Raw genomic sequence first — 460,115 nt, forward strand, 5'->3', positions numbered from 1 at the left:
AGGTAAGTAATTTTCTTTTTCTTCAAACATAGGATAGTACCAGGCTCTTATAGATCCATATACCTTATTACACTTAATTTTCGCGACGTCAAAATTTCGCGATTTTGAGATGGCCATATATCGCGACACTATTTTCGCTATTTCGTAAAAACCAGGTCACTTTATTTTGCGAGTTTTGGACAATAAAATCAAACAAACCAAGTGGAATTAAAATGTGTTTTAATTATTAAAATGTGTTTTAATTATTAAAACTAACAAAAACATGAGTTGGCTAAATTTGGTTCCACAAAAATCTACAAATACAGTTCAGAATTGTTCAACTCAACCCCTTACGGTACTATATGTACATTAGAGGACTTAATAGACAAGGTATTTTCATAAAGTATATCAAACGGGTAATATTTCACCAAAAGGCTTTTTGTGTACTCACTTAAAATTCGCGCATCCAAATTTTCGCGACACTTTTTTTTCGGGTCACTTTATTTTAAATTTAAATTTAAGTGACGCGAAAATTAAGTGTTATAAGGTACTGTCTGACGAAATCTTTATACTATAGATTATTCGTAGTTGTATTTTATTTCTTATTTATTTTATTTCGTAGTTTTTTTATTTCTTTTCCCATTCTCTCTTAGGTTCTTTTTATATAATGCTAGTAACGAAGACTAATCTTTTGATGCGATACATCAGCCTTTGAAACTATTTTTTTCTAAGGATAGAACCCTATTTGCGGGATTTTTTTTTGTACCTCGGACTCTATTTGTTGGGCGGAATTCGTAATGAGATCCTAGCCATTGTCATTAATACAGCTAATATGTTACCTGATCACTAGTTCGCTAATTAAGTATCATTAACATCTAATTAACTCTCATTAACAACCACTCATCAGATCATGCTATTAGATTCTAAAATTAAATTAGAAACGTTTTTAACTTTTTTGTAGAAACTTGGTTTGAATAGAGGAGAGTTTAGCTGAATAGTTCAGATAGTTGAGACATTTTCGGGGGCTGAGATCCAGAAGGCTGGATACTTCGTTTATGTTTTCCGAAAAAGAGACGCAGGAGTTGAGTTTCCCCAGGAGCTTACTTACTTGGCACAAATACAAAGGCCCTTTTGCCACGTGTAGTTATGCCAAGTTCACACGTAGACTTTTCCCCATACAGCTCGATACACACCGTCCCATAACGACAATTCATTCACGAAACATTGGAGTGGAAACGGCACAGATGGCAAATCACACCAACCCCAAAGGGACGCTGAAATGTCTACACGAATTTGAAATTAAAACCGAGTTTGGCTTGTCCAATTTAAGGGTTGACCGCGATGGACTCATTTGGACCAATGCATCCAGCCAAGGTACATTGCTTCAACGTCATGGCTGTATCACGGAGTGCAGCCGGTTGGTCAAGGCTTTGCGAGCGACCAGAAGTATCAGGGAATCTACCCAATGAGCACGCATCAAGGTCTAGCAAGTGACAAGAGGTTTAGTCATATAAACAACACGCTTCCTAACGTTATGCAGATGTGCAACGATTACTTGCTCAGTAACCAGTACATTGGTGAACAGAATGGGACCAACTTCCCCACAACTACTGTCAAGAGGAACTCCATTGAACGACATGACGGAAAAACATGACTTGACGTTTGCAATAAGCTCGTTTCACATCAAATAAGGACCATAGTAAAGCTGGCAGGCAACTCAGTGAAAATTCCAAATTACTTAGTGAGTAATATCAAACAAAATATCAAATGCGGCTTTTTTTAAATTGATGCGACTTTTTGTAAAGTATCATTGAAATTTGAGGTTTTTGCCCTGAGCCCATACATAGCGCAAGGATGATCAAGAAAAAAAATTGTCTTAAAAAGCAGCAAAAATCAGGGTATGTGCATTTCGGCCACTCATTTTTTTGTGTTTTGAAAAGGTAAAATCAGTCTGGAATGCAAGGAACTGCATCTCTTTCTCCATCTCTTCGAAGTGTGCATGTTCAGGGTTATTCCGTCATGTCCCATTGAACTGTATCGCGAAAACTCGAACAACGAACACGAGTCTCTCGATATTCCATACAGTGCAGTCAGAAACGGTTTGTTGGTAGTTGGGACAAGTCGTCAATTGGGAACGCCGACTTCAGTTATAGCATGGAGTGAAGATTTCCGTAACGCCTTTGCGAGTCGACAGCCGACTTTTATGAGCAGCGCCTATAACAAGGTCTTACCAGCTCAAGTTGTCCCTTCTTGCAGTGAGACGCTAGAAAGACGAATAAACGACGATGCTCCGGTAGAGACGGTTACTCGCCCAGCCAGCGGAGTTACAAATGAAACAAGTTTTTTTACCATTTCCCTGGAAGAACCAGCTTTTCAAGCCACTGCAGAACAATGTCAAATGTCCAATGTGAACATGTTTGTCATGATGCCAGATCTGACAACCAAGGTATAAATAAAGAGACGCAAGTATCGCGCACGAATGATTCGCTCTCCGCTACGGACGAGCCGTACGGAAATGGCTGCGCCGGAGTTAGGCCAGAATAGTGCTCGTCCGAGATTGAAAGTGATATGCTGTCAACCCAGGCAATCCGCAAGGATTTCTTGAATGGCCATGCACGTACAGATGACAAGATGTCTGCAAGTGATAGCCTGGAGCGTTCATCTGGGCATTTACCGAACCTTGCCTGCCAGTCTGGTGTTAATCCTGACGGTCCCGCCGACTCCAGTCCTCAAGGGAGCATCCAAGATAAAGAATCGCATTCAGGATCGAGTGAAGATGGCTCCCTGTACACCTCCAATCGCCCCAACGTACAAGATTACTTCCGTATTTCACCTACCTCCGCATTTTGTCGCCTTACAACAGGAATAAAGGTGCCGAAGCAGTTCAGCACGTCTATGGCACAGGAACCGCGGTATGCCCTAAACGCTCACAAACCAATGATGGCTTTCTCTATGAGCATCGGTCAAATGTAAAAGACCTTCTGGGATACGGGGCCTCAGGGTCTAACTACACGTCACGTACAAAAGGCTCCAATCCCGAGTGTTACTTGAAGAGCGTTCCATTGTCCTTGCAGCCGTACGAAATGACTAGTACGCCAAGTAAGCGTTTGCACTTGTCCGAGGATAAACTTAACCAGGCTGGTCACCCAGTGCCTTCAATGGTCACCACAGCGTCTTCAATGGTCACCACAGCGCTCTCAATAAGTGTAACGACAATGAAGTCTTGTCCCTAAATAGGATCACTCAAAGTACTTCCGAGGGTGACAGGAGTGGTCATTCAGGGCAAACCAGCAGTCGATCTGTGCCCGAGGAGTGCGATAAAGGAGAGAGGGGAAACACCCAGCCCAAGCCTGTGTGGTGTTCCGTGTGCCGTAAAAAGCTCAGACGCAAGCAATATCTCAAGGTGAGTGTGGTCTCTATCAGTAAATGTTTAGTTGTTCTGAGTCCTTTTCAAAATATTTCCATAATGTTTACTTTTCTAATGTTTACTTACAGGCTCACCTGAGGATACATACAAAAGAGATGCCATACCGCTGCCGCTTCTGCTCAAAAGCGTTCAACCAAGTTGGCAACTGTCGCGTCCACGAGCGAAGACACCGATAGTCCACATCAGCTATATTTAGTTGAGAGGGGTAAAGCTACGCAAGCACGAGCCGGCACGAGCTGAATTGGGTTGAGATTTAACGGGGGAGAGGGGGAGGGGGTAGCGCTGGTAGACAAGGGGCTATTGCTAGACGACGTGGGCTCTACCGAGGGTCGAATTAAATCATAATTCTGCTAATTGACAGAAGCTATGGAGGCTGAGTATCGAACACATTTGTATAGTTTGGAAAAGCTTTATAGAACTGCTAAAAACAAATAATACGAAACGACAAACCACATCGCGCTAGTTGAGACGAACTACATCGCGCTATTGAGACGAACTACATCGCGCTAGTTGAGACGAACAACATCGAGCTAGGTGGGACGAGCTAAATCACCCTAGGTAGGACGAGCTAAATAACGCTAGGTGAGACGAACTACATTAAGCTAGGTGAGACGAACTACATCACGCTAGCTGAGACAAACTACATCACGCTAGGTTAGACGAACTACATCAAGCTAGGTGAACAAACTACATCGAGCTAGGTGGGATGAACTACATAAACTAGGTGAGAGAGCTACATCGCGCTAGGTGAGACGAGCTACATCACGCTAAGTGAGACGTGCTACATCAAGCTAAGTGAGAAGAACTATATTACGCAAGGTGAGACTTCCTATATTGCGCTGTATCGCGCTCGATGGGACGCTCTGTATCGCGCTCGATGGGACGCTCTGTATCGCGCTCGATGGGACGAACAGCATCCCGCTCGATGGGACGGACTGTATCGCGCTCGATGGGACGAACTGTATCGCGCTTGGTGGGACGAACTGTATCCCGCTCGATGGGACGAACTGTATCGCGCTCGAAGGGACGAACTGTATCGTTTCTGTGGGTGAACGAAACAGACCCTTTCAATCAGTTCTGTTCATTCTGACGTTAATGCTAGCGGGTAAGGCTTTGACTACATTCATCTAACATTCGTCAATCTTTATCGCCAATTAGGAACGCTGTTTGTATGTATTCGCAAAACTAGACAAAACGACCCCCGTAATTTAGGAAAATCTGTGACGCAAGTGGTAATATCACTGCAGATAATTTACTTTCATCCTTTCACTATATAGTCCGTCCATCCGTCAATACCGTATGTCTCTGTGTCCCCGTGACCATGGGCCATGAGCCACTGGTCTCCCTGTGTTAGGCATGAGTGTCTTAAAATCACTCATAAGGCTGTAATAAGCCCAACATCTTACATGCCGTTGGTTAACATCTACATATATCTCTTATATCTGTTATGTCATTATACTATAAATTCACTCACATACTATCACGAATCTCGCAATTTGATTGACTTCCGTACTCACTATCTATTGAGCCATAGGTAGTGAGTAGCAGAAAAGCGGCGACAAAAGCGGTTATTTATTACTGAGAATGATTAAAATCGTCATTTATTTGAAGGTGGTATGTGAGTGGATTTATACTAAAACAAAACTGCTCGTTCTCGTTTTCTATGAGTCAAATAGTCAACTCGGCGCTACGTGCTTAGACACATTTAGCATCGCGTTTTCAGAATTAACCGCAAACGGCAAACCGCGGTTAGCCGTTACCGGTTTGCGGTTTAACGTACTGGCGGAAACGTTGTTTAGCACACTTGGCGGGAAATGTGGCGTTTGGCGGGAAAAAGTACAAAACATGTGCTCCACTTCAACCGAGCTAAAAGTATTAGTATATTTCAAAAGTCGAATGATTAAGAACACTAATTCATGGTCTCAAACGTGAGCTCATAGAAAATTTAAGGGGGAAACTGCTGAAGTAAATCACTTACCGCTAGACGGTGCTCCTGAGGTCAAAACGCGAACCGCAGACTGCAAACTTGACCGCAAGGCCTGGAAGTCAGAGGTTTGACGTTTGCCGTGTCTCTGTGCACGTGGTCAGATGGCGTTGTCTGGTACGTATGCTAATGATTTCCCAACAAAAAAGCTCTGCATGTGTCTTCAACAGCGCATATCTTCGCTAAACGTTTTATGTTTTGAGCGCCTGGATCATGTCGGGAGAAGAGTTTAGAAATATACTTCATGTAGTGTTATCTTAGGCATTAGATCGTCTAAAATTGTTTATGACATCCACAGGTTATGACATCCACGAAGTACTAGGCTTTTGGAATGATTATGTCGAATGACAGAATTAGAAACCCGGGATTCCGCAAAGATTTGAAAATAGGTGTAAACAAAAGATCAGTGAACTAAATCTGAGTGTGGACGATAGATGCAGAAACTGTGGAATCTCTTTTATTAGAAATGTAAATTGTAAATATAGATACATTATCAATTATCGCAAATATTTTTCCAGATCATAACAATTCGGACCAAGAGAGCATATTTTGGGTTTGGCTCAGTGACAAAGGGGGAATGGGTAATTTTTTTGTTACATATGGCTTTCTGGCAGCCCAAAGGGGGGAGGGGTTAAACCCAGTAAACCCTTCCCCTATATCCGCTACTGTGTCTAAAAAACTCTGGATGTCCAGAATGGCTGGGATGCACTTAGCGCAAAAAAGTAATCGGTAACCCATAGTAGCTACCGATAACATCTGCCATCTGGTCCATCATCTCCGCAAATCTTGGTGTAAATCCACAGTACTTTACCAAGACTTGGAATCCATCTTTTTCCCGACGGCCCAGTCTTGTAAGCTCGTCACACTAAAATCTAAAAGATATCTTGATTTTCTCTCGATTATCTTAAGCGTGTATTGCCTTTCTCTTTCCCTCTTTCTCTCTTTCTTATATCTGCCTATCAACGCCACATAGGAGTTTTCGAAATGGCACCATGGACAACTGCGTTTCTAGTCAGACGGAGAGATAAAAGTCGAAAGGAGCTACCTTCGTCCTGGACACCGTGCGATCTGTCGTGCTGTTGTTTTATACGATTATTACACCAGGAAAACTGGTGTAAATAACCAAATAACTTCTGCCACATATACCCGATTGTCTGTGTGCAATTCCAGTTCTTTTTCCGCACATACTTAAGCAAGGCACTTCAAACATTCATATCTTCCGGAGTATACATATCACAGGTCAATGAATCGTCCCTTCTAACTCCTCTCCCTGGAATACGGTCTCTTCGCTGATCCCATTCGCGTTTGAGTGCAGTCTCGAAGTCCCGTACATTTCGGATGCGATTCGCTCTCGGTTTCTGTCTTTCGAGAACAGATTTCCTTCCGATCTTAAGTCGAAGTCCCTCAAAGAAGCAAATGTAGTCGGAGCTTCGAAACACGTAGAGGAAAAAGGTGAACACAATAGCAGAACCTGTAATTGGCCATAGAGTGAAGACGGCCATTTTCAACTCCTCCACCTTCATTAGATATACCAGGACTGTTAATGTAAAGGTGACCATAAAAAAGATTATACTCAACGCCACACAAGAGCCTACTTTATCGGCCTCGGACGCCATCGTGGTTCTCAGAGTGCTATCTGAACTCTGCATGTTGTCTTTAAGTGTAAAGCTATCGATTGTCAACAATTGTCCAGTTGTCTGATTACTTCTCTGCTGCGTTAAACTCGCGGGAGTTTTTATAGATGCAAAATAGCAGCCGTATCTGTTTGCCCGGAACAAGAACTTCGATAAATCATAGACTGTCGATTTCTAGAGCGCGGACCTGGGTCTGTCTACTAGAACTTTCCTTACAAAAAAATTTATGTTCTGCCTTTGGCATGAATTAATCGACCTAAGTATCTTTTGTCCCTAGGCACAATTAGCCTTCGTGTTGGGAAGTCTGAGCGCGCAAATAGAGACAACAGATGTACGGTGCGATTCCCATGGTAATACCGCACAAATCCGTAAAAAAACCTCCCCAAAGACTCGCACAGTCGTTTCGCCCATCATACATCAACGAACAGATTCGATATAATTCCTTCATTATTTGGGTTGCCTGTGGTGCAAGTGCCGTCAGAGGCTCCATAGTCTCACTTGTTCACTTGCGATTTTTAACTAAATAACCGCTTTTTGTGATAAACGTTTTTCACAGGAACCCCACAGAATCTAAAGTGTTTGCCGAGTATTAAGCAAATGCTATTTCTCGGCCGTGCTTGCAATGTGTATTTTGTGATATGTCCAAAATGTTAGCCATTTCGTTATATTTGGTAGGCTTAAGAACACACAAGCCGACAGGTCTTCAATAATCTTTAATTTCAATAATTGCAGTGTAGTACTGTACACATTAATATAATTGCGGTGACGGTTGAAGTGCTGCCCAGTAGCTTGTTTTACGCGTTCCTGAAAGCGGCTAGTGATGTAGGGAGAGAAGAAGATTTTGACTCAGGACGCCTTAAAATTTCATAAAGCCCACCTCCAGTAATATATTTTGTGCCCCCCCCTTAAAAAGAACATGATTCCTCTCTCAATTGGCCTATTTTTTTCCAGACCCCCACCCGCCCCCCTCAGGAGCCCCTCCTCCCTAATGCCTCCCCTTTCCCTCCCCTACCTCATCCGGGTGGTGAAGCAGATATATGGGTGATGGTTTTCTGGAATAATAATTCTGACACACACACACACAAAAAAAAAGCCAAAATGAGTTAGAAGAATTCAGAACCCGCACACTTACGATTTACTTATTTGCCCCGATCCCCTTTCCTACCACCACCTCTTCCAGCACCGCTTGTACATTTACTGCCGGCTGCCCGCGTCACACCGGCTCTGCAGTGGTAAAATCACAAAATCGTCATGTTTTGCACAGATTATTTGTTCGAATTAAAAATAAAAATATCGCGGGCAAGTCTGATCTTGCCACTGAAACCCCAGAGAGGTCTTAGCAATCCTATTCTCCCGCGAAAATGCTCATGTGATACATCACATGACAAACTAGCCAATGACGACATCGAAATTTGAGCTTCGCGGGCTTGTATTGTACAAAAATTTGGCGCGAGTTGTCAGTTCGAATCTCTTGTCGTCCATCGAAGGTGAGTCGATTGCTTCTCCTACCATCCGATTCATTCTGAGGCCATCCTATTCTTTTAGGGGTAGTTCATGGTTAGGAAACCGACTATTAGCACTAAGGAGAAACTGCTTTGAAATATTCTGTTTTCTCTTCGCCGTTTAATGCTTGATTCTCGAATCAATCCTTGATGTTTTGATTAAGAATTCAAAGTCGATCTGCTCGGAATTTGTCGCTAAACCTTAGCTCAGATCGCGTTATTTCAAATAGCATTTATCTCAGCAAAAATCCTAAATCACTATACTGATGTTTAGTGACTAGTTTACCGAAAACTAAAATCGATTTTGTCGTTTTCTTCGTACATTCTTGTACACAACAATCGTCGATTGACCTTAGTCGATTTACTCAAATCATTAATTAGATTCTGTCGTCGCTGACTCATGAGTTTTTCGGAATACAGCATAGGATAAGTGATGAATGTGTTATCCTTGTGTTTCCCATGTTCATTTTATATTAGTGCTTTTATTTTTATGAATTTTAGATATTTTTCCATGTGTAACCTCATAAATTTATTAGCGCGGGAAAGTTGGAGGTTTCCCGCCATTTTGGTACAATGATATCATCACTCGCTTCAATTTGATCCCTTGTTCCTCGTTTCTATACATCATATTTAGAAACAAACATATTCGACACAATACATTAGTACTCGAATTGTTTCAAATTTGTATTTGTAATTATCGGCAAAGTTCGATTTAGGTTTACGAATAATCAATCGTTCGAAGAGAGAAATAGATGCTATATGGTCCCATAAGCTTATTATAAACAGATTGATCTCGATTGTTAGCCCTTTAGGCTTAGATATCAATGATTTAAATATTCTTAATGTAGTTTTATTTTGATTTTTGGGTAGTTGCTTAGATTTTATGATCTCGACAGTAACTAGAAAGTCTAGAAATTTTGCCTGCTGACCTAAGAACCTTCTAATTCCTATTTCAGCCGTCTGTGATTGAATCTCTGCCTAGAAATCACCATGTTTGAAGCAAGACTTGTTCAAGGCAACCTCTTAAAGAAAGTCATTGAAGCCATCAAAGATGTTGTGGAAACCGCTAACTGGGACTGCTCGGCCGCGGGAATCAGTCTTCAGGCCATGGACTCAAGTCACGTGTGTTTAGTGTCTGTGCAACTGAACGCAGACGGCTTTGATCCTTACAGGTGTGACCGTACCCTTTCCATTGGCATGAAAACGTCTCTACTGTCAAAAATTATCAAATGTGCAGGAAATGAGGATAGAATCACAATCCATGCTGAAGACACTGGTGATACCGTAACGTTTTCATTCGAAAGCCCAAGTAAGTATCGGGCCAAATGTTTCACAAGTCACAACTGTTTCATCATTATCTCTTAGTGTCTGCTGCACCTTTGAAAGCCTTGTTATCTTGCTATACATAGCTACATACGAGAAACCCTCTGACTTCCCTTCAAATCTGACTTCCCTTCAAGTAAAAATTTTGTAGGGTTGAAATTAGGAAATAAGTTACTTTGAAAAAGATTTGCACTCGTTAGAATTTGTATGTAAGCTGCTTTTGCTCCAATGATTCTGTACGCTTGAGGCTTTCTGTTTCAGCTCAATTCAGCTGTGGTCTTCCAGATTTAGGTTGATCTAAAAAAAGATGTGATGCTCTTTTATAGATGAGGAAAAAACATCTGAATACAAGATGAAACTTATGGATATCGACAGTGAACACCTTGGAATTCCAGTAAGTAAAACCCCTTAGTTACAGAAAATAAAAAAAGATGATAGGAGAAACTGATGGTTATTATGGTGTCCTTTTTCAATGTGATAATAATGCATTACCTTATCCCTTTTCAGGATCAAACCTACGATGCAGTAATTAAGATGCCATCCGCAGAGTTCCAGAGAATTTGTCGGGACTTATCACAGATGGGAGACTCAGTCCAAATCGCATGTACAAAGGATGGAATTGACTTTACCGTCAGTGGTGAATCGGGGAGTGGCAAAGTCCATCTCAAGCAAAATGCCAGTGTTGACAAAGAGAGTGAGGAAGTGAGTACTCTCATGCCTACTTGCATTGACCCCTTCCATGTACCTCGGGCTTTTGGGCAAGCCAGTTCAAGCCAGTTCCAAATGCCACTGTGCCAACCAGATACAAGCACTAAGGAGGCATAAATTCATTGCGAGCCTTGGTTTGAGACAAGTTCAATGTGCATACATGCCAGCGAGAATTCTCAGTGCATAGGGTAAAACAATGCCAAATGTTGTGATTCCATCAATTTATCTCAAAGCAAGGCTTGCACTGAATTTATGCATCCTCATTCCAGGAGGCATAGCGGAATTTCAAACTCAACTAACTGCCTGTAAAGAAGGTGTATGAATGTAGGTGTGTGAGAATCCCAAATATCTTCAAAAGTTATGAAGCCCAAACTTTTAAAAAGTTCAGGGGTTAGTAGGACCTGATATATCTGTTTTTAGAACAATGCTATTTCTAAACAACTCAACAAAACTGCCTGTAAAGAAAGGTGTATGAATGCAGGTGTGTGAGAATTCCAAATATCTTCAAGAGTTATGAAGCTCTTTTTAAGAAGTTCAGGTTGTGGTAGAACCTGGTATAGCTATTTAGATACTTGTCATTTATAAAGGGTTTTTTTTTTTTGTAGATTTCAATAGAGCTGAATGAGGCAGTGAACCTAACCTTTGCTCTTCGATACATGAACTTCTTTTCCAAGGTAAAGTTATAGCCCTATTACTATTAATTATTGTTGATTTGACTTTGTTTGGCTCCAGAATTGAGGTGGCCTTTGTTGTCAACACTTACTCATTCTATTCTGTTCCAGGCTACACCATTATCCAGTAGTGTGACCTTGTCGTTAAAGAAAGATATCCCACTTGTCGTGGAATATACATTTGCAGACCTTGGTCATGTCAAGTGAGTGCATTTATTTGATTATTGTGCAACAGTCATCCCCAACAGAACACACGGGGTATTCATGCTTTAATAATGTTCGTTGAGGTAACTAAGGGTTTTTAAGACATGGCAGTTATAAAGACCTAAAGTCTTATGCTGTGTTTCCACTTGAGCATGAACCTATGTTAAGTTTTTGGTTAACTGAACCCCAGTTAGGAGAAATGCGTTCACACTTGAAAAACCTAACCTTGGTTGATCATTCAGACGGAACAGTGGTGGTTATCAATTTGAATTCCGAGGTCAAACTGCTGCTGTGATTATTATGATTTTTTGGCCTTTGTTATGTTGTGGCTTCTGTTTACAAGATTAACTAAAATTAAAGATGATCCTTTAGGGACCATGTTGCCTGATGTTTTCTCTTATGTTTGTCATTTTCGTTGAATTGTTTGCGCTAGTATGTTAGGGGTTCGCGGTCCCTTGACTTGAAAACTAGTTTGTTGGGAAGAATTGTGTAAAATGTCCAGCAAAATGCGCGGATCTCAAAAACATGTGGTTATCTCATGACTATTGAGTAAACACTATTTGAGAAATGGCTGACATCGGAAAGCAATAGCTGACAAGAACTGTCAGCAGATTTGCCTGTTACCTAATGCTCAACCATTCCTCTTGGAATGGTTCAGCTCAACCAAACCTCAGGCATATGAGTGGCTATTTGGAGAAAGTTCACACACACTTTAAATCCAACCTAGGTTGGGTAGTTACTCAACCTAGGTTGGATGCTCAAGTGTAAAAATGGCATTAGTTTTGACATTAGTGTCTGCTTTGATTAATGCCCTTCTGGAAGTCTTAAATGATATAGTGACACATTTTCCATTTTTAATAAAAAATTTTACTCCTATTTTAGGTATTACCTGGCCCCCAAGATTGATGATGAAGAAATGGATAATGAAGCATAACTAATTGCAAAGTGTAAACAGACTGCAGGAATGGTTCAACAAACTTTATTCCATTACCTCAGCCATCTCAAAATATTTAGGTTACATGTTCATAAATATACATGCAATGTTGCTCCAGCTCTAGCTATTCCCTTTTTGTGTTCCCAGTCATACCTGAGGTTTTGGAAGATAACTCTTAAACTATTCCATTAAGTCACCCAGCCTGACCCTAATACAATACCTACACCAATAATATGAACATGGACTGGAATGATTCCTGGTACTATTCTAGGTTTCCACAGTGTAGTGTTATTTCATTACAGGAAGTGTTTTCTTGTGCCAATTAAAACGCATTAAAATCCTTAGAACAAGACAAGACTTCTTGGTGATTTATCATTTTCTCATTAAATATTTTTATGTACAGTTTGAAAGCATCTATTAATAAAACTTAATAAGAATCTTGAGTTAGTCGTCAATTGATAGAGTAAATCACCATTTCTCCCATTTTGAATATGACAGTTTAAGCTCTGAATAATCAAATTAGAATAAAAAAAAAGATACCGAGGTTGTGATTAAAATTTTTAACAACTCCCCAATATTTAATTTCATAACTTTGTCGTTCTGCCCGATGTACATGATAAACCCTATAGATTACAACAATCCCCTTGCACTAAGAGCCTCCTGTAGTCTCTTGAATATCACAAGCTGCTGTGATGGCTTTAGTGTCAACACTTGCTGAAGAAGCTTGTGAGGCTGGGGTGCTCTGCAAAGATGAAAAAAATAAGATTAGTGTTGGAGTTTCAATTTAAAGGAAATTTACTTTTAGGGACAAATATTTTAGAGGGATCCAGCAATGCAAAATCTAGTTGATAAGGTAGCTGCCTGTGTTATGGTTTGGCTCAGGAAGATGGGCAGAAACTGGTTTATGGACAGTGCAACAAGTGCAAATAACTTGCATCAGAATTCTTTAAAAAAGGCTCTGTAATTGTTTTTATTCTCTGTGGAAGCTTTTCGTGAATATATTAACCTCCCTGATATAGTATCTAATTGTCTATCTGTTGAGAAGCTATTGGGTTGTGAGGTAAGTCCTTAAGCAGGATTCGACTAGCTCCCTTTATAGTATCTCACCTTATGAATGTAAAGTGGTAGACATGTACAAATGTGGCCATGAGGAATTGGCAGTCAAACCTATCCAAGATGCCGCCATGTCCGGGGATGGTGTCACTGAAGTCCTACGACCAAATACAAGATTGAGATGTGTAACATAGTGGCAAGTATTCATGTTATGTGGCTTTGTATGAATGCATGCTGTATGTGGGGAGGGAGGGTGTTGGGGAGGCTTTAGCCAAACTTTTCCATACATTACTTTTAATTTGAGATAAATTTTCATTTCTAAGGTGCCTCTACCAAAATACAATGCATGTACAAATGCAATGCTCTAGATAAATACTGATTTGAGTTTTCAAATAGACCAATGTGTATCTTTGTAGAGAAAAGACCTTTTGGTTACAGCAGCTGCAATTTGCTTAATAGCACAAGAATGGCCATCTAAAAAAGGAAGGGGGAGGGGTACAAGTCCCATTGATTTGCCAGTAGGTCTGTAAACTAATCTTTCTTTGATACCTTTCCTGATTTTAAATGGAAATAATGTATTAAAAACGAAACTAAGCCTGCCAACACCATTTGAGGTTACCTTAGGTTAGCAGGCATGGTACAGAATCAAACCCCAAATAGCCTACCTTAACTTTAAAGGCTCTTTTGAATCCACTGGCGAAGAAGCCTCCAAAAGGTGCAATGATCGAGCTGAATAGGGCTAGGATCAGAGAGTGCAAATGCATTGGGTACATCCACACAACTTCCTGACGGATGCCAATCTATAACAAACAAGAAATAGTGGATTATATTCCGAGGAAAAAGTACATAAAAAATATAATCATATAAAAGAATATATTTGATATAAAATTGCCAAATGCTGAAATTTCTAAATCTCTGAAAACAATGAAATAGTCTATGATTGATGCAAAATCTCTCACATAGTCTCTTTTTAATGTTATGTTCCTAGGAGCTTGTTCATATTTTTTTTCTTTTTTTTCTTTTTGGTGGGGGTGGGGGGGGGGGGTAGCGGGTTGGGTATCACTAACACCTCACTGATGTTAGGGAAAACAAAGAAGAACAAAGTGTTTGTTACTCACAAGGCTTATCAAGAACCTCAGAGGGCCAGGCAGGGAGTATGGAGTAAGAACAAAAATTGGACTTGGCTGACATGACATCTTGAACATGAATGAAGAGGTCTCATCGTACTGAAAGGAAAAAATGGTTTTAGCATTCAGGGTCTTCATAGATAGTCCACTATAGCCCCTTGAGATCTTATAATCTTGAAAATTTAGAAATAAATTTTTCTTTCTTTCAATCTCATGTAACATTTCTATCCAGAATCCTGCCTGTGTAATTCTGCAATTTCCATATATACACAATCCCAAAAATGCTGAAACACACATTTTGTTCAAACCTATTTTAGAGTCTCTAATCAGGCATGAAGCAAGGTATGGGGACAAACCCCACCTTGGTAACCAAGCCTCCTCAAAAAGAAACACACAACGACAACAAAAACATCATAGGAAAGTAACTGTATTTGACAGAAATACAGGTAAGCAGGTATAATTAAATTACGTACCTCCACTGGGCAGACAAAAAACTCATACCGGATCATGAAATAACAGGCCTGAAAAAATATTTTAATAGTTAAAAAATACCTAGAGAGATCGTTAACCTACAGTGCAAACCTGTAAAGATGAGTTAGCTGAAGAGTTTCTTAATTCAATTTTTATAGCACAGAGGTCAACAATTGGAAACTACAGTATTACTGCTAGCGGGGGTTTCATTTATTTAAAAAATGAAAGAATACTTACAATCCAGCCATAAATAATAGTGGCAAATCCACCTCCAATGAAACCTTCCCATGTCTTCTTTGGGGATATCTTTAAAAAAATTAATATACAATGCATTGTGCTCGAACTTACATACATAAGTTTTAGCTGTAAACATTCCACGACTCAAAGAGTATACAGTAACAACCTACCTTAATCAGAGGAGTTCGTCCAAAAAAGAACCCAAAAATATAGGCCCAGATGTCATTACAGATAACCATGGTAACCGGTAAGAAAAACCTGGGGAATAATAAAACATTTCATCAGTTTGATTCAAAATTAACAATGTTTCAGGAGGCAACTTTATTTTATCATATCATTTTTTCATATATTTAAACAGACCTTTGTTTATTCTATAGGAAGTAAAGTGTGAGTTTAGAGTCAAGTGTTATAACAAATAAGGCATTTGAATGTCTTACCATATAAGGCCTTCAAACAGAGTCTGCATGATCAAGTGTGACTGAGTGACTACTATAAGAAGGGTGACATGAGTCCAGCCAAACTAATAAAAGAGCATGTGATTAGTATTTAAGACAATGTTCACGTTAAAATAAGCCCTTCAGTCTAGAAGCTTCCATCTAATTACTCACCAATGAAAACTGAACTTTGTAGAAGTCCTTTTTCAAGCTCAGAACAAACAGAATTATACCTGAAGCAATGAAATTTTAAAATAAAATAAGTAACACACAAACACCTCAGATACAGTAGAAGGTAAAAAAATATGAATTAAAAAAACATGAAGCATGTACTGTAATAACAACAAACCTATAGTATACAGCATAAATGATATCAGCCTGTGGTAGGGGAAGTACGCCTTGACAACTTCCTACAAAGAAAGAGCACTGTGTTACTTTGAGAAAAAACGATATACACTGTCCAGGGTTTTCAGCAAAGCAACTTAGCCTCATGGTGCCACAATGCTTTCGTGCCTGAGAAGCAACAAGAAGATGGTGTAAGCCTTTTAAAATGGTACAGTAAAGTGCCAGCAAATGGTACAGTAAAGTGCCAGCAAATGGTACAGTAAAGTGCCAGCAAAGTGCCATATCATCAGGGCTTATGGAATTACGCACTTGTGCGAAAGCGCGTAATTTGGCTTTTTCCGAGTAATCCGCGTAATCCAAAAATTTCCGCATAACCCCGCATAATTTGGCTAAATTTTGAAAGACAAAACATTTAATTGCACAGCTGATGTGTTCTTTTAGGGTTCTTACCTCTATTTCTCGTAAAAAAGAGAGATATTCTTCGTAAGAGTGCGATGTTTCGAACTGAATTGCGAAAACAAATAAAATGACTAGGCGTTCTTTGCTAAACCGCGAAGGCCTAGGACTAATTGCTCGGAGTGAGCGTAGCGTACGAAAAGCAACTCTAATTAAGCAGAGGGGGAGTTTATTTCGAGTTTTTTTTTTTGCATCAGGGACTGATTTTGGGGGTTTGTCGGACGTCATATTTCCGGTGATGACTCATTTCCGGCAATTGTTTTTTGCACAGCGGTAATTAGTATTGCACATGCGTGAAATGTATATATTGGGGACGGATTTTGGGGTTTGATGGAATGTTGTTGTTGGAATGCAGCTAAGCACCTTTGGAATGCGGGACATTTCCGGTTATGACTCATTTCTATCTATTACGAACAATTTTCGAGTGATAAAACACCCTGGAAATCTGGAGGGTTCCCGTTCTCTCCTTCGATAGAAGTAGACTCAGATGACTTGAAGGCCTCAAATTCTGGCTTTTCACTTGAAACTTCCAGTTGTGTCGAATTGTTAATTACAATGTTATTGTATCTTGTATTATACTCAAATCTGTTCATTTTTATTGGGCTTTTGTTCGTGGCAGCATCCCTTAATGCTTTTCCCTTTGAAGGGGAAAAACATATTGCCTTTACTGTTCCCATTAATCTGTGAAACACTAACTTATAGTTGGTTTGTGCTAACTCTACAGAGCAAGAAAAAAAAAGCAAACAAGAGATCATTCGGAATATTATTTTGTGTCAACACCTACTGTACCACTAACTATTTCACAGATTGATGGGAACACCTCTATTATATCTCCAAATTTAGCTCCGAGCATTCACTATCAACAGATACTCCTAGTAATAAAATACCTTTTTTAATTGGCTGGTAGCTAGGACCCAATGAAAACTTGCCTAACATAGTTTCACGCAAAAAAATAAAACCTTTTCAAGTTATTTTGTGCTTTCATTCAGTACAAAATGTAGTTTTGACGTAACAGTTGATATTCCGCGTAATTTAGCGCGTAATGATTGATTTTCCGCATAATTTAGCAAAGAATCCCACAAAGAATGCTTGGTGTCTCACCCAACCCATATAGATCAGACCTCTTTTTGCTTTTCATTATAATAAAAATCATAATTAATTTGAGAGCAGAACAAACTTTCACCTTAACATGCCTTTTGCTTGCTTTGCAATTAAAAAAAAAGGATACTTATGCTTGCTTTGTGTTTGCTGAAAAAAATACTTCGCTTGTATAGAAAACACAGATGGTAACTTTAAGTCTAGTATAAACTATGATTGTTTCAGATTTTTTTATAGAGGGAGCCTTGATTGTAATGCAGTTATCAAAAGCAGTTATGGATACTCACATCAGACTCATTGTGTACTCCTTTTCCACGGATGAAGTCAGTGATGCTCTCCCCATAAAAAAAGTAGTTGGATCCAAGAAGGAAATACCTGTAGAAAATAAAATAAACATCAGTGTCACAGTCCTGAATTATGGAATAAGTCCATTCCTTTTTTCAGGAAGTGCATGGTTTGCAATCTGCCATAAGATGTCCCATGGAAACAAATATACTCACCAGCTAAGTGATCTAAACCAGGGTAAATTGTGCTTCTGATACTTTTTGTGGCCAATGGATATGATTTCATGGAAACATTTTATCTGAAGACATTGAATCTGAAAGAATGAAAAATACTTATAAAAACTGATGTCAATAATAGATTTAACTAAGATGATGAAGATTGAAAGATCAGATTCTAACCCAGGTTCTCTCTCGGACTTGAGAAGGAAACCCTGAAGGTGAACCTATTGCCATTGAGCTATTGCACCGCTCTTAAGATGGTTCTTACATTGGGGACTATGTAATTGGATATCTATTTTAAATGGCAGTCCTATCTTGAACACCTAGCTAACTAATTTGTAATAGGGCATTAAGGAACTACTATTGAAAGCAAATACAATCACTAGTGTCTGTACTTATACACTTTACCCAAGGACAAACATAGTAACACCTTCTAAATTTATGTATTAACTGCAATGCGGCACAGAGCACCTTGTAAAGTACGCGCAAATCCTCAGTGCAGCTTCTCTGTTTTCTCAGAGGCATACAGCACTCCCCTAAACTATGGGTTGATTTAATTAATTACCTTACAACAGGGGAGCAGGTTGGGTAATATAATTCACCATATATGCCTGGTGAATTGAGTTCTAACAGGGGCTCATAAGTAGGGGCAATCAACTTCCCTTTGTTCTGGTACTATATAGGTGTCACAGTGTTTCCTAGGATCAGGCTATTTTTAGACGCGCGGATGAGCCAATCAGATTCAACCTTTGTGTTGACGTTTTGGCTGAGCTCAACTGCACACACAGTCTCTATGTTCTCTCTTCGGTACTTTGACTTTTTGTTGCTCTCTTTTTTAATATGAATCCAACCCTACCTATGACTTTGAATTTATGATCGATAAAAATATATTCTTCCTAACTGCAATTTGCGCATGCAGCCTCACGTCACTCGCACACGGGACCAACATCAACGTAGCTGAATGGCCCGTTCGTGCGCGCGCGTCTAAAAATAGCCTGATCCTAGGAAACGCTGTGACATTTATATAATACAGATGATTGCTCCTACTTATGAGCCCCTGGTTCTAATCAGTCTATGGCTACAATTCTGAATAAGGTTGTTTCTTTTTCTGCAGTCACTCACCAGAATGATCAAGCCAAGAGGTCCTGTGTACATAATGAGACCAAACCCACTGAGCATGACAGCGGAAAATGCCCCTCTGATCCACCAGTTTCTCCATTTGGGCTGAAGATTACCCAACACTCCTGGCAATTCTTGCTCCTTCGCTGGAGCCATAGTGGCTTCCTGCTTCTCTTTATCTTCCTGCGAAGCATAAGGAGAACTTAAAATAATTTCATTATTAATTCTAAAATTTTTTTATATTTTAAAAGACATCATAATGTCATTACTTCCAAATTTTAAGTACCAAAATGTCTTTAACCGTAATATTTTGACAGTCTTTTTAAACAATTTGCTGACTTTCATCAACAAAATGTAGTGTGTATGCAAAAAGCTCTAATAATCCTAATCAAGATTTTACTAGCAAGCTTACATGTTCATTTGACTAACTGTTGGTTCACGTTCATTTTCAAAAAAGCATACCCAACTACATATAGCCTTAGACGAAAACAAAATACCTACTGATGTAATAGGGCTAGTTTCCATTCGCTCTTGTTCCTGAAACAAACAATACTTGAGCGAAACAAAATTTGTAGAACTAAATATCATAACATATTTTAGGAGAAATTATTTTCGAATGCTGGTTTTCTAGAAAAACAAAACAAAACGTCTTCTCGATTACAACTTCTTTTACTGAACAATATTCCCCGATCATCACAATTCTGAAAGTTTATCATTTTCATAAAAACTAAGGAAGGATAAGGATTGGGATTTCTTCGTCATCAAGAGGTTCAAATTTACGCATTAATAAAAACATGTCAAAGGGAGCGAAATCTGCATTTTGTGGCGAACCGAAAGATTCATCAGATTCGATTGAAAACATCGAGACCCAATCGTCAAGTTAGACTAGTGTTATCACAACAGCAAATGGCTAGCGCACTTAAAAACCAGCAAACATCACACTTACAATATATAAAACAAGGAAGAATATTCAAGGGCATAAAAAGATGGTTAATTCGCAACGGCTTTAGGTGTTTCCCTAATTTACATACAACTGACAACAGCGACACTCGACCGAGCATGAAATAGCGTCCAAAGATCACAGTCCTCAGGGACAAAACAAGACGGTCAAATACAACAAATAAACTCGCACATGGAATCTAAAAACACAGTGTTGTATTTTCGTGGTAGGATTCTGATGGTGACTTTAATTTATTGTGGATGTAAGAATGCCTACTTTGTTTTCCGCTGGGGAGGTCTCGGTCGTTGGTAATCCGTCCTTTGCGCGCCGTCTTGCTCCGTTTGTATTCACCTCCATAACTCGCTGTGATCCTTTTTAAAATTTAGTTTGGATGTAACAAGAGCCAGGGTCTACTGCTATACTTGCATGTTAATAATCTCTTGCCCTCTACGCCACCATCTACCCGCACTTTACACCGCACTGACTTTTCGGTCGCTTTTGGTTCCAAGATGGCGGAAATGGTGAGCGTGCAAGGGCTGATGGGAGCTGAGTCAGCCAGACCCAGCCAGGTGTCTTGTCGCCTTGAGTGACCTTGCTACTAGCGATAACAGATGCCGAACCTAAGATAAGAGCATTGGTGGTGTTGATAAAGGGTTTCATGATTTGTGGGCCGCGCAGATGAGAGGATGAGGGCTTATAGCCCCCCTCCCCCACATAAATGCTTTTAATAACCCCCCCCCCCCCCCACCACCCCACACCTTCCCGTGTTACATTTTCACCCATATGTTCCCTCGACCAAAATATACTTTACACAGAAACACACACTGTAGTAGGACAGAATCAGCACTTACCGTTCACCACATGCATGTCATAACGACAGCAGGGTGTGCAGTTCGGGAAGCCTGTGGTGCTAATGATGACCGCTGACCTCCAGGGCAACGTGCTTTTGCCAAAATGGCGCTCGTTCCTCGTGTTGGAATTGTGCTATTTTTCATCCTGTTTTTGCAAGACATATGGGCAGAACGAATGCACAACACACTCAACATGCCACAGTTATTATTACCATATGCAGCAATAGGCTCAGATCCCGTGAATTTTACGCTGAAAGCCGATGACGGCTGTTACTCTTGGTAAGTAAAAGAAGTTCTTCTTCCCGCCATAAAATGAAATGGTTTCATGCCTAACGAATGGCTTGTTTATTTTGACAGGTCTTCTAACAGACCCGATGTAGTGACAGTTGAACCACTTTATCTGGATTTTGATGACGAGAATGGTGAGAATAGCTAAGTAATTATGTGACAACAAATTTTATACCATGCATTTATTTTCTCTGCTGTCAATTGTCAGTTTCAGGTAAAATTTGGTTGGTTGAACCTTATAGACTTTTTCATCAAAATTTAACTGATTTCTGAAACTTTTAATGGCAAGCTGACATAATTGATTAGTGTTTACCTCAGAATATATACAAAGTAACATGGCCCAATTTAAGTTTCCTCAAGTCATCCTGTGTTTTCACCTGAAATAAAATCCTTGCAGTTTTTTTTCATATGAAGAATGAAAAGAAAAACAGAACGGAGAGTACCGCTTTATCAACTTGCACGCTTTCAGTTTGATGTGCATGTTTAGTGGTGAAAAATATTAATACACTCTTCAGCCTGATGTGATTTTGAGATGTATGTATGGTATCCATGTAATGTATTGGTATCCAGAGGTAAAACTGTTGACTTTATTTTTTTATGTTACTCTTGCAGCCAAGCCATATGGGAAGCAGTGCTCAAGGTCGGCCATTGTGACAGTACAGAGGAGACAATCAGAAAAACAAATGGCAGAAGTCATTGCTGAGGAAGAAGGTATCTACAAGCTCTGTATTGTTTTCTCTAGTCACCCCCGTGAAGCTAAAGAATAGCAGTTAGGCTGATTGCTCTTGTTGGAGGAGTTCTAGCTGCTCTAGCTCTCATGAACACTTGTTTCCGGCAGGACCTCGCTTTTTTATGGTCGCATCATGGTCCCTCAAACAAGATACCACTATAACTATACAGGGGTACTGGAGTTATGCACTGATGCGAGCCGCATAATTTAACCTTTTGAGACAACCCTGCATAATTTTAAAATCCTGCATAATTTGGAGAAACATAGAAAAATATATAACTTAAGTATAATGTTTTCATTTCCTAGGAATTTCGTACCTTATTTCAGTGGCAAAAAAAATCCCCCAATAACCTCAGAAGATCCTAGTAGAACAAAAGTTTTCACTTCATGGTTTGAAAACAACTAGTTGTTCCACTCATTTAGCCGTTTGGGGTTTGCTGACTAGTAATAACAACTAGGTGTTCCATGCTTTTGGCCATTCCTGGCTTGCTGTTTATAGTAATTATATAACAAGCTATATTATAGGTAACAGAAAACCAATCAATTTTTAGCATAAAAATGAAATATGTTTAAAAAAAAAGTCGAATTTCTTATTGTGACGTATATAAAGAGTGAGCTTTAATCTTTTAGGGACTTTTTCCAAGGTTTAAATTTTCCCTTTCCTCCTACTGTAGAAATTGTTTTTGAAAGCATTGCACAATCCACATAATTCCCAATGTCTAGCACATAATTTGCAAAAAGAAAATCCTGAAAATCCCCGCATCATACTAGTAGCCCTGACTATAGTCTCTTCACACAATCACCAAGCCACTGGAACTTACCACCATCACAATTTAAAAACAAAAGGGGGGGGGGGTAACTGATTTCCTTTTGTATATTCAACCAAAACTTGATGATGTAAACCTTTGTTTTGTACAGCAAAGAAATGCAAATATTCAACTCTGCATAGAAATTTTTAGAGTGACTTGAATGAACTTGTTTTCTTTGTCTTAGTGACTGGTCTGTTACTTGAGTGTGATGTATTTGTGGCCAAAATAGAGAGAATTGACATCACTTCCACAAGTCGTGAGCTGTTCCTTGGGGAGGCCCCCACTGTTCTGGAGGTACAGGCTTTTGACGCTGAAGGTAATGTCACTATTTTGTAATTTTGAGATTAGATTGCTGAATTCTTACAAATTCCCTTTCACATTTGTTTAAATATTTTGAGTTTTATTCCCATAGATAACATGTTTTCTACTCTTGGGGCTTTGGCCTTCACTTGGGATCTGATTACTGTGGATGGCCCGAGTTCTGTTAGTGCTAACTCTATTATCAGGTAAAGGGTAAACTAACAGTTGAAGGCACACCCCCACCCATCCCACACATCCCCCCCCCCCATCCCACACACCCCCCGCCCAAAACTAAAAAGTTAGCTAGATTTGTGGCTTTTACCTTTAACATTAAGATCTGTGGATTTATAGCCTTGCAAATAGTTGGACAAAAGAACAAAAGTAAATTTGGTTGCTTCTGAATGTCTCGGTGAGCACATGAAGAACCCCATGATGCATTGTTCAACTCCAGTGTTCAAAATATGTTTTTTTTTAATCTGCTAGATTTTGCCGGCTTTGTGGATTTTGGTGGGGAAAAAAAGCCTGCATACTAAAAATATGAGAAGAGGGTACAGAAAAAATAAGCCAGCAAAGACCAGAAAACAGCCAGCTATCGCCGGTAGCTGTTTGTTTTGGACTCTGAACCCCATTTTAAACGTTCAATGAAACATTTTTTTGCAGAATTATGTCATTTGAAGATTCAACATATGAGACAACACCTGAGATATATGGTCTAGAAGCCAGGGTAATACAATAAAAATGCTGTATCTAATTGTCTTGAATAGCCTGAAAGTATAAGCTAATGTTCTTTGCTTTTTTGGCCAAATAACTAGAGCTTGCGCGGGAGTGAGGTTATTATTGAACCCATAAACACTGGCACTGCCAAGGTCAGGGCTAAATTGAGAGAAAGCATTTTTGAGGTAAGTTGGCCCTTAGCCAGTCTGGAAGGCTTAATAATCTCAATGCTGTATAAATGAATCTACCATAAATCTCTATTAAACCCCCTAAGGCCTTCCTCTTACGGCTGAAAGGTTCGTTGGAACTGCCAGCTATTTTCCACAGAGCACCGGCTACTTTTTAAAAAAAGTTGATTTATGTTTAATTTGAATTAATAAAATAAAATAACTTCCACCCCTCACTTATCAATCCCCACTGCCTACTCTGAAACTTGGTGAAACTTCTGTACCAGCCCCCTCTTTCTTTGAAGAGACCCCTCCCCCACCCTCAGAACCATTAGAAATCTGATGTAACACTTTCCCAAGAGGAAATTTGATTTTTCTATGTTGCTAATGTAAAAAAGACTCCAAATATCATTGGTGTACAAGCGTAATATAAACTGTTTACATCTGAGACTTTGGAATATGCCAAAATACTGTGACCAAAAAAAAAAACAGGAAAATAGATTTCGAAGTTTGCCTCGTCTCTATTAAGCCCCCTCATGTTTTTTTTTATAGTTTTTACAGGTTTAATCTATACAAATGTGTATTATTACTTTTATTTGTTGTGATCTAGGATGTGAAGCCATCAACAGTGAAGCTGGTCGTATTAGACAAAGTTCTTCTGAGACCCGCCTATGACATGTATATTATGATAAACACATGTGTCAAGTACACTGTTGTCAGGCTGCGTCAGGGACAAGCGACAGGTGAGTTTGTCATATGGGTGGGAGAAGAGAGATGAGTAAAGTTTTTATCCTCAGCAGGCAATGATCCCTGTGTGTACTTTCCGCAAAAGTAGGCTGGGGTGCTCGTCCTATCTTTTAGGGTATGAAATGAAGACCAACTGCTATCCCTTAGGGGGGTGTTGAAGGATTTTTCTGATTCTGCTATTTCTTAAACACGCACGCGCACTATAAAAGGGGGCTCCCTAGCAAAGCTCAGAAAAGTCTGTCAATCAAATCAGTTGAGTCGAGACTTCAAAGCTCCCGAGAAACCAGAAAATGAGTCGAGCTACAGTGCAAGTAAGTAAAAATTTGGTCCTTTTGTTATCAGAAACGTGTTTAAATGCAACGGTATCTGTAGCATAAAAAGTACAATGTTTTACAGCAGAAAATACATATCTCAATCGTAAGTAGAAAGAATTTTCCCCCTTTTACGCGAGTGCTAAAGTTTCCCCGTTCGGACTTAGGCATGTTTGTGGCTTTCTCTTATCAATAAATCCTCAAAATTGTCGAAAAAAGAGAAACCAGTAGTTCCTTCTCTCTTTTTTATTTCAATCTCTTACGGGCTTTAGATAACCAACCTTGTGAATGTAAACAAACGAGCGCACAACTTCATTTGTGTTGCTCGTATTTCGCTTCTCGTCCAAGGAGGAGCTTTTTTTGCTTTTTGGCACGAAAGTTGTACATTTGTCAAAGACTTATCCGCTTATGAAGTGCTTTACTCAATCTTTACCCAAGCTGGATTGATTTTCTCGTATGGTATTCATAATAACCATTCCGCTTCTCAGTGAAAAAAATGGCATTCAAGTTTTGTTACGTGATGCATAAAATTTTCTAAAAATAGAATAAGCCAATGCCTGTAAAAACATTGATTGATGCACTTAGATGATGTGTTGTAAATAAAGCGAATATAATAATTGCTTTTCTTCCTTTTTTGTCACTTTACCATTGACCTATTTACATTTCAATCACAGACCTATCCAATTGCACAAAGTTTGGAGCCCAAGTTCCAATTCTGCATCTCCTCAAACCACTTCTATTACTACTAGCTCTCCACTACCATTACAAATGTTAACATAAAATGTTAACAAAATGTTTATTGTAAATACCTAGACCAGGCATGATCAAGTGTGCTTTACATGCACAGACTGATCTATGCAGTTTACAATATTATGAATGTGAGTATGTAAGCACTGTACCTGAAGATTTCCCCTAAATATACAATGTAATTCAGTGTAAATAGAAGCATGAAAACACGAAAACTACTTGTTTTTTGAGTTGATAAGGCAGCATGCCTATAGTCATCCTCACATTGTGTCATATATAAACCAACACTGATGACAGTGCATTACAAGACAATTGGTATTGTAGTGGAGGCAGTCTCAAATTCTCAAGGGGGAAATAAAATGTGAAGTGGAGGCTACTCCAGATTATGAGAGCAATGGGGATGTAATGTTGTATTTTCAAGGATGCATCAAATCATCTTCACTTTATTATCTGCATTTTCCTAATATTAGATGGAACTGCCAGTTCCAAGCAGGAGAATTAGGGGGTATGGGGCTTTGTTCCCTTTTCTCAAAATATAGGAATTAGAAAACCCTTGTATAGTTTGTTTATTGTTTCGTCTTTTGTAAATGTTTTCACAATGATGGAAAAATAAACTGCATAGTTAGTAAAATTTAGGTTGCCTTTGTTATTGAATATTTACACAACATAGTAAGAAATGGTAAGATGTGTCATAAACTACAGAAATAACACATCACTTTAGTATATTAAACATTATACATAAACCGAGATGTATTGTAATGCATTATGATGAAAAGTATTTTGTAAAGATAAAGATAGAGGGGTTTTTAAACTCCAGTGCAACAAAATGTAATTGTTAATGTGTAATAGTCAAGCAAGAACAAAAGAGAACAAAGACATTACAGTGTATTAGTACTAAATAAACTAAATAGTATTTCACTGGTTTTTGAAAACCACTCTACACATTTTAGGAACCTAGGCATATGTAGAGGGGCTATTATTTGATAGTAGTTCCTAACCTGGCTTGCTGTCTATTTCAGATTTAGATTTCAGGAGCACATAGCCATGAATTGTCAACGGGGTGTGCCCTGACATAGATATCATGCAAAAAGCAGAAAATTTATATGTCTAATAATAAAGATGGTACACACACCCTGCTATAAAGTCTTGTTTATGCAAAGCTACTGTATAAAACATAACAAGTCAACAAATGTAGTATTGCTTATCAGCTGAATGCCCCACCTTAAATCCTACACAGGACATAGAACACTAAAAAATTGTTTGGGTGAGGTGTGGGCGATGATTCAGAGTGGGGCATTTTAATTTGAAGCTGTATAGTGGTTTTCAAAATCCGTGCAACAAAATGTAATTATTAAAGTGTAATAGTCAAGCCAGAACAAAATAGAGCAAAGACATTTCAGTTTATTTGTACTAAATAGTATTTCACAGGTTTTTGAAAACCACACCATCAATTTTTATTCAAGCTGTCTTTCTCCCCTTTGATAACGCTACAAGCCGCCATGTTAGATACTGATTAGTATGCAAAAAAGGGGGCAGAGTGACCCCTTTTATAGCGCGCGTTCGTGTTTAAGGTTAAAAATGACTTTGACCACACCCAATTTGCTATTTCTTAGGGGTAAGAATTTATATTGACCACACCCAGTGTTAGAATTGGGGTTAGGATTGATTTAGCTGACGATCACCCCTGTCTGTTTTTTTTATCAGAGTCCCCTCCAATGACCCCATAACTGATAATTTGTTTGTCTTAACTGCTATAGCTTAGGGTCTAAAATCAAATCTCCCACCTTTGACTGAACTAAAAGTGTGATTTGATCTATGCAGATTTTACAAGAAACTATTTTTATGATTATTTTTATGATGTCTATTTTTAATTGATGTCTTTTTATGTTGCTTTCCAGTACTGCAAATGCCATCACCTCAATTCCAGTTTAAACTGATGGACAATGAAGCTGGATACCTCGATGTTCAGAAGTCGAGTGTTACTGGCATCAAAGAGGGAGTGACCAAGATAGTGCTTGTGGACAAAAGTATCCTTTTACAAAAAAAAAACACTACCTTTAATCATGCTTTGATCTCGGTGTGCTTTAATAGTTTGATGTTTGTGCTTACCCCTGGCTGGGGGAAGAGAAGTGGGATTCACTTAAAACAGGGATAATCATCTGTAAAATCTTCACCCCTAAGTTGTAGCATTAAAACAAATGCAGTTTCCCTGCCTTTGAGTGCCTCTTTTTTATGACTTTCAAGAGTGTCTTCAAGTCCAGTTGATTTGGGAAAGAGTCATTGCCTAGCCACTTGTAGTTTTATACCCTTATAGGATGATTACCCCTGTCTACCCGGGACCTCAGTTACGCAGGGACTGTTGGGTAAGCTAGCATTTAGTAAAGACACCCCTTAACTACCTTTTAAAAAAGGACTCTGATGTTTTTACCATTTCTTATTGTTGCTTGAGCTTAAGGGAGTCAACATAAATTACAAGCCATGGTAATGATGACAAATTATTTCTGCTGTCACTTGTACACCTGCTTGTATTGCCCTTTACTGCACGTTAAGATATGGTACACGTTGAAGCAAGCCACCAGCCCACGGCGACACTCCATGTAGTCGGGCCTGCCTATCTTGGTGAGGGGATCCCCAGTCCTGTATGATCTAAAGCCCTGTGCAAAGAAATGCCGGTGTTGAAGCAGGCACTATTTGTACAAAATGTTGGGAGGTGCTGCTTAGTAGTTTGCAAGACATTTACTTTGTCTTGTGGTCAATCTAGTGGGACTTTGCCAGCAGTGTTGGCTGATTTTGATGCTGTTATCATAGAGCTTTAGCCAACATCTCTCTAGGGAGTCACTTGACAACAGACATTTTCTATTCAAAGGAAAAATTCTATTAGCCTTTTTGGATTGAAGTACATTGTCACCAGTTCACTTCGGGTCGATTATGTAACACTCTTAGATGATTTTTAACAAAAAACGACTAAAAAAATTCAAAATTGCAAAAGCAGTGTGTCTATTGGAAGTTTCTTTGAGGATGTGATTGATAATTTAGAGTAAAATGCCTGTTAAATAGCACATATTCTAATTGATTCTTTTGTTGGTTGAGGTTTTCATCGGCCCTCTGGAAGTACTGTAAACTGGTGACTGCCACTTTAACCTACTCTATCTACTCTTTGTCTATTGTTTGACACAGACTGATATACAGTACCGCTCACGAACATAGGGACACTGTTCGCGAAACTTTCGCGAACAACGTTCGCGAAATTCGCGAACATATAGACTGTTCGCGAACACGCTGTTCGCGAACAGATGCAAAATAAACGGTTTGACGGACGGTAACGTGTGATCCAGGGCAAAATAACAGCTGGAACAGCGAGAAGCCATTTATTTGACAAAGACTTGTATTAGACAAAATATAAGTTTGGGGAATGAATGCCGATCGCTTGATATTCCTTGAAGATTTTCGAATGTGTGTTAACTGCTAGCGAATACTTTTAAACAGCGGGAAGCCATTTATTTGACAAAGCAAAGACTTGTACTAAACACGGGAGAATTAGTTTGAGGAGGGAATGCCGATCGCTTGATATTCTTCGAAGATTGTCGAATGTGTTTTAACTGCTAGCGAATACTTAGAAAAGCGGGAAGCCATTTATTTGACAAAGCAAAGACTTGTACTAAACACGGGAGAATTAGTTTGAGGAGGGAATGCCGATCGCTTGATTTTCTCCGAAGATTTTCGAAATGTGTCAGAAAACTGCTAGCGTAGGCTTAATAACAGCGGGAAGCCATTATTTGACAAAGACATGTAATAAACACAGGATAATAAGTTTGAGGAAGGAACGCCGATCGATCGCTTGATATTATTCGAAGATTTTCGAAATGTGTGAAAACTGCTAGCGAAGACTTAATAACAGCGGGAAGCCATTTATTTGACAAAGACATGTAATAAACACATGAGAATTAGTTTGAGGAGGGAATGCCGATCCCTTGATATTCTTCGAAGATTGTCGAATGTGTGTTAACTGCTAGCGAATACTTTGAAAAGCGGGAAGCCATTTATTTGACAAAGCAAAGACTTGTACTAAACACGGGAGAATAAGTTTGAGGAGGGAATGCCGATCGCTTGATTTTCTTCGAAGATTTTCGAAATGTGTGAAAACTGCTAGTGTAGACTTAATAACAGCGGGAAGCCATTATTTGACAAAGACATGCAATAAACACAGGATAATTAGTTTGAGGAAGGAACGCCGATCGATCGCTTGATATTATTCGAAGATTTTCGAAATGTGTGAAAACTGCTAGCGAAGACTTAATAACAGCGGGAAGCCATTTATTTGACAAAGACATGTAATAAACACATGAGAATTAGTTTGAGAAAGGAATGCCGATCGCTTGATATTCTTCGAAGATTTTCGAATGTGTGAAAACTGCTAGCGAAGACTTTTGAACAGCGGGAAGCCATTATTTGACAAAGCAAAGACTTGTACTAAACACGGGAGAATTAGTTTGAGGAGGAAATGTCGATCGCTTGATATTATTCGAAGATTTTCGATTGTGTGAAAACTGCTAGCCAATCCTTTTGAACACTGGGAAGCCATTTATTTGACAAAAACTTGTATTAGACACGGGAGAATTAGTTTGAGGAAGGAATGCCGATCGCTTGATATTCTTCGAAGATTTTCGAATGTGTGAAAACTGTGAGTAGTAGTCGTTTGTGTTCGAATACATGAGTCAGCGACATTTTTTTTTTTTTTTTTTTTTTCATTCATTTTTTTTTTTATTTTGCACTATTTTGAATAAGATAAAGAATATTTGGATACAGGTAGAAAAAAGGGGAAGTTAACTATTTACGGTACTTAAGAAGAAAAAAAAATTTAAGGTGCGCAGTGACCATAGAAGCATAAGCTTTCGAGATGGTCACTGCCACAGTCAGATTTCGAGGGTCTTACAGGATATTATTATAATATTATTATAATATTATTATTATTATTATTTTTTTTTTTTTTTTTTTTTTACAATATATAATATATACATAAACAAAATATAATATTTTAGAGTGAGGAAAAGTAAATCTGGCCAGGGTGGATCAATATTAATTCTGATTATTTAATAAATGCAATTTCAGTTGTTCTATGAAGGAATTGTAAGGTAAGGACTTAATGCAATTTGGTATTTTTTCCCAAAATCTAGAAGACATGGCTGTAAATTTAGTTAATCCATAATTGGTTTTGGAAGCTGGCCTAAAGAGATTGCCTTTGGAAGCATATCTGGTATTATGTGAGTGAACTTGAGTGGCAGGCAGGATTAGATTACATAATGGCTTAGGCATAATGGCTTAGGCATAGGCGACAACATGCTCTACTATAAATGTTTTCTTTTCGGGTTTTGTAGAATATCAAGCGATCGGCATTCCCACCTCAAACTTATTCTCCCGTGTTTAGTACAAGTCTTTGCTTTGTCAAATAAATGGATTCCCGCGGTTCAAAATTCTTCGCTAGCAGTTTTCGCACATTCGAAAATCATCAAAGAATATCAAGCGATCGGCATTACTTCCCCAAACAAATTCTCCCGTGTCTAATACAAGTCTTTGTTAAAGAGATGGCTTTCCGATGTTCAAAATTCTTCGCTAGCAGTTTTCACACATCCGAAAATCTTCGAAGGATATCAAGCGATCGGCATTCCTTCTCCCGTGTTTATTACAAGTATTTGTCAAATAGAAATTCCAAATTCTTCGCTAGCAGTTTTCACACATTCGAAAATCTTCGAAGGATATCAAGCGATCGGCATTCCTTCTCCCGTGTTTATTACAAGTATTTGTCAAATAGAAATTCCAAATTCTTCGCTAGCAGTTTTCACACATTCAAAAATCTTCGAAGGATATCAAGCGATCGGCATTCCTTCTCCCGTGTTTAGTACAAGTCTTTGCTTTGTCAAATAAATGGATTCCCGCGGTTCAAAATTCTTTGCTAGCAGTTTTCGCACATTCGAAAATCATCGAAGAATATCAAGCGATCGGCATTACTTCCCCAAACAAATTCTCCCGTGTCTAATACAAGTTTTTGTCAAATAAATGGCTTCTCAGTGTTCAAAAGGATTGGCTAGCAGTTTTCACACAATCGAAAATCTTCGAATAATATCAAGCGATCGGCATTCCCTCCTCAAACTAAAGAGATGGCTTTCCGATGTTCAAAATTCTTCGCTAGCACTTTTCACACATTCGAAAATCTTCGAAGGATATCAAGCGATCGGCATTCCTTCTCCCGTGTTTATTACGAGTATTTGTCAAATAGAATTTCAAAATTCTTCGCTAGCAGTTTTCACACATTCGAAAATCTTCGAAGGATATCAAGCGATCGGCATTCATTCTCCCGTGTTTATTACAAGTATATGTCAAATAGAATTTCAAAATTCTTCGCTAGCAGTTTTCACACATTCGAAAATCATCGAAGAATATCAAGCGATCGGCATTCCTTCCCCAAATTAATTATCCCGTGTGTAATACAAGTATTTGTTAAATAAATGGCTTCCCGCTGTTCAAAAGTATTCGCTAGCAGTTGTCACATTTGACAATCTTCGAAGCATATCAAGCGATCGACATTCCTTCCCTCTTCGAGGCAAGCTTTTAAGAATAAACTAACTAACTTTTTTGCCTGTGTCTGCCCTCGTAAATCCACGATCGAATCCTTCGCATGCTTTGGCTTTCATCCGCCATCTTTATCGTCTTTATTTCTTAAACTTGAAAGTGTCTTGTCTTGATCGTCTACAAATAATTGAACTGAAGGGATATCAGACTATAACTGAATTTGTTGTTTCTGATTTTAACGATAACCATAGCTCTCAGCTGACTTTTACACGAACAATTTATTTGAATCGCTTGCAGAACTCCTGTATGTATTTTAAGTGAGTATCAGTACTGTAAGTCTTCGGTTACGAGGAACGAGTTCTCGTTTGTCAAACGGTTTGTCCCGGTCTGTTCGCGAACACTGTGTTCGCGAACACCAGCTGTTCGCGAACATTGTTCGCAAATTTCGCGAACGGTGTTCGCGAATTTCGCGAACAATTTCGCAAACATATGTCCACATGTTCGAGAGCGGTACTGTAGGGTAATAGGGTACTGCTAAAATTTTACTTTATTTATGTGACCTAACATGGCAGGATTTAAAAGATCTAAAATAAGAAAATAAGCAAGTTTCCATTGTTTTCTACTAATTTTTCATGACTGTTCTGACAACTATTTTTATTTTATGTGTTTCAGGGTTTAGTATAGTTTCTGATAGCAACTGGGTCCTTGAAGTGGGAAAAACTTATGCTGTTTCTATTCAGCTTTATACAAAAGACAACCACAAGATTTTTATGGCTGAGGTATGCTAAGTTCTATGCTAACATAGAACATTTGTAAATCACAAAAAAATATGCTGGACTCCTCTTAAACTGTTTTTGTCTTTAAGTATGCAGTTCTGACTTGCATGACAAATAAGCTATTCATTTTAAATACATTTAATATCAATTTAATGAAACTTGCTTTGTAATACTCCATATTTTGTTTGATATCTTATTAAACCTTTTTTTATTTATTTAAGAATATTGAAATCAAAGCTACATTCAGTTCCAACTTTGATGTTCTCTGGTCCTCAACAAATGGCAGCTATCATATAATCAAAGCAAAGTCCAGTGGAAGTACTGTTATCGACGCGGCCTACACTAGCATTAAGATCGGTGGTGGCTGCAGTATGCCGGTAAGAATCTATTAATAGCCTAGTTTATTTCCATTTGCAGAACATATTCTCTGTTCCATCAATATTTATCTTGAGATATCATGAGAATCAAATTACAGCAATTGTAATAAATAATCCTCTTTAACACATGGACCCCTCAATCGGTCTGTACCGGCTTCGAGAAAAAGATCTATTTTTTTTTTTAGATTTAATGATTGACTGCCTGAGTAATTGCCTTTCTGGCTGACCAACTAACTGAATGAATGGCTGCCTGAATGATCTTTGTTTTAGTGATTGTTTGATTTATTGCCTGTTTGATTAATTGCCTGTTGTTTATTTGCCGGTTAATTGATTGCTTGTTTGATTAATTACCTGTTTAATTGTCCAATAAATGAATGCCTGTTTGATTAATTGCCTGTTGTTTAATTGTCCATTAATTGATTGCCTGTTTGATTAATTGCCTGTTGTTTAATTGTCCATTAATTGATTGCCTGTTTGATTAATTGCCTGTTGTTAATTGCCCATTAATTGATTTCATGTTTGATTAATTGCATGTTGTTTAATTGCTCATTAATTAATTTGCCGTTTGATTAATTGCCTGTTGTTGAATTGCCCATTAATTGATTGCCTGCTTGATTGATTGCCTCTTTGATTAATTGCCTGTTGTTTAATTGCCTGTTGATTAATTGCCTGTTGTTTAATTGCCCATTAATTGATTGCATGTTTGATTAATTGCCTGTTGTTGAATTGCCCATTAATTGATTGCCTGCTTGATTAATTGCCTGTTGTTGAATTGCCCATTAATTGATTGCCTGTTGTTGAATTGCCCATTAATTGATTGCCTGCTTGATTAATTGCCTGTTGTTTAATTGCCTGTTGTTTAATTGCCTGTTGTTGAATTGCCTGCTTGATTGATTGCCTGCTTGATTAATTGCCTGTTGTTTATTTGCTGGTTAATTGATTGCTTGTTTGATTAATTACCTGTTTAATTGTCCAATAAATGAATGCCTGTTTGATTAATTGTCTGTTGTTTAATTGTCCATTAATTGATTGCCTGTTGTTTAATTGCCTGTTGTTTAATTGCCTGTTGTTGAATTGCCCATTAATTGATTGCCTGCTTGATCAATTGCCTGTTGTTTAATTGCCTGTTTATTGATAACCTTTTTGTTTTACTCCCTGATTTCAGAGTCAAGTGGCTGATGAGGTTGTCCAGTTCAAGGTGCCCATCTCAGGTCAACAAGTCGTAGAGATATTTGACCCTGTGGTTGTCATCCCTGAAGAGTTAGTCTTCCCCTGGCATCCCCAGATGGAGCAACGAGTACTGGCTGTCCACCAGTACCACTACCAACTAAAGGTAACACCAGGGTATTGCCAAGGGCGTGGTCCTAGGGTGCACATAGAGACTCCACCAGTACCCACCTTCCTTCAAACACACTTGCTCACTCACTTACGCCACAACCTTGTATACAAAATCTTTGGTAATACCTCCCAATTTCAAAGTTGCTTCAATATTTTTTCAGTTGATTCCATGGTGTACTGCAGATCAGATTTGATCTTGTTTTACAGGCCGCGGGAGGCAGTGGATCCTATATATGGACCTCCTCCAATGCATCTATAGCTTCTGTTAACACCAAGGGGATTATTATGACCACAACCAGCATAGGCCACACCCAGGTCAAGGCATCAGACACGAAGAACATGGACCACTTTGGAACTATGGAGGTCAGTCTGCATTGCGGAGCAGGATGCCATGTTTAACCCATTTATGTTGGTATTTCAAGTTGTACTTGCGTGAATTACTATGTTCAGTGTAAGCTCTTGTTTGCAACCACCAAAAGAGAAATGTGGTCATGAGCTTGTCGCTCACAAGCGTCGTCCTCCAAAGAGCTTTTACTTTAATGTAGTTCATACTAGCAGCAGAGTAAGATATCATTGTTAATTTGGATGTTGTTATGAACTGTGCTTTAGGTCTATGTCCTTCCTCCAAGTAAGATGAACTTCATCCCATCAGCGGTGGAAGCAGAAGTTGGTAGCAGACTGTCTTTGCCGTTAGTTGTGGCAGCCCTTGCAAAAAGAGGTAGGAGGTCAAAAAGAAAAATCTAATTGAGTTTAATACTTTTTTCAGCTTGTCTAGACACATCTTTATGCCATAAATGCACAAATGTTTTGTATTTTGTCATATTATTTATTGCAGAATTTTCATCTTTTGTTTCAGACTCCCAAGACTTTCATACATTTTCTGACTGTAAGGCATTGCCCTTGACCTTCAGCCTGTCTGATTCGTCTATATTCCAAGTTATTGAAGATGAAGGTAGGACTAGCAGATTTTGCTTTTCCAGAATCTGTTTCCATTTGTCACCCCCCTCCTTCAATTCCCACCCTTAAATCTGTGCAAACATAACCAATTGATTATGACACCACTTAAGTGGGAATATGACCATTTAGAAGGTGTTTCGAAATATATAATGTTTTATATTTTGTTTCAGCTGATTATGAGGTCGCCCCTGGCAGCTGCATGTCTGTTCGTCTCCTGGCGCTAAGAGTTGGTTTTACAACGCTTACTGTTACATACCAGTACAAGAGTATTGTGCTAAAGGCATCCATCACCATAGGCTCCTACAATCCTCTCAAGGTGGGCTCCACTAGTAGTATACAGGGTTTTTTTTCAATGCCATTTATCAGTGAATATTCGGGGGGGGGGGGGGGGCTTAGCTCTCCTACAGAATTTTCTAGGATTTTGTTACTCAACATTCCTTCATTTTGATGCCTCACTACTTGTATGCTCACTCTACCAAAATACTCTGCGTGATCAGTGTTTATGCATTATGAGTGTCATGCTTTTGTGCCGTAGCTGCCATGTCAAAGTTAGCCAATGGCAAGAATCACAATTTTTATTAAGGCTAAGTTCAAACGTTATATTATCCATGAGCCTTATCCAAAGCAAATGCATGCAAATGAAGATGAAACAATCAACTTGGTTCGTTTGAATGCCTAAGATAAACTAGGTGGTTTCTGACATGTTTTGATGTACACTGTCTTGCTAATTGGCTAGTGAAATTCATGCCAATCTGAGCATTTCAAGCATCCTTATTTGCTTAATTCCTAAAATTGTCATGTGGCCACAGTTTACTTGTTTTACGTAACTTTTTTGTGATGATTTAAGGCATTGGACCCTAGTGATGTTGCTGTGGTGACAGTAGGAGCTGTCAAGAACATCATGTTGAGTGGCGGCCCATTGCCCTGGATTCTTGACACGTCTGGATATTATGAGAAAGGTAAAGGGGATTCTTTACCAGCTAGCATATCTCACAGCAAGCGATATTTTGATGGAATGCTAAGACATTTTCTATTCCCAAGCCGTCGCATGCTTAGAATTTTTTATCTGGTTCTGCAGGCATACATGTTTCGCAAAAAGGTCTAAAATCTGGCAAAATTTCAAAAGAAAACCCTTACTTGTAGGATTTTGTTCACTGAGGAAGGGAACTCTTACCCGTGTGCTTAGCTATGCACTTGCAAGGCAGGCGCATACCCAGGAATGGCTCAGGGTGGGGGTGGGGGGGGGGGGGTGCGTAGTCATAGGTATCATATGGAAAATGCATACTGATTTGAAGATTATTTAATAAGAAAATACCCACTTTTTGGCTGCCAAGGGGGGGACACACTATTATCTGCCAGCTTCCAGCTTAACGAAGGTGTGGCTGATAAGGCTCTTAAATGTCTTTGTTTTTCAGTGAGAGCAGAAAACCCAGATATTGTAGAAATTGGTGATGGCCACACAAGAGACTACTTTGGTAAGGCACCACACTCTGGCACTACACTTGTTAATGACTCTTTTCAGTTGAAACTGATATTAACTATGTCTGTTCTTTTTCTCTGTACTATAGTCGAAACCTCTGGGTCGTACCATTTCTTCACTGTCCTTTGCCAAGAGCTGGGAGAGCAGGTTATGTATTGTATTCTGTGACAGAGGAACAAAATAGCATGAAATTTTCCAATTCTTAATATATAAGCTCAAGATTCCACATACAAGAAGTTCCTCTGACCAAAAGCTTACTTTTAAAGAAATTTAGAAGATATGAAATTTAGATATTAGTGAGCAAAGTTGGCTTAATTTCTGATCAGAGCCAGACTTCTCCCTACAAACAAGGAGAATTCATACTTTGAACATTTGAAAATTGCACTTCAAGCCTCATATCTAGAAGATAAATCCATTAGAAAAAAAAACACTTTTTATGTGTTGGTTTACATAACATAAGGAACCTCTATGCAAAAATTCGAACTTACCGAAGTTAACCAGACCTTATTTTGGGAAAACTTGCCATTTTTTTGCCCTGTCATTGTATTCTGTATTGTTAAGTCCACTTGCATTTTTTTTATTCTTTTATCCTCATTATCTATTGTTAATCACTATAATTTTATTGTTGTTATTTTCTGTTTTGCGTTGTTCAGGTGTTGACTGTTGAGGTCGGTAATAAACCAACGGCCAAGAATCTTTATCCTGCTACGGCTCAAGTAAATATTAGGTATGATTGCTCGGTATCAAAGTTGAGTAAATGTCCATACTTAAGTTGTGCCAAATTCCTTGGACTCTACCTTATAGTATATTCACTCTTTCTCCTGAAATGCAAGAGGTGGAGCCTAATGTGCACAAGTTGTGATTAGTGTTATCTGATTGGCCAAGTCCACATAATGTTTTTATTCTGAAATATGCCATAATAAATTGATATGAGGTGAAATAAGTCATTGTTTATACTGTATTGATTGAATAGAGATGTCTCTACCCCAGGTATGCCTGTGCACTGCCATCGTCACTGACAATTATCCCAGATATCAGGCTCCCTGTGGTAGACGGCAGACAGCTCACTCCAGAGAACTGTGTCAGCTCCAATAAAGAGGTGTGCTTATTTAAACGTGGTGCACACAATTTGTTTATATAATTTAACCAATATTTTCAGCGCTGCTACGTTCTTAGTTTTAGCAAAATTGTTGTTCTTTTGAACCTAAAATCCCATACAAAACAGATTGTAACTGTAAAGTAAATTGGTTAAATTTAATAAATAAACTGTAAACAGCTGAGTGCACACCAACACTGAAGACCTTTGTATATTTAGAGACAGGACATTGGCTCAGAGCTGAGGCCATGTGTGTCATTACGTTAAAGACACGCTGACTTACAGGTTCTTGGGTCATCGTAATAAAAAAGGGGCTTTATGTGTATCAAATAAATAAGAAAATAAGCATAAATAAAAACTAACATTCACACAGTCCTCAGATACCAGAATTCAGCCATTTAGGTTACCCATGAACCACTTGGTCCAGGTTACGACACAAAGATTCTCGAGTGCAACTTGACCCTTATGGCTTATTTTTTCCCCAGATCCATGTGAAGAATGACCAAGATCTTAGACTGTTGCTGAATGTCCGAGATGCCAAGGGGCGGTTGTTTGATAACATCACCTCCCTGTTTGTGACATGGTCCAGTAGTAATAGCAAGCTTGCGGCATTCACTGGTCCTGCTAGATCAGTACAGGTCATGTTTATTCGAGAGAAAGACACGGAGGACGTGAGGCGATCTGTTTGTAAGTAACCCCTGCAGTAAAAGATACACTCAAAGAAGACCGATATGCTCTTACCCAATACTCAATACCAAGTCACACAAAGCATCCATTTCCATCTGCGAATTCAAACAAGTAACTAAGATATTTTTGATAACATATTGTCAACAGATTGTCTGACTTGATTCATGGATTGTTATTACCTGCTTACATGCCCTTTTATTTTACATTACTTGCTTACTAAAGTTTGTTTTTACGTGTTTTTTGATTTGCATCAGATTTTATACCTTTTCAGTAAGATGCAATGTGCTTGGTTAGAACAGTTGTATACACTAAATTTTTCCAAGATCATTTTGAATCAGGTAGAAAAGGGAAAAAAGAAACATAAACAAAGAGTTATATTGATTGCAAATAGTTAAATGTTCCTGGTATACCTTATTATATACTACTTAACCAAGCATAAGGTTGGTACTAAGAAATCCCAGCCTGTGGGCTTGCTGCCTAGTTTTGTCCAAATAGACCAAGGGCTGAGATTTCTGAGTACAGACTGAACAAGAAAGGTTAATAAGTTATTTATATTTTATTTATAATGGCTTTGTTCAAACTATGTGATCAGGAAACATTTTGCTGCTGAAGCGAAAGAAGTAACCCTTTCTGGACTTACAAGCCATGATTGCTCACCTCCAAAGCCGGAAATAATGAGATGATTTGTAAAATGACCATCAAAAACTTGCTTTTTACGCCAGATTTTACTGACATTAAGACATAATTTTTATTAAATTGCCTTTATGAAAAATCGTCTTCAAACTCCATGTTTTGATGATTTCCTGCCATTGTAACGTGCACGAAAATGTTAAGTTTACTTAAATTTCAAGGACGCAAATAATCTTTTTATACAATGGAAAAAAGCAAATTTTTGTTGTTGTTTTTCTCGAGTGAGTCTTCGGGCCGGAACTTTATTTGTAACCTGGACCACTCAATAGCCAATCAGCATGCCCCATTTCACTGAAAGTAGATGCTCCAATATAATAAAGAAAATTAAGTACTATTTAAATAATGTTGGTAATTTGAAGAGGCAGAAAATAATCCAGAGTTTGCTTGATTCTACCCAGCATACCAAACAATCCACCTAAGCGACAAGATAGGGGCTGTCACCATTAAGGCTTCTGTTGATGGCTATGACTGTGACATTCTCCGCAAGTGTCATACTCAAGTAGAGGTAGGCCCCCTTCTATAAGCAGACTTTGAACCTGTTTTTGTGAGTGTATTTTGAGCACACACAAATTGTCTGAAATTAGGACAAAAAATTGTCTTGGTATGAAGCAACAATGTGTGTTAATAAATGCCTGATATAATAGCCTGGTTTTTAAAATATTTTTCAATAACTTGACTGTTATTTTTGTAACCCAAGTTATTGTTGTCGTTTTTATTTTTGTTATTGGTCAACCTAAAAATATTTGAAGCTAACAATTGAACTTTGAGCTTTTTGTATACTACACTCAACAATGTACTAGAACAAACATAGTACTTCAACCTTTTCGTTCAAGGCAGGCCTGTAGATGTGTCCAGTAATCGTAGATTATCTCTGAATCTCAGTCTCCAGATAAAATTATCCTTTCTGGTCGCCTGAAGCTGCTTCTGGTTCCTGAAAGGACGATCGACCCCCCGTCTGCATCTATTCTCAACCATCCAGACAACAAGGTAAAACAGCACATAATGTACTCACACTACAATATGAGTATAAAAAAGCTCTATTACTAGTCCTAGCCATCAACTCTGGACCACCCAGACTACAAGGTAAAAAAATATGAGTATAAAAAAAACTCCATTAGTCCTAGCCATCTATCCTCAAGCATATGGACTTTATTTACTAGACTTAAATATTTTTTGCCATCATTTTACATTGGTAGCATACATGCATGATTTTCTTTATGATTCATCAAGGCATACTTGCATAATGACAAGAAGTGTTTGCTGATAAAAAACAAAGAAATACTAAGAAAATTGTTGTTGTGAGTGAGAATTGAACCCACGCCTCCTTTTTTTATTGCCTTGTTAATGGCTACATAAAGTGTTTGCTGATAATAAACAAATAGAAATAATATGAGAATTGTTAGTGAGAGTGAAAATTGAACCCACGCCTCCTCCAATTTTAATTTCCTTACTTGTTAACGGCTACACTACAACAAACATCCCATTCATCAATGTGTCCATGTTTAATCCAGGTGTTGTTGCGAATCAATGGTGGATCAGGCCACTTCTCCATCAAAGGCAGCGAGAGCTCAGTTGCAAGGTTAACCTACAGTGGCAATAGAGAGATCTTGGCAAGTACAAGCATATTTTTTTTCTATAATAACAGGAAAATTCCCCAAATAAATTTAAGATGGAGAAGTCCTCTTAGTACTAAGTGATCAACAACAAATAAAATATAGATTTCAAATTTGTTTGATGGACCTTGTAAAATTTTAAAAAAATTATCAAAAAAATCCAAGAAAACTTCGGAAGTGAGTGGGTGGGTCAAGGTGAAACTCGAAAAATGAAAATTGGAAATCTAAAAATAATTACTGGTCCACATTTTCTCATCACGCTGTCAATAATTGCAGCGCCATCTGTCGAGTTGCTATGAAATTTGCTAGTAACACTAAGAACGACAACATATCCCTTATGTAATGGTCATCGCCATCATATCAATCAATAGCTGTTTGTAATTCTAAATGGTTTAAAAGAGCCTGGGGCCAGAAACTTGAGGCTGTAAGTCGATCTACAATGTATGTGTTTTTGCATTTTAGGTTAGCCCACTAAATGAGGGTTTGCTGACAACCATGGTCTATGATCTCTGCCTGGATTCTCCCCACCCTGCCTCTGTCAGCATTCAAGTGTCTGATATTTACAAAGTTGAAGTCAAAGTGGTGAATAAGGTAAGGAGAATTTACCTTTCGAGTGGCACACCGTAATGGCTGCAATTGATGTTCCCCTAATAATGAGTCCTTCATATGGAAATATCACTTATGCGAGTTCTACCTTGTATATTTGAGAGTAAAATGGTGGCCTGTATTTTAGACTCAAAACACTAAAAGGAAATGTTCTACAAGATGTTCCATACTTTGTTGACATATTGAATGTCAGGTTGCCTTGACTCAGACCAAGTACAATGTTATACAGTGTTTTCCATCCTTTGTTGGCATGTTTGTCAGATCGAGCTTGGGTCCACTGCGCCACTCAAGATCCAACTGCTGGATATGTTTGATGTGCCATTACTGCTAGGTAGCTTTGGCTTTATACAGCTAACCCCACAAGTCAATCCTAACATCTTAAACCTGAGGTAACTATTGCAAGGTTTTATAGGAAAAGTGTTCTTCCTATGTTTTACTTTAAATTTGTCAGAGTCATGTTTGCTATAGTAATTTAGCATCACTTCATCTAAGTTACATGGCATTTGTTGAAAAAAGTTGAACAAAAAGAAAGAAACTAAAACTCCCAAATTCTGCTTATTTTTGTGTCAAAGATAACTGTTTTCTGTACACTTCTATTGCCTTCTATTATGCATGCATCCTTATTATAGGATTGCTCTTAACTGATAGCTATTTGCTATGCTACTTTGGACTGCCCTGTTAAAATTGTTAATAAATGAATATATAAAAATTACATGCTCTATCCCCACCAGGCAGGACAACAGTCAGAATGATGATAGTCCTAATAAGGAGGTGTCCTATTTCATCATGCATGGTATTGTCCTCGGCACCGCAAGCCTTACATTCACTGCCACATCCATCACTGGTCGCACGGCAACCAGCGAGGCCAAGGATGTACAGGTGTTTCCGCCACTTCGTCTGGACCCCAGGGTTGTCACCCTTTTGCCTGGTGCGACTTTTCAGGTACCACACATTTCAAGAAGCTAAATAATGTAAAAGCTCTATTGAGCTTAAATTAAGCCCCCCCCCCCCCCCCTCTCCAATAAGTTTTGAAATAAGCCCCCTATCCTTTAAGCCCTCTCTAAATTAAGCCACCTAACCCTCACCCTCCAATACTCTGCTAATACCTGCCTAAAGCTAAAATTTTTAAATAAGCCCCATCTCCCCCCTCTCCTGAGAAGCATAACAAAGGAAAATATATAAGCCCCCAGAGGCTTATTAGAGCTTACAGTATATGGTAACTCAACATAAATGCATAATAACAACAACCTAGGAATAATGAGTTGAACTCACAGTCATTACAGTTTACTGAAGTCTTCGAAATCCTAGTGTTGATAGTATCACCAGTGCTTTCTGTGTGTTTTAAGGGCAGTTCTCTGTGTACAGGTCCGTGCTACAGGAGGGCCGACGCCACAGTCTACCACGTCATTCAATATCGGCAACCAGACTGTGGCCACAGTTAGTAGTGTTGGGCTCGTTAAGGCAGAGAACCTGGGGGTTACCAACTTGACGGGGATGGTGCTGGCTTCTGACGCAGAACAAGGACACACTATCACTTACTCCAAGGTATACTGTTGCTGCTTAAACCTGTATTTAGAGAGAGTTCATTAGAACTTTGAACCGCCCACAATATAAACATGTACCAAGGTAATTTCCATGATTTTACATAGTTTAAGGATATAGCCTTGAAAACATTTTGAAATTAGATTAATACTCACATTTCATGAAATTTAAGGAATGCCCATAGAGAACTGACATTAGTCTTTTCTGAACAATTAAAAATCATTACAATTTTAATTTATATTTCAATGGAAACATTACACATGATTACTGATATGTTTTACTGTTTATGAATACCCAAGCAAACTTTCCTGTTACAGATGTTCATTGGGATGTGCAGGAAATCTTTTTTTTAATTTTATCTTTTAGGATGTTGTGATGGTACATGTTGTTCAGCTTGGTGGAGTTCGCATCTCGTCAGCAACAACTAATCTTGTTACAGGTACACAGGTAAGCCTGTGTTCGGCATTTTGTCTTTTAAATCAATAACATCCAAGGTACTGTATTGCATGGCTGCCATAGCAGTGCAGTAAATAGGGTGAGTGGGGTGAATCAGTGGCTGGACAAAAATTAATAACCTAATTTAAGAACCTACTTTGTGAGAATTGTCAGAAAGTACTGTACCCCCAAAATATAAAAACCTTGGCAGACTTGAATAAATCTAGGTTTTAACAGGTAGTTTTTTTTAATTGTAGTAGTCTGAAAAAGACCCTTGAAGCTGTAAAACCAAAATTGTCTTTGGGATCAGTACTGCATAATATTTGTCCACATACCTTTCTGTTCATAAGTTTTTACTGTACAATTTTGTTCTTACTATTCTCATTTCCATGCAACAGGTCAGCCTTTTTGCCACAGGCTGGATGGATGAGTCCCCCTTTGCATTTGCAAATGCTGTTCCTGGACTTGTATTTAACTGGAAATCAAACAATCCAGATGTCTGTCATCTCAAGTCTACATATCACCTGGTGAGTGGTCTCTGCCACAACTCTTCTGCAAGTTAAAACATTTTAGAGTAATGCCTTGCAAGCAATGTTTCATTCATGCAAACTGAAACCCTACTCTCTACTACAATATCAACTGTATAAAATGGGCATACACCCAAATCCACAGTCATGCATTAAAAAAATCAATAGCCATAAGGGGATTACCACTCCGAGAATGAAAGCGCCCCATTAAAGCAGCATTGTCACCAGAATCCGAGATATTTAACAGGCCATCCACTCTAAATTATCAATCACATCCTCAAAGAAACTTCCAATAGACACACTGCTTTCAATATTTTAAAATATTTTTCACATTTTTCGTTTAAAATCATCGGATATTTGTACGTAATCGACCGGAAGTAAACTGGTGACAATGCGGCTTTCAGTGGGTCCTAAACAACTAATTAGATTTTTAGAAACCCCAATAGATATAGTATGGAATATTTGTTGTTCCTCCATTTTCTGATTAACTCTTTTTTAACTCTTTTATTGACCCTTTAGAGTGGCATATCCATTGAGAATGAGCGGGATTTCCATGTCGAGTTGCACTGCACCAACCCTGGGCAGACCACCGTGCACCTTAGACTTGAGGTCAAAGACCCCTTGGCTGGACAAGTGAAGACTACTGCTGTATTGAACGATGATGTCACCTTCCAGGTATGTGTCCTGACTGGTTATGTAGCCTGGTCAAGTATGGTGTCTTTTAATATGTTGTTGATCACCCTAATTAAAAGTAGTAGCCTAATAATCTAATTTTCTAGACTGGAAATTTATCCAAATTAAATGTTTCATTTTTTTTAAATGTCCCTTGGAAACCTCTCTGTGATATAATTGGTACCCCTCATTGTTGGAAATGATTCAACACAAGGTTTAAATGGTATGGCTGCACCTCTTTAAAAGCAGAGTAGTTTAATAGCCTTTTCAAGTGTAAGGAGTTTGCAGGAGCAACAGTTGATGCTCAAGATGTCAGCAAAACTGCTTTGATTGCTCAGTAAAACAATCATTTCAACCTAGTGTTGATTTTTTCCCCTGACCCCACCACGCCTATGTAAACCACCAAGTTATGTAGTTCTCTAGTCCTACAATCACAATCACTTGTTGGGTGTAAAGATAAATAATCCTTTCTTGACTGCAGGTGTTTCAGCGGCTTGAGCTGGTATTCCCAGCCAATGGTTACTTGCTCCTGCCACACAATGTGAACACATGGATTAAAACAGTCAGGTAATCCTAACCATCCTTTTCCATTCATATACTTCAAAGTGTCAACTTTGATGCTAAGTGACAAAATGTCAAATTTTGAATGGAAGAAGGTATATTCTTCTTGTGCTGTCTTCCATTGCACACGGTGTACATGCAAAAATAAAATAAAAGTAATTCATAAACTTGAAAAATTGCTAAAATTAGCAGATGTGCGATGTGAAATTAAATGATGAGTCAACTTGATAAGACACCTCAGTCAATGCAATTAATGACTCTCTCTATCAAGCCAGATATCATTGATAAAAGACAATATAAAGAGTCAACTAAATCTATAAACATCCCTAAAGTTCTAAAAGGTTCTATGGATCTCACATCCTTATGCTACCATTCTTCAGAGATGGGTCAGCGCGCATCACCTATGAGCTCATCACAGGCTGTCCCCAGAGGCTCCATCTAGCTGCTGCCCCCTCCATCCTAGCTCTGGATAAAAGTGGTCGCATCTCGACCAGTACTGTGTCTGGTACAGCGGTAGTACTTGTCACAGTGCATGAGGAGTTTGGCATCAATCAGACTGCTGTGGTGCATGTCGAGGTATACCTGTACATGAAAACAATTCCTTATTCTTGGACTTGGAATTTATGGAAGTTGTCACAGTTTCAGAATGATGGGCAATTGAAAAGATTCCAAATTTGATTTTAATATGATCATTAACATCAGCAGCAGGAACTTCACTTCATGATTATCATCAACATCATTATTGTCATAATCCTTGTCTTAATCATCACCAGATTATCCCATTCACTCACACCACTGACATGACAATTACTGCTATTGTCACAATTGCAGATTGTTGCCGTTTCATTTTTTTTCTAAACTCAGCTGTATGGGCTTTTTAGACAATGTTTTTCCTTTGAACATTTTCTTGGGATATTGTGATTGCTTCAACAGACATCAAACTATTGAACCCTTATTACATGAGTTTCCATTAGTTTCAAAAGAAAAAAACATCCCAGCATTAAGAGTCATGTTTACTTTTGATGATGCTGTAAATTTATCCTCAGGTTAAAGCAGTCTCATCCCTGTCCATTACTAGCCAATCAGCTGTGCGTGCAACATCTGAAAAGCTCCACTCGTTCCCACTTGGAATGAATGCGCTATTTGTTGTTGTGCTGCACGATAACATCGGGCGGAAGTTCCATTCCACAGGGATCCCACTCAAGCATCGCCTCAACAGGTAAATTAAGGGCCTAAAATTTCTCTGCGAAAGACTTATACAAAGGGGAATGTAATCCTGACGCATGCTCCTTTTTTCAGGTTCGATGCTGTACACATTTTGCCAGGTCCTGAAAATGGGACATTTTATGCTCGAGCAATGAACACCGGAGAAGCAATATTCACTGTATGTTCAAATAACTGGGTAACAGCACAATGAGTGGGGCTTAAAAATATCTTCTGGGCTTTTATTATTAATGGTTTCAAGAGATTTATACCATGGACTCACATAATCCTGGAATTTTTTTATACAAGTGGAGCAATTTCCAGTGGGCATGCTTGGATAGCAAGCAGTCTTTACAGGCACTATCAACTATTTTTTCTGTGCTTAAGAAGTAGTTAACTACAGAAGGCAGGATCAAAAAGAAAGATGGTTCACTGTGTTACGTTATGCTCTGTGTAGGTTTGGGATTCTAGCTCACCAAGTGTCACTGATTACATTCGCATCCGTGTGGATCATGGCCTGACTCCAATCACGGCAACTCTGCTGCTTGGTATGGCACAACAGTTCCAAGCCACAGTCTGGGCAGAAGGTACATGCAATAGCAATACTTAAGTGAGATGACAAATCTTTGAGAATTATGTTGCATTCACACTTGGTGACTATTTCACAGTCTGGGCAGAAAGTACATGCACATAAGTGAGAAAACAAATCTTTGACAATAATGCTGCATTCACACTTGGTGACTTAATTTCACAGTCTGGGCAGAAAGTACATGCACATAAGTGAGTTGACAAATCTTTGACAATAATGCTGCATTCACACTTGGTGCTGGGGCACAGTGGCCAAAGAAGAGTGCAAGTTTTTTTACACATTGGCTTGAAAATACAAAATTTTGATCATGAAACTCATTCATCCAGGGTATTTCTTCCATGCATAGAAATTTCTATTCGGGTATGAATCTCCCAATCAGGGATGCCATCTCACATGTAGCAAAGTACTGTATTTTATTACAAAATAAGCCAATGATTTTCTTGTCTCATCAGGCCAAGTTGGAAAGTGGTCCTCATCTCAACCTGACATTGTCACCATCGACGCCAAGTCGGGTGTGGCATTAGCCCTGTCTTCAGGCTCCACCACCCTACTCTACCGCATCCCGAATGTCTTCTCAGCACAGACTGAGGTCAAAGTAGACAGCATCTCACACATCCGAGTCAACTATGATAACAAAAAGATTTTGACAAATGTGCCGCAGAAGGGTGACCAGGGGTACATCATACCCGTCTTGCTAGGAAACCATCATCATTTATCTGACAGAGCAGCACACAAGGGGCTACCAGAAGGGGTAGTCCTATACGAAAGCCTAGGACCACTTGTTCAACGCTCCATGACTTGCAGCCTCCGCTTCAGTCACGACCAGGGGTCTGTCGGCGCCAGTGAGCTATTTGACGCGAAACCTGCCCTCTATAATGGATCTCCTGTGTGTTACATCGTCCCACGTCATGTTACTGCCTCTGTAGCAGCCGCTGCCTCTCTCTTGGACTCCCAGCTAAGCCTTGTTGTGAAGATCTGTGATAAGGCTCATGATAGTGTGGTCTCATCGGATGCTGTGACGCTGCCTTTTGTGCCCGCATTCAGGCTGAGCACCCTTTCATTGGTACTTGGTGGGGAGGGTAATGTGAAGAAGACAGTCACAGTGCATGGAGTGAGAGCTCAGCTGAATGCTTTATTGGTGAGGCTTTTTTTACACTTACCAACTTGTATTCATGTCGATTGACAAGTAAAACATACTAATCCCATTTAAACAATTATGATCCTTTAGCAAAGGGTTGCTCTAATAATATATGTACAATTAATATTAGAAAAACTATTTACAAATGTGGCTTAAGAAAGTTATTAAAAAAAACGGTGCAAAATATTTAAAAGTAGGTCTGGGGAGAAACAATCAAAATAGTCCAGCTACAGCGAGAGCGAAATCTTCCGGCACCTCAGGTTACCTAAATGGAAACCTTGACCCTAATAATAATAATAATAATAATAATAATAATAATAATAATAATAATAATAATAATAATAATAATAATAATAATAATAATAATAATAATAATAATAATAATAATAATAATAATAATAATAATAATAATAATAATAATAATAATAATAATAATAATAATAATAATAATAATAATAATAATAATAATAATAATAATAATAATTAAATGGTGGGCATGACGCTGGATGGAGTCACACATAGTTGTAGTGAGAAATGTTGTATGAAATTAGCTAAACAGTTATTTTCCTTGTTCTTTTCTATCCCACAGTTTGATGTGCATGTAAAAGGAATCCTCAAAATAACCCGTATCCCGTCAGACGACGAGCAGCAGGCAGTGTACTCCATCAGCTTGGATGGCTTACAGGACATGTTTGCAGATGTGCCAGTTGACTTTACCAGCACGCTCACAGGACAAAAAGCCACAGTGCTCATATCCTACAAGAGATCCTCTGCCATGCCTGTACCCATGATCACATGCCCAAACCCAGCCGATCCACGTTGTCCAGACACAGACAAGTTTGTCGGGTGGAAACGACTCTTCTTTGCGCTACTTGGAGAGACAAGCGCCTGGTTTATTGGTCTATCTGTCATTATTGGCCTAATAATCCTGCTATTCATACTCTGCTTTGGAGATCGCTCAAGGCGCCAACCGCCTCCTGCACCCTATGGGTCGCCATACATTCCCAGCCCGTACCCAGGTAGCCCTTATGATACTACATATGGGGCGTCGTATGGAGGAGGTACCCCATACGGCACAGGCAGCCCTGCAGTGGATGGGTCAGGTAACCCACGCAGACATATGATGAAGACTGAGGTGCGGCATAGAGTAACCAAGACAGCGTCCGAATCTGATGATATCCGTGGGTCTCCAGGGTCAACTTCTCTTGGAGACTTCTCACCTGGCTATAATAGAGGATTATACAGTGTTACACAATAACATGGCGCCTATAAATGGTTCTGCAGTAATACCATTATGAACCCTGCTGTCTACAATACAAGAGATAATTCTGAAAATAAATCCTCACAAAGAATTCCTCAAGAATCTGATATGGTATTTATATTCAGAAAGAAAAACATTCTGATGCAAGATATAGAATTTTCATATATTGCTGCTATACTAATAATTTTCCATAATAAGCACCCACAAAACATTGTAACATGCAAGTGTACATACTTTCTCTGGTTAACACATAGATAGCAACATAAGTGATAAACATAGAAAATGGGGACCTCTCTCTCCCTACAAAAATAAGTAAATATATGTTGCTGGTTAACAAGAAGAACAGCCATTTTCAACTGTACCGTTCACAGTGCGAAGTAAATCCCAGTATAATGTAAGTGTGTGGAATCTCGACTCTTGCAAACTATTAGATAGGTTAGAACTTGTTTTATTATACACAGATACTGGTAGATGTGACTCATGGAAAGTGTAGAGTCATAGAGTTTGTATGAGTAAAACAAATATTTCACCAGATTGATGACACACTCACTTTTGCTCATAAAAACTCTCTTGGTTACCCACACTGGTAAACATTTTGTTTACTAAACTCTGTGTAACACTAAGAATCTTTCCCTGTGTTTGCTAAGATTTCCATCTAGTTTGAGTGATATTTTATCATGTAAATGGTAATTATGTAAAGGGTATTGGTTAAATTATTTTCATGCTGTAAAATAGTCATTTATAGAATAATGTCTATCAAGCCTAGTGTATGCATAATAAACTACCTCAAACAATAAAATGGCTACTTCAGAATAAATGTCTTTATTAAAAATACTTTGCCATAAAACTCTGTTTACTTCTTAAACATAAAATTCTATATAGTGGTTTTCAAAATCCCGTGAAACAAATTGCAATTGTTAAAGTGTAATAGTCAAGCCAGAACAAAGACATTTACAGTGTATTAGTACTAAGTAAACTGAATAGTATTTCACAGGTTTTTGAAAACCACTCTATCAGGTCTAAAGTCTCATTTAGCTACAAATATAATAGTATTTCAAAACAAAATAAAACTGGTGCTGAAAGGAAAGCCCTATGATAACAGTGCAAACAGGAATTTGCTACATTGATGGGTCCTGCATTGTTGGGCTTCTTCAATGTTGTGTGTTATTGCTTAGTTGTGTATACATTAACAATGCTAGCAATGTGCATGTTACGGCGACTAAGCGAAGCGTTCTCATCGTATGTGGGGAAGCCACACCTGTCAACCCCCGAAAATCTCAAGGCTTGAGAATTTTTGGGGGGAGGGGTGGGGGTATATTCATTTTTGGGGGGAGGGGTGGGTTTAACCTTGCAGGCGTTTGCCGTATAGAAAGCTCTCACAAACAAATCCAGTTATAGATCTCACGAGGGTGTTAGATAAATTGCGCTAGGCAAGGGAATTATTGTTCAAATATTTCAATAGAAAATAGGCAAAATGACGATTTTCTATAGAATAATTCTTCGGAAGCGATAAAAAATGGCTAAAAAAAAGGGAGATTTGGTGCTCAACGCAGGAGAAGGGGTTCAAAATCTTGAGGCTCCCACCTAATGCGGGAGAGTTGACGAGTAAGTACGCAGCTGGTTTGTCTCCTATTATCTATGTTCTACAAAGGAGTTTTTTTGTCTCTATTCTTCTCGTTCTTTATGTTGAGGTGCGGATATTGTTCATTTGCCCAATCAAATTGCAGCTTGTAAGAGCTGTGTACTGACCCGAGTTGACAGGGATGGGAAGCCTGGAGCCTCTGGTACACAGGGTATTTGCTTTCAGACTTTGACATGAATTTCATAGGCAACATGACTACAGCCAACCTCGTCATGCTCTATGTCCTCAACACTGACAAACAGGGGTCCCTCTCCCCCAGCTGTGATGTGCATTGAGGTGCTGCTCTCGCCCTGACCATCTGAGGACACCTCACCATCGCTAGCAGAAGCAAACAGGTTACTGTCTTCATCTGAAGTGGAACTACTGTCATCTTGGCAAACTCCAGTGACATGGATACTTCCAGTGTCCTGTATATATGGAGTATTTGAGGAAGTTGTTTGTTTAGCAGTTGGAATGCTTGCACCTTGATCACTATTGGGAACACTTTCTTGAGGTTTACCTACACTGTTTTCTACCCTCCCATCTATGGAATCTAGAAGTGGCAAATCCTGGTCTTGGCCAGATTGTGATAAAGCCTCATTTACTGGAGGTTGGTAATTATATGCTGAATCACAGGGTAGTGATTCATTGTGCACTGTGATTGCATTCCTAATGGGAGACCCAGTGTAAAGATACATGTAAGCATTAGCGACAACCTCAGCTGCCTCCTTAGCTTCTTTCAAACCCTCATGCTGCAAAGGATCAGGAAGAAGTGATGGGTCCTGGATATTAAATGGTGTCTCAGGACAAGATATAAGCTCTTGTTCTGATGCCAGAGTAAAGTCATCAATGTCCAGACTGCCTTGCTGGACTGGTTGAGTTGGCTCCCAAGATGATGGCACATGCACTAGAGGCAAGCTGTAATCTTCATCAGGTCTTGACTGTTCAGTACTGGCCAGCCCGGGTTCTCCACCAGAATACATGTAAAGATATGCCTGGGCAATCTTGTCAGCTGTGTGACAAGGATCAAACTCATGATCATCAGTGCTCAAAAGCTCCTCCATTCCACTCTCTTCTCCCTGTGCTATGCTACTTTTACCTTCTTCCTCTTGAGCAGGGGAAAGGGCAAGGTTAGGGGTATCAGGTAATTGTGGCTCCAAATGCTCAAGTCCGGCAAAGTGCTCATTGCACTGAATCACAAACTCCAAGTTGTGCTTCCCTTGATGTTCGCGATAATTCCCATTCACTGCACCTCTGCTGGCATCTCTCATACACCCTCCAAAGTACTCTGACCTTTCAAAGTTTTGGATTATCTGAGATGGAAGCATGATATCCTCATACTCCGAGCTGGCCCACCCAGTGTCGTCAAAGGTTCCCACATGAGTGGGGATCTGTGTGGAGTGGTAACGGAACTGTTTGTGATGGACATGTCGGTCATAGAAGCTACACTTCTCCAGATGTGCTGTCATGGTAGGAGTGTTTGAGTGAACCCACGATTTAATAGGAGTAAACGATGTCGAAAAGAACCATTTCTGAAAAAAGTCACTAGATTAGCATTATTGTGGTATTTGTAATATCTTAGTCAAAAGAACAAAAGAGTATAATAAACTGACAAGGTATTTTTTGGATTCAGTGAGGGATATTGTTTATTCTAATTTTGAAAGTCCTGCGTTGGGATGTTTCAAAAGGACCTGATTAATAATCATAATCAGGTCCAGTTGAATTTCCTGTTTAACCTGTTGAATTCCCTGTTCAACCTGTTGAATTCCCTGTTTAACCTGTTGAATTCCCTGTTTAACCTATTGAATTCCCTCTTCAACCTGTAACCAGGTTATCGCCCCAGTATCTTGCATTAAACAGGACTGGAAAGAGTTTTTAAGAGTTTCTAAGAAAGTCCAAATAAAGCCAGTTACTGTATAAACAAGGCTAAAAGCTATTTCATTCTAAAAAGAATATCAGTATTTTTTAATTGCTTTTATCATTATCTTATTGAATATTTGTTAAGTCATACCCTTTGCCTGACTTGCCAGGACCACTCCCCATTGTCATGGATCCTCTTCTCCCACTCAAACATTACTATCCCCTTCTTCTCCAGGATGCTTCGGCAAACCTCTCGCAGGAGTTTGCATGTGCGAGACAAGTTCCACAAACCGAAGCCATCAAGCATCCCTGCTATGGTCTGAAGAATCTCAACAGGAAGCAGGCAAAGCAAGTTGTTGTTGCCTGTGCTTGGGATGTTATGGGGACATTGTTGGTCCTTCATGCATGTCCTTATTCCAAAGTTACCAAGGTCTTGATTAAAAACAACTCCACCACACTGTGTGTTTGGGTGGAGTCTGTACCGCACAAACGTGCAGCCATATTGAGCAAGAGGGCATCTTTCTTCAAGCCATCCATTTAACCCACCGTGTATGTCACTATGAACTGCCTTGAAATGTTCCCCATACTCGTCACGGCGGAACACCTGATTACAAGGGATGGAGTACAGTGGGGTTTGCTTTTGAAATTTAGGTAAAGTCTCTAACATAACATTGAGACCCAGGGGCTCTGCCAAATGTATTGGTACAAACTTAGGGGGAGGGGGGAGGGATGTAGTTTCGTATTCCGCTGATTTGATGTTGTCATCAAAACAATGTGTTCTATTATCAGACGAACTAGAGTTCAAATCAGATCTCTTATCGATCACAGAGTTGTGAGGAATATTAACTGATGCGTGCGAAGAGTCGATGGGAGCATTAGATCCATTGTATGGTTTTGTTTCGGTATCAGCAAGAGGTAGCGCTGCTCCAGCTTGTTCTTTGTCTTCACTTGACAACACACACTGATTGAGCCTTCGGGAAATTTCGCTTTCGGCAAGATCCACGATATTATGTTCACACGAGGCCGAAACTAATTCAATTTCGTTTATTGAATTTGATTCGTTTCTAGACTCTTGGCTTCGGCTTATATTATTTGTTTCGCCGCTATTTTCAGAGTTTTTTAGACTCAATTTCTTTTCTAATTCTAGCAATGCCGGTGCCATTTCAGTCCCGCTTTCCACGTGCCTTGGCGGCTTTTCAATTCCGTTATCTTGTGCTGTTGTAGAAACCTTCTTGTTACGGACACGTAATACATCTACCTTTGCTTTCCCCTTTCGGCACTTTTTCTTAAATACGTCGTTAAGGATTCTTTGGTCCCGCAGCGCCAGCTCTACGTCCAGTTGCCCCTTTACAAGCACAGGATTCGGTTGAAAGAAAGGAACCCAGCTAAGCCTGGATTTGGAATACACGGGATAACGATTCCACTCCATCGTACAGAATATCGCGCTAGCTGGACAAATAGACAGATGGCTCTTGATACTCTCCCTTGGTAGAACGGCAGGGCAACCGTAAAAGGAGTTCGTACACGGAGTTTTCGCCTTCAAGCATACGAGTTTGTGTTCGCTCAGTTTACACTCGTGCATTCGCAAGCAGCAACCTGAATCACAGGCAATGACTTTGCATTTTTCATTGCTTGTGCAATAAAGCTTGAAGCAGTTTTGACAATGTTCGTGGTTCTTTTCATAAGTCTGGTCCATTTTAAGAGCAATCGCAAGAGAAACCCTTTCAATGACGCGAGTTCTTTGTCACTGTTCGTCTGATCACCTTTCCCCTGATTTATTTACTCGATGAGTGAAACCGCAGACCCCATGTCAACACAATACCTTACTCGCGTGACGGACGTCTGTCTCTCACAGGGCGAAATCACTAACTACTTCCTCCATGGTTTCACTATTATTCACGAGCTTATCAAAGACTCAGTCAAATATGAATCAAGTCCGTGTAATCTCTTACCACAAAGACATTCTATAGGTCCAATTAAGATCTTAGTCACCGTCATGTGACTTTGCATAAAAGAAAGTATGATAGCATTTTGGTGTCAGTTATTTTTATCCTAACGCCTGCATGGTATGTGTTATGCTTCGTTAACTTCATTAAGCAAAGGGAGAGAGGAAACTCAGAGTGGGGTCATCAAAGTGTACATTGAAATAATTTGTGCAATCATAGAGTGTCTTTCCGTAGCTTTCAAATTTCTTTCTTCTGTTTAAAAAAAAAATCCCACCCGGGTCCTTCCGTATTCGTGCCCTGACTTACCTGATGGACAGTTAGCCCCCCTTAAAAAAATTGATTGACTGAAAAACTAAGTCTGTATTCAGGCTACTGAAAAACCTGCCCTAAGAAATATTGGCTTTCCCATGGTGCAAAGCGCGTATTTACGTGACGTCATCTGTCATGGCGGAAAGGAGGGATAAAAAATATTTGACCAAATGAACGTTTAGTTATGCGATCGCACTGGTTTTTATCCTCCCTTACGCGTTGAAAACCCCAAGTATTCAATTTCAAGAGCACTACAAATCTCCAAGATGACTCTTATGGTGTTTTTCGGTTGTACTTTTATCGCGTTCGGGCCTGCTTTGGCCATGTTTTCTCTTACCATCGCCGGCGATGCTCAGCAAGTTATCGTATTAATAGCAAGGTAAGAAAACAGTCGACAGGTCCCGGCTTCTACCGGTCATTGATTATTTGTACCTCCCTGGGTGTTCAATATTCAATCCACCGAGAACTTCCTCGTATGTTTAATATTTTCTGCTCTCACACAATGATTCTAAGATGCCATTTACATCATGTTTTTGAACACCATTGATTTTCCGCTTGCGTTATTACAGTGCTTTCTTCTGGCTCCTTTCTCTCCTGATATCGTCTATATGGTGGATGGTTGTGTCTCCTTTAAAAGATGAGTTGGCTTTTGGAATGACGTTCTCGGTTTTGTTTCAAGAACTCTTCAGATTCGCTTATTTCAAGATTATAAGGTTTGTATCCCTAGAATGTTGACATCACAGGTTTAAAGCTGACATGCTCAAGTGCAGTAAGTGAATTGCTCTTTCCCTTCTGTTTACCCATCAACATTTACGACACAAGCCTCACATGGGTGGCACTATGACATGAATTGTTCTTCTGTCCTACAATAACACCCTCTGCTAACTCATCAGGGCATTTGTTCCACATGTGTCATTATATGGAAAATGATTTGTAGTTTGACAAACAAAAAGATGTCACTGGACCCCTGAGAGAAAAATTAGGTTTCCATTTATAAGGTTAATAACTCAACAAGCCAGAAGAAAAATTAGGTTTCCATTTATAAGGTGAATAACTCAACAAGCCTGAAGTATAATCTTACCACCTTATGCTCTTTATTTTTTATATTAGGAAAGCAGATGAAGGATTACTGTCTATGATCAACAACCAGTCTCCACTGAGGAAGCATAGGATTGCTTATGGTATGTCCAGCATTGAGAAGAATTTTATAAGCCTATGGTGGATTTAGGGAAGACTAACAGTGGTAGGAATTACTGAGCTCCCTAGAGAAAGCCATCTAATACCACTACACAAGCTATTTTATTGAAAGTTTAAGTGTATTTGAGTAAACAGACAATTTTCCAATATTACCCGCACATCCAAAATGCAGCAGAATGTTATTTAAAATGGTGTACAAAGTGCAGTTTACAGACAAAGCTGTAGAAAATGCTGCCAGTGCTTCTTTCATGGAGTTTTGGAGTCAAATTCTTTTTTTTTCTGCATTTTGGATCAGCTGTGGCCCGCCAGTCTGTGGCATTTTGGATGCGCACATATGACAATGTAAAAATGTTCCATTCATTGATAAAGGAACAATTGAGAGTCCCTATTATAGATTGTATTGGTTCACTGAGCTGTCACATGTTTGTTCTTTCCCCAGTTGCTGGTCTTGGCTATGGTCTAATGAGTGGTCTCTTTGCTATGGTCAATGTACTTGCTGATATATCTGGTCCAGGGTCAATTGGTCTGCACGGGAATGCTCAGAATTTCCTTATAGTCTCAGGTATAAGCCTTCCCACCAATACACACACTCAACACACTATTATTTAAAAATATTGTAACTTTCCTTGTTGTTGCAACTTGTTGTTGCATACTGCAGATAATTTAAAGTAATTTATGTGCTCTTTTGAGTTCTGTTGGGCTTTATTCCTGGGGAGTTTTTACACTTGTTACCAAAAAAAAAATTAATTGTGAATCTATGGGGTTCATTTGCTGGTAGTTTAATGTAATTTGATGGGCTTCATACTGCGCTGTACACTTTTCTACAATGTGTGAGTTTTATATAGGTTTGCCTGTGATTAAGCAAAAAAAATAGTGTATGTCATTGAAAAATTCCCTATTTCTTTCCTGTTCCAGCATTCCTTACATCCTGTTTCGTACTACTGAACACTTTTTGGGGTGTCATCTGGTTTGATGGCTGGGAGAACAAGAAATGGCTTAATGTGTTTGTTGTAGTTGCCAGTCATCTTTTTGTCTCATTAATGGTAAGTCTTAGAGGCTTCATACGTCATTAATTTTCTGTGGTCCCTGGTTTGGTCAATAATCCACATAGTCAGATACTATCAAAGATTCAAAGAATTTGACCCATTTTTAGTGTCGCCCATAGAAGATGCAAAAAGCTGCACAACTAATGACTTAGCTCTTTTAGTCTTTGTTATGTGCCATTTGGAGTATGTATATCAGGCATGCGAATGCTGGGCGTTAATTCTTTCCAGAGCATGTATTGCCTGATGGCTAACCCCCAGAGATGTCTCTCTGGCACAGCCCAAATTTCACAGCCTAGTGACAGAGTTTTTAGATCCTCTGCGACTGTGAGGGTACTGAGCCATTATGTTATATATCACTACGCCTTTAGAATTAACCAACAAGATCGAGACTATAGCTGAGATCACTACCGTAGGTCCCAGTTGTGAACTTATGTGGCCGTATTTGTGACCATGACCACCTTGACGGTTTTGGAGAGAGCCAATACTATTGTACTATGTGCAAGAATATGCAAAACATCCAAGGTTTCGCTTCAATGAAGGGCTGGTGCACAAAACATCAGCGAAGCTACCCTACCACAGAGGCCTAAAACATACCATTTCAACCAATGTTTAACTTGTTTTTGTGGCTATAACAGAACTATTGAAAGTTGACAGCTTCGCTTATAAACAACAATCCACCATCTCAAATGCTATATTTGAGTCACTCTCTTAAAGGGGAAATTCATCCTTCCTCTTTGTGGTGTATGCTTACAAAGCTACATGTAATATCCCCTATTTTGTATCTTTGTAACCAATGTCTATTTGTTTTGACTAGACCCTTCTGAATCAAGACAGCCAGTATATAGCAACTCTATTATCTGCCTACTTTACACTGGTTGTCATGGCGGTGTTAGCATTCAAGGTGGCGGGTGGAAGCATGTTTAATGTGTACAGGGTGACGACAGGGCGTCCCCAGGGTGACTACTGACCAGCATTCAGATGAGCTGCCCTAGACAAGCCATTGTACACTTTTGGAACAAGTTAAACAAATACTGTTTTTGACTAGACTGATCAAGGCAGGAGATCTTCCAAGCTGCAATTTGCTTTAGGACACAGTTTAACAGAAACTGTTTTGAGTACACCAAATAAGGCAAAAGCTGTATTGTTACATGTTAAAACCATGTTAAGGAAGAGGTGTTTAGGAGGAGGGCAAGCAGGCAAGTCATGTAGGATTCTTTTCGTTATGATTTACATTGTACAATATTCAGACCTTTGATGCACTGTAAAACCTCCATATAACGGACACTTTCCCGATTTCTTAAAGTAGGCACCTCACTATATATACAGGCACATACCTTGGGGGAGGGGGGGTGTGCGCACCTACCCACCCCTCCTCAGCCAATCCTGGGAACACGCCTGATATATAAGACATTTTTTTTGCCTTTAGTTCCCACTATATGAGGGGTCTGCTGTATTTATAGTGTCCACTATATGAAGGGTATGCTGTATTTATAGTGTCTACTATATGAAGGGTATGCTGTATGCTTTTTCATAGAATTAATAAAAGGACGGTTGATTTTTTCTCAAGATTAGAAAAATTGTAAAAAAAAGTTGTTGTGCCAATTTTTTGTTTCGTTGTGGCAGGGAAGAAAATTTGAGTAAATAGAAAACACTGGTATTCTAGTGCTAGGGTTCAAACGTGTTTCTTCTACAGCCCTCGAAGAGTGTGTTGTCTAAAACCTATTCTTACCGGACCCATTAGTGTGAATAAGTTAAACTTCTGATTAGCTCATTGCTCATTCGCGTCTCCTCTCGTAGTTGGGCGCTCTTGTTTTCCTCCCATGTGGTCGTTGCTTGCTCTTGGGACCTTTGGCCACTTCCTCACCTCCCCCCCCCCCCCCCCCCCCCAACCACCACCCCTAGCTTAGTCTTTTCTGCTATAGCTGGGCTCGCCGTAATTTTATTACAAATAACAAATAAAAAAATATGCTACAAACAAAGTATATCATGTATTTTCCGATGTATAAAAGGCTTTGACACTCCAAACACGTTGCGCATTGCACGTTATATAGGTTTGTCCTGTAAGAAGAACCTTTCGCCGAAGAATGAGATGCGAGGACAAAACGCGGTGCAGAGTCCAGTTGATACAGGGCCCTGGTAGAGAGAAAAAGACATTTTCAATGTGTTGCAATTGGTAAATATTGGTAAATAAACCTCGCAGCCTGGATATCGGCGGATGATGCTCAAGGATGAGAAATGATACGAAAATTAAACAGTTGCCGAGAAGACAGTGTCCTAGTGAGCCAAGGAAGGGGTTTATTTATTTCATATCCCAGTGACTTCAATTCAAGAAAACATTTTTTTCTAGTATAAAAAAGGCCGTTATCGCTCGATGTTGTCCTGTGAAAATGTGCGCGTGACCATAACTGTGATGTAGTTTAGGCAGGTCAACCCAAGCCATAGCAACCCACAGACATTTGGCAAATATACCATTTTCGGGTTGCCCTAATTGATGATGGATACAACATCGTGTTGCCCTAATTGATGATGGATACAACATCGTGTTAAGGAATATACCAGTATGCAGCTTTAAGGGCTCTGCTCTTACTATATTCGAGTTACTAACTTCAAATCGAGAATACTCTGCTATATTATTATAAGAATTCGGAGCTGGACCAATGTACGACTATCAATTTTAATCCACGACAAAGAATGATAGGCGCTCCCCCTTTACCCCTTGCCGTCTTGAATCATCCTTACCTCTTCGTCAAGAAGAAAAGTTGTCTTTCCTTGAGGGGTTGACCTGGACTGCCTGGAAGAATCCCGTATATACGGGGACACGCTCCTTGACCGACCATCCCCGGGATCTCGACACAACATGTTCTCACGAATACTCCAGGAATCAATATCGGGGTCAAACGTATCCGAATCAGTCCCAGGACTCGAGAGGTCCTCCGTGGATGTGCCAATAGTACGCGAACTAAGTCCTACTTCCGGTCCGTGATCACGTGAGTAGCTATCACGTGTTTCGGGCCTGTGATCACGTGACGCGAGCTGGCTACAGCCGTCTGCCACGCGTCGTGTTTTCATGAGAGCCAACTCTCGCTCACAGCTCTCTACCACTGTTCTCCTGGCCTCGTACTCAATCCGCCGTTGAACTGTTAGTTGAGTTTTAAGATTCTGGACTTGTTTTTCAAGCCTGGAGGTCTGTGTGTCTAGCGCATGGGTGATCTCTGTTTCTATGAGCTCTGTTTGGTACTGCTGAATGGTGGTAGTCGTTGTACTGACGCTCCCTAATCGCTTTTGGAGATGCTTTGGTGACGCTCCGCTCGGCTCTCTTCGCTGCAAGACTGTTATAAAAATACAAGTTCATTTTACATTGTCCGTGAATTACCCATGAGTTGGCCTGGCTACCCTCAGTAGAGTACTAGATTGTTTAGCCGTATAAATAACACAGTCGCGTACCCAGGATTGGCTGATGGGGGAGGGATGGAGTGCAGTCAGAGGTATCATAGGGGAAAAGTATTTGAAGATTCCTTAAAAAATAACCAACTTTCTAGGGATTCGCGCGCAAACTGCGCACCCCCTGTGTACTCGCCTGTAACATAATGTTTTATGTTTCGGATTGAAGCTATGACTGAAACATAAAAATTAACCGAAATGTTAACAACGTTTATCAACATATCCTTTATCAAAATTAATTGCGATGCAGAAAAGAAAAGGCTAAACAACATTTACCCTTACCCGTAAATGTATCTATTATGATGCCTACTGCAGAATGTTTACAAAATCAACATGTGAAATAGCGCGATTCCACCGAGGTCTCGCCAGAGGGGCGATGCATGTGCAAGGGGTTAACGAGGGTTAATGGAATATGTTTTACCTGCAATTTCCGACGCGAGATGAGAAGGCATCTCGACCTCCTTAGCAATTATCTTCTTTAGTTGCTGGATTTCTTCCAGATACTTTCTGATCAGCGAGTCTTTTGGATCCTCGTTTATCCGCGGACGATTCTTAATGTTTTTAGCTCGTTTAGCGTACCGCAATGTACTCAAAGTCTCTTCGTAATTATTCGAGCCTGGGCTAATACACGCCACCATAAGTGTCTTAGAATTTCCGCCTAGGGAGTCTTGCAAAAGTCTGGTAAGTTTAGAGTCCCTGTATGGGATGTGTTTGGATTTGCCATCCACAAGGGCAGATATGACATTCCCAAGTGCCGACAATGACAGGTTGATTTTGGTCGCCTCTCGAAAGCGCTCCCCGGTAGCTCCAGACTTACTCTGTCGTTCGCTACCAGCTAAGTCCACCAAGTTGAGTTTCCCGTTCCTCACGCATTCGCCCTCCCCTCCCTTGTTCACGTTTACTTGTAAGTCAATGATAAAGATAGAGTGTGACCGCGAGGAGTCTGTATTCATGCACGTGGAGCCTACCGAGCGATTTGCGCTACCGATCTCGAGAATCTCCGCTATGTCCTCATAGCAATCCACCGTAATGCTGGATAGCCCTTTCACGTACATACCCTTGTCAGGGTGCTCCTTGATTTCCAAATTACTCCTCGTGTTTTTCACCAGCAAGTCCCTGATCTCTTCGTTATAAATCTCGAGGTAGGAAACGTGGAGCAGGTACTCGCGGTTCCTGCGCCGGCCCTTACCCTGCATGCTGTTCAGAATGTGTCGACAGCACCTCGGGGTGATACCCACCTGGCTCTCGGGCTGGGCACTGCCTTGCATGGTGAACGTTTTACCACAGGACGTCTGGCCATACGCGAACACCGTGCCGTTATACCCCTCGAGAACTCCATCTACTATAGGATGCACTATCTCCGAGTATAACTTCTCCGTGTTGCACTGAGAGCCGTACACCCCATCAAATGTGAAAACTTTGCGCATCTTGGCAGGATCCCCGGGTTTCCGCAGCGAACATTGCCGCAGTGAGGAATCGATGCTAACGATTATTTCGGTTTTCATTTTGATCTCGTTATAGTCCAGCGGCCTGCAGCGAGCTATTACGCGCACGCATTCGTCTGACATCCCTGCGCCAGACGACTCACTCGTCGCCATGACGACGCAGTGCTAGTGTGAATCACGTGGTCACGAGGACCTATTTCTGTTGAAAAAATTGGGAAAATTGTACCTTTTCTGTAACAAAAGTGGACCAGGAAATTGCTTATTAACCTACCCACGTCCTTAATTCTACCCTTGGGTGCCAAAAATTGTGATGGGGGCCTATGTAAACAAGATAGGTGGAGGGTCCCCAAATGGTCCCCCCGAAATTTCGATGTGCTCGTTTTGCTTGCGCAAAATTTTTCGCCGTGCTTGCATGCTCGCGCAATTTTTATCCGCCTAAAAACTCTCGGTCTCGCATAAAAAACGGGGTGCTCGCAAGCTCGCAAGTGCTCGCCAAACACCATTCGGGGGCCTTAGTTGGAGTGGTAAAAACAGGACGTTTGAAGGGCAAGGCATGTTTTTTTTTTCGGTCCCTTAATCTTATTTGTGAAATATTTGTATATCAAAATATACACCTATTTCAAAATACAGAAATATGTTGTCAGTGCAAAGGGCGAATGTCAATTGTCGAATGGCAGTTCTAAGATCGAAATATACCACGAAACACGCCAAATTTCTACTGAATGCAGGATCATGTGGATATTTTCTGGGATTATATTACTTTTCATCGTTATTCTTAGAAATAATTATACCCATAAGCAGTGACTGGTCTTATAACTGCTATTTGCCAATTGCTATTCGCCATTTGAACTGACAACTACCTTTGTCCTCCATAGTGGAGCGATGAAGAGTGCACTGACAACGTTTATTGATATAGGTGTATACCTTTGCCCTCCACAGTGGAGCGATGAAGAGTGCACTGACAACGTTTATTGAAATAGGTGTATACCTTTGCCCTCCATAGTGGAGCGATGAAGAGTTGACTGACAACGTTTATTGAAATAGGTGTATACCTTTGCCCTCCATAGTGGAGCGATGAAGAGTGGACTGACAACGTTTATTGAAATAGTTGTATACCTTTGCCGTCCATAGTGGAGCGATGAAGAGTTGACTGACAACGTTTATTGAAATAGGTGTATACCTTTGCCCTCGATAGTGGAGCGATGAAGAGTGCACTGACAACGTTTATTGAAATAGGTGTATACCTTTGCCCTCCATAGTGGAGCGATGAAGAGTTGACTGACAACGTTTATTGAAATAGGTGTATACCTTTGCCCTCCATAGTGGAGCGATGAAGAGTGGACTGACAACGTTTATTGAAATAGTTGTATACCTTTGCCGTCCATAGTGGAGCGATGAAGAGTTGACTGACAACGTTTATTGAAATAGGTGTATACCTTTGCCCTCCATAGTGGAGCGATGAAGAGTTGACTGATAACGTTTATTGAAATAGGTGTATACCTTTGCCCTCCATAGTGGAGCGATGAAGAGTGGACTGACAACGTTTATTGAAATAGGTGTATACCTTTGCCCTCCATAGTGGAGCGATGAAGAGTTGACTGACAACGTTTATTGAAATAGGTGTATACCTTTGCCCTCCATAGTGGAGCGATGAAAAGTGCACTGACAATCTCTTTGAACACATAAACGCGTCATTGTAGTGAATGATAACAAGAAAGCGTGCTGGTAGCCATGGCCGAGAGTACAGCGGGCACTTGCGCCAACTCCCCAATATTTTCAACAATTATAAGGGAATGACCACTAGAAGCAAGGCTTTGTCCCCAGTTTTTTTTTCGTATGCCTGTATTGTGCCCCTCCCATATTTTGAGAGTTCTGTCCATTCGAATAATTTAGTTTTAACTATGCATGTGAACAGTTTAAAATCCAAATCAATATAGTTCGATTTTGCGTTATAAACGATAAATTGTTTGATTTTCATCTCGACAGTCCCTACCACCACCCCCCCCCCCCCCCCCCAAGAGATAAACGCTGCTCCATTAATAAGGGTCAAACCTTTTTCAGGTCTTTGGTGTTTAAGCAGGTTACTCACACATTATATAATTAGTACATTATGGCCTGATAATACCTTGTGCTACTATGTAATAGAGAGTAATAAATTTAAATTACCGCTTGATCTTTCGATCACGTCAAATTTCAAAACAAAGAAAACACTTTAGTATGTCGCCGCCTATCGCACACCTTTCTCGCCAATTTTTGATAAGAATTACTGGACGCTGTGATGGAATACACAAGACTCGCACATAGATGCTAAATATTTTCTAAGTAATATGCAACGGCACCTTTGTCGTATCCACCGATATTTGATCTGAGGCGATGAATAATCTATTGAAACCATAAGCTCTTCTTGTGGCGACAACCAATCCATTGTCATTTCTTTTCCACAGACTATCATTCCTTTAGAATTGACATCCCCTTAATTCGCAATTCTTTCGTGATTTGAGGGAACTGTCATAGTATTTGATGTAATCTTATCACAGGAGGGGATGAGCCATTGATTTCTCTGTGTTTGGCTTAGTTTAGCACCTGTTCAGTGTCAAATAACTGCGACACTCACAGCACGACAAGAGTTTTGTGACCAGGAGAGGCCCCTTCATGTGTGCAAACCCAGTATTACCTGCTGGCCACATTGATAAGCAGCTCCATTACACAACAACACACGCCTCTTTTCCAGCGGCTAACTATCTGCCGTCTATTTAACTCCTATAAGGTCTTCAGAGTCAGTTTTTAAGTTATGAGTAGAAGATGTGCAATATCTTTATAAGAAGAAATCTTGGTTGACTACGATCAAGTGATGAAAGAGGGCCGCCTTGTTGTTAGCTGAGGTGTGAGGACATGAAGTAATATAGAAAACATGAGAATCCGATGATAAGTTTAGAGCTTTTTATAAAACTATTCATTGATGTAATGCCTCGGCGGTTTATGCCTATAAGTTTGTGGCAACGACCAACGGGTCCCATTTCCTTATCAATTCCGGATCATTTTAGAAATATAATATATATTTTTTTTCTTAGATATCTACTTATTTTTAAACAAATGCGTCCCGGTTATTACCAATATATCCCATAAAACACCAAATATTCGACCGTCTCTGGATTCCGCTGACAAAAAATGCTATGTGATCAAAGTATTAAAAGCGAATAGATCTCTTGATTCCATGGCGACAGGTGACAAAAACACTACAATCGCCAGGTACCAGTATAATAACTACTACAATCTTCAAACAAATAAATTTTAAGATAAATATAATAATAAAAATAAGTTTTAGTTGTCCAGCTTTTATCCCGAGTGTACAAAAAGCATCAGGAAATGACTTTTTCTATATGATGTTTCTGATCTATGATAACTAATGAATAGCGATTCCCACAAGGAATTGTTTACGGGTCATCGTTTTCCTGCTGCTTACAAAAATCTCCTTTGGGACTTTTCCGTTTGCAAAATAAACAAGCTCATCACAATGAATTCCTTTTTTAGATAAAGTTATGGTTGTACTTCTTTACAGTGCAAGTATGTGTAATGTATGACTTTTTATCCCATGGGTCTTCTTTTTAATCCCATATGCTTTGTGCAATTTCTCTACGGCCGTTACTAGGAAATGTTTTTGTAGAGATGATATGGATAGGTTTTGGTTTCTTAATCGCATCAAAATGAAAGAAAGATATGGATAGGTTTTGGTTTCTTAATCGCATCAAAATGAAAGAAAACAAAAGAGCATTATATTCAGAATTATATTTTTTTCGTGTGATTTTTAAATTTTGCTCACTTATGAGGCAGTTTTGCTTTGCACAATATGTTGTAAATTAAAGTTCAAAGCGTCGCTTTAAAAAACTTCTCTCATTTGTCTATGTTACAAGAGATTTCTGCAATGGTAATAGTAAAAGATGGTAAGTTAGGAAATAATAGTGATCTTACCCATAACTGCTGCTTTCAAAAAACTTTGCAAGAAATTGTTCTTCAGGATTTACAACTCCTGTCTGCCAATAAAATTTATCAACTGTAGCTCTGCATTGGATTGCAATGCCTTTTATTTGTTCGCATTACAATGAAGGCAAATAAAACGTAATCCCGCAGGATGTAAACAAATGTCAAATTAAATCATACCACCCAAAGCGCTTGATTACGAGAGTTGTTTTTCTTAACTCGATGCCGACTGTGCATTGTGTCAAAACTGCATCCTTTCAAAATGACTTCAAGTCACGCATTCAGAAAAGGCAGGAAAATTCTCGAATCAAAACCTATATTGCTGCTATGGAATATCTTATTATAGCTGTGTCTTTTAATAACTGCTTCTGTGATCAAACGTTTGCTTCCAATAACGCCTAACCAATGTAAGTCGTCGGACAGTGTCATCAAGGTAGAGATTAGAAATGCTCTTAATGAAATGCTCTTTTTATCAAATTACTTACCTATATAAAACGATTTCCTCAAGATTTCCTAGTAAATCCTTCGATTCTAGATGTTTGGTGTGTGGTTAAGCGCGCACCGGGTTTGTTTTCCATTGATAAACTCATTAAAGGATGATGAACGGAGCCAAACGTTGACGACGAATGCGTGCATGTGCATCGACTCCCTCTACACTTCGCTAGCAGCTCCTCCGCGTGAAACATAACCATTTTTGATGAGATGATTAGAACATGTAGTGAAGTGCAATGGGAATTCTATTGACTTTCACGACTTATAGATCAGACTTTGCTTTGAAACAGTAAAAGGAAACACCTTGTTAAGTTAGTTGGTGTCAGGAGTGGGATGTTTCTAAAGGATCCAAAACAAAACTGTTTGCCTTCTAATGTACATTTATGTGCGAATGATGAACTTTACATAAAGCGTTTGGATGCCGTAGCTGTGAAAAAATCTGAATCATCGACATTTATTTTTAACAACAAAAATTGAAAATCTTGATAGGTATTTCAAAGCTTCAGGACAGACCACAGGTGGACTTGTATGGCGCTTAGTCAAGCTTGTAAGGCGCTTGATCAAGCATTTGGACACGCAGGGATAATCGATAACGTAATGAGTTTTACGGATGAGGGACTCAGGCCAACATTCCTCCAGCATAACGTAGTTTTCGTGTGGATTTGACATTTGAAGATCGCTTTGACATTGATTCTCTATACTCTATTTTACCATGGAGTTTTATCTTCCTTCACGATCTTACAAACCTCGCTCGAGACAAACTTTTTTCAGTTTTTTTCTTATGCGTTTGTCGGTGTAACTGAAATTTTGTCTATGGTATAGTTTTATCGAATAGTAGCACTTGAAGCGCCATTCGCAACAGTTTACTCCGGCCGGGCCGACGGAGACATCAACTGAAAGGCGAAAGAATATATTGGAATATGTACTATCTTATAGGCCATCCGCTCTAAAATATCAGTTACATGCCGAAAAGGCTTTCAAGAGACACACTCCTTTTTATAATTTTGAGATATTTTTCGCGTTTTCCGTTAAAAATATTCGGAATTGTTACGTTGTCGACCGGGATTAAACTGGGGATATTGCCGCTTAATTACGAAGACGCCCTTCCAGTCTTCGTAAAGTCTTAGTAAACGCCCGCACTCGAACGGGAACGAAATCGACTTGAAGAGGAAAATTACACACAAGATCAGCAGTATTTCAAACTTCGCACATTTCAAAATACCCCCTCCTTTCTGTGGTAAATAAAAATACAAGCGCACATGAAAACCAGCTACAGTCAATCGGGAAATGCACGATTTCACCGCGAGGCTAGAACCAAGGCAATAGTCGGCGACACAAAATCAAGGTTTTTCTTTTTTCCGTCCTTTCTAGAATTTACGCAGTTTTTAACGGTCGCGCATTTATTTTTGTTTTATTTTTCTAAGTTGTGAGTAAGACTATTAGGGTTGGGTGAGGGGTGACTGGGGTGTGGAGCATGCAAAACTATAAATAAAAAACATTCCTTTTTAGGGAAAAGGTAAAAAAATGGTATGGTATATTTTGTTCTCCGGAACTCTTATATGAAAAGCTTCCGTAGGCTAGCGTGTATAAAACAAATGCACATCTCAATTATCGGCTGTCTTAGATTTACATATCTATATATTTATAGATATGTAAATCCCTTACTTTTCAGGGGGCCTTTGGCCAAAATTTATCTAATACTGTGAAACCCGAAATGCCTTCTAGGGAGGGGCGTGGACCTCCCAGGTAAGCAAAAGCCCACAAAACGATAATGAAAAAAATTCCAAGAGGACACTGCTAATCATTATTACTAGTAAACCAAATCTCGGGGCGAGTTGTCGTTTTCGCTTTACGCCCCGTAATTTCATTTCATAGTATAGTTATTGTTATACTAGTAAACCAAATGTCGGGGCGAGTTGTCAGATTGCTTTCTCGCCCCGAAAGTTTGTTTACTAGTATGTTTTTATCTATAAAATTTTAAAATTCTATAAAATTTCAAAATAATACCACTAAACTTTCTCGCCCCCAATTTCATTTACTAGTACTAGTAAGTTAATTTGCTAAGTTAGCTAATATATGAATTCCCCTGCGATGTACTGTTCTATTCGACTGACTACAATACTAACGCTTCTTCTTTTATACTCGTTTGTTTACTAAATATAGCTAGTTACCTAAAGCTATTTTTGGAATACTATTTCACTTACGAACTTTCCCGAATTTATGTGATTTTATCGCTCACGCGAGCAAGATCCAGTAACCACTAAATGGCTTTAAATTTGTATTTGTTACACTACATTCTAGAACCCCCTAGAAATAGTATCTGTATCAAATAAACAATATCGCGTGACTTCGAACTTTCACGAACTATCTACAAAAATACATCTTATTTACAAAGACTTCTTTAGATCTTACTTTTTACAATACTAGAGCTTACTAAAATTTTATATTTGCAATTGCACTTATAAATCCTAGGTACTTTTATAACGTTTACTCAAAGTTCTTCATAACAAACCATGAATGAGCGTTGAGCCTTGATGAGTGCACTCCTACTTTCGCAACAATCACCTTGAGTAATTCTGATCACTGATTGGTCGATCTCGAAACACATGCGACCGCCCGCTCGAAGCGAGTCTTTTCTCAAATATTTAGAATGGCGGCTGGTCGAGCCTTTCTCATCTCCCTTCTAAAACGTTCCGAAACCTCCCTAACAACACGGGTATGTGAATACCGAACTGCCATATGGATAATACGGATCTAGTTTATGATGTGGTATTTTTTTGTCGTTCCATTTAGGGAGCTTTTATTGGAACTCGGGCTGTCTCAACCTCCCCGGTTGATCCACAACGAACAGCCGCCGAGGTAAACTACATCCCGTGTTATTACTCGATGTTCATCAATAAAAAGTGCCTTTATAATTTGATTTGTTTTTGTTTTTATGTTCTAGCATTTGGTAGATCCTGAGCAACAGGTAAGCTTATTATCTTGGCTTTATTAGTAATATTTCGCAAGAGCCTCTCTGTGTTTGTAGTGAATAGGTGTGTACGTCCAAAGTTGCATATTTTGACACGTCCACAAGTCTTACATTTTTTTCAGCTTTTACCCATTCTCTTGCCTAACAAGGATTCCTAACAGAAGTTTTAAGCTTTGAGCTTCCTATTCCATTGCACTGTTTTGTGTTTTTTTTTCCAATTGTACAGTATCGATCTAACTGAATATTTAACACTCAACGAGCGACTAGTTAAATATTACCTCCATTAGTCATTAAACGTAAACCAGCATGTTTGTGTTTGTTTATAAAGGAGTAGTTTCATTAGAGTTTAAATCGTATCTCGATCTAGCAAACTTATTGCCTTATTATTACTATCTTAATTCCATTATCTCCTTGCATTTATTAGATAAAAACATTTTCCCTCAATTTGTTTGTAATGCTCCTGCCTCGGAAAACAATAGAGATGACTGCCTGTTACGCTGTCACATATAAATGTAAACAAATCGATCTAGGTTTTTTTCAATTTGTAGTATTGTACTGGTGATTTTTGTTACTTCGTGATACTAAGATAATGGAACCAAACATATTCTTCAGTTTTTATATAACCATCAAAATATTTTTTTACTCCCACTTTTATTATATAGGGTTAACCATGCATAGAAGAAGAACCTAGTCTTTCCCACCCACTCTTATTATATAGGGTTAACCATGTATAGAAGAAGAACCTATTCTTTCCCACAAGGCTGATTAGGTTCTCATAAAAAGAGTGCTTAAAATGCCTTAGGGAGGGTTCATTAATGACTGGGAGGACTAGCAAATATGTAGGGGGGTATGTTTTTTGGGTGCCGATTTAGGGGGTCACATTTTTTTGGGCTGTCAATTAAATGGGGGGTCACATTTTTTGGGGCACCGAATTCAAGTCTGGTTATAATACAGAGCAAGAGAGTTATTGTTCAAATGTAACTTGATTGTAAGTTCACAATGTTTCTTACAATTATATATCTATTTGTTTATATAAATAAATTTTGAAAAACCCTCTCGTGGTTGACAGACAAAGCTGCCCGTACAATCAGTTTAACAATGACACAAATACTTTAAAATGTTGTGAAACCTAGACTCAATGTCTTTGTTAACATTATCGATGATGTAGTCACTTTCTAGCGACATTGGTATTTGCTGTTTATCTCTGTGCCACTCTTAAATGAGCAAAAGTGAAAATTCGTACTTAAATTAAATAGGACAAAATTGCCATGCTAGCTGATCTATATTTTAATAAAGGTTATATTCAGTTACACTCTGTGGTTTTAAAGACATATAATTATCTAATATAAAAAAGTGGAGTTTGTAGTTGTAGGGGGGGTTGCAAATTTTTGGGCCATCGTTTAGGGGGGTCATGATTTTGGGGCCTGGATTAGAGGAGGGGGGGCAAAATTTTTGAGCCCAGGGTTTTGCAAAAATATGCCCCCCCCACTTATTAATGACCGCTCCCTTAACTCAGCCTTTATCTATCCATAACCATGATTTAATTCTCCACACACACACTGTTTAGAATTGCCTTTTTTAACATACTACTAAAATTTAATATGGTGTAGATGCTTTTTCATCAACACTTTTTGAAAATCAGAACTAATGATGATAACTGTTTTCTTACTTGGCTGCAAATTCCTTGTTTATTCACACGCTGGTTTATTTGTTTTTGTCTTTTTGTGGCACAAAGCCTGGTCCTGCTTTCTTTAAACAGTTGTTGCTTCTTATTAGTTCTCTCTTCAATAAGTTTAAATCTTGTTTTTTTATACATTGCCTTTACAGTATGTGCCTCTTGTTTATTTATATTTTTACCTAAACACATAAATACAGTAGTAAATATAGTCTTATATAAAATTTCAGGAGTTATATCCTCTCCTGTTCTGTCGTCATTGACCTTTTTATTGATTATGCTTATAATATTTCCAAATGCCTGGTAGTCTCATATTAGTATTTTAATGCTTATATTAAGCAATGTATTTTGCCCCGAAGTCACTTTTGTTAGTTGTTTATATTTTGTAACCCCTTAAAGTGGCATTATCTGTGAGAGTGTGATTGTTACATTTTTTCAGCCTTAGTATGTTTCTTAGCAATAGAAAATTCTAAATTCATGATATAATTGATCTTTTAGGATCCTAGCACTTTGACTGTTCATATTTCTTATTAAATTTCTCTCTGTAATATTCCAGCTCAAAATTAAGAGAGAATTTGTTTGAAGCATTGTATCATTTTGGGAAGTCATGATTTATTGCATCTAAATCATCTAAATTTATCTTTCTCATTTGCGAATCATTTACTTATTCTGACTCTAAGCTAACTTATGCTGTAAGATGAATTCAAATCTAATTTTTTCCCAGGTTAAAGATCAGCAGAGGCGCAATGAAGAGGCAGGGAATTACACAGAGTTAGTGCGAGACTTCTTGGATCCCAAGGATTTTTATAATGCTATGCGTCAGCACAATATGGACTTTTTCTGTGGTGTTCCCGACTCCTTGTTAAAAGACTTCTGTGCATACGTGGCGACAGTTACACCCAAATCGCACCATGTTATCACTGCGAATGAAGGGCAGGCCATAGCCCTTGCATCCGGGTATCATATGGCCACAGGAAAGTCTGCCGTTGTCTACTTACAGGTAAACAAGTAAATTTGAAAGAGATAAAAGACAGTGTACCATTATCTGGTCCAGGCATCAGTTCATTAGTCGTAATCGCCAGGTTTCAGGGACAACCATGTATTAATTGTATTTATGAAAGAACACTCTAAAATCTTGTGCTCTGATTTGTCAAGGGTCCATGTGTTATTAGAAGACACACGCACGCTTGGTGTCAGCATGCGCACACACTCCTCAAAACTAAATTGTAATCTAAGAAAACATTTTTATTGTTGTATAAAACAAATATATCTTATTTTTCTGTGATGATTTATTAGATGCACAGAATACGTCAGTGTGCCATGACGCTCCGTGACATCATCTGTACATCTATTCGAGGACAGATGCATGCAAAAAAGATATCAATTTGTTAAGTGTATCAGTGTACAGTAATTTCAATGAGTTTTGAAATAGCATTTAAAATTGCCTCACAAAAGAATAACTAATGATATTAGTGTAGAGAATAATCCATTGCTTTATGCCTAGTCAGGCACATTTCTTAGGTATCTTATTATAATGGTTTCATAAACAGAACTCTGGTATTGGCAATATTGTCAATCCTCTGATGTCGCTGGCAGTGAATGGTGTTTACAGCATCCCAATGTTATTGCTGGTGGGCTGGAGAGGAGAACCTGGTAAACGTGACGAGCCCCAGCACGTAGTTCAAGGCCAAGCCACTCCAGGAATACTGGGTAAGGTCATTTGACTTTATCTATATTCAAGCTCCCCCTAGTAAAACAAAAAGTATTTATGATGCTAGACTTAATTGTTGCTTCATACAGAAAGCAAGATAATTGAGATGTGAAAGTATTTTCCCCTGTAACCCCCAGTGATAGGTGAAGTAGGTACAATACTAGGCTAAAGTGTTGTTTCTTACAGAAAAACAGTCACAAAAGCGTAGATAGACTTTTTCCCACACCTTCCCTGTGTTCATTGTTGGGTCTGTGGGATAATATGTTAAGTTTTGTCAAAGTCAATTATATAATCAACATTCTTGTGTAGGAGGGGGGTCCCTGGTATTAGAAATCATGTCGAAGTGTATGATAACATATAAAACACTGTTTTATTCAACTGGATTTTTAACCTCTCCCAGCATCTTGTGGAATTCCTTTCCAAGTCCTTCCTGACTACCAAGAGGGTGCAGAACAGGCCCTGTACACCGCCCGCAAACACATGGAGACAACCAAGAGCCCCTACTGCCTACTGGCCCGCCGTCAGAACTTCCTTCCCTTCAAGCTCAATGATGGACCAGATAAGTAAGAGCCAAGCATTTATTTTGCCCTGCACACATTAGATGTCTTTGGAAATGAACCTGCAAATGTCTGAGTGTAGTGTGTTGGGCTTAAATGTGAGAAAACAAAACAAATAATTTTCCATTTAGCTAAATTTTCCACAATGGTACCAACTTGCTTTCCTCTTTGCTCAGGTACCCCTTGAATAGAGAAGGCGTGTTGAAGGTGTTGGTGGACAATTTGCATGATCGCGATGTGGTGGTTGGCACCACTGGTATGCTGTCCCGAGAGCTGTTTGAGTACCGGGTGGAGAAGAAACAAGGCCATGAGAAGGACTTCCTGACCGTCGGCTCCATGGGCCATGCGTCGGCCATTGCTCTTGGCATTGCAAAGTTCAGACCAAAGAGACAGGTAACTGTCGAATGCTGTAATTGATCTATCACTTCTTAAGTGAACATTAACCGAAAAGGTTGTGTGGTGGCTGTAAATATAAAGGTTTCCATAATTTCATCTCTGTTTCCTTCCCTACAAAGTTTCCAGTATTTTATATCTCTTTGCTTCCCTACAAAAACTCTGAGGATCATTTTCACTTGCAAAGGAATTGAACAAGGGGGGAAAAGTAGAGACAGGGCTTTTGAATATTAGTTTGAAGAAGAAAAAAAATGTAGGGTATAAGAACGTTGTGTTTATTTCCTTTACTGACGTTTTTTTAATCTTGTGTAATCCAAACAAAGTCACTAGTGAAGGAGGTTTTTGTTGGCTTTTGTTTTCCATGAATTACCTGTGTATTTTTTGTTTTGTTTTGAGGATTGGCCCACCTATTTTCAGATATTTGGCTTGAAAAAAATCCAAGGGAATCCCCCAAAGAACAATTGATCCGACCCCCACTTTCTTGGAAACCCTTGCTTCGGCCCCCATTCTTGGAAACCCTGTATCGGCCGCTGAATGCTACCTGTTTATTGAGGCCTAACCCTGCATTATCTTTGTATTAGGTGTTCTGTCTGGATGGTGATGGTGCAGTGCTGATGCACATGGGTGCTCTGTCCACAGTTGGAAGCGAAGGAAGTGCCAACCTCAAACACATCATTATCAACAATGGCTGTCATGACTCTGTAGGGGGTCAGCCCACAGACGCTGCCAATGAAAACTTCAGTTTCACTGCTATTGCAAGTGCATGTGGCTATAAAACGGTAATATGTCACTGACAACACAATCTCAGTTTATTGTTTTACACCCCAAGGTGTTGCCCTGCTAGCAGAGCTTCTTCCTATTTGTTTCTATCAGTTCACTTATATGTGTCTGTAACGCTAAAGAACTAAGAACGTGAGTTGATTTTGTAACTTTTGTTAGAGTAGGTGTTATTGAGAGGGTGCTGTATTGTAGGTGCATATTATGTAACTTTGATTTTAGTAAATTTATTGAAGGGAGGTGTTTATTCTCTTAGTTTTGTAAGTGTAGGTGCCGTTGGAGCAGGTGCCGTTAGAGAAGGTGCTGCATTATGATTCTGTAGGCTTTGTTGGAGTAGGTGCTGGATTGATTAGGTGTTGAATTTTGTGAAATCCCATTTTTCCTTACGGCAGGACTGGTGCAATGCATTGTATTGTTTTCCCGATCCTTCAGCTTTTATACTGTGTTAAATTTCTTCCGAGGCATGTACTGGTTGTGCATACATTAGACCTTCCTGTTTAGAAATAAATTTAGTAAATGTCAATAAGCTTATGTAATTACTTTTGTACTAAACTATTCCTATTCTAGGTGATGGAAGCCAGCGAGCCAGCGGACATTGCCGCCAAGGTGAAAACCATGCGCGAGATGGAAGGACCTGTACTGCTGGAGATTAAATGCAATAAGGGCGGTAGAAAAAACCTTGGACGACCCACAAGGACGCCTAAACAGAACAAGAAAGACTTCATGCATTTCCTGGCAATCGACCACTAAAGCTGTGTCTTTCTACACTATACCAATTGTATCAATACAAATAATCAGATTTTTAGGCGGTGACATTCTTTTAATATATTGGAAGTCTAGAGAACTGAGACGCTGGGCATCACCCACATTCAGGAGTGGATGATACCCAGAGTTATAGAATAGTAAGCAAGAATGAAAAGCACCATCTCGACCCAGTAAAACCCTGTCCCATGGAGATAATGGAGATGGGTATGGCAGTTTTGTATTTGATAGGTATGTGGTACTACTGCTACATAGATTATGGTGATGATAATGATGATGATGATGGTGATGAAAGTAAGGAGGTTGATGGTAATGTTTGTATTGGCGGTGATGATGACGGCGGCGACGGCGATGATTAAGATGGTTATATGATAGTAGTAGTGTTGTTATTTGCGATGATGATAGTCGTAATAGTGATGGTAATGTTGGTATTTGTGATGATGATGATGATGGTGATGATGATTGCTTAGTTTGGGTATACCTTGATAACAGAAGGTACAGGGTAGTCTTTAAAACTAGTTTCATCATTTTAGTGGCTAGCGGGAAAGGGCGTGGCTAGCGAGGGGAGTAGGGCTGGTTTGTCCCAGCTCGGGTGGACGAGTGCACATAATGCCTCGGGGTATTCTTTGTGTAATTATTTGTGATCTCATAGGACATTTCATTCAATGTATTCAGAAATAAAAAAAAGAAAAGAAACCTGTTGTCGTTGTATTTCTACATTTCATTATTAATTCCTCTCGCGCTGATTTCATGACTAGGTACTAATGACTATTGATAATTCCTTTTTGTAACATTTACAGTTCGAGCGTGACTTTTTGTACAAGACCTAAATATACATAATTATGACAACACACAGTTCTTCTCTTCTTGTTTCGCGTTTTGTGGTCTGAGTAGCTCCGAGACGAATAACGAACACTGGATGATTCCTCGCAGTAGCCTTTCTTGTTGTCTTAACATCTCTATAAAAAAGATTTTTAAAAGAGCTAAGAAGCTTTCGGGACTCACGAATATAAAGTTCTCTATGTTCATATCCCATCAAACATCGTACTGAACTTGGGGCTCAGGGAACCAGCTCTTCACCGTTACTGAAGAGCCAAGTCTATTATTTGTAAACAATCCAGTAAAACCGGTTTTCTTTCCCTGTAATGGAGTCCAGGCTTCACGCGATTCTCTTTCCCCATCCTTGTTTACTGTCAGAGGCTCCGTTGAGTTTCTCCGGTACATACGCATGGCGTTGATCTTGGGCGACAGGTTGTTTTGAGCATTCTGCCAGATTTTGAAACTATCAGTCAAGTCTGTCTCGGTGGAGGAGTTGTCGTGGAAGGTATCTTCCCCATTATGACCTGTACGCTCGCTGCTGAGGTGGGCAAGGTTTATCACTTTTGGGCGCCATTTATTCCTCAAGTACCAAATCAGTGCGGAGGCCAGAGCAATGCACACGATGAGGGTTACAGTAAATGACACGCCTATTGCTATGGCGACTTGCCTGCTTGTGTCTGCTGAGCCTACGAGTAACAGATATGGTGATGAGTAATTTAGGCTTGTTGTGCGCAGACTCGCGCGGATCGTTGAGCTAGTGAACAATCAAATCTCTTCTGAAAAATCGGGTCTAGTGAGCCTTCGATTAATCTATGGATCACTCATAAATCCCCCACACCCACACCCTATTCCGAGACACGATTGATACGATGTACTCTTACCTGCTCCGGTGGGTACCCAAGCTGTAGTACCTGTCCCATTCCCCGCGGCACGCCCTGTAGAGGTACCCGTCGGCGACAACGTTGTACCCAGCGTACTCAAGACGATGCTACCATTTCTAGCTTTCCCTAAGCCTGCCAAGTCACTAACTCCATTCTTTGCGAAAACCGTGATCTTCACATCTCCTATATCCCCACTAGCCCCTAGGGTAGCGATCAGGTGAGTGTTCAAGAGACCCTGATTGGACGGCCATAGTATGACGTCTGTACAAGTCTCTGTGCACGCACCGGCCAGACATTTGTGGCAGCTGATATCGTACGTGACGTCACTGCGACTTCCGGTGTCTATTGGTTGTAGCCATGTCACCATGATAACGCCCGTTGCTATGGTAGTGTAGGAAAGATTTCTTGGCTCTGATGGCGGTCCTGAAAGCAAAAGGATTTCTACATTGTTGGCTATGCTATGTATGCTTAACTGTCACAATCGGAGCTTTTACCATAACATGGACCAAGTGGCGAGTCGACCGATGCTCGGTAGAACCCAGCATCACAGATGCAGACATCACGGAGCACACTGGAGTGGGTATGACCAGGGCACGTTATACATCCACTATTGCCAACTATGTTTTTGAATTCTCCGTTTTGGCAAGCTGCAAAATGATTATCATTATCACTACCAGCGCCTTTTCATAGATCCATAGAAAATCATAATAATCTTTATTATTAATTACCTTTATTATTACCTTTAAAGATAATTATTACCTTTATTATCTTTATTATTAATTACTTTATTTTATATTTTGTATAGCCCATAAGGGACTTTTCAAATATCAGGGGATTCTAGCTCAATAGCTGAAGACTGCGGTTATGGTCAATCCTCGCATCTCGATGCCATGACTCTTGTATCGCAATTCACCCCTAAATCCTAATATTCAGTTTTTTCTCAGATCTTTGGACTATTTTTAACTCTAAAACGATCCATTATAAATGGCGAACAGAGGTTGGGGGGAGCACGTAATCTGTGCACCCTCCCCACCCCCCTGATTACGCGCCTGGCTTACCCCCCCTGTATACGCGCCTGGCTTACCTTTGCACTTGTCCCCAAGTAGCCCAAACCCCGCCTTACACATGCACGTGCTATCACTCTCCAGGACCTGCCAATCACCACTCGCAGAACAATTCGCCACCAGTGTCCTGTTGTACGGGTACTGTACTGCCATGGTGGAACAGTTCCCTTCTACTTGCGTTACACCGTCCCGCAAAGCCAACGAGACAGTCCTTGGATACGTCACGCCATTAATGACACTATTAGGGCAGTAGTTATATGTCACGCTGATACCGCTGACTGCTACACAGGCTCCGACATCTTTCAAGGCGAGGTAGAAGCCTTTTCGTTGTGTTATCATGGTAACATTGATGACGTTGCTGACGGGAGTGACCAATGATGTCCACACGGATGAGGCCAAGACTTTCTGCACGAATCTGAAGTCATCCCTGATGACGCTTTCATTCATGCTCTCATATTGGTCATCAGTCTCCAAGGTGAATAAGTTGAAATATTGCACACAGTACGCGTAACCACCTGGGCACTGTCGGGCGGTGAATACGAACTTGATAGTCACCTCTATGGCGTCTTGTGATTGGATGAACTCGGAGACTTGCCAGCTGTTGGTGCTGTTGGTCTGTGTGAAGGCCAGGTCGCACACTGAGTAACTTCCACTGCTAACGTCACGCTTCCACTGTGATGGAACACAACATAAGAACAGCGGCAAATTCGTCCCCAAGTTTTTCTAGGTAATTTTTAATATGGCGTCTCTTCGTCAACTAGACGTCAAATTGAAAACCACCCATACCCAGAATACTCTGGGGACGAGTTTAAACCAGAAAGGCTTATCCACTATCTTCATAACAATTTTCAGTACCCCCTCAAACGTTCGCGAACGTCAGCCCAGCGAAATACAGAGAAAACAGGCCTCTGCTAGCAGAGAATCGCCTGAGAGATTGATATCGAAATAATTCGGGCACAGTTATGAAAGAAACCAAAAAGTTCTCTTGTCAGATAACACCAAAAAGAAATACATGTGCATTGGGATTTCATCAGCTTTTGCTATTTGATGTTCGAATTTGAAAATTTCGAAATTACAGTAATACCCTGGGTTCCAGAGGTGGAATATCCGCTTTTCCCAGCATGCTAGGGGACGGAGGTTCAAATGGGCTGGCGGCGTCAGCCTCTGGTGTAATGCGGTCGTCTTTTGAGTCAGATCTTGACCCTAGCACTCTGATTGGCTACCAAATTAACAAATCGTTTGTTTGGGCATTTTTCTCACATGATACAGAAACCTGTTTCTTCAGTTAGGGGAAATGTGAGAGACTCGGTCTTGTTTTGAGTTCACGGCAACAATCCAAATATATTTCTACTACAGATCGCTATTGTTTTGGCAGAAACACTTCGAAGCAAGCTCGAAAAATCTCGGTTCGCTTGAAAAAATCTCGGAGCCTCTGGTCTCAAGGGTATTACAGTAACTGCATAATAAACAAAAACACTTGTTTTAATAATTTAAAACTCTAGTAAAATATTGTTACATGCTTTAACAGGACGGCAAATAAGATTAAAATAGAGTATATAAAAAAACTTTAGAAATGAAAGATAAATCTTTCTTTCAAGAAGTGATATAGGTCAAGAAAAAGTCCGTTTTTATTAACCAGCTTATGTGTGAATTATTAGTTTTCGGTTCCGATAGCCGGGATGTGCGCCATTCGGCTTGTAAACATTGCTTAGTGTTGTTTGCACGGGCGACTTCTAATTTCCAACAAAGATTGCGAAAAGTAGGTAAAGGTAGTGTACAAGTTGAAAATTGACTAGTAGAGGTGAATATGAAATTGATAAATCAAGGATCTAAACCATTCTAGAGTGGTAAAATGTTGACTTCGAATGGTTACTAGTAAAAACCATGCGGCGCGTTTTGTCATAACCAAATTAAAAAAAACTGTCGTCATACCAAAGTTTTGCAAGGGTAGAAAGATAAAAGTCAAATCATGCTTCTAAAAAGAAGCCAAAAAGAAGACCTCAAGGCTACAATTGCATCCAAAATTAACTGAGACCACAAAACCAATGTTTAGCGAAAAAGGAGCTTGAACTGTTTGCTCAAACCCAAAACGTCGTGTAAGTTAAAGAAAGCTTGTTTACACAAGCTCAGCTTTTATAATCAAATTAACTTATCTATCCGACATGGATAATTCAAAATCACAAAAGCCGAGGTTAAGGTTCGGATAGATGAATAATAATAATAATAATAATAATAATAATAATAATAATAATAATAATAATAATAATAATAATAATAATAATAATAATAATAATAATAATAATAATAATATCATAATTTTAGGGACGCTACTCCCGAGGCAGTTGTTTAATGCACTTTCTTCTTGGTTCTTTTTGCGTGTTTTCTTATAAATCGCTATTCCTTAGTTACCAAATGGTTTTCTACTCCAGTCAGTTTTTAACCCCTGTATTATGTTTTCTGGTCAACTGCATTAAAAGTCTATAACTAATTATTACCCGCTAGAGTAAGTAACTGAGGGAAAACACGCACCCCGATTCCATCGCCCAAAGTAAACGCATTCGACCAACTCCACGCAATATCCGAGTTGTCCCGGTGTAGTAGAACTCCTACGAAAAATACAATAAGAACAAAATACAGAACCAAGTAAAACAGTTCTTCCAATATACCTTGTGAGGCGCTTGTCTCTCTAAGACACAAAAAGTACAGCTGGATGACACAGATGATCAACATTGCATGGTTTCCGTATTTCACAGCACGCTATCTTGGCTAATACGAGTTTCCATCGACACTTTCTGGACACACCCGGAACTTTCACAGTGTTAATCGTTTCTCTGCAATGTAACAACCCTTCTCTCAATCAAAAGATTGTTATTTCGTACCTAAAGATCGTTTCGCCAGTTGCCTAAGCGTTTTTGTTCAAGTGCTGTTAATTTTTTGATTGACGTAGTTGTTGTTATTGCACGTCACATGCACACAATAGACTTCCATTAAAGTGATAAATGGCTGAGCACCCTTTAATGATCACAATCAATACTTTACATTCTTAAATTGCGGACGACTGAAAAAAAAAATAAAATAGCAAAAAATGTGGTATTTACAACAGGATTATCAAACTTCTCTTTTATTTGATCTCCCATCTTTTTGTTTTTACTCTAGTTTTCCTTGCGCCTCGTTCCCACGCGGCTCCTTAGATCCCGGGGAAGTATATTAGACTGTTATAGAGTTAAACTCAAAGATCCTCCCACCTACGCAACCGTCTTCAGTTTCGCCCCCCGTGTGCCCTCGAATGAGTAAGTACGCGGCTGCTTTGTCTCCTATTATCTTTGCTCTACAAAGGAGTCCTTTCGTCTCTATTCTTCTCGTTCTTTGTGTCGAGGTGCGGATATTGTTCATTTGGCCAATCAAACTGCAGCTTGTAAGGGCTGCGTACTGACCCCCTCGAATGGCCGATGTGTCATTTAAATAATGTGTACGATAATAGAGTGGTTTTCAAAATCCCGTGCAACAAAATGAATTGTTAACGTGTAATAGTCAAGCCAGAACAAAATAGAACAAAGACATTACAATGTATTAGTACTAAAATATATTTAAAAAGACACTACACAAGACTGTCAATGATCGCATAAAAAAAGACACAACACACACTCAAGACACCCCTTCAAATACCCATCTATGTTTTCTTATGTACCTGTTTGATAGATTTATTTCGGAGGCTAGCTTTCCATCCGCAAACCCTTGAGAGCAATCACAATGAAACAAGTCCCCGAGCGTGGGATATAGCATTTACACCACGCTCGATTCCACGACATCTGACAATTGTAAAATAAGTTTATTTTATTTTTCGCCGCATTGTTTTATGTACACAAGTTTTTTTCACACAAAAAATGTCGTTACATGAAATGTGCGCTTCGTTAAAAAAAAAAAAGACCCGTTAGAATGAGTGAAAAATAAGCTTATGGAAAGGCAGCTGGCTGAATTTTTAAAGCAGGGACGAACTTAGGATTTACTAAAGGGAGAAGGGGATGTAGGCTCTATTCCCAGCCGTCAAGAAACGAACTGGAAATCTAGCCTAAAGGGGATGAGACCTCAGAATTTTTCAATAAGGTAACACCACTCTTAATGGAGGGTTAGGTGCACTGCCACTGTACCCACCCCTAGCCACTGGTCACCTTGGTAGAATCGAAGTTTGCTTAGGAGAGAAACCAGCCATAACAGTAATAACAGTATCTCGGGGATCACTAGTTATTGAATTTTCCCACTGACTAGGCATGAGATCACATCCAAACTTGCATTGTTTCATCCTTTTAACTAGTTTGATTGAAGTAGTTATTCCTAATCTTAGCTTGCAGGTATTTTTGCTCCTTTCTCTCACGGCTTCTGGTTGGGTTTAGAAAGATGCTCTGGATGTAGTCACTGTTCATCTTTGTGGTTTCGTGTGTTTCAATCGTTCAACCTCCTCTTCTAGTTGCAGGCATGCACGCTCTATTTCATAGTTCTTCGTCACAAGCCCAACCCAGCTGCAGAGAGAGTGATCAAATGAGTTACAAAAAGGAGCAGGTAATAGGATTCTTAGTGATCTTAACAAGTTTTTGATTACTTGCTATAAACACCCACCTTTGCTCAAGTTGCTTAAGCTGTACTCCTGCCTGACTCTTAAAACAAGAAACAAATGTTTAAAAAACGTGATAATAAAAAGATCTCTAAGGCACCCGCCCTCCCTCCTATTTATTTAAATGCAGGGAGATGCACTTATTAACTTAGGTTAGGTAGATCCGGTTATTACCTTCATGAGATGATTGTTAACATGCTTTTGGACATGAATTATGCCAGGAGAAAGAATCATCAAAGCAAAACAGTTATACCAAAAACTGGTAGCTCACATTAAAATCAAAATATGACTTCATTTGAGGGCCCTTCCAAACAAAATTATATCCCAATGATGATATATTAAGCATGCTCATTAGTCGAAATTGATCTGTCAATATTGGGATATTGCCCATGCAAGACTTAAGACCAATATGATTCCCTTGACTTAAAACCACTGACAAATATCTGCTGGTATGCATTTGAATAATCAAAACTACCAGTATGGTACCTGTTCTGACTTTCTTTTCCAGTTAATTTCCTGGACTTGTTTGCGTATGTTCATCAGGAGCTTCTGTTGCTGTTCTAGCATACGCGTCAGAAGGTCGTTATGCGTTCTCCACCCACTGGGCCCATATTTAGATAATATTTCCAGGTTGATTATTCTAGAACAGAAGAAAGAAATAATCACTGAATATACATATTACGGTGAACCAGGAAACTGTGGAGAAAACAGGAATAAAGGGCAACATTAAATATGATATATGGATGGCATCCACAAATTTACCCACTATAATTATAACAAAACAAGTACTACAGTATAGCATGATTTTGGCACTCTCTAATCACCATTATTAAGATCGAGATTCTAGTCACCTTTCTGCTTGATGTTCTAGTTGAGCCATGGAGTTATCCACAGCCTCTGTCCATGCTGTTATGTCATGTTTCTGAGATGAGGCAGGCTGTGGCAGTTCATATCTAGTAACATCAAGTATACACGTGTCAAGGCTGTGGAAGCTCATAGTCATATCTTATTAGAAAAAAAAAAACAGAAAACAAGTGTCAAGAAACAAAAGTAAATCTATCAGAAGAAGTGTTAAACACCAAAATAAAGTTATTGTGATACAAGACAATTGAATCCTAGATCCTACCTTTTCATACTAAGTAGATCCATTGGTTGTTTTCGACTGATCCTGTCAAATTCATTTTTCAGAACTGGAGTCTAGAAATAGAATAATAACGTTATACACAAATCTAACATATCTATGGTTCACATTCAATAGTAAGCACAATACAAAAATAATACAAAAAAATAACTTATAACTTACCACAAATACATCATAGTTTGGTGTTGGTAGGAAATCCAAGTAGTTCTTTGTTGGTCGATAACGTCTCGTCTCTTCTTCCACTAGCTGATTTACCTACAAAATGATTGCGCCAAAATTTACAGTACAGCTTAATGTGAACTACTTGAGAATTTAGACAGAGCATTAAAATAGATAAATAAGCGAAATCTATCATATCAAGACCATTGACTTACTGGCAACCAAAAATGTAGACTATCTACAACAGTAACAATGTATTTTCATAAGAGTGAAATATAAGTATCTAGACCTATATCTATAGAAACAAAAAGCCCAAACTGTCGTGATCTATTACCAGAACAATGAATACAATACACCAAAAACTGGAATTCGACTCTGCCAAATTTGCGTCTTTAATAAGACTTCCTCAGGGAGAAGAAGTCTTTTTAAAGACGAAAATTTGGCAGGGTTGAATGGTGTTTTGTATACCTATATCTAGATATCAAATGTCATCTATCGCATAGCTTCGTGAATGACGAGTATTTCTCACCATTTCCCGTACTCCTGGTTCTTCATAACCTTGATCATAGTAAGGCAAAGCGTCTGGGGCGACCTCATGGAACGACGCCATCTTGGATTTAGACTATTTTACCCATGATGCTGGTGGGGTGAAAAAAGACCACAGGGCACCCATAGATGGCCAGTCTAGGATATACGAGTATGACAACGAGTACGGAGACGGTAGAAAGCAATGAAATTAATTTGAAAATTAAAAGGCCGCACGTGTAAAAAGGGGCGAATGTGTTGTCCGAGCAGCGGCTCATAAGTAGGTGCAATCATCTTCCCCACATTCTGGTACTATATAGGTGTCACGGCGTTTCCGAGGATCAGGCCATTTTTAGACGCGCGTGCACGAACGGGCCAATCAGTTACGTTTACGTTGGTCGTGCGCGAGATTGTCGTGAGGCTGATCCGAGCTACTTCCCCGTGGCGGGCGACAGTCCCCGATGAGCTTGCCGTAACCAGGTAACGTAGTCGGGCACACAGAAACGAGCTGAAAATCGAGGCTTCTTTTAGTTGCAGAATGCTAGAATTTCGGAGCAAATTCAGAATACAGAGTTTAAAATGGGACTACACTTAACCGCCATTTCTACAGGGGCGTAGCGAGGGGGGTGGCTTGGCCCCCCCCCTTTTAGAAGCCAAAAATACAGTAAATGCATGAGATATTATCTAAAATACAGAAGAAAATGCATTGAAAGTCCCTTTTAGGCCCCCTCCTGTTAAAAATCCTGGCTACGCCGCTGTTCTAAAATAGCGTCTATAAAAATTACCCAGAAGACCCTGGGAAGAGGGGTTGTGTCAACTCTAGCCAACTTCAGGTAAAACAAGAAACTCTTTTCTATCCGACTCGATTTATTGTTGTTTTTTTTGTTACCTTCTTTTCAGTTTTGAATTCCAATGTACCCACTGGACATAGGCACGAAGGACTCATAAATAGTGCGAGCCTCGGTTTCAGGCGAACTGTTCGTTAATGCGCCCTTGTGGCCAGAGCGCATAACAGAATTCGAAACTGGACTAAGTTCCTGGGGCAAAACAAAACAGCTTTTTTCTCTATATATGTAAAGGTTCGATTTGTCTTTTTTTTTTTTTTGAACATGGGTCAGTCTCTCGTGGTCTTTTGGGAAACTCAAATCATTGACTGTTTCCTTAATAAACTTAGTTACGTTACTATATTAGCCTTGTGTGTTTTTAAGGGGAATTGTGGTGCAGAAAGGGGTTTAGTCACTCTAGAGATATCGGGGATAGGGGTTGGGCATTCAAAAACATAAAAGGATTCCAGAATTGTCCCATTGCGTCCCGTGTGGGTGCAGTTCCAGACTTTTGTCAAACAAATGCATTATGTATTTTTTATTAAAAACGTGGAAAATGCCATATATCAATAAAACCACACTATGAATATATTCATTACAAATTGTGTGGCGTAAAATAATATTAAAAATTGTAGTCGGTTGCTAAAAACGATATTATAACTCAAGAATTTTACTTTATACAACTCATTGCTAAACCAAGAATGGCAAAGGAAAGGAGCTATAAAATTATAGGGGTCACACAACAAATAAACTTGGCAGGACCTCTTACGAAACACCGCTACTTAAATCGGTGAAATGTATCGAGTAACAATAAAAACAACGAGAACAAACAAAAACCACCCCATTAACATAAGCTCGGTTCACACTTGCGGGCAAAGTTGCAACGTTACCTTGTAAAATCCAAACGAAAACGAAATTACTTTGTTGGTATCCAAGACATGAAAAACGGCACCAAAGCAACTAAAATTCATGATAACAGTACTGTAACTGCATTACTGTTGAATTCATTTTACTGATAAGTTACAGAAATTAATTTAGGCAAGTGAGTGTTGTCTATTATGTAGAGGAGTGCATGGAACAAAATTTCACATAAAAAAATATATTTTTCACCATTATATGACTAATAAATAACTTTCTCAAATGAACTTTAAAATGAAATGGAGGCATTTTTGCCAATGAAATTGTGTATTGAATTCAGAGTAAATCTTGCTGATTTCAAATTCTGATGTTGCTATAAGCAATACTTGTTCATATAAACGATCAAGTACACTAAAATGGGCATGACGAAATGGTCAAATCAAACGCTTGTCAACACACTAATATTAATTTACACATCTCACTCTTAAATGAAAGTTGCCAAACGTTCTGACAACAAGTTTTTTCAAGTTACTTGACAAGTTGGAAAATCCTGCTTCAAATAGAGCTTTGCTCTTACAGGGAAACGAAAAAAAAAACATATAAGTACATAATGAACTGCATTTTGTCTTCAACTACATAAATATAACAATATCTGACAAGCAATGATGTTCAAGGTCACGTGTTACGCTAGGTACCAAAAATTACGTCACGTAACCATCCGGGGGATTCTTTTGCATCTATACGCGTACAAGCTCAATTCTTTCCTTGACTGGGCACACGAAGCATGACGTCATGCACGGCATGATTGCGGGCTCATACGTATTCCCTGTAAAAACGAAGTATTTATTGGATCAGACGACAAATGTCGCGAAAAATCATGACACATTATGCATGTTTAATTTAGGTGAAAAAAAAAAAAAAAAACGGACTGGGTTTTCAGTGACGTCACATAACTAAACACGGGGAACCGAAAGCACAGGATACCCGAAAAGGGCTGGGGAAGCAGAATAGGAAGGTTGAGCAAGGAAGTGTGGATAGTTTTATGTTTTATGAAAAATAGAGCATAATCACGAACGGGGAAAAAAGTTCAACCATGTTATTTAAAGCAGGAGACCAACAATAACAACCAGGTATTGCGGCCTCCTTTAATTGACACCTTAACTTAGTCACACTTTGTGGAGAAAATTGTGTTCACTTTAATTAATGAAATGTATTTAAAATATATACATCTGATGGGAAAGACTCGAGAAAACAGGGAACAAAATCTCTATTCCGTAGGTCGGGCCTGCGCACGCTCTGAGCTTTGTGTCTTTGGGAGAGACGCCAAGAATCTTTCCCATGAGATACAGCAGTTAGAGTTGACGGGTTAGTTTGTGGTTTGGGCTAGCCTAGCTAACTATTTTGCTGCGTAAAGCTGAAACACGGGATTGGCTTGTGGCGCCAAAGGCCGTATACTCAGGCTAGTTTGCAGCGTAAAGCTGTCCACACGGGGTTAGTTTGCGGCTTAAGGACGTCCACACGGTGTTAGTTTGCGGCGTAAGGCCGTCCACACGGTGTTAGTTTGCGGCGTAAGGCCGTTCACACGAGGTTAGTTTGCAGCTTAAGGCCGTTCACACGGCGTTAGTTTGCGGCGTAAGGCCGTCCACACGGGGTTATTTTGCGGCGTTAGGCCGTCCACACCGTGTTAGTTTGTCGCGTAAGGCCGTTCACACGGTTTTAGTTTGCGGCGTAAGGCCGTCCACACGGTGTTAGTTTGCGGTGTTAAGGCCGTTCACACGGGGTTAGTTTGCGGCATAAGGCCGTCCACACGGTGTTAGTTTCCACACACCAAATACCTGGTGGTAGCTGCATTCAACTGTGTGTCCTGCTTCAGCTAAAAGAAAGGTAATTCCGCACGGAGTAAGCGAATGTCTGGACCAGAACACCTCGCGAACAACCTCATTGACAAATTATCGATGCCAATATCAAAAGTGCATTCAGAAATACATTTTCCGAGTGTAAACAATTGTAAATAAGGTGCAGACGTAAACACCACGAACGTGCGAACATCGAACGGTGCAGGAAAAACGTTCAGTGCGCAGGTATTTGTCAATTAGGATAAATGAAAACCTTTGAAACAACCTATCAATGAGCGTGCGAATAAACGAACTTGATTGCTATAACATAATGATACAGAATATCCGTACTCTAGTATACCAATGAAGTATCTTTTGAATCTCTTGAGTACGCAATCACTAAGCGAAAGAAGATAAAATTTAGGGATTGTGGCCGCCGGGTAGGGGTTAACCGTATAACAGATGAACCACTACAAAGTCCTAACTCAGGGATTATACTTCAGTTAGTTAATTAAATAGGTCCAGTAGCCGTGCAAGGTGTTGTTTGGTGTTATGAGTGAGGAGAACGCGAACGGACACAAAGTGCGACACTTTAAGGTGAGTTTTATTTCAAACACATAAAAATGTATTATACAAATCTTATTTACAATGGCCCACCAATCAGAGCATTTCTCCTATAAAAGAAAATGCTAGAGAAATGACATCACTGAATGATGAACTATTGATTGTTATGCATGCATTCTTAACAAACGCACTTCCGATCTTTTAAAAAAGTATAAATTATTTCACCTTTTAATATATGTATAAAGCAATCATGTCAAGATATTTATTTATCATGTGGATTTATTTCTAACTTTACTTTTTAGAGATTTTTTTATGGCTATTCAAGTGACTGCCAACATTTTCCCAAGCTTTGCACTTTCGTTCGGTACTGGAATCGCTTGTGGTCAGTTCTCGCGCATGCGCTTTGCGGCCTAGGCGCGTCTTCGCTAAATAATGATAAAACAGACATGCGTTAAGTAGAAAAGCGAGGCATTATATTTTAAAGCGTTTTCTTCAGATTAATTTATCATCTTCCATTAGTAGATCCGTTCATTTGTGCATGGATCTGCTTTAAAGAACACAAAATAATGTCATTTAAAAAAACATAAGCGATAAAATCATCAAGACAATTCTTAGTTTCGTTCATTACAATTGTCAAGGCTGTTTATCGTATGCAATACTTTAAATCATAACACCCTAAGGTTTAAGATTATTAAAAAAATACTTCAAGTTATAGTATGTTAGTGTCAACAATTTACAATTTATTGCAATTAAAATCCCCGCATCTACGGGTAGTTATCATCATAAAGAGCAGAACTGGTTTAAAGGAGGATTTGGTAAGAATGTGAATTGAAGGACCGAGTGGTGCAGACAGATAAGAATACAAGTGCATCAAGACGTCACACAATACGAAAACAAGTGACGTAACATAAATTCATCGAACATTGGTTCGATGCGATTGCGCATCAGCAAAAAGAACTTGTGTTCTGAGCATGCCCGAAAACGTCGAAACAAAATAGGACAAAATAGTTCTCTATATATAATGAGTATGCAGTACACCAAAAACTGGTTTTCGACTCTGCCAAATTTTCGTCTTTAATAAGACTTCTTTAGGGCTTTTTCTGCCCGATTATCAGTTTTTGGTGGATTGTATTCATTCTTCTGGTTCACGAACACAACAATTTGGGCTTTTTGTATTTATTCGTAATGAGTATGCAGAGAGCAGTTTCAGATTGCCGTAGTCGAAAAGCTGTATTCACATGCGCAAATGTGCAATAAGCAAAAGATAAATCTGTAAACAATCGTTACCAGTGTGTGCCGACGTTAGTGAACATGTCTTTTGGAGTTCAGTATTACGCGCATGCTCAGAACAAGACTACCTTGCTAGCAAGTTTTTATTTTAGTGAACCAGTTAAACTATGACGTCATACTCCTTCAAACCGGAAATTACGCAATATTCCCCGACAATGATACTTACGATGACTCCAGCATTAATGATTCCTTGAGGTACAGTCTAGTTGCTTTCCTCTTGTCGATGTTCGGTCCCGAAGCAATCCCATCTTTCAGTTCGCTTCGGCTCTTACTGCGGCCAAGTCGAAATCTCGAAACTTTGCGCTCGGGCTTATTTCGATCGTCAGTCGGATCCGAGCTCAATCGTTCGGCTCGATGAGCGTTTTCCGATCTTTCACGAGTCAGATCACGTCCTATGCTAAGTAAATCTGATAATGACATGCTCTTTTTTCGCGACCTATCGAGCGAGCCGCTCGGTGGTGAGAGTCTCCTACTCGAGTCAGGGGATTCTCTTCTCGGTGACGGGAAATCGCTACTCGTCGGTGTCTCCGGAGAAGACAAATCGAGCGATGAGTAGTGTTGCCGATCGGCTTTCACTGGAAGCCGAGATACCTCCGAATGGCTTCGTCGAGGTGTCCGTTGTTGGAGCGACTCCCGAGGACTTTCTCTCGGAGAGTACTCGGCATCAGGTGACGAGGTTCGTGAGTCTTCGGTCACACGATGAGACTCAAAGCGTTCGAAGTCCGACTTTGAGCGCATCAAAGTGTCAGGCCGCGGCTTGCGTGAAATGACTGGCGATGAGCGCCTGGGCAGTGTAGTGCGCTTGCGCGGAGCCTCGGCGCTATTCGATCCACTGTTGATAGCCGACTGAAGCTTTTGCTGAGCGATCAAAGGCGATTTGATCTGCGGCGCTTGTTTAGTCGTGGTGGTTGGGGGAGCGTGCTTTAAAGAATATTCTAGAGACTCGGAGAGCGATTGCAAAGCCCGTAATCCCGGGCTGCCAGTAACGCGCGCAGTGCTCCTCCGTGGAAACGTTGCCGACTTAGACTCGTCTACTCCGACTTCATCTTCGCCTTCTACACGAAAACGCTTTTCGGGGGCCGAGACTGACCGTCCGACCGGCCTAGATGGCGACCCGAGCGAGCTGTCTGCTTCCGAGCTATTATCGATTGATGAGTTAGGGTAGCCTCTCATTGGATCCGAATATTCTCTCCGAGGAGAGTCCGACTCACTATACAAGTTGTTGTCACAGTCTTTTGCCTCAGCCGAGGCCTTAACGGATGGACACGAGCCGCTCTCGGAACCCGAAGCCAGCCCCTCGGTTGAATAAGCCGACGAACTTGTCAAAGAAGTTGACGGCGCGAGAGGCAATCCTTCCGTATAAAATGCCTCAGATGAAGTCCGTCGTTTTGGAGGACTTCGCGGTTCCGAACAAGATCGGGATAAAGCCGCCGCTGGATCAACCTTCGGGCGTTCCTTTGGCGGGTCGGACGACGATCGTGCAACTTTCGGAGCAGAATCGGCCCGTAATCGTCCAACGTCCGGATTCACAGGAGGAATTTTTCGAATCTCATCCGTGCCCGTATCGACTACAATCTCCGGGCCTAGTCCGTGTAAATCAGTCAATGACGAAACTCGTTTAGAGAGCTTGTTATTGATCCTTTCTCCGAAAGACATTTTCCTCGTTGGTGGTTGGTTCGCGCCGTCATTCCGGTCGTCTCGATCGAGCACAACTTTACTGTTTGAACTCAGAGAGGTTTCGGAGCGATACCGCGGTATAGGGGGAGGCTGAAAGCTCTCGTTTAGCCCCATCTCGTCATCCGAGTCCATCGACTCCATGGAGATGATGGAGTGCGAAGATCCTCGGCGCTGTTCCCGGATGTAGTTCCCAGGCGCCACAAGTTTGGACGGGCTGAGAAGCTCACTCGAGTCGCTCTCAAGGCGCGAGCCCATTGTAGCCGTGCCCTGGCCTAGCTTAGCGACCAACAGGAGTTTCTGCAAATTAAAACACACGCTCGCTTAGACGAGGCAATTCCTGCAACTTGCAACGCAAGTGAAACACCCCCTTCAACTTGCAATGGATTTTTTGTTGCGATGTGAGTTGCAAAATAAAAGGAGAATTGAAACAGCTTTGACACAACTTTTCGACCTTCCGCAACTTGCGAGAAAAATTGCTATGTATCATGTTTCTGCAACCTGCAATTTCTCCCATGTCATGGTTGCATTGTTACAGGATAAATGGACTCGTGTAACATGCACTTTGGTAGCATGTGGCTATGAGTGTTATCAGGAGTGGTATGTGGTTCTGAGTGGTATGTGAAGGAAGTCCGTGAAGGATTATGGTGACGCGACGAGGTAACACCAAAACAATTTGAGTGCGCATGCCCTTTTATATTAGGATTAAGCGATAGAAATCTATTACGACAAAATGGTCTACCTGTGCCTTCCTTATGGCGTCCATCCATTGAGTCTGGTCAGCGTTCGATCCCTGTAGCGCGAACGCGTGTACGACTGTGTTGTACTCGTTTACATACACGAGGAGAAACGTCCCTGCGAATAAGACACAAAATATATTACAGATCAAAAGAAGTGTGCAGTAAAATCTTTCAACGTCTCACTTTAATTCACTGGTTAATAAAAAGAATTCATTAGGCAATAGACCAATAATGCTAACTACAGTAAACATCCGCATATAACCTAGAATTTTCAAGATTAGGATGAATAGTTTTTTTTTATAAATCAGGTTATAAATCAGGCTGTTTAGGTTCTTAATTGGTGCTTTTTTTTTCACATACACCGAACAATAACAGTTACTAGTCAGAACGCTTGCTGGCTTTAACATTACCAATCAATTCTGAACACAACATATAAGCCTATGTTGTATTTGACTACTTTGCCATGCACCAGATATTTATAAAAAATATTTTTTTCTTTCTTGTTATCAACCGTTAATCAGAAATTCAAATAAGAACCAATTCTTCCACACCAGACTGATTAGGTTCGTTTAAAGCGGGTATATACTGACTGCCCAGAAAATGACTTCATATACCTGGGTCCTTTGAGGCGTGTACGTACAGCTTGTCTACCATCATGGGCTGTAAAAATGAACGACATGGTTATGTGGGTGCTGTGGGGCGTGATGACTGCTGTTTTGCGAACGAAAACTTAGCCCTGTCACATAGGTGCACATACGTACCGGTTTGATGACACGGTATTTGTCCGCCTTCTTGGGCTTCGTGATAAGCAGAAGGTCCGTGAACAGAAACACGTGAACATCCATCTGAAAATCAACAATTTTTTTAAGGTATATCAATTCCGACCGTCCGTTAAGATTCTAGAAAAGGCTTCGTTGAGGAGCCATCTGCCAGATTTTTTATTCAATAACTATGATTTCATTCGCGAGAGCTTCCACTTCTTGCATTACCTTGCCCTGTTTCTCGACAAGTCGAAGAGGTCCTTCATGAATAACACATCGCGGAATGTCCATGCCAGGAATGTGCTTCATCAGATCCAACGAGTTGTAGTTCACCAAGATCTACCGGGATTTTAAAAAAAGGAAACGCGCGTGAGGTCACGCAAAAAAAAGTCGATAGTCACGCAATATACCTACAAGTCTCATGTATTTAGCTAACTCAGTACTTTCTATAAGTCACTACTCTGGCTATAATTCAAACAAGCTAGACATAGTAAATTGTACCTTTTCCATCTCTTCGTTGACTGCTTCGATGACCGTGTAGTTGTCTTGGATGCGATTGGCTACCGAGCGGAGTTTGTTTCGCTCGCACATTTCGCGCATAGCTCCATCCACTTTGCTTAGCAACGACTCCACCGTTAAAATCTGCACAGAGCAGGCAATGATGTTAACTAAATAAGTAAGACTGTGTCAAGCCATCAGGTAATTTCCCATACCATTTTCCAAATCCCCTCTTTCATCTCTTCGTCTTGTGTTTTCTTGTGAATGGCTTTGAGCAGAAGTGGGTACTTGGTTAGTCTTTGCATCGGTTTCACCAAATAGTCTGTGAGCTTGAGTCGGTTCGTGCAAAGCCGATGTTCTTCGCACCACTTAAAGGCAAGAAAAAGCAACAACATACAATTATGAATATGAAATATAAAGTTATTGTCACTGGAAAACGAGACACGTGTAATGGAGAATGTGGTATAAGTAAACTAAGAAAAGAAAAAAAAGAAGCTAAGTAATCTTACTTGATCAACTCGAACAAAATTGAAAATCTAGAACTATACTTACAGTTATGTATGTTCGAAAGTCTTCATTTTCAATGATTTTCTCTTTGAAGTACTTGAGACATCTACTTTCTTCCATACAGTAGGTTATGTACGGCTCGAATCTTTTATCGAACTGCAAAAAAAGACAACGCATGCTCGATAGAATGTTCCGCCCACGCGCTGATCACGTGCTCGTGACAGCGTTCTCACATCGGTTATACATATCTGATAGAGATTTGCACCATCTTCTATTGCAAAGCAAATAAGCGGGAGCTAAATGGTTTGTGAGAAATTCTAACACACACATTCATTCTATGAAATAACAGACTGGCGATGGGTCTGCAATTGAGTCATAACAGAGAGGAAGCCATTAACCAACAAATGCAACTCGGGAAATGTGGCGGACATGAAAAAGGTAAACTCGAGTAGACATGCACAGGTTATTTCTTGTCATAATAAATCATTTCTTACCATTGGAAAGGCCTCATTCATATCCATAGGATTAAGAGGTTTACCAGTTTTCCTTGACTGAAAAAAAATCGGATACAATGAATTAGCACAAAGTTAAAAAAAAAAAACAAGTAAGTATAAGTTAAAACAAAATGTTGTTTCTTGGAGCGATGTAGAGTTGGCAAAAAGGCCTTACCTTTTCAGCCACCTCACAGAGGCAGTCCACCCAAAATGAGTAGTTTAATTCATAAATATCTTCGATGTTGCTAAATAACTTTTCTATTTCAACCTACAGAGTAATGCAACACTGTGGTTAGACTCAAGTAAAATCCTTGATTTAAGTTATAAAATGTACTCACATCAAGTAGAAATCCCTCGCTTTGCACATTTCGTAGGCATAGTATAAATAACTGCAGGAGAAAAACAGTTTAATAGTAAACATAATATATATGCCAATAAGAGAATCTCTATCTCGCTGATTGTGATACTTAATATATAACATAATATATAAGTACTTAAAAGTACTTATCATTAATTTTTCCATTGAAGAAAGTGTTAAGTAATTGACAAATACACACCTTTTTCACAATGCTGAGTTTGTGTATATAAGTGACCTCAGTAAACAACAATTCCCAGATGGCTTCTTGTTGGTCCTTTTGTTTTTTGGTCATAGTCTAAAAAACAAAACAAAAAACAGAAAAATATGCTAAATGTGCACACAATGTGCTGGAGTCGTGGTAGTCATTTTGCTTGCTGTTGGTGGTAGTTATGCGAAGACATCATAATTCCTGCTTCTTTTCATGTCATTGTTGCAGACGGTACATTGTATTTCATAGTTCCTGCAGTTCCTACAAATTTTTAAGACCTAGAATTTCAGAATCTAGTACCAGCGTGCCCTGGAAAAAGTATAACGCTTTATAAGTAACAACCCAAAAATAGTGATCAAAGGATAATCTTTGCTGGAAATTCTAAACGTCCATCTAGAATTTCTTTTTAAGACCATTATCAAAATTTTGCAAAACAATTAATAAAACTTTTAAAGACTTTATAAGGACCAGCAAGAACTATGTGCTTGTGTTTGTTGAATGTTAAAGTTATTGGTGTTGTTTTTGTTATTTGTGGTGATGTTGTTTTTTGTAGTTGTTGCCAGTAACTGGTGGTAATAAGGGGAAGGGAAATACCACACCTCCATAATTTCTGGATCAACAACAGCAGTCCATGACTCCTCCTGTAAAATTAACAGGGAACTTAGAAAAGTTATCATAACTGGAAATGTTTTTTCTAGGATATTGCCTTACACTCAGTTATTTTCTAGTTTAAGACTTATGCCAAATAATAACAAATAAGGCATTTGCCAGCTGAGGCATCATTTCAATCATGACCGGTCAACTTACCAGGGTGATGGCGCCTTCATCAGTCTCATCCTTGATGTTAGGATCTCTATTTTGCATTCCATAAACGGTATACACATCTAATAAATCTTTAAGTGTGTTGCCTCGCATTGGCATATCCCCCATTACACCCTGAAATTATCATAGATAAACAAATGGTAAACTTAGTTGGGCATATATGGATTACAGAGACAGAGGTCTCCCTTACACAAGATTTTAAATCCATTTATGCAAATCTATAGCAACAATGACTACCACCACAACATTCATGGGTTTACTTATAATATGGGCAACTTGGGCGACTTTTTATGGTTATAAGGTCTTTTTGCATACCTTTGGTTGTTTGGGCTGGTTGAAGAGTCCAGTTAGTTTACCGGTTGACTTTGGTCTGTGAAGTGTACCCATACTTCCACTGTATGACCCACTAGTTGTCATTGGGCTTGGCGTCGTCTGGTCTGTGGCACTGGGATCATCTCCAAGAAATGACTTGATGTTTTTCTTACCTCTTTGACTCTACACAAGAAACAATTATATATGTTAAAAACAATAGACGCAAAAATATTCTCAATAACTTTAGGGAGAAGCTTGGTTCCACATTAGATTACTGAACATAGTAACAAAAAAATATCTTTCTATACTCAACATATCTCCAACAAACTTACAATTTTGAGTTGTTCCCTGGCCGCTCTTTCCCTCTCCTCCTGTTCAAGCTTTTTGATATTGTTCCTAGCCTTAGTACTAAAGGATCCAGAGCGGATGAATGATGCACTTTTAGGGCGTTGGTAGTCTTCAGAAGGTGATGAATCCTCAAACTGAGCAACCATGTCTATTACCCTTTGATCAACATTGACTGTGTCGTTAGCTGGGGAATGCAAATGAGAAACATAGGGTTAATAGTGACAATGACAACACTTTCTAGAAAAGCAATAAAGATCATATAACTGAGGATCTACAAGATTTGGAGGAAGTGCTTATTATTCCTTGTACATTGTTGAGAATTGTAGTGCAGTATATCCAAATAATCAAATAATCACCTTTGACATGTAAAACGTTTCCTCCCAGGGGAAAGGTATCAAATGCCAGAGGAAGAGGTGTGTTGGAGGCATCCAGGAAAACTGAGTGAGTGCTGAAGCTGATACCACGTCCAACAAAAAATGGCTCCAAAGAATCCCTAGAGAAATAGGAAAATGTAAGTTTTACAGACATAAACAACAAATTCAATTATTTTTTTCATTTCGTGCAGTAGGTAGTATGACAAAAATATATTTTGTAAACCAAGCAAATGAATTGTTTCTTGAAGTTTCTTTATAACATATGAGGATGAACACATACTTGAGAGTCTTTCCTTTCAATGCAGGGACAACCTCTACTTCAAAGTCATTTTCGCCATCCCCAAAGCCAAAAAACTTTAGTGAGAAGAATTCTCTTCCTGGGTCCTGTTGAGGAAAGTATGTGGTTATTTGGGTTCTTTTGTTTTCTTTCCCAGCATGCATGCATGTTTCTGTAGACTAAAATGTGACTTGGAATGGATTAGTTTCCAGTTAATGGGCGGACTATTGTGCACTTGAGTGCGAATGAGAAGTTGTCTTGCTGTCTTGTAAATGTTTGCAGCTCATTTCTTATTTTAGAATCATGCTTGAAGCTAAACAATTGGCTAACAGAATACAGCAAGAATCATGTTGAGCATTATCAATGACCTATTCAACTAACATTTTACTCCAAAATCAGTCAAAATAGCACCCATATCATTTGCAGCTAGACAGTGTACATAACCATACATGTACTCACGTCAGTGTTGTGTCTTCTTGGCTTTCTTTTTGTGCCAGCACTGAGCTTAAACATTCGTTTCCCTGAGGAGTATCCTCTGGTTTTCTTTTCGCTACAAAATCATACATTCCACAGTAGAGTTAAAACAAAGATGCTGCATAAATATTATTAACATAACAAAATGGTCTGTAGAGAATTCTAGACTGATCTCAACATTAACCCACACAGTATCCTATAGCAAATACTGCTTATTTTAGAAGTAATAACATAAATAACTAATTAAATGCCATAGCTATGCTATCCTTCAGTGCGTAAACACTTCAAATCTTGCTCGAAGGTTTGAAAAACATGTTTTATCAGGCTGTGCAAACGCTGAAGTACTATGGCCTTTGGTAAGACATGTGTGACCTCAATTTCCATACAAATGTCCAAATTCTGAATAGGCTTACAAATTGTCTAGATATCAAGGTCGCTCTTATTAGGGCAAGTTCGTGTAGTAATGCAAACAACATGCATTAAAACAGTACTGCAGCTTAGTAGCTTTGACTTCAGGGGACAAACTAGTCCCTTTACAAGTTATTGTAGCCTTGGGGGAGTGCATTCGTTATGCTTCAGGGTTATCATATATTTTTCTTACACTTTAAGGCTTTCAGTGCTTTCGGTGTCAACATCTTCTTCAGCACCAGAGTCAGAGCCATTTGATCGACTTGAGGGAGTTCGGCTTAGACTGTTAACCAGCTCTGAAATACCAGATAAAAATACACAATCAATAAGGTATGCTTTTTTTTTGGGGGGAGGGGTCACCCTGAGCCATGCACCTCTTCAGGGGTGGGGATGTGGTAGTATCCCCTGCAACATCCCCTAGCTACATACCTTCAATAGTTGGTTACCTGGAATGTCAAATCTGGCATGGATTGACTTGGCGCCTAAATGCTGAACCTCATCACATTTCAAGCAGAGATGAAGGGGGGAGCCATTGTTGTTTTCTTGGCATACTTCATGATGGCAGATCTGAATTTTTTTATAGAAATAAGTTATTGGATTAAATCAATCTCGCAGCTGGCAAAAAACCCTAATATCTCAACTTACCCTATTTAGTATAGGTGGAAGCAGATAAATTTAGGATTTTCCTTTATTAATATTGAATGTTATTTCAAAAACTACTAAGTAGAGTGAAAGAGTAATAGATCTACTCATATGATATATTGCAATGCAAAAAAAAAAACAATTCTTAAAATTCTATATAAGTTTCTGTTTTGAAAATGTTTTGAAGCTATAGTACTGATTGATGGCTTATAGCAAATATATTCTACCATCCATCTCTCATGCCAGATTTTTTATAGCTTTATCAAGAGCATTATCCATTATACAAGCAGCTTAGTAATCAATGCAAATTTGTATGAGTGCACTAAGTTGTAACAGATAGATAACAAGCTAGCATGCACATTGACTTGAATTTCCTTGACACTGAATTGTTTAAACAAATCAGAGAGCACAGATACATGTCTAAAGTTTGTAGATTATTGAATTAAATCTACATATGTACACACCATAGAGAATAAGATTCTAGAGCCATGTTTGTATTGGCAATCACTTCAAACAAAGCCAACAAAATTATTTCTATGTTAAAGCAACAATCCAATGAAAACACTGTCCAGGGGATTTAAAAAATAATTGTAAATGTTTAAAGAAATTTTGCGAAATTGTAAGACTTTTTGTAGAGAAATGCAAGTAGAATTATATATGCAAAATAGCAACTTTACCTCATCGATATTCCAATTAAATTCTTCATAAATGATATCTTCTATAGAAGTTATTGGTGGAATCTTTCCTTTTTTCCACATCTAAGTGTCTTAATTAAGAATAAATGCACTTCCTTACGAACAAACATCAGAGGCTGGCATAGCCCAAGTGACTAATACTAAACAGTGACTTGCAAAAACTGATATCTCCCTAAAGATTCTCTGTTATCGAATATTCAGTGACAGTTCCTTAACTGCCCATCTGACCCAAACACTTATGATTCCAGATAGGGTCATTAAGGGCAAGACTATACACACGTAGAAGGAAGTGAAGAGTATGTTGGTTTTAAATTCCATGATAAAGCTGACTCTAAATAATCAAGGATATAATTCCACCAATTCACCTCAAAGCTACCATATTGAAATACAGTAAACTCTCAGTTAAAAAAAGCAACATATTGATCAACAAATTGATTTCAAAGCACTTATAGACTTAGACATATTTTTAGAAAACATGACTACACCTTAAAGCAGCAAATTTCAATTACTCTCATCAAAAACAAGGCCAGTATCCAGGGAGAGATAAAATTAAAAACTTTGCAGTAACAAGTCTTTCATCACGGGACAGGAAATAGAGGTCTGCAATGGGATATCCATCACTAAAAGTCAAGTTCAAAAAAATACAGACAATATACAAAATGCGATTTATCATAAGGGCAGTATCTGCCAAAAATATGCCAAGTGGAGGAGGGATGACTGGTTATGTTTTAATGTTTTTATTGCAACAACAACTTATATATATATTTTTCTTTAAATAATGTATAATGCTAAAGGCCTTTTTATGATTAACATGTGTAATAAAACACTAAAGTATGTCTAAAGTATGTACATTTAACCTCAATATAGCAATCTCCTATAATGCAGACACCTTTTTATATCACCTATTTTAAGGTTGCATACAAGAATCAATGTATCATGTGGCTGAATCTTGGTTTCTGACAGCCATTGAAACGTTAAGAGGTACATAAATGAGAATGTTGAAGCTTTCTAAACCTGTGTTTGACTTTATTCAAGCTTATTTTATTATTTATTTGATACCCATGAAGCACTGCGGGTTACGACACATAGATTCTCTGAGTGCAACCTTACTTGAAATAGGCGTATGTAACAGAAACTTTCCAAATAAAACCTCCATCAATTCAGTACCCCCGTAAATCAAAAACAATTTTATTTTAAAGGGTTTTATTAGTGGAGAGTATATGGTACAGTACATAATTTAGGAGAGATAGTAAGGCTGTTACAAGATTTCTTCAGGGGTGTGGAGGGGGAGAGGGCTTCCCTGTGCTGGTTGTAAACATTTAAAAAAAAACTGTACCCTCTGAAGAAGGTCAGGAAGAAATTAAATTACCACAATTAAAGCCTCTCCACTGATCATTTTAATATCAAGGTCAAAATTAATAAGAGAAATAGCATTTCCACAATCTACAAGTTGAGTTTAGGCTCAACATACAACTCACAATGCGAGTGAAAGATAATCTACAAATTTTTTAATAACTTATTCAATGCCAAATAGGGTACACATTAGCACTATACAAATATCTGGTTCCTATAGAGATTGGACAACGAGATTTCTAAAATATCATCCTAATCCTCAATAGAATTTTAAGTATCCTAACAATCTAACACTAAAATAACATGTCTTCGGGTATTTTAGTAATTATAGTTTAAACATTGTACAAAAATTCAAAAACGGTGTGTAGAATGTAACAATATCAAATGATCAGGATAGGGGAATCCTAAATATATCAGCCTTATTTCCGCTTGGTACTGTAATTTAAATTTGAGGTATTGAATAATAGGGATACAACCCTTCTGTCATCATTGGTTTAAAGGTGATAGGATTACAAGAAAATTATCCCTTACCTTGACAGCTAAACTTCTCTTTATTTGCACACTGGACGAGCACAGTTTTCCTTGGCATAATCTACCACCTTCTTCTGTAGAAAAAAAAGGTATTCACGAGTATTAGAGATTCATAAAGTAGTTGAAAAGCCGAGGTTATATTACATCTACTGCAGAAGACAAAATCAAACAAGCCAAAATTCCAAACTATAATAGCAAGAAGGTGCAAATAAATAATATTGAAGTTTAATTTGGATAATAATGCTGAATAAAATTAATAATAATTCTGTCATTCGTTGCAAGGGAAACGTAAAACTAGGAGAGCCGCCGGTTGTTTGATAAAGGCAAAGAAACTGTTGGACACTTGTAGATAAACAGTTTAATGGCAACCACTTTCAAGCGTCCTGACGACAGTACAATTAACAAATCTATCTGCCATGGCGTAGCAAGTCTTCGATTTCCATGTAACATAATTTAATACGCTTCTTTCACCACTCGAAGTAGTGAAAACTCCTTTTAAACGATGCCTAACGCGTAGTTTACGTGATCGTGGTATTTGCCTAAACTCTTCGCCGAACGATCGAGCACAATGGTGTTGTCTAGTAGGGAGAAAGACGGGGGAAACTAGACGTATAGTTGTCGCGAGAAGTTAGAAAGACCAAGACATCATAGATAATGTGATCGGTTGTAAGAAGGTTTTTGTGGTGGAGTTTGTACAGAAATTGTTAATAGACCTCGATGAAGTTTACTATATTGTGTAAAAGGCCTTAGATAAACAAATTGAACTCGAAGTTGAAAAGATAAGTTTGAACAAACCTCGTTCGTCTTGATCAAAATCTTCCCGACCTGAAACGATAAGGAAAGGCGACTAAGGATTCAATTGTTTTATTAGTTGGTAACTACTGGGAAGATGAACGACGCGTCTTCGTCTTACAGGTCAAAACACCACAATACTCTGGAATGGTATGGAATTGCAAAGGATCGACAAAAAAGACGGCGAATACGAAATAATAAAGAAGTGAATGGCATGAGATGATGCTAAGCTGCGGTTCGAATTTGGTTGAACTTCAAGAGTTGTCTGATAAATGAGAGAATTGAATGATAATTCGGTGAGGGACTTATCGACCAAAAAACCATGGTGGCGATTAGAAAATGATCTAGCACGACACCAAACTCACCGTATTCCGGCATCGTTTACTGTCAAAGCCCTTCAGGCGAGCATAAATAGCGTCTCATCCCGAACGAGATAACAATAAAACAAGCAGTCGATACGAGATTCTCTACGCATAGGTCTTCAGTTTGACAACACTCAGAACCAATTGCGGGCGAAGTGTTGCTTAGATCATCATCTATGCTTTCAAGACCATAGTCTGGGCGGGCTTAACCCCTACATAAGCTCTGCCTTGACCAAACGGCGCTCTTAACTGATAGCTACTCTCCGTGTCTCTTGCGTTTCCTCTAGATCTTACACAAGCCGAAGGCAGAGTTTCGAGCTGAAGTATTTTGAAGAGAACAACGCTTCGAACGGTGAGCGAAACCGGGTACGTGACGTCACGCGCAAAGTGCAACAATCAGGGTTGCACAGCTAGGCCAATCAGAAAACAGGAAACTCACAAGAACCATGAAACAGCAGTGCTTTTCGCGGGGAACGAATGTGCAAATATTCTATATGCACTACTTCGAAACTACCCAAGACAATAAAAATCTGCATTAAAGCACTGTTTTAAAACAATGAATATTATCACAGCCAATTGAATACAAAACGATGCTTTTGCTTGTACAAATAACAAATCTCGTGCACAGTAATCCTATTTTGGAATTTGGTCTCACAAGTGCGATTTACTGTTTATTGTGTAAAGAAAAAATATCCGCGTCCGTCCGCGGTACAATGTTTACAGAACTTTATCAACAAATTACCGAAGTCAGGCGGTTGGATCGAACGCCACCTCATACTTAAGTATTCGCATTACAAAACAAAGCATAGCGTATTAGGAAGTTTTCAAACTTTGCAAAGGTCCGCGTAGGAATTTTGATTCTTGGTTGATTTGTCTGTGATGGGCTGCAGTGGGCTGTCATTACCGCTTCTCTGATGAGTGGTTGTCAAAGTGATTTGGTCTATTGATTTTATTAAGCCCACGCAAACTCACCAAAGAAAACCACAAAAGGCTAAACAGACATATTTACTACCCAAAGCTGCCAAGCGAGATTCACAAAACTATTTCTTAGATAGTTTGGAAGCAATTTAGTGCGAAAAACATTGATCGTAGTTAATGAATCGAAGTTTATCAATCGTATATGATTGTCACACAACACCTTCACATGTCACGCTGCTCTTCTCTTGCAAATATCGCGCGTGAAATAAGTGTGAATTCGCGTGTATATTATTCTCAGCTAAAGCGTTGTTTGTTTTAACTAAGGTGAAAGGGGCGATCTGGGTCTTTCCGTCAGTAAAGGACGCTAAGATGGACACTGCTACCTGAAACGAGTTATTGTTTTGTTACGTAATAACATTGACTTTTTTCCAGTAAATGGCGACTGGATTCTATAGAGGCGGTAGAGAGGCAGTGGATTCTACATGCATCGTATAATAAAATTTTAATAACTTCTAAAAATTATCATAGTTATTTTAAAGTTAGATAATATTTAAAGTTTGGTGAGAATACTAAGAAGAAAATTAATGTTTATCTAGCCTACGTGTAGCCGCTGACTCGTAGCTCGAGAGGATATTTCGCGAGTCAGCGGCTACACGTAGGCTAATGTTTATCTAGAATATTTTTGTCATAGCTGGTAACTACATTATGCGGTTTTTGCCGCTTAAACGCGCTTGCTGACATTGTAACAAGTTTATGACGCTATTGTTGTGGCCTATGAGTGCTTGATTGGTTAATAAAAAAAAACAAGAAAATCACGCTGATAATTCCGACATTCCCTCTCTTCCTCGCAACTACTCCCCTCCCTTCCCATCGTCCCGGTTGTGGTTAATAGTATAAGCATTGTATCTACCACAGTCCACAGATAACAAGAACCAGGGTTAACTTTGAAGGAAAACCTAAAAAAGCACGCAATCTTGTTACACTTCCTTATGAGCTTTTCTAGGAAATCTAACCCGCGCCATTTGGTCACCATTACAGTATACCAGATTCGCTTTCGACCTTCTTTTTTTTTGCTGTTATTTAATAAAATGCGTATATGTACCAGAAATAAGGGGAAAAAAGTAGAGTAAGTAAACCAAAAATTATATCGAATTTCAGTATTTTGTCTATAATGATCTTGTCGTACTGTGATTTTGCAGCGTTCGTGATGTTTCTTTTTGTGTGTACGTGATGTGTCGAGTATAACCCCCCACAAACAAATGGTATATCGATTTTCCATTTCATTCATAACTTCACTTGTAGTTTTTCTTCCGTAGGAAAGCAGTATTTTGATACTAGGTCATACGCCACGCGCGTTAGTCTTATCCGTCCGTTACTCTAAGACTTCCTGTGGCCTGTAAAGGTAACAGATTATCTCGGCATGCTGGAAAATACAAGAAATGACATCTGCATTCAAAATAGGCTCTGCTTCCGTCAAAACAAAATTCCTTGCTCATGCAATGTTATCGCTTCTTTACGACTCAAGCCGAAACATCCATGACACGCGTGTATGGAAATACCGCGGATTAACGCGCACCTTTCTAAGTCCGTGCGCGCACCGTCGCACTTCGTATACAAACCACAAAACCTCCGCGGTGATCATCATCATTATAACCAGAGGATGGTATTCTTGACAAGAATGTTGCGTTAACCAAGTTTGTTTAAAACCAGGAAATTATAATATGATCTCCAAGGGGTCGAAAAAGGTGCTCATTATTAGTATCACAACAGGCGCTTACACATGGGGGTGCGCACCCCCTTGGCGAAAAATGGGTCATTTCTTATTTAGGAATCTTCAAATACTATGCTTTCTCCATATGCTACCTATGACTGCGCACCCCCCCTAAGCCAATCCTGGGTACGCGCCCGCACTAGGATGGCTACGGTTATCAAAATGGGCACAACAAGTTTATTGCCGGTGCATTATTGGCGCTATTTGAACATCAATTTTCAGAGGTGTTGCGAAGAAATTTACTAACATTTCCTTTGTCTAGAAGTCAGTCAATCGGTTTTGTGCCAGCTCATGTTGGTAAGACTTCGCGCTTCGTTAATTAGTTGGGCTTTACCGCAGCCGCAATGCTAAGTTCAGACGACAAATCTAACAACAACTAGATTCAACATTTCGTTAGCTTTACTAATTTTACCAGTGCGCGTGCATTTAATTTTGGGGTTGTCATACTCTACACAGCACACTAGGTATACAGAGGGGGCAGTTGGCGCCATATGGTGCCATAAGCTTTGTATCCTGGACGTTTTAGGTCGAGGTGCTGTTAGTGCAAATTTAAAGGATTTTTTATATTGCTGATGTGATAGGCTCCTGATTTTAGCTGGTTTTAGTTTTTAGCGCATTCTCTTGAGCGACCTCTATACTCATACCAATACACTCTTTTCGTTTTATAAGAACCTTTTTATAAGAACCTCTAGACTGAGATTTCACCACATTCTAAGAAAATGCCAAGGAGCATGTCGAGGCTCAGATAGCAGCAAAATATTTATATATTTGTAAGTGTGATGCGTTCTTAAAAGAATCAAATTTTGTTCATAGTAGCAACCTTAGTATTATTGCTAAAGATAACTTGTGTTATTCTCTTCCACACTTTACTGAATATAATTTTTTTTATACGCAATGAAATTTAAGAACATTCCAGCCTTTTAAGGCTGAAATTTAAAAAATTTTCAAAAATAAGCCAGACCCAGTTTCAACTGAAATTAAGATGTTCTTATAAAAAGAGGGTGTAGTCGTAATGAATGGTGTCAAACATGATATATGACGACCCCCTTTTATATAACTCTGAGCGGCTGTTAGAAATGTTCCTAGACTTAATCTCTATAATAGGGTATTTTATCGACCATTATCGTCTGGCTCTAACCAAAACGAAACTAAAAAGAAACTAATGAACTCATAGAATAAAGAATTCCACTTTCCGTGCGCTAAAAGGTGCGTTCATGAGCCGAACTGGCAAGTTTCCAAACCCTAGTATCATTTTTTAGCCCTTTCACGCAGATGGAGCTAATTTGAAAAGTTTGAGGTCGCGGTTCTGAGAGGCTATAATAATTATAGCCTCTCATAAGAAAGGAAATAGATAGATGAATAAATGATTGGAATTATCAATTGTCAAATTGATGTTTGGTAAATACGGTTAATTGAGATAGCTTAAGCAGTTTTTAATGTATGAGTTAATGTTGATATAAAAATAACGAAAATGATGTGTCTAATGCATTTTCGCTTGAGTTAATCCATGACAGCTTACATAAATACAAGAAAATATGTAAAATATCGTGAAACTTGCATTTCTATGACACCGAGTTAAAGTATCAAAAAATCAACCGACTAATCAAAAGTCAAATAAAGTTTTGCGGCCAATTACTATATGTAGATTAGTTCATATTCGAGTTGAATCATAAACACACATCCCCCTTGACCTAAAATATTTTCCCACGAAGTTGAATCCTCCACTTTATAAACCAAGCAATGACCATCCCTTCGCATCTAAACAAAATCTGTAGCCAGTATTTTAAATATGATATTTTTAACAGTTTTGCCTACTATAATGATAAATTCCCAGCCATGCTCTTGCTGAGTAGAGTTGCAGTCTTTTCAGAAGAACATGTTATTCTAAGTGTGTAGCACATACCTGAGTGAAATAATTTCTTTTTTATCCCCATTTGTCTGTGCCTCATTAGTGAATTCATCCATACGTGGCTGTATCGGCCTATTTATGTGCTGCAAGGCTGATTATTTGAGATAAAAGTGTGGAAATAGTTGTATTATTCGCATGGCGTCACGGGTCCTCCCTTACATGCTAAATGCACTGCTCTTTTCCGCTCTACTGTTTTCGATTCCGCTCCGCTTGCCTTTAGGGTCATTAAGATATATAGGCTTCTCGCGGTTTCCTTATCACAACCAAAACAAAAAAATAACTCCGTCCACAAATTATTTCGCTTTTTCTTACAATTACAGTGTTATCTGGATGAGGAATGTCCTTAGGGTGTAGCAAGATGGAGTCTTGTATTTTTCCGGTTGGTATAATTATATCTAAAGGACTGCTTGATGTTATTCAAAATGAAAATAAAAACAACGAACGTTCGGTATGAGGGCGAATGCTTTCACAAACTAGCACATTTTGCACTGTATTTTTGAAAAAATATATAAAATACAAATGACTAATATTATTACTATCATTTTATACTTTTCAATTAACTAGCACAATAACAAATTCATTTTTTTATCTTTCTGGCATTGTTTAGCTATTTCTAACTTTTTTTTATCTATATTTTATAGGTTTTTTTTCATATAGTTTGTTTCATATCATGCATTTTTCCTTGACTTTCTCCGCTTCATATTTCCCGCGCAAATCGTGCGTTACAAACCCTGGCACGCGCGCGCTGTTGTGCACGTGACCTGCAGGCGGCGGGACCGATGTGTCCTCGAGGCTTCCTACGCCCTTCTCTACTACTACTCTCGTATTCTGTACTGCTACAAGTACAGCGGGCATCCAATAGGAGGATATTACCACAAGTGAAGTACCTCTAGAAAAGACAATCCACATTGCGAATAAAAGAAACTTAAGGCAAGGACAAGAAAGAAGGAATGAGACAGCCGCAAGAATCAATATATACAACAGAAAGAGTAAGGTCATCTACCAGACTAGGCTGATTTCTTTCTTTTTCCTCGATTTTCTTTATTAATTTAACCGTAACTGTTTGCGTGTTCTTGTTTTCGATAATTTTACTCTAAGAGATTTTGGCTTGCTTCTTTGTTGTTTTTTTTGGAGGGGGATAGGATAGGGTGAGGGAGCTTTTTCTTATCATCCCGTCAGATATCAAATGTTTGGTCCCTTATTAAAACTGCGTGTTGTTCCCATTTATCTTAATAGCTATGTGAAACGTGTGAAACGATATCTTCAAATATCGTTCTTGGTCACAATAATGTAACGCTCTACTGGTTTTTAACATGGATTGCGCCTCAGAGCGACCACTACAGAGGTATGCCACAAGTTATGCTTAGACATCTAGGAAAATGGTAGAAAATGACGTCACTAGCGATGCTAATAAGTACAGTAACCTCAATATACCGATATGGGAAGGGACTGAAAAAATAATTGTTTTGTCGAAATATCGCTTTGTAGAAACCCTCCATTGACGCCGAAAAAATCTTTAAATAGAGAAAGTAAAATTCAAATTCGTCACCAATAAATGTTCAGTATTATAGTAATTTTGCCGGGTCCTGACATGTGGAAATATCGTTATGTCGGATTCCACTGTAAGAACTGTAGTATACTATGACGTCACTCATACGAGAAAAATCAACAAAAAAAATAAAAAAAACAAGTAGTCAAATGGTACACGGTGACGTCAATAGAACTAAAAATACTCTACAACAACTAACCACAAACAGGATTAAATCATAGTTCGACTATAGTTATATTTCATCCAGTAGAATAATCTTTAAAGAACTAATTATTAAATGAGAAATTAGAACTAAATGAGTTAATTGTGATGCTCTGGCCAATTGAAAATGATAGTTTATGCAAAGGCATATCCCTATTTATACTAACATGTAAGAAATTGGGACAGTTGCGTTGAGTTTGTGGTTGATATAGTACTTTAGAACCCTCGACCCCAACCGAGCGAGATCCACGATGCAATATCCAAAATAACCTACTATTGCTTAAAGTTGATCGCAAAATATGAGAATATATGCGGACAGTATTGAAGAAATCGGAATTCCTACCTGATAAGCTAGAATCGTCTCCATCCTCCACAAAATCCACGATAATTTGAATTTCTTCCTTCACGGCGTCCCTTAATCCTCCTGTTACCATGATGTAGTTAACATTAGCGGCCTAGAATCGCCGCAAAATCAACACAGGAAAAAAACTCCTATCAAAAACTAATCAGTTTGTACTTTCAAATTGATGCTTTGCCCCGATACGCCCGTGCCTTCAAGAGGTTTACTCGCCCAAGACAGGACGTTTGTCTTGTAACCATATACCGAGACGTTCAGCCGGAAGTACGTGCCCGACAAATTTCCCCCTGTCCCGTGGGAGAAGGGGGTGTGCTGTTTTGTTTGCCTTTTCCGCTGGACTAGGAGAGGGCTGTGGTTTCACGGGAAATTCCGGGCTGAGCCCTAATAAGATAATCGTACTTGCTGGTAGATTGCTGGTATATCGTATTTCGAGTTGTGTTTATTCCTTGAGTTACGCTTCTTTGATCGAGTTATTGATCTATGTTACTATAATATAATAATAATAATAATAACTTTATTTACAGAGGGTGGCACTTAATAGTGTAATACACTAGTAAACTTGTGGCCCTCAAAACTCATACATACATACAAATAATACAATATAAAATATATATATATATATATATATATATATATATATATATATATATATAAAATCTCTATTTACAATACAAATTATAAAAATACTATTCCCACCCAGACCAAAAGGAGAAAAAAAAAAAGATTAAATAAATAAAATAAAATATGAGTTAATTCGAAATATTAAAATCGGAATGCTTACAAGACTGCCTTGAGATACAGTGATAGTACCCGATCGTGTTTACAACACAGTGGCCTTGAAATTCATAAAATTCCATAATGGCATTAGTTTCTGGGATGATGAGGTAGACCAAGAGGAAAAAAATAGTCTCAATTTTTTAAGACCAGTCCTGAAAAAATATAACATGGGCCACGTTATGCAAGCTACCGAATGACAAATCGTTCCCCGGAACTTGTGCGGTTAACTAAGAATTGGTATCGTAAGCATTTGGTTTCGGACTACAAATTAATTTAATTCTGTTCATCACTACCCACCCATTATTTAGCCTCAATTTGCGTGGGCTAAACGGACATGTGAGTGGCTTTCGGAGATGGGGTCGTGTGGTTTTCGGGTCAAGTGTTCCCGCTGGTTGGTCTGTTCTGATTGGGTCACGCATGTAAGTAGTCACGCAGGGCCCTGGGGCGGGAAAGGGATGATTCGTGTGTCATGTTTTTGTCAATCCACAATAGGTCTCGGTGGGGGGAGGGGGACGTTTCCAGGCGTGATAAGTCATTAACAATAAATTGCTCATATCCGCTCCATTTAGAAAAAGTACTTTCTGAAATTGGTATATTTACTTTTCTAATTTGGGGATAAACATCAAAATATTGCAATCTCTATTTTCGACTAATTTTCTGGCCACCCTTAGATTAAAGCCACGCCTTGTTTGTAGTGTGTACATTGCCTACCACGTCTTTTTCATGGTGAAGTGACAAACAAACAAACAAACAATTAAATAAATATATTTTTCTCGCGCAGTGCACACAATAATCCTATTGCCAGGCCCGGCGTAAATGGACCGACCCTTAACTGTTATACCTATCCCCTCGTGCCTGGCGGCACCCATCCTCGTTCCCAGGGTCTTCCCCTCATTTACCCCTTTGGGCCCCCTTGCCCCTGGGGGTAGGGGAGGTTGGTACCCTGGGAACGAGTATAGGTGGCACATAGGACCTCTCAAAATCCCTAAAATGTCCGCGGAACCGATATCGAACCGCAATATCCGGAAGACAAGCTACTTGCTGCCTGCATGCGCACAAAGTAGGCCCTAGGTAGGCCCTACAGACAACACAACTCTTAGGTATAACATTCATTACGAAAAAACATACGACAATAAGGAGGGGAAGTATTAGTAGGGAGGTAACAACCAAGTTCCTAGCCCTGTCTTATACGGTTACGCCCACCTCGCTATGACGTTGCGAGAAAATTATGGCGTTCTATTCGGGAGCCTTGAGTATCTTGGGAGTCTCTATCTAAGATTGCATTAAGTAGGAAGGGCATCCTTCATGCTCGATATGCGATATATATGTTTTTTTGGCTGCGCCAATCTCGGCAGTGCTGCCCGCAACTGGGTCTCTTAGCAGTATTTTCAGGTAGCTTTTGTGTTTCGGTCACTTGGACATTGCTAATCGTCAGCTAAAGATTGTAAAATTGCCTTATCAGGTGAATATAACAAAACGATACACTTTGCCACCGCACACGGAGAGTGAAATTAACTTTGAATATTTAGTTTGCAGTGCGAAAACAAGATAACAGAGCGTTTTGATAAAAACGCATGAAAATGCAAAATCGCTGGTGGTTTCTCATACTACAGAATCTTAGAAGAAGTGAATGAACTCTAGACTCAGGAAAGTAGAAAATGCCATTTTTATCTTTGTTTCCGAGTCTCGGTTTCTAACGTTCAGAGACGCCTGCGGAGGAGGCTATTCAAGAGGATACTTAGAGGTATGGTAAAAGCGTAACCATAGAAACGTCTTTTCACCATGTCTAATTGGCGGTAATCCCTTAGAGTAAAATTTGAACAATCAATCAATCAGATACGTCTTTTAATGAAACACAATGATCAAGAGTAATAAGCGGGATAAAACGAAATAACAACCAAGGATTCTGGGAGAAGACTCGAGCCACTTCTACTTTCCCCCTACTTATTGCAATTATGCTACTTTTGATTCACAATTACAAACGAACGTGAAGGTCTTTATGCCATTACTCTAGATTTAAATAACGGGTTTATTGAAGGAAGACAACAAAAGAGCTTATAATAAAACAGTTTTGTATCCTGAATAATAATTCACCGGATACTAAGATAAACACTGCGTATATTGTTTTTTCACGTTGTTCAAAGCTACACTGAAACGAAATGTGTAAAGGATTTAAGATTATTTTCTTTCCGCGGTTCTCACGCACACTTTACCTTTCCTCACTTACCACAACATGCGATGACATAGACATCAATGATGCACATCGAAATGGAACCAGCCACAACTCACGAATTTCACCCGATTCGTGGACTAATTAACGGTGATCATTGGCTCGTTTGGCGGCCATGTCTTCGCGAGAGAGAATCTCATTACAAACCGGCCTTGGCCTAACCCTAGTGCAGCTGCCAGCTCAAGATTCACACGTTGTTACATCAGCTGTTTGTCGGTGTACTTTACAGACTTACTCAGTTGAGAGACGGGCGATCCTCGTAAAACGCTTTCAGCGAGGTGTTTACCACGTGACACAAGATAACAAAAAGGTGAACAATACGAAAATCCAGGGGGGATGGGTAGGGCTGGTTTGGTACTTCCCATTTAATAGTGCGTAGATTTCGCACCTTTAAAGCGAGTAAAGCGATTTTGATATATTTGATATGATATCGATTGGATGATGAGTCGGATGAGGGGAAGACGACTAAGATATTATTTGTGTTTCTTTCGACGTTTGGCTTTTGTGTTTGGTACTGATGGTCAAGCCACCGTGCGAACCTGCCTGATACGTAGTCTCCCTCGCAATTTTCAAGCCTCCGTGCGAACCTGCCTGATACGTAGTCTCCCTCGCAATTTTCAAGCCTCCGTGCGGACCTGCCTGATACGTAGTCTCCCTTGCAATTTTCAAGCCTCCGTGCGAACCTGCCTGATACGTAGTCTCCCTCGCAATTTTCAAGCCTCCGTGCGAACCTGCCTGATACGTAGTCTCCCTCGCAATTTTCAAGCCTCCGTGCGAACCTGCCTGATACGTAGTCTCCCTCGCAATTTTCCAGCCTCCGTGCGAACCTTCCTGATACGTAGTCTCCCTCGCAATTTTCAAGCCTCCGTGCGAACCTGCCTGATACGTAGTCTCCCTCGCAATTTTCCAGCCTCCGTGCGAACCTGCCTGATACGTAGTCTCCCTCGCAATTTTCCAGCCTCCGTGCGAACCTGCCTGATAAGTAGTCCCCCTCACAATTTGAACTCGTTAAGGTGGTGTTACACGGGATTACATGCAACCAAAACTTTTCGCGATACAGTGTATCGTACCCACTCTGACATTTTGCCAAACATGTGTTACACGGAATAACTTTCCAGATATTCGTCATTCTGTCATATTTTTTTAGGTTATAGTCTAGTATTTAATGTTTCTATCTTGGAAAACGGAAGTTCTTAAGTTTTGTTTAACTTTTAAGGATAATGGAGATTTTGCTTACAATTGATAGTTTCCTTAGTCTAGACTTTATCACGCCCGTGGACCCTCCGCTTCGATGACCTTTGGGTGCGTCTAAATCTTGTTTCTTATACGTGGCAGAATCGTGGTTTCTGCTTTTCGTTTCGGATATTGTGCATGCGCAGTTAAGTGTTAAAAGGTGCTTAACCTTTAATGTTATCCTAGAGTTACCTTGACTTTATTTATTATTTTGCTAATACGCAGGGACGAGAGATCAACTCTGTGATTTCCCACGCCCTCACGCTACTGGCTGATTGGTTCGTTTTGCCGAATGTAATTCTCCCCGTTCCCTTTTGAATTGTTTTACATTTATTTCATTTCATGTGGGACTATCACATAGATTGCTGTCTGGTCCTAGAGTACAAATATAGCGAGCCTAGTTCTCTATTTTATATTATCGTGTGTGCCGCTGATGCTATCTGCAAATCATAAAAGCTTGAAAACACCAGCCCCGCCTTCGTCTTAAAGATCCCGGCTAGTCGGTTTCAAAAACACACAACATGTTGCCGAGTGAAATGATGCGCGGAAAGTTCTGTTGCGCGATATGTTACACGTTCAAAAACGTTCTTATCGCGAAAAGGTTTTGTTACATGTTATCTCGTGTAACTCCACCTTTACGCTAGGTGGAGCTTTAAGTGTCGCTCGTTTTCTTTGCTCCATATATAGAGCGACATGGAGCAAATATCTCTCCATATAGAGAGATATGGAGCAAAGGAAACGAGCGAAATAGAAAGCTCTGCGCAGGAGGGTAGTCCGTGACGAATTCAAAACGGCTGCGAGGGAGATATTGTGCTAAGGCTTTTGTTCTCCTATGTAACTGTGTTGTCAATCAAGACGCAGATCTCCCCAACGCGTAAACGCGTAAATTGCTGTGATCAGGCGGGCGATCAAACCAAAATATATTTGCTATATTCGGGTATGTGACTGATTACTGGGACTTAAATATGTGGCAGGTTATCAGCGTTCAAATGACACTAAGGAAGATGTTATTTCGGTTGGGTTTTATTTAAATAACATTCAAGGCCTGAAGGCAAAGTTAAGAATTTAGATTTTGTGTACATTGTTTTCCTGTCCACATCTATGTTTGAATATAAAAAGCGATCACGTGGTTTGTGAATTAAGCCTGGTAAGTAAGTACTGCAGTGAACTCATTAGACTATTATTGTAACGATGAGTATGTGTTCATCGTAGACACTAAACAGAGGTTGCGGAAGAGAGAGATATATTTGAACTTCAACGTGGGAAAAAATAGCCATAAAATCAATCAATCTGAGATATCTTGGCTAGAATTCAATGTATGTCTGGGGTTTTTGATCGGATGAGATAGATGATCGTACGGCTCTGGTTTGATAAATTCCGCAGTGGAGATAAAATAGATAGATGCAATTTTTTTCTCACACACGACCGCTAGTGTTCGTCGCAGTTGAAAATAAACTTCCGATAAATAGTGGTAATGGGCTGAAGATTAGCATGCTAATGGCTGCGCGCACAAGAAAAGGTCCACACCAACACATACCTGGGTCACTGCACCATATACTGGATACAAACGCTGCGGTCAAGGAAACAGGATCCACGGATAACCATAAATACAGGAAAACCTTAGTCGCAGAAAGTTATAACACTAAATCAGAGATTTATTAGGCGTTTTAGTCTCGGCTGTTTTGAAACATAACCAATGCACTGTTGGGAGATTTTCTGTTAGCGAATCGATTTATTTCTACAACTTGCTAAAAGGGCTCTAAGGGCAAATGCCACACCCTATTTATTTTATGAAGACTCCCAAAACCCTCCACCCATCCCCTCCCCCCCTCCCCCCACCCCCTATACAAACATTTTCCCAGGGGACAGGAATACACATAGACATACACAGATATCATCACAAACATCACTCAAACAAACAGAAAAATATCCAAAGCACATACAAAACTGGCGCACACCATCAACAGATGCGCACATTCAACAAGCTACACATACACATAAAAACCTTTAAACACTTCGCACACGCTTCACATAGTATACACAACCTCAAGCGCAAGAACATAAAATACATGCACATACAACAAATGCATTTCAACACAGTACACATATACTCAAGCAACCACCGTACCATTACAAATACATGCGCACATTTTAAACAGACACAGACACGCCACACACAACACGCGGACGCCACATACAACACACCACACGCCACATTTAACACGCGGACGCCACACACAACACGCAACACCCCACACACAACACGCGGACACCACATGAACCACGCAACACGCCACACACAACAGGCGGACGCCACATACAACACGCAACACACAACACGCGGACGCCACATACAACACACAACACGCATTCCATATACACTCAACTGCACACATGCGCACACTACGCAACACACAACAGGTCACACACAACTAACACGCGGAACCCAAATACAACACGCAACACGCCGCATATAACATGCGGACGCCACATACAACACGCCACACACAACACGCGGACGCCACATACAACACGCGGAACCCACATACAACACACAATACGCCACATACAACACGCGGACCCCACATACAACACACCACATACAATACGCTACATACACCACGCAAACAAAGCTTCCAATGATAAAATGTGGGTGGGTAGCACTCTCAGCTTCCGTTACTTTCCCCCCAACGTACGGCCCACCTCTTCATCGGTCCATTAAGTGCAACACGTTAAGGCGAGGCGCTTATTCGGGGAAGGAGCTTATAAAGATATATGGCCCTTCATTTTTTTGCGCGTGCGTCCTAATGAGAACTTATCCCAAAATCTACCAAGCCACCTCGAAAAACATAAACAAATAAAGCAGAAGAGATGTCTGCGAAGACAGAACAGCTGACAGTACTGAGTTAAATTTGCGTATCCATTAGAATCGGAATATCCCTTGCTAAAAAGTGAGTCATTAAATGCCCATTTCAACAATGCCCCCAGGGCCAAAAAGGCTTGAGAGCTTTTACATGTAATCACGATCTACGACAGAAACAACTCATATAACAAGAAAATAAAAGAAAACAATGGCTTAATAGGCTTATGTCCATTCTAATAAATTCCCAATTGATTCATAGACAGCGTTCAAGAAACTCGACAGAATCATTTTTTTTTTAATATAGGTTGGTTATGTTCCGTTTGAAATGGGAGAAAAACAAGTGGAAACGCACCTGTCAAATGCGACCTTAAAAGCGATGGAGCTCACCTTCGTTCTGTTGGCCTTCCATCACAGGAATTGTCCTTGCATACACTTCTCTTGCAACCCCAAGTGAGAACGCTAAGATAAACTCCATTTCACGCGAGAGATGCCTGCTTTTTCCTTGATGCAAACCATGTAAATCTCCTATTGAAAAATCTCCTGAATCGATGTAGAGAATGCTGTCATCAACAGTGACAGCGCAAATGAGTAATCAGTGCTGTATCTCGCGTTCCCCCATCGCGAACTGTCTACAATACCTTTACGCCAGCATTCCTTGGAGGAAAGAAGGGGTTTTTAAATCGAATCACCTTATCTGCCGGGGGCCTGCTAGTTGCGGAACTACGCCATGAAAAACAATAGTCCTATTGAACAATGCTTAATTAAGTTTGAACGTTGAAGTCGTTCTAGTTGTCTTGTGCACTGGGGGATTTGTAATGTTGTATTTAAGTAACCACTTTTACAGTAACAAACTAAAGTGTCAATGCTAACTGGGGATTTATGCCAATAAAATCACATTTCGTTTTGCATTTGCCTTGTGATTGCAATTTATATTGTTTGTCTAAAAATGACAATGTTTTTTTTAATATATTAGTTTTACCACATCATGTACTGAAAAAATATTTCCCGGCATTTTGGGGAAAGCTTTGAATGAACCGAGGTAACACATAAGATTGTAAGTATTTCGGTCAAATTAAAAGACCAATGTTTATATATAAGTTTATTTTTGAACGTATCACGTCATAATATAGATCTATGCGTGTTGGTATATTTCAACTACACTTACTTATAGTGCTTGTTTTATTCATGAGATTATCTCGAGAAAGATTGACCATTTCCCTCGCAAATAAATACATAATATAGAAATGAAACAAGATAATTATAAAAAAAACACCATTTTAATTTTTTCGTTTCCAGGTTCCTATCTGCGCGCGGTCTAAATAGACACTGGGCTGCTGAGCAAACAAGGCTCGGTCGCTCAGTCAATGTTTAGATCTCCAGTCAAAACTTCACGAGTTTTTCCTGTGAGCTCTGAAAATAACAATTCCTTTAAAATGGCAACCCCTTGACAAAAACAATAGCAAGGATGTAGACAGCCAAGCAGTTACTTCTCTGCCGGGAGCTTGGGATGATAGTCGGGCATTTTTAGCCATGGGAAATCAACTCACTGGAATCGCTCCCTCACAGATTCTGAGTGTAGACCACTATTTTAGCGACCTCCCCGATTATGAGTTCGACCGAAGGTAAAGCAGTTATTTATCATCAATAGATTTAGACTCTTAAGAAATGTGAGCATTTCCCAGTGTTTCGATCTATGAGTTTTTACTTTGACATGTTGTTACATATTTATCATCTCGATTGTGGCGACTTTTCGCGTTAGTGATAAGCTCCCAAGTACGGAAATGAACATGTGTTTTTTATAATTTGGTTGATGGCTTGCATTTAACAATTACCTTCCCGAATATACGAAAAGTCTCCATTTCAAGGCAAACATAGTAAAATAAGTGCTACAGTTTGACGTAATTTAGCCTTGGTATTGCCGTATGTAGTAGTTGATGTTATCCTTTTATAATTTAGCTTTGTTTCTACCTTGGCTGTCATATTATCAATTGATCTCTTTCTTATTCAATATCACATTATGTTAATTTTTAAGATCTATATCTTTTCACGCAATCCCTCTTTTTATTTTCCTTCTCAATGCTTTTAGTTTCAATATTTGAAAGATAAAAGTATTCTTTATAGAAATAAAAATTAATCCTATTTTTTCATTTAAAACATAACTCAGTACTCTTCTTAATCCTTATAAATTCCTGTTTTTTCACCATTTGAATTGTTTTTATCCCTTTCACCTTATGCATAATATAAAAAAGTACATTATGAATTGGCATCGCACACTGCACAACAAAAATATAAGTTAAAATCACTTGGATTGACGGTTATTGATTTTTTATCTGATATTTTTTTTGTGGCATAGATAAAATGCATTTTATTTTTAACTTTCTATTTTATTGTTTCAAGTCTTTTTCTGAATTGTTCACATTAGGTGTCTATATTTGCTCATTTTAATCCATATCTTTTGGTGATGAATAGTGATGAATAGTCAATGATCTACCATAAACTTCTCGGCTATTGTATTTAAGGGGAAAAAGATTTAGAGATTCATTATCTTCTCTACTTGGTATTTTTTAGCTTGGGAAGCACAAGATTTTTCAAAGTAGCAAGGGCAAGACACAAGTAAGTACACATAGGGACCAGTAATTGCATTTTTTCATCTGTTTATTTTGGATCTGTAAATATTTGCTATCTCTCTCAAATTGTTATGTTAATGCCTTCCTTTGTTTAGCTCTTAATACAGGGCATATATTATATTGAGGGAAGGGCTCAATTTAGATAAAAATAGTTGCACAATAATCATAATAATAATAATAATAAGTTTAATTCAACCTTTCGCAGTATAGACTGGATTACAGGTGAGTCAGAGATACAAGTAAGTACTACAATAAAGTACAATTAATCAAATGTAATCAGCATATTTAACAGTAAAGAACTTGTTGAAACGACTCGTATAAGTAGGCCTCTGATACGATGTAGAATTAGACCTGAGGTTATACCCTGAATCATGTGTAATGTGACGCCCTTTAATGATAGAAAAAAGAGGATTCTCTGGTTTGACTCTGGAAACGAACCGCTGGCATGCAATATTTTTCTTCGCTCGTGCAACGTTGAAGGTTTGCAAGCGTGAGTGAACCCTCATAACTACGACCTGGGCAAGCGATCTTGAGCGCGCGCCTCTGAACATTCTCTAGGGCATCAGACAGATAATTTGGAAGGTTCGCGAAGCCTGTAGACGCATATTCAATGACCAATCTGATAAGTGACCGGTAGACTGTTATCAGCTCTATGGCATTTAGGCCGCATTTCTTAAGTACTCTTAGAGCATAAAGCCTTTTGTTAGCCTTCTTAATTATGAAGTTGCAGAACGCCAAGCAGCTTGAACGACTGCACCCGATCGATGGTATTACCGCTTACGGCCATGGGCTGCCAACTGCAACTAAGCTAACAGACATTTCTTTGCACTTTGATGGATTAAGGCGCATGTTATTCTTTAGGGCATATGCTTGAATGTCGTTAACAATGTGTCCTAGGAGGGATGGTGAGTTTCTAGGTACCACCTCAAGAACAGTCAAATCGTCCATGAACTTAGCCCGCGGGGGCTACGTCCTGACCAAGTCATTGATCATTACACAGAAGAGAATGGGACCAAGCCTGGTACCCTGGGGGATTCCCCCGTTAAGTAGTTGCAAGGAAGATGTTTTACCATCAAGGCAAACAGACTGCGAACGCCCTTGTAGTAAGGCTGCAACCCAGCGCAAAAGTGCCGTTTTAACATAAAGTGATTTTAACTTATCTAGTAAGATGTGATGGTCAATTAAAGCGAATGCTTTTCTGAAATCCGTGAAAAAGAGTCTAACCGAGCAATTGCCAAGATCAAGGGCCTCAAGCATAAGGTGTAGAATAAAGACAATAGCCTGTTCCGTAGATTTAGATGCAACTGCAAACTGCTTACTATCTATTTTATCTAAGACAACGGGGAGCATTCTCGAAAGTGTTAGTCCTTCCATGATCTTGGCGACTTGTGACGTTAGGGAGATAGGTCTCACATCGTTTTCCACGGTCTTGGCAGGCTTGGACTTAGGGAGAGGACGTGTGATAGCAAACTTTAGAAGAGATGGGAAGAAGCCATCAGTTAGCGAGCTGTTGTAAAGGTCACATATGACCGGAGCAAGTTTGAAGGCGAAGGTCTTCAGGATGGTATTAGGAGTTCCATCGGGACCGGGTGCTTTTTTTATCTTGGTGGCAGATAGGGCTCGCTCAACCTCCGGGATGGTGGCGACTTGTGACGTTAGGGAGATAGGTCTTACATCGTTTTCCACGGACTTGGCAGGCTTGGACTTAGGGAGAGGACGTGTGATAGCAAACTTTAGAAGAGATGGGAAGAAGCCATCAGTTAGCGAGCTGTTGTAAAGGTCACATATGACCGGAGCAAGTTTGAAGGCGAAGGTCTTCAGGATGGTATTAGGAATTCCATCGGGACCGGGTGCTTTTTTTATCTTGGTGGCAGATAGGGCTCGCTCAACCTCCGGGATGGTGGCAAGTAACCTAGCAGGGACTTCATCAACTTGAAAGGATGCCACATCGCGAGTAGTTAGAGGGGGGAGGTCATAGGTCAGCCCGACAAAGAAGGAATTCATCCTGCTACACAGAGACTCGAGAGGGTTGGAATCACTTGTAACAAGGAGCTGATCGTACCACTTTCCGTTACGACAGGAGCCACCAGATAAAGCTTTAACCTCCTTCCACCAACGACTGATGTTAGACTCTTTGAGGGCCTCGACCTTTCTCTCATAGAAGGTGCGCTTACAAGATTTAATTAGCCGCTGAACTTTTTTACGCCACAAGTGGAAGGCTGGTGAGCCCTTGCCACCCCTGGAGAAGGCTCGTTGCCTTTTAGAAATAGCGTGTTTAATCCGATGTGTAATCCAGGGTTTATCCGAGGGAGATGCGTGGATAGTATTGATAGGAAAGTACTTATTGAATGCTTCCGTCAGAGTACTGTGAAAGAGCTCAAATTTCTCCTTACACTAGGTCATGAGGAATAATTCATCCCACGAGTGAGCAGTTAGCCATCTCCCAAACTCCGTTATTCTGCTATCACGCTTATCGCGGCGCCCGATGGTTTTCTTGGGTGGCTTTCTGCGAGGTCCTTGTCGTATTAATATACAATAGTGGTCACTGTTCCCCAATTTCGGGAGTTGGACAGGCTTATCAGGCAGTTTGGGTTGGTTAGTTAGGCGCCAGTCCAATATACCAGTGTCTCTAGTCAGTACATCAACAATTTGACTCAGACCGCAAGAGCGCTTAAACACGGACGGCAAGATCTTGGTGAAGGTGGGGTTAAAATCACCCACGACCCACACCAGGCAGTCAGGATGTTTAGACATATAAGGGTCTACTTCACTTTGTATGTGCTCGTAAAGCTTGGTGTTATTATCAGTGGATGCTCGAGGAGGATGGTAGATGACTCCAAGCAAGATGCTTAAGACTGATCTAGAGAGGCGCACAGGTCTTAACTGCAACCAAAGGAACTCTGAAACACAATCAACAAGCTCCGGGGCGTTCACTTCTTTACATGGGGTCTCACTGTTCACGTATACAGCAACTCCACCCCCTGAACTGTACACGCGATCTTTGCGGAATATCGTAAAGTTGTTGAGCTGAGGGTCCAGAACATCAGGAGTAAGCCAGGACTCGGTTATACAAGCGATATCCACACAGTTGTGAGCGATAAAGCCGTCAAGTTAGTCGATTTTGGGTGAAATAGATGGAGCTTTGCATACAAGCAGCATAGGGATAGCAATTCCCTTTCCCGTGTAAGCGGCATTCAAGGTTGGACCTCTATCAGGAGCAGCAATAGGAGAGGGGACACTCAATACAGTTTCCTCTGTCAGGGGCCCTGTGGCCACAGGGGTACCAGAACCAATATGGCGGCGGCAGCGACTGGCTCGTTTTGATCGAAAACCTTTCCTGATACCCAGATCGTGAAGGGTCTCCCATAAATCCTCAGGAACACGCACCTTTGGTTGTGTTTTGCCGATTGACTTGAGAACGGCACTGCTGTATGTCACTCTGGACGAGGTAGCATCGTTTCGAGTTTCAAGATGGCGACCGGACATACATGAAAGGTCAACAAGCAGAGGCCAACGGCCACAGGTCAGCCATAAGTTGGCTAGATGGACTATAAGGTATACCATTAGGCCCAACGGCCTCTTATGTAGTGATGGAGTCAACATAAGGATCGCTTCAATAGAGAACAACACGAAACACAAACGAATTTTACGGAGGCAATTTAACCGAGGCAGCCAATATGGCGCTGCTGACTGTCATCATGGCTACACACTAATACGTATAGTTTTTCCTAGTCTAGGGACAATTTTTCAATTATATTTAATTGCACAGATCTATAAGGAACCAGCCATTAGTGGGTGAAAGACCCACTAAAACGTAATTGAGCTAGCCAAATATCTAGGGGAAAAAATACCAAATAAATTGGCCACAAAAGTATTAGGGGAAATTGATTACCTCCCCTAAGAACTCGATAGCAAAATTCCCCCAATCATTTGTGCAGGCAAGCCTATAGAACAAAATATACCAGTTATCCATGGCCTAAAGACAACGTAACCTTCCAGAAAAAAAAAATTATCTCTCCATCAGATATCAAATAAACAATCTCTAAAGTAAAGTTTTGATCACTTTCCTTAATTTTTAACATTACACACAATATTTGTGATACTGTAGCAGTAACTAAGCTCATGCTTAGCAAACAATTTTGTTAACTGTTCAATTTGTTTGTACAATATTGTGTCTGTTTCAGGGAAGGTCTGTGTGTGGTTAAAGTGTTTGCCATCCAAGACCCCTCACTGCCCTTGAAGACATATCAAGATGAGTTGACAAATATCAAAGTGCGGCTTGGCAATGCAGCTAATGTGCTGCCTTTTCAGAAGTCCATCCTCACTGACAAGGCTAGCCTACTGATCAGACAGTACATCAAGGATAACCTGTATGACAGAATCAGGTAAATATAACATGGGGAGTTGTGTAGGTGATACACAAGCTTGGTGAGAAAGCTATCTTCAACTGTAAGTCCCAGGGTTATAACCTAGAGGGGCACCCTGGGTGAATGTGCCCCTGTACTTGCTGCAGTGGGTTGTTTCTCATTAAAAGATTGTCAAAGACTATCCTTTTTCCATATGATACTGTACTTTATGATGTGATTATGATAGGTTATGCAATAAGGAAATCTGTCCAAATGACAGGAAACTGATGTTTATTTTAAAGTTTTTGTTTGATGCTTGGATTTTGTTCCCCAGCACAAGGCCATTTCTAAATCTTGTAGAGAAAAAGTGGATAGCATTCCAGCTGTTGTCTGCTCTGGAACAATGCCACTCTGCCATGGTAAGGATAAGTATGCCTTACAAAGGAGGCAAACAAGGGTGAATCCATTGCTTTACAAAGGAATTCTAAAGATATTTGTGCATCAAGAATCTGTAAAAAGTTTAAAATGTGTATTATTATCATTGTCCATGTCTCCTACAAACTGTTAGATTAGTATACAATGTCTGACTCTTTCTACAATTCTCAGGTCTGCCATGGAGACATTAAAACTGAAAACATCATGATCACAGCCTGGAACTGGGCGTTACTCTCTGATATAGCTAGTTTTAAGCCAGCCTATCTCCCCGAGGATAACCCAGCAGACTTCAACTTCTACTTCGATACCTCTAGACGGCGCACCTGTTATGTGGCACCAGAACGCTTCCTGGATGCTCGACAAGCTGAATCCCTGGCGACAAGTGGAGTGCCGTTTAGTATGGGGGAGGTCCAGGGTGGCCCTAGTCTGCCTGATATGGATCTCGTGCAGCATCGTAAAGGTGACCTTGCCCCTTCCATGGATGTGTTCTCTGTTGGGTGAGTGTCACATAAATATATAATATGTTGGGTGAGTGTCACATAAGATTTAAGTATATAATATGTTGGGTGAGTGTCACATAAGATATAATTATATAATATGTTGGGTGAGTGTCACATAAGATATAATTATATAATATGTTGGGTGAGTGTCACATAAGATATAATTATATAATATGCTGGGTGAGTGTCACATAAGATTTAAGTATATAATATGTTGGGTGAGTGTCACATAAGATATAATTATATAATATGTTGGGTGAGTGTCACATAAGATATAATTATATAATATGTTGGGTGAGTGTCACATAAGATATAATTATATAATATGCTGGGTGAGTGTCACATAAGATTTAAGTATATAATATGTTGGGTGAGTGTCACATAAGATATAATTATATAATATGTTGGGTGAGTGTCACAAGATATAATTATATGATATGTTGGATGAGTGTCACATAAGATATAATTATACAGGGCTTCTGGAATTACGCGGAAAAAAACTCAAAATTACGCGGGATTCTTTGCTAAATTATGCGCTAAATTACGCAGAAAATAAATCATTACGTGCTAAATTATGCGGGATTTTGCAATACGTTTCCTTAAAAACCAAAATTTTGCAGGATTCTTTACTGAATTACGCACTAAATTACACGGAATATCAACTGTTACGCCCAAACTACATTTTGTACCGAAGGAAAGCACGAAATAACTTGAAAAGGTTAATTTTTTGCGCGAAAATATGTTAGGCATGTTTTCATTGGCTTCTAGCCACCAGCCAATTAAAAACGGTATTTTATTTTTAAGTCCTAGGCCTTCGCGGTTTAGCAAAGAAAGCCAAATTACGCGCTTCCTCACAAGCACGTAATTCCAGAAGCCCTGATTATATAATAACAGCAAGATATTTTTTTCTAGTTAAATTCTAAAGATCTTTCAATTGACATAACTGTATTATTGAAGTGTTACCCTGTTTGCCTTGTCCAGTGGAACCACAGGTAACCCAACCCTCACTTCAAAGTTCAATTCTGTGTACTTTATTAATGGAAATTTCATAATCATAAGTTGGAATAAAATATGGATTACTGCAAATTATACAATATGTTCATCCACTAAACATTCCAGCATGCAACCATATCATCACTAATTTGCTTTGCATTTTCTGCTCTCCTTTTCTGCACCTTTCCTGGACGAATTATTCCACATTGTAATAAGATTGTAATATTTTTTTTCCAAGGTGTGTGATCGCAGAGTTATTCACAGATGGCAATAAGCTTTTTGATCTCTCTGAGCTGCTTGCATACAAGAAGGATGACTATTACCCTACTGCTGGGCTTTCCAAGATTGAGGACAACAGAATAAGGGTATGTGGATAATATTTTCTGCTCCACCAAGATGAGCACTATGTATCCTTTGAGTAGTTTATACATTTGTTTTGCTAATATCCAAGAAACCCCAAGCCTTTTTTAAATATCTAGCTCACTGTACCCTTGCTTTCTCAGGAAATGGTTGAACACATGATTTTGAAGGATCCTCAGCAAAGACTCACAGCAGTAGAATACATGAGAGTTTATAAAGGTACAGAACTAAGAGTAATACCATGGTAATTCCTAAAGCATACAGTAACAGTAATATTTTCTAAAGTGATATAGATAATTTCTTATCAGTTCATGTATTTCCATGTGTCTAATGCTTCTTTGTTTGACCAGGTCAAGTTTTCCCGGAGCAGTTTTATGACTTCTTGAAGGGCTACATGACAAGATTTGCCATCCTCCCTGTCCTGACCTCAGATGAAAAGATAAGCAGGTAGACATGTTTCCTGATTCAAGAGAAAGCTTGACATTGACTCCACCCTTTTGCATATTTTTTTGTACATGACATCTTCTGTGTATCTTTTAGAGGACAGACGCGCAAAAAATGAAATTTATTTGTTGCATATAACAATGAACATGTTTTCTTACGTTACTATCTAGTTTTGGGGAGTGCGCGCATACTGACGCCAAGCGTACATGTGCCTCTAATAATACGTGGACCCTTGACTAATCAGAACGCGTGTTTTATGAGTGTCGTTGTATAAGAGTAGTAACACAGTGGTTTTGACATTCTTTGCAGGATAAAGCGGGACATTAATCAGATTCTACAAGAACTGCTCCCACCCGGTGACCCAGGAGACTTGAAGCCTGGACAAGACAGAGATGGTATGTCCTTCTTTAGTTGCTATATGAGTGTTGTATTATGGGGAAGATTTTCTGTGCTCAATTTCCTTTAAAAAGAAAAAAAAATGACCAATTTACATGCTTGTAGAAGTTATCTGTATCTCTTAACATTTGCTTGCTTATTTACATTTTTTCTTCTACCTCTTTTGTGTTGCTTACTAGAAGGTTTCTAACCGAGAGGGAGCTCGTGCGCCGGAAAATACCAACCTGAGCTTTAGCGTATCAACCTCGCAATGGCATTTTTATATGGCATTTTTGGTCGTGAAAATTTATCGTAGGGCAATGCAAAATTCGGTAAAATGTATTGAGACATACGGGAATGCACGACGACCAATAAGCCAATCACAATGCGCGTACAGTCCTTGTCCTATGATAAATACAGATAACACCCATCCTTCCGTGTTTTTGCTCAAAAATTTGTTTTCACTTCTGACAGGCTGCCTAGTCATAGTAGTCTCCCTCCTGACGTCGTGCATTCGCACGTGCAAGTACTGCGTATCAAAGTTGACAGCCCTGGAACTTATGCTGACGATAGCGCGCCACGTGAGCGATGACGTCATCTTGGAGCGCTTGCTACCGTACATGCTGTTCTTAGTGAATGATCCGCTGCCCCAGGTGCGGGCTCAGGGCCTCAAGACTTTGACTCAGTGTCTACACCTCGTCAGGAATATTCCTCGTAGCGATGCGAACATCTTTCCTGAGTACATCCTGCCAAGGTTGGTACAACTGCTTGTAGGGCATTGGTATGAGCAATGGGCAAGGCGAGTTTCCCAATCTTGAATTTTTCTTTTTCAAACTCGATGATCCAAATCGGCTAGTAAACAGAAACACTTGAAATTGACTTGATATTTTAAGATGTGTATCCATTCACTCCCCATTACTAAGTACCACAAAGCCAGCCTAAATTGGTACCAAGTAATACTTGAAAAGCGGTGAATCACTAACACAAATCACTCTCAAACTGAAGCAGAGTCTTTGCCTTCTGTCATCATCCTCTTGGATCAGTTTCTTTTTTCTCAACCACAAAAAGGCTGCTTCTCCGAGCATGTTTCTCGTATTTTGAGCTGACTTCGTAGCGTTCTCTTGCTAGTTTATCATGGCTGACTCCTTAGCGTTCTCTTGCTAGTTTATCGTGGCTGACTCCGTAGCGTTTCTCTTGCTAGTTTATCATGGCTGACATCGTAACGTTCTCTTGCTAGTTTATCATGACTGACTCCGTAGCGTTCTCTTGCTAGTTTATCATGGCTGACTTCGTAGCGTTCTCTTGCTAGTTTATCGTGGCTGACTCAAGATGCCGAGGTCATTGTGCGCATAGCGTACGCAGAGAGCATAGCATCACTAGCAGAGACCGCGCTCAAGTTCCTTGAGATGGCTCAGCTAGACTACGCAAACGCCTCCATGGAGACCCAAGTTGACGATGCACCCATACAATACCAGGTAAGAGATGGTTTGTGATGACCTTAAACCATGTGCTGATTCTGCTTGCGTTCATGTGAACGCTTAAAACCACGAGCTCGTTCTTATGTGCGTACCCAGGACCTTTCCAGAAGCTCACCTCTTATTATTTAATTCCTCCCTTAGGGAAGCTACGACACGGAGTTGCAGGCGTTACATGAGCTCATCCAGCGAAAGGTCGTGACTTTACTGAGTGACCCTGAGAATATCGTTAAACAGACTCTTCTAGAGAATGGCATAACTCGACTGTGCGTGTTCTTCGGTCGTCAGAAAGCCAATGATGTACTCTTGTCTCACATGATTACATTCCTGAATGACAAGCGTGATTGGCAGCTCAGGGGGGCGTTTTTTGATAGCATAGTGGGCGTGGCCGCGTACGTGGGCTGGCAGAGTCTCGCGATGCTAAGACCGCTACTTGAACAGGTACGATGGGTACGGTTGATGGGCACCGCATGTAACAAGTTTACTCCTCTCCCATTTCCCAATAGATGGGTTACATGGCCCAAATCAGACCCCCCCCCCCAGACATACAAACCGGCTGGAAAATTTTTATGACTTTTGATATGACTTTTAAAATTTTTCGTGATTACTGAAGTGTTAGATGGCTCGAGACCGAGCATTTGTAGCCGCAACACAATCGAACTGGGTCCCTTTTGAATATTACCGCCGAATAAAACAAGATCATTCCTGTTTATTACGAAAGAATTATAGCTGCTACACAATCGAACTGGGTCCCTCTTGAATATTACCGCCGAATAAAACAAGATCATTCCTGTTTATTACGAAAGAATTATAGCTGCTACACAATCGAACTGGGTCCCTCTTGAATATTACCGCCGAATAAAACAAGATCATTCCTGTTTATTACGAAGGATTTATAGCCGCTACACAATCGAACTGGGTCCCTTTTGAATATTACCGCCGAATAAAACAAGATCATTCCTGTTTATTACGAAGGATTTATAGCCGCTACACAATCGAACTGGGTCCCTCTTGAATATTACCGCCGAATAAAACAAGATCATTCCTGTTTATTTCGAAGGATTTGTAGCCGCTACACAATCGAACTGGGTCCCTCTTGAATATTACCGCCAAATAAAACAAGATCATTCCTGTTTATTACGAAGGATTTATAGCCGCTACACAATCGAACTGGGCCCCTCTTGAATATTACCGCCGAATAAAACAAGATCATTCCTGTTTATTACGAAGGATTTGTAGCCGCTACACAATCGAACTGGGTCCCTTTTGAATATTACCGCCAAATAAAACAAGATCATTCCTGTTTATTACGAAAGGATTTGTAGCCGCTACACAAACGAACTGGGTCCCTCTTGAATATTACCGCCGAATAAAACAAGATCATTCCTGTTTATAACGAAGGATTTGTAGCCGCTACACAAACGAACTGGGTCCCTCTTGAATATTACCGCCAAATAAAACAAGATCATTCCTGTTTATTTCGAAGGATTTGTAGCCGCTACACAATCGAACTGGGTCCCTTTTGAATATTACCGCCAAATAAAAAAAGATCATTCCTGTTTATTACAAAGGATTTGTAGCCGCTACACAAACGAACTGGGTCCCTCTTGAATATTACCGCCAAATAAAACAAAATCATTCCTGTTTATTACGAAGGGATTGTAGCCGCTACACAATCGAACTGGGTCCCTTTTGAATATTACCGCCAAATAAAACAAGATCATTCCTGTTTATTACGAAGGATTTGTAGCCGCTACACAATCGAACTGGGTCCCTTTTGAATATTACCGCCAAATAAAACAAGATCATTCCTGTTTATTTTGAAGGGATTGTAGCCGCTACACAATCGAACTGGGTCCCTTTTGAATATTACCGCCGAATAAAACAAGATCATTCCTGTTTATTACGAAGGATTTGTAGCCGCTACACAATCGAACTGGGTCCCTCTTGAATATTACCGCCGAATAAAACAAGATCATTCCTGTTTATTACGAAGGATTTGTAGCCGCTACACAAACGAACTGGGTCCCTCTTGAATATTACCGCCGAATAAAACAAGATCATTCCTGTTTATTACGAAGGATTTGTAGCCGCTACACAATCGAACTGGGTCCCTTTTGAATATTACCGCCAAATAAAACAAGATCATTCCTGTTTATTACGAAGGGATTGAGTGACACGGAGGAGTTCGTAGTGTGCAAAGCCCTGAACGCGCTGACGTGTCTGGCTGAACTTGGCCTTCTGCAGAAACCCACGCTGCACGAACTTGTCTCTGAAATCGTCCCCTTCTTCTGCCATCCGGTAAGACCACGGTCATACGCATGCTCTGATTACCTTAAGACCACGATCATACGACTCGTTTCTTATTACCTCAGGACCACGATCATACGACTCGTCTCTTTTTTTTTTTTTTTTTTTTTTTTTTTTGGGGGGGGGGGGGGTATTGGTTCCCTGGAGTTAAGCTGTGCTGATAAATTAAAATGAGAGGGAAAGCAACCAAAGCAAACGTGTATAAGAGAGCACATCACAAAGTGATACTACAAAGGGGATTCTAGCATTGTTCTGTTCCTCCTCGTTGTCTCCTTGTCTATTCTAATCTAGGGAACTTGGCCCACAGGGCTCTGTTCCTCCTCATAGTGCTAGTTCTAATCTCGTGAATTTGTCTCGTAGAATATGTGGATTCGTTATGGCGCAGTGGGATTCGTCGCAGCAGTTGCGCGCACCCTCAATATTGCGGACGTTCACTGCAACCTTCTGCCTCTTCTCCAGCCATTCCTGAAGCAGCCCATCATACAAGTCGACCAGGAGGTGCGCAAAACACTAGAGCGGTCTTTTTGCTAAAGTTTCTAGTGCGCAAGACGGTCTCTTGTGTTAGCTATCGTGGTATTTTATCAAGTTATTCTAGTGAGTGCATAACACTGTCTCTTGTGTAATTTTTCGCGGTCTTTATTTCAGGTTATTCTTGTGAGTGTGTTGAAGGAGGCGATAAACAGATCAGTGTACGATTACATCGTCAAGTCAACACACATCGCCGCTCTCTTTGACAGGTACGCATCTGGTTCGAAACCAGGTCAGGTTGTTTTAAGGTGTATAAACCTGGCTCTCTGCCTGGGCCTGTGGATCTTCTTCGACAAGGGCGTTAAGTATTAGGTCTCTTATTTCAATATGACCTGTACTGCGAGACTTAAAACAACCACTGAAGTTGATGGTTCGTGGTACCATCTTCAGTGACGTGCTTACATACTCACTCGCCCTCATGGTGCCAAAGAGAAAGAAAAGCTCTGCTAGCAGTGTAACTTTGCAAACAGTTCCATGCGTGACAGAGGTAAGAACGACTGTGCTGTGGTCGACTGTTAGGAGTGCAAGACCTCTATGCAGCGCGTTCATTGTGTTGTGCATCGCTTGACCCCCATGCCCTTGCAGCCTCCAGGACCGCCAGCTGATGCGTAACGTGTGCCGGCCAGGCGAGAGGCCAAGCTACCCTGAGATCGAGGAGCCTTTAGTGCCAGTCTTCAAGAAACTGCACTCACAGGGAATCACCGAGGACGATGAGGACAAACTGCTCTTTCTTAGGGACATCATGATCAAATTACACCGCTCTAAGGCTAGCAGGTACGGGTAATATTCAATCAGGTTTTATTCAAGTCCGTAGATATTGCATCTTCATTTATCCTGCCAATTTCTCTAGGTCAGTTTTAAGCAGATGCTATCTTTGAAGCTATATTTGATCGGTGTTATTTTCGAGGAAATTAAGTTTAATTTCGTTGTAATCTTGAATGCTTCTCATGAGAAACCCGTCTCCACTCTTGTATCGGAGTCCGCCAAAAGTTAATATTTATCGTGAATTATTTTTTTCAACAGTGTGATGGACCAGCCTGGAAAACATGAAGATGTTCTACGTGGCGAGATCGACCTCAAACTGTGCGGAAAATCCGTGCGCAGGCGACATGCAGACCTAGTCAAGCAAGTCCCTGACAACGGGGGGACAATGGGGAAGAAGGGAGGAAGCAAGAACAGAAAAGCGCCTGTTGAGCAGGTCACGGTGAGCTGAACTAGATAGCGGGTTACAGTACCTTGATGTGGAGGGGAGGACAGGGTAAATGTATATAATATTCGTGGAAGAGCCTACCTACCTGGTGCAAATATGCAAAATTTACTAACTGTTAAAATATATATTTAGTGCCCGATCGCTATAAAGATCCCCAAGTATAAAACTTATAACGTTACAATATTACGTTTCCAAGAGTATGGGTGATTCTTGCTTTGTTTTATTGACAAAGTTCACTAATTGAGACTTTTGAGATTTCGAAATAGCACCCTCCCTTCTCTCTCCCCCTTCATGTCTGACAAATTGATACGCCTATGTGGGCTTACTAAAGATTCCATGATACCCTAACAAGGCACGCCCCTACCTGAACTGTCGCACCAAACTTGAGACATCTCCTGACTCTAGCGTTATCCTGAATCATCTGTGCCCTTGACATTCTATAACCAAGCGCTGCCCTAAATCCCCTAGCTTGCCCCTAGTCTTAATGGCTGACAACCATGAATCGTCTCTCAACAGAACCCTGAGTGGCATCAGATGTTTGGCGTCGTGGATACTGTTACAGCAGTAACGACAGCGGACAGGCGAGGGTCGCAGCCTGACCTCGCATCGCGGCCAAAATCACCGCTCACTAAGACCTACTCTGTACCAGCGGCCGTACAGGTAAACCTGCATATCCCGGACACGTCAGAAATAGCTCGCCTAACAGCCTTGATATAAAACCTTAATAAACCGGACATCAGCAATTGTTTGCCTCACGGGACGTGATGTAAAAACTCAATAGCCCTTCTCCTTGGTTGTACAGGTATAACATAGAACCCGCATAACCCGTTTACATAAATTATTGTTCTGTATCCATGGGCGAACGTGTATTTCATGGACAGTTTTGAATCTTTAACGCTATTCTTTTTGAAGACTTTGATTGGTAAAGGCATTGCAGTGAGATGGTATGGATGGTATGGAAGCCATCAATGTGTAGATCAATGAAAATATTTCAAGGCTTTTGACTGACAAAATCCTAATTGTATTTTTTCGCTTGGAATTTATGAGGGCGGTCTATGGAATTACTTCAAATCACTTCAAATTACTTTAATTTAGACCTTATGGTGACGAACTGCATGAAGCAGTCCGTATCTTTGTACTGATTTTATACAGTCGCTCCGTAACTTGTGAGGTGCGCTATATTAAAACAGCATTTTACATTTTTAAAATCTACGCAGATTGTAAGAGGTCTTTACGAGTTTTTACGAAAAAAGTGTTCAATAGTTTCGCACCTAACTTAGTAACTAATCACGTGTCCACCTTATACGTAGGAAACTCCTGACGTCACAACACGACCGCGCAGCCCCTCAGGCCCAGTCTCTCCGACGCGCAATGAGTCGAGTTCGTCGCTAGGTAAACAGGACCAGCCTCAGAATGGCACGCAGGCGAGGTTTGCGGGATGTAAGATCGAGCTGAGGAAGCTGGTTCACCACAAGCGGGATGAGTTTGCTGCTGGTAAAAGTCGCCATATCTGATGAATTATTCGGTTCCTTTAATGTGTAATCGTTTCTTGAAGCAGGACTTGAGGTAGCTATTTTGTACTCCTCAGATATGAAAGAGAAGTCATTAATCGGGAGTGTGCTGTCGGAAGGACGAAAGCAGACGCTGCAAAGGTATGTTTCATTCGCAAACCCCTCTAATCCTTTCTGATCAGGATATTCTTAGTTGAATATGATAACCCGTTGTGTTCAACAGAGTTCCCTATCTTTGTAAACTTATGATGTAAATACTTACGCACTGTGCAATTTAAGGTCTCGGTAAAGGTAAACGACGTGTCCGCGAAAAAAAAATATTGTCGCGCCGCAATTTTCACTACATGTACAAACTATATATCAAATAAAAGATAAAAGATTGAATTATCTCCTGCAAGTTTTATTTTTTGCGATAACTAAGTTTTGGGGCCTCAAACTCAAAAGTACGGAGATTACTCTAGAGCGTAATGTACCTTCGCGTTATTGCGCATGCACTTGCACGTAATTGCATCTCAATGACAGATAGATGATCTACCAAAATGTGTGAGGACTTTTTGTTATTTGACAATGTCAACAAAATATCACGAATTAAAGCTGGAACACTCATTTCTGGCGAAATTTGGATAGAAAAAGTGCTATAAAAGCGCTCTTCGGTCGAAAATCGAAAATTCCTCACACACTTTATGACATGGCATAAATATCTATCAGATCCCGAAAATTTGAAGGCGATGTCGCGAGGTTACGCCCGACAAGCTCGAGTTTTCGCCCCGAAATAATACGCTAGAAAAGTCAAAGATTTGGCGTGAATTCACGGTCAACAGGTCACGGGAAACAGCAAAGGCCCATTTTTAGCCGTCTTAGAATGCGATTTCTTGATTTTTTTTTTTTCAAAAATAAAGTTTAAGAACTATTGATACAGATTTTGTGGAGTCAAATTTACCTTTACCAAGAAATTAATTTATGGCGGTTTCAATGAGATGTTGGTGATAAGTACCAATTTTGTAAATAAGTATTTTTAGGGGTTCCCTATTACCTGGGGAAGGGGGGGGGGGGGTAGTAGGAATGTGGTAGGAGGAATGTTTGTGCATTTTAACTCCCATACATTCCTTCTGCAGGTGGGGGAAAAAGGCAGGGGGGACTTGGCCCACCCCTGTTTTGTGGCATCCGAAGGAACTATCGCTAATAAGTACACATTATGACATACATTTTAGGTGGTCACCGAAGGGGCTTTTGGTGGCACATCTACACGAGCATAAAGCTGCTATCAACAGGTATGGTTGAGGTTGTGTCATACTTTGGATGTCTCAACAGAAGAAAGTTATGGTTTTTACAACCTTTTGCGACTTACAGACTTCAAGTTAGCCAGGACCTCATGTATTTTGCCACCGCCTCGGATGACGGAACCGTGAAATTATGGGATCTCCAGAAGCTTGACGGGAAGAGCCTGATCAACAAGTCGAGACAGACTTACAGTAGACAAGGTAGGAGGGGAATCAAGTCAAGACAGACGTACAGTAGACAAGGTAGGAGGGGAGACAAGTGGAGACAGACGTACAGCAGACAAGGTAGGAGGGGAGACAAGTGGAGACAGACGTACAGCAGACAAGGTAGGAGGGGGAACAAGTGGAGACAGACGTACAGCAGACAAGGTAGGAGGGGAGACAAGTGGAGACAGACGTACAGCAGACAAGGTAGGAGGGGATACAAGTGGAGACAGACGTACAGTAGACAAGGTAGGAGGGGGAACAAGTCGAGACAGACGTACAGCAGACAAGGTAGGAGGGGAGACAAGTGGAGACAGACGTACAGCAGACAAGGTAAGAGGGGATACAAGTGGAGACAGACGTACAGCAGACAAGGTAAGAGGGGAACAAGTGGAGACAGACGTACAGCAGACAAGGTAGGAGGGGAGACAAGTGGAGACAGACGTACAGCAGACAAGGTAGGAGGGGAGACAAGTGGAGACAGACGTACAGCAGACAAGGTAGAAGGGGATACAAGTGGAGACAGACGTACAGCAGACAAGGTAGGAGGGGATACAAGTGGAGACAGACGTACAGCAGACAAGGTAAGAGGGGAGACAAGTGGAGACAGACGTACAGCAGACAAGGTAGGAGGGGATACAAGTGGAGACAGACGTACAGCAGACAAGGTAGAAGGGGGGGACAAGTCGAGACAGACGTACAGCAGACAAGGTAGGAGGGGATACAAGTGGAGACAGACGTACAGCAGACAAGGTAGGAGGGGGAACAAGTGGAGACAGACGTACAGCAGACAAGGTAGAAGGGGATACAAGTGGAGACAGACGTACAGCAGACAAGGTAGGAGGGGAACAAGTGGAGACAGACGTACAGCAGACAAGGTAGGAGGGGGAACAAGTCGAGACAGACGTACAGCAGACAAGGTAGGAGGGGAGACAAGTGGAGACGGACGTACAGCAGACAAGGTAAGAGGGGATACAAGTGGAGACAGACGTACAGCAGACAAGGTAAGAGGGGAACAAGTGGAGACAGACGTACAGCAGACAAGGTAGGAGGGGAGACAAGTGGAGACAGACGTACAGCAGACAAGGTAGGAGGGGGAACAAGTCGAGACAGACTTACAGTAGACAAGGTAGGAGGGGGAACAAGTCGAGACAGACGTACAGCAGACAAGGTAGAAGGGGAGACAAGTGGAGACAGACGTACAGCAGACAAGGTAGGAGGGGGAACAAGTCGAGACAGACGTACAGCAGACAAGGTAGGAGGGGATACAAGTGGAGACAGACGTACAGCAGACAAGGTAAGAGGGGAGACAAGTGGAGACAGACGTACAGCAGACAAGGTAGGAGGGGAGACAAGTGGAGACAGACGTACAGCAGACAAGGTAGGAGGGGATACATGTGGAGACAGACGTACAGCAGACAAGGTAGGAGGGGAACAAGTGGAGACAGACGTACAGCAGACAAGGTAGGAGGGGAACAAGTGGAGACAGACGTACAGCAGACAAGGTAGGAGGGGAGACAAGTGGAGACAGACGTACAGCAGACAAGGTAGGAGGGGGGAACAAGTCGAGACAGACGTACAGCAGACAAGGTAAGAGGGGATACAAGTGGAGACAGACGTACAGTAGACAAGGTAGGAGGGGGAACAAGTCGAGACAGACGTACAGCAGACAAGGTAGGAGGGGGAACAAGTCGAGACAGACGTACAGCAGACAAGGTAGGAGGGGAGACAAGTGGAGACAGACGTACAGCAGACAAGGTAGGAGGGGATACAAGTCGAGACAGACGTTCAGCAGACAAGGTAGGAGGGGAGACAAGTGGAGACAGACGTACAGTAGACAAGGTAGGAGGGGGAACAAGTCGAGACAGACGTACAGCAGACAAGGTAGGAGGGGAACAAGTGGAGACAGACGTACAGCAGACAAGGTAGGAGGGGATACAAGTGGAGACAGACGTACAGCAGACAAGGTAGAAGGGGATACAAGTGGAGACAGACGTACAGTAGACAAGGTAGGAGGGGGAACAAGTCGAGACAGACGTACAGCAGACAAGGTAGGAGGGGATACAAGTCGAGACAGACGTTCAGCAGACAAGGTAGGAGGGGAGACAAGTGGAGACAGACGTACAGCAGATAAGGTAGGAGGGGAGACAAGTGGAGACAGACGTACAGCAGACAAGGTAGGAGGGGAGACAAGTCGAAACAGACGTACAGCAGACAAGGTAGGAGATGAGACAAATAAAAATACAACTTATAGAAAAGCATATTAAACACCTTAAATAATTCATAGGGATGTAAGATGTAAGCGCTTGTTTTTTTGCATATTTATGTATCATCTAGAAGAAGTTAAATCATTCACAGGGTGTAAGATGAAGGCGCTTGTCTTCTGCCAGAGCTCTAGTTCAATCGCCTGCGCTTCCGATGAAGGTCTCCTCAATATATTCAGGTAATTTTATATCTATCAATTACGAAAATTTGGACACAGAACAAAAGCGACTAGAAGTCCTTGTTTTGATTTCTAGGATCGAGCAGAGCTCACAGCTACCTCCCACTCGACTACAAGTCTATCAAAAGAAAATAAACCGCTCAGAGGAGGGTCACGTGGTCGACATGGCGCATTTCGACACTGGTTCCCAATCCGTTCTCACCTACGCCACGTCTCACGGCTTGATATGCGGATGGGACTTGAGATCCGGAGCAATGGCTTGGAAACTAGCGAATAACCCGGCTCACGGTAATTTCTATTAAGTATTTAAAAGCTCTTTGATGATCCTGTGTTACACTGGCTTCTGCATATTTGACCGTGTGTCTTATTGCGGCAGGACTCATTACATCGTTTGTGGTAGACCCATGCCACTGCTGGCTCGCGGTCGGCACTAGCACAGGGAACCTGGTCTGCTGGGACCTGCGCTTCCAGCTGCCTATTACCAGTCTTTCCCATCCCAGAGGTACGCCAGTTTGTATATTTTGCCATGGGTTTGATGACTAGAAGGCTACAGTGACCCATTTAACCATATAGCTTGTCCCCATAAATACATTATTCACCTTATTTGGGATGATGAATTACATGGCCCAGACACCACGTGGTCGAGTGGAGGAAGCTTAATGCTACTGCCATACAACTCACAACAAACCATGGAATTTTGCTTAGGGTCATTTTTTTTCTTAGAGGGAAGGGGGGGGAGGGGGCGAATCTATTGTCCTTTACTGTACTTATAGTTAATATATTAATGTATGACCAGAGTAATGGACCTTTTCTTACCTTACCAAACCTTCTGAGCGTGGTGGCTGCATAACATCCCATCTCATTACCAGGTGCCCGAATCCGCCGCCTGGCAACCCATCCGACCGAGCAGTCCTGGGTTGTGTCCGCTGTGGAGGGAAACAATGAAGTGAGCATCTGGGACTTAGAGACTGGGGCGAGACGACAAACGCTGTGGGCCAGCAATACACCACCGCTGTCCCAAACAAAGGTAACCACAGGAACCCCGTCTCCTCAGGAAAGTCTTGATGTGAGTCCTTTCCACATACGTATCCAAGGATGCTTCCATACCGGCCCAATACAGATTTTATGAAAAGAAAAGAAGACTCCCTTCTTTATGTTTTCAAAAAAGCCATCACGATTGATTGATCAAGTATTTTAGATGCTTTATTCAGTAGATGAAAATGAATGCATCAGGTTTGTTATATTTTTCGAGGGTGTAGAATGAGATGTTTTCACAACCTATCCCTCCCTCCAGGTGTCGCCGCATGCTGTCCACGCACTGTATTCTAGTCCCGGGGACGCCACGCCCTTCATCCTCACCGCCGGGTCTGATCGACGCATCAGGATGTGGGATCTCTCGTACCCAGAGCACTCCCAGATGGTGGCGGGCGCGGCCACGGACAACCTAAACAGCGTAGTGCTGCAGTACAAGTAAGACATGTTTTGGTTGTATGTTGGTTTGTATGTTTTAACTCTACCGAACCCCTTTTGAGGTCAGTGAGTCCTGCCCGGAGTTATTTTAAATACAGACGTTTATAGGGGTTTTCCTGCGACTTGGAAAATAAAACACAGTAACCTAACATGATGGAAACTTGTCTTGTTCTCCAAGCTTGGTGAAAATCTTGTGAGAATGAAGCATAGAAATAGATAACTACGAGTTTGGTTGTTGAATGGAAATGGCACGAATCCAGCTTAAAATACGAAAAATTGGAAATGATAAGATAAAGCGGTGCTCTCTACGGTAGGTACTAAGTGTTTATGTGTTTTCAAAGCTATTTTTGTCAACATGCAGTGATTTAAGTGCGGGGAAAATCAGAAGAGAAAGCCGAATTCGCTGTTTACGACCGACTTCTAACTACAAGTTTTATCGGCAAACGTCAAGATTTACAGTAAATATACAAACGACAGTCTCATTCTTATATGAAATTGAAGTAACCTAGGTATAATATCAAACACAAGTTTAATGGTAGGACTTACACTGCTCTTGTAAGTGGTTTGTTTGCTTTTTGTTTTTCGTTTCTTCGTAGTAAATTTGTTTTTCAATTGAGTCCCAACTCTACACTAAAAGCGGCCAAGCAAAGAAAACAGGGCTAGCACTTTCTACGCTAACCGGAAAATGCTTATTTGCTTGTCCAGATTCGCAGAAAAATATCTCAAACCAACCTTTTCGCCGTCGATTGCCGATTTTTTGTGGGACATTTGTGGGACAACATGGCTGTTAGTGCACCATCTCTTTCCTGATTGGCTATTCGTGCGCGCGTGATTCACATGTCGGATCTATGAATACAAGTTTGGATTGTAAAAGTTTGGGTTGTTTGCTATAACACAAGTATCAAACTCCTTTTTGCATCCTAAGGGCTTTAGTTAGATAGGGGTATAGCTTGCTTAGCTCGGTACAATTCGAGTTGGAATTCTCCCCCTCCCATCTAGCTCCGGCATGTGCTTATGTCAAGATCTTGCTAGTGCACACAAAACAGAAAAGTTTTTTTAGTGACAGCGATATTGTTCTTCCGGGCTTCTATTTTCTCTCAGAAGTTTCTGTATCCTTGAGCATGTTAGTTTGTTTCCGATCAAATACACAATCAAATAAGGCAGTCCTGCCTAAACGATAAGATAAAATAACGAATGTCTGAATGACTGACTTCCTTTTCCAGGTCAAGACTGATAGACGGGACGGAAGTTTTCCAGGAGGTCTACTGCAAGCCTCGACAGAGCGTGTTACATGAGGATATGCCACGAAGGGGCCCAGCACAGCCCCCTGTGGGACACCACGAATGTATCAATGACATTGCCTTCTCAAAGTCGCCCCAGAATTTTATATTAACTGCAGCTAGGGACGGGGTGGTCAAGATATGGAAGTGATGTTGGCTGCAGCTAGGGACGTGTTGGTCAAGATATGGAGGTGATACAGAGTGCAGCTAAGGAAATGTTGGTCAAGATATGGAGGTGATACTGACTGGAGGTGACTGACTGCAGCTAGGGACGGGGCAGTCAAGATATGGGAGTGAGAACGCTGTAAAGTGTTAAAATAGTAAATAGCATTTCAATAGAAAGAAAGACCGAACTAACAAATTACATACTTTGATATTTCTCCGCTTTCCCACCCTGATCAATATCGAACTGGAACTCACAAATAACACCAGCAAATAGTCTAGTTCTTGTTGCCTGCGCGACAAAATGCAGCAATGTTAGCCGATGCTGCTATCAGATAAAAATCTAGATTTCATTTTTTTTATGTTATATGAAAGGTGCTGTGATTTGTTCGAACAGTCGTTTCAGGAATATAGGACATTGTGACTTCCTTCTTGGGCGGTACTTTAAGAATAATTTATATTTCATTCGAGTTTATTTTTATATTATATTGATCACCCAATTATGCAAGCGCTTTATTTTCATTAAATCGAATGAGTTTGTCACAAGGAGTTAGAATTAGGAAGAAATGTGCTGTATAGTATACGACTATTCAATAAGTTGATAAGCAGAATAAAAGTAAAATGATTTAAAGCATGACTGGTTTTTTTGGTGATTGCATTTCCCATGTCAGTCATGTCTCATGTGCCACTCGTGCCAAAAGACGCGGTTCATGCACACAATATATTGACAGGGAGACAAATTTTGTGAGGCATTCTGAAGCAGATTGAATATCTTCTATGCTCTTTGCGAATATATTCTATCCTGTGGCTGTCTTATTTGGTTTAGAGAAGAATAAGTAGAAAACGCTACGTCATTTTTGCATTACGTTACAATTGGATTGAGGATTAATCCATCACAAGCCAAGTGAGCGGAAAGGCGTGCTGACAAACATTTCAACTAAAACAACGAGTTGCACAACAAACCACAACACCGAATGGACATAAAACAACGCCTTTTTCCAACATGTTGTGAAAGTATGCAATACTTTTGTACTTTTATTTTTGTCACAAAGTGACGGGTCCTTTCTTAGTATCATGCAAACAAAGTTTGATCCTTTGCTTAATGCGAAAAGACGTCTAAGCACTTAAAGTGCTTATCGTAAACTTCGCTATTATTGACCATTAATTATTGACATATGTTGTTAAAACTATTTAGGGCTTCTTGAAAGTGATTCAGAAGTGTAAACGACAACCGCATTCCAATAGGATATGCAGGTGCATGCTCTTTACACACCGCCAGAGAAGCCCACTTTCGAGGTTCCGAAAGTTAGTTACAATATATCGACTAAACGACAGCTAGCAGGCATTACTGATAAAACTAAAACGACAAGCCACCGTAGGATAACCTTTTCTAGAAACATGACTTTTTGCGTCAAGGTCACTCAGATCTGCTTGTCCCTACTTATTCAAAAATTGATTCATAGGCAATTAATTTGATAAATTAAGAAATCTAAGTGATTGACTTTGGACAAGGGAAGATAAGCTATAGGACAGTTAAACGGTATATGGTGAGGTATAGAAAGGTTTGGAAATGTAACGTAAAGCAGGGTTGATTGCCTTAACATTGGCAAGGTAGAGAGAAGGCGCCGGACGTTTGGCCGTCGCGAAAAACAGAAACAGTTGTTCATCGAACATAAGTGGATAGGGGGAGGTGAAGCAAAGCCAAGGGTGTGGCACAAAAAGGGTCTTAGCAGGGTTAGCTATGTTGAGACGAATCAAAGAGGCAAACACATTGGCGTGGTTCAGGTAGACAGTGAAAAAGCAGTTTCGCAGACCCCCGGAGTGGCCCTAGAATACAAGTTGAGGTACACCACAGGTAATTTTTCTCTGAATGTTGACAATTAACAAGGTCTTTCGGTTTCCTTAACGAATATTTAAACCTTAGTGTGCTGGTGAAAAATGTAGGGTAAAGAGGACGAGGTCTCTTGCGAGTAAAGCGATTTTTCTTTTCGCGTGGAATCACTGGGTTTGATTTATAATCGGAATGCAAAAATGTGCCCGTTGTTTTAAAAGTCAAGACGCCATTAAACCTGAGGTCCGATATCTGATATAACTACGTCATTTTTGCTCACGAGTGCAATATAAAGCGTTAATATAGTGGCAAACAACGCAGAGAATAAGGATACTTCAACAGAGGAAAAAGCTCAGCTATAAGTTTGCTACTTTTGCAAGTCAGACCAAGCTAAGGTCATATCTTAATCACTAGAAAGAGTTCATATCTTAATTACTAGAAAGAGTTCAAAAAGAGGACAAAGTAAAAAGGAGAAACAAGCAAGAAGGGAAAAGTGTGGCGCTATGCAGTCTTTGTTAGTCCTCATCATGCTATGTCTGTTGGGATGTTGCGGTGCAATACGCATCGAGGGTAAGCGAGAGTTTATTTGAGGATTTGATTCAGACTTTTAACAAGTAAAGTCTGCAATGTGGTAAGCTACAACAAAAAGTTCTAATCTAGAAAGGGCATCAGCTATATTGCAATTATCCTGACACACGCAATAATCATGAGACGCGGATTTTCCTGTTTGATCTCAGGGATGTAACAACTTGCAGGATATGTGATACCAAAAAATACGTGAAAGCTGAACATTCGGACAATACCACAGAACACTTGTGGTACAGTTACGCAGTTACTGGGCCTTAGCTACACTTATTTTTTTAAATAAAAATTATCGATGTGGATAATCTTTGCAACAACTTTTCATGTAGATTCTTAGGGTCATAATGTAGTATCGAGTCAAAAGCGTTCCTTGTCTCGGTACCTTAGAAGTGACATTTTGGTGCAAGTTTTCCGCTTTTTGTTCATATAAAGACAATTTTTGCAAGCGATTGTTTTCAATAAAAATACTAATATTAATAATGATCATTGACAATACTTAACAAAGAAATTGGCTAGGATGTTTGAACAGCTGTCTTAGTAAAATGAACATGGAACAAAAAATATTCTATTATCTTGCACTACAACAAACAGTTCGGATAACATTTTTGGGATTCTTTAGAAACAAATAACCCTCAAAGTATAACAAAGAGAAAGTGACAAATATGATAACTGATTTTCAGTCTATTTTATTCCCTGGTATCAGCCTTACAGAAAACAATACAACCGGAAGTACATCCTTATCCTATATAGACGCTGCCCTGAAATCCGCAATTCCTTTTTTGGTGATCCAATATGATTCTACCGTAGGTTCTCGCAACGCCGAAAAGCGCGACGAACGCTCGGCCTGGAAGCCTGGGCACGACAAGCCTTTGGCATCCAGGGATATACAATATTCCGATATAACCACCCTCTCTTAAAACTATTACTGTTATTATTATTATTATTGTTCAAGCCTTCTAAGCACTTGAAGGGCCCACAATTGAAAAATGGTTGATTGATTGTTTTAAGTGATGATCTGTGAGTCAGAGGGAAAAATAACAACAACAGAAAAACCAGAAGGCGTTTTTATGGATTTAGATTTGTGACAAAATTAATTAAAGAACTTTTGAAATTCAAACAACAAATACAATATTCAAACAAGGTTTATGTCGTATTATGATATTTGATATATAAAATAAATTTCGAATTGAATTATTTCCGAATTTTGGACATTAAAAAAAAACAAGTATTCGGTTCCCGCAAAGTTGTTACACCCCTTGTTAAAACCGGAATTTGTCATAACGCAGTTGGAAGAGCACTTTGCTCAATTCTTATTGGCGAAAAATTTATTTTAATGCACAGTTGTAAAATGCGAACCTAGTGGAAACAGGAAAGCCAGGTCGTCGAGGTCACGCGGGAGGCCGGCAAAGGAGCTCGTTCAAGAGCTTCGTTACTCTGACCTTGACGCCCTGGGTGCCAGAGCATGCATCAAAGCACGTTTTTTGTCATCGAAACGTCGAATAGTAAGGCGTTCCTTTTTAAAGCCGAGAAGGACTGGGGTCAGCTGGATATTTGAATTTACACGCATGGAAAGTGATTAAAAACGTCTTCTCAGTTTGACAATATTTCCAAGATCAGTTGTTTATATAAACATATATTTTTCTTACTTTCTTTTTTCTCAAGAATAAGATATCCATCCAAGAATACAAAAGTATTCATTTGTACACATATTTTGTTTCAGTTTTCACCTTCAACCCATCCATCAATATTATTTCTCTTTTAATTATTTTCATAATCCTTGTATTTAGAAAAAGCGGTGAATTCTTCTTTTTTTCAGGAGCAGCGTGTAATTGCAGTTGTGACCCCAAAGATGGGCCAATCCCTCCAGCATTGGAACTAGGTGCGTCTTAGGGCAGAATCATCCATTTCAATACTTGTTAATGATTTCCATACTCCACGAGACCCACAGGCTTGTCTGAGCTCTGTTTGGGTACCAAGAGAATACAACAACGATTGGCGAAAAGGCTGCACTGACAAATATATCTAAAAAGTATATGGGATAAGGGTGGCCGTAAGAAAGTCTTTTTTCCGGGAAAAAACTACCTTTATCTATATAATCTATCATTATCAGACATGACGGAAAAACCTGGAAAATTCGCAATTTGAGATAGAGAAAGAAGACACAATTTCTTACAATGGCCATCGGTTCCTTGTATTACGGACTGATTTTTGAAACACAAATAACGTGAGGCCGAAATATACATACCCAGATTTTGGCTTTTTAAGATATTTTTTCCTTGATCATCCTTGCGCTATGTATGAGCTCAGGAACGAAAAGTTCAAACTTCAATGACTTTTTACAAAAAGTCGCATCAATTTAAAAAAAAAGTCGCATTTGATATTTTGTTTGCTACTTATGTGAAATGAGCTTATTTGAAGCGTTAAGTCATGTTTTTCCGTCATGTCTCATTATCATGTTATTTGGTGATTAACAATCGTTGATAATACGGAGTATTTTTATGGGTTTTTCATTTATTTTGAGAGAGAAAACCGAAAGTAATAGTTGCGTTAATGTTATACCGCAGGACCTGCTTTAACAGCATAAGGAGAGCAAACCAGTGTAGATTCACTTTGTGAAAAGTTCAATGTGGTATTGGTTTATAGAATAATCGATGATAAGTACCTTTCTATCCTGTCGTAGATCCCTGCACTCTGAGTTGCCAAACGTTAGCTCCTGGAGGAAAATGCACAACGAAGCCAAGTTTTACAGTCGTCAACGGGGCCTGCGTTTCAGGTAAAGAAGCAGTTTTCTTAAACTGCAGTTTCCACTTGAATGTGTTAGACAGACAAATTCAACTGCCCTTTTAGAAACAAGAGGACTATAGAAAAACTCCTATGAACATCTCGTTTTTATATTTGTTCTTGTTATTATATAATAGGAGAAGCAAGTTATGGTTTCCTATTTTGTTGCAGTTCCTTTTTGTTCTCAACATTGCCAGACGTTAGAGCCTGGTGGCTCTTGTTCCGTGGAAGCGGGTTACGTCATTGACAACAACGGCATGTGTTACGACGGTAGGTATTATTGTAATGTTGTACAGCACGGATTTATGTAGATAAAAGCCCAGATAAGGTATTAACCATCATTTTCATGTTGTACAGCAAGAATTTGTGCAGATAAATGTCCAGATAAGTGTATTAACCATCATTGTCATGTTGTACAGCAAGGATTTGTGCAGATAAATGTCCAGATAAGTGTATTAACCACCATTGTCATGTTGTACAGCAAGGATTTGTGTAGATATGTTTTGTAACCACCATTGTCATCTTGTACAGTAAAGTTTTGTGAAGATATGTTTTTTTTCACCGCCATTGTCTTGTTGGACAGTAAGGTTTTGTGTAGATATGCTTTTTAACCACCATTGTCATCTTGTACAGTTAAGTTTTGTGAAAATATGTTTTTTCACCGCCATTGTCTTGTTGAACAGTAAGGTTTTGCGTGGACAAATGTCACGACTTCGCCGACCCCAAGGACTGCTCCAAGTACTATCACTGTGATGGGTACGATGACGGTCGCCTGAGGAGTTGTCCAACCGGTCAGCTCTGGAATCACGTGAACAAGAAATGCGACAGGGCGGATCTTGTTATATGCGACCGCGATGCTACTCCTGGTACGTTTATGCTGTAAGGTTTATCCTGTCAACTTTATGCTCACAACGTTTACCTGTTATATCTAACAGGTAATAGAGTATATAAGCCATGTCTGTGCATTGTTGTATATTATTTTATCTTTTTTTTCAATCTACAGCCCCGACAACAAAATCTACAACAGCCTCGACAACAAAAAATTCAATAGCCCCGACAACAAAAGCTTCAACAGCCTCAACTTCCACATCAACACCGACCACCACTCCTACCACGCGTCCTCCATGCAACTTGCACTGCCAGTCGCTCAACCCAGACGGGACATGCACGGTGGCGCCTGGATATCACGTAGTGTCCGGCATGTGCCAAGATTGTAAGTGTCCGGCTATCTGTAAATTATCCAGTGTTCTGCAGGCGTGCTAATGAATACATTGTATTGTTTCAGACACCTTTTGCAGGGGCAAGCCAAGCGGATACTATGCCGACCCAAAAGACTGCGCACAATTTTACTTCTGCGACGGATCAGCAGAGAGTCTATTGTCAAGATGTCCTAGAGGTTTGCTGTGGAGTGAGGTCAAGAAAACCTGTGACTATCCACACCTGGTTGACTGCAGCCGGCCGACAACCCCGCCAGGTAGGAAAAGAAATCCATGCTTGAGGTGAACTATACAATGTGGTAAGAGGAGCGTTTTCAGGTAGAAGATACTTTTGGCGTCAAGATATATATGTATATAACGAGTACATTTCTTCGTATTTTCATAAAAACAAAAAATGCTACTCTTGTTATACTATTTTGTCATGTTATTTTGTCGTTTATAGTAACAACAAAATCTACAACAGCCTCGACAACAAAATCTACATCAGCCTCGACAAAAAAATCTACAACAGCCTCAACTACCACATCTACACCAACCACCACTCCTACCACGCGTCCTCCATGCAACCTGCACTGCCAGTCGCTCAACCCAGACGGGACATGCACGGTGGCGCCTGGTTATCACGTAGTGTCCGGCATGTGCCAAGATTGTAAGTGTCCGGCGGTCTGTAAATTATCTAGTGTTTTGCAGGCGTGCTAATGAATACATTGTATTGTTTCAGACACCTTTTGCAGGGGCAAGCCAAGCGGATACTATGCCGACCCAAAAGACTGCGCACAATTTTATTTTTGCTACGGATCAGCAGAGAGTCTATTGTCAAGATGTCCTAGAGGTTTGCTGTGGAGTGACGTGAAGAAAACCTGCGACTATCCACACCTGGTTGACTGCAGCCGGCCGACAACCCCGCCAGGTAGGAAAAGAAATCCATGCTTAGAGATCTAGCAAAATATGCCGAGAAAGGTCTCCCAGATAGAAGATGCTTTGGGCGTCAAGATCATAACGAGTACATTTCTTCGTATTCTCCTAAAATATATTTATGCTTCTCTTGTAATACTATTTCGTCATGTTATTTTCACGTTTATAGTAATAACGAAATCTACAACAGCCTCGACAACAAAATCTACAACAGCCTCGACAACAAAATCTACAACAGCCTCGACAACAAAATCTACAACAGCCTCGATAACAAAAGGTACAACTGCCTCAACTTCCACATCAACACCGACCACCACTCCTATCACGCGTCCTCCATGCAACTTGCACTGCCAGACGCTCAACCCAGACGGGACATGCACGGTGGCGCCTGGTTATCACGTAGTGTCCGGCATGTGCCAAGATTGTAAGTGTCCGGCTATCGGTAAATTATCCAGTGCTTTGCAGGCGTGCTAATGATTACATTGTATTGTTTCAGACACCTTTTGCAGGGGCAAGCCAAGCGGATACTATGCCGACCCAAAAGACTGCGCACAATTTTACTTCTGCGACGGATCAGCAGAGAGTCTATTGTCAAGATGTCCTAGAGGTTTGCTGTGGAGTGTGGTCAAGAAAACCTGTGACTATCCACACCTGGTTGACTGCAGCCGGCCGACAACCCCGCCAGGTAGGAAAAGAAATCCATGCTTGAGGTGAACTATACAATGTGGTAAGAGGAGCGTTTTCAGGTAGAAGATACTTTTGGCGTCAAGATATATATGTATATAACGAGTACATTTCTTCGTATTTTCATAAAAACAAAAAATGCTACTCTTGTTATACTATTTTGTCATGTTATTTTGTCGTTTATAGTAACAACAAAATCTACAACAGCCTCGACAACAAAATCTACATCAGCCTCGACAACAAAATCTACAACAGCCTCAACTACCACATCTACACCGACCACCACTCCTACCACGCGTCCTCCATGCAACCTGCACTGCCAGTCGCTCAACCCAGACGGGACATGCACGGTGGCGCCTGGTTATCACGTAGTGTCCGGCATGTGCCAAGATTGTAAGTGTCCGGCGGTCTGTAAATTATCTAGTGTTTTGCAGGCGTGCTAATGAATACATTGTATTGTTTCAGACACCTTTTGCAGGGGCAAGCCAAGCGGATACTATGCCGACCCAAAAGACTGCGCACAATTTTATTTTTGCTACGGATCAGCAGAGAGTCTATTGTCAAGATGTCCTAGAGGTTTGCTGTGGAGTGACGTGAAGAAAACCTGCGACTATCCACACCTGGTTGACTGCAGCCGGCCGACAACCCCGCCAGGTAGGAAAAGAAATCCATGCTTAGAGATCTAGCAAAATATGCCGAGAAAGGTCTCCCAGATAGAAGATGCTTTGGGCGTCAAGATCATAACGAGTACATTTCTTTGTATTCTCCTAAAATATATTTATGCTTCTCTTGTAATACTATTTCGTCATGTTATTTTCACGTTTATAGTAATAACGAAATCTACAACAGCCTCGACAACAAAATCTACAACAGCCTCAACTATCACATCAACACCGACCACCACTCCTACGACGCGTCCTCCATGCAACCTGCACTGCCAGAAGCTCAACCCAGACGGGACATGCACGGTGGCGCCTGGTTATCACGTAGTGTCCGGCATGTGCCAAGATTGTAAGTGTCCGGCTATCGGTAAATTAACCAGTGTTTTGAAGGTGTGCTAATGAATACATTGTATTGTTTCAGACACCTTTTGCAGGGGCAAGCCAAGGGGATACTATGCCGACCCAAAAGACTGCGCACAATTTTATTTTTGCTACGGATCAGCAGAGAGTCTATTGTCAAGATGTCCTAGAGGTTTGCTGTGGAGTGTGGTCAAGAAAACCTGTGACTATCCACACCTGGTTGACTGCAGCCGGCCGACAACCCCGCCAGGTAGGAAAAGAAATTCCTGCTTGAAATTAAGTAGAGTAATGTGCTATGAAAAACGTCTCCCGGGTAGAAAGGCGCGAAGATATACATAGCGAGAACATTTCTTCGTATTTTGGTCTTCAAAACCACATAAATGATTCCTATATTCATTATATGGAACTCTTGTAATACTAGCTTGTCATGTTAATTTGTTATTTATAGCACAAACAACAAAACCTACAACACCTCAAACCACAAACTAGCACACAATCACTTCGTATTTAGGGCTTCCAAACAACATAAATGAATCCTAAAAAGGATTTATGCGACTCTTGTAATACTATTTTGTCATGTTATTTTTTTTGTTTATAGTGACAACAACAAAATCTACAACATCCTCGACAACAAAAGGTACAACAGCCTCAACTACCACATCTACACCAACCACCACTCCTACCACGCGTCCTCCATGCAACCTGCACTGCCAGACGCTTAACCCAGACGGGACATGCACGGTGGCGCCTGGTTATCACGTAATGTCCGGCATGTGCCAAGATTGTAAGTGTCCGGCGGTCTGTAAATTATCTAGTGTTTTGCAGGCGTGCTAATGAATACATTGTATTGTTTCAGACACCTTTTGCAGGGGCAAGCCAAGCGGATACTATGCCGACCCAAAAGACTGCGCACAATTTTATTTTTGCGACGGATCAGCAGAGAGTCTATTGTCAAGATGTCCTAGAGGTTTGCTCTGGAGTGAGGTCAAGAAAACCTGCGACTATCCACACCTGGTTGACTGCAGCCGGCCGACAACCGCGCCAGGTATAACAGTACAACTGGTATTTTTTTCAAGATGTGTTTCCTTCGTTCTCTGTAAACAGCCATGAGCCTTTTCCACAGCGCACGGGCCCGTACCCAGGATTTTTCTTGGGGGATTGCGAAATCCGAAAAAGTGGACCTAATTTTTCTGGGGGAGGGAGGTTGGAGGAAGTTTCCTGATAAAAATCTGACCACCCCCGAAAGAACAAAAAGGATTTTTTTATGCCTTTGCAGTATCTCCACGGACATTTATTGTCAGATTTGGCTACAAATAAAGTCTGACTTATGTATTGATGACATACCAGAGCGATCAAGCTTATGCTTTATAGTTTTGTCTACAAATAACACGTCTATTGAGAACCGAAAGTGGACTTTCAGCCTTTGTGGGGGGGGGGGGGGGGGGTGCATACCAATAAAGGTTAAGCGAAGCGTAGGAACGACTTTATGTGGCGAGGCTGAGTGACGAGTTATGTCACTCGTTACTCAAGTGTAACCCATAGCCAATCAGTTCTTTTGATGTTACAACTGCCAATCAAAACGTAGTACAGGCTAGCTTATGACAGCATGCATTTTGTCACGACAAGGTTGATCGACCCAATTTTTGCAAAAGCGAATCATCAAATTATTATTTGGGAAAATGCATCAAACAAGGATATAAAAAGGAATTACATCCAGGTGATACAGGGTTGCTAAAATGATTAAGCCAGGAAAGCGGTCGCTAAATTCTGCGATTCTGAACTGAGGCAAAAGAGACTGACACTGACATAAAAGATCTTGGTTTCATGCGGGGATTTGTATTTAGGTTTCATTTGGTGTTCTTTTACTATTGTAAAGCTGAATTGCAATCATGAGCTCATGTTTTCTGTCTTGTCTAGCTTTGTATGATGGCAAATAAAACATGAAACTGTAATTTTTAGCTGTTGATTTGAATTGGTGGTTGCCATTACTGATAAAATTGATTCAAATTATGGTATCCCCGACTTGGCGAGCGCCTTGCCTTTTGCTTACTTTCTACCACTTATTATAGTCATCCTTCTCAACAGTTCCAACAACAGTTTTGACCACCGCACCAACGACTATGATCCCTACTACAAGTCCGGCATGCAATCTCCACTGCCAGACCCTGCAGCCCGACGGAACATGCATACTGGCACCTAATTTTGATATCGTGGGTGGCGTCTGTGTTGACAGTAAGTGTCCTAGATCCTAAGAGTAGCCTTGGTAGCTGGGGGCTATGTCAGGATTCGGAACAGTTTTGTTCTTTCGGAGACAGTCGTATTGTTTTGCCGACTAGTTGTCTGGCGACGCGAGCACTGAGTCTAGAGTTCAGGAGTGCGATGGTAGTTAGGCGAAGAATAGCGTTTTTTCTTTTCATCATACCATTAAACCTCTCATCGGGAATTTGTTTCCTTGCCCCAGCCCCATACGGCCACAAATCGAACTTTCCCTCGGGCAAAAGCCCCACAAAACAAGCGGTACACACGCTACCGCCTTTAGATACTTAGGTTAGATAGGTCCATTTAAACATTTGCTTTCTAAAAACTGTTTGCTCTAAGCATTAGTGACTAGACAAAAAATCATCCTTGAAAATGGAAGTTACCTATGTATATTCTTATGTGTGATAAAAAGTTCAGAACATTCTCGATTTTTTTATTTCTAGGGACATTTTGCAGAGACAAGTCTGTTGGCTACTATCCTGACCCAGGGGACTGTTCAAGCAACTACATATGCTACCCTCCGCATGAAACCCTCCATGCAACATGCCCCGCTGGACTGCTTTGGAACCACATCACCAAGACCTGTGACTGGCCCAGCAATGTGGACTGCGACCGCCTCTCTTCAAGTGAGATTGTTTGTCCTTTTCTTTTACCAGTTGTAAGCATGGTGCACACTGGCAACATAACGACATGGGCGCGCACTTTTTTACATCAATATTAGACATTGACATAACGACATATGAGAAAAAAACATGTCGTTATTTCGATATGTAGTTATGTCGCCAATGTGCACAACTTTTAACCCGAAGTTGATCACGTTCCCGTATTCACTGGTTCCCATTCTAAACCAACCTCTGTCTTCTTGATGTTATAGTGGTATGCCTTTTTTTTGTTTATAGCACCATCAACACCGACCACAGCACCTTATTCAGGGTGTGAGCTGCACTGCCAAACGCTGAACCCAGACGGATCATGTACAGTTGTCCAAAACTTTGCGGTCGTTAACGCTATGTGTGTCGACAGTAAGTAATGCTTACTGTCACTAACACTTACTAACACTAACACTTAGAAAAATGCAACGAGGAGTTGTAAGTGGCTGTTAGCGCTTGGTTATAGAGGTTGTATGATTATAAATTTCAATAGCGCTAAAGGATAGAATCAGACGTTTCGAGGCTCCTGTCTCTTCACCAGTGTCTAGTGGTCACTCCAGCGATGCCAGAACCATACATTAATGACATGCAATGGATAATCGTACAATTTGTACGTGTTTTTTGCATTTGTAAATGTCTTTAGATCCATATCTTCATTCGGCTGTAGAACTGCCATTTGCCAATCGTCATTTGCATTGACGTTTCATTAAATAGGCGTATATCCTAGAGCAATGGCAAGCAAAGGCCAACATACCAGGATCAACCTTTTGTTCCCAACTTTGCACTTTAAATTTAAACTACAAATTTAATAGTTAAGACCGAAACCTTCGAAACGACCCAAATATCACTTATTTTGATCGAGATATTGAATATGTTTATTTTTAATTAGCCACGTTCTGCAAGGATAAACCTAATGGCTACTACGCCGACCCAAGGGACTGCTCCAGGTTCTACCAGTGCGATGCTTTTCACAGGGCGTTCCTTCATAGGTGTTCTCCTGGGCTTAAATGGAGCATCACGAAAACCACATGTGACTGGCCACGAAATGTAGACTGCGACCGTAAAACACCAACGCCTCCTTCCCCAACACCACCTACCACCACACCAAAACCAGCATGCGACCTGCACTGTCAGACGCTGAACCCAGATGGCTCATGCACGGTGGCTCCCGGATACGAAGTCGTCAACGGCATGTGTGTTGACAGTGAGTACAAATTTCGAATAGAAATAAATATTTGTGTGGTGACTAGACTCTAGAATATCGTTTCTTCAATTAGCCACTTTCTGCAAGGACAAACCCAATGGTCACTACGCCGACCCAAGGGACTGCTCCAAGTTCTACCAGTGCGATGCTTTCCACAGGGCGTTCCTTCATAGGTGTCCTGCTGGGCTTAAATGGAGCGTCAAGAAAACAGCCTGTGACTGGCCACGATACGTAGACTGCGACCGTACAACATCAACGCCTCCGACCCCAACAACACATACACCAACAATAAAACCTGCATGCGATCTGCACTGCCAGACACTGAATCTGGACGGGACATGTACAGTCATGCCTAATTACCAGGTCGTCAACGGCATGTGTGTCGACAGTGAGTACAAATTTCGAATAGAAATAAATATTTGTGTTGAATTTAGACTCTAAGATATCGTTTCTTCAATTAGCGACGTTCTGCAAGGACAAACCCAATGGTCACTACGCCGACCCAATGGACTGCTCCAGGTTCTACCAGTGCGATGCTTTCCACAGGGCGTTCCTTCATAGGTGTCCTGCTGGGCTTAAATGGAGCGTCAAGAAAACTACATGTGACTGGCCACGATACGTAGACTGCGACCGAACCCCTACTACCTCAGGTGGGTTTCCTCCAACGAGGGTAAAAAGATATATTACCCGGTCCTGGGAAGCTGTCGATTTACCCCATTTAGAGCGTTGATTTAATTGGCGTACATATCGTTGAATGCATTTGCGTACCAAAATAACCCCTGAAATCTGCCGGTGTTCGGTGATATGTTGTAACCAAGCTGCTTTTGTTTCACCCAAAGGAACACCAACTAAACCTATTCCGCTATGCGATTTGAGCTGCCTGACGTTATATCCCGATGGGACGTACACCATAGCACCAAACTACAAAATCGTGGACGGCACGTGCGTTAAAAGTAAGTATTTCCAATTGTTGGGACAAGAGATCCTCGTGCAAAATCCTCGTGCCAATATGGTTACGTGGACAGATGACTTACCCTAAAAGCGATCCTTTTACTAACAAATCAGATAATTCCATTTAGAGGATGAATTTACATTAAAAGAAGTGACCATTTTTGTAACTTTCTAAATTTCCAGGGATTTCAATTGTTCTAGAACTGACTTTTTTGCTATCAGTTATAGCTTGATAACAGGGGCGTAGCCAGGGGGTGGCCCCGGTCCCCCTTCTGGCAGCCAAAATACAGTAAATGTATGAGACATAAAATACAGGAGAAAATGCCTTGAAAGGGCCTTATGGGCCCCCTCCTGTTAAAAAACCTGGCTACGCCGCTGGATAAGAAAACACATCTTCGAGGCATGCACTAGCTAGCGATGATGCTGACTTTCTTTTTGACTTTTAGTTTCACCCACTTCAATAACCCCTACAACGAAGCCAAGCTCGTTTTGCAAGCTGCACTGTCAAACGTTACGACCAGACGGGACATGTACAGTCATTTCGAATTACCAGGTCGTCAACGGCATGTGTGTCGACAGTAAGTACTGCAAGCTGTTTATCCAGACTGTTTTCACAACAGTTATGGAAAAGAAATCTGCAATGAATGTCATCAGATTTTTTGCTGCTGTTTTTTGGGAAAATTCTCACTTTCCTACGCTCATAGGCGCCTTTCGCTTGAACACTAGTGTTCGTCGAGGAAATGCCACTGATTAAATCGGAAATAGATAACTCTACTGAAGTTCCTTTACTGAAATCTGCGAGGTGAAAATCTGAAAGGTGTAGGGTCAGTGTTGCTTGTAATGCTTTGTTGTCACCATTTTGTTCGTACGACGCACATGCATCTTGACTTTTCCTAACTTTCGCGGATTGATTACAATTTCTTAAACTTCGACCCCGTGTTACGCGCGTGACTTTCTAGCGCCGAAAAGTTGAATTGGCTATACCTTTTTTTATTCTCATTTAGCCACGTTCTGCAAGGGTAAACCCAATGGCCACTACGCCGACCCAAGGGACTGCTCCAGGTTCTACCAGTGTGATGCCTTCCACAAAACATTCCTTCATAGGTGTCCTGCTGGGCTTAAATGGAGCGTCAAGAAGACAGCCTGTGACTGGCCACGATACGTAGACTGCGACCGTACAACATCAACGCCTCCGACCCCAACAACGAAACCTGAATGCGACCTGCACTGTCAGACGCTAAGCCCAGATGGCTCATGCACGGTGGCGCCTGGCTACGCAGTGGTCAACGGCATGTGTGTTGATAGTAAGTACCGCTTTCTAGGCACTGAAAGCCGTTGTTGATAAATTTGAAACTCTCTTTGCTGGAACATGTTTGTTGTCATGTTTTTCGTACGACGCACAAACATCTTGACTTGTCCGAAATTTCGCGGGTTGTTTAAGAAATGTTGAACTTTGATCCCGTGTTACGCACTTGACTTTCCAGCGCCGTAAGGTTGAGAAGGCTATATCATTTTTCTTCTCATTTAGCTTACTTCTGCAAAGAAAAACCCAATGGCCACTACGCCGACCCAAGGGACTGCACCAGGTTCTACCAGTGCGATGCTTTCCACAGGGCGTTCCTTCATAGGTGTCCTGCTGGGCTTAAATGGAGCGTCAAGAAAACAGCCTGTGACTGGCCACGATACGTAGACTGCGACCGTACAACATCAACGCCTCCGACCCCAACACCACTTACCCCAACAACAAAACCTGCATGCGACCTGCACTGTCAGACGCTGAACCCAGATGGCTCATGCACGGTGGCGCCAGGCTATGAAGTCGTCAACGGCATGTGTGTTGACAGTAAGTACCGCTTTCTGGACACTGAAGGCCGTTGTTAATCGGAACACTCTTTGTTGAGACGCCTTATTCCTACCTTGGTCGCACGACTATACCCATTTTCAGTGTCAAGAAAGTGTAATAACACCTACGATCACCGTATGAAGAGCTCTTTTAATCAAAATTGATATCAATACAATCGGAATTTTTGAAGAGCGCAGTTAAAATATTTTCATTTGCATATAGCCACCTTTTGCAAGGACAGGCCTCACGGGCACTACGCCGACCCAAGGGACTGCTCCAGGTTCTACCAGTGTGATGCTTCCCACAAAACATTCCTTCATAGGTGTCCTGATGGGCTAAAATGGAGCGTCAAGAAAACCGCTTGTGACCTGCCACTTTACGTAGACTGCGATCGTACAATACCAAGTAAGTTACCATCTTCATCCAAGGAAATGTATTATGGTTCTTTTTCCTAATCTAATCCGGAAATATGTCCTTTATCTTGATCTACTTGTTTTGTCACATCTATAGCAGTAGCGACAGGTTTGCCTTCGCCTTCGCCATCACCACCTACCCCCACACCAAAACCTGCATGCGACCTGCACTGCCAGACGCTGAACCTTGACGGGACTTGCACGGTGGCATCAGGGTACAAAGTCGTCAATGAAATGTGTGTTGATAGTAAGTACCGCATTGAAAGTCACAAGAGCACGAAAGGAATCAGAGGCGGACCAAGGGTACTTCCGCGCTCAATAGAACAACCTTTTTAAAGCAAAACGGTGCTTGTTTTTAAAGGGGAGAAAAATAGGGGAAAGTCTTTGTTATATATATAGAAATCGTGGGTCTGCCACTGGGAGGAAGGCAAGGAAGACAGAGGAGAGGGCGGGAGGACAGCTGGTATTTAAACACGTCTGTTTCGTTCTTTTAAAGCCTCCTTCTGTAAGGATAAGACAAGCGACTATTACCATGACCCGCGAAACTGCTCCCGCTTGTACCAGTGTGACATATTCCATAGAGCATTTCTGAAGAGCTGCCCACACGGGCTGAAATGGAACATTGAGAAGAACGCTTGCGACCACCCGGTGAACGTCAACTGCAACAGGGAGGAATATGATGGTAATTATGTAAAAATGATTGAATCATCGTTATCATCATAGCCATCCTTATTAATCCATTCGCATCACCATTATTTTAATAATCATCACTATACACAACCCCTTACAGCGCCTTTGACCAGAAAGTAGCAGGAAAAAAGCGCACGGCAGGAAGAGCTGAGAACGAGTTACAAAACTCTCTCTCTATTCTGTTTAGCATTGTCCCCCCTCCTTAGCAAGGCAATCTGCTCACCACAGCAAACCCGCTAAGCTCTTTTGATTTATCCTGGTTTTTTTAACGTTTAGTGGCGCCTGCGGAGGGGGATAACGTCTCACATGAAATTTTACAAAAGCAAAGTGACTGTTTCTTGTGACAGGGAGGACGAATGTTTAAAAAATGTTTCTTTAATAAGAAATAATTTTTGTCAGCACTATTTAGCCTTCATCGTCCTACTTAAAATGACGACTGTAATCCAAGCTAACAAGGCAAAATGTTTCTTGTATAAATAGTCAGGACCCAACTTAAAATGACGTTGTATACCATGCTAACAAAGCAAACTGTTTCTTGTATAGGGAGAACCCTACTTAAAATAACTATTGTATTCCATGCTAATCAAGCAAACCGCTTCTTGTATAGGGAGGAACTTCTGCATTGGCGAGGAGGACGGCCTGTACAAGCACCCAGACAAATGCCAGCACTACATCCACTGTACAGGCGGCGTGACGGATGTGCGCACGTGTCCTAGTGGCCTCAAGTATAACGAGAGAACATGCGCATGCGACTGGCCCGAGAACGTCGTCTGTCGAGTCACATCTCTCTTTACCTGCAGGGAAACAAGGTGAGTGCAAGAGAGCATAAGATAAGAGAGGGACTCTTTGGTATTAATAGATCCGACATGTCAATCACGCGCGCACGAATAGCCAATCAGGAAAGAGATGATGCAATGACAGCCACGTGGTCCCACAAAAAGTCGGCAATCGACGCCAAAAAAGATTGGTTTGAGATATTTTTTTGCGATTTTGGACAAGCAAATAAGCATTTTTCGGTCAGCGTAGAAAGCGCAAGTCCTGTTTTCTTTGACCGGCCACATTTAGTGTCGAGTTGGGACTCAAATTGCTCAATTCTTCTACGAAGAAAATAATAAATTAAAAGCAAACAAACCACATGCAAGAACAGTGTAAGTCCTACCATTGAACTTGTGTTTGATATTATCCTAGGATACTTCAATTTCATATAAGAATGAGACTGTTGTTTGTATTTTTGCTATACTTAAATCTTGACGTTTGCCGATAAAACTTGTAGTTAAAAGTCAGGCGTAAACAGCGAATTCGGCATTCTTTTCTACTTTTCCCCCCACTTAAAACACTGCAAAATGAAAAAAAAAAATGCTTAGAAAGCACATAGACACATAGTACCTACCGAAAAGAGCACCGCTTTATCTTATCATTTCCAAACTTTCGTATTTCGAGCTGGATTCGTGCCGTTTCCATTCAACAACCAAACTTGTAACTATCTATTTCTATGCTTTTCTACAAGATTTTCACCAAGCTTGGACAGCAAATCAAGTTTCCATCATGTTAGGTGACCGTGTTTTATTTCCCAAGTCGCAGGAAAACCCCTACAAACGTCTATATTTTAGATAAACCCGAGCAGGATTCACAAACCTCATCCGAAATGTTGTACAATTTGTGGGACTTTTGTGGGACATTTGGGTTGCACTTCGCTGGCTTCTATTTGCTGCTTTCTGATTGGATATTGGTGCGCGCGTCGGATCTATGAATTACCCGCGCGCCATGTCGATTCCGAATCTGGCTATTTTTATTAACCACCTACCCACCACTGCGCGTAAGGATTTGCTCCTTTTATATTGTGCCACCCTTCCGCGAGTCGCGAGTTGTTGTTTCACCAACTCGATAGATATTTTAACCGAAATCATGTAAACTATGGCGAGTCTAAGTCTAACTTGAGTCAGATTTTCGATGGTATTAGCGCAAATGGTGTTTCCTCTTCGGTTTCAAGTCTGTTTAAACAGCGGCAAACAACAAGATGCAAATGACAAAGTGTGGGGGTAAGGCGAGTAAAAACATTCTTAAAAACATGCTAATCACCAAAAATCTTACTTTTGCAGATGTGTTGTTTGAGGCTTCTCACCCGATGAACAGACGATAATCAATTGAAAACACGGTCAATTAAAGCTTGAAGTTCAGAAGATCCTAGATCATTACCATCAATTTCTTTCCATCCCTAACATATCATATTGCTACTGCTTCAGACTGCCTGTAAACAAGAAACAATTAGGTTTCCTTGGTTCTCAACGCCTTTTTGACGGGGGACAGCCGCAACATATATCTCTTTAAATATACAATATTAATAATAATAATAATAATAATAATAATAATAATAATAATGATAATGATGATGATGATGATGATGATGATGATAATGATAACAAAAAACACCACGACTTTGTTTTATCACGAAATTTTGTCAAGGCCGTATTTTTTTTATATTTTGTTCCGCCCTCGCCATTATCCGACAATTTCATTTCCTTACGGGTTTTTTCATAGTCATATAGCTTCCTTATTCAAAGAAGCTCAATTATCACCATCTTCAAACTCTGGGCTAATTTAAGACTTTAAAAAAGCCAAAAACTGCAAATTTGAGTCGAAAAGTATAATTTACGTTCTTTATTACTTGCAATTAAAGGTATATCAAATGCGGGGTATATGTTATCATTTAAGCGGTGTTTAATTTCTTTAGTGGGATGTTTATAGCTTATTCAGACTACACATAAATTTAGTGAAAATTTATAACTTGAATAAAAATAAGGAGCCACTCTTAAATAAGCGATATTTTTTAAGGGATATTTTTTGCAGCGAAATTTAAAAAAAAAACGAGCGATGATATTGTACTAGTGCGCAAGTTGGTGCTTTTTCTATATAGAAATTCAAATTCAAATAAATTTGGAGTGGCCCTAAATTCTGTAGTCTAGCTACAAGGGGATGGAAGTAGAAATCAGGACTGTAAGATATTTGTAAGATATCATTAAGTGAAATGAGTTGAATCATAATAATATTGCTAATCACATACACAAGGCTTCAAGGAGATATAATTTTTGATATCTGAAATCATATTTATTTTCCTTTCCTTTTATTAATGTAGTCTTTGTCACTTCTCTGTCACCGCCTATCATTCAGCTCTCGTGTAAACAACATCAAGATTTATTGAAATACCCATTAAGCCTTTTCCCGAATAAAAAAAACGACAATCAATATCGATGATCGAGGTGGATTAGCCTGGATGTTGCTTCTTACTGAAGGCTCAAACAGACCATTTTCAAATGCAATATATATTTTTTACAAATATTCGCTGAAATACTTACAATATATATTTTTTACATGTATTCGCTGAAATACTTCCAATAATTTTGATCTTATTCGATAGCAGGTGTACAATCAAATGGGACAAAACACTTCAACAAGTGACAAATAAAACAAAATTAAGTCAAATTATCAAAACGGAAATGAAAAAGCATTAAGAACGAACCTCTCGTAAACACCAGCTCATTTGGCAAAGGACACAAGCTAGGCCTGTCAGACCTCTGTCAGCCTACGGCCAACTTCAATTTGCTGGAGATTTCCACTGGCACAGATTGTTACGTAAATCTCTTGTTACCACTCAATCTAGCGCCTCAGACTCGAAATTTGTTTGAGCGTTTAGAAAACTAGAAGTAATCATCAAGTTTTGACTGCTAAAGGTACATGACAAGAACTTTTGTCAACTGGCTGCTGCAGTAATTGGAACTAGCAAAACGTCTATGTGCTCGCTTGATGATAGGTTGCCGTAAGTAGCTGGAACGCAGCAAGATGTCCCCTAACGCTACGAACAGCTCTAGACTCCAGACTGATTACGGGCCCAACTGGCTCACCAATTTGAAGATTGCGTTGTTGTTTTTAGTGCTAACACTTGGTATATTGTGGAACACTATAATTGTATTCCTTATATATCGCAGCAAATTCCGCAAAGCTATACACTACCTGATCGCCAACATGGCGATTGCCGACGCTCTGGTCTTGGTATTCGGAGGAATACCCGCCACGAGGAACCTCTTCCTTGGAGGTATGAACTGGTTTAGTGGCTTCGGTACGTTGGGGAAGATCACATGCAAGTTGGTTCACTTCATGGAGTTCGCTTCTCGACTAGTGTCCTTGTTCACGCTGCTGATAATAAGCATTGAGAGGTTCCGGTCAGTTAGGAACACCATGCATCAGCCTAACACAAAGCGAGGAAGACGAATCGCCATAGCGTTTACCTGGCTTCTTGCCCTTGCCATTTGTGCTTATTTACTGGATATTTATACCGTATTTGAATTCGGGGGCACGGGGTACTGCTTCCCGAAGCTCTTGACTATCGCGTCCTGGAGGGCTTTCCTAGGATTCTATATGATATTTTCATCTGTTGTAGTGATAGTCTCGGTAGTGCTAGTTGTTCTGAGCGTCCTAACAATAAAAACCCTTCAAAGCTCACAACTGATCCAAAGCTTACCCGAGCGGCAGAGATGGAAACGCAAGAAGAACATCAGGAATGCGGTCAGAATGGTAGTATTCTCACTTGTACTGTTTGTGATTCTCTGTGTGCCTTACCATACATTCCTGATCGTCCTATGCTTACAGCTAGCATCTAAGGGAGTAAACTTGGAAGCTCTTTTTTGGCTGCAGTACTGCCTTCTCTGGAACTCAGCTTTGAGCCCCTGTGTGTACGTCATATTCCTAGCAGACTTCAAGCAGGCGTTTATGACATTCATCGCCTGTAGATCTCTCACTCGGCAATCACTACAAGAAACGATGCAGGACGAAACAGATACCATGGTACACCCAAAGACACATGGGCATGCCGGGACGTCAAAGGTTTAATCAAGACCAGAAGATAGGGTACAGAATAAAACTGGATAGACCGAGAACACGAAGGCCCAATCGATTCCAGAAGATAAGGCACGGGGAAACAAAACTGCTTTACACTATAACATAGAAACACGAAGGCCCAATCGATTCTAGAAGATAAGGCATGGAAGATAAAGGATTTACACTATAACATAGAGACAATGTACTTTAGAGAGAAACAGAGACTTAGTCAAAGTAGTGACACAGAAAGGTTGAAATGGTTTTCCGGAATTTCAACATTAACTACATTTATAACAGAACACTTTCAAATGTGTAAAAATGAGTATTATTTCAAGAAATGCAAATATAAAGATTTTTCTTGTTAACGTTAATCGTGCACAAAATAACATGAGCAAAAAGATGGCAAACAGCAGTTTCCAATAAATATTAAGCATGGCGTGTCATTTAATTGTCACTCTGTAATCCGACTTTTTCACGGTAAATAAGCAAATTAAATGACATTTCAATGGCTTGATACTATGCGAATAGACATGGTGAAAGTCGTATCTCAAGTTTGCTACCTGCTTCCCTCTTTTTTAGTAGATTCTCCGAAACAAAATTATCAGCAAAAGAAAAGAAACAATTTTTGCCATTGTTTGGAGGTAGTAGTTTTAAATTTAGCGAGACGGCTTTTAAACTGCAGTAATTTGAATTTTTAGAGACAGATTTTAATCTGTAGTGATTAAATTGAATGTTTAGATAGTTAATGTACACACAGATGTCAATTAAATGAAATCTTTCTACGATAACAACAAAGGAATGAAAAGTGAGATAAATACACGACAGCTACATACTGAAAATACATTGCGCGTATTTCTGGAATTTGATTAGTGTTCCATGTATTTCGGAGTCCACCCGATCAGTTAGTTGTTTAATCCATTTCCTACACGAAACCTGTGATCTGAGCCTCAACGACGGCTGCCAATCTAAATTGATTATACATGGTAAATTGAGGTTAACCTGATTAAAAGGAGTTTATGAATTTACACCTTTGGGTAAATTCAGATAACAAGAAACAAAGGTACCTTAAACTTGTCTTGATAAACTTGAAGGGATGGCTGTTCCATAAGCTACTTAAATCAACATTCATTCATTCATTGCGGGCGAAATTGTAGGCAAAATCATCTGGCATAATTGACAGGAAAATGTATGCGACTAATTCGAATTAAACCTGCATAAACTATACATGGAGAACTTTCCTTTGCAGTTATTCAGACGTCTGTCATGCAATGCACTTGAGCGCAGTAAAACCCGTTGCGCGACGTCAGAACATAGAAGTCAGAATGTAAGAAGACTGTACAGCTGACCTTCACACCAAGAGAGCATAAGATAAGAGAGGGACACTTTGGTATTACCCGCGCGTCGAGTCCGAATCCGGCTATTTTTAGTAACCACCACCCCACCACTGTGCGTGAGGATTTTTACTCACCCTACCCCCGCGCTTTGGCATTTACATCTTGTTGTTTGCCGCTATTTTGTGACATGAAACCGAAAAAAACACCCTATTTGCGCAAATACCATCGAAAATGTCATTCTAGCATCAAGGATACGGGCAGTTGCAGTTTATTAGGAGATGTAGAACTTCGAGGATTGCAAGATTTCCAAAACGAGACTTCATTTAAAATCAAGAGCGGAAACCTCGTGCTTCAATCACCGTTTTTGCTCTAACTTGCTGCTTCTCCGTGGTTTCTCAACATTCATTACCTTCCTAATGGTCAAAAGAAATCTGTAAGTTAGACATTAGATATAATATTGATTTTTGTGAATATTTCGGTGAATTGAGAAGGAGTCTAAGAAAAATACATTTCATAAAACTATCCTTGTAGTGAGGGAATGCATTTTTGTGATGATCAAAGCTAGCAAGCTGAAGTATCTGAGCTTTTGTAAAAGTGAGAAAATAAAGAGGGAGATATTACTGTACTTCTTTGATGCTGTTATTTTTATGTTATATTATTATGTTGTTATTATACAAGCTGGAGTACTGGAGTCGGGATTTGAGTCAAATGCAGTATCACAGCCATTTTATTGCTCGTCGGTTTTTTCTTTCTCACTTGACTTCGCCGTTCAGACAAACAAAACAGTCAAACTTTCAGGGATTTAGCTTTCTGTGAGTATATCTGCCAATCCTGGTAACTTAAGTTAGACTTGTTTTCTTTTCCGAGTTATTTTACATGATCTCTTTTCATTCCTTTCGAGTTGACAAAACAACAACACGCAACCCGCGGGGGAGAAGGACAAAATAAAAGGAGCAAATCCTCACGCGCAGTGGTGGGGTGGTGGTTACTAAAAATAGCCGGATTCGGACTCGACATGGCGCGCGGGTAATACCAAAGTGTCCCTCCTTATCTTATGCTCTCTTGTTCACACTTAATACAAAATACTTATCAGAATTATGCGCATAGTGCGACATTGGTTACAATACCGCGTTGTAATAAAGATCATCGATGAATGAAATTGATGAATGTCATCCCTGACAGCTTCCATGATGATAGCCTAATACTAAAGATCATCGATCAATTACAGCCCTCCTTCGTTGGTGATAATGTAGTATTGATGATCATTGATGAATAACAGCTCTGGCACCTTCCTTGATTATAGCAGCAAGTGTGATAAGTAGTACTGAAAATCATTGATGAATAACAGCTCTGGCACCTTTCTTTATGATTGCAGCAAGTGTGATAATGTAGTATTGATGATCATTGATGAATAACAGCTCTGGGACCTTCCTTGATAATAGCAGCAAGTGTGATAAGTAGTACTGAAAATCATTGATGAATGGCAGCCCTGACAGCTTCCATGGTAATAGCCTAGTTCTGAAGATCATCGTTGAATAGCAGCCTTTGCCCCTTCCTTAATGATAGCAGCAAGGGTGTCCCTACTAGAGTCAAAGATCCGCCCGCTCTCCATCTCCATCAGGTTGGACATGAGATCCCCGCCTTGTAGCTGCAGCAAGAAATCGCAATAGTCATATTTTAAGCTTGAAGTGAGTTATTTATGTCCCGTTATCTTACTTACGTCATATCAAGAAAACTTGATCACATGCGATACAGCATAAGCGGACAATTTTGCGAGACAGTAATTTCAGTGCAGTGACATTCTCGTGTCTTGTCGCGGGGGGTTTTATTTTCGACAGACAGACTCACCGGAACTGCTTTAGACTGAGAATGTTGTGCTAGTTCTTCATCTTTTAGGATGCCCTCTTTTCTTGCTTTGTCCTGGATGAAGTTGATCTCTCCAAATATCTGTCCAGATAAAAAGAAAAAAGCTAGACTATGATGAGCGGAGATCTATGAACAAGTAGACATCTCCTACCTCGATGATTTCATCTTTTATCTTGACATACTGTGCAAGGTTGCTTTCCAGTGCGTAGAGTATGGTAAAATAACTTTCCAGTTTATCGACGGGAAGTTCGCTAAAGTCCTGTGTAATTGGAAAATGACACTGGAATCCCGAGTGCTATGTGGATGAACACTTGAAGCCCGAGTGCTATGTGGATGAACACTTGAAGCCCGAGTGCTATGTGAATGAACACTTGAAGCCCGAGTGCTATGTGGATGAACACTTGAAGCCCGAGTGCTATGTGGATGAACACTTGAAGCCCGAGTGCTATGTGAATGAACACTTGAAGCCCGAGTGCTATGTGGATGAACACTTGTAAAATGACGAGAAGTACGACAAGCTTCCAGATGTTATTCGTATAGTATTCTTAAGATCTCACTGAAACCCGAGTGCTACGAGGATGAATAATTTTGCAATGGTGCACAATAAGCGTCAAAGGTTCAAAATGTCAAAAGGTTATTCGTATAGTATTCGTAAGATGTCACTGGCGACCCGAGTGATATGAGGATGAACACTTGTGGAAAGGCAAGAAGTGCGACAATCTTCCACGTTATTGGTAAAGTTTAGTCAGACCATGCCAGAATTTATTCTATCTTCACTGTAAGAATTATTGTCTTACCGGTATCTGGAAGGGCATCTGCTTGTTAAACGAGCTGACCGGGATATCAGTGCAACTGGTAGTGTTCACAAGATCATCTGCACATTGAACGAGAAGTGACATGATATTACATACATTGAAAAAGTTATCATCTATAATGAGTTCTTCTAGTAATTCTAAAATTCCTTTTGGTCACAATTTCAAAGAAGGCATTCATCTTCAAGAGACCCGACTTACTTTCAGATTCCAGTTTACTTTTCAAATCATCGACTTCGCGCTCCTTGCCTTCTGTTTTAACGTCTTCCATCGCAAATTCCTAGAATAACCAATGAGACCATTTCACGTAACCAGGAGGGGCATTAAATCTAGACCAGCTTGTGTAAACATGCTTACATGTTTGCAATATCACAAACACTAATGACATCATGAGTAACACTGACCACCTTTGCCCGAAGGCCCTAAGGCCAATGTATTGAAACCAAATAAGAGAGAACCCGGCTTCGTGAAAAAACTTGGTTGACTATTTTTCTTTCTTTTCTCTTGACCTCCTCTATACATACACTCAAATTCTCTAGATGCCTGAGGATGAAGCCTGGCCACTGAAATACGCATTCCGTCTGAACCTCCGTGTCAAGGAATGCCTATAGGCTTTGGAAGTAACAGGATTCTTGTGTCGGTCCATATAAAACTTACAAGATTTGTTACGACAACTGCGACCACCAGATTGGCAAACACGAAAGCACCGATGGCGATAAACACGAGTAAGTAAAACCCGCCTCCGACATAGTACGTCTCTCCCTTACTCTGTCAAAAGAAAATAGTTTGTATCACATGAGAAAGTATGCCTCATGTATTGATAAAATGGCGTTTTTCCTTTACACATAAAAAACAATGCTCATTACATGACTTTTTCTCTTAATGGACAAAGATATTTGAATTCGTAGAATGTATGTCAGCCCTAGTTTTACTATGAAAGCACATAAAACACTGCCTTCTTTAAGAGGACGCTTAGAATAAATCAATACGACCAGCTCCTTCTAGGGACTGTTATCGCTACTAAAACTACGTAGCCAAGTAGAGGGCTCAGGCTCCAATAAGAGTTGAAATTAAAGCCGCATTGTCACCAGTTTACTTCCGGATGCCCGACGGAAACCTCAACCGTTAAAAGACAAATAAATCTATAAGAATCCGAGATATTTAACAGTCCATCCGCTCTAAATTATCAATCACATCCTCAAAGAAACTTCCAATAGACACACTACTTTCAATATTTTGAAAGTTTTTTCGCGTTGTCCCTTAAAAATCATCGGATATTGTTACGTAATCGACCGGAAGTAAACTAGTGACAATGCGGCTTTAAGGTGGCGAATGAACTATTGGCAAATGATGTCAATCCATGCGCGGGTCCTTACACACTAGTCCTTGTTAACAATCAACTAATCACGCCTGCGTATTATATTGCTATTAGGTAACACCAATACCAAACTTAAATCAAGATATAATCTTCTTATAATCAGCACCGTAGCGCCTAAAGGGGCCTGGAGAGGCCCGTGTCCCCCAGTTCTAACAACGTACAAAGAGTAAAAAAAAAAAAAAAAAAAAAAACATCCCAGAACCAGAACCAGAACCAAGCTTTCAAGGGTAAACGTTGTGACATGTGGGACTGTCAGTTATCGTCGTCTCTTTTCAACGTATAGCCCCTCCCCCCCCTCGCCATCAGAGTCTATGAAGGGGGAGGCGCTTTTTCCAGCAATTACGGTACCTTATTCCACCAATTACCTCAACATACTATCGTGAATTTACATATAAATAGATAAAAACGTTAAGAAACACACATGAAAACATCTAAGAAATATTTGAACAATGCGATGCCTACAACGAAACATAACACAATGTGTTGTTTAAGATCTGCGCATTTCAACTTTTTTTCAGTTGTAATACGTTCTACTTACGCGGAATTCGCTGAATATTTCCATCCAGCCATCTTGGGTAAGGCAGACGAATAATGAGAACATAGCTAAAGCACTGTCAAGGCCTCTACACCACAAGGGTAAACGCTTTTAATGTAACAACAGGGGTGCAATGATTAGGGTGTGAGAATATCTATTGAAGCGGCTTGATAGGCCACGCGTTAAATTATTAGGGTACTAGTTAAACTGTTAGCCTACGCTTGTCAGACTAGAAAGCACCAGTGGAGATGTTACATCGCACGAACGATGATTAAAATGGGATTATATGCTAAGTATGTCAGTATCGATATTTACAACTGCGTTGGAATATTAGGGGTAAGGCTGTTTATGATAAAAGGATACCAGTGGATAGGTTGCCAAAATACTTTGGCACAACATCTCGGAAGAGTGTGATCCCGATAACGGAAAACACGAGCATGATAATGACCAGAAGAAGGACAATGTTCGCCATGTCTGATGCAATCGCTCATATCAGTATTTTATAGATTTCAACAATTCCTGATATGTATTTCAAAAACCCGTTGTCAGCGCAAACACCAAATGCCCAACGTATAAATCGCCAATTTGGAAGGTCTTGAAACTACCATTTGCCATTATCCGTTTGCACTGACGGTGTATAAACAATGTATTACCTGGAATTGACTGCAAGATAGTTCGTACCACGATCTGTAGACCAGGGAGGGAGCTTATGCTACAAGAAAAAATACCAAACAACTAAGGGATAACTCATATTAACTCTATCTTTCCTCTTAGTTTGCGCATCCAGCCACGCCAAACAAATTCGCGAACAAAACAAAAACACCTATTCACCATTCTGCACAATGTTTGTTCTGGCTTGTTCTGGCTATCTGTACCTCCTAAGACTCCTGAAGGCTCGTAGTACTCTTAGTATCCTCAACACCCCCCTGCTGCCTGAATCCGTGCTTAGTACTGCAATGACATGTTGTAACATCAATAGCAGCTACTGGAAGAAGCTGAAGTGGAGTGTGCATCCGATGTATTCTCAAGAGTGCATATCGTATTGTCATGAATAGAGTTCATTGTGAATCTTCCTTTCTTGAGAATGCAAGTCCCTTAAAAACCTGATTAATTCAAATTGGGGTTAGCTCTTTGCTTATTTAAACTATGATAACACATCAGTTATAGCTAATCATCAAGTACATGAGGTACACAAGAGGGTAAAATTGAAGTTTAAAATGCGTATTTCCATATTTGAGTATATAAGCACACAACAAAGACACAAACCTAAACCAGTGGTGACAATTAACTTACATGGCCCTAGCAGCAATGCGACCACAATGAAGAAGTCCAGAACATTCCAGCCCATCTTCCAGAACATGAAAAAGCCGTGGTACCATTTCACAAAAATCTCGCAAACAAAGATGGTCATGATACATTGGTCCAGAACTGCAAACAGGTGGCTGTACTGGCGTTCCTGGTCAAGAAATGTTCTTAGCTCAGGTGAAGTTCCTTTCTTGTTAAAAATGATTCCTGCTTTTAAAAAATGTTTCATAACATGGACAACCTAAGCTCAGGCAAATACTATTCCCAGACATGTGCATAGTTCCACAACTAAGGCCCCTGTAAGTGTGTACACATATTAGACGGAAAATAGGCACATCCTTTTGGTTGAACATGCGTTTACATGATAAGCAAATCTTGCGTGTTGTAATATCGGTAGATTTTCTATGCAAAGCAACGTGTATTAGATCAAACATGTTAGTCTCTTGTCTCACCAGATCTTGGTCAGTCTCCACTACTATGAGCAAGCTGTTGAAGAGGATAACAGCAAGGATGCTTGTGCGGAAAACCTTATTGGATAGGAACTGCCCTACAAGCTCATTGGAAGCATACTCCTCAATAGCTTCATCATCCATGTCCACTATATCCCACATGCTCTCCTCATCCTTCTCATTCAGCAATAACAGGTCCTCTTCCTGAAAGCATAAACAATAAATTCAAAACATGATTACAATAATAAAACAATAATATCACTTAAACACATATATAACAAGCATTGACACTGGGCCACCATGACGCTGGGCCACCATGACACTGGACCACCATGACACTGGGCCATCATGACACTGGGCCATCATGACACTGGGCCATCATGACACTGGACCATCATGACACTGGGCCATCATGACACTTGGCCATCATAACACTGGGTCATCATGACACTGGGCCATCATGACACCCTACCATCATGACACTGGACCATCATGACACTGGGCCATCATGACACTGGGCCATCATGACACCCTACCATCATGACACCCTACCATCATGACACCGGGCCATCATGACACTGGGCCATCATGACACCCTACCATCATGACACTGGGCCATCATGATACTGGGCCATCATGACACTGGGCCATCATGACACTGGGCCATCATGACACTGGGTCATCATGACACTGGGCCATCATGACACTGGGTCATCATGACACTGGGCCATCATAACACTGGGCCATCATGACACCCTACCATCATGACACTGGGCCATCATGACACTGGTCCATCATGACACTGGGCAATCATGACACTGGGCCATCATGACACTGGGTCATCATGACATTGGGTCATCATGACACTGGGCCATCATGACACTGGGCCATCATGACACTGGGCCATCATGACACTGGGCCATCATGACACTGGGCCATCATGACACTGGGCCATCATGACACTGGGCCATCATGACACTGGGCCATCATGACACTGGGCCATCATGACACTGGGCCATCATGACACTGGGCCATCATGACACCCTACCATCATGACACTGGGCCATCATGACACTGGGACATCATAACACTGGGCCATCATAACACTGGGCCATCATAACACTGGGCCATCATGACACTGGGCCATCATGACACTGGGCCATCATGGCACTGGGTCATCATGACACTGGGCCATCATGACACTGGGTCATCATGACACTTGGCCATCATAACACTGGGCCATCATGACACTGGGCCATCATGACATTGGGCCATCATGACACTGGGTCATCATGACACTTGGCCATCATGACACTTGGCCATCATGACACTGGGTCATCATGACATTGGGTCATCATGACACTGGGCCATCATGACACTGGGTCATCATGACACTGGGTCATCATGACACTGGGTCATCATGACACTGGGTCATCATGACACTGGGTCATCATGACACTGGGTCATCATGACACTGGGCCATCCTGACACTGGGTCATCATGACATTGGGTCATCATGACATTGGGCCATCATGACATTGGGCCATCATGGCACTGGGTCATCATGACACTGGGCCATCATGACACTGGGTCATCATGACACTTGGCCATCATGACACTGGGCCATCATGACATTGGGTCATCATGACATTGGGCCATCATGACATTGGGCTATCATGACATTGGGCCATCATCATACTGGGCCATCATCATACTGGGCCATCATCATACTGGGCCATCATCATACTGGGCCATCATGATGCTAGGCCAACAATGCAGTAAGTCCAATTGACCTGGTTCTGTTTAGCATGGAATGCTGCAGTGAATTCCTTGTTTGCTTCCTCATCTTCTGCATCTGCAAGCTGCCCCCCAAGCATATTGGATACTTTTAGTCTCAAACGAACTTTATCCACAGTCTAGAACAAAGAAACCAAAAAGGAGTCTAGGTTAAAAAAGGACATAGGTTCCAGGGCTTATCAGCATATAAAAATAAGACATAAAAATATAAAACAAGTTAATTCAAAAATACAAAAAGGCATGTGTAAGAAAAAAAGGCAATAGTCAATTTCAGCACTCACACTTTTGAGTGATTTAGCCATCCCAGTCTCCTGTGCAGGCTTCTTTTTATCATCTTGTTTAACTCCCTCTGCTGTTGCCTCCTGCTTTTTGGGGGCTATTCTGTTTACAGCCACCACCCGGTTTAAACCCTAACACACAGCAGATGACACAGAATTTGTTCACAATAAAACAAGTCCTGCAAATGCTCGTTTGGAAACCTAGCTTTGAACAAGTGCCATGTTTCGATTAAGCGTCCACCAACCTCAAAAGTACAAGAATGACCAAATTCTGTTCTTAAACCACAACAAGTTATTCGTTCTTATAATCAACAAGGTGTACTGGACTATTTGTTTGAGATTTAGCTTGAATTAAATGGTTGTAATAAAGAAAAGGTTGTTATATATATAGGGCTAAAGTCTTCTAGAATCACCCTGCATTGAATTAGTGACTACCTTTAAAAACCAAAAAAAAAAAAACATCTACTGTACTGTAATAAAGTATTTCTTATTATGAACACTAAAAATAACAGATATATTAAAGAGTATTTATTAAATACCTTGAGGTATTTTAAACAGCCCAAAGAGTGGGGGAGGGGGGGGCTAAAAAAATTGGCCATCTAGGAGGGGGCTCTTTTTTATGAGTTCTAAGAATGTAGTACATACATGCTTATGTAAACATAAGTTATATGTTTTCAGGTAACTGACAATCAGCTATCATTTCATCACGCTATTTCTGACAATTCCTCACAATAGGAGACTTGCGCTAAGATATCACGTGACTGTTTGGGTGGCAAACTAGTGCAAGCTCAGGCTTTTAGCAGCAAAATAACAGTGACAGAAAGCAACTTTTATAGCTCTTATGAAAAAAAGCCAAAATGTCTTTTTTTCAGAAAGGGTTTAGTTTCATTTTAAAATTTTATTTTTTCGTCGTTCTCTGGTGTGACTGGCACAGTCTTTTCTGATTTTTTTGTTTGATTATTTTGTTTTATATTTGACACACAGAAAGGTCACGTGATCTTTCTCGCAAGTCATCTATTCCTTAGTAATACACAATAAATTAGAGTCGAAATATCCGTTTTTTTAGTTAAACCATGAAGCAGAAAAAATCTAAAACAAAAATATAATAGTTTATTGGTAACTTATAGTTAACTCAAACTTATCTTGATAAAAAAAAGGTTAATTGAGATTTTCGTATTTTCCGTTTCCTTGTAGCCCAGACTCTTTTCCATGTACTTATGTATATCAAGTAAAATGATAAAAAACTTCCCTTTAGTACAATAGGTGAGACCAAAAAGGAATAGAGAAAGTTACATTGTTCTTTGATCTTTACATATTTTTTTAACTATCACACTAACCGTTTTAAACTTGTAAGACATCTCGGTAGCTTTTTAAATATCAATAGACCTATAAACACGATAACAACATGAACATCTAAGTTAAACATAAGTAACTTAGATAATAGAAAAGCCATGAAAACATTGTGTCGGTAAGCGACGAACGATTTGTTAAGTAAAATGAACATGCATGCAAAAAGGCGACAACTGTTATAGTTTCAAGAGAAAATTGAATTCCTTACCTGCCCTTGTCTCTTAGAACTAAAACATTAATTGAATTAGTAAGGTTAGCGGTATTTTCCTGGGTTTGTTTCCGTTAGCAGGAAATCCTGTTTGCAGAAGCCGAGAAGGGAAAGCAAAATGTAAAAAGTGAAATTCAAAATGGCGCCAAAATACCATGGACCAATCAAAAACGCCATCCTCCTCTCGTTACCAGTCCTTCGCAAACATAATTTGGAAAGGGAAATTTAGTGCAGGCTGAATCAACGTAACTGGTAAGTGCGCTAGAGAATTTCTCAAAAGTCCATTGTTCGGCTTTTTTTAATCGGCTTTTGCTTTATAACTCTCCGCACGCCCGATTTTGCTTGTATTCCTCACTGAGGAAAATGCCCATTAGATCGCGCGCTATTCAGGGGTCAGGGGCGAGTCCCAAAAGGGAGCATATCAAGAAAATTTAGCCAAAAATTGTCGTTGTTCCCAGACACGGTTACTTCCATATAAGGAAACTAATATATTCCTTATTTGGAAAACCTGCATGATTCTTGTCATTTTTAGGGCTGCCGTACCGCAGGTGCTTCGCAAACTTTGTGAATTGTATTCAGAAGAGAAAAGCAGTGACTGTGACCATCTTTAGTCAATGGAGAAAGCTTCTGAAAAGAAACTAAAGTTCCTCGGTACCAGACAACGGTTTCTTCATATGGAGGCCCCCCCCTCCATATGAGGGGGGGGGGGGGGGCGGCCCCTTGAGCTAGACTTGCCCAAGCCGTCCCACCGGCTTGGGCAAGTCTAGCTAAAAGTAAAAGGAATCAATCCCGGAGTTAATCCTGCAAAGGAGAAAAGGGTCATAAGATTTTTGTAAGGTGACCTAGCATGTGTGGGTGCAGGGCGCGTGTCAAATCTAAGACATTCTCATATGATATTTACACGACTCAAATTGACGCCTTACAGAGAGTGACACGGCACAGCTTTTATTTTGGTTTTTTATGTTTTATTGCTTTATTTCTAAAATGTTCTCAAGTCTATGAAGCTAACCTTCAACATCCACAACCGTTGCAGATAAATTTTCCAGTCCTTTTCTGGCCATCCTCAATCGATAGCTCTCTCCGCCTCTCTTCATTTTGTTTCCCCTTGGCTCTGTCATTTACCAAAACAGAGCGCGATCAAAGAATGAGTTGTTCGCGCGGCTGCAACCTCGCGTAGTCTTTTGCACAAGCAACGCTTTTCGACCAGTGTCCATCAAGCAACCAGTTCGCTCCACCCTTACATACCACCCCATGGGAAAATTGGAAGGAGTATGGTGTTTTCCCATTTCACACAGGTGCGTTTGAAACCTTTTCCGGGTGTTTTTGATTCATGACAAATTTTGCTGGGTGAACTGTCTCCTGAGAGGTCGTTGACAATCTGTGCTCACTCTCTTCCTGCCTACATATTTGCCGTCCTATATTGAACCATTTTGAATAATTAGCTGTCTGGATGCTGCTAGGTTTGTGTTGTGTTCACGTCTTTGACCCATGCTAGCACACTCCTATAGCCACGTACACTAGTCTTAGGAGATGAGCACATCGATGAGCGAGCATTCCCTCCTTCTTCACTTAAACTTGTTTCAGAACTACACTCCGATTGACTATTACCCTCATCCGGTAAATTTTCCCCGTTGAGACTTTTTAACTTGATATTTCTTTTATACTCTTTTTCTGTTTTCATAGAGTCATCGTTGCATGAAAGATTTGGGTCCGTCGCTGGCAAAGAAGCTCTTCCTTGTCTTGCTAATAAAGCATGGCTCGTATTTGCCTCTGTCTCCGTGAAGAATCCAAGTGTTTCCGGGCAGCTGTATTTTCGAAGGCGAATGTGATTATCTCGCCTTATTACTGGGTGGTAGCGATATTTATCAAAAGGAAGTATTTTGGGCAGTTTAAAGGGTGACATAGGCTTTTCGCATTCCTTGTTTGCCTTACTGTGGCATTCAAGCTCCGGCAACAACAGCAAAGTTTTTTTCTCTTTCGGTAAACTTCTGGTTATTGATGTATGAATGTATTTCTTGTTGGTCTCTTCTGCCAAATCGTTCTTATATGTAGACCCTTCGCTTTCAAAACATTGACTTTCCTTTCTTACCCCTAGGTACCCTCCAATCGAAGGAAAAGAGTACATTGACGATTTCGACAAATTTTCTGGTAAACTCTTACATCGTCTAGTAGCTCGATTTTTAATCCCTTCAAAGCTCAATGCCTTTAGCCTTCTGTCATGTCTATCTCTTATGCCAACAAGTCTATCTTCTTCAACTGTGCCATTTTCTCTTTCTTGTGCCTCGCCAGCTTCATACCAAGCTTGTTTTTGATCCAGTTTCTGAATGTCCATTGACAATGGCTCCCCCTAATTAGGCTAAACGATTTCTCGCCTTAAAGGTGTGAAGTAGTTATTAAGGGTGCATAAACCAATTGTTTGACAACACAGCCTCCATTAGTTAGCTGTTTACAGAGTCAGGGGTCTTGATGCATTAAATACCGCGTGATGAGACTTTAGAAAACTGCATAAAACTCCCAAGCTAAAGATACTTCTGTCGCAGTCTTGTCTCATACTATGCGTTTGATTGATGCAGGATTGATTGTCATAGAGGCGCTCCACCAATACTGTAGCGATCCACTTCGCTGCATTGACCCCACTCTAAGTAAAATAATTGCGGTGTTATGGTCGATTAGTGGTACTGAAAAGAGGCTTTGTGAGATATAAAAAAAGCAGACATACTTTATATTTTCATGAAAATAATTTAATATAGAGTTTCATAAATCTTAATGCTTTATAATCAGCGTAATCTACTCTATAGATTTTTACTAAATTCTAAAAAAATAATTTATTTCTATGAACATAGATACTAAAGATAATATTAAAAACATACTAAAGTCAATATTATTAGTTAAAAACTAATCAATGCTGTAGGGCCTACAAAATAGGTGTCTTTGAAGATGATTTAATTTGATAAGGTAGTCAGTGTTCCTAACTGTAGAGCGGAAGTGAGTTCCAGAGTTTAGCTGCGTAATGTGCAAACGATCTATACACTAAGTTACTGTTCTTGATTCAAGAGCGTCCAGGAGGTTTTTGCTAGAGGATGGAGCGAGATGTGTTAAGAGTTCAGTGATATTAAATTGAGGAGCCTGATTGTGGAGAGCTTTATATGTGATTAATAAACAGGTAACCAGTTTAGTTCCTCGAGGATAAAGTAGGCAATCCATTACCCCGAAGGCAATAACTGGGTCATATTGAATAAATCGTATCGATCTCACATTGTAAAAAGAAAAATAAGCCTACAGCTCGCGTCGTTGCCCTCGATAAACCCACATTGGACTAAGTCACTAAGTTAGCTGTAAAAAGAAAAATAAGCCTACAGCTCGCGTCGTTGCCCTCGATAAACCCACATTGGACTAAGTCACTAAGTTAGCTTGACGGTGTTTAATTAAGAACGAGACGTCATTTTTAGAAGCATTATTTATCCCTTAGGGGGGGGGGGGGGGGGGGGGGCTGGGAGAGGCGCATAAAAAGTGGGTGCGCGTGGGACGGCACTCTCAAAACTTTAAAAGGTTTACCCTAACAGTAAATACACAGAATTTGGTTAATTTTGGTGTTTATTTTTTCTGCTGGCGCCATGCAGTGTGCCCTACATCCCCACTGACCCCCTGATGGCTGACTGACTGGCTTCCTATATCCTGGTCCCTCGCGCGGAGGGGACAGAAGCGGTTTCTTTACACAACTTAGGACGGCATAAAAATACATCATGGCTGCTGCAACGCGTGCGTTGGCGAGTACATACGCTGGAGATCAGCGAACCGTGTCTCTCCGCATAAGGAGAAGTTCATAAGCTTTTGTTTAAGATATACAGTAGGCCTTGTAGTCTTCCACGAAGCCGCTATGGTTTGTCGTGCTCTGAGATGTAATGCGTGACACACGCGTGACGCGTTATTGCGCACGACACTTCCCTTACGTGATGTCACAACATACTATAAATACAGAGGGCAGCTCACGACGTTGCGTGACATGTGCTACGAGGTCAGTGCCCGAGTGTGGTCACGCTAAGCTTACGTGACATACCTGTCACGCAGCATGAGGGTCATACAATCAAGGCGGAGTTCCACTTTGCGCAGACGTCACGCAAAGTCAGAAAATGCCGAAAAGTGAGTGTGAGACAGGATTCACCATAACAGACGCGCGGAAGACCGCCAAGTCCCAGGATTAAAATTCAGTATTCGTAATTGAGTTATATTTTTCATGGTGGAGGTGCACTGAGGTAAGAAACATGACCTCTCTTCCCCTCCCTCAACACTGCCGGCTACTCATCTCCCTCCACTCGGGCTCCTCCTTCCTCCTCCTCCTCGTAACCTAGCAACGGAAATAACAGACAGCTGTCAATCAAGGGATCAACCAAAGGTCGACCAAAGTAGACATCTTTACAGGTGCAAATATACTGTAATGCAGAGAGAGGGGGGGAGAGGCAGGATCTGGGGAGGCCCAGTGCTGAAACTACAGTAAAGGTACCAGAATTAATGGAGGCTCGACCACCCAAAGCTTTTCTTTGTTGTCAGTGGAGCACACACTAAACAGAGGGTACTAGTGGACTCTGATATGCAAGCTCAAAATTGCACTCTTTAGCGAGCAGATCGGGAAAGGGTCGATGATATGATGATATGCACAAGGATATGCAAAGGTCTTGAAAACGAAGCTATTGCCTACCTTCACCACCACCATCCATTTTATCAATGAAATCACCTGTGAGAACAAAACGTAAACTTGAAAAATCAAACTAGAAATCACAAAGTGAATTATGTCTCCGGCTATGTGATAGATGTGCTCTTTTCTTAGATGTTATTGGTTTTGGTGGACATGAAGTGTAGGAAGGATGGTGTCTTGTCGTTTTTTTACCGATGACGTCTCGTATCTGCGCCAATCCCTTGTGACAGTGTTTGATGCGAGGTAGTGATTGTGTGACATGTTTGCGTGATGTAAATGCATGGTTCGTTCTTACCGATAACGTCTCGTATCTGCGCCCACCCTCTCTTTGGGACAGTGATTGACGTGCGGTAGTTTGCAGTCACCTGCAAAAAAAGAAAGGTTGAGATAAGTTACTGGTATCTCGGCATCTGACCGGGTGTGATAGCATTGAAGTGAATCTGGGATTTCCCGAATTTAAGGCCAATGGCGATCTTGACATCTGGAAACAGGGTAATTGCAGGAATTCTGTGAAAGGTAAAACCAATTTATTTTGTCAATTTTATTATTATTATTATTATTGTTATTATTATTATTATTATTATTATTATTATTATTATTATTATTATTATTATTATTATTATTATTATTATTATTATTATTATTATTATTATTATTATCATTATTTTTATTATTATTGTTATTATTTTTGTCTTAAAATGTTGTATAAGCAAGAACTGGTAATTGTAAAAAGTTATATAACATTGTATCAGTCAAAATGTTGTCCCACCTCGGAGATCCTGAGGAAGACGCCTCGGGCGTTGCTGCCCACGTCAAAGTAAAACCTCTTCTGCTCCACCCGCAGCTCTCGTGATGCTGGAAGCTCAAGTGCGTCTTCTGGTAAGCACAAAAGAACATACGTTGCCTAAAATGGGAACTATTTTTTTCTCTTTTTTCTTAGTCACCCTTTACTAGCGTACTAACAGCACTTACTTATTTCATCCCCGGCCAACCCTTACCAACCGTAACGTGTGTCTGTTTTTTCTTCTCTTTTTCTTAGTCTCCCCTTACTAGCGTACTAACGGCACTTGATTATTTCATCCCCTTCGTGTTTCCTTGCACAAAACGTGATAGAATAGATAGAGAACCGGTTCGGTTTTATTTCCCTTACACTATACGTGAGAGAACAAAAAAACACAATCTCTTTTGGTCCGGTTACATTTCCCTTACACTATACTGACTGACTAAAGTACTAAGGACAGATAGAGAACTGCAGAGAAGAGATACCCGTGCCGTACTTACTGACTAACGTACTAAGGACAGATAGAGAACTACAGAGAAGAGATACCCGTGCCGTACTAACTGACTAACGTACTCGGGCTATAGAGAAGTACAGAGAAGAGATACCCGTGTCGTACTAACAGACTAACGTACTAAGGACAGATAGAGAACTACAGAGAAGAGATACTATACATCTAACTATACATTAGTCATTTGAAACAACATAATCAAAGGTGGACATTTGAACAGTACCCTCATCCGATGAGCACTCCTCCAGGACCTCAGACAAATTATTCCTGATGTCTACAATCCCCTGCGCCGGGATGGCTATTTCCTTACGCATTGGACCACGCCTGTCACCTCGATCACCGCGAGGGTACCCAATCAGTGGCGTCTGGCTCACCTGCAAACACACAAAAGGGAAAATGGAATGCAAGGGTTATCAGATCTTATGAAATGAAACAGATAACACAATATTTGATTATTATCGAGCAATTTCTCTAAGCAGACAACTTTAGTTATGAACACCTAGCACAGCATTTGGACATTACTGTAAGCAGGCATTTCCAATTGTGGGCAGCTTTTTCCATTGATTCTGATGAACAATTACAGCTGCCTAGACAGCTGCTTATATCATCAAACCATGAAGTATCTGTATCCATTAGTTGGCCATGGAACTCATTCAATAAATAACAGAAATAACATTTTAAATTGATCAGCATTTCTAAGAAGAAAGTTCAAGTGAACATGTTCAATATAGCTAAGATTAAAGAAAAACAATATATGTCATAACATGGATTCTATGCTATGTGTGTGGCTCAGCCTAAAATCATTAACCAAACAAATTTGAGTACACACCTTTAAAAACCTTCCTCTACTGTTCTCCTTCAAGTCTAGGTAGTACTTTTTGTTCTCACCATCAATCCTTTCACTGAAGCAAAACAGAGCATAAAGTCCTATTGACACTGACAAAAAAGCAGAGACAGAGAAGGACACAAAGGGAAAAGATGGTTGCAAAGTTCTAGGAAATGTAAGCAGAAAAGGAAGAAACAGAATGGTTCCTTTTTCCTCCTTTCTGTTTGAATCTCCTTCATTCTGATTGACACATACACTTAAGTTTTAATGTCTCTACTTCTTTCAACATCTCTGTTTCCTTCGCTAGTGAAAAGCCAGAAGAGACATGACTAAAAAATTTCTTTTTCAGAGATTCTGATAAAAGAAGGATCTTTTAATTGTGATTTGGGGAGTTTTGGGAATAGTCAGGGTATCTCCAGAGGTATTGCAATCACCCCAAATAGTCTAATAAGCACATCTTTTTTTAAAGTCCATCTTAACTTAAATGTATAAGATACAGCACACCAGTTGTTGATATCAATAACCTGGTCAGAATCAAGGATTTGACAAGAAACTAATTGAATCAAGCAGAAACAGATCAGAGTATTCAGAGCGATCTACTATTACCTTTTCAGCCTGCCATCCTCTGTGACTTGTTCCTCTGTTTTTACAGGGTCTGCAACATAGTGAAAAATATTCAATTATGCTAATTATGAGTCTCAGAACTCTGGGTGAAATAATGCATTGGCTTTGGATGGTAAAAATTATATTAATATAGAGTGGAACAAAGTACACGGGAGTCACTATGTGGGATGCTATTACCTTGTTGAGCTAGAAACTCTGCAAACGTGGTAAGTTTATCCCGGAACTCTCTGCTGACAGCCAGTGACAAGATGACTTTTCTCTTGGTGCTTTTGTTTGTTGAAACCTGTAAGGACAATGCTTACACATAAAATAAAACATGACAGTCTTTTTACATTTTACTCATTTTACAATGAGTTTGACTTTTGTCTGCTATTGCAAGTACTCCATAGTACTCAAGCAAATGACAGCTGTTTAACCTGCTAATATATCTGTGTGTAATAAGCAGAGTCAAAGGGACATATGTATATTTTATGGTGGTAGAGGTTTTTTTTGTGAAACAAGATTTGGCCATTTTTCAGTCGAGAAACATGAAAGAGTTCACTTCAACGTCCATGAAACATATGATTTAACTCTCCCCATGATCCATGATTCAGTTTCAAGTCTCCATGAGTCGAGATTTAGCTCAAGTTTTTGAGTGCATTGGATGGAGAATCATGTGACCTTTCCAAAATATATAGATATGTGTTGTCGTATGTGATAAATAAAAGTACATGGGAGGGATTTTGGACGTGGTACTACAGGTTTGGCAAGTTTTGGATGCAATATTATTGTATTTGCAAGTTTTGGACGCGATATTGTGGTAATCGAAAACATGAAATGTGAAAAGGCCGTTTTCTGGTCCCTGAAAAGTGAAAAAGCCATTTTTCAGGTCGTGAAATTTGATCCATACCCCCTTTACCACCCTGTGTGTATATTACATAATCATGGTAATTATGGAATAGCATTTGAAAAAAATAGCCCTAGTTTCCAAGGAGTAAAGAAACGCTTAACAATATAGACCATATCATACACCTAGAAATAATGTATTTCTCAAAGTCAGAATAAGGCATAATAAAAATCAAAAACAATGCTTTTTTTGCTATAAAATCATCAAACATTTCTAAGTCCTGTATCAAATAGGAAATACATTATTCAAAGCTTTTTTGATAACACTGGGTCTAAACTTAAGTGAAAAACACAACTGGTGTGTCTACTGGGCACAAGGGGCGGTGACAACCTGCAAGGGGCAGGAACCAGCACAGAGTCTCTTGTCATTGGTTGGCCAAGAGAACTATTAACTGGGACTAGAGAAAACTTCTTTTGTTATAAGAGACACACGAGACACCTGCAGTACCAGACATGGTATTTCTAGACAATATTTTATTTGCATTGTTTGCCCAGAGGATAGAGGATGAATATAGCTTTTTGGGGACGCAGTTCCCCATTTTTGGCTTCTGCTTTTCATGTAGCAAGGCACAGGTTTGTCTTTCAGTGTTTGTCCTTGTTGAAAATGACAAAAAGGAAGGTAACAAATTCTGATGGTTGCCCTTTACAGGATAGGTAGATATTAACCTTCATGGCACTGGCTTGCCCCAACAGAAGAGGTGTAACTGTGCCCCCCCCCCCCCCCCCCAGTTTTCTCTGTATTGTGCCCCCATGCATATAGGATATTTGCTCTCTCTTAAAGTGTGTCCCTAAATACACTTGTGTTTGAAGCAGAAGGGAAAAGTACCCTTATTAAAGAAGATTAAAATACACACATAGCAAAACATGGATATACACAAGCAATTGATACAGACATCATTTTATAAACAGGAAGGAAAATGTCCATATGGCAAAAGTAAAAGTGATTTTCTTCAAGTTACCATTGCCTGCAACCGTCTGTAACAATTTCACCTTTCTGCATTTCTAATGGAATTATTGATGTCTGGTATGCAAATTGCCCTGTTTTTAGCATGCAGTTTTCTATTAATCGTTCCTTAAAATAATACAAATTTGGGTACATTAGCTTAAGTGAAGTGTCGCAACTTTGGAAAGCTGCTAATTAAATTCGCACTTTATCATCTGACAGTGTAAAAAGAAAATGTTATGATGTTCATGTAGACTATGAAGTTCTCCAGTGTCAGTATTATGTTTGTAATGTATTGTGATGAAATCTTTGCAAACTCATTTGCCTCGTTACGTTGCAAGTTCAAGGTTGTCCCCGCTAGACGTTTGTATTTTGTTACAAGCAATCACCTAAAAAACAACCCGTAAACCACTTGAAAAATCTTATTCGATACACCATAATACCCTAGCGATAACGTATCAAGCCACAAACTACATAGAGAAATAGCAAAAGCCAAAACCACTTTCTGAAATCAAGCAATTCAACGATGAAAAAAAATGCCTGGGAGCTGGGGTAGCTGACTTCTATTATGACGTAAAAAAAACTGACACTTGAAGAAAAATAAATCGAGATGATAAATTTTAGGTGTACGAGAGCAGAATTGTTTTTTAACTATACCATATAAAACATAAATAGGATAGAATACAGCGGTAGCCAAGGGCAAGATATAATAGCCGGCTATTCAATGGTTAAAAAAATATCTGGTACATAGCTGGTTTCAAATTCGAATACTAGTGTCTAGTGACAAAACTATATACGTGGTCTTTCCCTGATAAACAATGATCTGAGTAAAAAATTACCCTGAATAATTTATAAAATTCTGATTTTATCTTGTACGGGAACACGGGATTTTTCTTGAGTTGAGGAATAAAAATGGGCATAGAGAACGACATTTTGGTGTTCGTGGCCGGAGCCAAACTGACTGAATTTTAACCGGAATTTTGGAATATTTTTTTCCTGTGCGCTGCTGGATGTCAAAAGATTGATTCAACTTCGAAACCGAGGAAATTTTTTCATTGCCGTCGATTGCCGAGGAAAATGCAAATCATGGCGATTATAGCTGATAGTTTACTAGAGTTCCGCTAAGGATATGAAATACGCCATTTAAAATAACGCATTTGAATTTTAAAATCCTTGCTTAGAGATCGTGCTGACAACTCATAATATTTGGCCCCAGAAAATTCTTATAGCTCTCAGAGAAATTCGATTACATGGCCAAAAACTCAGAAATGCAACTCAAACCAGAATATAAACAAGGGATATTTGGTGGTTAAGGCCCCAAAGTATACCGAGACAGCTGTTATTTAAAATTTCAGCCTCGAAGTGCAATGTTTTTCATACGAAGGAGGCTGCATTCGCCATTATGAGACGTACAGAGCCTCGAAGCCGGTAAAATTTTGTACAAACCTCGCTAATTTTAATGTACTTCCCACGTCGATTCCGCTTCAAATCGATATAAAATCGCTTGGATTGGATTTGCAGGCTCTTGCTACATAGCTCTTCATCACCTACAAGAGAAATCAGCTACATGAACTAAAATTTTCTACAAAAATACAGTGATAACCCATCAAACTCATTAACACCGGACACGGGCAGAAAAACTTAAAACCTGCATCTTTCCTTGATTTTTTCACGGCGAAAAACGCATCGAATGCAGCCGAAATTTCGACAGTTAATTCTCGAAATATTCTACAATTTATTTAAAAATACCTTCTTGGTTGCCTCGTCCTTCCTCGGTATATTCCCCTCCAGTTGCTCCATCGCCACTAGCAGCCATTTCTCTCCTCCCTCTTCACAATCCACCAGCCATGATAACTGCGCACGCACCCTCCCCCCTTTATAATTCTTTGCGCCATACCATAATATAACACCTTATATGGTTCGTGTGATAGCGACAGATGTCACACAACTCGGTAACGCAAGTAAATGAGCGCAAAACATTGTAACAGCAAACTAAAAGACCCACGAAAAAGACGTTTTTTTTTTTGGTTCAATAGTATTCGCGTATATAGGTGATACACAGTCAAAACTAAAGTCACAGGGAAAGCAAAAAAACTATTTCATGCGCCTAAACAGCTGTTTGGTTTTGTACTTCGGCCACAAACACCGCCAAAAAATAACTCGTTAGCATTCAAGCAAATAGCGCATTATTTGAGGGCTTGGCCCTTTTTCTGGAAAGGCAGTGGTTTTACCAGAAAAAAATCATCAACTCAGATATAAGTATTTGATTAATAAATATTTATTTTAACATATTTATCAAAAACTAAGAGTACAATGAGCAAGTGCCCAAAAATAATTTCAGTTGAGAATTGTTTTTAAAACTCAACCTCTCCGACCAAGCTCGAATAATACTAACGAAATCTGACTGGGAGGAAATAAAATATCTGTTTTGAAGAAATAGTTTTTTAGATGATGCATAGATAGATGTGAATCGTTGAATCGTAGCTAGTAAAGTAAGGGAATTATCTCAGACATAATAAAAAACTTCAGCAATGTACAATTTCTGCCTACTCAGGCACGTTGCCAGGATTTTGTTGAGGAATGGGGGGGGGGGGGGAGGGGGCGTGGGGCGATGTGTAACTATGTGTTTTCAAAAAGTGCCCAAAAATAAACGCCAGAAATGAATGCGAATAGTAAGCCAAGGGAAAGAAAGCGGCCTGGCGACGAGCTCCATAGAGGACACGCGCGTCTAATTGGTTCATCCGCTAACGACACGCAAACACGATTTCTTCCCGAATACCAGGATCTTCAAATGAAATAAAAATCGGGTGAAAAGCACGAGTGTCACTGAATAAACATGGACGTAACTCAACCTCCCAGCTTAGTCCATAAAAAGTCACTTGGAAAAGTGGAATTAAAAATAGTAAAAGCTACTAAATCAATGTCTCCGTTTACGCCGCTATAATACATTTAGTCCTGGAAGTAAAACCAGTAGTCTCGAAGGAATCGGTGAATGTGCGTAGGAAACACCACATTTTGCGCCTTCTGGTCGGCAATTGCTGCCCACGCCTCCCACTCGAATAAAGGGTCCGAAACTACAATAACGTTGTTCTCGTGTCGCTTTCACCAGGAACACCTGCTATAATCTGATAATGTATGTTTGTGATTCTGTTTCCGCTCTCTTCACATGATCGGGAAATCGCCTCGTCAGTCGCTGTCGCTATCCTCCGCAGTGTTCTCCACAAAGAGAGCAGCGGAAGAACATATCCCCACACTCTCGAGGGTGGCGTCCTGACAGCTCTCTAGCGAGTATACTTTACGCGGAAAGTGCGAAGCTAGGCGGAACTCAGTCGGGGCATCTTCGTCACAAAAAACGAAGTCATACAGCGTCTATAATAAGACAAGACATGTTTTTAAAATATAGCACGCAAGCAAAAACAGTGGAAAAAAGTCAGGTAGTAGAGTGGGGATGGGGACAGGGTGTTGCTATTGACATAGGGGTAAGGACTATAAGGATTATAGCCTCAGGGAGCCTTATTTACAGCGCACTAGCCCCCTTCCTCGACAGACAGCGAAACTTGGTGCTTTTACGCTGTCCAGTACCCTGGGTACTAGAGGCTCAAGCTTCACTCCGACAACACGAGCCGCGAAGCGGCGACAACGAGTAGGGCGCATAGTACACGAACGAAGCTCGAGACTCTGGTACCCAGGGTAGCTGTCCAGCAATTTTGGTGGAAAAAAAAAACTGACACGAATGAGATGTTTAGGTGGTGCAGAGGTTTCAGCTCGCTCCTACCTGAAGTTTGTGTGTCTTGAGAAAGTATCTTTGCAATTGTTTGCCACTTGCAAGTTTGATACGCACACACAAAGCCTCCGGGTTACTTGCATCTGGTTCATCCGGTAACTGGTCTTGCTTCTCAACCCTCAAGCGTGCTATAGACTGGTAGGAAATTCTCAAGGATTAGATTTTTCTACCCGTAGGTGGCCGTTTACAGTCAAAGCTGTTACGGCCGCAATGATTGGGATCGAAAGACCGACCAAACCAGGGAGTTTCTCCTACAATTTTCTGACCAAACCAAACAAAGAAATTGCAGTGTACCACTGTACAACCGTGTCGCGCCAAAAATCATTTGACTAGACCAGGCAGTTAAGAGGTTTCTTTTAGGCCTTTTTAATTAAATACTGTAACTCGAGCTTTTCTAAATGCTTGTTGTGATGCTCCGGTGTCAAAAACAGTTTCTTTAAAGGCCTTCTTAATTAATCATCTTAGATTGTTTTCGATGTCCTAGTTTTAGAAACAGGTTATTTGTGGATTTTTTAAATGCCTTATATATAAATATTAAATACCTTAAATCACCTTTTAAGGTGATTTAAGGAAACTCCCTGGTTTGGTCGGTCTTTCGATCCCAATCACTGCGGCCGTAACAGCTTTGACTGTAAGGTAATAATTAAAATTATTACCTTAATAATAAACAGATTATTTGTGGCCATCTTAATTACCTCGAGCTTTTCCAGGATAGCTTGTTTTTTGCGCCGCTCTGCCTCCTCTTCTTTTTGCTTCTTTTCTTGCTCTTCGCGTCTTCGTCTTTCCTGGAAAAGAGTGGTAAAGAATATTCAATAGGAGTAACTCATAGCTGTTATCACTTTCCATATTTACTGAGGGTTCAAGAAAGTGTTAAGAATGATATCCAGTTCCATCTAATTGTGGGCCATTAAAAATATTAGGCTTTAATTTACAAAAAAACGTTGCAGTGAGTGACAATTAAAAACGTTTACATCCATAGTTCCCTAGAATGGGAACAGTTTTCTCCAGTGATTTTTTTCCAGTGACATCCTTAGGTATAGATGTCTGTAAATAATAAAAGGTTATATTGACCTTTTCCTGGTCAGCCTGCAATGACCTGCGATAGTCTTCATCTTGCTCATCTCGAAGCGTCTGGGCCAGACTTCTCTCTTGTCTATGTAAACAAAAGGTAAAGTAAACAAAAGGAAAGTTTAAGTAAAAAAAGGAAAGTTTATGTAAACAAAAGTAAAGGTAAAGTACACAAAGGTGAGGTAAAGTAAACAAAGGTGAGGTAAAGTAAACAAAAGGTACCAGTGTGGTAAAGGTAAGGATATAGTAGCACCATGACAAATATCCCCACCTTTCTGATACAGATTAATGCAATGTGACTATTGGGACCAGACTGCTAAAAACCTAGATTTGAATTTCCACATGTAATGCTTCTGTACCGGTCAACTCTTGCAGCCACTAGAGCAGGCTCGTTGTCTTCTATAAATCTTGCCAGAAGTGCTACATACTGATCCACAGTCATCAGGCCTATAAACACATTTGTGATTAGCTACTCCTGTTAGACCTTTACTAGTAGAAAGGTTTCTTTTTTTGTTGTGAGAAAGAAAAATTATTGTGAAGTTGAGGTTATTGTTTGATCCGTTATGTACCCAGTTTATACTGAAGATGAAAAATGCTAATAGGAGGATTCACAGCCCATGAGTTCAAAGGAGCTTCTGTGGCTATTACTGCAGTTAAAGTCATAAACCCAACTGTACCTTCCATTCTTCCCACAACCATCATTCTGTTATCTCTCCTGCATATTAGTGCTAAGAATGGATATGTGGATTCCCTCAATGCATTAGATACTGCGAAGAGAAAAGCACAGAAATCAGGAACAGTAAATACAAGTGTGTATCGAATATTTATCAGAGTATGGAGATTTAAACTGCACTGACCTCTGCTCCCCTCAGGAGATTTTATACTAGCTGTCCAGAATAACATGTTCCCATTGACATATTCTTGAAATCCTGGGTTAGTCATTGTTGATCTAACAAAGGTAAAGTTATGTATAGTGTTACTACCACAGAATACTGTAAAAAACTTTGGCACTTTTATCCATAAAAGGGCTTGTAGCTTTAAACAACTTGTAGGTGCTACCGTAAGAGCTTTTTTTTAAAATTAGGAACTTTTATGCTTCCAGGTCTTTTTTCTTTGCCGCAAACACATTTCCTTGGTGGCAACCGTTGGGGGATCTGAAACAACTGCTGTGCTGGGTCTTCAAGATAGAATAAAACACTAACAAAATGCAATAAGCTTGTTTGTTATAAATAATTTGCAAGTTCTGTTTACCTGCAAAACTCAGGAGTGTCTTGGTGGTCATCAGAATGCAAATAAACTAGAACAAAACGCAGCTCCTGTTTTGCGTCATTCAGTACCTTGGTGGAACACACGCAAAGTAAACACCATCAGCACATGAATACAGTAGTAGAGACCAGGGTGTAAATCTTACTTTGACAAGGGTAAATCTACTTCTCTCTGCCACCAAATAAATTATTCCTTGTGGAATAACACACATAATTTTATACTTTTTTCAAGAATACAGTATTTTATAATATTTGTGTTTATAATGTTAAAAAGTTTACCACTGCCTGATATAAAACATGAAATTGTACTGAAAATGTTGACAATGTACAGTACTTTTAGGACATCATCGATACACAACAAGTCCAACTTTTGTTATGAAAGCTTGAAGGGGCGTCAAATATAAATTTCAACAAGAAGAAAAAAGGGTTTGTCTAGGTAGCCCCTAAATACGGTATTCCTAAATTGACCTTATACTCTGTGGCATGTCTTCAAGAAAGACATGATGTACCCACCTGACTATAGCTACCTTGGTAGAAAGTTGGATGTACAGTACCATACTTTGCTTCAAACTCTTCTTTAAATCGCAGTACATCTTCTAATGGTGTTGTTTTTGCTACATGTACATAAAGTATATGTACATAAGGAAGCAGTTAGAATCAACATCAAAGAGCACTTCTTTTACATCATCAGTACAACCATACACACTTACGCATACACACAAAGACTAACTGTCCATACTTACGTTGGAAAAGTGTGGGCCAGATGAGACCAACTGTGGACAACAAAGGGTTGTTTTAATAGACATGACGGAAAAACCTGGAAAATTTGCAATTCAAGATAGAGAAAGAAGACACAATTTCTTACAATGGCCATCGGTTCCTTGTATTCCGGACTGATTTTTGAAACACAAATAATGTGAGGCAGAAATGCACATACCCAGATTTTTGCTTTTTAAGATATTTTTTCCTTGATCATCCTTGCGCTATGTATGAGCTCAGGGGCGAAAAGCTCAAATTTCAATGACACTTTACAAAAAGTCGCAACAATTAAAAAAAGTCGCATTTGATATTTTTTTTGCTATTACTCACTAAGTACTTAGAGAAATTTTCCGCCTTATTAGGTGTGAAATGAGCTTATTTGAAGCGTTAAGTCATGTTTTTCCGTCATGTCATTTTAAGGATACTGTAGACCCAAGCGGTAATTACCCCGATCGTCCCGGGGAAATCGCTCGCACTCGCGTCGGATTAAAGCAAATGCCAACAAACTATATATCAATTTAAAGCTTAATTATTGTACTTTCCTCCTAAAATAATCATTTTTTATACACGCTTAGTTTTGATTGTTTTTGCCTGGTCCGAAGTGCGAAATCGACCACTTTTAAACATGCGAATTATTTATACACACCAAAAGCACGTAACCTCCAGGGATCTGCTTTATATCTTTTGTCATGTACTGAACTGACAAACCGTGTCTACATTTGACGTCACACAGCCTCGTTGATTAATAATCAAGGGTCAAATTTAGGCATGGAATAATTTGGCTTCTTTGGCTACAACGCGCTAATTGATTCCGTAGCAAAAAAAAAGCTATTGCTTATCCGCGGCACAGTGTGACAGAACAATATCTATACTAGACGCTTGCCAAGTTGCGCAGGAATCGGGGGTTAGAAGTGTACCTTTAATTCACATATTTAGAGTAAGATGGGGTGAAATTTGATTGAGAGATATCGGGGATTGAAGTAGTGTAAACATTAGAGGCAGCGTGACAGTAATGACAGACGAAGAGCAAATAGAGCCGCGTATGGCAACCAATCACATTGCATGCTTTACACGCAGTGGGAAAACTCTTAGGCGCTCAAATGTCATAGCGTTAGTTGTGCAAGTGAAGGAAGATGCCTAGACCGAAGCGAGCTTGCACGGAAGAAAATAAGAGCGCGAAAAACTTGAAAAGACCATGAATGGAGACAGCTCTATGTTTTGGGCTTTCTTCCTCGCTTAGCCTTCTTCGAAGGAAGCCAAAGATCCTTACTTAATCTTGGCGTAGTTTACAACTATGCAAAATTTATAGTAAATTTATAAAGTTGATATAAATACGGATAAATTTAGGATAAAACGTCGATAATGATACTGACGCCCTTGTATGCTAATTAGAGAGAAAAGTCGTAAAACTAAGTTCCCCAGATGTTGATGGCGGGACTTTGAGCTAAGTAAACAGGATTATTGGATTATTGACGCCTTCAAGAATAACGCTACACTCGTTTGAATTCGGTTTTTCTTGAATATCTGGCGGAGTATTTAAGATTTTGGTGGTATTTTTGCTAACATCTAGAGTGTGCCTATTGTCATCGAATGGCATAATAAAAAAAATTCACCCGAAATGAAGCCATTTGGGTCTACGGTATCATTAATACAGTATTTCCAACTGCAGTCTTTTTATTGCATACATACTGTATGACTATCACATATGGTGCACATCAACTTATGTTGTTGGGCATTATCATGTTTCTTAGTTATGTTCTTAGGTGCATACAATACGTGATCATGGGGACATAATAGAATTGAGTGTATGCACTGCAAAAAGATAAGTACTGAAGAGAAGCCACCATTTCATACAATGACCATCAGTTCCTTGCAATTCAGCCTTAAAAACTAAATACCAAAAGGCTAAATGCCTGTAATTTGTGGATACTACTGTAATAACACTAAAGCTAAACTTATTATTGTAACAGTTGAGATAATACAGATTCTTTTCTGGTGTGACATTACGCAGCTATGACATCATCAAAATCAAGGTTTTCATAAATGATGATATGTCTAAATTTATTCCACTTCACAAAAGTTTGGTTGATTTTTAGCATTTTAAACTTTCCCTAGCAACAGGTTTCAGAGATCCCAACAGCCTTGATTCAAGTAAGTCAGAAGTGTCACTTACCTACAAATCTAAAAATATCAGAAAATATGCTTGTGGTGAAGGTTACAGGCAACAGAAACAGACCACAAATCCATTGAAATATTCCCTGCAAAGGATACAAGGAATTTAAATTTAAGTAATGATTCACATAAGAAGGGAAGCAAATACAATACAGGACTGTGGTAACAAACCAATTCTCACATAGATTTGAATTATATTTGATTTACTTATAGCATTTGTGAAATGCTTACATTCAAACGTGGTGTTAAAATAAAGCTCTGTAAAGGCAAATTTCTTTTAAACCTCTTTTGCACCAAAACATCTCAACAAATATTTTTCAGCCAATAGAGGTGAGTGAGAATAAAAACATTCTTAATCACAAAAATGAAAGCATTCCTCAAATACATTTTACTTTTAATTTACTTGAAATTCAATCTTCAAATCAAGTGATCATATCTTCCCTGATTTTCTATAGAATTTCAAGCCGTTAACCAATAGAAAACCAAGATTAAAAAATAGAAATTCTGCACATTACATCCAATGCCAAATAGTGCTTTTCTTCCCTTCTTACATGAATCTACTATTTATGCTTGCCAGGATGAAAGAGGACAAAATATTTCCTTGTAATACACAGTCTTAAAATAACAAACTTGTTTTGGTCAGAGAAGTTAAGAAAAACATTATTATTGTATTGCCATTGTAATGCTCAGTTTCAGCTATATTGCTTTAGTTTGCAGCAACATAGATAGCAGTTACCATGATATTGATTGGGGGGGAGGGTACTTGGTACAGAGAAAATTTTTGGGGGAAGGGGTGGAGGGACATATCATTCTCTGTTCACTAAAATATGGGTTTATCATATCGCTTTGTTTTGTCAGCCAGCAAATTTCATTTTTGGCCTGTGTACTATTGAGACTATTCTGCCATTGATGAGCATGCTCTGTACACCATATTGGTTAACTCAACTATTTGGGATGATTTTCCTAAATGTGACAGCATCTTTGTCATTATCATTCACTTCAAACACACTCACAGTATTTTCTTGATGTGCAACAACAGCTTGTTCATGATTGTTAGCTACCAAAGATGGCAAGTCTTCTTCATCTGTGGGTCTTAGATTCTCAGTCTTTCTTTCCGACTCAGATGAGCTAGAGTTCTGTCGATATATAGGTAAGCCTCCCTCTGCTTCATTGAATGTGTCTTGGACAGCAGTCTGAAATGAAAAGAATAATTAAACGATTTTGAAAGATGCACATATATAGAGAAATAATGATTAAATATCAGACACCCCCCGTATATAACTAATCCTTTACCAGAAGCTTGTCTTTAGCTGTTATAAAATTATGTTTTCCTAAAGTTTGGTATTATTTATACCACAACTTACCCTCCCTCTATTAGAGCATTTTAATCTACAGTATACATACAGTAACTGCCGTAGAAAGCCATTGCTTAATGATAGAAGAAGAAGAGCTCTAGTCTAGCTCTTTCCTTTTCATAAAATACACCCCCCAAAAAGGCTAGACCATCACGAACAGCATCAATAAGTCAACACAAAACACAAAGAAAAGAAGCCAAATTTCCAGTGATGCGGTTTTGTTTCTGTGTATCGAGCCATCGTAAACATAATTAATGAATCATCTAGACTTATCTACCTTCCTTTTATATTGCCGCCGTGGTACTCACTACTCAGTGACCGGTTTATGTATTTTTTTTTCACCTCGATATTCCATTCGTGTCTCTCAAGTACAGCTCGACATTTTTCCACGTCATCAATACCGGTTATATCCTACAAGAGAGATCGTGAATCCTTGTAAAATATATAAATATGGTTGCAGCTAATTCAATTAAGACGGTATTGAGATAAATGTATACCTGAAATTGAACCAAAACCTCCATTTGGTGGTCTCCTACTTCCTCTTCCACGGCCGCCATCTTGAAAATACCCGATACGCTTTACGGGTCTGGCGAAATGGAAGACCCAGCGTTCTTTGCGGTCTATGTCTGGTTATCCAAAACGACAACACTAACAATTTTTAGTTGACAACTGTATTTGTTGGTATGTACACTAGCAATTTTTTATGTGTGACAATTTTAAATTGCCGTGGAAAAGAAAACCTGCTAGCTTTTGAGCAACTAATACTAGCAAATAAAAATTGTCAACATTTAGTGTAGATGGGGCTTTAGCCTGTGTAGCAAGCCCGAAGGTTGGGAAAGAAGTAGGGAAAGAAGAGACGGAGACTTGGGGCGCGCACATTTGCTCCATCCTTCTCTCCACCAGGCGCAAGGGGTTTATCCCTCACTTTCTCTCAGCCCTTTGCCCTTGCTGACAGATTTACACATTGAACGCATCGCAAGCGCAAAGAAAATTATCCGACTGATTCTCCCGCGTGCAGCCACAGTAAAAAACAAATTTGGAAAATTGCAGTTTAGTGCAGGGGCACGCGTAGTAGTTGTATCGTGCATAGTATACTGTATTTATGCTGCGCTGCCTCTCAGCCAATCTTTGCTTCGCGACTCAGAGCTTTTACGCTGATTGGTAATTTTTAATTTGATTGAAAAGTCCGACAAGCAGGCATGGCAATTATCAAAAGGACCTTTCTTTTATTCGCCATTGAATAAACAGCCGCGGTGCAAGCCATCTTCATTATCGTCAGCAAATAAAGATGCAGCAAGGAAATTTTAATGAAAATTAGATGCAGCACAGGAACAGTGCCATTCGCTGTGTAAATATATTGGCTTTTTTCTGAAGTGGATATGTGAAATTGATTAAAGAAATTATGGCAGCATCAGAGTTGTGCGTTGGCAAGCTTCCTTATGATATGTCAATCTATGACCGAAGTCTTTTTCTGATACTTACAGTTTGCCATGTTGTATCGGCCCCAATCGCTACACTACTAAATGGTTTGGTTCTTTACGCAATATTCAAGACGGAGTCACTTCGCACCAAACCATCCATGCTGCTTCTAGCCAACATCTCTTTGACGGATTTTATTATGGGCTTTATTGTACAACCTATATACATTGTTTTTTTGCTATCAGTTATTCTGCAGAGATATGACTTGTTCTGTATGCCGTGGATGGTGGCCAAATCCTTGACCTACACTCTCTCGGGGATATCCGGTGTAACAGTTGCAACCATAAGCCTGGATCGTTGTCTAGCCATCAAGATGAAAAACTCGTACAAAACCTTTGTCACCTTAAAAAGAGTTTCATCCGCAATAATAGCGTATTGGGTAACATTTTTGGTCCTTGGCGTTGGCCTTTCTTTTACAAGTTACAGCACAATTTTCGGGTTTATCGGTGTTACTGCTGTATTATTATTTGTCTTTGGGCTAGTGATGTACATCATTGTACAACATTCATTGTGGAAGCTTTCTCGACCGCGAGTAAACCCTTATGAGAATAGCACTAAAATCTCTCGAGAATGCCCACATTTCAACACAATGGCATACAAAAAGTCGTACCAAAATATTGTTGTAATTTGTGTAGTTTTATTTCTCATGTATACGCCCTTCGTTTGTTTTAGCGCCTATCAGATGGTGGTTGTCAAACCATTGCTGTATGGAAAAGCCATGAAGGGGCTGTATCTTTGCGAGTTTGTTATGATGGCTCTCTCTGCAATTAATCCCATTGTGTATTTTTGGCGAATTCAGGAAATAAGAAGCAGAGTTAGATCTATTTGTATTTGTTGTAGTCTTGGTGAGTAGTTCGCATTATCTTCATTATCAAAAAGGAAGTCGAATGATGTATTTTTTCATCTTTTATCTTAAAGACGAAAAGTGGTATCATTTAAGATATGTGCGATGATTAACTTTCAAATTAGGACATTTTCTGATTAACATTAATTGCGACGGAGTGCGGATAAAAAAGGTAGCCGTCATCTGCCGTTGAGATGTTTATGTCAATAACATTTTCATTTGAAAGAGTTGTAAAATGGAACTGTGTACACAGGCTAAATGTCTTGAATGTTATTTATGTTACTGAGTGTTATGTTACTTGAATGTTACTGAGTGAGCTATCAACCAAAAGAGCACAGGCCAACAGCGGTCGTGTTTGATGTGAAGATGTATGGACCAAATTAACAAATGAACGAGCTGAAGGCTCGTTTGCACCATGACTAAGACACAAGCGCAACCAACTTCATTCGATTTCCGAAATAATAAGAATAAAAATGAATGACGCATGAGATAAAGCGTGAACTTATTTCATTCCAAGTAAACTACGACATCTTCCATCCTCCAGCAATAAAAAAGTTATCTTTCGCGCCTTCCTCAAAACTCTTTTACGATCATTGATCATGGTCTACCTGTGGGCTGTTACCTAGTACCACGCGGTATGAGTTAGGAATGCCTGACGAATTCGGGATTTTACCTTCCGTGAATGATATCTGGTCGCCGTGGTGGTCGTGGCTCTTATTACAAGAACTTATGTGGCAGAAAACGGTACGTACTAAATTTCCTAACGTCGCATGCCGTGGTTGGCCAGTTAGTGTATATATTTTAAATCTATTTCATTGATCCACAGATTGGTTTGATTATGAGAAATTCATATATAATGTCTTACTCTGAATTGCCATGACTTCCTTGTTCCATAATGTTTGAAGATTCGTTTAGGGATCTTGTAAAGTTAAAATAATAATAATAATAATAACAATAACAATAACAATAACAATAACAATAACAATAACAATAGCAATAGCAATAGCAATAGCAATAGCAATAGCAATAGCAATAGCAATAGCAATAGCAATAGCAATAGCAATAGCAATAGCAATAGCAATAGCAATAGCAATAGCAATAGCAATAGCAATAGCAATAGCAATAGCAATAGCAATAGCAATAGCAATAGCAATAGCAATAGCAATAGCAATAGCAATAGCAATAGCAATAGCAATAGCAATAGCAATAGCAATAGCAATAGCAATAGCAATAGCAATAGCAATAGCAATAGCAATAGCAATAGCAATAGCAATAGCAATAGCAATAGCAATAGCAATAGCAATAGCAATATCAATAGTAATAGTAAAACTGGATAGAGGTGACCCTCCATCCTAATGTTTTTTGGAATGTACCATCGATATATAGACACATTCGACACCACACAATTTAATATTTACATGTTTTGTTATATAAAAGTATTAGTTTACGATTGAGGGTGGCCAGGAAATATTACCAAAAAATACATAGATAATCATTTTGTTTCGATTATCCATATTTTTTTAGTTGGCCTCCCCCCTTTTCTCTCTGATTTTGGGAATTTTTATAAATGGTACCTTGTGATAACATGGGAGGTACACAGTCTTAGTCCTTCAATAACAAATTACCCCATTTTTAGTTAGTAATTCCAAATGCAATAATCCCTTTTTACAGAGGTAGAGGTGATTACCATGGAAACCATGGAGGAAGCAGTTACCATAACAACCAGCCTCAACCAGCAATTTACAGAGGTGTTAGAGATGTGCAGGTATTTTAGTAAACACATGTCTTTGTTTCCATTAATTAAAGGTTTTTATATATATATCTCTGAATATGCACCATAAACAGTCTCTTTCAGAAACATTGTCACGCCTTGAGGGTGCTAATTACAAAGCCTACCATGGTATTCTAGGTAAGTTTAGTTAGTTCATTTAAGTAACAAGCTGTTAACGATTTGCATTTGCTCCTGAACACTTATTGAATCATGTCTTGTTATAATCCAACATAATAATCATTCAAATCATTTTATTGTTGTTGTTATTGATTATTCTATTAATTTTACTTTTTTTGATTCTGATAGGGTGTTGGCAGTTTAGTGGGTACAGATTTTATGTGGACAAAATTCAAAGTGACCCATTTGCCCCTCCAAGCCTTTGTAGAGTACAGATGGACCAGTCAGTAGCCAACTATCCAGAATTTGCAATAAGGTACTTGTCTTTTAGAGGAATGTCTAAAGTATAAGCAGAGCTACATGTGGTCCAGCGTATTAGCATGTCAGCATATGGGACATCTTACCCCTGTTGAAACAGGTTCTATTCTCGGTAGACACATGGATAGCATCCTTATGTTTTTCGGCACTGAATTTGACTTGTTGAATGTATGTGGGATTACTAGAAGGTTGTGTTTTTAATACATACATAATAGGATTTAAACGTGAAGCGCTTAGATAATGGTTTATACAGTATAAGCACTATATAGATGCTACATAAGCAGTTATTTGTCTTCAATTTCATAATATACTTCAAAGTAACTAGACTAATAAATCACAGGTAATTACAAAAAAATACACATTTCTGAAATTGAATTTGGTTGTATTATATTCAACATGTTTTTTTTTATATGTATATTTATTTATTTTATGTAATTTTTTTCCAGCTCAAAGACCCAATGCACTGCTACCGCTGATTACCTGACCAGATGGTTTTCTAGCCTGGTGCACTCTGGTGGCCACGACAAGAATTTTGGAGGAGGTGGTTGGCATGGCAAAAAAGGAGGAGACATTAGGATTGATATGTAGGTTATATTACCTTATTACCCGCCACACCTCGATCCTATATATTGTTTTTAAGGATAATCGTAAAAATATTTTCCTGGCAATTCAAGCCAAGGTGATTGCAATTTGGGAGTATTCTTTGCTGAAACATGGTTTGAATCAATAATTACAGTATAAATTCATTTGGACCTTCCACCACACCTACCCCTCCAACCCCCTACAGGCTTGCATTATCAAGTCAGACCAGCATTCCCACTTTCAGTACACATAGATGTTTAAAGCCTGTTTCTGGAATATATGCCTTCTAGAGGGGTGTGTCTTTGGAATGCAGCCCTGTAATGTCTCTTTTATTTTGTGTTTTCACAGACCCTCACAACATGTTTTGGAAAGAACATCGTGCCTGGTTACCAAAGAGCAAATTGAGGTTAGATAAGTTTCAAGGTCTCCTTTAGCCTGCAAAGCAAATTCTTCTGTGGATTTCAGCCAAAAGTTTTACTGGGCAAAGTGTATTCTTTGTGTGATGAAAAATTGGGCAAGCACAGACAAATGAGGGTGGGGGGAAAAGAGGAACTTTCTCTTTTCTTTTCACCCTCCCCCCCCCCCCCCCCTCCCTTCACAATTTTTTAGTGCTCTCACAAAGTTTTGCGCATTGCAACTCCATGTACTGGATACTTTTCTCCCCAAATTGTCATTTTTGGCTACTTCTCTCTAGAAACTTGTCATTTGGGCTATTCTTCAGGTCCGTTTTACTGTATCTCTTCCTGCACATGGCCGTACTATTGAGGGCAATGCCTGCCGAAGAATTCTCACAGAGAATCTTCCTGGCATCATTGAAAAGGTGTGTATCTTTTGGGTCAACTTAGGCAAAAGGCACTTTGCATTTTATGATAGTCATGTAATAAAAGTGGTTTTGTAATGGTCAAGCAAGATTTAGAATGATTTATGTGTGGATTTTCTTATGTGCGCCATAGAACCATAAAAAAACATGTACTGTGTAAAATGTGTGTGGCGTCTTAGTAAAACTAGCTCTCCACCAAGAGACATCATGGTCTCTTGCTCTCCATTCATGTTTACGCCACTTGGACCTGGCCAAACGATTGCAGTCTCGGTCCATTATATATCAAAGTGACAATCCTTCAGGCCTGCTTGCTATAAGATAGCATTTCACATTGATTCCAGGCTCTCCCGTTTCAAAGTCAAGACAAAGCCAGTCTACAGCGTCACGTGGAGTTAGTTGAAGACCAGACCTATCTGCGGGCACAGTTGTCCGCGTTAAATCTTGTTGCATTCGTGCGTGATGGGGCGGTACTTCCGCGCATGAGTGGTGCAGATGATCGACCGATGTCCGCTGATCAGGCTGTCTTATTCCAGTCTCCCTTATCCATGAGGGTGGATTTCAAGCTGCCACACTCAGGAAGGTGATGTGTGATCTGTGAATGCGGGATAATATATGAAGAATTACATGTATATGGAGGATAGTTCGAGAGTCATCGTGATTGCAAGTGACATGTGGTGCGTTCACAGTTACCTCCGGTGCATTTAGCTATGTTTCAAACAATTGCATCATGGATCGATTTTAAATCATCCACCTTTTAACTCCTTTGGACTGAAATCTTAGGAAAAAAAAAACAGTTTAGAAATATGGAAGCTAAATGCACAAATTTAACTCTCCTTTTTTTATATGTTGGTACTCTGTTTTTTTTTTTTTTCTTTAAATGGTGCCTTCAAGAAACCCTACATTTCCAACCTCCATTTCCCGGTTAGAATACTTTTTCTCGTCTGTTGCAATGTCGAACGTTCTAAAACTAAAATGCATCAATGTGTAGGATATCCGGTATGGGGATCCCCAAGGGTGTCAGCCTGATTGTCGGCGGCGGGTTTCACGGCAAGTCCACGCTTCTGAATGCCATAGAGATGGGAGTGTATGACCATGTACCGGGCGATGGAAGGGAGTTTGTGGTCACAGACTCCAAGGCGCTTAAAATACGAGCCGAGGATGGTGAGTACGTCAAGTCAACACTGATTAATGCCATAGAGGTGGGAGTGTGTGGCCATGTACCGGGTGACGGAATGAAGTGAAGGCTGGTCGCTGACTCCAAGGCGTTTGAGATACGCCCTGCTAGCAGAGCTTTCTTCCTGTTTGTTTCTATCAGCCCACTTAACTATGTCGCATCTCTGTTCTTTCGCGTTCTTGTTCGTTGCAAACAAAAAATATTTTGAAAGAACAGATACGCGACACAGATAAGTAAACTGACAGAAACAAAGAGAGAAAGCTAGGATGGTGTGTAACTCATCGGTCCCGCCAGCTGATGATACACATTCAAGCTTTATAAAAAAGACAGGACGAACAGACTGATAAGCTGCCAACAACCTTTAATGGGCGGACAACAGTTAAGTTTGCTGAATCTCAGCCTTGTTCCTAAGGGTTTTGTTTCCTCCAAGTTTTTTTCCCATTATATAAGTCCATAACTGTGTTCTGTGGTCATATATGAACCGCATCGCGGTAACCTTGTGCCTCCCTGCTTTCGAATCGACAACGTTATTTTTGCGTCTTGGAAATCTGTAGCCGCAATGAGCATAATAAAATTCCCAAATTGAAGTTTTATTGACTAACATAGGTTCTTGTTAAAGGTCGAAGTATTGAGAAAGTCGACATACGGCCCTTCATCAACAACTTACCATTCGGCCGTGACACAAGTGTATTCAGCACGCAAGATGCTAGCGGTAGCACGTCACAGGCCGGGAATATCATCGAGGGACTGGAAGCGGGTGCCACGTGCCTACTTATTGATGAGGTGAGGGTCACGTGACTCTTACGTAAAGGACCTGAAATATTTCGATAGACTGGTAGCGAGATATACCAAGTCACTATTTATTTATGAGATAAGGGGGTCATGTGACTTGTTCATCGCAGGCAAGGAATAACTATAATCCATTGATAGCTTAAGGGACTGGGTGCCATTTGGTGTCTGGGTATCCGCTTATTGGTCCAAATAGGGAGTCGCTGGGCAACAAGAGATCAGCAGCATATCGAATATAACTTTTAATGGCTAGCAATAGTCGCGTAGAACTTCCATTATTGTTTCTTCGATTGTTTCAGGACACGAGTGCGACGAATTTTATGATACGAGATTCCCGGATGCAAGAGCTAGTGGCAGCGGACAAGGAGCCAATCACACCCTTCATTGCCAAGGCAACGCACAAATAATTACCTGCCTGTCAATCACAGAGAGTATAGCAACACAGTCATAGCTACATCATTGAAATCACGCTATTATTTTTATAGCAACGCATATAACCACGTTCCCTCACAATCCTGATTATTAGAACAACGCATTTACTTTCCCGACCTTCCAATTTTTTTATCGCATTTAGGTGCGAAGCTTATATGACGATTTCGGGGTCTCCACCATTCTTGTTATGGGCGGATCTGGAGACTACTTTCAGGTGTGTAAGCGTCACTGCGATAGTTATTATTTCGTTAGTTGTGTCGTAACATTCAATGATTATCCTATCGTGGTGGCTTGTGTTATCCTGTTATCCTTATTTTGTCAAAGGAATGCGATTGGACCTGAATTTGTTATTATATTGTCAGGGTCTCAAATACACAGAAAAACATCCTCGCCGTGTATCGTATTGCGTTTCTTTTCCCATTAAACCGCAGCCTTGTCATCTGTAAAACCTATTTTAGATTTGTCCTACTCGTGTTTTATTTATTTATTTATTTATTTATTTATTTATTTAAGGTTGCTGGTCACGTCATAATGATGGACTGCTATCAGGCGCATGACGTCACACAGAAAGCAAAGGTTTAACAATTCACGAGATAATTCTTTTCTAAAATTTACCACCTGACTAAGTTGATACTACCGACTATCGTGGTCTCGCTTACATTGGAAAAACGATCTCAAGAAAATTGTGCAATTCTTTTAGTCTATCGCAGCAGAGACTATCAAGACCAACCCTCAGACTTTCCTCCCTTTCAACATGACGAAGGCGAGAATTCCTCTACCGCAAAGCCTGGATGCGTCGAGTGGCGACCGAGAGAAGGTAAAGTATGACCTATTTTCAAGTTTGTATGTGGAATATTAAGCTTCTGCTGTAAGACATTGAGTAACCGTTCAGCGACTGGTCGATAGCCAGAAGGGTGTTATCTAGAGGTGAATATCTAAATGGAAAATGTCGAATGGCAAGCACCACTAGATAGAACAGACAAGCATTTTTATTTTATTCGATGTATTTCGCCTGCAGGTTCGAGTTCGTGGAAAAACGCAGTTTGGATTCCAGGTTGAGTTTGGAAACGAAGAGATAGACTTGTCCGGATGCGAGCAAGTAGTGGAAAAAAGCCAGACACAGTGAGTCAGTTTGACATTTAAGTTTGCATCATATTTCTGTGATTAATCTATTATCGTCGGTGAAGATGCTGTATCACAAATTCTTTAATCCATCTATTTGTTTTATTGGCACTAATTCATCACAATAAATAACAGAAGCCTGGTACACAATATTGCCATATTAGTTTTACTTGAACGGTGGCAACGCAGACACGACGGCAGAAAAAATTAAACATTTTAAAACGGGCACGTGTGAATTGGTTCTGACTGATACATTTCAGCCGTTTATAAGGCTGGTTTCCATATTATCGCGATTGATCTTTTTGGAAGTATGCAGCGCTTAGCGTGAAAGCACTTTTTATCCTATTTCCCTAGCCGTTTGTTCTCCTTGTTAGAACTCCCTGAAAAAGTCACCCAAAATGTGAAATTACTCTAATATAACGACAGAAGTATGTTGTTCCAACCTACTGTTTCCTTTGATTCGTTAACACTGTGTTTGTGTCATCAGTGCTATCGGTGACTCAATCCTTCATGCACGCAACAATTTTATGGATGGTGGCAGCACAATGGCGTCTGTGTTACAAAGGTACACCTCCATCACCCTACCCCTTTCCCTCACCCTACATCACTACCCTACCCTACCCCCACCCTTAAGGTCAAGGCACCAGACACAATGACTTCTGTTACAAAGTATGCTGTCATCAACTTTTTACCAACCTATAATATTACCTTTGTTCAACCCTTTTGTTATCACCTTCACACTTCACACCCAACCCTATATCATTATCCAAGCCTCCACTTCATCACCCTTCCACTTCATTAACAACTAATTCCCACTCAAAATACAAGTAGTTAATGGATGGTGGCTACAAAATATTGTCTTCCTATCTACCTCCTCATAACATCTTTCAAATTGATGGCACTCACCCTCACTGATGCATCTATAACACTTGCTATCCTACCAAAAAGAAGAGCCTACACCTCTAGTTAAGGGTATACCCCCTACAAATATGACATACAGATTCACAATGTCAAATCCTCAATTGTTCTTTAGAATGGAAGCCGATTTCAACGAAAAGGGATTAGACGTACTGTGCCCACATATTCCACTGGGTAACTACTCCCGCCCCAGGCCCCTAGAGATTGCTGCAGCCATCAACAGATACAGGTCCCTAAGGATCAAGTGATCAAGAAGTGTATCAATAGATACAGGTCCCTGAAGATCACAATGGACTTCTTGATCATCACGAGGGACTTCTACAATACAGCACCTCGGATTACTCAACATGTTACACCCTAAAGAAATGGTTCATATGTACATATAAAAAGATAGCAAACACTTATTTATTCAGACAAATAAATTTTATTGTCCATAGTTCTGCAGCCATTGTTATTGATGTTATAAAAAGAGCATTTTGTACAACAAACTAGTTGAGAAGGGGGGGGGGGGGGGGGGAGAAATGAACCAACTGCAAAATATATTTAGATTAAAATGTTACAGAGTGCATGGAGGCAATAATGATTACCTGGTCTCACAAACGTTTGTCCGGTTGTGAGTCCTTATCTAAGATTTAAAATTCCTATAGAGTGCCTTCTGGTTGACTGTCTTGTGTGTGGACAGCACTTGGTTGGCTGCCCGGTGTGTGGACTGTGCTTGGTTGGTTGTCTGGTGTGTGGACTGTGCTTGGTTGGTTGTCTGGTGTGTGGACAGTGCTTGATTGGTTGTCTTGTGTGTGGACAGTGCTTAGTTGTTTGTCTGGTGTGTGGACTGTGCTTGGATGGTTGTCTGGTGTGTGGACAGTGTTTAGATGGTTGTCTGGTGCGTGGACATTGCTTGGTTGGTTGTCTGGTGTGTGGACAGTGCTTGATTGGTTGTCTTGTGTGTGGACAGTGCTTAGTTGTTTGTCTGGTGTGTGGACTGTGCTTGGATGGTTGTCTGGTGTGTGGACAGTGTTTAGATGGTTGTCTGGTGTGTGGACATTGCTTGGTTGGTTGTCTGGTGTGTGGACTGTGCTTGGTTGGTTGTCTGGTGTGTGGACAGTGTTTAGATGGTTGTCTGGTGTGTGGACATTGCTTGGATGGTTGTCTGGTGTGTGGACAGTGTTTAGATGGTTGCCTGGTGTGTGGACTGTGCTTGGTTGGGTGTGTGGACAGTGTTTTTGTGTGGTTGTCTGGTGTGTGGACAGTGTTTTTGTGTGGTTGTCTGGTGTGTGGACATTGCTTGGATGGTTGCCTGGTGTGTGGAATGTGCTTGGTTGGTTGTCTGGTGTGTGGACAGTGTTTTTGTGTGGTTGTCTGGTGTGTGGACAGTGCTTGGTCAGCTATCTGGTATGTGCACAGTATTTGACTTATTGTCTGATGTGTGGAAAGTGCTTGGTTGGTTGTCTCCTGTTATTGAAACCAGCATTACAGTTACATTATCAGAGCTCCCATTCCTTACAGCATCACTAGCGATTCTGTCACATGCAAGCTGGAATCGTGCTTCCACTGGGTCCAGTCCAGGTTCCTCATTTGTCACTAAAAAGGCAAACACAGCAAACACAGAGATCAATAGCATATATCTGTTTCATTCAGCCTAAATGTATGAGTATGTTATTTAAATCTGTCAGTTGTTTACCCCGTCTGGACTCACAGGAAATGGTTCTTCTAAATTCCCATAAATACAGGCTGTTTCAGTGTAAATGGATTACTTATTTGCCCTGCAAGGGAGCTTTCTTGCCTTGACCAGCATGATTACGAATTATGCCAGTGCTCATGTCACTTATGAACATTTTAAGCCACAGACTTGTATTAGTAAACAAACACTTGGCTGTTTATTACCTGGGTACCAGAGGCAACGATTTGACCCACTGCTTTACATATCCCTACTATACCTTGCTTAGTGCTTGATTCTTGTTTTGTAGCCAATGAGTCATCCTACATTCATCAATAATTAATGGTCATTATTATAGTGTTTGTTGAATATAAATTCAATTCAAAGGCTTTTATTTTTCACATGAGTTACTTTAATGTATGTAAACATCCAATATGATAGTATTTTACTTGCCCCCTAGTTAAAGTTGTTGTAATAATAATAATAATAATAATAATAATAATAATAATAATAATAATAATAATAATAATAATAATAAAAACAACAACAATTTTTAGTAGCATTTAAAAACTCAATGCTCTTACAATACAATGTAAAAGGTCAAAACTAAAAAAAGGGAATTCCTCATGAAAATGTATGACAGATGTATGTGTATCTTACATCTAAAATTTTGCTGATGTACTTGACAGCTTCATCAACAGAGAATCCTTTCCAAAGTCCATCACAGGCTAGTAATAGAAACCTGTAGATTCAGGAACATTTAATCAAAATTATAAACGAAACCACATTATAAAGGGAACCCATCCTTGATGTCTCTAGCGTATTTGTCAATCTTAGCGAATTGCAGTCACAAGTCTGTTAATTTACAATGGCATTTATTGCTGACTGATCAAAATTTTTCATAATGATTAAATCCATTATTCGAGCCCTGTAGATTCCCATGCCTGGCACTCACCGGTCACTGTCAGTTAGAGTACACCTCATAATATCAGGAGTGGAGATAACACCACAGCGCTTGAATCTGCCATCACCGATAGATCGAGATACCTCAAGCACCCCTAAGACACGCCCATCTCTGTAATGGCATTTAGAAATATAAGGGAAAATTGCTTATTGCAATAAATGATCATGAAAATAATAGAAAAAAAAATGTTGCTTACTTGACATATCCACCAGCTTTTTGGATCCTCATTCTTTCATCATACTGTAAAATATAAAAATTAAAAGAAAAGGCTGTCAATACACATTAGCTGTTTCTTGAGTGTCTTTTAAAATAATACTCATCTGAAAAAGGGGGAAAATACTGTAAGGGTGCCTCCACCCCCCCGCCTATGGACCCGCAAGGCTTTGTGCACAGTACAATACTCCTGTTATCTTATTGAAACATGATAAAACTTTACCCCTGTTGGTGAATGGTCCTTAGAAAGCCGTACTACTGATATTTTGCCAGCGCTGTCACATCTGCAGACGAGTGCCTACATATAACAAGTGCCATAAGTCTACTCCACTTTATTCAGAGGGCCTAAGAATGCATAAAAAAGGCCTACTATGGTCCACTAATAAGGACAACCTTACAAAAGGGGAAAATGTTCAAAAGAGTTAAAACTAAAAAAAATTGAAAAGCCTGTTTTTGTGTATTTTTTTAACAAATTGCTAAATTGCTGGCTTGCAACCTGACAGTATGAGGTTACCTCCAGGTAATCAGGTAATTAAAAGTGCAAAAAAGCAATATAAACTTCCTTGCCCTTGTGCTTCCCTATGTTTAGTATTGTTAGCTCATACCAAAGGGTCCTTACCTTACTGTCACCTAGATTAGCAACATACAAAGTGTTATTGATGACCAGTACAGAGACTGCAGTAGAGCCATCTTTCCAAACAGGAGTGCTATACAACATAGAAATACACAGTTGATAAAAATACTGACACTCTGTGTTTATAGACAACTGTATATAAGTGATAGTACCAGCCTGAAGTACATGCAGGCTTGTTGCAAAGCCTGTTGACGACAACCTTTTGTCAATCGACTGTATACTGTATGTATTTTGATTCACTGTACAGCTGGCCTATTGTTAGTTTTATTTTTTAATTAGCCCATGTTCTCTGTCTGGAGAAACAACTTCTTGTCAAAAGCATTTTCTTTCTACTCACCCCTTTGAGGCCTCATGTAAGAACTGTTCATCTGTTAGGGTATAAGCATCAACAAGACACTTCTTGATTTCTTTGTCCTTGCCAGTTATACTGCCTGAATGAAATGGAGAATGTGAGTCATTAGTGAAATCCAATTATCAGCAAGTTATACTTGTAAGAATCTATATCAGTACCACAGTTTGTAGCTAGATTTATTAAATGTAATCATGCACAGTGTGCATATTTACCAAGATCGTTAACCTTTTGGCATTCTGCTCTTGATGTTTTCATGCAGGTGTTCAGCAGCAAACAAAGAAGCCCTTGGACCAGCATGACCATCAAACACAGCATAATAAGCCATCCTCTGACTGCAATAGCAAACAAATCGTCTCTTAATAGATAGATATCGGTAGCCATCAAACACAGCATAATAAGCCATCCTCTGTCTGCAATAGCAAGAAAATGGTCTCAATAATAGATAGATATTGGTAACCTGAGTATCAGGCCATCCTATGTTTCTATCACGTCGGCGAGAAACAAGACAAGGGCCTGATACAAGTACTGTTCAAATCGCATGTTCTCATGCCGGATTCCGGCATGACTGCTGATTGGTAAAAAAAAACAAAGGGTACTCAAATTGGAGGCGCTGATTGGATCAGCTATATATAGTACCTTAACCGGTCGACTGCTGTACAGGCCCCGAAACGATCCCAGGACCCGAAATGATCCCGTGACCCGAAACGATACCGAGGAGTCCCCGAAATCAACTCCACGGAATTGCGGTAATGGACAAAGGGAAAGCAGAAGAAAGCACTTCCAATTCTTAAAGCATAATTAAGGGTTGACAGCAAATCTATTTCTAACTTAAATTCCAATACAATACTTCTATTTATTACATTGCCCCGGCGGTAAACCCATAAACAGAGTCCAAAACAAATACACAACTTTTAATCGCTACTGAAAGGAGTACAACATAAACATAGCACAGCCAAAGCACAGCCTTGCTCAGAACAACCAAACTTTTGACCTTCGAAACATTTGCAATTCCAACACATGACTCTGACACTATAAATCTCGTTTCCGGTAAACATCACCCCTAAAAATCTATATTCATTTGACAACCAAACGTGTTTTTTACCACGAAATCCATGTTCACACGAGCGAATATTTACCGACAGCCGGTTTGGCCGAGAAGATGGAATGACAAAAGCACACTGAGTAATGCACTCGAACAACCCTTTTACTACCGTTGCAAAATATTAAGAGATGTGGCTTTTGTTGAAAGCAATATGTGAGTTTTAAATTTCCTTATGTAGTAGTGCGTACACCACTGCATGATTTCTCTCTATCTCTCTTTATGATAGGTCTTTCATTCACCGAGCACAAACGAACATTTTCCTACGGGAATGCAGAGGCATGTCTAATCTTTGGAGACATTTGTTTATGGCTTGTTATGTATGAATTATTTTTTTCACGCCTGGTTCTTCAAATTACAATCACTGGAATTTTTATTTGACCCCAACTGCTGACTCAACAAAGCTGTCGAAAGCTGTATTTCCCGCGCAGTCGCATAGTTAATTCAAATTTCTGGATAGTGACAAAAATGACGCTCAAATGTTTCATATGTTTTTAAAACTGAAAGCCAATCCTTCCACATTCCTTTTGTTTGTCCATTACCGCAATTCCTTGGGGTTCATTTCGGGGACTCTTGGGGATCGTTTCGGGTCCCGGGATCAGTTGGGGTACTTTTGGGGATCATTTCGGGTCCTGGGATATTTCGGGTCCTGGGATCATTTCGGGTCCTGTACACTGCTCATTCTCAGAGTAATGGCGGACTCCAAGAGTGCTTTTGACCTTGCGTTAGCAGAATCAGAGAAATCGTTTTCTATAACATTTAAAAAAAATTATTTTCCTTTCTTCATTTTCTTCGGAAAAATTCCGCCTGATACTCAGGTTAGATCAAATGTTTTGCCCAGGCCGGTCATTGCGTGTGTTTATTTCTCATTGGTTTTGTTTTTTTTAAGCAAACATCTACTAGTTATATCAAAGGCGCTGGATATCATAGAAGCTGCTTGATCCTATAGACATCATTAGTAGTTTCTATCAAATTTTTAGACAGACCAGGCGCTGAATATTCAAGAAATTTGTCTGTGAGAGCACGAAGAATGATTGGGATTGTTTGCAGAACTTCCCGCGAGTTGTTGATTGAGTGAGCTTATCAAATAATGGCATTTGTGTTCAAGCAGCGGTTTGTCTATTTAGACGAAAAAGCCTGTAGTAAATTGGTGATGTGAATATTCTGTAGTAATTTAGTGATGTGTTGATCTGCAGTCATATAAATAAATCGTAAATCTCCTGAGCTGTGAACTATCTTTGCGTTTCAAATCATTTAGCATAAAGTTACCCTCACCGGGGTTCGTCGTTACTAAAATTATTACCCTTGCATAAAACCAATATTTAGGTTTTTTTCTACATAAATGCTGTTTATAACTTGATTTGGGCATTTGATTTTACCACCACGCGAGTCATTGGAAAATTGAAAACTGACGTATTTTAACAGTGGCCTGAAAAAGGGTGGCAGGCGTCGCGTCTAGTATTTGTGTCAGGCGTACTTTTATTTTTCCTCTCCGACTTTTGAAAAATAAAATCGCCTGATACTCAGGCTAAGATATTGGTAGCCATTGAACGCAGCATAATAAGACATCCTCTGACTGCTAAAAGGAACATCCATCAGACTATCCATCAGACTCAGCTTAAATTTTGACTTGCACGATTAAAGAGCTTGTGACTTACACATCATCCCCCCGCCCGGGTTCAGGGTAGTACTCATCCCTAATAACGTGAGCATCCTGCATTTCCTCACGCTCTCCTTTTCTTTCAGCAAAAAATCCCTTCAATTTATAGAGTTTTACACCTGAAATATATAAGTGGAAATTACACTTTTAATGTAAAATATAAAAATACACGTCAATTGAATAAGAATTATAAGAGCAAGGGACTGGATATGCTTAGACTCGTGTAATTGAGTTAAAATGTGTAACCGATGTGCCAACTGATGAGCCAACTGATGAGCCAACTGATCTCAAAACTATTTGGAAAGCACACAATAATACGAAATGCTTGTATTATTATTATATCATTATATCTTTTATGACATTATATTTATTATATTTTTCATGGCACTAATGGCTTTTGCCACTTGCACCACTGATCAATGTAAACGGTAAACATTATCATAATAATATGCATATTAATCCTTTGGTTATGATTGGCTATACTCAGGGCCAGTGAGGGTTATTTTTGTGATCCGTGAATGGCCTTTTTTGTTCATTGGGAATCGTGCAAAGGAGAAATTGAAAACCATGATCCCTAATTGCTACCTTCCCTGTGATTCGTGAATGGCGATATTTGATCAGGGTGAATTGTGATCTATGCTCTTTAAAAATCGTGAATCATGATTTCCGAGTAAAGAATGACCCTTGTCGTCAGTTTATCGTGAAACATGATTTCCGATTTTTGAAACTCGTGAAACGTGCCGGAACCCCCTTACCGCCCCTGTATACTAGTGTGCATATGAATGGTTCCAAGGACTCACTAATATGGGTTTTCATATGTGAGTCCCATTTGGGAGTTCTTCAGTACAAACCTGTAGCAAGTTTTTTGACATTATCTTTGCTTATCTCCTCAGCTTTCCTCTTCTCCCCCCTGGATTCACTACTCTCCAGGGGAGGGAGGTCTCCAAACAGATCAATACACTTGTCACTACCATTCAGGTTTGATGGCTCTCCCCGGGTCGAGGTTTCAGACACTGTAGATTAAATAAAAAAAACACTGGTAATGATAAAGGGAAAATAAATGAGGCGAGGCAGGGGAAGTAGTGTTGCGTGGTTAAATGCTGTAACCCATTGCATACCTGCCAACTCTCCTGGTTGAGACTTCCGGCTTTTTATCAAATCTCCCGGTCCTCCCGGTTTTACCTTAAATCTCCAGCTTTATGACAAAATTTTAATCGTTGAGAAATTGGCTCATACTTTGGAGTCGTTAGATAGTTTAGGGGTTGGCAGGTATGCAGTGCCAAGTTTTTAACCATTATTATTACATCCCCAGTATTTCCTATAACTTACTTTTATTTTAATCACAAAAGTGTTGGACACAGACAACTGCCTAAAATCCAGAACTAGCTTTATTTGGGCCACCCGTATTCCGTGGTGTTTGCCCCATAAAATTTCCATAAACTTCTATCACTTATACCAGTACACATACCTGGGGGAGGAAGGTCGCCAAATAGATCCATGAATAGGAAGAAAGGATAGAAAATAAAGTTGGGGCTATTTACACAACGAAATCGAACCTCATTCAAATATGGCGGATGGCGGCACGGTTAAAAAGACTGGGCTTACCACAGGCATACCGCTTTCTCTCTCTCTCTCTCTCTCCTCTCTCTCTCTCTCTCTCTCTCTCTCTCTCTCTCTCTCTCTCGCTCTCTCTCTCTCTCTTTCTCTCTCTCTCTCTCTCTCTCTCTCTCTCTCTCTCTCTCTCTCTCTCCTCTCTCTCTCTCTCTCTCTCTCTCTCCTCTCTCTCTCTCTCTCTCTCTCTCTCTCTCTCTCTCTCTCTCTCTCTCCTCTCTCTCTTTCTCTCGCTGTCTCTCGCAGCGGCACTAAAAGAGGAAGCACACGGCAAAGAAATCCAGGAAACTCGATGAGCATGTTATGTATTGCCATGCCCCAATCTTCAAGAGATCCTTCATCCCTCCAACCCCGCTTCCTTCCACCCCTCCCCTCCCATTTAAAGGGGGATTTAAAGGGGTGAATTTGGGAGGAGCCGACCATGTGCGGTAACAGGGGCTCATATGAGCCCCTGGCGGTAACCAATATTTTCGTAAAGCATACCATTTTAGATGTCCATAAGGAGGAATGAAAAACAGAAAGAAAAAATAGAAAGAAAGGAAAAAAACTTAGCGAAAAAAAATCTAATTTCGGACATTTTCAGCATGACTGACGTTACAGACTGTCGGTGTATTTTCAGCATGATGCGTGCGTCACAGCACAAGGGCTAATACCAAAGGAGCAGACTCGTACCCAGTCGTTATTTGCTGTTGCGCGGACATCCACAGGAATTCTGAAGAGAAGACTAGACACAGGTGACAGTCGTACTGAGCAGGATAACAACATCACTATAGCAACACACGAACTCCCAAGAAACGCAAGCGTGAAAAAGACCCCCGATATGAGGATAGGGCTAGGAACCTGGTAGTTGTCTCCTTATAGACCTTTGCATTGTACGGACGCTGGATCCTCGAGCAAGACTTATGTATTTTGACTTTTTTAACTTTGTTGATCCAGTAGCGGATCTAGGGGGAGAGTTTAGGGGGTTTAAACACCCCCCCCCCCCCCTTGGGCTTCCAGAAAGCCATATGTAACAAAAATAAATTACCCCCTTCCCACCTTTGTCACTGGGCCAAACCCCCCTTTGCGAAAGGCTAGATCCGTCCCTGTGATCCCCAAGCTACACAGAGTATCTATACTCGAGTGAATTTTATTAGTATCATTTTTTGATGCGAAGAGAGAGGGGTTCTTCCAAAAAACAACTGTGTGATGTAAAAGAATAACGTTTTGTTTTTAATAGTGTTTTTTTATCCGTGTACAGAAGCTTTAAAAAAAAAACATAACGCTTCCCAGACGAAAACCAATAAGTTTTACTCATTGCTGATCACATCCTTGTCATGAGACGTCACTTTTTGAATGACTATCAGGAGGTATTCGTTGTCGGGAGCAACCATGAACTCCATCTTGTTAGTGCGCACGCGTATAAATCGCAGCTCGTTTTGAGGATCCATATCCCGCACTGCACTATGGGCAAAGTAAGCCAGCGGTGCAAACTCAGAGGCGTACAGTTGAGTGGTAGGGATGTCCATGGAGGATTTGATTGGTTCTCCTTGGTTGTTGATTACAAGCCAGCCCATGACTCCCGGATGAAGCGAGATTCGTTGAAGCGTGTTTTCAACTTCGGATGTAGTCATGATTCCAAACTGCAAACTAAAATACATTAAAAAAATGATAAAAAATGGTCTGTGTATTTTCTCCTTACAGGCGAAACTTGCAACATCGGGGCCGACCAACCAAAAGAAAAAAAGGCCGGAAATTTGAGCAAATTTGCCGGTTCCTAATTCCAGTCCATCTACTTACGGAGGGAGGGGGATATGCTTAACGACACCCGTAGTGCCATTGATATAATTCAAGTTTTTCTCCCCTTTTGCAACTCTAAAGCGCGATAATCAACCTTGCACTAAGAATTAGCGCCCTGCAGCCAAAACTATTTTCCTTGCTTTCATTTGTGAGGGATAAATTGTGATAAGAGAGAGTTTCTATTTTCTTTTGGTTCTGTTAATGATAAGTTGTGACAAGAGAGAATATTTTTGAAACATTGCTACATAATCCTTAAATTGGAATAAATATATCGTTAGAATATCGCCACATCGGTGCTGCTTCTTTTTCTTTATAAAGAAATTTATATTTTCTTGTTTATAAGTATCGTTGTTGCTATGTAATTATAAAAACGTTTTTAAAAGGAAATGATGGGAATTCAGGTATATCGACTGACTGTGTTTTTATTAAACAAAAATAATCGGGCTTACAGTTAGACTGGCGAATGCATGATTTTCTTACCTTTTGTCCGGTTGTTTTATCTGGCAAAGGGAAGAGATTAAATGAACTTCAGAGAGGGCCTCAAAATCGCTCTCTCAAATTTAATGATATTCCAGAAATACTTGTTCTAGTTATTTAAAAATTTAGTAGATCACGCGATGAATAATGGCTCGTTAACACGCGCGGTATGAGAAGACAGCCGCGGCTTACAATAGCCATAGAATTCAAACACAGAAAAGAAAACTCAACATAGGGCAGGTGGGTTAAAAGCTGGTGTACCGCTTTTCATCATACGAGATGAGAAGTGTAACCTCAATGTCAATCATGGGGTGCTTTAACCAGACAGGATAGGTATATAATAGATACAGTATAAGCAAAGAGAAAATTAAAATGAGACATTATTTATTCAACATTATAGGTGTTTGTTTACGTTACGTAGAGATAAATACGGACTAAAGAACTAGACTGAATAAGTGAGATAATAAACGCATATACTTTTTGAATATTTAAAACTGTCAAATAGGGTTGCACCGGGCAAATGTGTTTTAATAATATGAAAAAACAGTTTTAGATTGGGCTGTCTTGATCGTGCAGTTGTATGCAATGTGCATTTGTTTTGATATACCCCTCCCCCTGAACCTGGTTACATACCTGTGGGTTTAAAAAGACAATATGAAAACAACAGCATTTACGAGGAAAGGAGCAGATTGATGATGATATCATAAAGTGGATTAGCGACCCCCCTGAACCCAGACAAAAAATGTGTTCCTTAAAATTGACATCTCTAAATAATCGTAGAAGTTTCTTTGATTGACACATCAAAGATAGCAGAATAGGCCAATGCTAAGGTTATTAGACTGTAGCAATGTGCTCTGACAAAGCACAAAATCACACCCCATAAAACTGAGACATAGATTTTCCACCTTAAGAATACTGGACTCTAGAATTCTATAAAAAATGTCAATCTCTCAATGAACATGCAACACATTGTTTTATACAATGTATTACCAAACCGTGTTTCCTACTGTTATTCAGGTTTTCAGAAAAGTCTTCATTCTATACAGTGGGTAAAATGTTAAAGCTGAATTTGTTGATGACTGTTGAGAGTTCAAATCCATTCCTCATATGGGAGTAGTTGGTAGTTAATCATTCCAACATGACCAATAAATTCCCTTGCTGTGTGCAGTAAGGAAAATAAAAAAAAAAAAGCCGTCACTTGGTTTAGACAGTTGATAGGCTACACACTTTTCCTAAGCAAGACAAAAATTTTGGATTCGCTGAGGTACCCAGGTCAAAGTTTTAATCTTTAAAAAACCCTACTTTAAAAAAATCCATCTTTAAAAAATCCTATTAAAACAAATCTAACAAGTCAGACATTTGACAAACCTGGGTACCATAGCCTCCAGCTTTGTTTATTTTTTTGTTTGATGACTTGCTTTTTGTGGGCAGACTATTGAATAAACAAGAGAAGATTGATGCTATGGTAAACAGGGTAACATTTGCTAGTTTATCTGACAGCGTTTGAGGTTGCATCAGAATCACTGGGTATCCAAGCACACAGTCAGTGGGTAAAATAAAATGTGATTAATATTTGGATTTACACTTTGCAACAATAGTACAAGAAATAAGCACAATAATTAACAAATAACTTACACTATGGCTACAAAAAAAACTAAATTTAGATTGGATATCTTATAAAAAGTTTGGGACCTATGTACTATTATTGGAACAGTCTTGACAGTTGTTTGGTCACAAAGATATATCCAAGTGATAATTTCCTGGTTGTATCTTGCATCTTGAAGACATATGTCATGAAAAGTTCCTCTATAAACAACTTTCTTTTATAAATTCCTTGAGATAAGACATCCATTCCTCATGGTACATATATCACAGGGTAAAGATATACACGACTCACAAAACATGGGTAAAATGAAGCCCTGGAGCAGCAAATATAACGTAGAATTAGGTACACAAAACAACAAAAAATGTTGTAGAAATTCGCGCCCCTCTTTCGAAAATAATATCTGTTTACGAGAGAGTTTAGATAGCCAAGCCAAACACACTGACAATACAGTACATGGTCTTGTTCTCCCATCTCACGGTACAGCTTCCGTCGGTCGTGTTATCCCAGTAGCACGAGCTCGAAGTATGTAGACCTGCTCCGTTTTTCTGCATGATAACGCAAGTAACGATGTACTTGAACGGTTTTCCCAGCTTGGTCAGTTGGTTTAGACATTGCTCGACGACATTTGAGGTCCATTGGTTGACTTTGTTGTGTTGATACGCATTTCCACCGATAGCGCCTTCGATTCCTTCCTTAATTATGTTGCTAACTTCATCGACGACAAACGAGGTTTCTTCAGCAGATTGGTACTCATCCATTTTGAGTGTTTATGCAACGGTTTACAAAGAATATCGTAGAGTCTGTTTGTGGCTCAAAATGGTTGCTCGCCTTCAAAGTTGTCCTCACCGACTACGTAGCAACCACCTCGGTTCAGGCCCCCGTCGGAAAAAAAACGTTGCCCGAAATCAACTTCGGACACCCTTCGACACGGTTTCCCTAAAGCTAATAAATAGTCGAAGAGCGTTTTGGCAAATCGAACAGTACTCGTCAAGACAACAATAGCTGTGTTTCTTGTTTCGGGTTTCGTGTCTGCTTGTTTGCAGGTCGTGCAAGGTCGCTGTAAATTTTTCGTCTGAGCTAAAAAAATCAATAGCAATGTCTGGTACTGATGATCAATCGTGCAATTTTTTTAAAGGTATGTTTACGAACGGAAATGTTTACGTGATGCTACGATTTTCTTGATCTAATCCACGTGTACTATGTAGTGACATCAAGCAGCAGTCTTCTTCTTTCTTCTTATTATTACTCCTAAGTAGCTTTCGCTAATACTAGGAGGCATTAAGCAAGCACTGTCACTGGGGGTGGTCACTGCCAGAGGGTTTATTGCGTCCCCAGTGGTTCTTTTACGTCCCTTCGGTTCAGGTTTAGTGTAGTACAGCTTGAAGAGACGGGACCTCCGGTTTAGTGTCCTTATCCGAGAAGACTGGAAACACGGGAGAATAACTTCAACTCACTTGTGACAAATTCGATTCAAGGCAGAAACCCGGAAAAAATCCCCAGTTTGAGCCAGGATTCGAACCTGGGCCACAGCGGTGAGAGGCCAACGCGCTAACACACTAGGCCACCCGTGCTTCCCGTATTAAACAAAAGCAGTATAGGAGCTGCATGAGCCAGTTCATATGGGCATGATCACAATATGCCATTTTTACATACATGGCACCTGGCCATGGGTGGAAACTTGTGTGAGAGGGGGGGGGGGGGGGGGAGCTGTGGACATTTTTTTTACTTATCTTTTATGAAAATTATAATAAACTTATCTGGCATATTCAGCAGGTAATGTTGGAAATGCTCAAAATCAACATGAGCACGGTCACTCACATGATCACAGTCACGAACATGGCCACACCCATGAAGTCATGACAAGTCCCGGGCTCTGGACAAGCAGAGATAAACCCATTCATAGAGCTGATTTTGCTGAGGTATGTTTGCAATGATCGACACCTGCCAGTCAGGTGTCTGTTAAACAAGCTTCAAAATTTTACCATGCTCTCAAAATTATTTTAAAATCCCATGTGTTCTTCAGACCCTTTCCCATTGCTCTGACAAAATATTATGTTGCTATAAGATAAATTTATTAAATTATGTCTCTTTTCAGAGTGGTAAAGGATGTTTTCGTGAAACAAGATTTGGCCATTTTCCATCCTACGAGAAACATGAAATCGTCCATTTCGACCTCCGTGAAACGTGATTTAATGATTTAAAAGGCCATTTTTTGGTCTGTGAAACGTGAAAAGCCATTTCGCCCAGTTCGTGAATCTCGGTTGGCAACAAGGCCTCTATAGATAACTGGATAAGTTTAGGGATGGTTGGCATTTCTGGCTGTTTGTCCAGTATACAATAAGGATGGTAGATACTAAGAAATTAGCCATATTTTGGTTGCTTTGTTTCAGCGTGCATTTACAGTTGGCATAGGAGGGCCTGTAGGCTCTGGAAAAACAGCCTTGGTGCTTGCACTTTGCAAATATCTACGAGACAGCTGTAATATTTGTGTGGTCACTAATGATATTTTTACAAAGTAAGTCAGCTCCCATACTCACATCCCCTTGGGTAATGAGAGCAAAAAGAAAGAAACAAAAGACATGTAGTGGGGTAGATGGTTGGTTCTCAGAAAACCAAAGGAAAAACAGTTTATTGTAACTGTTTTAACCAGTTTTTGCCACCAATGTACATGTACACAGGCCCGTAGCCAGGATTTTGAGAGGGGGGGTTCATTTACCCATTAAGAGGACAATTTTCTCTTATAGCTCGTCCTAGCTCGCAGTGTTACTCAATTTTCCTTCATCAGAGGGGACCTTCCAGTCCAGTGGGGTGGTTCTTCTGAACTCCCCTGGCTGCGGGCCTGTACAGTATATCAATGATAGTGTTATTTTTAATTTCTAATCAAATTCATACCGAATTCCTAAGTTGAAATTTGAAAATAAGATTGATTTGAATGTGTCCTGTAGATGAGTTCTCTTTTCTATTTAAATTCTTATACTTATATTTTATTTATTCTTCCTGCTGTTAGAGAAGACTGGGAGTTTCTCGTTAAAAATAAAGCTCTTGATGAGGAGAGAATGAGAGCGGTGGAGACTGGAGGCTGTCCGCATGCTGCTATAAGAGAGGTAGAATATATCAAGAAACCCTGATAATGTGCTCTGGGGAATTATTTTGATTGGAATTGACTTGTGGAAAGTTATTAACAATCATATGTCCAGTGAGAATAGGGCTTGACTAAGATGTTTTTGTTACAGTGGTGGGTGGTTCCACTTGAGTAATAGTCTGTCCTCTCCCCCCCCCCCCCCCCCCTTGGTATACCCCTAGTGTGGACCACCCTCCCCTCCCTTGTGGTATGCCCTGACATGGATGAGCTGTCTTGGATGAGCTCAGAGAATTCTCACATCTTTGCTTATTGTTGGGTTTCTAGCTTTTTGCCTCTATCACTCTTGACATGTGAGCTGAAGTGCCTAAGTAGCACCTAAACTATTTGGATGTAAAACCTAATAACAAAAATAAGCCTCTTGCACTTTTACATTTTCAAAAATAAGACCCCCCCCTAGCAATTTTTAACTTGGTTAATGGCTTATTGTTAATTTCTATTTTTTAGGATTTCTCTCTAAATATGGAAGAGGTGAAGCAATTGACAAAACAGTTCCACCCTGAATTTGTTATCATAGAGTCAGGAGGTGATAATCTAGCTGCTAACTACAGCCGTGAGCTTGCTGACTACATAATATATGTCATAGATGTTGCAGGTATATCTACTAAAGTGCCCTTTGTGTAGTTACTGCATAGCTTTGTTAGAAGCAGAGTTTTTTTTCAAAAGCATGCAAGTTTATAGGCATAGATGGCAATTCTCCCTCATTAGCCAGGTGTCTAGGATTTGAGCATTTTCACCTGCAGAAAAGCCATTGTCTCCAATTTTTTTTAGCAAGAATTCAATTTTTTTTTTAAAAATGATCACCCATTTTCCATGTTGATACCACTTTGTATGTAAAAAATAAGAAAAGAAATTCATCAAAGATCTTTTTAGGGGTTGGAGGTTGGTAGGTTATTTCCGCCAAGAGTCTTATTTTCTTTATTAATATGGTAGTCTTTAAGAGTGTTTGGTGCTGTGGCATACCCCTTGCCCCTCCCCTTTAGTGAAACCTCTAGTTTCAGACCTGATTGCTCTTTTTAAAGTACCCAATAATAGATCTCACTTATTGATCAAGTGTGCTGGCCAAACTTATGGAGCCTCCAAATTTCTACATTGTTTAATGACCCATAAGCAAAGCTTGCATTGTAGCGCAGTAGCTGTATGATAAATCTCATTATGGCGTCGCATGTTAACAAAGTGTGAGCTCTCTTTCACAGGGGGTGACAAAGTGCCCCGTAAAGGAGGGCCAGGTATAACACAGAGCGATCTACTAGTAATTAATAAAACAGACTTGGCGGATGCTGTTGGAGCGGATCTTAAGGTGAAGTACAACACTCATCAGGGACTCATATTGTAGGCTGATTATGGGTGTATTAAGTAAGAAGATGTGGGGGGTCTTTAAAAGAGGGGAGCATAGAAATTCACAAGTTTGCAAAGACCCCATTCCACCCTCTCTTTGAATAATGTGTTTGATGACACAGAGAGCACCCTGTGATCCCATACAACTCACAAATCGTTTTGATTTTACCCTGCAGCCAATCAAAAACAAAACAAAAAACAGTGCCTTTTTCATAAGAACATTCAGCCTGAGATTTCGTCAGATTCTAAGAACATTATAAGAACATGCCGAGGCTTAGATAGCAGCAAAAAATATATATTTTTTATTTGTGAGTTCTATTTTAAATGTTTCATTGGTACCCTTGAAATTCAAGAACGTCCGTAAGAACATTCTCTACCAAAAAATGCTCCAAAAATAAGAACGGCCCAGCCTTAACTGTGTAACCAGACGAATTATATAAAAAGAGTAAAGATCAACTTGGTATAAAACTTATTTATGTTTTCTTGTTTTGTAAGGTTATGGAAAGGGAATCTGCCATAATGCGACAGGGGGGTCCTACCATCTTTTCACAAGCAAAACACATGAAGGGAGTCCCAGAGATAGCAGAGCTAGTCTTGCGCGCCCAGAAGGCAGCAGTTCAGTGAGTAACTAGCAAAACTAGGATGCATAAAACTCTAAGGACAGATTGTAACGTGAAAAGAAAGTGATTTACCAGGGAGTGATGGAATTTGATTGAAAGTTAATGCATGCGAAACGAAAAATAAAATTCTATTTTTTATGACAACTTCAATGTTGGTAACTTGGGGATGTTTTTAGTAAACTTGGGGTGCTTATTTGTGAGACGTCGGCCCGAGTTTTTCTCTTACTTCGCTAAAACAAGTGCGTGACGCGGAGCGAATGGCTACAGTAGGGATTTACGAAGGCAGAGAGGCGAAAACGTCAGATTAATCAGCGCTGTATGTATTGGCAGAGACGCTGTGAGATCCATTCATATAACGGTGAATTCATTCCCGGAGCAAGAGGCCCAACAACAAAACAAAAACGATTTGGCGCGCACTAGTCACATGACCTAGAGGGGAGAGTTGCTATGTCACCTGGAAAAGTTGCCAAGTCTCATTTTATATCCTGAAGCCCGCATCATGGGTCAAATAGTCCCAAGGCGAAAATCAATTGGCTTTTTGCCTTATGCTCGCGTTTATTGTGTTGACGGTGATGGTGGAAGAGCAAGTTATTCCCACATCGTTAGCACTCGCCCGTTAGAAATCATATACTGCCAATGACGTATTCCTCGTTGGCTTCAGCCATCCCTAAATGGCGCGATATGAGATCCGACAAAAACACCCTGTTTAGTATAAATGATCCCATAAGACTTTATTCAGTAATGGCTAAATCAATCCCTTGACCCTTTGAACGAGTAAAAAAAGAACATTACGCAAACACAAGAACGCAAACTTTGTTCATCTTTACACAACAAAGGAGTTGTCAGAGCTCTAGCCATTAGGAGCACGGTGTGTTTGGAATTTCTCTGTCACGTTCATTGTTGCAAGTATTGCATTTCTAATGAGTATTTCAAGTCAAGCGGAGTAGAGCACGAGAGATATTTATAAACTTCACTGTGGAATGTAACTTTGCGTGCTTCAGTGGGCTGGTGCTTGTCTCTCTTCATTGACAAACCGACTTAGGGCTGCCGGCACACTCGTCTCTCGAAGCCCGAACCTGAACTGCAAAATGAACCTTTCGATTTTTCTCATCTTGAGCTTACTAGCGATTAATGCGCTAGCTGTGTATGGAGCCAGGAAGCAATCTAAAAGACATCGTTTCCCGAGTAAGTAGACCTGGTACTTGTGTTCGCAGATTATGCATTGAAATTATCTGTTTGTTTGTCAGTTTAGTAATGTTTTCATAAGTCATAGTCCGGGTTGTTGCAGTATAACTGCATGATTGCAAGCGTTTATTTTGAAACTTTCCTGCTGTTCTATCATCTGTTTCGTGAACCTACCATAGCTGTACCAACACAGGGATGTATTCTTAAAAACTCAAGACTATAATTTGAAAAAAGATTTCAATTGAAAGAGACCTCCCATGGCCTATGATAATCTGATTTGTATCTTTTTCTCTCTAGCTATCGTTTTAATGTATAACTTGTACAAACTCCGACGGCATTCCCTGACCTAATTCTATTTGCATCTCGGAGAGTTCACGCTCGTTCAACCCCGAGGGCAAGAACTGAATGGCTTTCATCGAGGGCTTGAGTCGCGCGAAATGATTAGGAGAAAAGTCCATTGCAGAGTGCCAGTTCGACAGTTGTCGATTGCTTTCTTTTTTCTTTTTTAATAACTCAAGTTCAACGTATACCACAAACCATTATATAAGGGCGTGGGAGAACTTTCTTATCGCAAATGTTATCTTTTGTGCTGACATGCAAACTAAAGTTTTTTAAGAGTATAAGGACCGCTGACAAGTAAATAATCGACAAATAGACCAAATAGCGCCAGTCTGCATAATAGACAGATTCTCGCGTGACAGTCAAGTTGAAATAGCATCAAAATAGCACTCACAGCTTGTAGTTTATTGACCAATAATATTAAATATCCATAGGACGTGGAGTTGGCTCTTGGCTGAGTGGCGTCGTATTTCGTAATTGTCGGGAAATTGCATTTTCTGCGTTTTGCTCGTGCATGGACATACCTCTCGCTCTTATAACACAATCACGGATGTGGTCGGTTATGAGGGATGTAGATCAGACAGTTAGGCGGGCTATAACAAGGTTGAGCAGTCATGGAAAATAGGGGTCATAAGAAAGCTTATTATGAGCATCGCCTGAATGACTAAACAGTATATGCGACCGTACAAGGTCGCTACTGTTGTTACTGCGGGATATCATGCTAACATATTTGCCCAAACATGTCCGAAATGCTCCAAGGAAAACACAGTGTCGCTATTGTCCAACTCGATGAGTTTTTGACAGATTTCTGACCAAATAAGATAAGCTATTGATCTTAATGGCTTTTCATATAATGGCTTCCCAAAAGTTTGACTGCGTTTCATATAATAAAGATTATTCATAAAGATTATGATAACACTTTGTAAGATAAAAAAGGCGTGTATGCCTGTCTCTTTTCCGAGCCTTTTCGAGACAAAAGACTTTCAGGCAGTTTATGTTGTCTTGTCCGACGTAGAAACGGCACAAACGCATGCTCGGCACTACCCTCTCATCTGCTTTTGTGATTATACCGACGAAAATCAACCCGACACGATAGAAATCTCCCCCTGCGAACCATGGCATGGTGGCCTGTCTGATCAACTCGCCTGTTTTCTCACATCAATAGAAAAGGGTTATACCTCGTCTTACAATGCCAAGCCGGTAGCCGGTAGTGCTATCACATTACAGTGAATAAAATGTTTCAAGAAGTTGCTTTGCTTTTTCTAATTTCCAGAATTCGGACGACTTGCACAGACAGGTTAAGGCATTTATTTATTTCTAAACTTTGTTGTTTCCTGAGTTTGCTCGCTGTTCGCGGAAACACGCAGATCCTGCTGATTCAAACACTCAAAAACACATCGGGGGTGTGTTCTTTTTGACCAATGACAATATTGATTCCAAACCTCTTTTAGCTGTCAACACTCTCTCTTCCACTTGAATAACGATGGATAACTAACCCCATTGTATCCCCTTTAGCGATATCTGCTTCTTCCCCTAATCTAACAGTTCCTGTTTGGGGATAATGGTTTTGGGGTTTGTGGCTTGCAGGACCTAAGGCATGGATGGTATACTCCGCTGACCCTGTTCAATCCGGTAAGCTTCGCGGGTGTCCCGCGGGTCCCGTACGGGACGTGCCTGTCCGAAGCCTTAAGCTTCTCTGCGCAGACACGTTAAGCTTTTTTATTCCGGAAGGATTAAATGTGTCTTACGTGTGTAAGGTTTAGTGTGTTATGGATTATGCATTGCATAATGCATAAGCGATTCTTCAATGATGTCGTCACTTCTTTTTAAAGTAACTAATTTGCGTGATGCAAGCGAGCGAACGTGGCTGCTTTGCGTGATGCAAGTAGGAGGACGTGACTGATTTGCGTAATGCAAGCGAGTGAACGTGGCTGATTTGCGTGATGCAAGTGGGTGAACGTGACTGATTTGCGTGATGCAAGCGAGTGAACGTGACTGATTTGCCTGATGCAAGCGAGTTAACGTTGCTGTTCTGCGTGATGCAAGTAATATAACGTGACTGATTTGAGTGATGCAAGTGAGAGGACGTGACGTAAGTGAGAGGACGTGATTGTTCGCGTGATGCAAGAGAGATAACGTGACTAATTGCGTGATGCAAGTAAAATAACGTGACTGATTTGCGTGATGCAAGTAAAATAACGTGACTGATTTGCGTGATGCAAGTAAAATAACGTGACTGATTTGCGTAAGGCAGGCGAGAGGACGTGATTGTTCGCGTGGCAAGTGAGAAAACGTGATGCGTGATGCAAGTAAAATAACGTGATTGTTTCCGTGATGTAGGTGAGATAACGTGACCGATTTGCGTGATGCAAGTGAGAGGACGTGATTTTTTTCGTGGTGATTTTCTTGATGCTAGTGAGTAACGTGATTGTTTGCAAATGAGATTTGGTGACATGAGTGAACGTGACTGATTTGCCTGATGAAAGTGAGTTAACGTGGCTTTTTTGCGTGATGCAAGTGAGATAAACGTGACTGATTTGCGTGATGGATGCAAGTGAGACGACATGACTGATTCGCGTAAAGCAAGTGAGAGGACGTGATTGTTTGCGTGATGTAGGTGAAATAACATGACTGATTTGCGTGATGCAAGTAAAATAACGTTGTTTCCGTGTTGCAAGTGAGATAACGTGGTTGTTTGCGTGATGAAAGTGAGTAACGTGATTGCGTGATGCAAGTGAGTAACGTGATTGTTTGCAAGTGAGATAACGTGACTTACTTGCGTAATGCAAACGAGTTGCCTGATTTGCGTGATCCAAGCGAGTGAACGTGAATGTTTGCGTGATGCAAGCGGGTGAACGTGAATGTTTGCGTGACAGATGTTTTTTCTCTCAGATGAAGCGAATGACTGCTTCGATGTGCGCCCGCAGTGCCACCGGTGGGCTAGCCACGATCAGTACTGTGTATATGCGAGTTATTTTATGAAGCGAAACTGTAGAAAAACCTGTAAATATTGCGGTAAGTATAATGGTTTGAGACCTTGTAATGCATTCAACTTATTTATTTGGCGGAACCCTTCTTACTTGGGCCGTTCGTGAAAGTTGTAGCTACCATATAGTGAATGTTGTAGCTTCTCGCGTATGATACCCTTTATTCTTTCTGTAGTTTTAGTTCGAACGGTACCATCATATGAAATGTTTTTTGTTTTTTTGCCATGAGATTTTGATGATCAGGTTTTATATCAACAGATGCCTCTATTGGGTCCTTCGAGGAGGGGAGAGGTACGTAGTTATTAGGGAGCTTAAGCAAACACGTTTCTGGACGACATACGGCAACCGAAAGTAGATAATCTTTTGGTTTAACGCTATCGCAAAGCTAGAAGGTTTCATATTTTAGACTGCGTGGTAGAATTTAAACGTCTTCTTTCATTGGAATTGAGCAAAAACATTTAAAAAGACGGAAAACGTTAAACTTCCGGTTGCCGTCTGTCGTTCAGAAACATGTTTGCGAACGTGAGTTAGTACGATACATTCGTGGACGGCGATACTAACACTGTAATGATTTACCTTGCTTGTTTCAGTTCAACCCGCTCCGGCTAAGGGTATGTTTAACGCTTTATTAACGCGACATGATCCATAACACTGCATTTATTAATATATCGCCATCGTAACTATACGCCACGATACTCGTAACACTGCATATAGCTACAGTGCTACAACGCTCATTACTATAACTGCCTATACCTATAGCGCCACAACACGTATGATTTTAACACTGCACAATGGCGCTATAGCGCCACAAGCGTATGACCGTAACACTGCATATAGTTATAGCGCCACAACACGTATGATTTTAACACTGCACAATGGCGCTATAGCGCCACAAGCGTATGACCGTAACAATGCATATAGCTATAGCGCCACAAGCGTATGACCGTAACAATGCATATAGCTATAGCGCCACAAGCGTATGACCGTAACACTGCATATAGTTATAGCGCCACAAGCGTATGACCGTAACAATGCATATAGCTATAGCGCCACAAGCGTATGACCGTAACACTGCATATAGCTATAGCGCCTCAAGCGTATGACTGTAATACTGCATATAGTTATAGCGCCACAACGCGCACGATCGTAACTCCATATATCTACAGCGCCCATTATTATAATACTGAAAATAGCCATAGAGCCACAAGCGTATGACCGTAACAATTCATATAGCTATAGCGCCACAAGCGTATGACTGTAACAATGCATATAGTTATAGCGCCACAAGCGTATGACCGTAACAATGCATATAGCTATAGCGCCACAAGCGTATGACCGTAACACTGCATATAGCTATAGCGCCACAAGCGTATGACCGTAACAATGCATATAGTTATAGCGCCACAAGCGTATGACCGTAACACTGCATATAGCTATAGCGCCACAAGCGTATGACCGTAACAATTCATATAGCTATAGCGCCACAAGCGTATGACTGTAACACTGCATATAGCTATAGCGCCACAAGCGTATGACTGTAACAATGCATATAGTTATAGCGCCACAAGCGTATGACTGTAACAATGCATATAGCTATAGCGCCACAAGCGTATGACCGTAACAATTCATATAGTTATAGCGCCACAAGCTTATGACCGTAACAATGCATATAGTTATAGCGCCACAAGCGTATGACCGTAACAATGCATATAGCTATAGCGCCACAAGCGTATGACCGTAACAATGCATATAGTTATAGCGCCACAAGCGTATGACCGTAACACTGCATATAGCTATAGCGCCACAAGCGAATGACCGTAACAATGCATATAGCTATAGCGCCACAAGCGTATGACCGTAACAATGCATATAGTTATAGCGCCACAACGCGCACGATCGTAACACTGCATATATCTACAGCGCCCATTATTATAATACTGAAAATAGCTACATCGCCACAGTGCGCATTATTACAACACTGAATATAGCTATAGAGCCACAAAGCTCATGACCGTAACACTTTGTATAGTTATTTATAGAAACGCATACGAGAATAACGCTGCATTTCAATTAAAACACGACTTTACTCTATCAAAGTTCCTCCCTACTGGCTTGTAAATTGGAAACCAAGGATAAACCCTTGTAGAACACCATTTTGCAATATTCTAAACAAGGTCTAACATTACTGTGCTGCATGCCCTTCTGATGTATTTACTTATCTATGACTAGATTTCTTACCTATCTATGACTAGATTTCTTACCTATCTATGACTAGATTTCTTACCTATCTAGGACTAGATTTCTTACCTATCTAGGACTAGTAAAATGTTGTGTTCCTCCGTAGAAGGCTGCGAAGACGCTCTTGAGGACTGCCCCAAATATATGAAGTCACAGGAACAGTGTAACTTGTTTAGTGGCATGGCAAGAAAGTACTGTGCACGGACATGTGGATTTTGTAAGTCTTCTACCATTACACGAATCTTCTGTCGGCTTCAACTCACGAGGCTGTTAAGTATACGATGGCGATGTTCTTACGGCCAACTGCTATTTGTTAGATCTACTACTGAGCACTTGGACTAGCTTTTTGCCAACACGGCTAATAAGTGTTTGAATTATCTGGTATAGTTAACAGTGTCTGAGCTCCGGTTCTTATTCATGTTCCTTGACAGTATAACAACGTGTGATCGTTTCTAGGTTGTTCAGATCGTATTCCCGATTGTAGCATTTTTATCCGGAACCCGTCTCAATGCAAAGGACTGAACGGCTTTTTCAGGAATTACTGCCCCAAGACGTGCAAGATGTGCGGTAAGGTGTGGCACGTGGGGGTAGGGTGTTAGGATTAGGAGGGGTTTAGAGGATAATTGTTATGAGGGGGGGAGAGAGGGTGGCGAGGGGGTAGATATTAGGCTACCTCAGAACTTGGATTCTAGAAGAATTCTCATAACGTTGGAAAGATCGTTAAGAGCATTAGCACTAAAGAGATTTTTTTTATACCTTTAATTTGTTGTTATTTGTATGATTAAATATTACAATATTATGCATGCACATTTTTTCACACACGATTTAATACAATTTAAACGGTTTCATACCTCAATTCAAACCTTTTTTCTTATCTCTGTTTTGAGTCGTATGTTTCCTGAAATCTTTTTAGGTTCTATTCTCCCCATCAAGCTGCCTGGTTGCGCTGATGAGCTAGATGACTGTTCCGTGTTCGCTAAGAATGACCAGTGCGGCGTCCATAAGCTGTTTTGCTCTAAGTACTGCGCTCAGAGTTGCGGCTTCTGCAATAATGGTGGTAAGCTTTGGTGTTCTAGGAATGTGTGCTATTCCCGGAACGTGTGGTATTCTAGTAATGTGTGGTATTCTAGGAATGCATAGTATAATCACCAGTAGAGATAGCAACAAAGTCGGCCTAAATTTCAAGAAGTCTGGTATGACCGTCATTTTTGTCCATCATGTTCGCGTCAAGCTACTTATTTATCTTCTGGTAGAGTAACTTATTTTATATGTTCCCAGCTACAAAGGGACCCAAGACTGACGCTCATTCCGTAAAGCCCAACACTGCCGCACCAGTAGGGCAAGACACGGCGCCACCACCAGTACCTACTACGCTAACACCGGCACACCCAGACACGACACAGACTCCCGCCCCTACCACTGGTATCCCCGAAAAGGAAGTGATGAAAGAGGTCTCTACTGGTTTTCTATCCAAGTCCAAACCACTAGTACCACCAACAGAGATCAGTGGACCAGGACCTAAAGAGACGCTACCCCCTACACCAGCTACCCTACCCCCCACCACTGTCCCCCCTGCACCAGCACCCGTCCCAGACAAGGGCTTCGTCGATGGCGGGCTGAGAAAAGGATGTAAGTTCGGCAGCTAGCGTGACATTAGAACGCTTTGTCACGCAACTGACTTTGTCCTGTTGTTGCCATTGTGACGGTTTTTCAGCGTGTATCGACCTGCTGGCAGAATGTAAGGACTATGTCTTAGAGAACCCCGACTACTGCAAGTACCACGTGCGATTCATGAAGAAACACTGCAACAAGTCATGCGGCTTTTGTGGTAAGAAATCACGTGACATGTGACACGTTCTATACACGTGGCACTCGTACGATCACGTGATACGACCATGTGACTCGATCTACACACGACCTAACTCTTTTACTTTAATTAAAAAATAACTATAAAAATGCTTAAGTTCTTTCATTAGGTAACAGCTGTTCTTGTATCTTGCCTAAGATTTGACGTTTCAATAAGCTTGTGCACAGACCCTCTAGGTCGAGAAAAGCAGAAATTTGAAGGTCTCGAAAGGTCTTTGCACAGTCTTCTATTTGTTATGAACGTTTTCGGCCCAGAGGATTGCATATCGTTTTGGAGATGTTCTTTGTTTCGGGGAATACCTTATGTATTCTTCATTCACTATTTTAAAATAACGATATGTACTCTTTAAAAACTAGTAATACTGACAACGCGCATGGCTTTAGTAACCGATACTAACAAAACCTTCTGTGCTGTCGTGTGATTGCTATAGATCTAATTACCGAGGAGCCCCCCACACAGTATGAAGAAGGTAACGTTGGACTTGATTCACTTAGAACTGACACTCTTAAGGCGACTCGACCCAGTATTTTCATAGCGGTACCACTCTTTTAAAATCCCTCATGCCGAGACTCGTCAAACAAATGGCTCTTTACGATTTTTCCTAAAATACCCATGCGGTTAGGCAAGCATGTGATGTCTACATTCCTGGTATTTTTTTTCTTAGGGGTCGACATGGCTTAGTAACACGACCTAAACTAAAAACAGGGATGCCCCCTAATCACGCGACAATAAGTCAGATTCCAGAAATTGCCATTTTTTATCAAATTTCAATCTTTATGTTACTTGGTACATTGGGATACAATTCGACGTGCATCGGTAAGAGCGATTTTAAAATGAGTGGTACCTCTATGAAAATACTGGGTCGGGTCGCCTTAATATCCGAAGGGTTCTCGCAGATGACAAAGTAAATCTACTTCAAAATAATAGAATACAAGCACATCTAATGCATGCGCACAATTCAAGAAAGTAGCTTAATTAACAGAATTAATCGTAACAGTACAGCAACTACTATTCAACTTGCTTTAAATGTTTTCGTTTTGCTTGTTTGTAAAAGTAAAAGAAAGTGTCCAGCAGTCAGATATGGTCCTTATCTATTGCTCGTTAATTCGGTCAGTCCTTGAGTACGCTGCTCCTGTCTGGGCCTCCCTTCCTGAGTACCTTGCAGAGCTTATCGAAACAGTACAACGAAAAGCTATTCGAATAATCTACCCTTGCCTTAGCTATGAATCAGGGCTCAAAGTAGCAAAAATGGACTCACTTACAGTCCGCAGAGCAGAACTGTGCCGTCGATTCATGGCCAAAGCAAGATGCACTGAGCCTATAAAATATATAATACAATCTGGGACTGAGGTCGCCCATGGTTATTCGCTAAGGGGGGGTTGCAGCCGTTTGGATAAATCAGTTGGTGTAACTGAAAGGTATAATAACTTTATCACAATTCGTTTCCAGTAGTTATGCCAGTATTTATTTATACATTGTTAAGTGTAGTGTGCATCGGCCGACATACTGTAATTTAGCTTATGCTACAAAAGTATGAATAAACGATTATTATTATTATTATTATTACCTGGGAAACAAGCGTTTCTGAAGAGTTTCGTCGAAAATTTGAAGAAGCTCATTCCTTACTCTGCTTGTTCCAATATCCTGCGAGCTCTTGCCAATAATTTCCAACTAATAAACCAGCTTCCTGTCTTGTGGCACATTCAAACTCGCGGAATTACATTTGTCACTTTTTTATTGGTCAGCGGCTTGCGGAGAGGAGGCGTGATTAAACACCATTTTGGTGCTAGCCAATAAAAACGCTTGAAGGATTTTGAATGACTGAAGAAAGATGGCGATTTAGCTGTTGGAACTCGACGGCGAAAGCTCAGCGCAGAATATTGAAAACCGCAGCGTAATTTCCCATGAAGCCCTTCGTTTTTCATGAAGCCCCTCGAAAGGCTCGTTACGCAGGCTACTAAAAGGCTCGTTTAATGGCGGTATGGGTTCGTCTCTTCCTCAGGCAACAAGCCTCTGCCGAAGTGCGTGGACAAGAGGAAGAAAAAGTGTCTGATGTACTCGCACTTCGTCGGCTACTGCCAGTCCAACAAGAAGTTCATGATGAGGAATTGCCCAGCGTCTTGTGGGTTCTGTGGTGAGCTCAAAAACATTTTCAGTAAAGGGGTTTTTCCCCCCTGGGGGCATGCGATCCCAACCCCGGTGTCTCTAATTGGTGCTCAGAAAATCTCCAAGTTTCTGATAGGGGAAAACGATAATACGGCATCTCTTTCTTTGGTTTACAGCAATTCTAGTCTGCTTCTACTGTGTAGCCAGAAAGTCGATGTAGCAAAATACCCCCCCCCCCCTCCCTTGCCACTAACAAACACCCAAACCCAATTGATTTTAGAACAAACTCCCTCTAATCTTTTGCGGAGGCAATTTCCCTCGTGTGCTCCGTGAAGGGAACCTGAAAAGCCCAACGCTGATTGTGTCTTTCAGGATCTCCGCCAATTTTGAGTCCGAAAAACATGGCGTCAAGAATGGCAAATAAGGTGCGTACACCCTTGGGTATACTGTGGGTGTCATGCCACAGGTTACCCATTGCTGCATTGGGCACCTGCGAAAATACGCGCCAGCTGTATGTGCAACACCTGTTGGTCCACCTGTGGTGAAAGAAAACATGGTGTACACGTCAAGGAGATGTCTTATGTGCTAGGACTATGAACCGTTTGAAATCATAACCTTTTTTTATAACCATTTTTTTTCCAATTGCATGTTATTCGAAAAAAAAAGATCGCCATATACGAAGTTTTAACTAAGTTAGCTTGGCTGAACACGCGGAACGGAGATGCATTTGTTCTGATACGCTTTGACGGCTGTAGTATCAATCATATAACTTTGACACGGACGGTCTCAGTTGGTGTATCTTTCGGGTAAAGCTGAAGAAATAAGTGATGTCAATCCACATAGCAATCCAGACTATTTAAGGCGTCGGTCACTTCTTGGACCTTTCATTACGTCTTGTCGGCGCTTTTAGGGAAAGTGAACGATGACTCGGCTTCTTTGGTTTCTCGGCGTTATCTTTTTGGCAATGAACTCAGGGATATCCCAGTTCCAATGCCCCAAGGTACAAGCACGACAAGGTTTTAGAATTCGATACACCAAATTTTCTTTCTGTTACTGTTATAGAAGTAGAAACATGGTAATGGGAAATAGAAAAATGGCAATCGGAAATAGAAAGGTGGCAATGGGAAATAGAAAAATGGCAATGGGAAAAAAAATGGCAATGGGAAATAGGAAAATGGTAATGGGAAATAGAAAAATGGCAATTGGAAATAGAAAGGTGGCAATGGGAAATAGAAAAATGGCAATGGGGAATAGAAAAATGGCAATGGGAAATAGAAAAATGGCAATGGGAAGTTCCTTTTCTCTTTTTGCAGAAATATGAGTTTGACATCAAGACCGAGTGGGACGGCAAAGCCATCTCCCATCAACCAATCAAAATCAAGCTGAGTGCTGCTGACAGCGCCAATGTGAGGCTAGAGGTCAGCGGTCCGTATTTTGGGGACCCGGCGCCGCCTTGTAAACCTGGGCCCTGCTGGCAGCTTTGGGATTACGAAGGTGAGCCCAACTGATGCGTGGAGACTGGTGATAGGTTCCGCGGCTGTCCCGGATAGTAAATATCGCCGCTTAACAGACCCCGTTCATTGGTTCCAATGTGGTCTTACTAAATATTAGGGTAGGGGGAACCGAGTAGGTGTCCATAAATACCTTCTTAAAAGTCCGCCTTTAAGGGGGGACGGTCCTTCTGAGCCCCCCTTGATCCGCGGCTGTTCCGTATAAAAAATATCGCGACCCCGTTAATTCGTTACCATTTTGTTTAGTCGCTGAGGTTTTCTTCCTTGGAGAGAAGGAAAAATACTTTGAACTGGAAGTAGCACCGTAAGTAGTTCATCGTTTTTCATTGTGTTTCTAATTGTTTCTTTCTGCTTTACAATAAACATTGAACTTGTTATGGTTTTGAAATTGTTATTTTAGGGGTGGGCAACACTTGCTTCTTTTATTAAACGGCGTCAGAAAACCCTTCAAGGTAAGGCGTGTTTGATTCATCGGATTTCAACTAAACAGATTTGGCCTCCAATTACAATGCGAGAGATGACGAAGAAAAGCATGCAAACGACGATGACAGAAACAGGCGCGCATCTCGAGACCTTTTTACGCCTGTTTACGTGGACAGGCCAAAATGTTAGTTGGTACGTTAAGTACGAGCTACATGTCTTCATTCTGTTATTTGAGGCGACAGTGTTTAGCGTGTTCAGTCAGGATTTTTTTCCTTAAACCGCTACACCACGATGATAGAGTTTCTTCCAATCTTTCTGTTTCTTTTCACAGACTTAACTTTCACTCCTCCACACCACGATGATAGAGTTTTCCCCAATCTTTCTGTTTCTTTTCCCAGACTAAACTTCCATTCCGCTACACCACGATGATAGTTCCCCGAATATTTCTGCTTCTCTTCACAGACTAAACTTCCAGTCCGCTACACCACGATGATAGAGTTTTCCCCAATCTTTCTGTTTCTTTTCACAGACTTAACTTTCACTCCTCCACACCACGATGATAGAGTTTTCCCCAATCTTTCTGTTTCTTTTCACAGACTAAACTTCCATTCCGCTACACCACGATGATAGTTCCCCGAATATTTCTGCTTCTCTTCACAGACTAAACTTCCAGTCCGCTACACCACGATGATAGAGTTTTCCCCAATCTTTCTGTTTCTTTTCACAGACTTAACTTTCACTCCTCCACACCACGATGATAGAGTTTTCCCCAATATTTCTGTTTCTTTTCACAGACTAAACTTCCAGTCCGCTACACCACGATGATAGTTCCCCCAATATTTCTACTTCTTTTCACAGACTAAACTTCCAGTCCGCTACACCACGATGATAGAGTTTTCCCCAATCTTTCTGTTTCTTTTCACAGACTAAACTTCCATTCCGGTACACCACGATGATAGTTCCCCCAATATTTCTGCTTCTTTTCACAGACTAAACTTCCAGTCCGCTACACCACGATGATAGAGTTTTCCCAAATCTTTCTGTTTCTTTTCACAGACTAAACTTCCATTCCGCCACACCACGATGATAGTTTCCCCCAATATTTCTGCTTCTTTTCACAGACTAAACTTCCACTCCGCTACACCACGATGATAGAGTTTTCCCCACATCTCTCTGCTTTTTATCACAGACTAAACTTCCACCCCCCTACACCACGATAATAGTTTCCTCCAATATTTCTGCTTCTTTTCACAGACTAAACTTCCACTCCGCTACACCGCCACGATTGACCAATCAGCGAAGACCTGGGCTGGCAATGCTACCATTCCCCTGGAGTACTTTCCCCCAGGGGTTCGCAAGATCAACGCGTATGCCATTCATGGCACCGGCGCTCAGCGCACCTACCAGTCACTGTACCCAGCGGACAAAAGTCTGTCCGGACCAGACTTGTAAGTAGCAGTTTGTCCGATATTCAACCGACACTTTTTTTTACCGAGTACAATTTTCTTGTAGTTGCAATGAGTAAATTGATGAATGCGTTCAATCGGGCTTTTTAACATGCTATGATCTGTTCAACATGCGACTTAGATTTCTACATTAACGGAAAGATGTTCGCTGACATTTTTAGGTCAGTATTTCACTTAAATCCCTCCAGGCCTGTTTTTTATGGCGGTGAACTGACTTTTTTTTATCTTGAAGAACATAAGCTAAGGATTTGTGATATAACGCAGCCCGTTAGGCCTCTGCCCTTTGTATCTGAATTTGTATTTTATTTATATATTATTGTTTGTCACCAAAAGAAAACAGGTGATCTAAACAATGACAATATACTGATGTGTCGCTGCTATTCTTTTCTTCTTTCAGTCACGCGCTTCAGTTTTTCAAAGATTTTGACTTCAAATCCATGTTTACTTCCGGTTGGAATCAAGGTCCTCCCTCTGCCTACTGGGTCTAGTCACGTGGTCGTCATGGTATAGTCACGTGACTACGCTGCGCTAAGTGGTCACGTGACAGTCCCGTGACTACGCTGTGCTTAGTGGGCACGTGACGAATGCCACAATTCCGACGTTTCTAGAAATGTAGTGGTTAAATCAAGTAATGAGAGCTAAAACTATATATAGTATATATTTGCTTTTGCAAGGACTTTATTAAACGCTTTTGGTGCAAATATGTAAAATGTATAAGGGGAAATATTTATCTAATACCAGTATTCTGGAGGATATTGTGAAATGCAAGTAATTTACTTGTATTTCGCTTGACTATTGCACTTTTGAATACATATTATTATCAAAATAAAATATCAAAAAAACTATTGGATAATTATGTGAACGCACCCATGAATAACATTCCATCAATGATAAACGCATCATACGAGTCTAGAGTAGTGATATATAGTGATTGAAAATTATACACCAATTTCAAATAACACTCGGAAATAACACTCGGAATCCATGTGTTGTAACCCATAATTGGTAGCGTATAAATGGCTGAATTCAGTACTCAGAAAGCCATGTGAAACGTTTTAGAGGTATATTAAAAAAAGCTAGTTTTCCAATCATGGGTTGGTCTTTCGCTCATTTATTTGATAGCCGCGCGCTAAATACAAAATGCAAAGTTTGAGCAGATAGCAAGTAGTACATCTTGCTTTGGAAAGTTATGCTTCGAGGTTGACATGGCTTATGGTGCATTCTTTCTATTAAATAAAATGAGACCTAATCTGGCCAGCTGTCAGCCACTTTGTTGCCATAACACTTCCCAGCCTACCGGTCTCTACGTTGTCATAAGTCATGTTATAAGTGGTTCATGATTGTGTTTCATCATGTACCTGTCAAGAAAAGTTTTCATGACGCTTTATATAGCTGTCAATCGGGCTATAATGCCGTGTATAGATCTCGGTCACTAATGTCATTCTTAATATAGCTGTCAATCACTGTACTGACATGCTTCAGTAGCTGTCAATCACTGTACTGACATGCTTCAGTAGCTGTCAATCACTGTATTGTCATGTTTCATATAGCTGTAAATTAACGTATTGTCATACTGCTATAGCTATTATTCATCTACTTTTGGATAAAGTTGATATAGCTGTCGATAACTAAACTGTGATGACGCCCCATATGACCCTTTTTCAGTCTGTCAATCATTGCTTGTCAATCAAGCAGTTCCATGATTCCCTTATTGATCACTAGTTGGCCCTTACTGATGGTGTTGGGGAAGCTGAGCTTGTCTGGTGCAATGCTGTTCACACCTGTGTAGTCAGATTTTGGTGACAAATGGTGATCTATTTGTTCATAACTTCTTGTGAGTTATGGTGCTATCGAGAATTATATGTAAGCCAGGTTTTCCACCAGTAAATTCTCTTCAGTAACAAGTTTGATCTTTTATTTTTACAATTTTTATTCACTTTGGTACATTAATATTATTATTCATAAATTCTTGTGCAAATAAAACCAGAGGGTTTCTCTCGAACTCAACAGGCAACAAGTTCTGCGAGGAGCAAATACTTGTTGCAATAGGCCATTCCAGCTATAAGCATGCGCGCGCACTCACCATGGAAACCTACCTGGTGCAAGCTTAAAAATGCGCGCGCTGCATTCTGGTAGTTGAGGTAGGTTTCTATGGTAATGCGCGTGCAAACTTATACCTGGAATGGCCTATTGTTGCAATAAAATATAGTGCGACGCGCGCTACCATCGCCACCTTGGGTAGTTTCTTAAGAAAACCTTGTAATGGTGGCCAGGGTAGCACGTATCTCTACTATTATTTTAGCGTCAACTTATAATATATTCATGTTGAACCAATTCATCTCACTAAAGTTTTCGTATTCAATTATGTCTTACATTGGAGACTGTCTCCTTACCTTATCTCTGCTGTGACCAAAAAAGTGATCTGTATTCTGGCAATAAGTGTGCTTATGTGTCTTAACAGACCCTTAGGTATCTAAGCACACTTCAGTTATTATCCCTTTGGTGACCTAGAATAGTATGACCACAAAAGTTCTAATGTATTCGTAGAGTAACCACAACATTTAAAACTAATGGTATATGTAGGGTGACTATAGGTTGTCCCATGCCATCTGTAGGGTGACAACAGGGTGTCCTATGATAGCTGTAGAGTGGCCACGTGTCCCATGGTATCTTGTTAGGTGAACACACGGTGTCTTATGGTACATCTAGGGTGACAACAGGGTGTTCTATGATAGCTGTAGGGTGACCACTGGGTGTTCTATAATATCTGTAGGGTGGCAACAAAGTGTCCCATGGTATCTTGTTAGGTGATCACATGGTTTCGTTCATCTAGGGTGACAACAGGGTGTCCTATGACAGCTGTAGGGTGGCCAAGTGTCCCATGGTATCTTGTTAGGTGAACACATGGTGTCGTATATCTAGGGTGACAACAGGGTGTCCTATGATATCTGTAGGGTGGCCAAGTGTCCCATGGTATCTTGTTAGGTGAACACATGGTGTCGTATATCTAGGGTGACAACAGGGTGTCCTATGATATCTGTAGGGTGACCACGTGTCCCATGGTATCTTGTTAGGTGAACACATGGTGTCTAATGGTACATCTAGGGTGACAACAGGGTGTCATAAGATATCTGTAGGGTGGCCACGTGTCCCATGGTATCTTGTTAGGTGAACACATGGTGTCTAATGGTACATCTAGGGTGACAACAGGGTGTCCTATGATAGCTGTAGGGTGAGCCGGGTGCTCTCTCAGTTATCTGTAGTATAACAACTGGGTGTTTCATTAGATCTATAGGGTGATTTTCAAGTAGGGTCAATCTTAATAAGAAGCGCCGCCAGCAGCACCGTGCCCTTCTCCTTGATATACCACTCCAGATCTGGAGTGTCGAGGTTGTGATCTGACACTGCTTCATTGCTGCTGAGATCACAGCACGACGACTGGCCAGTGCAGTAGGACCCAGGCTTCACTCGGACAAGGAAAGCAACTTGTGCGTTACAGAGTGTGCCAGTAGGGCCATCTCGAAACCTAACAAAAGATAAGGCAGGTATTATTAGCAAGACAAGGAGTAATGCAATAGCTACACCACCTGTTGTTGGTGGAGCTAAGAGTTAGATTGGGCTTTGCCTTTAGCCGGCTAACTTGTGCGAATGGGAGAGGGGTATAAGTGGTTGGTCATGTTTGGGGCTACTTGCTACTCACGAGTCGTGTATTTTATTGGTTGTTTAAAGCGGCATTGTCCCAAGTTTACTTTCGGGCGATTACGTAACAATCTCCGATGATATTAAACGGAGAACGCGAAAAATATATCAAAATTGTTAAAGCAGTGTGTCTATTGGAAGTTTCTTTGAAAGTAATGAATAATTTAGAGCGGATGGCCTTATAGATTATAGCGGTTTCTGATAAATTCTTTTGTCTCTTAACGGTTGAGGTTTTTGTCGGCTCTCGGGGAGTAGTGACTATGCCGCTTTAAGGGTTCATGCGTAAGCGTGCTATGCGTGTTACCTTGTTAAGTTCTGGGTGGAACTACATATAGCACACTTGACAGAAGGCGAAATCATCAGCTGAGGAGTCTCGTTCTCCTTATTAAAATTTTTTTTGCTGCTTTGACGACGTCTTCTCGAATCTTCAAAATGGATTAAAAGACATGTTTAGGAAAAGAAATGGATCAATAACCTTTCTATGTATCAGGTTTAGCAAATTTCATCAGGGGCGGATCTAGGACTGGGCCGAGCGGGCCCCGCCCCCCTATTTTCAGACATTTGGTTAAAAAATAACAAAAAATAATCAATGGAAGAACATTGAATAGGGCCCCTTTTCTTGAAACCCTTGCTTGCCCCCCCTTCCTTTTTGGAGATCCTGCATTTGCCCCTGTTCATCTCCATATCAACTCCTCCCTGTGTACTCACCCGGTATAAGTAGATCCCCTGTGTCGAGTATGCGGCGAATGCTGCCGGTCTGTGTCCCGTAGAATGCCACATGCCATTTTTCCAGTACTTGCAAGGACTGCACTCTTGGAGGAAGTCTAAATGACAAGAATATGCCAGGAAAGAAATTTAACTGTGTCACTAAAGAAGATTTCGATCAAGCAACGGGGGAATGGAAAATTCAGAATGGTGGTGGTGGTGGTGGTGGTGGGGGTGGGGGGGGGGATTTGGTAGGGGTTTTTTCAGTGCTCATTACACAGGGCAGAAACCCAGCCTATTCGTTGCCAAGCAAATCAGGACTTAATTAGTAGAATAAGTCTACTGTACAAAGACTGTACCAGTCTGGGATTGACGCCCTTGTGCTTACCCTAACGCAAACTGGCACCATCCGAGAGGCAGCGCATAGCGTCTTTGGGGATCGCCGCTGACCTCGTATTCTTTCTCACTGCGGGAGACGCGGCACGTTTGACAGTAGCATATGTTTGCTTTTGACTCGTGGTTGAAGTAACCATCTGGAAGACACAGCAGCCCCAAAAGGTTGGATCATAATAGGACGCTAAAAGTCTTGTGTTTGGTCATTTCTAATTGTTGAAGGTGGGAAGCGGTCATTTGAAGGAATGCGCTTATTCAATATTTTAAGCCTTATAGAAAAAAAAGATGCGGTTGGAGGGGCGCTTGAAAGGAACACTTATACGGTACGTTCAAGTTGATACGCAGAAGCCAGATGGCTAGATTGTAAGAATGAGGGTGTACAGAAGTGCTTCCGTGTTAACACCAATTCTTATCGCACTCACCTGGTATAGCGAGACTTTGTCGGAATCGATCGCACATTTGCCTGTATTCGCAAGTGCTCTTGGACCGCTCCTCTGCTGACACAACACCACGTCCGATTATTAGAAGTTATACTATATGCTAACTTATCCTACTCCATTAAATAAAGTCTCCTTACATTCGATAAAACGGCTTGAAAATGTTGTACCATGTAACCTGTGAGCTATTACTCCGAAACGCGAAACATAAGGAAACACCAAAGCCCTTTCTCGGCTTTTGCCGCAAAGTTGCTTACGGACGTAATACCATATTGTCTTCCAGTTTACAAGCCTACAAATTTTGTAAAATGCATCATCATCAGCACCATCATCACCAATCGTTTAGGATATTATCACCATTGTCATCACCAATCATCAATGACATCATATTCTTCAACAATCATCAATGTCATCATCAACCATCATCATCTTTATCATCGATCATCAATGTTATTATCATCGTCATCACCAATCATCAATGACACCATCGTCATCGTCAACATCAATATTGTACGACGCCAATTACATCGCCATTTTACATCGCTTAATACAGTCACACAAAGCATCAATTTCCATCGGCAAATTCAAGCGAGTAACTGAGTACTTTTAATCGGATATTGTTACTCAAGTGTCGGACCTCAATGGCAGATGGTAATTCGGAATTTTGTTCTTGAAACACATGGTTATACTTTCAAATGTTAACAATGACAAAGGAGTGGCTTAGCGGCATTCTTTAATAGTCCGACCAGGAGTCTCCATAGAGGCGCTCACCTGTTCCCCTGGCAAGTTTCTCCTCACTAGCGACCTCACCCCCGCGCTGCCCCTGCTCAACTGTCGTTACTATGGAAACCTCTTGACAGCTTCCGTACAAGTCGACCACCATGTGAGGCTTGGCCGGCAGGTCCTCAGCGACCACGCCTTGGTCCTCGCCGTTGACAAAAACATGAAGCCTGGCACTAGTGTCGATCATCAGGCCCACGGTATCACCAACACGAAGATCATCAAGCCCTCGACCCAGGCCTTCGAAGACCTGAAAGACACAGGGAGAATAAAATCTAAATGTTCTGATACATAGATTCTTCTTCCAGTTGGTTCTGTCATATCTTTGTGTCGTCTAAGTTTTTAAGATGTGTTTTAATGCAATAATATGCTTATATAACAACGTGTTGCTATTGTAATAATCAGTGGGTTCTGTGATACCTTGTTGCCATTAATATAGACCGCTTTGTTGACGACAATCCATGGACAGATCTTCATGGAGTTGGCGGTGGAGGGCAGATTCAGGCACTCGGGATCGTGGTCTGTGAGACCAACCATCAGAGACCCAGACCAGTGGCTCTCTAGCTTAGTCACACGGATCTGAAAGAGTTCGGATTCATCATCATCACCGTCATCGTCGTCGTCGTCGTCATCAACAACATTGCCATCCTTCACCATCGCCATTCTTCAACACCCCGTCAACATTACCATCCATCACCAATACCTTAACAAGCCAATATCACCCCATAATAACCATCACCATCGCCATCCAACTTCATTATCATTACCATTAAAATCACCATCCATCACCATCGCCATAGAACGCCATCAAATCGCCATCCATCACCATACACATTCATTACCATCACAATAGGCGACTTGCACTTAAAACTCACCTGGTTTTTGGGATGGCAAACTCGCGCACGCTCAGGCGCTTGCGAATCAGCCAGAAAGTTTCTTTGTCAGAAATTGCTGATTTTCATTGAAAGATTTTGGATTCGCACTCTGGCGTGACGGCCGCAGCCATTTCTGGGATTTTGCCGTGAATTTCCCATACAAAAATTCAAGTGATTTTTAGTTCAAGTCGCCTATTACAATCCATGTCAATCACCTTCGCCTTCACCACCATTACATGGCTATCCATTACCATTACCATCCATCTCCACCAACACCATTAGCGGCGCAATAATTATTACCACCACCATCAACATTATCGCCATCATCATCATCATCATCATCATCATCATCATCAACAACAACATTGCCAGGGCCATCATAGATCAATCATCCACGCCCATCACATACTTGAAAGAGCGCGTTGTGGAGTAAAGGTACATCGCTGAGCACAACGCCATAGTTATAGCTTGCCACCCGACGAGCAGACACGCGCCTGTTATCAAGACGTACATGCTGTCCACAGTGACGACTGAATAAGAACCTAACAAAGGAAGCAAGCAATTTAATATATGTGGACATCTAGACTGAATAAGAACCTGACAAAGGAAGCAAGCAATTAAATCGATACGGACATCTAGACTGAATAAGAACCTGACAATAGAAGCAAGCAATTAAATCGATGTCGACATCTAGACTGAATAAGAACCTGACAAAGGAATCAAGCAATAAATCGGTGTGGACATCTAGACTGAATAAGGACCTGACAAAGGTAAGAAGGAATTAAATCGGTGTGGAGAGCTAGACTGATTAAGATCCTGACAAAGGAAGGAAGGAATTATATTGGTGTAGAGATTTAGACTGAGTAAGAACCTGACAAAGGAAGCAAGGAATTAAATCGGCGTGGAGTTCTAGACTGAATAAAGAATCAAATCACGTTCAAGTTGACCACCATATAGTCCCAGCTCGAAGAGTTCAAAGGGTTAAGGAAGCTTGCACATTGTACCATCTTTAGACAATTGCTTACACGAACTCACTCTCGTTATTGTAAACTGCATGTTGCAGTCTGTTCTATATAGGTAGAGTCAGTCGCTTAGAAGAGCCTACCTCGTCTTTGGCGTCGTCTCCGCCTCGTCCGAGTCTTTCTCTGCCTGCAGCTACAAATGACGTCATTCCAGAGGTTAAGTTGCTTAGCAATAAGGGTTGTCAACTAAGGAGTGTACAATTTACCTGTTGGCCCTTCTGCTGCTGCTCGCCCTCGCTGTTGCTTCTTGGTGTAGCGGTGACTCGTGTATCTAGTAGTATGAGAGTTGTTACAGAGGAGAAGAGTATAAGAGACATTACTCGGTAAGATGACCGGTGCATGTAATACAAGATCAATAGAGTATGAGAGTTGTTTTTAATTGAAATTGTTTTTTAATTTAATACAAGATCAAAAGAGTATGAGAGTTGTTACAGAGGAGAAGAGAATGAGGGATGTTACATGGTAAGGTGGCCTGTGTATTTAATACAAGATCAAGAGAGTATGAGATTTGTTACAGAGGAGAAGAGTATAAGGGACGTTACTTGGTAAGGCGACCGGTGCATCTAATACAAGAGCAAACGAGTGGTCATCAGCGACACTTTTGCAAAGGGAAGCAAAAAATTCAAGACCGTACTAACCCAAGAACGTGCTAACCCAAGCGGTGCAAACAATAAAATTCCAGTGTTATCATCACCATCACCATCATTAAAATATCCCATCTATGCTCTACTTTATTCCAGAGATCATCGTTAGCAACTCGAGTACTTTGCCTACCTGAATCCCTGACGACAGAAACCTGTTCCACCTTCCCATAAAGGTCGACTACTGCAAACACCATCTGTTTTCAAAAGATCGGGTTACTTTTGGCTACCAAGTACAAACACAGTCCATACACATTACGCAAAAGGTTTGAGTAACAGTTCAACGCATGGGTTTAGATTATCTTGGTTGTTTTTAAAGATTGACTATAATAGTAAGGATAGGATAGACATCCAAAATACGAGTGATGCTCTCTTTCTCGGGATGTCAGGAATAATCAGCCAAATGCATGATAAAGACAAATTGGTTGCTGTAACACACACTGGTTATAACTGACCCTCGGGACGTCTACAGCAGCAACGCCCTGATCCTCGCCATTGTAATAGATGTGTAGGGTGCCATCTGACCTCCTTTGAACACCAATAGAAGCACCCACCTAGCACATTAATTATGAAGGTAAACCAGATGTTATGTTGTTGTTGTTGTTGCTCCTGCTTAGCTGGTTGAAGTTACTATTATTTCTGCTGTTGTAGACTGATCCTGTTGTTTGTTGTTGTTGCTGCTACCTATAATAGCTGGTTGATGGTACTGTTATTTCTACTATTGTAGACTGATGTTGTCATAATTAGCTGTTGTTGTTGTTGTTGTTGCCAATACTGCAATTATCGTTGATTTGTTATTTTACAAATTGTTGTTGCTGCAACGGGTGTTGTTTATTTAGCTGGCGTGTCATGCGAAGTGGTAAAAGTTATTAGAAGCAGTATTTTGTCAAATGGGGAGGATAATATGCTAAAGCAAGTTGAACCCCCCTCCCCTTCCTACAAGACACTGAAACTGACTTGCCCAACAGATATTTCAATGCAAAAATGTTATTTGAATATTGTGATAAACTGCATCTGTATTCTTAATTTGTTTAATCTAAGTAGCTGACTATTCACCTGAAATAACAACAGCTTCATTCTATAAATAATAATAAAATGACATTGCTAATAGAATTATGTTTTTTCAAAATAGTCAGTGTATAATATAAATAAATCGTCAAAAAAAATAAATTGTGATCCATATCTGGTATGTGGTGTGGCAGGCCCATACCCAGGATTTTTCTTGGGGGGTGCGAAATCCGAAAAAGTGGACCTAATTTTTTGGGGGGAGGTTGAGGGGGGAAGGGGGGAGGGGGGGAGGGAGTGAGCTTTTTGATAAAAATCTGAACAAAAAGGGATTTTTTTATGCCATTGCAGTATCTCCACGGGAGGTTTATTGTCAAATTTGGCTACAAAGTCTGACTTATGGATTCATGACATACCACAGTGATCTAGCTTATACTATATAGTTTTGTCTACCAATAGCACGCCTACTGTGAATAGAAAGTGGACTTTTGGCCTTTGTGTGTGGGGGGGTGCACCCCCCTGGGAACGCCCCTGTGTGGCAACAACTAGATGTTTGTTGCTTTCACCTGTGTGCGATCCAGACTCCATCCGTAGTTTTCCTTCAGAGTGACACCATCCTTGAGAATGCGTGACTCGACCATGATCCATGTTCCGTCACGTAACTCACTGGCAGTGGCGGGTACGTTAAACATGGGCAACAAGCAAGACGTGACACCTATCCCAAGAGACCCGGACCACTGACTACTAAGCCGGTCTACTTTAATCTGGAAATGATCAAGACCAAAGATAAATATGCAACTTAATCTAGTTTAGCGTAAAGCAAACATTATTTCGGGCGGTATAAAAAAATGTATAGAATAAACTAATTTTTCCTGCTGTGAGATGTAGTTCACAAAAAACAAAGAACTCTCAGACCAACAGAAACAGGCACTGAAATTTCATCTATTCGTTTATTCAGGGCTTCTGGAATTACGCGAAAAAAACTAAAAATTACGCGGGATTCTTTGCTAAATTACGTGGAAAATCAATAATTACGCGCTGAATTACGCGGGATTTTGCAATACATTTTTCTTTAAAAATCAAAATTTTGTGGGATTCTTTACTGAATTACGCGCTAAATTACACGGAATATCAACTGTTACGCCCAAACTCGGCGTAATAGCACGAAATAACTTGAAAAGGTTAATTTTTTTGCGCGAAGATATCTTAGACAAGTTTTCATTGGCTCCTAGCCACCAGCCAATTAAAAAAGGTATTTTATTATTAGTCCTAGGCCTTCGCGGTTTAGCAAAGAGCGCGTAGTCATTTTATTTGTTTTCGAAATTCAGTTAGAAACATCGCTCTCTTACGAAGAATATATCTCTTTTTTACGAGAAATAGAGGTAAGAACCCTAAAAGAACACATCAGCTGTGCACTTAAATGTTTTGTCTTTCAAAATTTAGCCAAATTACGCGGGATTACGCGGAAATTTGTGGATTACGCGGATTACGCGGAGAAAGCCAAATTACGCGCTTCCGCACAAGCGCGTAATTCCAGAAGCCCTGTTTATTGATTAAGTAGAGCACTTGAATTAAAGCGCAAAACATGCAGGATAAGCCTACCTCAAAGATCTCGTCATCGTGGAGGGGCTTAGCGCTAAACAACAAGGCATTGCTGAAGTCGCGACATCGAGTAGCTGTCCAGCGGCTATTCTCAAGAGAGACGTTCTTGCCGCAGCAAGGATGGAAGCCATGTGGGACACCACCTATAGGACGAATTACACAACATAGGGAATACATCATGTGACACGTACTGACTTCAGCCAATAGATAATAAATATTCACGTGATAGACAGGAAATGAAAGCCACATGGAACAGCATTCAGGGAAAACATCATGGACACCTCAGTTTATTGACCTCGAGCTCTTAATTTTTCTCTCAAAACGGCCATTTTAAGTGATAATGATGATTTTTGGATTATGAACAGCAGCCTCGGAATTACATACCTGGGATGACGTCGGGTGTGTCCGTTCTGACAGGGGGTACTGTAGGGGGGACAGAAAGTGCTCGGGATTCCTCTTGGGAGGGGTGGGAGGAGGGAAGCTTTTGCTGCTCCACATAGTCTTCGTCGTACACAGACACTTGTACACACTGACCGTACAGGTCAATAATAGCATACACACCTGATACAAGGCAGCAATCAGGGAGTTAGCAATAAATAGGCCATTCCAGCTATAAGTTTGTGCGCATTACCATAGAAACCTACCTCAACTACCAGAATGCAGCGGGCGCTTTTTAAGCTTAGATCAAACAAATCGCGCGCTGCATGCCGGTAGTTGAGGTAGGTTTCCATGGCGAGTGCGCGCGCATGCTTATAACTGGAATGGTCTATTACACATGCCAGTCTTCACATACAAGTCTAGTAAACAAAAACACACTGTAATATAAAAGCATAAACTACTATGACAACACAAGCTGAACATCGCAAACACATCTAGTGCAGGTAAGTGATCAAGGGGTGAGACCTAGGGCCCATACCAGCGCTACGTGCAAAAGAGCTAAATGGCATAGAAACTTTAGGATTAAATCTCTTTGGCAGACGTCATTGGCCTACACTTCCTGATGCACAAGCTAAGTCATGAATATATCCACCTTCTTCTAATTCTGAAAAACCTATGTGCACTTAGAATTGATAATCAAGAAGCCATGCTTTTTGAGCAATGGCTTTGAGGCCAAAAACCACACAACCACTCACTTTGCAGTGAGTTTGTTTTCTTCATTATTCTCACGCTATTTATGAAGGCCAGGATGAAAATTTCAAATTTCAATTAAACATATGAAAAATGAAAAATATCGCATTTGATATTCTGATTGCCATTTCTTCCTAAGAACTTAAAGGAAGATGTCATCCTTATTTGATGTGAAATGAGCTTAGTGGAAATATTCTTTGTGGTGTCTTGAAAAGAAGGAACCAAAACGATTTACATGACTTTAGGTTTCGGTCACGTGATACCTGCTGGCACAGAGGAGGCCGCTGACCCGCAGTCCTCGCCGTTGACAAAGTAGTGCAGGGATCCGTCAGCTTTACGCATGATTCCCAGGCGGAAGTTCTCCTTGAGCTTGTCCAGGTCGCAGCCATAACCATTCAAAATAGTGGCGCCATCCTGGAGCACTGATGAACCAGAAAGCATCCAGGTATCATGGTCCAGATCCGTGATGGTGTTGGGAAAGCTGAGCTTGTCTGGTGCAATGCTGGTCACACCTGTGTAGTCAGATTTTGGTGACAAATGATGATCTATTTGTTGTGAGTTATGCTCCCGAGAATAATATGTAAGCCAGGTTCTCCACCAGTTACTATATATATAAACTTCCTACCCCCCCTCCCGACCATCCTTCAACCTGATTCTCCATCAGTTGCTATCAATAACCTCACCCCTTCTACAATCTATCGACCTGGTTCTCCACCAGTTGCCATCCAAAGCCTTACCTGCTTCCAGCGAGCCTGACCATCTATCAACCTGCTTCTCAATAATGATCTCAAACATCTCGTCATCACGAAGTGGCCGCTGGCTCATCACAATAGCATTGTTGAACTCCACTAGGGGATTAACTCTGATGGCGTTGCGGTGGTCATGACTGATGACTACTTGGTCGCCATGGAAACTACTGAAGGTGAACCAGTTGTCGTTAGGTACAGCGGCAGTACTTGCGGGAGCATGGGGAAGAGGTGTTTCGCTTCTTGTTGATGTGCCAGTGCCTTGAATGACAGAATTTATTATTCATTTCCTTTGAAATACCAATAGCAACATAAGGCTTGATCAATATCAGAACATTATTTCATTAAAAAAAGATGTATGACAGAATTTGAGAACCTAGACTAACTAAAGAAAGAGCAATTCCAAGATGAAAATTTGTTACTTTTTCTGATGTCGCCCACGTTTTTTTTTTGCCCCACCTACCCACCACCCCTATAACTTTAGGTGTACCTTCACCCTCAACACTATTACTACAACACTATAACCAGTACTTCTCCATAAATGTAAGCTCCTGTACTCTCATCAAGTATCGAACAGTATCATAACAAGCAAAACAAAGCACAGGATTTCTCTCTTACTCGTAACCGCAGGTTCCCCTTCTGGTATGTCCTCTCTGGGTCGTCCGTTGGTGATGGTAGCTTGTGCTGATCTACCATAGAGATCCACCATACCATAGACTGGGGTAACCACTGGAATATCTTGTGCTGCAAGTCCCATGTCTTCACCATTAATGAAGAAGTTCAGCGAGCCGTCCTCTTTGTAAACCAACCCAACTCTATCACCAGCCTGTGATTACAAGTACCTTCAAAGTAAGCTAGAACTATCTGGGCACACACAAAGGGTTATCATCAGCCTGCTCTCTAAGTGATATTCAATGATATGCAATTTGCAGAATGCCAGATGCCATCTTGTTTTGTTTGGTAGTGCAATAGAGATATAAATCAACACAATGTTAAACGTTAGCCCTTTGTCGAAGCTTGCTGACAGCTCCGATGAAGGGCTAATGCTCGCAACATCAGCGCAACTACTCTGTTTCACAGAGGCGCTCAACATACCTTTTCAACCTTGTGTTGATCTATACCTTGTCTACACCACGCCTAGTAGACCATCTAGTTTTTCTACAGCTTGTCTGTAGTCTTTCTAGTTATATCATTGGTTGTGCAAAAGCGTGAGAGGAGAAGATGGGGAGCCCCCTTACATTACCTCATTCCCCTTTCTCACAATTTCTTGTGCAGATAAAATGTCTCTATATTATTTGTCAAAGTCACTGTGTTACAATAAATGGTCAAACAACACTATAATAACAAAACTACAGTACAGGGACTACCTAACACAAGGAAATTGGAAGGAATGAATCACTTTACAGATGACAAACATGGTCTCAGAACACCTGGATACCCCTTGAGTATGCCCCTGCAGTAAGCCCAGCAAAGTTATCACTGACTAATGCACCTTAAGATCATCAAGATTTCTTCCATAGGTCTCTATAGTGGTCACACCATTCTTCATCATCCCGCCACCTGACATGACCCATGCACCTGTCATCAAGTTTGTGATGGTTGCTGGAAGTTCTAGTGTCGCTGGGTTATGGGTAGTTAGGCCAATTTCTAGTGACCCTGCCCATTTGTCCAGTTGGCGGTCGACATAAACCTCAAATAGTTCCCCGTGCTTAATGGGTCGGTTTGTCAGCACAACTGCATTGTTGAACTCTTCAAGGGCCCTGAAATGGCAGAATAAACCATTGAAGTGCCAGAGACGGATGGACATCAGAAATATATATTACAACCACTCAACTTCATGGTTTACCAATATCTACTTGTTTTCTTATACACTATTTAGCTATGGTGCTTCACAAAGCTCTGTGAGAGGCTCTGGCAATATAGATTACCTTGGTCGAAAGGCAGTATAATTTCCATTCATTAGGCGGACAGACTTTCCACATCGGGAACTGAAAAGCAGTGGAGCATCATCGGGAGAGTCATCTGAATCAAGATCAAGATAACCAACCCTCAACATAATGAATGCGATTTTGCAAAACAAGGCTTGATGAGCTTGTTGTAAGTATCACAAATACAACATGACAAAAATATGAAACTGCAACATTTACAATAGAAAGGCTGTTGTTATGATGATTCTATAATCATGTTGTCAATGGTGGTAGTTCTGGTAATGGTGTTGGTGGTGATGATGGCGATAGTAGTGATTTTAGTGGTAGTCATGATAATAATGATGCTGATGATTGTGGTGATGATAGTGGTTGTGATGATGATGATTGTCATAGCAATCTAGTACTAAAGTTTGATTGATGCAAACATGTGGCTGCTATGGTTATTAATCCACAATAAATACCTTCAGTGTCACAAGTTGCGCCAACAAGCGCAGTGGCCTGTTCTTCCTCATTCTCCAATTCATTAGAAGTGTCAGCACTGACTACAGATACCCTGACAGCCGCGCCGTACAGATCCACCACCCCAAACACCCCAGGCGGGATATCATCGGCAGCCACGCCCATGCAGACACCATTTAAGTAAAAACTAACAGTTCCATCAGCTGTCTTCAAAATTCCTACTTTGTCACCAGCCTACAATAAAATATGTGAGTCAGCCTGATACAGTATATTACACAGAAGGTATCATACAAGCTTACTGAAAGCAGTCTGGGAACATATCAATGAAGTTTTCAAAAAGCAGTTTGGGAACATATCAACTAGTTTTCAAAGAGCAGTTTGGTAACATATCAACTAGTTTTCAAAAAGCAGGCTGACAGAGCCTTTAGGGTACCCCTCAAGCAATCATTCATAGAGACAGCATCTGCCATTAACCATTAACCTCTATGAAATAAATCAGACAGGTGACAAAGGCAAATCTTGGAATTTAAAGATAACAATCTCTAATTCTTTTTAAACAGTTGTCTAGCAGCACCTGCTCTAATATAGAAAAAAGCTCATGCTTTCCATGTGAGGCTGGTATCATAAGTTATTCAATTCTTAGATAACCTCAAGCCGGGTTTCTGGAAATTCTAGTCTGGAGAGGCCTTACTGTAGGTTATCCTTAGATTTTGTAAAGGGGGAGGAGCATATGTCTACCGCTAAATTTGAGTGCCATAGGAGGATACTGCCTGACCCTCCTTATGCTTCACAATCAACTCTGTGACTAACAGGTTTTCAAGTAACTGTTATCAAAGGTGGTATGGGTTTAGGGAATTTTATGCACTACATACCTTTATTGACTCTAGACTTAATTCACTATAATCACTTCTGACTTCTTGTCCATTAATGATAATTGACGTGCCACTCCACATCCATGCCCCTGACGTCATACTGGTCATGGTCGGTGGTAGCACAATTTGTAAAGGATTATGGGAGGTGATTCCAACTTCGAGAGACCCAGCCCACATGTCAGTCAACTTTTCTACAACAACCTGAAACATAGCATGGAATTTTAAGAAACTGTTTCTTTGTTGGTTAAGGTGCAGATTTTCAAAATCCTTAGAATATACAGTATGTGGCTTTGTACACCTTGGCTCACGGTAATGGACTTGTGAGGTAATCTCACTAAAAGTCTAAACTAAAACTGAACTAAGGACAACAGAACTTCAAAAAGTGGGTATCTACACTGTATTTTATTCATTTTCAATATTTTCATGGTCCCCTAGAGCTTACTGTTGAGTTTATTTACCCAGTCATTTGACTATTTGCTGAGAAGTTTTTAATTTTGAAACAAGTACTTGAATCAACTCACCTATCTCTCGTCTCATTTTGGTTCAACAAATAAGCTAAAATTCTAACCACTGTTTTTTAGCCAAGCAACCAAGAGATTACAAAAGTTTTGTTTCAATTGACAACATGGATAAATATTGTACCTCTTGATTCACATGTAAATGCTGAGTCTCAAGATTATGGAGCTTTGCTTTGAAAAGTCGTTAAATTGTTTCAAGAATGGAAATTTCACTGCAGATAATGTTTTAAATAAGTAGCTCAATAGTCAGCTACAGGGGGACCTGGCTCAGCTGTAATAATAACAATAATAAGTGTCCATATTGATTTTGCATCTTCTTACTTCAAATAATTCATTATCTCTTAAGGGCTGATTTGTCAACACAACAGAGTTCTTGAATTCCTCTTCAGGAAACTGTCTCTCTGCTGTTCTGTTACGATTCCCCAGTTGAACAAGTGATCCACAGTGAGGGTGGAACACAACAGATGCTGTTGATTGCACCGGGCTTGGTACCATGCCTGTCAGGTTTAAGCATACAGAAAGATAAATTAAGGTGAACAAGGCTTCAAAATGTCCAAATGTTTATCTACTTTATAATCAATAAAAATCAGTTGAAATAATTCAGGGCCGTAGTAGGTGGTGGGGCACAGGGGGAATATGCCCCCCAAATATTTTCAAAAATTATAAAGAAATGGCTAGTGGCGGAGTGTTTGTGACCCTCCCCCCAAAATATATTACATGGCCTGCTAAGGCTCTGTAATATAAAACCTTAAAGCGATCCTCAAGAAGTATAACCAATAAATGGTAGCCAGTGAATGATGGCAGCTGGCGAATTTGAACTTAAGAGAAATTAGTAATAAAATAATAATAAAGAAATAAAAGTTTGTAATGTTCAGTGTAATACAAATAATCATGTGGAATGTAATATAAAATATATATGTGGAATATAAACATGCAGACAAATGATAGAAATGCAAATATTGCAGTACATAAGATCTATAAGATACATAAAATCTTATTCTTTGTTTACACTTCAGCATCAACCTATGTTCAGTTTGTGGTTAACTGAACCCCAGTTAGGAGAAATGCATTTACACTTGAAAACTTAACCTGGTTAGATCATTAGGCTGGAACAGTCCCGGGTCGAATTGCTGCTGCGATTATTGTGATTTTTCTGGCCGATCTTGTTATTCTGTGGTGGCTTCTTCTTACAAGATTCACTATAATTCAAGATGATCTTTTAGGGACCACCTTGCCTGATGTTTTCTCTTATGTTTGTTGTTTTTGTTGAGTTGTTTGTGCTATTACATTAGGGATTCACAGTCCCTTGACTTGAAAACTAGTTTGTTGTAAAGTATTGTGTAAAATGTCCAGCAAAATGTGCAAATCCCGAAAACATGTGGTAATCTCATGACTATCGAGTAAACACTATTTGAGAAATGACTGACATCGGAAAGCGATAGCTGACAAGAACTGCCTCCTGGAATGGTTGAGTTCAACCAAACCTAGGTTGCGGATCTTTTTGTAATTGCCGGCACATAAGTGGCTATTTGGAGCGTGTTTACACACACTTCAAATCTAACCTAGGTTGGGTAGTTACTCAACCTAGGTTTTCCCTGCTAGCAGAGGCCTCTTTTCTCTGTATTTCGCTGGGCTGGAGTTCGCGAGGAAAAGATACCTCTGCCATGGGTCGCAAATTCGTTTGATCAAACCGCCGTCCACGATCGTGGACGAGATCCAGAGCGCATGCTCCGTTTATTAATTACTGGCCACTATTTGAGCCCACAATGACTAGCGCATGCATGAAACGTATATCCGCTGCGGGATAATAAGCCCGCATTCGAAACGGCGTCCTCCGTAGAAATATCACGTGCGACGAATTATAAAAGAAGCCATTCAATGCCTTATCTTCATTCAGAATTTTCTCTCTTTTGACTAACGAGTCAATCTTCCGTTTACAGGTTTTGCATTCTTCTGGGAATATCTGATCTAAGTTTACCAAAAAGTTTTGTAACATTTTCTTCGAATCCAACTGTGCGATATTTACATTGAAGAAACTCGCCTGCCCAGATGTCTTGAAATTAATCCCACAAACAAGACAAAACTCGTCTTTGCTGCATTTGTTGTTCAATCTTTTTATTGACGTTTTAGGTGATTGAAATTGAACAGTTGTTTTCTTTTTTCGAAGAGGAGAACTAACCGGAGTTTGATTCATGATTTTCGACTAAACCCATGCAAAGCATATTAGCATATTGACAGCTTTCGCGCAATGGTACGGGTTTTGGCACGTCGGTCGCTTATTAACGCTCACGCATGCGCAACAGAAACAGTTTCGACCCATGGCAGAGGTATCTTTTCCTCGCGAACTCCAGCCCAGCGAAATACGGAGAAAAGAGGCCTCTGCTAGCAGGGAACTTAGGTTGGACGCTCAAGTGTAAACACAGCATTAAAAAGGTTGTACACCAAAAGACATTTCCAATGTAACCCATTATATTTCCACTTTTCCTGTCTGTGTATTACAGAATATTACAATGGAATGTTTACAAAGCACAGTGAGTTCAAATATGCAGCAATCTTGTCACATGAAGCGAAAATATAAATCATAAGGCAACTTTTACAAGATCGGCTGTATTATTATCATACAGTACAGCAGCACTTCATGCATACTGCATACTATTTGTACAATGCATAAATATAACAAAAAATGTATAATAATACATATAATAATATCCTATAATAGAAATAATTCATCCCCATAGCTTGATCAAATTTAAGTCAATGTATGACCTTGGCTTAATTGGGATTGAAATAATTTCACTATATTCATAGGAAAATAATTAAACACAAGGTTGAATGTAAGGTCTCTCTAAAAACACACATCACTGGAACTATTCAAGTGAATGGTACCTAAAATTTGACGTTTTTCATATCATAATTCCAATCCTCCACTAGAAAAAAATTAGTAAGGGTTATACTTAAGTAAGTAAGTAAGTAATAACATAAATCCCACACCGGGTACACGACAAAGTAAATATTTATACGAACTCACCTTCCCTTGGCTTGAAATGAGAATACACAGAAACCTCTACGCATTTTCCATACAGATCGACAACACCATAAAGATTTCCTGGTATTTCGCTGGCTGCCACCCCCAAGTCTTTACCATTCACATAGAAATGTAAGCAACCATCCCCAGTCCTAAGAACCCCAACTCTGTCACCTTCAGTCAGCTCATCCAAGTCTGTACCATAGCTATCTAAGATTGCAGTACCATTTTTTACTACAGACATCCCCGACATAATCCAGTAGCCATTTTTTAGGCCTGTTGCAGAGGATGGAATTTCTATCATGCTTGGGTTAGCGGTAGTGACACCGATAGCCATAGATCCAGACCAGTTGGTGATTTTTCGATCTATTCGTACTTCTAAGAGCTCTGAGGGACCGAGCATATGTTTAGTGAATACTAGTCCGTTGTTAAATTCTGCGCTTGGGTTCCGTCGTCGGGCGGTTCGGTTTCCATTGCTCAAAAAAATCAAACTCCCATGACGCTCGTGAAATTCGCACGAAGCCGCCATGTTTTTTTCTTCTTCAATGTCAACCGCTGACCAACAATTTTGAAGTGAGCCCATTTGGTGCTGGTGGCAGCGTAGAGTGGCGTAGCAAGCAAGTTATGTATGTTTTTACTCGTTTCTCTCTGTATCAATTGTTTTGTAAGGCAATGCATATGCATTTAGAAACGTGGGGAAAAACTGCATCTAGGGGAGTCACTTTAGTAGGTGCTTTGCATGCGTAGCGACGCTAAAAGGTAGATGAAGGGCTTCGAGGTAGAGAGAAAGAATCGGAGAGCAGTCGGGCGAGACTGAGGAAAGGCTGACTACCGCGCCGTTTTTCTTCTTTCTCTGAGAGAACGAAAAATGCTGGTGGGCTGAGAGACTGTCAACGCTTTTGCGCAAATTTGCTTTTTTTTTTTTTTTTTTTTTTTTACGATGGCAAGCGTTAGGTCATGCAGGGGCATTCACCCCCAGTCCTACGATCCCCAACTCCATCCCCTCAGTCACAGAAGTTTGTTTCATAGCTATCTAAGATTGCACTACCCTTATTGACAACCGACATTGACGACACAGCGAGCGTGTGGACACTTCCAAAGTCTAGCGGACCATGGAGGGAGGGGCTATACAAGTTTTATCATATAAAGTCAGAGGACGCCAACAACTCGTTCTTCGGGCACTGATTTATTGCAAGTCACATACCACAAGCAGCTCCCTTCAAACATTCCATACTAATATACGTCTTTTGAAAATGTTTTTTCATTTAAGTGGTATAGCTTTACATTTACAAGATGGTATTATTATCTATACATAATATCTAGCGCCACCCTTGACCTTCCTTGTAATTTGTGTAGAAAGTGTGGACACAGTGTTCGCAGTTGTACGACTGTGAGAATTGTGTCCTTCTAGTACTTAGTATTTTGACATATGGCTATACACTATTAAAGTTAGTTTTTGAAGGTTGAGTATGGCTTCTATATCTAAAGGGATTGTTTTTAAGGAGACGTAACATAGTCGCCTGTATTTTGCTTTGATTTATCAGCATTTGCCTTTTCCCTTTGCACATTGCATTTCGAGCTTTCTTGTTTGTTTTACGGCAACTATTGACATTTTGTTCAGCGTGACTAAAGGGTTGTTTCTTACTTTACCGCGGAAACTAGGGGTGAAGGGGGTTTGTGGTTATGGTTTATAATAATGCTACATTCATTATTCCAGTGAGCTCAAATCGATAACTTTACACAATATGTACAGTTCTCTATCAGCAAGTTTATAACAAGACCCCTTCACAGCTTTCGTGCCCCTGTCACGCTGGTCTCTAGCTCCCTCCGTGAGAGAGCTTGAGATTTTCGTGACAGTGCAAACAGCAGCACAGGAGCCTAGTTTATTTCTAGGATTAGATTCACATCTCAAGTGAATCTATTCCGTCGCAACTTTCATACACCAGTCCCATACAAATTCTTTCTTTTAGGTCTATGGGTTGCATGTAAAACATAACTCTAAAATTCCTCTGGGAATTATTAAAAAGAAATTTCTAATCTCGGTTGAGTCATTCATAATAATTATTCTAACCACGTCCATGATCATAACTCTGCTAGCATGAAGGTGGCCTCTTCATCTTCGGCGCATCACACCGCCTGGGCCTGGGACTACAGCCTTTTAGGTAGACACTAGCTTTGCATAGCTTTGCTAGGCCTCGCACCTTAGGCGCGTCCTTCTGCACATATAAAGTGCAGCTGGCTTGTTGTGGACCAGTAGGCGAATCAGCAGCTGGCGCGATCACCATAGCAGCGTTTTCACTCATTCAAATATTCGAGGGCACTTTCACATCACATCCACGAAGTATTCACACGGATTCGTCATAGCCATACGGAAGCTGTTTCGACTGCTGGCGATGCTGTCTGGGACTTGGTCCAGTGGTCTTGGTCGGATAGGTTGCGCAGACACCTCACTGCGCACACTTTGATTGCCAGCATCCTTGCCCCTGCTGCTACCACTGCGTTCACTGCTGCTGCCACCACTACTCTTGTGATCATCCCCAGCGCCCCTGTCCCGCTCGCTGCCCTTCCTCGAGCTACCGCTAGCGCTCTGTGGGCTTTGGCTCCCACTGTGTTGGCTTGTGCCGCTGTAGAAGGACTGTGCGTAGCCGGGCGTCTTGGCATCAGAGGGTGCCATGGAGGGAGGGTAGGAAGGCATCTGGTGGTAGCCGTACGCCGGTGGCCCCCCCGTCATCCACGGGATTGCTTGCTGCTGCGGGGGGAGGGGACCAAGGGTGTCCTGGTCCCCCTCGTTCTCGTTTAAAGACAAAGCTGCAAGATCTAGAGAGACAGACACAGTCAGAAGGGTTAACTTTACCTGGCATTCGTGGAAAATCTATCTGATGTGATGAAATGCGATAAAAAAAGGAATACGGTATGTAGGTTCATGTCGGGTTTTTAAGTCATTCAAGAAAACAAGCACTTACTTCCACATAAATCACCGAACACATAGTAGCACTGCTCAGAGAATGTGATTTTATTGACGGTATGACGAATGTATCCAGCCTGGAAATAAAAAAGAGCAAATAAATAACATAAAAGAATATGCTCGTAGAGAAAAGTTATTGAAAAAACCTAAATATCTTCTATAGAAACTCAAACCCTTGCAATATTTTATCCAAGGCAACATAAGAGCATTGCATCTTTCGTCAATAAAAAAACTCACCTTTAGCAAATTACAGGCGTATTTTCTAGCCTCTCTTCTGTCCATAAACCCCTCGACATGAGTGTATAACCAGTCGACTACATCAGAGCCTGTCCAATACAAATGAAATTGAAGCGAACTATTAACGCAAGTATCGGGATACAACATTGATGTGCTTAAAGCCAAATAACGGTGAAGTGATAAAGTATTTCAGAAATGCTAAGAAAACAGTTCGATGAGCCCAGCGAAATACAGAGAAAAGAGGCCAAAGCTAGCAGGGAAAGAAAACAGACAAATTGGTTTAAAATCGTTTCTCTGTACAGTGGTCCTGAAGACGACTGGGATATGACTGATGATTGCATCATCTCACATCACTATTGCACTTTGCTATTCTAAAGGGGCAGTGTCATGGTACTGCGCATGTCTGGAGTCAGTGTTTATTGTAGGCTTTTAATTCTCTACAAACAGTTGAACTTTAAGCTGTCAATGCCTTGTTAAAATATTATGCAATATTTTATCGAAAACTATGTTTATTGACATTTTGTGGTCATTTCCTTTGAATTTAAGTCTCCCACATGTACTAAAGGCTCATAAGTCAATATAACAATTTGACTGAAATTCCTTGTGTCCGGGCCGAAGAGCTATTGCAAAGCTCTTACCAATAAAAGCATTAGGGATTGTGATCTTCAGCCACATCCTGTCTCGGATGTCTAGCCCGGAGTCTGGCGCCGCCATGGCTTTGACGACTGTCGACATGTCAGTGTTGATGGTGAGCGCTTCTCCCTCTGGAATCTCAGTGTACCCTGCTGACAAGATACACAGAGTTACAGTAATCTCCAACAAGTACACACATATACTATGCCACAACTGATATCATGATAGACATGAGTAGAGGTTGTAAGGACGACTTACAGTAATCCAAAGAGTAAACAAAAATACTATCCCTAAACTAATAACTTGATGAAAGAAATGATAGAGTATATAACAAGGAGTTACAGTATCCTATGTAATCTTACTTGACCACAATTTATTGCTGATTTTGTTCTAAATGCTACTATAAGGGGGGGCTTGCATTTACGGCTACATACACAGGACTTAATGTTGAAGAATTATGCTGACTGTAAGTCTGTATTCAGACAGAGGGGATGGAGGCTCTCTAGTATAATATAGCTGATCTGATAACAAGTCTCTGCCAAATGATGCATTTTACAATAAAATCAAAAGACGGCAGAGACTCACTGTCTGACTCCGGGAGGGAGCTTGTCATTGAGCTACTTGTTGATGTCATGGTACTGAGTGACTGGCTGTTTCCTGGTTTGGCCGGTGGCACAAATTGACCTTGCTGAGCTGCAAATTCTGTAAAATACAACAGCAATTATCAACAGTGGAATTCAATATTGGATAAGGGAAAGGGATACATTTGAATTGCAAGGAGAACATGTTTTGGTGAGAGAATTTCTAAGCCTAACCAAAAAAACTGAACTGCAGCGAGGATTGTTCTTTTGGCAAGCTGAATAAGGCAAGGGGGAAAATAGAGTACTTCACTTACGATTCATGGCAGTTGTGTGTTGAACCCATGCTGACGTATCTATTGGCCGAACAGGGTCACCTAAAATGCAAAAAAAATTAATTAACTAGGACAAGGAAACTTATATCACACCTGAACATATTGAGAAGTTACAACAGAAGACAGAAAACAGACAGACACTGTAAGTTAGACAAAAGGACATACAGGCACTTACTGTAAGTAACAGTAGGACATACATACAGACACTTAAAGTTAGACAGTAGGACAGACAAGCACTTACTGTGTGGGAGTGTGAAGTATCCTTTGGGAGTTGGGTCCCAGCATTTAGCAACTGTTAATGTGATCGGCCTAAGCAAAATAAGGAGGAGTTACTCTCACTGTCTAACAACAAACAGCTTGTATGCAAGTTTCTTAGGCAATTTCCCATACATGAAGTCAATCAGGCATGAGCTTACCCTGGTTTGTGAACCATTTCCCTTAGAACTCTGACAGCGTCATCATTGCTCATATTTTCAAAATTGACATCATTGACCTACAGATACCAAATCACATTTTAGTCAAAAAAGCTGACAAACAAACTTATCAGAGACAAACTTTGCCAATGTTGTAACTGTACCTGTAATAGCATATCTCCTGGTTCTACTCTCCCATCCAAATCCACAGCACCACTGCAATGACCATTCAAATGTCAATAAAGCGCAATTGAACCACAGTAGAAGCATAAGAAATATTGCCCAGTTGACCATGAATGCTATTGGACCCAACTTTGAAGTGTCATTAGAAGGAAAAGCTCTTACCCTTTCATGACTGAACCGACATATATACCACCATCTCCCTTCTTGTTGCTCTGACCCACGATGCTGATTCCAAGAAAATTTACTTTATCTGCAAAGATTAGGGGAGAAAATCTCACAATCATGTATTACCCTTGGTGCATGCAGAATTCCAGAGCCTACATAACTTGAAATGAATTGTATTGTATTAACAACCATATATCCCTTATTACTTACCCATATTTAGAGTTATTGTGATGATATTTAGAGACATTGTTGATTCTGTAATTGTACTAAATGAAGAGCACTGTAACATACACAAAAAGAGAATTACATAGAGCCACAGATCCAACATGCATGAACAGAATATAAAACAGAATTTTGCATTGATTGATACACTTTATGTCTTTTGTTTAATACTTGTTTTTAATGCATTATTCATGTTTCTAACTACTGGATTGACGTACAAGTGGCAATTAAACATTTTGATTTTTTCATATCATGCGCTCTTAATTGCCTGGACAAGGGTGCTAATGTTATATAAAATAGGAGTTAACTATTACCATAAGTGGTAATACTTACCCTTTGGACACGAGGCATTCTTGGTCGTCGCCTTCTTCTTCTGTGACGGCCACTAAGTAAATGTGATCCTTCTGTTGTACTCGAAAACCTAGAAACACTGTAAAAAAAACCTTATTGAATAAGGTCTCCCTCAACAAAGTTTCACATCAAATATCATCATTATTATAATCAAGAGAAGCTCGGCAGTATTTCAGATATCAGACTTGAATCGTTTTAGCTGTCCATTCATGCAGAGTTTTTGGATAAGATGTTTAAAGCAGTAAATTCTTTAAGGTGTCATGAAGGTGAGGATAAAATCAAATCAAGCATACAGGCAATGCAATAAATATTATAATTTTTATAAGTATATAAAAAAAAGTATGCTCAAATGGTAAAATACCTGCTTTGGTCATCTGAAGAGTCCATGTAACTTGTTGTCTCGATGTCACTACTCATTGTCGAGGTTGTGTCAAACCTTTCTCCCTGTCTGACTCCAGAACGGTGGCTTCTATGACCAACTGTAGATGAAGAGATAGAGAGATCAGCTATTACGAACAAGCAACTTTTGATTTTCTATCATAGGCTAAAACACGGATAAGTCAGACGACAATCAAAGGCAAGCATCAGGGATGCATCTGTAGTGCTTCTTTACATAACAGCTATATTTTGATCCATGGAAATAGTTTTTTTAAAGTTACACACCAAAATAGTCTGTAGATTTTTCTACACAAATGATATCTTTAAATATTATGTTATTATTGTATGTTCATACCTTCACTTCCTCTGCTACTATGTCTTTCTTTCCTCCGAGAGGATCCACCACGGCGAGAACTGATTGTCGAGTCAACTTCTGAGTCAAAATCCCCGGCAGTGGAGTGTCCACCATGACTGAAAATCAAGAAAGATGTGACAAACGTGACCAAAAATATCAATTTGCAAAGTATTGCCATTTTTTTAATTGAAACACTTTGGAAGGGAGATAATTGTTTGAAAAGCACGATAATTTACAGTATCATAGCTTGAAAATAGTGTGTAAATCATCTCATTTAGGCTCTACACACAGACAACAAAAAACTATTCAATTTTCTAAATAATAATTAGAAATCATGATGTCAAAAGTAATAGAAATGTTTCAATATTATGAGAAATTGAGTTGTCATTAACAATACATTGGGCTTTTGATATCATAATATTGTAAACTCTTCTGCGCATAATAAAAACTGGGAGCACTATATTAAAAGAACAAAGCAGGACAGCTGTCAAAAGTAACAAATAACAAGAAATAACACCTAGTCTCTTAATACAAACAGACTCTTGCTTTGATTAAAACAGCAAGAAAAGATTCTACAAAAATCTAGGAATAAAAAAGTTATTTATATTTTAAAACTAAAAACCTGCCAAACCGAGTGGAATTCTCAAACTGAAAAACATAAGTGTACCACATCTAATCCTCCAATTCCTCTTCATATTTACACTTAACAACAATATTAAAAGAAATGGTGATTAAAATAAAAAGGTCTTACCAGTGTACTGACTAGCACAACACCTGTACATAATGACTGACAGACTGACAGGGAGATCCGCCTGTCAAACCACTAACGTGCTGTCAAAAATATAGTTGATAACAATGGCTGACTTCCTGAAATACCCTTGTGCTAATGTTACTTAAGTGGTCCTTGAGTTCTTTACATGGCTTCTTATTCAAGATGACTTGGTTTATCCAACTAATGAAAGACTCTTGACGTCTAGATATCCTTACTATGTATGGTATAGCAAGTATGAGAACCCATACGTGATTCTTTTTGGTTCTTTTTGGTATCAAGCATTTTTTAAATAATTCTCTTTTACATATTTGACTACAATAAATTCAAGAATCAAAAGAATCAAAGAATGTCGCTTGCACTGGTAAAAGGAAAATAAATCAACAAGGTTGAAGTGCAAGTCTTAAGCCTCTATGAAAACAGAGTAGTTTTCATTGATATTCCATGCATTAATCCTTCGTCAGAGTATAAAAAAAAGCTCATTTTTTTGTGATAACTCCTTTTTGAGGTTTTATGAATAACTACTTACTGAAAGGATGGTGGACGAGAGTCTCCTATGCCTCCTGTCCTCTGCACTGGAACATGTAAGTCTGATGGACTAGCGGATATGATTGATTGCTGGTCTGAAGCCAAATCGCCACCACCCGAGACACTACTAGTGTCTGATGTCACGAGCTACAAAAACAATCATTGTTATTACAAATCAAATATGATACTACCAAAGTTATGCTGCCATGAAGACCATCTAGTTAAAGCCAGAGGAATCAGAAATAGTGTATTGAGGCGTAGTGTGTGTCAATTGTTACAACCACCTCTCCTCTCCCGCTAAAATAAAATCAGTAGATTTCAAGAGTGGGAGCCAGTGTGTGGGCATTGGGCATATTGAAACAGTATTTTTTCTCACGAATAAAGTAAGGCCCTTAGGCAGTTAACAATAAAACCCATACTGACAGATAATTTTACAAATCACAGGAAAATAACTCTTTCAGCATGACAGATACTCTGTTCTACCAATTAGGGATATCAGCCTAATGATCTAGAAAAGTTTCAGACAGTTTTAACCCTAGGAAATACAGCTGAACCCAAGTAATAGGGTCCTACTGTATTTGATAAAATTAAGAAGTTTTTACTATAACCAGAAGGTTTTAGCTCTTGAGTTGTTTTCAGCTAGAAGATTTTGATATCACTCTATAATTATCAGACAATCTAAAAGTTTAATTTATATTGTTCTTGGAGAAAGGGTAGTGGAATTCTAGTGTGTCATTAGACCATCTGAGTAATGTTTAGAGGATTTAAATTCATCTTTACTGAAAGGACGGTTTGGATATTAAAACCTCTTGCCACTTCCTTCTAGCCTCTTTAGAAGCATTAGAAGAATTAACTTTAATTATTTTTTAACAAAATAAAACAGATGTAAGATGTATCTACATGCAAAACAGTTATGGTCAAGACAGACAAATATTCTAGAGCCGTGAGAGTTATCTGGCATTTCATATTATCTTGGGCTGACAAAGGGAAGGAAAGCCATCAAACTAAAGGCCAATCTATAAGGTAATTTGACAGTTCACATCAATAGGATAATCCATGTCATATTCAAACAAAAACACTAAAACTGCCACATATTCTGGTAATGAATATCAGTCTAGTTACTAATTCCAGGTGTATTCTAGTATCCCTTGGGAAAACTAATACATTGATATTCAAATTGAGTTTATTGAGAACAACTAATTGGAGGAAAGAGCTATTGTGTTCAAAACAGAAGAGAATGCTTTTTTTTCTAATGACCATGCATGCCTGTACAGCTGAGGGCCAGATAACTGAATTGAATATTAATCGCTAACTGCCAGGAAGGAAACCAAAAAATGCTGCAAATACTAAAATTAAAACAATTATCATAAATTAGCTTTTGTAAAATCGTCTTCTTACAAAGAACGAGAGATGCTTTAACGGGATGTTAAAAATTGTGCACAAACTTATTTATCAGAAAATGGATTTACAAATTTGTGCGAACTCAGACAACAACAAAGTCTCATATCAGCTACCGACGACATATCTCTCGATCGCCAGAAAATAAACATTTAATCCGTTCGACTGTCGAAAATCAGACAAAGGGATTTGTATGTGGAATGCACCTAGATGCAAACACTTGAGTTCTCGCATGCACGGCTGATAAGATTTCAAACCAAAGTCCTGTAAAGAACACCTGCATAATTTCTTCGATGGCGTTCCCTCAGCTGGTAAATAAATCCTAGATGATCCAAGCTTCCCCGAGAAACCAAAACATTCACATAGTATTAGCTTCCATCACCCTGCAGGAAAGCGCTAAGCCTCGTGTAAAGGCAAATTATAAACCCATGTAGAAATTCTGAAAGGTTTATTATCAAGCTTTTAGAGGGTCGACATCCAGTGTACAGAAACGATTAGATCATCGATCCAAGCAATACAGGACGGCCGTCTATATGGGCAAAGTCCATAAACAACTCTAGAAGTTGACCAAACCGTGTACAATCATGGGCAAACAACGGTATTTTATGTTTATTTTTCGATATTGATGTTTTGGTCTAGAATAGAGTTGAATAATGGTGCGGCAGTGAATAGAGACCATAGGGAGCTTAAACACCAGCTTGCTAGATATACGTTTGAAACTTCTTGATCCCATAATAAGGACGGCTAGAATTCAATCAGTTTGCAGTAGTACAGGATTTGGGTGAATTAAATAGGATTTTTTTGGCGCGATTATGCCACACATCGGAGGACAAAGTGATTGAGTTTAGTATTATTATTGTAGCCCGCCGAGCCAGTCAGTTTCTCTTAGTTGAAGCTGGCCCCAGGGAAATCATTCACTACAAACCATGAACACAGCAGATCAGAGAACTGAAGCTAATCTACTTACCCAAGCAACGACTCGGCCATTAAAACAGGGCAAATGTGTTTCATCGTCGCTTATCTCTTCTTTGACAACACTGCAAAGAACGGCGAATTTAGCAAGAAGGATATCTCTTACAGTTTCATGATAACACCGCTATGTCAGTGTTTTGCCATAGCACAAGAGAGCAAAGATCTCACTCTATGCCTACCAGCCTAGCAAAATTAGACAAATTGATAAAACAAGCAAGCTCCTATTAATACACAGAGCACAAAGAAAGCGTCATAATCGCTAGTATAAGACCAACTCCGTGAAGCCAAGAGACCAAGCCATGACATTCGGTCACTTCGATCACTGATTCCAGGACTAAAACAACCACCAAATCTCTGATAGAACATTCAGTGGTACATTCACTATAATACTGAGGTTTGGGAAGGCAAAATTGGTCTTATACACTCTCGAATTGCCCTTCCAACGAGCGATCAACGTAAACATTCCATAGAAAGTTTACGGTTCTCGAAGCATTCGCTTACCCGAAATCGTCGTCCATACTCTTGAAGAAGAACTTGTAATTTGGTCGATTGAGTACATTTTTGAAATCCCCAAGCGTAACAATATCTGGAGTTTTTCCTAGTTTAACTAAATATGGTGTATCTTCGTCGTCAATGTGATATATAACCTTCGTTTCGTCCATCTCCGACCAAAATTCTACCACACCAACATCTGAACCTAAGACTAGAGCACTTTCAAGATATGAGCGTCAATCAATACCTGATCACGTGTCAGGGATCAACCAATCAGCGCACTGCATTATGCCATTGGCGAAACAAAACTACTTTATAAGATGAGTCTCGCGTTTCGTTCAAACTAACCCCAGTTTATCGGTGACCCTCGCTATATTATTCGAAACCGAATCAACTAGTTTCTTTAAATTTAGAGGGTTTTTACATTCTAAACGGTCAATAGTAGTTCCAGCCAATATAGAAGCTCTAAAAACGCCGAAATGATTATGAGGTAAAGTCAGGATAGTCAAAGGCGAGCTTCCGGTCTTGTCATAACTGACCTCAAATATTCATATTATGGACTGTCCATTTACGAGAACACTCACGCATAGCTGCTATGTTTATCTTCCAAGGTTTCGCCTGAATTTCCAGGTTTTGTTCTCATTATACACACGGAATGCACAAAAGTTAGCAAAATAACACGAGATTATTGTACACCTAGAAAACTTGCTGGTAAAATATATGACATTCAAAATCAGTACACAAGCATCCATTTATACTCGATTATTTTTGTTTATAGAAAATAATTTTTTTTCTCGGCCTATAGAAAGAAAAGAGCGTTGTCATAGTAACAATACGCATTTCCGGAAATACGCCCCGTAAAAGAAACACAATAAGCTAATCGCTTGCGCAGCGGTGTTATGCCACAGAACAACAGACAGGAAATGACGACAAATCACGATAAAATAACACCATTGTGCCCGAGGAGGGTATATGTTGCATTTGGCGAGTAATTACAAAAAGGAGATTCGATTCAGAGCCCAAAGCGATAATAGATAACATTCAATTTTGTCAATAAATCAAACCCTCGATCAAGGAAGTTCTTGATGGCTTGTGGGTTGCCTGTGGCAATCCATGGCGCCCTGAGATGGCGCAGGGAGTACAAAAATGGTCTGAAGAATAAAAAACCCAAGGGAGATGCGACCAACACAGTATTCTAATTGGATACCGTTTCTCAGTTTTATCGTCAAAGGGTGTTTTGAAAAAAATAATAAAAGGGAAGGGGGGCGCTAATTCTAGAGCGGGCGCTCACTTGATGGGGATGCTAATGTGAATATTTGTGGTAGAACCACGCATCCTTACCAGTGCTCAGCAGTGAGAAGATAAGGCAAGCTTAGATTATGAGGGGTCCTACCTATGGAATGCGAAAGGCGTGGAAAACAATTCACGGAACACCACGCACTCCTATTGGTTGTGCGCACCATTTAGCATTCAGCCACCGCGCGTGGCACGACGTCTCGCACACGAGATCGAGAACTAACCATCTTTGGTCGCGACATGTTCGCACACGAGATCGAGAACTGACCATCTTTGGTCGCGACATATTCGCACGAGATCGAGAACTGACCATCTTTGGTCGCAAAATGTTTGCACACGAGACCGAGAACTGACCATCTTTGGTCGCAACATGTTCGCACACGAGACCGAGAACTGACCATCTTTGGTCGCGACATATTCGCACGAGATCGAGAACTGACCATCTTTGGTCGCAACATATTCGCACGAGATCGAGAACTGACCATCTTTGGTCGCAAAATGTTCGCACACGAGATCGAGAACTGACCATCTTTGGTTGCGACATGTTCGGACACGAGATCGATAACTGACCCATCTTTGGTCGCGACATGTTCGCACACGAGATAGAGAACTGACCATCTTTGGTCGCGACATGTTCGCACACGAGATCGAGAACTGACCCATCTTTGGTCGCGACATGTTCGCACGAGATCGGGAACTGACCATCTTTGGTCGCGACATGTTCGCACGAGATCGGGAACTGACCATCTTTGGTCGCGACATGTTCGCACACGAGATAGAGAACTGACCATCTTTGGTCGCGACATGTTCGCACACGAGATCGAGAACTGACCATCTTTGGTCGCGACATGTTCGCACGAGACCGAGAACTGACCATCTTTGGTCGCGACATGTTCGCACGAGATCGAGAACTGACCCATCTTTGGTCGCGACATGTTCGCACGAGATCGATCGGAACTGACCATCTTTGGTCGCAATATGTTCGCACTAGATCGAGAACTGACCATCTTTGGTCGCAACATGTTCGCACACGAGATAGAGAACTGACCATCTTTGGTCGCGACATGTTCGCACGAGATGGAGAACTGACCATCTTTGGTCGCAACATGTTCGCACACGAGATAGAGAACTGACCAACTTTGGTCGCGACATGTTCGCACACGAGATCGAGAACTGACCATCTTTGGTCGCGACATATTCGCACGAGATCGAGAACTGACCATCTTTGGTCGCGACATATTCGCACGAGATCGAGAACTGACCATCTTTGGTCGCGACATGTTCGCACGAGATCGAGAACTGACCATCTTTGGTCGCGACATGTTCGCACGAGATCGGGAACTGACCATCTTTGGTCGCGACATATTCGCACGAGCTCGAGAACTGACCATTTCTGGCAAGTCCATATGACCCAAAATTCAGCTTTTGGATGAATGGAAAAAGGCCGCGTAAAATTGCATCGTTTTGTTTCCGAAGACATATTTTAAGATTGTAAGCAAGCTTGGATGACGGGTCCGCCATCAAACTTCCTGGCACTCCTGCCATCGAGCTCCAAACACATGTGCAATAATAAAAGTCTAGATGGACTGAGCAAATCCGTAAAACGGCAACCAATGTGTCGCGGCTCTCCAGAGACAAAATCACATGCGTAGCAAGCCGAAAGGGTTGCCGGGAAAGAAGAGAGAAGACTTGGCGCGCGCGCTGGGGAGAGAGGGGGATTAGGTAGAGCTTGCGCTCCCTTTCCCTATCCATTCGCTTCATCCCTCTATCCGTCATTTTCCAAACCAAGCCCTTTGCGCTTGCTACGCAGACTAGAGACACAGTGCAGTTTAGTGGTCGCTCTACGCAAACGTGACGCACTCTGGAGAGTACAAATAAGACAGTGCTGCATCATGAGGCTTGGAAAAAGAGCTGACAAAGGAGAAGCCTGGGAACGTGGCTAATATTTTTCTACTGTAGGCTGCTGTAGCAATATCGGTGCTATTTTTGCGAGCTGAAGCTACAAAGTTATTTTGTTCAAAGATTGGTAAAGCTACACAATTTCTCTCAATTTAATTCCCTGGACCGCATCTTTCTATTGTCTCTTTAATTGACCTTTTCTCATACAATAAATGCAATCAGACATTTTCCTACTGACTCATTATAGGGGTCTTTGATAGAGAATGCGTGATATTACACTCATTTTCAGTCACACGTACACCTTGTGTTTTTCGTTTCCGGGTCGCGAAGGGTTTTTGGTGATGGAAGCCGTTTCGCAGTAAGATGCGCACATAAGATCATGTTTAAGTGATAAGCACTAAATCAATAACAGCGCAACGTAAAAAAACACCATTCGAACTATTAAATTCCTTGCTTTGTATTCAGCGGTGTTTTCTGGTGACATTTGCTAAGAAGGGGCACTTATGCTGTGACAGATGCAGAATTGGAAAAATACAAAGTCATGATTTATGTCCTTCAAAAAAAACACAGTCGAGACTCGTGTACGAAAGGCAGAGGGTGCACGTGTAACGGAAAACGAGTATAAAGGGTGGAGTTTTAACTGAAACACTATAGTACTTATTAGGTGGAAGCTAGATGCCCTGATAAAATTATTGAGTAGCGATTTAGGGGCGTGGAAACCCCCCTGTGCATTTTAACGCCCCACGGCCCCCCAAGTTGCGGGTTGCTGGACACCTACAATGGATGACGTTGCGCCAAATGTGGGTGAAAACAAAACAGTTTTTACGAACAAAATCTCGTGACATATTTTTCATATTCAGAAATGCTTATAACCTCATATTAGCCATGATTTTACTCTTTAAGAATCGTTTTTAATAAGTTATGTATTTATTTACTCACTTAATCCTCAACTCATTCACTCGCTCATTTTTTCTCTTTGTTATTTGTTGCGCTGTCTTGCGTCTTTATCTAAGCGAATGATAGCGTTATACGTTAGTGCTTGTATTTATAAGTTACATACTAGCCTAAATATTGTATTCACCAATACCTTTACTTACAAGTATGACTAATAAAAACGCCTATTGTAAAGTATGTAGTCTGTTTACATAAACAGGTCAAAATGTTTAGAGTTTTAGCACGTTTGTGCGGGCTTCATTCCTTATTCTGTAGCGCGGCCATACTCTTCGCTCGCTCTTTATTTCTGCTAAAACGCCAGGAAACGCTTGCTACGCAGGCTATTCATTCTGTTATTTGAGGCGACATTGTTCAGCGCTTTTACTTCGTAAATAGTTCCGCGCCTGTGAATTTTAGCATTTTAATACTGAAAAGAGTCACAGGGAGTCTTGGCTCATTATTCGGGTATTTGTTAAGTCCGTGCTTCTTAATAAGATGAGATATGAAATAAATATTTTGCCCGAGAAGAACAGTTTCATGAATGGACTAGACATTCTTCTTCAGCCTAATTTTTTTCGGAAAAAAATATTTCGAAAAATTTTAGCCTCTCTGTGATGCATTATTTTATTTTTCTCAAGTTGAATCAATGATAGTGATATCTTAACTCAAGAATGTTCTAGAAAAATTTCAATAACGAATCCACGTTTTGGATGGACAAGAACAGAACGAAAAATGCCAAAAACGCAACAGAAGAAAACAAAACGTTGGTTAAAAAGCAAAATTAATGTAGTAATTTAGGCCACAAGACGGAATGACTCTCACACTTGGCAGAACAGCTTTTTCTCTCTTCAATTCGACAATTGAATCTGATTTTGCACCAAAGGACAAAATCACCTATGAACGAACAATGGATGAACTTGCTTACACATCTTGTAGAAGAAAATGAAGCTTAAATGATAATGCATTGGGTTGTGTCTTATACTAATTGTTTTTCTTTTAACAAAAATATATGTCCATTTTGTCCATTTACATCATGCGTTACTCAACACTTTAGCTAGTATTCCTAGGAATAACACGGAATTATTCATTTGAATGAGGTTATATAGCTTGGAAAAGGTGACTGAGTTTTGCCAAATTACACAATGGGCAAAAACAATATTGGGCCCAAATCAATGATGAAAAGGATTATCTTGATAAAGAAAATAACTCATATATGAACAGATAAGACGGTATTTATTTTTTACATCAATGTGGATTTGATCTTTATCAGTCCCGTTTCTCCCTCTCAGTTTAATCTTGTTGTGTAGACCTACCTGTAACTGTGATGTTTATTTATGCTAATATGAATGTGCGCGCGTTCCATTTATTAACATACGTCCGTTGACCCGTGTTATAAGAGCCGTCTCTGAATTGCTCAGCCGCGGAAGCTGAAGGTACCTTATGTATCACTGTGACACCTCAATGAGCCATGTATCTGCCCTTCTTGGCACTCTTTTTCTGTTTTTCGATCGCTTCTGTTAAAGCCCAAGGCAAAAGAATACTTAAAATAGGTAAGACATGTGTATTTTTGTTTTTGTTCGAAAATTCTTCTAGCCTAAATTCACTTACACAGTTGCTTCCTTATAAGAGAATTTGTATGTTCACTCTTTTATTGGATTTGTAGGTGGCATTTTCGAGAAAGAAAATGACATTGATGTCAGGGTCTTCCGCTTCGCCGTGGACTGGGTGAACGCTAATAATATAACTAAAGATGTTGTATTTGAGCCCGTTGTGTCTTACGCTAGTCAATATAGCTCGTACAAAAACATCGAAAGTGGTGAGTGAAATCTCGATCCACCAGTGAGGGTAACGGAAGTTGTAAGCTGACGATATGTCTGTTTGAATTAGATGTTGGGGCTCAAACACTAGATTGACCGACTGCTAGGATAGGGATTACAGCAAGTAACAGTCTGGCGTCTATGACCTTAATTTGTATTATACCAAGAAACTAGGGCAGTTACACATTTATAAAAGCTCACGGTAACTTGCGACTTTTAAAGTTAAAAAGTAAATTAAGGCCATTTTTTATGAGGCAGGTTTATTTTCATTTTATATTTTATTTTTCGAATCGTCAAAATGGAGTCAGAATACTAAACATAGTTTTAGTGTCTATTCTAAAACGATACTCGAAAAACACAAATAGAAATGGATACATAGATATGTTTTTCTCATGTAAAAGTTATGTCAAAATGAATTATGGATATATAAGTGTTTCTCGCGCATCACGAGGAATACTTCGATTACAAGTTGGCATTATTGTATCAGTTATGCGATTTGAATCTGTTTCTGGTGAGTGCGATGGTTAAAAATGGAAAACCTGTAATTTCATGCCATTAAAGCATTGTTTTGATACAATCACAATTCTTCTATTTCCCAAATCCTTCAGGGAATTTACTAAAACAATACCGCTAAGTCATGACGCAATAAACATTAGCTCGAGTAAAGGACTGACAATAACGTTTTGACTTCATGTTTATGTCAAAATAACCGAAAGTTGCGTTAATGAGAGTTTGATTCCTTGCTCGGGGTGCGCGCCGCTTTCGTCACACAACCAAGTGCCGAATGCGGGGAGAATCAGACCCTTCAATCAAATCACAAATCTATTCTTCTTATCTGAAGCAAATAAATGCTGTTCGTTAACCTGAGCAAACTGGTGCTCACTCTAAGTGGATTGGAACCGTTTTTTTTTTCTTTGGCGGAATTTTTAAAATGCACGAAATCAACAGAATAGTCTATAATTGGGGATTATCTAGGTTAGAATTGTCTCGTCGTGAAAACCCTCGCCACGAAAGACTCGTGGGTTGCATGTTGATGTCTTAATGGTTTTGTTCATGCTTTTTTCGTAATCCTATTTTGTTGGATAGATGCCACCTTCCCCACAAAATAATCTATAGGAAAAGCATATGCCACAAGCTCTTAGCATTTACCGACAGCCTGTCCTAGCATAATGCAAATGTTCGAATTTTATCATAAAATGATCGATATCTTGTGATTACCAAGGACATTTTGGTGTTTTGAAAATCTTGTTATCAGTAACCCTATGCTTCTAGGTTGTTTTTATCATTAAAGCAAGTCAGAGCCGACTTGGTCGCGTGTAATGAGCTTGACAACGGTGATAGTGCCTGGTAAAAAATCAAAACTGATTATAGTTTAGAGAAGAAATATACATTTTTTTAAAATTCTTAAAGGAGACCACAATTAGTCATTAGCAACCAGAGTTTATTCGTTAAAAAAATACCAGGATAAAAGACATAATGTCCTATAACATTAACATAAAGACAAGGGCATACAATGAGCTCCCCCTTCCCTAAAAACGTTAAAATGGAATATTTGGCGAAAATATCCATTTTAAAATTTCTGGGGGGAAATAATCTGTTCCTTTTCCCAGGAGGGACCATTCCTTTTTTCTCAGCCAGCAGTGGTTAGGCATTTTAGCACATGAATAATTGCCCGTATCACCGATCGGGACGATTTTTTTCCGAAGTACCCGCTCCAGCGCCCTTCCCAGCACAACTAGTTCGACTCCACAAGTTTGCCAGCGGAACCATCTTCCCAGACCGCAAAAAAAAAAAAAAAAAAAAAAAAAAAAAAAAAAAAAAAAACGGGCAGCAGAACAGATATTTTGCGGAACAGATCCGTTTTGTGCCCTTGACAAAGAAGACGTTGCGGTCTGCATGCTTTTATACAAGAGGTGGTTTTGGGTTGCATCTTTTTAAAAATGCTTCTTTCCTTTTTAGTACTAGGTGAGCGTCAATTTCAAACCAGCCTTACTACAATAAAATATTATACCCATGAAAGGGAAAAACTATACCAAAACTATCCTTGATCCTTCCGTAGTTGTTTCTATTTAAATTTAAATATTCTTCCAGATCCAATTCGGTATTTATCTATCTATGTCCAATTGTTTTCACAATTATTCTTATCAAAAATGCTCCTCGCTATCGCTAGCAATTAGTATGGTACTAATCTAGTTATCCTCTATCGCTTAGAGTGTGGGCAGAAACCCATTTTGCAGTGAACGATTAATGACACAAACTGGCGAATAGGTGTTTTAATCGAGGAGAACTCTCTGGATAGAAAGAGAGACATGGCTTTAATTAGAATTTTTAAAACAGCAGTAGCCACTGGTCGATTTTTATTTCAATTACCTGCTCTCCTCTTCTTACGATGAAAAAAGTAATTAATCACGATTGGGGGATTTTACAAATAGAGACGCAAGGACCCTGAAACATGACGTGACCTTTAGAGTAATTTATATAAATAAGAAAGCTTGCTGTCAGAACACCAGTCCAGCTGTGATAGGAAAACCCTAGTAGAAAAATAAATCTTTTTTGTCATTAATCTCCGGTCAACATCATCCTTGTTTTGATAATAATCGTGGACTATTTTTTTTGGTATTTTGAAGCCTTAATGTTATTTTTCGCTAAAGCAAAAATAAGATAATTGTTTTCTATTTGTTATCTCCTCTATTCTCTTCTTTTCTACGGCTTCCTTATAGACGGACGTTGAATATTTGGGGTGGGGTGTGAAATGTCTGAAATCGGTCAATTTGGCAAATGTGCTAGTTTCGCTAATACTTCACTGTTCCTATTTTAACAGCAGAGTGCTATACCCCATTCACACATTCTATCATTACAGCTAGCAAGCAGATTGCTATACCCCATTCACACATTGTTCTATCATAGCAGCTAGCACACAGAGTGCTATACCCCATTCACACATTGTTCTATCATTGCAGCTAGCAAGCAGAGTGCTATACCCCATTCACACCGTGTTCTATCATTGCAGCTAGCAAGCAGAGTGCTATACCCCATTCACACCGTGTTCTATCATTGCAGCTAGAAGCAGAGTGCTATACCCCATTCACACATTGTTCTATTATTGCAGCTAGCAAGCAGAGTGCTGTACCCCATTCACACATTGTTCTATTATTGCAGCTAGCAAGCAGAGTGCTATATCACACCCACACATGGTTTTATCATTGCAGCTAGCAAGCAGATTGCTATACCCTATTCACACATTGTTCTATTATTGCAGCTAGCAAGCAGAGTGCTATATCACATCCACACATGGTTTTATCATTGCAGCTAGCAAGCAGAGTGCTATATCACATCCACACATGGTTTTATCATTGCAGCTAGCGAGCAGAGTGCTATACCCCATTCACACCGTGTTCTATCATTGCAGCTAGCAAGCAGAGTGCTATACCCCATTCACACCGTGTTCTATCATTACAGCTAGCAAGAAGAGTGCTATACCCCATTCACACATTGTTCTATCATTGCAGCTAGCAAGCAGAGTGCTATACCCCATTCACACATTGTTCTATTATTGCAGCAAGCACACAGAGTGCTATACCCCATTCACACATTGTTCTATTATTGCAGCTAGCACACAGAGTGCTATACCCCATTCACACATTGTTCTATCATTGCAGCTAGCAAGCAGAGTGCTATACCTCATTCACACCGTGTTCTATCGTTGCAGCAAGCACACAGAGTGCTATACCCCATTCACACATTGTACTATTATTACAGCTAGCAAGAAGAGTGCTATATCACATCCACACATGGTTTTATCATTGCAGCTAGCAAGCAGAGTGCTATACCCCATTCACACCGTGTTTTATCGTTGCAGCAAGCAAGCTGAGTGCTATACCCCATTCACACATTGTTTTATCATTGCAGCAAGCAAGCAGAGTGCTATACCCCATTCACACATTGTTCTATCATTGCAGCAAGCAAGCTGAGTGCAATACTCCATTCACACCGTGTTCTATCATTACAGCTAGCAAGAAAAGTGCTATACCCCATTCACACCGTGTTCTATCATTGCAGCTAGCAAGCAGAGTGCTATACCCCATTCACACCGTGTTCTATCGTTGCAGCTAGCAAGCAGAGTGCTATACCCCATTCACACCGTGTTCTATCGTTGCAGCAAGCAAGCTGAGTGCTATACCCCATTCACACATTGTTCTATTATTGCAGCAAGCACACAGAGTGCTATACCCCATTCACACATTGTTCTATTATTGCAGCTAGCACACAGAGTGCTATACCCCATTCACACATTGTTCTATTATTGCAGCTAGCAAGCAGAGTGCTATACCTCATTCACACCGTGTTCTATCGTTGCAGCAAGCACACAGAGTGCTATACCCCATTCACACATTGTACTATTATTACAGCTAGCAAGAAGAGTGCTATATCACATCCACACATGGTTTTATCATTGCAGCTAGCAAGCAGAGTGCTATACCCCATTCACACCGTGTTTTATCGTTGCAGCAAGCAAGCTGAGTGCTATACCCCATTCACACATTGTTTTATCATTGCAGCAAGCAAGCAGAGTGCTATACCCCATTCACACATTGTTCTATCATTGCAGCAAGCAAGCTGAGTGCAATACTCCATTCACACCGTGTTCTATCATTACAGCTAGCAAGAAAAGTGCTACACCCCATTCACACCGTGTTCTATCATTGCAGCTAGCAAGCAGAGTGCTATACCCCATTCACACCGTGTTCTATCGTTGCAGCTAGCAAGCAGAGTGCTATACCCCATTCACACCGTGTTCTATCGTTGCAGCAAGCAAGCTGAGTGCAATACCCTATTCACACAGTGTTTTATTATTGCAGCAAGCAAGCTGATATCGCAGGGCATCTTGGCCACCGTGGGGCCTATGACCTCGCCTGATGTTAAAGTCACTCTCGGTCTGTTTAAACGCTTCAAGATTCCTCTCTTAGCTCCTAGCGCAACGGATACTGCCTTCATCTACGACAACTACCGTTACAAATTCCTACTACGGATGCTCACACATAACGCCGCGCAGGACATTGCGCTTGTAGACCTGATCAACCAGTTCAAGTGGGAGAGAATGGGAATATTGACGTCACGCACTGATTACGGTAAGGAATGGGAATACTGACGTCACGCACTGATTACGGTAAGGAATGGGATTACTGACGTCACGCACTGATTACGGTAAGGAATGGGAATACTGACGTCACGCCCTGATTACGGTAAGGAATGGGAATACTGACGTCACGCACTGATTACGGTAAGGAATGGGAATATTGACGTCTCGCACTGATTACGGTAAGGAATGGGGATATTGACGTCACGCACTGATTACGGTAAGGAATGGGAATACTAACGTCACGCACTGATTACGGTAAGGAATGGGAATACTGACGTCACGCACTGACGTCTCGCACTGATTACGGTAAGGAATGGGAATATTGACGTCACGCACTGATTACGGTAAGGAATGGGAATACTGACGTCTCGCACTGTTCGTTGGAGCCCTACCCGACGCTTTTAAAAAACAACAACAACAAACAAACAAGGAAATTGCTTATATACAAACTATGCATTGTGAAATAAAGTGTTTATTATTTGAATAGCCAAAATTAACATTTTATATCACAGAAATCGAGTAGGAATGTGCTCAATTCAGTCTGTAATTTTAGACTGGCCAACTCATGGGTGTGTGTTAATGTGTCAGCACTGTCACTCGAGATCGTACCACAGATCAGCGCCCCTATAGGGTTAACTATTGCCCTGTCTCTAATAGTCGTGCGCGTCTTTTCGTGTTTCTAGGCATGAATGGGTTAACGGACTTCAAGGAGTACGGCGTAGGTCAGTTCAAATGGGTTATACTCGCTACCGAGCACTTCGCGGTGCCCACGGACTACACCAAAATCAACGCCACCAAGCAGCTTTTGCGTCTACGTGAGAAGGGAACCAGAGTCGTGATCTTAAATTGCATGTCAAAGTACGTCGAGTACATCATGAAACAAGCAGAAAGACTTGACATGCTCAATGAGTGGGTCTGGATACTTACCGACGGAGCAATTGCCAAGGTAACTTTTTCCTTGAATGAGAGGTGTTTTTGTGAAAGCCAGGTGAGGGGAAAGGGAGGGCTGATAAAACTAGAGTAGAGGATAAATAGGAAAGGAGAGGAATAGAATAGAAGAGGTGAAGAGAAAGGAGAGAAGAGACCAGAGGAGGAGAGATTATGAAGACAGAGGAGAGTGGAGAAAAGGCTGGAGTTAATAGAGAAGATTGGAGGAGAAACGAGGGAAAGAAAACAGCGAAACGAATAGGAGAGGAGACGAGACGAGAGCGAAAAGGGGAAGGGGATTGAGGAAAGGATAAAAAGACAGAAGAAAATCAAATTTGGTGTAGTATAGGATAGTATAGGGAGGCAGAAAAGAGAGGGAGAACGATAATCTTAACTATGGTTATATGAAAACTTTACAAGCTTTACATGATAGCTTATGCACTTTCATTTACCAACCCAGGAAGGAAGCACGAAATACAAAGAGGGTCTTATAGGGGTTCGATACCCACAGACTGGCAAGGGGCGACTCTCTGGACCTGTGAATAAGGCATGGAGTGCAAGGAAGGAAAAGACTAAAATTGAGGTAATGTGCATCAAACAACAACAAACATATTTGTTCAAACCTATATCTTAATATGTCTTATATATGGTTTCCTAAAGTAAGAGCACATCTAGGATTTCTCTAAGGAGGAAGCACCATCCCCAAAAGGGGGGAGGGAGGGGGCAATATACAAAACATAATAGTAAGAGATATATTGAGGATTTTAGCTCCCGAACTAGTTGTAAATTCATGTCCAAGAACACCAACTTAGTGTTAGTGTTAGTAGCATTACTAACACTAACCCTAATTCTAACCCTAACCCTATCTATGTGTACTTCGTTTTACACGTTAATTTACAACCCCCTAACTATTCCCTTAAATTTTAGCTCGAAGGGAGGTGGCACAAGTCCCTCTTTTTTCGAAATGACTTTTTCCCTCTTACAATTCCTTTTTATATTTTTCCGAACGCTGATTGGTCGTTGTATGCGTGTTCCCTGAATAAAATGTTGTTTTTTCTTTGTTTTCAGGGACGAACTGGGCGCATTTTCGATGCAGTGCTAACTATAGCGTATGGTGTAAATCTCCTACGTGATAATGTCACCATCACGGACCCACCCAAAGGAGACAGCTTCTGTTCATCCAGCAACTTAACCGCTCAGCCTTGGTCCCTTGGTGAACAGTTTTACAATTATCTAAAAGAGGTTAGTAACTTCTTGTGCAATCAAATCCTCACTCAATCCAAAATTTCTAGAAATACATTCCTTCTTTCAGTCCTTCTTTTAAGAAAAAAAAATCCCCCTTACTTCTTTTTTACTGCTTACCAAAACGTTCTGCCGTGGTTAAGAGTTGATTAGATATATACACCTATTTCAAATAAAGTTGCACTCAAAAAACCCATGTGTCGTTACCCGCGGTGGTTCATGGGTAGCGTATAAACGGCCGAATCTGAAAGCTATATGTTCATAAGAATGTAAACAAGAATTCTACAGTTTTTGAAACCTGCATTTGTATCTTATTTACGCTTATTTGCTTATTTACTTGATACCCATGAAGCACTGCGGGTTACGATACATACATTTTCCGAGTGCTGAAATAGGTGTTTATGTTATATTCTTGACGGATGAAACACAATTCTCGATATCGCTTGTTGATGGGGGTAAACTGCATTGTTACAGGTCAAGGGAGATGGTTTTATGCACCAGATCGCCTATTCACCCATGGGACAACCACGTGCGCGTTCATTTGACATCGTTAACTACCAGACGGAAGATGGATGGGTCAAGGTTTGTACCATATTTTGGTTGACCCCAAAATTGTTTTGTTGCTGTTATTGTTTCTTTTGTTGTCTCCTCAAGATAAAAGTAGGATTTTTTTCCTTGCAGGTACGGTAACGAATTCTGCTTTCTGATGGGTTCTAAGAGCGTACGCGCGCGGGGGCCGCATTTGCCTATCTCTACGTTAACCAATTACGCGCGCTTGGCGCTTGTCAAACAAAAAGTCAGAAGTTTTGAGATTTGGCCTAGTGCCTAGTTAATTATTTTACTCTTGTATATGGATTTACATCTATGCCATGAACAGTTTGTGATGGGATGCCACGCCCAAGTCTCGGTACTTACAGTATTACAGGCATGTTTCATTAAGCAAACGATTTTTCATATGGCGAGGTTGGAAAACATTTTAACGGAGCTTTGTCACCGGGGATCTGTTTATTAACAATAGTTTATGACACATAACGAGTTTCGCCTTAATCCCTATCTAGGTTGGTTACTCCATTGGATTGAGGGTGAAACTGGAGAAGAAAAGACCAGTGATATGGCTCAACGGTGGGATTGAAGTACCCAAACTCGCCAGCCTTGCGCTCAAATACAAGAAGCTCAAAGTGCTAATATTCGAGGTTAGTTACGTAAGCGCTCTATTAGGCACCAGAGGAGGGGGGAGTTTATTTATTTTCTTGCCTCGAAAAGGGTGGATAAGGGGTGAGAGGGTGCTTATAACAAAATTCCCTTTTTCCATTTTTGACACTGATTTGACATTGATTTTTGCACTTACAAAAGTCTCAGATACTGTATTTAGCGCTTGTATCTACATTTAACATTTAGTGCCCTTTTTCATTCAAACCAGGGGGTGGATGTATTGGAGAGAGTGGCTAGAGATGGGAGCTCACAAGAGATGGGTTCTTAATAGGAATGTGGGCTTAATAGAAATGGGGGCTTTTTTTTTAGAAATGGGACTTAATAGAGATGGAGGCTTAATAGAAATGGGGCTTAATAGAGATGGGGCTTAATAGAGATGGAGGCTTAATAGAAATGGGGGCTTGATAGAGATAAGGGCTTAATAGAAATGGGGGTTAAACAGAGATGGAAACTGAATCATTCACCAAACACTGATAGAAATGGGGCTTAATAGAGATGGGGCTTAATAGAGATGGAGGCTTAATAGAGATGGTGATTTAATAGAAATGGGGGCATAATAGAAATGGAGGCTTGATAGAGATAAGGGCTTAATAGAAATGGGGGCTTAACAGAGATGGAAGCTTAATAGAGATGGGGGCTTAATAGAAAAGGGGGCTTAATAAGGATTGGGGCTTAATAGATATGGGGCTTAATAGAAATGGGGGCTTAATAGAAATGTGACTTAATAGAGATGGGGGCATAATAGAGATGGGACTTAATAGAGATGGGGGCTTACTAGAGATGAGTGCTTAATGGGGGCTTAATAGAGATGAGGGCTTAATAGAAAAAATTAAGACCATCTTCAAATTAATTTATTTCAAGAGAGTTGTTTTTGTTTATCAGAGTCGTCCGTTTGTAATGGCAAAGACAGGAAACATCTCTACATCGGATAACAAGGTCCTGTATGAAGGGTTTTGCATCGATTTGCTGGAGGAATTGAAAAAAAAGCTGAGTTTTGATTACGAGCTCAAATTGATGAAGTCATTCGGCGAAAAGCAACCTGACGGCTCTTGGGACGGTATCCTTGGCGACCTGACTAGAGGCGTGAGTAGCTATGGTCATAAACATACTGGTGGGCACCTTGATAAAAACAATTATGAACAAAATGTCCAAGTAGCAGAGCCGTATGGCAGGCCACGTAAGAGGCATAAGGGGGCATAATACAGAAGCATTGAGAAAATATTGGGGGGGGGGCACAGCCACGCCCCTACTGGTTATTTCCTTATATTTAAAAAAAAATTAGGCCCTGAGAAGTCGGAATCCAAAGCAAGGAAACTGAATCATTCACCAAACACTGATAATCGACCCAAACGACAGTGCTTGAGGGAATCTTATTTAGATATAAGATTTGATCGCGGGGCGGGTTTGTTAGGGTCGCGTAGATTTTGGTGATCTTCACAAAATAGAACAATGTATAAAACTTGATTTGTACAGTTTTAGGAGGAATAAACCAATAAGAATGCGAGATACAACCTCACAAGCCAATAAGCGTGGCGGATTTTCCGTCAAGCAAAATATAGACAGTTATCAAAATAATATTGTAGACTAACTAAACGCGTCATATTTAGTAAACACTTTTAATTTCTTGAAGATAATAACAATAGGGAGATTCAACGGGTGATCATATCTTATTGTCAAATTTTCATTTGATACCTTGACTTAATGTGTGTGTGTGTGTGTGGGGGGGGGGGGGGGGGGGGAATTACGCTTCTGCTTGTAGATGATTATCTGATGACCTATTCACTTTTCTTTTTTTCTTCGACAGAAAGCAGACCTTGCAGTGTCCACGTTTACGATCAGCCCCGAGCGCGAGAAAGCGGTGGATTTTACTCAGCCCTACTTCAGCCTCGGCTACAAGATCGTGATGAAGAAGGCGATCAAGGAGAAGAAATCCAATCTGTGGGGCTTCCTGGATCCCTTTGAACTGACGCTCTGGGCCGCTATCGTAGTGTCATCGGTCGTTATAGGGACGGTAAGACCTCCTGTCTGACCTTTTATGAAACCTATACAACGAACAGTCATTTGAGGGACACCCTCTCTATAACGGACACCCTCCATTAACGGAAACCATCCCTGTAACGGACACCCTCCCTATTACGGACACCCTCCCTGTAACGGACACCCTCCCTATAACGGACACCCTCCCTGTAACGGACACCCTCCCAGGAATAACGACACCCTCCCAGGAACGGACACCCTCCTTCCTTTAGTAGACGCATTCACTACTATGAACATAAATATAACGGTCACCCTAAATATTATGAGCACTACCTTTCCTATAACGGACAGCCATTTAAGGAGCATCACAGGCCCGTTTAAGAAATTCTTCAGCCGGCGCGTTTTTCAGCAATCGGATAACAATACAACTAAACTACAAATATTAAGTTTGTTAACCCATGGCCCTCTTGTTCTAAGGTGGTGTGGATCTACGATCGCTTGAGTCCCTATGGCTACTATGGTCGCGCTGTGCAGTCTAAAGTTCCCACGGAGGAAGAGTATAACACAAGGAACACGCTGTGCTTTTTTAACTCCTTCTGGTCAGCTACCGCCTCCTATCTCGAGCAGGGTCCGGACGGTACTCACCCCATCTCGCATTCCGGGAGAGCTACGATACTCGCATGGTAAGACTGTCCCGTCATCACCGTTGGAATCACAATCACTAATTCACTAATCACCAGGCCCGGACCCAGGAAGTTTTTTAGGGGGGGGACGAAAAAGTGGACCTAATTTTGCCGGGGGGGGGGGGAGTAAAAATCTATCCACCCCCGAAAAACCAAAATGGGATTTTTTTTATGCCTTTGCAGTATCTCCACGGGACGTTTTTATTGTTAGATTTGGCTACATACCAGACTGATCTAGCTTATGATTTATAGTTTTGTATACAAATAGCATGTCTATTGAGAACCGAAAGTGGACTTTCGGCCGTTGTGGGTACGGGCCTAAATCACCACCAGCAACGATCAGGAAACTCTCATAAGCATCATCAATAATCAGCACCACCACCACCAACCACCATCATAGTCATCACCACATCACTATCATCATAATTCATAGTCATCACCACATCACCATCATCATAATTCATAGTCATCACCACATCACCATCATAGTCATCACCACCACCATCATAGTCATCATAGTCACCACCACCATCATTGTCATCATCACTATCACCATAGTCATTACCAACATCATCATAGTCATCACCACCATCATAGTCATCACAACATCATCGTCATAGTCATCACCACCATCATTATAGTCATCATAGTCATCACCACCATCATCATTGTCATCATCACTATCACCATAGTCATCACCAACATCATCATAGTCATCACCAACATCATCATCATCACCACATCATCGTCATAGTCATCACCACCATCATCACCAACATCATCATCATCGTCGTTATCATCATCATTATAGTCATCACCACCATCACCATAGTCATTACCTTAAGCATCACTATCTTTATACCAAAACCACCCACTATCATAATCAAAACCACCATCATATCACCACCAACATCATCAAAGTCATCACCACCATCACCATAGTCATCACCATTAGCATCACTATCTTTATACCAAAACCACCCACTATCATAATCAAAACCACCATCATATCACCACCAACATCATCATAGTCATCACCATCAGCATCACTTTCATTATACTAAAACCACCCACTATCATAATCAAAACCACCATCATATCGCCACCAACATCACCATAGTCACCATCATCAGCATCACTTTCTTTATACCAAAACCACCAACTATCATAATCAAAACCACCATCATATCACCACCAACATCACCATAGTCATCATCAGCATCACTTCCTTTATACCAAAACCACCCACTATCATAATCAAAACCACCATCATATCACCACCATCGAAGGGAGGGAGCATCAAAACCCCCACCAGCATCTTTATCGTCATTATCATTGAACTGCGATTGTTAACACTATCATCATCTTCATCGTTAATATCATCACCGCCTTCATTTAGATCTCTTTATCATTCTTATTATCAATGTTATCATCATTTCACCGTTGATATTACTATGACAACTATTAACAGCAGCAGCAGTAGCAGCATCAAAGTCATAACAGCCATGGTGTTTGCCATCGCTTATGGTGATTGTAATAACAGCGAAGATGAAGATCATGAGAAGTGTCATGATGATGAGGTAGAAATAAGGCAGAGTGAGATGACATGCATTTTCCTGTTATATGTTTCAGGTGGTTTGCAATATCTATATTTGGAGCCACCTACACTGCCAACCTAGCGGCCTTTTTAACTGTTAACAAATACGAACATCCAATCAAAAGCATTGAAGATCTCGCTGATCAACAAGGCATAGCGTATGGCACTGCCCCAGGCCAGCTGGCGGAGATGTTGAAGACGGCTTCTTTACCCGTCTACGAGAAGCTCTGGAGATATATCGAGACACACGGGACCTTAGAAGACAACGCTACTTACGCCATCGACAAAGTTCGCTCTAGAGATGACTATGCATTCATCTGGGATTCAGCGGTGTTGGACTACGAGGTTCAAAGCGAGCCGTGTAACACGCTCACTATAGTAGGACGGTAAGTGCGGATGGCGCCTCTGGCTCAAGCGAGCCATGTAAAACGCTCAATTTTAGTAGATGTAACACGCTCAATTTTAGTAGGACGTTAAGTGCGGATGGCGCCTCTGGCTAAAAGCGAGCTATAACACGTAAACTATAGTAAGACGGTTAGTGTGGATGGCGCTTTTGGTCCAAAGCGGGGCCATGTAAAGCGCTCACACGCGCTCACTATGATAGGACGGTAAATGCGGATGGCGCTCACTATGGTAGGACGGTAAGTGCGGATGGCGCTCACTAAGGTAGGATGGTAACAGTGGATGGCGCATACTATGTTAGGACGGTAAGAGTGAATGGCGCTCACTATGATAAGACGGTAAGTGGATGGAACCTTTGGCACTAACGGTAAGAGTGATTGCATGGGTTTTAAAGTGTATGAAGTTGATTTATCTCACCAGTGAAATATACTAAACTCTCTGCTGTACCCAAATCCCGATTTGTCACCAACTCAATCCCTATTTGTATCCTTACCCAGGCCGTTCGGCAGTATAAATTATGGTTTTGCGTTGCCGCTCAAATCTCCATACACGCAGAACTTCAGCGTGGCCATGCTCGAGCTACAGCAAGATGGCTTTCTTGAGCGCATGACAGAGAAGTGGTTCCGCTCTCGCAGTAAGTGCGGCGCGGAGACTGAGGCTGCGGACGCCAAGGCAACCGAGGGAGGGGAGCAGCTAGGGTTCAAGGACATGGCGGGCGTGTTCATCACACTACTGGGAGGATTCATCTGCGGAGTGGGGCTACTGATTGTCGAGTGGATCTTTGCGTCTTATAAGGACACTCTCTCTAAGGACAGGAGGGTATGTAGGAGAAGGTCTAGCACCAAACACAATAGTTGATTTATTTGTTCCTACTCCGTTTGTTAATACCCACAGCACCGCGAATCAACCCTCATCATCATTATCATCACAATCATCTCAATAAAAAACCTTTACCATAACCATCATCGTCATGATCACGATCACCATCATCATAACCATCACCAGCATCGCCATGATCACGATCACCATCACCATCATCATCACCTTCACCATCATCACCATCGCCATCATCATCATCACCATCACCACCACCATCACCATCATCTTCACCATCACCATCACCATCACCACCACCATCACAGCCATCACCATCACCATCATCATCACCATCATCATCACCATCACCACCACCACCACCATCACCATCATCTTCACCATCATCATCACCATCATCATCACCATCATCATCATCATCATCATCATCATCATCACCATCACCATCATCATCACCATCATCATCACAATCAATAGCATCGTCACCATCACCACCATCATATTCATCATCATTATCACCATCATCGTCACCATTATCATCATCACCGTCAGCTGCCGATGTTACCTGCACACACTTTACGTCGATGTCTTTTGCGCGCACCTGTTGGTCGAGTCTGAATAATATTTCTCCCTTTCTCCCTGTACAGGCACCAACAGGTTTCTTCACTGCCTTGTGGTTACGTCTTCAGAGAATGTGGTGGGGCATACTAAGCTTGTGCAGTTCCAGCGAGCTGGGACGCGAGGAAGAGCCTAAGCCGAAACTACGGGCGCTGGTTGAGGAAATACCTCTAAGTCATAGAGACCGAAAGAGCTTGCTCGACAAGAGGTGGTCACAAATACGCGAATAAAAAGCTGGCTATATAAAAAGCTAAATAAAAATTAGCTGTATATATATATCAAGGGAACCAAACAACGGATATGAAGAGCCCACTTAATTGACTTTTCGTGACGATGCGAGAAGAAAGAAGCGGGACATGTGAATCGGGCGTGAGCTTTGCTTTTCAGGTCAGGGAAAGGTTGCGGTAGTGGCTAGTACAAGAGCCTACCCTCCCCCCTCCCCTTGTACAAAAAATTATAAACTCTAACCAGACGGACGTGAGCTAGGAATTGCCGTATGCTATTTTTATTACTTACCAGTGCCCCCCTTTCCCGTCAACATCTTATTCTGTCCCTCATAGAAAAGCCCGTCTTTGTTGATGATAATCTATATTAGATTCTCAAAATGGATATAAATAGGCCAAAACTATAATAAACTACGATTACGGGTCACGAGTAACTGATGGTGCGTCATAGAAGCAACACCTCTGCGACGTATAAGCAACACCTCTGCGACGTACAAGCAATACCTCTGCGACGTACAAGCAACACCTCTGCGATGTACAAGCAACACCTCTAAGCGTACAAGCAATACCTCTGCGACATACAAGCAACACCTCTGCGACATACAAGCAACACCTCTGCGACGTACAAGCAATACCTCTGCGACGTACAAGCAACACCTCTGCGACATACAAGCAACACCTCTGCGACGTACAAGCAACACCTCTGCGACATACAAGAAACACCTCTGCGACATACAAGGAATAGCTCTGCGACATACAAGAAACAGCTTTGCGACATACAAGAAACAGCTTTGCGACATACAAGAAACAGCTTTGCGACATACAAGAAACAGCTTTGCGACATACAAGAAACAACTCTGCGACATACAAGAAACACCTCTGTGACATACAAGAAACAGCTCTGCGACATACAAGTAACAGCTCTGCGACATACAAGAAACAGCTCTGCGACATACAAGAAACAGCTCTGCGACATACAAGAAACAGCTCTGCGACATACAAGAAACAGCTCTGCGACATACAAGAAACAGCTCTGCGACATACAAGAAACAGCTCTGCGACATACAAGAAACAGCTCTGCGACATACAAGAAACAGCTCTGCGACATACAAGAAACAGCTCTGCGACATACAAGAAACAGCTCTGCGACATACAAGAAACAGCTCTGCGACATACAAGAAACACCTCTGCGACATACAAGAAACACCTTTGCGACATACAAGTTATAGCTTTGCAACATACAAGAAACAGCTCTGCGACATACAAGAAACAGCTCTGCGACATACAAGAAACAGCTCTGCGACATACAAGAAACACCTCTGCGACATACAAGAAACACCTCTGCGACATACAAGTTATAGCTTTGCAACATACAAGAAACAGCTCTGCGACATACAAGTAACAGCTTTGCAACATACAAGAAACATTAAAAGAAACAGCTTTGATGAGCGAAGTGCAATATGGAAATGCATTTTGTGTTTTGAACGTTAAAAAAATGAAAACCAAGAAGTACAAAGTAAAGAAGGAACCAACCAACAAGTACAAATATAACATACCTTTGGATAAAGTAAACATTTAAGTTTGAGCAGTTTATTGTATTGCACACAATTAGTGTGAGCTGGTAAGATAGTTATGGATATTGCTATTTTATTTTTGTAATATAGATTCTTTTTGTCGGCTCTTTTTTCTCTGTTGCAAATTTTATAATTTACGATTTTCAAACCACAACGGTTTAAAACTATGGAAAGGGGTTGAAGCTTTGCTATGTTTTTAAGCGAATTTCTATGTAAAGAATAGCCTGCGTGGCAAGCGCTTCTGTGGAGTTTCAACGGAAATAAAGAACAAAATCCCCTTCTTTTTTTGGCGCTCGCCCCATTTTTCGCGAAACGCTTGCTACGCAGGCTATTCTTTACATAGAAATTCGCAGAAAGTATTTTATTTGCAGATAAAAACACAGTGTATATTAGGCAACAAGATCTTAGTTAAGGCTTTTAGAGTTATTTTAAAACTCTGATAATTTTATTAAAAAGATATATTATACATAACGAGATATAACCTTAATGCCTTACGGTTGAAGGCACGGACGAAAAGGATCTTTCGAAAAATCCGCCAGTATTCTTTTATCACTATGATTTATCAACTACAATTTTGTTGAAGTTTTTAAAAGTGTAGCTAGTAGATGCGTTGATTTTCGCAATAAATAAAGTACTATAATATGTCTGAGTGAAAGGGTTAGTCAAAGCAGGGGTGTACCCAGGGAACGTTCTGGGACCGCAGAACTTGTTGTTCTTAAGCTTACCCAGGAACAAAAATAGGGGTAGGCGCAAAATCTCAAGATTTAAAAAAAGGCCAATCACGCCGCCATTCTATGTCCTCGCTCAATCGGGAGTCGCGCAAAGCATCCATTTCCATTGGCTAATTCAAGCGAGTAACCTGATATTTTCAAGTATCGTCAATAACGTATCAGACTTCATTCGTAGATTGCTATTTTGAAAACCGCTTTATTTTCAATGAAAAAAAAAGGAGTGGGTGATACTCTTTAATAACCGTTAATCTTTATTTTCCTATAATTCTATATAAAAGGCCACTGGGGTACACATTCGTTCTACCCTCCCCCCTCCGAGGGGGTAAGCTTTGACTCTGAAATCAAAAATCGTTCACGTGTCGTATTATTTTTGGTAACTAAGGGAGTCATGACAATGGTTCTATTATTCGGTTTTATGACGGTTGCTAAGGTAAATGCTCACTCAGGCATTTTTAACTGCGTAGACGAGAATGCATTTTCGCCAGAAGGAGACGAGGACCTAGTAAAATGGATTGGCAATCTTTGCAAGCATCGATCAAGCATGAAATCCCAAGTGGTACTTTCTCCATCATTTCTCTTGTTTCCATTTCGCTTGGCTACTCATGACCAGACTCCTTCGTCTCCGTTTATTGACCGTGTTGAACAAGAACAGAAACGCCTTGTAAAATCACAGCCGAGGCCGACTACGCCAGTGGTGGTTCCCAGAGCTTTATCATTTTCGTTCGAGAAAGTTAAAAACCAAGGCAAGAAGAAAAGAAAGTCCGCACTGCTATCCCAGCAGAAACTCCCCACCATTCCGGAGGATGAGTTGCTCGAGGTGGGACGGAGCGAGACGTTCAAGGGGAAATCACAGACAGCAGCGCCTCGTAGGTGCATGATTCCCGCTTAGGAGAAACGACCCTTTAGAGGCGTCAAGCAGCGTGTCGTCCACAAGGCAGAGCCAGAAAATGTGTCTCAAGACCGAGAGAAAAGTCAACAGATGAGTCTGGCGCAAACTCCGTGACCAAAAGAAAACGAAATCCCATGTTTCTCTCGATGGTTGGGTGAGCATGAGATGAGATTTTCTTTTACAGCGAGGGAGTGTGTTCCGGTACAGTAATCTAAGACGAAGCTTTTAAGCGCCTTCCCCTCGCTGACAACCACTTAGACCTGGCGTAACCTTACGGAAAAGGGATATGCAGGGGAATGTTGGTGTTTGTAAAGTAGTGCATTCAGTCAAGATTGTATTATACTATCCCCGTTTATTGCACGTTTATTTCGTAATTGTCAATTATAATCAAATGCTAAGTGACACTAACCGACTGCTTCAAAGACTTGAAATGGTGATATTTTGTAGTTGCTACAACTTGACATTGACTTGACTTTGACTACAAGTTACAGCATCCTTTTTGGAAAGTTCTTCTTCATAAAACATAAAATTATATCTGGAACGTGTACGACAAACTGAAAAGACACATCAACTTTTCTACCTCACAGTTGACACAAACATCCATACCTCAGCTCTCCTCCTTTCCTCATCATGGTAACAGTCGCTCATGATTTGCAAGTGCTAGAAAGGAGAACGCTACCAGACGGCGCACTTTGCGGTCGGGTTCATCGGTGATCCTACTGTGCAGTCGAAAGCTTTAGCAAACGCAGCGGAGTTTCGCAAAGTGCCATTCACACTGTACAGAAAAAACGGGCAGCAAATTAAGTGGCTATTTACGTCTGTGTGCAACTATAAAATGCAACAATGCTTCGTTCTCAAACATGTGTGTTTTAGTTTCTTTTCGACACTAAAGTTTTTTCAATACAAAACAATATCACATAATTTTGAACCAGAGGAAACTCACCGCCATGGTGTTGGGCTGTAGTTAGCAAAACCAGCTTTTGCCTCCTCTTCCGTAATGATAGCGCACCAACTCTACGACAACACGAGGGTAATGTTATCAACACAAGCTCACGTGATGTGACGGTGGTGGTATGGGTCAGTTCCGTATTTGGACTACACTCTTTTTTTATAAGAACGTCTAATTTACAGTTGAGGCGGGGACGTTCTTATTTTTGGGAAATTCTAAAGCTATATATGTTATTAACGATGTTCTTAAATTTTAGTTTGTATAAGAATATAATACCCAATGAATTATGAGGAAGAGAATAAACACTTATGATTAATAGTAATAATAAGGTTGTTACTATGAGCACAATTTGATTCTGCATTTTATAACGCATCAGGACTAAAAAAGAAAAAAATCTGCTTTCTGAGCCGCGCCATGTTCTTACTTAGCATGTTTTTTTAAAAACATTAAAAGTTTTAAAAATTTTGTGGAATCTCGGGCTGGAAGTACTTATAAAATAGGTCCTTGTATAAAAAAAAGAGTGTAACGAAACAGGCTTGCGAACATCTTCTTGAGCATTCAACACATTTTTAGTTGAGCAAGGTCAGGTAAAGTGTTAAACGTTTTCCCAATCAGCGATTCAAATATATTGACAAATCCTTTATTAGAGACTTCCTGGACAAGGCCAAAAAAGTCTTGATCAGTAAGCCGTGAAAAATTCCTTCCCTATTATCAAATAATATTTACCTGAGCGAAGCTTAGAAAGAAAATTTGATCACTTGAGAAGCTTGTCCCGGGAAGACGCGGCTCGAACCCGTACTCCTTCTTCCATGCATTATATGCCTAGAAAAAAGGGAAGTGGAACAAAATGGTCACATGTGGGACACAACCATTCCGCGTATTGTTTTAAATGTTTTCTTTCCCAAACAAGTGACCACCAAAATGAAAAAAAAAATTACATCGTCCCCAGAGTCTTCAGGTAATTTTAAAAGACGCCATATTGAAAATTACCCAGAAACCCTGGAGACGAGGTTGAATGAGAAGCTGATGTTCTTAGGTTTAAAGCTAATGCCTTTCTTAACAGGTCGGTTTTTATGACGTTACGAGACTTCCGTGTAAGGTTCCCTACCTCGTGTGCTTGCATCATTCCTGAGTTATCAGCGATGTTTTCCGACAGACTGTCTGATCCTTTTACCTGACATATACAACGTAAATAAGTAGTTATACGAGTTGTATATTGACCTACCTGATCATCGCGTCTAACCTGCTCTCCATAGTAAGAATATGAGTTGTACTGATTCACGAGGCATTGGGCCTTTTCTGTGAACTTCGAAAGCGTGTCAGCGGTCCACCAAGAGGCGCGGTTACCATGCTGGTCAAAGTCTTTCCCTGTGTAAAGCAATAAAAATACTTGGAAAACAGACATATAGGTGTATGGACTTAAACGTCACGCATTCCATACCTGCATTGTCAAAGCCATGGAGTAACTCATGCCCGACTGTGCTACCGATAGCCCCATAGTTCACGGCCCTGGAGTCAAAGATAGGCAGTGAGAAGATGACCGATAACCCGGTGTAGTTACCCTTACCCGGTGTAGTTATTACCCTTACCCGGTGTAGTTACCATTACCCGGTGTAGTTACCCTTACCCGGTGTAATTACCCTTACCCTGTGTAGTTATTACTCTTACCCTGTGTAAATACCCTTACCCGGTGTAGTTACCCTTAACCGGTGTAGTTACCCTTACCCGGTGTAATTACACTTACCCGGTGTAGTTACCCTTACCCGGTGTAGTTATAACCCTTATACAGTGTAGTTACCCTTACCCGGTGTAGCTACCCTTACCCGGTGTAGTTACCCTTACCCGGTGTAATTACCCTTACCCGGTGTAGTTACCCTTACCCGGTGTAGCTACCCTTACCCGGTGTAGTTACCCTTACCCGGTGTAATTACCCTTACCCGGTGTAGTTACCCTTACCCGGTGTAGCTACCCTTACCCGGTGTAGTTACCCTTACCCGGTGTAGTTACCCTTACCCGGTGTAGTTACCCTTACCCGGTGTAGTTACCCTTACCCGGTGTAATTACCCTTACCCGGTGTAGTTACCCTTACCCGGTGTAGCTAACCTTACCCGGTGTAGTTATTACCCTTACCCGGTGTAGTTACCCTTACCCGGTGCAGTTACCCTTACCCGGTGTAGTTACCCTTACCCGGTGTAGTTACCCTTACCCGGTGTAGTTACCCTTACCCGGTGTAATTACCCTTACCCGGTGTAGTTACCCTTACCCGGTGTAGTTTTCTTTACCCAGTGTAGTTACCCTCACCCGGTGTAGTTACCCTCACCCAATTACCCTTACCCGGTGTAGTTACCGTCGTAGAACGGTGGCTGAAGCTGAGCAGCTGGGAAAACTAAATACAAAGTGAAAAAAGGTCCAGTGAGAGAGCCCTCTATGGTAGTACAACATCCAGTGAGAGAGCCCTCTATTTTGGTACAACATCCAGTGAGAGAGCCTTCTATTGTGGTATAACATCCAGTGAGAGCCCTCTATTGTGGTACAGCGTTTACTTCGAAGAAAACGCCGAAGTACCATTTGTATACGAGAACAACGCACCTACTCTGGTGAAGCTGTCTTCGTAATAAGCGTTGACTTTGACGGGCGTCATAGCTAACCTGGAAAATGTGAGAAAAATAGGCTCCTTGGAAAGAAAAACACGTCATTTTTATACACAAAAGTGATACCAAGATACGGCAAAATCCAGGCGGTGGGGTCCAGAAATGATTTCACTGACCACGGATCAGTTAAGGTAAAATCTGCATACTTAGCTCTGGCAACAGGTCACTAGATCCATTTAGAAACTTGTTTTTTTTTCCAAATAATTACATAGAATTAACCTTCTTTTTAACTATATCAAGGAGTCAAACTCATTTTGTTAAATGAGCAGACTGGGGTCCGGAGCCCCCCTCTAGACATATGTCTGTACCCTCTGGACATATGCCTGTACCCTCTGGACATATGTCTGTACCCTCTGGACATATGCCTGAACCCTCTGGACATACGCCTGTACCCTCTGGACATATGCCTGAACCCTCTGGACATATGCCTGTACCCTCTGGACATATGCCTGTACCCTCTGGACATACGCCTGAACCCTCTGGAAGGAGTGATGCCCCTATATGTAGAAAGGTCTTGCTGAGGAAGACGAGGTGACGTTGTCGGATACTTACTGGTCACGGTCTTTGACTTTCCCTACTCTTGCCAGATTCTTCTTATTGAAGGACTTTTGCAGCGAAACCGAGCTGTCAAAGTACTTGCTCACATCCACAGTAACCTAGTAATACAGTTATGGTAACCTTAAGGTTTACATGATGGGGTCAGTATGTTTCCCTTGGGCTGTAATTCGTGTTTTGTTGTCTATTTTAGTACTTGTAGCAAGCAATACGTAGGTTCTTGTTCATGTAACGTTTCACCTTCTACAGTTTGCCCTGAAGAAATCTTTATAAAGAGGAGAATTTGGCAGAGTAGTCGTCAGAATTGACTATGACAAAGCCAAAATGTTGTTGGTGTGGGGATGGTAGGCTTATATTAATGTCTACAATAAAATATTAAATGTGATGATGATGGTGGTGATGGTTTAACATCTGAGGCGGGCAAATACTCACATCACTAAACTTGTTATCTAATTCGGTATCATCTTTGAGGTACGGTGGGTATCCAATGCTTGCAGTTGTTACCTTTGCCTTTAAAACATGATTTAAGCTTAAAATCGATACTAAAAAATAGTTGGTTCATTATGAGGAAGAGGGAGAAAAGAAGAAAGTGGTTATGATGATGTGGAAATCAAGAAAAAGACGTTGATGATTATGATGATTGAAATAGAAAAAATGTTGATAATGATTATATAAAAATAGGAAAATGTTGATAATGATTATGATAAAATAGTAAATGTTAATGATGATTGAAAGAGAGAAGTGTTGATCATGTTAATATTGGTTAGAACAAAAAGGATGAGTAAGAAAGACTTTAATAGCAACATGCACCTTTTGGGCGGCAGCTGATTTAGTATCGTCGTCCATCCAAGTGTTAGACTGCAACTTATCCAAAAAAACTGTCTTGATGCGCTCAGCCATATTCTCGATCTAAAGACGAGGTGGAAAAAGTTTAAAACTATGTGCTTCTTGATTATGATATGGGAAATGCCGTCTGATGAACAGGTAAATCCGTCTTTCGTCGCACTTTATTAACATTTGTTGGGAGATGCTCGCAATCATAAATGAGAACGAGAGCGGGAAGCATTCTCAATCTATATACGTCTCTGTATTCTCACGTCTACGGCTATATGGCTTGTAAGGCACACTTGATCGGTCAAACACCTTAAATCACCTTAAATCTAAAAAAACATTACCCATTTCTTATCGGCCTCCGAGAACTTCTTATCGATAAAAATCCTTGAGAGAGGCATGCCGAACGCATTAATATCCATGGCTCTGTTGTAGCAAAAGTCGCTCCTCCTGAGTGCGGAGTACTCCGAACCCTTGCCAAGCGCTGTCATGAGCGCGTTGTAAGCCGCGATGTTGCTTCTACCGAAGTCCACGGAAAACAAGTCGAGAATCTGCCATACCAGGAAATTAGCCAACGTTCTAGAAAACCAAATTTGTAGATGGTTCCCTTGTCAGGGGATGAAACCAGACATTTTCGACAACAATGTATATTTTTTTAGCACGTTTTATAACAGTCAAGCCACCCCCTGCTAGTCAATGAAGTCTACCATTTTTAAAATGATAATAAAATAACACCTCGCGCTGTTTGTTAGAAAAGACTTCTTCGCGCGGATAGGTAAGTGAGTACAAAGGCACGCATTAAGCCTAGTCCCAGGTGTTCTCACCGGGTTTCCGGTCAGAAAATAATCGTGAGGCAGCGTAAAGCCTAAGACGGGCACAACTCTTATCAACCACAGTTAACCCAATAAAGAAAGAGGGATGAGAACGCCTGAAACTGAACAGACACACGCTAGTGGAATGTTGATCGAATGATAAAACATAAGTCATCACCTGTCAAGTTTTTGTCATTTCTATTAAGACCCTCTCTAGATAAATACACGGGTGAGTTTCATTGCTTGATTATGCATCAAATGCTTCAATGATTACTAAAATAAACGATATGCTCCATGCATTTCTAACTGAAAAACATTAACAAACACCCCTCCCACTTCCAGCCCATCCATGCGAAATATGGCCAAGAATCACATAGTGGTCAACCTATCAGACTTACCTTTTGGGCGTGGACTGTATAAGTGACATCAGGCTTTTGAGGAAAGGCATTCCATGTACTACTACTGTAGTGGAATCACCCACGACGTAACCAACATCTGAGAATACTCCTCGCAAAAGGTTGGACCAGTTGACCTGCGTGGAAGCAGTCGCATTAGCAAGGGAAGTCACATCACCCTGGATTGCGTGACATGACGTAAGATCAGACAACCAATCACCCACCTGCTCGGTCCCCACGCGCGTGACAAATTCGTTTAAGGTGATTCGATCATAAAGTGGCGCATAGCCAGACGAGTCCATGATCTAAAAAAAGAAAACAGTTACCAGAACACGTCAAGACTTGACACGAGTTACCACGACACGTCACGACATGACACGAGTTATCACGACACGACTCGAGTTACCACGTCACGACATTGTCATTGTCATACACGAGTTACTACGACACGTCACAACATGACGCACAACATGAGTTACCAGGACACGTCACGACATGACACGACCCCAGTTACCACGTCCTCACTGGAGGCTGCAAACCAGACAGGAAGCATCGGGGTAAAAACAAACTTCATCAGACAACTGGCCCTTTACAAGAAAGTATACTTTTTTTGGGGGGGGGGGGGGGGTAGGATGATTTCAAATAATATTTGATAGACATAATGGAATTGGATAGGACCGCTTGCTTACATTAGCGATTTGTTGTTCGAAGGCGATGATTTCATCGATATCCGCGGCAGACACGCTACTGTTGACAGCACTCAGAATCGCTGTTATGTAGGTGCGGTATGCGTTCCTCACCTGGAATGCAAATTACAATATGGATTAATAATGATGATGAGGATGACGACGAGGACGATGATGATGATTATGATGTTGACTAAGATAAAGGCATCAACAATGACAATGATGGCTATAATGATGATTATGATGATGATGCTGAGGATTATGAAGATGATGAATTGTGGTGATCAAAATGATGTTGATGAGTAATGTGATGAAAGTGATATTATGGCAGGCATAAGAGTGGTAAGGGTTACGACCGTAATGGCTACTAATGTAAGCAAATTGGGTAACAGATTTTAAGAAGATAGTTTAGGTCTTACTGTTGGATCTGCGGCTTTGAGGTCTGCTCGACTCAGTCGAAAACTTGGTTCTGAAATCTAGAAAATTGAGAAAACGGATTTCATCTTAGCATCCATTTACTTTATCTAACGGAGACCATTCCCTGTCCTCAGCAAAAAACAGCCAAGGTCATTGTTGTTGGTCAAAAGGAGACGCTACATAAATTCTTTATACACCTATATAGTCGTCTTCTTTGAACCTTGCACCACATAAGTGACTTACAGCTATACAAAATATTTAAAACCAACTGATTATGATGTTTTTCAATCGCTAGAAATTATGACAATATTTCAATATCTTTACGTTCAGGCGCGAAAACAGGGGGGGAGGCGCACAGCTTGCATCCCCCCTGGCCACCAACAATTAGCCAATTTTGTCAAACACTTTTTCAGTGTGATACCTGTGACTGGGCATCCCCTCTCAGCCAATCTTGGGTACGTGCCTAAAAGAAAGACAAGTAAGAAGGAGGAGAGCTGACCGTACCGTGATAGTATATGTACTTGTGTTGCGCTGGTCCAGTTCCACGCCAAACTTGAAAAGGCCAGAGATACCCAGCTCTTTTATCAGCTTGGTCAGCGTTATCGTCAAGTTCCAGCCAGACGGCGTCCAGGTGGAAGACAAAGCTGCGCACGACCCGTAATCTGAGATAAGTTTCTGCGCGAAAGCACTACTCTCGGTTAGATTGGTGTTGAGGCAAGCATCGTAAAACTTCAATCCCTTTGTCACAGCAGATATCTAGATATTTTCGAACAAAACCACAGTACCTTTAGATTTTTATTTACAAAAAATAGTTATAGTGACGAATTTGATGTCGATGACGTGGAGTGTGGTCAGACGTGATGATATAAGTGAAAATAATGATGACGGTGACAATGGTGATGATGATGATGACGTAATGGTGATGATGATGACGTAATGATGATGCTGATGATGACAATGGTGACAGGCGCGGATCCAGGATAAATTCTGACCTGTTAACGGGAAAAAAGGGCTGAACACTGTCGCCTCAATAACCAAAATGAAGACATTCACCTCATACTTAACCGTACTAAATAGAAACATTTTGACGTGTTAACGGGAAAAAAGGGCTGAACACTGTCGCCTCAATAACCAGAATGAAGACATTCACCTCAAACTTAACGTACTAAATGGAAACATTTTGACCTGTTCACGTAAACAGCCGTAAAAAGGTCTCGATCAGCGCCTGGGTGATGTTCATGACGTAATGGTGGCGACTATGTAATAAATGTTTCATGCGAACCTTTGAGTAGCGGGCTCGCGTCTCGAGGTTCACGATATTCTCTTTCATGAACGCGTCGATTTCCGCCTTCAACTTAGAGCTGACGTCCCATGATTTCTGCCCGCTAGGGATAGGGTTTCTTTTCATCCACCCACCACAGGCATACAGGTAAAAATCATCACAAGGCTTGATAGTCCTGTCGATCGAGTTGAGCAGCTCTTGGGAAATAAGATTTGACCATGTGAGACACGAATTTTCATCATCATCATCATCGTCGTCGACGTCGTCGTCGTCATCATCATCATCACAATCATTATCGTCTCGGTCAAGATTATTAGTAAAATTAACATAATTAATTGTGATATCAATTACGATGAACAACGATCATTCTCTTTGCTTTTCTGACATACACCTATTTCAAACAAGGCTGAACTCCGAGAATCCATGTAGCGTTACCTGCAGTGCCCGCTTGGGTAAGCAAGCAGGATGAGTAAATAAGAATAACTAATAACAATATCTTTAGGTTTGGGAAGTGATAGCATTCTTGTTTATGTCTCTGTTAACATTCACATGGTTTTCAAAGACCAGGGATTCAGTCATTTATACTTTACCATAAAAATGTTTCTAATTCATCATACAATAAAAATAATGCTCCCATCATCACGAAACAATATCCTTATCAGAATAATTAATATCAAGAAATATCGAAACCCCTGCAAAGAATTCTCATCACCGCCACAAACTTTACTACAGCCGAATCAGTAATGATTTTAACACCTTTGGTCATCACTGGGTAATTCAATAACAGCAATGATAGAAAGCCACTTGTGTGAAGAAAACCAATTTACTACTTTGAATCACGCGAAAGTGGGATTCGCAGCGGTCGAGTTCTTATTTGGGATTATTTTGACTTGCAAATCGCAGTTCCAAAACAAGCGTCTATCCAAGGCTATGAAATATTTACCACAACTTGACGTGTCTGGTCAAATTGTAGGGCATCTATGAAATGTATAAAAAAGTACAAGTAGTGCACTCCACATTTTCTCTAAAAGTTTAAAGAAATCAAAAGAAACTACTTTGCGATTGTTGTCCTTTAGATAAAATTCAAATTTATTGCAGGAGAAATAAAGATAGCAGAAAAATTAGGGGCAATGTAGGGTGTTGGTTGATTTTTTTTAGTGAAAAATCAATTCCTCACACTTTAGAATTACCTGAAGCTGCGGTGATACAACCCTGACTTGTGCACACCTCGATAGGAGCAGTCGTGGTCTTCGCTTTCTCTGATACTTCCACAGCAAACAAGACTACAAATACTATAGCAAATACCGAAAGCACTGTGGTCACGAATATGAGTGTTTTCTCCAACCGCGATAAAGCCATGACGGCAGATTTCTGACTATAGGAGGATAGGAGGAGGATACTTAGAAACCAGAAGAGAAAGATGGCGAGCTCAAATATTCTCTCTCTGGCTGAGTTAAAAGCGAAGAGTGTCCATAACAGTGCGATAGATGTGGTTAAATATTCATAACGTCCAACTGTGCAAGAATGAAATCTGCATTCAATTCAATGTTGCTCTAAAATAGGCTTGAAAGAAAAAAATAAATTGTATAAACATTTTATAACCCCCGAACACTAATCCTTCTTTAAACAAGTTAAAAACCGGGTTGCCTCATAAAGTCGCCTCGTAAAGTTTTCTTTTTCTTATCAAAAATGGCGTGAAAAAATGTGTTGAGAAAATTTGAATGTTCATCAAATGTTGACCAAGAACCGGGTGAAACACTTTACCTACATTTCCTGCCATCCCCATTTTCGTTCTCATTTAAAAGTCAAAGAATAGCTAAAATCACCTATTTAAATTAAACCTAAAATGACTTTTAAACAAAGGGAAAGATAAAAGAGTTTTAAAAAGAGTATTAAAAAGTCGTAGAAGCTGTTTCATTTGTTTAACGTTATGTATAAAACGTCAGTATGTGTCAGAACCGGATGTTTTGTTTTTCATTCCATTCCTTTACATTGCATTATTTTTTAGGAATGTAAACATTAGAACAAAATGGCACATTTTAAAATACGTTTAAGGTCATATTTTCATTTTGAAAAGACTTCAGGGCAGTAACTTCCCTCTCTTTTCTCACCTGTCGATCGGCAAAAATTAATTTACTTTCATCTGAGCAGTTGTGATTCGATTCTATTCGATCCCAGAAATAAATATAAAACAAATAGATAGCACACCAAGATGTTAGCATTCAAATCAAAATATATTATATTCTTGATTATTTTTACAAGCTGGTGATTTGGGCAATTAATTTACAATTCTGCAGTTCGGCCATACATATAATTTGATCCTTGGTCTTTCTCACTAAGTGGGACGCGTTCACATCTTTTAAAAACATTATACACCTATTTCAATTAAGGTTACACCCGCGAATCAATGTATCGTAACCCGCAGTGGTTCATGGGTAACATATAAATGGCTGAATCCTGGTCTCTGAATGCCGTATGAACGTTTCTAGGTACATAAACAAGAATGCTAAAGCTCTCCAAACCTGTGTTTGACTTTATTTATACACTTGTTTTATTATTTATTTGATACCCATGAAGCACTGCGGGTTACGACACAAAGATTCTCCGAGTGCAACCGTTATTTGAAATGGGTGTATGACATCGACCCTTTCGACCCTGGGCTAAAAGTTACGATCGCATGTTATGGCTGAGAAAGGATAAGTTTACTGATTATCACTTGGTTCAATTGCGGAACACGTGGTTCTAATCTATGATCACGTGATTTTTCGATTCTCATGTTTTAATTGATGATCACGTGGTTCAATTGCGGATTTTCTTTCCTCGATCACCATGTGTACGTGTATCCATTGATTATTATGTGGTATATTCAAATGTTTCACTTCACTTCGAATGAAGGCTATCCCTTTAAACCCCACAATGTCTTTGCGTCAGTAAAAATGAATTTATAGTGGACATGACTTTAAAAGTACGATTTCAGTTCACAGTAATTTATATATTTTCTAATCAAGTCTGTCATTCAGACACCCGTCCACAAAAAAATTCATACAGAACTCAGATTTAAAAAAATCTTTTTGACAGATCTTAGTCTACTTTATCATTTTGGCATCATCCAGAATCAGCAATCGTATATAAAAATATTCTCTAAGAACACTCACAGTACAAACATTGGTATCAAAATGTATGACATTGGGACGCCCAGCTAAACTAACAAGTTACTTTATAAAAGCTGAATATGCTGTACATTTATGGCCGGATATGACGTCATAACCTATAGGATGCCTTTGACTGACTTGTTCGATTTCGCGGCAGCCTTCATTGTCATGGTGGCGCTAATCAGATGTTTGGAGGCGGCTAGCAGGCGATACCGCTGGAGGAGATTGCGGGCTCGTATGTGTTCGTTGCGAATGTTCTCGGTGTGATTGGCGGGAAACCATCCCTGAACGCCGTCACACAATCTCTCGCCATGGTACCAGCCTGGGGGAGGCAAGCAAATGCATCAGGAGCCATTGCACAGGGACCCATCCCCTTGAGCGCGAGTAACTTGAGCGCCGCGGAAACAAGGCATATCAATCAATGGCAGTCTGGGGCGAGCGCGCGGGAAACCTGTGATGTTCTAAAAACGCAAGGGCCTGGGCGTATTTCAAAATGGTGCCCTGCAAAATCGTATTTAACACCAATTCCTGCAAGTTTACGTGGAAATCTTCGACATACACAGCGACAAAAAAAGCGAAACAATGATTAAAGCGGACTAAGGAATTGACCGAGCGAGTGAGCATGAAAAACGACAGTTTTCAAAACAAGATTAATTGATATGGCGGTTCCCCATCTCTTCCCCCTAACTTCTAACACACGGAAAATTTCAGGAGGTTTCAGGCAGGTCTTAGCTTTCCCATTGATCCATTTTTTTCTTTTCGTAAAGATAACTTTTCCCAAATTAGATACGACCAGCGGTATGTTGACCGCGCAAACCACCAAGCAAATCACATGACATTCGTACGTCACTTACCATCCGGGAGCTTTCTAAGTACGTTGATGACGTCACCCTCGTGCAAGGCCAGTTCGTCGGGCTGCTGTGGTGTGTAGTTGTGAATGGCCTGCACTTGTGGGCAATCTGTAGAAAACCAAGCAGAGATAAACACTATGTATATACGGGGTATTGGGATAAAGAAGGCCAATCTGCGCCATTTTATACTTCCGCTCAATGTGGAGTCACTCAAAGAATCAATTTCCATCGGCTAATTCATGTAACTGAGAAACTTCCAATAAAATATCATTGATAAAGTATCAGTTTTCAATCGTGGATTGTAATTTAACTTGCAAATAAACCGTTGTATTCTCAGTTATAAACAATAACAAAGACGAGGGTGACCGACATTCTTTAAACAGCTGAGGTTGGTGTGCTTTCGGTAAACGTACACGAGCCTCGCGCATGCGTCGCGTGATTGAACCGCCGTATTTACCCCATGCTCCATAGACTCTCTCTCCCTCGTGTTCGGCTTTGGGTGGACTAAACGCGTCGAGCCATCGAGTTTTATCCGTCCTGTCACAGATGAAATTTGACAACATTAGTTAAACAGCAGTTGTACAGTGATTAGAATAATAAGGGGGGGGGATCTAGAAACTTGGTCAGAGATTAAGAACGCTATTTCTACTAGATTTCTGAATCGACCAGGGTTTCTAATGCTTAGTGATTGCATCGATCCATAACGTGAGTCATTAGTCTCACCATACTCTAGGCCAAAACTCTGACAAATTTATGGCAGTGTTCCCTTCCTTTGTATTACCTCGTTCTCTATTACGCTTTAGTGGCCTCAATTGTTTTAGACATTGCTTGAGACTATAGGACGACCCTCTAGCTCTCTGACCGAATGACCGACTGGCTGAATAACTGAATCAATGATCAATACTGACTGACTGATATTGGGTGACCGAACATCCGACAGACTGACTGAATGACCGACTGGCTGACTGAGTGACTGACTGACGGACTGTCTAACCGACTGGCTGAATGAACGTCTGTCTAACCGACTGGCTGAATGAAAGTCTGTCTAACTGACTGGCTGAATGAACGTCTGTCTAAACAATGAACGTCTGTCTAACCGACTGGCTGAATAATAGTTTGTCTAACCGACTGACAGAATGACCGACTGTCTAACCGACTGACAAACGATTAGACGGTTGATTAAATAACCGAAAAAACTGATCTTGATGCACTTACTCGCTTTCTGCACATATGAGGAAGTCCTTGGTTTTTCCGTTAGAGTTCTCCAGGAGAATGAGTGAAAGCAGGTATTTCATCTGGATGGACGGCTCGTTAGCTACTTCCACCTTGGTCATATTTCGGTTTGCGTAGTCAAGAACGCGATATTTGATATCACTAGAGAAACATTAAATGTATTATAGTCCAAGAACTCCAAGAACCCCATACTTAATATCACTAAACAAACGGAGAAATCCATTGTTCGGAGTTCAAAGAACAATAACTTTTATCCCTAAGCCTAACCTTTTCTTTTTGCACATAAGTAGCAAATCGTTAAACAGGAACATGTAGACTGGCTTCGTCTTGATTTTCTTCCTCAAAGGGCTCTTAAACTCCTCGGTAACAAGTAGGACTTCACCTCGACGCAGTAGCCAGCGATTGGATGACACGAGTGCCACGGGCTGTAACAAAATGATGTTGTCATCATCATTGTAACCATCATCATCATAATTATCATCATCTTAACCTTCACTATCATCATCACCACCATCATCACCATCACCATCACCATCGCCATCGTCGTCGTCGTCGTCGTCATCATCATCATAACCATCATCATCATCTTTATCATTACCATAATCATCATCACTATCATCATCACCACCATCATCAACCTTACCATAATCATCATCATCATCAGCAGCAGCGGCAGCATCACTATCATCGTAATCATTACCACAGCAACCACTGTTACTATAGTCTTCCTCGCAGCCGTTCTGGACTCGCCACGCTAGTCGATGCTCCCTACCCTGACAAGTCAAGAACGGCTGCCAGGGAGACTATTATCAGACTAAATCTAATCTTTGTAACATAAATAAAATAGTAATAATTCAAACAGCTACCATCCTAAACATTACAAAGAAAGCCAGGTTTAACAAATAAACATGGGGAACACATGATAATTTGATACCTTGACGGCGAATTCTATCAAGGGTTGAAGCGCAATCAGTTCTTCCATTCTCTCCATCTTGCGAGCACCCTCGTTGCAATCGTGTACCACCTTAAATGAGGATCACAAAGGCGTTGTCAAACAAAAATATTACAATACTGGATTCATTTTCTATTTGGAGGTAACTAATTGACAGCTATCGAGTTGATGTCTATTCTGAGAAGGGCTATAACAATAGTTACCTTTTTGATAGCTTTCAAATTGATGTCTGTTCTGAGAAGGGCTATAACAATAGTAGATGATACCTTATTGATAGATTTCAACGCTTTGTCCGTTCTGACGAATTCGTCACTTCCTTCCTCACAGCGGTGGCATATTGCCTACAAAGGAGAAGATGTATAAGCAACAACCTAAAACGATACATACTAGTGTGATCCTGCCGATTGTGGTGTATTCCGTACTGTTGATAGGATATTACAGTTGCATGTGTTGAGGTGTTTGAGAATGTGCTAGGATGTCTGGTTTGATGTGTTTTGCTTTGTCAGTGTGTACTAGTTTATGTTGCAAGCAGTTGATAATGTACGCTATAAGTGTTGAAGGCTGCTGTAAGGTGATGTTGGGTGCTACCTTAATGTGTTGGTTTATCAGTAAGGTGTGCGCTAGGAGAGTTGCACAGTGCTGTAAGGTTGGTGCTTGTTCGGTATACTCACATCGACAAGTAGTGGTAACCGGGTGATTCTCTGCATAGGAAGCACCAGGAATGATTGAAAAGATAAGCACTGTGCAGTGGAACACTGTTCGAGCCGTCTGACGGCCTCAACAAAGCGTGGGTTTTTCCTGAAAACGCGACAATATCTTACTTCAACAACAACAACAAAGTACCCTCGGCGTGAAGGATTTAATGTCCTACCCTAGTTCTTTTAATATTCTGTCTTGGTAGACCTGATGAGAGCAGTACTTGATGTAGATGTCAAAATACTGCGTAGCCTGAAAAAGGAACACATATTCAATTATCGAGATTATAATTATAACCATCATCGTGATCATCGTCAACCTCGGTTACATCACCATCGTCAGCAGCTACAATTCCATCATCATCGGCTGCAATTCCATCATCATCGGCTGCAATTCCATCATCATCGGCTACAATTCCATCATCATCGGCTGCAATTACATCATCATCGGCTGCAATTCCACCATCATCAGCTACATCACCATCATCATCGGCTGCAATTCCACCATCATCAGCTACTTCACCATCATGATCGACTGCAATTCAACCATCATCAGCTACATCACCATCATCATCGGCTGCATTTCCACCATCATCAGCTACATCACCATCATCATCGGCTGCAATTCCACCATCATCAGCTACATCACCATCATCATCGGCTGCAATTCCACCATCATCAGCTACATCACCATCATCATCGGCTGCAATTCCACCATCATCAGCTACATCACCATCATGATCGGCTGCAATTCCACCATCATCAGCTACATCACCACCATGATCGACTGCAATTCCACCATCATCAGCTACATCACCATCATCATCGGCTGCAATTCCACCATCATCAGCTACATCACCATCATCATCGGCTGCAATACCACCATCATCAGCTACATCACCATCATCATCGGCTGCAATTCCACCATCATCAGCTACATCACCACCATGATCGACTGCAATTCAACCATCATCAGCTACATCACCATCATCATCAGCTGCAATTCCATCATCATCGGCTGCATTTCCATCATCATCAACATTCCTATCACCATTACCGACACTATTATCACCACAAAAATCAACCATCAAATTCGCCATTGTCAGTGCCACCACTAAATGGGGCTAGCTAGGACTTCTTTGTCAGTTGAATACGAAATCCCTTTTATTTGTTAAAATCCAGCAAGACCAGCCCAAAAGCTACTTGGAAGTTCACATATAGACTTACATGTTCCTCAATGATGTCACTAATTGTTGATATGACGTATGACTTTCTTTGACGCTGGCGTAATGCAGTGAGAAATCTGGAAAAAGATGAAACGAAGTCTGCCTACTGGAGGAGAGAGCTCTTGTTAGATAATTACTTCTCTGTTGAACGAAAAATGTTAGAAACTAGCATCTACAATGCTAGTAGGGACCCTAGGACATTTTTAATATATTTTTTACTCTTCCGCCAGCACAAGGTTGTTTGATATTTTATCTTCTAATCCCAAGAAAACTACCCTGCTATAAGAGCTTTTCTTTCTCTTTGTTTTAGCACTTTACTTGCCGGTTCCGGGTTTTCGTGTTGTTCGTTTGTATTTGTCAAAAGAAACAAAAACAACACGAGAAGCCGAAACCGCGAATGCAAGTACAATACCGAAAAACGCTAGGGAAAGTTAGTAGGGTATGAGAAACCGAAATCTACCAAGACATACTTTTCGCTAGCTTCCAGAACGCCCTTGACGTTGCCAAATAGCACTCTTTGCTGGCTTTTCTCTACTACCGACTGAGCGGTATCGGCCTGAAGTTCTGGTGAATCCATGAAGTGGGACCCCAGTATGTTGAGGCTCTTGAGGTAGGATGCCTCTGAAGTGATCACCTCAAACATTGCCTAATAGTAAACAAACCTGCAGTCAGCGGATGTAGATGCTAAACGTTTTAGGCTTAGGTTACTGTATTTGTGCAGTATAAGTGTCACTGAAGATCATATAGTTTTTTTTTCTTATTTTCACCTTTTTTTTTTTGCTTCGCCTAGACAAATAACAACGCATTAGAACAAAGAGAAGAACATCACCGATTATTATTAATTGATCCGTGAAATCGTTAAAAAACGTTAGGGAAAATAAGAGTGCGGAAATCAATGACATCGATTTTTTTTTATTTATAGAATTTTAACGGAAACTTAAAAAAAACGTTTTTATCCATGAGAGAAACGCCAAAAAGGCAAACTAACAAATGACGAGAGAGACGTGAGAACATAGAACAACCTTTAGCCTGAAATGCAGGCGTTTTACCCGGTGTTTTCATCACGAAAAAACAGCCTCAAGCGATTCATAGCCGCTATTTTTTGTAGACCATTTTCTGAATACTACTACTGGGAAGCCATTCGGTGACCCTGACTGGGAGAGTCCGTGAGACGTGCCTGGTTTTTTTTGCGTTTAAAATCGTAATAAACCGATAAAAATCGATCAATACTTTATCAATCGATAAAAATCGTTAACTTTTTTTAAAGTGCGGTCGATTTTTAACGATTTTAAAATGCAATCTATAAAAATCAATCAGCTATCATCGCTTTTTATTGATTTATCGATATTGATTTTTATTGCTTTAACGATTGAGTAGACCGGGGGTGATCAGTGCGTTAAGCAGCTAATAAATGGTGTAGGGCGGTCATTTTACCTCTTGCCGTTTGCGTTCCGTCGGGTCGATAGTCTCCAACACTCCTGACTTCATAACCTATGGTTTGAAAACTTATTTGTAAGGAAAACTCAATTTTGCATACTAGTAAATGCAAGTAAGATAACGCTGTACACAGCATGACAATATACGGTAATAGATTGGTATATCAAAATGTAAATTGTTAGCTTCCCACGAAGCCATTCTGTCACGCGAAGCACAAGCGATTAGTAGCTCAATGAAGGAACAAAAAGAATGTTTTATTTCTTTTATAAAATTATTTCTAATCCTACGCAAACGCAAAAGACAAAAAAAAAACTTCACAACAAACAGCGCGCGCTCATGGCGTCATTCTAGTGCACGTCAGCGCGACGAAAAACTGACTTCAAATTCTAAGCAATATTGTTTTCATAGTTTGGTGGTTCATCTATTTGGACTTATTTTGCAATTTCCAATTTGTCTAGGACACGTTTTTCTCGCTAAGAGTATTGCTTTTTTCTGTGGCAATCAATTTATTTTAAACATTTGTTTTTTCGCGCCATAAAAAAACTTACGCGCGCGCGCGCCTCTGAATTGGGGAGAACGCTGGGGAACCCCCGGTGAGTCCGCACATCACGCATAATTATTACGATGTGACGTCACGGACATGGTGCCTCGACCGTGCGCCCAGCCGTCAGTGGAGGAGCAGAGCGCGACGTAACAACGACTGGAAACCGAGCCTTCTGCATAGGGACTAGTTAGTATATTGCGGGCTCACCTCTGGTAATTCGCACCAGAGCATGCGCATGTTCCTTAGTGTCCCTTGAGTCAGCTCCTCTAGTGACATGTCTGGGGCGTTTGTCGTCATGCCATCGCGACTTAGCGTTCTGTCTCTCTCTAGCGTACGCGCAGCATAAACTTGGTACAGTGGCTCTAGCACAGACCAATGAGCAATGCGATTATTAGTCTCCTGTACAGTTTTAGTCAACCAGCATGTTAAATGACAAAAAGTACGCCAGATTAGAGGTAAGCAGAAATCATGTGTGTTGGAACCAAAGATAGTGTACCTACCTTCATAATCATCACCGCTATCATCGCTATCATCTGGCACGTAAAAAACAATCAAGATCACATGAAAAGCATGGATGTAACAACGTGCGGGCACGCCCCTTGGAGCGTCAATAACGTTGTTTTTTGGAGATTCGCTTAATCATAGACTTTTGCCCAATAATTTCTATGCCGACGCAGCCTGACAAATGCTGGCTAACGCTTAGATAGCAAGCACAATCTCAAAAACATGATCGACTGCTGCATGTTAGCACTCACCTGAAGGGGTTTCAAAGCCTCTAGATGTTTCCTCGTGGTGTTCCGCGAAATCCTAGAACATGAATGAGAATGAGTCAATGCAAAAAAAATATGATGATGATGATGATAATAGAAACCTGATGAATGAATGGGTCTTGGGTCTAACGTTTGACCAACCACTGATTGGGCGTCTCCCTCCCCCCCCCCCCCATTTTGTTGGACTAAACCCCATATAAAACTATTGAACCGGGGCATTATTGCTCTACAAACATACCGCATGATCCACGCTGCATGACTGCATCCCAATAATTGTTGATTATAAATACCCACAAGTGTATGATGAACTGCAGTTGGATAAAATGGCAACCCTGTTCGCATTACCTCGTGGCCCACTACCTCTAGATAGTCGTTCTCCTCAGCAGAATCCTGCGCAGGCTGTGTAATGTCATAACTCCCCCTGGTTTTCTTAGCAATACCAGCTAATTCAGGGGGGTGGTGGTCCTCCTCCGGAGGCATCTCGTAGTCATGTTCTGAGTCGTATGAAGAGGAGGATGCACCTGAAAAGCAAGAGAGGTTAATGCCCTTTGCAAATGAATAAGTATTTTCTTTTAACGAACTAAGGCCTGTAAACAGGGGTGACCAGGCCACCATTTTTTTTTTAGTATTATCAAAAAATTGGTTTTTGACTCAAGCAAAGATGAGTGTGACTTCCTTTGTGGCTTCGAGTGGCCACAGTATGTATTTGGACTTTTAAAGAAAATCATTAAAAAATCCAACCCCTACACCTCCAAAATAGTCTTAGGCCTAAAACTTATGCAAAAATCTAACGTAGAAGTTTAAAAATTTTGTAAGCATCTTTGACTATTCTTTATATTAAAAGTCTGACTAACTGAACCGCCTCCCATGTCCTGTCTGAGCAGAGGTGCCATTTATCTGCTTACCATCGTCAACTTCATCACTACATCTGTTGCTGCCGATGTACTCTGCGGCATCTTGGTTGCCACCAGCCTTGTTGTTGTCTGCAGCAATATTTGAAGATAACACATTTAATAATTGAATTTAAATTGATTTCCATTGTCAACTTGATAAACAAACTCAAGAGTCATATGCATGTACGATACATGAACATGTGCTTGATTGTTTCTAAGCAAGAAAAGTTTATACCTATGTATATATACAAAATCCCTTATATGTGATGCAATTGATATAAGTTGCAAAGAGGGGCTTAAAAGACAGTCCCATATAAATATGAGTATCATGTGTATATGCAGGACATGCACAAAAATGCATTTGGTTATTTTCAAGACAATGTCATTGCCTTTATTTAATATTATATTGCAGATGATTAAACTGGTGTTTTCTTACATACCAGCACTTCTTTCTCTGCCTTTTGCAGCAATCGACTCCACAAAGCCATTAACAGATTCCTCCGCTGGGACTTCATACATGGACTCTGTCTTGCTTTTTGGCTTATTTGTAGCTAAAGATTCCACAAATTCCGCCACAGATTCGTCAGCTGGTACCTCATAAGTCGCCTCCTGTGGTTTATTCTTCAGCTCCTCCATAAAGCCAGCCACAGCATTAGCACAGGGTTCTGTGTACAGGGTGGGGTCTTCCTGAGGCTTGGTGGGTGGTGGAGAAGGGGTGGGACCCGAGGAGGGGGCTAGAGGAGGAAGGAAGGCGTGCTCATAGGCGTACGAATACATTGCTTGCTCTAGAGAAGGAAAAAGAAAAAGAAAAATGGTGTTTTTTTTTTAAATATAAAAATAACAAAAATAAAGAAACATTTTAAGTGCTGGTTTTTGCAGTGTTCCCTCTAAGGGAAGTATATCTATATTCATTAAGTACACTACATACCTTCGGCACTTCTGCGGAAATCCTCCGTAGAGTGTGACTTAGACATGACATTGACACCTTCATTGGAGCTGCTGCCATGAGCTGACCCTGACCTTGGAAGGCCTTTCTGAGGGACAGGCGGTGCTGGGAGGGATCCCCTTGAGATGCTCTCCTCTGCTTCTGTGGGGGGAGGGGGTGGGGGGCGACGGTTTCGAGTATCTGATTTGGTGGGTTCTCCTACGGTCATGGAGGCAGGCAGCTGGCGTCTGGTCGCTATTCGTTTTTTCTCTGCAACAAAAACTCTGCATTCTTAAATAAAGCAAGTGAGCCATGCCTATACAGGATATTATAGATATAGTTTAGTTTAACCACATTATCTCCCTTTAAATAGGTTAGAATTGAATCATAATTTAATGCTTAATATTTCTAGTATCATAGATATTTATCTTATTTATCTTTATGTCTTTACCCTTTAGCAGTATACAGCATAACAAATTAGGCATCTTTGTGGAGAATTTCACTTATAGGCCAATTCACTCCACAAAAAGAAGACTAATTTGACAATACTATATTACTTTGCGTGGATTACCAACAGGATCATCTATGGTAATGTGCAGCCATCCATCGTCCTCTTCCATTGAGTAACTAGGGTTACTCATCCCAGGGCAGGGAAATTCTAAAACTCCAATATTTATACTCTTTGATCGTGGTGAGGACAAGTTTGGTAAGCTGAATCGTTTTTCTGAGAAACACAAAGTGCAAGATTATTACAAATGATAACAAAAAACTATATTTAAAAGTAAAACTGATTCGCTGAAATTGTGTTAAGAGATTTAAGGGGATTAAAGGATAATAAAAGAGGGAAAAGAAGGGAATGTTGAGAAAAGAAAAACTGACCATATAGCTGTGTTAGATAAAGTGCTTGCCTTTGTATAGAGGCACAGTATGTAGCATTAATAAAAAAGGCTGATTGTGCCTAAACAAACAGAAGATTTCTTTAACTATGCATATTACCGAAAATACGATGGTTAGTATTAGACTCAAACAAGACTCTTCTTGCCAGTACAGATGCCTTGGACTGTTTTGGGGTGTATGGTGGGGGTGGCACTGGCGGTTTCAACCTTTTTTTCTTCATAGTATCTGTAATATCTGTAATTAGTATGGGTTAAGTGAGAAATAATCACAAGAGATAATCACAAGTATTAGATTAGTAGTCAATAGGCATCATAAAGTGCAAGATCTTTAGCAAAAGGTGTCTTTCTTTGCAATTGTGTCCATTGAGGCTTCTCACAAAGGCCAAAAAAGATTTCACTTGGCATTAAACAAGATTTTAAGGGTTGACTAGCTTTAAGGTGAAATGGAGGAGAAACTTGGATTTCAGTGTCATTGAAGAGTGCCAACTTTTCTGTATATTGATAGGATTATCTTCCACAAGAAAAATAATTAATAACACTAGTTACCAATAGCTGTTGATGAAGTTACTGTCCGGCATCTTAAATCCATAGAGGCTTGTTTGGGGATGATTATTTTAGGCTTAGCAGGCAAGTCTGGTTTCTTTTTCCCTTCTTGTAGAATGAAGAGTCAGTAACAAAAAAATACATTTAACATTTATTTTTATGTTATGTACTTAATAAGCAAAATAAAAAGGTATAAAGATATCATTTTTTAGCTAAGAATAAATTGTATTCATATAAAATAATATTGTAATTAAATAAACACAAAAGTTATAATTATATTGATTTAGAAATTACCCAATTACCTTATAAATAAATTAAATGTTTAACAGTTTAATTTTATATTAGAATATTTTAATTCTAATGGTAAAAATCTAAATGTATATCATTATAAATACTGGACAACTCAGGCATTAAAGAATACAAAAATTTGGTTCTTGAAATCATTAATTGGATGGCAGTTTCATGTCACTCAAAAATGGCAGACCAAGCAGCGCTTCATGGGTAGTTGAAGGGACCGTTTAATGCCATAAGCTGTCCAGCAACATACAGATCAACAATGACTACTGCACTGTACCTCTCCTTTGTGATACTGCACTATCCACCATGTCATCCCTTGCACTGTCTGACTTGACGCGTAAACGTGGTGATGGCCCTGGAGACTCTAGAGTACTTGTTGCATCACACGGTGACTCATTACTAGCCTTTAAATCTTCAGAGTTATGAGGAGTATCTTGTTTCACAGTGTTTGGTAAAGCTGGTGGAGGTTTGGAAGGTAAGGGGGGTTTGGAAGATGTTGATGGCTTTGTAAGTTGAGGTGGTGGTTTCTTTGGAGGAGGATGTTTTGGTTTAGCAGTAGGTATTGACTTTGAAGACATATTTATTTGTGGCTGCTGCCTGGAACATATCAAATAAAAATAGAGTTGTAATAATTGTGCAGAAGCTGAAAAAGGGTAATTTTTCAGCAACTAATGCATGGAGAATTTCTGTCGAGTGTTGGGTATCTTTCATTACTGGATAACAATAACTTTGTCTCTGCAACCTATGTATACTTACTTTATATCTAAACTCTCTTTAGTATCATTTTCATCAGGAATAACAGACTCAACATCATCATAAATATCATCAACATGATCTTCATTATCATTACAATCCACTGATTGTGAATGGTTTTCTTGCTCTCCTGGTTGACTTATAGGCCCAGAGCAAGGGAGGACTCCATTATTTGATTCATTTTGCACTTCAACATTGCTCGACAGCACTTCTTCTTGCTGCAAGTGCCTCGGCTTAACAGGGCGTGGTGGTGGCACCTCATTGACAGGGGGTGGTGCTGCTTCATTTCTCTTCGGACTTGTGGCATCCTCAGGTGCTTTCTTGGGTGCGGGTGGAGGAACCCTTCTCACAGCAGGCTTAGGTTTGATTGGCGGCTTGGTACTAATGGTGGAAGATTTCGGCAGGATTAAAGGCTTGGCTGGAGGGCGTGGCTTAGGGCGAGGGGTAGGAAGCGTGATCGACTTAACCCCTCCATCAGAACTAGCTCCATCTGTGCTGTCACACATATCTAGAACATTACATTAAATCCAGTGATGAAACTGGATACTGCATACAGTATTGTATATGCAATAACATATATAGCACAAACAATTTTATTTCATATTGACTTTTATCTTGTGACAGGAGCAGCTCTCTCTAGATCTATTTATGCCGCCCAAGTAGTCACATTGGCAATATCAACAACACAAATGTAATAATATCTATAAAATCCCAAAATTTTAAGGTAATACCTATTGTTTTGAGTACAAAAACTCATCTTATACATAAATTTATAATCTTTAGTACATTATAAAAAGCGTGTAGTTAGGAGTTAAGGAGGTAGGGATATTTAAGTTAGCAATGTTTCTTTTGTCATTAAAATGATATTTTCAGCTTAAAAAGAGTAATATTGACAGAAGTACCGTCACAAACGAAATCATACATGAAATATATATAGCTAAGCATGTGACTTTAGAGAATCGCTGGATCTTTTTTCTTAATTAATCGTCAAAATATGTATTCAAGTGTTTGGGTCACGGAAATAACCTCTTACATTAAAAAATAGATAATAACTTACACACTAAAAAGGAATCTTACTGAAGGGGATAACACTATCCTCATCGATCGTTCACGTTTCGGGAAAGTCATGTATAAATCCTTAACAGGTAATCAGAAATTTAAGATGCATTTATCATGATGTCGTCTCGGAGGACGAACAATGGACTTGCATTTTACGGATGCGTCTTTGCATCAAAACATGATTCCATTCCATCAAGAGAATCACTGAGGTAGAGAAACAACAACAGACTTAGGACTTACCTATTTCATGCCACTAGTGTGCCCACATGCCTACATCCATACTGCAATCCATTGCTCAGGGCAATAGAATAATCATTGGACGAGTGAATTCCGCTATAGATCAGGAAGTAGGTCTGAAGTGAAATGCAAAAATAGACTTATCGCCTCCGAGCATAACTCGTTCCGTTTACGCATCAAAATTTTGCTCGAATGCGCAGGATGTCGCGAGGGGTCTGGGAGTTAGTTTTAACTTCCGGAGACAAACATCATCTTTCGGCGTACACTTTGCATCGTTATTTATTTAGTGACAAGAGTTTGAACATTCGTACATTCATACACAAGCATGGGAGTCATACACGATAATTTTCGGTCAGCCACTTAATAGAAGAGACCGCAAGTGGTATTCGAGCGAGCTACACATCTGCCGTTCGGAGTTTCTCTTGATCCGCGCTAAATTTTCTTTGTAGGCTATTACTCTTTTTTCCGACGGTTTTTCTTATTAATGGGATAGTTATTTTTCGCCGAAATGAAATTAGCGCAGCCCCGTCCCCTCCCCGCAAGACTAAAAAAATTTATTCGGATCGATTGCGGAATTGTACGCTGTCGCGCGCAGCATGCCCCAGTTTACTAAAGTTGTAGAGCAAAACGCAAGGGCAACATAGCTAACAAGTGAGTGCCTTGGTCTTTTTATTTCTGGCACAATTACAATTGCCAAGGGGAATCCTTTTTATATAACAGGCTGTGTTTGAATACTGGCTGTATACTGAAGTCAGGTCACCTGATGGTATTAAACACTCATATTGCAGGTCTCGATTTTGTAGGCGTGTTTTTTTCACTTCACAATCGAGCCATAGATGGCACTAGCTCATAGTCGCACACATTGTCAGGCTTCGTGATATGGGGATTTGTAGCTGCGATTATCCGTTCTTCTAGCCTCACCAAGCAGTCAATACAGAAGCACCCAAAACGCAGGAGGAGATTGACAACCCTATCCACTACTTTCAAGATGAAACACGCGGCAGATATACAGCGGTCTCGCGTCCATAGCCCTGCACTGATGCAGCAGTCACGAGCCCATAATGCAAAGGCGATAAATTCGATAACTCTTTTCCTTGAAAACTGGGCAAACTCGAGCATCTTTCTTTTTGTAAAACGCGCAGAAAACAGGCAACCGTCACTTGTCAACAGGGCAGCAGTGATGCAGCAGTCACGAATCCACAAAGCAAATTCGATCACTTTCCTCCTTGTAAAACGCGCAGCGAATGGTATACGATTACGTGCCCATTGTGCGGTGTCATGGATGTTATTGTCGCTCAAAATACGTGAGGTAATCAACGCGATAACAAACAGAGCTCCCAATAACACACCGGTGAAAAAGATGACGAGGTAATCGAGCGGTACGAGTGAACACGTTACTATGCATGCCAACGAGATGAAAATGACGGGGGCTTTTCTTAAAGGCGGGGCCGATCTTGTGTGATCGATGACCGATGGGTCCGCCATGATGGAGCAGCTGGCGATTGACAGCGTCCAGTATGGTTGATCTCACCACCTAAGGCGACATGCAAAGAAATCGATCAGCCACTTTTTTGTTACTTAAAATTACAAAAAAAAGTCACTGTTAAACAACCATCGACGAATGGAAGTTTTACGCTATATTAAGGATATTTGATTGATAGTATCTCTGTGATTCGCTTCAGTTAGCCGATAGAAACGGATGATTGGTGTCTCGGTATTGTTCGGTGTAAAATGGCTGCGTGTGATTGGCCTTCTGTAAATGGAGTAAATTAATAAAATTGTTGATTAAAGGCGTTTCCAGCTATATGATACAAAAAGTGGAGACATGGTCAGCGTAGGTATCAAAGTGAAATATGAAATAATTCCATTTGGTCAATAACAAGCGCGCGACGACGGTTTTTACGCGCGCGCAAAGATCTGCACCACTTTTCAAATGGATGTTTTAAACACGATAGGATGATAAAAGTTTTTGTCTAACTTACTCTCTGTTAACGCAAGACGAACTGAAACTGAAATCCACCTCTAGTACAATGCATGGTCTAGTACTGTCGGGTGTTTCCGTCTAAACGTAGAAGAGGGGACCAAACCTGTCGGTCACGTGATATCAGTACCGCCTCCTCCTCCTTTTCTTATCATTACGTCATAACGAATGTAATCACACGTCACTAGTCCCAGGTCTTTTCAGTAAGCATCATTTTTTTATCAGACAAAAAGGCCATTCCAGCTATAAGCATGCGTGCGCACTCACCATGGGAACCTTCCTCAACTACCGGCATGCAGCGCGCGCTTCGTTTGATGGTCAGCTTTAAAAAGCCCGCGCTGCATTCTGGTAGTTGAGATAGGTATCTATGGTTAGGCGCGCGCAAACTTATAGATGGAATGGCCTATTCATGTCGTTTTTTCCCATCAATTTTGAAAACGATAGTGCTTACAGACTGTCTTAGTTCTTTTATAGTCCCTTTTTCCTCTATTACTCTTCATATTCGAATCATGGAGGGCACCAGCGCGTAGTCACATCTATTATCTGGCTTTAGGATATGGGGACTTGTAACTGCGATTATCCGTTCTTCGAGCCGTACCCAGCAGTCTAATAAAAAGCCCAGAATACTCTCTATGGTATCGACCGTCGTTTCCACCACTTTCTTTATGAAACGTGCGACAGCCAAAAACCGATCATGTGTAAACAGGGCAGCATTGATGAAGCAGTCACGAACGGGCACAATGCATAGGTGATGAATTCGATCACTTTTCTCCTTGTAAATATGGAAAACTCGATAATCTTTCTCCTTGTGACACGTGCGGCAAATAGAAAACGATCAAATGTCCATAGGGCAGCATTGATACAGCAGTCACGAACCCACAATGAAAAGGTGATGAAATCGATCATTTTTCTCTTTGTAAACTGGGCAAACTCGGTCATCTTTGTCTTTGAAAAACGTGCGACAGCCAGACACCGATCACGAACCCACAATGCAAATTTGATGAATTCGATCACTTTCCTTTTTGTAAACTGGGCAAACTCGATCATCTTTGTCTTTGAAAAACGTGCGACAGCCAGACACCGATCACGAACCCACAATGCAAATTTGATGAATTCGATCACTTTCCTTTTTGTAAACTGGGCAAACTCGATCAGCTTTTTCTTTGTAAAACGCGCGGTAGTCAGATAATCTTGACGCGTATTTGATTCTGTGTCGTGGATGCATTTGTCACATAAAATACGTGATATAATTGACGAGATGACAAGTAGAGCTCCAAATACCACCCTGGTAAGTAAGATTATAAGGTAATCGAGGAGGACGGGGGAGCTCATTACTACGCATGTCACAAAGACGAAAATGACGGGGCTTTGCTGGAAGACGGAATCGTGTCACCACCAGTGATTGACAGATCCGCAATGATGGTAGCTGCCGCCAGCGGTTGTGTGGGCCAGTTAGGTTGATCTCATAATCTAGAGGGGGAAAGGGGAAAATGTTAGTGGATTGAAAAAAAAAATGTTCCTATTTGTTTCTGAACAAATGTCATAAATACGATTTGGAAACAATAGAGGGCTTGCACGATCACGTGACTTCCTAGCAACCGTTGCTACGACGTCACGTGATCATGCAAACCCTCTATTGGAAGTATAGAATTTTATTCTATTAATTTTAAAATCAAACACTATACCTAAAATATAGAAACTGCGCTTGTCGTGTAAGCACTGTTACTCAATATATTATATATAAGCACTTGAAACATTGACCGATATCGGGTTTCAGACACTCGAAAAAAGCGCGAGCTTAGGGTGCAAGGACTCGGGGTATAAAAGAACCCCCCCTCCCCCTCCCCCCCCCCCCCCCCCCCCCCCCCCCCCCCCACACACACACACACACACACACACACACTCCCTAAAAGTAGACCGGGGCGATCATCCAACAGCTATCGCTTGAAAGATTCTTTCGATTCTGCTATTCCTTTTAGGGAGTCTCACGTCAATGGATCATCCTATCTAATAACAACCAGACTTTCGTCAAAAAGAGGTGTGCTCGGTGGCGGTGACTTAGATGGTCGCAATAGAATTCGGGAATACGGAAAATGTGTTTGTTTTTAGTGCTATCTCTTAGACTTAGACCCTTGCTTCAACCACACCTAATGTACAATCTCTTTAGGGGTAATTGCTGTTGAGCACATCCAAAGCACTCGAAAACAGAGTATAAAATTACTCGAACACAATTTGTGAGCTCGGTTTTACAACCACTTTTGCGAATTTGGTTATAGAAGCAAAAACAGAGAATACATATGTTAGGCTAAGTTCAAACGTCGTATTATCCATGATAAAACAATGGACTTGGTTCATTTGCAAGTTTGCATTGAATACGGCTCACGGATAATACGACGTTACAGTTTAGTAATTGCGTCAACGTGCACAAATAATATCTATATCAAAGATGGTTATCTTAACTTCAGTATCAGTAGGGAAAATAGTAATTCCTCTCAAGTATTACATATAACTAGTAATTCCTCTCAAGTATTACATATAACATATTCTTGTATTGCATGATATGAAGACGCGGAAACCGTTCCCCCGAATCATTACGTCATATAATGGAAAAGTTACGTCACAAGTCTCCAGTCTTCTCAGGATTAAAAAATACATTTCACCGCAAGCCAAACCAACATTCAAATTATGCTTTTGATGTTTTTATTACTTTTTCAGAAAATTAGCAGAGCTATTATAAATATATACAAGATCTAATTCCATTACTTTATTTTCTTTAGAATTATTGCGAATTGACTTTGCTGATTTGATGGGCTACCTGTGGTTAAAAGTCCCTTCGTCTAACCTGATTACTAACAAGCAAACCAAGGGGATGCCCCTAAGGTAGTCGATGATAACTTTCTTTTACTCTCGAATAAACTCTAATCCTGCGAAATATGGAACCAGAAGTTATTCGATATCGTCTCAAGAGAAACTATCTGGCAATTTTACGTGATTTGGAGCCGAAGAAAGTCTTAAACTATCTGTACCAAGAGGAGATATTCGACGAAGATGAACTGGATGAAGTCCGAAGTGAACGGACGAGGAAAGCCAAAGCGGAAACTTTACTTGCTATGTTGATGCGCGGGAAGGGTTTGAGCAGCTATTCCGTTCTCTTGGAGGCCTTAGATGAATGTCAACCACATCTGGCAGAGATTCTGAGAACACCTACCCCTTCAGAGAAAGGTAAACTTAACGTGAGATTTAAGTAAGTATGCCTGCATAATGCTATGCGGAGGCTATATTATTTGTTTGGGGGAGAGGTGGGTTAACCTTGCAGGCATTCGCCGTATAGAAAGCTCTCACAAACAAATCCACTTATAGATCTCACGAGGGTGTTAGATAAATTGCGCTACACAAGGGAATTATTGTTTCAAATATTTTAATAGAAAATAGGCAAAATGACTATTTTCTCTAGAATATTTTTTTTTTTCGGAAGCGGTAAAAATCGCTAAAAAGCGGGAGATTTGGTGCTTAACGCGGGAGAGCGGGATAAGGGGTCCAAAATCTTGAGACTCCTGCCTAATGCGAGAGAGTTCACAGGTATGGTGTTGGGGGGAGGTTGTGGAGGGACAATCTATAGCTAGAAGGAATAGAAAGTGCCCCCTCCACCTAAGCAAACAGATCGAGGTCTGCCCCAAAGACAAAATGATTTTACTGTACTTGATGCCTTTACTAAGAGATGGGTTGTAATTTATAGTTATTTTAGCCAAATTCATTGTTGCACGACCACTAAGAATTCAAATCCATATCTTATCTGGGAATAGCACTTAGTCAATCATACCACCATGACCAATCAATTTCCTTGCTTTGTGCAATAAAATGGTTTATGACACGGCAGTGAGAACATCAAAGCCATTGATTGGTTGAGATGGTTGATTGACTACTTTCTATTTTCAAACGAGACAAGGATTTTGAATTGGCAGAGATTCAGTTGCCGCAGGTAAAGAACCTGATAGCCATCCTCTCAATTTGAAATTATATTTTTACACAGATATTCCTTCAAAGCAGGCTGATCCAGAGGTCAACCTACATTTTCAGAAAATGGAGGAGAAAATGAAGTATTTGGCCTTAAAGTCTTGTGAGTATGAATTGTAGTTTTTCCAAAATTAGTGTTGCAGTTGTGTTACACAATAATGTACTGATTGTAATTGTTTATCTATTCTCCATAGCTGCCAGTCCATCAGAAAGCTTCGACGATCAAGACACTTTCATTGTCAAGCCAACAAACTTTGAGGAAACAAGATACTATCCTGAAGAACTGGATGAAGTGTACAAAATGACAAGTTCTCCCAAAGGCTATGCTGTGATATTCAATTATAAAAAGTTTGATTCTAGTTTGAAGTTTCCATCGGAAAAATTTGATGAACGTTTAGGATCAGACAAGGATACTGCATCCTTGGTTCGTCTTTGGAAAGCTTATGACTTTGAGGTCCCAGAACCTTATTTGGATCTTTCTTATGACGAAACAAAAGCAGCAGTCAATAAGTTGGCACTGAAGGATTACAGCCAATATGACTGTCTTGCAATATTCCTCATGAGTCATGGAAAAGAAGATTTTATTTACACTTCTGATGGAGGTGAATTAAAGATTAATGAAATAAGGAAGAGATTCAGCAATGCACTTTGCCGCTCACTTGCAGGAAAACCCAAGTTGTTTTTTATCCAAGCTTGTCGGGGAGAAAAAAAGGATTTTGGTACCATTGTTCAGGATGGACCTAAACCCCCTGAGGAGCATCAAGAAACACCCTACAAATTTGATTTGTCACCCCATAATAAAGGAGCCAGTACAGCAGAGATGGCAGATTTTCTATTGGCATATTCCACTGTAGGAGGTCATGCATCTTTTAGAAATACAGCAGATGGAAGCAGATTTATCCGGGCCTTGGTTACTACCTTTGCTTTGCACTCTGGCTCTGAAGATGTTTTGAGTATGCTGACTAGGGTCAACCGTGAGGTCAACAGGCAAGGAGATATTGGAAACAAGCAAGTATCACAACCAGAAACAACACTGACAAAGAAATTGTTTCTCTGGCCTGGACTCAAATTCGAATAATCATAAGAATAACTTTGCTTTAACCTATAATAGATGGCCCATTCTTTTGTATTGAACATGTAATAGAGTACTTGAGGCTCACAATTTGCTTCTATCAAGAACTGGAAGAAAGAGGAAGAAATAGGGAAATGTACTTTTTAATAATAAGGATGGTACAGTGTCAGTAATAGCTAGTTTGTAGGGTGTGACATGCTACCTTAAGTCAGATAATTAGCATAGATCACAGTTTTGGTTGATATAGCCATACTGGTTTGCTGGTTAAGTTCATTTTAATCGGATGGCATGATTCTAACATTGCACAGGCTTACTTCCCAAACCTATCAAGGTGGACATGGTTTTACACATCTTGCATGAAGAAGATGCGATAAAATGATGATGGTAGGCCCGTACCCAGGATTTTTCTAGGGGGGCGGGTGAAATCCGAAAAAGTGGACCTAACTTTTCCGGGGAGAGGGATAGAATTAGTTCTCTGATGAAAATCTGGCCACCCCCGAAAGAACAAAAAGGGATTTTTTTATGGTTTGCAGTATCTCCACGGGACGTTTATTGTCGGATTTGGCTACATACCAGAGTGATCTAGCTTATGCTTTATGGTTTTGTTTACAAATAGCACGTCCATTGGGAACCGAAAATGGACTTACGGCCGTGTGTGTGTGTGTGTGTGTGTGTGTGTGTGTGTGTGGGGGGGGGGGGGGGGGGGGGGGGGGGGGGGGGGGGGGGGGGGGGTGCGTTTGCGCCCCCTGCACCCCTCTGAGTACGAGCCTGGGTGACTTGCTGCCTCCTCCAGAAAAAGAGTATTCTGTAGTTGTATATCTATAGTTTCATACCAGAATAGTATTTTTAATATGATAGCTAGGGAGATATCACTCCTTCCCTGGGGCTTTCTTGTGTATGTGTATGTATTTGCATAAATATGTAAAAGATATGCCAATATGATTTAGATCATAGGTTTAGTGTACCTGCAGTGCATCCTTTTATTCAATTGCGTAAAGTGATTAGAAACTGCGCGCTCCGAGAAAAAAAACATAATAGGGACTTAAAGATACGAGTACGGCGACGGGAGAAAACAATGGAATTAATTTGCAAATTGAAAGGTTCCACGTGAAAATGCGTTTTGTCTGATAGATTTCCAACCGTTCTCCGCCAAAACACGACGTGAAATTCCAAGTTTTACGGTCTGGCGAGTACGTGGTGCGGTTGGAGTATAAATTCACTTTTCTCTGTTTCCTATCCTAGAAAGAAGCTTACTGTTAATTTCTGTTAGTTCCTGAATATAAAGTCTAGGTAATTTCATCGAAACTAATTTGGAATTTGTCGCCAAGCGATTAAATGTTACCTCCGTTGCCGTTGTAGCATCCTAAAGTCCCTAATGTGTTACTGCTGTAATGCGATTCAATGCTGGGGTGGGCTCAGGATTTCTCTTAAGAACACAACCCCTAAAGGGGGAAGGGGAAAAGCAATATATAAAAATATGGCAGGAGGTTACATGCACGTACACAGGGGGTGCGCAAGCACCCCCACTTGGCGGCCAAAATATGCTTTTTCCAAATGATTACTATGACTGCGCACTCCTCAGCCAATCTTTTGTACGCGCTTGGGTTAATCTGTTTCGCCTCCAAAATTCTCGCTCAAAAGGGGCTGGGACCCACGGATCTGCCACTGCTGTATTGTACTGCTGTCATGCACTTAACTAATTGTGCTGCTGTGATACTATTAAATATACTCTTTTGTTTATTTCCTAGTCCTTTCAGCTCCATAGTTCTTTCAGCTCCGCTTGGAGGTTTTTGAGTTTTGAATTTATCAACTACCCAACTTGTTCAATCCTCTTTTCATCCCTAGATGATTGATCATATAGCAGTTAGCGCCATGTGTGTGGCTCGCCGTGCTTTTAGACGGGCGTGCGCAGATATTCCCCTTGTTTTCACGGCTTTTTAGTAATTCCACCGGGGTCTTCCTTTGCTAACGACCTTGCACGTGCGCTTTTATTTTATTCTGTGCGTCTAGCTATCCCAACGATAACATCTTTTGTTTCCCGAGAAACTTCCGAGGTTGTATATCTCCTGCCAAGAGTTTTACATCGCTACACTCGCCCGCGGGCCAGATGGATCTTATTGCTTATTTCTTGCTTTTTATTTCGCGTATTGTGTGTGAGACTGGCAAAAAATATAGATTTTATTTTCAACTTGAAAGGGAATATACACCTAGCACCGCCCGCGAACCAATGTATCGCTCTGTCTGCAGTGAGTTGATGTCTTCTTCCCTGGACCGGTAGGACTGGGGCGAACTGTGCACGCACCCACTCCTATTTATGACGTACTTAAAATATTCTAGAACAGTAGCTGTCGACCGTAGCGTTGGAACGATCCATAGAGTCAATGGAAAGTCGATGGAAACGGTGTAGCGATAAGAATTCATAATACTGTCTAACATGGCAAGATAGGTAAGTATAGAAATATAGTTTGGATACTGGTGTTATTTCGAAGCCAAGAGCATAGCGACTCTTCTCTTCCGTTGCGCGGGCGCTGTTCGTCCAATTACTTGACTTTCACTTGTCTTTCGGTGTTACTACTAAGCATTGCTAAGGGGATATTCTAAATCCATTCAAAGTGTCGCTGTGTGATAAAAGCCAAGGAATAGGAATATTCGTAAATAGACATTTAGATTTAAGTATGATCAAGCTTTAATAATTTAGGGCAACTAGGCTTTCCGTGAACAGAAATTCAAGCAATTTTTTCTCTTATATCAGCAGGACCCGAATATCAGCAATAATGGGTGATCTTCGAAGGGGATCGAGCTTGGTGTTGTTTACCGACATTATGGTGGACTTAGCCAAGATTCCCTGTCCCCGTGTTCGTCCCCTGGAATCGCTCTCGGCAATACTGATTAAAAACCCTGCCCTTACCGGAGCCGTCACGTGTGCCTTAGCAAGCCTTCTGATACCGCTAGCCTGTCTCGTCCCATTCCTCGGCGGAGTGATGTTTGGTGCGTTGCTATTGGTCGCTCTGATTGAGTCGGGATTTCTTAGTCACACGTGTATTCCACGTGTTGTGTCATTTGCATGTGCCTGGTGCTTCACAGCAGGACTTTCCACAGTTAAATCACTTATTGATATACTTGTTAACACTGTTATACAGTTAGTACGTATTATAGCTTCGTTAGCAGGTATAAAATTGTCACCGTTTCGTAGACGCGATATCACATATGCCAGATTTGGGGATGATGACTCAACAGGATTCATCGAAGAGCAAGAGACTAGTTCGCACCTTAAAAGCGATGTGGAAGGTGCACCTGAGGCCGATATTGAAGATAACTGGAGCTTGGCGAATCTCAGTCATGACACGCTTGCAAACGAGCAGGAAGAAATTGTTGAAAATAGCGACTATAACGACGTGGACCACTCGAAATATACTGCAACGAATCAAGCATCCTCCATTGATTCGCTCGGACTTCCATCAGTGGACTCCGACTATGAACTTGTACCTAGCATTTCAGACGACTCTATAGTGACAGCTCAGGAGAGACATTTTTACGAGGAGGCGTTCACTGAGTTAGAGTATGAGGACCTCGCCGAGTCAGCCTTGCCTGATATTGCACCGGATTACACCACGTGGGACATGAAGTATTATGATTTTGTCGTTAACAGTTAATAAAATTTTGTCTTAGTACGACATCAACACTGTTCCCGACTTTCTGCTGTCTTAATTGTTATTCAAAACTGTATAGAAAATATCTACACCCACCTCCCTCCCGCTGAGGTTGCAGTCAGTGCTGATTCCAGACGTTTATTTTTATACATTCACTGAATTTTTGCCCCACCTCCAGGTTTGGCCTCTGATAACGGATCGATCCTTTCTGGGATCATACACATTCGTAAATGTCTGAAACATGCTTGCTAGAGGGCGAAGAGCATGACCTGATTGAACTCTTTTGAAAATATATCAAGATTTCGATCAACAGATAAAATAAGAGATAAGAAAATTCGCCTGACAATGTGAGAAGCGGGTTCTTCTGGAGGGTCACCATAAATCCCCTGAGATCAACAACAGGTTAACAGACTATCTACAGTTTATTGCTTTTTTATCAACAGACATCCTGCCTACCAGTACCAGTTTGATGTAATACGACACAACACGTCCGGCTCAAAATACATATCTAGTGGAGCACATTAAGTGTCACGATTCTAATTTTTACTATGGCACAATATTAAGTAATCCACCTCAAATCGGATTTAGTTTTCACAGGAAAGGGTGTCTAACCATCGAACTTGAAACAAGACTCAACTCTTTAGCCACTAATGTGGATTCCTCATAGGAGGGTTATTATCAACATGACAACATCAAACAACTTCTGGATGAATATCATAGCGACCCTGAGAGAAAACGGTGTGTAGTGAGGAGCCAGATGCGTTACAACGGAAACGCACGCATCTTTTGCTGACAACTTGACCGTTAGCGATCAACTTTCATTTAATAATTAATAATGTCAGTTACTTTCGTGTCAGTAAAATATAATCAGTATGTTTACTATTTACTAGGCATTAAATGTGTACCTTTGAATAATTTGAAACGTTAACTGTTGAAAGTATTACTTTTAGATGTCGGTGTCGTAAATGCTCGTTTTAGCGCCTTGGCGGCGGGGTGTAAATAGGCTATTATTTCAAGACCAGATTCCTTTTATTTAAAAAAAACTTTCTAAAAAGTTTGATAGTTGAGTCTTTTTTATACAACTTCTTCTTATTTTTCCATTTTCTAAGATAGTTGAGTCTATTGAGACTGGGCGGTAAAACGAGCATTTGATTTGTGAGTTACTGAGTCGAAATCCTCTTTCCACTTAAACCCATGCAGATCGCCTGTTTAACGGGCTCAGTGCCCAAGTCACCACTGAGTGAGATTAGCAGGAAATACCCAAGTCATGGCACACACAAACTTGCATGACAGCAAGCCAAGACTGAAGACTGCCTCACAGAGTGTTACAGATACATTTGAAACAATAACAGTTGCGATGAGGCCTAATACATACGTCGAACCCTTTTGTCTTGATAAAATGCCTATACATAGAATAAAATATAAGAGCATAAAAAATGGAAACCAAACTTCAGCACCAACGTAGTGCCCATCTAAAATAGTTATCTTTTGGGAGTCCCACTCAGCACAGTCAGTGTCCTTGGGCGTGGTCTCATAGATCACGAGACAGAGGAGCAGGGGGCAGAGGGTGACCCCATCTGCGTCAAGACTTTATCCAGCCACTGTAGAGGGCCATTAAGGTGCAGTTCGATCCAGCATGGAGTGCTGGTGACAGTCTGCCGGCGGTATTCCGCACCCCAGCCCTTAACAAATGACATGCGTATTGTGCACATCCGTGTCAACGCGTAAACAGCCTCAAAGCCTTGATTGACAGACTGTGATAGGAGCTGTGCGAACTCTTGATTGTTGAAGATCTTAAGGTTGCAGCCAGGTGGGATCTTACAGACCGTGGCAGGGTGCCAGTTATATCTTTGGTTGCAGTTTGGACTCTGTACAAATATACTGCTATCACTTAAGCATTCTGCAAACACTTCTCCGCCAATATAGTAGAGACGTACACCCTTGCCGATATGTTTCCGCGTCATTTCAATGGGCGGATTACGGTTAATGTTAGACAAAAGTCCAAGACAAAAACGGTCTGAACTTGAGGGGTCTGTGAAGCCATCTACAGTCAAGCTGGGTTGAGAGGCATGGAAAGTCTCCCCTACACGTGTATTCATTTCATAATAAGAAATGGAGCACCAGTATGTTGGCTCTGTATACTGTATAGGCTGTGCATCTGGGGATAACAATACAAGAAAGATTTCAATTGTAAAACAACAATTGAGAATGATGTACATTTTTTTTCACTAGCAACACTGTAAAAAATGTGATAATCAGTCTATTTAAGAATTAAAATATTCTTTGCATGCCTTCATAGCGTTTAAAAAACCGATGCATTTTTGTTTGGGAGAGTTTCAGAGAAGGGGAGCCGTAGGTTATAGTGCATGCTCGTAAGTATATGTCAGTGCACATGCAGAAGACAGTTTGAAAATTGAAACAATTATTTGACATATAAGACATATTTTCTCTCCCTTGAAGAATGATATTTTTAGTGATAAATAGCAAAAGTTCGCCAAAATTCACAGGTTGACTGATGCAAGAATTCCCATCACTGTTTTGGCCAGAGTCATCACATGACCTTCATATCGACAAATCAGAGCGTACTTGTAATCTCAATTCTCTTATGATGTAAATAAAACCTGTGTGGTATAGGTACGGGTATATAGAAAAAGAAACCAAAACAGTAAATAAACAAATAAATAATGGAGACAACATAGCTGTCAACCCAACTTGGTCAGAAATCTTGTGAAATGGGTAAAATACAGTAAATATCTGAAAAAAACTAAGAGAGCCAAAGCGGGGGAATATAGAGGAATGCATTACAAAAATTAGGCTTATGATGAGATCCAAAATCTTGTGACATCCTCCCAATGCGGGTGAGTTGACAGCTATGAGACAACTACTATTCGCACATACAGTAAATGTGGGCTTACCAATAAGGTTATTGCTATCTGGAGCTGGTGACAGTTGCTGATCTGAAAACATTAGGCAGGGTTAGTGGCCTATTGACCAAACAGAGGTATTTTCACATAAGGAAACAAGGGAAGAAGAATGCTGAAGAAGCTGAAGCTGGAAGGCCAGGAGTGTAGGGCTAGAACATTGTTGGAACTCTACTTTTTTTCTAACCAAATTTGGAAAGTACAATACATTGTATCAAGTTTAAACTAAAAAAAAATAGGACAAGTTGAACAACTTGTAGGTAAACCTACAACTTTTGTATATATACACAAAATATCACCCCAAAGGCTTTACAAAGTGAGGTTCTACAGGCCTAATAAGAATGAAGCAATCCTGTATTTTGCAAGTACAGTATCTGCTGTATTTAGATGTAAGGTCTTATCATCGACTTAGCATACAAGGGTCAGTAGTGAAAGATGTGCTTAGAAAATAGAGTTAACTAATTATCTGCAAACATCATGCATGACAAAAGGTTCCCTCAGGGCAGGCTATCAGACAGCCAATATTGCTAAATATTGACGGAGCTCTGGGATAGTCTAAAAATATAAAATTCTAATAGCTATCTAGACAGATGCGTAAATTTCGTAATTAAAGAGCAAAGCCTGCAAATAATAAATAAATAAAATTTACCAATTTGCATATTCTGCTGACTGTGTTCACCTGACATATCAGAACATGCATCATCTGATATGTAATCTGTTGGTGTACCTGAAAGATAAAACAGTTATAGATAATGAAACTGATGTAGTCTTAACAGACATGATGACTTCAACTCAATGACTTCAACTCAATGAGGATGGATGTCTCCACCCCCCTCCCCCACCACCTTATTAAAAAATTACATGGTTATCTAGAATGGTGACCATAGCCTTTCACAATTATTTGAGTTTTCCAAACCCAGTGGTTTAAAAAAGGGATGTTTTATGAAGATATTAGTATGTTTCCTCAAGGTTGACAAAGATAAAACTATCTAGCTAGCTAGCAACTTTGTTGAGAGCTTGAAAGTGCACCTAGTGAGTGATATCCAAGCTTTCCAACATTGATTTGTGGTCCCATCTCTAATCCCTTGTGCTTATGGATATTTGCAAGCAAAGGTGGATTCGCTGGAATTTTTTCTTGTTTGGCTTTGCCTTGATGAGAAAATAATTTTCTTATTAATCACCACAGCTCTCTTAAATGCTGTCTTTTCTGAAACCAAATTGATTGTTTACATGGCTATTCTGGGTCTGTCTGACCTGGAATTGATTTGTTTGACTATAGGGCGAAAAGAAATAAAAAAAACTGTGTGACTGTTGTGAGAGGCTTTTTGACTGGCCCTCCCCTTTCCCACATATCACCCAGAATGCTTTGCAATCTGTTATGAGAGCAAGATGGTTTCAGATGCCTTCACAGAATGGACATTGTGTTTGGAGGCCATGGAAACAGACCTGGAAGATCAGAATGAAGGTGTCTCTTTGTGTCTTGAGCTGTGTTTGCTGATCTCTTTCCCCTGTGTGGAATTTTTCACGTTTTGTTGAGAGGGTTGGTTTTGCTGTTTTTCCTTGTTCGATTTGAAATTTGTCAAATAAGCTAGTGATTAGATCTATCACCTTGGACTTATGCATATCTTCAAGAACCTTTATCCCTTACATAGCATGATGCCTAAGTATCTTTATCTTGTTTATTTTGCATTTATGATTTTTGGGGTTGTAGGTTCTTCTCAAAGCCGGTACATGCTAGTTGAGGGGTAAATGTGTTAAGAATCAATAATAAATAAAAGTAGGTTTCTACTGTTTCTATTGAGCTGGCTTGGTTCATACTGACCAAACTAAGTTCATACCAACCAAACTTAGTTCATACTGATAAAACTGAGTTCATACTGACAAAACTGAGTTCATACTGACCAAAACTGAGTTTATACCGACCCAACTGAGTTTAAACTGACCAAACTGAGTTTAAACTGACCAAACTGAGTTCATACTGACAAAACTGAGTTCATACTGACCAAACTGAGTTCATACTGACCAAACTGAGTTCATAACAAATTGAAGCAAATCACAGCCAGCAGTTACAATTATAATCACTTTGTATTTCAACGTTTTGCAGTATAGCCCAGAATGTAATGAAATTTAATTAATACTACAGAAAACTTGTATTATCAAATGTAAACAAAAACAAAGGAATGATTGATTGGTACCATTCACCGTCCAGGCCTACTTTTTAACAACATATACTATACACACACAAAAAAAAAAAACACCCATGCAGAATTTAAACTATTTTTTTAGTTTTAGAGGTGGACTTATCAGGCTGTTTGTAATTTTGCTAAAAAAAAAAAACATTCTAGTTCTCTTCAATGGTAACCCTGATTTTATTTTCCTACTACCCCCTCCATGGTTAATTGCATCCCCATTGGTCCAAAAATTTGAATCAGTCATGATTCAGAAAAATTGACATCCTCATTCCAGGACATATAGCTTTGGTCATCATCATATCTCAGTGATAGCTAATGAATTTAAAGATACAATCCAATCTCTTATTACCTGGTTGAATGTGGTACTGAGAATTTGTTGGCTCTTGCGTTGGGAATGGGACATTCTCTGGCCTAGTGTACTCGGGAAGAATAGGCAGCTCATGCGGGACATCTGACTGTTGTCTGGGGACTAACACTGGTGGAAGAACTAAAAAACAAAATAAGAAATATCCAAGTTAATGTGATATATTTACAAATACGGACTTTGACTTATTGCATTCCATTTTTCAAGTTAAAAAAGGAAGAAATAATCATTGTAGCCAAAATCTATAAATCTGGTTGCTTTTTATTCCAAACTCACATCACTTAAACACAGGGTGATGACTCATTGGCTCCTAATAGATTGATAGATAGAAATCAGCCTCTTTCAAAACAGAGTCGGTCATTTAAGATAGTCAAATTGTAATCCGTAAAGAAAGTTCACGTAAATAATAAATACATGGATATAAGGCTAATTCAGATATGTATATGCTTGGTAACAAAGGCCATTTGAACTCGAAGAAGAGCATTGTTCAACTTTGGATTGTATAGAGTGTTTATAGGAAAATATTTACTACACAAAAGTCACCTTTCAAAGATAAGCTTTTAAACAATTTTAGGGGGTCTTGAAAAAAAGACCCCCAAACGTGAAACAGTTATACAAAGAGTAAACCATTTTGTATTCAACAGCCCAGGTAAAAACGCGAAGCAGAACAAGAAAACATAATGGATTGAAAAAATGTACTCAAAATATTGACTTTGATGGTTGATACGTTAGAAAAAAATAGCGAAAAAATGAAGGGAAGAAACGTCTTCGGTTGACAAGGGAGAATTGAGGTAAAGGATGGAAATTACACACCCAAATAAGAGGAAATGACCAATGCAAGAAGGAATTCCTCAGAGAAAGGAAGTCCGTAAATAGAACGAGAACTCAATAACGAAAATTGAGGTACTTGTTTCAACACAAATTTATTTATTTATAAACTTCGGTATGCGGTTATGTAAAGGTACATTGTACAAAAAACTCGATAGAGTAAAGTCAGACTTTCTAGTCTTCGAATGCCGTGATGTTCAGATGTTAAAGATAAGAAATCTTTTGGATATGGTACGCAAAAGAGACAGCTAGCGAAACACTGAGAGAACACAAAAATCACATGCGAGATTCGAACGAGCTGCGCGCAAAGATAAAGAACCCGTAAAACCTAAACAAGACCACTAGACATGCTAAAAGGCGCTTCAATCATACTCTAGATAAACAGCAAACATAGTGCTAACGCATATGAAAACAACTTGCTCTGTGGATACGACAAATCTTGAGTTGAATACTTTAAGAGAGCAAATCAAACAAAATTTCGAGTCGAAACCACGAGGCTGCTGCGAAACTTAGCTTCAAACAACGGAGAACGATATAAGTAATTATTCACACGATTTAACAAACTTTTGCGCTTGTTTCAATTAGAACATACAAGTATAAACTAAAAATTATTTATCGTACGAAAGACAAGTATAAACTGAATCAAGTTCAAGCTAAAAATCGGCTCATATGCCGGCCCATGGAAACTTGAAGGACTCATCTGACAATCGAACGCAAAACACTGTAGCTAATGAAATGGGAAGTTCGAATTGATTTTAGTTACTTGTCTGAAATAGTCCCAACGTAATATTATTTTGTTGAATAAGATGAAAAGGTCTACGTTTGTAGTTTGGGGAATGTTAATCTGGGATCGAACGGAACTCTGCGGTAGTGGTAGTACTATACCGATTTGAAAACCTCGATTTACCTACCAGTGCGTGAAAAGTACTAAATGTTGGTCGTTAGCCCTCGAATACAAAAGCACCGTATTTCCCTATAAGCGGCAACGACATTCTATCAAGTCATAGCCAATACAGAATCCATGCGTTTGTCACCATCATTTGTTTCGGAACACGGTTTTGTAGTTTGATTCAAAAGATTTTGTCGAGTGGATGTGAGCATATTTGGATGACGGCTGATCTCCATACGACAACACAACATCGCGCGATCAGAGTGCTAGCGGCAGCAAACTGACTTGGCTCGTTATCCGGCTAGATAGCATGGAGTGCAGCCCAACATGCGGATGGCTACCTACCTGGAGTCTCAACCCGCTGGTAGTGGAAAGGATTGACACACACTTCTTCCTTTTTCAAGCTGAAGGCGAATTCGCAGGCTTCGATTGGCCTCAATTCGTGATGACTCTGGAGATCAGGCCAGCGCCATAGTCGACAGTATATAACATGTGGCAATCCCTTTCGATGTGAGACTTGCAATCTACCATCCAGGCTCCGAGGAATCGTCACACACTTAGTAGCAACCCCGGGATTTGTTATGGCTTTTTCTAGTTCTTCCAAACCGCCGGTTTTCTTGAGTTTCTTTACCAAACTCTTGACAGCTTTCTCTGCCCATTTGTCGTCCTCATCGCCTCCTCGCTTCCAACCCAGAAGCCGCTTCACAACTGGAGGAGTAAAAGGCAACAGGGAAGTCATCTCACTTTGCTCTCAAGAGCGAATCGTGAGCGTGTGTGTGTTTTATCACAGCCTAATTCACGTTGTTTTCTGCACAATCCGCGTAGAAATGAAGTTCCCTTTCGATCAAGTAGTCAGCGAAGCGGACAGGGACATGAGAACGAGGCTTGATTGACAGGTGTTGGAAGTGACTGACAAGCGTGGGAGAGCGTAAGCGTAATAGCACCAATCAGAAGCCTTTGAATCTTTGCCACACCTACGTTACGGACGCCGCATTATTTACCTTATCACGTGCTGGAAAATGCTAACTAGCGTGACAAACCCGCAAACCTTGCTATGTCACGCAAGCTCGTAACGAGTGAGAAGTCTGGGTCGGACAATTATTATCTTTTTTAGGGCTTGTTCCTATCCTGTAAAATAAAATAAGCTATTACATTAAAATCATTATTTTTTCTGTTGACATCAATAGCAAACAACGACCAAGGGGTGTAGACTGTTACCGGTATCGCGATAACATAGGAACCTTGCAAAAGAACCGACAAAAGATACCGAACCTTGAACAAGGCGGCGACGAGCACGCCCAAATACAGAGAAATAGCTATCTGAAATCTAACGAACTCTAGCGATCCTTATCTCATGGACGGAAATATGGACATTAAAAGGTCAAAAAGGGTTTTATCTTCTCACGCAAGCTAATTTAAACCTGAGGGTAGGCACGTGTTATAAAAGTCCAGTTTGATACAGGTCGCGACATAAACAAACAAATTTGAGACTTTTAGGCAACTGAAAATCCTTCGTTAATAAACCGACGTAATTAATGGTTCTTGGCGAGAACTTATAAGCGTGCTAGAGCCACGTTTTCTAGTGCGAGAGTCGAGAATTTTGATTTTGAAAAATTGAAGCAACGATAGGAGAATACATGATGGGGTTTCTTATTGGCAAACATCAAAATGGACATTTTATTGACTAAAAAATATAAGCAATAATGCCCAGGTAAATGATACAGTAGTTTGTTTGTTGTCTGATCTCTCGGAGAACCCGTTTTGCAACTATAGTAGCTGTTGGAGCGTTTCTCTAAAGTGTAACAAGCAAAAGGAGCAAAGGCGATGAGCTGATGAGCATTCGCAGCACCGCAAAATAATCGAATCGCCGCACGGCCTAAAAGTGAGCGATCATTGCCCTAATAATGTGCGCGCGAGCAAGCTCTTACTAGTTGAGGTTCATTTTACATAGAATGGCGGGCGTGTCATGTCTCAAAGCCAATGTGTAGTTCCAGAAAATATCTATACCCTTCCCCCAAGGAGGGGGGTGGAAATTCCGGTGGGGTGGGGGTCAAACGACCAGGAATTTCCAGAAGGAAGGGGGGAGGGGGGAAAAGCCCGTTTTCCTTAACAACAGTTACTGTTTAATATTTCTCCAGGGGGTTGGAAATTCCAGAGGGGTGGGGGGTCATACCTCCGACCCCCTCCATGGGGGGGGTATGGATATTTTCTGGAACTACACAATGTAAAGAAGCCAGAGGCAAAATGATAGAACTAGAAAGAATACAGACAAGCTGTAGAAAAACGTGGTCTGCAAAGTTGCGATGTAATCAGAAAAAATAAACACGGCTACTCTACATAAAACACCAACCTTGTGGTGATTAATTCCCTGAAAGCTAGAGGCGAGGTATAGGAACTAGATGTGCTGAAGTACTGAGTACTAAGTTACTTTGCGTAAAAAAAATCGCGTAAATTGGTTTGGGAAACCTGTCAGTCGCTGAGATATGTGTGTGTGTGTGTGTGTGTGGGGGGGGCACAAAAAAGACCGTCGAACCTTCGAATGTGCGTTACATCACCGAAAAAAAAAAAGAGGCAATTTCCTTGTATTCAAAACATAACGACAAGAGCATAGGCAAATTCAATGTGACCTACGGTATTTAACTAGGGTATAAGTTTTTTCGCATGCCTACTAAAAACACACGCACACCCCCTCCGCTCCGTAAACATATCAAGATACTGGTGCCAATGCTTTGTATAGTAGTAGGTATAGTAGTTTTTTGTGTGGTTATACGTGTAAGTGTATGAGGTAAGCCTTTTCAGTAGGTCACAGTACAGTCTCTCACCTATGACTTTCTGAGCTTTAGACATTCCTTAACCAGAAGAAACAAAAACTGGTGCAATCATAAACGCTTATGTCTAGAGAATTTCAGGTTTCTTAAAACAGGCCACTTTGTTTTGCGAAGGGGTTGTGTTCTCTACGCCTGATAAAAGCTTATCAGGTCCGTAGCCCGGATTTGGGGTATGGTGGGCGTGGTCACCAGTTTACTTCCGGAGGTCCGACGGAAACCTCAACCATTAAAAGACAATAGAATCTTAAATCCGCGCTATTTAACATGCCATCCGCTCTCAATTATCGATCACATCCTCAAAGGGAGCAACTGCAGAATACTCGTCCACAAAGAGTCAATTAGACTTCACGCCTCGATTTCTATAGAACGAGGCAGTAAATACAAGGAAAATGCAAATAAGTGGACGGGTATTCTGCAGTTTAGTCCCTCAAAGAAACTTTCAATAGACATACTGCTTTCACTATTTTAAATTATTTTTAGCGTTTTCCGTTAAAAAAACATCGGAGATTGTTACGTAATCGACCGGACTGCCGGAAGTAAACTGGTGATAATGCGGCTTTAAAACATCCAAACATCTCATTGTAGTCAATTAGCTGCGAAGTACATTCTCAAGTTGCACTCGCCCATCCGAGGGCCTGCTTATCTATTGGATCATGGGATCGTGGGAGAAAACCTCCAATGAGGTACTTACTATGCAGGTCAACATACACGCCCAATATCACACCATCATATTGCATTTATTACATTGCCCAGCCTTTAAATAAAGTGCTTGAACAATAATCGCTTAATTTAAAAAAAAAAACTAATAAAAGATCACTAAAAGAAATCCTGTACAAAAGATGCATAAGTAAATGTTTTTTTGGCCACTTTACTTGGAGGTTTTGACTGCGGTGACATATTTGCAGTGCGTAGCTCCGCTGTTCTTTGTGCGCGTGTGACCAGTCGTGTTTTTCTCTGTATGTTGATTTGATAATGCGAGTTTCCTATCTTGTATTTACTGTCTACTGCTCACGCACTAACAGAATAAACCCTTTTCTAAGTTAGATTCAGATTTCTCTCTCACGACTGAATATCGACGCACGCTTCTTTAATCCTCTGCGAGACAGGGTACACCCCACACGATTTGAAGGTCCGCCCTGATGAAGGAAAATTGAGTACCACTGCAAGCTAGGACGAGCTACCTAAGAGAAAATGGTCCGCTAAATAGGTAAACGAACCCCCTCCACCCCCCAGTCCAAAATCCAGGCCACGGGCCTGGGACTAGTTGTTATTAGTTGGAACGATAGGCCAAGCAACGCAAGTTGTATGTAGGGGTAGTGTGGGTGTGTGTGGGGGGGGGGGGGGGGGGGAGTTGCAACCCTTCCCCTCGACTGATAAAACCTCCGCTCGATGGTTGCGGCCACAGTAAATTGGTGATATTCTTCGCATTTAAAACACAGACCAATACTTATAACCAGGCTCATAACATAAAATTTTGAATAGAGGGGAGGGGGGGGGGGGGGAGGTAGAGGGATATATATAACCAGTGTATCATAAGATGTAATCTGGAATAGAGGGGGTGGGTTACCTCTGACTCATAAGATGTTATTTGTAAATTTCTGTTTCTTTACATCAGTCTGTATTTTTAGTAAATGGGATATATACAACCAGGGGCCATAAGATGTTTTTTTTTTGGAATAGAAGGGGGAGGGGGTGTCTACTCTAGTAGATGAATATATATAACCAGGGGGTCATAATAAGACGTATTTTGGAATAGAAGGGGTGTCTACTCTGGTAACATGGGTCGGTAGGGTAGGTAGGTAAGGGCCTCATAAAAATTTGGATTCGCTTGCAAAACAAGATCAATGTTATTTTTGTTTCTAGTAGGTAGGTAAACGGGGGTAGTAGGCGAAGAAGAGGTGGTTAGGTGGGTTTTAAAATACTCAGGTAAGTTTGATTGGAAGGGAGGTAGATACGGTAGATTGATAGTTAATGGAAAGGTAGGCGGGTAGTTATGGTTGGCTGAGGGTTGGTCATTACGGTAGGTAGTTATGGTGGGTAGGAAGTCAGGTGGGATGGGTGGGTGGGTGGTACATCGGTAGGGTAGAGAGGTAAGACAGTTAGGTGTGGGTAGTTATGGTTAGGAAGGTAATAGAGTGTGTGTGTGTGTGTGCGTGTGTGTGGGGGGGTTGAAGGGGGGGGGGGTAGAAGGGGGTAGGTAGTTTGGTAGGTTAGCTGTATTTGAATGGAAGATCATAGGCGAGATTCTCTTTATTTCGAGGGGAAAAGGAAATTTCCAGAATGTAAGCGTTAAAAAGTTAACTAGACCCTGCGCACAGGGTTGACTGGGATACCCGAGATTTGCAACTTGTTTGGGCCCTGTGTTGTGACATGTACGACAAAGATTTTACTGCCCACTTTGAATATGATAAAATATATATAAAATCTAGTTTTTTATTGTAATTGCCATATCACAATACTGGGCAAGAAAGGTAAGATCATTATCTCTTCAGGTGTAGGGGGGGGGGGGGCTTGGACTTGTCCTATCTAATCTTTTGCGGTGTAAAAATCTTATGAATACTATCCCCACAGCAGAGTTAGCACTGAAATATTTTAAAGATATTTTAAAGATCAATAACACCACAAAGACAACACAGTTATCTAGATTTTATTGAAAATGTTCCAAAAAAATAAAATGACATTCAATGAGGGATAAAGGTATCTTAGGGAAATAACAAAACGCATCTAATTTTGTTGGTATTTTGGTGCTTACCAAACTACCCCAAAAATAAGCACCAAAGTACCAAAATAATTTTCATGATTTAAATATCTTACACTACACATGACTACTGACATGTTACCTCTAAACAGATAGCAGCAGGCTTTAAACTTTTCTAGTACAAGATTTAAGTTACACATATGCTGTGCCTTATTGAAATCGACAGGTATAAAATTTGCAGTTATTAAATCGCAAACCGGGCCTTCGACTCCACAAATAATAAAATTCAAGATGGCGGCCATGACACAGTTTTAAATTATGCAGAAGGTATTCTGGTAACCAGGCATTGCGATGACGTAGAACTGTAGGCTAGGTACTTCTTGTACGATAAATGGTTCGTAAGGTCGCAATGAGTACACTAAAAAAAGAGATATACAGTGGCGCATGGACTTCCTGGGCATTGTGCAATAATGCACGTTGTTAGGACCACGACGAAAAAAAAAACAGTTGCATTTTATAACTGGGCTACCACAGGTATCCTAGTAAAAATCACTCAGCTAGATTCTTCTAAAAAAAATGATTTGATCCTCGAAATACTTTCAAGGTCATATGCAAGGATGCGAGACGATCGCTTACGAAATAATTAACACCGTCTGATATTCGGTCTGGTGCGGATGAAGTACCCGGTCTGTGATATCCGCTTTTTGCGCACAACGCTGCCGCCATCCATTTTCAAATGAGCATAATAAATCCCTCGTTGACACGATATAGCAGACATTTTAGACAACGCGAATCGCCTCAGACTCTTGAAGTAATATCGCAATAAATCATATGTGCAACCAAAGCATGCAGATGACAGCCCCTCCCCCCAATAGGTGCGCATGTCGACACTTGTGCGAGGGGGAGGCGTTGGTGGAAATCTATGAGTTGCGCAACCACTTCGTCATGAAAAATAATAGAAATTAACATCAAGATTCACAAGCAAGCTAAGAAATCACCCAAGGCCTCAACGTCTTATAATATACTAAGTTATCAATAATTTTATTTCTTCGCTTTTTTTAAAACGATAATCATCTATTTATTAAAGCTAAGCAGGCCTTAAAAGGAAGATAAGGCAAGCTTGTACACATACAGTACACCTTCACATGTGGATGCAACATAAGAAATTTTTAGGCATCTCGGTAAAATCGCGTGCCTATAACAAATCCCCTGCGGTGCCTGTCTTGGTTTGTTTGACGTAAACCCACACAGCCCCAGCATGTTTCAAATTGCAATCTTCAAAACACACGGGGATGCTAACCCCTTTAACATTCGTCATATTTTCATTAATCATCCGAAAAAAAAAAATCAAACATTCAACCGGGTCGTGACAATTTTGTATAAGACACACCCACTTATAATCCTTTCACAAATCCGCAGTACCACAAGGAAAACTAGTAAAATTATATCAAACTCAGGAAGTCTTACGTGCTTCCGAGCGAGGTGGGTGTTACAAGAGGACGTCTGGCGCACGCCCTGTCTGAAGGGATAGCACTGCAAAACCTGAAAACCCAAGAACGGGCAATGTGATCATACGCAGCATAGGCCTAGTTAGACTCCTATTCATGCGCGGGAACAGCCCAACACAATTTAATTTTCCCGAGATAGGCTCGTAGGCGTAGCTGGATAAGACACATACGTTACACCGCGTTCTTACCCGATGATTCGTCCTGTTTTGTATGCGGTTTTGGAGAAAGATTTTGTTGCATGTAAAAGTAGACTGCTGTAAAGCCTTCGAATTTGTAAGGACTATGATCAAATCGAAATTTATTATCATAAAGATTATTATTGCCTGGCTGCGTGACCTAGGCCTATGACGTCATAGGATTGTAATGGCTGCCAAAGATATCATCAACAAGTTCATATCTCGACCTTGAAAACAAAAATCATAACCTGTCACGGTTATGTAAAATAGTTTGTCATAATCCTAGTCGAAGCACGACTGTTCTTGTCTGAAAGTCACTCATGACTAAGCGACTAGCTGAAGGAAGAAATAACACTTCTTTTAACGTGTTTTTCGGCCCACGTGGAAAAAGAGACATTTTCAGACAATTCATTCTGTGGCCTATATGGGATTACAAAAGATCCATTTGGCTGTTGCTGAGAGGTATTGATAACGATTCACGTGCCATGATTATTCAATGCCAGATGATGTCTGGTTTGGTCTGGTGTTGCGTCGGTCGCACCTCAAGAAATACCGGAAGAATATAGGCAGCAAAAAACAGCCGCCCCGATAATTAAAATCGAGCAAAAGTTCCGTGGGTAAAATAACAGCGGTCGACTATTTGATTTATCTGTGCGATATGTTTTCGTGATATATGCTACAAAAATAGAAGCTTTCCAATAGCAATAATGTAACTCCTTTCACTTGGCTGAAGTACGCACAGCGTGAGCACCCTACATGATTATTGAGGTCAGACTAAACACCTCAAGGTAGAATTTAGTCATGCCATCCCGAAATACTGCTTTGGACCATATGACCCTACATAACACTAGGGAGCAATTTAAAAAACACATACGTAGTTTAAGGGTCGCGTACTGAAAGATGGCAAAGGAAAGAGAAATACGTAAAAAAGCTGACTTGAAAGTGAAATCGAGCAGGACCTTTTCGAAATGAATAACTTATGCAAAGAATTCATTGTGATTCAAGTCAAGGGGTAATTTCCGCTAATCCGACTTGTTGTCCAATCACCGAGCGAACGTAGTTATTGAAGTCTATATTTTTGCCGCACGCTATCACACACACACGCCGAATGCCCGGGGCAAACGACGTACTTTCCGTGTGCCGTTCATAATGCAAATGAGTGCGAATTCCGATAAAACAAAAGCTCTACATTTGCATTTATTTGCATTGATTCGCATTAGGAACGGCACATGAAAAGTATGTCGTTTGCTCTAGTCGTTTGCCCTAGTCCTTAGACACGCCGACCTGTCTAGACAGACACGTGACCGTGTTGACCAATCGCGCGGCTTGTTTTCATATGTCCTGTAGTCGGCTTGCGGGCTGCTATGTGAAATGGTCGATTCAAGGCATTTATGATGCACGGTCTAGACAAGAAACTGACGACTTAGTTTGGTTTGTTCGCATGTCGAGAAAAGGAGTGCCTTCCCTTCGCTGCTCTCATGTAACTTGTATGCTCTTCTCCGCGGCTGTGCCAATGGTATATGTTGAGGTCGATCACTCTGGCCCTCACAAGGACGAGTGCGTCTTTGCTCTGTCTAAAACTCCTCGAATTTACTGTCAATAAAGGCAGCGAAATAGCGGACCTTAAAACAACCACGCATTCAATTCTAAGGCGACTTCGAGATACAGAGCTGGGGCTGCTGCTGAAAGCGCTCGAAAGTCGCGGTGGTGATGTGTCAAGTTGCGTGTATTTCCCGTACGGCGAGAAAGTGTGTAAGCGAGTCGTTCACGAGCCCCATGTTGTACTCTACCGAACATTTCGAGAACCCAATGTTCAAAGCTCCAATGAGCTCAAACCATTGGCCATATGCTCTAGAAGAGATTCGACTGGTAAACGGGTTTGCATCAACCCTCACCACTACAGCGAAATCATTCAAATCCGTAAGTGCAAATGCGTGCGAGTATAAGGCCCTCGGTGGATTCCTTCAGTAACTTCGCAACCTATGCTTTTTTTACTTAATAGCAATGGTTATATTTCTCTTTTGGATCCACAGAAAGCCCCACGCCGGAGCTGCAACAAAATCTTTCTCCAAAACCGCATACAAAACAGGACGAATCATCGGGTAAGAGAGCGGTGTAACGTATGTCTGATCCAGCTACTGTCTGATCAATTCTGCATGTTTTTGATTCTTAGGATTCGGCAGCAACTTTACTGAAACCCAGTCGACTGATTGCTCTTCCAAAAAGCAACCAAATTTGCCGCTTTCGATATCAGGTAAGGGTTCAATCTAAAGCTAAACCTAGGCAAAACTTATGACAAGTCGAAGCGGAAACTTTCCTCTTCGAGAGTCATAATTGAGTTGTGCCTTGACCAGTCGCTAACCTAGTTGCTCAAAGTAAATAATTCATACAATAAATTTGGTTGCCTGTACGGTCATGTTTTAGCTCATGCTAAGAGTTATTGTTCTGACTGCTTTTTTCTTCCCTTAGAATTATTCGAGAGCACAAGCGAATGGCCAAGCGCATGGTGCGTTGTAGCGTATTGGGAACTTAACGAATGTATAGGGCCATTCTATCATGGTCACCAGGACGTAATAAATATATACGAGACTTTACCCAAACCGAAAGGCTTTTGTCTAGCAGGTTTGGACAGAAATCAAAACGTTTCAGATGGAACCAAGCGCGCGAGAAATCACGTCGGTTTCGGTCTTCAGCTCTCCAGAGAAGAGGATGGAATTTGGATATATAATCGTAGCGAATATGCTGTCTTTGCAAATGGGACCACTTTTCCATACGTCACTACTACCCCATCAGCGAGTCAAAATATTACGGTGACAAAAGTACCACCGGGCTTTTCACTAAAGATCTATGACTATAACCATAGCCCCGCTACGTGCCGGACATTTGAAGGACCACAAAGTTGGAAAGTCCCGGAGAGTGTTAGAATCAGCTTTGCCAAAGGATGGGGTAATACTTCGTCGGCCTCATATAGAAGACCTGTGGTGACTAGCTGTCCATGTTGGCTTGAAATCCATTTCACTGTATCGCGCTAGAGAAAGAAGTCTTAATGTATATTGTATATACCTAGCTAAGAACTTAAAATCCGTTACAAATAGAATTACAATGAAGAACTCACTACCACATCGATCTAAAGTAAATCCCGAGGTAGAATGTGTACATTAGAATAGCTAGTCTGTTAACTAGCAAAGAATGAATATATTATATATTTTCACTGAGGTGAGACCCGGTGAGTCCTCTGTCGTTGTTTTTTGTTGTACTTCTATTGCTTAGTTATCTTTATTCGTTGTCGACACGAGTTCGACACAGAGAAGTCAATTATTGTGCTTATATATAGTTTTTTTTTCTCAAGGATAGGATGTAGAATCAACGACAAAAATTCCGGATTTCTGGAGGTCATGAACTAATGTCTGGCTAAAAATCTTTCAGATGTATTTATGGTATTTTTGTTTGTCTGTAAACTTTTCGGTTCAGTGAAGCGAAGAACATCTGTGATTGTTTTAGAAGTCCACTATCACACTTACGATCAGCTATTAGATTTTCCAGATAATGCAATAAAAATACACACACAAGAGAATAGTGGGGTGGTAGTTGTTCATGTTTTCTTTTATCAAAATCTTCCATTTGTTAGGAGGCTAGAGGTTATACCTTCCGTGTGATTTTCAAGGTGTTTTTAAGCGGAATTAAATTCTCTTAATGTCAGACAGCCATTGTTTGGAATTCACTGAACGGACACATCTCAGACTTATTGATGAATAATGTGATTTCCGAGATGCGATAGACATCAAAGCTTTCAGAATCCGAAGGCTATAGTTAACTAAATTACATAAGAAAAGTAAGACAGATTTTAATTGTGCGATTTCAGCAAAGTCTGGTATGATTTTTAGCACGTCTAGCTGCTGAAAAACATTTCGTGTGGACTATATAATCAAACAATTATCTTTGTCAAAATTGTTGGTTATCAAAACACATGCGCAAGTAAAGGACAGCGAAATTCGTTCAAGATCATAATGGTTTCTAATAACTTTACTAAACTCGACCAACTTGCATGAAATAACTGCATCAAGGTTATTTATAGACTTTAGACTTTATAGACGAAAGAGAAAATGCGTTCGAATATTCAGTTTCTATTGCAGACGACACTATTCAAAATATTTTGACATTTTTTACGAAAACATGATTATTACACCAAACTAGTGATTGGCATTTATGGGCAAAAATCTTTTCTAAAAAGGGTTTTGTCTAAAACACTGTCACCCAATCCCAATGCAATTGTGAACACAGCATGATATCTGTCTAGTTTTCACACAACCCTTGCAATTAACCGATTATTTTTTACCATTTTCAGACATAATAACTTCTTTCCCAACATTCGCCTTTGAGGTTTCAAATGTTCTGGAAAAAAAATGCATAGCCACAAAGACACAAATTAGCATATGGAGCGGATTGGTGACTATGAAATGTCTGAGAATAAAATAATACCACATGTTTTCAACAGCAAGGACTTGAATATTATTGACAGAAATTTACCCCCGTTGGTCATATGGTCAACAGCAGTTTCGAAGAATTGAAAAATGGACTTCTAAGATTACCTGTCAAGAAATTACTAATAAGAAATTCCCTTTGATGATATTTCTAAGAAAATATTCTACTTTTCTGAACACAACAATCCAGAGGGTCCAAAAACTCTTACGTTTTGACATGGCTCTCTTACAGATTAAGGGTTTAATGCCGTTGGTACAAGTGGCCTTATAGTCATTGAGGGATGCTGTCAAGAGTTGAGAATGCTTTGCAGTGACCTTAGACTAAATCATTTTCAACACGTAATGCTCTTAGCTGTAAAGAACAGTAAAAAAGCTGAATAAATGCATACAAATCCTTACTTCTTTTGGTGCCAAACACTGAAAGGGCTTATTTCAATAAGTATGCCTTATTGTGATGAGTAGATCTTGTCAAGCTGAGTAAGGCAGATCTTGTCCACATTCGTAATGCTACAGTCTCCATCATTTTATAGTTTGACAATTTCTAAATTATTTTCCACTTCAAGGCCCTCAAAATTAGCAATCAGGAGTCAATAGACTTAAATAAACAATGATTAGTCTACAGGGGGAGGGGGAGGGGGGTTGCTCTCAATACAAATCCAGGTCTCAATGTTTCTTTGTAGCCCCTGGCTCAGGAAATTGTATGTGCTTCTTGTTAAAAACAAGGAAGTATGTCTTGAATGGAAACAAAACCAGTTTTAAGTGTCTTGTTGGTGTTTAAGGTACTTATGACGAAAATGTTAAAACAATTGTTTTTTAGTTTCTTGTTTTTGTTTTTCACAATTAAGAAAAAAGGCGAATGGCATGTTTTAAGGCCCAGGGAAATACAAGCATAATTGGTGTATGGTAGTGCCATGATTGGGAGAGGGTTAATTAGTCCATCAAGAGGGTACAGACTTGTCCTCTAGTGTCTGTTCCCCTCACACAAATAAGAGACTTTGCACTAAGAAATCATGTGACTTTTTGGGTGCCAAACTTGTGGCAGCGAACTGTAATAACAACAAAAATCAAATTATTCAGTGCTTATGAATCACCCAAAAAGTTTCTTTGGCATATAAAGGACATATTTTAATTGAAAGATTATAGATTACTCTCTGGAGAAACGGGTACAGCCATTTCTGTGTTTATTTTGGCTTGTACTTGCCACTCAAAAAGCCATGGGATCTCTTAGCGCAAGTCCCCTATTCAATTGAAAATATTGCTATAGCTTCCCCATATAATCTAATGCTTTCTAAACAAGGTATTTTGCTAGTCCCAAGGTGGATTCTCTGCCACTAAAAGAACCATAGCAAAGGGTGTCTGAAACTTATGTAAACTGCTTCTTTTTAAGTCTCAACAGACTCAATTTGCGTACATAATTTGACACTATATTAGAGTTGATTGTTCACACACTTTTATTTCCTCATAGGTGATGGCCCAAAGGTCGATATAAGGAATGAAGAATTAAAGGCATAACACATGACATAACATCTTAAACGCCCACCCTTCTTTCTTTGCCCTTTTTTCAGGCATAAAATATTCTCTGAATTTAAGTGAATTATGATACTTATTCTTTAGAAAAACAACAAATGCAATTAAAAGGGCTTATGCAAAACCAACGCAGGCAGCGCGTCAAACACCCATTTCACTTTTTGGATTTTGTTTTCATATCCTCCTACCTGCTTCAAGCAATGAATGAAAATCTCCGAGGAGGGCACCAGCCAGCAGCAGCTGGAACAGTTGAACAGGAAACGGAGTGGTTGCCCGGGAGCAACAGATAAATCAGCAATTGAAATAAACCAACTGCAACACACACGTGGTGAATGTTGAATTATAATATTGATCCCAGAGTCTTCTGGGTAATTTTCAAAACGAGGGTGTTGAGAGGTGCCAAAAGGAACTGTGGGATTTCTGTTCGATTTGAGGTTTTGACCAAGAGGGGGAGGGTAAAGCGAATATCAGCCCTGAAACCCAGGGAACATTATATACACACTTAATCCATGAAGGACGCACACCCCTTCCCTGCTAGCAGGGGCCTTATTTCTTTTGTATCTAGCTTGGCTGTGTATTTACAATACAAAACAATAATAGAATAGAATACAATATACTTTTAATATGTATGTACCACAAAAAGAAATAACAATAACAATAATAATAATACTTTCATACAACACAGGTACCGGTTGTCTAGAAATTACAGAGATAATCCAGCTAGCAGACAACCAAAATTAAATAATTTAAAAGATTTAGTAGTCAGAAGAGGCATAAGTACGAAGAAAATAGAAAAGCAAAAAGGAAAAAAATATATTTTATGAGACAAAGCCCGCCAGAGAAGGATTCATGCTTTTGAAGATACCAGATGTTATATAAATTATAGTAATTCTTCAAGTGTTGGGCAGAACCTGGCAGAATACAATAGAGTCATGATTCAGCTTTATTGTTTTTATGACGTACATAGTATGTATGTGGAAACATAACACTTTGTAGCTAAGGAAAAAATAATACAGCTTTATTGTTTTTGTTCCAGTTTCGATTTTGCAGCAAAACCGAGATTTTGAAAAAGAATTTGTAGCTTCTTATTTTCAACAGAAACACGCGATTTATATATGTAAAGGCCTAATGAGCGTTTCAGTTTGACGACGGAGGGAGGGGTAAGTGGGATTGTATTGTGGGTAAAAGTATGCAATAGAGATGGAAGAGCCTTTCCCTGTAATTTTTCAGTATTCGGGTGTTTCAGAGCTTTGTAAATCTCAAAATGCTTCCAGGATTGTATGTCTCTGAAACATTTAGAGCAATTTTCTACCCAAAATATATGCCGGTCCCAATATTCAAAGATTTGCCGGGCGTACCTTGTTCTTTGTTTTGTTTGTTTGGACTGCTTCTTCATTAATTATAAGAGTAGGATGAGGTGGTAGGAAACAGTAGCAGAACAAAGTAAAAATTATATATTTTGTAAAATTTGAAGACTAAAGTTCCAAATGGAACTTGCGGAAGATAAATTTTCAAACAAAAAAAAAAAAAACATTTGTTAGCCCACCCGTAGCTTTGTAAACAATTCGTCTCTGCCCTATTCAGTCTTCAAGTAAGGTGAACAAACTATCTACAAATACAAAGCAAATTACAATTAACCATATCTAGTTTTGTTTGGACGATACACCTTCTTTATCATAGCTTTTGTTGCTAGAAGTATGTACTCAGGTGGAAAGATGTGTAATTCGAGAGATTCATGTTTGCTCTCGATGAGGGTAAAAAGGCCGAGTCTTGAGGGGTTCATCACTCATCGATTGCCGTGACCATGGTGAGACTAGTAGTGATTCTCTTTCTCGCGATTGGGGCCTTTGCTGCCAATGAAGGTAACGTAAACCCGGGGGGGCTTTCCGAGAAGGGGGGGCTATTAACACCCCCAATGCCTTATTGGCCGCCAAAAAGCAGCGTTTCTTTTTACGAAGCCATCCATTTTATTTTGCAATTTTTTGTGCTATCTGATGTCTGCCAGATCCCCGGCAAATTACAAAGTCTTGGTCGTGCGGGGTAAGGTTGTCTTATCGAAGGTGGTTACTCATAATGTATTAACCAAGAAGAAAGGTTGAAATTTGGGGGGTGGGGGGGGGGTGGTTATAAATATCCTACAAATGTGGTCCTTTTCCAAAAACTAAACCATAAACTAAAAACTAAACCGGAGATTGCTGTACTTAAACTGTTAATATTATGTATACTTTTGTAGAGATTACGTTTTTGTCGAACTTCGATAACAATAAAGACAATGATCTCACAGACTTTTCATTTATGATTCACGGCTTCGATAAAAATATGTTCAAATAGGGTCAAACGCAAAATGATGTATTTTCTACAGTTTTGTTTTTGTATGTTTAAGACCATTCTCGAGGGGGGAAGTTTTGCTTAAGAAATCCCCTACTAATAAGTAAGCCCTCAAATCGCGAAATTGAAGTCGCGCCAAATAGTCCAATTCCTTTTTCGCGAGATTAAGTGTCCGCGAAATATAGTACCAATAAGGTATGTTTTTTTTTTTCAGAGAATGACGGCCTGTTTGAAGGGGATATAGTATTGACAGATGAACAGAAAACTCAGTTGAACTCCAGAGCTGCCATTAAGACAAATCATTGGACAAATGGCGTAGTTCCTTACGAGCTGGACCCGTCTATATGTAAGTACTAGATCTTAATTCCTTTTTCTATACGTTAGCCTTTTGCAGCTTAATTTATGAGATGAACACAGGAGTGTCAGTTAAAAGAATGGTAGGATAAACCAAGCCCGTACCAGCAATGTTTTACATTGTCCAGCCTTCGGAACTACTTCCAAAAAATCTAATACAGTGCCTTAGATTTCATTTTGTGAAAAAAATTAGTGGAAAATCGCCGCCTAGAGAGGAAAGTCAATCCCATTTTAAAGTAAAGACACGATCACAAGTACAGTATTTGCATCTGTTAAGCCCCGTGCAAACAGCCTAAATATCGGCCAACACGGCGCAAACAAAGGTGCGAACTACATATTTCCCTCTCATCATTATCCCTTAACACACATCAGTAGCTGAGGCTGTTTGAACGAGTCTGCCGTCTTTGCTCTTTTTCAGCCAGCTCAAGTTACGCTGTAAGTGTGATCAACAGCGCAATCGCCGAGTACAACCAGAAGACATGCATCCGCTTTCGACCGAGAGTACCCAGCGATAAATATGGACTGAAAATCTTCAAGGGTGGTGGGTGAGTTGTCGCGACTTTTCAAATTAAGGATTGTGGACACATGGACAATTGATTGATCCCATAAACCCTTTTCCACGCCCTACTTCCTCCGAACTAAAGTTGCTAAAATCTAGCTAAAAACCATGAAACTTTCGAAATATGTTTCATATTGTCCCCGTAGCGGATCTAGGGGGAGGGTTTAGGTTTAAATCCAATTTGGGCTGCTAGAAAGCCATATAAAAAAAAATGACCCCCTCCCCCTTTGTCACCGAGCCAAACCCCCCACTTAGCTAAAATCTAGGTCCGCCCCTGTGTCCCCCCCTCAAGGGAGCCTGGATGCCTTTTGCTCTCTATTTTCCCTATATTTTGCCGGTTCTCTCTAGCGTTAATCGCAAAGGTCCATTTGTTGTCATAACGTCCCAAAACGCCTAAAAATACTACTGTAAAGTTTTCTTTGTGAGGAAACTGAATAAAGTTGCCATTTGTTTTTCTGCTTGGAGGTGTTGGTCCTATGTCGGAATGTCAATGCCGACGCAGCAACTTTCCCTCGCTGGAGGATGCTGGAGTAAAGGAATCGTCATCCATGAGTTTGGTAAGCTTCATATGCATCCATAAATTAGTCGACCCGTATGCCACCGTCTTGGTTTTGCTTTTTTTCGGAGCTTTATTGCATTCGAGTAACTAGATGCGTCTTTTCTGGAAAGGAATAACTCCCCAATCTTCCCTCCTTCCGGCCTCATCCACTTAGTCCATGCTATTGGTTTCTACTAGTACATTAAGATATCTTTTTGCGCTAGTAGCACAAGATCTTGGTTTCTACTCCGATAGAGAACATAGTACATTTGAAGTCTTACATTTCTTTTATGTGCCATCAGCCCACGCCCTTGGTTTCTACCACGAGCAGTCTCGCCCCGACAGAGATCAGTTCGTCGAGATCAAAACAGAAAACATCAGAGACGGTAGGTGGTTCTAAATGAAGGAAAGTTAAAAAAGAAACGAAAATAGACTTCAGTAGTGTGCGTAGCAAGCCAAAAGGGTTGCCGGGAAAAAGGAGACGAGACGAGGCGCGCTCTAGGTAAGATGAGGGTGAGTTTGCTTTCCCTATCCATTCGCTTCATCTTTCTCATTTTCACCAGCACTTAGCGCTTGCAACGCAGGCGAGGGATACAGCAGAGGTTTGGTTTGTTAAGGAAACTGGGCTAAATATAGGGAGGCCCAAGGAATAGGTCAGATTACAACCCAACTGGCACGCCCTTAACTAATATCACCACCAGAACTGGTGGTATTCATACCGATTTTTCTCTACCCGGTTTGCAGGCGTGGCATCAAACTTTAAAAAACACAGCTTTAATTACGTCACCACACATGGCACCCCTTACGACTATGGCAGCGTGATGCATTATGGGGCGTATGCATTCAGCAAGAATGGCAAACCAACGATCGTAGCCAAGCAACCCGGGGTAAGTGGCGTCATGATAACACCCCACATGACTTTGTCTTGACTTCAGAATTCTTATGGTAATCAACATTCCGCGTTGCCATCTAAGCAGAGTTACGCTAGTGTGCTGGCTTATACTAACAGGACATATCATATCGTTTATTGTACCAGCTCGGCCAATTCTATCATGAATTTGCATGTTATGTCTGGAATTTTTATTTCTCTCATCTTTCCGAAATTTGTTTTCACATATTTTTGTTGGCCACCATCAGAAGGCCTGGTCACTGACGTTTAGATTACCACAGATTCTCCGCACCTCATCCCCGGCTCATTTAGACAAACGGCAGCCATTGATCGTTTATTTTTAGGTGATACTGGGGCAGAGACGAGGGCTAAGCGACATCGACACAAAGCAAATAAACATACACTACAGATGTGGGACGGGTAAGCTCGCCTTGGTCTAGTGTTGTGTCTATGGTTATAGACTATATAGAGACTCTATAGAGTCGATGTTTGTTTATATTTCTCTTTGTCTTTCAGCTACACCTCCACCAACACCCCCACCAACCCCCCCACCAACTACTCTCCCCCCAACAACACAGCCACCACCTCAGCCAACCGGAGGTAGGTAGTCTGCCATAAAAAAGCTTCATGGAAACAAATAGATTTGACCAACTCCAACACCCCCCCCCACTTCCACCAGCAACTGCGCTCCTCCAGTGATAACCTAAGCCGCTACCCCAGACAACCTGAAGTAGGTAATCTAGTAGGATTGTCCTACTACAGCGCCCCCTCACCCCACCCACTCCCACCACCACGGCATAGCATTCTGCCATCTATGTCTATGAGTAAGTCTAGTCCAAGATTTATGGACAGTCTTCTCATCAGTGTCCAGTTAACACCTTTTAAATCTCAACACTCAACCATTGTCACAACGTTTAGTGTATACCAGGATGACGAAGGACAAGGAGTAAAGAATTCATCGGTTTCTTCTTGCAGATTTAAAGTGCAACTTTGATTCTGATCTATGTGGATTTTTGCAATTGTCCGGGGATAATTTTGATTGGGTAAAGCGAAGCGGAAGTACCCCATCCGGGGAAACTGGGCCTACCAGTGATCACACTTCCGGTTCCGGTAAGGGACTTAAATACCGTAGTTAGCACCTTCCCTAATAAGCGCCTCATCTTCCTCGCCTCAACGTGTTTTACTGAAGACGAGGGGGGACTTTACGGTTAATGGAGAAGTAATGATAACTGATGGAACTACCTGACACATTTTATCACCATAATCTTGTTTGCTATCGTTTTTGGGAGGACGTTACACAATGTCAATGTAAAAAACATTTTTTATTTACACGTTAAACGGGTTTTGAAATAAGCGTCTCCCTGTGAAAGTGCCTCCCCTTAACAAGCGCCTCGCCGTGAACACGAAAAATTAAATGGCAATAATTCGAGCAATTATGGTACAGTTAGATAGTAACAAAGTTATTTAAACTTGATTTTCGACATCTCTCTAGGCTCCTACATGTACATTGAGGCCTCAGAAAAAGGTAAAGACACCAGGGCAAAGCTGGAGAGAAGCATCATCTTCAACGGGAGAAAGTGCATGTCTTTCTGGTACCACATGTACGGGTCAGGCATGGGAGAGCTCAACGTCTATGTGGCCGGGAACAAAATTTTCTCTCGATCAGGGGATCAGGGAAATCAATGGAACAAGGCAGCGGTCCGGATCAACGTAAACGGAATGAGACCGGTAAGGCTAAATACCTGTTATGGCTAAATACCCGATTAGACTATATAGCCGGTAAGGCCATGTAGGTGGTAAGGCTATATACCCGTTATGGCTACATACCCGGTAAGACTATATACCTGTTATGGCTATATAACCGATAAGACCATTAAGGTGGAAAGGCTATATACCCGTTATTGTTATATACCCGGTAAGACGATATACCCTGTAAGGCCATGTATGTGGTAGGGCTATATACCCGTTATTGCTAAATACCCGGTAAGTTCATGTAATTCGTAAGGCTATATGCCCGGCGAGTCCATGAGCCAGGCAAGGTTGTCTATCTAATAAGGATATATACCCGGTAACGTGATATCCCAGGTCATACCGGGTAAGACTATTATAACGTGATGAGGCTAACATGCACGGCAAAACTAAGTCAGGTATTCAATCATGTATATGTTTAGCTCGCAACAGCGAAAGCTATATAAATAAAGCATATTACAAAATTGTAACAACGCTTTTATCTTTTTCTCTACGCCAAGGTTGTGATTGAAGGAGTCGTAGGAAAGGATTATAGGTCAGATGTGGCTATTGACGACTTCACGATCGAGGACTGCAGCGGTGGTGAGTAAACTAAGAGGAAACGTCATCGAGACTACAAGACGGCGACACAATAGACGGTAGTTTAACAACGACAAGACGATACAATAAACTGTAACTCAACAATGCATGGTAGTTTAACAACAACAAGACGACGACTAAACAATGTTAAGACGTCGACACAGAAACGTTAAGACGTTGACAGAAACAACGATAAGACGACTACACAACAACGATAAGACGAAGACACAACAACGATAAGACAAAGACACAACAACGATAAGACGTCGACACAACAACGATAAGACGACTACACAATTAACGGTAGTCCAACAACGACAAGAGTTCGATGAGTTGCAAAAAGAGGAGAGTATCAACATATTGACCTGTCTCTCTGAATACTTACTGTGTTTGAACTGAACTTCTTATCTCATTTTGTAGGTGGAACTGTGCCCCCTGCACAAAGTAAGGAGTACATTATATCAATATCTTGTTTAACACGAATAAAATAATATCCATATGAAATTACCACTATTATTAATAATCATTTCTAATGACAAACGGTTTAGAAACCTGCAACAGAATTGCCCAACACAATTCCATTCAGAAGCTGATATTTTTATTCGATCCTCGTAGGTTTTGAGTGCAACTTCGATAATGACTGCGGCTTTATCCAGCGCCCGATGCCCGAGGACAAATTTGACTGGACTCGAAGACAGGGAGCCACACCCTCCGGGGGCACTGGACCAAACGGAGATCACACAAACGGGCAAGGTGAGAGCTACCATGAGTAAACTGCTATACTATCAGTAACCAGACGGAGATCACACAAACGGGCAAGAGCTACCATGAGTAAACTGCTATACTATCAGTAACCAGACGGAGATCACACAAACGGGCAAGGTGAGAGCTACCATGAGTAAACTGCTATACTATCAGTAACCAGACGGGGATCACACAAACGGGCAAGAGCTACCATAAGTAAACTGCTATACTATCAGTAACCAGACGGGGATCACTCAAACGGGCAAGAGCTACCATGAGTAAACTGCTATACTATCAGTAACCAGACGGAGATCACACAAACGGGCAAGGTGAGAGCTACCATGAGTAAACTGCTATACTATCAGTAACCAGACGGAGATCACACAAACGGGCAAGAGCTGCCATGAGTAAACTGCTATACTATAATCAGTATTACCATCATCATGAATAGTTATCATGATTTAGAAGCCTCGCTAGAATAGACTTAATCACCGAATAGACATGAAATTAATGATAATCAACATCATATCACCATTAACATCATCTCTTCATTATTTGCGTCACCATGTCATCTTCGTCACCGCCATCATCATCATCATAATCATCGTCATCATCATCATATTGTCCATATCAAACATATTCCCCACGGATAGTGTCCTTCGTTCGCTGTGCCTTATATGGTCATATATGCCCATATTTAGAAGTACTGGAGTTTCCCCTTTCGCGCTTCTCCAACAAACATGGCGACAAACACTGATTCCCTAAAGACTCGTAGTGGAAGAATTATAAAGAAACCGGATCGCTTGGTCAAATATTTAGACCATTCCTCAGTTGATACGTACGTGAAAGAAGAGAAAGAGGAAGAAGAAAAAGTCTGGGAGATAGAGAGAGTTTTAAACGTTGAGGGAGACTATGCCTTTGTGAAATGGAAAGGCTACAGCGATAGATATAATTCTACGGTTTCTCTTTCATTGAATCCGCAGTTGTCATGCTATTTAGCCGTGAATGCTGGGAACCCCGACAGTAGTGAGGTAGCAAGAGAAAAGCTTCCCATTCTTTGCTCCGAGGATAAGGAATTGTGGCTGATTCGACATGCACTGTTCGATGAGCTCCAATTTCGTACACCCGAGAATGACACGGGACTCATTCGGAGAGTACAAGTGAAAGTCCCACTTTCAAAGGGGGGTTTTTCCGCTTTGTTTGGTAAAGGGACATTTTCTTTTGCTACCTCACGAAAGCTGGATTTTTCAGGGACCCGTAATATTCGGTTCCCGTGCACTGCTGTCGAGTTTGGCACCGTTATTGGTACGGAGTTTATGGCTCGGCAACTGCCAGATTCGAGTACAATATGTGAAGTTGACTCATCTTCGAAGATGTGGATATCATGAGGATACGAGCTAAGGATAAATTATGATCATAGTTCGTGTCCCCGTTGTACTTACATCTCTGAATATGGGTCAGAGGAAGAAAGGCCTAGTATGTGTCGACCGCTAGAGCGCAAGTATCCCCCGCTGAGCTTTTTGGAGATCAGCTTCGTACGGCGTAGACGGAATATGCTTCACAACTATGGCTCGGTAAGTTAAAATCTCTCTATATAAACTAATTGTTGACATCTGTTTCAACCGATTTCACTGTATTTCCAGTCGAAAATAAAGAGGGGGAATTTAGATCCAGGGAATGATACAGATTGTTTTGATGGTTTTAATGCCTTTATATAATAATGTGGGTACAAATAGTTATACAAGTTATAAATAGTGATATTTACAACAGTAATAAATAGCACCAAAAATATAATAAATAAATAAATACATTTTTTCTTTGTCTTCACTGCTTTTGATATTTTCTCTTGACCCTTTCCAAATTATTTTCCCTACTGAACAGTTTTCTGTTTTCCCTCTCCATGATCTATAGAGATAAAAATACACAGTTGTAGCAAGCGATTAGTCTAGATAACATGACGTTTTTTTCACTTGGAATTACCTGTACAGTGTAGTTGCTATTTTTCCCCCCTTTCTGGCTACCCCTGTGGAATGTCTTGTTCTGCATGTGGTTTTTCTTTTCCACTGTCTGGCAATTGAACTGGTGGATCGTGCCATGAATCTCCAAAAATTGGGGGACATGATAAACAAGAACTGTAGAGAAAAAAATGCATAAAATTACTTGGTCTCGGAGATCCCAAGTCAATTAAGGAATCTCATTTTAATCTTACCATGTATATATGGAATTACATCCTGTGGAGAGATAAAAGAAAGCACAATTAAAATAATATATCTACTTGTTATTTTTTCAGTGACATATGATCAAATGAGGCTTGTGTCCTGCCAGTTCAACTAACCACAGGGATGTAGAATTACCTCATCAAATGTGGCCTTTCTAAATTTGGTTCCCCATTGGCGGGCCTTTTCTTGAAAAGCATCTGCTCGAAGATATGCTTCATCTCCAGGATTTGCCCCAAGAGCATCAGTGAGGACCATCAAACTTTTCCACACTTGTGTCAGCTCTGATATGCTAAGAACTGTTTTCTCACAAGTGGGAGTGGACGATGGCTACAAAACACAAAGCAATTGTTAAATTAGCTTTATACACAGTAGTATCCTGGGTGTGCTGGTCTTTTTTATAATGAAAATAAAAATCATACCTCAAACACTATGTTGTTGCGGTCAAGATGATCCTTGAGTGTGGCACGTAGGAAGTCCTTGGTGCCTGTCGACCTCAGATGGAACTTCCTACATTCCTCCACTAGCTGGGCTTTGGTCAGACAGTCAAGGCTGGTGATGGACTTGTTCTCCATGTCTCCTAGGAAGGCATGGATATCAAGCCCCCTAATGATAGTTTCCAAATCATCACCTTTATAAGGAAAAGAGGATTCAAAGAAAATAAATAACGAAACTTTATAGTAATTTCATATTAGTTTCAGTTATTATAACAGTCTTTTCTATTAGTCAGTTATTTACTTACAATCCAAAGAGCTCCACTTGGTTGTGGTTTTGCCACTGTCATCCTGGACATCATAGAAACAAAACCTCACACCTGCAAATACAATATGGCAAGAAAACAAAATGATTATCACCATAAGACATCCCCTATACCCATTTACCCTATACATGAAATTTTTATTTACCCAAAGCTTCTATTGCTTCTTCCATGGCTTTTTTAACATTCTGCTCTATAGCCCAGCAAGCAACCTAGAAGTTTAATATATACCAGGAACTTTTTTAAAAAATGGCTCAATGGAGATTTGAATTTGTTAAATAAGCATAATTTTACCTGGTTGAGAAGTTTTCCCATGATCCTCAATTTGAGGTGCAGGGTGTCGGGTATGACCTTGGTAAATTCAATGTCCACGAGAGGTAAACATTGAACTCCCTTGGCATTTGGACACCCAACACGTGCACGGCACTGGTTTAAGGTTCTGGTTATGGGCCATTGTGGGACTGAAATTTTTATCAAATTTATCTAGTTATTTATAATATAGCTGACAATGGAATAATTCATAAAAACAAAAATCATTTAATTCATTACATAACATTCATTATATAAGTAACAAAATTAAAAAACTTACTAGAAAAGTCTCTGATCATCCTTTTGCTGCATTCGCACCAAATGCAGAAGTACAAGGCACAGGGACTATTAATTCCGAGAATACACGCCATGAACTTCCAGTCAGCACACATCACCCTTAAAAAAGGGATAAAAGTTACATATGTCCTGTTTAATGCCAGATCATAAGATTATTGGTTGCAAAAAAAATGAAACCTACCAATCAATAGTGTATTCAAGGCCATTAACAAGAATGCCAGTTCTCCCTAGGGCCTTCATCTCATCAAAAACCCCTCTCAAGGTCGCCTTTAGGATGTCATATGACTCCTTGCCTATAATAAAAAGTGTTCACAGATATATGGCTTTAGTTGACTATATCATTAGGAAGATTTGTTCTCGCTTACAGCTGCAATAAATTAGCTGCAACCAACTCACCATCATATATAGATATACAGTATTCCCTTTCTGGGCTTCTTTTAACAGAGTTTTCTGCTGGAAAGCAGAAGGTTGTCATAACACTCCCGAGTTTTTTGGTGGTTTTTCTACCATCACCAGAAAACCGAAGGGTTATAACATTGCCCCCTGCATTTCCAATGACATCTGAACTATAACTTAGAATGTCCTTGATGGATCTTGAACATCCTTTTGCATTCTGAAAGGAGAAACTTTGTTTAATGAATTATTGGGTTTGTACAGTATTTGCTTGTTTTAAAGGATGCAAAATGTGCTGTGCACAAAGCAAATCAGAATTAAGACTATCAACAGACTAACCCCTTCAAATTCTGTAATAGGAATGATTGCATTTTGAGCTTTTCTCTCTTTCTGTATCCCATACAGTGATGGCAAGCTGGACCCAGCTACCATCTTTAGCTCATGGTATGCTGAGTCAGAAACATCACCATCATCTTTGGCCTGAGATTATAAAAATAATCTAAATATAGAAAAAATAAGAAACCTACAGTACTGTACATGTACTTCTATAATACCTACCTTGAGAGCTCTTTGGATCTTTTTATGGTCAATCTCCTCAGGCTCAACCCTCTCATTGAAATGTAGGGCAAAACTGACCATACCAACTTCAAGTTGAACCTAGAGATAAGGAAACATTGAAATGTAGGGCAAAACTGACCAACTTCAAGTTGAACCTAGAGATAAGGAAACATTTTATGATAAACAAATGCCATTATAACAGAATTGGTAAATTTAGGTTGTTTCCATGTGTACAAAAATTCTAAACAAACCTCAACAACTTTCCAATCTGTTGGAAGCTTCTCAAATTGCTTCTCAAGCCATTTTTTAATCTCTGACTTTTTGTGAAATTGAGCTTTTGGCTCAAGGTCACAAAAAGGCTTTCTCGGCTGAAGAAAGGGCTTTTTTTCCTTGCCTAGCTCCTTTCTCATGCCATCTCTCTCTTTGACAACATCAGCGAGTCGATGTTTTAGCTCTGACAGCTGATTCTCGAGCTCTTCGATTCTAGAGTCCCGAGAATCACACAGCCCGATTTCACGGACTTGAGGTAGCATGTAAGCCAATCTTTGTTTTTTCAATGGAGGACCTTGTGAAAAATTTGTCAAATACCCTTGCACCATCATTTTAGTAGATATCTATCATGAACAAGCAAACGAGACGACTAAACTTTTGAACCTCTTCCCGCCTAAGTTTACCGAGATTCTGCAAGATGATCCCCAAAAAACAACCCGTGAAGATTATCTAGATAAGAATTGCGCCAAAATTATACAAACAAAAAACGGAAATATTAGAAAGGAATACTTAGCTTCTCGTCCTTCGGGTGTTTCTGTACTCTTCAGCATCAGGATCACACAAGGACGTAGTCGATTAAAATACCTACGAGGGCTTTTTTCCACAAGTTAGGCTGGCAGAAGAAAGATCTAGCCCCTACAGGGGTATTTCATGAGAAAAATAGGTATTTTTCGCTTCTATAAGCAGAAATCTCAGGTTAAATAGCCCTGTTTTCCAAAAATAATCGCTCTTCGTCCGCCATCTTGGATAGCTCAGAGAAAACCCATTTGTAATTTGCCAGGTTACACAGCTCCTAGTCTCAGTCTCTAAAAAAGCGGCCGAGCGAGTTTGAATAACACCAAAAGTTTGATATGATTATTATCACCATCATCATCATCACCACCACCACCACCATCATCATCACCACCATCATCATCATCATCATCATCGTCGTCGTCGTCGTCATCGTCATTATCGTCGCTACCACCACCACAATAATTATCTCTATCATCATCGTCACCGCAATTTCAAAAATCTCTATTTATGGCCACTATCACGCTACATGAACTTCTAAAAATTGCGTTGTGAGCTCACATCCCTCCAATCTCTGCCCCAGGATACTACATGTACATGGAGGCGTCCAATCCCCGCAAACAAGGCGAGAATGCCATAATGGACAAGACCATCACCTTTGGCGGCGCCACATGTCTGACATTCTACTATCACATGCTGGGCCAGCACATGGGGACACTGAACGTGTTCGTGGGCTCAAGAAGGCTCTTCAGCAAATCGGGGGACCAGGGATCCCAGTGGCACTTGGCTGAGCTATCATTCGTACACACAGGAGACGACAAGGTGTGGAACCTCGTCTCAGACCTGAGTTACACACTACGTCTTTTGTAGTCGAGCACCGTAGCGGAGTCGTAGGCTGATTTACACTTAAGACTAAAACTGTAGAGGTGTCGCATACAACTAAGTCGTGCTGGCTAAATCAGCCTTGATGCAAGGTAGTTCAAAGAATAAGAACATTTACAAGTACAGGCCCGTAGCCAGGTAGGGTTAGGAGTAATCGCCCCACTTGACTGGGTCCACTAAAATTAAATTGTTACCACTGTTAGTAACGACGAGAATAAAGGTCCACTGAATAAGTAAACAAATTCCATCCTAGCTGAAAATAATTCTTTCTCAGCTGTCCTTTGATCGCATGGACAAGTACTGTATTGTCAAGTCTTAATGATCGTAATATCGTTTCTTTCAGTTGTCCTATGAGGCAATTCGTGGGTCTGAGTATCAGGGAGACATCGCGATTGACGACATCAAGGTCATTTCTGGCGCCTGTGGGTCCACCCGTAAGTACACAGTATTATTATCCCCAGGGGAGGGGAGTCAGGGCGATATCGCTGTTGACGACATAAAGGTCCTTTCTAGTGCCTGTGGGTCCTACCCTAAGTACACAATATTATTATCCCTAGGGAAGGGGGGGGGGGGGTCAGGGAGACATCGCTATTGACGACATCAAGGTCCTTCCTTGTGTCTATGGGTCCTACCCTAAGTACACAGTATTATTATCCCCAGGAAAGGGGGGGTGAGGGGGACATCGCTATTGACGACATCAAGGTCCTTCCTGGTGTCTATGGGTCCTACCCTAAGTACACAGTATTATTATCCCCAGGGAAGGGGGGGTCAGGGAGACATCGCTATTAACGACATCAAGGTCCTTCCTGGTGTCTATGGGTCCTACCCTAAGTACACAGTATTATTATCCCCAGGGGAGAGGGGTCAGACAGACATCGCTATTGACGACATCAACGTCCTTCCTGGTGTGTTATGGCTTTGTTTCAAATGCTGTCGATGCATTTAATCTTTTGTATTCACAGCATCGCCTAAGCCTCCAACAGCTCCACCAAACACGCCGCCGCCACCGGTGACACCTCCGCCACCGAACACGCCGGCACCCCCAGGTAAGCGGCGTCCTTTGTCCCGTTAGACTGCTTTACTTGAGTCTCTGCTTTTTCTCTGAGGAGTGACTAGCATATCACCTTTACAATTGATTAAGTACATAAGGCGGTACTACATAAGTAGGGAGATTTGGCCCCTTTATAAAAAACACCCTAAAAATCAAATGATTCGTATTGTGACACCACCCCGATCTCTATTCTTTATGAGTTTGGCGCACTCGAGTGTCTTGTCTTGATCCCTCTGTTATGAGTCTGACGTACTTGAATGAGTTATCTCAATATCTGTTCTATGAGTTTGACGCACTTGTTATCGTAGCCGACTTCAGGTGCGACTTTGATGTGGACGTCTGTGGCTTCGTTCAAGACACCCAGGATGTATTTGATTGGATAAGGATGAAGGGCAACACCGGGTCCTCGGGAACAGGGCCGATTGGCGACCATACTTCCGGAAAAGGTCGGTACTCAAGATCATCAGACTCTGACAGAGAAATACCTTAGCAAAGACTGATAAACCTTAGCAACGACTGATGTATGCTGGCAACGACTGGTATACCCTAGCAACGACTAATACACCTCAGCAACGACTGATATATTCTGGCAACAACTTATATACCCTGGAAACGGCTGGAAGACTGTTAAACCCTAGGAAGGACTGTTACACAAAGCGAGGCTTTTTTGGAAAGGGGCGGTAGGCGTCGCGATTAATATTTGTTTCAGGCTTAATATATTTTATTTTCAAATTTATTTGGAAGAAGTAAATATCGCGATTCTACCATACGAAAGCATTACTATTTTCATGTATTTTCGCAGGCTATTATATGTACATGGAAGCATCTAACCCACGAAATCGAGGAGACAATGCGAAGATCCACCACGCGGTGACCTTGGGGTCGAGCTCATGCCTGAGATTCTACTACCACATGCTGGGCCAGCACCAGGGAACGCTGAACGTGTTCGTGGGCTCAAGAAAAGTTTTCAGCCAATCGGGTAACCAGGGTGCGAATTGGAAGCTTGCTGAAGTTGACATCACGCAGAGCGGTTGCCATAAGGTAGAAGGGAAGGGAGAGAGAAGCAGGGGGAGTCCAGAAAGCATTTGAGGATGTGTCCCCCATTTATTTTTCAAGAACTGGATCTAAAATTCCAAATTCAATTTGCCTTCCGCTCACAGTCAACTCTCTACGACGAACGTTTTCGTAAGTAGGCAGTCCTATTGAGACCACTCCCCCCTCCCCTCCGGATAATTGGCTATAGCTTTTTACCAAGAGCTAGCTAGAAAGCTCAATCTTGGTGACTTTCCTGAAAATCAATAGAGAAAGACTAAATAAAAATCGCAATTATGACGTTATTATGGCGTAATAATTTACTCTTAAACGCCCTGCTATCAACCTGGTGATCATTGTCTGTAAATTGAATTGTCATAGCCCAAATGGTTCTAGAAATATAGAACCATCTACCAAAAATACTGCTGAATCTTACTTAAATCTACAAAACGGATGATGGTCTCAAACAACTCAGCCACACCCTCCCAGTCCCCTCCCTCTCCATACGCTGATTTTCGTGAATCGTCGTTCGCAGCTTGTGTTTGAAGCCATTCGAGGGGAGGAGTACCAGGGAGACATTGCCATCGATGATATCAAACTCACATCCGGAGCATGCGGTAAGTAACGGGGGGGGGGGGGGGTGGTATTGCCATTGACGACATCAAACTTACAACAGGATCATACGAAAAGTGTCAGGGGGGTATATAAGTAAGATTGTGGATGACGTTAACATTCGCTAAATTGAATGCATTGTACATCTCTTATATCACATTGCTAATTCCAGATTCACCAACGAATCCTCCTCCAGTAACAAATCACCCACCGAACACCCCGGCACCACCAGCAGGTAAACGCCCTTTCCTCCGTCTCATAATATCGAGTTGCTTGGGCAACTCGCCTTTCGTAGAATGCATTTCATTGTATTTTATCAGAAAAACGCCCTTAATTATAATACATATTTCATTGAAGACATTCTTCTATTAAGCTGTAAATGTAAGGTACCACAACTTTACATACACCATGCATTTGCGACGTACTACACCTACCACAACTACTGCATTTTCGGCACCTCCTGGTGCCACACCCATACATCGCGCATCTTCGGAAGGCCAAAGGCGTTTCTCATTGGCTGAACTTTCTCTTCAAAATGTGTACGGTGTTCAAAAGCCGAATCTGATTGTTCAAAGTTGTTCTTCATGGCCCGATTTCTGTGTCCTCACTGTAACAAGCCTATTGCGGTACTAAAATTGAATAACAATGCACCTTATCCTACCACTTAAAGTTTTAATTTTCGCTCAACGTTTAGGTTCATGTGGTATTCGGCCGAACACGCGCATAGTGGGAGGGACCGCTGCCAAGCACGGCGATTGGCCATGGCAGGCTCAGCTTAGAACCACCTCAGGGTTCCCATACTGCGGTGGGTCATTGATCGCCCCTCAGTGGATTCTCACCGCCACTCACTGCGTCGAACGGAAACAGGCGTCTTCTATCGTGATCAGGTACGATTGTAAAACAGAATGATATGGACTTAAAACGAGTGTCGCTCCCTATGGTGACTGTTTAAAATTTCTGTCCAAATTCATGTGATACCTGTTAAATATTGTAAAATAACCCCAGTGAAAACCGCCAAATCATGACAATCTTATCTTGCTAGACTCGGAGCTCGCCGCAGAGTGGCGACAGTGGGAACAGAAAAAGACTACATTGTGACCAAGGTCATCACTCATCCGAGCTACCACAAGCCCAAGACATATTCGCACGATATCGCACTCCTTAAGCTGGACAAGCCCGTCCTGTACACAAAGTAAGTACGGTGGAGAGAGAAGTGGGTGCGGGTGGGGGTGGAGGGGGGGGGGGGGGGGGTCGGAGGAGGGAGGGAATAAATAGAGAATGGAAGAGAAGGTAAGGTAAGTACATTGTGATGGGTCTAGGGGGAGTACCTATAGAGGAATTTTGGGGGGGGGAGTGGTGGGGGGAGGCAGACTATGTACGGCGAGAAGGGGATGTATGGTGGAAAGTGGGGAACGCAAAGTAATTACGATTAAGAGGCATGGGGCTGGGGTTATGTACTGTTAGGAGGGAAGCGAAAGAAAAGGAAAGTGAATAAGTTAAATAGAAAAAAAAGGAAAGGCATCACGTTATCGTCCTTGTACATCCCAGCGGGCACGGAATAGGTAAGCAGCAAAGACAAGGGGGATCTGGCTTTTTGGCGTCAAAAGTATTCACTAAATATAATGTTTTATTTTAATGCACGATTGAGGATTCGGACATGCTTGTTTAAATCATTCCCTCTTTGTCTTGATCACTGATTGCGTGACATGGTAACGTCAGACCACAGCACGATCTTGCATCACTTGATCACTGATTGCGTGACATGGTAACGTCTGACCACAACACGACTCTCTGCTTCATCCCCTTTACATCTTGATCACTGATTGCGTGACATAGTAACATCTGACCACAGCACGACTCTCTGCTTCATCCCCTTTACATCTTGATTACCGATTGCTTGACATGGTAACGTCTGACCACAGCACGACTCTCTGCTTCATCCCCTTTACACCTTGATCCCTGATTGCCTGACATGGTAACGTCTGACTACAGCACGACTCTCTGCTTCATCCCCTTTACATCTTGATTACTGATTGCGTGACATGGTAACGTCAGACCACAGCACGATCTCTGTATCACTTGATCACTGATTGCGTGACATGGTAACGTCTGAGCACAACACGGTCTCTGCATCACTTGATCACTGATTGCGTGACATGGTAACGTCAGACCACAGCACGACTCTCTGCATCACTTGATCACCGATTGCGTCACAAAGTAACGTCCTTTTAAATCATTGCGTGACCTTGCAGGAATATCCACCCCGTGTGTCTCCCTGAATTGGACCCTGAGCCAGTCGACGGGAAGCACTGTTGGGTCACAGGATGGGGTCGACTGTCCTCTGGAGGGTCCACGCCCGACTACCTACAGCAGGTGTCTGTCCCCATAAGGAGTCGAGCGCGCTGTGACAGTTCTTATCCCAACAAGATCCACGATTCTATGATCTGCGCGGGGATAGACAAGGGTGGTATCGACGCTTGTCAGGGAGACTCGGGTGGTCCAATGGTGTGCGAGAACGGAGGGCGGTTCTATATCCATGGGGCCACTAGCTGGGGGTATGGTTGCGCGGCACCTGGGCTCTACGGGGTCTATGCCAAAGTAAAGTATCTGCTTCCTTGGATCAAAGACGAGATGGCCAAGAACTGAGATGGAAAAAATTAAGTGATGTAAAACATACAGGTATTCAATAAAAGGAACGAACTCTAAAGAGTCTTGATTTAATTCTTGTTAGACCGTTTTGTTGAAATGGAATTAAAATACAAGAAATGACCAGAAATAAGCGTCAACACATCAATGCAATGTAGCTGTCAAGCATTTCTGCGTTTGCGTGCAAACAGACCGCTGTCAAGCATTTCTGCGTTTGCGTGCAAACAGACCCATTTATACTGCTGTGACGCATTTGGTAGATTAAAACAAGAAAACGGACTGTACTCGCTTTTGATGGTGAAATGTTTGTCACAAAGGAGCAGGTTCTCGCACATCCTCTTCACTTTGTATTTTACTCAGTTAAATCAGGCACTCGTATTTGCTTCATCCCCTATTACCCTACCTCTCTCTGCGTCAGCTGTGCAAATTCATGTTAAACTTCCTCTTGTGACCTCCTGTCTGTGTTTGCCTTTCTTCACCCCCTCTGTTTGGACAGCCTCACATCTGGCCAGCCTGCAAGTGGGCGTGGCTATGGGCTGTCATTGACATCCGTTTATTTCAAGGGTCACTTCCACTCGTTAGGTAGTCGTGGCTCGGTTGTGACTTATCTGCCATGAAGGAACTCATTTCGCTTTTTCTACTAGAAGTGTTGGTCTTTGCAGCAACGGAAGGTGGGAGTTCAGTGGCTATTCAAAGTGTCTATTTGTTGAGATAGATGTATTCTTTTATGTTTTCTAAATTTTTATTTATCTCTTTTACCTCTACACGTCACACTTCACTTTACCACTACACCCATCATGTAGGTCGCTGATCATCATGTGAATGAAGTGCAACAAAAGGAAAATACCCAAACACACACATAATATATATATATATATTCCAGGTCTTTGCTTGTCAGTCATTTTAAGTGAATATTTCACAAACATCTATAAATATCATAAAAATATCATAAAAAGCATATCGAAAAAATGTGAATATAAAGTAGTGAGCACCGATCCACAACTTGGCTCCTCACAAAACTTGCCATATGCTAGGTTTCAAATGCGACTTTGAGAAAGATGACTGTGGCTTCGTGCAGATGAAGAACGATGACTTTGATTGGTCCAGACGGCGCGGGAGAACTCCATCCCAAGGGACTGGGCCGAGCTCGGATCACACGTCAATGAAAGGTACAGTAATGAGCTATAATACAGGGGAGTGTAACAAATCGCTGCATATTCTACTTTATCGGACCAAAGGCTAGTTACAGGGAACATTGAACAAATAGAGCAGTTACCCAGCAGAAATAAAAACTGAGGTTGGTCAGGTAAGAAATAAAAAATACATGAACACAGACGCATCAAGAAGAAGTCGTGTTGCCGGTGATGATATTTATGATGATCCACCTCGGAACATTTCCTTTTCTGGAAACACTTTTCTGTTTTGACATTCGAGGCATCAAAACATTGAAACAACCAATCACAGTTAATTGTAAGATGACGTCATAACACTCGCTGGACCTAAGTAAAAAACATGGCGGCCATAGAGAGACGAGAATAAGAGCATAAACAGTATCTTTCTGCTTTTTGGTAGAGTTTTAGACGTATCAAAACTTAAAAGACTTGTAGAAAAGCCTTTGGGCGCAAAGATGTGTTAAATTTTATATTTTGAATGGCTATGTTCGGTGTGAAAGTCCGATTCGCTATAGTCAATAGATGACAGTGAGGATTATGGTCATCACGAATGAATTACAGCTTGGAAGCGTAATTATACTGGAATTCGAAGGCACACTTAACGGTGGACAAACAGGCATGGATTCTTGACCCTGGAATTGACTACTCAATACTGCAAATGGTTTTCGTTGCGTCCCCCGAAGCTCATAATGCATGCATAAATACATGCCTTATGGTGTGTTGTGTTTAGCCTCAATAAGTTATATATGCAGCCCGTCCGATATTGTCGGTCGATCATGAACATTCATTTTTTAAATTGCCTTGTGCAGGCGCTGTTAAAAGCTGAATGGGGGTCTAGAATTTTTCTAAGGTGGTTCAATTTATGAAAACTATTACAATAGCTTTGTGCTTAAAAAGGATTGGACCACAGAACCACACTTGGATCAGCCATTGCAGAAAATTACTTGACACATACAGTATTTAATATTTGTTTTAATGACTTAATAGTGATTAAAGCTTAAATCGTCTCATCCCCTACACACAAAAAGCATGTGGTACACAGAATATCAAATAAAACAAATTGAAGACACAGTTTGATTTTTTTTTTGCTTGGCTTGTACCAACCAGCCCATCTTTTGTATAACTCTTAAGATTTTGAGAATGTCCCTAGAGCATGAATGGGCTATGACTTAATAGCCGAAAGGCTGAATGGGCTTAGGATTTATATGCCTTGAAAGTTAGAGGGATAATTGCCCAGGGGTGGGTTGGAAGGGGGGGGGGGGGGGGGGGGGCAGTACTCAGTTATAAACATTATGGAATGGTCCAACAGAGCTCAAAATGTCATACACCCAAAACAGATGGAAACTTGCCACCCCCAAAATACAGAAGCCTGTTGGTAAAATGTTCACTCCCAAAGAAATGCAGTGGACACATGTTATGTTGTAAATGTTTTTTACAGCATATGTATAATGCAATATGTCTAGAAAACAAATCATTTTCATGAGCTTATCATTCTTCTCCTAAACAATTTTACTCCAACAGAATTCTAAGGATTTGAATTCTTTCTGGTAGAAAATTTTCAGTCAGAGTAAATGGGAGAAAAGTGGAAAAAATTTGTCCAGTCATACAATTTTAACAATCAAGCACCAAAAAGTGATGTGAAATAATCATAGATCCCCTCTCATTTCTAAAGCCCATTGCACCTTTTGAATGCACAATATGCTGTGTCTTATATTATGTTTTAGTGTGAATTAAAAAAAAAACAGAAGTATAATAATGTGTTAGCTCTGGGATTTAATAAATAGAAACATTTTAACCAACCTTCATCCATGCTCTTGGTTTATACTCGGATCATAATAGAAGCAGAAAAAACCTTCCTTTGCTAGAAAACATATTATTACTAGAAAACCTATTTTTAACAAGGAGTCCATGGACCAGGGGCAGGGCCGTAGCAGAGGCTGGGGTGCAAATCTCAACTAACGTTGAAAAACATATAATCTCATACCATTTTTCCATCAAGCAGCGTTCTTTAAGCATTGTCTTTGTAAATACGAAGGGGGTCCTCCCTATTTTCTTGGCAGTGCTTAAGAACTAGGGGGTCAGTTTGTAACCATACTTTCAAAAAGTGTAATAGTCAATAACACATAGCTTGAACAAATAAAACAAATATTTAAAAAAAAGAATAGTATAAGTTTTTTTATCACTAAGAGTGGAATACAAAGGAGAAAATTCAATGATCTCTCTGTCCATCCTTATATATATCCATATATTTACTTATCTTCATCTTCTTTGCCATGGTCAATATCTGAAATAAATTGTAACAAATATATTTAGGAAAGAGGAAGGGGTTTCTTTTCAATTTGATTTATAGAGTACAGTAGCTTATTATTTATGATGGCCTTATTGCAGAGGAGCCAACTGAAACTAAAGCCTCACACAATAATTTTATTTTATTTTTATTCAATTTAGCTATTTAATAATAACTTTGGCAGCGCTGTATAAGATTTCTGGTTTTAAAATCAGCCAGAAAAAGCAAAAAAAAAAAAAAATGATAGCAATAAATACGTCTAGGCTAGCTATCAAACGAAGCAGTCCACTTGATAGTGTAGGGAGGGCCCTTGTTGCCTATACTTATGTCGGTGATGTGCAGAGCTCAACACGATATTGTTTAAAGAAACCAAACGTCCCAGCAAATGGCGTCGCGTCCCATATAGAGACTTACCGATTTCGGAAGCTACATAACCCCTTATTCTCAGAATATTTTTTTCTAAGCCCAGAAAAATTATTATAGAGAGAGATGTTTGGGTTCGAAATCGGTCAAACATGGCCCTGCAGAGCTCCAATTCCCTTCGAATAAATACTCACCATCTTCCATAATTTTTACTCCATCGCTTCGAAGCGTTGCACGAGATATCTTGGAAAGATGACCTAACGCACTGGCTCCTCTAAAATTGCAAAAATCGACGGGAAAAAGCTTTTAAAGCGAAAAATATACCTTCCCGGCGGTAAAAGGCGAGGGACTTGAAAGATGACGTCATAATCCATTTAGGCCGCAATATTTGTGATAATGATGATTGTGTTAATGATGATACCATGTACAGGTTATTACATGTACACCGAGGCATCAGACCGGAGACGTGGTGATACATCTAGGATGGAGTTGGTATCTTTGGATTTTAGCGGCGATAAATGCCTCTTCTTCTACTATCACATGGTCGGCAGTGGAGTGGGATCCCTAAATGTATACATTGGGGGCTCAAAAGTGTTCAGCAAAAACGGCCCTCAGGGACTCACCTGGAGGAAGGCACAGATTTGGGCTCAGCAAAAGGGAACTGCAACGGTGAGTGCTTTTTTTAAAGCCATTAAAAAATAATACTGGAGGAATGGGTCTCCACCTTCCCCCCCTGAAATAAAAAAAGATAAAGGAAATGGTCAATAGGGGCGTAACAGTCCCCCCCTCACAATACCTTCGTAATAGTTTTGAATGGTGCCCCCCTCCCCCAACACACACGCTCATTATGTGGCCTGCTACAGTTTCTACTACAGTTCGTTGTTGTTCTTGTTACGTCAGAGCAAGTACGTGGCGTAAGCGTATAATACAGGGCTTGGAACCTGGTTTTGCCTCCCTATTATTGCGCGGGTTCCTCAGGTGCCCTTATGTTGTACAGTTCGCTAGATAGCCTAGCCGTAAAGCTTAAACTACCATACGGTGATTCGGCTCTCGCCTGGGTGTATGGCCTATTTACTTTTCCTTTTTAAACACATTGACCCCTCAACCGGCCTGTACTGGCTTTGGGAAGTACCCACAACCCAAAAAAATCATAAATGCAAAATAAACACAACAAGATGAAGATACTCAGGCATCAGTCTAAGGGATAAATGTTCTTGAAGATATGCATCCAACCAAGGTGTTGGCAACTACTCTTAAGCCAAATAATAGCACAGGTTCTTTGACAAATTTCAAATCGAACAAGGAAAGAAAAGCAAAATCACCCCTCTCAATAAAACGCTCAAAATACCACACAAGGGAGAGAGATCAGCAAATAACACAGCTCAAGACACAAATAGATACCTTTATTCTGATCCTCCAGGTACATTTCCATGGCCTCAAGACACAATGTCCACTCCTTGGAGGCTTGTAAAACCACGAAGATGCCTTTACGTATTGCAAACACTCCTCTCCCCAAAGTCAGATGGTTTTTTATAAGTCTTTTCACCCCGAAACCAAACAAATCAATTCCAGGTCATACAGACCCAGAATAGCAGTGTAAACAATTTGGGAATCAATTTGGTTTCAGAAAAGACATCATTTAGGAGAGCTGTGGTGATTCATTAGAAAATTATTTTCTCTCAGGCAAAAGCCAAACAAGAAAAAAAATCATCATGAATCCACCTTTGCTTGCAAATATCCATAAGCAAAGCACTCAATTATGCCCCAATAGACTTCATGATGTCCTGAGACACTCTCCTAATATGCTCATAGCTGTATTTTTGATGAAAAATACAAGCAACCATCAACTCGTGCTTGCTTCAGCACAACGACGAGGGATTAAAAGTGGGGAGCGCAAAGCACTGTTGGAAAGCTTGGATACCGCTGACTAGGTGCAGCTGTGTTTGACTTTGACGGGCTGTATAAAACTCAGAATGGGGGGGAGGTATCTGTTTTCAGTCTGTTTTTTTGTAAATTCAGCTCAAGAATAGCCAGGAGTCAGTGGGTTAACAAACCTGTACCAGGTTCGAACCTCCAATGGCCAATGCCAAATGTCTTTTTAAAATCTCTTTTTTGCATCTTTTTCATGTCAATTTTATAGCTTTATGCTCTTGGTTTATACTCGGATCATAATAGAAGCAGAAAAAACCTTCCTTTGCTAGAAAACATATTATTACTAGAAAACCTATTTTTAACAAGGAGTCCATGGACCAGGGGCAGGGCCGTAGCAGAGGCTGGGGTGCAAATCTCAACTAACGTTGAAAAACATATAATCTCATACCATTTTTCCATCAAGCAGCGTTCTTTAAGCATTGTCTTTGTAAATACGAAGGGGGTCCTCCCTATTTTCTTGGCAGTGCTTAAGAACTAGGGGGTCAGTTTGTAACCATACTTTCAAAAAGTGTAATAGTCAATAACACATAGCTTGAACAAATAAAACAAATATTTAAAAAAAAGAATAGTATAAGTTTTTTTATCACTAAGAGTGGAATACAAAGGAGAAAATTCAATGATCTCTCTGTCCATCCTTATATATATCCATATATTTACTTATCTTCATCTTCTTTGCCATGGTCAATATCTGAAATAAATTGTAACAAATATATTTAGGAAAGAGGAAGGGGTTTCTTTTCAATTTGATTTATAGAGTACAGTAGCTTATTATTTATGATGGCCTTATTGCAGAGGAGCCAACTGAAACTAAAGCCTCACACAATAATTTTATTTTATTTTTATTCAATTTAGCTATTTAATAATAACTTTGGCAGCGCTGTATAAGATTTCTGGTTTTAAAATCAGCCAGAAAAAGCAAAAAAAAAAAAAAATGATAGCAATAAATACGTCTAGGCTAGCTATCAAACGAAGCAGTCCACTTGATAGTGTAGGGAGGGCCCTTGTTGCCTATACTTATGTCGGTGATGTGCAGAGCTCAACACGATATTGTTTAAAGAAACCAAACGTCCCAGCAAATGGCGTCGCGTCCCATATAGAGACTTACCGATTTCGGAAGCTACATAACCCCTTATTCTCAGAATATTTTTTTCTAAGCCCAGAAAAATTATTATAGAGAGAGATGTTTGGGTTCGAAATCGGTCAAACATGGCCCTGCAGAGCTCCAATTCCCTTCGAATAAATACTCACCATCTTCCATAATTTTTACTCCATCGCTTCGAAGCGTTGCACGAGATATCTTGGAAAGATGACCTAACGCACTGGCTCCTCTAAAATTGCAAAAATCGACGGGAAAAAGCTTTTAAAGCGAAAAATATACCTTCCCGGCGGTAAAAGGCGAGGGACTTGAAAGATGACGTCATAATCCATTTAGGCCGCAATATTTGTGATAATGATGATTGTGTTAATGATGATACCATGTACAGGTTATTACATGTACACCGAGGCATCAGACCGGAGACGTGGTGATACATCTAGGATGGAGTTGGTATCTTTGGATTTTAGCGGCGATAAATGCCTCTTCTTCTACTATCACATGGTCGGCAGTGGAGTGGGATCCCTAAATGTATACATTGGGGGCTCAAAAGTGTTCAGCAAAAACGGCCCTCAGGGACTCACCTGGAGGAAGGCACAGATTTGGGCTCAGCAAAAGGGAACTGCAACGGTGAGTGCTTTTTTTAAAGCCATTAAAAAATAATACTGGAGGAATGGGTCTCCACCTTCCCCCCCTGAAATAAAAAAAGATAAAGGAAATGGTCAATAGGGGCGTAACAGTCCCCCCCTCACAATACCTTCGTAATAGTTTTGAATGGTGCCCCCCTCCCCCAACACACACGCTCATTATGTGGCCTGCTACAGTTTCTACTACAGTTCGTTGTTGTTCTTGTTACGTCAGAGCAAGTACGTGGCGTAAGCGTATAATACAGGGCTTGGAACCTGGTTTTGCCTCCCTATTATTGCGCGGGTTCCTCAGGTGCCCTTATGTTGTACAGTTCGCTAGATAGCCTAGCCGTAAAGCTTAAACTACCATACGGTGATTCGGCTCTCGCCTGGGTGTATGGCCTATTTACTTTTCCTTTTTAAACACATTGACCCCTCAACCGGCCTGTACTGGCTTTGGGAAGTACCCACAACCCAAAAAAATCATAAATGCAAAATAAACACAACAAGATGAAGATACTCAGGCATCAGTCTAAGGGATAAATGTTCTTGAAGATATGCATCCAACCAAGGTGTTGGCAACTACTCTTAAGCCAAATAATAGCACAGGTTCTTTGACAAATTTCAAATCGAACAAGGAAAGAAAAGCAAAATCACCCCTCTCAATAAAACGCTCAAAATACCACACAAGGGAGAGAGATCAGCAAATAACACAGCTCAAGACACAAATAGATACCTTTATTCTGATCCTCCAGGTACATTTCCATGGCCTCAAGACACAATGTCCACTCCTTGGAGGCTTGTAAAACCACGAAGATGCCTTTACGTATTGCAAACACTCCTCTCCCCAAAGTCAGATGGTTTTTTATAAGTCTTTTCACCCCGAAACCAAACAAATCAATTCCAGGTCATACAGACCCAGAATAGCAGTGTAAACAATTTGGGAATCAATTTGGTTTCAGAAAAGACATCATTTAGGAGAGCTGTGGTGATTCATTAGAAAATTATTTTCTCTCAGGCAAAAGCCAAACAAGAAAAAAAATCATCATGAATCCACCTTTGCTTGCAAATATCCATAAGCAAAGCACTCAATTATGCCCCAATAGACTTCATGATGTCCTGAGACACTCTCCTAATATGCTCATAGCTGTATTTTTGATGAAAAATACAAGCAACCATCAACTCGTGCTTGCTTCAGCACAACGACGAGGGATTAAAAGTGGGGAGCGCAAAGCACTGCTGGAAAGCTTGGATACCGCTGACTAGGTGCAGCTGTGTTTGACTTTGACGGGCTGTATAAAACTCAGAATGGGGGGGAGGTATCTGTTTTCAGTCTGTTTTTTTGTAAATTCAGCTCAAGAATAGCCAGGAGTCAGTGGGTTAACAAACCTGTACCAGGTTCGAACCTCCAATGGCCAATGCCAAATGTCTTTTTAAAATCTCTTTTTTGCATCTTTTTCATGTCAATTTTATAGTTTTATTCATTATTCGACATGATCTTTGACAAATTGTAACAGTCTATTCTCTCTCATTTTGCTATAGTATGTTATTACATTCGTGGTTGTTCATATGCTTGCTTATATGTTAATAACACACTTTTTTTTGTTCCAGTTGACTTTTGAGGGTGTTATCGGCAAGTCCTTTCTCTCGGATATTGCTGTGGATGATATTTCCGTGGAAGATTGTACAGGTGAAGAAGTCACCCTCTCATTAAATAATTTCTTTAGCAGGCCTGGGGGAGTGGGGCACGATACAGAAACTTATTGGGGGCATACTCTCGCCCTTTGGTCTGTTTCGTATGATCGGGGAGGAGGGCACATACTCCCAGTGCTCCAACGACTGTTACCGCCCTGTCTGGTCATCCGTTCAAACGCCTCGCTGTTCACTAAACTACTGTTTATTCCGCAGCGGCGTTTATTTGTAACTAGCAGAGATTTCTGCAAAAGAATCATGCCAGAAATCACTTTGACCTCGTCGTTTCTATCATTAATTTATATTCATTATCTATGGCTCCCCCCTAGCATGTCATGGCTATTCCCACCTACACCCCCCCTGCCATTTAGGGTCTGTTTGAGGTATCTAAGTATTTGTGGTTGGTGTCTATTCTAGAGGAGGGTCTCTGTACAATAAATACCGGATACTCTGAATGTTGTTTATTCGTACTGCATTGAGAGTGTGGCAGTATCTCCTATTTATTAGATTTCTACTCGGATTTCACTAACAGGTACACCTGAACCAACCATAACGTCAAAGCCTCCAGTAACAGAAACAACAACCACGAAACCGGAGACCAAGCCACCAAAGCCACCAGCCCCATCAACCATACCGACTCCTCCTACGCCACCAGCACCACCTAGCCCTCCCATACCAACAGCGCCACCTACCCCTCCCATGCCAGAAACGCCTCTACCACCAGGTAAATCCATGTTACCTCAACAGGTAGCCCTCACATACCGCCAGCACCTCTTCACCCACACATACCACCAGCACCACCTAACCCTTCCAAAGCAATAGCAACACCTAACCCTCCCATGCCAGAAACACCTTTGCCACCAGGTAACTCCATGTACCCTCACCAGGCAGCCCTCAAGCAAAAGCCCACCTAACACTTCAATTTCAACCAGTGTCACTCTTTCATAAAACCAGCACCACATAATCTTCCCACACCACCAGCACAACATAACCCTTCCATACCAACAGCACCACCTAACCCTTACATACCACCACCAGCACCACCTAACCCTTTATTACCACCACCAGCACCACCTAACCCTTACATACCACCAGCACCACATAACCCTTTTATACCACCAGCAACCCCTAACCCTTTTATACCACCAGCATCACCTAATCCTTCCATTCCACCAGCACCACCTAACCCTTCCATACCAGCACCACCTAACCCTTCCATACCACTAGCACCACCTAACCCTTACATACCACCAGCACCACCTAACCTTTTCATACCATCAGCACCACCAAACCCTCACATACCACCAGCACCACCTAACCCTTACATACCTACAGCACCACCTAATCCTTCCATACCACCAGCACCACCTAACCCTTCCATACCACCAGCACCACCTAACCCTTCCATACCACCAGCACCACCTAACCTTTTTATACCACCAGCAACACCTAACGCTTTTCATACCATCAGCACCACCAAACCCTTCAATACCAACAGCACCACCTAACCCTTACATACCACCAGCACCACCTAACCCCCCCATACCACCAGCACCACCTAACCCTTACATACCACCAGCACCACCTAACCCTTCCATACCACCAGCACCACCTAACCCTTCCATACCACTAGTACCACCTAACCCTTCCATACCACCAGCACCACCTAACCCTTACATACCACCAGCACCACCTAACCCTTCCATACCACTAGCACCACCTAACCCTTACATACCACTAGCACCACCTAACCCTTACATACCACCAGCACCACCTAACCTTTTCATACCATCAGCACCACCTAACCCTTCCATACCACTAGCACCACCAAACCCTTTATTACCACCAGCACCACCTAACCCTTACATACCACCAGCACCACCTAACCCTTTATTACCACCAGCACCACCTAACCCTTACATACCACCAGCACCACCTAACCCTTTATTACCACCAGCACCACCTAACCCTTCCATACCACTAGCACCACCTAACCTTTTCATACCACCAGCACCACATAACCCTTTATTACCACTAGCACCACCTAACCCTTCCATACAACCAGCACCACCTAACTTAAACAGTTTACCAGCAGCACCACGTAATCAACGTTACTAATGCATCTTGCTGTTGTATCGTGGCGATAAGGTTCCTGTGGAGTACGCCCGCAGACTCGCATCGTGGGGGGTACCCAGGCTAAGCCAGGAGACTGGCCTTGGCAGGTTCAGCTCAGGAGTAGGGAAGGGTACCCCTACTGTGGGGGGACCCTCATCCACCCCCAATGGATACTCACCGCCACTCACTGCCTCAAGAACAAGCTCCCGCAAGATATCGTCATCAGGTCGGTAACGTTAAGCTATTAGAGTGGTTATTCCATTATGCGACAGATCACGGTCACAATTACGGTCATTGTCGAGGTCACTATAAAAAAAAGGATGGCAGTCACGGTTACGGTTGCGGCCATGATTACGGTCATTGCCGTGGCGACTATCAGGATAACAATGACAGTCACGGTTACGGTTGCGGTCACGATTACGGTCATTGCCGTGGCCACTATAAAGATAACGATGGCAGTCACGGTTACGGTTGAGGGCCACGATTACGGTCATTGCCGTGGCGACTATCAAGATAACAATAACAGTCACGGTTATGGTTATGGTTGCGGTCACAATTACGATCATTGCCGTGGCCACTATAAAGATAACGATGGCAGTCACGGTTACGGTTGCGGTCACGATTACGGTCATTGCCGTGGTCAGTGTCAAGATAACAATGGCAGTCACGGTTGCTGTCATGATTACGGTCGTGTCAGGGTTACGGTCACGGTCGCGATTGCGATCCAATCAATGATCAAGGGACCAGTTAATAGCAAAGGTCCTGTTGACAAAAAGCTGGCTCAATCTTTTATCGCAGGTTGGGAGCACAAAGACGCTTGGAGTCGGTGGGAGAAGAACAGGACATCAATGTCACACGAATCATCAAGCACCCCAGCTATTCATCCCCTGTCAGATACGCTTATGATATTGCATTACTGAAGCTAAGGAAACCTGCAGAACTGAACAAGTGAGTGTCGAATGCCCTTCTTATCTACAGGGTAGTTATTAGTCACGGGGTCGAATACTCTATACAGTAAAGAGCAGTTACAGCTACAAGGGAGATGTAGACAACAGAGCCAAGGGGAGGTATATGAGGGGATATTTACTTTTTGCAAAACTCTTCACTCCCCAGATAAGATCATTAAGTGTATTTGATCATGGGAAGGAATTCTCAATTTTAATTACAAAAAACGTTCTACATGGGGGCCTTTCCCAAATTTCAATGGACTCAGTTGACTTGAAACCTCCATTAAAAAAGAAAAAAGTTCTTCGAGCTAGAAGAGAGTTCTAGTTATCAGAGTAGAGATAAAGGAAAATTTGTATCCAGAAAGCATAACGTCGGTTCGAGTTAAGAGGGAAGTTTCAGATCTGAGTTCGAATTTCGGGGTTCTACTGTGGTTACTCCTCTCTCTACTTCCTTCCAGTTTGTATGTTTCTAAACATTCAACAATTCGCAGGTTCATTAACCTGGTCTGCCTTCCACATGGAATGCAAATTCCTGCTGAGCACACCAAGTGTTGGATCACCGGTTGGGGTCGATTATCGCCTGGAGGCTGGGCTCCGATCAACCTTCGGCAAGCTTCGGTCCCGATTGTAAGCCGAGCGCGCTGCGAGGTCACATACCCGAAGCGTCTTCACGACTCGATGCTATGCGCTGGTTACGACCAAGGCGGAATCGACAGCTGTCAGGGGGATTCAGGGGGGCCCATGGTCTGCGAGTCAGGGGGGAGGTTCTTCCTCCATGGTGTGACTAGCTGGGGGGTGGGCTGCGGGTTTAGAGGAAACTTCGGGGTTTACTCTAAAGTGACACACAGTTTAGGCTGGATACTTAAGGAAATGGCATCACTTTGAGTGGTTTATTCTTACAATGAATCCAGATCGATTATTCAAATTTGCACTTTTTAAAGCAATGCCAGTGTCTGGAATTTAAGGTTGTGCAAATTACCAAGGTATATTAATAAATTCATGTAGACTTATTGGGGAATAATGGCAGGCAGGCAGAATGAGTTTCACGCACTATCAAGGACGGGAATATTTTTGCAGAAATCCCAACCTTTTTTTTCGCTAAGGCAGAAACAAGATGTTTTAAATAAGCCCTTAAACATGCTCATCTTTGCTTATTAGAGACGCTAAAAAAGCGAACTAGAAGTTTATAACTCGAGTGTAACTCTAAGCATATTAAAGACTGGTAGTACTTTCAAAAAGCGAGTCCATCCTTTTCCTATTAAAGTTTTAGCCTGTGACGTCGTGTGCCTAATTGCTAGGCTCACGTCACTGAAACCTCTGAGAATAACAGCCTTAGTCTTTTGTCTTGAAATATCGAGCGCAAGGGAAAATTGAACTAAATCTAAACGGGATGGCAGCATCCTTGAGTGGGTGGATCATTTTTTAAGAAGAAAGACTCGAGTATTGCGAACACCGTGGAAACGTTGTCAGTTGTCAATGTATTTATTACGGAACGCAGACTACAGAGTCTAAGGTTCACATCTATACACAAAATTACACGACTCTAATCCATATTGGTTTGCATGTTTGCATTTCTGCGCAATATAGCTACGAATCTAAAGTATATAAATATTGGTTTACACATTTACATCTTTACGTTTTTCAGTTTTGTACAAACATCCTGCGACGTCATAGACTTGGCTCTATATATCTCCTTAATATCTATTTATACCGATGTTTCAATATCCTTTAAGTAGCTCCACCTCTATGTAATTTACATTTTGCTTATTTCACATTGATGGCGCTGGAAGATGAAGTCGTCAATCTATATTATCCATGTCTGTTATATCGTGCTTTTAAGGCATTATTTACCTTAAACTAATGAATACACCTCTAAAAGATTGCATTATTTTGGATCCGTGTTATCAGGAGCCCGCGGTGCACCATGGGGACTTATTACTTAGCTCGAAATTTAAGTAATATCTAATACGTAAGATGGCGTAAGTAGCGGCCCCAGTGATCTGAAAAACAACATCTTTCTTTAATTGTTTTGTTTTTCAGCAAAAATAGTTGTAAGAGTGTCAAAACGCAAAACACAATTTTCCCATAAATCACCGCGGGCATCGATCAATGTATCCCTAATTGTCACGAAAGAATGAAGTCCTTTGTGGAATCTTTTGCAATATGTGTTTATCGTGACTGGTGACGTAATGCCATTATCATTCGTGAGCGCTGCATCCTATACACGCAAAAACAATCTCAATTATCAATAGAACAGAACAGTTCAATTTTCAAGCAGATACGGAAATTGTTTTGTTCCTGTTTTTCTTTCCTTTTTTTATGTTTTCTTTGTATTCATCTTACCCTCTAGGAGGATCACAAAATTTACAATTTTATCTTTTTTATTAATCCAAAGCAGTTTCGTATATATATGTACAAAGAAAACTCTCGAGAAAAAAAAAAACCCACACGCACTAGCAGAAGTAATTAAAAATAACTTAACGACGTTTAATTTTTGGGCTCATATAGGGGTACGTATTTGCAAATATACTCATGAATGCTATATTTGCCTTTTGCTAGTTTCATTCAACAAAATGCAATTTATTCAAGTAATGTTACTTTTGCAGCAGAACGCTCAAAAGCTGCTTGAAATTGTTTCTCGTTTTTCGCCTCATTTAAAGTCAACGTGAATTTAAAAATCCTCAAAACGATTAAATCCCGAAGCCCTTTCTTAGTCTTTAGACGTCTCCATTCGGAGACGTGTATCGATTAAACCGATATTAAATACAGCTGGACTAATAAACCAAAACCCAAAATATAAAGCATGTAGATTTCTTGTTTGTTAAAAGAAAGAAATGTAAGAGATAGTTTCGATTTGCTTTTTTTATCGTTTGATATTTTTAATATTTCCCAGTTTCATGTTCTGCATCAGTGAAATACTTTTGAAAAATAAAAAAAATCTCTTAAATGTTTAGAAGCCATGCTTTTAAGATGCACTGCCATAGATTTGGTCCTTTTTCTCTACTGATTAATTTCCACTAGTTTTTCCCTTTTTTGCGAAACGAAAAAAAAAGAATGAGCTTCGAACACAATCCAATCAACAACTCGAGCAAGGAGTCTTGCACTTTTCTGATGCAGCAGCAGATCTTACCGACTGAATCTTTTGTTGAGATGACCACAACTTTGACGGATACGTCAAAAATATCAAAATAAAGCACCTTTTCTACCTGGGCAAACACCATAACTCAAACTGCGTGGAAGTCAGATATATTCAGCTGGTTTTGAGAGCACCTTGATTTAGAAGGATTCCTGGCACGGTTAGAAGACGATAAGTCCAAAGTCGACTTTGTAGTCACGACATTAAATGTCGCAGAAACCTCCTCCTCGACAAAGTTCTTTCTCAGTACCTTCATCACAGCGTTCCGGACTTCTTTCAAACGGTAGCAGTACAAAAAAGGATTAATACTCGAGCTAATGTAAATAACTGATGTAGTGATATTTAAAACTAGTTTATATTCCTTGGTTAGTCCAATTAAAACTCTTACCCCTAGAGTTAGCATGTATGGCAAATAGCACAAGACGAGGAATAAATACACATATCCCATGGTTATGACAGATTTCCAGTACTTGGAGATATTCAAGCCTCGGATCGTCTTGCTTCCCTGCACGCCTTGACTCTGATTTGATGGTATGGCTGGGATTGTGTCGTGTACCCGCGCCCTGTGTTTCCTTACGACGCTGTGAATCTTCACATAAGTGTAACTGGTGACTATAAGGCAAATAAGAACTATGCCCATACCACCATAGATGGCGATATCAATTTTCCATGGGTAAAAGGAAACTAAAAAAGCTACAAGAGCCCAGCTGACGATAAGGACTTTGAGGATTCTCTCGGTTGTAACGACTGCGGGGTAGCGTAGATGCAAATGTAAAGCTAGGTATCTATCCAAACTTATTAGAGTCACAGTAATAAACGATACTCCAGAAAAGAGATTTGCGAACATGTTCGTCGCAACTCCAAGATTGCAAGAAATGTTTGCTAGTTTGTGAAGCTCTGCAATTTTGTAAACGACGTAAAATGGCTGTACAAAGATTCCGACCGCTAGGTCTGTGATAGCGAGGTTACAGAGAAGCACCGTGGACGGTTTATGCAGGGCTGGAGTCTTGATAATGGCGTACAGAACGAGCGTATTCGTCGACACTGCGACTATAGCGAATATGGGTTGAATAACACAGTTGACGATGTACAATGTGCGAAGATAGTCAATGAACCACATATTGCTTTTAACAAGGCATGTCGATTGCTGGAGAATAGTGTCGTTCGAGTGAGTCGGCAAATATACCGATGAATTCACCATGAATGTCATGTTGAATCTTATCTTCTTGACTATTGATTCCTTACTCTCGAAATGAGCGATTTTGTAATGTCTGTCCTTTTGTATGAACTTGAGGGCGGGCTTAACAAGCTTCAAAGGGGTTGTCTGTTTTCCTGGTTGTCTTGGTGTTAAGATTGTTGACACCTAAGAATCGCCTTCATAGGGACTTTCAAAGCTCGCTTGATATCTTGCATCGAGGTTGGGTAATCATTTTCTATAACAACAAAAGCACATTCAATATAATAATAAGTTGGAAAGAAAAAGACTGTCATGCGGTAGTGAGCCGTGCAGATGTTGTCGACATAGATCTAATTCAATATTCGAATTGACAATTCAACAAGCATTTAGAGAAAGACAAAAAGGCTTCTCGTCTTTTACTAATGTCACTTACGGAAGCCAAACCATATACTAAGATTTCCAATTAGATAATCTGGTGTAACTACGATATTTTTTTCACACACAAATCATGAACAAACGCACCTAGGTTTACAGGGCGCCTCCACACACGAGATCACCTTATATTCATATACTTTGCGAAACCAATGCGACAATGTCGAATTTGTTAATAACCAACATACTTTAGCTTGTCAGTATAAATCTTACGATTCTTGTGTTATATCAACTGACAGATGTAGTTTTTTCTTATTCTATAGTCGACATGATGGCTGGCTTAGATACTTGAAAAAGGCAGAACTAACCATTCGACTAGACGAGGGCAGATCACTGAACTGAGCGCATCCGAAATATTTCTTTTTAAATGATGCGACGGCAATTGGCACGTCTTCAATTAAATAACCTTAATAACATCCTTAAAACCTGTAAAGTAAGAAAAACATAAAGTGCGCGTAAAAAACTAGTATTTTCATTCTCATAAAAAGCACAATTTTTCATCTTTAGTGACAGTGTCTGAATTGTTAAATTTTTTTACAATGTTTGTGTTTGAATTAAGATAAATGGGTAGATTCAATTAAAGTAAGGGAAGTTTGATAGAATATGAAATTGCTAGTATTTGTGTCGGACTAGCTCAAAGGCACAGCAGCCTAGAAATAACTAGCCGTTGGTTCTCGTTTCAATTTGCGTAGGTTTTTTTTTTACCAATTGCTATTCTCAAATTACATAACCAGGTTCTTGCCGCTAGCCAGAGCTGTTTGTTGAAAGGTTTAGGGGTTGTACGGAACCATAGATACAATATGCAAAAACTTCTTAAATTAATGTACTTGATTCACTGACTGCCTTTTTCCTCGGATCTAATTGAAAGCTTTTTAATCGGACACCCACTGTGAAACCCCCATTTTTCCTTTTTACTTACTTATTATTTTTTCTTAACTTTGCAGGTGCGTGCGGGGTGAGTCTCCTGCGTAGCCTTTCTAAGTGTGAGTCTGGATACGTCCCGGTAAAGTGAGGAGGAATACGAGACTGTCGACAAGGACGGCTGCAAAGTGACCTAACAGGGATAGGCCATATAAAGATAATTCATCTTTTTTTAAAATTGTCAGCTTGTCAAATTTTCCTTATATGAGCAATCGTACATGTCGTACTTGTAAAGTTGTCATATATTTACATTTTTAGAAACAAAAACAAAAAAGAAAACGAAATGATGATAAATTCCGAAAATAGTCAAAACAGTTTATAAATTCGACTGTCATATTCATTCATTATTTAGGACTCCTAGATGCTAGTTAGAGATTTTAACAAAAAGCACAAAGTTTACATAAATATCTTAATATGGGGAAACGCACCCACCCTCCCCACGCCCCCTTGACCAGTAAAAAGCCGTCTTTGCTTATTATAGAATGAGAAATGTTAGAGTTTCCACACTATAATCGAAGGTGCTCTGAATTATAATAACAGACAACAAGTCTATTTTGACCTTGAAAATAAAATTCTAGCAGAAGTGATATCACTTTGAAGTATATTAGTTGTTTAGGTGTGATGTACTTGTAGATAAACCAACATCTTCGACATACGATACAATGCAAGCTATATTTGCATATACAACTAGATTTGCAGATAAAAAACACAATATACAGAATTTGCAGATGGTACTTTGGAGGATGATATTGGTGTAGGATGGTACATTTTGTATATTGTACAACTGCTTCTGTATTTGAGGTCATGGCTAATGGAAAGACACGAGAAAAAAGTTATCTTTTTCGAGTATAGTTGCTAATATTGCGTCAGAGTTCTAAGCATGTAGAATTTTAAACATATCTTTTTAATAATAATTTGATTCCAAACCCAGCCATTTTTATATATAAAGAAAACTTACAAAGATTTTGTACTTGATTTCCCGTTGTTTACGCGCCGATAATTTCAGAGAACTTTTGCAGTTTGCCAACCTCTCCAACATCTTGTGAGATGAGCTGGTTTTAGCGACTGGATTGCTCAGGTCACTACTTAGCAAAAATAGCAAATGGACATCTCCATGAAGATGTGAGGACCCCCAGGATGGAACTAAATGGCCGGAAAACACTTGTGTCTTGTTATTAAGTGAGTTTTATCGCTGTAAATATAAAAAGTACAATGTACGTGCAATTTGTGAATGTCTTCAGGTCGTTGTGCACAACAGTCCGAACGGAAGCGAAGCACTTGCATAGATCCGATTTACAATTTGTTTTGAGAATATTTGGCTTCTTAAAGTGATAAGAAACAACTCGACATACATACATACATACATAAACTTTATTTAAGTGTCAAAAGTGTTTAGCTAAAAAAGCTAATTGTGGACACTATAAAAAATAAATAGTCAGATAATTAATAAATAATATAATTTAGAATCTAATCTAGCTATTTTTAAAATATTAAAAATATTATAGAAAACTATACGTATTATACATATTAATATAATATATTATATACACAAACACTATATAGACGAACTATCACAGGCGTAGATACAAATAAAACAGACATGTGTATACAAATAGACACAAGAACAAACAAACAAACAAACAAGCAACATATAAATAAATAACAAAACAAATTAATATAAAAATATGATACAAGGGTGGTGCACACTCCTCATGTGCCCGACCGCCAGACAGCACACGGGACCACCCCACGTGCCCACCCCACTAGGATGAGCATGCGATGCAGTCACATGCGCCATCCAGCAGGCCAAGCACATCAAGAGTGCGCACTCCCGTCCTAAAAGCCTGTAGGCTGGTCTTATTACGAAGTTCCTGACTTATTTTACCCCAAATATAGGGGCCTAGAAACCTTATGCTGAAACTTATTATTTAACTTTGCAGTTTGACAGAGTTGAACGTGGCAAAGATAAACGAGCTACTAAATATTTATTTTATCAGCTAATTGCTAATACTCCTGTTTTCTTGCATGTCTGTGCCCTGTGGCACGATATTTTGTTGTTTTGTTTTACCTCATTAACAAGTTTTGTGTTAACCCATTTATCTTTTCTCTTACACATATGACTGAATAACGAAACTCAGTAACAGTCAGGACTGTATTTTTTATAACTTACTTACCCACTTACGTATATGATGAAGGCATCGTCGCGCATTTTTTCACAAGCGGAAAATGATAAACTTTTCTTGCGGCAGGCGAAAAGGGCCAAAAAAGCTTAGTAACCCGCAAACGAGTGTAGTGAACGATTACAAATATGAAAAATACTGAAAATTATAGAGCTTTTAATCTAAGGGCAGACCAAGAAGAAGTACTTCTACAATGTGGTGAGAATATATCGCGATACGTGCTTATTAAAGCGCTCCACGATGCTTTTTGCATCCAATTGCAATCTCGATTAAAACAAAACTTATACCAAAACAAAATAATGTATAACACGTAAGACAAACAAAAAGTTAAAAATAAAACCTAATTAGAAAGAATTAATTATGTGCCTCCCTTAGGGTCCTATGTTTTCCATCTTTCAATCCTTCTCTCGAAAGCTTCCGCGCTGCAAATTCCCGATAATTTGTCTATGTCTATGAATAAAGATGGCCTTCTCACAGGCGTTTTTCCATTAAGAACAATGGGACAGATGAAATAATAAAACGAGAACCCCTTTTAACCAAGAACACATAGAAAACTTTTTTGCGAATTGGACAAATATTGACGAAGTTGTAAGTACGAAAAATATGCAAAGGAACTAGCCATCTTCATTTGAAAGAAACTGGTTGAATCTTGTTTAAAGAATCTTGCTCCGTTACAAGTTTGTCAAGGTTTACTCGATAATTCCGTAATTAAGGGTAGAACGAAAGCAAGACTTAAGGCTGTTTTTTTGTATGATCCACCTCCCCAGGGTGCGATCGCATATGATCGCAGCTCTTTTGACTGACGACCGCACACGATCGCAGGGTGAGATCCTATGAGATCGTACGGATCGCATATGATCGCAGCTCTTTTGACCGTACGACCGTACACGATCGCAGGGTGAGATTCTATAAGATCGTACGCAATCGCATATGATCGCAGCTTTTTTGACACGGTGCACACGGTCGCAGGGTGAGATCCTGAGAGATCGTACGCTATTGAATACGATCGCAGCTCTTTTGACCATACGACCGCACACGATCGCAGGGTGAGATTCTATGAGATCGTACGCGATCGCATGTGATCGCAGCTCTTTTGACCGTACGACCGCACACGATAACAGGCTGAGATTCTATAAGATCGTACGCGATCGCATATGATCGCAGCTCTTGTGACCGTACGACCGCACACGATCGCAGGGTAAAATCCTATGAGACCGCACACGATCGCAAGGGTAAGATCCTATGAGACCGCACACGATCGCAAGGGTGAGACCATATGAGACCGCACACGATCGCAGGGTGAGATTCCATCGGAGTGCGACCATATGGAAACCAGCCTAAAAAAAAAAAAGATCAAGGCGGACTCCAAACACAGACTAGTTGCACACTTGATGATGTAGTCTCGTCACCTCTCTTTAAACACGTTACGTTGATGTCTGACACTTTTGATACGCTTGTTAAACTCTGGATCTTGCGTTACGCTTGTTAAGTTCTGGATCTTGCGTTACGCTTGTTAAGTCCTGGCTCTTGCGTTACGCTTGTTAAGTTCTGACTCTTGCATTACGCTTGTTAAGTTCTGGCTCTTGCATTACGCTTGTTAAACTGTGGCTTTTGCGCTACGCTTGTTTAGTTCTGAATCTGGCGCTACGCTTGTTAAGCTATGGATCTTGCGTTACGCTTGTCAAGTTCTGACTCTTGCATTAGGCTTGTTAAGTTCTGGCTGTTGGGTTACACTTGTTAAGTTCTGGCTCTTGCATTACGTTAGTTAAACTGTGGCGCTTGCGCTACGCTTGTTGAGTTCTCGCTCTTGCGCTACGCTTGTTAAGTTCTCGCTCTTGCGCTACGCTTGTTAAGTTCTCGCTCTTGCGCTACGCTTGTTAAACTGTGGCTCTTGCGCTATTGTTAAGTTCTGGCTCTTTCGCTACGCTTGTTAAGTTCTGGCGCTTGCGCTACGCTTGTTAAACTGTGGCGCTTGCGTTACGCTTGTTAAACTGTGGCGCTTGCGTTACGCTTGTTAAACTCTGGCGCTTGCGTTACGCTTGTTAAACTGTGGCGCTTGCGTTACGCTTGTTAAACTCTGGCGCTTGCGTTACGCTTGTTAAACTGTGGTGCTTGCGTTACGCTTGTTAAACTGTGGCGTTTGCGTTACGCTTGTTAAACTGTGACGCTTGTTAAGAACACCTCTTGCAGTTCACACCTTCTTGCATTATTTTGATTCTATTCTTGTTTGTCTTGGTATTCCCTCCTCATTCCTCGCACAAATCATTTTTGCATCCAATAAAAATAAACATGGATAAGCAGGAACAGAAACATTGTAAAGAAAAGAGCATTTTCTGGGAAAATAAGGAATTTTTCCATCTATCTTATGCCGTAAGAAACCTGGATGATGTCGAATTTTAAGTCCTAGAAAATTCGCAAATGCCGCCCGCACACGACCACATTTTAGGAATCTTCCCCACTCCAAAGTAGTATTAGTAGCAGTAGAACTCAATGCAAAAAATGTGGATTTGTACTAGTTTTACTGAATTTTATTTTTAAAGTTTTTATGATTTTATACGGTCATATCGGTTCTAGTGAGTTATTTACACAAAATAGCGCACACGTAGAATAACATTAACCCTTAAAAATTACACAAAGAAATGATGCGGCAAAACCCAAACGCAACTTTAATAATTGCTTTTTTATTTATTGGCGCTAAATGAAAGGAAACCCGCACAAACGGCCACTTTTTTCTAACTGCAAATTGATTTGAATTAAGTGCCATGCTGAGGACTTAACAAATGTGTGTCCGGTGAATTAAAAAGTTCATATTTTGCAATGAGTCTACGGGCCAATCATAAGCCTTGCTTTTGTTAAAACTCCCACGGCGATTGTTCGTACGGCACCTACTTGTCACTTAATACGATCTCATTAAGCCCTGGAATGCCGTTCCATCATTTTATTGGCGAAGACGGATTAAGAAATGTTCTCATATCATCTATAGACTATGCAATTAAAAGAGTGCCTTAGGTTATGATTAATTAAAAAGACAAACCAGCATCGATCGCAATGATCCATCTTGGGTTTTTGCATCGTCAGTGTTAGATAGACAAAATTATATGAAAAACCCGACTGTTTTATTTGCCACGAGAACAAGTTATAAATTTGTTATCTTTGCCCATAAAAATATTTAAACTTGATGTGTGTGTTTATGAAATAGACTTAACAAGTGATCTCTTCTGTAGAACTCCCAGCCAATCAATGTTATTTTTCTTTCTATAAAATTCTATATACAATTGCGTCGTTTATCTAATTTTGACAAAGAAAACACAACGAAGAAGTTGTTTGTATCTGTGCACACTATCTGTATCGATGATGATATGTCCGGGAGATGCAAATATTACAGATGATGCAAGCATCACAACGATCAATACCTAATTACCCACCAACCGCAAGACCCCCCCCCCCCCCCCCCCCCCATTTGTGGTTGTTTGATATTCGGCAGTCTACGTTCGTCGGATCAAGTTTTACCAAATTGTCTGCTTGAAAACTTGTTCGCGGTTAGCGAAGTCCGTGACTAAACCCTAAATAATATGGTCGCACTTTATATTACTAAGAGCTCTTATGAAATCTGTCACATCATTTTCTTGTTTATATGCCTATTTACCAGTCTATACCTATACCTGCCACATACCTCACTCGCCGCTTCGTCTTCGTCATTCCTGCTACCTATATCTGCGCGTTTTATTTTCGCTTACGAGTGCATTTCCTCAATAATTGTACAAGATCGCCCTTCAAGTGCGATCATATGGAACCCAGCCTAAGTCCAGGTTCGTATCCAGTTGCTATAAATTGAAAGCGGTGGAAGTCGTGCAAAGAATTATGAGAGGATTACAAAAGAATCAATAAACTCTAGCTCTAGCTCAAAGAAAAAATTGCGCACCACAGAAGAAAAACCCTTGTCAGACAAACCATTATTGTTTTCATTCAATGTTGGAACAGAAACATCATCTAAACAGAACATCTAAACGGAACATCTAAAAAACAAAGTTTTTTTTACAATATTTACTAACCCCGATCGCAAATATCGCAAAAGCTTTCCCAAACCAGCCTAAGGAAACAGATGCTTTCCCGCATTGTTGCCAGGTGATTTAAGGGTTGTTTCTTTGCAATAGGTGACGATAAAAGCGGAAAAAACCGTCTTTGCGGTAAAAGACTGTACAACATTAGGAACTCGGGAATCCTTCTACACAAGTGTCGAAATTTAAGCCGATCTTTTATCTCCAGTGTAGTAATTTATAAACAACTCTAAATAAGATACTGAGCACGAATGCTGAGCTTTACAATGTCCCCCCCTCCTCTTCGCCGCCCCTACGGCACATTTATGGAATCACGTAGAACACCACGACGACGATAACAAAGGAATACACAGCATATATGATATTATTTCTGATTGGCAAAATAAGGTCAAACTATCAATAAGACACAAATACAAAGGCCTGCAATTGTTGACTGGATATTCAATAGTAGTCAGACCAGAGACAAGGATTGTTTGATCAAATGTTTATTAAAAATAATACTGTTTTAAAAACTTGAAAGCCCAGAAGCAGGCTTTTCATTGGACAATTTTCACAGCATGTCTTTCGTCAAAAATACACACGAGCTAGGAGGCACCGTAAGTAGCGGGCTTCCTGTGGAAACAGAAAAGGGATTGAGATATTGGATACCAGTCTCCCACAATTTACTTGTATCACTAACAGAGGAAACCCAATCTGTATACAGGTAAAGTCTAAAAGTTGCTTGTGATATCACACATATCATAGGTTGTAGCTATACCTTCCAAGAAAAAAAGAGTGACTTATTTCTGAGGTTTTGTCTGCAACCTTTGCTTTCCCGAACACAAGGCTAAATTCACGAGAATTTCTGCGAATTTTCGTAGTTAATTGACCTAGATAACTATTCCTAACCTGAAAATGCTATCTTGGGCATTTTGTTTTAGAACTTTGTAGCGATAAACAACTAAACCACCTCAACGCTGTCTAATCGTAAATTAGAAAATATATCAATAACTTTAACTCTAAAAAAAACTCTTAAGAAGCTAGAATTTATAATACAAGTTGAATACAGCAGAGAAGTTGCTCTTTCATGGTGTGGTCGCTCTACGCAGGATTCAGTTTAATAGCGAAACACACGATTCACACCAACTTTATAATTCAATACATCTACTGCTACTTCTAGTCATCTTGAAATTCCGTCCTTTCCTCCCCACCCCCTCAGTGCCTCACTTCGAATTGATTGAACTCATCATTAGGAACTGATTGACAGCTTCTAGCCAATCAGAGCCATCACGTAACGACTGCCAAATCACTAGCCAATCAAACCCAGGAATCACTAGCGTCTCCAGATCCCGCGAGTTGCTTCTTTTTGGTCTTTTTACTTCTATCGACCTGGGCATACTGCGGCTCGGGTTTTGATCGGGTGTCCTCGTAAGCCGGCGGACCGTTCCGAGTGTCGGCCGAGGGAGTGTTCGGATGGTCGATGTCGGCGTAATGTCCCATATCGCGCATTTCTATTTCTTCGTGTCGTGCCGGCTCGGCGGTACGCCTTTGGTTCCGATCATCGTCGGCTTCGTACCCGTCCTCAGCCATGTATTCTGTGGTCGGTTTTGGAGGTTCTATATAATGAGGGTCTGGAATGGTGGACTCGTCTGAGCGAACAGTGTCCGGTTTATGTAGGTTATGTTTCTTTCTTTGTGAGTTTCGTGGAAGTGAGACTTCGTCGAAAGGTCTAGGCGTCAAGGGTGTTGGCCCGTATTCGTCGGTAACTTCTTTAGTTAGCTCCCACTCTTCTTTCTTGAGGGAGTTGCGCAGAGCTGTTAGCGCCCATAGGGTCATCAAGACCTGGGGGAAAAGATCAGCGGTGTCAGCACACAACGCATGCGTACTGATAACTTAAGTAGCAATACCGTCAAATCAAAATCAATAAGGAAAGCAACGTTGTAAAGATTTTACACGGTAACTGCCCAATAAATAACTGAGTAGAATCAATCTCATTACCGCCCTCTCCAAAGCCAAAATCTTTCAAATAATTCCCCTCCCCAATCCCAACTTTTCCCACCCTTCTTCTTCTAGTAGCAAATAAATACCTCACGATTATAAAGGGTATTAGGGGAAGGGGGTTTATACAGCTACGGACATCTAAAATGCCTATAGAAAGCTCAGATCGGCCTACCGACCGACAAGTTTCAGAAGTCTATCAGCCTCGTTGTGACGCTAGCAGTGACAATGCCGTGAGTGAGATTATCGTTGGCTTACCTGGTTTGCCGTCTTGAGAATCTTGTATGAATAGCGCTCTTTGTTTTTGGAAATGGCAACGATCTTTTTGAAGCCGCCATGTTCCCTACATTGCCTGTCAAAAAGCAACAAAACACTCTTTCATAAAGGACATACTTTAGCTATCTTTTTTAAGTACTTAACTTTGTATGCGTAAATACGACCTTATTTGAAGATAACAAAATGGGAGTGTTATTTCACTTACTTTCCGTTGTCTAAGCTCTTGTTGACTACTTGGTGTATGGCACAGAGTATCGGACCAATCACCGTCTCGCTCACACGCTCAGAGTCGCTCTCCTTCTCAGGGTCGGGTAGCCTGCGTACAAGGTCACGCATGGCGTATTTACCTGCCAAGAGTAAAGGAAATACTTGCTTCTCTTCTAAAACGCCTTGGGCGTTTGTCAATGACACGTTATTCTTTAAAAAAATGTCTATCAATTACACCTTTGCTATTGTTTATAATTGAAAAAAAAATCTACGAACGAAGTCGATACTTTATTAAAGATATTTGATTAAAAGTTTCTCAGTAAAGCGCTTGAATCAGCCGATGGAAATGGATTCCTTGAGTCACTTGCTAATGTGCGGGAACATAAAATGGCGGTGTGATTGGCCTTCTTTCTGTAACCCCAAGACATTTGACTTACCAACGAGGTGTTACAGTCAATGGCTAAGTTCTTAAGACCCGTGACTTACCAATAAGGTCCTTGTTCCTTGGGTCAATGGCTAAATTTCTGAGACACGTGGCGACAGCGCGAACAACGGGGTCGTTATCGATTCGTAGAAGTTCCACTAGTATTGGCAAGCCCTTGTCTTTCCGCACTGCAGAACGAATGACCACTGCCCACTAGAATAGAAAAAGCCAAGCGGTTAGAAAAAGATGCAGAAAAGGTATCTCTAGACAGCCCCCCAAGCCATCTGTATGTCAGACGTGTAGCGGATATTTAACGGAAATACCACAAAAGCTCTTAAAAGCATTCTCTCATATAAGCGCTCCTCTCTCCAAAACAATATCTTATTAGTAAACAATTTCCCACTTTTACTGTAACCAAATACTTCATGTTATAAACGGCGATTTATCAGACTTTCAAATAAGCTCGAAGTGTCTTGAAGGACCCTCATGTCATATGTGTATGTTCTGGCACGATGCGTACAACTGGCGGAAACGGGTAATTCACGGAAATTGTACTAGTCCTTTACAAAAGACTCCTCTCCAAGTCATATATCCGATACATCCTAGTGTGTTTTTATACAATCTCCATTCAAACTCACCCTCCAATCGCAAGCCATCAAGTTATGCAACGCTCCAGCCACACCCTCGAGCGTCTCCGGATTGGACGCCTCAGCCATGATTGACAGGTAAGGTTTGACAATCTCAGGCTGCCATAGCAATGCCACGCCCTCGACAGGGTCCCTCTTGACGGTGGGTTCCTTCTTGTCCTTGGGGGCCTTCCCCTTCCTCATGCCGCCACACCCTGCGAAGCAGCTTGGAGGGTGCTCGGAGGCAACCTTGTCCTTCTTCTTCTCCTCGTTGGGGAGAGGTGCATCCGGGTGAAGCTCGCGGTCGATTTCGTCCTCCAGTCGGTAGGAAAGGTTTCGCAGGACGCACACCGAGTTCTCCACAGACTGGTGCAGAAACAGAGACAAGAGTGTCGACATGCAATCTTTATCTTACTTACAGACCGAGTTACCGAGGTTGTGCCTTAAAACCGTAAGGCTTGCTCAGAATTTTTTTTTTGTTTAGACGGAACGTACGTACAGCGTAATGTAAACCACCCAGATTCTGATGTTATGCCTATGTTAGGTCACGTAATGTCGATATTATGCCTATGTTATGACACGTAATGTCGTTGTTATACCTTTTGTGATACATAATGTCGATGTTATGCCTTTTATGATACGTAATGTCGATGTTATGCCTCTTTTGATAGGTAATGTCTATGTTATGTTTCTTATGATACTTAATGTCGATGTTATGCTTCTTGTGATACGTAATGTCGATGTTATGCCTCTTGTGATACGTAATGTCGATGTTATGCCTCTTATGACACGTAATGTCGATATTATGCCTTTTATGATACATATTGTCGATGTTATGCCTTTTATGATACGTAATGTCGATGTTATGCCTTTTATGACACGTAATGTCGATGTTATGCCTCTTATGATACGTAATGTCGACGTTATACCTTATTATCGACGTCACTTTTTCCAATCGGCGCGTGCACGATCCACACAAAGCAGTCAACAAGTCCTGCGCATGCGCGCATCTCTCGCCTCGCTTCCAGTCCCGCGGAAGAAAGGTTCCTCAGGATCCCGCTGGCGTTACGGAAAACAGTCGACCATTTGATGGGCGGGATGGGCTTGCCGCTCTGGAACAGGTTCTTATCCCAGCCGGAGTACGGAATGATGATGGTGGTGACGATGATGATGAGACACAGCCTGATGATGCGGTACTTGAGCGCCTGAACGTTAGCAATAAAGAGGGTGGGCAGTGAAGACGAGATCATAAATCAGGATGGGATCGACATGAACGTTAGTAATAAAAAGGGTGGGGATTGAAGCCAGAGTCATCAAACAGGAACGGCACGGCAAGAATGTTAGCGATAAATAAGGTGAGTAATAAGGAATCAACTAGGATGAGTATCTCACATGAGGGGGAGGAGGAGGGACATAAGAGGGTATTTAAGAAAATAGGGACATGCAGCAGGGGCTCCTCCATACGATAACAGAGACGTCTGCATTTAAACGTCTAGGACGCGTTTTGTCGCCAATTCCCTGTCAGCAACATACCTCGCACGAGCTCAAATTCCACAGCACACCCAATACCAGCTCTTTGACCTGTAAAAAAAAAAACAACACCACGATAACAATAATGTCACGTAATTCTCCCGTCCACGTCCTTAAGACCGAGAAGATGAAGCATTAACAAAGTCAAGAGGACGACGAGAGGAAAGCCGAGCCCTTGACGTCCTTTTGAGGTGTCCTATGCTGGTTCGGGATTCCTGTGGTGGATGATGCGACGTCACCTGAAACCCCCTTGGCTGGCTCTTCCCAGCCCCTCTTGCCTCGCGGCAGCCGCAGGAATCCCGAACAGAACGCCAATGACTAGGCTGGAAAGAGGGGGATTGTGGGTAACAGTAAGTGTTGTCCCTGAAAGGGACAAGGAGGTTAGTCAGCACAGAGGTCCATAAATTTATGATGAGTCTCTGATTAGAGATAGAGCGACAGATGTAGAAAGAAATAGTCTACAGAATGAAAAAAGGATCGAAGAAAAGTTTGAGTTTAAAGATAAGCGCCTTTTATTTTGACTCAAATTAATGAAGGGTTGTTCAAAGTTAGTATATGCCAGAGATTTTAAAATTTGCGTTATGCTTGTAAATATAGAGCGCGTCTTGCTTTATTTCCACGACTGGGCAATAGCGTGACGGATATGACGTCATTTTGGATGGCGTGACCAATACCTCCTTTTCAGTGGGTCGCACATTGGGTAAGTTATCGGAGGCGGTGTCCTGTAGCACATAGCGATCTTGTTTAGCTCTCGCTTGCAGTTCGCTCTAGTGGTAACAAAGACACGCTGAGCCGAGAGTAGACTTTGAACTATCTAGAACCCCTGGACATGAACCGAGGGCAGACCTTTGAACTAGTCAACTGACTTTGCTACTTTGATAACTATTAACTGAGGCTTGAGTGAGGCATCATGTAGGAGTTTTACCTCGTCTTTTGGCGTCCGCTGAAGAAGTCGGAGCAAAGTCTCGATTCCGTCGCATTCAGCGATTGCAAGCTAGGAAAATAATATTTTCTGTCAATGACATGTATCAACAGTATCAACAGCCCAACACACCCTGTCCATTTTGCTTCAATCTCATTCTCCTATTGGCCTTCTAGGGAGAGGTTTTACTGACCTTGTTCTCGTCCCGTTCCTTGCTGAAGGAGACGTTTCTGAGGCAAGAGGCGGCTGCTCGGTGCACCTCGTAATGGTCGTGGTTCAGGAGGTGGACAAGCGCGGGTATGCCACCCAGTTCCCTGTTGACAGACGAAAAAGGGGTGAAGGGAAGGTGGAAGGGTGTACAACCCAGTGTCCTATAGACAGACAGTTCCCTTGTTGACAGACAAAAAAGGGGTGAAGGGAAGGTGGAAGGGTGTACAACCAAGTGTCCTATAGACACCCAGTTCCCTTGTTGACAGACAAAAAAGAGGCAAAGGGAAGGTGAATGGAAGGGTGTACAACCCAGTGTCCTATAGACACCCAGTTCCCTTGTTGACAGACAAAAAAGAGGCGAAGGGAAGGTGAATAGAGGGGCGTACAACCCAGTGTCCTATAGACACCCAGTTCCCTTGTTGACAGACAAAAAAGGGGTGGAGGGAAGGTGAATAGAGGGGCGTACAACCCAGTGTCCTATAGACACCCAGTTCCCTTGTTGACAGACAAAAAAGGAGTGGAGGGAAGGTGAATAGAGGGGCATACAACCCAGTGTCCTATAGACAGACAGGAGGGGTATGCCACCCAGTTTCCTGTTGACAGACAATAAAGGGGATGAAAGGAAGGTGAATAGAGGGGTGTACCCTTTAGATAGATAATAAAGGGAAAAAAGAAAAATATAGCGATCACAAACAGACGTTAAAATCTCATGAAGGGCAACTCTGCCTAAGGACGCCAGATTCACGCTCCAAGAATTCTTTCCGGATAGAAACACCATCTCTTAAACCGTGTAATTGTACCCTACTGTCCCTTGTAAACCGTGTAATTGTACCCTACTGTCCCTCGACATACCTTATCTTGCCCTTGACTGCCTCGTCGTTGTAACACAGATGCTGGATGTAGTACGCCGAGTTCACCACCAGGTTGATGTCGTCCGTCTGGAGATACTCGATCAAGTCCTGTAGATCGGGCTCGTGTGCGTACGTCTTAAGCTCTGGGGGAGGGTAAGGATAAGGAAGTTATCGATTAAGAGTAAATAGGTATGCCATAGCCATGTATCAATATTGGAGCAGGGTATTTCTACAAAGGTTGGACTGCTTTTTTAAGTGGCAAATAATAGGAATCGTTGAATAAGGAAGAGAAGCGCCTTAACAAACTCAGGATAAAGACTTAGATCATGCCTTATGCTGTTGGAAGAGACCTTTGAATATACCCTTAGGCGTGGTCTAAAATAAAATTGACGAAAATCAATAATGAGTGTTCTACAGTGCGACCATATGGGAGGTGAGGGGCGTTAGTGTTCTTCTAGAAGAAGACCTGAGTAGCAAACAATGACACCACTGTGCTGTATGGTAACAGAAGGAGGCAAGAAGGTACTCGTTACCAGTGCCCACCTGCATAAAGGTCCCTCTCAGTCTTGCCATCATCTTCATAGTCCGCGAGCCAGCGGTTGCACGCAAAAACCCAGCGCTCGTCCTTCACTAGGATGACGACTTCCTCCAGGAACCAGCCCGTGCCCAGTCCCCTGCCGTCATGGCCGATACGGACCTTCTCCAGCTACAACAGAACAATGACAGTGGTTACGACAGATGAGTGTGGTTACAAGGGAGGTCATGTCTACTGTGACCGTACCGAAAATGCCAGTATTGATTCTCATACACTTCTACCTCTGTAGTTCCGCTATCTTCGTTAACGGTTTAAAACCATATCAACCTATTTAAAGTGATGTTTTGCTCTAAAGAAGGTCAATCACGCCGCCATTTTATGCTCCCGCTCACTGGCGAATCAAAAAAAGTATCCATTTCCATCGGCTAATGCAAGCAAGTAACCAAGATATTTTCAATCCAATATCGTCAATAACATATAAGACTTCATTCTTAAATTGTTATTTTGAAGTTTCCTTGCGAATAAATCGCTGTATTTCGAGGGATAAACAGTAACAAAGGGGTGGGTGATCGACATTCTTTAATCTATCTCTACATATGTGGGTAGTGCATGGTTTATTGATCTTACATTTCCGACGTCTTGCGTGAGAAGGTTGAATCGGAAGGACGTCCCTCTCTGGAGCTTTCCTGCCGGATCACACACTTGTTTGAGCTCGATAACGCCCGTGTCTCCCGCGTCGCCAAATATTTGCATGTACACGTTAGAGTCGGTGCCCGCGTGCCGTCTCTGACCCGTCTTCAGAGTAACGGAGTAGTTGACAACTGCAAGAAGAAAGTGATAATCATCAATAAAGTAAAGAGTCCTTGAGAATGTCTCGTGTATCTCTTGTTCTAGAGTGGTAGAGTGGAAGGCGTGAATGTAACAAGTATAAACGGGAAATGAAGGTCTGTTGTTGTTGTTGCCGTCGAGGTAGATCAAAGGGTATCTTTGACATGTTTGATGTCATGGCAACTAACCTTGCGACTCGGGGGAGTGGACGAGTTCCACGACTGCTGCCTGGCTGCCACTCTCAGGTAACCACGCCCTGCATGGAAAGATGTAGTGCTCGCCTCGGTTGGGGTTATTGAGCACGACCTCCTCCAGGTACCATCTGGACGAGGGCGAGGTGCCATCATGGCCGACAGTGACCTTCTCAACCTGTCAAGAGACATGGCAAAACATTGCACCTCTAGCAGTACACATTGAACAATTCACATCAAACAGTACACCTCTAGTATAACACCTCAAACATTACACCTCTAACATTACATCTCAAGCATTACTTCTCAAGCATTACACCACTAGCACACCTCTTCACGCCTCCTCATGCTCGTTCATACATAATGAATAAAACGTATTACTTCATAAAGAAGACCGGCCGGGGAAGGCCAGTATATTGGTGGACCCCAGAGCTAAATGGCCGAGCCTTACAGGGCAAAACTCTGTCAAATGGGCTCTCGTTAACCTATAGCTAAAACACAAGCCAAAGAGATCGTAACTCTGCCAACTGCGCTACTTGGGTTCTTAGACATCGCCTACCTTGCCGACGTCACTAGCGCTGACGGTGAAGTAGTCGGTCTGATCCGGTTCAAAGAGACGCTCCATGATCCCTGATCGCTCCAGCTGAATGCGCCCCGTCGTGCCACGGTCGCCGGTGATTTCAGCCCACACGTTTGCCTCAGTGCCCGCATTCTTCAGGTTTCCGGTCTTGATTTGCAGGTGATACGTACCTAGACGAAAATGCACAATAAGCTAATGACGTAGATACTGATTTAGCAAGGCTAGTCTGTTTTTTGACAATGTCGAAAGAGAGTAAGCGCTTCTGGTTAATATTGAGGCTCCCATTTGTCGAAATCGAAAAAAGATTATAACTTAAACACTTTTGTAAAGCAACAAGAAAATAAGGAATTCAACTACGAAAAAGCTTTCCTGACATATTCTTGCCTGACAAGTCCTAGCTTCATCTTCAAATGTAACGGAAACAAGCGAGCAGGGGTAAAATGGCATAATACAAGCAGCTCATCAGAAGCTCACATTCCGTCCTAGTCTAAAGGCTAACAGAAGCCCATATTCCGTCCTAGTCTAAGGGCCAACAGAAGCCCATATCCCGTCCTAGTCTAAAGGCCAACAGAAGCCCATATCCCGTCCTAGTCTAAAGGCCAACAGAAGCCCATATCCCGTCCTAGTCTAAAGGCCAACAGAAGCCAACATTCCGTTCTAGTCTAAAGGCCAACAGAAGCCCATATCTCTTACTAGTCTAAAGGCCAAGAGAAGCCCACATTCCGTTCTAGTCTAAAGGCCAACAGAAGCCCATATCCCGTCCTAGTCTAAAGGCCAACAGAAGCCCATATCCCGTCCTAGCCTAAAGGCCAACAGAAGCCCACACTCCGTTCTAGTCTAAAGGCCAACAGAAGCCCACATTCCGTTCTAGTCTAAAGGCCAACAGAAGCCCATATCCCGTCCTAGTCTAAAGGCCAACAGAAGCCCACATTCCGTTCTAGTCTAAAGGCCAACAGAAGCCCACATTCCAATCTAGGCTAAAGGCCAACAGAAGCCCATATCTCTTACTAGTCTAAAGGCCAAGAGAAGCCCACATTCCGTTCTAGTCTAAAGGCCAACAGAAGCCCATATCCCGTCCTAGTCTAAAGGCCATCAGAAGCCCATATCTCTTTCTAGTATAAAGACCAACAGAATCCAACATTTCGTCTTAGTCTTGAGTCAACAGAATTCCATATTGCGTTCTAGTCTATAGTCAACAGAATCCCACATTCCGTCCTAATCTCAAGACCAACAGAAGCCCATATTTCGTTCTGGTCTAAAGTTCGACAGAAGCCCTTAGCCCACGCCTGACTGTGTCAAGGTCAGAAGGCAAATGAGTGTTCCATGGACTTACTTGGTTTAGCTGCGAGTTCTCGAACCGTCTTGCCATCACCTTCATCCGGGGCCAACCAGCTCATGCAAGGGAAGACCACGTGCTCTCCATGTGACGGCACGTCTACCGTCACCTCCTCCAGGAACCACCCGGACCGGGTCTGATCGCTATCATGGCTGACCAGAACTTTCTCTACCTTCAACGATAGGGAAGCGAATTTTAATTTCGCGTTAGAAATTAATCCCGAAATTCAATATAGCTATTGAAATACAGCTACGTATAGTACAAAAGTTACTTAAAGAATGCCGACCACTGACCACCACTGCAACTGATTTGCTATTGCGTCTATTTGCTACAATACTACAACTACAATACTTAAGGAAAACAACATTCGATGGCCATTGCATAAATTAGCCGATGGAAATGGATGCTCTGTATAGCGGGAGTATTGGCCTTTCATGTTCAGGACTTCACATATAACGAAAAACGCGCTAATCTCAGTATGAGGGTACGACTTCAGTTCGAGAAGGCAGCACTATTTAGCTATTTCGGTTCTCCTGGTATCGAAAGGGAGTAGAGTAACCTTGCTGGAGAGTAAAAAAACCCTTTGCACTGTCACCACTGGGAAATATTTGGGATTTCCTTGCATTTAGGACTAAAAATAGAAATAAGACAAATAACCTTGGCGGAAAAACTTCATTTACCTGTATAAAAACATTGACAAAATTACAAACTATGCCATTAGAACTGACCTTGCCGATATCCGGGGTCTCTACGGTGAACTTATAAGTACGGCCCTTGTCGAACTTGATTTTGGCGTTGCCGTGCTGCCGTAGCTGGATCTGCTCCGTCATGCCTTTGTCTCCTACGAGCTGGATGTAGACATTGCCCTCAGTGCCGTCCCCGAGAACATCACCCATCTTCAGGCAGAGCTGGTATGCTACGACTGGGAATGGAAAAATAACGCAATCGTGTCTAGTCACGCAATAAAACTCTGTCAAACAACAGCTGGTACGCTAACGCTGGGAGTGGGAAAGTGGTCACGCAACCATATCTAGTAACACGATCATATCTAGTAACGCAATCATGTCTAGTCACACAAACTCAGTCAACCAAAAACAGCTAGTACGCTATGACTAGGAATGGAAAAGTGGTCACGCAACCATATCTAGTAACGCAATCATGTCTATCAACACAATCAAACTCTGACAAACGACCACAGCTGGTACGCAACCACTGGGAATGGGAAAGTGATCAAGCAATCATCTAGTCACGCAATAATGTCTAATAACCCAACCATGTCTAGTCACGCAATCAAACTTTGTCAAACAACAGCTGGGTCGCTACCCCTGGGAATGGGAGAGCATAACTGGTCAGCGGTCAAGTCACTAGCAATCATGTCTAGTCACGCATTCGACCTCAGTCACACAAAAACACAGAGTTACTATCAAGTCATAAGCTTATGACTTTTCATATAGATGCGCGATATAAGTCATACATATCATCATCAATCATTTGATTATTATCATCACTATAAAATAATGTTATTCTGTCCTAAATCAAGTCATACCTCAGAGTGTTTGTAATAAACTTGTGCCAAGTTACGCAACTAGTCTAGCAAGGCAAGCGAGAACAGCCTGTGAAATTGTCTGATTATTGAGGTAAAATTGCTCTGGGCGGTTTTCTCATAAAAATGAAAGTCTACAGCTTAGTCCAGGCTATATGTGAATTTATACAAGAAGATAAGGTTATGCATTAGATGAAGGATTAATTTTCAGATACGACGCTATCAAGCAAAACCCTGAGTGCGGTGAGAAATACGAAAAAAAATCTTGACGAAAGAGTAATACACTAGAATGCGAGAAGAGGCTCAATAAAAATGCACGCAGCTTAATGCAAATAGTATAGACGCTTTTCAGTTGGGGTATTGGTGTGTATTCATGTTACTTTGATCTCTTACAGGAGCAACTCCGATGGATTTTGGACCACACATTCGGAATCATTGTCATAAAATTTTGATGAATAAAGGAACGCAACACGACAGAGTCACACTTTACATTGCGAGACGAACCTTTTAAAGCCAGAAACTACGTTTGATAAACTTCACCTTTAGATTCGGAGAAAAATTCAGGAAGACATGTGATCCAGATAGGGGAGACATCGCTTAAGACCATGGTTTCTTGAGTCTCCGGTGGTCCAAGGTTTTGCCACAACACACGCATTTACGAGTCGTCTGAACCCCACAGGTGCGACACGATCAACAATAAACAGACTTGGAACAATCTCCTCTGTGCACCGCCTTACGACACAACATTATAGACAAAACAAGGGATAGTACGGGGAGCTGTCGTGCTTTTATAAATCAGTTGGACCAATGACAATTCTCTTTTCAAGGCTTTTTACTATTTGATCGAAGCTGGTGTTAAATATTTTACAGCATTTAAAACACCGCTACGATTATTCGCGTTAAATTCAACGCGTAATAAAAAGCGTGAGGTGGACATGGGAAGATTATCCTGTTATCGAAACGAATAATGTTGGTGGCGAGCCATTTCACAATAACAGACTAATGGAACATTTGAAATTTAATCAAAGTGCAATAGAGTTCTACGCAAAACAGAACTAACGCTAAAGCAAAACAAAGTGATATTAAGATAATAACACGCCCATTGTAATTATCTTCCGAGATGAGCGCTCACATCAAAACACTATGGATAGTTTTGTAGACACTATCGTATCGTGCTTAGAATCTCATGGTTATGCGGCAGGAAAAGGAATTTCCGATTATTTTGTATGGAAATAAAAACAACGAGAAATGATCCACCGGAAAAGGGAAAGAGAAAAGATCCATGGGAGAACAACAAAATATCCACTGGGGAACGGAATAAGATCCACCGAGGAAAAATAAAAGATCCACCAGGGAACGGGAAAACATCCATCGGGAAATAAGAAAAGATCCACCGGGGCAACCAAAAGTAAACATATCCACCGTAAAAAAACTTTCAGCCTTACCAGGTCTCGAGTCTAGGTCCGGCTCCGGCAACTCCGTTGGCTGTACAGTACGATGTATTTCTGTCCTTCGCTCCTCGTAGCCATACTGTGGCGTCCGGGCCATGTCCTGCTCGGACGGCTCTGGAGGGCGCGGCGGAGGCGCCGACTGCACGTTGACATGCGTCCGTTCGATGAGGATCCTTTGCTCGCGTACTGTGTCTGGGATGCTTGGTGGGGGTGCTTCTGGTCTGGTGGTGGGGGCTTGGGTGGGTGTGGTCGGAGTGGTAGTCGTGAGTGGCTTAGTGTAGCGCAGTTCTTCTTGGATGATGGTTCTCTTCGCGGGAGTTGTGTATCTGAAAGGTGACAGAAAAACACACACAAGTACAGTGAGTCACGCTCGCAAACAATCTAGGGTAAATAGATTTTTCTGGTACTTACAAAATTGGAAGTTAAAATTCACAATTTCCAAACATTCGCAAAGTCTAGTGTTTTTCATAATGTTCCTCAATAAAAAAAACTCTTCCGCTTTATATAAAGCCCCGTGTAAATAGCAATGACAAAACATCATGCCTTGCCAGTAGTATAGGACTTGGGGGTTTGAGCACATATAGAATTATCCGGCTGCGTGACTTTTTGGCCGATGGGGGTTTGAGCACAAGCGCGATTTGGAGGCTCTGAGCGTCGGTTCCGTTTGAGGGCTCTGAGTGTCAGTCCGATTTGGAAGGTGTTTCCGCCAGATTCCGTTCGGGCAGGGCTTCCAGCCCAGACCGTCTGGAGCCGGCTCACGGCTCCGGTCGTTGGTCCCTAGGGGTGGTGCACCCGTGCAAGAGGGGAGTCGAATCTAAGGAGTAGCGAATTTCGCGCAGGGAAAGCGCTACGAACAGCTAGACTGGATGGGGGGCTCCCCTAGAGGCCCGAGTCGAGTCTCGGGCCTCTCGTCTCTCAAATTCGCTCTGGCGTTAAAAATAACATTCCATTAAACGGTCGGCGACGAAATGGTATTCCGCGTTTTTCAAAGCCTAAACGATCGTCAACGACACTGAAATCAATGAGGCACTCAAACACGCAGAGCAACAGATCCTTAACAAGGTATCCCAATTGGTGTTCGAAGGGTCGGGTTGGACTATTGAATCATTCGGCTGTCACTACCTCAACGTTGTAAAAAAAACTACCTATGATGGGTGACTCCTACACCGAGCTCCCCCCTGGACTACGAAGTAGGGGGCTGATCAATTTAAAGGAGGTTAACGAGTTCTTTCGGTGTTGTCACATCAGACGCTTGAATCAGCAGAGTAAGAACCCCCAGAGGATTAAACAGTCTGATAGAGAACTTATAGACAGTTTGGACTACTCAGGCGTCTGCCTCCAGACCAATGAGACTCAAGCGGTCAAGATGTCTGATAAGGAACACAGCACACTACAATTCACGAACCATCGCAAGCAGCAGCCGGTACCATTCGTAATCTACGCCGACTTTGAGGCCATAACAGAGAAGATCCAGGGGTGTTAGCAGAGCAGCGACTCATCATACACCGAAGCCTACCAAAGACACACCGACTGTGGGTACGGCTACAAAGTGGTCTGTTGCTACGACGACGAGCACACAAAACCGACGCAGATCTACAGAGGTGAGAAGGCAGTCTATATATTCATGGAGAAGATGTTTGAGGAAGTCAAGTACTGCAAGGCCGTCGCGCGGGAGCACTTCAATAAGGACCTAGTGATGAGAAAGAGCGGCGCCGAACAGTTCAAAGAGTCCAAATGTAGGACTGCAATAGGAAGTACACTAGGGATTGCATTCGACTGAGAGACCACTGCCACACCACTGGCAAATTCAGGGGCTCCGCCAACAGGGAATACAACCTGAAGCTTAGAGTGGACCAAGACGCGATGAGGATCCCCGTCATATTCCACAACCTGGGAGGCTACGACTCCCACTTCATAATGCAAGAGATCGCCTCCATCGTAAAGAAGCACACCTACATAAATAAGAGTGTGAACGTAACTGAGATAAGCATAAACGCCATCCTAAACAACATGGAGAAATACATGGCCTTCATGCTCGGCCGACATCTGTCATTCATCGACAGCTTCCAGTTCATGAGCTCAAGTTTGGATAGGCTGGTGAGCAACCTGCCGAAGGATTCGTACACAACCTCGAAATACAAAAATTAGGAACTCGACCTCATGGTTAGGAAAGGTGTGTATCCCTACGACTACATGGACAGTCTCGAAAAGTTCGACGGGGTAGAGCTACCATCAAAGGAGGACTTCTACAACACCCTGAACAGCGAGCTCATCTCATACAACGACTACCCAAACCAAATGGAAAATGTTCAACCTCAAAAACATGGGCGAGTACCACGACCTGTACCTAGAGCCAGACGTCCTCCTACTCGCAGACGTCTCCGAGAACTTTAGAAAGATATGTCTTGAGTACTACGAACTGGACCCATGACACTACTTCACATCACCTGACCTATCCTGGGACGCCATGCTGAAAATGACCGACATAAAGCTGGAGTTGATAACCGACATCGACATGTTCCAGTTCATCGAAAAAGGGGATGAGGAGTGGGATCTTCCCGATACGGGAAGGCCAACAACAAGCACCTAATGAGCCAACGCCTACCAACAGGTTGATTCAAATGGATGACTGAGAAGCAAATCGATAGGATGGACCTAGCGAAGTACGACGAAGGGTGCTGATATTGGAAGTAGATTTGGAATACCCAGAGAAGCTGTACGACCACCACAACGACTACCCGCTAGCCACAGGAAGAGTCTGTGTGGTGACATGCTTCCCAACTACTGCAAAGAGATAGCAGCCAAATTTGGTGTACAAACGGGACTCGTGAGTAAGCTGAAACCTACGCTAAGCGATAAGGCGATAAACCCCGACTGCCCTTCACCGACACACTCCCTGACCTACGAAATGCAGACAAGGGACGTCTACAAAGACTTTTGGAACGACAAAGACAAATTCGACAACAGCGACTACCCTAGAGAGTCACCCTACTATGACGAATCGAACAAAAAGTGATTGGGAAGTTCAAGGACGAGGCCGCGGGGGCCCCCCGTGTGTGAATTCGTCGGCCTGAGGTCGAAGATGTACTCATACACCCAAGGCTACCGACCTGGTGGAAATACCGCAAAAGCAAAAGGAATAAAAAAAAAGGTGATCAGGGAGAACATCAAACATGGCGACTACAAGAGAACGCTACTCGAGAACGGACAGATGCACCACAAAGTGAAGAAGATTAGAAGCCAGAGCCATTAATTAGGAAGTTATGAAATCAACAAAGTGAGCCTCAGCAGTTTTGATGATAAAAGGTATATTCTAAACAATGGAATTAACAGTCTAGCATACGGACACTACGACGCCCGTTAGAGTGGCGACGAGCGCGGACCAGCAGCAGCACGCCACCCCTCAGACGGACTGAATAGAGGTGCCGAGCACTAGCTGCTGAACCTAGGCACCTCAGGACACCACAACATCGAAAAAGCGTGAGGACCAGAGAGTGGTCGAGGAGCTGGGGCCAGCGGAGCCGCACGGATGGAATAATTGGCCATCGACACGGCCTACATGCCATGCTTTATGAGCTGGAATCTCGCTTTGCTCATTGGTCGAATGGGCCCTCAACACAGCTAACATGCCATGCGCCTCTGGTCTGGAATCTCGCTTCGCTTGATCCCAGATGAACCGGCGCCTGCCTCTCGACCGGTGAGTTGGCCAGGGGGGCTACCGCCTCGCTCGGCCCGGCGCCTCAGCCCTTCGGTTGAGTCGAGCCCTCACATACCCCTTGCTTCGCGAGGAGGAATGTTTTCCCACCGAGACTCGACTCGGGCCTCTCGGGGAGTCCCACATCCCCGTCTAGCTGCTCGTAGCGCTTTCTCTGCGCGAAATTCGCTACTCCTTAGATTCGATGCCGGGGACTCCCCTCCTGCACGGGTGCCCGACCCCTAGGCCTGAGCCGGCTCCAGACGGTCTGGCCCAAATGGAATCCGGCGGAAACACCCCCCAAATCGGACCGGCGCTCAGAGCCCTCAAACGGAACCGACGCTCAAAGCTTCCTAATCGCGCTTGTGTTCAAACCCCCATCGGCCAAAAAGTCACACAGCCACCCAATTAAAAAAAGTGACACAGCCGGCTAATTCAACATGTGCTCAAACCCCCGAGTCCTATACTACATTTGCCGACGCCAAGCAATTTTATGCGCTGTTAGTACATAATGCTGGGAAGTGTTGCGAGGCAGTTCTCAAACACTTCGTTTGTTTTGTGGAGGGCAGAGAGACAAGGTGAAATGCTTGGTCATGATGGCGCTATTCGCACGTAGCGAAGGAGTTCTCAAACACTTCGTTTGTATTGTGATCGGCCGAGCGAGACGGCGCAGTACATGGTAAAGTATTGGCACAATTTGCACGAGGCTTAAATATGGTAGCTCTACTACACTTCTATTTTAATCATTTAGTTACCGACAGCAGCGATAATGTCATTGCGTCGTCATGGTAACCTGCTCTCACTCACCGGACTTCCTCCGTAGTTGTGGTGAAAGTCCTCGGGGTTGTCGAGTACTTAGGTTCCTCTTCAACCACGCGGTTCTTAGAGGCCGAGTGGGGAGTGGTACCGTACCGGACCGTCTCTTCGATCGTCGTGTTCTTAGGGGGAGGGGTATAGGCCGGTCGTGTTTCGTAGTGTGTCGTTGTGGTTTTCTCGATTATTTTCTTGCTTTCGCCCCGAGTAGGAGTGGGAGGGGGCTGTCTGGAGGTTGGAGTCCCGGGAACACCTTTGGAAGAGGGAAACAGAAGTAACCTATTATACAATGTAAAACGTCATAGGAGTAGCAAGGGTTGTGCTTACTCGGTACCAGGTCCCTCTCGGTCATGTGGTCGTCCTCGGTTGGATCTAGCCAGCGGTTACACGGGAACACCATGTGCTCGCTGCGTGACGGAATCTCGAGCGTGACCTGATCCAGCCTCCAACCGGAAGCGAGGCCCTTGTTGTCGTGACCGATACGAAACTGTTTGATCTGAGAGAAGAAGCGTTGTCATCGAGAAGAAATACATTGGGAATGAGTCACAAACGCAATAATAAAACCCTAGAAAGTCATGCAATAACATCAACTAACAGCCAGTCACACAACACTCGGTGAAACACTTATAGCCGTCACACAACACTCGGTCAATCACCCACAGCCAGTCACACAACACTCGGTCAAACACCCATAGCCGTCACACAACACTCGGTCAATCACCCACAGCCAGTCACACAACACTCGGTGAAACACTCATAGCCGTCACACAACACTCGGTCAATCACCCACAGCCAGTCACACAACACTCGGTGAAACACTCATAGCCGTCACACAACACTCGGTCAAACACCCATAGCCGTCACACAACACTCGGTCAATCACCCACAGCCAGTCACACAACACTCGGTGAAACACCCATAGCCGTCACACAACACTCGGTCAATCACCCACAGCCAGTCACACAACACTCGGTCAAACACCCATAGCCGTCACACAACACTCGGTCAATCACCCACAGCGAGTCACACAACACTCGGTGAAACACTCATAGCCGTCACACAACACTCGGTCAATCACCCACAGCCAGTCACACAACACTCGGTGAAACACTCATAGCCGTCACACAACACTCGGTCAAACACCCATAGCCGTCACACAACACTCGGTCAATCACCCACAGCCAGTCACACAACACTCGGTGAAACACCCATAGCCGTCACACAACACTCGGTCAATCACCCACAGCCAGTCACACAACACTCGGTGAAACACTCATAGCCGTCACACAACACTCGGTCAATCACCCACAGCCAGTCACACAACACTCGGTTAATCACCCACAGCCAGTCACACAACACTCGGTGAAACACTCATAGCCGTCACACAACACTCGGTCAATCACCCACAGCGAGTCACACAACACTCGGTTAAACACCCATGTCACACAACACTCGGTCAATCACCCACAGCTGCACAAATCACTCGGCCAAACTAGCTAGCCCCACAACACTGGGTCAAACACCTACAGCCAGTCACACAACAACATCCTGCTCCACTACAAGAGCTGGTCACGCATGCCATGGTCACGTACAATGAATTACATACCTGCAACCAACTACGCAACGAATCATTGTTGGATAAAGAACATTACGCGACCATAGACACGCTCAAACACACTCTGTACCTTGCTTGTACGCGTCCATAGACACGCTCAAACACACACTTTATCTTGCCTGTACGTGTGCATAGACACACTCAAACACACTCTGTACCTTGCCTGTACGCGTCCATAGACACGCTCAAACGCACTCTGTACCTTGCCTGTATGCGTGCATAGACACGCTCAAACACACTCTGTACCTTGCCTGTATGCGTGCATAGACACGCTCAAACGCACTCTGTACCTTGCCTGTACGCGTGCATAGACACGCTCAAACACACTCTGTACCTTGCCTGTATGCGTGCATAGACACACTCAAACACACTCTGTACCTTGCCTGTATGCGTCCATAGACACGCTCAAACGCACTCTGTACCTTGCCTGTATGCGTGCATAGACACGCTCAAACACAATCTGTACCATGCCTATATGCGTGCACAGACACGCTCAAACACACTCTGTACCTTGCCTGTACGCGTCCATAGAAACGCTCAAACGCACTCTGTACCTTGCCTGTATGCGTGCATAGACACGCTCAAACACACTCTGTACCTTGCCTGTACGCGTCCATAGACACGCTCAAACGCACTCTGTACCTTGCCTGTATGCGTGCATAGACACGCTCAAACACACTCTGTACCTTGCCTGTATGCGTGCACAGACACGGTCAAACACACTCTGTACCTTGCCTGTACGCGTCCATAGACACGCTCAAACGCACTCTGTACCTTGCCTGTACGCGTGCATAGACACGCTCAAACACAATCTGTACCATGCCTGTATGCGTGCACAGACACACTCAAACACACTCTGTACCTTGCCTGTACGCGTCCATAGACACGCTCAAACGCACTCTGTACCTTGCCTGTATGCGTGCATAGACACGCTCAAACACACTCTGTACCTTGCCAGTACGCGTGCATAGACACGCTCAACATCGCACGTGAATAGACACGCTCAAACACGCTCTGTACCTTGCCAACGTCCAAAGTTTCCACGATGAACTTATCAGTACGTCCTCGTTCGAATCTCTTCTCTGCTTTGCCTCCCTGACGCAACTGGATCTTTTCCGTCTCACCGTCTTCGCCAATCAGCTGGAAGTACACATTGGCATCCGTGCCTGCGTTTGGGACGTCAGCGGTCTTGATGGCCAGATGATACGATATGTCTTAAAGAAATAAAAATCATACATCAGATTGCATAATACGTATGAACGGAAACATATGTAAGAAACATATCAGATGGTAGGATATGTTTGAACGAAAAAAATCCATACATCAGATTGCATAATACGTATGAACGGAAAAGAAACATATATCAGATTTTTTACGTTATGTCTGAACGGAAAGGAAACATAAATTAGATGGTACGATATGTTTGAATGAAAAAGAAAAATACATCAGATAGTACGATATGTCTGAACGAAAAAAACATACAACAACATTAGGCGGTATGCTGCGTCTGAACGGAAAAGAAACATATATCAGATGGTACAATATGTTTGAAGGCAAAAGAGAATAGATGATACGCTATGTCTGGACAGAAAAAAAATACATGAGATGGTACGGTATGTCTGAACAAAAAAACGCACACATCAGATGGAACGTTACATGTCTAAACGAAATATGCGGCCTTGAGCCGTACATTTAAGACCTCGGTCTGACAATGCTTCGTACAGACCGAGCAAGCGAGGTTAATAAAACTTTTTTTATATGGCTTATAAAAATTAAAATGACGAGAAAACAAATCAACTTTCGATTTCGCACGAATATCGATTAGTTTATCAATCGATTTCAAAAAGGCGGGAAAACAAGAAACACTCGCGCACGGTGAAAAAATATCAAACGACAACATATATAAAATAGACCTTGGAGTGAAGAGATGTTTGTTTTCGTAGCCCTTCAGAAGTAGAAAGAAGAATTCGTGGGCCCAAATGAATGGAAAAGAAAAAAGCCGTTCAGTGTTGTTTTCCTTGTGATAATTCAAACCCGACTTCAAGGCTAAAGGCTTAAATTCAGACAAGGGTGGAAAAGTTATTCCCAAACTCCGTCACGCCACTTCTGCTGAATTTATTTGTATTCAAATAAAATCAACCCAAAAGTAAATTTCTCCACATACACCTATTTCAATTAAGGTCGACTATAAGAAAATGGAAAATGATGAATGCCAAACACCACTGGTTAGGGAAAACAAGTCTTAGGCTAAATTAAGTTTGTAGCGAGGTCCTTGTAATAAATGAACGAATTTTGAATACAAGGAAACATTATTATTGGCCAAACTTTGTTCCATTTTCCATTCTCTTATCGTCAAACTTTCTTGAAATAGGTGTATATCGCTAGATTGATGATGGAGCTAACTTCCGATAGCAATTGCTGCTATTATAAAGCATTTGAAATTACACCTTTCCTTAAAATCAATCATGGAAACGACACCTCGGCGATTGGACGAAAAAAAAAACAACCAGAGGGGGCAGGAGTTTGTTTGCGTTCGATACAAAGAGTGAATATTGGAAATGGCGTTGACGCGTTGACAGTAAGGGATAATCTTTGAGTGGGGGGTATTCTGCAATGTAGCCCATATCCGTATTCCATTTCTAGGACAAGTTGATTGGAGAAGGCAAGCAACCAAACTTGGCTCCAAGTGAATATTTCGCTCCATTGATCGTAATGTCCATGTACACCGAAGTCTATTGTCCTGCTATGCAAATTCGATAGTTTCCGTATTTCAGAATCTAAACCATAGAATTCAGGGCCACATCCAAACTTATAAATATTTTTATCTTAAATTGTAGGGAAAAAACACGGTAGTTCGCGTGTTTTTTTCCCTACAAACCAAGATATATCCCGATCTAAACCTGTGTTTTGAGCACTGTACTATGAACGCCTGCACTCACACAAACGAAGTTTGAAGAACATTCTAAATTAATGCGTTGCGTAGGCTCCCCGTGGTTAAAACTATGACGTGCCCACTCGATCTCGCATAACTCAAGCCTTCAACATGGCGCTTTTCAAGCGCGAATTCATTTTTAGCTTTGCTATTACTGTCCTAGTCGGTTCCGGTTTACTGACAGTCGTATGGCATTTATCCCTAACACTGAAGAACAAGCACTTTGTTCCATTGAGCCAGGACACTCTCCGTAGCGAAACAAACTCTTCAAAGAGGGAAGAAACTACCAGATCAACCAACAGGCTGAAACCTTTGGACTTGTTTATCGCCATCGTCTCAGCACCATCGCGTGGAGTACGCCGCACTGCCATCAGAGAAACATGGCTGTCGACCATACCTTACTATCCGGGAATAGAAGCACGATTTTTCACGGACAGCATAGGGCTAGAAGACGGCATTAAAGCGAACTTAACAAGAGAAAGAGACCAATATGGGGACTTGGAGTTCTCGCCGGTCACAGCGGGAATCTTAATGGCTCACAGGTTGTTGTGGGCAATGTTTTGGGCGTACGGGCGCTATGATTTCAAATTCTTCTTGAGGACAGATGATGACTACTTCGTCTGCCTTAATCATCTTCACTTTGATATTCAGAAAAGGAAGCACGAGGAGTTTTTGTACTGGGGATGGCTTCACTGTAACCAAGGTGTAGTTAGGATAGACGAAGGCTTTTTAATAGTCGACAATGAGTTTGTACGGGAACTCATAAGTCGCAATACTTCACTTGTGTGCCATCCTTACGGTGACATAGCTGTGCGCATTTGGGTAGATCAATTTCAACAAGATAGAATGAAGATTTCTTTTTTCGCTGATAACCCGAGATTAGTCCACCAACGTAGTGGTCTTGGTGACCACGATCTCTCTGCCGACCTATGCAGCAAATTCATGGGGATCCACCAAGCATACCCGTCTTATATGCGAGCCTACTGGGACCTGGTTAAAGCGTCTTGGCGTAATGTTACTTTCCCCGAAGTTGCGCGCCAACCTTATGAAGTCTATTGCCGCTGGTGGCAATATGACTGGCGCAACATGTTTCCACCTTACCGCCACGAACCACGTCCTTGTTGGGGCCCGAACTCGGGCTGGCCGGAATTGAGTAAGATCAAGATGCATGAGGGAAGAGAAAAATAGATGACTTGTATGGCTGAATAGCGATGGTTTGAACTGACATATGAAAAGAGAAGGGTTGTGTTGCGTTTCAAATGGCTTACACTAGAATGATAACCCGAATTAATAAATAAGACGTTTAAAAAAGGTCTCACACAGGCTTACACGTGATTCCCTAGCATACTTACTTGGCTTAGGTAGTCACGTGATTCGCTAGCATACTTGGCTTTGGTAGTGACGTGATTCACTAGCACACTTACTTGGCATAGGTAGTCACGTGATTCACTAGCTTACTTGGCATAGGTAGTCACGTGATTCGCCAGCATACTTACTTGGCTTAGGTGGTCTTGGGGCGCCTGGCAAGACGTCACGTTCAAGCTTGCAATCATCTTTATCCTCGGCCAGCCAGCAGTAGCACGGGAAAGTAGCGCGGTCACCCTGTGCCGGCACCACCTCAACTTCCTCTACGAAGATGCCCTTATTTGGGCCGTGGCTGTCGTGTCCTATGCGAAGCCTTTCTATCTGATGATTACAAGATGGCGGATTGTTAAAACAATTCGGAATTGTGGTAGGGATAGTGAAGGAGATTAAAAAGTTTGTGTGTAGCTTAGGGTAACAGGGAGAATGCATGGGGTAGATGGGGCAGAGCTTGTGCGACGATGATAAGATAAGCATAAAATGAGATATGGGGCTGAAGAGGTATTCAACATAACCGAGCACCCAACAAACCTGGAACAAGCACACCTTTTAATATTATTAAATAAACAGATAAAGGAAGGGTATATTGAATTTACAAGTTCGAGGTCTGAGTTCTAATAAGCAATCTAATGTCACAGGGGTGGATCCAGGATTTCAAAATGGGGGATGGATAATGGCCAGATAGACGGCTAATAACTGATCAAGTGGTTTTTGTGTAGGTCACTACATAGATCTTACAATACTTCACGCTGAATTGGATTTGTCGCGTCAGCAACGTCGAGCAGGCAAAGGAAATTGGACAGTTCCTCCCGTCCCTCAGACATTTATTTTCTTCAAACAAAGTAACTTTTCAATTTTTTTATTCAAAAAGGGAGAAGGATATCCACCTAATCCACCCCTTGTATCCGCAAGTGTCATGCCAAGCTATCCAAAAAAACAACAACAATAGGCTAACCTTCCCTACGCGATTGTATAGACGCCATAAGTACATGTAAATGCACGCGATTGTATAGACGCCGTATGTACATGGAAATGCACGCGATTGCGTGACCCTTGAATAGACGCCATATGTACATGGAAATGTACGTGATTGCGTGACCTTTGCAACTAAAGTTGATTTATTTAGAAACATGAGTTCCTGTGTAAAGTAAGCACATGATTGGTTAAACCGTAATAGATTGGCTATGTACGGTTTGATTTACAATGAGATTTGTACCAGTCGTGCAATCGTTGGTATGTATACGCTTGATTGATATAGCCTTATTGGCTCGATTTTGATGTTTAAACACTATGATTACTAATAGCGTGAAGATAATTGTTATTATTATATGTGACTATAAGTATTTTAAGGGAATCACGAAGTTATTGACTAGTTTAGGACTCTAGTTATATGCATGTTAGAGACTTATGCTTGTGTTACCTGTGCTTAGTTAGAATTATCCCATAGTTGACCGCTTTGTAATAAATCCACGCATGTGACAATTCTGTGGGTCGTTTACTGGTGCGTACGACAAACGGGTCAAAACGCTGGCTTGAACTCGGGCGGTATTGTGGCCGCCTGCTATCACAGTACATATCTCATCGTTTACCTATCCTATGTCGACTGTCTCCACGATAAACTTGTACGTCCGGCCCTTCGCATCGCTTACCTTCCCTATGTCGACTGTCTCCACGATAAACTTGTACCTCCGGCCCTTCGCATCGCTTACCTTCCCTATGTCGACTGTCTCCACGATAAACTTGTACGTCCGGCCCTTCTCATAGCTTACCTTCCCTATGTCGACTGTCTCCACGATAAACTTGTACGTCCGGCCCTTCGCATCGCTTACCTTCCCTATGTCGACTGTCTCCACGGTAAACTCGTACGTCCAGCCCTTCTCATAGCTTACCTTCCCTATGTCGACTGTCTACACGGTAAACTTGTACGTCCGGTCCTTCGCATCGCTTACCTTCCCTATGTCGACCGTCTCCACGATAAACTTGTACGTCCGGCCCTTCGTATCGCTTACCTTCCCTATGTCGACTGTCTCCACGGTAAACTCGTACGTCCAGCCCTTCTCATAGCTTACCTTCCCTATGTCGACTGTCTACACGATAAACTTGTACGTCCGGCCCTTCGCATCGCTTACCTTCATATGTCGACTGTCTCCACGATAAACTTGTACGTCCGGCCCTTCGCATCGCTTACCTTCCCTATGTCGACTGTCTCCACGATAAACTTGTACCTCCGGCCCTTCGCATCGCTTACCTTCCCTATGTCGACTGTCTCCACGATAAACTTGTACGTCCGGCCCTTCTCATAGCTTACCTTCCCTATGTCGACTGTCTCCACGATAAACTTGTACGTCCGGCCCTTCGCATCGCTTACCTTCCCTATGTCGACTGTCTCCACGGTAAACTCGTACGTCCAGCCCTTCTCATAGCTTACCTTCCCTATGTCGACTGTCTACACGGTAAACTTGTACTTCCGGTCCTTCGCATCGCTTACCTTCCCTATGTCGACCGTCTCCACGATAAACTTGTACGTCCGGCCCTTCGTATCGCTTACCTTCCCTATGTCGACTGTCTCCACGGTAAACTCGTACGTCCAGCCCTTCTCATAGCTTACCTTCCCTATGTCGACTGTCTACACGGTAAACTTGTACGTCCGGTCCTTCGCATCGCTTACCTTCCCTATGTCGACTGTCTCCACGGTAAACTTGTACGTCCGGCCCTTCTCATCGCTTATCTATCCTATGTCGGCTGTCTCCACGGAAAACTTTTACGTCCAGCCCTTCTCATCGCTTACCTTCCCTATGTCGACCGTCCCCACGATAAACTTGTACGTCCGGCCCTTCGCATCGCTTACCTTCCCTATGTCGACTGTATCCACGGTAAACTTGTACGTCCGGCCCTTCTTATCGCTTACCTTCCCTATGTCGACTGTATCCACGGTAAATTTGTACGTCCGGCCCTTCTTATCGCTTATCTATCCTATGTCGACTGTCTCCACGGAAAACTTTTACGTCCGGCCCCTCTCATCGCTTACCTTCCCTATGTCGACTGTCTCCACGGTAAATTTGTACGTCCGGCCCTTCTCATCGCTTACCTATCCTATGTCGACTGTCTCCACGGTAAATTTGTACGTCCGGCCCTTCTCATCGCTTACCTTCCCTATGTCGACTGTATCCACGGTAAATTTGTACGTCCGGCCCTTCTCATCGCTTACCTTCCCTATGTCGACTGTCTCCACGGTAAACTTGTAAGTCCGGCCCTTCTCAAACTTGTTGAACGAGGAGCCAACAGGTCGTAGCATGATTTTACTGGTCTCGCCCTTTTCGCCATAAATCTGCACGTAGAGGCTAGCGTCCGGGTTAGGCACCTCTCCCAGCTTGACGGACATCGTGTAAGACGTATCTGAAGACGAAAAGAATAATCCATTACATTAGATTGCCGCTAGCGCTACCAACATAGTGTCAGACGAATATGAAGACGAATAACACCTAACCAAACAAATACAGTGCACCTCTCTCCTCTCTCCCTCTCCCCCATTCGTTGGATGATTCTTCATCTCATCTTCACTCATGGTGTAACTCTCTCCCTCATCTCCCCTTACCAGCCGCTCTCTCCGACACCCCTACTCGTTAGATTATTCTTTATCGCATCTTTACCCATTTCAGACCTTTTTCTGGTCTAATTCTCCCCCTCATGTCAGTATTATCTCTTTTCTCCCTCCCACATCCACTCAATAGCTGCGCTTTAACTACCCTCCCCTCCCTTAACCGTTTCTCTCATTGCTCCATTTCTCTTTAATACTTTAAATTTTCCTTGTACACGCCCCTTTCTGTTGTTGTCTATATTTGAAACCAACGTTCCTTGAATACCATAGTTTTCTAGTCCCCAACTTCCTCTATCTCTACTTCCTCATTTTTCTATCACCTCTGGTCGAGAATCCTTATATCAGTGACGATAAAAAAATATATGTTTCAAGAAAGGACACAGTGCTTACAGTCAAGATTAATGGTTATGAGGAAATCATTACACGTAGGCAAAACATACACATGCATGATACATGACACATATGTTCAAATGTTGATAAAAGCGAATCAAAACAAAACAACACTAAACACCATAGGTTGGACAAAAGATTTGAAAATATCCAAAATTTTGAAATTACAAATTGGATAGAGATTACAAATAGGATAAAGAATATTCAAAACTAAGTTTCGAAATTTATAGGTGTAAAAATCAAACGCATGACTTTCTATTTAAAACTGTGAAAGAAAAAAAAAACGAGTAAGTATCATATTAAATTCCCAGAAAAAATTTCCAGAAAAAATAAACAAAACTATATTCAAAATAATAACTTGGTGAATATAACATTGGTATACCTTGCTTAAAATTCTGGAGAGGCGTTTTGCTCAAACTCTCAGTTTTCAGCCCTTTCTATGGTCGCCTAGTTGCTACAAGATTTGCTAGACAAGAGCTGTAAGTTGACTGATGAGTGATAAGAAGACTGGTGCGTTCTCTCTCTCTCGAAGCATAGTTGGTTCTGAGAGGTATACGAGAATCCTGGGGTAAACGACACCCCGTGTTTTAACCGAGTGGGCGAGTCTCACGGTATGTGATGCAAGATTAAAGGCGGGTCATTGAGCTTTAGGGGTATTTGTATAAATACGCTGATTAAGAGAGAGCTCGAGGCGTAAATAATACTGCTAAAATTTACAGTTTTGAAAAATATTCTGTAATCACAACTTGATCACCACAAAGAATAAAAATAAATAAATGAAGGAAAAATATATAAAAGGAAACGCAAGTCATAGGACATTATTATTTGATCACATTACTCATAAGAAATAAAAGCAGGAATAATACTGATTTAACACAAAAAGTGCCTTTATTCAATAGGAAAAAAATATGCTCTGAATTTCAGTTTTAGTGGTTCCGTAACATTATCTGGAAAATGTATTGATTGAGACATCATAAGTTCGTATCCGTGAAAAATGAAAACAGTCTGAAGAGTTAACATTCATGTGGCACTTGAGTCGAGTGAGTGATAGAAGGGATACGAATACGAGCTCTGACAAAACACAAAAAACTCCTGAAGTACTCTGAAAATATCACTTGATGAGAAAATATCTTAAAAGATACCTGGTAGAAATTCTACCGTTATTTATTTTTGCAATGAAGATAACACACTAATGTATCTGTCTTTGTCTGGGACACGGTGCTTAAAGTAGTTTGGTATATTCTGTTTACTTGCCCCGTAGTTTCTCTAGCAGCCGTTCTGGACTCGCTACCCCAGGACTTGGGCTCAAACGCCGCCTAGCGTGACCGGTCCAGAACTTGACCCCTTACTCAGCAATTGCGTGACTTAGCAATTGCCTTACTTGGCAATTGCGTGACAACTTGACCCCTTACTTTGCAATTGCGTGACAACTTGACCCCTTACTTAGCAATTGCGTGACAACTTAACCGTTTACTTAGCAATTGCGTGACAACTTGACCCCTTACTTGGCAATTGCGTGACGGCAAACATTTCCCGCTCGATTTTGCCGTCGTCCACGTCTTGAGCCAGCCAACATCGACATGGAAACTTGACCTTGTCGTCTCTGGCGGGAACCTCGACTTCGACCTCCTCCACAAAGAACCCGGACCCATAACCTGTATGGTCATGGCTTAACTTGATACGGTCTACCTGTGGAACAAGCGCCAAAATATCAGCCTCGATGTTGTTACTCTCTAAATTGCGTGTATATATAGGCTTTCATCAGTGTCTATACGATGGCCAAAAACAAAAAGTAACAAGGAGTTGAGTTCTATGTGCTGAACCAAAGATTTAGATTCAGTCTTTAATGCATTCCTAAATGCATGTAGATTGAAACTTCGTCTCGACAATAAATCTTCAGCAACCGTTTTCGTTTAGGGCTTCCCCAAACACTTGTACACTTGGATGAAAATTGTGAAACATTAACCACAATTTTACCAATCTGTTTACCTAAACACAATGCTAAAATGAACCAAAGAAATGATCGTTTTTAAAAGTCAGAGCTGTAGTTCTAAACATGGATATGATAATTGTGGGTGACAGTTGTTGAAGGAAGGGATCTCCACCCCTCCCCCAAAGAGAAAAGATGGGTAATGCTACACTTCAGTCAAGAAGCGAACACAAAAAACGTTAATGTAATGTACGTCTACGCTTTTAAGCTACCCAGGTAGAACCGGATGTTCGCTCAGATTGAGTATATTTTCCAAAACCGCGAATTATTTCACACGGGGAAAAAAACCACCATTGCATGATAATTTTGCAGTTAAAATAATACAATTTTCTCTCCACAATAAATGTTCTTGCCACAATTTTACACGACTTAAGATATAAAAAAAGGGATGTTAGTTGGAATACAGTTCTAGATAACAAGTGTTTACCCGCGTTCTAGTCCTATATACTGGGAAGAGAGAGTCCACATCCATATTCGGTTCTCATGTCCACCTGTTTATCGCAGACCGTCGCATTATATAGAACAACGAGCTCTTTTCTACATTATAACCCGAGGAAACTATCCAACGCCGATTCGGTATCCTCACTTCTTCATATTTCCCCGGTCTTGATTGACGTATTCGTGTATATACAAATGTTATGAGGTTCTGCCCAAATCAAAACACACACTTGCCGCGAACATGTGCTATTCATTTGAATATGTTTAGATATGATAAGGGCAAATGGCATCAAATTGAATTTGACAAGCGATTCGGGACTTCCTAGTAGTCAAATGCAAACAGACACGGCCTCGAGAACGAGTGGCTAAGTGCTAAATTGCTGTCAGATTAAAAGAATCAGTGAGCGGCAGCGAAAAAAATCTTTATCGGCTCTCGACTCAGTCAGGGCCAACGGCTTGGCAAAACATACCGAAAAACCTCCAAACTCACAAAGTGGTTTTGCCAATTTGAGTCTACGTCCTCATGTAAGTTTTTTCAATAAGAATTTGTACAACAAACAAAGCAGCATGCATTGAAACATAGAGAGTCGAATCTACCTTTGATTTGCACTATTTGTGATAAAGAAACAAAATGGCTATTGCTATAACGACATCCATTGGCTAAGGGCGAAACCATGTTGAGTTATCACGCATTCACGCTGGTGCAATATTGATCTAAGGTTCAATGACAATGATGATACATACGTCAAGTGGGAAAATGTCCTCGCAGTTCCGTCGTACACGCAGAGTCGTTTTAATTCGAGGATATTTGAATTTTTCGACTTCCTGCTTTTACTTTTGCGTCTTAGCAGCCCCCGTGGATAACCACCCCTCAGCTATCAGGCTTACCTTTCCAATATCAACAGTATCCACGGTAAACTTGTACGTCCTTCCCTTCTCGAATCTGTTTTTCTGATCCCCGGCTTGGCGCAGCTGAATCTTGGCCGTGTTTCCCTTCTCGCCAAATAGCTGGATATACACATTGCCGTCTGTGCCGGACCCCTTCACGTCGCCTACCTTGATGCTCAAGTTGTACGTCGCTAAAAAAAACATACGAGATATGGGCAAATAGGAACGCGTTACGTACAGTGGTAGACAGCGGGAGGTGGGTACTAACGCGGGGGGGGGGGGGGGGGGTACTAATCACCTCCCTTGGGTGTGGTTCGGGAAAGTGGTCCAAAGCTTTACTTCTATCGGTCTTAATAATGAAACTACCATAACATTAACATTTGTCTGCCCTGCGTGAGGCTATCATGGTGTATTTCATCTGGCTTTAAATGCTGAATGCGAAGTGAAGGAAGCTGTACGTTTCAGGAGCGATTAGATCCACACATAAAGCAAGATGTGGTTTTCGATGGCTTCTAAAACCCAACGCCTATCAAAATAAACGCGGTCGATGTAAAAATTAAAGCCGCATTGTCACCAGTTTACTTCCGGTCGATTACGTTAAAATCTCCGATGTTTTTGAACGGAAAACGCGAATAATATTTCAAAATATTGAAAGCAGTGTATCTATTGGAAGTTTCTTTGAGTTTCTTTCTTGATTGATAATTTAGAGTGGATGGCCTGTTAAATATCTCGGATTCTAATAGTTCTTTTGTTTTTTTAACGGTTGAGGTTTCCGTCGGACCTCCGGAAGTAAACTGGTGACAATGCGGCTTTCACTTCTCAAGGTATTGACGTAGAAAGACGAACCAAGCATGGGTGTGGTGGGCGTGGGACATCGGCTTTTTTATACCCCCTTCCCTTCCCTATCCGTACCGTCCCCTCCCCCCAGGCGAGATTTCTCGAGGTCCAGTGGTTTCCTTTCCTTCTATGGCCACGAAAGTCAAACACGCTAAGACCGCTGGGTCTCCGAGCGTGCGCAGATGAAAAACGCCACTGCAGAGGCAGTTGGCGGAGAGAGCAGGGCAAAAAAGAAAGAAAAAACACAGGGTAGAATGCTGGTGTGAGTTATTAAGGTATCTAGTGTAAAAACCGATCGACTCTACCTTCCTCAACTCACGATTTTAATAACTAGGGGCCAGGAATGTCAAACATTGTATCACCAAGTTTATACTACACTGAGCCTGTTATAGCATGATTATTAGAGGCATGCGGCGGTTGACAAAGCCAGGACCATCAATACCATTCATTGAAATAATATAATCCATCCATTGATAGAAAACAAATAAACAAAATCGCTTATAATTTTTATTGGCCAAGCATACCGACATAATTGCAGTAACAGAAAGGAAGGTATTTCTGTTTACGTAATGCTAATGTACGTTATCTCGCATTTAATACGAGTCTGTAAGTATTTGAGGGGCTCCTTATGGTATTGACGGTAGACACCACTAATTACAGAATTACGGCGGACTCCCGTAAGGAGACCCACGGAGAATATGTAAACAAACCCATGCTCGTATGATAACAATGCACAGAAATACTATGCTTCACCTGCAAACTTATATCAGTCGGATCACTAAACAAAAACTTCCCAAGAATTTCTGAAGAAATTAACCAAATCACGGTCTCTCTTAATTACTCGATTAACGCGATCTTATCGAGGCGTTTTTTGTAAATTTATTTTATTTTTGTGACGCATGAATAACATTATTCATTGATTATTTGTGGAGCAAAAAATGACCACTTAGGCGCGGTGATGCCTCTAGGTTTTGCCTAGCCACGGGCAAACTCTTAACATACGCAATATCCAAGCGCTAGAAAGGCTGTCTTTGGTACGCACTTAGCACCTTTTTAGCAATTAAACTCCCATTACAACATTGCAACACAGGCAACGCAAATCTTTAGAGGAAAAGTTTAGTAAGATTTTGCTGAGTGATTCGTGGCTGATACGGCCTAGTATATGATATAATCGTGGGAAGTACTTCTGATTAAACAGCTTACACAACACGGGCAATCATTCGTTTCTTTGCGAGATCCGTCATTGCCCCCTGAAGACAGATGACGTTCGGGTTTGATAGTAATAATAAACGATTCGAAAAAATAAATCTTCATGGTTATGTGATTTGTCATACATGCAGCATAATTTTAAATGACGTAAGCCAAGCGCGAAAACGATATTTCAGTTTAATAAATAATCAAAATGAGTACGGGAATTAATTTGAAATTATTGGTTTGCTATCGAGTCAAGTTGCTATCTCCGGGCACGCTAGCTGACCACGGGAATAAGATATAAAGTGATACATTGCAAGTAGAAATCCTATCGCAGAATTAAACATCGATCGCAGAATTAAACATCGATCGCAGAATTAAACATCGATCACAGAATTAAACAAACTAAAAAGCATACCAAGCGTAATGCCATCTTTCACGTGTCCAGATCAATGGCAAGCTTACACCTTAACCACCTTAGCCAAATCATAGAACTAACCGTGAAATAAATACCAATGAATTGTTTAGTACGCGAGTAACTCAGTCGAAATCCATCGTCCTGGCAAGATTGATCTCTAATCGACAATATGGAATGACATGAATGTAGCAAGAACGTAGCGTTGCCCCGCTAGACGCTGGTCAGTGACTACTTACGTTTCATTTTGAGTCTTGAGCTCAAACTGTGGGCCCTACGTTCATATACACACCGCCATTAAACCGGCCACTACAATCTCAACATGTTGGGGTTACTCAGTATAATGAATAATTAATAACTCCAAAGAGATTTTTTTATCCATCATTTGGTTTATTACAGGGTGTGCAAATGCTTACGGTATCAGGGGGTTGTCATACCAGAGGAATTAGCACCAATCACCGGTAAGCAAGAAAAGTAACAACAAACTTAAGTCCCAGATGGTTGGAATTATTTGTCGAGTAAAATGAAAAATGTAAACAAACGAGTAAGTCTCACGAAAAATATGCATGCTATACAGAAGTCACGCTAATGTCACGCAACAACGTTCCGGGGATGCCCAAAAAAGGAACGATACAGGGCATGTTTTCCGCAATGCAATATTTTTTAATTAACAGTAATACAGACGTGCATGGCACGCCCATGATGAGCGATAAAAATAGACACGTCGAGTGGATTTGCCGTTTTCCAGTTGACGTTTTTGGACGCAGTTACGGGAAGCAACGGTACCACTCTGAGTACAAGAGGCTCCAAAATTTACAATGAAAGAACCGCGAACCGGCTGAGCTTGGCTCACAGCTACAGTCGCCGCTTGGTTGCCGTTTGGCGGTAAAGCTTGGAGCCTCTAGTACGCAGGGTAGAACCATGCGCGTAAATCGTTAGTTTTTCAATCAAGTACAGGGCAATGCAACGTGGTAAGAACTTACTTTAACGGCATTAACAGACCACCCCCCCTCTTGGACAATGTGGTACTGATCGCGATGCAAGCCAGGATAACAGACCGATGAAAGAAGTAGAGGAAATACTACTTAAGCCTTCTGTTGGTATACCGACTCTAAATTCAGCGACGACAGCACACTCGAAGCTCCAGAACAATGGGATAGGACATAAAACTACCTTGGTATCCTGTGATAAATCGTCGGAAGTTGTTGCTAAAGAACATGTCTAGACAGACCTGTTCCGAAACGAAACCAAGGGGAAACAGATGATTTTCAATTAAAAACAAGCTGGCGGTCTATTATATACCTTCGGAAATCCATATGTAAAACTCACATTGGTATAAAAAATAATAACGAATAAATGCTAACAACGACGTTCGACGTGCAAACAATATAAGCATCGCTGGCTATTTTGGGCAAGATGGTTCAACCGAGCGTAGATGCACCAATAATGCTGACCAATGCTGCGGCTGTTTAAGCACTTAAAATGCAACCTTATTCGGGATAGGTGTTTGTATTAAGGCCTGGCAAGCTAAACAGTCAAACATTTTGTCAAACATTGCGTTTGACGCAAATGTTTGTACGTTTAGCCACCCACTAAACATGGCACTCAATCGGCTTTCACAACACGTACAGATGTTTGAACGAGATCAAAACATTTTTATCAAACATTTGCGTTGAACGCATATGTTTTATTGTTTAGCCACTCATCACACAAAACATCGCGCGCGCTTCGTGATTTTATCCAATCACCGTTCGAAATTCCGATGGCGCTACTTTGATCTCCCGCGTAATCATAACGGAAAAAGTGCGCGCGCTCTTGTTTTATGAAAATGTTTTTGTGTTTAGCCACTTCGCCAAACATGCTCGCGCGACCGATCGATTTAAATGTTTGACATACATGTTTGAATGTTTAGCCAGGCCTTTACCGAGACGTGCATCTCTCATCCGTACTTACTGGATGGCCGTCCACTGCTGCTTGTGCGGGGGAGGGTGGCGGTACCCCTCTTGGGTAGAGTGGGCGGCGGCGGCCCCTTCTTGGCGTGCACAGGGCCACGAGGGAGGGAGTGGCTGGTGGTAGCCACGGCGGATCGGACATAGCCGGGCTCACTCCGGACAGAATGGGGTGGGGTCCTTGGCCCTAGGGGTACGAAGATGATGATCATGATGATAATAATAATAATAAAATAAGCAAGTAAGCATAAGTAAAATAAGGCGATGTGAAGAAATAAGTAAAATAAGGCGATGTGAAGAACGTATCGACTTCTCAAGCAAGATCATGATGGCTTACCATGAGCGTAGCTATCAGACATGTATCCCGACATGCCATTCGTGATTGGCGTCCGTGGCCCCTCGTCTGCCGAGGCGTACCCCCCGCGACTTCCATAACCTCTGCCGGGCCGATGGTCCTCCACAGAAGACTGAGAACCAGGACCTCTTCTGGGACTACGGTATTCGTCCCCTGGGACGTAACTTGGCGTTCTGGGTCCTTCCGATGACTGTGACCCTGGCGCTCTCCTGACGTAAGCCTCACTCGTTGCGTACTCTCTGTTTGGAGTGCGAGGCCCATCAAGGGAGGACTGGGACCCAGGCCCTCTCCCGGGGGTATATTTTGTAGGGGTGCGCGGGCCATCTCCGTTAACTGCCGGGGACCCGTACGTGTACCTCTCTATGGTGGTGTGCGCAGTGCCGGGGTCATATTCGTCCTGCACCACCTGACCCCCCACGGTCTTGAGTGTGCGCACCTCTGTCCTGGTCACGACTTTCTTGACGGTTTGCGATCCTGGTGTGAGATCTGTAAAGAGTGTTTGGGGCAAGAAGGGGGTTGGAAACGTAGTTGCGTAACACGAAACAAGAACTTTGCCATTAGTTACCCACTCCAACCCCTTCCAACAACTACAGACGCACACTACCATCATTCATAAAACCACCACCCCTCCCCTCACCTACCAGCATCCATAAGTAATACCCGCTGCACCATAACTTCAAGCAACTATTAGGTCCATCTTCCTCCTCCACCTAAAACAACTCTCAGGCCCCCCATTTACTCATGGTAGTGTTTTTCCCTTCCCCGCATCTACCTACCCGCATCCATAAGCTCCCGTTCCCAGTCTGGGGTAACCATTGTGTTTGTGTTTCCGGTAATGTCATTGTGTTCCATTCTTCTTCTTCGAGTGTAAAGAGGATCTTGGTCCTCCCTGTGGACAATAATTATAAGTAGGTACCATGGTAAGAATGCTCAGAGAAGGACTACTCCAACTTTCTAAGGCTACGTTCAACCGTCGTATTATCCAAGAGCCGAATTCATTGCAGATGCGTGCAAATGAACCAAGTTGATTGTTTTATCTTCATTTGCATTAAATACGGCTCATGGACAATACGACGTTTGAACTTAGCCTAAAGGCGACAAAAAGAGAGGGCACGACGCACTGTTGATCGTTAGAATCTGAGATACCCCCGTTAACGCCTTATCAGCTACCTTAAAAAAGGCCAATCATGCCGCCATTTTATGCTCCCGCTTAATGCCGAGTGACGAAAAAAATCCATTTTCATCGGCTAACTCAAGCAAATAAGCAAGATATTTTCAATCAATCGTCAATAACGTATCACACATTATTCGTAGATTAAAATTTTGAAGTTTACTTGTGAATGAACCGTTGCATTTTCAGTTATAAACAATAACAAAGAAATGGTTGATCGACATTCTTTATAGTTCATCATCTCTTGTCAATGGAAATAAAGGTAGGATCGTTGTTTAATTTCCCTATTGTCAGAGGTAGAAAGCGCATGATACATGAATGCAGTTTACGTTCACTAAGTGCGCGGTGCTCAGACTATACTCCCGAAGTGATATACGATTCCGTGATTTTACTCTAGGGTAAAGAATTCGCGTGACAGTTATTCCGATTATCTACATGACAATCTACAGCTCTAAGTTGGTATGAATCACAATATTCTTAATCTAGGTGTTTGAAAAATATATCAATAACACACCCTCGGCTTTGACTAAATGGCTAAATAAATGATAGCGTGACCACCCCATAAAATATTGTAGCGCGTGACAAACCCTATAGCCGCTACAGAAAGCTTGTTCCTCTGATGATTAAGTAACATTTTTGTGTTATTCTTTGTCTTGGCTAAACTAAGAAACGTATTTAGGAATTCGTGCGACAACTTACTAGCTGAGCCAAGCCTATAGTATTTTGAGAGAAAAAAGCACGCGTCGGAGATTTTTAGTTAGGGTTGTAGTCGGTTTAGCTGTATCCAATTCTTAGGCTCTTAAAGAGCGACTTCTGGCAGGTGGGCTTAGTACTATGAGTGTTCTTATGAGCGACAGAACAATATACCAGTTAAAAAAACACCAACAAAGAACAAATTCTTTTTTTTTTAGTCACTTAGTGCGAGATTAATTGTAATAATAAAACATGTCGATTTCCTAAATGGAACTCTTTTTGTGGTTTTAGTTAACTTAAGCTAGCTCTTTTTTTTATTAAAAGGAATAACGATTTCGCGCCTTCGCTTATTATCCCCGCACACGTGTTTGCTTCCTAACTGATATCAAATGACTAGATATAGCTCTTTGTAATTGTCTATAGAAGGGCTAGCAGTAGCGTTACTTACCAATGTAAATGGATGTTAATTTGAGCATCTCTGAGAAATACCCGAAGCCGGTTGTCAAACAATTTATACGATTCCATTTAGACCTTCAAATAACTAAAAGCAATGCCTTCAGGACATTTTTCGGTACTGTATTCATGAGAAAATAGCGCTAAAATAATGTCCTTATTTTATGCGTGCGGTGGTGGTTAAAGTTTTGTACGAAATCCCAATTCACAGCCGGTATTAAACTGCCTTAAATTGTTAATTTATTCATGTTTATGGTGGCACAACATTTTGGTCGACCTCAAAACAACAAAATAGAGTTATTTTCGAAAAAAAGCATTGAAGTGCAAAAAAAAAAACATTCTAAAAATCTCAAAGACGAAGTTAATCACATGAGAGCTGGACATTAAAAACTATGCGTAAACAATATGTAGTACACATAGTAAAAGTTTGCTTACCGTGAATCAGACAAGCCTCTTTCTTGCAAAACTTTCCTGTGAAAAGAAAGAAATAGATGAGAAAAGTTCAAATGGGAATTACCGGCAAAGGATTAGGGAATAACGGGAAAACTTTTCTTACATGAGATACTTCATTTTGCAAAGCATCTATTAGGCGCGCACTGCGAGGATAGGCCGCTTAATCTTTGGTGACAGAACTCATACGTGTGCATAATAACAACTTGATGATATCATAGCTTTAATCGAATGGTGCCAGACAAAAACAACCATTTGGCCGTGAAAACACAAGGTGCTACAAATTAAGGGCCAATGCCAAACACAGAAAACGACAAAGAGTATACTATTGTCTCAGATTTAACTATCAGATCTTAATTGACATCGTTTTTTTTTAATTCTGAATGCCTGTATGAGTTGGTTAATCGAACAAAGAAGTTTCAACATTTAACTAATTTCTAGAGACGAAAAACAGAAATGGCCGTTACAGTAAACAGACTATTGTGCATTAGTGGATAACACTACAAATAAAAATGGAAATTGATGTGCATTTTTATTGAAAAGATTCTTTTTAACCATTATTGTTGTCGTGGTGTTACAACAGTTGTAGTGTTACAGACTTGATGCAATAAAGTGCAGAAATCTAGTGTGTACTAACACAATAACGTCTTCAGTGATTTCACAAACACTGAAAATAACAACATAAGCAATCTCATCAATCATCATATTCAAATCCAAATATAGTAAAATTAAAATGATCAACTGATGAATTTATTGAGACAATTACGACTGAGATAGTGTAGTTGATGACAACAATGATGATGACAATGGTGATGTTGTTGCTGTAGATAATTATGGTGGTACAGTAATGGTGTTGTTGCTGTTGATGATGACAAAAATAATGGTGTTATAGTTTGTTTATGATTAAGACGATGATGCTGTTGTTATTTCTGATGATGATGATAATGATGGTGATAATAACAGAGTTGTTGCTAATGGTAATGATATTGATGATGATGATGGCATTGATGATCTTGATGTTGCTGCTGATGATGATGATGATGGCAGTGGTTACAAATAAAATAGATGATGGTGTTGTTAATTTTGATAATGATGATGGTGATGATGATGATGATGATGATAATGATGATGGTGATGATGACGATGATGATGATGATGATGATGATGATGATGATGATGATGATGATGATGATGATGGTGGTGGTGGTGGTGGTGGTGACAGTGGTTACAAATAAAATAGATGATGTTGGTGTTGTTGATTTTGATAATGCTGATGATAATGATGCTGTTCATTATTTTGATAATGATGATGGTGATAATGACTAAGGGCATAGTTATGGATGAGTTGTAAGAGGTGTTAATATAACTATTATTTAAAAAAATTATGATGATGATGAACATAATGGAAAATGGCATGGCACAAAGATAAAAAAATTAGGCAATGAGCAATGATGATACTAAGGATGGCAATAAATGTAGCTCTTACTGAATGATTGTGCATGCTGTATTGGAATATATAGACCTAATTATTATTTCATCACAAGCTTCACTTTTGGGCCAGAAAACTAGAGGACCCTTATGCTCCTGTATGGTCTGGTCCAAGCAAACGAGGACAGTAAGATATTTAGCACAGTGTTTTGAGAAATACCATATAGCTATAGCATATAGCTGGTTTTGGACTTTATGCCATTTCCCCTCACTTTCAAGAATTTCCTCAAGATTTTCGAGAAAATTAAATTCAAAAGTTGTAATGTCATTTTTGAACATATTTGTAAACTAGAACTGTTTCATTGTTTTTTCCTAAGTGACACTGATTCAGAGTGGGCCATATGAGGATGTACCACCAATAATTAAAAAATGAGTGTGAATCTGTATAATAAAGTTGTTATTACATTTGAAACACCCTAATTTCTTTGTTCCCCTCTTTTGTGACTTATGGACTAATTACAGTACGTTTTGGGGGGTTCTTAAGGAAAACCATTCAGATGATACTAATGATCTTATTTCTATTGATGACAGCTGGCCAAGAGCTGGCAGCAATCTATCAACTATACCATTTTATCATTCTAATCATAAAATGGTTGTGGGGCTTTTGTACTACCAACTCACAGACAAGAGTCAACCAGTGCTGATCCACTCAGTTGACTTTCGTTATCTGTGAAGTCATCATCATCTGCAATGCTACCATGTCCCTGACCTCTCCACACAAAAGAGTCATCTGTGGAACTGAAAAGGAGAGAAGCTTATTTTGCAACCAGCTATCAATAAGTCACTAAGAACTGAGTAGGAACACAGAACTAGCTTGGATTGTAATGTTTACACCTAACAAACTTCTAGGGTGCCCCTGAACTCTGGACCCAGTGCTTATACAGCTGGGCAACTGTTTTGAAACCTAAAAAAAAGCTAGCGTAACAGCGAGAGCTTATTTAGCCAATCACAGGGATGAGGCTAGAATGTCAAACATAGAGGGGGGTGGTACTCGAATATAAACATGTTGGAGGAAAAATACCAAGATTTTTCTAACCAAAATAACACATAAATCTCAATTCTATACATCCCAAAATACTTTTTACACTGCCCAAGTACTAACTTTCTAAGAATAGATTTAAAAACAAGCATAATACACCAATTCTATCTTTTTCCTGACACCTTAAAAAAGGTATTTATTATAAAGCAAGGTGGAAAAATAAAAAAAACAGCAACCTAAAATACTCACAAACCCCAAAAATACTATTCTCATCCATGAATATAGATGCAAATAAATATCAAATAATAATAAATAATCAAATATAATTCTAAATATATTTTCAATATAAAAAATAGCCACTATGCCATTGCTCAAAAGCATTTTATAATCATTCTTACATTAAACTACCCTCTCTAATCTAATTTAAATTATTTTTCAGACAAAGCAGACATCTGCAGGCTTATCAAGTTCTGAAATCGAATGATATGTCTGGTACAATATGGAATTGGGTTTAACTCAGCCAGACAAAAAATCAAACAAAGAAAAACAGACATGTATAGCCAAGTAAACTAAGCTCAAATGGTTTTATCAATATTTACAATTTCTTAAATTCACAGATGAACAAGCCTTCGAAAAATAAAATAAACACAAGAAATTTACTAGAGATCAGGACATCATAGAGTATTTTGATGGAACAGTAGATAGTTTTAGCAAGCAAAGGTCTAGCATATTAGTCTGTCAACACTTTGAGCTAATCCCTGACTCGATGAAAATACTCAACTAAACTCTAGCCAAGTAAAGTAAGAGATGAATATTAAAAAAAAAGGTCGAGTTAAAGCATTTCATGATGGAACGAAAAAAACATTAAATCTGTCAGAACTTGAAAAATGCCAATCATTTTAAAATTAATTCATATAACTTTAATTTGACAGAAATTCATTTGTCTCAATCAAAGCAATTTCCCAGTTGTTAACTTGCCTTCTGAGAATACTAGATTCTAAATCAAAGATAGCCCTCTTTGACCTGCTAAATATACATATAAAGTCCCTATTGTTCTCGAAGAAAAACACAAGAATCATGCCATTGTTTCTGAGTTACGCTTGAAGGGTTTCCTTTGAAATAGCTCGACCTTTCGAACGCATGATCGAATACAGTGCTTACAGTAATCTCAGTTTCATCCCGATTAAAACACTCCCCAGCCCCTTACTATAAACAACCAAGGTTTGAGACAGCTTGAACCAAAAGATCACCTTCGAACAGTATCGATTTTCACAAAGCTCCACATAAACAAACATAAAAAATAGTAAACACAGCGTTACACTAAGTTCTTACCTTCCCATGGAAGAGACGCTCGCGGTCTCAGAATTATATTTGCACTGAAAACAAATAAAAAAAACAGCTTAGGCCATAGCCTACATATTCCTCGCACTAAATTGATAAATAAAGCTGGATTTGTTTGGGTTTAAACTCGGAATATTCTTGGCGGTATTTGGATGTTTTTGATTATTATTTGCCGATGAACGGCTATCAAACATATAAAAAGTTACCCTTACAAGCTGTGTGGCAACGTTTCTTCTTTCTTCCTCGAGCTCAGAAGTCAGTTTTTGGAATTGATGTTCCTGAAACCAGGATTAACATGCCTTCTTTATAAACATCGAGCCGAAAATACAGAGAAGCAAAGATAAATGCTGGCCACTAGGTCACTTAGCGAACATATAAACTTTTAGCACGTTAAATATTATAGTTATTAGCACAGTTCCTAAGCCAACTGGTTAATTCTTATTAAGGCTAACTAGACTCGGCTCCAAAAATATTGCTGTCAGTGTTCTAAGAAGCGTGAAATGACATCTACAAGGGTACATTTACCTGCTCTCGGACGGAACGAAGTAAATTTGCGGCTGATTCCTCAGAGTACTCGCGACCCCGATAAGCCATAATCTTGACATTCACGCCACAAAAACCACCTTGAATGCTTCCACGATCTTCAGCAATAAATGGTCACGAAGCCCCGCACGTTTCGAAGGAACCGATGTAATTTTCTTTGCAAAATTCAGCTTTTTTGAAAGTGAACAGCGTTTGATCGGAAGACTTCGTTTGGAACGCCGTGACCGATCGATCGAACAAGGACCGCCCAATTCCGCCAAACTGTCAATCAGGCTATGTCGCTATGGCGACTAAGCTTTGGCGCGAATGTGGGGGCCGGCGTAAAATGGGAAATAGAAGGTGGTATCTTTTCAGGAACTAAGCGGAAATACGTGAAATCCATTGAAATTTTATAGATAAATAGTAAAAAGAGAATTAATTAGCTACACTCTTTTAGGTACAGAAAAATATTTTTTTTTCAATGTAACTTTTTAGGTCTTTAGGTACAGATAATAATTTTTCCATGTAACTTTTTAGGTCTTTTAGGTACAGAAAAGAAAATGTTGATTCTAGAGAGTAGGTGGCAGTGACCCTCGCATTAGCACACGTGTTGTCTCGTGCCTTCATTTTGAGCGGCTTATCACCTCGAATTATGCCCCTAGCAGCCAAATAACTATTTTCTCTTACAACCCTCTCACATACTACTTCCTTCTGTGATAGGAGCTAGATAAACTTCAGATGGATATTCAACTTTATGCCCCCTTCTTATAGTAAATAAACAAAATGCAACCGATATTCGCGTCATCTGCTGAGAATGCGTTTTACAAGGAAATTTTAATGAGTGACTGTGACGTCATTTCCTTTCGGCAATTTAGCGAAGCCACAACATAATCATCGAGCAATACCGGTTTCGTCTTCCTCCTGATAGGTCAACTTGAGTGCTTGGATCTTGAAAAATACTCTTGGGCGATGAAAGCAACGAGAAGCATCAATGAGAAACCGTCAACCGCCGGTCGGTATGCGTGTCAGCCCGAATCACGCAATACGCACGTTGTTGTAGAAAGATAGGAAATAGCTCATGTAATGCATCATACACAAATATTGCGCGAAGACCCTTTTTGGATTGCGAAATAAGATAACTATCAGGTCTAATATACATTTGAAAATTTGATGGTGCGGTCGTAAGAGGCGCAACGCTTTTTTTAAATTGAAAAATTTAATTTTTCTTCAGGGTTGAAGGTCATTCATTCAAAGGATGGGCGTGTCATCGGCTGCAGTCGACCCAAACAAACTAGTCTATAAAAATAGCTGGTTTACTCAAACCGTATGGAAACAATCCAACTGAGTAAATGATGAATTACTCCGTGAATTAATTGTTTATAGATTCAAGACTTGAAATAGACTATGAGAAAGGCAAGAAAAATCGATATAATTTGTGTTGAAAGGACTTTGAACGAACAGAAAACTAAGCAATAACGTACTGAAAGCTTTCTTCAAGTTTGTTTGCTATTGGGATCAGGTTTTGCGACGGGGTGAATATTTGCGGCGCGCGTTCTACTCCATCCAAACGACAATGTCCATGAGATTTCATGGTAGATATGCACGAAGGTTGGAATTTCCTGCTCTGATAAAAACTCAGATGCATTTAAAGAAGGCAGAAAACAGTACATCAGCAAATACCGAAATATGGCTATGATATTTATAGCAACTGCCGATAAAAAGCGTAAGGCATTTGTGAATGCTTTCCGTACTTTAGTCCATGCCTAACATTTGTAACTTAACGGGTTTCGCTTAAATAAAATTGTTAAACGCTCAATTAAAGGCGATGATATTGAGTTTCAAGTGATTTTATTCCTGTTAATCGTCTCGGAATTACGATCAAATTCCTCAAAAAAATACATAAAACACCAGCATGGGATAGTCTCGCAAACAACCAAAAACAGCGGGACTCCAGGTTATTCATAAGTCGGGAAAAAATAAATATTGAAATCGGAAGAAAACTATGGCGATGAAATCCAGCTATTCTTAAATGACTCAAAGTTTATAAGGGTATGTCCACTATTGGATGCTTCTCCGTTTGATTCACTTACTCGATTTACAGTATACCATAGATTTGTTTACTACGTTTGGTCAGAGTAATACGCATATTAATGTCCAAACAACAATATTCGTGTGAACAAATTCGAGACAAAAACGGAGCTGAAACAACACAATTGCTTGATTCATAAACTCGTAATAAACCATTACGCAAACTTCCAACCCATATTGTAAGGCTTACCTTTCAGGGTACAAAAACGCTACCCAGATGTACGCATAAAAGCGCTAAACCACTTTGATACCCGTTTACTATGCAGTAATCCAGTATCGCTCAGAGTCAGCTTCGTCTAGCTCAGTCCCACAAGCCCGAGATCTAGCCCGGAGATCAACAGTGTGATCGGTGAGCAGGCCCATATAATATTTTACGAAAATCGCGACTCTCGGGAAACTGATACCTCAGTTTTGACAGCTCAGATCTGGGGTCAATAGTCAGGATCGGATCTCTCGTTGATTACGCTCACCAGATCCAACAAGCCAGAGAAACAGACAGGCAAAAAAACTAGGCGCACACACTATGCAAATTAATGTCTGTCATACAATGAAGACATCCTGTACGTCTATGTTTATCGCTATTTTCCCGTAAATTGTTTAGTAGACAAAATATAGTTCGCCGTGGTCATATCTTGCCATAGGGTCGCAAGGTTTCTTGTCAACCAATAAAAGAAGACTTTTGAAGGGTGTTCTTGGCGGTTTTTGATAAGACGAAAGGAGAATGTGCGATTGGGCAGAGAATAGTGTCGTTTTATCTGCGGGCGTTCACTTGAGGGGTTAGAGTATGGTTTATTATATAGTTTGTTATAGTAAAAGTCGATTCATCTTAACCCTTGAGATTGTTATCTCGGCACCGTTAAAAAAAATATTTGCAGCCTGATGTAAAAGAGAGAAGGGCGAAGGCCTCTATGAGTAAGGACACGATATCGTGAAAATGTTGATGATAGCGTGAACAAAAATGTTCGAGCAGCAACCCATCACGGGGATGACGATTGATGATGATAATGACGATTATGATGCTGTTCATAAAGATGGTTATAATGGTGATGATGATGATGATGACTGTGGCCGCCGTCTCGCTAACTTGCCACATAAATCACAAATTCGATCAGAGGACAACTTATCATTCGACCAAAATTGGTTCCTATTAATCAAAAATACGTACATATCAATTACAGAAATATAACATAACATAAGCGTCAAAAATACGAAAAACTAAACGAAATAAAATGACTTACAAGGTAGTTGTGGCCTTCGCTTACACAAACGTGCCATGGCTCCCCCGGTCACGAGATCTAATCGATATTTGTTCGCGCGCTCGCGCGGTAATCGGCAACTGTCCGTTACAATTACAATGACAATGGTGATGATGATGATAATGGTGATGATGATGATAATGGTGAAGATGATGATAATGGTGAAGATGATGATAATAGTAATGATGATAATAATGGTAATGGTGATGGTGAAGGTGATGGTAATGGTGATGGTGACGGCGATGGCCGTAATGGTGATGGTGATGGTGATGGCGATGGCCGTGATGGTGATGGTGATGTGGTGATGGTGATGTCCTACTAGACATTAGATATGAGCCAGAGAAGTAGCCTGACTCATATCGTACGTTCCTAGATCATTTATTCTCTTTCTTCGAGCGTATGATACTCATAGTCGAGGAGGCGGATATTAGGAATCCTCTTGTGTGTCGAGATGGGAGGGTTTCTCGTCGCTACATGTTATAATGTGTTAGCTTCCCCGTACAACATAAGCTACAGCAATCGAGTTTATGACGTGAAGTCATCATAAGATTTTTTATAATATATAAGTCTCCTGCCCGTCTCCTGCTTACAATAGAAACGGTTGATTTAAATCTGCTGGTCCATTGGAAAAGTATATTCCTTCTCTCTAAATACCTTATTACACTTATTATTTTTGCGTCACTTCAATTTCGCGAATTTCGCGATTTTAAAAGATCCGCGAAAATAGAGTTACGCGAAAATAAACTGTCGCGAAAATTAGGATTCGCGGAAATTGAGTGAGTACACAAGAAGCCTTTGGGGGAATTTTGGGGGGCCGTTTAATAAGCTTTAAGGAAACATCTTGTCTAGTCATCTAGTCTACATATAGTATAGTACGGTAAGGGGTTCGACTTGAATTTATAGTTTATAAAACTAAATTTAACCCACGCATCTTTTTGTTACAAATCGTTTCAGTTTAGATGATTACAGCGCATTTTATTTCTACTTGTTTTGCTTTTATTTTATTATCCCAAAATCGCGAAAATAAAGTGTCGCGAAATATCGCCATCTCAAAATCGCGAAATTTTAACATCGCGAAAATTAAGTGTAATACTAACAATTAACTCACCTCCCATCACAAAAGAGCCCACTCCCAGTGACGTTCAATGATAGATAGGTGCATGACAATAAGCATTGGTTCACATCAAAAAATGAGAGTTTGTTTTTTGTCTGTTTTGTCCTGAAGAGGCTATTTTCACGCTTATTTAGGTACATTTACTAAATGCAATGCCGCATCCCAAGTTTATATACTATTGCCTTTACATAAGCTGCATGATGCTGGAGTAGAATGTGAAGCATCCGTGTTACATCATGACCTGCATCTCTTGCCTGTGGTGCGAGACTTCTACCTTCTTCTACCTTACTGCTAAACATGGTCCTGTTGGGATGATCTTATTGCCTTAGTGATCCCCTTGCAGCCCCCCCCCCCCCCCCCCCCCCACCCAATCCCTCATGACTTCGCGCTATTGCGCTATTGTACACTGATTGTCATATTCACGTAGAGGAGGAGGCCTAATATTTATAAACTTAGTAGTTTCTTTAGGCATCCACGCTATGCATAAGCATAGTCCTTTTTCCCTTTGGCTATTTGTATTTTGATATAATGAAAAAAAATCACGGTATTCCTGTGTCACAAGCAAATAACTCCCCCTCCGCCTCCCCTGCTAGAGAGGCGGTGTGTCAAAGCTTCGTTTGGGACGCCATAGCTCATAAGCGGATCACAGTTCACAGATGCAAATTTCTTCTTTTAGAAGAGCGAAAGTGTCCATAACTCTCCACCGTTGAGATATTAAGGTTACGTTTTGCCAATCAGAATGTCCTAGCAAAGACATCTGAGCTTTTTTCTATATTCTGAAGGCCTTGAAATACAGAAAAGTTTACTTTCGCTCGTGTTTTTGTTGGCCGACGACGAATGGCGGCAAGAGCGGGATCTAGTCCGAATGGAACGCTCAATCAACCGATATCTAACGGACCAGGAGGCAAAGTAGTACTGAAGGAAGCCGTGGATGCTGTGCTTAAATCATTTGCCAAACACACGCAGGGCTATGGAGGCGGTAAGTTTGATATTTTATTACTCATAATATTCTGGAACAGACCTCAAGATCGTCAGAAACATACATGCACTATCGCATGTTTCTATTTGACATTTGGACATCACCAAGAGGGTATTTCGCTTTGTATTCAACCGTCTCCGTTTGCCTCGATTCGAGGAACGAAAGACGAGAGTTATTCGAGTGCAAAAAGCAATTCGATCGTGGGATGAGCATTGTTATTGAGGCATAACCGAATAATCAAAATTGCATTGTGGTGTATTGTCATCTTTAGAAAGCGACAGCATACCGACAGAATGTCCGTTATGAATTATACTATGCTAATTACATAAAATATTTTAGTTTGATCATTGTCCTTGTTCTCGGTCAAGACTGTGAGGTCCCTTTCACAACAAATATATATTGTTTCAGAATGAAGTTAACTTTGCTCGCTAACATTTGTGTGCTAAATTAAACATTGTTTTCGTTTACCTTTTGCCTAAACGCTATTGTGTATGGTGTAACAAAAGTATTATTTGTCAACAGAAATATTGCTTCTATCTAGACTGATCTCTGTGGGCTAATCTCATGTGTGCATTTTATAACGGAATGCTAGCTAATAAGTGCTGATATTTTATATAACCTGCAGCATATTGGAGAACCCCTAATTAATGACAGGTCGACTACAGAGATTTTGCTTTTTGCAGTTTTCCAACTATTTGCTTTAATATTCATTTTCCTTTATGATGAGATAGAGAGTAAAGCTGAAGTAGCAGCACATATGTTCTTGCCTACCAGTAACAATATACAAATTCGAAATTATAAAGTAATATACTATAATTGTAGTTTTGTTAGGAACACTCCACAGGTCTAAAACAATAGTTGAGTACACTTTTAATTCATCTTTGTTTTACTTATACTTCCTATTTGTTTTATGGTTATGATCAGTATCAGTGTCAGTGATAAGTATCATAAAATGCTTGGCTCCAAACAGGAACATCAACAGTAATCAATTTAGGGAAAATTCATTTATTATCCCAAGGAGGGGTCGTGAGGATACTGTCGGGGGCCTCAAGAAATTTCCAAGGTCTAAAGGGGAGGCGATGAAAGTATATGGATTTTAAAAAGGGGGGTCACTGATTTCTTTGGGTGTTGTCCCTTATATAATTTGACCAAGTGTCAAATCAGGCTTCCTGGTTCAACAATCCTCGATTTAGGGGCAGTTATTTGGCATGCACAATCCAGAAGTCCAGAATACATATTAAGCAATGTTTTATCTATGCAATGCAAACCTGTATACACCCTAAATACATTTTTTTCATGGTTTCCGCTATATGATATTTGTAAAGTGCTTATGTTCCATATTTAAAATGATGAACAAAAACGGTCTGATGCTATAAGTGCGCTCATCCTTCTTCATCAACATCCTCGCTTATGTCTGATTTGCTGTCTTTCTCTCCACTTTATTTTCATTCTCGTGCTTCTCTTTGCTTACAAGGAGAAGAACAAAAAGCCTTTTTGCTTCCTCTGCATCATATATAGCATCAGCCTTTATTAGGTTGACAACCTGGATTTAGCCACACCTTTGAGAAATTGAGTGCCTTCACTTCACTTTTTTGGAATTTATATTTTCAGCAAATTCTTTCCCCGCCACTTTCTGACCAGCTTGCAGCTAATCTCTTGCTTACGTTCCTTTGACATTATTGTTTTTGTTCCCTCCTTTGCTCTTGCTTTCTTCTGTTTTCTGGAGGGTGGGGTTACCAAAAATATGGGGGAAGCATATTGGGGGCATGGAAAATTTTGTTCCTCCTGAAGGGGGGGGGGGGGGGGGCAACTAACTTTATCCGTTACTTTATCAAAATCACGCCCCCCTCCCACCTCGGGATAATAAATGAACTTTCCCTTATATGAATTAGACGAACCTGAATTTAGATTATCAAATGTTATCAATTTTTCATATCAGTTAATAATCATTAAGTAAATTGATATCAATTATTATCAAATGAAGCAATTATCAATTTCAATATGTCATGGATTTGAACAAAAGCAAGTGTTCATTTTCCCTCAATCTTGTTGAATTACCAAACATGATTGAACTCAATCATTCCCTCAGTGATTTGAATAACCTTAACACCACAGTTGTGTACAATTTGGTAACATCCTCATTGATTTTTTTTTTTTTTTTTGCAGTGAATGTAATTGATGCACTGGAGGAATTCTGGAACATGAAGAAAGCAAAAGGAGCCAAATTTAAGACTGGAGACTGTGTTAGCTATGAGCCTGGCTCAGCAGAGAAGCCTCCGTATGTTTGTTTTGTCACTTTGCCCGGTGGGAGCTGTTTTGGCAGTTTTCAGCCCTGCCCAACCAAGGCTGAGGCAAAAAGAAGTGCAGCTAAGATAGCGTTGATGAACTCTGTGTTTAATGAGCACCCATCAAGGTATGAACAAGCTGGAATTAGCCATACATTAGCTGCCTTGATGACAGATAAAATGATAAACACTCAAAGCTACTGAATATAAACTTGGGGAAGTCATTTCTGTGATAGCTGTTGTAGGATTGGATGGGTTAGGGTTGGGCCACGCTATGGTTGGGTGTCTCCTTTGCATACAAACTTTTATCAATTTTTATCTTTTGTATACTTTCCAAAGGTACTAAAACACTTTTTGACATGCCAAACAGTGTCTAAGTACCATTAGTTTTTGGTTAATAACCTTTCACAATGCTTAGGTAACTTACTTTTTTTTGCAGGAAAATAACAGATGACTTTATTGATCAAGCAGTTCATGAAGCACAAGGCACTGAAGCCAAAGTAGCAGCCAAAAGACGCACCATGTCACTTAAACCACAAGATCCACATAACCCAAACACAGGCGTAGGGGCATTCAGATTCATGCTAGAGGCTAATAAGGGTAGAACGATGCTTGAATTTCAGGAACTAATGACCATTTTTCAGTTATTACACTGGAATGGCAGTCTGAAAGCAATGCGAGATCGGAACTGTTCTCGACAAGAAGTCCTTGCCCATTACAATGAGAGAATAATTGATGATGATATGAGAAGCCAAATGGCTTTGGACTGGATATCAAGGGAGCAAGAGCAGCCGGGGCTGATTGCTGAGGAGCTCAGTAGAGCTACAAATGAACTGGAACAGTGCCGGCTTAGTGGCCGTGAATTGAGATTCCCTAAAGAGAAAAGGGACATTCTAATGTTGGCTTGTAGCCAACTTGGCAAAGTTTGATATCTCAAAATATTACTTGCTGAAATTACTACAAAATTGCCAAGACTATTGCCTTTCTCGTGAAGGGTTTCATGGTCAGTGTATTGTGGCAATGCTATAATGAAGTTACACAGTAAAGAGAAGGGGAAAAATACTCTGACCATGACCTGGATTCCCAAGAATGGACTTTTTGCAAAAAGCTCATTTATATCGAAGTGATGTCAAGTGGAACCTTGATTTTACTATTTTTGGTATGAAAAAAAGCATTGTGTAATGGTGGTATCATTGGAGGTAGTTGTTAGCTTGAGGTCATTTTCCATACATATTGCATTTATTACCTAGAACAGAAAGAATAATCATATAATTGATCATTGATGGTATTATTTTAAAATATATACTAAAATCCAGGTTTCACAATACTATTAATTTCTTACAAAGAAAATCAAAGGATTTTGTGTGCTTTATTCGGGTAACCTAGGTTGGTTATGTACTGTACTGCATGTGTATCACCACAGGGCTTGTTTAGAATGCTATGCAGCTCTTGCAAATGACGATGAGTTATCAAGTGTGGTGTGACCCTGGGGGTAACTACCCCTAAAAAGTCACATATGCTCGTCCTTATCCCGTAAGGATGTAAAATTTGCACAATTGCTACCCCTTAGGGTGTCTCAAGCTTTTTGTGGAAAAGAGATAAATTGATTCACTAACAGATCTTTGTTCTTATTTATCATAATTGAACACCCATTTTGTAATATGTTGCTGACACCACCTGTAATTCAGCCTTGCTGCGAGAGACGGTAATAAACTAATGATTGACTGCAAGACTTGTGTTTTAATATCTATGAATAAATGCTTTTTGCTATCTCATAGGGTTTAAAAGTCTTACCACACCCATTCTGCTATCGGCAGGGTTAAGATTTTATTTTTTGAGCATATGGGACGTGGGAGTCCCCAGTGGTTTAATCATTGAGTAGCTCTACATGACTATACTAGTGACTCTTGGGGCTAATAGTAGCACTACGTGACTGTACTAGTGGCTCTTGGGGCTAGTGGTAGCACTACCTGACTACTAGCAACTCTTGGGGCTAGTAGCTCTACATGACTGTACTGTGCAACAGTATGATGAGCAAAAAATCTCAGCTAGTTAACTTTACATGTCACTAGGGTCATACTGGAAGCTTTGGGATGTGCACATTATGAATTCCACAAATTGGCATTAACGGATAAGCTAAGCAGATCAAGAATGACGCGAGAGTGGCAACCCCCTCCCTCCTCTGGATAAAAAGAAATGAATAGTAGCTAAAATTGGTGCATCCCCTAGAAATAATGGACCCCCCTGGTTTATGAATCCCACAAATGGGGGTCATAAACTGTAGGTTTACAGTAAATGATGGGAGTGTTTTTTTTTCTGAACGAACTGGCTCAACGAACTGTCATTAAGTAAACAAGAAATGGCATGCAGTGCTTTAAGGTGTTCACAACCAACCGCGCTAAAAACTTATCAGATCTTGTATTTTTATTAGTAAAGCTGGCAGAATAGCAAATAAAAGATTTGCATTGATGTTTGGAGTTGGCTACTTATTATACACAAACAACGGCGCTTTGATTTTCTTTACACAATGGAGTCTAAAACTAAAGGAAGGAAAACTAAACCATTATTCGGTACACCGGAATGATAATATTTACAATTCTTTGTGGTTTGATTGCACATCAGTTAATGAGGATGGGATAAAAACTGTTCGTGAAAGACATGTGATATGTCAGTCTTCTTCGTCGTCTTCTTGCATTTGGCGTCGCACAAGCTCCGCGTACAATCCCTTCTTTTTCATCAACTCTTGATGAGTTCCGCTCTAATGAGAAACACAAAGATGTTTTTAAATATGTGTTGGTGTGCAAAGTTCACACGCAGTCCCCCCCCCACACACACACACACACACAAACAAACGACCAGTCAGTCTCAGGGAATCTTCTCTACGCGCCTGAGGTAAGACCAACAAAAAAAAGACACGTTGCTCACCTCCTGTATTTTACCATGGGAGAGCACAACGATTTTATCTGCAAGTAAAACAAACACATCGTAGTTTATACACGCGATAGAGTAGCGCATGTCTTATTATCATTGATTGAGTACCTGCTCCTTGAATGGTGCTGAGGCGATGGGCAATCACGATCACCGTACGACCTACACGCACAAACCACCGGAACGTGAGAAAAAAAAAACTTATTGATTGGGTTGGGTGAGGTAAGGGTAAGAATACAGGAGGGGGAGGGAGGGGGTAATCGTGCGACCTACAGGCACATAAACCACTAAAGAAAAAGAAGAGGCGAGGTATAATAAGGTGTCAGAAAGGGATTTCCAGTGGTCAATCCAGGGAGTGGTTCCATGGGTCCAATAGAACCGCCCTTTTCACACAGAAATTCTCTAGAGGAGGACAATTTATTATTTCATTTTAATTTGGACTCTCTTTCAACATCCTGGATACTAAGGTTACTCAGGTTACTTCTGATCTTAAAATCGATTCTATCTACCCTATCAAAGGTATTTCATTGTTAAAGAGAAGAGAGTTTAGTTAAGGGTAAGGGCATACCTTCTGTCAGCCTGTCTAGCGCCTCCTGGACCAGTCTTTCAGATTCCGCGTCCAATGCACTGTAAAACCGAATTGATTTTTTGGGCAAACGAATAACAAAAGGATAATGCACCCACCAAGCTACATCCTTAAAAACCCAGGGATATTTTCCTCAACGTTAGAGGAAAACACCCCTGGGTCTCCGAGCATGACCAAGCTAAGTCTTCCAGTCAGTAAATGATAACGAGGTTATAATCTCTCTCTTCTGACTTGCCTTGGGCGAGTTGCACCTAGTACAGGGCAATATTTTTCACTTACCTTGTTGCCTCGTCGAGAATAAGAATAGGGGGGTTCTTGAGTAATGCCCTTGCAATAGCCACCCTAGAATAAGTTCCAGTTTATTATTATGCTACATACATAATATTGTAGTATCAATTATTCACAGTTATATAACATGTATATATAAAAAGAGGGTACAATGTGGCAAGGACCATAGAAACCACAAGGCTCCTAATATACGTATGTTTTGTACTTATTTCCACCAGCTATCCTGGTGCAGAAGGCACACATCAAGTTCTCCCTTGTGTGTATTGTTAGTAAGCACTGTCACTGAGGGTGGTCTCTGCCTGAGGTTTTATTGCGTCCCCAGTGGTTCTTTTACATTCTTTGATTCAGGTTGGTGTTGTGCAGCTTAATGTGATGGGACCTCCAGTTTAGTTTACTTATCCGAGAAGACTGGGAACACGTGAGAATAACTTCAACTCACATGTATCACAAATTCGAATCAAGGCATGAACTCGGAAAAATTAACTGTCAGAGCTAGAATTCAAACCTGGTCCACAGCGGTGAGAGGCCGACGTGCTAACACACTAGGCCACCCGTGTTTCCAAATTATCAAGACTATTATCAAAAGTACACAGTACACATTACAGGTCAGATTTTTAAATTACAAAAAATAGATTTGTTGTTAAGATTACATCTTTTTAAGTACATCTCGATCCTGTTATTAGACATGGTAGGATTCAATCAGAGTCCTAAATATGGATGTGATACCTCTGTCGTTGGCCACCAGACAGAGTCACGCCACGTTCTCCCACCATTGTGTCATAGCCCTGTGAAACATACCACCCTCAAATAAGCCTTGAACATTACACATGCAGCAACTAGAGAATGTATTTTCTGTTAAATGTGAAATGTAAAAAAACAGGAAAGGCAAATGTAAATTTACTGTAATAAAAAAATCGAGAATGAAAAATAAAAACAAACCTCTGGGAAATTTCGGACAAAGCCGTCTGCATTTGCCAGCTTTGCTGCCTCGTGAACCTAAAGAATAATAACGATTAATAAAAGAAGAGAGCTTAGAAAATGCAACTTGTCCATCATTTTCCACTTTTGTCATGCAATTGGCTGCAAATTGCTGCTACAGTACAAAATTGTTTAACAACTTTGTTTTGTGGTAACTTTATACTGTAATAACGCGGTCCTATTTTAATAGAGATCACTGTATTTTTAGCCTGCGTGCAGCCGGAAATAGTTCCATTATTGCTAATAATGGAACTATTTCCTACTGCACGCAGGCTATGTATTTCCCAATCTTAGTACTTCTAACTGAATTCAACAACTCTAATACCAGGTTGGATACGACTACCTAAAAACAACATCTAACTATTTACATAACTCAGTAAGCGCACGTGCGAATATTTAAAGAATGTCCCTTGGTGTTAGTATAACACAATGTCTCGTGCGATACTCATAACAATACAAAATAGAACACAAATAGTATGTGTCAGACAAAATTCCTTTGAAGGCTATCCCATTTGCTTTTGTGTCAGTGTGGAAAATGTTTATATATGTAAACAAATAACAATTTGACAACATCCTCAATAGTCACCTCAGCATCTGTGGCATCTGGTCGGCCATATCTGATGTTCTCCATGATGGAAGTGGAAAAAAGCAATGGTTCCTGTAAAACATTTAATGGATTTAAAATGGGGTAGATATCTTTTTTGGACACATTTTCTCAGTATAAACACTGTCCTTATTAACAAGGTTTCACTGTACCTGGTAAATATACCCTATAACACTGGCCTTCAATGCTGACCTTATTAAAAAGGTTTTACTGTACCTGGTGGATATACCCTATTACACTGGCCTTCAATGCTGTCCTTATTAACAAGGTTTTACTGTACCTGGTGGATATACCCTATAACACTGGCCTTCAATGCTGTCCTTATTAACAAGGTTTTACTGTACCTGGTGGATATACCCTATAACACTGGCCTTCAATGCTGTCCTTATTAACAAGGTTTTACTGTACCTGGTGGATATACCCTATAACACTGGCCTTCAATGCTGTCCTTATTAACAAGGTTTTACTGTACCTGGTGGATATACCCTATTACGCTGCCTCGCATCCATGTGGGATCAAGCTCTCTGATGTCATATCCATCCAGTGTCACTCTCCCGTGGTGGACTTCATAGAACCTCTCCAGGAGGGCTGCCACAGTGGATTTGCCTGAGCCGCTTGGACCACACAGGGCTACAAGCTTGCCAGCAGGAATCTCCAGGGAAAAATTTCTAAATATAAACAGTTTCTCAGGGGGCATAACCTTTTGATTACAGCAGAAATGATGATGACAACAAATGGTAGGTAGCTTTAAAGATGGTGATGATGATGAAGATGATGATGATGATGACGATGGTGATGATGATGATCATGATTGCAATGGTGATGATGATGACATGATGGCGATTATTTTGATGGTGACAAAGATAGTGATGATGAGGATAATGATGGCAACAATGATGATGATGGTGGTAATAACAAGATACAGTACTGACGGAAAGTAATGCAAAAGAAATTGGCCGAAGTTCACTGAATTACGGCCTTTTGTTCTCAATCCGAAAGTTCGGATGTTTTCTCCGAAGTTAGGTTACAGTATTCTCGGCTGTTTAAAGCAGCCGAAATTTAGGCATCCGAATTTCGGTGAAGTTTTAGGGCTATTGTTTTCAATTTTCGTTTGAAGTGAGCTCTTAATCTGTAGCTGTGAAGATGACATGATGATTTTGATGATTGTTGTAAGGGTGACAAAGATAGTAGTGATGATGACAATGGCTGTGTTCTAGAGTCAGACATGAGTCATATAGCGGCTACCTGGGGCATATCTTCTATGTCTTTCACTTAACCATGTGGTATCTGCGCCATTGTAATTCAGCATGATTCAGGCTGATTAACACCCAAATTTCATTAACTGTCTCACCTTAGCACTACATGGTCTTCTCGTGTTGGGTAGATAAAGGTGATGTTACTAAAGTCCACCTTTCCACGGATGTCTTTGATTGACAATTGTTTGCCTCCTGTGATTGGCACAGATGGCTGAATAAGGAGGTATTCAAACACTCGAGCTCCTGCACTCATTCCTCTGATTATTTGCCCAAACAGAACAGAGATGCTTCCAAGGGACCTGCCAAAAAAGTTCACTCAAGCTATTGATGGAAGTTTGCAGTAGAGGAGGGAAGTAGTTAAGGGCACGGTAGTGGCATTCCTGAAACTGTAATTTTAAAAGCACTGATTTAATAAAACAAATTTTTTCTAAAAAAAACAACAACAAGGAAGAGATGAAATTAATTGTTCTTCCGGCGCTTATTAAATTTTTCTACTCTCAGGCGCCCCGCCTATTTGGGGGAGGCGCTTATTTAAAAGGGCAAATTTCAAACAAAAGGTGGAAGTGTTTTTATTCATTTAATATCAGTTTTATACTGCATCAGTTTTTTTTCTCTATATCATTTTTACAACATGAAGCAGTCTATGAGCTCCTGCTTTTTTAGAACTACAATGATCATTTTATTCAATTACATAGAACCTGGGGAGGGGAGGGGGGTGCTTATTCAGGGGAGGATCTTAGTAAGTTTTGGTTTAAAGGGGGCATTTATTCAGGGAAGGTGCTGATTTGAGTAAATACAGTATATTCAGCAATAAGCTGGTTTGCTATTTCAAACAGCATTTGAGGATTCCAAAGAATTGTAAGAGTTGTGTGAAAAATGAGTGTGTAGCAGCATTACAAAAATTGGTGAAATCCTATAAGCAAATTGTAAACAATCAAGTTTCAATCAATGTTTTAGCACTGTTTAAAGGTCAAATGACTACTAACCTCTGTATTGTTTGGGTTGCAACTAAAAAGCTGATTAAATCACCAGGCTTCAGCTCACGGACTGCTAGCAAAGACCCCCCTGCGTACAAGACCACTAACACCAGGCCGTTTATGGCAAAGTTAGCCATGCCCTGGAATGCACCAATACCCACTCCAAGCAACTCGTTCAGCACTTTGGATCTGCTCACTTCCTTGGCATACAGGCTGAAAGACAGAGATACTGTAAGTATTCACCTTAGGTTTGATAAACAGTAATGCAAATAGCTAGGGTGTGGCATGGGGGTTACCTGTAAGCCCCTACTCCTCCTCTCCCCTTTAAAGTTGTGAATCTATTCTTGAAACTAGTCAAACTCTTGAATGACCGTTATTTTGAAGGCAAGTTTGCCGAAAAGTCCTCTAAGGCAAACTGTACAAGATGACTGGAAATTAACTAATCAATGTAGTGTTGTAAAGTAATGTAAGCATGTTTTCACAAACTGCATCTATTAAACTTTTTTTCATCCTAAAATTGTTAAAAAAACAAATCAATGCAAACTAGATGAATAAAAAAATTACTTACTCTGTCTCTTTCTCTTCCATTGCGAATGCCCTAACAGTTCGCACATTCCCAAGAGCCTCATCTGCAACAGCTGTTGCCTTGGCAACCTGCTCTTGTGCCTGCCTTGAGAGGCGTCTCAGCAGAGACCCGAACATAGTACCAGACAAAATAACCACAGGTAGCACAAGCACCATCAGTCCTGTTAGCTGGGGCGAGATGAAATACATGGCAAAAATACAGCCAACACTTTGAGTGGTGCTCCGTAGACCTTGCGAGATGCACTGTTTGAATGAGCTCTTGAAGTCCTGCACATCAGCTGTCAGCCTTTAAAAATAAAAACAGCAAAAAATCTTTGCATGCATCCTAAAACACTATAAAATAGATTTGTCTGTCTAAACATTTTCATGTATAATAAAAACATCTTTATTAAAAAAATGTTTTTGTAAATAAGTAAATAATGAAAACATGCCTGTCTTTGCTCAATTGTAGTAGTCTTATTGATAGTGCTATTCCCAGATGAAACAAGGAACTCATATTTTTACATATCACAACACCAAGGGCTAAGCCCCAACCTAGTGTTACATATTTTTGGGGGGTGTAAATATGTTTTTTTTAAAACTTAAAAGTTTCTTTTTAAAGTTTATAAAGTAGGCAATGCATTGAGGTGTACCTGTTTATCAATTCTCCTGTTTTATGAGCATCAAAGAATGCAATATCCTGTCTAACCAGTGAGGCAAATAGCGCTATACGCATTCTCTCAGCTATTCTCTCTCCCAAACATGACAACACTGATATATAAACAAATGTCAGCCCTGCCTGGGCTGCATAGAGTCCCACCATTTTGAGTGCCGGCACCTTCAGCACCTCGTAGTAATCTCTAGAATGCTCCTCAGTTGCTAAGGTGGACACAACATTCACAAGGTCTCCGAGCAACAAGGGCAACTGAATGTTTGTCATGGCAACAGCAAAAGCGCTAAGGCTGGCAAGAATCAACAGCCAAATATCTGGCCAAAGTAGCTTCAGGAATTCACCAAAATGGAACTCTGGTGGTTTTTCTTCTTTTTCTTCATCAGACAGTTTTGTTTTCTTGGAGTTTACTACTGGTCTATGTTTATGGCTGAGTTTCAAGCCACAGTAAGCCTGTGAATATAGTGTTTGACCTGCAAAGACACCTGCGCAAATACCTCCTATGTATTTGTATGGTGAGATTTGGGTGAGATGCTGGACAATGCTCGTAGGTGAAGTGGCTGGAACAAGTTTACCGAGGGGATTTTGTGGCTTGAGTGATAAAAGCCGAACACCAAAAGACCTGAAATGTTAAGGGTAAAGTACTTTAGTAATAATGTAAAGAATATATTTAAAAAAACAATGGCAGCTAAGACAATTAAGTTAGGTCGAGGACTGACCACATCAAGGATTTGCCAGTTATCATTTTTCATTTCTCTATCATTGTGACTAGGACTGGGTCATGTTTTCTTTCTTTCTTTTTTCTTATCATTTTTCTCTTATCTCTATTTTTTTGTTGCGATTCCCAGACAATCCCCCTTCCTAAAATCACACCAGAATTCCACAAAAGAAATATGAGAGTATTTACATAGAAGGACATAATTCATCAATAAGTAGATTTATGAGAAGTAAGCTTAAGTTAAATTAGAGGCAGCTAGACAATCTTGCTTTCTTTTCATGAACTGACCTTGGAAAAGACCACTGAGCATTTTGAATCAGCAAGCAGGCTCTCCTCGATGAATATCTACAAGCTGAGGAAGCTAGGGCTAGAAGAGCCATACAGGTGCTCTTTTGTGCATATGACCACTAGGCTCACAGTAAAATAACATCAAATTTTTAAAGATAGTGAGATGGCCCGGTTTTACGCCATTTTGGAAAAGAGTAGCCAAGCCTTGTTGATACCACAGGTATACCACTATAATTAGGGAAGCTAGTTTGATATATTACCTCCACACACGGAAAACGCAAAAAAGAAAAGGAAAATAAAAACAAGTCGACTTTTCTCAAGAGTATTGTAACAAGTGCACCCCAGTAGTCGTTGTAAAATGTAAATATACTGACTGAAAACATAAATATAAATACAACTGTCTTCAATATTGGGAAACGTACTCAGTCTCTAATAGATGTATCATCGGCGAAATTGTTGCCGTAGGGTCATCCTTCTTGCCCCCCCCCCCCCAGGGGGGGGGGGGAGGTCCAATTTAAACAGACGGGGGTGATCGTTGGCACCTTGGGTGTGGTCAACAGAGATTCTTACCCCCAATCAAGAGATAGGGTGTGGTAAAAGGGATTTTTGAACCCTAAAGAGATAGTAGAATCGAAAAAACAGTCAAAAACCTCCTAAGGGATAGCAGTTGGTCGAATTTTATGCCCTAAGAGTTATTTAGAAAACAGCCAAGGTGGCCACGTTAACGAAATGTGCACTTTAATTTACGTATGTCTACCAGTGTCTACACGTCGCGTCAGAAGGATTCTAATGGGCATGGGGAATCATCGACGCGATGGTTTTAACATATGATATCATTTTCGGAATACAAGATAAAGATTTTAAACACCCAAGACTTCCTGTGGTGTTCATTCAGGCGGCAGCCGCTCACGCATGTGTCACGCATGTGTCACGCAAGTGCCACGCAAAGGCGCAGCTAAGCAGACTAGAGGTAATGCTGAGAGTAGTGAAAACCACGATGAAATATACACATGACATTCATTTAATACACCGCTTTATGTTTATTCTACAATTGTATTCATTAATTTATTTGGTGCACACCGCACAAGTCAGTTCACGGTACTCGAAATAGGGAGCGCATGGCAGTGCCCCACACCTCCCTCCCACAGTCGTTAAAAGTGAACCCATCAGCCCCGCCTCTCCCCCCTTAGTAGTCTCTGGTCGCACATCAACGCAAATGTAATCCGTTGGGTGCTTATGTAAGTGTGATGACGTCATCAAATACCCGTGGTACTCGCGGGTCCATCCCTCGGGACAGTCATAAGTTCCTGGGACCATAAGCTGGGAACCACGTGACATCACGTGACAAACGGCACAAGGCACGTCCTGATTGGTAAGACCCTGGGCTAGGAAAGGATTGAACCCTTTGACGTGATACTCGGTGCCGTATACGTACCCTCCATGCTGGGGTTTGGTACTGTAGCGGCCGTATTTTGGTTGATTAACAAGACAGAGGTAAGAGACTCCGCCTCCCGATGCGGTATAATGGCTGTTACCAGCTTGTCCTGAATTCGCAAAATCCAGTTAATACAAAATACGGCTTATCAAAGGGGTATAACACAAGACAAGAGAAAGGGGAGGGCTTCCCATTATTGATACCGTCTTGTGCTCTTCCAAGACGGTATTTCTGCTAAGTTTCCCAAGTTTACTTTTCTTCCCACGTGCTTTTAAGAGGTATAGAATGGCATCAATAAACTTAGAACTTAGAACAAGTTTGACTAGGCCATTAGCGGTATGGGGTTTGTATGCACATATCAGGTGTTGAGTGTGGCTGCATGGATGGCGGAACGCGGAAATGACTTTGTTGGAAGGATGACCTACCTCTCCCCCCCCATAACATTTGCGGGTTCACAAAAAAAACCCGTATCCTACCAGTTTTTTGGTATTCTACTGAGAATGTGTCCCTCAGGAGAAACAACATTTTTTTCCTTCAGCTGTCTATGGGCTAATAGGTAAGGGATGGTAATATAGGACATGGTATAATTTATTTTTTTCATAGTCAAACGAAAAAAGGCATGAAGAGTGTATGCACACACATACGGGGTGTTGAGGGGAAGGGAATTCTGCATGTAGTGAGTCTACATTGTCAAACAAATAGCTTGATTCCGATGTTCTCACCTTTATAAACGAGTGACGCTCCATCTGGACACGTACTCCTCCCCCAGCGAACATACACTGCCCCCCCTGACACCACACCTGGAGGCCCGGGTGGTCCTTCTGGGCCAGGGGGTCCTTCTGATGCTTCCTTGGGCGCTGAAAATACAAACCCGGGCGTTCCTGGCTGCCCCGGCTCACCTAAAAGAGAAATTATCTTAATAAAATAAATACTAAAATATAAAAAAAATACAAAATGTGCAAATTCATGCGGCAAAAGGGATGTTTCTAGAAAATGACGCTAGCAAAGTTTAATACGAAGGAAAGAGAAGAGGAAAATAGGAGCCATTATTCATATTTGTCATAGAAAATATAAGCTCATGACATGAATTCGGGAAAAGAAGGCCTAAACGCATTCGCTTAGAACCGTAAGAAAATATACCTCTAATAATAGCCTGTACTATATATATCGAAACGAATCCCCGAATGGAGTACATCGGAAGTCTAAAAATTACGTGTACCGAATTCCGATTATACCTGGTGGTCCCGGTGGTCCGGTACCTCCCGGCATGCCTCTCTGCCCCGGAAAGCCATGACGACCGGGTGGCCCTGGACGGCCATCTCTTCCATCAATGCCGTCTTTTCCATCTTTACCGTCTTTGCCAATTCGGATGTTGCACTCGCCTGGCGGGGCTAACACAAATGCGGCAAAGGCTTTCTTAAAACACTCTCTGATAGGTTATTCACTTGCTACTTGTGAATTAAAAGAAAGGTTTGGGCAAACTCTCCCTTAAAGAATGTCAGTCAGCACACATTTATTATTGTTCACAATTGAAAATACGACGGTTCATTTGCAAGAAAAATCGTTTGCAAAAACAATCATTCACGATTGAAATCTGATAGTTTATAACTATTATAATTAAGTAAACATTCGCGCCCCACCCTCGTAGAGAGAGATTAACAACCTACAGGCTTGAAATTTGGCATTTTAAGCACCCTTTTAAAGAACCTATTCTTCCCCATAAGGCTTCAGCTTGTTAAAGAAGAATAGGTTCTTATTTGAGAAATCAATCAAATGTTGATAGTCAAAATTCATTAAAGACAATTTAAACATGATTCATATTTAAATAGCAAGAAAAAAATACTTTTCATAAATGTTTGGTCAATTGTATACTGTAGTTAAATACAACATAGGCTAAATATTGAGTTCAGCATTGATTGGCATTGCAAAAGTCAGCAAGCATTCTAACTCATGTCTTTAATTGTGGTGTTTCCAAAAAAAATAAGAACCAGCTAGGAACCTAAAGTGCCTGAATTTGTCTAAAGGTATCCCGATTTATAAAAACCTACAGCCTGAGCTTAAGGATTCTAGATTCTTTTATTGCGATTGAACTCATCTCAGTCACTTGCTTGAATTAGCCGAGGGAAGTGGATTCTTCGAATGAGTCGGTAATGTGCGGGAGCGTAAAATGGCAACGTGATTGGCCTTCTTTAATAGTGAGCGCGGCCATGACCGCGGTCGTTACCGCAGACGAGTGACCCCAGACCCGCGGTCCCGTACGCACTGCTTGAAATCACCATGATAAGAGCAAGTCTTATCTAGAGTCAACCCTTAAACAAATTACGGGCTAAACAGTAGCACCACATTGACAAGGGGATCTCCCATGCTAGCTGATATCCGCCCTTTACAAGCAAGTCACAAAGATAAGTGATTTTTTTTGTGCGGCAGGGCAATCATAATAAGCAAAGAAGATGGGATGCTGTAGAAATAAATGCACTGTTTACAGAGAATATCATTAATTGCTTGTTTTTCCACTAGACCAGCCCTGCACATCTTGACCCTCTTGAGTTTTAATAAACTCGAAAAAAGAAAGGGTACCATTTATCAGCAAACCCAAAGCTTTATGAGCCAATTATGGGATGAGGCTTTGCACGGATAAATACACAGAGCTTTATACTGTTGTTTAAAAACATATATGCCACCTTTTCTTCTTCGATGAGCTCTATTTTATTTGACGTTTTAGACATAACAAAAATCTTTTTACCTCTATGACTTGGTAGTGTTGCCTGATTCATCGCAAGTTGATCCACCCTTGGTTCGCCATCAAAAAACAGAGCAAATATTCAGAGAAGGAAAATGAGTGTTAAAATAAGCGCATAAAACCCCTTACCTTGATCGCAACTTGTGCATAACATGGAGAAGCTGACGAATTGTCGGGTCGTTACGCTGGACGAATTGAGGATCCCTAACGCCCTCTGCATTTATCAACCCTCCGATATACATAGACACGAAGAGCGCAAGCAGCTCCAAAACGATAGATAGCGAATTCATATTACACACAGAGCTCTTCTGTAATCAGTAGCGTTCCTTGAGCGAAGTTTACCATGCGTCGTGTGTCAACAATACGAGGGCCTCATCACACATGGATGCGTCACATTCACAGTCCTTTAGCTATTAACCTCTATTGGGTCCTTAATTTATGGCTTTCATAATAACCTGATAACATGACCGCGAAGCCATGGTCTAAGCCTTATCACCCAGAAAGGCGCGTGCTTTGTTCAAGGCCCCTCCAGTTTCAAGACGCAAAGTAATCAAATATAGACAGAGGATTAAACACTTAAGGTCTTATGAATTAACATTTGAGTAAAGGTGTCTTTGCAGTGATTCTGTTGACACGATGACTGCATACCCCAGACGCTACGTCATATGGGCATGAAAGTATTGTGAAAGAGCCAGAGGGAGAATTTTCATCTAACAGCCTAAACACGTTTTGGGTGATGACTCTTTTTTATTGTTTTTGAAATGGTTTTGATTTAGAGCTCGGTAAACAAAGAAGTCAAGTTCATTCAGTTGTGTTAGCTAAGGTTTTATTGTAACTTGAAAGCAGGCTCTAGTGAGTGTCTGACTCACTGGGCCATGTTTGAACCCATGTGATCTGATTATATGGTACGCGCGGTGTCATTTTTACTCGTGATTCCGGAATGAGAATGATTAGAATAGATAAAGCGCGCGTTCGTTTATCCGGCGTTCCCATTCCGGAATGGAATGAAGGCCATTCCAGCCATTCTGCCATCAGTAGCAGAATGACTAGTGCCATTCTGAACATTCTCTACCAACCATTCCCATTCAAAATGACAGAGAAAAAACGCGCGCTTAGATCCGATGTATGCATGAAATTCTTAATTTGCAAGAAGAAGCATGCATGAAAAGGTGCAAAATGTCACACTGCCTCAATAACAGGCGTCGCTTAATTTATTTTTTCTTTCGAACAGACAATCACGATATGATTGAATCTCGAGAAAGGTGGAAAGACAATAGCCGTGCAGATGAAGGTTTCAAGCTCCTTTTTTAACGACTGCTCATTATAGATAGAGGTAAAGATTCGATATTGCCGTGCTGCATATTGTGGATTTACTTAGATTTTTTCAGATCAGTTCTCAGCTAATTAGAAAACGGAGTAAAATGCAATTATCACTAAAAGACTGTGCTCACTTAAAGTATTGTTGCCTCGAGTAGCATACAAGATGGCTTTAAGGATTTAACAAGATGGCTTTAAGGATTTTAAAGGAAATGGAAACTAGGTTATCTAGGTAATCCGTTTAGAAAATTGCGATACAAAACTTTAAGATCTAAATGTAAAATTATCAATATGTTAATTAACATATTGATAATCAAGTTATCATATATGCAAGAACTGGGCAAAATACCATTGTCCTGTGAAAGTTCAAAACTTACCCATATTTTGATTTCTTCTGTACTATAAACATACAGGGAGGAACACATTCAGGGCCGTACCCAGGGGGTTGAACATATTCAGGGCCGTACCCAGGGGGGTGCGAACGCACCCCCCCCCTCCCCCACAACGGCCGAAAGTCCACTTTGGGATCTTTTTGTAGACAATCCATAAGTCAGACTTTTTTGCAGCCAAATCCGACAATAAACGTCCCGTGGAGATAGTGCAAAGGCACTAAAAATCACTTTTGTTCTTTCGGGGGTGGTCAGACTTTTATCAGAAAACTCACTCCCTCTACCCCCACCCCCCCCCCCCAGGAAAACTAGGTATATGGATGTCGCATCCCCCCCCCCCCCAAGAATAATCCTGGGTACGGGCCTGATATTGTGAATAAAGATCTATATATTGAGAAATTCGAGCTTGGCTTCTTAAACCCATTTAGCTGACCATTTACGACTGTTCTGTAAATATTACGCATATTCGCATACTCCATTTAGAAGAATCTGATAATACGAGACCGGAGTGAGGGACCGATATAAACAGGGTGGGGTCGATCGTCGCAAATTCGATTCTAACCCTAAGGCATGGCACTTTGGGCGTGGTCATCAGAACTTCTTACCCCTAAGAGTATAAGAAATTGGTAGTGATCGTAGGAATTTTTAAACCCTAAGAGATAGCAGAATCGAAAGAAAAAACTCCCTTATGAATGGCAATTGCTCGAATTTTAAAGAGGTCGCAGAATCAGAAAAAAGACGTTAAACACCTCCCTAGGAATAGCAATTGGTTTTATAGCCTAAGAGATAACCTGATAACGGAAAAAAAAACACACTAAACACCCTCTTAGGAATAGCAGTTGATCGAATTTTATAACCCTAAGAGATGGCAAAATCTCAAAAATTCACACCACCCCTAAGGGATAGCAGTTGGTTGAAACCTTATACCCTCAAAGATGGGACGATCACCCCTGTCTAACTTTTCTGTAGCCTACTTGGAGGTATTGGATGCTGTTTTCGGCAAGAAAAACCCTCGAAATTTCGAAATCGTAACGTATTTCAATCCCATATGTTTACTATATAAACCATCAGACACGCAACGTAACGTGAACCACTATAATTTATTGATACATACAGTGAGCTTGGGTTACCTTCGGGGTAAGCCCAGCCGTGTTAGGCACTTGCCGTTAGGTTCCCCAGCTCTTACACGGTATATAAAATGTAATATAAAAATAATCTTCAAGATTATTTTTTAAAACAACATTGGCCAAAAGTCTCCGTTTTGCAACTGGTCCATCCCCAAGGGCAGGAGCTTCCAAACCAAAATACTCCCGTTGTCTTTTTATTTGCACAAGTGTACGCAGCTCCCCTCTTGTCTGCAGCAAAATCCATGGCGATGTCATCATCCTCAATGGCGCGACCTAAACAACACATTAGCTGTAAAAACAAGTAAGGGGTAATCTAAAGTCCTATAGCCTGCACAACAGGCGCTAGTTGCGTGAAAGACGGAAAGCCGAGCTTAGTTAGCCGAGCTTGAATAGCCGAGCTTAGTTGCGCGACAAAATCGGAGGCCTATTTTTTTGCCCAGCGCTACGCCCGATAGAACGGCTTATCCGAGAGCTTTTCTGGGGCGCTTTTCAAGAGCTTGTTTAGCAGGCTAGAACTCTTACTCCTTGGCGCGCGAACAGCGTCCCCGACGCTCTAACCGGAGACCCACTCGAAAAATAAATGGAGGTCCTACAACCGGATGAGCAAATTGTGCTTATTTTAGAATTATTTAACCTACCATCACTGACCACGAAGAGTAGAATGCAAATCGCAGCCAGCTTTATTAGATAACCCATCTTGTTATGATCTGTGGAACGGAGAAAGTTTCATTTTTAGCTGGGATCCCTGCCGTAAATAATCAAATGTACTGTACAGGCGCGATTCTTGTTAAGGATTCTTCAAATACTAGGCTTTTTCTATAACATACTTATGACTACAGACCGCCCCTCGGTCAATCATATTTTATGATGTTGTAAAGAACTAAAAGTAACCTGTTGATAGTATTTACCTGGTCTATCGATAAGCTTTTCCGATTTCTCTAGGTTGGGTTGCTCACTTGCACGTGACGGAGATTTGCTGTCCTTTATTAGGATCAAGCCGTTTTTATGCCCACTCTTTTGTCGTTTAGAACAATGAACAAATCGTCCCATTAGCGTTCTTTTAGGGGACTTAAGTTTTCAATTATAGCCAGCCCAGCGTTGTCGACTTCGCAGCCAAAGAACTGGCTAGTCGGTGAAAGTTAAAGAATGCAGCCAAGTAGTTTTAAAATTTCAAAAAGAACAGATAATGTGCATCATTTGCAAGGATAAGGAGGACTTTTCTTGGGGAGTAAGGGAAAAAGAAAAGCGGTAATTCGTCTTTTTGAGATGCATAATCCTGCATAATCCTCTATTGTGTGAAGGAATCTAAACGGCTAATGAGCTTTTCCGATTTCTTTAAGGTATTACCGAAGGCTATTTCCCAGAAATAAGTTTGAGCTGTGATATCTTCTACCCAAAAATCCGAATTCCTTTGAGACTTCAGGACAAGTTTAAGAAGTTATTCAGGTTTATAGGAAAAATATTTTCGAGTCAATCCGTGGGAAAATGCGAACTCTGATACCCGCAATCCCTGTGAGCCAGGCGAACTTGTCAAATTTCGACTTCGTGGCGAATTTCTCTGCGACTATGCAAGCTATCGATATAAAAATTGGTAAGCACCTTCCTTAGTTATTTTAAAAAAAATCTAGCCGGAGTGCGACACGAAATATTCATTTGAATTTTTTTGGGGGAGCGAAATAAGAATGATGATTGAAAATAATCGAAAATCAACCCGCATTCGAAGAGAATTTGTTTGATGATGTCGCACTCCGGTGAGAATTTAGATTTTGCAGTATTCTCGCTTGTCTTAAAATTTTGTGCAGAAATATTTAAACGCTAGTAAAAAAGCTCAAAGCAAACTTTGCTACAAATGTGTTGTGATGCTTCTTCAGGCGATTAAAGCGAGATTTTCCGCTGAAATCTTTCGGAAATTGCGTCTTCGTTCGTAGTCTGTTGTGTCAGTATGTTCGTGAGCCCGTGAAACTGAAACAGCGGTAATAAGCCTTATGTTTCGCTCTTTATGGGCCTATAAACCTTATATGGTCGAGCTACAGCATGCTTTGTTTGGCGGGAAACAAACTTGAGGTGCGAACGGATGGTTTGCTCAGTTCGCAGCATGAGACATGTATCGAGTGACACAAGACCTCTTATTACTGTACATCGAAAACAAACGGACAGATTAAAGCCACATATAGAATTGCGGTTCTGCAATTCGCTTCGTCAGTTGGTGGTGTTTTGGCTGGACTACGATTTGGCTTTGTACCACGCAACCACGCAAACTGAAAAGTGACCTACGCTCGGAAGTCTTGTCCTCTGAGCTTCCTAGCGGGGAGATTCGAGTTTCGATCGTTTATTTCAGAGAGTGGTGAAGTTTAAAGGTCTGTGAAATGCTTCGAATGAACCCATAAACAGATAAAAACAGATAAACTGATAAAAGCGAAAATCCTTCTTTGGTTCGAGTTCTATACCTGTAGAAGCTAGAGTGAAACTTGAGCGGCGAGGCGAATGACTAAAATTTGCATAG

General features: G+C 40.8%; 39 protein-coding genes and 5 long non-coding RNA genes across 87 annotated transcripts; 19 read left to right on the forward strand and 25 right to left on the reverse strand.

The window, feature by feature from the left end:
- Nucleotides 1–8,406: 8,406 nt before the first annotated feature.
- LOC116617619 (proliferating cell nuclear antigen-like) lies at nucleotides 8,407–12,809 on the forward strand. Its single transcript, XM_032380490.2, has 7 exons — nucleotides 8,407–8,511; nucleotides 9,483–9,835; nucleotides 10,176–10,243; nucleotides 10,357–10,551; nucleotides 11,163–11,231; nucleotides 11,340–11,431; nucleotides 12,315–12,809. The coding sequence occupies exons 2-7, from the start codon at nucleotides 9,517–9,519 to the stop codon at nucleotides 12,364–12,366; spliced, it is 795 nt and encodes a 264-aa protein (XP_032236381.1). The 5' UTR covers nucleotides 8,407–8,511; nucleotides 9,483–9,516; the 3' UTR covers nucleotides 12,367–12,809.
- LOC5511267 (phosphatidate cytidylyltransferase 2) lies at nucleotides 12,396–20,769 on the reverse strand. Of its 3 annotated transcripts, none has more exons than XM_032380487.2 (15): nucleotides 20,426–20,769; nucleotides 19,711–19,746; nucleotides 19,213–19,392; nucleotides 18,088–18,185; nucleotides 17,875–17,962; nucleotides 16,038–16,098; nucleotides 15,863–15,921; nucleotides 15,692–15,774; nucleotides 15,425–15,512; nucleotides 15,255–15,323; nucleotides 15,020–15,067; nucleotides 14,538–14,645; nucleotides 14,085–14,219; nucleotides 13,474–13,577; nucleotides 12,396–13,108 (listed from the first exon to the last, which is right to left on the reverse strand). In XM_032380487.2, the coding sequence occupies exons 1-15, from the start codon at nucleotides 20,504–20,506 to the stop codon at nucleotides 12,997–12,999; spliced, it is 1,350 nt and encodes a 449-aa protein (XP_032236378.1). In that variant the 5' UTR covers nucleotides 20,507–20,769; the 3' UTR covers nucleotides 12,396–12,996. The 3 variants fall into 3 exon arrangements, with proteins under 3 accessions (XP_032236378.1, XP_032236380.1, XP_032236379.1); XM_032380489.2 differs by having other exon boundaries at nucleotides 19,707–19,746; XM_032380488.2 differs by lacking the exon at nucleotides 19,711–19,746.
- A 226-nt stretch (nucleotides 20,770–20,995) lies between these two features.
- Nucleotides 20,996–50,775, forward strand: LOC5511289 (nuclear pore membrane glycoprotein 210). The gene is made up of 40 exons (XM_032380486.2): nucleotides 20,996–21,279; nucleotides 21,358–21,422; nucleotides 21,901–21,999; nucleotides 23,012–23,143; nucleotides 23,240–23,333; nucleotides 23,788–23,851; nucleotides 23,940–24,026; nucleotides 24,619–24,751; nucleotides 27,712–27,840; nucleotides 28,364–28,432; nucleotides 33,053–33,159; nucleotides 33,378–33,533; nucleotides 34,699–34,866; nucleotides 35,079–35,234; nucleotides 35,481–35,589; nucleotides 35,728–35,823; nucleotides 35,999–36,144; nucleotides 36,676–36,787; nucleotides 37,244–37,303; nucleotides 37,397–37,455; nucleotides 37,962–38,035; nucleotides 38,299–38,407; nucleotides 38,890–39,091; nucleotides 40,180–40,286; nucleotides 40,664–40,768; nucleotides 41,293–41,391; nucleotides 41,857–41,985; nucleotides 42,262–42,389; nucleotides 42,732–42,942; nucleotides 43,366–43,545; nucleotides 43,909–43,989; nucleotides 44,376–44,504; nucleotides 45,024–45,179; nucleotides 45,658–45,743; nucleotides 46,118–46,313; nucleotides 46,784–46,956; nucleotides 47,037–47,121; nucleotides 47,398–47,527; nucleotides 47,982–48,667; nucleotides 49,257–50,775. Exons 1-40 carry the CDS (start codon nucleotides 21,104–21,106, stop codon nucleotides 49,923–49,925), a joined length of 5,952 nt encoding a protein of 1,983 aa, XP_032236377.2. The 5' UTR covers nucleotides 20,996–21,103; the 3' UTR covers nucleotides 49,926–50,775.
- Nucleotides 50,776–51,612: 837 nt separating this feature from the next.
- On the reverse strand, nucleotides 51,613–55,661 carry LOC5511288 (F-box only protein 30). The gene is made up of 2 exons (XM_048725702.1): nucleotides 53,561–55,661; nucleotides 51,613–53,081 (listed from the first exon to the last, which is right to left on the reverse strand). The coding sequence occupies exons 1-2, from the start codon at nucleotides 55,103–55,105 to the stop codon at nucleotides 51,732–51,734; spliced, it is 2,895 nt and encodes a 964-aa protein (XP_048581659.1). The 5' UTR covers nucleotides 55,106–55,661; the 3' UTR covers nucleotides 51,613–51,731.
- Nucleotides 55,662–55,779: 118 nt separating this feature from the next.
- Nucleotides 55,780–59,564, forward strand: LOC5511265 (gamma-secretase subunit Aph-1). The gene is made up of 6 exons (XM_001631652.3): nucleotides 55,780–56,043; nucleotides 56,234–56,377; nucleotides 56,775–56,845; nucleotides 57,301–57,423; nucleotides 57,777–57,904; nucleotides 58,722–59,564. Exons 1-6 carry the CDS (start codon nucleotides 55,931–55,933, stop codon nucleotides 58,872–58,874), a joined length of 732 nt encoding a protein of 243 aa, XP_001631702.1. The 5' UTR covers nucleotides 55,780–55,930; the 3' UTR covers nucleotides 58,875–59,564.
- A 266-nt stretch (nucleotides 59,565–59,830) lies between these two features.
- Nucleotides 59,831–67,363, reverse strand: LOC5511263 (kinesin-like protein KIF17). Of its 3 annotated transcripts, none has more exons than XM_032380579.2 (4): nucleotides 67,257–67,363; nucleotides 61,770–62,992; nucleotides 60,647–61,236; nucleotides 59,831–60,040 (listed from the first exon to the last, which is right to left on the reverse strand). In XM_032380579.2, the coding sequence occupies exons 2-4, from the start codon at nucleotides 62,944–62,946 to the stop codon at nucleotides 59,951–59,953; spliced, it is 1,857 nt and encodes a 618-aa protein (XP_032236470.2). In that variant the 5' UTR covers nucleotides 62,947–62,992; nucleotides 67,257–67,363; the 3' UTR covers nucleotides 59,831–59,950. The 3 variants fall into 3 exon arrangements, with proteins under 3 accessions (XP_032236470.2, XP_032236468.2, XP_032236469.2); XM_032380577.2 differs by lacking the exon at nucleotides 67,257–67,363 and adding an exon at nucleotides 66,763–66,943; XM_032380578.2 differs by lacking the exon at nucleotides 67,257–67,363 and adding an exon at nucleotides 65,133–65,687.
- Nucleotides 67,364–69,841: 2,478 nt separating this feature from the next.
- On the forward strand, nucleotides 69,842–76,805 carry LOC5511287 (phosphonopyruvate decarboxylase). The gene is made up of 9 exons (XM_048725222.1): nucleotides 69,842–69,979; nucleotides 70,057–70,122; nucleotides 70,208–70,231; nucleotides 72,634–72,909; nucleotides 73,460–73,619; nucleotides 74,021–74,183; nucleotides 74,354–74,570; nucleotides 75,152–75,349; nucleotides 75,915–76,805. Exons 1-9 carry the CDS (start codon nucleotides 69,914–69,916, stop codon nucleotides 76,095–76,097), a joined length of 1,353 nt encoding a protein of 450 aa, XP_048581179.1. The 5' UTR covers nucleotides 69,842–69,913; the 3' UTR covers nucleotides 76,098–76,805.
- A 4-nt stretch (nucleotides 76,806–76,809) lies between these two features.
- LOC116617632 (ephrin type-A receptor 5) lies at nucleotides 76,810–82,303 on the reverse strand. Of its 2 annotated transcripts, XM_032380522.2 has the most exons (6): nucleotides 81,540–82,303; nucleotides 81,403–81,479; nucleotides 78,894–79,545; nucleotides 78,304–78,456; nucleotides 77,810–78,232; nucleotides 76,810–77,614 (listed from the first exon to the last, which is right to left on the reverse strand). In XM_032380522.2, exons 1-6 carry the CDS (start codon nucleotides 81,601–81,603, stop codon nucleotides 77,145–77,147), a joined length of 1,839 nt encoding a protein of 612 aa, XP_032236413.2. In that variant the 5' UTR covers nucleotides 81,604–82,303; the 3' UTR covers nucleotides 76,810–77,144. The 2 variants fall into 2 exon arrangements, with proteins under 2 accessions (XP_032236413.2, XP_048581178.1); XM_048725221.1 differs by lacking the exon at nucleotides 81,540–82,303 and having other exon boundaries at nucleotides 81,369–81,479.
- A 140-nt stretch (nucleotides 82,304–82,443) lies between these two features.
- LOC5511286 (pre-mRNA-splicing factor SPF27) lies at nucleotides 82,444–85,634 on the reverse strand. The gene is made up of 7 exons (XM_001631622.3): nucleotides 85,312–85,634; nucleotides 84,786–84,878; nucleotides 84,609–84,679; nucleotides 84,334–84,435; nucleotides 83,969–84,122; nucleotides 83,488–83,525; nucleotides 82,444–83,390 (listed from the first exon to the last, which is right to left on the reverse strand). Exons 1-7 carry the CDS (start codon nucleotides 85,390–85,392, stop codon nucleotides 83,291–83,293), a joined length of 639 nt encoding a protein of 212 aa, XP_001631672.1. The 5' UTR covers nucleotides 85,393–85,634; the 3' UTR covers nucleotides 82,444–83,290.
- Nucleotides 85,635–86,654: 1,020 nt separating this feature from the next.
- On the reverse strand, nucleotides 86,655–113,254 carry LOC5511262 (pleckstrin homology domain-containing family G member 5). 7 transcript variants are annotated; one of them, XM_032380520.2, is made up of 26 exons: nucleotides 110,000–110,240; nucleotides 102,950–102,979; nucleotides 102,155–102,228; nucleotides 99,380–99,500; nucleotides 99,127–99,229; nucleotides 98,511–98,601; nucleotides 98,055–98,158; nucleotides 97,757–97,893; nucleotides 97,385–97,584; nucleotides 97,056–97,235; nucleotides 96,726–96,854; nucleotides 96,518–96,559; nucleotides 95,910–96,005; nucleotides 95,691–95,741; nucleotides 95,528–95,620; nucleotides 95,353–95,409; nucleotides 94,904–95,014; nucleotides 94,567–94,719; nucleotides 94,355–94,495; nucleotides 94,082–94,192; nucleotides 93,854–93,937; nucleotides 93,707–93,752; nucleotides 93,095–93,207; nucleotides 90,845–92,652; nucleotides 88,825–88,862; nucleotides 86,655–87,815 (listed from the first exon to the last, which is right to left on the reverse strand). In XM_032380520.2, the coding sequence occupies exons 1-25, from the start codon at nucleotides 110,088–110,090 to the stop codon at nucleotides 88,859–88,861; spliced, it is 4,170 nt and encodes a 1,389-aa protein (XP_032236411.2). In that variant the 5' UTR covers nucleotides 110,091–110,240; the 3' UTR covers nucleotides 86,655–87,815; nucleotides 88,825–88,858. The 7 variants fall into 7 exon arrangements, with proteins under 7 accessions (XP_032236411.2, XP_032236410.2, XP_048581176.1 ...); XM_048725219.1 differs by lacking the exons at nucleotides 86,655–87,815; nucleotides 88,825–88,862 and adding exons at nucleotides 89,411–89,813; nucleotides 107,901–107,997 and having other exon boundaries at nucleotides 110,000–110,015; XM_032380519.2 differs by lacking the exon at nucleotides 88,825–88,862 and having other exon boundaries at nucleotides 110,000–110,239.
- A 5,213-nt stretch (nucleotides 113,255–118,467) lies between these two features.
- Nucleotides 118,468–141,701, forward strand: LOC5511260 (phosphoinositide 3-kinase regulatory subunit 4). The gene is made up of 28 exons (XM_032380524.2): nucleotides 118,468–118,739; nucleotides 119,686–119,730; nucleotides 123,929–124,129; nucleotides 124,425–124,509; nucleotides 124,697–125,022; nucleotides 126,257–126,383; nucleotides 126,522–126,597; nucleotides 126,729–126,825; nucleotides 127,132–127,217; nucleotides 127,672–127,951; nucleotides 128,507–128,672; nucleotides 128,817–129,113; nucleotides 130,839–130,973; nucleotides 131,343–131,480; nucleotides 131,628–131,719; nucleotides 132,096–132,284; nucleotides 132,534–132,714; nucleotides 133,237–133,380; nucleotides 134,031–134,214; nucleotides 134,309–134,372; nucleotides 135,443–135,502; nucleotides 135,582–135,712; nucleotides 138,074–138,158; nucleotides 138,235–138,446; nucleotides 138,535–138,660; nucleotides 139,028–139,185; nucleotides 139,453–139,628; nucleotides 140,852–141,701. Exons 1-28 carry the CDS (start codon nucleotides 118,648–118,650, stop codon nucleotides 141,057–141,059), a joined length of 4,161 nt encoding a protein of 1,386 aa, XP_032236415.2. The 5' UTR covers nucleotides 118,468–118,647; the 3' UTR covers nucleotides 141,060–141,701.
- A 1,269-nt stretch (nucleotides 141,702–142,970) lies between these two features.
- On the forward strand, nucleotides 142,971–161,172 carry LOC5511285 (mucin-5AC). Of its 5 annotated transcripts, XM_048725223.1 has the most exons (32): nucleotides 142,971–143,471; nucleotides 145,300–145,362; nucleotides 146,164–146,256; nucleotides 146,436–146,534; nucleotides 146,948–147,130; nucleotides 147,268–147,477; nucleotides 147,550–147,738; nucleotides 147,924–148,130; nucleotides 148,203–148,391; nucleotides 148,566–148,820; nucleotides 148,893–149,081; nucleotides 149,267–149,473; nucleotides 149,546–149,734; nucleotides 149,909–150,091; nucleotides 150,164–150,352; nucleotides 150,701–150,886; nucleotides 150,959–151,147; nucleotides 152,188–152,334; nucleotides 152,805–152,987; nucleotides 153,261–153,383; nucleotides 153,901–154,215; nucleotides 154,289–154,603; nucleotides 154,677–154,865; nucleotides 155,055–155,168; nucleotides 155,613–155,744; nucleotides 156,171–156,470; nucleotides 156,695–157,009; nucleotides 157,232–157,414; nucleotides 157,520–157,669; nucleotides 157,919–158,104; nucleotides 158,720–158,921; nucleotides 160,212–161,172. In XM_048725223.1, exons 1-32 carry the CDS (start codon nucleotides 143,405–143,407, stop codon nucleotides 160,222–160,224), a joined length of 5,754 nt encoding a protein of 1,917 aa, XP_048581180.1. In that variant the 5' UTR covers nucleotides 142,971–143,404; the 3' UTR covers nucleotides 160,225–161,172. The 5 variants fall into 5 exon arrangements, with proteins under 5 accessions (XP_048581180.1, XP_048581182.1, XP_048581181.1 ...); XM_048725225.1 differs by lacking the exons at nucleotides 147,924–148,130; nucleotides 148,203–148,391 and having other exon boundaries at nucleotides 142,972–143,471; XM_048725224.1 differs by lacking the exons at nucleotides 150,164–150,352; nucleotides 150,701–150,886 and having other exon boundaries at nucleotides 142,973–143,471.
- LOC125561273 lies at nucleotides 145,210–146,282 on the reverse strand. Its single transcript, XR_007307305.1, has 2 exons — nucleotides 146,146–146,282; nucleotides 145,210–145,444 (listed from the first exon to the last, which is right to left on the reverse strand). It is a non-coding gene; the product is annotated as an uncharacterized LOC125561273 (long non-coding RNA).
- LOC5511259 (cation channel sperm-associated protein 4) lies at nucleotides 158,472–174,454 on the reverse strand. Of its 3 annotated transcripts, XM_032380529.2 has the most exons (16): nucleotides 174,297–174,453; nucleotides 174,076–174,124; nucleotides 172,742–172,870; nucleotides 172,457–172,579; nucleotides 170,667–170,867; nucleotides 170,203–170,365; nucleotides 169,785–169,860; nucleotides 169,563–169,621; nucleotides 169,273–169,383; nucleotides 168,913–168,977; nucleotides 167,654–167,764; nucleotides 167,198–167,276; nucleotides 166,982–167,058; nucleotides 166,336–166,443; nucleotides 166,167–166,265; nucleotides 165,532–165,966 (listed from the first exon to the last, which is right to left on the reverse strand). In XM_032380529.2, exons 2-16 carry the CDS (start codon nucleotides 174,094–174,096, stop codon nucleotides 165,844–165,846), a joined length of 1,545 nt encoding a protein of 514 aa, XP_032236420.1. In that variant the 5' UTR covers nucleotides 174,097–174,124; nucleotides 174,297–174,453; the 3' UTR covers nucleotides 165,532–165,843. The 3 variants fall into 3 exon arrangements, 2 of the variants coding, with proteins under 2 accessions (XP_032236420.1, XP_032236421.1); XR_004295819.2 differs by lacking the exons at nucleotides 165,532–165,966; nucleotides 166,167–166,265; nucleotides 166,336–166,443 and adding exons at nucleotides 158,472–158,906; nucleotides 160,204–160,360 and having other exon boundaries at nucleotides 174,297–174,454; XM_032380530.2 differs by lacking the exon at nucleotides 166,336–166,443 and having other exon boundaries at nucleotides 174,297–174,454.
- A 3,418-nt stretch (nucleotides 174,455–177,872) lies between these two features.
- On the reverse strand, nucleotides 177,873–185,449 carry LOC5511284 (transcriptional activator protein Pur-beta). Its single transcript, XM_032380497.2, has 10 exons — nucleotides 185,306–185,449; nucleotides 185,003–185,103; nucleotides 181,906–182,011; nucleotides 181,711–181,759; nucleotides 181,108–181,180; nucleotides 180,502–180,652; nucleotides 179,759–179,865; nucleotides 179,285–179,354; nucleotides 178,993–179,028; nucleotides 177,873–178,641 (listed from the first exon to the last, which is right to left on the reverse strand). The coding sequence occupies exons 1-10, from the start codon at nucleotides 185,370–185,372 to the stop codon at nucleotides 178,592–178,594; spliced, it is 810 nt and encodes a 269-aa protein (XP_032236388.1). The 5' UTR covers nucleotides 185,373–185,449; the 3' UTR covers nucleotides 177,873–178,591.
- Nucleotides 185,450–185,818: 369 nt separating this feature from the next.
- Nucleotides 185,819–194,607, reverse strand: LOC5511283 (FAS-associated factor 2). Its single transcript, XM_001631617.3, has 14 exons — nucleotides 194,457–194,607; nucleotides 194,302–194,370; nucleotides 193,618–193,797; nucleotides 192,606–192,690; nucleotides 190,417–190,446; nucleotides 190,187–190,287; nucleotides 189,660–189,745; nucleotides 189,266–189,357; nucleotides 189,086–189,175; nucleotides 188,768–188,855; nucleotides 188,412–188,493; nucleotides 188,036–188,125; nucleotides 187,332–187,475; nucleotides 185,819–186,925 (listed from the first exon to the last, which is right to left on the reverse strand). Exons 1-14 carry the CDS (start codon nucleotides 194,514–194,516, stop codon nucleotides 186,743–186,745), a joined length of 1,380 nt encoding a protein of 459 aa, XP_001631667.1. The 5' UTR covers nucleotides 194,517–194,607; the 3' UTR covers nucleotides 185,819–186,742.
- A 1,927-nt stretch (nucleotides 194,608–196,534) lies between these two features.
- Nucleotides 196,535–204,761, forward strand: LOC5511282. The gene is made up of 17 exons (XM_032380491.2): nucleotides 196,535–197,026; nucleotides 197,954–198,047; nucleotides 198,128–198,191; nucleotides 198,360–198,486; nucleotides 198,935–199,072; nucleotides 199,419–199,476; nucleotides 199,792–199,890; nucleotides 200,232–200,470; nucleotides 200,879–201,051; nucleotides 201,684–201,847; nucleotides 202,153–202,245; nucleotides 202,428–202,499; nucleotides 202,799–202,861; nucleotides 202,986–203,102; nucleotides 203,304–203,407; nucleotides 203,895–203,972; nucleotides 204,441–204,761. The coding sequence occupies exons 1-17, from the start codon at nucleotides 196,965–196,967 to the stop codon at nucleotides 204,571–204,573; spliced, it is 1,878 nt and encodes a 625-aa protein (XP_032236382.2). The 5' UTR covers nucleotides 196,535–196,964; the 3' UTR covers nucleotides 204,574–204,761.
- On the reverse strand, nucleotides 204,730–212,508 carry LOC5511281 (integrin-linked kinase-associated serine/threonine phosphatase 2C). The gene is made up of 12 exons (XM_032380495.2): nucleotides 212,370–212,508; nucleotides 211,753–211,914; nucleotides 210,900–211,020; nucleotides 208,368–208,474; nucleotides 208,128–208,221; nucleotides 207,776–207,863; nucleotides 207,380–207,454; nucleotides 207,140–207,183; nucleotides 206,935–207,054; nucleotides 206,640–206,721; nucleotides 206,260–206,302; nucleotides 204,730–205,903 (listed from the first exon to the last, which is right to left on the reverse strand). The coding sequence occupies exons 1-12, from the start codon at nucleotides 212,398–212,400 to the stop codon at nucleotides 205,704–205,706; spliced, it is 1,167 nt and encodes a 388-aa protein (XP_032236386.2). The 5' UTR covers nucleotides 212,401–212,508; the 3' UTR covers nucleotides 204,730–205,703.
- Nucleotides 212,509–216,314: 3,806 nt separating this feature from the next.
- On the reverse strand, nucleotides 216,315–217,248 carry LOC125561405 (dynein light chain Tctex-type 1). Its single transcript, XM_048725821.1, has one exon. The coding sequence runs from the start codon at nucleotides 217,130–217,132 to the stop codon at nucleotides 216,791–216,793; it is 342 nt and encodes a 113-aa protein (XP_048581778.1). The 5' UTR covers nucleotides 217,133–217,248; the 3' UTR covers nucleotides 216,315–216,790.
- Nucleotides 217,249–217,351: 103 nt separating this feature from the next.
- Nucleotides 217,352–221,615, forward strand: LOC5511258 (urease accessory protein UreG). Of its 3 annotated transcripts, none has more exons than XM_032380557.2 (7): nucleotides 217,352–217,509; nucleotides 218,145–218,293; nucleotides 218,765–218,889; nucleotides 219,382–219,478; nucleotides 219,961–220,108; nucleotides 220,710–220,813; nucleotides 221,347–221,615. In XM_032380557.2, the coding sequence occupies exons 1-7, from the start codon at nucleotides 217,470–217,472 to the stop codon at nucleotides 221,473–221,475; spliced, it is 792 nt and encodes a 263-aa protein (XP_032236448.2). In that variant the 5' UTR covers nucleotides 217,352–217,469; the 3' UTR covers nucleotides 221,476–221,615. The 3 variants fall into 3 exon arrangements, with proteins under 3 accessions (XP_032236448.2, XP_048581777.1, XP_001631696.3); XM_048725820.1 differs by having other exon boundaries at nucleotides 219,961–220,039; XM_001631646.3 differs by having other exon boundaries at nucleotides 217,355–217,509; nucleotides 218,148–218,293.
- A 342-nt stretch (nucleotides 221,616–221,957) lies between these two features.
- On the forward strand, nucleotides 221,958–236,681 carry LOC5511257. 5 transcript variants are annotated; one of them, XM_032380554.2, is made up of 18 exons: nucleotides 222,227–222,656; nucleotides 224,583–224,627; nucleotides 225,888–226,010; nucleotides 226,241–226,273; nucleotides 226,573–226,593; nucleotides 228,327–228,437; nucleotides 228,677–228,787; nucleotides 229,134–229,277; nucleotides 229,499–229,849; nucleotides 229,935–230,048; nucleotides 230,518–230,556; nucleotides 232,090–232,221; nucleotides 232,566–232,618; nucleotides 233,507–233,687; nucleotides 233,951–234,008; nucleotides 234,105–234,156; nucleotides 235,382–235,575; nucleotides 235,991–236,681. In XM_032380554.2, exons 1-18 carry the CDS (start codon nucleotides 222,560–222,562, stop codon nucleotides 236,079–236,081), a joined length of 1,950 nt encoding a protein of 649 aa, XP_032236445.2. In that variant the 5' UTR covers nucleotides 222,227–222,559; the 3' UTR covers nucleotides 236,082–236,681. The 5 variants fall into 5 exon arrangements, with proteins under 5 accessions (XP_048581775.1, XP_048581776.1, XP_032236446.2 ...); XM_048725818.1 differs by lacking the exons at nucleotides 235,382–235,575; nucleotides 235,991–236,681 and adding an exon at nucleotides 235,249–235,374 and having other exon boundaries at nucleotides 221,958–222,656; XM_048725819.1 differs by lacking the exons at nucleotides 235,382–235,575; nucleotides 235,991–236,681 and adding an exon at nucleotides 234,526–235,189 and having other exon boundaries at nucleotides 221,959–222,656.
- Nucleotides 236,682–237,491: 810 nt separating this feature from the next.
- On the reverse strand, nucleotides 237,492–256,004 carry LOC5511256 (neuralized-like protein 4). Of its 2 annotated transcripts, none has more exons than XM_032380550.2 (24): nucleotides 255,432–256,004; nucleotides 252,725–252,900; nucleotides 251,886–252,086; nucleotides 251,016–251,247; nucleotides 250,555–250,648; nucleotides 250,119–250,386; nucleotides 249,245–249,452; nucleotides 248,618–248,887; nucleotides 248,144–248,392; nucleotides 247,137–247,313; nucleotides 246,753–246,895; nucleotides 245,717–245,914; nucleotides 244,601–244,699; nucleotides 244,279–244,342; nucleotides 243,711–243,775; nucleotides 243,588–243,637; nucleotides 242,892–243,024; nucleotides 242,028–242,186; nucleotides 241,599–241,857; nucleotides 240,813–240,887; nucleotides 240,386–240,530; nucleotides 240,001–240,116; nucleotides 239,597–239,717; nucleotides 237,492–239,119 (listed from the first exon to the last, which is right to left on the reverse strand). In XM_032380550.2, the coding sequence occupies exons 1-24, from the start codon at nucleotides 255,955–255,957 to the stop codon at nucleotides 238,897–238,899; spliced, it is 4,251 nt and encodes a 1,416-aa protein (XP_032236441.2). In that variant the 5' UTR covers nucleotides 255,958–256,004; the 3' UTR covers nucleotides 237,492–238,896. The 2 variants fall into 2 exon arrangements, with proteins under 2 accessions (XP_032236441.2, XP_032236442.2); XM_032380551.2 differs by having other exon boundaries at nucleotides 240,813–240,884; nucleotides 255,432–256,003.
- A 594-nt stretch (nucleotides 256,005–256,598) lies between these two features.
- Nucleotides 256,599–266,858, reverse strand: LOC5511278 (segment polarity protein dishevelled homolog DVL-3). Of its 2 annotated transcripts, none has more exons than XM_032380552.2 (17): nucleotides 266,412–266,858; nucleotides 265,906–265,975; nucleotides 263,542–263,687; nucleotides 262,244–262,359; nucleotides 261,872–261,989; nucleotides 261,493–261,589; nucleotides 261,148–261,217; nucleotides 260,935–261,022; nucleotides 260,754–260,805; nucleotides 260,593–260,669; nucleotides 260,418–260,485; nucleotides 260,159–260,218; nucleotides 259,849–259,965; nucleotides 259,269–259,415; nucleotides 258,631–258,719; nucleotides 258,392–258,470; nucleotides 256,599–258,245 (listed from the first exon to the last, which is right to left on the reverse strand). In XM_032380552.2, the coding sequence occupies exons 1-17, from the start codon at nucleotides 266,570–266,572 to the stop codon at nucleotides 257,752–257,754; spliced, it is 2,049 nt and encodes a 682-aa protein (XP_032236443.1). In that variant the 5' UTR covers nucleotides 266,573–266,858; the 3' UTR covers nucleotides 256,599–257,751. The 2 variants fall into 2 exon arrangements, with proteins under 2 accessions (XP_032236443.1, XP_032236444.1); XM_032380553.2 differs by having other exon boundaries at nucleotides 259,269–259,412; nucleotides 266,412–266,853.
- A 5,020-nt stretch (nucleotides 266,859–271,878) lies between these two features.
- LOC5511254 (glutamate receptor 1) lies at nucleotides 271,879–289,419 on the forward strand. Of its 2 annotated transcripts, XM_048724726.1 has the most exons (14): nucleotides 271,879–272,080; nucleotides 272,194–272,346; nucleotides 277,207–277,476; nucleotides 278,171–278,433; nucleotides 278,875–278,997; nucleotides 279,483–279,656; nucleotides 280,131–280,238; nucleotides 280,715–280,849; nucleotides 281,751–281,951; nucleotides 282,673–282,879; nucleotides 283,323–283,528; nucleotides 285,161–285,511; nucleotides 286,025–286,346; nucleotides 287,009–289,419. In XM_048724726.1, the coding sequence occupies exons 1-14, from the start codon at nucleotides 271,999–272,001 to the stop codon at nucleotides 287,207–287,209; spliced, it is 2,796 nt and encodes a 931-aa protein (XP_048580683.1). In that variant the 5' UTR covers nucleotides 271,879–271,998; the 3' UTR covers nucleotides 287,210–289,419. The 2 variants fall into 2 exon arrangements, with proteins under 2 accessions (XP_048580683.1, XP_048580684.1); XM_048724727.1 differs by lacking the exons at nucleotides 271,879–272,080; nucleotides 272,194–272,346; nucleotides 277,207–277,476 and adding an exon at nucleotides 277,789–277,793.
- Nucleotides 289,420–290,729: 1,310 nt separating this feature from the next.
- On the reverse strand, nucleotides 290,730–300,487 carry LOC5511251 (neprilysin-4). The gene is made up of 19 exons (XM_032380509.2): nucleotides 300,166–300,487; nucleotides 298,976–299,172; nucleotides 298,198–298,449; nucleotides 297,696–297,752; nucleotides 297,280–297,390; nucleotides 296,815–296,895; nucleotides 296,594–296,727; nucleotides 295,728–295,962; nucleotides 295,363–295,461; nucleotides 294,985–295,062; nucleotides 294,550–294,653; nucleotides 293,936–293,994; nucleotides 293,681–293,732; nucleotides 292,788–292,855; nucleotides 292,590–292,714; nucleotides 292,455–292,520; nucleotides 292,073–292,168; nucleotides 291,341–291,411; nucleotides 290,730–291,172 (listed from the first exon to the last, which is right to left on the reverse strand). Exons 1-19 carry the CDS (start codon nucleotides 300,332–300,334, stop codon nucleotides 291,073–291,075), a joined length of 2,154 nt encoding a protein of 717 aa, XP_032236400.1. The 5' UTR covers nucleotides 300,335–300,487; the 3' UTR covers nucleotides 290,730–291,072.
- A 703-nt stretch (nucleotides 300,488–301,190) lies between these two features.
- On the reverse strand, nucleotides 301,191–315,658 carry LOC5511250 (rho guanine nucleotide exchange factor 26). Of its 5 annotated transcripts, none has more exons than XM_032380506.2 (25): nucleotides 315,442–315,658; nucleotides 314,146–314,650; nucleotides 313,667–313,986; nucleotides 313,096–313,197; nucleotides 312,650–312,784; nucleotides 312,225–312,377; nucleotides 311,657–311,923; nucleotides 311,169–311,513; nucleotides 310,741–310,818; nucleotides 310,181–310,356; nucleotides 309,821–309,872; nucleotides 309,566–309,598; nucleotides 309,273–309,427; nucleotides 308,519–308,575; nucleotides 307,555–307,730; nucleotides 307,086–307,161; nucleotides 306,035–306,111; nucleotides 305,835–305,961; nucleotides 305,430–305,504; nucleotides 305,146–305,235; nucleotides 304,479–304,636; nucleotides 304,194–304,352; nucleotides 303,436–303,515; nucleotides 302,982–303,086; nucleotides 301,191–302,449 (listed from the first exon to the last, which is right to left on the reverse strand). In XM_032380506.2, the coding sequence occupies exons 2-25, from the start codon at nucleotides 314,646–314,648 to the stop codon at nucleotides 302,244–302,246; spliced, it is 3,705 nt and encodes a 1,234-aa protein (XP_032236397.2). In that variant the 5' UTR covers nucleotides 314,649–314,650; nucleotides 315,442–315,658; the 3' UTR covers nucleotides 301,191–302,243. The 5 variants fall into 5 exon arrangements, with proteins under 5 accessions (XP_032236397.2, XP_032236398.2, XP_032236396.2 ...); XM_032380507.2 differs by having other exon boundaries at nucleotides 310,196–310,356; nucleotides 313,096–313,200; XM_032380505.2 differs by having other exon boundaries at nucleotides 313,096–313,200.
- Nucleotides 315,659–320,262: 4,604 nt separating this feature from the next.
- LOC5511249 (caspase-6) lies at nucleotides 320,263–322,618 on the forward strand. The gene is made up of 3 exons (XM_001631642.3): nucleotides 320,263–320,641; nucleotides 321,450–321,536; nucleotides 321,628–322,618. Exons 1-3 carry the CDS (start codon nucleotides 320,353–320,355, stop codon nucleotides 322,509–322,511), a joined length of 1,260 nt encoding a protein of 419 aa, XP_001631692.3. The 5' UTR covers nucleotides 320,263–320,352; the 3' UTR covers nucleotides 322,512–322,618.
- A 2,203-nt stretch (nucleotides 322,619–324,821) lies between these two features.
- Nucleotides 324,822–326,185, forward strand: LOC116617655. 3 transcript variants are annotated; one of them, XM_032380576.2, is made up of 3 exons: nucleotides 324,822–324,951; nucleotides 325,258–325,493; nucleotides 325,674–326,185. In XM_032380576.2, the coding sequence occupies exons 2-3, from the start codon at nucleotides 325,280–325,282 to the stop codon at nucleotides 326,156–326,158; spliced, it is 699 nt and encodes a 232-aa protein (XP_032236467.2). In that variant the 5' UTR covers nucleotides 324,822–324,951; nucleotides 325,258–325,279; the 3' UTR covers nucleotides 326,159–326,185. The 3 variants fall into 3 exon arrangements, with proteins under 3 accessions (XP_032236467.2, XP_032236465.2, XP_032236466.2); XM_032380574.2 differs by having other exon boundaries at nucleotides 325,258–326,185; XM_032380575.2 differs by having other exon boundaries at nucleotides 324,834–324,951; nucleotides 325,261–326,185.
- A 373-nt stretch (nucleotides 326,186–326,558) lies between these two features.
- On the reverse strand, nucleotides 326,559–334,228 carry LOC5511248 (mothers against decapentaplegic homolog 3). Its single transcript, XM_001631607.3, has 5 exons — nucleotides 333,695–334,228; nucleotides 331,618–331,755; nucleotides 329,726–329,803; nucleotides 329,071–329,112; nucleotides 326,559–328,313 (listed from the first exon to the last, which is right to left on the reverse strand). The coding sequence occupies exons 1-5, from the start codon at nucleotides 334,086–334,088 to the stop codon at nucleotides 327,694–327,696; spliced, it is 1,272 nt and encodes a 423-aa protein (XP_001631657.1). The 5' UTR covers nucleotides 334,089–334,228; the 3' UTR covers nucleotides 326,559–327,693.
- Nucleotides 334,229–340,858: 6,630 nt separating this feature from the next.
- LOC5511247 (mothers against decapentaplegic homolog 6) lies at nucleotides 340,859–343,795 on the forward strand. The gene is made up of 4 exons (XM_032380573.2): nucleotides 340,859–342,479; nucleotides 342,593–342,661; nucleotides 342,733–342,813; nucleotides 343,029–343,795. Exons 1-4 carry the CDS (start codon nucleotides 342,080–342,082, stop codon nucleotides 343,589–343,591), a joined length of 1,113 nt encoding a protein of 370 aa, XP_032236464.1. The 5' UTR covers nucleotides 340,859–342,079; the 3' UTR covers nucleotides 343,592–343,795.
- A 4,491-nt stretch (nucleotides 343,796–348,286) lies between these two features.
- Nucleotides 348,287–365,904, forward strand: LOC5511246 (MAM and LDL-receptor class A domain-containing protein 1). The gene is made up of 23 exons (XM_048725601.1): nucleotides 348,287–348,429; nucleotides 349,110–349,241; nucleotides 349,668–349,794; nucleotides 350,274–350,365; nucleotides 350,649–350,732; nucleotides 351,091–351,233; nucleotides 351,580–351,655; nucleotides 351,752–351,835; nucleotides 352,211–352,345; nucleotides 352,728–352,963; nucleotides 353,485–353,566; nucleotides 353,984–354,007; nucleotides 354,179–354,316; nucleotides 360,204–360,442; nucleotides 360,846–360,936; nucleotides 361,465–361,548; nucleotides 361,862–361,999; nucleotides 362,356–362,594; nucleotides 363,121–363,202; nucleotides 363,370–363,432; nucleotides 363,892–364,084; nucleotides 364,240–364,389; nucleotides 365,450–365,904. The coding sequence occupies exons 1-23, from the start codon at nucleotides 348,372–348,374 to the stop codon at nucleotides 365,841–365,843; spliced, it is 3,084 nt and encodes a 1,027-aa protein (XP_048581558.1). The 5' UTR covers nucleotides 348,287–348,371; the 3' UTR covers nucleotides 365,844–365,904.
- On the reverse strand, nucleotides 355,257–359,956 carry LOC125561364. 3 transcript variants are annotated; one of them, XM_048725602.1, is made up of 13 exons: nucleotides 358,838–359,954; nucleotides 358,619–358,759; nucleotides 358,283–358,499; nucleotides 358,068–358,179; nucleotides 357,870–357,985; nucleotides 357,575–357,741; nucleotides 357,429–357,492; nucleotides 357,266–357,337; nucleotides 356,946–357,154; nucleotides 356,662–356,853; nucleotides 356,517–356,538; nucleotides 356,288–356,439; nucleotides 355,257–355,449 (listed from the first exon to the last, which is right to left on the reverse strand). In XM_048725602.1, the coding sequence occupies exons 1-13, from the start codon at nucleotides 358,916–358,918 to the stop codon at nucleotides 355,303–355,305; spliced, it is 1,692 nt and encodes a 563-aa protein (XP_048581559.1). In that variant the 5' UTR covers nucleotides 358,919–359,954; the 3' UTR covers nucleotides 355,257–355,302. The 3 variants fall into 3 exon arrangements, with proteins under 3 accessions (XP_048581559.1, XP_048581561.1, XP_048581560.1); XM_048725603.1 differs by lacking the exon at nucleotides 355,257–355,449 and adding an exon at nucleotides 355,995–356,212 and having other exon boundaries at nucleotides 358,838–359,950; XM_048725604.1 differs by lacking the exon at nucleotides 358,619–358,759 and having other exon boundaries at nucleotides 358,838–359,956.
- On the forward strand, nucleotides 355,449–356,951 carry LOC125561365. Its single transcript, XR_007307391.1, has 2 exons — nucleotides 355,449–355,881; nucleotides 356,598–356,951. It is a non-coding gene; the product is annotated as an uncharacterized LOC125561365 (long non-coding RNA).
- A 507-nt stretch (nucleotides 365,905–366,411) lies between the features above and the next one.
- Nucleotides 366,412–379,308, forward strand: LOC5511275 (tryptase). 2 transcript variants are annotated; one of them, XM_001631637.3, is made up of 8 exons: nucleotides 366,412–366,514; nucleotides 366,878–367,012; nucleotides 370,096–370,334; nucleotides 374,928–375,006; nucleotides 375,541–375,732; nucleotides 377,157–377,349; nucleotides 377,922–378,071; nucleotides 378,562–379,308. In XM_001631637.3, the coding sequence occupies exons 1-8, from the start codon at nucleotides 366,457–366,459 to the stop codon at nucleotides 378,953–378,955; spliced, it is 1,440 nt and encodes a 479-aa protein (XP_001631687.2). In that variant the 5' UTR covers nucleotides 366,412–366,456; the 3' UTR covers nucleotides 378,956–379,308. The 2 variants fall into 2 exon arrangements, with proteins under 2 accessions (XP_001631687.2, XP_048581562.1); XM_048725605.1 differs by lacking the exons at nucleotides 366,412–366,514; nucleotides 366,878–367,012; nucleotides 370,096–370,334 and adding an exon at nucleotides 373,048–373,320.
- On the reverse strand, nucleotides 366,572–371,120 carry LOC125561366. The gene is made up of 3 exons (XR_007307392.1): nucleotides 371,067–371,120; nucleotides 369,860–370,398; nucleotides 366,572–369,299 (listed from the first exon to the last, which is right to left on the reverse strand). It is a non-coding gene; the product is annotated as an uncharacterized LOC125561366 (long non-coding RNA).
- Nucleotides 372,162–374,106, reverse strand: LOC125561367. Its single transcript, XR_007307393.1, has 3 exons — nucleotides 374,053–374,106; nucleotides 372,976–373,384; nucleotides 372,162–372,285 (listed from the first exon to the last, which is right to left on the reverse strand). It is a non-coding gene; the product is annotated as an uncharacterized LOC125561367 (long non-coding RNA).
- Nucleotides 379,309–379,536: 228 nt separating the features above from the next.
- LOC5511273 (alpha-1A adrenergic receptor) lies at nucleotides 379,537–385,066 on the reverse strand. The gene is made up of 3 exons (XM_048725606.1): nucleotides 384,695–385,066; nucleotides 383,735–383,869; nucleotides 379,537–382,639 (listed from the first exon to the last, which is right to left on the reverse strand). The coding sequence occupies exon 3, from the start codon at nucleotides 382,414–382,416 to the stop codon at nucleotides 381,295–381,297; it is 1,122 nt and encodes a 373-aa protein (XP_048581563.1). The 5' UTR covers nucleotides 382,417–382,639; nucleotides 383,735–383,869; nucleotides 384,695–385,066; the 3' UTR covers nucleotides 379,537–381,294.
- Nucleotides 385,067–390,443: 5,377 nt separating this feature from the next.
- On the reverse strand, nucleotides 390,444–435,556 carry LOC5511245. 9 transcript variants are annotated; one of them, XM_048724717.1, is made up of 33 exons: nucleotides 435,304–435,556; nucleotides 432,716–432,781; nucleotides 432,495–432,538; nucleotides 430,805–430,921; nucleotides 428,681–428,716; nucleotides 426,705–426,817; nucleotides 425,911–426,414; nucleotides 425,578–425,760; nucleotides 421,182–421,372; nucleotides 419,371–419,554; nucleotides 417,086–417,273; nucleotides 414,012–414,201; nucleotides 410,604–410,797; nucleotides 408,296–408,464; nucleotides 407,963–408,221; nucleotides 403,456–403,787; nucleotides 401,196–401,389; nucleotides 400,465–400,639; nucleotides 399,111–399,301; nucleotides 398,549–398,729; nucleotides 398,160–398,353; nucleotides 397,541–397,703; nucleotides 396,999–397,140; nucleotides 396,130–396,250; nucleotides 395,940–396,008; nucleotides 395,689–395,781; nucleotides 395,018–395,065; nucleotides 394,414–394,689; nucleotides 393,497–393,850; nucleotides 392,921–393,071; nucleotides 392,433–392,574; nucleotides 392,210–392,303; nucleotides 390,444–391,795 (listed from the first exon to the last, which is right to left on the reverse strand). In XM_048724717.1, the coding sequence occupies exons 3-33, from the start codon at nucleotides 432,500–432,502 to the stop codon at nucleotides 391,271–391,273; spliced, it is 5,781 nt and encodes a 1,926-aa protein (XP_048580674.1). In that variant the 5' UTR covers nucleotides 432,503–432,538; nucleotides 432,716–432,781; nucleotides 435,304–435,556; the 3' UTR covers nucleotides 390,444–391,270. The 9 variants fall into 9 exon arrangements, with proteins under 9 accessions (XP_048580674.1, XP_048580675.1, XP_048580671.1 ...); XM_048724718.1 differs by having other exon boundaries at nucleotides 432,710–432,781; XM_048724714.1 differs by lacking the exon at nucleotides 435,304–435,556 and adding an exon at nucleotides 433,029–433,894.
- Nucleotides 412,137–415,359, forward strand: LOC116617650 (hydroxyproline O-galactosyltransferase GALT4). The gene has a single exon (XM_032380567.2). It carries the CDS (start codon nucleotides 412,627–412,629, stop codon nucleotides 413,701–413,703), a length of 1,077 nt encoding a protein of 358 aa, XP_032236458.1. The 5' UTR covers nucleotides 412,137–412,626; the 3' UTR covers nucleotides 413,704–415,359.
- LOC116617651 lies at nucleotides 433,881–434,860 on the forward strand. Its single transcript, XR_004295825.2, has 2 exons — nucleotides 433,881–434,037; nucleotides 434,257–434,860. It is a non-coding gene; the product is annotated as an uncharacterized LOC116617651 (long non-coding RNA).
- Nucleotides 435,557–438,077: 2,521 nt separating the features above from the next.
- Nucleotides 438,078–442,477, forward strand: LOC5511244 (LIX1-like protein). Its single transcript, XM_001631635.3, has 3 exons — nucleotides 438,078–438,462; nucleotides 440,629–440,875; nucleotides 441,187–442,477. Exons 1-3 carry the CDS (start codon nucleotides 438,321–438,323, stop codon nucleotides 441,674–441,676), a joined length of 879 nt encoding a protein of 292 aa, XP_001631685.1. The 5' UTR covers nucleotides 438,078–438,320; the 3' UTR covers nucleotides 441,677–442,477.
- Nucleotides 442,478–443,153: 676 nt separating this feature from the next.
- LOC5511271 (mitochondrial potassium channel ATP-binding subunit) lies at nucleotides 443,154–450,813 on the reverse strand. The gene is made up of 14 exons (XM_048725214.1): nucleotides 450,605–450,813; nucleotides 449,582–450,220; nucleotides 448,933–449,235; nucleotides 448,374–448,577; nucleotides 447,483–447,686; nucleotides 446,604–446,799; nucleotides 446,114–446,185; nucleotides 445,489–445,545; nucleotides 445,276–445,334; nucleotides 444,541–444,603; nucleotides 444,244–444,302; nucleotides 443,787–443,837; nucleotides 443,673–443,710; nucleotides 443,154–443,505 (listed from the first exon to the last, which is right to left on the reverse strand). Exons 1-14 carry the CDS (start codon nucleotides 450,694–450,696, stop codon nucleotides 443,416–443,418), a joined length of 2,127 nt encoding a protein of 708 aa, XP_048581171.1. The 5' UTR covers nucleotides 450,697–450,813; the 3' UTR covers nucleotides 443,154–443,415.
- A 796-nt stretch (nucleotides 450,814–451,609) lies between these two features.
- Nucleotides 451,610–455,328, reverse strand: LOC5511243 (short-chain collagen C4). Its single transcript, XM_001631601.3, has 5 exons — nucleotides 454,909–455,328; nucleotides 454,783–454,829; nucleotides 453,275–453,430; nucleotides 452,762–452,938; nucleotides 451,610–452,148 (listed from the first exon to the last, which is right to left on the reverse strand). Exons 1-5 carry the CDS (start codon nucleotides 455,067–455,069, stop codon nucleotides 451,670–451,672), a joined length of 1,020 nt encoding a protein of 339 aa, XP_001631651.2. The 5' UTR covers nucleotides 455,070–455,328; the 3' UTR covers nucleotides 451,610–451,669.
- A 2,238-nt stretch (nucleotides 455,329–457,566) lies between these two features.
- Nucleotides 457,567–459,671, reverse strand: LOC116617646 (N.vectensis toxin 7-like). The gene is made up of 3 exons (XM_048725307.1): nucleotides 458,521–459,671; nucleotides 458,251–458,319; nucleotides 457,567–457,885 (listed from the first exon to the last, which is right to left on the reverse strand). Exons 1-3 carry the CDS (start codon nucleotides 458,660–458,662, stop codon nucleotides 457,710–457,712), a joined length of 387 nt encoding a protein of 128 aa, XP_048581264.1. The 5' UTR covers nucleotides 458,663–459,671; the 3' UTR covers nucleotides 457,567–457,709.
- Nucleotides 459,672–460,115: the final 444 nt, after the last annotated feature.

This window comes from Nematostella vectensis, chromosome 3, assembly GCF_932526225.1.
Source record: "Nematostella vectensis chromosome 3, jaNemVect1.1, whole genome shotgun sequence".
Classification (NCBI taxonomy): domain Eukaryota; kingdom Metazoa; phylum Cnidaria; class Anthozoa; order Actiniaria; family Edwardsiidae; genus Nematostella; species Nematostella vectensis.

What these genes read in the sequence shown, in the direction of transcription:
- LOC5511278 (XM_032380552.2), bottom strand. Translation starts at nt 266,572, where the DNA reads ATGGACGAAACGAAGGTTATATATCACATTGACGACGAAGATACACCA. An exon ending in TAGTAGCAGAGGAAGTGAAG is followed by an intron (nt 261,990 to 262,243) that starts GTATGAACATAC and finishes CTTCATCTACAG; the next exon opens with TTGGTCATAGAAGCCACCGT. An exon ending in TCTTCAGATGACCAAAGCAG is followed by an intron (nt 261,590 to 261,871) that starts GTATTTTACCAT and finishes TTTTTTTTACAG; the next exon opens with TGTTTCTAGGTTTTCGAGTA.
- LOC5511247 (XM_032380573.2), top strand. Translation starts at nt 342,080, where the DNA reads ATGTTGAGGTCGATCACTCTGGCCCTCACAAGGACGAGTGCGTCTTTG. An exon ending in CAGCGAAATCATTCAAATCC is followed by an intron (nt 342,480 to 342,592) that starts GTAAGTGCAAAT and finishes TTGGATCCACAG; the next exon opens with AAAGCCCCACGCCGGAGCTG. An exon ending in AAAACAGGACGAATCATCGG is followed by an intron (nt 342,662 to 342,732) that starts GTAAGAGAGCGG and finishes TTTGATTCTTAG; the next exon opens with GATTCGGCAGCAACTTTACT.
- LOC116617655 (XM_032380574.2), top strand. Translation starts at nt 325,280, where the DNA reads ATGGGTGATCTTCGAAGGGGATCGAGCTTGGTGTTGTTTACCGACATT.
- LOC116617646 (XM_048725307.1), bottom strand. Translation starts at nt 458,662, where the DNA reads ATGGGACGATTTGTTCATTGTTCTAAACGACAAAAGAGTGGGCATAAA. An exon ending in AAAGCTTATCGATAGACCAG is followed by an intron (nt 458,320 to 458,520) that starts GTAAATACTATC and finishes TCCGTTCCACAG; the next exon opens with ATCATAACAAGATGGGTTAT. An exon ending in ACTCTTCGTGGTCAGTGATG is followed by an intron (nt 457,886 to 458,250) that starts GTAGGTTAAATA and finishes TGTGTTGTTTAG; the next exon opens with GTCGCGCCATTGAGGATGAT.
- LOC5511285 (XM_048725223.1), top strand. Translation starts at nt 143,405, where the DNA reads ATGCAGTCTTTGTTAGTCCTCATCATGCTATGTCTGTTGGGATGTTGC. An exon ending in CGGTGCAATACGCATCGAGG is followed by an intron (nt 143,472 to 145,299) that starts GTAAGCGAGAGT and finishes TCTTTTTTTCAG; the next exon opens with GAGCAGCGTGTAATTGCAGT. An exon ending in GTCCGGCATGTGCCAAGATT is followed by an intron (nt 150,092 to 150,163) that starts GTAAGTGTCCGG and finishes GTATTGTTTCAG; the next exon opens with ACACCTTTTGCAGGGGCAAG.
- LOC5511244 (XM_001631635.3), top strand. Translation starts at nt 438,321, where the DNA reads ATGGCGGCAAGAGCGGGATCTAGTCCGAATGGAACGCTCAATCAACCG. An exon ending in CACGCAGGGCTATGGAGGCG is followed by an intron (nt 438,463 to 440,628) that starts GTAAGTTTGATA and finishes TTTTTTTTGCAG; the next exon opens with TGAATGTAATTGATGCACTG. An exon ending in TTTAATGAGCACCCATCAAG is followed by an intron (nt 440,876 to 441,186) that starts GTATGAACAAGC and finishes TTTTTTTTGCAG; the next exon opens with GAAAATAACAGATGACTTTA.
- LOC125561364 (XM_048725602.1), bottom strand. Translation starts at nt 358,918, where the DNA reads ATGGTCAGTTTTGCCCTACATTTCAATGAGAGGGTTGAGCCTGAGGAG. An exon ending in GAAAGGCCACATTTGATGAG is followed by an intron (nt 356,539 to 356,661) that starts GTAATTCTACAT and finishes ATCTCTCCACAG; the next exon opens with GATGTAATTCCATATATACA. An exon ending in TGTAATTCCATATATACATG is followed by an intron (nt 356,440 to 356,516) that starts GTAAGATTAAAA and finishes TTTTCTCTACAG; the next exon opens with TTCTTGTTTATCATGTCCCC.
- LOC5511248 (XM_001631607.3), bottom strand. Translation starts at nt 334,088, where the DNA reads ATGACTTCCCTGTTGCCTTTTACTCCTCCAGTTGTGAAGCGGCTTCTG. An exon ending in CCAGCGGGTTGAGACTCCAG is followed by an intron (nt 331,756 to 333,694) that starts GTAGGTAGCCAT and finishes TTTGTTTTTTAG; the next exon opens with TTCTTCCACCAGTGTTAGTC. An exon ending in TCAGTACCACATTCAACCAG is followed by an intron (nt 329,804 to 331,617) that starts GTAATAAGAGAT and finishes TTTATCTTTCAG; the next exon opens with GTACACCAACAGATTACATA.
- LOC5511263 (XM_032380579.2), bottom strand. Translation starts at nt 62,946, where the DNA reads ATGGCGACGAGTGAGTCGTCTGGCGCAGGGATGTCAGACGAATGCGTG. An exon ending in TCTCGCGTCGGAAATTGCAG is followed by an intron (nt 61,237 to 61,769) that starts GTAAAACATATT and finishes TTTTTATAACAG; the next exon opens with TCTTGCAGCGAAGAGAGCCG. An exon ending in CTTTTCTTCTTGACGAAGAG is followed by an intron (nt 60,041 to 60,646) that starts GTAAGGATGATT and finishes TCTCTCTACCAG; the next exon opens with GGCCCTGTATCAACTGGACT.
- LOC5511271 (XM_048725214.1), bottom strand. Translation starts at nt 450,696, where the DNA reads ATGGCTCTTCTAGCCCTAGCTTCCTCAGCTTGTAGATATTCATCGAGG. An exon ending in ATGGAAGAGAAAGAGACAGA is followed by an intron (nt 448,578 to 448,932) that starts GTAAGTAATTTT and finishes TCTGTCTTTCAG; the next exon opens with CCTGTATGCCAAGGAAGTGA. An exon ending in GCTAGACAGGCTGACAGAAG is followed by an intron (nt 443,838 to 444,243) that starts GTATGCCCTTAC and finishes TTGTGCGTGTAG; the next exon opens with GTCGTACGGTGATCGTGATT.
- LOC5511281 (XM_032380495.2), bottom strand. Translation starts at nt 212,400, where the DNA reads ATGGATCTATTTGGCGACCTTCCTCCCCCAG. An exon ending in CTAATCTAGGTGACAGTAAG is followed by an intron (nt 207,455 to 207,775) that starts GTAAGGACCCTT and finishes TGTTATATGTAG; the next exon opens with GCACTCGTCTGCAGATGTGA. An exon ending in AAAGCTGGTGGATATGTCAA is followed by an intron (nt 207,055 to 207,139) that starts GTAAGCAACATT and finishes ATGCCATTACAG; the next exon opens with AGATGGGCGTGTCTTAGGGG.
- LOC5511246 (XM_048725601.1), top strand. Translation starts at nt 348,372, where the DNA reads ATGGTGAGACTAGTAGTGATTCTCTTTCTCGCGATTGGGGCCTTTGCT. An exon ending in TCGTAGCCAAGCAACCCGGG is followed by an intron (nt 351,234 to 351,579) that starts GTAAGTGGCGTC and finishes GTTTATTTTTAG; the next exon opens with GTGATACTGGGGCAGAGACG. An exon ending in AGATCACACAAACGGGCAAG is followed by an intron (nt 354,317 to 360,203) that starts GTGAGAGCTACC and finishes TCTCTGCCCCAG; the next exon opens with GATACTACATGTACATGGAG.
- LOC5511259 (XM_032380529.2), bottom strand. Translation starts at nt 174,096, where the DNA reads ATGTCTTACAAGTTTAAAACG. An exon ending in TGGCTAAATCACTCAAAAGT is followed by an intron (nt 172,580 to 172,741) that starts GTGAGTGCTGAA and finishes TCTTTGTTCTAG; the next exon opens with ACTGTGGATAAAGTTCGTTT. An exon ending in CTCAGTCTAAAGCAGTTCCG is followed by an intron (nt 165,967 to 166,166) that starts GTGAGTCTGTCT and finishes TTCTTGCTGCAG; the next exon opens with CTACAAGGCGGGGATCTCAT.
- LOC5511265 (XM_001631652.3), top strand. Translation starts at nt 55,931, where the DNA reads ATGACTCTTATGGTGTTTTTCGGTTGTACTTTTATCGCGTTCGGGCCT. An exon ending in GTTATCGTATTAATAGCAAG is followed by an intron (nt 56,044 to 56,233) that starts GTAAGAAAACAG and finishes GCGTTATTACAG; the next exon opens with TGCTTTCTTCTGGCTCCTTT. An exon ending in ATCTTTTTGTCTCATTAATG is followed by an intron (nt 57,905 to 58,721) that starts GTAAGTCTTAGA and finishes TGTTTTGACTAG; the next exon opens with ACCCTTCTGAATCAAGACAG.
- LOC5511257 (XM_032380554.2), top strand. Translation starts at nt 222,560, where the DNA reads ATGAACCTTTCGATTTTTCTCATCTTGAGCTTACTAGCGATTAATGCG. An exon ending in GCGTCAGAAAACCCTTCAAG is followed by an intron (nt 234,157 to 235,381) that starts GTAAGGCGTGTT and finishes TTCTTTTCACAG; the next exon opens with ACTAAACTTCCACTCCGCTA. An exon ending in AGTCTGTCCGGACCAGACTT is followed by an intron (nt 235,576 to 235,990) that starts GTAAGTAGCAGT and finishes TTCTTCTTTCAG; the next exon opens with TCACGCGCTTCAGTTTTTCA.
- LOC5511288 (XM_048725702.1), bottom strand. Translation starts at nt 55,105, where the DNA reads ATGGACCAGACTTATGAAAAGAACCACGAACATTGTCAAAACTGCTTC. An exon ending in CCTGGCAAGTCAGGCAAAGG is followed by an intron (nt 53,082 to 53,560) that starts GTATGACTTAAC and finishes GACTTTTTTCAG; the next exon opens with AAATGGTTCTTTTCGACATC.
- LOC5511275 (XM_001631637.3), top strand. Translation starts at nt 366,457, where the DNA reads ATGAAGGAACTCATTTCGCTTTTTCTACTAGAAGTGTTGGTCTTTGCA. An exon ending in AGAAACGCCTCTACCACCAG is followed by an intron (nt 375,733 to 377,156) that starts GTAAATCCATGT and finishes CGTGGCGATAAG; the next exon opens with GTTCCTGTGGAGTACGCCCG. An exon ending in CCGCAAGATATCGTCATCAG is followed by an intron (nt 377,350 to 377,921) that starts GTCGGTAACGTT and finishes CTTTTATCGCAG; the next exon opens with GTTGGGAGCACAAAGACGCT.
- LOC5511245 (XM_048724713.1), bottom strand. Translation starts at nt 433,097, where the DNA reads ATGGCTTATCGGGGTCGCGAGTACTCTGAGGAATCAGCCGCAAATTTA. An exon ending in GGACCTAGACTCGAGACCTG is followed by an intron (nt 401,390 to 403,455) that starts GTAAGGCTGAAA and finishes TTCCATTCCCAG; the next exon opens with TCGTAGCATACCAGCTCTGC. An exon ending in AGACCCCGGATATCGGCAAG is followed by an intron (nt 400,640 to 401,195) that starts GTCAGTTCTAAT and finishes CTATCGTTGAAG; the next exon opens with GTAGAGAAAGTTCTGGTCAG.
- LOC5511254 (XM_048724726.1), top strand. Translation starts at nt 271,999, where the DNA reads ATGTATCTGCCCTTCTTGGCACTCTTTTTCTGTTTTTCGATCGCTTCT. An exon ending in GACGTCACGCACTGATTACG is followed by an intron (nt 277,477 to 278,170) that starts GTAAGGAATGGG and finishes TCGTGTTTCTAG; the next exon opens with GCATGAATGGGTTAACGGAC. An exon ending in CATCGGTCGTTATAGGGACG is followed by an intron (nt 282,880 to 283,322) that starts GTAAGACCTCCT and finishes TCTTGTTCTAAG; the next exon opens with GTGGTGTGGATCTACGATCG.
- LOC5511287 (XM_048725222.1), top strand. Translation starts at nt 69,914, where the DNA reads ATGGCGGCTGGTCGAGCCTTTCTCATCTCCCTTCTAAAACGTTCCGAA. An exon ending in TGGTAGATCCTGAGCAACAG is followed by an intron (nt 70,232 to 72,633) that starts GTAAGCTTATTA and finishes ATTTTTTCCCAG; the next exon opens with GTTAAAGATCAGCAGAGGCG. An exon ending in GTGCATGTGGCTATAAAACG is followed by an intron (nt 75,350 to 75,914) that starts GTAATATGTCAC and finishes TTCCTATTCTAG; the next exon opens with GTGATGGAAGCCAGCGAGCC.
- LOC5511258 (XM_032380557.2), top strand. Translation starts at nt 217,470, where the DNA reads ATGTCTGGTACTGATGATCAATCGTGCAATTTTTTTAAAG. An exon ending in ATCGTGCAATTTTTTTAAAG is followed by an intron (nt 217,510 to 218,144) that starts GTATGTTTACGA and finishes TGGCATATTCAG; the next exon opens with CAGGTAATGTTGGAAATGCT. An exon ending in ATAGAGCTGATTTTGCTGAG is followed by an intron (nt 218,294 to 218,764) that starts GTATGTTTGCAA and finishes GCTTTGTTTCAG; the next exon opens with CGTGCATTTACAGTTGGCAT.
- LOC5511267 (XM_032380487.2), bottom strand. Translation starts at nt 20,506, where the DNA reads ATGGAGGTGAATACAAACGGAGCAAGACGGCGCGCAAAGGACGGATTA. An exon ending in CTATTATTTATGGCTGGATT is followed by an intron (nt 15,068 to 15,254) that starts GTAAGTATTCTT and finishes ATATTTTTTCAG; the next exon opens with GCCTGTTATTTCATGATCCG. An exon ending in TGAGGTTCTTGATAAGCCTT is followed by an intron (nt 14,220 to 14,537) that starts GTGAGTAACAAA and finishes TGTTTGTTATAG; the next exon opens with ATTGGCATCCGTCAGGAAGT.
- LOC116617619 (XM_032380490.2), top strand. Translation starts at nt 9,517, where the DNA reads ATGTTTGAAGCAAGACTTGTTCAAGGCAACCTCTTAAAGAAAGTCATT. An exon ending in GTTTTCATTCGAAAGCCCAA is followed by an intron (nt 9,836 to 10,175) that starts GTAAGTATCGGG and finishes GCTCTTTTATAG; the next exon opens with ATGAGGAAAAAACATCTGAA. An exon ending in GTGAACACCTTGGAATTCCA is followed by an intron (nt 10,244 to 10,356) that starts GTAAGTAAAACC and finishes ATCCCTTTTCAG; the next exon opens with GATCAAACCTACGATGCAGT.
- LOC5511286 (XM_001631622.3), bottom strand. Translation starts at nt 85,392, where the DNA reads ATGGCGTCGTTCCATGAGGTCGCCCCAGACGCTTTGCCTTACTATGAT. An exon ending in CAAACTATGATGTATTTGTG is followed by an intron (nt 84,680 to 84,785) that starts GTAAGTTATAAG and finishes TTCTATTTCTAG; the next exon opens with ACTCCAGTTCTGAAAAATGA. An exon ending in GGAAAAGAAAGTCAGAACAG is followed by an intron (nt 83,526 to 83,968) that starts GTACCATACTGG and finishes TCTTGTTTTAAG; the next exon opens with AGTCAGGCAGGAGTACAGCT.
- LOC5511243 (XM_001631601.3), bottom strand. Translation starts at nt 455,069, where the DNA reads ATGAATTCGCTATCTATCGTTTTGGAGCTGCTTGCGCTCTTCGTGTCT. An exon ending in ATGCACAAGTTGCGATCAAG is followed by an intron (nt 454,830 to 454,908) that starts GTAAGGGGTTTT and finishes TGGCGAACCAAG; the next exon opens with GGTGGATCAACTTGCGATGA. An exon ending in CGGACCACCGGGACCACCAG is followed by an intron (nt 452,939 to 453,274) that starts GTATAATCGGAA and finishes TTTCTCTTTTAG; the next exon opens with GTGAGCCGGGGCAGCCAGGA.
- LOC5511256 (XM_032380550.2), bottom strand. Translation starts at nt 255,957, where the DNA reads ATGGCGGCTTCGTGCGAATTTCACGAGCGTCATGGGAGTTTGATTTTT. An exon ending in CACACCCGACGTCATCCCAG is followed by an intron (nt 246,896 to 247,136) that starts GTATGTAATTCC and finishes TTCGTCCTATAG; the next exon opens with GTGGTGTCCCACATGGCTTC. An exon ending in ACGATGACGAGATCTTTGAG is followed by an intron (nt 245,915 to 246,752) that starts GTAGGCTTATCC and finishes GATCATTTCCAG; the next exon opens with ATTAAAGTAGACCGGCTTAG.
- LOC5511283 (XM_001631617.3), bottom strand. Translation starts at nt 194,516, where the DNA reads ATGGCGGCCGTGGAAGAGGAAGTAGGAGACCACCAAATGGAGGTTTTG. An exon ending in GACACGAATGGAATATCGAG is followed by an intron (nt 193,798 to 194,301) that starts GTGAAAAAAAAA and finishes TTTTCATTTCAG; the next exon opens with ACTGCTGTCCAAGACACATT. An exon ending in TCAAGACACACAAACTTCAG is followed by an intron (nt 186,926 to 187,331) that starts GTAGGAGCGAGC and finishes GTCTTATTATAG; the next exon opens with ACGCTGTATGACTTCGTTTT.
- LOC5511289 (XM_032380486.2), top strand. Translation starts at nt 21,104, where the DNA reads ATGGCGCTCGTTCCTCGTGTTGGAATTGTGCTATTTTTCATCCTGTTT. An exon ending in CCGGAGAAGCAATATTCACT is followed by an intron (nt 47,122 to 47,397) that starts GTATGTTCAAAT and finishes TGCTCTGTGTAG; the next exon opens with GTTTGGGATTCTAGCTCACC. An exon ending in AGCCACAGTCTGGGCAGAAG is followed by an intron (nt 47,528 to 47,981) that starts GTACATGCAATA and finishes TTGTCTCATCAG; the next exon opens with GCCAAGTTGGAAAGTGGTCC.
- LOC5511262 (XM_032380512.2), bottom strand. Translation starts at nt 110,090, where the DNA reads ATGGTAACAGGAGGATTAAGGGACGCCGTGAAGGAAGAAATTCAAATT. An exon ending in TTGAAAGGAAAGACTCTCAA is followed by an intron (nt 97,894 to 98,054) that starts GTATGTGTTCAT and finishes CTATTTCTCTAG; the next exon opens with GGATTCTTTGGAGCCATTTT. An exon ending in TTGTCGAGAAACAGGGCAAG is followed by an intron (nt 93,938 to 94,081) that starts GTAATGCAAGAA and finishes GTTGATTTTCAG; the next exon opens with ATGGATGTTCACGTGTTTCT.
- LOC5511284 (XM_032380497.2), bottom strand. Translation starts at nt 185,372, where the DNA reads ATGGCTGCTAGTGGCGATGGAGCAACTGGAGGGGAATATACCGAGGAA. An exon ending in TCTTCCTCAGGATCTCCGAG is followed by an intron (nt 179,355 to 179,758) that starts GTGGGACAACAT and finishes CTTTTTTTGCAG; the next exon opens with GTGACTGCAAACTACCGCAC. An exon ending in AATGGATGGTGGTGGTGAAG is followed by an intron (nt 178,642 to 178,992) that starts GTAGGCAATAGC and finishes TTCCGTTGCTAG; the next exon opens with GTTACGAGGAGGAGGAGGAA.
- LOC5511260 (XM_032380524.2), top strand. Translation starts at nt 118,648, where the DNA reads ATGGGAAATCAACTCACTGGAATCGCTCCCTCACAGATTCTGAGTGTA. An exon ending in ATACATGAGAGTTTATAAAG is followed by an intron (nt 126,598 to 126,728) that starts GTACAGAACTAA and finishes TTGTTTGACCAG; the next exon opens with GTCAAGTTTTCCCGGAGCAG. An exon ending in GGTCTCCTCAATATATTCAG is followed by an intron (nt 138,159 to 138,234) that starts GTAATTTTATAT and finishes TTTGATTTCTAG; the next exon opens with GATCGAGCAGAGCTCACAGC.
- LOC5511250 (XM_032380505.2), bottom strand. Translation starts at nt 314,648, where the DNA reads ATGTGTGACAGCACAGATGGAGCTAGTTCTGATGGAGGGGTTAAGTCG. An exon ending in AACTTCATCAACAGCTATTG is followed by an intron (nt 312,785 to 313,095) that starts GTAACTAGTGTT and finishes TACTAATTACAG; the next exon opens with ATATTACAGATACTATGAAG. An exon ending in CTCATATGTGCAGAAAGCGA is followed by an intron (nt 303,516 to 304,193) that starts GTAAGTGCATCA and finishes CATCTGTGACAG; the next exon opens with GACGGATAAAACTCGATGGC.
- LOC5511251 (XM_032380509.2), bottom strand. Translation starts at nt 300,334, where the DNA reads ATGGCTTTATCGCGGTTGGAGAAAACACTCATATTCGTGACCACAGTG. An exon ending in CGGAGGCCGATAAGAAATGG is followed by an intron (nt 295,462 to 295,727) that starts GTAATGTTTTTT and finishes CCTCGTCTTTAG; the next exon opens with ATCGAGAATATGGCTGAGCG. An exon ending in ATTCTTACTATGGAGAGCAG is followed by an intron (nt 292,521 to 292,589) that starts GTTAGACGCGAT and finishes TGTATATGTCAG; the next exon opens with GTAAAAGGATCAGACAGTCT.
- LOC116617650 (XM_032380567.2), top strand. Translation starts at nt 412,627, where the DNA reads ATGGCGCTTTTCAAGCGCGAATTCATTTTTAGCTTTGCTATTACTGTC.
- LOC5511249 (XM_001631642.3), top strand. Translation starts at nt 320,353, where the DNA reads ATGGAACCAGAAGTTATTCGATATCGTCTCAAGAGAAACTATCTGGCA. An exon ending in ACCTACCCCTTCAGAGAAAG is followed by an intron (nt 320,642 to 321,449) that starts GTAAACTTAACG and finishes ATTTTTACACAG; the next exon opens with ATATTCCTTCAAAGCAGGCT. An exon ending in GTATTTGGCCTTAAAGTCTT is followed by an intron (nt 321,537 to 321,627) that starts GTGAGTATGAAT and finishes TATTCTCCATAG; the next exon opens with CTGCCAGTCCATCAGAAAGC.
- LOC125561405 (XM_048725821.1), bottom strand. Translation starts at nt 217,132, where the DNA reads ATGGATGAGTACCAATCTGCTGAAGAAACCTCGTTTGTCGTCGATGAA.
- LOC5511273 (XM_048725606.1), bottom strand. Translation starts at nt 382,416, where the DNA reads ATGACATTCATGGTGAATTCATCGGTATATTTGCCGACTCACTCGAAC.
- LOC5511282 (XM_032380491.2), top strand. Translation starts at nt 196,965, where the DNA reads ATGATATCTGGTCGCCGTGGTGGTCGTGGCTCTTATTACAAGAACTTA. An exon ending in TTCCTGGCATCATTGAAAAG is followed by an intron (nt 199,891 to 200,231) that starts GTGTGTATCTTT and finishes CATTGATTCCAG; the next exon opens with GCTCTCCCGTTTCAAAGTCA. An exon ending in TAAAATACGAGCCGAGGATG is followed by an intron (nt 201,052 to 201,683) that starts GTGAGTACGTCA and finishes TTCTTGTTAAAG; the next exon opens with GTCGAAGTATTGAGAAAGTC.
- LOC116617632 (XM_032380522.2), bottom strand. Translation starts at nt 81,603, where the DNA reads ATGTTGATCATCTGTGTCATCCAGCTGTACTTTTTGTGTCTTAGAGAG. An exon ending in AGAGACAAGCGCCTCACAAG is followed by an intron (nt 81,480 to 81,539) that starts GTATATTGGAAG and finishes TATTTTTCGTAG; the next exon opens with GAGTTCTACTACACCGGGAC. An exon ending in GCCACTTGGTCCATGTTATG is followed by an intron (nt 78,233 to 78,303) that starts GTAAAAGCTCCG and finishes TTTTGCTTTCAG; the next exon opens with GACCGCCATCAGAGCCAAGA.